The following is a 576,716-nucleotide window of genomic DNA, read 5'->3' as shown; positions in this document are numbered from 1 at the left end:
TGGATGTATTCGTTGAATGCTTAGTTCTTTTATTATATATAAAAAAAATGCTGCGATAGAAATTTTGCCAATATTTATAGATAAATTTCCATGCACAAACCACATTTTAAAGGCAGGGATTTTTTTTAAATCAGAAATATTTATTTATGAATATCACTTGAATTGAATGTTTCTTTATATTTATTACTACCAATAATTGAACATATTCAACCAGTATTGTTAAGAAACAATTGCTGTTTTTTTGAGTTTTTAAAACAAGACCGTGGAATGACATGTGAATATTAATATTATTGCTTAAATAATGCGAACATGACATACGAACTATTATTACTCATATAAATAAAAATAAAACCGATTCAACTTGCTTCAAGCTTGGGTTTTGAAAAAGTACCTCTATCTCTGTCTTTTGTACGTTAAAAGAAACAATATATATATTATATTTAGCCAACAATAGGGACCTTCAAACTTACTGAGAATCTTCGTTATTGTCACATTGTGTATGTCAAAGTAACTATGAAAATACGTCATCTGAAAATTTGATTTCGAAGTCAAACAATACTGATTTCCCTAAGGGCATTTTACATCAACTTTAAAATAGGAACTCAACTAAAATTCCTCTCCGTATAAATATGCTTTTGATTTTTTTATCTCTGTGATAATGCAAAACGTCAAAAGTTATTCATACTTATGTTTTGATTTAGGAATGCAACTTACTCTTTTCCATTTTTAAGGATATTGCTAAAAACATTTCAGATTTAGGAGATGATTTTTGTTTTTTGTTTTTTTTGTATTTCAAGATTAAGAAACAGCTTTTGATTTCTTTGTTAGAGAAGAGGTTGAATTTTTTCCTTGAAGTTGTAATTAATATTATTTAAAGTAATTTTTTTGTATGATTATAATTAATGTGATCACTTTTATTTACATTTTCTCCTAAGAATTGTTTTCAGGTGTATCAATATATAATCTTAAATTAAAAAATAATTTTTATTGTCTTGAGGAACGATAAAGTTTGACAAGGTTTCTGCAACTAAATTCTATTTTAAATGAATAAAACTGCGCTGAATATTAAATCAATTCATGTTTTTTAAACTTTGAATAACTAAAAGTAAATACATTTTTATAATTAGTAGCGTAATAGCTTCATTGTCGTATTTTAATATAATAAACTACCTCAAAAAAAGATAAGAATAAGATATAAAAAATGTAATATAATGCTTTAATTTTTTAACCATGCAAGGGCAGCCAATTGAAAGTTAAGTCCAACAATCCTGCTTTTATAATTATCACTGAAAAAAAACAGTATGAATTTTTGAAAAACCTTACTACAAGAATGGTTCTGAAATTTAAATATCTTCTTCGAAATGCAGAATTTATTTCTGTTTAAGCACATAAAAATATTATAATCAGCAAATTCATTGCAAATCAAACTTTTACATTATTCTGATAGTTGACTTCCTATATAACCTGCATTGTGAGAACAATTACATCCACTACATGAAATAGATCTCCATATCAATAGAGTATCACTTTTGAACTTATTATTCAAATTAAACTCCAACAAAAGTTTTTTTTCGTATTAATATGTGATCAATTTATTTTAATTAAAAGCTGTATACAGACCGTGCCAGTGATTTCAGATATTTATTGTGAATTCTTTTTGCTAAATCATCACAATAACAGAGTCAACTATCAAATTGTATGGAATAAAGAAAAATATTTTCCAATACTGTTCAAGACATAAGGGTTCGAAATCTAATTGGATTTTCTTCAATTAGAAGTCGGGTTTAAAAATTTATGACTCCAAGTATCTATTTTTAAATCATTTAATTTATTTAAGTCATAAAAAATAGAATATTTTCAGAAAGGCTGAATATTTCAATTATTCGCTAATTACAGGCAAAAATGTGTTTGGGCATATGATTACATCTTGCTAATCCGCTGCAATCTGTACCTTTGCTGCACGAGATGGCGTTATTCTTAAGTGCATTTCTCACAATTTTCATTTATGAAGAAAGTTGCAATTAAAATTTGAAAAGAATTAAACTGCAATGATAATGTATCTATAATTTTTAAATTGAAAACTTACTTATTTATATTGTTTAAAACTTCCTGAAGAATTTTTTCACAAAACAATACTTTTAAACATATATATAAGAACATATTCGTAATCAAATTATTTTAAATAATTAATTGATGGGAAAATTCTTGTTGTAAAACACTATATTCATTTAACTTTTCTTTATCCTGAATTTTTTTTAAATTTTCATTACAGTTATTTAAAATTAAAAAAAAATAGTTTTAATATTCAGGAGTTACTTTCTAAATAGCAAAGAAAATTAATGTACCCTTATCTTTAGAAGTGTTTTTAAACATAAATATATATTTAAAAGTTTATGTTAATGGTTCGGTAATGCTGCATCTTTGCTTAATTTAATCATTTAATTTTTCAGCACATTAGTGTAAAAATATTTTTTGAAAAAATTTAATTTCTATAAAAATGTTTTTTTTTCAAAATTTGGCAGTTTTTGTTTAAATGCTACAAGCAAATAGTACATGCGTAAATGATTGCCGCAATTAAAAATCTATGTTTCTTTTCTAACACCATTCTACCGAGTGAAATTATAGAATTAAGTGAGAAGATGTGAACAAAAATATTATAAAATATGTATGTATTTATAATTATTGAATCTTTCTAGCTTAATCATGCATCACACAAAACGATCTTAATTGTAATAAGTAATTTTTATACTTATCCAATTATAGTAATAGCTTATCTTTAAAATTATAATCCTTCAACTTTTTATGAAATAAAATATTTAAATTTTTCTCACTTCTAAAGGCACATGAATATCTAAAAGTAATATTTGTTTCTGAAATGTGGTTTTAGCTTTTTATTTAATTTTGAAAGAATGAATTTTCCTGATACGAAAATCATTTGAATAAATTTCAATTTACTTTGTGAATAAAATTATGAACAAATATGGCGTTTAAATGTTGAAATAAGTTTGTTTTGGCTCAAGATTTCAGTGTGTTTTAGTTTTCAAAAGTATGATACATGAAAGACTTTCCATGAAACTATCTTCACATGTTTCCATGAACTTCATGTTAGAAATTAGTTATTAACGATACTTCGTATCTGCTTCTAAGAAAATGTGCGTACAGCAGAATATGCAGAATTGCTTTATTTTCAGTAAAAATGTTCTAAATATTCATTATGTACCCTTCCAGTTATTATGATTTAAAAATGCAAAGTCTATCCTCATGTAATTTCCATATAGTTTCGAAATAAAATTTAATATAAACATACAAAAGATGAAAAGTGAAACTTGTTAAAAATTCATAGAATATTCGGATAAAATGTATTCTAATTTATGCTGAAACACTTGTCAGCAGCAAAAACTAATTCGAATTCGGAGGATCTAAGGTAATTTCAAATTTATGTTTATCAACTTCAGTTTAAAAGAAGGATTCATGATTTACTCTATATGCAAAACATATAAAACGAACTCTATCATTCTACAGGAACCAAAGTTTCATTGATCCTGTTGCTATAACTTCAAATGAAAGATAGGAGCTTTCATTTCGAACTATATTTTTGGTAGTAATTAAAAATTATGAATTCTCATTGCAATAATTACAAATGAAGCATTAAATTTTTGCATTATTTTACCAAAACAATCGGTGGGCTATAGTATAAATATATTAAAATTTTAAGACTAAGTATATTAATTTTAAAACTGTAAAAAGTTTTATCTTGAGGCAAACCTCATGACTTTAAGTTTTTGGTAGTTGATGCTGAATGTATAGGCATCCCAATTTAGAAGCTTCCACTTCAAATCACCTTTAATATGTTTCATCCATGACAGAAGATTTCAAAATATAACGTGTACATATAAGAACTTTTGTGGAATCTGGTATCGACCCAGTTCTCTTCTAATAAAATATACGACTAATAAGCAACTTAATTTTGTAGTCTTCAATACTTCACGTATTTCGAAATGAAATATGTAGCAACAATTAAATCGGTTATTTTCACATTATAATAAAAAATTGTTAACAAAGGATTTTTTGTAATATTAAAAATTTCCTTTGAAAATTAAAAGTAAAAAAAAAAAAAAAAAAAAAAATTAAGCATCCGTCTATCTCCGAAAGCCTTTAATTTTAAAAATGATATTCGAAGTAATATTTTTCTATTTTCAAATGACAATTATGCTAAATTATTGTGGAAAAATATCTTATGATTTAATTATTCTTTTAGATATTTCAGAAAACATTTTTTGCTCAAAATTTGATATTTTTGCAGATATTTCCAATCAAAAACAAATAACGGAATGGTAAATCCTTCAATGTATATTATCATGAATGTATTGTCTTGAGACTACAGCAAAATATTTGGAATAATTCAAAAGTCTTGCAAATTACGTGGGTTTTAGTGTAAAATGATATATTTGTGTGGAATTTTGATCTTTCTTTCAAAGTTTAAAAGTACATAGCTTTACCATGGTTCATCATTACACTTATAATTTTGATTCATGACAGTATTGTAAACTAAATATATGCCAACTTTCAGACTAATATTTTTAATAATATATTAGTAATTTTGTTTGTAAAATGAAAATATTTGAAAAAATCACATTTCGAGAAAAATGGGTTTAAAGTTTTAGCTTTTAATTTTTAGTCAGATGAAGAAAAGAAATTTTTTTCAAAACTTCCTAGACTGGTAGGCTACATTTTCCTTTTCTGGAAGACATTTTTTTTTAAATTACAAATTTTGGAATATTCTTCTTCTTTATTTCCTTCACTACTCAAATGGGTATGTATTATGATCTACTATCAATAGATTTAGATAATTCCTGTTTTTTTTTAACTTGAAAATATTTTTTATTTAACCTGCGGACATTGTTATCATTTAATATTTGTCGAAAATACAATTTAAATACTATCTTTACATTTGTTGTCAGAAATTGTAGTGTTTGTTTAAAATCGAGAGACGTTAGTCATTCGCAATTATACAAATTCGTAACAATGCTATAAAAAAACAAAGAAATCCATATTTAAAATAGTCTAAAATAATATCTAGTATATGGCAAAAGAAATTAAATAGGAAGAAGCAATAATATTTAAAGAACCTAAATAAAAATAATAAAAAAAAATGCTATTTGCTGTTAAAATGTTATTAAATGTTTTGATAAAAAATGTTATTATTATATTGTTTACAGCTCCATTTTCAGTCGTTAAGCTCTATAAAAATGTCTAATTCGATTTATAATTATCATAGATATAGAATAAAAACAGTTTTGAGAAAAAAAAATAAAAAGGTTTTCAAATAAATAATTTTAAAAATGCGACTTTCAGTCAAGAATGCATTTCCAACTTAAGCGGACACCATAAGTTGGTTATACAGATGTTTACAAAATTTCTCACTTATCTTTCAAAAATTTTCTTTTATTTTTTAATCTCATTTATTTTCTTCTGATTAAATAAAATATCTTGTTACGAAATTTCCGGGGGTTCGTTTGGATAGTGGGAGTTATATGGTGTGGAGAACGCTCAATCAGCAGGCGGCAGTAGAAAATAAAACAACGACGTTTATTGACACGAAGACACACAGGACAGCACAAAGACGACAACTATATACAGCACACAATTATCTTCAGCCGAGACGTGCAGCAACAACAGCATACAACAAAACTCTACGGCAGACAGCAGCGCACAGCTTAGTTCAGCACTAGCTTCACACCGTCGCTGCTCCGCTTCACTCTGGAAGGCCAGTTCTTTACCGTCGATTCCGACTACTCTACTCTCTGTCGTTTCCGACTATTCTCACACTCCACTGGTTCACGACTACTCGGCAGCTGCGGCTGCTTCCTTTTGCAAGTCTCAGGAGGCGAGGTTAGAAGCCTCTCAACCAATCAGGAGCGTTCGAGGTTCCTACTCGGTTCCTACTGGACGGATCGGGAAAATTCTCGATGTTTCGGGTATACGAAGGTGGTGGTGCCAAAGTCGCCAAGTCGCCAAATGGTAGCCAAGTTTGTCGCCAAGCTCTGGGACCTCCTATGGAACCAAATATGCTGGAAAGCAGCATCACAGGTTCGCAAGAATATAATTTAACATTTCTTAAATGTTATTTTTGACAGACGTTTATCATTGTAATGGAACGTTTTGCATCCAATGTGTGCAGACTTTAAAAACTTTTATCTGACAGTAATTAATTGTTGCAATTTTAGAACTCATCATGAAAGTAAAGCCAGAGCTCATCCGAAATTACTTTAAAGAGAATGGGTCAGAAAATTAGGTTTTACTAGCTCATGTCGTTCTTTGGGTGATTTTGAAGCTTAAATCATAAATAAACGCACAATTTTCATATATTCGTTTATGAAATCTTATTATTCATAATATGCAGATTTATTCAATTTGTTATCTATGTAACGAAAACTTCAAGACATTCAGGTCGGTCCCTTATCTTGTATTTTAACAAGTGCCGCAGCAACGTACTATTTATATAGCAAACGCTAAAACAGTTCTCACTCTTTATCCATTGTCTACTGCAGGTTAATGAAAATATAAAAACAAGGTGGTAAGGTTTCAGGCGCGTGAACGGAGGAGTATCCCTATTCTATGGAAAACTCGCCTTGTTTTTGGTCATGGACTACGTTTAAATAAGTTACAGGTCAAACAACTTATCCGCGATGAGACGCGAAACTTCGGGTTCATTTTAGTCCTCTGACCTTGGCGTAAAGTTTCCGAGTTAGACCTCAAAATGTCCCTCGCTTTACTTGTAAATGAGACGCTAACATAACTAAGCAAAACGCCCATTTTCCTAGAATGATGTTCTTAGTTGCGAGGACAATTATTTTAAGGGATGAGTTAAATGTGAGATTAAACGCACAGTGACTGACGCTAATTTAAATTCGTGTCTTAAATTGAAAACATCTAGCAAACTAGCAATTTCTAAGGAAATATTTAATAGTTGCTTTAGTTACTATTAATTCTAACTACGGATTTATTACCAGATCAATTCTGTGTGTGATATTTCCTTTATTATAATGAAGATGCTTTTAATATTATTTTGTTATATTATTTAAAAATCCCTCCGCTTTTTAAAATAACAAATTTTTTAACTTCCTTAATTTTAAAATCATAATATGGGACTAGGTTGGCACTTTTGTTTCCAAAAATTATTGACCTTCAGCTGTAGAGGGCAGTCATAGGATATATCTAGAATTAGATATAAGCCTGCAATCAAATCCCCCAAGTGCTACATTTGCAAATCCCATAGGAGATTGGATGATCATCATAGACTTTCTGGAAGAATGGTCACAGAAATGTCGATATAGGAGTGGATATCTAAATGATTGTGTAGAGTTGAATAACAAAAGATATAATCTCTTTTCTTTCTGTGGGATATAATCAAGTAAGATAATGCGTAATGAATAATGTAAATGCGTTTGTTAAGTGAAAACTCTTATTACGAAAATAATACTGCATTAATTTATAATTTGACATTAGTGTTCGCTATTTATTCGCTTAAAATATTTGTAAAAATCAATTTAAGGAACGTCGCAATACTTACATTCTTCTAAGTATTAATTTTTATTTTTTTTCATTAGCTATTAAATTATTTTGCTTCATTATGTTTAACAGACCAAAAATTGTTTTATTTAATGAGAATTTAATATTCTTAAATTACAAAAAGCAGGTTCAGGGATTTTGCAAAAGGAATATTCTTTTATTCCATGGACCAAAGGTATTCCTTCTAATAAATATCTGTTATTATAGTTACATCTAATTAGAGCAATAACAGATAAATTACAAGTAATTTGTCATAAAATGCATTTGGTATATGTCTCAAAATATGAAGAAAAGAATGGTATCATAAATAAACTGGCAGGAAGATAATCGAACAGATCAAGAAAGTGATCGTTAGAATAATTCAGTAATGATTCTGATGCATATTAATTACAATTTTCAAATGGTAAAAAAGTTATTAACTAATAGCAATTATTATCAATTTCCCATTATTTTGTTTATGTATAAAAGGTAAACATCTCTTAAATAAAGAAACATAATTTTTATAATTTTTTTCTTTTTAATATTTTATTTATGTTCTTAATTATACAGCATTGCGAAGAGCAGATCTTATGATTATAGGGTTTTTTCAGTATATCTATATCTACTTAAATCTAATTATAATTTCCCCATTCTGTTCATAGCATTTCATAAATTATTGCATTGTCATAAAACATTTCTTATTGTAATGCGTTGGAAAATAACAATTTTAACATTTCCTTCATTAACACTGAATTTGCTCGGATTAAATTTCCTCAAATATATATGAAATAATTTCTACTTTAAGATTGAAATTTTACCAGTATACTCCTCAGTTGACGTATACGTTTAATATGAGCGCTATTTTAAAACAAATCTTACCTTGGTGAACACGGGGAATATTACTTTTAACTATATGTAATAATAACAATTCTTGCTTGATGTAAAATTTGTTTAAAATACTTATTATCACAGCTGTTTCCTGCTGCATTTATCTAAAAGATAATTTTTGGAAATAACTATTACAAAATTGTCTATAAATGCTGCTGAGTAAATAACACAAATTTTAATTTCTCATTTTCCTTTTAAGAAAAGAGTTGGAAACTAAATTTATCTTCCAATATTTAAAATAATTATTCAGTTAATCATAAGTCAAACTAAGCTTTCATCTAATGACTTTAAATCCTTAATATTAACATTGAGTTTAATTAAGTTCTAGTTTATTCCTAAAACAGGAAATGACTATTATGTTGGCAAAAAGCACGAGTTTCTACTCAATGTTTTGAGAATTCTAAAATAAAATTGCACTTTATTGTAAAACCTTAAATATAAAACAAATTTGATTAACTGGTTTATGGAACATGAAAAACTGCTTGTCTCTAATTCATTAAATTGCAGATCACTTATTTGTTTTCAGTGGCAAATTAACGAGCAAGACCCACTATCAAGCATTTTGTTTTCATTTCATTTGTGTGAGAACATAAGATTTATAACTGAAATAAATTTATTTTGTGACAATTGATGTACTCTTTAATCTTAGGGATCGATAAATAAATATAATTCACATTTTGGTTTAAATTGGTCGGAAAAATTATGCCTACTATTCATATTGGATTTTCTAGTTTTGATATGTTAACTGCATGCCAATGTTTAATCGCTTATGGTAGCAGTCTAGATTTAGTAAAAATACGAGATTCACACCAAAATCGATATTTCGTAACTATTGTCGACCATGCAATTAATACACATGGACCTGTTTTCTTTACTATTACTACAAAACCTAGAACTACCAAACTATCAAAAACTAAAAGTACAAAGCATACAATTTCCACAATTTTATGCAGGCGAGGAATAACGACTTTAGTAAAGAATGTTCGATAGAGTTTAGGGGATACCAATTCAATTGGTTATTTCGTAAAAAAAGAGCTTGTAATGTTTAGAACCATCATAAGTGGTCTCTTGACTCTACCTCGAAATCTCTAATTTTCGGGAAATATTGGATCAAAATCGCCAATTTTATCCGTCAATTAATTTCATCATTTTTCAAACATAGTAACAAATAGATATGCTCTAATCTTATTATGCTAGTATATATTTTAAAACGGTATTTTTCATTGTGATAAGATCAAAGTTGATTGACATTATTAAATTACTGAGATTAATATGGTGGACGAATAACTGATCTCAGAAGATAAGAAGTATTACATTTAAAAACAAATTGTGAAAAGAAGGCGAATTCTCAACATTTGACTGATGAACTAAAATTTGATGATAAACTAATATTATAGAATATTCATGTTTGAACTCTATGGTAAATGTAAGAATCCATTTCTGAATACAAATAGAGGAAATAAAAGTATAAAAATTATTTATGTTCATTAATATTGTAGGGTAATGTAATGAATATTACAGATTAATCCGATAACGAAAGCAGTTTATTTAAAGGGAAACACATATAGACACTCTGAATATTATGAAATGTAAATAATGCATAAATGATTATTTGATATCTGCCTGTTTATTCAAAGTCGAAAGTCGAAGTGATTTAATACGTCAGAACAGTTTTCAGGATCAAAAGAAGGTTTCAGGATCGGGAAGGAACTAAGAGAAAAGGGGAAGAAAACGGACATTTAATATTAAATCGAGTATAATGGGCCTAATATGTTTAAGGAAATATAAAAATTAAATTCTATCTACATAGAAATTTTGTTCAAATGTAATATTTTTCAATTAGAGATAAGCTGTTTTTTCCTCCAGAATCATATACAACAAAGTAATTATATGGTTTTATATCAAACGTTGATATTCAGTCAATTTATAGAATCATTTTATATAAATATTTATGATCACCCAATTCTATTTTTTAGCATAATTTTTTATCCAGTTTCATTCTTAGTAGATATATGTCTAAATTTGAATTGCAAACTTGCTACTTCATGATGATTGCTCTAAAATTCTATATTTCCTGACAATAGATTTTAGTCGAAAAATTATTTGTGATATGTTTATAGAAAATTCGTAATGTATGTTATTTCTTAAAAATAAAAACTAAATACTATCGATGTCTAACAGAATCATCTGGTATACAATTTGTTATACAGAACGAATGTATTAAATTGAAACACAATAATTTTGATCAATAGGAAAGTAAATAAAAAATGTGTAATTAGTAATTAACCATGCAAGTTTTGTAAGCGGCAACGTAATTTTACGACGTAATAATATTTTTGAAAATACAAAAATATTATTGCATTGCTGCAAATGACAGGCTATTTTTTTCAATTCTTTATAACTACCATATTGCACGATCATCAAATTAAAAGAGTGCAACAATTTGTTAAATAAATAAACAGTACAAGAAGAAATAAAAATATCCTCTTAAGGAATATAATTCAGGACCAAATTTGGGACATGCACTTATTATGGGAGAAATATCATTTTGGCTCAATTATAAGATTTATCTCCAAAATTGTTGAGAAATCCGAAACATTATTCCCTCACTTTAAAAGTAGAAAATAGAAAAGGGAAGTTGGATAATGCATGCTGTAAAATGTAGTTATCAAAAGTTATACGTTTTAAGACACAGCCACCAGCGAGTCGCTTAATTGCATATATCTGAGGTCAAACAACTGCGGTAAACTCGACTTCATTCATCCTAACCAAGAAATTATAAATATGCATTCGTGTCACCAATAAATATAAAGCAAAGAAAATAGATCGGTGGCGCCACTATTCTGCTGTCTGTAGTGTCTCATTGAAGATCATGGTCCATTACTCGCCGAGGCGTCAACAAGTAACGGCGCGAAGGAGGAAGGACAATTCGCGAGTGCAAAAGGTGATATTTATTATGATTTGGAAGAGAAATAAAGCAATAATGCCCAACCCACTAAGAAAGAAAAAAATCCAAAGAGGAGTTATTCAGAAACAGACATTCCGTGAGAATCCTTACTTGCCGTAACTTTTATTACCATCCATTTATCAACTGTTCGGTATCTCCTAGCTTGGAGGCGTTGCTCGAAAAGTGCAGGAGGTTGCTAAAATTAACTCACAGCACAGTAAGCCTGCGTGTGTAAAAGAAAAATAGTTCTCCCTAGTTTCAGAGATGATAAATGCAACATGAAAAATAGGCATCGTATTTTCTCTGTGTTAGGTATGAAGATTCTTTTACAAAACGTGTGTAAAGGCAAGTATACATCAAATTCCGTGTCTCAATGACGGAAATTTTGCTTTGAAATATGAGATTTCATTATTTACCACGAATACGCAAGCGGATATCAAATGTTCTAAAAGGAGTGTTGGAGTCAAAGTTGGTTCCGTGAACATTTGCACACATTACCGATGAAAAACGTTTCATATTATAGTTTATCAAAGTTAGGGTATTATAGTATGCAGAAATCACTATTTTACTCGTATTCTATTTTTAAATTGTTTAGTTTGAGAAAATGCTATATTCAAATTTTTATATTATTTATAATATTAGAATAAATATATAATAGAATTATTCAAGACGATGAATTCCAATGAGAAGTCACTGACACAGTTTGAATATTTTTAGCAAAGGCGCCTGCAATATAGAATAAAATCTCTCAATGAGTAATTGAATATCAATAAGCTTGTTTTGCTTATGTGTTTTTAACCATTCAATTCAAATTGATTTTTTTATACTGATTTGAGATGTATTCGCCTTAGCCGAAGTTGAAATATTTTTTTAATAATAACATTTAAGAGTCCTTTTCATTATAAAAACTATGCATCAATCATTAGTTATTCAATCATTGTAAATCACTGTCATTTCATGAACCAGAGATGGTAATTTTATGCAAAAATCACTACTAACAGTTAAGAAAAAGGTGAATATTTAATGTTTTTATATAAAAAATTAGAACCGTTAATGCAGTTGTACAATAGTAGCTTTCCCTAAACATTTCTAGAAATTTCTTTCAGATTTGTGACATGTTAATTTAAAATTTCACACGTTAAATAATTTAAACAAAGTTCTTTTTTGTAAATTTTCTTCTAGAAATCATTTCAATGTTAGTTTTATTGCACAAATTAAATATCGCTGATAAACAGCTTTCGAGATTCAGGCGTTACTTTTTGAATTGTAATTCATAAAATAAATAAGTAAGAAGATAAATCTTTCATGAAGGAAGAATTCTCCCATTCAAGAATTATGAGCAATGTAGACTCGCAATATAATGTAATATAAATATTATAATTTGTCATTTGTTTGTCCTTTTAACGATAATTAATATTTTAAGCTCCAGTTTAGGGGAAAAATCTTCAATAAAAGTAATACATGAATAAGCAAGCAGATTTTTTATCTTTAATCTTAATGTACAGAAACGTCATCAAATCAGTTTTATATGCACTGTAAGTAAAAATAATTCAATACTAAAGCTGCATAATTTTGATACATATCAAACCTAATTAAGTTTTAGATCATTTTTAGAAGCATTTTAGAAAGATTATAACCCGCAATGAGCAATTTTGTAAGCAAATGCATAATTTAATTCTCATTGAAAGATAAACTGCAAATTCATGGTATTAGATGCTATTTCTTAGCACTAAGTTATTTCGTTTTGCTAAATATTGTTTAAATTTGAAAAGCTTTAGGAAACAATTATTAATTTTATTGCATTTTTGCTATCGATAAAATGCATTATTTTTACAATTTAACTGCTACAAAATATTGATTAAATAATGGCAGAATGAATATTATGATTTATAAAATGACAATTTGAGATTTTTGTAATCTAACGGTTCAAAACAAATAAGTTAAAAATATATTTTATAAAATACGTGGGCCAAAACTAGTTTTTTGATAGAAAGAGCTTAGAAAATTGATGAATTTCAAACTTTAGTCCGTCTATGTTTTGGAGAATTTATATTAAAAAGCTTTTAACTCAAATCTAGGTTCTAACTGCTACTAAAACAAATTTAGATCTTTTAAAAAATGTTAGATCGTAAAAGTGCAAAAAATTTATAAAAAATCTAAAATTTTATTAATTTATTCAAATTATAAAAAAATAACAAATCGTGCATAGAACTCAAACCCTAAATCCATCTATCTTTTCAGGAGAAATGATGAGTCTAGAAACTTTAAGATGGTAGAGATAAATTATCTCATAACTGCTTCCACTTTTTTTATTTCTTTGAAATATTGCGTTGAAGAAGGATTTAAGAAATGTTTTTAATTCCTCAGTAAAGTAATTTTGGAGGTCATTTCAGGAGAAAGAAGGTTTTATTTTTATTTTTATGTCATCTTCAGAAAGAGCAAAACTTTACAATGTTATCTCTTACCCAAATCCTTGATACACCTCTCTTAATCCTCCGAAATGGTTTACTGCATGGATGCCCTCTCGATTGAGTCTACTTTTCAGGAGAACAGATTAACAGAAAATCCGATACCCATCTTAGTGGTAGGTTGGGAATTTCGAGATAAATTGGGCTTGTTCTGGTTACAAACAGGTGTTAAAAGCTGGTCAAAGGCCAGGTTATTAGATCAGCCTTGCTCCAAGCATCACAGGTGCAGTTTCTCATATCCTTTTCCTAATCACTATGACGAATAATTCCGCTGGCTGGTGGAAACTGCACTCATATTGGATCAGGAAGTTATATCGCTTGAAATTTGACGGAAATTCACAGCAATCGATCATAGATATGACTATTTATCGCTCTTCTCAATTTAATAAGCCTGATTTAACATCCTGAGTTTTCTCATGTGAATCAGCATTTGCATAGGGATGAAAATGATGAGACCTGTTTGGATGCTAATTCTACAAATATAAACATTTAGAGATTTCAAATATTGATTTGTTGACTTAAAGCTTAGCAAAATTTGAATTGTTAAGAGGATATTCGGTGTCATAGCTCTTAAAATTAGTGTTTTTGAAATAATCTCATAATACGTATTATTTCAGGTAATTTGATGTTTATAATCTGATAATTTTGGCTGTAAATTTGTATCTTGGATTTGATTGAATTAATTAACCTTACATTATTTTTAGCAGAGTAAATGATACTTGAAATAAACCCTAAAGATAAAAGATCTGATTATTTATTTGCAATGAAAAGTTTACTTATCAATGAAATATGTTAATTAATGATATCTTATTGCTGCTTACCATCAATAAAAACTACTGGATTATCGAAAGGATGAAATTTTCTAGACTACATAAAAATTCAAAATATCATTCTTTTAAAGCTTTCATTACAAAATTTTGTAGATTAAGCATTATGTAAAACTTATTAAGGAGCAAATGACATTAATTAGATTCATATTTTCTCCATCACGTAACCATGTGTATGTTATATCTGTAGCAGAGATTTTTGAATTTTGCGTTTTGTTGCCTGAAAATTTTTTTAGCATTTTTTCTGAATTTATATAAGCTAAAAAGTATTTTATTTTAATTATATCACAATGTTTATTCAATTTCATATCCAAAACACATCTGGATTGTATTGATGATGTCGTCTCCACGTTACCGCTGAAAGGGGATGCAGTAGCTTCTGAGTGTAAAGACCCCTGAGCACCCGATGGCAGAGGTCTGACTTCTAGTTCATATGAAGATGACACTCATACACTCGCTTGCACAACCCCCTTTTACACGAGAGCTCTCTCACACATCTCACAGATTGTATTAATCTGGATTGCATTAATTAATCATTATCACTATAATTTCCAGATTTAGCACAGTGCAAGGAAGGACTTTAATTCAAAATAGTGTTAATTTAATATATTTTTTAACTCATATTGCTCATTGTCTTTAGGAGACATGGTTGATTATTTCTTCCTTTTAAATGAAATGCTGGCAATAAAAGAAACTTCCGAGGGTTTTTAATATATTTAATTTGCATTTTTTTGTGTTTACATTTTTTGCAGATATAAAAATATCCTTTATTATTTTTATCTTTACCTATCATACTTTTTTGAAGCTATCATTTTAATATCTACCCCGCCTATGTAATTGCATTAAGCCTTAGAGACAGAAGATGATGTACATGCATGAGTCGCTCAATGAAATTAATGTCGTCCAGCAATCATTTTTGACATTTTACAACGACGCCGACAAGCATAGTCCACTAATCCTTCTTAAGAGAATTTGGAGAGATCTCTAGAGTATTCTCCTCGACAGTCATGACAAAGCAAGCCACTTCTACGTATTCACGTTTGATTACTCGCTTCTACAGCATGCACAGATGACTTCCGAAATGTTTTGAAGTTTTATGTCTCAGAAACTTCACCTACTGTTTTCTTGGATTAAATGTGGTTTGGTTCACGCTAAGTGTGGCTATAAATTTCAGGTTTTGAAGGCTAAAATGCATAGTAAGAATCATTAGGAAAATTAAGAAAATAAGAATAGTTGGAAAGTTAAGAAAATAGAAAATAAGTTAATAATAAAGGAAATAATTTTTTTTTAATTGAGCATTTTCTGGTTTTAGAAATATTTTGTGGAGTTTGGAATGATTTTCACTCCATGCCAAACCCAATCGCATCCAAGACAAAGTGAGCCACTTTTTGATGTGAATTTTTTATTACACCATTCTTCAATATATACAAATTTACCTTCCGAAATTTACCTTTAGAGTTTGAAGTTTGAAAAACATCACCTACTATTTTTCACCGCAAATGTGTTTTGCTATACACTAATTCTTTTAAATTTTTCTAATGAACAATGTAATAAAATTGAATGAACCAGATAAAAAATAATCTGATTAGGGAATACTATATAGGTAAGGAGATAAAAAGAAAAAAATTGTTTTCTAGCGGACATTTTATTAAAGATAGTGAAAATTCTTCATCTGAGTTTTTTCTACTTATTGAATAGTACTCAAATTATAAGTGGAATTTCTCTCTCGTAATAGAAATAATATATATTTGTTTTGTCTCCCTTGAAGAAATCTTTAATTGCCTATTGTATTGAAGAACTCCTTTTCTGATGAGCAGATTCGTAACCATTAACAGGAAGATTTGGACAGACTTCTGAGGGAGGGGGTTAGATGAACAACAGATCTTATCTTTTATTTGAAAACAGGGTATAACACATTATATTTCTTTTGTAAAAATCATCTTTTTTAGAGGATATTTAATATTAAACTGGCGTTTATTTCTGGTGAACAAAATGCATGCTTTTATGAAAGAAATATTATCTCTTGCTTTCAGTGACTACAGACAGACAGGGATTTCAGTAATGAAATCTGATTTGTTATAGTTCCACATTCTAACAAGTTTATCTGTAAGTCATTGAATCGTTGTATTTATTTTCCTTAGCACACATTCATTTTACTTTTTGACATATTAAATAGTTATTTTTTGTAGATTTGAAAAATCAGAAAAAAGACTGATAAATTGCTTTCGCATTTCATTGTTTTGAGTTTTAGAATGAAGCAAATTATAATCCAATTATTATAATAATCATCGTTTGACGAACAATTAGTACATATTTTAGCAAGAACGAAAGTGAATTTATATGATCTGAAGTTAAATTATATTATTATCATTTTTAGTATAAAGTATGAATTTTAATTTACCAGCATTACATAACATCTTATTTCATTTTTAACTGCTTCCAGATAAAATATTAATATTCAAGAATATTTACTGTGCTGCTAATTTTATAAAGCAATTAAATGTTTGATATTCATATTTGTCGTAAGAATTCTTTTCCTCCAAAGGATAAAAAGCAATATTTATAGGAATGTTTTGCAAAAATCTAATGCTTGCATTAATTAAGGTATCTAAAGCAGATTGTGAGGTCTATTCAAATACATTGAAATAAGACCTTTTCAACTAATTTAAAAACTGTGCATTATCGCAGTTTTCTAGATGTTTATCTTCAGCTATTATAATAATAAATTATACTTCGACTGATTAAAAACATTCCACAGTTTTTATTATAGCAAAATTTTCCATAATAATGATGTTTAATGTTTATATATTAATCTAATTATTCATTCAAGAACTTGCTATTGCTAATTTTTCCTATTTATGTGAAACGGTAAAATGTCGTATTTCAGCAAAAGTTTTGCATCATTATATTTTTAAATACACTAATTATGGCGAAATATTGTTAAATCTTGATCCCAAATGATTGAAGATATTTCAGATTTTTGATTTCTGAAAAAGCACATCGTTGCAATTTTATTCCAAGTATTTCTATGATAAAACTATAAAGCCTTTTCTTTTCCTTTTTAAAAAAAACCACTTCCAACTAACTTCAGCTACAACGCAAGTAAAAAATGTTTCAAAAATGCCTGCAGCTGATTGGAAGTTCAGCTTTTCGTCTTCGTATCACTAGATATTCACTTAAAACAGGGAGAAAAGTTAGAACAAAAGGAAACTTTGCTCATTATTTCTGAAATAATTATTTCACCGATGTTAAGAAAGGAAAGAATCTTTTTGCTTTTTCGAAAATAATAAGACAAAAAACGAGTCTTAGTTGAAACCGTTTTTTAAAAAAGAGATTGAAAAGATTGAAAGAAATACAATGAAAGATGCAAATGAGTCGGATAAAATTGACGTTAATAAATCATCTTGACATTTTATAATCGATGAAAATAAAATGTGTTAAAGAGTTAATAACAACTACCAGAAGAAAGAATTTTCGGTCTTTTAAACTGTCTTAAGAAATAGTCGCTCGTGAAACTTTTTTAATGGAAAGATATCATTCGAGTGCTCATGAATGGGATATACCAGATAGCTCTAAGCAATTTAAGAAAGTAATTAAGTAAATTCTCACATTTTTCCTTAACAGAGCTGCTAAAAAAGAAACTAAAAGAAAATTACCCTTCAGAAATAAGATAAAGCTCTAGGAAATGAAAAATTTCCATTAAAATTTCTTTTCTTAAGCCGGAGCATAATTGTGAGAGAAAAATCGAGTTTATTAATATGAAACAAGCCATTTAACTAGAAGTAATTCTCATTGATGATCTTTTATATATTTAATTATCAAGTTTTTTTAGCAATTAAGCATTGATCAATATGTTAATTATATATAAGGATCAAAAATTGTATTTATTACTTTCGTTTCTCTTATCTTATTTTAGATATTCTCTGTTTTCTATAAAAGAAAAAATAATGGAAAGCTGAATAAATTTGGCGTTAGCTCATGTTTATGTGTCTTTTGTTTCGTGCGTCAAGGCCAATTTCATTTTGAAATCTATTATGCATTTTGTAGCAGAAAAGTCTTAATGCAATACTGTAACGAGATAATGTTGTAGAATATTACATGGCATATGTGTTAACATCCGATTGAGATTGCGGCATTATGGAAATGGCTATTATTTAGTATGCATTTAAGCATGATTAAATTTCAGATGTTTCAATTTTAATATTTCAACGGCTTTAGTCAAACAAGATAAATAAAAGGGTTTCATAATAAAATGATAAAATATTCAAATCAATGAAAAAGTGTTTTAATTCAACACTGTGGAATAATTTTCATGTGTTATGAGTTTGTTTTATAAAATTCGATTTTTTAATAATTTAAGAAATATTTAATAAAAAATGACTTTTTACATTTTTAGCTGGAGGTTTTGGTATTTTTAGCTTTTGTAGTTGAATCTGGAGATTAATCAAAGAAACTAAATTTTACTAGTTACCATTTCTGATTGATTATATTTCAGCAATAATAATAATAATAAAAATAAATTAATTAAACTAAACTAAAATTATTTTTTGCCTATTTATTTTGCTGTTTTTTTATGAAATTCTAATTAGAATTTCAAAAATACAGAAAAAATTTAAAAATATATGACTTGGATTGAATTTTAAACACAAATCTCAACACAATATTACGGTTATTTTTGAAGAATACTTAGCATTTCCAAATACTAATGTGATGAAGGTTACTTTCATAAGTCTATTTTTTTTTTTTTTTGTAAAACAAACTAGCAACTATAGGTATGAGTTTACGACACTTTTTTAACAGACTATTATACTTTATCTTTCTGAATGAACAAATATTTCAGAAATTTATAAGTAAACTACCTGTTTTAAACATAAAAAATTATTAAATTTAGGACATATTGGATCCTATTTAATCTTTAGTATAGATATCACTTTAATTTTAGAATTAGAGAATATTTTTACAGACAACTATTTATCTGATAATGATATTTTATATGAACAGATAATATTAATATCATAAGAAAATATATTTAAATGGATATATAAGTATAAAATTAATGGGTATGTAAGCATAAAATAACATCGTTTTAATTAGATAATTCGATTAAAATTATGAAATATTTAGAAATCAGAAAATACGAGAAATGCATTTATTATTCTGAATTTTTTATTCCAAAGCATATGGTATTTATTTCACCTGAAGTGCTTGACCAATTGGCATGTCTCTTTGGAAATTATATAGCTATTATTTTACTATGAAAGTTACTTTCGCCTCGCTGATGATTATTTAATTAGGGAGTTTGTGCTCTTTCAGCAATATATAACCAATTTCTTAGTCAACAATAATTTAAATACATTTTTGATAAAGTTGACGTTTATTCTAAAACAACGTAGTGTACATTTTAAAAGATATTCTACTGTACAATAAAGAGTGGTTTTAACATATGATCGCTTAACAAGCAGTATCACTTATCATAATTTGCCAAATTTTAGAAAAGAAAGAAAAATCTGAATTTTTGGCTGGTATTAATAACTTTTTTTATTTTTTTAGAATTCAGTATGAACATAAGAACACTTTCTCAAACCGGGTATGAAAAAGAAATTAGAAATATTCGTTAAATTAAGTTTTTTCTTCCTCTTCTAAAATTCAGAAAAACTGATGGAGGCCATGTTGCTTGTTAAGAGATGATGTGCTTCATTCACATAAATTTCAGATGTAATAAAATCAAATCGAATGAAAGCAAAACAAGTAATCATGCCTTTAATTAACGTATTGCATTTCTACATTTTATCTAATCTACAGTACAATTGTCCTTTATTAAATTAATAATAAATATATTAAAATAAACCCCTTTCAATAGTTAGGAAATCCAGTTGAGAAAAATTTAATAAATTTTAATTCTATGAAATTCAAATAAGTTTAGAATCATGATGCCAAGTTTTACTAAATAGGAAATAATAAGATAGAAAAGGATATTTCAGGTTAACAGATATTTTTAAAAAAATCTCCATGTGAGATGTCACGATATTCATATGTTCATTTAATAGAAGAGAAAATAGGAATGATATACTCCAAGTGTTTTAAAGTTATGAATAACCGCTGGTCCCTTTTGAATGCATTCAGATCTCTCGTATTCTCTCAGAACGTCAGGAATATCAATCCTGTGTCATGCTGTGTCAAATGGGTATATAATTCATTTCATGAAGTGTTCCAAGTAATAGGAAATTTGCAGCATTAATTCTGGATATACTTCTGATTTATTTTCAATTTATTTGTCACATTTTCTGATAAATGTATTTTTTTATTTATTCCTGTATTGATTTAAACAATAGCAATGCTTACTTTAACAAAGGAAAGAAATGAATATCAAATGCATTTCCGCTTAGTTTGCATTATATTGATAGGCTTATTTTGTCAAAGAGACCCTGAGTGGTTTTTCCATACCAAGTATTTATCTTCGATTTTTTGTTATTAGATAATGAGTGATTGTGCGAAATTCGCTTACTTTGATATTTTATTTTAATATTTGTGAAAATATTCAACATTATTTTTCTTAATAGCAAGAAATAAAATAACTACCAACTTTGGCTTTGAATATAAAAGATAGTAAATTAATAAATTATAAATTAATATGAGACAGATACGTAATTATTTCTCAATTAAATTTTTATATATTTGGTAAATATACAGAGAGAACCACGCTTTTTGTCATATTTTATAAAAGAAGTTGATGCAGTCATTTAAAAGTTGGCATAAATTCATATCAATGACGCAGTCATGAATCCTTATTGAAATTCTTGCAATAAAATTGTGTCTGCTTTTTCAAAGTTATTTTGCAGCTAATAAGCGAAATACGCTTATCAGCTTTATAAAATACAACTAATTATCTACGAAATGAAATTATTTTGCAAGAAATTAATATTATGCAGAACAGGAAAACATGGCATACATTTCTTGAATGATTAAACGAAGACACGCATCCAGGTCAGTCGTAGCTGTTAAAGAGTCAGTGAAAATAGAAGAGAATTCCTGAATATTGGTAAACTATTTCAAAGAGTAAAAAAAGGTTCAGTTTTTCTTGGAGATAATTGTTTATTCACAGCTAGTCAACTAAATCATCAATATTAAAATTTATCATATGCCAATGTCAAGGCATCTGGGATGAAATGAATGATCGAGTCACCACAACATTTGATTCAGGAACTGAGACGATCGCAAAATATTCCATATTCCAGTGCAGTAAAGATATATATCCCATCAGTAATGTCACAACTTGCCATCGAAGTGAAGTTATCTCGAACCCACACAATTTTCATATTCGCCAGGGAAGCGAAAAGCTACTTACTTATACGGCAGTTTCTGTTCTCCTATTTAAGCCCCCCCCTCTAATGGAATAGCCTGTGTAATAAATGATCGCTTTTTATTCTGGATTGAAAACACAGAACTTGGTAATTAAATAAGGAAAAAATTACCTGCATTAAGATGTTCAATCATAGTAGTTCAAAGGTAGGTAAAAATTGAGGAAAATCCATGAATGTTGGTAAATGACATCATCAAAACCAAAACTGTTTGACCTAGCTTAACCAAACCTAGTTTAAACAAAATGACCTAAAATAAGTCTCAGCTAGTCAACTAAATCACTATTCCTGGAATTTATTTTTACAGGTAATTAGCTTGTGTGATAAGTGAACAAATTTTTACTCTGAGAAACACAGCAGCCATTTCATCAATCACTAAATAAAGAAATGTATCCGATTTAAGATACTCAGTCGTAGCAGGTGAAGAGTCCTTAGAGTTTAGAAAAAAAAGAGCTGCCTCTGCGTCTTTCTGCAGTTCAAAGGATATTTGTCAAAGTCAAAAGGCTGAAGAGTTATAAATCTCTTAAGTCTATTTTGAGATCGGAAGTGAAATGACCCAATACAGGAAAAGAGGAGTTCTAGGAGACAGAAAAGATTCCCAGAGGAATCCTGGTCCATCTGTCAGCATTGCTATCGTCAAGGAAGACAATGGGGGGCTTTGCTTCGCAAGTGCTTCTGGAGAAGACTCGCAATCTAAATTTATATAAGGTGCTTCTCACTCTCATTTTTTACAACAAAGCTGTTTCAGGTGAATGCTTATTTCATTTATGAGGCTGGGTTATTGAGTTGAAATAAATGGTGTACTTTTTTACAGTCTGGGTTCCCAGAAAACTTCTGGATGCTGTTTTAAAGTATGTTTTTTAATTAAAAAATGAGAAATTCAATAAATAAAATTTTATGATATTATTGGAAAATTTTTATCTGTTTCATTCAAAGATTTTTAATTGTCATATTAGAACAATGCTGAAAGTTAATGGATGGATAATTATAAAAATAGAAAAAGTAGGTATTAGAAATCAATTTATCTGTTTTATTGTACTCCGTTTCGACAAAAGAATCGAGAAAAACGTTTAAAAGATTACTAAGCGATAGAAAACTGTGAAATTGATAAAATAGAATTAAATGATGCCATTGATTGATATACTCTTTTCAACTATGGTTCAACTCTAAATTTAAGAATATCGCCGGAAATTGATGTCATCGATGCAAAAATACTTAATTCTCAATAATTTTAGTACAATTCAACAATCATACTACAATTATGAATAAATATTGTTATGCATTTTTAGATTTGAAATATTCATGCATGAAATACTCATTCAAAGGAAATAATATGGGTCAAACATTTCAATACAATTACGAAAAATAAATAAGCAAAATATTCTTTGACGAACATTTTATGAAAAAAGTGATTTCTTTATTTACCATTTTATGCCACTTTATTTACCCATGCTTTTTTATTTCATTTTCTTCGGGGGATCTTCCTTAAGAGTGCTCAACAGTGGTATGGAATGATGGAAGTGAACTATTCTCTGTGATCTCTTTGTTCAATTACTGTCACATTCCTTTCCAAATACCATTCGCTTTCCTCCTCACAGCAATTTTATAGCAAGAATCCTGGAAATATTTTTTAATAGAATATTGCATTCACATTTTTGATATTTAGTCAGTTCATATCATCGAATTCCCTAAAACGCAATGAGTTAGATCCACAAACTTGGAATCTTGGAAGGGTGGTTTGATTTTCTGGGAAACAGAAAAAACCTTGTTTTTTAGTTTTGATTCACATAAACAAAGAATTCTTTTTATGTAAATGTATGAATATTAATTTTTTTTTTTTGTCCATCGCCACTTAACTTTACTCTACTCCACTTTTAACACTGCACTTTTTTAATAGGATGAAGTATTATATTCAGAGAAGTTAATTTAATTTTAAACAATTCCTTCATTGATTATTTCTTAGTGTTCATTTGCTCAGATGCCAAAGTAAACCATTCTTCTTTCAAAATAACACCCTAGTGCACGATCGATATAATGCAACTATTTATCTCAGCTGTCGAAAACGCAACAAAAACAGCAACAATTACAGAGTTTGGTATGTATATGCTAAAGACACTTCTATATACATACTACTATGCTATTATTCAAATATGCCACCAATGCATTTGAAAATGAATCATGACTAGCAGCTATTCTATGTTATTTATGTCTTCTTGAAAACTCGAATGAACAGTCATTTATTTCATTTATATAACAAAACCATTTTTAAGTATTAACTAGAGGTATCTAGAAACATGGACTCCACCAAATAATTCGAACAGCAGAAGGTATCACTTTTTACTATGAAGAAAGTTTCATTAAATCTGTCTCTCTCTTGATGAACGAGTAACCACATAATGAGACGAATAATAAGTATTTTTAATTACCTCAGTATATGGCATTTTCCATGCTGCAAATAAAACTTCACTGTGTAAATAGAACAGTTATCTACTTTATCAGCACATTTACGAGGAATTCATGTCACATTTTCAATACAAATTCAAAGTTTTCATCACTGTGCTGGTAAAAATGAAATAATTATATAATTTCATATTTCTTACTACACCAGATCTAGTCAGAATTTTAATACTTAAAGATAATACTTTCCCTTCTGAGAGTCCCACAGGGGGCACCTCAGACATGGGGATAAGAAGCTTCAAGAATTGTGATTGGTTCTCGCCGTCTTGATGGATACAAAAAAATAATGTGAGGTCAGCTACACCCTACTGATTACGGGAATACTTAATAAGGAAAGATTTATATTGTGGCCAATGATGGCACTTTAGACTCTACCTTAGTTCCCGGCTATTCTAACGAGGTCATTCTGATTTTTCCATGTTCCTTCGGGCGGGTCGATGTATCTGTGTATAGTTTCCCTTCTGATGTAAACTAAGGGAAAAAAGATTTAAAAAGCGAAAAATTACTTGCGCGGTTTCTAGTAATATCGTTGCACACAAATTTACTAATTTTTTTTACATTTAACATGATTTTGTGAATATTCATTAAAAAGTACTTATTGTAACTACTACTTTAGTAAAAAAAATAGTGCTGCATTTCCGTATTTCCGAAAGAAAAACTAATGAAACATTTCGATGGAAATATTGGGCAGCGCTCAATGGGTTAATTTCCCTAAATTTTATAGATGATTGGATGTTTTCAATCCAATAGCAATTTTATTGTTTCATTGCCCTGATACTGCGCTGTTTCGTGCACAGTACTTTTTATTCTAACACGATGATGTGCATGTTTCCTTCGTAAAAATATTCTTTGTTCTTCATTAATTATTCAAAATACAGAAATTTAAGAAAAATTTATGCTTAAAATGTAATGCGATTTTTATAATTATTGAGGAATGGTACATAAGTTAGAAAATTTCTAAATAAAGGAGAAAATATAGCTATCTATAAAATGAGTTTTAAAATATCCAATAAATTCTGATTATTATATTGCAATTTTTCAAAGCTTGTAATCTTGAAGAAATTTTAAAATTTATGAAAAATCAGTCGAAAATACATTGTTTGAGAAGTATTATTTAAACCTTATATATTTATCAGTGATTTTATATCTAAGTTCTTTTAATGATATTGCATCCTTTCTGATTATTCTGCTAGTATTCTTCTATTATTATCTATCTATTATTCTAGATAGAGTTTATATTTAATGTAACGTTTTTTATATAGGCACTTAACCTATATAAAATGACAATAATATCATTATGAAGATCTAAATTGCGCTGCTTTATATTAGTAACAAAATAATTTACTTTCTTTTGTTGCCAAATAACATATATATTCAGAAACCAAACAAAAACTTTTGATTTCAATAACTCCTTAACAGAATCAATAATGCAGCTTTTGGAAGTTTAATGATGAAAATTGAAATTTTTGAAACTTTCCTTTATAACTCGTCTGACTATATGAAATCTGAAATATCATAGTTGGAAATCATTTAAATTGAAATTTATCTTGAAGTCGATTTTTTAACAGAACAGCATGATACATTTCTAAGGAACGGAAAAGAAACTCTATGATATTGATTTTCTTCTCATAAATCACTAAACTTTTAATTATTTTGGTTTCCGTTTAATTCTCAAATCAATCACCTTCGATAACTCACTTTTGTTTCGCAGAAAAGTAATCAAAACTTGCTCTGTAATACGACTTAAATTGAATTTTTTATTTGATCAGTTTTAGATTAAGTGAAAATCTTCTTTCTTTAACAATGAATCTTTTGTAAACGCTTACGATTCCTGATACAACTTATTATTTTTCTTTGCTATAATTGTTTCTAAAGAGAATAAATTATTCATTTTGAAGTTACTGAATTTCTAAGTTTATTCATTGAAGGAGAGATCCGTTTTTTACCCACTCTCAATGGTTAGTTTGTTACAATTTGTACATGATTTCATGAAGTGTTTTAAGTAAATTGTTAAATTATCTATTGTTTAGAAACAAACTGGATTAAAAATAAATTTATTTTAAAGAAGTATATTGTTTGAGCACTTGTGTAACTTTCATTTTCAAAATAAATAACATATTTAAAATGTTAATGAGGCATATTTTTTAAGATGTAAGGTAATCAGTGAGAAAGTTTACGGAAGGAAAAATGCTTCTATCTTAGCTATAGTACCAATATAAGTGTCAGTATTTCTACACTTATTTCACGCTGCAGTATTTATATATATTATGTATGCGAGAATTAAAATAAATCCAAAGATTCCTTTCATTGTTTTTGACATCAATTGTTTTAATTTAAACAATGAGATTGCATTCATGGAAAGGGTAATTTATTCTATTACGCCAAAGTTTTTCAATATTTTTATGATCGAGGAAATGTCATATTATACTTCACAGTTGCTAGTTAAAGCAAAGAATCATTGATAAATCTGACAGGCAGAAGAAAATGTAAAGATCTGAACCATCTTAAATTGTTATTCTTTTGAAAAATGTTTCACACACATAATTTATTTATAGATAATATCATATTATGTACATGTATGTCATAAAGCACAGTAGAAATACTTACTAAGTTATTTAACAGCTTCTGTTCTAATGTTTTAAAATTTTATCCAGATATCTTTTTCTCTATTACCTCAATCCCTTGGTGAGTCTCCCATTAGTGTGAAGCGGAAGTTTGGAGAGGGAATTACCGTCTCAGTAGTCGCTCACTTCATCTAACCATGATTCAAGATTACGAGGTGCATCCTAAAATAATTTTCGCGTTGCTTAGAAATGGCTCGTAATTGTAACTAACTAAATTGAACTAAACTTGTGGTGATGCAGTTTTTTCAAACGCACATATTTCAGCTCTAGTTAATGTCCGAAAATAAATAATAAGCATATTTAAACTAATTTTGCTTCTTGTATATTATTAAATGGATGCAAAAATACAGTTTAATCCATTTTTAAATGAAACTGGTTCTAAATTTTATTTTATTTTTATTTGGTAATAATGAAAACTCAATTAAAAATTATTTTTATATCGAACTTTTTGAAATTATTTCAAAAAAAAAATTGAAAACCAAATAGTTTTTTTTCTTTTTTATAGATATGTTCTTGATTTTTATATAAAGTACTTTTAATGTTTAGTCATAAACAATAAAAATGAAAAAGTTAATAATCCAATTTGTCATAATAACTAATCGTATAAAAACTTTCTTCTAAGCGTTCTAAAACACTTTTTTGAACATTAATCATAAAGGAAGCTTTTCAAAAAGCATATATTGCAGGAAAATCTTTCGCATTCTTCAAAGAATTAAAAAGTATCCTTCTTAGAGGGAATTTTCAGAGAAAAAATTCATTTTCCTATCTTGTATTACGTACAACTAGACGATCAAGACGTTATGGTAAAATAATGTAATGACGCGTTTCTGTAAGATGGATTAGACTACAGAAACTTGTCAAGAAACCAGAGTTTTCGAAAAATGTTTCACGTTCCCTTTCAGAAATGTTTCAACTGAAAAGCAGTGAAAGTATATAAGATATTAAAAAGGTAAAGACTGTCTTAGCATTATGATATAATTTCTAAATGTTCACATTTAAAATAAATCTTTCATTATCAATTATATTTTAAAGACGATGCATAGAAAATTTCAATTAAGAGGATATTTTTAGATTAAAATTATTGAAGTCTATTCACTGAAGATGAAAATTAAAACATCATTTAAATCTAATCTTTTTTTAAAGAATTTATGCTGAACATAAAGATTTATTTTAAAATAAGACATCTAATATATACCTCTGAAAAAATTTAATCCTTGTTTCAAAGTTGAAAGAAAAATTGGACACTTGGATATATTAATCAATAAAGAGCAAATATCAAGCACAAATAATGTCTTGTCTTTGCAAGATTTTTTTTTTCAAATTTTAGATTTATTTTTGATAAGACTTTCTAATTTAGTCTAATACATCTTTCTAAGTAGAAATATGCTCTTCTCAAGGAAGGTAATAATAAATATTTATGCCCCTGTCTTGTTTATCTTACGCAGCTAGACAATCGTAACATTATCATAAAATGATATGTTGATACGTACCTTTAAAATGGATTAACAGCTTTAAAGTTTATCAAAATAAAGATTTTGCTTGGAGAAACTGATTCAGGGAAGCACCAAATATAGCTGTCACTAAATTAAAAGAATTGATATTTTTGATTTTCTAAAAATTTTCAGTTTAATGCTCATTTTAAAATTAGATTTGCCATCAATTTCAAAATTTTACATGAAGTCAAATTGATGATCTCAATTTCAATTACTGGCTAAAGACTTTAAAATTCGTTTTATCTCCCAATCCAAAAAAGCAAAAAGAAAAAAAAAATGTATTTTAAAACTAAAATTGTTATTTGAGATTGAAATTAGAATTGAATTGTATATATCATTCAAAAATTTTTTTTTCTCTCAAATTATTGCTGTATTATGAAACTAGACGATAGAAAGATTTTTCAAAATCATTTAAAAAGAAAATTTTACTTTTAAATAATTTGTAATAATTTTAAATGTACTATTAAACAGGAAGAATATTTTCAGTCAGGGAAAAAAAAAGAAATTTACTCCTTTTAATGAGTGTTTTCAGAAACTCCATATCCCTATATTGTTATATTTTGTATGTAATGAAACGAGTAAAATGTAATAGTAACACATTGTAGGAGACACAAACTCGTCAACATAACATAATTTTTCAAAGACATATAAATTTGATTTTTTGAATTTCGTTAATTCAGTGTCAGCCGCAATTGTAATGCACAGTAAGAAATAGCTGTATTCTCTTCAGTCTATGTAACTATTTAGTTTAATTTTAATGTAAATCTCAACTTTTTTTTCCATTCCATATGGAAATATATTAAAAATGTAAATTAGAGAGATATATATACCAGATTATTAATTCTTTTCTTGAGAAAAAGAAGAATCATTTCCGTTTATAGTATTGCTGAAAAACAATTATGCTTTATATAAAGAGTTATCTTAGAAAAAAATATCGAAAAACAATAATCAAGAATAAGTAGCTATTACTTTAAATAAATACTTATTAATCTCCGAAAAAAATACTAGACCTATGAAAATATTCAACCATGGAAATAATTCTTATTTTTAAGTAAATTTATGCAGTTATAAAAAGTTTTAAAGTATGCCAGAAGAAAAATAACTCAAATTCGATAAAGAATTAAGAAATGAGCTCCTTTCTATAAATTTTAAGAAAAAATGATATTATCGTTTGTTATTTTTTATGTTCAACTAGACTTTCGAGACACTTTCATAAAATAATTTAATGACGCGTTTCTTTAAGATGGATTAGGCTACAGAAACTTATCTAGAAAAGAGAGTTTCTAAAAGAAGATCTACACTTGCTTTGGAATTTTTTTTCAACTGACAAGTATTAGAAAATGCAGCAGACAGTGAAAAAAAGATGGATGACTTTAGTTTTTATGTAATAGTTCAATTCCATATTAAGTTTTAAAATGATTCTCTTAAAAATCTTTTAATCTTTCATAAAAATCTGTAAAATATTTCAGTTTACAAAGTAAATTTATAGTAAGAACTAAAATTAATCCAACAGAAAAGGAAATGAACATTGCTTTTATTATTACATATTTCAAAACAAATTTTAATCCATATAAAAATATTTTATACCAAATGACTGCTAAATAGTGTTAAAGAGATTATTTAGAATACAAAAATAATCTGCTTAGTGATAATTTATGCTGGTTCAAAATAAGCTAGACTTAAGATATAAATTAGAAGATGTAATTTTCGTTAATTTAATTTTAATTTAAAATTTTAATTTTCCCTTGTTCTATATAATATGAAAGGATTAATAATTATTGGTTTTATTAGAGGAAATATTCTGTCTGAAATATAACACAACATTATTTAAGAATAAGGTTTTTATTTTAAACGATGTTGCTGAATATATTTAACCCTTTCGCCGTCATCTCCTTTCCACGAAAATTTCTCCCCAGCGGTCCTCTGTTTTTTGCCGCATGTAGTGTTGTTTTCTCTGTACAGATATGGCAGAATAGATTAGAACAAACAAAAATAAAAACTGAAACAAGTAACATTTACAAAGTGTTTTAAACGTTTAGAAGTTTTAAAATGTAGTAGAATTCTTGAAGAGAGTTACGGCCGTTTTGAAGAAGTTTCACTTGAACGCGCTATACGCGTTAAGAACGTCTAAAAGGTTAATAAAGTTTTTATTTTTGAATGTTTTATTGCCACCTAAAATTATTTATTGCAACTTAGAAAATAAATCTTTAAAATTCGAACTAAGATTAAAAATGAATATCCTTCAATAAATATAAAAAAAATAATTTTTAAGCAATTTTAATTGTTTTATTGCTAATTTTGTTTAATTGCTTTATTGTTTAACTGTTAATTTTTCATTGAGTTATAGATTATTATATGGCAAGATTATAGAGATGTTGGTTAAATGTATGAAAAAGCTGGTTCCTGAAGATGAATCAGACAACAGAAGCTGTCGAGAAAACAAAGTATTTTAAAAGAAGGTCTACACTTGCTTTGGGGAAACCTCTTCAACTGAGAGGCAGCAGAAAAAGCAACTGACAGTAAAAAAAGAAAAAAAAGAGAGGTAAAAGAAAGAAGTGATGAAACACTCTTAGGACTAAAATCAATCCGCCAAAGAACAAAACTGTCCTAAGAGCTGACTCGGAGTTTGCAGCAATCAACTGGAACGCTAGTCAATTCGTCCACCCTACTTCTAGTCTTTTTGGAATCAACTCTCACATCTAAAGAAAGAAGAATCATTGTTTCTAAAAGAAAATAAACAAAATTGATTTTAGTGTACAAGGAAATGCAACAATTGGCAATTATTGTGATTGTCTAAAAATTTTAGTTCGTTTTTTACGAGAACAAATGCTATTCGTTGCTTTAAATTATTATGTGTACCTGTATTATTTTATATATTTTCCCCAAGACGCATTGTATTTGTCTTTTAAAAATTCTTAACACATTCAACACTGGCTTAGAAATGATAGCATGGATTTTCCCCTCGAAAACTCATAGTTATATTCTTTATCTGTTGAATATGTATATAAAATAAATGTTGGTGATGTTATTTCCAGGGCAGTTTATGCCTGCTAATGGGATTATAACTTGAAAATAATTTTAAAGATAATAGAGCTTTCATAGATTCTGTTTGTTGATCACTTATACAAAAAGCCATTTTTGGTAATTTATGAACTGGATATTAAAATTCTTCTCAATATAATTTAATAAATAAACAGATCTCACTCTCTTTATATATATATATATATATATATATATATATATATATATATATATATATATATATATATATATATATATATATATATATACAGTAGTGGCCAAAATTGTGGACACTTTTGAAAATCGCTAAAATCGCTGTTTTCTAAATTTGTATGTTTATAGAAAATGTTACATTTCACAAAATGCAAACTCTTACATATCATTTCAAAGAAAATTTAATGCTGATTTCAATACAAAAAGCAAAATTCAAATATTTTTAATTCAAGAAAAGTTATTCTTACTTTAATCTGAATAACAAACACAGTGATGAAGTGGATTGGAATTTCTAACTTTCCTGACCAATCACTGTTCTTATTCTGGGAACCAATAAAATGTTAAAAACTGCCAGAAGAAGATGACATCATATTTAAAGTTGGAACGGGTCATTATTGTGCTTTTTTCTATAGAAGGAAGATTGTTTTTTATGTAATGAAATCACAAGTAAGAAATTTTGTTAAGCTTTTTAATATTTAGTATTAATTGTTGTAAATAGTTCTAATATTTAGTCATGAAGCAATGCCATGAAATAAAAAAATAGATTGGACACTTAGAAAGGGAACTAAGCTTATTGTTCATGAATTGTTACATGAATGTGATCTTTCCAATGCTGAAATTGCAAAACATGTGGGTTGTTCAGTAACTACATATGACGCCCGAAAGTTTTGTTTACGATACTAGGAGACAAATTCAATAAAAAAACAAAGCAGGAAATGGCGGAAAAAGGTACACCCCCTGTTCATGACAGAAGAATAAAAAGACTATGTCTCCATGATCGAAGAATGTATTGAGTGGCCACCAGAAGTGAATTGAATGATGCTGGCATTTATGTTAGTTCAAGAACAATCAGGAGAAGGTTATTAGATGGTAGACTAAGAGGTAAAATTCAACGAAAAATTTTACAGCAGTGTATAAAAAGATTACAGTGGACGAAAGAACACATTAATTGGCCAGATGATCAGTGGTTACAAGTTTTACGGAGTGATGAAACAAAGATATTGTTATTTGGTAGCGATGGCGAAAATAGGTAAGACATAGAATAGGCGAAGAGATATATCCTGAGTGCATTCAGGCAACTATGAAGAACTCAGTTAGTGTAATGATTTGGTCATGCGTGTCAACAGGTGGTATTGATCTCTTTCATGTTATCGATGTGACATTAAATGGAAGAAAATACATTGACACTATTCTAGAGCCAAAACTAACACTTTCCATCAGTGATCTCTTTCCCAACAATGCAGCATTTATTTTTCAGTAGGATTCAGCTCCTTGCCAAAAATATCGAAAGTGTGATTTAGTACAAAGAGCATTGAATTGTTATCATGGCCAGGAAACAGTAATAAACTCAAAATTGTTGAGAACTTATGGCACCGTTTGAAAACTCTTATATATATCAAGCGTTCATCAAATAAAAGAGGATTAATTCAGTCTATAATTGTTTCCTGGCATCCTGCAACAACGAAGAAAGCTTAAAACTGTTGTCAGCTCAATGAAACATCAGTGTGAAGCTGTAATGAAAAATAAAAGCTAACTTACTAAGCACTGGTGATTCACTGCAGTCATCAGCATTTAATGTATCTCGATAATTATTGCCTCTCAACTTTTTTTGTATTGAAAGTATTTGAATTTTACTTTTGATATTGACATCAGCATTAAATGCCCTTTAAAATGATATGTAAGTGTTTCCATTTTGTGAAACGTTACATTTTCTATAAGCATACAAAGTTAGAAAACATTAAAATTTTCAAAAGTGTCCACAATTTTGGCCACCACTGTATATATATATATATGTGTGTGTGTGTGTGTGTAATGATATTTAAACTCTAATTTCAATTTAATTAATTTCCAAGCTTTTATCTTAATTTAGCCCATGGTAAGTTCATTCTCTTATTTCGTGATCCAATTCCACTGTCGCTACTTAATTAATTCAAGAGAAGCTTTGTTAAACTGCCGAATCAGCTAAAACTAACTTTCCCACACTCCGCGTGAAGAGACAAAATACCGCTGATGAGTCAAATTCTTTTTTAAAATCTCCCTGTGTTTCCCCTACCTTGTCCACGCGTGTAATGAATATCCCTATCGAAATCTCATAATACATTAGCACTGTAAAGAAATATTTTCCCTATCAAAATCATAGGTTATATAAGAGCAGGGATAAAATGTCCAAGAGCTTTTTCCTCATTCCTTTTCTGTGTCGTTCTGTGTGCTCATCGCTTGTACATATGCCTGCTTCTTCAAAATAAAATAAAACGACTTCACGAAATTAAAAGTTTCTTCACTGTCTTCAAAACTGCATCATGCTTCACAACAAATAATGTTACTTATATATATCACTAAATTTTTGCCTAATTCAGCCCATGTCAAATTCATTCTAAAATATCCTCTTATTTCCTGATCTCATTTCACTTTTTAATTCAACTGAAGCTGTGTAAAAATTATTGCGCCATCAGTTCCACGAGCCTAGTGAAAGTGATGCCTTCAGTGCCCTTATCCAAGGTCAACACGAGTATTGAATAGACACGTGGCCGGAAATCCCATGTTATATAAGACTAGTGATAGTTTGTTTCGTTCCTTCTCTTACTTCTTCTTTTGTTCCGTGCTGTTGTGGACGTGTTCTGTCCACGCCTGCTTGTAAATAAATTGTCTTCCTGGGATAGATTAAAATGAATTAAAAAATTGTAAAATGTCTCTTCAATGTCTTCCAATCTGCCATCTGCTTCAAACAAAATAATGCTTACGTATGTGTGTGTGTGTGTGTGTGTGTGTGTGTGTGTGTGTGTGTGTGTGTGTGTGTGTGTGTGTGTGTGTGTGTGTGTGTGTGTGTGTGTGTGTGTGTGTGTGTGTGCGTATGTATGTAATGATGTCTCTTAATCTAATTAAAATCCTAATTAATTTTCTTATTTTCACTTAATTTAGATCATATTATCTTAATTTTTAAATGTTATTTTATTTCCTCATCCAATTCTAACTCTTTATGTAATTAATTCTACGCGCGCTCTATAAAACATTTGGTCTCAGCATTTTTTTACCTTCCGAGTGAAGGGATAAAAATCCTTCATGCTTACGATATTCTTTCAAAGATATCTAAGATTCTCTATACTAAATTTACGCGTGTCACAAAAATCCTTATCAAGATCTCATAGTAAAATCACTGAAAGGAAAAATTTTGCCCTCTTCTGCTCTTGTGTAGCGATACAGACCTACGTATCTCTTAACTCTTATTCTTTGTACATAAATTATGCCTTCCGTGGTGTAATAAATCGAAGTTTTAAAATTTCAAAGTTTCTTGTCTTCAGCCACGCATCGGTTAAAATATGTTTATATATATATTCAAAGAAGATTTGCAAAATGCATTAGATAATACGAATGCTGTATTCCTTAATATCAAGCTTGATTTCCTTAAAAGGTTCATGCTTCTTTAAGGTCATGCTATAGTTATAACTTTTAATAATAATTCTTGATTTAATCTGCAATACAAACTTTGGCGTTCATCAATTAGCTCTGTAGGCTTAGCTGCCCGAATTCTCAAGCTTTTTTAAATTAACAATAATTATTTATTTATTAACAATTAAATTAACAATAAATAATTTTTAAATAACAATTAATTCCATTTTTAGAAATATTTATTGTTTTATTATTTTAATAATATGTATCAATTTGTAGAGTAGAATTTTTTCATACATGAAAGTTTATAATATACTGAGTTTCAAAGGAGAGCAACAAGAAAAAAATCGTAAATAAAATCATTTATTTCTTTCATAATAATGTAATTAAATGTTGTTAGATTTTATTATAAGTAAAAAATAATATTTTATACATATTCTAAAATAACAACTTTGTTGTGCAAATGAAAAATGTACAACAAAATATTTTTTCTTAGATGCAAAATTTATTTTGAAATACTTCGTCCAGAGCTAAAGTAATTTTCAAATCTAATATTGATATTTTTAAAAAGTTACATGTACATTCTAATTTTATGGAAATCAATAGAAAAATACATTGAGTTTTCAAAAATTGCAGGAGTAAATTGAAACAATAATGTTAAATAATCTTATTTGAATTTGTTTAGAATTTCTTTACTTGCAAATGTTGCTTAAAGTAACATTTGATGTATACAGTTTCACAGTAATCTTATTTTGGAGTATGAACATTTTGAAAAATTGTTCAAAATACAAAAATTACTTCTAAGCATTTTTTTCCGAAATGCAAAATTATTTCATGTATCTACGACCAAACACTGATATTTCAGAAAAGTCCCCGTTTGCATCTTACGGTAGCAGCAGGCAAACTCAGTGACAAATTGAGCTTTCAAATGATCGATGTTTGCACCACGGGATTGGTCCACTAAGCTGATTATTTTTTTTTATTTTTCCAAGTAATACTTTTCCGACTTTCCAGGTAAATCGGCTATTCGTATTTTCATTCCTTTGTTTATCTTAAATAGAAACTTGGAACAGTATGGGAAAGTAACTCACGGTACTTTTCTTAAAAAATTCTTTAGTTTAACGAAGTATAGATCGCAACTTAATTAACATCGGAAAGAATTTCCCAAAAGATTTTGAGCAAATATTAACTTTGTGCGAAATTTTTTTTTCTCTCTGAAAGATATATAATAGAGTTTTTCATTTTAAGAATTTTGGCGGAAAAATTTTCTAAGTTTTAAATTGTTGATTCCAAGAATTTTATTTAAAAAACATTTATTTATGATTACACTAAAACTAAAGAGAAATTTCTTATTTTTTTATATTTCTTGGAAATTTTTCTGAATAAAAAACATTATGACCAAAATATATAATTTGAAATAGAAAGGAAAAATTTGTCTACTTCAAATAAAATCTTGAATTCCTCCAGCAATTTGGATCAATTTCCTCGAAGTTGCTTTTGAATAACAAAGTAATTGATTTTTCTTGGTGATTTTATCTACATAAATGCTGAAAATGTGGATAATTTCTTATTTACCTCTAAAAGGTAATTTGAAGTAAAATAAGCTTCTGGAAAAAGTAATGTAATATGTTTGTTTGCTGTCTCTTTATTTCTAATTTTATACGTTGAAATAAGAAAGTTAAGAAAGTCATTTTCCCCATATCGCATGTAAAATGACATTAATTTTTAGAAAAGGTAATGAAAAATTTGATATTTTAAATAAAACCTTTTTTTACAAGCCAATAAAGTAATAAATTAGATTATTTCAAGAAATTATCTTCCATTTGCGATTTCGTCTATTGGTGTAGAAAACATATTTGATATCAAATGACTCCAAATATTAATGCTTAAACAAAATGAAATATATTAATATATGTATGAGGATTCAGATTATGCCATTAAAGCAAATAAATCCATACCAAACTGTTACAACTAATTTTAGCATTTCATAATTAGTGGAATATTGCAAATACACACTACTTTTAAGTTACAAATTGCTGTTGATTTCGTAATAACTTATCTTATAAAATATGATTTTTATAAGACATTATACATGTCTAAGCGAGTTAAAAAATACAGAAAATTTTATTATAATGTGTTTAAAGCAAACATGTATATTGTATCTTTTAATTATTTAATATCATCGCTACACTGTAAGTGACTAATAAAAAAAATAAAGATTTAATGCATTATTGTTGTATTAAAATATCAACTCGGTAAACGGAACAAAAAATCGCCTAAATCGCCTATATCTACATCTACACATATACATTTTTTTCTATTACTAAAAAGACATTTTAAAACAACAAGAATGTATCAACTTATTTTTCTTTTTGTTTTGACATACGCTGATGATATTTGTAAATCCATGATTCTCACCTTGTTTAGAACCCCTTAGAGTGATGCGAAACAACAATTAATAGAGAGAATGAGATGTGTGGTCTAAAAATTAAACTCCGAAATGTCTATTATTAAGACTAAATTAAAGATCAAATCCATCTGTTGACTTAGAAATAAAAAAAAATATAAAGGGCACATGAATAAATTGAAATAAAAGATATTTTAATATTAATGATCTCAATAAATAAAATGCAATGAAATTGAAACAAAAGTCAACATAAGTATTGAAACGATTTATTTTAATATAGAAAGCTCCACTCTAAATACTATAACGTCGTGAACTGAGGTTATAAATAGCTTTTTGCTTAGTATTGTTATTCTTTAATTCCTGACGTAAAGCTTACGAAACATTTTGAAATTCATAAATTACTGAAAAGGAAATTTCTATTTAACTACAAGTCAAATTAAAATTTATATCTTTACATACTTTAGTAATTTGTATCTTTATCTTAATTACTCAAAATCAAACAATTAAATAAAATAAGTTTGGAAACCTACATGAGCAGAAATATTCAAAGTTCTTTAACATACCATTAGGGACAATTTAGGTATTTAAATGGATTTCTCTGGAAAAAAAGATGATAAATCATTAATCAATTTTGTTAGAATAAAATTAACTCAATATTTTTTTTTATTTAAATCTTACAGAATTAAAATGAATTAAAAAGTAAAAATATCTTATAATAATACTTAAGAATCTGTTTTAAGCTCTTAATTCATTCAAATGAGCTGGCTGAGATTCAAGAAGCTGAGCGCTTCCTGTGCATGCGAGGAAGTTTGAGCAATGTACACAGAGGATAAAAAACAGCTAAAAAAACGACGATCTTTAATTTTTAATTAGTCCTTAAGTGGTTAAGCAAATAAATTATTTTTTGTAACGATATCTTTTACCAATAAAAACCCCATCCTTTTTAAAAGTAAATATAAGGACGATCGGCTTTATTGCTGATAATATTTACTTATATAAACTAAAACTCTTTTTGCGTAATTGATAAATCTCAAAATATTAATGATGTTGACGTTTTTTAATGCTGTTTAAAATTTAAACATTGAATCACAAGGAAATTAAAAGTAAAAAAAATTAATTAGCTGTTTTCTAACTGTGGATTCAAATCCCAATTGAGAACGCATAGTTAAGCGTAAGGTTTCTTAAGACTTATAACTGTATATCTGGCAGCCTCTCTTATATAGATATTTGTTTTTTCATTTAGAAGTCAGCTTGCTTATAATAGGAATAAGGAATGAAAATTTTATAAATTATTCGAATCTAAATAATAAACTCCAAATTTAAATTGTTACGCGTGTGGATAAGTAGAAAGAATTTTGAAGTGCTTATGTATCCAGTCAATATTCCAATTTAATCTAACACTTATCCGAAAAAAAAACATCTTACATCAACATCGATTTAGTGGACTAACATATACATTTCAATTTAATAAAGATAGCGGCCATATAAATAAGTTCTAATAAAATAGAATAAAAAAGAAACACACCAGGAGAAGAATCATCTATAAAATTATGAGGCATAATGAACATGTGACCCTTTCATAAGCAATATTCATTTTAATATATCTTTGTGGTTGAAAAATAATTTAAAATTTTAGCAATAATGGTATAATCGTATGGAATAATTTAATCCACCTTGAAAAATAAATTATCAAGATTTTTTTTAAAGTTATATAACGTATAAATTTTCCAGAAGGCAAATTCTTTTAAATTTTTTCTACGATTCATGAAGTTTTATGAAAATTAGTATAAAGAATGCGAGAAAAATTATTTTGAAAGATAATTATAATTCTATATGCTCATTTTTCAAAAATAACTCATGTTTCACTGATTTAAATGTCAAATTGCCTTACTTATAGGTTTTTGAAAATAAATGAAATCTCAAAAACTGAAAATACTTCCAATACATTTCCAATCGATTTATTCTATGAATTACCTCACAAGAGAAAAATGATTCTTTAATTCTTATGGAAACGTAACCCTAATTTCATCTAAATATGGCATATAGTTTTTAACAAAATGCACTTTTTATACCAAAATGCCTTCATGTTGAGGAAATGGACTCATTTAAAATTTAAAAGTACATATTTGTCTTAAAACTATGTAAATTGTTCTCCTTAGGGTTAAAACTCTAGTAAAATATTTGAGTGAATCAAGAAAGATTGGTGTCAACTGAAAAACACTACCATCAGATTATCATGGTCATGTTTTGATTGGTAACCAGGTTTATCATATTTAATAACATATTTTTATTCAATATGTATGCAATTTATATCATACGACTTTCTTAGTATGATCTGTTTCATATCATTTCAGATTTTGATAACTAGAGGAAATAACTTCTTTTTGTACTATTGATAAATATATTTTAATTTTAACGAAAAAGCAGGAAGGAATTTATGCATTGAAGTCCAGCCTTCAGTTATATGTCTACTGAAAAATATTATCTGACTAATATTATTTTTTATTGTTTAAGAAACTATATTTAATATGATGAAACCCTAAATTGAAAGAAAAAATAATACATATATTTTAATAAAGTAAAAAGGTTGTCAGAAAAATAATATCAAAGAGTGCTTTGGAAACTAAAGAATTCACAAAATAATTGAATAGAGTTGGCATCTTACACAATTTGTGTCCTAATGGAGTTCTTATACTAACGGAAAACAACCTTTTTAATATTTTCCAATCTATTATTTGGAATAAGCATTTATGGCCTTCAATTTCTAGAAAAGGAATTTTTCTTAAAAAATACTTATTGCTTTTTAAATTCAAAAAGCTCCCATCAGTAGTTCCAGGAAAAATAATTTATTACTGTAATTCTTCAAAAATAAAAATTCTGGAGAAAAATGTTTCAGATACATAACCTTTCAATCCCACCTGTTCAAAACGACAAAAAATATAAACTCAACATTTAGAAGAACATACAAAACATTTCAGAATTCTTTCCCTCGCCAAGGGATTGAGAAAGCATGTATATTTTCCCCCCAATCGTAGATTCCAATATAAGTAAACTCTTCTTACCCATACACATGCTTCAGAAGAGATAAATATTATTGCTTTATTTTTTTTCCTCAATTTTATTTCATGTATTTTTTTTTTTTTTTTTTTTTGCTTTCAATTATTCCAAAGCTTTCAATTAGTATGTTTGAGCGTGGATTAAATTGTGAAATTTGAGATCTCAATTTTATTTCATCGATTCGAAAAGTTTTTAAAATTCGGCATATTTTTATATATACATAAATCTATTTCCATTCATCTACCATCGACCATATTTTAATCTTGTTTTGTTACTAGAATTATATGCGGTGTAACGCAATTATAAAATGAAGATAAGTTTTCTGAATTACTCTGTTGTTTTAGAACTACTTATTAAAAAAGATGGCGTGAAATTATTTTATAGATATTTTATGCTATTTCTCCGAAAAGAATTTTCTTTTATTTATATATTATATTTGAAAAAAAAAATTCAGATTATATCAATGCATCATTCGGGTCAATATGGTACAGCATTGTTTTATCTTAACTATATTTAAAATGCACAGAATATTATTATTTCAATAGAAAAGGAAAAAAATAAATTCCTGAAAAGTATCCGGATTGATAATAAACCAATTCCTCAACAATAAATTCACACAGAAAAACTTTATCCAGTTCAGTAAAAATAGCAATAAATTCAGATTTTTTTTTTTTTTTAATATGGAGATGTCACAATAAACGAAAAATCGGTATTTTTGTGACCGGCTAAAAGAATATGCCGAAGACACCATGGAATTAAATTATTGTACTGGGTGTCTCACAAGTTACGCAGCGTCTAACAGCGTTTTACAGATTCCAATAGAGCACGTTAAGACGAGTATTTTGATATACAACATGAGGGGTCCCCGAATATAGCGTTATAGTCTAATTACACAAAAAACGTTAATTATGAAACCAACCGTTTGTATTACAAATTATGATGCATAAGATAATTGCCCAACATGGAAGCTTCCCTAGGTGATTATGCAAATTCGTGGCAATCAATGAGAGGAAAAGCGTGTGTGCAAGAGAATGTGCAAATTCCTGCTGCAGCATATAAGGTTAGAAAACAGGTTTCAAGAGAATGAGTCGCGTGTTATTCGCTAAAGAATTTCTGTGTAATGTGCGTATTCGTTGTTATTCTGAAATGAGCAAATATTCGACTGAACGTGTTATCATGGTACTGACTTATCATTAATTGCAATCTTATCACAATGTGGTGAAAAAATTATGCAATCACCACTACATAAAAGGCACAACGATCAAAAGAATGTACGAAAAATTTAAGGAAACCGGTACTGTGTTGGGCAATGTGCTAGGGAAGATATGCGTGCAAGAACAGAGCCTAATGTTCAGAAAGTGAAAGTTCTTGAATGACAGTGACATCCGATTCCTGTATGGCATAGACAAGATAAGCGATTATTGGATTATAAGGATTATTGGATTATTATCCCCGAATCTTAATCTGTGCGTCTTTTTCTTATGAGGACGTTTGAAAGACACAGTCTATCTCATACAGCCCTCAAAATTGAGAGTAGAAACTGATACCGAGGTCAAGGAAATTGGAACAGATGTTTTGTAGAAACCGATTGAGAACTTCTATTCGAAACTTCGCCATTTTATTTGTTCGAATGGCCAACATGGAGAAAATTTATTGTATTGAAAGTTCTCAATAGACATTTATTTTCACTTGGTTTTGTTCTCATTTCTTGAAGTTTCCATGACACAAGCTCCACACCTTAATTAGACTATGACGCCTATATTCGTGGACCCCACATTTTATACATCAAAATACTCGTCTTGACGTGCTCTATCCGAATGTAAAAATTAGACGCTGTGGGACACCCTGAATTTATACCATAATAAAACTATTAGTTTTAAAGACATATTTATTCTGGAAAATATCGCGAATCAAAACCAGAAAAAAACAAGTTTATGACCTGTAAGTGATCTAACTTATAAATTTAGTGGGTACAATGGAGCATCAGGTTCTTACTTCACAAAAGAGGCAGATATTGAATATTTGTTACAATAAATAAATAAAAGAACATCGTTCTTATGAACTCAATGGACCTTAATAAATCAATTAACATCAAATAACATCAATAATTATAAATCAATTAAAATCAAATAACAGAGCATACAAAACATTGCGGATATGAAATTAGATTACAAAACAAGTAAAGGGACTGTGGATATTCTTGATTAACTTCTGAATACATACTCTTGAAAAAGGAATACACTTATAAAGGAAAATAACCTAAAATTATGTTTTGTCAATATCAGCAAAGACCAAAAGTATTCAATGTGAGTAAAAACCAAATGTATTGAAAACAAATTAACCAAAACAATGTTATTTTTAGAAGAATTAGGCAAATAAAAAATCAAGTAAGTCTAAATATCCCCAAAAATTAAGAGTCGAGTAATACAATCAAAAGATTGCAGTGTAAAAGCGATATAATTATTTATCATCAACTTTCATTTTAATTTATAATTATGTAATAAAATGAGTGTTTCGTGCTGTGTCCATCAAACAACGACAACAAATGAAATGAATTATGCAATAATTTTAGAAAAAAAAAACATATCTGCAAACCATGTAACATACCTTTATCCAAAGAGAAAATATAAAAAAAAGGTGAGGTTTAAAATATTCTAATGCATTCTTTCTATTTCGTAAACAAATTTTATATTTAGATATTTATTGCATTATTTTTTAATTACATGACATTTATTCTATCAAAGGAATTCTAATTTATTTCAAAATATAATATTTTTTCTGAAAACAGGAAGAATATAGATTACTTAAGTGAGTGTGGAATTTTCGTCTGGAATTGACTCGAACATTACATTGTGCGGAATATACCATCCGAAGCGTTAAAAGGTAGAAAGTTGTTATAAGGCAAACGTTGAAGAAAGATATGGAAACATTTTTCTTCACCGAAAGGTTATTCTCATAGTTAATTGCAGTTGGATCGGTATTTTAGCTAGAAATGGTAGTGCTACGCAGATAAAATGTAAAAAACAGAATTCACCAGAACACGAATTGCTTTTCCATTGACGCCAAATCCAAATAATAAGAATTCTCTCTCAAAGTTATGTAATTTTCGAACTTTGATTGACCATCCAAGGTCATAGTGGATGTTATCGCGTAACAGGAAGAAAAACAGTTCTATATTTTGAGTGAATTTCCTTGTTTTCTTTTGTTCTATGATCTGAGCAATACGGCTCTTAGAGGGAACAACACATGAAATGTTAAATAATCACTTGAAGGACAATAATTATTTAAATTTATAAAAATGATATTACACAGTTTTAAAACGGATTAAAAAGTATAAAATAAATTTTCCAAGCGCCATTGAGATTGCCCTAAAATGTTGTGATTTTTTTTTTAATTCACCATAACAGTTTAATTTGATAGGGCTCCATCTGTCAATAATGAAAATCGATTATAAAATTCATAACGAACAGAAAAACAAATAGACACATAAGAAACCAAGTTAATATTATATTGCTATTCAGTTCTGAGCTATGTATAAAATTTCAAATCTCTAGCTCAGCAGGAAGCTAGTATAAAATTAATGGCAATATTTGAACTGAACAGACAAACAAACATAGCAGAAAGTGAATTAATAAAAACTTGTTAAAATGTCTTAAAAGCATTAAATGTCCATTATATAAATCTGTCGTTACAATGAGGCTTGTGTTCTATGCAAGCTGTACTGGATTTGAAAGAAAAGTTGAAGAAACTGGAGCATTGAAATATTTTATTTTTTATTGCTTCACTGTCTTTTAGTGGCTATTTTCACTTTTTTTAAATTTGTCTTTGTCTAACTCTGACATTTATCGCTCTTAAAACAGCATTTTAACTCCATTTTAGGCCTTTTACTATATCTTTATATACATTTTTTTTTTTTTACTTCGCCAAAAAAGTATCGGCATTACATAATTTCAAAAGTTTATCTATGTAATATTAACTGTGGAAGTTGTACTACTGTTTTCAAACTATTTTTGAGCGTATACCTGTACAATGCATTCAAAATTTTATTCAATTCCTGCAATGAGTATAACTAACAGAAATACATAATTGGTCGTCATCTTTTATAGTCACTCTGTATAGTCGCTTAAACATTTTTAGTTTTTGTTTAACTATAAATAGCTATATGCATTCTGAATGTAAGCTGTCCTTATAAATACGTTGCATATTACGATTGTCCAATATAATTTTTTTTATGTTTTTACTAATGTGGAATTGTATTTGTGCTCGTCCCATTTTCAGTTAAAAGCCATATACTTATCCGAAAAATGAGATACGTCTTTCAGAAGCAATTATGAAAATATTGTAGTGGTAATAAAACAGTAGTTTTCCCCAAAAGTGCTTTCTCTGTCTTCTCATAACTGTATTTCTCTAAGCAATTTTATTGCGACATTTATAAGTGGACAGAAATCCGATGGTTATTGAGATCCATTTTTGTTTATCCTTTCTTCTCAGAAAAATATAGCTTGGTGGAAATAGCCAAACAAGAATGCTGAAAACAACAAACTTATCGTCGTTTGCGACATAAGAATAGGAATTCAGCCAATAATAAGAAGCTTTAAGCAGGAAGTTGAAAACCCAAATCTGTGTAAAAAGATCTGTACGTTTAAGATTATTTGATAGGTACTTCAAGAGGCTTGAACGTTTCTGTGTGCGAACAGCTGGAACGGAAAACTGCTCTTGTTAGTGAAAAATTCCTTTTAAAATTTGACGTGCGCTATTTATTTCTTTTCTGAGATTACAATAGATGCACTGAGCAATATAGAATTCCCCCTGAAAGATTTATTCTACATCCATACAAATTTGAAGAGCACGTTGAATGATTTATCTTTTCCTATGTATCTGAAATACTAATGCGTTTGCCAATGCAGAATGCAGAATTCAGAATTATTTGTATTTTACTTGAAATCGTTGCAAAGGTTTTAAGCAAGATAGAAACTAAAAATATCACTGTTTCACTGTTCAGGCAAACAATATTTTTCATAGAGCCTGCAAAAATATTTGATAACGGGTCAATAGATTCGAAAAACATCTTTTAAACTTTTACGGTGGTTTATTTCTGGAACCACTGATGTTAAAGTATCCAGTGCATGGTGGCTCAATTTTTAAACCACTTTATAAAGAAAGTTATAAGTTTTTTTTTAAAATTTTCCTCATTCATTAAATGATTTAAAAACTGAAACACCTTGCATTGATATTTTGATATAAGGGGCTCAGAAAATAAGTCACCATGCTTGACGGAGTTAATAATGGGACCTCGGGCAAAGGTATAAGATAGCTATTTTGATCCTTTCCGAATCGTTTAAAAATGTTATTTTACTCCGTTCCATATCCAGTAGCAACATGCTTGTCTTCCGTCATTTGGTAAAATTATAGGAATCTTAAAGGCATGACACATTATATTGATATTATGTTACAAGAATCATACTCTGTACCAACAAAACAGAGAAAATATTTGAATAATTCTTTTACTTTTCGAAATTGTAGTAATTCGATTAGTGCATTCCAGATAAATATTATTTATACCTCATTTTTCTTTATTTATGCTATTTCAGAAAAATGTTTTGACGTTAAATGTAAAATTAATCAAAACACCCTCGATATTCGGAAAATTTGATCACATATTATTAATGGATAAATGAAACAATATTTTAAAACTTAATTGAAGTTTTCCTATTCAATTATAATAGAAAATATTTAACACTTTCTTCAGATGGTTAGTTACTTTTGGATATTAACACATCTTCATTCCAACTGCTCCAATTTAAAAGGAGGATATAAAAATATTTTCTGTTCTCTTTGAACTTTCAATTTGATGTCTTCCATCAATTTAAAATATTTCAAAATATTCAACTAAAAGCAAATTTGACGGAAATAATATATAGGACTATGCTGAAAATACTTAAATTACACTTTTGAAAAAAAGAAGCAAATAAAGTATTCGCATAACAATTATACTCTATTTAAAAAAATTTTTAAAGTTGTCATTAAAATTGCCTTATAACACAAAAATAAAGAAAATAGAGTAAATTTTATGATGCATTTATATGTAATAAAATCCGTACTTTAAACATATTTAATTAAAATTTTTAAAAAATGCTCAAATTATGTATACATACGATAATCCTGATACGGAAGGAAATCGAAACTAAAGAATATTTCTTGAACCTCTTTTCAAATAATTTACCATATCGAAAATGCTCTTGACATTTTAGGGACAAGACAAATGAATAAAGAAATCACAATTAATCAAAACGAAATATTAATACTCATTGAAATGTATTCTCGGGATGTTTTGTATGTTGTTTCGATATCGGTTTCTGTAGTTGCTCTGCTCATTTATTATTGTTAGTTATCAGTTAAATGTCAAGATTCTGGGAGTTTAAATACATATGAAGAGTGTTTTGTCAGAAAGGGCTTGCTGTGTAACAGACATGCTACGAAACCCATTAATAATTTTGTGACAATTGCCATCATATTTTTCAAAACAATTTAAGTGAATTCATATTTACTCTGTAAGGCCAATAATGCAGGAGGGGTATTGATATTCGAGAAAATTTAGATTTCTTGTAGAATTTTATGTCAAATAATTATTTGAACTGTTGTAATTTACAATAACATGTATCATAATGAATAATATTTTTTCTGTAAAATAACAGTTTTCTTGTATTAAATTGATTCCTGTATTGCTGTTGCCAATCTATTCACATTTTCTTTGAAAAATAAATTAAATGCTCAAGTATGCTTTGCTTCATTTTTGACTTCTACTTCATGTTAGTGTCATACTTAACACCTTCAACATAGCGTTATTCAAATATCGTTATATTGATGATTATCTGATTGCTATAATTTTTAAATATTTAAATTAAAAGGGGAAAAAAGATAATTTTGCCAGTAAAATAAAGTTACTGATATTTTGCAGATGGATAATCTGTTTTAGATCTGATTTTACTATTGGTTGGCCTTATCATTAAATCTGATATCTCGGTTACATACTCACGATTTGAAAGTTTGACAAGAAATACTAATTCAGATGGCATCCTTTTCACGTGAAGAGTGGTGGCCTAAAAGAAAGATTTCGTTTTCGAGATAGAAAGTATTTCTCATTATGTTCCTATTCCTTCTATTCCCTCCTATGTTTGGAATTCGAGCACAGATCCTCCAAATATGCAGGGTCAGGACTCTTTAAATTCATGTAAAGTGTCAAATTTTATTATGTTTGTGAGTTCTGCAAGTTTGGTAGAGGGTGGCTAAGATGCCATTTGTCTATTACAAATCACTAGATTTGTAACAAAATAACATTCATGTTGCTTAAAGAAGCGAAGTTAATTGAAATAAAATAAGCTTGTTTGGCAATAGAATCAGATTCCAAAGTCACGTTTTTGCATCACCAAATCGCATTTAAGTAGTTTCAAAATGTGATGGCAATTTCGTAAATTAGTCGGGCAATATTAAAACATATATCTTACCATTAAACAACAATTTTTCAAACATATAAATGCAGCGTGCTTAGAAACCTCATGCTTAAATTTGAATGTATTTAAAGAGAAAAAGGCGATCTTAACTAATACCTGAGAAAGAAAAACAAATCTGAATGTGGGAAAGCATAAAAACATAGATGGTAATACAATATTTTTAAAACTATGGTAAAATGTTTTATATTTCTTTGACTAAACTCTAAAATAGCAAATTTAAGATTCAAAGCACTAAATTATTTTGAGCTTCATCTCGATTTTGGTCAGACGAATCAGCTCTGCAAGCATTGATGCTTATGAAATATTATCATTATTAGTTCATTATGAAATATTATGAACAAATGCGAGTGTTCCCATTCCATTTAAGAAAGGGCACAGATTTTTGTGTGGCTGTTAAAAATTCGCTTGCTGAGAAAGAAAATGGTTTGAAAGGGATTGTTTCAGTAACTGATAGTGCTCCAAATATGGTGGGAAAATAAAGGTTCCATTAGTTTATTTCAAACAAACGTAGATTCTTGCACTCCACTGCATTATTCACCAACAAGCCTTGTGTTCGAAGAGTGGTTTAACATCTCAAAATAGTCACAAAAATAGTCAACCTCATATCGTCGCAGGCTTTAAATAAGCGAAAGTTTAAGTCTTTGTTGGATGAAGTCAACTAGGTGTATAATGGCTTACTAATGTATAATAATGTTCGCTGGTTGAGCCGCGGAAACGTACTTCAAGGATTTGTTGACTGCTTGGAAGAAATCAGACTTCTTCTGCAAAAGGAGGAGGGAATTGAACAATATCCAGAGTTGTTGGATGTTATGTGGCTCTCAAAATTCATGTTTTTTACAGACACACGTCAACATTTCAATGAATTGAACGTAAAGCTTCAAGGTACAAATAAAACAATCGCCATGATCGATCCCATTCGCTCTTTTGACGCTGGATTGCATGTTTTAGGAACAATATTATTTAAAAAAAACTATAAGAATTTCCTAAATTTGAAAAAAAAAATATCAAATATTTAGATGCATATAAGAAACCAGACGAAGGAAAAGTTATTGAAGAATTTATTTCCATTATTGATTCGTCAATCAGAGAATTTTCAGCCAGATTTTCTCAGTTCAAAGATTTATCGGAAACGCTCAAGTTTATTATATACCCTGCCTGATGTGACTTCATTTGATAAACTGAACTTGTCCCAATTCGATTTGTTGGAAATTGAAATGCAACAGATTGATTTCCAGTCTGGTTCAATATGAATTCAAAAATTTATTGAAATAAGGAAAAGTTGGAATTGATTGAAACAGAAAGATTAACAAGCAATATAAGCAAAAATGTCAGTACCGAAATTTTGGATACATGAAATTCAATTCCAGACACATTTAACGGTTTGGAGAAGTTGGCTCATGCTATTTTAACCATATTTCCATTTACCTATGCATGCGGGTCATTATTTTCAGAGATGAATAACATTAAAGACTCGCTTAGAGACAGTTTGGCAGATGACTCAAATTCAACATGCATTTTGCGAAAATTAACATCTTGAAATCCTAATATAAGTTAAAAGTTGTCATCTAATCTGCAACAAAAGAAGTCACACTAATGTTACTTTAATTTGAATTACAGCTAACTAAACTAAACTTATAACTAAAACCTTTAGAAAATGTATTTTTCGTAGTAAATAAAAAGTTGTTAGTTATTTAGTTTTATTATTTTCCCAATAATCACAAGTCAAAATCATTTGACGGCACGTCTATACCTCATTAAACATTTCTTTAGAAAAAAAGGCACGTTGATCCATAAAGGTTCGCCACCTCTGGTCAAGGCCATAAAATGTGCATTGTAACCTGAAATATAACACATTTTAGAGGGTAATTTATGACCGTAACATTATTTGAACATCATATATTGAATCATGTATTAAGTAAATGATTAGCATTAAAGTATCTTTATTCAAAGCACTGCAGGAAAAAACTAATTATAGCACGTGATTAATATTATAAGAAATATCTGTTACTTTTAAAGAGAAAGCTTGATTAAAAAGTTGTATAATATGACAATTAAGAATAGACATTGGTTTTCACCTCCCAATATAGAATAACTAGTTTCGCTGACTATAAATGTTCACTTAAAAATTAAATTTATTTTTAAACAGTTAAAATTCATCAAATGGCTGGAAGAATTATGTTTTGAAAAAAATTAAATGGAAGTACTTCCTTGTATCCTTAATTTTGAAATTTTTGTATTTATACATTAAGCAGAAATTCGTTAATTGCAAGTTTTCTTATATGGAAAATGTAGAAATTTCACTACTCTTTCTGTTACATGTACTACAATATTACCTCAAGTATGCACTTGATGATAAAATAATTTCAAAATTTCTTGTAGAAATTTAAATTTATTTAACTCATAAATTACTTTAAATGAGATTTTATAAGAAAAAAATTTGCTGTTTTTGGTAATAAAACAATGAAATATCAGATTGATAATTCGTTTGGAACTTTATGATATGGTCATAACAGAAAAAAAAATATTGTTTATACTTATAACCCAACTGATGATTCTATCCTGATTTCTCGTCAAGCATTAAGAAAGGGCTAAATCAAAGGCCAAGGCTTGAAATATTTTTGATTTGTTTCTGTGCATTAAGAAACCTGACATGCACAACTATATATATATATATATATATATATATATATATATATGATATTAATTGGGATCCTAAAATTTTTTTGTTGAAAGTAATACAAGAATTAAATATTTTATTTAATTCTAGATCTTGGATTGAAATTATTTTAATATAAGTAAATTATTACTTTTCAATTTATTTTACATTGAAATGTACGATAATTGTTACATTGATATTTTCAATGTTATTGTTGCATTGATATTTTCAGATGCTAAAAATATATAAATTAATTCATGATTATGTGAGACAAATTAAATGTATCTTATGAACTTTATTTTGGAATAAATTGACCATTTTACAGAAATAAAAAAGAATATAGATTAGCAGTAAAGTATAAGACAACGTTCGGTAGGATAATTTGAGCAATTATGTTTACTATGTGACTGAGTATCAAGAAAATGTAACTCCTTTGGACCTTGAAGACGTGTCTTTTAATTTTTATGTGCATTTTCTATGAAGTATTTTACACAGTTCCTTTTTAAATAAACTTTTTTTGAAAAAAAATTCCGGCATTTTTTTTATTAATGATTGATTTATATATTTACCTTTTTAAAATTATTTTAGTTATCAGTTCGTTTCCTAAAAAAGCAATTTTCTTCCCTAATCGATTCTATTTGAAACCAATTTTATTGATCAGAAAAAAATATTTATCTGATAGAACAACAATTGAATGCATTTATCTAATTCAGGTAATAAAAAAAAAACTATAAGCGAAAGCTATTCCAGGACTTCCATCCTGCATACACTTTAGTTAGTCGACCATAAAAAGACTAATGTATTAAGTTGACAGAATAGATTGCGCCGTCCAAGTATTAATCATTTAAGGCCAAGCTGGTGTACATATAGCCCTGAAAGAAAACGTAATGTCAACTATAGATTTTTTGTTCTTTTTTTCCCTTTCTTTCAAGCTTAAAGTTGATATATGTTCTAGTCGTGTACAAGGTGACGACTGTTTAATATTTCTTTCTTTTGTTAAGTAATTTATAATGCTAGCGTGAATAATTCTTTCTTTCAAAATCTGATAAACTCTTCATTACAATTCATCGTTTATTATTTCAAAGAACACGTAGAGATAGAGTATATAGCAGTGACATTTTTCAAAACTTTTAAAATTTAATTAAAATACTTTTGATTTACTAATTTTTTTGTTTCTTATGAAAAAGTTCGTATTGTGGTGTGATCACATCTTCAAAGAAAACAAGTATTTTTTAAAGAATTTACAATCTAATTAAAAATGGATCTTAATTAGAAATTCACGCAACATTATAATCCACACATGAACTTGGTTGTTTAATAATAACTATTGATGACGTATGTATTTAATAGCAATAATTCTCTTATGCGACGATACGGAATTTTTGTAGACACGTAGCTCATTTCATTAACTAAGGAAAGTGAGAGTTACGTGGTACCTTAGGCAAGGAAAGTAAGACAAAAAAAAAAAAATGGGAAAAAATGTGAATTGAACTTCCTAGAATTATTTTACGCATGAGCTTACAATATTAATTCATCTTAGCGTTCAATATCAGAATTTTTCTGCTTCTTCTTCAGTAAACATGGATGAATTTAAGATGGCAGGCAGCGTTTAGAAAATAAAAAAAATATAATAAAGATACATTCCGTGTGTTCAAAAGTGTACCTCTCCTTGGTGCACCAGTTTGCAATTTTGATTTGTTAATGTTTTAGTTTTGTTAAGGGAACGGTGAAATTCAGAAGACATTTTTGTTAATTATTAATTCTCTTTGCTTATTATTGATTATTAAATTTTTTATGCATATATATATTAAGATAAAAATATGTCAATTATTTAAAAAAACTATTTTAAACAAACATATTATTTTTTAAACACAAACTTTATAATTTTTATTAATCTCAAAATACCCCAGGTGAAATAAAGTATTTTTTGTTTTGTTTTACACTTTTTCCCCTTATTACCATATAAAAATCCATGTGGAACAAAATTTTATATTACTTGGATATTGGATCATTGTTTTCTAATTCTGCTTGGTTTTATTTGTCATTTTTTTAAAAAAGTTATGATATACGACAATTGTTTTATTTATTCTTTTTAAAATCTCATTAAGATTCTTTATATTTAAATACTTGTTATTTGCTGTTAATAATTTAATATTAATAGCCTGAATTCATTTTCAAGGATGAAATTTGTATTCTCATAAACATTATAATATTATGATTTACTTATATTATTCCAAATATCAAGGAAGTAACACTACATCGCCAAGTTTCCAGTCAAATACAACGTGTGAAGTGTTTATTGTTTTCATTATGTTGTGATTTATGGCCCCTTTAAGAGGCCGCTGACAGATATCTGTCAGCGATTTAAGCCGAGTGAGCGTCTCTTGTTTCTACAGTAGCGCCAACTTGGGCCAAGAGTACGACTTAGCTACTTCATGTGTCACATACACTTGAGCAACCCCCGTTTACAGAGGGGCACATTCACACACCTCATAGATAGAACACAGAAGAACAACCATGCCCGAACCCGGGACACCCACAGCACGAGAAGACGCGCTATCCCTATGCCAGGACGCTGGCGTTTCCATGCTGTAGATGCAAGTTTTGCAATGCCAGAATAAAAGTATTTCTTTATTATCTCTGTCTTTTTAGAAGCATTTCAACTGAAATTTAAATAAAAATACCTCACTTTTACGAAAAAATTGCTATCGGCATATAAAGAAAAGTTCAGTTTTTACAGTCATGAACAAGATGAGGGCAATTAAAGATCTAACCTATGTTTTTAGGCAAATTGCTGTGTTAGTGTGAAACTTTATTTCCATATATATTTTTCCACAGGTAATATTTCCTAAGTGTGTCTAGAAAAGATAATACTTTTGTAATGTTTCTTATAAATTTGTTATTTTTAATTTAATTTATTTACATTAACATCACTTTTTGAAATAACATGAGGTTTATTATGAGACGAAACTCAGCAGAGTCAGAGTTAGTTTAAAATAATTTAGATTTCCTTATTTTCTCTCCCTTGTTGGACATTTCTTAGTATTAATAAGAAATCAACGTTACTAAATGTGAATTTGTCTTTGGCAAAGAAAATTTAATTTTCAGAATCTAATTAAAGGTTATTAGAAATTACTAAATCATGTTATAATCTTTCTGCAGTTATATATCTCGTCATATAAATATGATTACAGCTAAATATTTGCCTTAAGTTTTAATTAACTAGCAGTCTTAATGAGAAATATTATTTTTTTTGAAATCGTGTATTTCAGAAGAATTTCATATTAAATATAGATTAAATACTCTTTACAATTACGAAATCAAGCTAATTTTTTTAATTAGAAGTAAGTAAGTAGAATGGAATTTTCTCTATAACATTCAGTAATTTGTAATATTAGAGTAAAAATTTCTTTATTTTCCAATCTTCTAAATTTTCCCCAATTAAAATTTTGGACGAATGTAAGAAATAATAATTCGTTTTTCTACCATGACAAATTACCAACACAATTATTATTTTTTGCTTTCAAAACTTTAAATCTAAAATGTACAGATGAATACATGCACAATTATCACGTATTTGAGTTTTAAACATGAATTGACAAGTCGGCATTATTTGTATTTATTAAAAGAATAGAGTTTGGCTGTTTTTGAGGAAAGAGAATATTTTATATCCATAGAAATAATTTTTATAACTTAATGATATTGTATAAAGAATTTGCACCGTCAAAACAAATTAAAAGGAATTTTTTATGCAATAAAAAATATTTTTCATGTCTCTCAGATATACAGCATTTCCATTTATAATAATTAAAAAAATTGCAATGTGAAATAAATTATTCAAAATGGCATTCTCTGAAAAACTAATTAATACTAAAATCAAGCAGAAATATTTTCTCATTAAAACAGTTCTCCAGAATTTGTTATACTTAAGAGAAGATTAATGATCTCCTGGAAGTGAAATAAAACAATGAAATTATTGCTTCTCTGTCAGGAAATATCTAAATAAAAAAAACCCACAGAAATAAAATCCGAACTTTTTTCCTTTTGCATATTATATGTAGCATGTTCCAGTTTACCAGTCTATCTTACCAGTTACCAGCTTAGAAAATCTATATACAAAATTTTCGAGAATGGATAAAATATTACAGAACCATTCATAATGATAAAGAAAGGAATATCTTGTTTTTTCATCCATCATTAGAGGAATTTTTTAGAGATATGCCTTGAAACAAGACAAAACAAAATTACGTTTTACTTTTTTCGCACATCTGCTACACCTTATTTAGTGTGATTGCTTTAGTAAGAAATTTTGTATCAAACGAAATATACTATACATGTCGTAGACTGAAATTAAGTAACTCTTTTATTTATTTAAAAAAAAGGATTATAGAAACTTAAGTTTCTATAAAGGAGATTAAAACTGAGTTACATGTCAAAGATAAATTATTTTTAGAAGGAAGATAAAGGCTATTGTTTATTTAAAATAGTACAATTAGTAGAATAAACGTGTGAATATCTTGATCATGTGTCATAATATATTTTTACTGTAGCAAAAAAAAAAAAAAAAATTCTTTAACTCGAAGAAATTTGTAAAATAAAACTCCTTTATTATTTGAAAGTCAGATTTCACTCATCCAATTAATTTAAAATTTCATTCAACTATTCATACACATGTTTTATGAAAATGAATATTTATATGTTAAAATCAAAACTCTATTTATTATATTATGATATTACTCTAACGTGTACATAACAGTTATTGAGAGATATTATGCAAGTAAAGATAATTCCTGTTTTTTTTATGCACCTAATTTTTTTAATTATTTTTACACATAAAAAACACTTTGAAGTTTTTAATCCCGCTAAGGCTGTCGTCTTTACTAAATAATTTTGAAAATTAACTGTTTGCATAACTTTATGAATGACTGAAAGTTTACTGAAAATATATCGAAAATTTTGAAGAAATATTTATAGATATAAAAATATTTTTATATCTATAAAGCAACCAAGCGTGTTTCACGAGCTTCCTTTTATACATACGCTCAAATGAAATATGTTAAATGAAAAAAGAAAAGAGTATGAAGAGTTGTATACCTCGATTAGAATCTAATTGCAGCTTCTAAAGTCAGAATAAAAAAATAAATAAAATCATAATATAACTTTTTATAGAAAAGCATATGGCCACGAAAAGATGAAATCTAAAAGTAATCAGTCGTTATTGCAATCTGTTTGAAAATATTTCTATTTTTATTTTATTTTGAAGATATTGAACGTACAGATATTTTTTTGTAAATATGATAATAAAACAATTTTTGAAGGTTTTTTTAATGTTTTTATTGATTTCTGAATGATAGAAGCCTTCTGATCTGAAAACATTAATATGAATCAAAATAAAATTATAGCAAAATAGTCTTTTTTAGAAAGTTTCTTTAGATTTATTAAACTCATTAGATTTATTAAAATATTTTTCTATATGTGTTTGTTTCATTTGTATATTCTATACTCCGATTTTAAAGAAGCTTGGGTTAGTAATAGTCATACACTAAAATTTTAATGGGATATTCTGGATCATTTGTTCTGAAAATGGCAATATAATATGTTTCATACATATGTTTATATATAAACTCCAAGCAAGTTTAGGTTTTCCTAAGTTTATAATAGATTTTCCTACATTTCGAATATTATACATTTTTGTCGGCTGCAGTGGACAAGTTTAAATTCTTAACTTCAGTTTTTTTTTTTTTCAATGCTTTTCGGTTGAGGCTTTTTATGTATGTTCTAGTATCGAACTTCCACACATCGTAAGAATGAAAAAGGAAATCCTTGTCATCTGACCGATTCCAAAATTTAAAAAAAAATCCCTTTCATAACTTCTACGCGACTCGAAAATGAACTATAAATCTTAGCAAGGAAAAATAAAACCAAAAACAAATGCACCTGTTTCTTAATAGCCTAGAGTTGTTAAAAACGTAATTAATTTCATATTATTTAATTTTTATTAAAATATTAATAAATATCATTTCCTTATATAATATTGCTTAGGAATACGAATATAGTTTTTTTAAATCTTTAGTTGATGCTAAAATACATTATGATGAAGATTTTAAATTTATTTCAAAACCTTAGCTCGATATTAACAAGCAATCATAGCATTCTCTTAAAAAACCAGCAATACCTTAATCGACTCTAATTTTTTGGTAGTTTCTCCCTTAACCCTGCAATTTATCATAAATTTAGGAATAGTTCTGCTACAAATAAGTCCCCGAATTGCTTTTGTCTTGTACTAGTTACAGTGTAACCCCAAAAACAGGCATTTGTAATGTATACAAATCGTATTCCAGTCATGTCTTAGCTTTATTTCTCCAAGGAAAAATGACTCCATTGATAGAACCAAATGTATACTGTTGACGAGTCTCAGACCTTAATTAAGGCTACCCATCCAGAAGTGCGCTTTGCCAAACAAGAGACTAATGCATAAGGATGACAAAATGGATTGGGGCGGCCAAACATTAATCAGAAGCAGTTCAATTTGTCACTATGCCGAAGTGTATGCCACTGAATGAAAGAAGTTCGTTGGTGTAGGACCCATCCAAGAGTGAACGAAAAGCCATGTGGAGACGGAGATAAACCGAAGGGGGAGGGGGGTCGTCAGCAAGTATTTCTACACTGGGGTGGTCAATTGTCGCCAGACGATTTGTCATTCACTTCGTTGTTGAGGGCGTTGGGGTTTGGTTGTCGTGAAGCAGTATTCATTCCGGAGTAATTCATAGAAATTTCGTGAGATGAAGTTTCGAGTATAAAAATGAATGCTTTAGAAATTCTGTAGGAGTACCCCCGCTGTATAGATAAATTCCTGCATGGTGGGATACGTATTAAGGCCACATTTGTCAAATAGTAAAATTCGGGGAAGCTATTGCTTTTGAATCAACTCTGCCGACCTAATTTTACAAATAGAAAAAGAATCTGATTTAGACCAGTTTGAAAGAAGAAGAAAAAGATGTATCACAGAATTTTCATAAAAATTATATCTAGTTGAATACTGTTGATTAGATAATTTTTTTACATTTAAACATATTATCTGCAAAGACTTGGATAAAATTATCTGCAATATATTAAATTATTAACCCTCCAGTGTTGTTAATAGAATTTTCGTAAAACTATGAAACTCTTATGAATGGATATAAATAATCTTGAAGTTATGTATCAGATATATCCGATACACATATAACGTTCCTTACTTGGCGTGTCATAAATCAACGATACATTTGGAAAATAACAGCAAAATGAAGAGTTTGAGAAATTTCAGGCTAACGAATTTTAAATTTGAGTAGCTTGCAATAAACTGGATGATAAATTGAATTTAGATTATTGCTAAGTTAAAAAAAGGGAAAAGCTTTTAAAGACGATACCATAAATAGCCAAATTTTTCTTTATCAAAATTCAGCGAAGAAACTGTTTTTTTATAAAAAATAATAAGCAGTGTGATATTGGACTAAAATATATTAATAAGACATAAATAAGGATTGCCATATACATCTTTACTTCTAAACGACCACGTTTTAAATTAGAATGTCTCATTTCAGAAATTCTTATTCATGAATTCAAATTCTAAAGTTCTTATTGGAAAGCTGAAAACTGCTCTTTTTAGAAATAAAATTTAAAAGAAAAAAATAGACATTGTAAAAGTAATTCAGAAGATTCATTCTTTTAGAAAGACAGTACTATTAAATTCATTTAAGTTCGCATCGAATGTTTGATGGTTTTACTGATAATGTTACTGGAAATCTCTAATTATGATAATTTAATTCGTTTTCCATTTATATCAGGTTCCCCAAAAATTATATACATAAATATGCACGTTGTAATCGATATAAACCTACGTAAGAAAAATTATGAAAATAAATAAATGCGGTATGAAACAAGAGATTTCATCGGCGTTTGAATTCGAAATGATAAGAATAGTATTTGGAATTATTATCATTCATTATTTAGAAATCATAGTCTAGTGTTTTCTTTTAAATTTTGTATAAATATATTTTTCTGGGGCAATTATCATGGCGTAATACTATAAATATGTATTAAATTATAATAATCATGGCATTTTTCTATAATTAAGGTATATTTTAATAATTACGAATTGAAAAGTAATGGAGTTGAGAACCATTATTCAGCAAAATTATTAACAGAAGAGCTGAATTTAGCAAAATATTACTAGTAGAGTCAAATAGAGGAAAATTAGATGTGATTCCTAAAATATTCTCCAAATATAATTAACTTCCATTTATCTCTTCAAAAACACTAATGCTTGGGGATAATTTTGGTGAATTATAATAATTTGAATGGAAAAGTAAATATTTTTATTATAAATCCAGATCTAGTTAAATTGCATTGGCTTACGCAAGTGCTGCCAATAAATAAAACGGAAGGAAAAGTGCGTAAGTTCTTTCAATTCCTTCTTCAAAAATTCAAAAAAGAGATGCAACAGGCAATTTTTTTAGATACTGACATATTTCCTTAAATATTTATTTCATGTTCAGCTAATTACTTTGCGTCGTCTTGCTAAACAAAATATTTCCTTCTAAATGCCAATCAACAAAACTATAAACTGTCTTACAGGAACAAAAAGCTGGCTAGACTGCTTATGTAAAAATTCTATTAAAAAAAACCTGCCATAGCCATAAGTAATTATTTAATAAATTCAGCGACTTTGTCCCTAATTTTATATACCATGAATATTAATATGGAAAAAAGGATAATTTTTATGAATCTTCCTTTTTCATGTTTTTTTTAATAATAATCTAATGAAATCTGCTACAGTGTCGTGTATTTACTTATGTTGAGGAACTTACATTTACAAAAAATTATCTTGATGAAGATTAAGAATGAATAATTATTTTATTGACTTTTGATAATTCTGTCGTCTGGAAGGAGTTTAAATTTAATTAAACTGTACAGCAAAAATTACTAACTTTCTATAATTGTTCAAAGCTAGATATTTACAACTAAGAGATTAATGATGAAAAATTATACCTATTTAAATATCAATAATAAGGGTATATATTTAAAAGCAATATAATGTGTAATTTTATAAAATAATTACTTATATTTTTCATTGTTTAATCAGTAATTAGAAATATGAAATAATTATTAATCTCTAAATACCCTCTAAAAGCATTCTTTTATGTTTTATTTTGGATGTTAATTTCTTGCAATTTCCCGCATATTATGAACACAATATTTCTAAATGTTCCTGGCCTATTTCTATAACGCTTTGTAGGTTTCTTAGATAAATTAAATTTAAAAAAATACATATGATATAGCTGGAATCAAGAAAATATTTAATTTCAATATTTAAGTCTGAGTAAAAGACCTTCATTGATTCTTATATCTATTTTGTCTTAACTAAAGCGTATTTTGAAATACAGATTTTTAAAGCTAGGTGCATTTTGGCTTTTAAATCATAAATCAGTTAAATTATATATTTCATACAACTGAAGTAAAAATTCGGCTTACATTGTAGCAAGTATATATTATTTTATTTAAAACCTTTATTTCAATAATTGCAGGTGAAAATGTTTCATCGATTGTTTACACTTCTTCTGCAATAAGTGAAATTCGAAAGTGTATTTGAGGTTGATTAATTTTGAATAATTCTCTCGTCTTGAAAAATATAAAGTGGTCTTCAATTCGGAAAGCATTGTCTTCTTTGTCATGCAGAGATGGTACTCCTATAAATTTCACGCTTCTGCTTTCTTACCTTCTGAATCTCTTTGTTAGAAAGACAAGGTTTTAAAATGTTTTCATGTACCAGCTATGACACATGCCAAACCTTGTGAAAATTAATTCTACTTCTACAAAGAAACATCATGCACTTTGAAGTCTCTGAGTAAGGTCTAGGAGTGACAAGCATAAGCGAGTAGAAAGAAATGTAATGTGACGTGGACCTGCTAAAGCCAAAGAATTGTTTTTCGCTGTATGGGAATTTTCAGTCACTTTTATGTATTTTCCATCAAAGTACCCTCAACCTTCAAAAGCGGTCAAAAGTGTATAAAGTGGCCAGAATCAATGTCATTGTTTTGACAGTTTGGGGTAAAAGTGGTTGCAGCATTCAAAGCAGTGACTATGAACTGGAGTATGCAGTTATTTTGCAACATTCTTTGCTGAAGTTATTTGATACAGAGTAGATTTAGAAGCTCAGTATTTCTGTTGTTGACTTTTCGATATGTGATGGAATGAATAAAAATAACGATAAATAAGATTAAATTATAAATGTATTTTATAAACATTAATTCAATTTCTTGATGACTGCTTATATAAGCAACACCTAAGAAAATAATAAATAACTATCATTTGCATTGGCAAATTATTTTTCAGTTTCTATTTCTGCATGACCGGTTTTATAAATATTAATTGAGAATTAAAAGTCATTTGCTTTACGATTAACTGATTAGCTTGATTAATCCTTTAGTGGTTGCATGAATATGAGCTATGATTAAAAGATGAAAGTAATCATAATTTCAACCTAAAATAATTAATTAGTTCTAATTTCTCGATTCCAATTTGCAGGAATCAAAATATTTACTAATCTTTTTTTCATTTTTTTAGGATTCTTGAAATATTGAAGTGTTAAATAATGATCATACTGACAAATTCTTGATTATTCTTTAATTCTGGCTGAGTGGGTTTTAATATTAAATACATTTTAAAAGATTCATTAACTAATGCATGTTTTTGAGTAATTGAATTATATCTCTACCTATATTGATTTGATATTTGCTTTAAGTAATATTTCTTTCTGCATCATTTTTGCTTATTGTAACAGAAAACAGTAGTGCTGCGAAAATAGCAACTAAACTAAATAGTAACTAAAAACAATGAATGCTGTTTTTACAGCTAACAAAATTGTGAATGCTATTTTTGCAAATTTATATATATTTTAAACATACTATCAACATAAAGCGTGATTCACATATGCATATTCATAATTTTAAACATTTTGTTTTGTAAGTTTATTAATATTTTCCAAATTTGATATCTTTCTCCTCGAAACTAATAGATTTTGAATCACAGTTAGTTGGCCTAGAGAGAACTTAAACTGCCATGCAGCTTATTTCGCTTCTACAATATAACGAATGTAATAAATTGTAGAGAATCGATTACAATTATAGAATAAATATGAATCAGAAATATGTTAGAAGTATTAGACCAAATAAAATATTCGATTAATAAGTAATGCACACTTTGTCTTATGATAAATGATAATTTTTTCATTAGATAGTAAACTAGAACACACATTTTACATATGAAATAGCTACAGTGAAATGTAACTCCAAATAAAAAACTTGAAATTACTGTTAAAAGAATAAATGACAATATGACACAAAATAAATTAATAAATAAAAATATTCTACAGTCACAAAATACAAAGTTTGTACTAGCAATGACGCATGTTTTCTTCTCCCTCTTCTATCACTTAAAATTAAGTTTTGAGAAATTTTGTGTACAATTAATAAAATAATTTATTTATTACATATCTTACCTAAATTTGATGATTCTTTAGTTATTTTTGTATTAAAAATGTCGGTTTAAAATTAATATTTAATGGCACCAAAATTTTACACCTAAAGTCATTTATTTGAATTAATTTGTTTTTAATTTTTAAGTTTACAATATATATATATATATATTCAATTCTTTTTTAGATGAGTTTTCTACAAATTATGTTTTTTTCCTTAAGTAAAAAGTATGTTCTACATTCCTTTAACTTTATAATGAAATGGGGATTTTTTTGTTAAAAGTTTATAGTTTAGAAGTTTTATCAGTTTATTCTGGATGCAATAACAAGCAATATTTATTTTAGAACTCATTCCTTCTTACTTATGCATACTTTACTAAAGTTTTGAAGTCAAAGCAAAGCGTCCTAAAATAAACACTAATATTGCTAAATAAAGTTTACATTTCTATTAACTTCTGAAATGCTGGAAATTCAGCCCTCCTTTGCTATATTGCCATTAGCCTAGCTCTTATTTCCTTAGAAAATGGCATTTATTTGAATATTTCCGCTGAAGTTCGGGGAATGCATCTAATATTTTCTTCACGCTAGACGAACAGTTTACCAAACACTTTTCGAAAGCTTCAGGTTGAAGCTTTACCATTGCATTTACCACTGAAGTTCCTCGAAAATATTTACTGAGCTGCGAATACTCAAAAATGTTTCATAGGATTTCGAAGGCGACAGAGTCCCTATTTGCATGAAATAGAATCAGAACCGTAGTAAAGAGCTTCGAATTTGAAAAGGTTATTGTTACATGCCTTCTGTTCATTTCTAGCGTATTAAAACCTTTACATGTTACTCCTCTTTCTTAATACACTAGCAGAACCCAGTAACATTTTAGATATGCGTCAACTTAAGTGTGAGAATAGTTTTCTTCTAATTATTAAAAAATGTTTTGGCACACCATTCTTGATTTTAAAATTTTCTGCTGAAATCCCGAGCAAGTAGTATTGTTTAATGCTGGATATTAAACACAAAACAGAAAATTTTAAGGAAAATAAATAAATGAAGAGGATTTAATCTTTTATAATTGCATTCTCAATTTTATTCTGGTTTGCGCTTATTATCTTTAATGGCAAATTTGAAACGCTATCTCTGAATTCTTGGAGCACAAATGCCTAAAAATTTGACATATTCTTTATTTTTTCGGTTTATTACGTGTGAATCAAACAGAAAAATAAAAGAAAGCTTCCTAATTATTAACAGAACATAATATAAAATTCTTGCCCTTTTATAATAGTAAGTGGAAGGTAATATAAATAAATGGCATTTGCCCACATTCGTTATAAAATAAGCATCTTTTAAAAAGATAGAGAGCGGAAATATTGTTTGATCATTTTTTTTCTGAGAAAGGATTATATTAACGCTTATCTAGCCTTGATATGCCGCGTCCAGATATTGAGATAAGTGCAATGTTTAGACCCCGAACTGGGTATTAATTAAATAAATGTTTAATCTTTCCATTCCACTAATATTATAATGATATAAATTTATAAGTTTGTCTTAAGAGCAAATGCAATTTAATTGTAAGCATTCCGTACATGTATATGTTTATTTTGGTATCCAGCTTTCATTAGTCTTAGAAATAATCTTATTAAATTGCGAATAATAATCATTTGTTCGATATATGTATAAATGCTAATGTATAATGAAGGTTTTAAATGATTGGAAAATACCAATTTGTTACAAAAAATATTAAAGAAAAAACAAATTTGGAACACTTTTCGAAAAAGAAGGAAAGTGATTAAGAGATAATTAATTATTTAGAGAGATTAGAATATTTAAAAAACGTCAATTAATATTTAATAACAAATAACGTATCATAAATTGCAAATGATAATCTATTAAAATACCCAACTCTCTTATCAGTTAAATAATAAAAGTATTTTAGGAAAATTGCATGCAGTTCGTTGCAATTTCAGGAAAATTACTGTTACAAATAATAAGTTAAAATTAATCTGTTTCATAAAGTAATACATCAATTTATTTCAATTTGCTCTTATCATCGCATTTCTTTTTCACTTGTGCTAAACTTAAAGATATTTTTGGGGAAGGGAATTATTTATAAATTTATCCAGAATGTAATTTTGACGTTTAAGGGTTTAAGGATTTCCTGACTTAAATTGAAACGAAAATAATAGCTAAAGATTTCTTTTAAAGCGCATTTAATTTGAAAATCTTGAAAAAAGTGTTCAGATTTATTGTCCCTATTTTAATGAGCAATCTAAGCAAGAAATTCATCTGAAAAAATAAAAACGGAAATTGCATTTATTACTTTGAAGATTATCTTCATTGGAAATAATTTCACTTTAGGAGAAATAATAGTAGGTAGGACAGTAGAAAGCATCCTAGCTTCACATTCATGCGTGTTAAGCATATTTTTTGTCATAGAAAAGTTTTGGATACTTAAAACGCTGTAATTGCATCCGAAATACTTTCAAGCTATTAAAAGAGTTTGAAGTTGCAAATTAAATTTGAATTCTATCAAAAAGTTTAAAAACTATAATGATAGAAGGCATTTTTGATTCAAGGAATCCAATTCGAAGAGATTCAACATTTTCCTGTACTTGCTATGATAAATAAAGATCATTCTGAAGCTTTTGGGCTTGATAAAATGTAATTGTGCTATTTCTTGATTGAAGGATTCTTCATTAAAAAAAGTATTTTATAAAATAAGGCATTGTCGGATTAAATTTTGAATCATTTCAAGCAATTCTGTTGTTCAAATAACTTCTTGGATTTTGTGATGGCAGATAGTTTTAAATGAATCGATTAAAATTATCATCGACATAAAACATTTAGTCAATTAAGATAAAATAGATATAAGCTGTCTGATGTTGATATATCTAATGAATATGACGGATGAGTTAACTTGTCCTATTCAAGCTAAAATTTTGTTAGTATTTTGTGGGAACCAATGAAACTATCTACAATATCTGCAAGGGAAGACCAGATTGACAAGTAAATTTTTTTTGTAAATCCTTGCTATTATATCTCTTTATCACTCAAGTCCAGTTTTTACTTTCTCACGTACGTAGTATATAAAGAGAAAATATTGAAAGCATCAAAACATTTGAGCTCTAAATTTTTATGAATCTTCCCATGTCAAATTTTCTTGAATCTTATAAATAAATTTTTGGAATTACATCTGTTTGTCTGTGAACATAATAACTCAAAAATTCTTTGAGTTAGATTAATTTAATTTGGTTTATGGTCTTTACACCAAAATTTACAATTTCTATCAAAATTTCATCGAAATCACTCTGAGAAAACTTTTCTTGCTGTCCGCGTAAAAATGAACACGATAACATAAACAACTAGATAAATCAAATTTGGTACACAGTTTTAGTATTTAAATTGTATCAAATTTGGTAAAGTCAAAGTTTGGTAAAATTTTAAGGTATGAAATTTGGAGTTTAATCCTTCAACGTTTTAGCTTTCAGTCGGTCTGTGCATTCGTATTCAATTAATCGTGGTAACTCAAAAACGCAGCAAATTAGATAAATGAAATTTCATATGTGATCATATTGCTGAAATTGTAGTTATGAGTCAAATTTTCGTTCCAATCGGTCGTCAAAAGATACTCAAAATGTATATTTTATTTGCTGAATTATGAAGCACAAAGCGTTTGTATGCGGGGATTTAAAAAATAGTATCTGAACACGGTTGATGTTCACGTCCCTTGACCAAGATCTACATTTTGGCTACAATTAACATCTTTATTTGAGAATACGCAAGAAAAATTCGGGGAAACCACACAAGCTGAGTATCATCTATTATTATACTTCAAAAATGTATCAATTAACGTTTAAAAAATTATTGATGTGAATGAATTTAGACGAATGTTTGCAAGTATATATTATGTCCTAATCAAGTTCCTACCTATTCTATGAGCTTTTCTGGACATATCAATGCTTGTAAGAATTAACATGATTTATAGATTGAACATATGTGGGAATATAATATAAGGATAGTATAATCTGATATTGAGATATAATTGTGTGTAAAAAAAGTAATAATAGATAGGTGCCAATTAATGTCACTATACGGAAAGTTGTAGATAATTGCAAATGTTTCTAAAAAGGAAAATCATGCATATAAAGCTAATGTTAGTAATGTTTCAGTCTCTATTTAATGTATGTATGTCCGTGTATATTTAGAAGCTTTCCTCTGGAATAGAATTTCTGATGAATCGAATGTCCAGCAACCAAAATGTTCACTAAATAACACGTTTACAAAAAACTTTTAGTTCTGAAAACATAGAATCTTTCCTACGTTTCCTGAAATGTTCTGTTTTAATTTCTCCATAACTGCTCGTTATTTTCAACAAATTCCATGAGCGAATTTCGTCTCCATTTTTTGTAGAGAAGCGAGGAAAAATTTTGGAGGCGGACTATGTCATTTGCTGTTGTATTTCAAAATGGCTGTAGATTGTGAGAGAGCTAGTGATGATATAATACTTGAAGACTCTAATTCTACGTATGATTTCTAAATATCATCTATAAATCAGTTTAAAATACATAATTTTGATGATATATTTTTATTGAAGTCTGATGTTTATAATTATCTCAAGCTTTTAAAATTATTCAGAAATTAATTAACTTTGAAAAGTGACTGAATGCAAAAAGTGACAAAATTTTTAATCTCATCTTTAAACATCCAATATAGTTTATTACTTTTCTAGATATTAATTAGAAATGCTTTGATTATTATTATTCTTCGATATATAAATATTCTTTTAAATATATTAAAGGAGTAAAATAATGGAAGTGAGATAATGAACTATTCTTAATGAAAAATCAGGGATAACTTATAATTAATATTTGTCTGTGCAGATAAAGATTCTGATTTCAATTAAAATTTTAGAAATCCATCTTCACACTCGTAATGATTAATTTTTGTTTTATTACCATTTTCACTTTTTTCAATTAATTATGAATAATTTATTAATTGATAAATGAAATTATTTGCTAGGATTTGTTTGTTAGTAAGAAATTAATTCAACTGAAAAAAGTCATTTATATTTGAAAAAAATATATATATATATATAAAAATAATTAGTATAAAAATTGAATTTTGCAATTATTTTTCTGTTTCTGTAATTAAATTACTTAGACTAATGTGAATATATTTACACAAAGGTGAAAAAAAAATAATGCAGCAAACATTTTACAGAAATGTTTAATAAAATAATACTCATTTTATTTTATCAGAATATAAATATGATCGTTGAACGTTTTTAATACTAAGAACCTCTTTTCCTTAGAGTACATATTGTTGTACCTTTTCGAACTGTGTAGTTTATAGTCAACTTAAACTTTTAATGGTTTATGGGATGCCGCAGCAAGTACTTTCATATCAATAGCAAAAAATATTTCGGAACCCCCACATGGCCATTGAAAAAAAATCAAATGCTAGTAAAAGAAACACCAATAAAAATATTCTGACAGATTTTTGTTTCTCGTATTTCAGACACAGTTTTTATGATTTATCGAAAGTCATGAAAAAAATATAAAATAACTCTAAAAATATCATTGTTATAGGAAACGACATCTGCGATTAAACAGAATCCATAAATATATTCTTATTTACTCTCTTTACACAGCAAGTCGAAATTAATAAATTTACAAAGGCCTTTTAAATTGATTTATGATATTTTAAAAATCCATGGATCAGATTTTGTCAATAAATAATAAATAGATTTATTAAGGGATTCCGCATATAAATAATTTTTTAAGCTAAAAATAGTGTAGATTCATTTTCATGCAGTCTGGTGGAAGTGTATGTTTAAATTACATATGCATTTTAACATTCAGATAAAATAAAAACTTACTAAATTTTCAGCAAGCATCCTAAAAAATTAAGCGCAATTGAGATTTTTTTAAAATGAGTGTCGAAAATGACAAGATAAACTGTTCACTTTTGATTCTATTTTATTCCTTCAGTATAGTTTCTTTAATTTTTCAACTATCGTTATTGAAAATGAAATATAATAAATATATTTATATAAATTGTATGTCTATATAAATTAATATAATAAAAATAGGAAAAAAAATAGCATAAACTTCGAACATAAACTTGAAATTAAAACTTTTATAGAAATGTATATTTCTCATTAATAATTTGACATTAAATAATTTCAATCTTTAAATCAAATATGAATTCATTAAAATCATTCACAAACTCATAAATTAAGTACAAAAATTATGTATAAGTTAATTCCAAATTAATAAGTAAAATGAAAAATGTTTAATTCCAGTATATATGACTGTGATGTGTCTTGCAAATATTGAATTTGGGCTTATAATTTCATATTCAAGTTTAACTAACAAAAAAAAAGATTACAAAATAAAATACTATCATTTTTTTATTTTATCTAAGCTAAAAACTATATGCAAATTACGTAGAGGAAAGAGTATATGCTAATTACCTGCTAATAATTTAAAATGAAAAATGCTGTAAATTTATTAAAAATATTTATGAAGTGTTTTATCGGTGGAAATTTTTGAAAATTAAATAATAATTATTAATACTGGGAAATATTCTTTTTCTTTTTTTTTTCTTAACATTTTTCTTGAACAACTTTCAGATTTGTCTTAAAGATAATTGCATAAATTAATGCAGCAGATATAATTTAGTTTAATTTTTGATTTTTATACAATCTGAGTATGACGCGTAGCACCAATACATTACCGAAGTATTAATGAGTTTTAAAAATGTTCGAATTTATTTTCTTTCAAATATTATTGAAAATTATAGTTGCTCATCATCTACATCACCAGCTCATTTTTCTTTACAAATATAAATTAATAATTATTTTCCTGTAAATTTATGTTTTATTATTTATTACAATAATTCATAATTCTATAAACTATATTATTTATGCGTTTTAAAATGATGGAAGGAATTTTAATTTATTAATTTAAGAATCCTAATTAAGTAATAATAATACATTATTTAAAACTCAAATTGATATTATTTATTTAATACGATGCTTAACAGTTATTTTTTTATTCAATAATTGCGATTTAGAAATTCAAATTACACCTTATACAAGAGTAATTAAATCTCCATTATTCCATTTTAAGATAATCACAATTAAAAGAGAGATATGAATTATTTTTGTCGAATGGACTTTTTTCCTTTCTTGAAGAATCGGAAGATGCTGATTGACATTTTGCTTTTAGTTATTTTCGTGTGTTTTTATTGCCTTTCGTAATAATATTATCATAATTTTAAAAAATTATCTACGCTTATGCATGATCAAAATCATGTTAAGATAATACCCAAAACTTATGCCAGGGAATAGTTTCTTTTCAGATTTGCTAGCGGTTTGTTTCATCTGATAATGATAATCAGTTAAATAGTTTGATTATCATTACCAGAGGTTAAGAGTTCAAGAGGTTCTTCCATTTTATATTTTAAATTTCTCAATCGCAATCATTCTAAAGGCCAACTCTTGTATATTTTTGAATAATTGCCCAGCTTAAATTAATTTTAAAGGTTTTGCATCAATGAATGTTCTTCATTTCATACATGGCTTTGCAGATCTATTTTATATGTCTTTAACCCTTTTCGGCAAGATTAAAAATATATTTAGCACAATATGAAATTTTTTTAAGCAGACAATTTCAAATTAGAAATCCGATTCTCATACTATTAAAAATATTTCCTTTTTGGATTTATAATAAAAAATTGAAGTTATTGTAAAATTCTTGCTCGTCTGGTGTTTAAGAATGACATTCTTTTACACTTTCATATCTTTTAAAGAATGCATTCATAGACTGGCTCTATCCAATTCAAATTTCCAACGGAATAATTTATTGCTCATAAGAAACAATACCCATAAATCAGGATACCTCATTCTCACCATCACAATTGTTTATTACATATATATAGATATGTGCACCGTGCTCAATCATATATAAACAATACATTTAGATTGGAAATCAGAGTTTAAAAAAATAAGTATAAAATCTCCAGAAATAATATTAAAAAGAATATTAAAAGCTGCCAGAAATCTAAATAAGATTCAAATCTACATACCAATGATGCATGGACATTCCTAATGTCAACAGCTTCATTTCTCTGGCATAAAACGCACTTTGCCGCTAATTTGGAAATCCAAAATTTCCATTGGCCTTTTCATCGGAAGAAACAGTTTATTGAAGCAATTCTTCCTATTCATATATTTAGGTTAACAAAATTTTTAAGTTATGAAGTTTTAAAAAAAATATACAAAGAGTATATGGTAATTTTATATTTCAAATGACCTTTTTGAAGATTTTACATATATTTTTTTCGGATTGGTAATTTTGATTTTGGTTGGTTATATATAAATGAAACTCGATTACAATTAAAACTTCACGATTATTGAATTATATTTATATGTATTGATTTAGATTATTTAACATCGATTTTGAATCTGTTCATAAAAACAGATAACAATTAAAAAGTGTCCGTCATTCCACGAAATCTTTTAATTATTTTCCTCTACACACAAAAAAAATGATAAAGATTCAATTTTGATTGTTTTTAGATTACTAACCAAATATTTCTATATTACTATAAATATTTCTAGGCGAAAATGAAGCGAAACTGCATTTTTAAGCACATCAGATATTTAGAATCAACGTGATATGATTTTCCATATCATATTGCAGTCAACAATCAATGAGATCTTATTTTTCGAAGAACATCTATGCATGTTTCGAAACGATAAGTACAAATGCTTCATGTTAAATATTAAAAATTTCAAATATATCGACAAAAATAATAAAAGCCTACCAGATTATTATGCCGTATTTCATTTGTTATTCAATAGCACTCATGGACTCCCTCTAATTCAGTTCCTTGAACTTTAGTAATGGATGGATTACATGATTTCAATGAGTTCAATTAATACCTACAATTTATACCAATTTAATTTTGGCATCCATTTTTCAACTTTGATGCTTATAGTAAGCATTGCAACCGCGAGTATGCACTTTGATATCATATGGCACATGATGCGATATTAATTACATGAATTTGTGACGTCGCTTATATTTATTCGTAAATATATTCACATTTTTTTCCAAATTTTATAAGATTCACAAGTTTATGTGAAAATTTGCAATTTCTCACATAAGAGGAGAAAAGCAGAATTATTTTTTTCGGGTTTACAGACGATTAAAATTAAATTGCTTTAAAACGATTAAAATTAAATTTTGTTTTAAGACAAAACACATGATTTAACTAAGTGATCTTTTTCCTTTTATGGCAATACAAGGAAATTTTTTAAAGAAAAAGTAAACTTTGTAGTGTTTAGAAAGAGTTAAAAAGAATTCGCTTATTTTAACACTGTAAAATGCTAAGTAAGGACTTTTTTACAGAAGACATGAAAGAGCAGAATTTCAAGATAGTAATTATACTACATGTGATACAAGATTTTTCAATATATCAAGGACAAAAGACAGAGCTAGAGGGAATTCCTTGTTCCGTCAGGCATATTTTTTTCACCAACTGGGGATAAATTTGGTAGCATGAAGACCATTAATAATCCTGGCTTTCTAGTAGTAAATGTGTGATAGCCAAGCAACCGTATAGGCAACTCTTCTTTAATTCTGGCATGCTCCCTTTTTTGCCAGAAAGGAAATTATATGTAATATTATCGTAACCGCTGCCAAATAAATAGATTTTCCAATTCTTTTAACAGTTTGATGTTCGCATAAATGATATTTGTTTTCCTCTGACGTAAAAGAATATTTAAGTAAATTTGTTTCAAATGTTATCAAATTTGTATACAAAATTCTATTTCAAAGAAATTGTGGTCTAAATAAATACATCTGGATATTTTATTGATTTACGAATAAAAATATCTTGAAAACGGATAAAATTTGCACTTCAATAACAATTACAATTTTTTATCATTTGACATGTCTCGCCAAAATGTTTTAAAATTCTCCTGAATATAGTATTTAGAAAAAATAAGCATAAAGACAAGCATATTTTTTTTCCCATATGACGAACCTAATTTCCATTCAGGTAATAGAAAAATATAAACTTGTAGTTTACATTGTTGCTAAAAAAGAAATTCGAACGTCAATTGAAGGGAATATTTTTGTTAATTTTTCTTGTTAGAATTTTGTCAGTTCCTTCGAAATTAGAATTTATAAGTTTCTTAATAGTTAGAATTTTATTACTTTCTTTAAAATTAAGAACATTGTGGTAATTTTGTTTGCGTGTTTATAATATTAAATTTCAAAAGATCAAATTCGCCAAGCAACATCAAATTTATCATATTTTAATTTGAAAAAAAAAATGCTTTTATTCAATGAAAGACCAGATTATAGCAAATTATATTATAACAAATGCCTAAATTTTATTTATATTCCAGATTGAAATATTTCCTACATTGTTAAATTTTGTTATTCAGAATTCGCTATTTTACGTTGAACATGCTGCTTTGGAAAGTGTTAATGCTATTATCAGTAAAACGATAAATTTATCGGTATAAAAATCATAAAATTTACAACGAATATGTTGTGAACAAAAATAATATTTTCAAATGAAACTTGAAGTTGAAATTCCAGCTCTTTCTGTTCGATAGTTTATTATACTTTTTTTTTGCATATTTTAATCGACTCAGTTTATCTACATCGTAATTTGATAATAAATTAACTTCCTTTAAAATTTTTCTAACAAAACAATTCTTATGATACTTTTGCCCATTTTAATAATTCTTTTGATGATAAATTGAATTTCAAAACTGTTTTCACATTCGCATGACAATAACAGGGCTTTTTCATTATAATACAAAATTGTAGTAATATTTCGCAGAAATCCATGCATTGCATCCATCCATTTTCCTTAGATCTTCATTTATTCAAATACTTATAGTGTTTTTGATATTTTTTTTCTCTTTTTATCATGAATCCTAGTATCAAATATGAGTTTTGTTAGAACACCAAACCGGTGAATTGATTTTATAAATCTTAACACGCTTTTAAACATGATTCCTGTTATTTCAAGATGCTCTATAGTAGTACTAAGAGATTCTAAAGATATTTTTAAAACTTCAGAGTGTCGAACAATATTACGGGGTTATTGCTTAATATATTGTGCTAATAGATATATATGTACTTATAATTAATTTCCAAGTAAACTTCCAAACAGTTTTAAAATTACTTTTAGTTTTTTTATAGTTCTTATTTATTTCCTTATCATTTCAATTTTTTGATACATTTATATTATTTTTGAAATGCTTCTATCTCAAATAAACTATTAAGGAAAAAAATTAGTAAAAATATTCTCCACAGATTATATTATATATTTAAGTATTCTGAAATAGAATTGTTAAGAAGCGTACTTTTTATCTACTATTTTAAATTAAACTAGAGATGTTAACTTGAGAGTTTTCTATCGAGTTTTCGTTTTAATCGTATTTTTTAGTATTCAACTGAAAAAAAAAATGCGCAACAATTTTGTATCGTTACTAACATTCAGTGAACATTTTACCAAATCAAAATTCATAAATTCTTTGTTCTCGGAAGCACCTATTTGAAATATGTAAATATTGCGTATTAAAAATGAATGACATTTTTTTCTAAGAATTTGAAATCATATAAGAATTTACAATAGAACATTCATTATCCTTTATTAATAGATTCTGTGATAAGAAAACACTAGAAATAAATATCATATTCTTTTACAGCAAATATCAATCTGTGTAAAATGCACGGTAAATTATCATAGAAAAATAGCCATTTTGTTGGTTGCCATTTATTGTTGAGTAAGGTAAACAATGGAAAATACAATGTTTTGAGACAAGTATTATTAAATAATGGATTTATTTGAATTATTATTTATAAACTTTTTTTAAGTATTTACAAAACATACACCTGGTTAATAAATTAAATTATTTTTAAACAAGTATATTGCTAATTTTTGGAAAATTAAGTATTAAAAACTTCCTGGAAGATAAATGGTGATAAATTTTAGTTTAAAAAGATATAAAACTTGAGCAGTTCGTAATTTAATGAAATGAATGCATTAAATTCCTATTGGGTATAATTAAATGAATACATTAAGCGCTTAAGCTTTAAGATGTTGAACAGCATTTTTAAAACATATGTTCGTAAGAAGATCTGATAAAAATAAAGGTTAGTATTTTTTTCGAAAAATATAACCCTTTCTGTGACTTATTATTAAAATATTATCTTCGATCATACTTAATATAAAAAAGATTTTTTTTTATTGATTCAAGCTCTTTATAATAAAGAAAATAATATTGGTTCAAAGTTTAATCAAATCCACAAAGTAATTGGTTTTATACAAAATTATCTTGCTGCCGAGTCATTTTTTAATATTTTCAGTGCTTTAAATAAGTCCAAAAGTTTGGGCTTCTCGTATTTTCTATTTAATTAAAAATCACTATTTTTTTATTTATTCTATTTAACTTTCATCCATCGTTAGAATCCTATTATAATGTATATTTTCATAAAATAATTTGAAATGTTTTATGCAGTTTGATAACTTTTACATTCATTCGATTTCCTCGAAAAGATTACAGGGAATTAATAACTTATTTTCTTTTCATTCTCGTCAAAAATGATTATTTTCATAATTACATTCCTTGACGAAAGCAAAATTGATGCTTGTTTTCATAGTTTGAATTTTGATTGTTTGAAATCATTCAGGATTTATTTTGTTATTCCTATGAAACCGAGTTGAATCGTGAAATTTCAAAAGTAACGTGTTTAAAACTATAAAATTTTGTTCATATAAAAAAGTGAATATGCTTATACATTCATTCATTTCAGTTTACTCTGAAGAAAACTTTCAATAAGATAAAAATTTACGAAGCATATATATATATTGAAATAGTTGTAATGAACAATATAAATGCTACATACAACAATACCTCTCCTTACTTTTGATTAGGTTCGACTGTTTCCTTAATGTTTGCAAAAATGTATTGTTCACGGGACTTTTCGTTTTACGTATGAGTTTGTGCATATATTTTTGCAATACGTCATTCTGATTTCACAGAACTAATTTTTTTGACATGCAGTCATCCAGTGAGGTAGATTTAATTTTCTATCCTACTGTGCTACCTCATGCTGGTAGACTTGGTGATTGATTGTAATGAGAAATACAAGAATTAGTAACATCATCATCCTATATCTGAAATGAGAAGAATTGTTCCCTACTTTTCAATTAAAAATTCATTTTAAGATTTTTTCTTACGAAATCTAATACAGCCTGGCGAATTATAAATTGGATCTTCTAATGCAATGAAAAACAAGCTGCTATTTTGTATATATCGGTTTCATTAATGTAGAAAGTATCTAATAGTGTGTACTACTCTACGAAAAACTCAAAGTATCTTCAATGCGCTGTACAATACTTCATGCAATACGATGAATTCGATGACAGTAAAACTTCGTATAACTGATTTTGGAAAAATATATCATCAGACTTTTTTACATAAAGTTTCGTTGAAAAAACCGTATCTGTAATTGCATATCTAGGAATTGGTTCTCGGATATACAAAGGCGGAATATATTCAAGTATATTCTTGGAAAAATACTTAACGTACATTTTAAAATTTAAGAGCCTATTTAAACCAATTGTAATTATTCTTAAAACAGCTTGTCTTCGACTAACTTTATTAACCATTAAATAATCATAACTAATTACTCCGACCTGCCTGAAGGCACTTGAAAATAACTATAACGTAATAGCTCAGTAACTATTTAATTACGTAAACCTTCTTAGATTTGGCCTGTAATTTTAAGTTACTATTCCTACTTACCATGATCATTAGTTGCTCAAATTTTTAACTCAGACAAAATCAAATTTCTAGAAAATTAGCACGAATGTGTCTAATTATATCAAATTGTGCCAAAATCGAAATTCAGAAAGCATTAAGTAAATACTTGAACCTTGACTGGGTAGCCTTTAATACTGATGAATTTGTGTATGATTTTGCGTTATATATTTCTCTGCAACTCTATTGCAAAAGGAATCAAGTCGAATTAGAAAAATATTTTGATAAAATAAAAAGTCAACAATTGAATACTTATTTTGCTTCCTTTAGATGAGTTTTGCCTTATATGACTTATAAAATATATCATTTAGAATATTTTAATTCTATATGCCTTCGACTCTTTTTAAAATGAAATCGTTCTTAAATGGAACTTGATACCTTATCAGGGATGGGAATATATATATATATATGCTAAATGTACCATATAAGAACAGAGAATTCACAATCGCTGTAAGCCTATGCGAAAAACGTATGAAATATTTATATTAAATGTATTATATAGAAAAGCGGTAATGTGGTTCAAGAAAAAGTTTGCACTATTTCTCACTGAATAAAGCTGAAATGACATTTCTTATCCTGAAATTCAACTATAGTACCAGATGAAAAGATAACAAAATTCAGTGCAACAATATATTTTCGTCTAGAAGTACTTTTTATCCTAGAATATATGACAATACAGAGTCTATCTGACTATGGTCTTCTTTCAACATGAACGAAAAAATTGAACTTATTTTGAGTTTTCAATAAGAATATTAGATCTTCTTTATTTTAAACGAAAAAAAAGTCGTAAGGTTTATGTTAAAAACATAATGCAGCAGGCAGGCAATATTTGGTTTAAAAGGTAAAAAGTTATTTTTTCACCCAGGTCAAAAACAGACAACCTCAATTCATATTTTGAAAGCCAGCCCTTGTACCAGACGAAAAGATAACACAATTTATTGTGCATTCGACTTACAATACTTTTACGTCCAACGCATTTGACCTCTGTTATACTCTCCGACTTTTTATAAAAGATTAAGAGCTTATATTTTTTCTGTGTATCTTCAAGTAAAAGTCCCATAGAGTTACAGAGCAGCAAGGAAAGGCAATTTACGCCCACCATTAAAGTAAATGCTCAATGTCCCGAATATCATCTAATAAGCTTGGATGTCTTCCTTGTTAGGTTATTGGAACAAGATCATAAAATATAAAGATAAACCTAACGATTCTTGCATGTTTCGCAGAGAATAAAAATGAGCTATTTTCATCAAAAGCAATACGAAATTCCATAAAAAGACGGTCTATCAAGAAACAAAATAATCTATTATTTTAGTTTATATAAGATGGATGATCGAACAATAATGACATTCACATTGAATTTTTTTCCGATTTTTAAAAGGAAATTAAACATTTCTATTTAAGATAAGAATGTTCACATTATGAGTCATGCACTTTACATTCATACATAAAGCACACGTGGCCAGTAAAATAAATCAGAATAATGACAAGTTATTATAAGAAACTAAAACATTTTATTGTTTTAGTTTTATATTTTATTTAGACAATATAACTTTTAAAAAACTATTGTATATGGAACTCCTGTAAACAAAATAAACAAAGAAATGTTCCAATTTTAAGAACAAAAATTCTTTCTAATAATTGAAATATTTGACAATTCTTTTTTAACTGTTTCAAAGCAGCAAAGCTTAAATGGTGATATTAGATTCTCGTAAAAGCATTTGATCATTTAATGATACTGACGGCATATATTTTACATATTATCAATGTAATAGGTATTTCAATATCAGACATAGGAATATATTTATTGAAGTTTGTCTTCAAACAATATCTATAATTGAGAGAATTTATTTATTATATAACTAAATCCGTTATGATATTTTTTTTGTGAACACTGATGAACTATAATCCATTTTAATTTTGAAAAATGCTATATTATTTAAAAGAAAATTTATAGTAGTTTCATGGGTTCTACCTTTTTTTCGTATTAAATTTCACTGTTCATAAGTGATCTTATTTTACTTTATGAGAGTCAATAATGCGTAAAGTATCGGCATACCAATGAAGTAGTTTAAAGAATGTATTTGTTCTTTTGGAGCAACTAATATATCTGTATTGAAGTATTTGCTTTTAATTTATCTTATTTAATCACACATGACAGAAATGTCATAGTAAAAGAAAAACATTTAGAAGATACTGTTAAGATTACGAAAAAGTGATATTTAATGAAATACCTTCATAAGTTTTTCCTATCCATATACAGATGGTACATTTAAATTTTTGCATTAAAATTTTATCAATCCTCTTAGTATTTAACCTTTTTTTGCACAGTTTTTTTTTTTTTTTTTTTTTTTTTTTTTTTGCAAAAAAGAGCTCCAAAAGCATATTATGTAATTCGAATTATCTTTATTATCTTAACATGCATAACAATCTCAAATAAAAATGAGTTTGAAGAGTTTTTAAAAGAGCAAGACAAATGTCAATACATTTTTCGTGATATAAATATCAATAATTTGAATTTGAATTTTTAAAATCAAACATTAATTTTATTATAGTATATGCAAGTAGGGGAAAAATCGTAAATAATACATGTTTGAATCTCCAGCATCACTATTTACAAATAAAAATATTAACACTGTTTTTAAATTCAGAAAATCATTTCTCAATTTCTAAGTCATATTATTTTATTTAAATAAAACATAAGAAAAAAATAGTTTGACATATCTTCAAACATTATTGTTCAAATAGATTTAAAAGATGTTTGAAATCTGAAATGTATCACTAAAAGACAAACTCTAACAAAACGTGTCAACAAATAGTATGTCTTTCGTTTTAAGTTTCATCACCTTTTCCCCCAATATCAAGTTTGTTTCTTTAGCAAACTTAGTGTCACCTCTCGGATTTTGCTACCCCGAAGAATTGGAAAATTTGATGTTTTCTGTTGTCAAATATCTGATTGAAAAAATCCACACGTCCGAGTGCAATACTTCCGTTTGCGATGCTATCTTCCTTCTCCCTCGGCATTAAGTTCGCAGTTAGAAAGAAGTAGCGGAAATGGTGGCATGATACCAAATTGCTCAAGCTTATTTTGTGTGAGATGGATGCTCATTGCCTCATGAACTTTAAGCGAATTTGTTTGTTTGATGTCTGGCTGTTAAAAGGATTAGGGGTAAATCATTAGTGCTGAATATGCTTTATTTGTCTATTGAGCAATTTCATTTAATAATTGAAGATATATAACTTTATACAAGAAGTAGAATGTAATTATTCTTGGTTTCGTCCGTGTATGTTTTTATTAACCCCTTAACAGTTTTATTTTCTATATGATATAATTAAATGGCATTGTCGATTTTTATATTGTTTTAATGCGCTGATTTATTTAAACAACAATGGAAAATTGGAGAAGTTTTCGATTTCATGCAACATTTATTTAACTTCATATCGACATAAATGACTTAGTTAATCACAGTCTTGAAAAAAAGTTATACGATTTGAGCAAAAATGTCGTTTGAGAAGGTTAATATACTTGATGTAGATGATATAAGAAAAGTAGTGCATTTAATTCTACCTATAGTAGGCGCTGAGAGGCAAAGATCTTTAAACAAAATTACTGTGTCCGTCTTGCAATGAAAAAACTAAGATTCCATCCAAAGAAACTTTACAACGAAATTAAAAAGTGTGCATTGAAAAAATGGTGCATTAAATAGTAAAAAAAGAATATATTAAGAAATTAAATTAAAGTAGTTCTCCAAAAAATTAATACAAATTCCCAATGTCAGGATAATTTTTTTAAGTCTGTTTTTCTGTTATTTGTTGTAAAATATGAAGGAAGAAAAATGCCTTAAGGATTTTGCTACCACATAAATTTTCTGCCTGATCTCATTCGTAGTTTTAATCTATAGTTTTGGTCTGAAGTAATGAAAAATCATGACATAAATTTAAATTATAACATTATTGGAGAAAACATTATCGAAATGCATTATCCTATATCATTCGAAATAAATTCACCGATGTTGAATTAAATAAATAGCTATAAGATAGCTTCAAACTAAAGTGAAAACATTGAATTGGTCATATCGCAAAACCCAAAAGTCTAAGTTTCAATTACCAGTTTACTGTTATGAAAGAATTTCTAACAAATATCGGACAAATTGTAACACGCTGTTTCTTATTTACCACATCTAAATGAATTTTATACAAAATGTCAATAATCAGCTTATGAATGTTATAATTTACTAATAGGAATATCTTAGAAAAATATATTTTCAATTAACACTTTCAATATTATTTAATCAATGAATCTTTAAAAGTATCTGATTTAGTTGAATAGTATATAAAAAATAATAATTTCTTAGTACTCAGCTTCGTGAGAAACAAATAAAGAATTCTAATTTAATATATTTTAACCCATAAAAGTTTCAAATGTTTTGATATATTTTTTTTTTATTATTTCGATGGTGTTTTAATTCATTTTTAAATTCAGCAGCGATTTTATTTCTTATTCCTAACAAATTCTTATTTTCATGAAAAGGAAAAAATCCATGAATCAGTTAAAATAAAATAATTTCAACATTATGTGGTCTTATAATAACTGTTCATTTAACCAGACGACTAATTTCTTTCCAAGTTTATATTTCTTCATATATCAGCTAATATTCGATGAGAAAACGCCGATGCGTCACCTAAACATTTACATAAAATGCAGAACAGTTGCATCAATAATTTTTTGAGTTGAAGAGACTGAAGATGCCGTGGCAAATATTCCATAAAAGTCTATCCTTAAATTCAGTTTATCTATCTGCCATCCAATCACCCCGCAGAAAGTCCTATTTCTTTGTCGTATTATATAACTTTGTTGCAATTTATTATCTAATTTTTGAAGCTATAAGACAGAACAAGGCAAAAGAATATTTTTAAAAAATATTTTAAGGTATCCATTTGCAATGGAAGGGTTAAGACAATTTCAAATGAAGTTTATTAAAAAAGTGAAAAATGTGTATCAGTTGTGTTTTATAATAACATTCAACTCTGTGGAATATTTATTAGGTTCAATTTTCATGGATTATCTGTCTCAAAATATTTCCAAAATTTTTCAACTGTAGATAGTGTTCCAAAGAATTTTTAAGACAAGCGATATCTCTCAGCGGAAAATAACATTATCATTGTGATCGCATATGAGTGATAAGTTTCGACCTGTCGGCTGATGTACTGTCAAGTGTTCATTGCATTTGCTAAAATAATTTTAAAAATATAGCCATCCAGACCGAAATATTTTTTTTTCCATTCTAAATTAGCAGAATGGAAGAAAAATGTCATTAAATTTAATGCAAAACTTTGCAAAAGTGAGCCGGAAATGTACCACGTGATAAAAAAGAGTTTGTGATGAGTTTTATTTAAGTAGATTAAATGGATGAAAGATACTTTGGGACATGTGAAGCACACCGGATGAACTGATTCATTTAAAATAGTTGAAACTTTTAAACAAGTGTGTGATTTCGAACAAGCGCGTGATTTGGCGCTCATCAATGAGAATGATAGAACAGTTATGAAGCATCAATAAACCACTAAGCATAAATATTTGGATACTTATTCAAAACCTTTCAAACAATGAATAAAAATAAAAGAAATGTGCGCACTAAAGTAATGTCGTTTAGGCTTTAAATAATTATAGAGATTTTTTTTAAATCGTTATTAAAGATAATGTTATAAGTAGTTTTGAATATAATCCTAAAAAAAAAGAAATAAAGCGTGGGAATGAAGAAAAAATCACGTCTCGTCCGAAAAAAAACACACCATGTAATATTCTATTAGAAGTCAAGTAGTATTCATTAGTTTCTTCTTTTGTAAATATAAATAAATAGAGAATTTGTTCCAACTGGTGATTGGTTAGTATTATTGAAATGTTTTGACGCATTTGATGTCTAGACTTTGTCGCATTCGTCTAGAAAATCGAGACGGAAAATTGTTCTGCATCCAGTCAGATCTAACTTATTTTTCGTTGAATTGCGGAATAAAAATAAAATTTATGCGTTGAATCATCCATCATATTTACTTATTTTAACGTCTTGTGGAGATTTATTCTTTATTTTTAAAATATAAAACGAATCAAGTTTGTTATTTTGATGATATTTTGACCGTACAAATAACTTCGATGCATGCTTTGGAGTCGATTAAAAGAATGAATTGGAACAGTCAATCAGATGATTATTGAATATTTACAATAAGTGTTTTGAAACCAAAATGATTTATTGTGAAAAGCCAAGGCGAAATACAATCTCTTGCTTTTGTTTCATTTTACAGGATCGGTCTTGAAAATACTTTGACATTTAATGTAACCATAAAACGAGATGCCACTACCATGCCAAGGCATCCGGGGTAGTCTGATTGATCGTGTTGGAACTTTATTTAATTTGGCATTGGGATAAATGCAAAATATCCTCCATTAAGTAGCATACAATGAGTCCATCTCCAGGACTTTTAATCGAATTGAAGGTAACAATTTTACGCACAGTTTTTATTTCACAACATTTTTATTAGTATAATCCATTCATGATATAGAAGTTAATCAATAGTTACCTCAGGTAATAAATGTATTTTTGAATTGAGGATGAAAATATTCCTTATAGAAAACAAGAAAAGAATATAGCTAAGAAGTAACATGTAATTTAGTTTAAAAGTTTTAAATAATGCCGAAGAAAAGATGACACTGGATCATATCATATATGCCATAAGCTGTAAATGATAAATAATTATCTTTGTAGACAGATAGGGAAGCATTTTAAATTATAATGGAATATTATTATTATATAAGGAGAATAAAGAAACATTTATCTTTGTTTTTTCTTAATTTGCACATTATTTTGAAAAAACAGAGAACTTTCAAAATGATTTTCGATTTCCATACAAGAAAGCTCTTTAAAATTAATTGATTTTAAGAAGAAACTAATCAATATTTGACAACCATAGTATTTTAAAACAATCCCAATATTAAATTGAGATATTTGAAGCATATAAAATGAGCCTGTATTTAAAATTAGAAGTCTAGAATGTTATTATTTAAATGGGAAAATTATCATTTAATCAAACAGAAATAGGATTTTGATTAAAAAACTAAGAACTAGATTTCAATTCTTCAGCAAAGACCTTGAGATTCTCTGAAACATCCATAAAAAATTGTTGATTCGAAGAATGAATATTTTTTATGAATTTGCAAGACATATTTAGTTTATATATTATTTTATCTCTAACATTCCCAAATTGAAAGATTTATTCAAAAATTTACGATCTATACCGCAAAAAAATCACATTGCAATAAATGCAACATTATTGGAAATAATCTAATTAATTTTCCAATAAAGTCGATTCTCACATTGTCACTGAAACACATCAAATGTATTTGCATATATCATATATTATTTTGCTCCATTTTTCTTACGAAGTGCTGTGACGTCACACAATTTCAAGTCTTGTAAGATGAGAGAAGATTTAAAAGATAAATTTCGAAATGCAGCTGAATTACCTCAACTCCGATTTAATTTCAAATTATTAACTAACTGATATTTTGAAATTTTGAATTATATTTAGTAAGCTGGTTAATTAATTTAATTAGCTGGATAATTCTAATTTTTCATTATCTGGTTTAGCTCTAAAAATAATGATTATCTTAATTATCTAGTATAGCATAAACATTATACTGTCTTCCTTAAGAGAAAAACACATTAATGGACGTAAAATGCTCTTCCTTACTAGTAATGTATGCTAACTCATTGCACAATAAATCCATATTTGTCATTTCAGCTCTGAAAGATCCAAAAATCTCGATTAGCTTTCTAATTTTTTACCAATCTTATTTTTCTTATGTATTAGGTGATTTCTGATAGTTCACAAAAATTTGATATAAGTAATTTAAAAGAATTTAGCTGCAATTTGAAAGAAAAATTTGTAGAATTATATTACAGAAATAATAAGAACTTCGTTTCGAATTTCTCTCCATAATGAAAATTCAAAATTATTAGCTTGGGAATATATTAGGAAACAGTCCCTGTTCGTTGACAGAATGTTTTTTTTTAAAAAGTCCACAACAAAATCCAGCGGCATCGCTGTCACTAGAAATCAATCTAGCTCATCTTGTCTAAGAAAACAATAAATCAACATTCTGCCTCTGGATGCACGAAATTATGAGAGAAGGAACAAAAAAGAAAACCGAAAAAAAGAGAAAGAAACAAGAAACTGGAAAGAAAGAGAGTGAAAACACGAAACAAAACACGTTGGCAGGCTGTACTAATGAGGACAAATAAAAGGCTGGTAAAAGGGTACTATACGATGTGAAACAAACACGAAATTTTGCGCCAGAAATAGGTGGGATGGATCTCCTGCTCATGTTATATTGAACCAACTTGTTTCCACTGATTGTGATTTTTTTCTCTTGTTCGGCTTGAAACACCTTTTGTAGTATTTCTTCTTAAAGCTACAGTGAAAGCCTTTCCGGAAAAGAATGGAGATTATTCAAGGTATGAGTCCTTCAATACAATCAAATTCCAATTGATGCGAATTTTTAACTGTTGTCAGTTGTTATAACATTAGGTCTTCTCACTAAAGTGTAAATTTGCCTTTTCCATAAAAAAATTCTTATTTTATTTTATGGTCTATAACAATGTCCAAATTTTGAAGATACTGAAACGGTATTTGTTTTTAATTTAACTAAGATATAAATAAAACATAAAGATATAAATAAAAGCGTACAATATTATTATGCTATATTCCATTTGTTGTCCAATAGTACTCTAGTACTCATGGTACTACTAATCGTATTCATGGTACTCATGTACTAATAGTACTCATGGAATCCCTCCACACCCAATTACTTGAGCATTACTAATTGATACATTGCCTGATTTCAATGGGTTCAATTTATACCCATTACTGTGTCAAATGGATTGTTTCCAATTTAATTTTGGCATCCATTTCTCAACTTCCTTCTGATACTTATGGTACACATTGCAGAAACACGGGAGACAGTATAGATAGATATCAGATGGTATATAGATAGACAGCAAAACTATCAGATGGTATATAGATAGATAACAAAGATATCAGATGGTATGTAGTTAGATATCATAGATATCAGATGGCATATGCTGTGACGTTAATCATACGAATTTGTACATGTGCAATGTCACGTATTTTCATTTGATTATTAAATAGCTTGAAAAAATGATTTCTTTCCAAATTCTGTATGATTCACTATTCATATGAAAATTCATAATTTTTCACTTAAGGCGAGAAGTGCAAAATTATTTATTTCAGATTCCTAGAAGATTAAAACTATGTTCTATCTATAGAAGCATATCCAAATGTATTAAAATATTAAGTTCAAGGATAAAGAAGTTCTTATAAAAGAATAAAAAAAAAAAACCTACTCATTTTGTCACGATGTCCTGTGCACCAGTTGGTAGCCAATATATCAATATCTGAATAGTGTGGAGAAGTTTATGCACATAGTTTCGCTCAAAAACGCTTAAATGTGTTCTCCAAAAGACAAAATAATAACAATAATAATAATTTAGTTAAGCTACAAATTTTATTTTGTGGATTTATTTTTAAAGAATAATTACATTTCGTAGCTTGTAAAAAAAGTCTGAAAGAGCTTGTTTATTGCAAATGTATAAAATGCTCAATAAGGAATTTTATTATTGAGCTCATCGAAGATAGTATCGTATTTATAGTAATTACACTACAAATACGTCACGATTTTTCGATAGATCAAAGACGAAAGAGAGATCTAGGGGGAATTCCTTCTCCAGTCTGGTATTTTTTTCACCAACAGGGATAAATTTGGTAGACTGAGGATCATTAATAATCCTAGCTTTCTAGTAGTAAATTTGTGATAGCCAAGCAACCGTACAGACAACACTTCTTTATTTCTGGTATGCTTCCTTTTTTGCCTGGAAGGAAATTCTGTGCAATAGTATAGAGTACCGCTGTCAAATAAATAGATTTTCAGCACTATCATAAGTTCGGTGTTAGTTTAAAAGATCATTGCTTTCCTGAGTGTGATTGCTTTGAATTTGTATTCAAAATTTCTCTTTCACTGAAATTGTGGTTAAAATAAATACAACTAAATATTTCATGAAATTATGAATAAGTTTGTTTTGAAAATTGATAAATAATTGCGCTTGGATAACAATTATGATTTGTGTGTACTACGTGATGGTAGGAAATGTGTGTTTAAACTCACAACAAAAATATGAATCGAATGAAAAAGTATTTCGATTTGTTATCGTGGGATATTCTAGGACATCAATTATAATCAAGATTACAAAAGCGAGTTACAAAACTCAACGTGTTAGTGATATCAATATAACAAAAATCTTCGTCGACAGGGTTTCTGGAAGATAATAGCTGAAAGGATTCTTGGTTCGATTTCCTGAAGAAGAGAGAGGGAAAACCTCGTGGCTGACACCTAGTTGGATAACAAAGCTAAATAAACCTATCATGGTCTATCATTTTATAAAACTAAGGCAAATTTTAGAGCTAAGCCAGAACACAAAGATAAACAAAACTGTAATAATAGAAATGGGCTTTTGTTTGATTTGTGAAAAAAAGGGTATTTTGAATACGTATATGTCTTCTATTTGAGGTCAACATGCAAACGAATAATGTATGGGTCTCACAAAGAAACACGAAATTCATTTTGTTTGCCCAGATTTTGGCATTTCAGTAGCCATGATATTTCTTAAGCAATTCAGGTGGTGGGCTGACATTTTTTGAGCGTTTGAATTTTTGCTATCATTTCTAGAAGTTTTTTTTTTTTTTTTTTTTTTTTACATTTTGAATTTAAATTTGATTTTTCTTTCTTTTTCCCTTACCTATTATCCAGTGATTTCAGACAGAAATGAATACGTCCTATTCATAAATATATGGAAGTTGTGTCTTTTTAGCATTGCCTTTTTTGATAAAGTGAAGCGAAATTCTAAAAAAATTATTATTCAATAAAGGAATAAAGCGGCTGAATTACCTTCAGTTATCTGCATACTAATTTTAAAAAGTGTTTTGCAAAATTTTAAATTTGACAGCGAAAATCAAAAGTGAAAACATTATTTTAATAAACTAAAAAGGACCTTTAGCATTAACAATCATTTGCTTTACTTGTTTTCAATTTTGCTACTGCCACCATGATTTGAATTAAGAGTGACCGGATGTCCCTAAAGTACTTTATATTCCTGAATGAAAAATTTTATATTGTAAGAATTTTTAAAAAATTTTAATAAGATATATTTTTTGTTAAAATTCTTTCCTTTTTCTTGCATGCCTGTGTTTAATGCTGATTTAAATGCGAACTTAATTTTAAAGTATTAATCTTATTTATTTGAAGAATACAGTGGTCTCTGTCATCATTTATAATGATAATGATAGTGTATATAATGATAAATAGGGTTCAAATCCAACGTCTTGCATTGGTAACATAAAAATTATAACAAAAATAAATAAACTGCTTGTACGTTACATACAAATTTTAAATTATAGATGCGTGATTAACTAACATACATGAAATTAATTGATTTTTTTAAAACAATATGCCACATAAGAGCCTAAACGCATATTTATCACTCGTCAATATTATTAGACAGATTTGGAAAACTATAAGTGTGAAAATCATCTGATATTACTATGTGATTAAATAATTTTTTCATAGATAATTTGCTTTGAAATGACGAAGAAATTTTAAAATTAATAAAATTATAATGTAATTTTAGGCTATTTCGTATTACAACCAAATAAAAAAATTCTTTTCATGATTAAGCTACGGATCATTTTCTTATATTTGCTTTTCTTTTCAATTGTTTTTGCATTTAGCATTTCATTGTTTTTAACAGCTTATAAACAAGGTTTTAATACCTTTCTCTTTTAAAAACTAAAATATACTATTAATATGATTCGATTTGAGGAAAGAATATTTTCGATTGTAATTTCTATTAGTTTTATTTAGTGTACTTGTTAGCTAGTATTTTTGATTAATTATTGAAGTATATTAAAATCTTTTGAGCACCTTTACACTCTTCATAAAAAAAAGAATTGTTCTAAACTCCAAAAACATATAAATGCTATGTAAAACTATATACACCTTTCTTTTGTAAAAATTAGAATATACTATTAATAAGACTGGATTTTAGGTACAGATATTTTTCAATGGAATTTTTATTAGTTTTATTTAATTTATTAATTAGCTAATATCTTTTGAATTAATTGCTGAAACATATTCAAACTGGCGCATCTTTACGCTCCAATAATACATGAATCTCTAGAGTTTAAACTAAAAAAATATTATGAAGCTTTATATATAAAAATTTATTCGCATAAGGTCAAAGGAATTAGAGAATGTAAAGTTCGAGACACTGTTCATTCAAAAATGTATTGTATAATTTATTGTCATATGTGAGTGATTTTTTTTGTATTCAGAATTTTATCTTAACATTTTAAAGACAACTATAACGCAATTAATTTAAATAAATGAAACATATAATAAATGAAGGCTCATAAAAAATAAAACTCTTTAACATTATTCTTTAACGAAAATTATTTGAGAAATTTATTTTTATTTCTTTCGATTTCGACTCAATACGAATGAATATGCAGGAAAATTTATCAAAATCAATATAATTTTCTAAGAAAATCAATACGTGCAAAAAAACCTTACTACAAGAATAAATGTTGCAAATATATTCCCCCACGTATTTCCTTACAGCATCCACTTTCATGAATGACTTGTTCTCGATCTCTGGTTGCTAGAAATATGAGTCAAGCAAAATAACTCGTTTTGTTGCAAACAGATGTGATAAATTATCCGTTTCCTTGCTGATTGTCGGCTCTGTCTGGATTCCCAACATAGAGCTTATTGGGACGTGAAGGGACTTATTCGATTTTACTCCCAAAAATGAAGCATAAAGACGATAAAATTCTACTTTATGGCAAAAGATGGAAAAGGAATTTTGAGTTGAGAGCTTGTTCACGAATAAGAGGAAACAATAAAAATGAAAATGTAAAATATATTTTCTATCATACTGGATATTTTCAAAAGAAAAGAAAAAATGACGTATATTCCTTACATATATACCAATCATTAACTATTTCAAAACTAAATTACTTTACATTCATCCATTCCAGTCGAAAATAGTGCATATTTGTTAGAATGTTAATTTGAAATGCTTGTAATAAAAGATAGCAGAAAGAAAAATTAGTATTTAGGTTAATCAAAACTATCAATGGATTTATCCTATTTTCATTTTAAAATTTACAATAATATTATAAATCAGATATGATTAATGCTCGGATTTCTGGATGTAAAGCGTTTTGATCAGTTCATCAGTTAAAGATAGAGTAGGTTGTCAGATAATTAAATTGAAAAGAGGCTAAAAAGGCAAAGTTAAGAAAATTACAGCAATTCTAACACATAAATTTTTGCCAGCACGAAATCTCTTTCTTTTATTACCACGAAACAACCCAGACTTCGAAACATGCGATTTCAAGCTCTTACTTGTGTTAGGATGACACTTTTGTAAATTTGCAACGGATGATAAATCCTGCTTTGCAATGAAGATTTTTCGTTTCTCTAGAATAGTATATGGGGTGGAATCTAAAAAAAACTGTACTTACCAGAAGTAAGAAAGGATGAGATTGAAATGAAGTGAAGGTCGGTATTTAGAGAAGAAGCAGAAATCTAACAATTTTGACAACAATGAAATATAATCGTCGTAAACGTACTCGCTTTACCTTTTTCTTTTGTCACCTTCTTTAACTAAAATACTCGACAACCTACTTTGTTTTTAGCTAATGAGTTTACCTACCCATCTCATTGTCCACTATATGTTCGACCTGGATAAAACATTGCTCGAAAATACGAGAGCCACTGGAAGTTATATTTGAATAGCAGTTATAACTATAACTTTCAATTCTGTTTGAACTCTAGACCGAGATTCTATCAACCGGTCCTCGCGGAGCCGTATTTTTTTTTATTTAAAAATAGTTTATGATGACTTTAAAAGGAGATTTGTTACGGTGATTAGTTGTTTCTGCATATATTGGCATCCATGCATTTTGTAACAAATATATGGATAACTCCATTTCTTATCATGTTCTGATATCAAGTTTCCTTAGTGCTTTTTAATTGCCTATTGTTATAACAAGACTTCAAATTTTGAAACATAAAAATTTCCTGAAGGACGTGCTCTAAGAATTTTGGAAAGTGTTAGTTTTGATACTTAATCAATCATGTCAAACGCCTTAATTAAATTTCAGAGTAATCTAATTGAAAAATTTTGTTAAAGTAAGTCTTTAAAGAAATAAATATTAGAAACCAGTTATAAGAAAAAAAAGTAACATTAACTCAATAAATAATAACTCAGAAACCCTGAAATATTACTTTATTGAGAACTTGTATTATATTTGGTTTAAATGTATTGTTATACAACAGTTTAAACCTGAGATCTTTAAATTGCTACAATGCGAAAGTTAAAAATATATCTGAAACGTAAACTGAAACATCTGAAAAGAATTAAAAAATTACTTCACTATTTGTATGAGATTTATGCTTTTGTTGATAGAAGCATTAGAGGATTTTAAGTATTGATTCACAAAAAATGAAACTTTAAAATCATTTTCAATGGACTTGTTTTACTTAAACAACAATACCGAAATTGTTGGTTTTAGCTCAGAATATCTGATCCAAATCTTCAGGATATGAATATGGTATAAGCATTGACATGTACCAGATTCGAACCTGCCATTTAGAATAAGGCAAGTTCATAACATCTAAATCCGAGCTCCTACAAAATGGTTAATAAAGCAGATGTATACAGCAATGTATACATAATTCGTAAGATCGATTTAAAATATGAAAGTTATTTTATTTGTTGATTTTAAGATTTGTTATGGAACTGAAGCATTAACTGCAGAACGTAATTTTGATATTTCTTTATGTAATTCATTGCAAAGAATTCGATATTTATATAAAGACGAGAAACCGCAAAAGATGACTGAGATTTCTGAAAATCCAATTTAAACATTTTTAACCGTCACATTATTTCTTCTCATGTATAAAATGTGACATTTTATAACATGGTTGTTGACATATTTCTAGATCTGTTCAAGAAAAACATCGAACTTTTAGAGTTACTTCGTGCTACGTTTTCAACCTTTCTTCTGTTTTATTTTCTGTACTTACTGTTTCTTCTGCTTTATTGTTACAGATAGCATACTATCTTTAAATGTTATATGGACTCGAAATGCATACATTATACAGACTTTATGTTGACAGAATTAAAAATAAAGACTTTTTTAATTCTGTTAATTGTTTAAATTTTTCTCCGTTTATTCCCGATTTCAGTTTCAATTTTCAATAAACGGATAAATTTTTATCCGTTTATTGGACCAGAAAAAAATTATTTTTTTAATAGCAAGGAGCAATACCTTTAGAGTCACATTTTTTAGCTAAGCGGATTACAAAGAGTAACTTTTGATATACCTCGATATATTTGGATACATGATTTGCGAATATGATTCAAAAGATCATATGCTCAAATTCTAGAATATCTTACTGGAACCCTTGTCGTATAAGAATAAATGCATTTTCACATAAAAAAGTCAGAATTCCGTTAACACTTTAAATTCAGTAGCTGTGAAATCCAAAACCTGAAAATAAACAGAAACTCATAACGTATTAAAATATTCCAAAAACAAACTATAAAATAAGGCATTGTGTATATCAAGATATTCTTGTTTGTCTGATGTGCTTCCAATGGAACTTTTTCAATTGCAAAGTGGCAACTAAGCTAATACTTGTGAGCTAGCACACATACACACATATATCCGATGAAAGGAAGAAATATCTGTCTCGCCATCTTACAAAAAATCGTTAGCAACAGCCTTACAAAACATCTAAGTATAGAACATGGTCTGTTATTCAGAGTCAGTGGCGTAACCGCTTTAAGGAAAACCATATAATACATATTCCGTTCGCTCTTTCTCCAGTAAAATGGGCATAAGAAGGAAAACAGATCTTGCCAGGAACTGACTATTGCTGCTCGGCGCAAACAGATAAAAAAGCAAATGGAGTTTGCCTAGAATGGCCTTCAAGGGCAAACTTTGGCTCCAGCCCAAAGTACTTGTTTCGAAATTTTCGGTAGAGAGGCCGCCTACCATTTCTTTTCTGATTCCAAGTTATGCATGCGTTTCGACATATATCATGATATTTTAATGGACTATAAATCAGAATTTGAAATTTATTTGGAAATATACGGTAATTAAGTTCTTCCCGAGTTATTTTTGAATTGGGAAGACAGTGTCGGAGCTTTGAAATGTTCGGTTGAATGACCCATAATTTCCTTTTCATATTCGTAATTTTGAATGTTTGTAATGCATAGTATGATTGCTAATGAACTATAAATCAGAATTTCAAATTTAATTCGAGATGAACAATAATTTAACTTTTTAGACATTTTTGATTTGAAGAGCTAATGTTTTCATTGGCACTTTCTATAAAAGTTCAACTATTTTTTTTAATGTAAATATGCTCTTTATACTGTATGTGATGAATTATGAAACATAATTTAGAGTTTATGCGGAATTATTTAGTAAGATAAACTAGCTTTTCAAATTTTTTTGAGATGGAAAGCAGTGTATGAGTTGAAATTTTTCCGATAGAATTTCCAACTACTTCTTCAATTCATTCGTCTGTAATCTATAACATTATTTCTGATAAATGAATTGGAATGTTATATGTTTGTGCGAATGTACGATAAATAAGTTTTCTTCAAGTATTAAATCTATATGAAATTCACATTGTTCGATTAAATAATTTGAAATGTTGATGTTACATAAAATGTAGAGCTCAGCTCTGCAACGTCTCAAAAAGTTCACTGAGTTCAATTTTAACAATGAAATTACCTACGAAAATAGAAACATTATAATTCCAGGCACATTAATCAGTTAGATTATGTGTCATGCATAATTGTATAAACAACGCAGTCGAAAAGAACGAGTTCTTAATATTTCGCAAAATAGAAAAACACAGAAAATTCGAACAATAAAAGCATATTAGCTCTTAAACGTGAATTAAAATATTTATTCTTCAATTCATACACAGTTAATGCTTGAAGTACAGAGTTCTCAAATATTTGATTTCATTTTATAATTATCTTATTCTTTAGTTATTGTACTCATATCGATTTTTTTTGGAAGACGGATACTAAAGCAGATGAATACTGAATATTAATAGTAAATATTTTCCTATTGTTAATATAGATGTTAATCTGTAAATTTATGACCAGGAGAGCTGTTACTATCTTGTCTGGAAATATGTCTTTCAAAGAATAATATACTTAGTATGGATCATGGCTTATTGATAGGAAATAGTATAACTGGAGTTTCCGTCTTTTTTAATCAAAATGAACTATCAATGAGATTGATAAATTTTGAACACAAAAGATTTTATAAACAGATACAATCAAAATGGGGAAACAGAAAATGACTAAGCACTTTACTTGCCTTTTGCAAAAATAATACCCTGTTTCTTATCGAAGATTGGCCATTTGTGTGTTTGTAAAAAACGATGCTTCTAAACATTAATTTTTCTAAACATATTAGTAATAAAAATGTTAGTAATTTAAATTAGAGAAATAATTTTGTGATTTCTGTTTTTTATAGAAATTTATGTACAAAAAATTGGATTTATCAAATTTGCAATCAGATTACGATTGAAGATTAATGGTCGATTTTAAATGCACTATTAATCAGTCCAAGTTTGAAATTTATACTTCAAGATTTATTTTTATTCATTTAATTACAGTATAAATGATATGCAAACTAGAAAATGTAGAATGAAAGAATTATCTTGAAACAAATCTTATCTAATTACAGTATTTCAACTAGAATCTATGTCTTCTACATTTAGCATTATATTGTACTCTCAATGTATGGATTCTCGATTGACTCTCACTAAAACAGAAATCATTCTTTATATACATTTCGCTTTGTATATAATAAAAGAGTAAGAACCCAAACAACAATGATAAATAAAAGTTGCCAGATATCGAGAAAGCATCATATTTAGTAGTATGAATCATTAAATAACATTCTGTATTGGATAACGTTTTGTAGATATATTGATTTGTTGACTTCTCTCTGTTTATATAGTTGTTTTTATTATTACTAAAAGTTGTGTTTCCTTAATAATATCACTGTGTGATGTATTTCTTAATTTTTGGGTGAATGCAATATAAAATACCACCTTTCTAGCATAAAAACACCGCCATTTTTATTTTTATAGTGAATTCTTTTTCATAAATATCCTTCCGAATTCCCGAAATCATCTGATAATCAAGATCAAAACAAATAAATTTGATTTTAAAAACCGATACGATGTATAAAAATACACAGAAAAGAAAGTTGGTCAAATTTATCTAGTTTTGATATACATTTGACGAAGTCGAAAATAACTTCTATAAACACATTTTCATTAATGTATTCAATAATAGATGTAGTTTCATTTCAATTAATTTCCCCTATTTAGTTTTAAATTATAATTCATTATCAATTTATTATGGAATTCTGAAAACAATTTTTCTAAAATTCATCACCAGGTGTTGCAACTGTTACGGAAAAAATTATATTAAATTATTTGATTGAATAATGATTAATTTCTGAACATAAATAACTAATTCATGAAAAAAACTGATTCATAAAAAAGTGAAGTGAAAGTGACCGACTACGAAATTCCATTTTTATGAGCATGAAACAAATGAAATTAAATAAAAGCGTGTAAAAATATATATTAAAGTAATTCTGCATCAAGTTTTTGTAATAAACATTAAAAAACAAATTACATTCAAAATCTGCCAGAAATCAATATCATCATGTTCAATGCCTCTTAAAAAGATGTCCTTTTGGATAGCAAGTGTGAAATTTTGTATTTTAAAAACTAAGTGCTTGGAAATTTGAGAATTAAATTAAATTATATGAAATAGGAGTTGATATTCTGATATTTCGACAAACAAATAAACTGTGCAGAATTTGTTTTGTCTCTTTAATATTTCTGAAGAATTTTTGAGATATATCCCATAAAAACCAAATTGCAAAAATGCAGACATTTTAAACATTCGATTTTATTTTTTAGAATTTCTGTTTTCTTTATACTTATGCATATCAGTTTAACTCGGCAAAAGTTTACTTCTTTTTCAACAGAATCCAAAATAGTACATTTCTTATCACAATATTTTTTTTTAACATTTTACCTAATTTAATGAAAAAGTAAGTAAATAAAATAAAATTTTAATTCAAAATGAGCATAATGTATATTCAAGAAAGCCAAGTTTAAAAAATAATTAAAATTATAGAAGCGCAATATTTAAATTTTAATGTCGATTATTTAATTTTTAAAACATATTTCTGCATTTTATTTATTTACTTATTACTTACCTATTACCCTTTAAATTGCATCAAACATGAATCTGTGCTAATAACTCTGATATTTTTGCTAGAGTTTTGAAATATTCCAATGCATCATTAAGCTGCAAATGATTAGAATTATATGATAATCTTTAGCCTAGTTTCTATTCCTTCATAGTATAAAGTTATTGTAAAACATTAATGATATTCTACAAATGATGAAAAATGCAATTAATATATCATAAAATACAATAATTTCTGTTTATATTATCTTTTCAGTCGATTTTTCTCTGTTTCTGCTTATTTCTAATACTTTAAAACCAACATGAACTGATCAGTATTATTAAAGTTAGTTGCTGAGAATGAGAAAATAATGATATATATGTACTTTTTTTAATTTTGAGGGTAATGAAAGAATTCTCTTTTGTATTTTTTATTATTTATTCAGTAGTTTTTTTATTACTTTTATTTTATATTATAGTTTTTATTCCTTTTAAAGTAAAACAGCAAAATAAATTCTGTCTCAAACTGAATCATCTATAAATTTTTAATATTTTTGCAAATTACAATAATGATATTTTTATTTCAGTTGTAATATTTTTATAAAAAAATCACACTTATTTTATGCATTATATTTGCTCACTTGCGGAGAATATAATCCGAGTTTGCTGTATTTTTACATAAATGTAGTCGTAACTAATAGTTTATCCCGGTGTATACATAGCATACTATCAAATAATGTAAAATATACTATTATTCCCTATTTTAATTGAGTGTACTAATACTCATACTAATTTAATTTAATACACCCTGGAGTTTTGAATAATAAGTCTAGTTTGAGATATGTTTACCTTTATAATATACTACAGCATAATTATATTCATATATGTAGACTCTCCCTAGTTCTAGAACATATAGAACATGATATCATACCTGCATTTTAATTAACCCCTATAAAATATACTCTATAAAATATGAAATAAGGAACCGTCTTAGGAACTCTACTTGACTTATGTTTGAGAAAATAAAGAGAGAAATAAATATTTATTTGCATATTTATGCAGACTTGTATACTATTTCACATTTTTAGACATCCAAAACCGATGAAGATGTCAATTTTAAAACTATTTTTAGTTGCATTTGTTAAAAACAGAAATTTTAATGAATAAAATTTCTACTATATTTAAAATCACGTTTTACTGAATGAAGTTGTGAATAGATCATAAAACATTCTATTTGCATCAAAATATTGAATGCGCTTTCATTGAAATGCTATCATGTATTTATCCTTCAAAATGCTATCATTGATAATTATTATAAAAATTATTTTGCTCAGATACATATGTAAGGTACTAACGCTTTCTTCCAGATCCCCGAATCATTTGCCTTATTAAATTAAAATTTAATTTAAGTAATATAAAATTCCAACCACGAGAATCTTCAAAACTGGAATATGTTCCTCCATTTATATTTTTAAATCCATCTATAAAATAAAATTTTATTAGATTACCTATATTATTTATTTCTTTACATTTCAGCGTGCATAAAAATATTAAAAGGCTTCAAAGTTAAAACAAGGTTTAACACATTATATTGCAATTCAACTCAATTAAATCTTTAGAAAAAGCAGCAAAAACACATAATTGAAACTACGCTCATGTTGACTATATTTCAATTAACTCTGCCTATATGAAAAAGCCACAACGCCCGTTAAAGGAAGCTGTGGAGGCCACCCGAGTCGCCTGGATATCATTGCTGATTTCCTCCCCCTTTCGTTAAATGTGATTGATTGAATACCCACGGCGCGTGCTTTATTTTACTGAAACGCTCTCCCTGATGGGTTTGGAGAAGAAAGACTTCAAAAGAAAGAACACTAAAAAAATGTCAAACCATACATTTACTTAGTAGCTATCAGCTAAGCGGAGACATCTTTTGTATATCATATTAAGAAACGAGCTGTCAGTGCGGTTTTGGAAGACAGATGGGGATATCTGTGAACTTGGGTTTTCCCAATATTCTGTGGTACCTAAAACATATAATATTAGGAATGAGAGGGTATTGGAAGAATTTATGAACAAAGAAGCCTGGTAAAATATATTGTATTATATACTGGGCCATGGCATGTGAAAATTCGGTTTCGCAAATAAAATTACACATAATATTTTAGACTAATTACATTTTTGATTGCATATCAGTGCGATAGTATCATTTAAAAAGGCAATGTTTTTATCCTAATTGCTTCAAATAATATCAAGCCTTTGGTTCCATTCATTAATTAATAAAAATAATTTATTGAAATGAAACAATAAATCCCGATTTATAATGTTTTATCGTTACATTCATTTTGGTAATAAATTTAAAACGTTAAAATCTATTTCAACCACAAACTGGGTGTAATTTTTCATTAAAATGTATTAACTACATTCTGAGTGAATTTTTTAAACCCTATCTATTTCTGAGAAATTGTTTCACAAAAATTCTGATCTTTAAAAATTCTGATCATTTGAAATAAGTTTCATTTAATTATTTCAATAACTATCCTTTTACTTTATTATTTTAATTACTAGTTCATTTATAACATCCTACACTTAGGCAGGAAACTTTGATATTAAATGAAGGAGATATTCCAGATTTGAAGACTATAGTGGATAAAGATACGAACTTGTGCTCCAAAAGAGGTCTATTATGTTAGATTTTTAACATTTTACATTAATTTCACTTTTTTTCAGGACTTTTATCCAGGTAACAAGATTTTCTACGATTTCTTCCTTTCAAGTACATTCTTATCAATTATAGAAGTTTATTGAACAATAGCACATCTTTATTGACGATTTCTTCGTTCTCAATGATGCATAAGCAATTTTTATTTTGATTGTTGCGTAATCAAAGAATTTCATCATCAAGTGTGATACAAAAATTCCGAGCTCAGAAGTTTTTCTTTAGGCATTCTGTATTCTATTTTCTCGTAGACTATACGCGTATCTCAGGATCAATTCCCTTATTAATGCTTACCCATTTTTTTATTTTGCAATTCTTTAGTTGAAAGGTTTTATTAAACAGTAAGAATAAAAATTTCCATGCGTAACATTTTACTAAATAATTTTTTCTAAATGAAGCATTCCAAGGAATTGCTTGCGAAGCAAACAATATGAATTAAATAAACGAATAATTTGGATGTATACCCAAATTATAATAATCTTCTTGAGAATGAAGAATAGTCATCTATCAGACGTTCTGTAGAGTACTGATAGGACTTTTGAGAGTTTTATCTTATAATTTTTCCCTCATGCGATTCATAAATTAAGAGTTATACCTATGTTTATGTTTCTTTAAAAAGCAAAATAATAGTAATAAATTATAAATAAATTGAGAGGAAATTAAGCATTTTAGATCTTTTTTCACGCTATCATCCATGTCCCCTTTTGAGAAAGATTTTCAAAGCTAGGAAAGTGAAAAATAAATAAGTTTTATACCTTGTATATGCCCTGTTTACATATCTTAATTTACTTTCTACTAACTATATTAGTATAGTAGCAGAATGAAGTATAACTTCATTACTCTACTAATTAAGTTAGTTTCTATTTATTATAATGTACCATATTATCTTTTACCGCAAGTAGCGCTTTGTTCAAAAAAAAAGTAGGATGATGTATTTCAGAAAGATCTTAAGATAAAAGATTTTGATCTTATAATTTCTAGAATATCTATTAAAGAATTATGCATTTTCTTCCCAGACGAAAAAATAATTACTAGAATAAAATATACCTGATTTGACCTCTGCAACTCTTGATATCAAAAATATTTCCTACAAGTTTAAACGTTTCAGTGCCAAAATAATAATCAATATATATAATTTAATTTCACCGTTAACTGCTAAAACTTCAATATTTTAAGCAAATGTGTTAAAAGTAATACAATTTGTTTTAGAGTTACATTTTGCTCCTCTTTCCTTTACAAATGCTATTTTGTATAGAAAATAATGATGATTTGATAATGTTGGCACTAAATATATTAATTTTTTAATATTATTATTCAATAAATATCTGATTTTTTTCATGTTTTTAGAATTTAAATTTGAAAAAACAAACATGGCGCGTTTTAGCTATAAAAAAATACCTCCTAATTTAAAAGTAATGCATGAAAATTAGATTTGGGCCTTTCACGAATTTAATGATCAATTTTTAAAACTAACTTTTTTTCTTGTATATACGTTGCATGCTATCGATTTTATTTGGAAACTTAACATAATATAAGCATTTTTCTTCTTTTACACAATTTTTTCCATTCAAATTGAAATTTTCGCCAAGAAACCAAAAAAAATTATATTTTCTGAAAGATAATAAAATTCAATAATAGTTGTGATCCTCGCAATACACCTAACATTCTTTTCCAATTTTGTTGTCCCTCATTCTTCTCACTTTACTTCTCTGCATCCTCGACATGACAAAGATCGTTTGGTGGTAACCTTGCCGATGTTCCTTCCACTTCTAATGAAAGTCGAATGAGCCAGGTCTGATTTACTACTTGCGATGTGCCAATAGTTCGCCTTAATAGCTTTTTAGGTTGTTAAATGGTTTCCAGATATTGTTATGACCAAAATAATCCCAAACCCTAGGAAGTATATTGCAAGATTGTTTTTCAGAACATAATTGGCATCTTTTCATGTATGCACAAACATTATTATTATCAAATGTTACCGCATAATGTTATATATGTCCTTCAGAAAGGTTACTATGAAAACCTTGATGACGCTTCGTTCACCTTTAATGAAAGTCGAATGAACCAGGCTCGATTTATTATTTGCGGCTACGCAATGGTTTGTTCTAATAATATAGAAGGCAAATAACACTTAGATACTGCTCGTACTAGATCAATATAACTAATTTCGTATTAAATATTATAATACACAAAATCATTTTATGGCCTGATACATTTTAAATTAAAATCAGGGCATCATTTGAACCAAGCTATTTTTAAAATGTACCAATAACTAATGCTATTATTATGTTTTTAATATTTGTTAAGTTATTACTACAAATTTAATTAACAAAATCTTTAAAAAGCATTTTAAAACGATTAACTATATAGTTAATACTCATTATTAAAAATGCAGATAAATCAAATCAATTGTTGCTCTTAATGCAAATTGTTAATGTCTGCTTTTAAAACTTTTTTTTTCAGAATTTTGCGCATTGCTCTGGCAGCAATTCAAATGTATTCTTGTTCCTTAGCAATGATAAAAAATATTTAGTTTCTCCACAAATGCTTTATATTTATTGACTTATTTACCTTATTCGGCAATTGAGAGTTTGAATTAAGAGCAATTGACTTAATCTTGTTTTTAAACATTTCTAAATTGAAATCAATAAAAGCAATCTCAAAAGAAATGTCTCCAAGTAAGATGGATGAGAGAAATAAAGTTAGAGAATTTCAATGTGAAAAAAAGGAAAACTGTTGATTAATTTTAATTAATTTAATATCTAATTAATTTTTGTACTTTGTTAAAAATTTGATGTTTAAAAAATAAATACAAATGGCAAAAATACTTATAAAATTTGATTGAGTTAGGCCCAATTGTTTACAAGATATGGAAAACGCGTACATAAATAGCCACAATGAATATTTATATTAAGATGAGAAATGTAATTTCATTTACGAAATATATTATTATTTGATAAAATAGGTAATTGATGATAATCTTATCTATTATTTAACCGCCTCTATATGAATGTGTCAGACATTATTATAACCAAATTAATTCCAAGTTTTAGTGTAGTAGTGCAATATTCCTTTCCATACATGATGAATGTCACTGTAAATGTAAACATATTTTATTATGATTAATATGATTTTGCGCGAACTCCTGTCACTTTCAATGATCAGTAAATAAACTGGACAATTTGTTCAAAATAATTCTAATTATTGAAGAGATCATTCCAGGCCTATTTTGAAATTAGAAAAAATACCATCCTGAGTATTCACAAATAATTTACGACTCACATGTGTTTGTCTTTAAACATATAGTTATTCAAATATTATTTAGTTTCTTCTGAAATGGTAAACATGATGGAGGAAGAAATTTTATTGAATGTGCTAATATTAAACTATAAAATTAAATAAATATATAAATATTATAGTAAATAAAATTCTTCAAAGCGCACAGTTATTTTGTAGCCCCAATCCTTTATATTGTTTTCAATAATAAATTAAACTTAGCTGTAATTCTTTTTGTTGCTGTTGTTTCTTATGGCACTTGTTACAAGCCCTCTGATGAAATCTGCGATTTTAAGCCGAAAAAGCGTCTCTTGTTTTCTGTAGAATCATTAGGGCCAGGAGTACATCATAGATATTCATGCGTCACATTCGCTTGCACAACCCCATTTTACAGCGGGGAACATTCACACACGTCACAGATAGAACATGGATGAAGAACAACCATGTCCGAACAGAGAATCAAAGAACTAAATGGATAATTTTTTAAATCAAAAGCAGGAATGTTAAATTAAAACCCTAAAACCACGAGACGCTGAAAACAGTATTCTAAAGTGATCAAGTTGAATTGAATACCATGAGAAAAAACACTTTTAAGCATTTATTAAAAATTAAAATTGATTATAAATGTGCTTAAATTTGCTTATACTATTTCTGTTATGATAATTATTAAGCATTTATGATAATATTTTATATCTTAATTTACAGTAAAAAATATTTTCTACTTTACTGGCACTCTTATAAAAGAGTGTTTTTAAAACTTTTTTGAAAATTATTATTTCATGAGAATATTAATATTTATGAAGCTAGAAAATAACGCCATTGTTTTTTAAAAAAAACAGATACAGAAAAATTAGACTTTAGGATAAATTAAAAGTTTTGAAATTTGAATTTACTATCAACTTAGAGTTTGAGATTCATGAAATATACTCGGATAAGAAAAGTTTTATCATTTCATTCATTATTCATTTATTATTTTTACGAATAAATTTTGTGAAGGAATTATGTTTCCCCAATATCTTTTCTTATTAATATTAAATGATCTAAGTAAAGCAACTAAATAGCTTGAATGTAAATTCCATCACATATGCTTTTATGTTCACAGTTTTTAAGATTGTAAACATGTTTATTTGATCGTATAATAATGGGCTTACTTACTTAGTAGTTTTAACTTATTAGAAATAAAAGATTTAATCTCCTTAAATAAAATCACACTTAATGACAAAACCGTTTATATTTAATGCAAATGTTAATTAAAGATAAACAGAGCTAAATATAGAAAACTCGGTGGAAAAATTGATGCCCCATCTCCGTAATTCTTTATACATTTATTGACATCATGAAGATAATAACAACACGTTTTATAAAAACAAAAATGTTTACTTATTTTTATTTAATGTTAGAAACATTTACAAAATAGCTGCTCATCCATCAAAGTACTTTCAAGAATAGATTAAATATACTTAAATAAAAGCAGTCTTTACGACAAAACAATCTTTGTTTAATGCGTATGTTAGTTAAGGATAAATGGAGTCAAATATAGAAACCTGTAAATAGAAGTTGTGGAGTGATCTTCTAAATTAAATATTCGCTTATTAATAAGATTATAAGACAGAGTGGAAATTATAGATTTTAAGAAAACAAAATTTCTATTTTTTTTTTCTCTTTATTTGTGTTGAGAAGTTTTTACAAAATGGATGCTCATGTAGAGTTTTCATTTAATGTAGTCATTATTAATGTCACAAACTCGTGAAAACTCTCTTTCATTACTGTCCTTAGCTTCAGTCATCCCCCCTCCCCCAATCTACTGTCGCCTATGCAAACCATGCAAGAAGCGATTCAAAAGCTTTTAAGGCGCCTTAAACCGAAGCGCTTAAAAATTATTTGCAGTAAAAAGTAAACAGCTTTTAAGAATGCTTTAGGAGAATACAAAGGAAAGTAATTCCAAGAACATACATGAATAAGCGCACGTCAGAGGAGCTTTTTTTCTAATGAAAGAAAAGCCAGAAAGGTTTTAAAAGTTGCAAGCTGTGTTTCTTCTCAAGAAAGGCACTGTGTTTTCCTGGCTACTAGTAACTCAATGTTTGTAAATAAATCTTTGCCGGAATTCCAACTATACGTGGATGCAGTAGAGCTTGAGACGAGAATTGCAACATAAACCTTTATGGCGACCTCTAATGTAATAACGCCGCTAGGGACGGAAGCAATTCTGCAGACCGGAAATAGCTTTTTTCTGTCATCTTTTTCTTTCTCTATATGGGATGTCCTTCCCCCTCCCAGAGCTTTTTTCTTCTTATTCTTCTGGATATCACAAGCGGACGAGTCCTGAATTTTGTTTCGGAAGGGGGAAGGATATGTTTGAAGACCGGGAAGGAAGTCAATATATGAGTGACAGGACATGTGCAAGCTTGCCTCATTGCTGTTGTGTCGTCTGACAATAAGTTTAATAAGAGTGCCTGATATCCAACTGATTGCCTTATAGGTTTTCTTTTGATACGCCAGTGAAATAGGTCTCCATTCCTATTGGAAATAAAAATAGCATGGATCTTTCATAAGATACCTGGTCTATTTATAAATGGTATTCTTTTTTTATATAAATCAATATATTATTTCATATATCTGAAGATATTTGTTATAACTTATTAAACATTCGTTTAATAATAGTAAATAATTACAATAGGGGAAAATAATTATAGTTAAAATTTCAAATGTATCATCATTGCACAAGTTTTTCTTGATTTGAGGCAATAAAAATATGATAACAAGGTAAGGAAATGATTTATTTGAAAATCATTAGACAAAAATTTCAGAGTGTTAAAATTGAATTAATATAATTTAAAAATGTTTTATTACATATTGACTATTTAGTTACGTTATTTATTTCTGGTCTTCCTTACTTTTTTTTTTTTGAAAAACTGATAACGTAGAGCTGATAATTAAATAGTGTTATGTTTATTTCAGTATTTACATTTTGCATAAACTATAAATAACTACTGAACGCAATAGCACTCGACTTCAATATCTACCATATTTTAATAAACATAATTCTTACAGATAGATCCATTCAAATATAATTTTAATTTAAACTCTACTTTAGAAAGTAAATTTTTCCCATTATTTTTTTTATTTTTATTTTCGGAGTCTTAATATCTTTAATGCATCTTTTTTTAAAAGAGTAAATTAATTTTGTCTGTTTAAATAAGTAGTAATAACAGTTACAATAGAATTAACATTGTCTTTAATTAATTAATTAATTAATTACAAGAACATTACCCTTGTCTGAAGGAATTTCTATTCGTAGTCTCAAGATATAACCAGACATGTGTTTTATTCTAAACTTTGCTGGATTTTGAGCATCAAAATTATGGAATATGTCGGAAAATAAAGGAAATATCTAGATTTTATGGAAATTGTAAATACCTTTATAATCGATAGATAGCATGAAATATTTTGCTGCGAAGTGCTTCTATCATGCAATGATGCAGATTAAAATGGATATATATTATGAATTAATAACTTCGTAAGCTGGGCGTCCCGGGTTCTAGTCCCCTTTAGATCGTGGTTGATCTTCACCCTTTGTTCTATCAGCGAGGTGTGTGAAAAAGCCCCCGTGTAAAAAGGGGTTGTGAAGCGATTGAGTGAGTGTCATCTTCTTATATGAGCTAGAAGTCAGACGTCTGCCCTCTAGTGTTCAGGGGCCTTCACACTCAGAAGTTACTGCATAAACTCGGCTAACATCGCTGACTTCGTCAGAGAGCTTGTCAATGACATGTGCATAAGTAACAACAACTTAACTTCCAAAGAATTACATTCATTTATGTGATCAATGCAACTTTATATGCCCTCTCTCAGTTACAGTCATATGATAAAGATAACACCATTAGACATCTGTTACATTATGTCGCAATAGGGCTAGAATAAATGTAATAATACGGTTAGAATAATGACAGGAAAGGAGAACTTTTTCATGAGTTATTTTCAAACATGTCAAAGAATTCAAGTAGCAATACCACTTTTAGATATTACTGATTGAAAGATATAAGTGGTATGTTACACCAGAAACACGTACTTAGGATAATATCAGAAAATTTTTTGAAAGTATACTTTAATTAGCTTAAGGGATACTTCATGTACCCACATTCATGCTGGATAACAGTTTGAATATGGGAAACAGTGGCCAGCAACGATGCACGTAGGTCTAGTATATGATTTGAAAGATGCCTTGATGTATAAGTATCAATAGCTGTTCACCATCGACCTCTTTTAAAATTTCGGAATAACGTAAGTAAATAGAGTATTTGGAAAACTCACTAAAATGTCTGATATCTACATAATGTCTTAGACATTTTTAACTATTTTTGCACTTTCTGTCTATCGTATGACTCAATTTTTCATGTTATAGGTCTCGGTACAATGCTATTCAGGACATATATCTTATCCATCAGTCACAGGTGTTGATATTTAAATTTTGTAAAATTTGTCGCTTTATCGATAACTGTGTATCACTAAATACTAAAACTAAGAATTTTGTGGCGGAAAATAAGAGTTTGAATATTGGTAAGATTATACATTGAGTACTCTATATTTAAATGGTAAATGTTTAAAAAATTAATTAAATTGTGATAAAAGCCTAAAAGTGGCCTTAGAATTTTGAACTGTCCTTAGTACTAAGCTTGACCTGACATCAAGACTGCGTATAATTTGTTTTCTTTTAACATACCCACAAAGGTGGGATATTTATTTATAATCGCTTGCATTTTACAAATAATAACTAAATATACAATATTACTCATAGTTTACTAAAAGTGTAAAGAAATGAAGTGGATGTTATTTTAATGAAACATTCCGAATTTTTTTTTATAGGAGTTATATACTACGAAATTATCGAAGCATTAAACGAGGTTAAACAAAGTAATACATATAACCAACACTTCCTTCTACTTATTCCATTTATTTCTTAAAGCTCCTCCAGTATCTCTTAGAAGAATACTGTCGAATTTTCAAGAACACCTCTTAAGACATTAATAAAAAAAGTGTCATCTAGTTCTAACAATGTCCGTGGAAACCGATCTTATTGTTACCGCTCTAATAACGCTTTTGTTGGACTAACAATGACGATCTAGAAGCTCCGATATTGTGAGGCGAAAAGAAAAAAAAAAATCTTTTAAGGAAAAGAACCGCAGTATGAAATCGATCGTATTGGTCAGTTGTGGTTATAGTTTTGGTTTTTCAATCTTCTTTTTATCTCGCCTTTTTTTCTTCTTTTCTTCAATAAAATAAAAGAAGGAGAGAATTAAAGGGGAAAAAAATTCAAGAACACTTTTCAATTCTTGCGATCCATTGTGCCAGATTATAATCGCGACTCAATTATTCTAGCCCTTGTTTTCTTTTCTCTTCATATTTTCCCTCCCAAATCGAATTTTCCCTCGGTTTAGGGATTTAGAGCAGACATTCTGGAAAATTATATTTATATATTTTCCCCACCCTTTGTTTTTTTTTTTTATTTTAGACTTCTTAAAGGTATTTAATATAATCATTTTCGGGAAAAACATAAAAAGAAAAAAATAATGAAAGTATAAAGCAAAAACTTAAATTACTGTTATCGCACTGCTGGTCTTTCATTACAGAGAAATACGGAGATTTATTTTCAAGAGGTAGGGAAAGTTTTTATTAGTTTTTTTTTTCTTCATTTATTTGGCACCTCTTTTTAACTTTCTTAGAAAGGATGAAATTTCTTTATAATTTTTTTCCTTCATAAAATAGTTGCTTTTAAGTAGAATATTTTACATTCAAATTATGTTAGCAGCTTTAAATTTGTCACACAGATAAGTTAAAATTAGAAATGTTATCAAAAAATAATAATATCTATCTCCAGTATCACAAAGAACAATTTTCCATCGTTTGAATGGATAATTTATCAAGATGTTAAATGGATTAAATACCAAAAATGGTGCCCTTTTTTAAAAAGTGACGCAAATGAGAAATTGTTCTTTCAGGTTAAACCTCTTAGAAAATAATAAAATATATTTTTCATTTTCAAAGGATAAACTACATTATAACTTTTTAATTGATGTGATTTATGAAGTATTAACAATTTGAAAGATTTCTCAGTGCCATGATTTCAGTAATAAAAGATAAATATTGTTAACACTTGGAACTTCATGAAGTATGTTATTTTAACATGTGAAACTTTTAAATAATGAATAAATTCTTAAATAATCTCTATTCTATTAAAAATATATTGGTCAGGTTCATTCCATGTGTTATTTTAAGCATTTCTTTGTTTTGAGTTTTAGTGTTTTCCGTTTTTCCATGAAGAAGAAACGCTAATATATTTTTTCACGATTATTCGAACAAAGTGAAAATGACTGCTACGAGCGAATAATTACAGTCACTCTATGAGTGTTAAACAAAAAAAAATAATAAGATACAAACCTGCTTTATTTCTTTAATGCAAATTTTTGCAAATTGAAAAAGAATGAATTGTCTGTTTTGTTATTTTCCTAAACGTGCATATTTCTATTACTTCTATTAAAACTGAAATAATTTAATTTACGGACAAAGAATTTATATATAAAAAAAGATTATTTTTATGAAGATAGTATTCAAATTTAATGCTTTTTATTAAACATTTAACAAAATCGAATAATATAGCAACAAGTTATATCCTAAATTTAAAATTGTTTACATTTTATGTTTAAAAGTTTGGTATATTACCTAATGTGTGTTGACGACAAGAAATAAAATAAATTAAACATAATTACCATGTAAAACCCATACCCATAAAACCATTAATTTTTATCGAACATTTTAAATTATAAATCAGTGCCTCGTATTACATAAATATTTTTTTAAAATAAAAATTAATTTAATAGATTTGCAATTTTTCTGCAAATCTAAAAAAAAATTTCAAAATTAGACGAAATGAATTTTTTATCAGTGTAAAAATTGACATGGCATCGGGTTTTTTTTTTTTTTCATATAATAAACAAAACGTAGAATTAAACTAAAATCTATATAAAAGATATGGAAAATATAAGGAGATGAATTATGTAGGAAATGTGCCAAAAATCATGAATAGGAGATATTTTAGCTCTTTGTCACATATGTAATACAATTTCGCATAATTTATGTAACTTATGCAAATTTGATACCATTAAACTGCAGAGTTATTCATTTTTTAAAATGAAACTGTGGCATTCAGTGAGAAACAGTTCTTCGATTGACAACTGATTTTTGCTTAATATGAATCATACTTGAATTTGCTATACTCATTATTTTACAATTGGAAGTGTAAAGTGCAGGTCCCTTACAGAATATATAAGGTTTCATAATTTACGTAAAGGCCCAATGTATGTTGTAACATTGAGAGATACGATTAAAAAATCAGTGAAAACTGGGACACTAAAAATAAAAATTAGCAGAAGACTATACAAGCAGACAGTACTATACAATTTAATAACAGAAATTTTTGTAAACATTGTAACTGATAGTTTAAAAAACGCACTAAAGAACGTCATACAATGGATGCAATAGCTATTGCACGAATTAATTCAGCACGCTGAAAATGTTGTTCGTGGTCCAGTCGTCCCTAACATTGTTTAATAAAATTACTTTGATTTTCATCTTCATTTCTGGATGTAATTTTTTTATTAACTGAATACTTCGGAATTTTTGCATTAATTGTTTTCTGTGTGTTTATTTTAATTATTGGTACTTTTTCGGCATCGTAATAGCTAAAAGCTCTCTATTTTTTGACAATTTTTGGTGATAATTTATTTTTATTTTTTCTTTGTATTTTGAATTTACTTTTACAAGCCTAAATAATTTGGTTTTATTCCGTCAATTAATTTTTAAAATGATTAATTAATAATGAATACATCACTTTTTCAAGCGAATTTAATCCTAAGAACTTTAAATTCCTCTTTATGTCTTGTGTCTTGTTAAAGGAGAAATGCAAAATAGAAGACCCTAAATTGTGGCCCCTGGATTCAGTTTTTAAGATATATACAGGCAAGGAAAAGATACATTTATCATTAATTCTAATTTTTTGTCTCAGTTTCATCATGCTTTTCTTAAAATTATAAACTCAATGATGATTTTTCTGATGTATTTGCAACCAGCTATACAGAATTGTTTGGAAGAACGTATCCAATATTTTTGATATACCAGATTGTCCCAACAGAAAATCATTGAGAAGGACTAAGCAGTTAAAAGGGAGATGTGAAGTACATGTCCAACTCATTTCTCCTAGTTTTGAATTCCACAATACAAAGTGTGAAAATATTAGTAGACAGAAATATTGAAATAGTTCATCCAGTTTAGCATTGTATCATTGGATAGCCAGTAACAAGCTTACCTTCTTTTACCAATAAGTTCGGGGAATAATATATGTAGTGTTATTAGAGCATGAAGAAAATGGATTAGTATAAATATATATCACCATTGTAGCTTTCCATCATTTTAGAAAAATTTAGCTATTAAAGAAAAAGGAGTTTTTAAGAAGATCAATACATATTATTAAAAATCTCTATTTTTGTGATTATCGATTATATGTCTCATTTAATCTAGCAAGATAACATAATTTGAGATGCTTAATTAAAAGGAAGATATTTCACTATGTATTTTTTCACGTCATATTTAACTTTAGAAATAAAGGCTCAAAGAAGGCTCAAACATTAACTTTTTCTTAGACTCCATATGTAAAGAATTACATTATTTATTCTCTTGCTGTATTTTTGAGATATTTTGAGAAATAATTCAAATTCCTTCATAAAAACGTTATGCATTTATTTTTTATTTGCTTTATACCCTTGCGCATAAAAATCATGATAGTTTAATTTTGTATTTTCTTTATATCTAAAACAATTCAAGTTAGCTAATGCATTTTACAGAAAAGTATTATACATATATGTAATCTTTTGCAACCCATCTTTTATTTAAAAATAAAATATTTTTCCTTATGGAGCCACAAATCCTATTTTGAAATTGTTGCAATCCGTAAAGGAATGTTAGAAATTTTTGAAGAAGCCGAAATACTAATCATTATCTAGCGCCATTGTCTTTTGCATAATCTTATAAATAAAATTTTACCATCCCATTAAGCAGTATTCAAAACATTTCCATTTTCAATATAGATAATTATTTTCTCGAAAGTGGTAAATAAGATTTAGCGCAGAGTATTGAAGCATGTCAATTTTTTATTTACAATGACAGGGCGGTTAATAGCAAAGACAGCCTCCACACATTGAAAAATATTCACTTCTCATTAATGATAAAAGCACAACTGTCTTTATTATTCACACAACTTTCTTATCAATTTCAATAAGTCAATTATTAAAATTCTTGTTATAAGGTAAGTAGTTTTACGTATCCCATGCATATTTGCATTGTATTCAAAGCAACAGGATTTGAAGATTTTTATAACACTAGTAGAGTAGATTTTAAAGAATTACTATATAGAATAATATGAAATTTTCTGTTCTTCTTAAGCATACACCTAATTTTATAAAATCAAAACCTAGTAGATAATTATTGAATATACAATAGAATTTTTAGAATTCTGTGATTAAATTTTAGATTATATCCAATTAGCTCCAAAGCAAAGTCAACGAAAATTTTAGCATTTATTTTAAAAAATAACTGTTTAGAATTTCAGTTTAATTTAAGTTGGATTATTTGAGGTTCAATAAATTTATCATATTATTACTGAAATTTTCTTGTTGGAAATTCAATTTTTTAAAAAAAAATTATGCTTTATTTATCATTTATGCATGACTGACTTAAAGAATTATTTATCCGGAAAATGTAGCTCTGATAGTTAAGAACGGTATATTTACTATTATTACACTATGCCACATCTGTTTTGTAGCGGAAGAAAAGTATTTATATGTTTTGAGACACATATTTTTACAGGGCTCCATGATAATTTGATTTTTCTTTCAGTGGCAATTTGAAACATTTTGGGTTTCACTGATTGCAAATTCGCAGTAAGAAGTGATATGCAATCTCTGACAATTGCATTTTTACCTTAAAAATAAATAAAATATTTCATTTTAATTAAATGATAAAAAATCCATTTATCAACACAAAAATAACTATTGCAATCAAATGCAATATTTCCAAATTACAACTAAAATATTAAAACAAAAAACTGCGAAAAAATAATGTTGAGCATTCTTTGAAACTATTTCTGAAATACAACGAGCAAAAATACACAGTGAAATGTTTTCCTTTTAGTTATGAATCTCAAAATGTAGAATCATTCTAGATTGATTGAGACTTGTAAACGATAATCACATAAAATACTGTTTTAATATAATGTTACGTGAATGCCTTGAAAACTCCATTTTCTTTGATAGCTTAATTTTTCTAAAATTATAAAAAGCCAAAATGATAATATTTATTTTCGATTTTTATACTAATTAATTAAATTTATGCTTTAATAATACCACATGTATTATTTCCTGCAAGGTATTTGACGAGTAATAAATACTTTTGTAAGTAATGACTTGGTCCGACATACGGTTTAACCTTTATATTGTAGAGAGATAAAATATTTTCTTTCTAAATCTATATTTTGACTAAGCAATAGAAAAGGACATCTATCTTTTCATGGTAAGAAGATCGTGCAGTTACGTTCAAAGCTTATAAAGTTCATATTTCTTTGAGTTCCTCTTTAGCGTTGGATAGTACCATCATAGGTGCACAAGTGCATAAGTGCAGAAGAGTATAACTAGTTTACAAGGTGATTAAAATACCCTGAAGGTTAATCTCGAGAGGGGAAAAGGAATTTCAAATGCTTTCAAGTATAGCATCCAAATACATCTATACTGAGTAGAACTAAATACCTCCTGTTGTAGTATATGTACCATCATTGTGTACATAAAATTCACATGTTTAGTTAAAATAAAGATGCGATTCGAAGTGAATATGTGAATATTTGCGGTGTGGAAAATTAATTAATCGTGAATAATTATATTCTTTCATCTCTTTCTTAGGAAACTCCTGTAGAAGAAAACCTATTTTTGATATAGAATGAGAGGCTATTATTTTGTTATAGACGGAATAATAAAAGGCATTACCCAAACAATATTCATACGATTTCTGTCTACAATCTTAAAAGATGTTTTCAACATTTAATAACTCATCATTCCTTAAATTTAAATATTAAGTTTCTTTAAATTTTATTGAAAAAATGACATAATATTGAAATTTGAACTTCTGTATTTAATTCCGTGAAAAAAACAAAGACAAAAACAAAAAAACACTAAGATACAACGATAACGGTATTAATCAAAACATAAATTAATTTGAATAATCACATTTGAATAAGAAAGATAAGAGTTCTTTTTAATTAATGAAACATGTATGAAATTCAAGAAATTGAAATAGCAGATGAAAATAATCACAAATTTTCTAATGATGGTTGTATAGTAATTGGTTTAGGAAACACCAAAATACATTAATTCCTTACATGTCTGAATTCATAATTAGTCTCGAATTGAAATACTGTAGCAACGTGTTTGCGATTGAGAAATGCTTTTCATAAGCATTTTCTATAAAAATATCCAATAACATTTAAGAAATAATGAGTTAACTGCGCTCATAAAACACACATTTTTGATTAACTGTGTTGCTTGGTAGAGTTTTTATTGCATTAAATAACCTACAAGGAAATGTGTTTGCGTGATCCTTCACGGCTAATGACCCGATAAATTGCTGCATTTCTTTCTCTGTTCTAGGCTGCTGGACACCTTGCGTAATTAGCTTGTATTTGAATCAATATGTAGCCTATCTTTAGTCTAAGTAATTTGTAACAAGTAATACTAGATTTGACTATCACGCAATACACTTTGTTACAGAAAATCTTTTAACACATTATTCCAGTGAATTCTTTAATTCCTTAAAATTTGATATTTTGCCTCCGATCTTTCACTTGTTATGAATCGAATACATGTAATTACAGATATAATTCAGCTATATCTTCACAGAGGAGTTCTTTATTTTGTATTGATATAGAAGCGATTTTTCTAATAGAATGCCCATCAAAATGAAGCAATGTGTAAGAATGAAATTAAAAGATTAAGAATTCAATTATTTTACTTAGATATTACATGTTCGGTTGAATAGAACTTCTATATCTCATATGAATATTTAGTTTTATGAAGAATCAGGGTAATATATTGCAATAAAATATTTATGTTTCAAGTAATTCTATCATTCCGGATTGTATAGATAATTTGCCAGAAGGTGCTTTCCTATGCGCACGAGTAAGTACATCTGTCGCAACAGAAATCCATTATGATTCCTTCTCCGCCCCGGGTACATAATTGGTGGGAAACTCGAACCATTTTTTCAGATCATTTTACTTCCCCTACTCAATTACATTACAACATGCAATTACAGCCATTAATATTTTGGTAAAAAAAGAAAAAATAAATAAAGGAATACATAACATCAATAATAGTTGAAAAGTAGATATATTTTAATTATTTTCTTAAGTATTACTAAATTAATGCTGCTATTTCTTCATAGAAATTCTCGTTTAAAGATGTGTTTTGCTTATAATACAAAGATTTTATTTTTTTCTTTTTCAATAGCTTTTGAAACATCGATTTAGAGCTGTAGCAGTTTGTTAAAAATGACTACTTTTGATTAAGAATTGTCTTTTATTTCTCATTGGTTGCTCGGTTGAAATGTCGTGGCCTCGAGATCCCTAGTTGCGGAAATTTGAAGAAAGGGCTGCAGGATTAAACATATCATTTCACCAAGGTCCACAAATTAAGAGATTCGCTCCCAAGTAGCCCTCTTATTACTTATAAGAATTTCAAACAAATTTCATAGCAGGCTTAATTGTTTATTGTCCCCCAAATTTTTTTTTAAAGTCCTAATCAATCGTAATATAATATGTACATATTGCATTAAGTTGCAAATTTCCGTATGTGATTTTTTTTCTTTTTGATAAAATGCATTTAAACTGTTCAAAAATGCTATTTTGCTTTTTCATTGAGAATAAATTTGCTGACGCTACGAATTTTAAATTTGAGTCTTAAGACTAAATCGTGTCATTTTGTACCTGAAGAAAGAGCCTTAAATTATATTATAAAATACAAAAAAAAAATCTAACACATGTATTAAAAATTGTAAAATTCCAGTGTATATTATGCATATATATGGAATCCTCGGGGTACTTTTAGTACTAATAAACTTAATTGAATTTCATACTTTCTTAATAATAACTAAAAAGTTTTCTATCCGTTTCCTTGAATTTTTTTGTTACAAAATCAGAATAATGCAATAAAATTATCATAAAATGCCACAATAATAATTATTATTAATTTTAAAATATGTTTGGAAAGACCATCATTTTTAAATCAAAAGCAATTTTTCAAGAAAGGCATCTTCCATTTGTTACTAATGTAGCTTTCCAAGAGGTGAGAAATAGTTGAAGCTTTAAAGAATACAATATTGTAAGTTATCTCCTTGGCGTTTGACCTTTTTCGTGTAGGTCAGTTCTCCTAAATTTTTCTCCACGAGGTAGCATCATCTTTGGAGCTTCACTTAAGGAGTTGATCCATGTAGCACCCCTTTAAGGAAAGGAATCATAAATCACAAATGGCAACTTGAAGCTCAAATTCTTGTCTAACTCATAAATTAGACACAGTCGGGTATAAAATCGAATAAATTTTATTTTTAGGTGTATAAAATAAGTGTTATTTTAAACTTAAGATCCTAAAATATCAGATAAGTTTAAAATAAAAATATTAAATATGTTTTTCATTGTTGCCAAACTCTTTGTAATGCACGTTGTAACAAAAATATATTTAATAACAGAGATTGAATTGACAGCTGCAGGGTGAAAATTCATTATTTGCAAATAACTGAATTACTCAGACTTTCTTTGATTAGTTCATAAAAATATTGCACTTCTCCATAATTTCAATATACATTCATTTTAATAATAAATTCACATTTTTACTATAAAATATTTTGAAAAAATAAGATGCTTCAAAAACAAAAACAGAAAAAATTTCTAAATTGTTAATTATGCATGCTGGATCCTCAGGCAAAAATTTTGAAATTAAATAGCTAATTATCTTCATTTGAAATTAAAATTTCAAGGTTTATAATATTTTTTTTCCCTTTAAATACTTTTTTTTCTCACTGCATATAAGCTTTTAGAAACTGAAAACAGAAAAAGAAATGTGTTACAGTAAAACAGTAAAGAATAACTGTCTGTAAGGATATTTTATTTTATCTAAATTTATGCTAATATTAACGGCAGTGAAATCTAACAAAAGATTTATTATCCAAAATTTTTATTTAAAAAAGATTTTGGATAAAGTATATTACTACAAAAATAGTTATATTTTTCATGTGCTATCAATAATTGTTTTAAAAATTGGCTTTTCATATGCATAAATTACTTTTTAAATATTTAACCATAACTACATTTTTTACACAAAAAAGAAAGGCAAATGTTAGAATGAAAAAAGACAAAAATTAGGATCAAATATACTGAGAGTTTCTTTTAATTTTAAAATTGTTGTTTTAGCTTAAGGATATTGAAACAAGTAGTTTGAATTATTGCATTATTTGCATTTGATGTTCCATATAATAATACCTTTTGCAATTTTTCGCAATTTATTATAAAGTATTATCCTTTTTTATTCATCTTGAGACAAAGCATTCTTTGTTACTAAGTCAACAGCTCCGTACAGCTTAAAGGCATATGATGAAATTATTTTAAAATTATATTCAGTTTGTTTCATGTGAAACGTTCAAAGATACTTTAATCAATTTATTAAAAAAAGGGCGATAAATTAAACTTTCCTTCTCATTTTTTGTTTCGTCCATAATATTCTAAGTTGTCTTTTAGGTTGGAATAAATTTAATTTTTATCACTTTCGAATCATTCGATCAATAAAAAAAGATCAAAATTGGTGATTTCATGAGAAACGCGAACTTCTCAGATACATTGGACTTAAAGCAAAAAAAAGCTTATTTCCTATATTGAAACCTCAGGAGGAGGATAGTATCTAGATTAACCAATTAGTTCATCCCAAAGTTTAATTTTTTTTCCTTACAGAACATTACTTACAATCTTCATTGATACAGCTGCAACTAAGACCAAAGAGAGAAATCGTCAAATATTTGCCTTCTTAAGATCTCGGAGATTCTTCAAAAAATACTTTCCCGCTCTGAGCTTAAATGTTATCGACGCTAAAATACTCTAAACTCTTGAATTACTTTTAGAAGAAATGCTATTTACTGAGGGGGATTATTAAGTTTCTAAGCTTGTGCTGCTTTACAGATCATGGCCGTGTTTAGTTCGATTTTTAATAAAAAGTTATTCTTTCTAATTCGTTTTAATTTTACTCTACAGCGACAACTGAAACTAAATTTAAAATCAAATTTAAATTTTATATTATTTTACCTTAAACTTTTTCATTCTTAATTTAATTACTTTATTATCTAAATATAAGGAGGACCCAAATACAAAGGAATTTTAAATAAAATTTTAATAACGATTTCATAATTAGAATTAATGTGAAACAGTGCAATTTTAAATAATCGCCAATAATATTGAAAGACCAATCCCGGCTAGTAGGGAAGGAAGTGGAATGTCTCTGTGCTCTGTGTCGATAATCCTGGCCTGCTGACAAATCCAGTTTCTCATGGTGTTTCTTTTTCCACATTACCATAACCAAGCGTTTTATGGATTATGTAATACAGAGCTCCTTTGTTTATCGACAGTTCTACAGTAGTTTCAAATGTTACGATTTGACGATTTTACCATACGAGTTCCTCCACAGCCGAAATCTTGGTACTTTCGGTCACCACGTTTTTTCGCCCAGTTCGTGATAAGTCCTTCATATTTATTCTCTTTCAAAATTCATTTTCTTTATATGAAACCGATGTTTTTTAAACCAGTTAAGGACCATGATCAAATATTTGTTATCACACCATTCTACCTTCACGGTCCACGTATATGAGTCTAGCCTTTCCGTTTCTATCGGTCCACGATCAGGCCTGTGTGATATATATTTGGAATGTTTGATTTAATTTTTATAGAACGCTAAATGGCGGTTTAAGTCCGTTATAATTTCGAATAATATCTCACAGAGTGTTGAGCTTCACTATATGCTTTCGGTTGTGAGTGATTATATTTTTATATTTCATTTTTCATTTGATCCGGGGTATTTTAGCATGTAAACAACTGCACGTGTTCGGCTCTTTCGAGAGGATCGGTCATTTGAAGAACCATGACTTTTTATTTCTCTGGGTTTTTGTTTATATTTAGACTGAGTGGGAAAATGATGAAATGTTTGCTGGTTTATGTAGGAATAGATTAGTCGTTCGTAATTTCGGAATCTCTATAGGTTTTTGATCAGATTTATTTTGCTTGCCATGACGAATACTTAACAGTTGAATCGGATGACTTTTGACTTTCATATTGTTGGCATTGGTTTTTGTTCTGCGTGTTTAGATTTGATAGATTTATTGGTATAAACGAAAGGCTCTCTAAAAATGCACGTGTGATTTAAAGAGACGCTGGCTTTCTTGTTGATTGCTTATTTTTTTGTCAAGAGGATATAGGAAAATGCGTTCAACTGACTGTTGCTGGGAGTGAGAATGAAGTATTATACAACTTTCATATTTATCACTTTGTTTTCATGCTCATATTTGTTTTCGTGGGTATAAAAATTTGAGTGTTTTGCTTATTTCATTCATTTCTAATAAAGTCATAGTCTACATATTATCTATATTAATAAATATTAAGTAATAGTGCATTACATACATTGCTTATAAAATTGAAGTGATTATATTAAAATAATGATTTTATATGAATTTTTTTCGTAAACTTCATTATCGAATATTCATACTTTGGATTTGCACAGCTTTAATGATCTTATAAAGATAGTAAAGAAAAGCAAGTTGATAATAACTGACTTCAAACAAATTGAATGTGCTACATCATGTTGATCATCATGGTTTTATATGCATTCCCGATCAAGTTTCTTTTCAACTAAAGGTTTATCTATAGCATACACATGTAGACATTTCATATTTAAATTAAATTAAAATCTTCAGACTTGTATTACAGCTGGCGGGAGTATCGAACAACCTATTAAAGGGGATTTATGAGAAAGAATGAAACATTCTATTTTTCTTTTTCACCCATTGGAAGATGCCCACACTGTTCCAAACGTTTGTGGGGGTTGCCCATCCTTGCTTTTCCTTTTAAGAGGGCTTGTATACTAATAAGATATGCTTAATAAGGATATTTGTTTTCATCTGGTTAGAGGACAAAGATATAAGTTTTAAAAATTCACGATGTGTATCATTCTTAACAATGCTACATATACTTCAGTTCACTACTAAATTATTTGAACGGTCCATATAAAAAAAAAATGCAGTTCTTCTAAAACAGTTTGAAAGTTTAGAAATTTCTGTAGTAACTATTATATATTTCTAAGCAAAATTTTAGAAAATAACTATTTTGGAATTAACCGCGAATTAATTATTTTCATATGTAATTTATAAGTGATAAATATTATTTTTGATGGAAGACATGGAAATAAATACCGACGTCATACAATCCTATAATGAAAATACGTATTACCACCGTGGTCATCATGGAATTAAAAGTAATCCAGTTGCTACCGGTTTTCAGCTAAAGATATTTATCTAAGAGTTGCTAATCCTTCTCTATTATGAGATAGCATCTCTCAGGAAAAAGGAGAGTTATCGACTAAAAGGTTGTGGAAAATAATTCCTTTTTTAGAACAGAATGGACTAGAAAGGAATTGATTTCCTCAGTTCCATCATAATTTACTTAGGGAAGAACGAAAGAGAAAAAACAAATAATAGATAATACGAATATATGCATTTTCCCTGCTATATATAAATCTTCCTGTAAAGGCAACATCATCAGTTTTGTTATACTTCGATATTAATTTTACTCAAAATACCGGAAACGCATATAAATTCTATCTCTTTCTTAACTGTGATGTTTGAATTTTGTAAATTATTTTCTCAGAACCTATACACTTTCTTGATGTTATTTTTAAATAATTAGAAATTAATGTTAAACACAGGTTAAATATTTACGAGAAATATTATTACGATAATAATTTCTTACGCACATTTCATTTTTCAATAATATATACTTCAAAGTTAAAAAATATTCTCCTGGACATTGTACTGGATATTTTGGTAAATTCTAATCATATCATAGCTGAGTTTCACTGGAATTTTATTTATTTTCTTTATATCAAATTTCAACTGACAAGAATGGAAATCACAATCTGCCATTCCAAAAATTTCAGTAGAAAGTCATTGATGCATTTTTTTCCCTTTAATCATATTCGAAGTGTAGAAAAGGTATTGTAATCATCAAAAGATTCAAACTGTAGATTGTAACAAATCTCCAAGCTTCAGAGCTTCCTACAAACATATATCGCATTCACCTAAATCTGTCTGTGAACACGATAAACCCTCTTTAACCTGGATTGGTAGAATTTGGTATATGGACTTTAGATCAAATTTATAAATTTCTATCAGGTTTTGAACAGAATCCCTTTATGGGAAGTCTGATTGTACGAGTACAAGCGAACTCGATAGCTGCATAAAAAGATAGATAGATAAAATTTGGTACATTGGTTTAGCATCTAAAGTTTAGATTCTTATCACATTTTGAGCAAAATTTGTCAAAGGGTCTACTTCTCTGTACTTTCGCATGCATATAAATGCAGTAAATCATAAACGTAATGACTTGAGCTAGTAAAATTCGGTATATGATCTTGTGAATACGACTGTAGTTCTGTGACAAAATTTGGCTTATCGGTCGGAAAATAATGCCCAAAATGCACATACGCCTTATTAATTTAATAAAAATTATCGATTCATGCCAAATATATATATTTCGTAATTGTTGTTCGCCAATGCCACAGAAGGCAATCATGACCTTACCCAAGGACAACAATTTTGTGCACTGGGTAGAGGATAAAACATTTTTCGGTGAATATGAGAAGTTTTAGGAAGATCACCCCTCTGTTAAGACCATACATTGAATAGAAATATTTTTAATATATCCTTATAATTTGCAATAACTGGAAATAATTAGTTATATGTTTAAGTAGATACACTTAACGATAGTTTGCTGTTTCCATGTATACGATATTATATAATATTTGTTTATCTGAAGTTTTAGATAAAAAAGTTGTGTCATTGTGTAACTCTGAAACATCAAAAAAAACTACATGTAATTGACCACAAAAATATTCAACGAGGTGAAGAATTATTTAAAGGTTATCTTCAAAATATTTTGTTCATTTTTAACTTCAAAAATATAATGGTTTATAAATGTAGACTATCATGATCCCAGAATATATAAGCTAATTTTCTAACATTGTATTGGGAAATAATTCTGTAATAGTATTAAATTCAGTGTATATAAATTAAATACAAAGGGACAGTTAAAAATATTTTAGTTTTATTAGTATACTTTATTTTTTTAGAAGAACATTATTAAATATATGTTGTAAATAAATTACCCATAGATACTCTTTAACGGAATAAAGAATCGCGTTTTTTTTTTAATCCATAAATGAATTCTAATTTTTGTTTTACTTTTTCAATATCTTTTCTTTTAAAATACATTTCTAGTTATAATAAGAAATTGTTGAAATCGATAAGAAAGTCAACTAATTCTAATTTTATTTGAAATACATAAGAAAATCTGAAAAAATCTGGAGTAAACAGGAATGATCTCGCCACATCTCACTTTCATAATTCTTTAAAAAAAATAATTTTTCAACCTTTGTTTACTACTTATTCTGAGTGAAATTATTTGAGATCTATACCAGAATTCGGGATATATCAAAAATATATTTTACAAATATTCTATTAAAGTATGTAAATATTTAAATTATACGCTTTTCTTCTACAATACCGATTTCAGAAATTTTATTTTATAGGTAACTCAGAGATTTTAGATTCTTAATGTATTTGAATATTTTTTTTCTATATACTTAGTGCAGAAGCTGCAAGGATTACGTTAAATAAAGCTCTAAGTATTAATTGCTTTCTCTAAGTTTTAAATTTATCTTTATTAGTCTAAGAATTGGGTCCATTTTTAATTACTTATAAATATGATAGCTGGGAAAGTTTGACCTCTTTAGTTCAAATTTTTCTATGTAACTTTTCATGAAATAATAAAACGAATATTATTATCCTTAAAATTCTAATACTACTTTCAAAATGAACGTAAAAACAAATATAAAATGATTTTATATTAATTTAAAAGCAGTAAGAAGATCTACATGCGCCTATATGGACTAGAAATATTGAATACTTTTATTTGTATTATGGAATAAATATTGTTCCTATGAAACAATGTCAATTTTCGTTGTTGCCGATAATAAATAATTTTCGATTTACACAAAATTTGCTTAGAGGATCTATATCTTAACTAATATTCTTTCAATACAATTACAATGCTGTTTAGATGTTGCTAACATTTTCCTTCATTTCAGTTTGAATTTATTCTGTAAATATTGATGCTTTTATATAGGAAATTTGATGGCAAGTAGCACATGATTCCATTAATCTTCAAAATTTAAAAGGGAATTTGCTGAAAACAGTTGTTTATCCATCCTTTCTTTAAATTATGTTGATTAAATTTTGAACCACGGTTATTAGACCTTAAGATTACTTATTAACATACATGCTAACTGCCTGTTCCTAAATGCCCAATCATAAGAAACAAGCATCGACATAAATAAGGACATTACTTCATTAATCATAAGAATCATACCAGCATCAAATCTCTAATAGGAACTGGCGCAGAAAAATGATTTCTAGTTGTTCGATAGCTGAGGTTAACTGCAAAGTAATATAGCTATTTTTTCTATTTCCATCCCTTTAGCATAAAAGGGCAATCACAAATCGCAGTGCATGGCAGTAACACTATTTCTGCATAGTTAAGCTTTGTTTTTGTCGTTAAATTCGATATTTTGTTCATCTTTAAACTTATGATAAATGATCGGAAACACCGATTTATATGAACTCTGATTCTTAAAGAATAACACGAATGGTTCTTTTTCTCATAGAATATATGATTCGGAACAGATGGTATAGGAAAGAACAGTCTCTTTTTATGTATTCCGATATTTTTCAAAATATACGTACGATATATGAAAGTCAGTGCGTTTCCTTACTTATAATATGGTACTTTTACTCCAAGAATTTTTATTTAAATCAACTATTTCACTTCATATAAATAAATATTTTTACTAAGAATAAATATTAATATGTGAATGTGTTAAATAGGACATACCATAACATCTAAAGCTTCCAAATTTGGAAAATATATTCCGTGGAAATTATGAATGTGTATGTCAAAGCGATTAGATTGAAATTCTAATAAGAATTTTAATGAATTAAAAATTACACAAAATATTGGATTTTTTTCTCGCGATAAATCCCGAAAATATTCAACAGAAGAATAATTTTTATATCATCTTAAAACTCAAAAAATTATCCTTTTAATGTTATCAATTTAATAGTTGTAAAAAGCTTTCTGAATTTTGCAACTTTTAATTAATTTTCAATAGAAGATTACATTATTGTACCGAAATTCAAATTATTTTCATTTTTTCATCAAAAATTTAATCGTGTTATTTTCTTCTATTGATGAAAGCCAAGGAAGGGAGACGCTGTTTGATGTATGTATATTTAGCATATAAAATGATGGCGTGAAGTCATTGAACTGTGAAAGTTAGAAGATAGATGAAACGAACAATTATGCTTCTAAGCGCTATGATAATAGGGGATTTGATTTTAATACATCAGCTCATATACACGCTGAACAAACCAGATGCAAATTAACACTACCTTAATTTCTGACGCAATTTTATAATTAAAAATATTTTAGTGAGGGAATAATAAATATTAAGTTATTCATAAAATATTTGATTGAATGCAAATACAACTAATATTTTCGGTAAATAGCTGGACCAGTGGCCTCCGAAGATCAACAAGAAGTTAATAAAAGAAAATATTGGTTTAAGTTTAAGCAGCAAGGGCTTGTACAATATCCATCTACAAAGCGTGCAATAGCTCCGAAATTAAATATCTTTGTTGCATTTCATGTGTGACACTTGAGAATAAGTTGATTCCTCTGAAAGAATTAATTCAAAATTTATGCTTATATTTTTCAAACAACAAAGTAAATACATGATTCATTAATGCAGTTTAAACCCATAAAACTCTCTAATTTGCAAGTATAAGTCAGGTGCTTCCACTAAAACATATCTTTCAACCAAGCAATATTCTTAATCTAAACTATTAAGGAAAAACTTTTGTAAATTTTACATTATCCTAAACCACTCTTTATATATATATATATATATATATCGAAACAGTGAAGAGACTTGGTATTTTTAATGTCGTTTTATTCTATTCCGAATGGCAGGCATGATTATATACAAGAAAACGCAGTGTGGCACAAAGCAGAAGAAGTAAGAAGAAAGGGACAAACAGATGATGACTAGCCTTATATAACATAGGATTTCCGGCCAAGCCGAGGGAATGACCTTTGACATATTTTCAAGGGTACCAAAGTATCACTCTCATTTGAAACGTAGTTCTTGATGACGCATTATTTTTACAAAGGGATTAATTAAACCGAAAGTGGAATTGGATCACGAAATAAGAGAATATTTTAGAATGAAGTTTTATAAATTAATATATATTTGGAAATATATATTAATTTATAAAATTATAATTAATATATTAATTTATAAAATATATATTAAATTTATAAACTTATATATAATATAAGTTTTATAAATTAATATATATTTGGAAGTTTTGGAAATTAATATATATATATATATATATATATATATATATATATATATATATATATATATATATATATATATATATATATATATATATATATATATATATATATATATGCGTGTGAGTGTGTGTGTGTGTGTGTTGAAAATTTAGCACTGGACACCTAACGATCTTCCTGAAGACGATAACAGGCAGATATAAATATATAAATACCCACATTCATTTTCATTAATAATATATATATTAAAAAAATGAGAGAATAAACGTTTTACAATTCTAAAAGTACTAAAGGTAAAAGGTACCTTCATGGAAGTTCATACAAAAATAATTTTTTTAACAAAAATATTGGTACTGTATTATTGAACAAATAGATTTAGCTGGCATATTTTTGGTAAAGCTCATAAAAATATAGTATATACGCTTAAAAAGCAGTGAAAATCTCTTTCCTTTAGACATTCAAAAAAAAATTTCTTTGGGCAAATTTTTTTTACTATAATTAAGTAAAGAATGGGATAAAATTACTTAACTCTTTTGAAAGCTTTAAAGGTAAAAAATATGCGTTGCGGAGTTCTATAAAAGCAAAATTTTACCAAAAAGGATTTATAGCATCCGAAGAGGAAAAAGGGGAACCTTAGTTGTTAGAGTCATCTAACTGGAATAAATTTAATGGATACTAGAACATGAGTCTTGCCTGAAATTCCCAAGTGACGGATACATATGTGTATAAAAGAAAAGAAAATATCTCACCTCACTAAAGGATAAAGTGAGAAAAATGTAGCAAAAGTCTTCTATTCAGCACAAGAGGACAAAAGAGAGTATAATTTAAAGCACTCAATAAAAAAGGCCCATATACGATGAAAAGCCACCAATTTTTCAAAATGTGATAAGGTTGATAGCTTATAGATCAATTTATTACATGAAACGTCGTTCTGGTGGCACAAGCTGATTTTATTCAGCGATATACGATCTAAAATGAGAAAAAAGAGAATAAATGAATGAGTTCTAGAGAAATAACAAGAAGTCCAATTCTTTCGAATTATTATTATTTCTTTAAATTTTTTTCTTTCACTTGTCACTAAAGTTACGATTTGAAATTATCGTTAGGATGATGAAATTTTCTGTGGACCCTTCCTCACTTTCTTCTTATTCTTCTTCTACTACTTCTTCGCATTATTTTTATTATTCGTCTTAACACGTATTCTCCAATATATCGAAAAATATTCCTTCATTTGCTCCCCTCTTTTTGTAAAGCTTTTCTCGTAGTTTATTTTTTAATCTCAAATCACGGCATTCTCTAGTCATCAAGTATGCATTAATGGCTTTGCACATTGCCAGGCATTTGCAATCATTATCTTTAATTCCACTCTGTAATGACTGCTGGAAGAATAGGAAGTGTTTTGTTGACGCTTTCAAAGTATAAAAATTCGTTTTGGATGTTCATTACAGTGATTTATGCACTCTTGTTTCTCATCTTTGAATTTCTCACGCTGTTTTTATTTACTCTCTCTGTTCCACTTTTTTTGCGAAAATTTAGGGCTTGTTTTGTAAACACTCATGTATAAAGTGGTGTTTAAGCGACATTTAATCATTTATTTAAATAAATGCATTTTTCATTTTTTTTTTATTTTATAGTATTTATATATAAATAAAAAATAAGACAAATACTTTCTAAAATAACATGATTTAAATGTAATAAGCTACATGTCTTATTCATTTTAATAATAATGTTAAGAAAGATGAGAAGTACGAGATAATTACGTCGGTCTGAATAATAAATGTAATAACGTTTATAAATGTAACAAGCAAATTGTTCCATTTTCATTTTATGACTATTAATGATATTTTATGTGAAAAACTCCCGTAATTTTTTACTGTTATCTTAAAAATATAAGAAGTTCTTAGCACAGCTTACTTTCGTCATTCTATGGATATTTAATTAGGAAACAATTGAACCATTAAAAATGTAAAACTATATTATGATCATTAAGCATAATTAAGTAGAATATATTTCTAAGAAAACAATTACTATTTAAAAACAACTCTTGGAATAAATCAAGAGTTAATATATGAAAAATATGTATAAAAATATATTATGGAAATTCTGTATAATAAAAAACCAAAATCTTTTTTAAGAGCTTAAGTAGAACATCCTGAAATATATATATCTCAATGAATAGAAACGACTGTATTTTCTGTCCCAATGCAATACCCAAAATGATAGAAAATATATTACGAAATCTAAGCTATTTCCAAATTGAGAAACAAACAAAATATTTATTTCATATATTTCAATTCAGTCTAAATTCAGTTCTTCAACCGAAAAACAGTTCTTACTTATAATAAAAACTTCCTTTAGCTATTGTTCGCTAACAGAATTTATTTCATTTAATTAGATTAATAAAGTAATAAGTATTTATTAAAGATGGAAATTTTCACAAAATATTAAATTCTTTCCTTTATTCACTATAAGAATATTACGTACATATTTAGATGACAAAAGAACTTTAAAATAAACTGACTTGTTTTATAGGTTAAAAATTATAATAACATATTTAAAGCATTACTTAATCATTCAAGGAATCATTTTATATTAATAACTAACGTTCACTATTATTTCTTCAAAAAACGTCTGATAATAATGCAAACAATACCATTAAAGCAAGAAAGAGATTACTAGAGAAAGGCGGCAATTTTCATGAAATATGAAATTATCTTTTGTAATGAAACAAAAAAAAACTTATTTTTATAGCTTTAAAAGACATCAAATTTATAATGAATTGCAATACTTTTCAAATTACGAATAAATAGAGTGTTTTTAAAATAGTTAACAAATGATTATTTAGATTGTTAAAATACTTCTTGTAGTCTGTTTTTCATAGAGATATTTTATGCAATAAATATAATTGATTTGTGAATATATCTCAAAAGAGAAAATATTTATGAAATAAAAAATAATCTCGCAAGATAATGAAATAGTAATTTATTTTTGAAATTTTAGATAATATCGATCTTAGTTACTGATTTCCGTTTTTTTTTCAAGCTAATTTTATATTCTGTTATTTCTTGACTTCATCAACACTTTTTTTAGTTTCGTTAAAAGTAATATTGGTTTTTATTAATACGCCGATATTTCGTATTTACGGAAAATATACACTAATTAAAATAAGGAAAGGGAAATAATCATTTATTGAGCAGAATAAAGGAAATGCTCCTCTTATGTGAATACCAAAACATTGCAAAAATTACTGATTTCTTTTTTTTTTTAAATTACAAAAATCATCTACTTAAACGTTTGTCTTTTAATTAAATAAATTGTAGGCTATTTTCAGAACAAGATGAAGGTTTTTTCGGGCTTTGAATAGTAAATATCATTATGTATTCTCATACTGTTTAAAACAGTAATATTGAAATAGAAAAATTTTAAACATTCATCAAAAAAGTAAAAACTTTGCAATTTAGGATTTTCCTAATTAAAGATAAAGAAAGAAACAGTATTTTTTATAGTTACGATTAATATTTTTGTCATAATATCAAAACACATTTTTTTTTTAAATTATTAAAAATGAAAAATATTTTTTATGCTATAAAGAAAAGGTATTTATTTCCATTGCGAAGGACGCTTTTTACAATTGCAGAAATTCTCAGGAAATAATAAAAAAGTATAAGAGCAGTAATTCGAAATTGAATTCTCCTTTTCTATACTGTGTAAGAAAAATTATTTTTTAAACTTTAGATGTCATCATTTAGAAGCCATAGAATTTGTGTAAGCTTGAAATAAATGTATAGCAATATTCCTGATACATTTTGATACACTCAGTAAACAATTCTATAGTATGCTAAAGAAAACCTATTCCTGATACACTCTGATACAGTCAGTAAACAATTCTATAGTACGCTAAAGAAAACCTATCGTCATTTATCCGTAGACAGATTTTTCGCCAGTCTAGAAAATATATATTCCTGTATTTTTTTCTAACGTCTTAAAACATTTGCTCCGAAGAAACGTCAATACCTCCGGCATTATCAGAAACGGCAATATCGGTTATTACTCTGCAAATCGGAACTGTTTGACAGTTCCACCAATGAACGTTAGTTCTTTTTACATACTACACATTTCCAATTGATAGCTCTCCTGTACAGCCGCACATTTCCGCAATCGATTTTGAATAAGTGTTTCTTCTTTCTTACGAAGCACCTCAGATTGGTCAACGGAGTGGAACCAACTGAGATTAAGGACCCAGGAAGTGCCATCATCGTTTTGTTCTAGGAAGTGTTGATGGATGGCGTCAATTAATACCACGGAAACTGAAGGAATTGGAAAGAATTTAATAAACCTCATAAAAATGCGTGAGTAATAAAACAAAGAAATTTCATGCGTCATCAAATAGTATACTTTAAAGGCGATACTGACAAGTTTGCTACAGAAGGAAGACTAATCTTCGGGTGAAAAATTACAGGAAGGATCCTTTTCTTAAGATAAAGCATTCTTTGGGAATGAATGATGGAAAACTTTAATGTTAGCCCCAGACATGAACTTAATCCTATTTAAGGAGAAAAAATTGGGGGAATTAAAAAGTTGGAAGTTACTTTTTTAAAAATGTTATTGTCAAAGGTATTGAATACGTTAATGCCTTTTTAAAGTTAATAATTACTTGATGAAAAGTATCTTGATTATATTCTTTTAAATAAATTATTTTTTAATTATAAGTTTTAAAACTGGTGATACATTATTTACTAATTGTTTAAACCTTCATTGTAAACAATGGAATTACTAAAATGTTATAAGACTAGATATTTTAATTCTGATATAGAACATGTAATGGAATCGAATCATGTTTCCTTGACGCTTAGTATCCCATAAATTTAATTTCTTATTTTATTGTGTTTCTTTTAGCATTAAGTGATGTCATGGTGCCACAATACAGAGCACGCTACATAACATGCAGCTGGGAATTAGACAATATTGCAGTTGTTATGTGTTGGGACATCTAGTAAATTGAAATGTATTGAGATATTTTTAAATGTTGTATATAATTTTATTGTACCAAGAAAACAGGTGACAGAATAAGAAAGAAATGAATAAAAATAATACATAGATAAGAGATATTGATAAGTTATATATATATATATATATATATATATATATATATATATATATATATATATATATATATATATATATATATATATATATATATATATATATATATATATATATATATATATATATATATATATATATATATATATATATATATATATATATATATATATATATATATTTCAAGTATTACATTTGTTAGAAGCTGGTGTTTAATTTACTTCAACACATTTCATCGAATTCGTTTGATTTACTTTCCTCCCTCATATAAATATTTTTACATCGCTTTTAACTTTTTCTACCAACTTTATATCTTTGACCGAGATCATTATTTATGTTTTTTTATTCATGCAGTTGCCCATAAAATAGTTATTTAGTACCTTCAGTCAGTTCTATTTTCTGCCAACCACATGAATTTATATTATTTTTGGCGCTACGCACAGTATAATTTCCCCTTAAATTGTGCCAATTTTATTTATGTATTTTATTTATTTAATAAATAAATGAGAAAAGTCAATATATATCTATTACATTTGAATACAGGAACTTTCTAGGATATAATACTTAATCATTCATTCCTAGTTCAACTTACTAATTGATTTTTCGGTTTTATGAGTGTCTAGACATCCAATAAATTCCACATTAATCTGTGATTTTGAAACTTAAAATGATAAAGAAATTTCTGTAACCTTTCATTTATTCAACCATTGTAGAAAAAATAAAGTTTCAATAGGATTTCTTTCAATGCTTGAATCTCCTTTACAAGAAAAAAAAATCTTAGTAATTTGAACAAAAGGCTATAAAACGCAAATTATCTCTTCAAGATAGCCGGAAAAAGATTTCGTTTGAATATCTTTCTATGATAAAGGAAACGAAACTCTATTCCGTACGCAAATGAAGTATTCTCGGGTTTACAATGCAATGGGAGAGTCTAGATCTTAGCAGTTTCCAAAGACCCATTACTTTGAGAACAAATCCTGCTCTAACAATACCTTTTACTCGTCGAGATAGATGCGACTACCAATCGGAATACTGTAAGAAAAGTACTAAACAACCCACTTCATGCTTCTCGCAGTCTTAAATAAAAATGGAAACAGCAAATTAGGAGCAATCTAATCACACTTTGGAATCTCGAGATCCGAAACAAAAAGGGTGAGATTGCATTACTAAAGGCAAATAAATCTCTCGGTTTCTTTCTTAATCTCGTGTGAAATCGAGCAATACTAAATAAACCGAAGCTGAGAATTTTTACTTTTTATTGTGACAACCCACTGCACGATGCCAATTTTTTTCCCTTTCCTTTCCCCTTTCTGCTGTTTAGAATATCTTATCGCATCTATTTCGCCTGTATGTATAGGACTTGATCAATGAGGTGGATTTCATTCGCTACGATGTATGCAAAAGACTGTAGGTGTTAGAATGACATCAAGATGCAAATTCAACCTTCCCTCGAAAGACAAGACTTTTTTTCGAATTCTTGCAGATCTAAGCAGCGTGTGATACCTGTAGAAATAAAACAAGTGATCTCAAAGTGCAATTTCAGGATAATGATGACTTAGCGACTCATTCTTAATACTTGACTGGTTCATTGTGGGTGAAGGGAGAAAGAAGATGTGGTAAAAGGAAAAGGAGAAAACGTAAAGAGTTTTCAATTTATTTCAAAAGAAACGGTGAAGAGGTAGAAATAAAAATTGCGTATTGCAAAATATTGTCTGGGGCATAAGTGAATAGAAGAAAAACTTTCCAATTCGTTATGGTAAAATGAGATATGATTCTGCGACAGGAGATTACGAAACCTAAGTTGTTTTTATCTATATGGTCTGCTTCTTTTTTTTCTAGTCTGACTGAGCGAATTATTCATATTGAATCACAAGTTTAAAGTGGGGAAATGATTTCGTGATTTCGTCATGTGGAATGCTAAAAAAACAGCATTTTACGAAATTGACAGAAGTAAAATGTACTGAAAATGTGAGAAGAAATCGTATATCATTTTCAAACAAAAGGAATCCTAGTGAATATTTCGTTATTTCGGATTCTGATAGTTTTGAGTTTTGTTTCCAATGTAACTGATCAATACGGCTTTGTTAAAAAAATAAAAAAAGAAGATTAGAATTGAATTATTTATATAAGACGCCTTTTAAGTATATAATCAATATTAATAAATCAAATGGGTTTTTTTTCCTCTTTAATAAAATGGCGGTAAATAATTAGTAGCGAGGTGAATTTCAATCATTATAATGTAAAGGCTGTTGTTGCGTTTAAAAATGAATCTTTAGACTTCACGATAATGCACAGCTATATTTAAAACCATTTAATTGCATCAATTTGCATTTGGATTATATTAGCTGAATCAATAGATTATATCATAATTACAAAAAAAATGTGCAAATATACAGATAGAACTATCAAATTTGTAACTCACTGTATAAGTATAGCGAGTTTTGTTAAATAACTCCGGCATGTACAGTAACTTCAACAATTTTTATTAGAATAACCACCGAACTTTTCTCTTACACCTGTTCTCACTTTAACATCCAAAATATCGCTTCATGAAAGATAATCTCTTCGTAGTTCTTACAACCATGAAGGCAATTAGCAAACCACAATGGATACAATGTATGGAACATCAAAGAAATTTTAATAGCCTTCTTAATTTTCGTTCTGTAGAACATACTCAAATGTCCCTAGCATACCCCGCTGAATATTATATCAGTAAAGGTACATGTACGTCATACTGTGGTTGCTGAAATGACATGAAGTGGGAGGTGCCTTGACAAACACCTTGCATTTTTTCGGGCCATTTAATGAGTCATAAATAACGTTTATGTAATCTATATAATTTCCTAAAACTTAGAGAAGTAAAAATATATAGATAATAACAAGCTGCAACATATTTAGTTCATGGATAGTGAGTTAGCATTTAAATATGTTAAAAAATTAAAACATCTGTGGTTAATTAATTTTTCAGAGTACAATGAGTACATAGTAATCTTTACATAGTACATAGTAATCTTTCTCAATTTCTATGCTACTGTTATGAAATTTTCTTAACAATTTTAAAGTACAATGTAAAATACAATCAATCACAATTCTTTAGCAACTTCATTGATTCATGAATATTCTCTTAAAGGAAATGCACCTGCAGAGAATTGTGTCTTTATTCAATATTGATATGATTTTTATTAATAATGCATAGTGTCTACATTTCCTTTGCTTTTTTATAATCAAATAAAATTCAGCAAGCAAACCATTATGAGCAGCGTATAGTTCCAACTGCATTCTTCAAAACATTTTTTTAATTTGATGTATATTTTAATCCTTTTCATACTTTTGAAATTGGAGGAATGAAACCGAAGAAAGCGATAATGTGAATCATGCAAAATAAATCCAATAACGAAGAATAGGGAGTAAAAATGTTGTATTTTTGTTGTCCAAAAAGTCTTATTTAACTTATTTTAATCTAAAAAAAATTATTTATGTTGAGATATACATAAGTTCCCAATAACCAAGAAAGAATAAAGATATTTCAAATCTATTTCTAGAGTACCATAAAAAAATCGAAATTATTTTCTGCACTGAGAAAATCGAAAAAAGAAACGCAGATTTCCTTTAGAAACTAGGATGAAACTTTTAATTTAGAATTCGGAAGATCATTTGTTAAATAATGGAACATTCATCCATCTACTTTCTTTCATATATCTGCAACACTGCACAGTGTGCAATAGTGTCATTTGCAATCTCTCTTTTGCAATATTTCTCTTAGTCTTGTATCTTTTAAAAATTGTACAATACGGAGCTCTTTATATTTAACTAGGTGGTGTAGAGAAACGGTAAGTACGATCCTTTTTTCTCCTCTGACCAAATTTTCCAAAATTTGATACATATCTATAGTTTTACCAACTATACCAAATGTCTTTTATCTCGTTAGTTGCGTTTTTTAGTTATTTTATCCACATTCACATTCGCAAAGGTATTTTATCCACATGAACATTCGCAAAGGTAACTAAACCGACAGTTTTCCAAAGCCATATTATTCCAAAATTAAAATACAGACTAAAAGTTTTAATGTAAAGATCATATACAAAAATTCATTTACCTAGTTAGTTACGTTTATGAGCTATTGTATTCACAAAAGCATGAAAAAGCAAATATAAAAACCCTCATCCATTGATGGATTTGGTTCATGCAGGGAATCATAAGCCATATATTTTATAGTTACAGCTTGAAGTTTATCGACAAACAGTCAACCTCTTGACAGATTTGATTCAGTATACATATTTATATTTTAGACGTTAAATGTGTGTACCAAATTTTATTCATTTAGTTGTATTTGTTTTGTAGTTATAATGTTATAATGAGCAGACACACTTCTGAACGGAATCGTTTGCAATTTGTTAGAAATGTACAAATCATGCAGCATATACAAAATTTCATCTGTCTAACTCAAAGCATTTTGAGTTATTGTATTCACAGATAGTTAGACATTATGCCATTTATTTTTGTATGCAGTCTAAAAATTCTTCTATTCAGTCAAAACCTCGAGTTTGAATTTTTTGATATTACTTTTCTTTGTATATTTAATATTCGAGAAAGTAAAAATTTAAACTATAACATTTTCATCCTTTGAATTCAATATTTTGAAATTTAAAAACTTATTTACTTGCAAAAATGATTTAGTAACAAGTTAACTTATACATTTTCAGTCAACTTATTCTTTTATTACTGTTGAATGAAATCTCAAAACATCCTTTTAAAACGGGAATTCCTACGAAGAAATTGCTAAGCATTTTTCCAGCACTCCATACAATTAAGACATAAGATTTGGGATTTAAGGAATTACCAAATTTTTCTTTAACTTTTCTTGTCTTTTTTCATTTGCGATAGGTTTAGGCATCGACCTTATCGAATTATGAAAGGAAAAGGGCGTGAAAAGATTAATAGGCTGATTAGAAAGTAAGAAAATTAGTTCCACCTTAGGGAGTTAAATTTTAATGGTTTATAGCTAAGCATCTCTAAATACACTTTTATTAGTGAACTATATCCTTCATCCATTCAGAAAATCTTAAAGATTAATAAAATGGAAACCAAATATTAGTTTTGATATGGAATTATAATTTTAAAAATTAACTTAAACATAATTAAATAATAAGCAATTAATTGTGATTATAAGATTTAATAATATATACATTTTTATAAACAAAAACCAACATTGAAATACCTTATCGAGACATTAGATTTATTCCTTGCAGATTCTCCAAAGACGTAAAAAATACTTAACTACTATACCAATACCATTAGAAAGAATAAAGTGACAGAATGTTTAAAATATTAACCTGTTTCAAATGTAAAATTCAAAAATATTTAATCAAGAGACTCCATTTTATTTTTATCTAAATCTGGGACAAAAACAAGCATCTCTTATATTAAAGAAACCGTCCCCTAAACTATTAGTTTGTCTAAACCAAAACGCAATATTATCATAATTTTTCAGAATTCATTTTCACCCATCGTATAAAATGTCTACGATATGTAAACTAATAGTTCGAAACCTAATGAGCTTTTGATGTTTTCTGTTTTTTGTGAACTGTTCAACGTGTAAGAGGATTAAAAATAAAATGATTTGACTGAAAGTTATCAAACTTAGATATTAAACTTTTCACACATTTGAAAAAAATAGTTTTTGAAAAACATATTAATTTCTAGGTTATATTGCAATATTCTAATTGAAATAACAGGAAAGACTTATGTGTAATTGCAGAGGAAGGTCTCTAAGGAAATGGTTTAAAATAGAGTTTCACTTTCTAATAATCGGTTGAAGGATAACGTGTATTGCTATCTCTTTGGAATGCATTTCTAAAATGCAATTGCTATTTTTTTTAGAAACTATTTATCCTTATGAAGGCTTAAATGCGGTTTATATATATATATATATAAATACACACACACACACACACACACACACACACACACACACACACACACACACACACACACACACACACACACACACACACACACACACACACACACACACATATATATATATATATATATAGTTTAAAGTAGGTTACCTTAAAAAGTTTATGTGGTTGATAGAATTTGTAAAAAGCATTTTAATGCAATTTTTTTAATCTTTAAAACTTGCAAAATTTATATTTATCTTAATAGTTGCTGATTTATTGATTCAATAGAAGATAAATAAAATTATGTTGCCTGATCGGTGTCATTACGTTTTTCATCTATTTGTTTTCATTGATGAAACTCATATGAGATGCTTATTTCTAGTAATAAGGTCTTTTTTTACCTTATTTAGACAATCCCCCCCGGGGGGGCACTTCGGATGAGGATGAGAAGCATCTGTCATTGGGGTTGGTTCTCGCCATCCTGGAGTGTACACGAAAATGTGCGGGTCTGGCTCCTCCCATCTATGACGGGACATACTTCCTTAGGGAAGGGCTGTACCTTGGCCGTAGATGACCTTTACAACTCAACCACAATTCCCGCTAGTCTTGCTGTTGCAGCAGTTTCATTCAGTTTTTTTATCCGTGTGCTTTCGAGGCGAGTAGGAGAGTGAGTGATATGACTTACCTTATTTAGGCAGCAGCGAAAAATTTTCATTCAATCAAAACAAAAGAACAAAATTTACTTCTTCATATAATGAAGCAATGGAACAGAAATAATTCTGAAAAATTGGTAATTTTTAAATTAAAAAAAGCAGGAAATTCTTACATGCAGCTTTCAAATAATTTTAATTACATCACGAAATCTACAAGTGTCTTATAGTTACTATTCATATATGTTTTCAATTGAAATTTGTTTCTCAAGAAACACGCTTGATATTTCATTATCAAAATCAGACCCAATATTATTTTATTTATTTGTGCTCTTTATTAGACTTGACACCTGAACCTTGTTTTAAATGTTTCTTGGTTGTGATGTGAACTATTGACTCAAGTCAAGATTTTTCAAAACATTAATCAACACCCGTCACCAGTATTCCTCTGAGAAGATTAAGTAGAACATAAATTCAAGAAACGCTTGAGGAAAGCCTCAGAGTAAATATGCAGCTTGTAAGATAAAAACACTCTAGATTTCATCTAACGTTGAGGGATGATAGGGAAAAATATCGTCTTATATCTTGACACATATCAGATCTGGGTATAAAAAAATCACCGATGCGATTTACAAAGCTGCATAGAATTTTGGGAATATTTTTCCAAGCTTCAACATCAAAATATCTAATTCTTAGAGATTTAACCTCACCTGGGAACCAGAAAAGAGAGCTTTAAATCTGCAGATCTTCAACGGATGTGGACTTGTTGTATGTTTAATTTCTTGCGAGTGGTACAGATACTTTTCCAGTAATTCTTTTATCCTTTTATAATGGGTAATTCTATTGCTTCTGCATGATAAGAATAATTTTTTTCCTCATAACTAATATGAAATAACTTGCAATCGTTCATTCCATATCGACAGGTATTTAGGGAACGAAAATAGATGAACCTTTAGCATTCCACTATCAAGGATACGGTGGCATTGAGTTGCACTTATACTTTAGGTTTTAAAACACATATAATACAATTCTTTTTACAAAAATAATGAACAGGCTTTTCACTGTGATTGTAACTACTAATTTGAGGCGCTAATTAATTTTTTAAGGAATTTGCCTAGTAAATACCTTCAGATAAATATCTAATAACTATAAGTATCTAAACAATTTTTTGAGAGGCAAAGAAGCATCAAAAGTCAAGACAAAGAGTAACTCATCTAAAAAACAATTATAAAATAATCCAATGATGAACGAAATAGATGCTATTTTACAATTATTTTAAATAGAAGCAAATAACTTCTTTCTTCAACACCGTAACTTAGTGCTATGGAGCTTTGACCAGGTAATTCTGCCCTAAAACTTATTCTTCTACTGACGGGGCCCCATGTAAATGATGCTGGTGAACATTCAATAAGTTGAACCTAATGTCATGCATTTGGTATGACGGAACATTTTGGAGAGGGAATATACAGACTCAGATTTAATATCCGTTATCTGAACATTTCCTAAAATTGTGAGGACAGTTATAAAACAGCTCTATTATTGTTCCACGATAACTATAACTAAACTAAAGCCACTGCAAACCCCGTAGAATTTCCCATAGGGGATGCAATGGATTTAATTTTTGCGTAATGATTAATTTCTGATTGTCCTCCCTCAACCATATTAAGAGTGGTGTGGAATGAGGTTTTGGACTGGGGAAGTGAACTGATGTTCATCTTCTCGACATGATTATGGCATAAAATTACGAGATCTTTTCCAAAAGAGCTCTCATAAACTTTCATAACAGGATTGAATTAAACAAATAAACAAACGATTGACCAAGAAAAACTTTACGGAAAATGATTTGGTGATTGTCACGGAGTGCTTGAACTCAAGGTTCTTCCCCTCCGGAAAATAGAGTAATGTCATGGCAAAGAGATATGGAAAATGAGTTGTTTGTAAGTTAAATGCAAATTGTGCCGAATGTTATGTAATGGGGAGTTAATTTATTATGAGAAAGATTGCTCTATATTGTGATGCAAAATGGCAATGGATATAAAATATTATATCATCATACCTGGAAGATACTTTGAATATTCAGATAATAATTCTCACGCCCTGACAGCTAAATACCTAAAATCTAACTCCCCTCATATTGACTTTGATGCCCTCGGTCGCTATCATCTCCGATTTAGCTGCAACGTTCATCTCCATTTTATTTTCTTATCACTGAACTCATTTAAGTCAGGATCATTATCTTCTCAATGGCTTTCTTATTTCTCAAAACTCGAAATCGTTTTCTGCGAGTTGCATCCTTCAAGGATGAAACTAATCAGCTTTCAAGTTAGACCCTATAAGTAGCAATGTTATCTCAACAGCTGAGAGGGAAGCTAATGTCTTATCCGATAACATCAAGGACACTTTTGAGTACAGAAGGTGGAGAGAGAATTAAGAAACTATGAAGAAAATAGCTTTTTCCTTGGATAAAAAAATTAGTCTTTTTTTTTTTAACAAGTGATGATATTTCATGAAAAGACTTATTTCTGTTTTAACATAATGTAGGATAGCTATAAAGTATTACCCTTATTACAAAAAATTTAGAAAGAAAGAACCATTGAATATAAAACACGGTAAAATTTTATAGTGGATTAGCCATGTTTTTAATTTCTTTTAGACTGCAGATAGCGTAAATAATACAGAAATAGTGAATTTTTTGCATACAATTGTTATCAAAAGCAATCAATGTTATCAATTGTTAAAATTATTTTAGTATAATTATTTTAAAAAAGAATATTTAATCAATGAGATCTGCATTTGTGTGTGTGTAATGATATTTTAAAAATTTAATTTAAACTTAATTAATTTCCTAATTTTTAGCTCAATTTAGCCCATATTAACTTCATTCTAGAATATTCTCTTATTTGCTGAACACATTCCACTTTCTCTATCTAATTTATTCAACAGATGCTTTGTAAAATTGCTAAATTGGTTAAAAGTCTCACATTCCCACACTCCGAGTGAAGGGACAAAATATCGATAACTTGACGAATTCTTTTTTAAAAAATCCCTGTGTTTCCCTTGACTGATTCGGGCAAGTGTAGAGAAAATCCCAATCTAAATATCATTGTATTCGCACTGTGAAAAAATATTTTTCCTATCAATATCTCATGTTATATAAGAACAGGTATAAAATGTTCATATATATATATATATATATATATATATATATATATATATATATATATATATATATATATAAAGAGAGAGAAATCAGAAATTAGCCCTTGATTTTATCGATTTCGTTACTAAAATAGTCCATAGATAATTAAAACTTTTGCGCTTACAACACATTTCTAAATGAAAAAAAATAATTTTGATCTCATTCAAACAAGAAAGGCTTTTGAGTGTTTATCCATGTTCTAAATAAAAATATGATACTCTGTTTATTAAAAAACGTTTGACTTACATTATTAAGCTAATAAATGTTTGATAAAATATAAATAAATAATTTAATCTACGATACTTTCATTTACTAAAAAATATCGCATAACTTGTATAACGTCGTGTAAAAATTTTAACAAGTCCCAAATTCATAGACACTGGCGACGGTGCTCTTTATTTAAGAATGTACGCTTGAGTAAATTAAACCGAAACTAACGAAAATCATTGAACTTTACAATATTATTAATGTTTGGCCTTAAATTTAATTATTATTCGTTTGTAGGTTTAGGAATATTAGATTTCAAGGTAGCATAGCACCTCGCACAGTATTTTTCGATTTTATATAATATTACTTGATATTGTACAATATTGGTAGCGGATGTTGTTTAGTACTTTTAAGTATTATACGAAATGTGTATGCCACTGGGTAAATGAGTAAGAATGAGTAATTAAAGTAATGAATCTTTTTATTAAAATTCATTTAGCTAATTATAATAGATATGACACATATATCCATAAAATAATTTTACAGTAACTTTTCATACATTCATACCCATACAACATACACATTCATAGAAAATTTTATTGTTATTAGATAATAATAATATGAGAAACAGAAACAAAGAATTTTCATCAGAAATCACGCTAAATTGCAATTTAATGACCGTACTTAAAAATTTGATTTCTTAGGATTGAATAGGGAAGTTAATGTAACATTCAGTTGAAGAAAAGTTAAATTTTATGCAAAAGTGTGTAATGTTATAAAATTCTAATTATCTAAAAATGTATTGATATCAGCAAACTTCATCTTTGTTTCAATCGAATATTTTATTTATAAAATAAAGTATTCCTTATTTCTTGGCTCTAATTCATTTTTGTCAGATTTTTACCTTTTGAAGTTTAAATTCGAAGTTTTATTATCTAACCAGTATTCAAAGTCACCGTTCCCTTTTCCATAATCAAAAATAATTTGAAATAAGGAGCATCTTAAATATGCACGAGGCGAGCGTCTTTTATTTTGAAGGTACATAAAACAAGGTAATGTATTCAAGACTTTATTGGTTAGCTACTAAATTTTAGAGGCATCTGTTCCTTTAAAGTAAAATAACCTTTACTTATGTCCTCGATTGAGTAATATGATCCAATGATCCAGTATTTCCATAATATTAATTTTTCAAGCAACCGCAATTTAGTTTCAATTTAGTTTTAGGGCAGGGATAACAACAAAATTGATTATAAGGCGAAATGAAAACACCTCGACGACGAACCAAAATGAATTGTTGGAGCCAGAGATCTTTATTCCTTTGTGTCTTATACTAAGCAGTCCGTGAAGACTAAAGCCTCCAAACTGGTCTGTATTCTTCGATACAGGAATTTTAATGCATTATTCATTATTCGGGCTGCTACTATTAATCATACAACGTTACGTTTCGAAAGAGTTGAGGTTTATACATTCTGGAGTAACCTAACTCTCAACTGAAAATTCAGCAAATAATTTGACATAATCAAACAGGGTTTTGGAATCGTGAGGTCCAATAGAAAGTTAAGAAACTTTGCTTGTTTAGTTATAGTTTCAGATACATTTCTTTTATTTGTTTCAACTTATCTGCGATGTTCACATGTTCTGTGAAAATTGAAGTCCCTCTTTCTAACCAAGCTTTTGTACATATATTATATTTTCTGGCATGTTTTAACTGAATATATTGGACTTGCCTTTAAGTAAGTCCTTCATGTAACTAAACCCATTCACTTAACCCATTTTTTGTATTTCAGATTTTTTTTTTATTTAAAAATTAAAAGGCATAAAATTAATATTTATAGCTGCAATTTTAAATATTACATTAATGAAATTATTTTTGGTGTTAAACCATAAAAGTAGTTTTATACTATTTATTTTCAAACATAAATCCATAGTTTAGAAGTAGTAGACTCTGGAAAAAACAAAATTAGCTTGATTCTAATGAAGATAGAGTTATCTTCTGAAGAATCACCAGACAGTCTTTATGAAATTGCAAAACACTGCATTGTTCTAAATAACAAACTAAACATATCTTACAAGTTATCTTCATTTCATTGAGAAATCTACATTTATTTTATAAATGCTTCTTTACTCATAAATTTTTAAATTTTCATTAATTTACATAAGAAATAAAGTAAGGCAATGAGTTTTAATTTTTTAGCTAAGTTGAAAATTTATTTTTATTTGTTACTAGCTAGCGGTTAAATTTCTCGATAAAAAATATTGTATTCCTTGGTTGCTTAGTTACTAATATACAATGCAGAAAAATTTATCATTCCCCAGTTGTTACTTATTAAATTTCATTGAGTTTAATCTCCCAGTGCAGTCAAATTTCATATAAAAATTAAATGATTGGATATGCTGCAAATTTTCAGCATTCCACACTTATGAAAAAATGAAATAATGCATTGGATAACAAAACAGCATAAAAACACAAAATAATTATCAAGAAAAATATTTTTTAAATGTTATTAAAATAGTTAGGAATCATAATCATCAAAAATATGTGTTGTCATTATTTCTTATTAACGATATAAAAAAAGTTTTAAACATACATTATAATAGCAATGAAATTAAAATGAAACATTTCTTTTACACATCACAGAGAAAACAAAATATCTGGTATCACATTATGAAAAGTGTCGAAAGCATATTTCGCTGTTCAAAATTTATCAAATGAAATTTAAAAAAAAATTCGTTCAATACGCTCGTGTTGAAAAATACATTTAAAAAATGCGCCTAATTCTAGAAAGCGTCAGCCTACTTAGGAATTAATATAATAATGTAAAAAAGAAAAGTTTGCAGGAAAAAATAATTTCATTAAATATTGTGATTAAAAAATTAAACTAATTTGAATTTAATCACAACAATGGAATGCATTTTTAGAAATCGTAATTTAAAGAAACTTAGTTAAAATTAATTAATATAACTGAACGAAAACCATGCAAATATCGGTGAAGATAGCTTCCCCCCCCCCAATTTTAATTTGGTGTAAAGATACGTTTTTTTTTTTTTTTTTTTTTTTTTTATTGCGATAATACTTTCGGAATTAATTAAGGAAACAGCAAAATTGCTCTTAATCTTTAATTAAATAATTCTCTAATCTTAATTCCACTATGCTCGTGCCAAATCTGTTACTTTATGTCCAAAAGTCTAACTTGTCATGCACAGACACGTGGACGCACGAGGAGTTCCTTTTTAATATTAGTTCTTATTTATTATTACTGCAAGTAATAAAATATTTTAAGCACGATTAATTCTTTTCTAAGCGTAAATATATAAAAATACAACAGCATAATTATATATTGGCATTGGCCCAGAAAACGTAACTTCTAATTATTTAACTGTGCTCCAATGCATTTTTATTGGAAAACATAAAAAAAATGCATTTATTATAAGAATAAACTATGAATGATAAAATATATTTTGTTTTGATAAACAATTCATATGCTCGTAGTCTTTGAAAGCAACAACATCATGATCGATCTTGTTACTTTAGTGCACGTCCTAAACACGTTCCTGATACAAGAATGAAGTTTGCAATTACAAAAAAACTTTACACGAAACATTTTTTGATAGACAGGAAATACTATTTTTATCTCTCGAAGACAGGTTGCGGAAAAACTCTTTCGATCATTCTAAAAAAGTTGCTTTCCGGAATGTTGCTTTCAACTAAATAGAATTTAAGGGTCTGTAACTCAGGGCAATAAAAAAAAAAGTGTTACCAATTAGCACCACTTGAATCTCGGGTGACCAATTGTTAGTTGCTTAACTCCATCGTTTAAAACTAAGCCCCAGTCCCCAGTGGTTCTCGCAATCCACGAAGGATGAAAGTAAAACTTCTTTCAAAATTCTGAAAGACAATCGATTATGGTCAAGATTGACCTAAGCGATAAAAGTAAGATTGTTGAGGAAATTCCAGGTTACCAAAGGAAATACTTTAACACAATTCTATTAAGAAGTATCATTTCTTTTATTCTAGATCCTGCGTAAACGAAAGAGACACATTTTTGCTACAGAGGAAAAATTTCTTTTATTTTTTCTTATGTATGTACGTAACGGATTCCAATAACGCATCGTTTCTACGCCATCAGTTGTGATACTGAATCTCCTTGCTACTTTATATCACTGTCATAAATTTTTATATGTTATATGAAGAGTTGTGGAGCAAATATTGAATATAATTTTAATAATATTTATGTAATTCCTAGATGGCTTTCAACGTCATTTTACAACAGACAAATTAGCTATTTTATAACGTTTAATGAATCCTTCTTTTCCTTTGCATATATATAAATAAAACAAAAGTCAAATGCAAGTGTCCTATTCTTTTACAAAATATATTTAATTTATTCTTTTAAATAAAGAAAATTTGACCAAACTAGGCCTCCGAAGCATACTATATGATGCATTTCGACGCTAATCACAAACTATCTACTCTGATCCACTCTGAGGCACACAGAAAAGTCTGAACCACCGACATCATTGGCGGGAACTGAGGTTGAGTGCTAAGAGCCATCACCGGCCACATTTCAACCCTTCCCGTAGGAAGCACGTCTCGTCAGTGACAGGAGGTAACCGACCCTTAACATTTATGTACCCACACGGGTAGCGAGAACCAACGACTATGCCGAAAGCTTCGCATCTTCATATCAGATTCCCCCGGGTGGGAGGCACTTCTAAGGTAAATATTGTAAAAAATAACTACTAAATAATGCTTTAACAAAAATATAACACACAAACACAAAATTATAAATATTCAAACTATATAGCTATGGTAATAGTAAGCCTTTGTATCAAAGTTTCGTAAGAATATTTCATTCGTCATTGATAAAAGCAGCATGCTTAATGATGATGATAAATCAAATTTATTGTATCAAGAAATAAGAATAATAAATTCTATTTAGCTAGAGAAATTAAGATGGCATATATTTTTATGGGGTAAAATTTGAATGATTCTTTTTTATTGTAAGGGTTGAATCGCTTTATAAGTTTAAACAAACTCGTACATGTACAGTCAAAATTTTCCCACTCACATTTATTTACATATGAAAATGTTTCAAAGAAGGAATAAATCCAAAATTCAAAAATGTTTTAAAATTTAAATCTTTAATTAAATCATTAGCTGTCTCATTATTTCGGCCCGTACATGGTGTGTCATTTTTGTTTTCTATACTTAACTTCTTGAGTTTCATTTGTTTCCAAAATGTCGGTACAGTTGTGACGCCAGTAATTTTTTTAAGAAGGCATATATATATATATATATATATATATATATACACAAGTAACCAATCTAAAGAAATAGTTTGAAAACGAAACAACGAAACTAAAATGAAAACGAAACAAAACAGTTTCGAAATCGCAACTAAAATTTATTACCTATTCAAACTAAAACCAAAAAAAGAACTTCATAGTATTTAGAGAGCGCAATTGCAGCTACTTCTAAAACACAGATGAATTGATACAAAAGTATTAGAATCAAGTTAATAGGAAAATCAAAAAAATCAAATAAAAATTAAACCAAAAAAATTATAAAAAATATAAAAAAGAATCCGGTCTGAAGACTTTTTCAAGGGTCACCCTCAGGTAAGGATTCAAAGAAAGGGATTTGTTCTGTGAGGAAATGCAGACATTTGTCTAATAATGATTCCTCGTGACCCGAAAATCCCCTGAAATTATGCAGATGAGATATACCATTTTAACAGAAAGGAAAATACAAAACAACAAATTAGAAGAAAATAACCACTACTAAGTAAAATTACAATAACAAAAATAACAATAAAAACAAAAAATAGCACTAAAGGAAAAAACGAAAAGGCCAGACCATACCATCAACAGTCAAGGAAATTTTAAGCTATCAATTGCGATTTTCGCTTTTTAAAAAACTAACGGTAAATTATGTAAACAAATGTAGGCTCCCAGCGCCATCTATAGAGTGATCTAATATGCAAGAAAAGTTCAATTTTTATTTAAGCCAAAGGATTAATACCAAACCATACCTTGTTTAATTAAAAAATTGACATTACAGTAATTTCTAGGAAATTCATTTTTAATTAAATTTTTAAGAAGGTTGTTTAATGCTTCAATATATGAATTTTTATTATTGCAAACCCTTTTGATCCTGTTAACGTGTGAGAAAATTATATTTTTGAAAATTAGATTTTTTAACTGACTACTGGCTTCAACGAGTGCGGTTGCAACATTTTTGATGTTTGAAGACGGGATTTTTTTTTTCTACCTGGAAGAATACCAAGTTGTCCAGTTTTTTTTTTTTTTTTTTTTTTTTTTTTTTTAAATTTTTGCATCATCTTGCATAGGGCACCTAGATACATTGAACCTTTTCGTATCTGCTTCATACGACGAAATTCCTTTAGATCTACAACGGAGTTTTGTTGGTTCTGGTAGAACAATTTCACCAGTAGCTTTTTTTCTTCCAACGTAGGCATGTCGGACTGAGTTGAAACTAATGTTCGTGCAGAATCCGCCTTCTTTTCTTCCAAAGAAAAATGGTAATAGAGATGCATTGTAACTCAAATTTTCAATTTTTTATTTAATAAATGTAAAGAGCATCATCTGAATAATCCGTAGTTCAAAATTTATCTTATTTGGACCAACAGAACGCATTTTAGAGCTCTCTGAAGTGGGTAACTTATTTCTTGCTAATACTGTGTATATATATATATATATATATATATATATATATATATATGTAATGATATTTTAAACTTTTAATTTCAATTTAATTAATTTCCAAGATTTTATCTTAATTTAGCTCATAGTAACTTCATTCTAAAAATATTCCCTTATTCCGTGATGCGATTCCACTTTCTCTACTTAATTAATTCAAGATAATCTTTATAAAACTGCTGAATCAGCTAAAATCTAACTTTCCCACACTGCGCGTGAAGAGGCAAAATACCACTGATGAGACAAATTCTTTTTTGAAATCTCCCTGTGTTTCCCCTGCCTTCTCCGCGCGTGTAACGAAAATCCCTAAAGAAATCTCGTAATATATTAGCACATTCTTTCTTAAAAGATCCCTGTGTTTCCCTTACATGTGATTGACATTCGTGAGAAATCCCTATCTGAATCTTATTAATATAGCACTGTGAAGAAATATTTTCCCTATCAAAATCTAAGGTTATATAAGGCGAGGGATAATTTATTTCAGCCCTTCTTCCCCACTTCCGCTTTTGTGACGCGCTGTGGCTGGCGTCTTGTCCACATCTCTGCTTGTAAATAATTATGCTTTCCCGATGGATTAAAAAGAATTTAAAAAGATAAAAAGTCTCTTCAATGTCTTCAAACTGCATCCTGCTTCACAACAAATAATGTTATATATATATATATATATATATATATATATATATATATATATATATATATATATATATATATATATATATATATATATATATATATATATATATATATATATAGTAATTTTGATGATCTCCAGTGTTCCACTTCTTAGCGCCGTGTCTCTTTTACCAAACGCCGCTTTAGATATGAAGGAATAGGGAATCACTGCATGCTTTACGAATATCACTTCATGCCTTACTTATTGAGCTAGATAGACGTTTGGCCGTGAGAGTTTGACTTATTCGAGTTTGTACCTGCATTGTTTCCTCTGCCATTCATTGATATACAGTAGCATGAGACACATCTTCAACCTCGTGTTAGCACGTGAAGCATGCACATCCGCTCTTGTGGATAATCCATTTAACTCAATCATGACAATAACAGCCACCTATATTCGTGTCATTCAATGAATATGAATGGCTGCCAACACTCTATGAACATCATGTTATCATGTTTGGCAAATGGCTTCATGTCAAGGTTCAATTTCTATTAAAACGATATATTTGCCACCTTCATTTTAGTCATTTTGTGTTTTTTCCAATATTAAAATGTGAATTCAGTTTATTTTCTTAACGTTTCAATTTCCACTTACCGATTTCAAAATACAGAAGACTAATCAGCTGTATTCATAAATTTTGATACTTTGTGTTTGATTGTTATTTGTCACATAAATACGTTGATTTAAAAATAGCGAACATTAAATTTCATACATAGATATGAGAATAAAAATCTTAGGATTTAATTAAATTTAAATTTTCTTTCAATTAAATATAATTTTTTATCCCAAATTTTTCTTGATATTGCAATTTTATTTTATTTTTTTCATTTTTCTGTTGGTACTAAAAACTTATGAGCTCGACAATTTGGAAATTCCCAAAAGTAAAGAATGAAAATGAATAAAAAATGCCAAAACTTTCAATAATGATACTTACTATATTAAATTATTAGTAAAGTAATAATAAAATTAATTTTATTTTTATAATAAGCGTTTAGTTTATTTTTTGTTCCTAGATAAAATGAACAATACCTCATTACATTTTGGGAAATTTACAGTGGTATGCGTAAAACATTATTATATTCTTTTAAAAGCCATATAACCCATTAAAATGTTATCATATATTCCTTCAAAGGATGGTTTAAATAGAGATTGAATCGTGCATTTTTAAATTTCACTCAAATTTTTAAAAAACATTTTCAAAGATTTGGCACATAGTACAGTAACGTTTCCTGTATCATTGTAATCACTGCTTCTGCAAAAATACTTTTTTTCTGATATTAGGAAATCTATTCTATGTGAATAATAGTATTTCTATTAATTTTTGAGTGCCTTTAACATAGCCTGCTCTACATTATACAACTGTTTTCATTTTTTTAGTTCTATTTGTATAAATATATATAAATTAGTAACAGGGTTATAAGATAAATAATTTTTAAAATCTTTCGTTTTAAGTTATTCTTTGCCTTTTACGAAATGTTCATAATCTATTATAAAATTTTTCAAGCGGAAACGTTAAATGATTTATTAAGATCTTTTTATTAAAAATTTCCTTTTCCAAGCGAAACATACGTGATATGTAACTAGACATGGTTAACTTAATAATAAAAGTATCCTATGATATAAGCACTGAGATTTTTACCAAACCAAATAAAGTTTTATTTATTTATTAAAACATATATTTTTCGAATTAATTTCCAATTTAGAATGATTCAAATCCTGACTCATAAACTTCTTAGAGTCAAGGAATCTGCAAATCTTCAGTAAGAACCTTTGTTGAAGAGTCTTTGTCTTTTTCTCAGTTTCCTAAAACTTTTTGCTGAAATTTAATGCAGATAAAATATAACGGATGCAGATATGCTTTCCAAACATCGTTGCAGTTATTAAATTCTACTCAACGTGGATATTGCACACCTGCTTTACAAGCTCCCCTTTTGACTCTTCCTATTCACTAATGAAATGTTGCATAATTTACGAAAGGAACTTCGAAATTAATAAACGCTGGAACTTGGCACACAAATAAAGTAGGCAAAAAAAAAAAAATGTTCCAGAGTAGAAATGATGAGAATCTCATCATTTAGGAGATAAGACATTTTTCTAAGACTCCTGAGTTGTATTGATGAAACTTACGAAATGATATTAGGTATAATTTAATGCAATAAATAAATAAAAAAAATCATTCTAGTGTAGGAATGTTAAAAGTCTTTAAATTAGTTAGAAGATGAGGATTGGGATAAGAGTTATGAAATCTTACGCCATCCATTTGATAAAGAATTACGAAACTGATTTTGCAATTTTTAACTTTATTTTTTATTATTTGCAGTTTAACTTTTGTATTTATAATTGAAAATTAATATAATATTTTATAATGGAAGGTGCTACGTATCAATTAAAAAAATCAATCAAATCAACATTCTAAAAGATAGCTAGAAGTGAAAAATTTCTGATTCAGTCTTTAAAACAAAAATACTTTTCGATTCATTTCTGCTTAAATGTTTATTATTCTTCTGGATCAAAATGGTTGCTTCAGGATTTTGGCTGTCATATCTATATGCACCAATTTACTCAAGGTATTCACTTTATTTAATTCAGATAACAGAAATGTGTATTTTAAAGATATGCAAAAATATTCTGCATGAATTAATGATAGCAGTATATACCCTATTTTGAAGAATGGATCGTGAAATAAATTTATACACTATTTTATTCATTATATTTCGGTTAACTATCTCTTATCTGTCTGATGCATGTTACGGAATGTGTGATGCATGTTAATGTTCAAAATTGAACTTGAACACAAATGCAATTATTCATATTAAATCTCAAATTTTTATTTTAAAATCATCCATTGTTCATTTTAAAATTAAAATTATTCAATAATATGAATTAATTGGATATATTGATTGGAATTTATTGATTTGGATATTTTAAAATTAAAATTATTCACTAATTTTAATTAAAATTAAATTATTCAATAATAATAATTATTGAATAAAATTAGGCGAAATATTAAAATAAAATTCGCAATGATAACAAACTGAATTTATACTCTTACCTTACCTTATCGAAACGAAATTTTTATATTTAATTAGATAATGTAATGTAATTATATATGTTTATACTTGTAATTATTCATAAGCCATAATGGTGCAATGTAAACTTTCGAAACATAAGAGCACAATATTATGTAAAGGGTGGTATTTATAATAATATATAAACTGTAATTTAAACACATGTTTCTATAAAATATAAACAATTATTTGTGCTATTAGCTTATTAATATTATTTGAATTACGAAATATAGAACGGGATTTGAAGAAGGGAATAATATGATCATGACAGAACCAAGATTTATTGTAATTCAAATAATTAACCATGTGGCACTCTTTAAATTTGTTTATAAAGACTTTTTAATCTTTCCATTTTACATTTATTGATGCAATGTTTTAAGTTGATCAACGAAATATTTTCATGCTATGAATTTATTCACGTTTATGCTTAGTATATACTAAAAGAAAACGCTTAAGATTTTAAAGCATATCTCAAGTTGCTTATAAACATATAAAGAGCTTAGCCTTATTGAGCAAACAGTTACACATAAAAATATGCAGTATTGAATATTTATTTGCTCTTTAAGAATGGAATGCACAACTCATTTGACTCTTTTGAAATAAAAGTAATTCGTATATGCAAGTCAAAATTTTTAATTTGCATTTATCCATATTTTATTTCAAATAATTAAAAATTCATACCAATCAAAATTCCAAAATTACACTAGCTCAGCATTCTGAATTAATAAGGATACATTATAAAAATGAAGTATTGCAGTACTATATCTTTAATTCTCTACACAATAAAGAACTAATCATAAAATTAGTTTTAAAGAAATCCACATAAAGTGACATGACATAAAATTCCGGATAAACAATGTTCAGCAATTTTTAATTTTACAAACTTTCGTCCAGGGAGCAAGTTTTTTAATCAGAGAAATATGCTCTTTGCTTATGCATGTTTAAACTCAGCTTTGGGCTTAGCTTTGGATAAATGCTCGCTACCAAATGTGCTTGTTAAGCCTGAACGCGTTTCGCGGGAGAGGCATCTATTATGCAAACGACGTCTGTATTAGAGAGATCAATCGGCTTGATGCAAGGGTGTCTCGTCATATCGAGGTAAGATCTCGCATGGATGCTCTTTGGGAAGGACGCAAACTCATCATTAATACGGATCTCAGAATATGCTGTCAAAAATCAAAGCGTAGCGTATTTGAAATGGGCATTAATTTTATTTAAATATCAAAGAGATCATTGATTAGCTTAGAAATATAGTGGATGTGAATGGATTTGTCTCTTTCCCCGTCTTTATTAACATACATTAGATTGAATTGAATAACATATGAAAGCATTTAATGAGATGAATTTACAGAATTCTCTTTTAGGGAATTTCGTGGTGAATAGCACAAATTGGTTGCACACTCAACTAGAGTTTAGTGAGTATTATTGTGATTTTAAGGAGATTTTAAGAATTGTTATTTGCAGAATTAATGCAGACTTATTAATATATTTAATCAAAAATATATCTAAATCCCTTATCATGCTGCACCGCGTGTAATAACTCGTAAATTGTACTTTTATTTATTGATTAGGGCAAACTAAAGTATTTCAACAGTTTTATATAAAACATCCGTAAATATGAGATATGGGATTAATTTAATAAAATTACGTACCGTTTTGAAACAACTAGATGGTCATTTTGATAGGGATATCTCAATTTTAAACCATGATCAGATGAGGGAGGCTCCGCCTAAGCCGCCTGCATAACCTCTCCAAACTTCCATATCGAAGTAGAGGGAGAGTATAAACTCCTTAAAGCTTTCCCTTCTGACTCTCCTGAAAGTATATGTACTTTTAACCTTAGTAAAGGGAATTTGTAGTTCTTTTGTGGCGCATTTAAATATCTGGTATTAGATAGTATCATATAAACATCTCTTGGTGAACTTTCTTATTCTTGCCAAGATTAAGAATCCTTACATCATTTTGGTGAGAAATTCATTTCAATAGTTTAACACTCATACAAAATGTTCATCCCGATTAAAAAGCAAAGAATGACTAGAGTTTTTTGTTGGACTACGGAATTCAGTTGCAAGAGCAAACTCATTAATGATGTATGAAGATTTCAAACGCTCGAAAATGTTACTATAAATTTAATTGATTTATACTGATTTAAAAAATAAATATCATGCATTAAAAATAAATATAACTTCAGCGAAAAATGAGTTTTTGGGATAATGATAAAGGTCTTCCCTTCACCCCCAATAAAACTAATGTCGTTGAAGGTAATATGAAACTTGAAAACGCTATTTGCACTAGCTCTATATAGAACGATGATGTCAAGAAATATACGCTAAAACACCTTCATCTTCCCTTGAAAGTTTCAACTCGTGCTTCAATCTTCGGATCTCCCCACGTTGTTGAAAAAAGTTAGTCATCCTGATTCTCAGCACAAACGATGCCCGTGTTCCCCTACTCTAGCAATCTATGGTTCATTAGTTTACCGTCAATCTTGGGGAAATTTTGAAAAATCATTGTTAACAGAGTGACTTCATACTTATAGAAGTTTAATTAATAAAAATCAGTTTGATTTTATGCCATAGATATCAGTGAGAATGCTTTGGTGCAACATCATAAATTGATTTCAAACAGAAAAAGCAAAACTTCCATTCTATTCTTGTTTCTTAGGTGTTAAAGGAATTTTCGACAATGCCCGAGGGCTTAATCTCTCAATAAGTGTAAACATTCTTGATAACAAATCTGTTGTTACTCCCAGCTTCTTGAAAGACAGAACTGCAACATTATTATTAGAACATTCTTCATATGAAAATCTTTTATGAAATGGATGCCCTAAAGGTCTATTTTCGGGCCCTTTCTATGGGAAATTATTATCCATAATTTATTGGGAAAGATAATAACATCCTTTTGATATGAAACAATCGCTTCTACGGATAACTTGTTTCATTGCTTTCGTAGAAAGATTCTTCGCGATATAGGCAACGAAGGTTAACTCGCTCTTGATATTGTATCGAACTAGACAATGAAATGTATATAACGCCATCAAGTGAAAAGTTATGATTTTTTTGGGAAGAGAAAGTAACGCCTTCACTAGTAATCTCCTCAGTGCGTGAAAGAGTTAGAAAACTGTGGTATTGTCTTTGATATCAAATTTTGTTGTCTTGTGAAGGTGAAAAGATTCTTCTCGGGTTCAACAGAATTGCTATGCTCATGTACCATGCGCATTTGAAGTCCCTCGATTCCCAAGGTCGTTTTCAGTGTCTCAAGCTTTCGGTTTTTCTTATTAGAGAAATCAAAGTAATCATAAATGGCAGTTTAATAAAAATGAATTTCAAATAAACCACGAATGGTAATTTGATTTCTACCATTTCTGGTTTCAAATCAGGGCTTCAATAATTCCGAAAAGCATTTTTGTTAGGTTTGTAATTAATTAGGCGAATTTTAATGCAATTGCAATGCTATGGAGCTAAGATTTTGTTTTGTTTTGTAAGATGTAATTTTCTCACATACGGACATTTTACAATCCCAGTACTTTGCAGATGGTGGCAAAATATTTACGATGTTTCAAAATTATATTGAAATTGAAGCACCCGAATAAAAGAGATGGATATAGTGTTTTACAGGCTGAATTATTTTGCATAGCCCAAATTGTCACGTGGAGTAATTTAAAAGAAAACGTATGACCAAATATCTATATTTGATCATCTTTATATACGCTGAATAACATCAATCATTACAGCAATGTAATTGTTAAAACCCAAATTAATATGAGTTTATTACAAAGCATATAAATTCCTTGTTTTATTCGAAGCTATACTGGAATTAATGGCAATGAAAATACTGACTGACTTGCAAAAGAAGCAACGTAATTCATTGATTAGTTCCTTACGAATATTCGATATCTTCTAACGTAGATATTTTTAAAAACAATGTTCTATTTTATTGGACTTCTTTCTATCAAATATCTCAAAACCTTCAGCTCACCTAAGAATATTCTATTCCATTTAAGACGTTTAAAGTCTATATATTGTGAAATTACCTATATTCTAAATTTGAATGAAAACCTAAACGACTACTCGAAATGCTTCAACTCGTCGCTTACTGCCCTGCTATAGTGGCGAAATCCGAGATGTCAAGTACTTGATACTAGTATACGCTGAATTCATTTCCTGAAGCGGTTTCTCCTTACCAGACTACAAAAGAACAATATACTATGACCTTCTTCTTTCTTCACTGTTGTCGAAAGTAAAGCATCCTTTTCGTTGTTTTATACGTATATAGGCAGAGCCTTTTCTTAAATTACTTAGATATTAAATTCTATGTACGTTTGCATATACGTATTTCCATTTTACATTTTCTCTAATTTTTTTAACGTTTTCTGTTTGTTTATTTATGTATTTGGATCTGTCTATTTTCCTTTGATTCTTATATAAATTTATATTTACATTGTTATGCATTTGGTTTATGAAAATTTTATTTTGATCATATTACATAATTTACCGCATTATTTAAATATGTTGGCTTAATGTGCACTTTTACATGCAAGGAATTATTTTTTTTGTTTCGTATATGTTTGCATAATTCTCATATATGCTCATATATTTGACTCTTTAAACTTCCTTTTGCCTTTGATTTACTTAATTATTTACATATATGTCGTGTTATACTTTTTGAAACAGAAATAAGTTTTTTCTTCTGGAATTTCAAAAAAAATATTTTAAAAAATGAATTGTGGTTAGCAAAAAATGTCGTTTTCCTAATGATAAATAGCTGTCATTCCTAGAATCTTTTTACTAATATAAGCATTTTTTTAAATACCTAGTATTATTGATAAATGATGGAAATGCAATATCAAACAATATACCTTTAAGAATTTATTATTTAAAAATTATGTGTAATTGACGTACAAATTCAAACTCGGAAAGAAAATGTTTCTGAATTTTCAAGAGCATTGCTGTTTTCTTACTTTTACTGCAGTTGATATGAGTGACAGAATTTATGATATTATGAAAAAATTAATTATAATTTAACTTAAACTGAAAAGTTAACTTTGATACGCTAAGTTTAATACTCCATGCTTAAAGAGTCAAACGCATGGAATTTCTAGAATGCACTATTCAAATAGTTTACAGTAAACTGTTAAACTTGAAATTTGCTAGTATAATTTTGATATGTTTTCCTCAAGTATTCCCCAGATATATTTTAAATAATATATATACCAATGTAAATTTTAAACGACGTATTTGATAAATCCCTAGCCGGATATTTTCCGAATCTTGATACATTTCTTAATCAATTAACTCAATAAGATGAATTCGTCCTTTGATGCATATTTATTATAAAATCGGTTGTGCAACGACTAACGATGAACGATAATATATATGGTTAGACTTCTAATCTTTAACACAATACTTCCGGCTAAACAATTTCTCATCGACTTCGCTTAAAAGGAAATGAACCGATTCGGAGCAGTGTCAAAGGATGAACTATTAGTTTCAAGTCTTAACTGATATTCCCTCAATTGTTTGCTGCAGTCATGGTATTACAAGAGAAAGACTGATCTAAGCCATATATATTCCCATCTATTACTTAACCTAAACTGCCAGAAGCAATTTGTAACGAACGCCATTAGGATATTAAACTTTGACTGTTCCGTTATTCGTCTGTGAGTGCAATATAGTAAAGTGATTATAGGATCTATAGAGAGCTATTTATTGAGTTAACGTGGTTTACTTGCTTAGAATTTTCCACTGATTCACAGACATTTTGATTCTCTCTGAATTCGGGGAACAAACAAGACATTTCAAAATTAAAATTAAAATTGGGTGAAATTAAAGTTTCAGAGCTCTGCAAAATAAAAGATTATGAGACAGCCAAATTTTTATGCAATTCTTTCAGAACATGCGAAAATATATGATAGTCGTATACATGCTGGTAGTCGTCAGCATCAATAGAATACAGTCCTATTTTCTGCACACATTAGCTTCGAATTGTAGATACTATACCAGCGCAGTAGTTATAAATAACCAGCATGAGAAATCTGATACCAGTTTCATCAGTGTTTCGTTGGAAGAAAAAAAATACAATGTAAAAGATGGTACATTTTTATTTTTTGATATACGAAGTATAAAAGGAGAAGCTATTGTAATAATCAAAGAATTTGAACTCGATATTTTGTCAAACCTCCATGTTTCCGATCTCTATGAATTGGAAAAACACTTTTTTAGAATTATATATGTCTGTCTGTATATATAACACGAGTTGTACAAAAACGATTTGAACTAGACCAACAAAATTTGGCATTAGTAGAATTACTTCAAATTTTGAAAGAAATCCATTCAGACAAAATCTGGTTGTCCTGCTGTCCGAATATCAGTTATCAGCATAACTACAAAACATAAAACCAGAGAAATAAGATTCTGTATACAGATTGAACATTTAAGATAGAGATCAGTAACAAAATTTTGAACTAGATTCGATGAGGAGTTGACTACCTGATTACCTAAATATTGTATGCATACCTAAATTTTGTATGCATGTAAATGCGATAATTCAAAACAATAAGAAATAATTTAAACGAAATTTGGTTAATAGTTTTATTAAGCGCTGATTCTTATTAAATTTTGCACCGAATCTGCCAAATGTTTGACCATTCTGTCGGTCTGTACTGTATTCATGTAAAAGCGATCATTCAAAAATGCAAAGACTTATATAATTGAAATTTCGTATGAGATCTTGTGACTACTACTATAGATATATATCAAATTGCAGTTTCAATCGGTCGGAAAAAAGCGTATGAAATATATATTAGATTTTTGGGCATTTGTGTGTTAACCGTGTTCGAAAGACCAATCGCTAAAAATTTCTCGCTAGCTTAACGCTTTGAGGGACATAACATAAAACTACTAAAATTTAGGAGGAAATTGATTTTATTTAAACCAAATACACCAAAAGGAAATAAAAATGACAATTTATTAAATTTTTCATATTTTTGCATACAAGTCAGGGGATGACTTCATTTGAACTTACTGTGTCAAATCTTTGCGACATACATCTCTGAGGGAAAAAAATGGTTAAATGGATTCGAACGAAGCCACAATGCCTCAAAGGATTAAATAAAAATGTTAAATTTATTAGAAAGATCTGTATTTTGCCAATGCCATTCAAGGTATTCACGGCCTGAACATGATCCACAACTTTATATAGGAAAGGGAGGGTAATGTCTTCCTTAGTGAATATGCAACAAAGTTTCCTAGAGGGCTAACCCACTAGTCATCTAATGTTCTTTTTTTTCCTTTTTTTTGTATTGCTTCTTTTCAATTTCCTCTCATTTTAGTCTTTATTTTCTCTGTATGTAGCTCTGGTTAGGGTAAATTAGTTTATTACACAAAATCTGAAATTTATATAACTCATATCAATTAATACATTTGATTCGTTATTTCAGTTACTAAATTAAAATTTAAATTTATATCAATTTATCAAAGAGATCAATATGAATTATTCCCGAATACTCTTTTTATTAGCCCCTATATTACACAGAACCAAGTAATTAATTGTCCTGGATCTAGGCTTACAATTTTCTTTCCGATTGATATTCAAAATTTAAAAAAAAATAATTAAAAATTCTGTTTGAAGTTTTTATTTGATCCCTGCTGATTTGTAAAAAGTCAATTTTGATACCTAAAATCTACCGGATAAAAAATTATGAACCTAAAAACCTCCTGAGACAACTTTATCAATAATATAAATACCAAAGCAAACGGTATATCTACACCGTAATTATCAGCGAAAAATAAAAATAAAAAATCTGCATTCCATTCTACATCACATGCAACTGATGACGAACTTTGCTAGCTTGCAAAACTATTCGACTAAGATGTTGATTACTAGGTGAGCTACAACTCTAAACTTTTATACTATGCAAAAGGAATGACAAATACTGAAGGACTTTAAGTCGTACAGTTTTAATATATACTGTAGAAATTCTTTTATTGTAAGTCCCATTTAATTTAAATCAAAATAATTAAAAAATTCTAATTAATGAATCTTTCAGCTAAATTATATTTTATTGGTTAAAGAATCAGAAGATTTTATATTTATTTCTGAAAAAAGGACCACACATTATATTTCTAAGATAGGTGTTGAAGAATTCATCTTTTTTACCTAAATCATTTTATTCATTACTTCAATCTTTTGACTTATGACTTGGTCAAGAAATTATTGTTTGAGTATTTCAAATATTTTTTTACGACTAATCTTAAAATTGAATTTGGATTTTATTTTTTCCCTGCATTATGACACGATATTTGCACATTTGACAAACAAATTGATTCCGTTTTATTTTATTTTATTTTTTTTAGTTTAAAACTTGTTCCAGATAATATTGATTTTATATTGAAGCAAAATAAATCTGTCAATCAAGAAAAAAATAAAATATATCCCTTTGGAAACATTTTCATTTAAATTTCATAAACAATTTTTTTCATTTAAAAAATGCATTTAGAAAGGTAAAAGAAATATAGTTATATTCTTCAAAAGCTTTTCTTTAAGAATGTCATGGACAGATATATACAGAAAATTTTCGATTAGATGAGGGGAAAAGAAATTCATAAAAATAGGAAATTGAATTGCAAGAAACGTATTATTTTGCTTTATTTTTCTTAGAATATAAAAACAAATTTTTCTTCAACAGAGTACCAGGAAAAATCAGATTCAGGGAAAAAAATGTGTATATATGTGTATATAATAATTTAATCGCTTAGTTATTTAACTAAATGCTAATATTTAAATAGTCATCTTAATTTCGTGTAATTATTTTCTACCATTCAGACAATAATGGGAAGCTTAAATTGCTATCATGTTCATTTTATCTACTCTATTCACTTAGATCTCAAAAGTTACATAATCCTCATATTCTAGTAGATTAATTAAAATAATGTCAATAAAATGAAAAAGAGCAATAAATTTTTTAAAGGGAATTTATATCAAGTAATTAAGCCTGCACTCTACGGCTTTTAATAAGCTTTTACGGTAATTGAAATGGATGAAATACTTTAGAATTTAAGAGCATTTTGGGAGAAACAAAACCACTTTTCCATTAATTGTGTTGCTTCAGAGAGGAATATTTTTAAGCGATCTATTTTTTATTTGAAATAATTTATTTTAATTGAAAGTAGTTTTTTTCTCTTGCGCAAAGAATAAAATCCCGATACATCAAAGTGACTATACAAATTTTTTAATGAGACTATTTTTCAAAATGTTTCCTGCAGGTTGAAATGAATAGCTGTCTTTCTTTTCTGTTAATCGGTTTCATTTTGGGGGATTTTTCTGTCAGATTAACTTTTTAAGCATTGAAGAGAAATTTCCTGATGCAATTCAACAAAGTAAAAAAAAAATACAAATTAAAACTGTTCAATGTTTCATGAGAGATTTCTTTGATTCAATTTGTAGCTGGTAATATATATCAGTAATGCTTTCTTCGATTGAATCCTTTTGTATTAGAGTGATAGCTGATTTTTGAATTTTACATTTGGTTTCTCGTACTCGAAGTATACAAATAGGAAATAAAGGAATCGCCAGAAAGAAGGTTTCACGTTGCAATTCTCACGTTCCAGACAATCCTGAAGCAAAAAAAAAAAAAAAAATTGTCTGCCTGCTTCTGAGTACACTTTAATTAATTTTAATACTCGTACTAGCTTCCTTTACAGATTAATTTAATTGCCTAGAATTTTTTTTTCCGTGCAATTTTTTATCGCTTCTTTTAAGAAATATTTTTCTTATAATTAAATTTTACCACTGTACGACATTTAACAGTTTCTTTTAGATTTATGTCAATTCTATATAAGGTGTTTTAAACTATTGGCATGATTAGAGATTGCAATACCGGACCAAAATTTCAATACTGGTATTCGGTATTTTTTAGATTTTAATACCGGGATACCGGTTTTAATACCGGTATTAGAAATTTTAGAAAAAGAAAGGAAACACAGGTGTTTCTTTGTTTTATTTGCCAGTTTTGTTAGAGAGTGTAAATATCACAAAAAATAATATGGAACTTATAAATTATAACAGTATATAAAGAATCACAAAAAAGTAAAGGAACAACTTATTTATTTAAATCACAAAAAAAGTATAAATATCACTATTCAGTCTGTGGTACTATTACAAATTTTTGAAATGTCATCTTAAAAAACATGATGCATCAATTGTACTGTCATTAAAGCTGAAAAGTAATTTTGTGTAAAAATTACCAGCTGTCGAAAACGCTCTTTCGGCATCTACGCTAGTTGGCGATACTGTTAGCAATACGCGATATACTTTTTCCAAGTATTTACCTCTAAATCCCTCATCTTCAAATACATCAATTTCTCGTCGAATGGTTTTGGATATAGCTGATTTCTGTATTGCATTTTGGTTCGTTGATTTTCTTTATTTATCGTTAATTCTAATTTTTGTTCAAGAGACAATTCATTTTCACTATCGACATTAGTGTCATCATAATCTTCGATAACTGAACCGAATTCTTCTGAATGTGGATAGGTTTGTGTGTAAAAAATTGTAAGAAAATTTACTATAAACTTAATCAGATTATTTTCTTTTTTTCTTTTACATTTTCATTTTTAAAATCATCATAATTATGTAAATACCATAAGACATTTTCTATTTCGGTATGCCTTCCTTTTGTGCGATTTTTCAATGTAATATATAATTCTTCAGATAGTGATGTGTGCTGTTCTCTCATGACCGCAACATGAAATTTATTGTTGTTAATAAATTAAAATCTCTTCAACATAATGCCTCTATAGTCAGTTTTATTGGAAGTAGAGCTGATATAGTTCTGGATATAAAGTCGAATTCACTATCTGAAAAATTAATTTACAGTTTTAAGTCTATTATTGCTTTTTGGATTGGATTTCTCAGTTTCAAAAATCGTTCCATCATTAGGAGTAAACTGTTCCAACGTGTCTTAGAATCTATTATTAATATATATTCTGTTTTATGTTCAGTTAGTATATATTTTTGTCATTTGGCATTTTTTGTAGGGGAAAGTTTAAATATCTTAACAATTTTTCGAACTTTATAAATTATAGGAAGCAATTCTTGATGGGTTAATATGTCATCCTCATTAGCAATATCTTTTTCGACAATTAAATTGTCATTATCTTCATTGTAAATATCACTCTCACTCTTACTCTCTTCAATGTCGGAATCCGAAGTTTCTATATCCACAATATTTGATTTCTTCTGTTTTTTTTTTTTTTTTTTTTTTTTTGTATAATACATTTATTACTCCTAACTGAATTCCATGAGCATAGAACAATTGCTTATTTGCATCAATCAACTTTCCAAATTTTTACATAACTGTTGCTCCATTAGGCGTTATGGGTACAATATCTTCTTTCAGGGATAAACCATGTTTCGCTAATTTAGATTTAAGCAATTAATTAAGCCATTCATTAGCTTTAATTTATTTCGCCAGTTAGGGATACATAAAAACAAAAACGTATACTATTTTGCTATGCTGGCGATCCCTGAACATATAGTGGAGACAATTTAAAACATTTCTAGTAAATGCCGAAAAACCGGTATTTAAACTTGTGAATACCGGTATTACGAAATTGTAAAATGGCTCAAAATACCGGTATTCGGTATCCCGGTATACCGGTATTGCAATCCCTAGGCATGACCCATACCAGATGATAAAACGCATTTAGACAAGCACAGATCATTATTGAATGAATGATTGTGACTCAAGTGATGAAGCGTTAGAAGTTACTCAGCAGAACTGTCCTGTGATATAGCAAACATACTTAACCAGTGTCAGAACTCTTACATGAAGAACATCATTCATGATGACATTCGCGTCAAGTTTGATGAGGAAACTTTTGCAGGATTTCTGAAGTTTCTAGCCTGATAAAAGAAAAATGCCTGGGCATTTACTGATCAATGACCCAGTTCAACATCGAAGACTTTATTTTTGAACAACTTTTACAATATATTTCATAAAGAATATTTTTAAGCATTTCTTTAGATTTAATTCACTCTTTCTCTGCATTTATTTCGTTTCATCATTCCAAGACACAGAAAATATCCAACCTAGATTTTCAACAATTTAAAGTCCGCTTGTGTATACTAAGGTAATTGTGTTTTTCTAAATGTATTCTTTCACGCCTTAAATTGTGTTTTCATAAATGTATTCTTTCACGCCACAAATTTTGTTTTTCTAAATGTATTTTTCCACACCTTAAATTCTGTAGCACAATTTATACCACATTCTATAATAATGATGCATTCTATAATGAATTTTGTGTTAATAAATATAAAATAACTAAAATATGCGCCTGTCTATATAATCTATCAGCATGTTAAAAATGTCTTAGATCCGATAGTCACAGATTAATTAGTGATAGTTGTAAAAAATCTCATCCACTGGCGGATTTCTTAAGAAACAAAGTATAATTTGTGGCGCGCTTTAGATATAAACATGTGCTAGCATTAAAAGTGAAGAATAAAAATTTGGAGTTCTATGCATCAAAAAACTTCGCGAATACTCAAATCAAAACTAATCACTAAAAACATATCGAAATAAACAGCTATTCACTAATAGAATCACGGGGAAGATCACGGGGAAGACGCGCTACCCCTATGCCAGGACGCCGGTTCAGTTAGCAGTGGTAGATTATATACATTGATTAAATAAATTTCAATGATTTTCACGATTGTTTCGGAAATTTTTATTGTTTTTGCTAAATTTTCTTGAGCCGTCTACTTCTTATCTAATTCCTATATTTTAAGTAGCCCTTTGGCTGACAATGAAAGAAAATAAAAGTGTGATTTATTAAAAAAAAATTCGTAAGCTATTAAAATTTAAACTATATCACTATTTTGTTCTTAAATAGAAGAAATCGCTAATTTCCAGGGCTCCTAATTTACGCTAAAACAATTATTTTCCATCATTCAAAGATAATTTTCATTCAGATGCGAAATTCCCTTTGAAATATTTTTCACGTTATTTTTTAAAAAATGATGTTTTGGACATTGTTGTTTTTATATTTTTATTTATAACTTTAAAGATCAAAAGAATTTTTTTTCAAAAAAATTATTCCCGAAAATGCTTTCAATTCTAAAAATTGCCATACACTATAATAATAAAATTTTCTTGAACCATTTGGCAGATTTACTATTTCTTTGCAAGTACATCTGGATATATTCTAAAAAAGAAGGGAAATTCCATTTGAAGTTTCCACTTAAGTGCTTGCCAGTCGAATATTATTCCAGCCATAAATAGTAGAAAATAAATCTCCTCACCATAAATGGACATCAAATGTTACTTTGGTCTTCGTGGTTTTCTTTAGGAAGGAAATTTAAGAAAAAAAGCGAATGACACAGAAAGCAACTTTTTACGACTGCAGATTCATTTATGTGTTTCTGACATGTTTCAAAAGTTAATGCATCTGAGCTAAATGTAATGTTAGTTACATTAGTCGGCCTAGTATAAAAGCAATATTTTTGAGAAAAAAAATATCAAACTAGAAGTTTCTTAAAGTGCTAGAAATAATTTTAATTTTAATAAATAACATTTCTGTAATGCTTAGAACAATTATTTTAATGCACGTTTGAAGTATCTTAACTCTTTATTTTTAATTTCCGATATGATAAGTTCATATGTAGGTCCGATTGAAAAATATTCATATGTAATCAGTATGTGTTTGTATCTAAATATCTTCTCCGAAAAAAAAATCGAAGGACACTCAGTTTTCCAGGTACTAAGAATTTAAAAAACAATTTTCTTTTTTTCTCCATTGTATTTTGATACTGTAAGTAAAAAAGTCATTTCGGAATAAAGCTAATGCAAAGCAATAAATGAAAATTATTTTAGTACACTTAATAAATCAATATTTATTTACTGACTTATAATAATCATTTTGTTGGAGTGGAAAATACAATGTCGAATAAGCCTTTATTTAAAAACGGTATAGACATTATTACCACACAGACCTACAAGCAGAAATATCAAACGCAGTGTCTATTTACTATCATCTTAACAATACACAACCACATACTCAACTGAAATTGCCACTTTTTTTCTGCAGAGAAAGAGAATGAAATACAAGCGAAAAGAAGATACAGTGCCAATCAGCACTGAATTTATATAAAAATCTCATCAGTCGCCAATGTTTGTATAATGCCCGTTTTATTAACGTGCCACCTTTGGTGATCAGCTAATCGGTCGGGATAAATGATTCCTAAAGTTTTCAATATGCGACGTAAGTTTTGGAATAAATTCTTGTATAAATGACCGGATGCTTGGTTTTCTTGAGATTTAAATTTTATTTTTAATTTATAAATAGTGACAAATAAAACCTAAACAGAGTTTGAACCAAAGAGAAGAAACAGCAGATAAGAGCAATCAAAAAATTATTATTTCTAAAGTTTATATTTTTCCCCCAGTAACATTTTCCCACAACTTTGTGTAGAAGTAAATATAAATAATTATTGAATTTAAATTCTTTCTAAAAATAAAATAAATCCAACGCAATCTTTTAAATAATGATTGAATTAAGAATAAAGAAAATCAATTTTATAAATCAAAAGTTATCCAAACATGTACATTGAGAGAACTCTCTGATTGGATTATCGGAGTGGATGATGCAATGATCTTGATGACATCCGCATTTAATAAAGGCCCCCAAATATCATTCAACGCTCTTTGAATACTTTATATTAGAATGTCTGGAGAGCTTTCGAAGCTGACCTCATAACTTCAAATCAGCGGAAATCAATGGCCACGGTAATGACCTGAGCACAGTTACGCGCCTACACAATTCAGCTTTTCGTAATTGCTAACCATATTAGCAAAGTTAGTAGAGTCTGAAACGCTTTTCACTTTTCCGATTAGTTTGACATCACTATTTATTCCCTCTCAGATTCACAGCAACTAGGAAGATTGATCTTGAATGATATTTAGCCACTAAGGGTTGTGCATTGAACGGTAGGAAGGAAACTATTCCGTGTTTTCGAATTTTCATGGAAAAGATATTTATCAGCATAAGGGGAATTAAACTTCAAAATTAAATTAATCCTAGACTAAAAATTTAGTTGATATTCTCAAGAAAAGGATTAAATGTTCATAAGAGATTTTCAAAGGGAAGAGTAGGTGGCATTTTGGAGTGTTATATCTCGTGAAGTAAAGTTTTATTCATTTTTATAAAGGATGATAAAAAATAATTAAAAACTGCAGTTTAAAAATTGTTTATTGATACTATTCCATTTAAATAAAATTCCACATTTTAATAAGCTTAAAATATTTTTGAATGTAAATAGGTAAGGAAAAATTTAACTGTGATTAATGATTTCCACATAGAAATCATTTTATAAGTATTTTCCTTCTTTGAAAATATTTCTAAAATGGGTATATTAAGATTTTAGCAAACATTTTAAATCTTTATATAATTAAAAAATGCAAACTGTAATTGTACATAAGCTTGCTGATGTAACAAGTATGCCATTAGGCAAAAAATATTGGAGTGCTGTCATTGAGCGACACTTAGCGGCAGGGCAGCGTGATAGAGGTGTGGACAATAGAAGGTATTAGTGGCATATGTTGTGATGGTTTTCTTCAGCAAATCTCTTTTGTATTTCTCTTATTTTAATGTTATAATACACATGCGTGCATTTTTGGTGTTAGTATATGTGAATCTTGTACATGTCAAGAATAGAATATAGTTAAAACACGTTTGGCTCATTGTTGTTCTTTTTTAACCATTGATAGCACACGGGTTTCCATTATCGATGATGATAGAATGATACTCTTTATTTTATCTTAGTTTGATACTTTTTCCATATTTTAACTAAATTACTTGCTCATCAAGTAATTGCTCAAATTACAAATGATTTTTAAAAGTTGCAATGATTGGTTTCAAGAATCCTGATGAAATTACATAATTTTAGCATTCAATGCAGTTCATATTAAGCATTCATTATTGAACGCTTTACAGAATTCCTTCTGAACGTATTATATATACATTTAAAAAAACTGGGGATATAAATTATTTAAAATGCATTAATTTTCTAAGATTTCAAACTCGCGCTATATAATTTATAATGATACCTACTCATATATATACTATTTCATATATACTATAAAGTTTTATGTACATTATTGATACTACTTTTATTTTCAATGTAATTTTTTAGTCACATTAAAAATAAATTTGAAAAATTATATTTACAAACGCATTTCTAAGAGTGTACTATAAATAGTAGATTTTTTTTTAATTTTGATTGTATTATTTTTACCTTTCTGTCATTAAATTACAATTCATTATTATAAATATTATTGAATTTTAATATCATTTTTTTTTCTCATACTTACTGTCAGACATCGTCACTGGTATGTAATAAATATCAGTTATTAAACTGGTGGATTCAAATTAATCAACCATGTAAAATATTTCATAACGTTAGCGAATCAAGAAAAGAGATAAAATTAATTTAAGAATTCCATTTTTATGTGTATGAAATAGGTCAAGTTAAATAAAAGCGTTTAAAAAATCTTCAATAGTATGCTGGGATAAAGAAATGCTATGGAAATGCTTCTTAAGCCTCCTTAAATGCGTTCCAAACATGCGAAAGAACACTTCTGCAACACGTATCAGACCTTTTCAATACCAATAATACTCAAGCCATGGACTTAATTAACTCTAAGAATAAGTTCACTCTTGTTTGTTCATTCACACATTTTTCTAAAATTGCCACTTTCGTTTTCTGAAAGAAGAATGCTAGATGTTTCATATATCCTGATTTCATACTCTTCTGCTAGTTCTTATATCAGTCATCTATTTTTATACGAATAAATAAATTATTTCAAGTTCTTCTGAAATACAGCTTTTCAAACTGAAATGTATACAGTTCAAAAATATATTTTATAGTGGATAAGCTCAGGAAAATTAAGTTTCAAACTGTCTCTTTCAGCATATTTTGACTTATGATGGGTTTTAAGGCATCACACTGCCCGAAATTTCATATGAAATGAAGTAACGCACATTTGTTAAATTGCAGTCTGTGGCTTTGAATAAAAGCACCAACTTTATGAATTCAATGATCTTAATATTTTTTATTGTTTACAACTATACCTTTCTAGACTTTAGTAAAGGATTGTTTTATTTTTCAAAACATTTTTAATTCCTATATATATGGTATTATTTATTTAATTGTCGTGTAATTAAATTAAAAAATGCTATATGAACTTTTATTTCTCTCCAATTTTATGGAATTAAACAACAGAAATGTTATGCAGTTAGATGAATATTATCTTCCTTATCCTTTTCAAAAATATAAAACATTAAATTTTTTTACTTAAAAGTGCATTTCGGATTTATAGAAAGATAGTTTTTTGAAACTACAGTATACATTTTAACAAGTGTTATTTTGTGACGCATATATATATATATATATATATATATATATATATATATATATATATATATATATATATATATATATATATATATATATATATATATATATATATATATATATATATATATATATATATATATATATCACTACCATTAATTATCTTATTTCTCCTTACGAAACAAATTTCATATCCTTTAGTTCTTCATCAAAAATAATGATGCAAAATTAAACAAATTACCTGCTTACATTTTCATTAGTCCTTGCTGAAATGGCCCGGCTTCAATATATATTAAAAAAGAAAATTACTGCACATTACTGCAATTCTTATTTCGTTAAAATAGAAATATACTAACGACAAAGATATTTAATTTGTATTAATCGTGCTTCATGGGAAAGCTGATAAAATAACTTGCCAAGAGTTTAGACGGAATTGAAGAAAACAATCTATCATTTATATATCAGAATTGTAAAGAAAAAGAAGGGTGATTAAGTTATGCAATTAGTTAGTTGATTCTGATGTATTTAAGTTCTGACAAAACCTTTAGTTAATCCTGTTTTTCTTTATTTGAAAATCTGAAGACTATTTATTTGAAGTACAGCGCTATTAAGAAAGAAAGGCAACAATATCATATTGCTTTTATTTTGATATGAAAGCAATAGGACAATTATATTAAGCGCTTAGTTATCGACAACCTGAACTTCTTTAAGTGCTAAGAGCTATTAGAAAAGATTGTATGAAAACTAAAAAAAATGACGAGTTGTTTCTTTAGAAGAAAGTAACTAATTATACAGTGTAACAATTAACCTTCATCCAGGCTAACTATTGTCTCATTGATTTAAAATCAAATAAATTAGAAGACACATTCTTATGCTGAAAATAAATGAAAAATATAATTCTTATACAATATGAAAAATAGAGTCAACAATCTTAATTTTTCTTTGCAGATTAACTTATATTTACTTGTAATGCTAACGTTTGAAATGGGAAAAAAGATAAAGAAAACGAAAATATTGAATTATTTATAAAGCAAAACATGACATAAAATTATAACATAAATCATGAAGAATAAATTGTTTGTCTCTTTTACGTTTCTTAAGGATTTGTCAATGGTATACATGTAAAAAATATCTCGTTAACGTACAATAATAAAAGATTTCTTCTTACCACTTTGTACTGAAATTCATTGATTAAAATATATTAATAATTGTAAAAGTTTCTGAAGATAAATAATGAAAAAAATAAATAATATGAAATGTTTAACTATGATGGATCTGTCAATAATTTTTCTCTAGTCAAAAATTATACAGATAAAAAAAACGAAATGTATTTAAGAGGATATCTTCTTTCTACATTGCAAAAATGAGCTGTTAGAGACATTTAACAAAATATTGTGTAGTTTATCATAAAATATTGTAATTCAAGTAAATGCAAATTTGATTGGAATCATACTGATAGGTACTCATTTGAGATGTAGTAATAATATTGGCAATATTTATTTTAAACTTCGTATTATTTGCCCTCTGTCAACATGAGACAGAAAAACACAAGACGATGAAGAAAAACTTATTTGGGTTTGAATTTTTTGATTAAACTTCTGTTGAGGTTCAAAATATAAAGCTGACAATTTCAAAATCACACGTAAATACTCCTCTTTCATAAATTTTTTGGCATTAAATAGGCGGGCATTAAAATTCAATAGAATTAACAGTATTCAATAGAATTAAACAGCAAAAAAATTATAAAACTATAATTATATATTAAAAATTAGTAATTGATTATTTATAATTTTATAAAAACTACTTTATTGTTAAATGTCTGATAATATTTAAGTACATTGGTGAAAATTTTGGCACAAAAATGAAAATATACCTGCTTGGTATCGAAAAATCAAGGAAATAATTTTATTTATGGAATCAAAAAGAATAAAATTTTATTTCTATAATTTGAGATTGAATTTACAAAAATAATTTGAATTCTAAATTAATTCTTTAAAAAATTTAATTGAAATTACAATTATTAAATATTTGTGTTAATTGTAAAATTTTTCATAAAAATATTAAAAATATTTCTGTATTCATCATAATATCATTTTGGTGATTTCCAATTGTACAATATTGTACAAAATCAAGCAATATTCGAAATATTATATATTATTGTTAAATATTGAGTATTATGCTATCGTTCAATAATGAGCAACATTCTGTGCTTGAACAAAGCCAAAAACTGAAAAGGAAACAAAATGTATCAATTGTTTAAAATGCTTATTATTTATAATCGAAAGTAACAAAAAGAGTTTTAACGAACATATACATTCAGATGCGTCTATGAGAATTAATGAAACGTCTCTTCAAAATTACATCTCATTTTCCAGACGCAGTTTCTGCTACTACAGATAAAAACATTCTTCCAAAAAATATTCAAATGCTGCGATGTTTCAATTATGTTTAGAACTCTTCTAATGGCAAAAATAATGTAGACCGTCTTCGAAAGAAATTCAAATTCACTGTAATTTTAAAACCGTAGCTCTGATCTGTGATTCATGTAATAGCCGAAGTCGTGACACACTTTTCGCTTAAATGAGATTAAAACTCGGTCTTCTGAAATAAGAAAACTCAAACGAGTTTAAAGAAATGAAATGGCGTTTCTGGAACTTTTCCAGGAATCGAAATGTCGACGTCTAGCTTAATCCTAATCTACTTAAGCCGGCGTTATTCTGAAAAAGGCGTTTTTTATATAACCAACTTTGCAATGGACGTCATCTCTTTTCACTTCCTTAGCAACTGCTACTCTTTCGAGAAATGATTAAATGTTAAGTAAATATAATTTTCTTCTTTTAGAAGACGGCATGAGAATGGGATTCGTTTTAGAAAAATTAATACAGTCCTCAAACTGATTTTTCTTCACAAGGAAAGAATGTAATCAATGGGAACATTTCTGAAAATAGGTTTTGTAGTTGAAGAAGTAATAACGATACTTTAATAGTATAATTTAATTTTTATAATGATTGACTTTTATACAGAAAATATAGATATATTTCATTTGTGTTGCTTTATTGCACGAAGAGATATTGCTATTATACTGAAGGACATAGAAATAGGCTGAGAAAATGAAGAAACTAAGAACAATTATTTCATTTTCACTTCAATTTAATTCATATTTTAGTTCCTATAAATGCACTGGATATCTATCATAATTTTTGTCTTGACATCTAAAGAGGAATGGAGAAAATGTTAAATAAATGACATTATATTTTTTGAATAATTTTAATTACAAAATAATGAAAGCATTTTAATCAAATACATTTAAGCTATTTTCATTTAATTCATGTTCGGCAATGCAAAAATATCGTTATTTGTATCCGACTTTGTAAGAAGATGCTCTTGATTGATTCAAGTTCTAAATTATTGCTGAATTATATTTCAAACACAAGAGTGTATTTTATTACAATTAATACCCTAATCACATAGACTTTATTTCCTTTTAATAAACGGTTATCAAACAGATGTATTCGGGAGAAAAATATTTTTTACCCCCAGGAAGAAAAGAATTTTGCACAATATTATACTATATTATATTCAACTACTGTTTAATATCATAAAATACTGTACCTTGTATGAGCGGTATTGGGATAGTTACGGTAGGTTTCAAAGCAATCATTTTATTATATTTCTAATGTCTTTGAATACAAATCTTCAGTTTTGATTTATAATTATAGTTGTCGATACTTCCTAAGAAATATTAGCACTGTAAAAACAAATGTTCTTGATCTGATGAAATATTCCCCTTAATTTGTTGCATGACATGCAAAGTTAATTTTTTTTTTCGTAATATTTCCAATCATCATTTCAGAATCAACATCTAATGCCCCTCGAAAACCTGAAGATGCGATTTAAACCTAATCTAAATCTTCAGAAGAATATTCATTCAGTAAGTTCCAAAACAAGAACATAAATTAACAAACAGACTTATTTTGGATCTCTCAGTCTCACAGTTACAATCATATTTTACTGATGTTTTTTTTTCTTCTCTCATTTTCCTATCGATGTCCAAAAACCGAAAATAATGTAAATTTTAGGTTTAACTACAAGAATTTTGATTGTTTAATGTCTTCTTTCTTAAATAAAGATCTTTTCATTGAAGTTTAAATAGTAGTTCTAATTTTTATAATGTTTTCATCAAGCTCACGAGTAGGAAGAATTCTTTTAGTGCGTATGATTGCTTCCCTTTATTTTCTAAAGATTTCTGTTTGTAGCGATTAACACAAAATCAGATGTCATACAATCGCCTATAATTTTATGGAATAATAGATATCTGTCTTGTTCGAGAATATCAACGTTATTGAATAACTTTTCATTATGGTATAAACTGTTTCACAAAATAAAAATCAGGTTTAAGTAGTTTAGAAGTCTTAAGATTTGATTGCAGATTTTGGTATGTTTTCCTCATCCTATGATGATTAAAAATTATGAGATTCTTCTCATTAATGTATATAGTTTTAAAACAGATTGATAAGGAAATTAAACTCTTTTTATAATTTTGGAAGTATATTTTTTATTAAGTTCTTTGAAAATAAAAATTTACCTATACGAACATTAACCAATACTTGACATCCTCATTCCATTCGCCTTTAGAAAATAGCATGAAACAGGAAAAAGAAAATAATGTGCCTTTCGTTTTGCTTTCAGCTCCATGTTTTTTTTTCTCAAACTCAAGAGTGGAAAGAAAGACCATTTTCTTCTTTGGAGTCCTCTAAGAGGACATAAAATCTTGTGTTCTGCAGGTTGCTGTAAAAATAAGCAAATAAAAATACCAAAGAATGGAAGTTGGTGATAGTACACAGATGCTATTTCAGAGATATTAGGTTACTCGGCCTTCATAGGAAGAAATATATTTAAACCACAGTCTGCTGAAACAAGAATGTTTCGTGAACTGAGTTACTCTTTGATGTAAAATGTTTTAAAAGTAGTATTTCATGTTATCTGAAGTATATCATGTTATTTGAAATATTTCATATTATTTGAAATATTTCATGTTATCTGAAATGATTTTTGTATGTCATCTTATTGAAAATGGTAAAAAAAACCCTCTTTTGTGAAGGAAAATTTAGCTTTAAGAATTTTTTTAGACCAGTTTCATTTTAATAAACTACAATGCTGCAAATGTCGAAAGATTTTAAATGCCAAAAGCAAGCAGCACGTATGGTATATGAATAAATAATAAAATTTTCTTACATTTTGTAAAAAAATAATAAATAATTGATATTTAAAGCAATTTTTGTACTTCCAGTAAAGAAACATTAATAACATTTCCAGCTTTACTAGAGCTGTAACTCAATTTGCAAACATAAGATTAATTGTTTAAGATTATATATCTTAACAAGGTGTTGAAATACTCACATTCGAAATCTCTACCGTGGCATTTCTTTGTTATTTTCCTTCAGCTTTTAAATGTCATACAGTTAACATTTCATTAAAAATCCTATAATACAATAGATTTGGAATATATTTATAAATTGATCGCATGATAATTTGAAATATATGCTAAAACAGAACGCTGCAGATTTATGAAAGGCAAAAGAGATTAAAACATTAATTCCAAATAAATCCTCAACTTGTTTTGCAAATATAGAAAAAAGTATTAATTCATACTTGATTTCAAATTTTAAAATTCAGTTTCAGAAGAATGTATTTCATTTAATTAATAGGCTATTAAATGTTTTTAAAAAGTGCAAAATCCCTTTTATAAACAGTTTAGTTTATAAAAGGGTACATTAACTTATGTATATTAACACGATTAGTTGCGGATATAAATATTTGATTCATATTGCATTAACAAAGAGTGAAAGAAAAAGTAAATCTCAAGCATAAAATCAAAAAGTCTTATTGCAACCCAATTTTTAACATGTTTTTTTATTATCAAGTCTTTCTTATCTATTTGTTTATTCGTCTTGTCGGAAAAAATTTTGGAATAGATTTTACTCTAACTTCCCCATGAGCTAGCGATTTGAACTTTAAATATGCCGGCGTTCTGGCATAGGGATAACCCATCTGCCTGCGTGATCGGGACTTCCCGGGTTCGAGTCTCGGTTCGGGTATGGTACTTCTTCTGTGTTCTATCTGTAAAACGTGTGAATGTGGCCCCCTGTGAAAGGGGATTATGCAAGGGAATGTGACGTATGAAGTACCTAAGTCGTACTCTTGTCCCTAATTGGTGCTACTGAAAAAACAAGAGACGCTCACGTCTTAAATCGCTGACAGATTTGTCAGCGGGCTTGCAAAGCGCCATAAGTAGCAACAACAACTTTATGTATAGCTCAGAACTGGAAGACAAAACAAAATTAGACTCACTTTCTTGTCTATTTGATGCAAATTTTATCATCGTGTGTAGTTTATGGAAAGTTCGTTTAAAATCGATAGCAAAATTTCAAATACACAAGAACAAATAGCAGAAAAAAAATGTAAAACTAAAAATTTTGACTGTGAATTTTTAAAATTTATAGTTACAAATTTTTAGGAAAATATGTATAGATATAGAACAAATTATTTTATACATTTTGGTCCTTTTAAAAAATTAGTATATTATTTTTTTCACTTAAATACTATATCCTAATTTAAATAAAGAAATATAGCCATGAAGTGCTAAAAAACTAAGTTTTAAACAAAAGAAAATATTCTGTTTATGTTGTTATTAAGAAATTATCTCAACGTTTCAAAAGCTTTGAGTTTGAAATTCATATAAACAAGTGAAGTAAAATATACAAAATATAGTTTCAAAGTTAATGCTTTCATCTTAAAATATTTTACTTAAAACTATTTATTAAAAATTCAGTTGTCAAATTAATTTTTAATGTAATATGGTTAGTTCAAATGAAATATTCTTTAAATGAACTAATTATTAAATTATTATGGATTGATTTAAGAAAAGGGACAAGTGTAAGGCAAATATGTATCACTATCCACAATTATTTACATTCGTCTTGATAAAAAAAATTGAGAATAAAATGTATTCTCTTCTTCAGTTAAAATACTTATCTCGAAATCCCTTTCCCTTTATTTAAAGATTCTCTTCAATATCACAATCTTTTTAAAATAAAACCATAGGATTCTGAAGAACAAAATAAGACAAAAGGGAATAATAACTACCTTTTAGTTAAGCAAAGAAAAAAAAGGCTCCAAAATTTTTGAATTGCATCTGAAACTCGTTTATACGCGCTTAATTGCCATGGACTCAAAAGAAATCTCTCTCATTAGCAAGCAACATCTTAATAGAGCTGTTTTAGCCACAATAGACTTTACCCTTCACTTGACCTCGATTTAAAAGACTTGAGGGGACACGACTGTTATGGGGACTCTCAACTAACGATCATTATCTAAAGAAAAGGATAAAACATACGAAAATGAACCCTATTATTCAGACGTGTTTTTGGAAAGGCAGATTACTCATAGACACATCACTTTCTATTCCTATAGATATTATGCATATTCATATATTCATCGGAAAATTTTAAAATAATTACCCGAATCCCTATTTCCCCCAAATATATCGAATTTCTGCTCATTATCAGCATCTAAACGGATTCTTGGATTTCTTTTCTCGCATTTAATAACCTTAGCAAGAGAATCGATTTCCATTTATTAAATGCAATATCTCTTGGATAACGAAGTAGTTCGTTGCAAATGAAGATGTTGCTGTTTTCCTTTTTCGTCAGATTTCTTACCTTTCTTTCTTTTTGGAGGAAACGGTGAATCACTAGATCTCTATGTTAATTACGTTAGACATTGGTGAAAGATCTCGTGTCTGCAGGGACGTATAATTAATGATAGAATTTCGATTATGTTCAATCTTTCCAACTGGTACTTATTTGCCCAAGAAAAGGATAATTTAAATTAGATTCTTTGGTATGTGTTTCTTTCCTCCTTTCGTTATGAATGTGAGTTCTATATTTTTCAACGGAAAATAAACATTTTTAAAAAATCTCAAATGAATTCCATTGTGCTTGAAATTCTACTATAAGATATTTATAAATTGATTTAAAATTCCATTTCTTGTGATAAGTGAAGAATTGGAGTAGAAGTATTTGAATAACCAATTACTTATGCTCCAAAATAAATTTGATTTTATAAACTGGAATAGTTTTTCGATGCTTCTAAATTAAGCTGCTTATAAGAATTAAGAAGGAATTATCTAAGCTATTATCGATCTATAATTACTATGTTTATAAGAATAATATTAAAATATTATTTTTGTCAATTTATTTATATTAACTAACTAGTAAATTGTTAGGTATTTTCTGTAACTGCCTAAATTAGTTTAATTATTTTTAGATACTTGATATTAAGGCTAAACGGCAGAATTTCAATCGTGCTTGCTATTTTCCATTTGCACTCATTTACTTCAGAAAAGATTAACTTAATTTAAATGCTTGATGTGTGTGTTTCTTCTCTATATCTTTTCTAGTTTCCTAAAAAAACTAATACACGGCTTTGAATTTTAAAATGTATTAATGCTATCTTTCTTTAAAGCATTTAAAAATTATTTATAAAAAATAGGTATTTATTTTAAAATTTTAATTAAAAATTATACATGAGCTAAAAGATTACTTTTTTTTAAAATTTTGCTCAGCTAATACCGTTTCTGAATTAAAAATGTTACTACATGAGTATTTTATAAAGGAAATATTTTTAAAAATTCATTCTGAACACTGTTTAATTATTGACTTTAAAAAATCAGAAGTTTATATATCAAAACATTGTTTATTATTTTAGTTTTTTTAAAGAGAATTTTATTTCTTATTTCAAATAATAAAATTGCTACTATGTCTTAAATTCTCAACTTTTATATTTTTATCCAGGAAAACAATAATTTAAATTTATTACTTCAGATCGTGTTTCTTTCCTAATACCGTTCCGTTCTGGAGTTATATTTTTTCGAATCGAAGAAAAGCCAATATGAAATCTTAAATGAATTGTACTGATGCCCGAGATAATTCATTTTAAAATATATTTAAAAATAACATTTCTTTATCATCAGCAAAGTTGAAAGCAATAGTTATAAGATTATTTACAATGCCGTTAATTAATCGAATGCATTAAAGACATAAAATGAATCTTTACGTACAATTTTATTTATGATTATTAACAGGTATTTCCAGTTTTAAATGTTTTGCCAAATGAGATTTGGGTTTAATATGTTAGTATATAGCTGTGATCCTAATAACACAGATATATTGTACAATATTGTATAATATTAAACAATATTTGTAATATTATATGGGCATATATATAATATATAATATCATATGTAATAATATGCTGAGCTATCTCGGGATAAACCCAATCCATTTTCAAGAGTTACACGTCAAACAGACATATTCTCTTTAATTTGGTATTAAATTCTCAATCCGTAGAAGAAGGAAAAATGGAATGTCACACTTTAGCCTCAAAAATGTATGGTTGGATGTAATATTATGGATCCAGATAAGCGTTTCATGTATCTGTAACCTCAAATGATATGTAATATTATGGATGCAGATAAGCGTTTCATGTATCTGTAACCTCAAATGATATGTAATATTATGGATGCAGATAAGCGTTTCATGTATCTGTAACCTCAAATGATATGTAAAATTATGGATGCAGATAAGCGTTTCATGTATCTGTAACCTCAAATGATATGTAATATTATGGACGCAGATAAGCGTTTCATGTATATGTAACCTCAAATGATATGGCATCGTTAAAGAATTCCTGATATTTTGTTTCAGTTTATTTAAAAACTAAACTAAACTATAAACTAAAATCATCTACTTTACTGAAAATAAAACACTTTTTGGAATAATATTATACGTAACCGAAAATGCTTTTGATTTTAAATTTAAATTTGTACATGCATTTTTAGCTTTATTTACTTCATGGATTTTTTTCAAACTTACATTTGAACGACGAATTATAGGAATCGGATAATGTTTGCTCTTTTCAGGGGTACTTATTTTCTCAAATAAAAGATGAATAGATATTTCAAAAGGGCTTCTTTCTTAGATTTATAGTCTGAGTTTTATTACTTTGAGAACGTCTGTACATATTTTATTATCTAAAAAAATATTTGGTAATTTCTCTTTAAATAAATTTAAAAGCTGATACTTGATAACTAGTCTTAATTCTAAGTAAACGTCAACTCAACCATTTTTTTAATATTTATTGTGAGCTAGTTAACACATCTTTTACTATATAAATTTGTTTGGCTAAGTTATGTTTTAAAATGTATGATATTTATTTAAATTAAGTATAAAAGAAGTATATAAATACATATTTAAATAAGTTTGTCTTAAATCTCTTTTTCTATTATGTATTTTTAAAATCTATTATGACATTTTCATTATCGAGTTATCTAATTGTTTATAATCTTTTAAACAATGCAATGTAAAAGATTAAGTAAAAATAACTAAATATTCATTTTTAATGAGTATAAAAAATACTAGATGAGACAAATGTTGAAAAATTTAAATATTTATGAATTCCCCAAATATTTTGGTTCATTCATATAGTAGATATAAATATTTATCAACAAAAGTGATGCCGTTTCTCTTCGAATAATCTTTGTTTTCTTATCGAACTTATCCAATCCAAATAGGCCATTCGAACATATTTTGTTGAAATCGGAATCGAATGCCCTAAAAGCATTGCATTAGGTGAAAACTTTTAACAGCCGATATCCTCCAGTTTCATAAAACAAATATAAACATTATAAGATTTAGTAGTTAAATATATAAAGTCAGTTGTATTTTTATCTCTACAGAATTTAAAGATGGGTCCTTTAAAGATTTAGATTCAAGTCATTTAAATTATTGAAATTTAGCACTTTGTTCCAAGCTTTTTAGAGAACCTATATGCTTTCTTCCATATTTTAGGTAACATTTCAAAAGACTATTACAGTGGAACTTCGCGAATTCGTATACAGCCAGAGAACAAAAAAAACTTTGAAGCTAAATTAGTACAAGTGATTTATTTTTATTTTTTAAAAGTTGTAATGCTAAGCAAACAAATAATATGCCAGTAATTTTTATAAATAAAAAGATATCATGACTACCATAAAAAACCTTAATTTCATTAAATAAGAAAATAATGGAATAAATAACGGTATGAAATATTTTAGCTCAAGCATTGTGCATTAAATCTTTCAGATAACCAATACAATTAACGCGTTCAAAACATTTAAAGAGTAGAATCTGTTGAAAGAATTTTTTGTTAGCCACAGTTTGGCGGAACGAAAGGTAAATATATTCTAATAGCAAATACAGTTAAAAAAATCAATCCATTTGATTTGATTCCAAGTTTTGATTTCAGATATATCAATTATTCCAATTCAAGAAACAATCCCTTATATTAATACGAATTTCAGCGAAATTCTAACACATTATAATGCACTCATGTGATGTTCTTTTGGATGGAAAATTCGTGACATCAACAAAGTTTATAAATATCATTAAAAAAATTGCAATTCGTCACGTTATCGAAGCATCAACAAGCGACTATTATATCTAGACGGTGATTAGAGGAAAGCGGAGGTATTCTTTTACATATATCTTGTTTTATATGCTATTCATATGTATTGTATATCATTAAAAAGCCCTAGAATAAAATATTATTTCCAAAAATAGCATGAAGAGTGTTTTGTTTGCAAACTGCAAAATGTACTCAAAATCTGTTTACATTAAATTATACTTCTCATTATGAAAATACAGAGTCATGAAATGGAATTTTCTTGATTATATCAGTTATATTTTGATATTTTTTAAATCGTAGAGAAAATTTCCAATTCAATTTCCTGTTCTAAATTTAGAATAACACTTTTATTTACTTTAATTATCGGATATATATGCATATCATGTTTTTCAATTAAATTCTGAAACTAAGTGCTTGCAGCTTTATTTTTCAGTTTCTATTTATGTTGGTATAAAATAAATGGAAATTACTTCTATCATTTTCAGTTTGCATACTTCCCTGAAAGGTATTTCGTTGGCATTAAAATTAATTTAAATGAGTCAAAACAAATATTTCTCAACAAAAATATCCGACTATATTTTTTATATATTTCCCATTAAAATGTTATGACTAATTTAGAAATTGGAGACTGAGATTAGCTGTGCGAATATTTGTTTTAGATCTCAAAATTGTTTAAATAATAATAAATAATCACAAATAATGCTTAAAAAAATGCAAAAATAGCTGATTAATTAAAAATATTTTCTAATAAAATGTTGAAACTTTCGTTGTTCCATGCATCATTATCAAAAAAAGTAAAATAATATATGTACTGAATCTGAATGTTTGTATTGAATTTTATTATCATCATATTCTTCTTTTTTTCTGAATTACTTCATATTATAATAAGCATTAAATACAAATGATTTAATAAAAAATATCACTAACATTGGTTTAAAATGAAGATGGGTTTACATTTGTTCAATACATTTATTTTTAGTCAAGAAATTGTAAAACAAATACACTCAAGATCATTTTCTTTCCTTTCCCGTGACCTGTATCTTAACTCAGAAGATTGCTGAAATTATTTTTAAATTTGTTACTCAAAATATTTCCATAAGTGTCAATCAAATTTTAGCCTATTATTTCTGTATTTCTCGATTAAATTTGTATATAGATCATTCTTGCTAATAATAAAGGAAAAAATGTGGCTGCTAGCACTCTACCCCAATAGACTATTTGACCTAAAACTTCAAAATTTGACACAAATATAATTTTGAGAACAGGGATGCATATCTTGAACCCATCTGGTTTGAAATTTTAAAAAATGAATTAAAATAACTTTAAAATTTTAAGCGGGATTTTGACGTTTTAAATCTGTAATATCTGAAACTATTGCCGCACAAATATGAATTTTGCACTAAATTATAATACAAAAAATGTATTTTTATTAATACCATTCAAATTTTGCATTGTTTTAAATTTTGGAAAATTTTTAATGATAATTTTTTTTCATAATTTTCAACAATACTTTTTATAATTGCAGCGAAATTTAATCGGTTTTAATTGTTTCACCAAATAGTTAATCTAGTGATTTTCTTCCATCGTCGAAGATGAGAAATAAAGACTAAATTTATTATTTACGTCATTTACATGAGGAATAAGCAAGGAAAGTTATAGTGCTTCGAAAGACAAATAGAATACTTCTAAAGAATTACATGTTTATGACATTATAATGTCAATTAATGTCACTACATTAGAAAGGTTCATATACTCAATAAACAGAACATGTGTAAGTGCTTTTAAAATAATTGGCTTTTATATATATCGTAATTTGATGTTTAAGTAAACTTTGTTAAGGGAATCATGAATATGAAACTATTCGAAAAGGATTTATTTAAATTTATTCTCTTTTTTCAGCTAGACATCGTGATTTAATAGGCAGATATAATTTATTTGACTGAATGATCATAATTTATTCTATTTCATTCATAGTAGCCTTCCTGACTTCTTAGACAAATATTATCTATTTAGCTGAAAAAATCATAATACCATCATATTCTTGCTAACCATTTTGATTTCATAGACAAATATTATCTATTTGGATGAAAAAATCATAATTAATACCATCATATTTTTACTAGCCATTTTGATTTCATAGACAAACATCATTTGTTTGAACGGAAGATTATAATTAAGATAAAAGTTTAAATTTCCCATGTGTGCTATTTTAAAATGGCATGAACTTTTAAAGTCTTTTCTTGCTTAGTTTCATTCTAAAACAAAAATTCAAAGTTTATTCGATCCTAAGTATTTAAATTGATTGTGTGTTTCCTACTACCTTGCGTCGTATAAAAGAATATAATAAAAAATGAAAAAAAAAATCTAGATTAGAGTAATTTCTGAAACTTTTAACTCACTAAGAAATTTCCCTTGTGACATTTTTTTCTCAATGAAATCTTTCTGCAACATGTGATAAGGAATTTTCTATGCGAAAAGCTATGATTCGTTAGTGAAAAAGTCGATCTATACTTCTTTAAACAATTCAATATATTGAAAATTTTTCGTTCTTATTTTTACGATAAAATGCTCTCTTTCTTTATTAAAAGCTCTCAAAGACTCTTTTGCATTTATTATATGGTAAAGTACTTTTTCCGATTCCGAATACTTTATAATAAATACATGAGTGTTCGAAATTAACTTTAAGTTTTGTAATACTTCGCTTCAGATAATTGAAAATGGTTATGTTCTCTGATTAAAAAAGCTTTTCGAGAGCATTTGTCAAGGGCTGCTGATTTAATTTGATACTTGATTCGACATTAGCATTCATTTCCTAAAGCGTAAGGAATTATTTTGCTGTATGGAAAAAAATGCGTTATTATCGAAATTACTTTCACATTTCTCTCTCACCATTTGTAGCATTTCCAACCCTGCATGTAATTTATTAAAAAGTAAAAGCAGTAAAAGGCTTCATATAAATAGATAATTAATGAGGTTAGTAATAATAAAAGGAAATCTAAGGATAACAAAAATTATTAAATTAATTTTGCTCTTCAGAAAAAGTTAAATACATTTGCTTCGATTTGGCTTCATAAAATTCATTTATTTTATCTATTATTTATACAATATATGACCATTTTTTTAGATACTATAAGTATTATATTGAAAGTGGGAATTATTAGCCATAAGCAGTGCAAACATAGTCCAAATCTACCAATAAAATTATACTAATGTAAACATTTAAAAGACGAATTTTTTTATTTGGTAACAAAGGCAGTTTTCAGGGTTTCGAACTTATTTGTGAAATGAAATTAATTTAGTTTTTTTTATATAGAATAAATTTTATTTTTTGGATAATTTGTTAATTAATTACAATTAATTAACAAATGAGACATAACTTTATGCTCAACATAATGTCTTATTTTAAAGAAATACGTGGAATTTCAAAAGAAAATATGGTAACAATAATGTTTCCTGTGATATCTGTCGCATTATATTATTGACTTTACTTTTTGAATAAAGACTATTGACTATTACTTTTTGAATAAAGATGAATGTGTGCTTGTGCGTATGTGCCTGTGTATTGCTGTTCTACGGATAGAGTCATTAACATAGAACTACCAAATTTGGCACATATATATATTTTGGATGGCGGTAATGACCACTTCAAAGCATTTTTTGGAGTTTTAATGAGATTTTTAATTAAAAATTAAACGAAATGTTAGCGTTTTTTCACAACGAAATCTATTACAGCAAAAGGAGAATCTGTACATCATCATGAAATTCAAAATAATAGTTTTTTAATAATACAATTTTTGTCGCATAGATTTTTTTCCATATTTAATCAATTTAAAAAATCTTTTAAACTCGTTTTTCAACAAGAATATGTATATAGGTAAGAATTTTGAACGAATGTTAAACACATCACTTACGATAATACAAAACATAAGAATTCTGAGAGAACACCAAAATGATTGATAAAATTCAATATTAAAGCTCCAGGTAAGTTTTCATTTTTGATTTACAATTCGAATTGCTATTGAATAGTAATATAAAAACATAATGAAATGTGCAAATAACGGAATTCAATTTTTACACCTAACACAAATCATTACAGTCAAAGCAAATTTCAGGAAAGCATGCGATATATTTGTTTTATACTGAGTAGAATCTGAAAAAGGTTTCGATTTATAGTACTAGTAAATTGAGAAAAATGCAAAATTTCATATTGTTTTAGGTTTCAAATTACGTTGCATTTTAAAAAGCTTGAAATAACAAATAGCCTACATTTTTTATGAATTTTAGGAGAACAGACCCAAAAATAAATAAAACAGTACAATGAATGCAATGGCGTGAATTGAAGGAAAGCTGGTTTATATTTTATTGCATGAATATTGAAGCTTAAAATATATTGCTGAAGAAGCCATTAAAACCTAGTTTCATAAAATATTTAATTACAGATTTTAGCAACAATTAATCCTCGTGAACGAACCGGTAGCTAAAAAGGCGAATAGTAACTTATAAAATTATAAATGTACTTGTAATAAAATAGTAAATGCATATATAATATAATATAATCATATAATTTGCCACATTTCCCATCAATTCTTTTCGAATATTACTCTCATTTGCTCGACAGATTTGACGCGGTTATATATGTAATAAATATTACGTGTCTTTATATTAGTAATTATACTAAAGAAAATTTAAGATTCGATTTGTTAAAGAATATATTTTGAATTCATTTCCGTGTTAACATAGGTATTTTATGCTGACTATATTCTAATTAAAAGTCTTAACATTCTCATTCGAAATCTATCAAATGTATCTATAATCATTCTAACGAATAATATTCCCATAATTTTGTAAGCTGCATGCATTGAAACGTTTCCGATTGTAACATATGTTCATTTATATAATCTTAGAACTGTATTATTTATTTTAAGATCTGATGATTTAGATCATCAAACAATATAAAATATATTGTTATCGATCAACAACTAAATCCCTTCTAAAAATTTAGTGGTAACTAGGATAAAAGAACAATGTTTAGGCAGCTTAATGAAAAGTTAAGAGAAAATATAAGAAGAGTAATTATACAATAAGAAGTTACATGTTTCTGATTTTATTTCATTCTATATAATAATTTGATGAGAAATAACGTTAGTGTCCACTCATTTGAGTAAACTCGGAAATTATAAAAACGATTGTTACTATGTTATTTTGATTATTATGTAATATGCTCTGTGTTGCATCAAAAACCATACTTCGAGATTCATACAATACCAGCTATAGAGGAGTAGCGTATAAAATATATTACAAACATCTTTCTTGAAAGCATCTGGTTTAAGTAAACTGATAAACAAGCTGCGAGCATTGATAACAAAAATGTTATAGTAAAACAAAATCTTCAATCAGGAATTTAACTGACTGAAGATTAACATCAATAATACAACAGAAAAGAGGCATTCATTTTAAGAATTATTTCTCTTTAATTAAAGTTTGGATTTAATTTGCAAATATCTTGAAAATGATTCATAGATGTTTCTTAATAATCCTAATACAGAAGTAACGTTAATTGTCCAGCTGTGCAGCTTGAATTTATGGTGGCATTGTTACAGGTTGTTATCATCATCTTACATTCACACGTTGATATTAGAGCAGCTGCTTAGAAATGGTCCCTAGAGAACTCGGAAAGAGCTCCATTAGAGGCAGACGGCATGCCGTCTCTTGATAACCGAGGGCAATTGAACCTGACAATTTAATCAAAAACTAACCTGGACATCTTAGATGGCCACACTGATGTTTCTGGATAATAAGGTTCACGTCAATATGTGAAATTGTGTTCCAGATTGTTGAAAGGATGGGCTCTTCTGCTGTATTCTCTAGATCTAATTTCAGAAATGATTTAGAAATTCTTTTTGATGCGGAATATTTCATTAAATTTCCCAAATAAATATACTTAATCGAACTTTTTTTTTCTAAATACTTGATCAAGAATCCACTGTCGTTTTTCTCTTAATTTCCTCCTTGAGTACACACTAATGCCTTAAAAACTTTATTTCGCTTAAATGAAAGAGCGGATTATTCCCTTTTAATATAAAAAAGTCATGAGTTGAAAAGTTTAAAAAAAATTCACTGTTAACACGGCGTTTCAAAACTCTTAGTACAAACTTAAAGAGAGATAGATCACACTTCAATTAGAACAAATCGGCATGCAATAGTTAGTTCTAATTCAAGTGTTCAGTCACTGAAATATTTTTCATAATAGGCTTTCTTTCATCAAATTAACTGGCCATTAACTAAGTTTTTGAAACAAAGATTCATGAAGACCCTGTTTTAAACAAGAGATCCCAATGCAAAGTATGTTGGCAAAATTTTAATTTACAAAGATTCGGAAACTTCTTCCGCAAAACATATATAACTTAATTTGTTTAGTGTTCTTTCATTTCCTCTCTGTTATTTATCATGGATTTAAAATATATCAACTACAGTTACGAGCTTATTAACGCTTTAGCTTCTACCGGAAAATTGTTTGTTAATTGCGCTTGTTTAGAATTGCTGCTTCGATTTTTAGACGTCGTACCCAGATTTTTAAAACCATTGCTATAATTTTAATAATTAGTAATAACGCAGAATTAATTTCGTAAAGACTTTACAATCCATGTTTCGACTTAATGCATCTGTCTGTATAATCCTGACGAGAAATTAATTTCCTCAGGCGTTTCGCTTATGTAGATTGGTTCACATGCATGATATTTAGAGGAGAACAGAATAAGAACACATAATCCTCATGACGAAAATTTTCTATGAACATGTAGGTAAACACTTAAAATTATTCATTAGATAATGTTAAGTTGAATTGTCTGGCAAATTAGAAGAAATTATTGCTTGCTAAACATTATCCTTATGCTCTTTCAAAATACGTTTTATATTTAAATAATTATAAGTTTATTCAGGAGTTTACTTGGTTTTTAATACTTATATTAAAATATCATTTTTAAAAATATTACTTGCTTTAACAGAAATTGCATAAGTATTGTTCTCTTGTATGACGTGTTTGCTTAAAATTTAGTTGAGAAACATAATTCATTATACATTCATAAAATTATTGAGAATACTTACCTTTTACTCTTTAAAAGAGTTACATCTCTAACATCGCAATGATAAAACTTCCTTTTTCATTTTCTCAGCATTCTTCATTTTCAAATGATACAGAATTGTGTTAGATATTAACAAAATTTCTATAAGGCTGCATGTTTAAAGTCCATGTCCTCTAATGAACAGCGGAAGTTTCAATCAATAACCATAAAACATGTTTGCGTTCTATATTTTCACATTTATAGTTGAGGATAGAGCAAAAGACGTTCAATTAACATAATGACAGATAATCTATAACCGTGTTCTCTGATTTGGTAAGACTCCTCCTTGTAAGAGGTTGTAGTAGCTGTGTAAAAATTAAACTCCTGTCCAAATTGATTTATTTTTATTCATTAACATTCCATTTTCCGAATAATAAATGCATCATCACCATATCTTTGCGTAAAGATTCTAGTAAATCTTTCCTTTGATTAATTATTTCGTGTAGCTCCCCTCTACAGCTAAATATTTGCTTTTCATGATGCTTCATAAATAACTGAAGCTTGTAGTACAACTGTATGTTCTAATAGAGAAAGTTCACATCATTATAGAAAGAGATGTTGAATTAATGAGATTATGATATTCAGAATAATCAAAGATATTTCGTTTAGTTATTTGTGAACTGACTTGCAATTTTGATAAAATAATCAACCACAATAAAATAATCTTGTAACTCCACCGTCTGCTAACTGGAAACTCTGTTTCATATAAATAAGTGAAATCATAAATTATTACTGTATGGGAACTGCTTGTAAAATAGTTTTATTTTATTTAATGGCATAATTCATGAATAATAAATCTTAAATAATAAAATTATTCAAAATTGTGAAATCCAAGTAACTTTTCTAAAGCAAGAAAAGCAATTGTACAAGTATGCATGAAAGCTTTAATCATTGCATTAGCAAGTTAAATCAACCAATTAATATTAAATATATTTTATTATTAATCAATAAATTTGTAAACAAGTAAATAAACAGTTACAAATAAAATAAAAAAGGTAATTCAAAATGAAATAAAACTCTTTCATTATCTAACATTTTTATTACTAAATAAAAGGAATTTTATTAATATTTAATAATATAATTCGTATTTCAAATAAAAAAGTAGTAAGAAATTTATTTAATTTATTTTTCAGACAATTCAAAACTTATTTCATAAATGGACAAATATGTGTGATACAATTACACATCATTATGATAGGTAAGGGTGATGTATCTGACCTCTGCAGCAGGTATTTTTTTTTTTCAAATTAAATAACTATATATTTTCTGTTTGCAACAAACTGCACGCAAAAATCTGGAATGTCGATTAAGATAAAATTATTAATTTAATCTTAATATAACAAATTTTGTTTTAATCACAAAATATAAAACATTGATAACAATTCAGAATTAATTAGTATTTTTAACGAATCTGTCTACGCTCAAAGTTGTAAAGCAACTTAAAATATGTTTGGTAAAATTTCATAACTTATCTTAAATTATATTTTTTTCCCTTTAAAGACACGAAATTCAAAGATTGATAATTTAAAAGAAAATATAAAATGTTTGTGTCTTTTTACTTAAATAACATTATATCTTGAATGTCATATCAAGTATTCTATCCTAATTTTTAATTTCTTTCTCTTCATTCAGATGTCAAATCTATTTTAATATTTTTATTGTTGATAAAGAAAATAAATTCACTTTAATAAACTTTTTACCTGCATACTGAAATATAAATGTGAAATTAAATGCTACTTTAAGACGTTAATCTTTTTTCAAGTATCTAGACTGATCTAAAAATAGTCAGTAAAAAAAGTGCTAAATTAGAGCTCTTAATTTCACTTTTTTTATGTTAAATGTAATCTTGTAAGTTTTTTTGCAAAGAAGATCGCAAACAATTTTTAAATTAACACATTTATTTTCAAAAAAAGAAATAGATAGCAGTAAAATCAAGGCAATAAATTTCACATTTCGAAGCAAAGACATTGAGTTCTATCGTTCTTATTAATTAAACATTAAATTTATGTAAAATCTTCTAAGAGGGCAATAAATTCTTTTAATTAATAGGAATGGTCAAATAAAGCAGTTCATTCGCCCGCCTAATGGCTTTTTCAAGTGTTTTGTTGGAAATTTTCTTTCGCCAAATTGCTTCTGGGCACCTTGACGTGAAATACATGCTAAAGAATTATATGCAACATTAATTGAAGGGGAAATTTTAGATTCGAATTTGAAAGGAATGGTATCGTTTTTATTTGATATCTCTAATGATCCTTCTTTATTCTTTATCTTTTGAGTTTTATGAATACGCTTTAAAAAAAGTAAAATAAGATCAAAATGAATGAGTGTTTACTTCTGGGAAATCAAAGAATTCGGATTAATTCCAAAATAACAGCTTTATAAGTATTTGGATAAAGAGATATCAAATTATATCAGAAATAAGGATAGAATGATCGTTATAGGAATCCATTGATATAAAAAATACATAGAATAAAAAGATTCCTGAACATATATATATTCAAATTTTCTTCGCATATAATTATCTGACTAACTATCAAGAATTATTGCTTATAATTAGTGGGGAATATGGGAGAAAAGTGATTGATTTGATTGTTCTTAGTGTCACACGGAAAGAATGCCTAACTTACATATTCGCTAAATAAACTTCCTTTTTTATGAAAATGTAATAAGCATTTTGAGTCTTTGTTATGACGCATACTAAATTTGGTTTGGTTATATTAACGTCCCGTTTGAAGCAACACTAGAACTATTTTGGGACGGACCTCGTAATTTTGAACCGCGGTCAGATGACGAGGACGACACCTGAGCTGGCGCCCCCTCTCCACACCGCACCACACCAGCGGGAGGATGTTTGGTCATGACGGATTTAACGTACAACAGACCCCCTTGCACGACGGTTCTTCGGTGGAATCGGGTCCCGAACCTGAAACCCTCCAAAGCCGAGACCTTACCACCAGACCACCGCGGCCCTTGACCCATATTAAAAATGAGTCTCATATTTACACCTCCATTATTTACTTCATATTAAGCAATGCATTCTTTCAGATATTATGCTACATATTTCTTTTTATCCAAAGAAAACTTAAATGCATAAACCATTCAATATTATTTATATTTCCGCAATTCTGCAGAGTGATCCTCAATATTTCCGGAAGATTGTTCTGATCTCAAAGATTGTACGTTCTAAAACCATTGAAAATTCAAAAAAGATAATACTAAAATTAATGGTGTCGATTTTAAGCAATCCATCACATTTTTTACAGAAAATTCGTTCTGCATGCCAGACACATTTGAATCGAACAAATTCGACAAACAATATATAATTTAAAATGCGTAAATAAAGCCAGCCGGAGAGGTCGCCTCAAAATATTATAACATACTGTCTACTAAATGTACTTGTGCATTATTAATCGTATGCCATTGGCAAATAATAGGTACGAAAAATCGTATTAGCTTAGGATTTGTGGTAGTTTTTTTTTTTTAATTGGCAATAAATCTTTGGGATATATTTAAGACAAAAGCATCAGAAAAGCGAATGTGCAGTTTGGAAGTCTTTTTTCCAGTCGATTAAAGCAAAACTTGACACAGAACTGCAACTGTAACCCCAGAATCATGCGAAGTAACAATACACAGAAGTATGCGAATAAAGAAAAAGTATTGTAAACTTTAAAATTTTGAAATTAAAACTTTAACGTATCTCCACTCTTTAAACCTGTCGGAACCAGAAAAACGCATTTTTGAGATTATGTTATAAACGCATTGTCTGCCGGTCTGTGAACTTGCTAATTCCAAACCGCTTGGAGAAAAATAAATGAAATTCATTAAATGAATTATACCCTGAATTTACGGCCTTTCTTCCAATTTTTAAGGAAATCCATTTAGAGGAACTTGTCCTAGAAACAAGAGAACATAATAACTACAAAACTTAAATAGTGAAAGAAATAAAATTTTAAATAGAGGTTTAGCATCTAAGATATAGATCCGTGTGAAATTGGGGAACCAAATCCTTTTTTGACCGTCTGTCTGCCTTTCTTTTGTATATATGTAAACGCGATAATTCAAAAACGTAAGAACTTGAGCAAATGAAATTTGGTTCACAATCTTAGTATCTAAATGGCAAATTTTTATAAAATCTCGAATGAAATCTATCAAAGGATTGACATCTATCAAACTGTGCTATTGCAAACATGTAAAAATAATAACTCAAAATAGTAAAGATGTAAAAAAAGGAAATCTGGTGAATAATCTCGTTACTACAACTGATGTTCCATGTTTAATTTTTTGTTTCAAACAAAAATATCCGTTTTAATCGCTACAAAGGTTTGAAGAAAAACTTTGAAAAAGCGTTTCAGCTATTAATTTCAAAATATCTTACTATAAAGTTTGTAAATATGCTAGATATAAGTCAAAATTCAGCATTTCGTAACTATTGTTCGTAAAATGACATGCAGATAAATAACAAATACAAATTTTCTTTTTTATATTTCAAAACACATAATTTTCATGTGTGAATATAAAAACCTCACTCCTTGTGGCGTTTCCAGCCTTGCCCAAGATCCTGGGGGGGGGGGAGATCTTCTACTTTTATTAGAAGGTGCATGAGAAGAGAACTCGCACCGGTTAATTTCAAAACATGACTTCTTGAACTGCACTCTTGTATCAAATGAACAACTGCACTATATCAGTTGATCTGTCATCCATAAGATGATAGAGGAATGCAAGTGGTTTGGAATATTTCCTCCCAGGTATATTTATATGTATGAAAATTTAGAAATTACGAATGAGATACTTATATATCGTGTGTATTAAAAACCCAATTATCATATCCATAAAAATAAAACAATTTTCGTCTATAAAATATTCGTCTTGGTATATTCGTTTTCTAAAATATATTTTTTATTTTTGTTCTGCATGTTATGAGGAAAGAATTTCGCAGCACAGTGCATTTTCTGGATTACATTTCTTGAAGAAAGTAGTTCAATATGACGATGAATGAACTGTTTTCTGTTAGACACTGCCACTTTTACTGCAAAAAGTTTGTTGAAGCGAAAACTATGATGTCGGAACCATCTGCCATCTCAATTATGTCGATGATATGTCTTCATAGTTTTTCAGGTCTTTTCCGGTCGGAAGTAATTACCAATGCTTGATAAAACCTCACAAAAAATTGGAAGATACTTCTTTATTGTTCACCAAAACTCAAAATTAGGTTAATTGTTCATTTCAGGAATTGGAAGTTATTGAAAGTTTTTTGTGTAAATTTTAAAGTTTATCACTGGAAAAAGAATTGAGAGTGCCTTTTGCATCATATACTTGGCTGAAGTCCCCTTTGAAAATATTGAAAATGATTATTCATAAATAAGACAGATTTTCCAATGAATTAACGAAAATATAAAATTTGTACATTCTTTTAACTTATATAGAAAAAAAACACGTATTTTTAATACATGGAATATGTTTCTAACGAAACCGCAATCTTTATAATCTGTAGGTAATTATTCTGTGTTAAAAAAGAAGAAATTATGATTTTAGATAGAAGGAAATTTACAAATATCATACATCAGTTTCTCTTGTTATTTTCTTAAAAATATATACCCCTCTTACCTAGCAACTGTAAAACTGAATATGGTAACATTTTCTACTTTTATAATGTAATATATGCCATACAAAAACGCATTGAAACAGTTATTTATGAATACTTTAAGTGCTTGTACGGAAAATATACAAATTTTAGTTGCGAGAATACATTCTTTATTTGACTTTTTTTTTATATAAAATGACTAAAATGATCGATGGAGTTTAAAAGAATCTTTTTGCATCAGATTGATCAAGGTTTTTTAGTTGTTTCAATATTTATTATGTTAGATGAGTTAACCTGTAGGTAATAAATTGTTAATTTATATTTAATGAAGTGAAAAATTAAGATATTAATAGATTATGTATATTATATTAATATTTAAACCATAGATTATTAGGATCTAAAATTTAGCATTACTTCGGCATCTAAATTTCAATAAAAGTATTGATTTAATAAATTTTAAAATAACATCGTCAAATGCAGCTGACTAGAAAATAATGAATATTTATATGCTAATATGATGTCCATATTTTACAAAATCATATATTTTACTCTAACCACATGACAATATCTCCAATTATCAACTGGAACCATCCTTGTAAATAGAGCGACTGTTATTCCTTATCAATTTAAGAGTCTAAAATTTTTATATATTTTCTTAAAATGATGTTAAATTATAAATAACATCGTCTGCACTGATAATGTCAATATGTCCATTTCGCTGAAAGCTATCAGCAGAACTTCATGTTTGCTGAGTAAATTGTCCTATGAAATGGTAATTAGTTTTAAAAAGTGTAATTCCCTAAATTTAAAAAAAAAAAAATGTATTGACTTATTTTTCTTTCTGATGTTATCTTTTTTTTTTTTTTTTTGTCTTTTGATTTTGTAATTAACATTTTTTTTATATTAAGATTTTGAATGTTTAGTTATTTACTGTATTATTTCATTTTATTGTGTTATGTTGGTTCGAATGGAACAATGTTTATCAAAGTAACTGTGAGCATACGAACAGATGGATGTGAATTCGTTCCCTTCGGTCATTTAACCACCACACAGATGTGTGGATCGACGTGGATTGCGAAATGTGGATAAAAAGTATAAATATATGTACAACTGAAAAGAAAACGTTTTACTGTTGAGCAAATGAAAATATTTTTGAAAGTCTTAAGTGAAATTGTTCTTAACAAAATAACATGCCTAAATATACATGAAAATATATAAGCCAACGAGTTAATGTACTGAAGAAATACGTATATAAACACCTACATTTCATTAAAATAGGTTTCTAACAATTCGATCATAAATTAAAAAATATTTTAACAATTGGTTCATTAATATACAAGTTAACTATTTAAAAGTTACACGCCAACGTAAGGAAGAAAGTGAAAGTATGCAAAATATTTTGATTGTAAAATAATTTTTTTAACAATCAATAACATATACTATTGTAGAAATATTCAATCAACATATAAAGTATTTTATGAAAAAGAAGCTGAAGGTTCCTATAAAATTCATGACCTGTATTAGGCAATGAAAGACCTTAGGAGTTTCTTAAAATATAAAAAACAAATAAATAAACAGTGCTATTATATGCACTGATACTGACATAAGTGCATACTTACACTTCTCATGTGCAACAATATTTTTGAAATAAATGAGTGAGATCATATACTGAAATAAAAATAATAATAAATAAATAAAAAGAAATAAGTAAAATATACATTTACGAGCTGAGAGCATATAACGTATTCATAAAAATGTTTTAAGATATTTTACTCTGAAAATTAAATTCATTTCCACAATAAATTTTAAAAAATAACTTTCTTAATGGAACTTTTATGCCGAATAATTTATCAAATTTTATAAAATTAGACAAAAATGATTTGGTAAAAATAAAATCAAAGAAAAAAATAACTGAAGCATCAAAATTATTTACTGCGATACATTTGAATAATTTTCTTGATAAACAGTTTGAGAAGAGGGAACAATTTTATAAAAAAATAAACTGAAGAGAAAATGAGGCTTTGGAACTGATTGTATTTGTAAGAAAAAAAAATCAAGTCGCCCCGGGTAACTCTGAATATGATGTCCTAACTGATCAACTGCAGCCATGGTGTTTCTTTCTTTCTTTTTTTGTTTTCTTCCCTTTTTTCTTGTTGGTCTTGGTGAATCAAAGCTTTCTCTCCGCCTTTTAATCTTTTGAAGACTTTTCTCGTCTCAATAGTTGTTCTTGCCTTTGGGAATTGTGCGAGAAGAATTGGTTTTCTTTTTCTGAGCCATTAAGGAAATTAAATAGAGTGGCTTCAAATTACATTAATTATTTGAACCACTAAATTAGTTTTCACCGAATTCTGGCATTGTTTTGCTTTGCTGTTCTAACATTTTATGCAATAAATTCATTAACATCGTATATAATATAGTTAATATAATTGATTTATTTAAAATTACAGAAAACACTGAGCATGCGAGTAATTATTAAACGTCTAAGTGGAATATAATTTAGGGTAAAACTTATTTAATCACCGTGTTAACGACCTTCACTAAATGTTTTTGGGAATAGAGATAAAAATTCCCAGAATAGCTCAAATGGACACAATATTTTTCAAAAGTCATAAATGTATAATGTTAGGTAAACGGTTTTGTATTGTAGAATCTTGAAAGAATTTACAATTTGTTAAAAATAGCCATACATGTTTTTAACTGCTGACTTGAGTTATTAAAGAGGAAATCTGAAAGTGCTTTTCGATATTATTTCAGCCAGTTCGAGCTATGACCATAGGAGAAAACTGCATCGCGGCTTCGTCATTATGAAGCAGAAATAGTATGAAATACTAGTTCGTAGAGTTTTAACCGTTCAGAAACTTCCTCATATTTAGGAATGACGCTGGGATCGAAACAAAAGAATTATTTATAAAGCTTTTTCAGATAGCGGAAGCTTCCATCATCACATGCCGAGAAGCCCAACCGCAACTATGAAATTAAATTATTTTTAAGTTTGAATTTATGTGGATAAGAAAAATAATTGAACATGCTTTAAACGAAATTATTGCATATATATATTTAAATACAGATATTCAGTATGAGTTGGGAAATGTAAAACCAAACCATATAGTCTTAAACTTTTAATTTATTTTTAGTGGAATAAATTATCCTTTTTTATTATTATAAATAATTGGTCAAATATAAAAAAATTAAAAAATAACGTATTGGGTTTAATTTTACCATCATGTAATTTGAGAAAATATAATTTCTTCGATCAAATGGTAGGTCAAAAAGGGATAAAATTCTCAAAATAGGTAAAATATGCTATTTATTTTTAGGAGATTGAGATAATTAATAAGATAAACAGGTCGGCATATTTTTTTCAAAATTGAACTACGATTATATAGCTTTTAAAATGAGAAAGAATAATTCATGAAAAAAAAAGTCTTTTATTTTTAGTATATTAAGAAACAAATGAAGTGCAACAATACTTTTTATAATAACCTATGAAGCAGAAGTTTCTTTGAAAGACTTGTCTCTAAAGATGTGATCTCTCTGATCCGATTCCGTTGTTTATAAATTTGAAAAATATTAATTTGAGCTTTTTTTGTTTAGATAAAATTTTCTTAGCAAAAATTTCTAGCCTAATCTTACTGCTAAAGATAACAACACTTTTAACTATCGAAAATGTGACTTATTCTTAATATCACATCATTAGTAGCATAAAATGATCTTTATCCATATTCATTTTCAAGCCGTTTTAAAGGAGTTATTTAATTAACAATGACAACGTAATATCTCTTTCTCTACATTACATCTGTCCTAAACTTACGAGAAGTGCACAACTTTTTTGCGACTTTCAGCTGTAAAATCCGCTTATATTCTGTTAACAGGAGAACATTTCTGAAGATTTTTATGGTTTCAATTCGATAAAAGCATGAAAACGTGTTATATTATTTAATTAACAAAACTGACTAAAAACAATAACGTTAGGCAGTTATATTGGAGGTTCAAAAATGAATAACTAAAGGCTAGAGGTAACATGAACTCCCTTTTCGAATGAATCAAAGTAAACCCATTTTTATGTTATTAGAGCATTATTGATCCTTAATGCATTTTACTGTGTTAAGTGCTTCTCAGTATAGCTGAAACTGTTGTTATTTTGTTGAAAAGTGTGTAAATAATATTTTTTGCGTACTGTGCAATTCCGCCATGCAAACATGCTTAAGAGGGAAGTTAGCAGATCACAGAAATGACATAACCTCATCTAGAAATAGGTGGAAAGAGGAAGAATACAATTTATCGCCTTAGGTATTAACCCTTAACTGGGAAGGTGAAATTTTAGGACTTAATTGGGGAGTTGCTATCTACGAGACCGCATATAGAACGCATTTAATTTACACTCAAATTGAATTTTATAATAAATGTATTAGTATGAAAAACTTCCAATATATTTTGCAGATATTTTTCTTGATATATACATATGTTTTAGAAATTTTTCAAAATATATTATCATTGAAAAAAGTAAATGCATTGAAACATACATTTTCTTCTCAAATTACATGTTACAGTAAATAATATTCTTGAAAAACATATTAATTTTTACTTTTTAAATCATATTTATTTTTACAGTATATGAAAGCATATAGAAGACAATATAATGTGAAATTCAACAATTATATGAAAAAAAAAATTAAAAAAGCAGACAATGGGTAAAATTGGCCCTTTTTTTATCGGCTTGTGTGACTTTCATAGCACGGGTTTCTAGGGCATTTTAAACATACAGGTTAAGAACTAGTATAAAAATCATCCTATAAATTCTGTATATATATCTCTTGGTATATTAATATATTTTATAATTTTTTCAAAATACAATGTTTCATTTAAAAGTGTCTGGAGCATTGCTTCATAATAGGATCAGTAAATTGGATGTTATTTCGGGGCCCAAGTTTTAAATCCATCTGATAAGCCTTGTTTATCACTGGGACACTAACAGGGAGATGCGGTTTTAGAGACCGCATTATTTTAAAAAGCATACGCTGAAATCGGTTAAAAAAGTGCACGTGTATTGATGATCAAAAAACAGGAAGCTACAGGGTCAATCCATTTAATTGAGCTAAAAATAGAATAGGGGTGACCGAAAATCCATTGCTAGCGGTCTTACAGACCGCACGTCCCTAGTTGAGGGTTAACTGAGGCTGTTCTTTATTCCAGAATCGTGAATAAAGTTAGCATTTTCAAGTGAGAAGACCTAGGAGACTTTTGAACCACTTTTTTTTTGTGCCCAACTAAGCTTCCTGGGTCTTAGAGTCTTTACTTTACCTCACTTTAGATTAGATAAATATATACAAAATCTTTCATACTTTGAAATAAATTAGATCGGGTTGCATGTTTTAAGAAGACTCTCTCCATAAAACTTATATTCAGAACTAAACAATTCACTTAATTGCTTTATTGCTTTTATCGCCGAAAAGACCCATTTTTAAAAAAATTCCTAATTCAAATTAAAAGCCTGCTTTAAGAATATAGAGTTTTATTTTCATAGACAAGAACTTTCACTGATCACTTAAAACTTGCTAAAATATCTAAGAAAAAAAGTTAAATAAATCCTCATGTGTGGAATTGAAGAAGTATCTAGAATATCTTTTTCTCTGTTCACTGCCTCCACCTTTTACAAACTGCAGTTCCAACTCTGCGAAGGAGAGACCTACTTTTTTCCTTTAGGGAACATTCTCTAGCTTTGATTAGCCTCATCGTCTAGAGGGGGCCAGGATTGAAGAGTTTTCTTGGAATGATAATTTCTCTTTTATCGAAGAAATCTGTCTTCTAGATCCAAGAATTTCAGTGCTGGTAGGAATCCACTGAGAAAATACTTGGTTTGCCAGAACTTTTTTTATAGTTTGGTAGACTTAGATTTCGGGATTATCTGAACTTCCTTTATTGCACAACTATTGGAGAGCGAATTTGTCTTCTGAAGAGCGACTGTCTTACAGAAGTTAGTAAAATTAACGTCCAGTTTTAAAGCTACACTAGGGACTTTTTAGTTTGGACCTTTGTTTTAAACCATGTTCAGATGGCAATTGAATCAGCGCCCATGCCTCCAAACTGTCACAATTTTTTTTTGAAAATTTCAGTTATTTTAAATTCTTAGATCTGTAATTGCAGTTATAATGCATTTTAATATGTTTCGAATTGAATAATTCAGGAATAAATAATTTTTATTACTACTATGAATTATTCCAAAACTCAGATTTCTACATCAGGGAGAGAAAATTTTGCTTGTATAAACATTATATTATACATGTGAATTTATTTGAAACTGTAAAAATAATATAAAGACTGAAATCATTCAGAAGACAATTTATCATGTAAAACATATAAATAATAATTTATCAATTTACGGATTTTTGAAGATGCAATTGTTTTATCGTTTCATTTCAATTATTTTTATCCGATCCTTGATCCACCAAATGGCGCAATAGTACATCATATAAGAAAAAAAAGCTGCTATTTATTTTTTGTCATTAGCAGTCCGTAGAAATCTCAACAATTGCGCTCGGCCTTATTCATTAGAGAATGATAATTTTCATGGGTAAAAATATTATATGAAACATATTAATTTATTTTAAACTATAAAACAATTACGGAAGCTGAAACTATTTGGAAGACAGTTTATCTTGTAAAACATACAGATAATAAATTATTAGCTTACGGGTTTCCCTTTTAATGAGTGAATGATTTCCTTTTTGGTTTCAATCAGTTTATAATGATTCTTGATAGCCTCAAACAGTGCGATAAAACATTGCTCATGAAAAAAACCCGCATGATATCATTATCAACTTGTACGCATGATATCATTATCAAGTCCTAGAATCCTAGACAAATGTGAATGCTAATAATCACATTTACAAAATCTCTTAAGTTTAGAATCACACTTTATGGAAGAGTACATTTTCTGCTGTCCTATATTGATAAATTATTTCTAAATAATTATTGAAAGAAAAGCAAAATTTCAGGTAAAATTTAAAGATAAATAACAATTGTATCAACCTATAACCAAGTGGGATATCCTTATAAGCGTATAATTCCATATTTATTTTCAGTCAGAGTAGATTTTCCAGAAAAAATTCCAAAACTAATACGCTACCAGTCTATTTTAGATTAAGATTACATTTCGAAATTATATAAATATAAATTTAATACTGACCTCATAATTTTGAACTGCTGTCATAGGGTGAAGATATGACATGATTCGACATTCCCAATTCACCAGTGGGATGATGTTTGACTCGTGATGTGTTTCACGTGATCTGGACTCCCATGAAATCTACTTTTGAACGTATTGGTTTCAAATTCATCTTTGCCACTACTGCCGTAGTTCTGAAGTACAATATACTTGTAAAGTTATAATAGAAAAAACGAAAAAAATGCCATATTTGTAAGTCCTTTTGAATAATAAATCATCATTTGTACATTTATATTGATTTTATTTGCAAAATTTGCTTAGGATTTATTAGAATTTAGTGTAATATGTTGTGAAAGATTCATTATCTCTAAATAACAGAATAATTAATTAGTTCCAATTGAATATTAAAATTGGTAAAGAAATTGAATATATTCCTGAATATGGTAATATTGGTATTTTATAATAAATTTGACATCTTAGTTATATGCTTCAAATATTATTTCCAAAAAGAATGATTATCATAGGCATGGGTGTTTAACATGCTTGAAAAAGGACCCAAAGAACATTAAAGTGAGCTGTTTACCACATACATTACTTTACATAAAAGTCAGATTACTATTTACAGTTTGATCAGTGTATTCACTGATTAGCATATAATCACAACCAACAATAAAATAAATGAAATATTTACAATATGGAATATTTGGAAATAGTTACTTTTCTTGAAGATGACCAAAGAAAGGTATACTTCTGATTTCATTACTGTATCAGAGTTGATCTATTTCTTATAAGAGCAACGATTGGTTTTATCATCTCTACTTATCTAAGCATTAAGTTAACTCCCAGTTATACATCTACTCTTTGATTTCCCTTGGAACATATAAAAAGGGTTTGTAAAAATATTTCCTTCTTTTCTTAACCTTTGTTATCCTCAGATACATTCCTTCTCAAAATACTTAATCATGTGGTCTAACAGTTTATGGTTCTGCCATAACTTCTTCCCTTGAGAAAGAAAAGACAGACAATGTAAGAGAATATCTGCTTTAGGGCATTTTCTTGAATGCTTTTCCTTCACAAATGGTTCCTTCCTTTCAGGGTGACCTCTTCTCTTCCGTTTTGCAGATCTATGGACTCTGGGGAGAATTTGGCCCTCCAAATATCTAGAATCACATGAATCTAAATTGTCCAAAGGACAATTACATACTGTAATGACGTATTGCCCAATTTTTCCCCATTATTGACATTTTTGCCCCTTTTTTTGTTTCTCATTTATAACTTTCTAAAGTCGATTCCTTACATTTTGAAGGTTTCATTAGCATTCAGGAGCAATGAAATATTAATATTTCAATTGCTCCACAAACATACGTTACGTTGTTGCTGGTCCCAATCAGCCCCTGTTTCATAAAGATTTTACACAATATAATACCGTATTATACAGTATTATATAATATTGTGATGTATTACAGTTTAATAAGATATAATATTGCAACATATTATTAGCATATATTCTAATAATGCCAATTCGGGCAAAATATATCAAAATTATACTTTTTACTTCAGTAAAACAAAAATAGACTAATCCTAAATATTCCTGGTAATTAAAAATAAGGCAGTTTCTGTTTAATCACCCTTAAATTGGGACATTATAAAGATGGAACATTCACTTAGCTCCAGAATATAGGACATTAAAGAACATCTTATCTTAAAATAAGACATATGACATAATAACATATCTACTAACAAAGGCACTCATTCAGTTTTTCACATTACGTGAAATAAATATATTTTTCTCAAATCATTTATCAAGGTGCTGGATGCTAAAAATCTGAAAGAATACTGGATACTCCAACTCAGTGTCATTTTCCATGGGAAAATAAACCTTCTACTTTGTCAATAATATTTTTTTATATATCTGCACAATCTATAAAAATTTTCAAATATCTTTTGCGCAGTTCATATTTTGTAGTTATATAACAGTATTATTAGCATTTTATTTATATATTGCGTTTCTAAAGTATATTAAATCTTGACAACGGCTCCCTTTAGATACTACCAATGATTTTAGGAATATCATATATAATGCTGGAGATAATTTAATGTATGATTTTGGATAGTAAATGTAGATTTCCAAATGCAATGAGGAATAGCGAATGTGTTACATAATATATACATTTATTGATTGTTTGCTTAATAATGAATCATGAACAAGGATTGAATTTCTATGATATATATAACGTTAGATTGAAACATGTTGAATATGTATGAATATAGTATTCACTTATGATAAAACAGTATATTTATTTGCCTCACTCTGTTCCTATCAATATATATAAATGTTAAACAGTGTTATTAAGATCATTAATTTTTCATATTCGTTATCTTAATAACACTGTTCAAAAGTAATTTTTCTTAATAACACTATTTCAGAAGTAATTTTTCTTAATAACACTATTTCAGAAGAATTTTTTCTTAATAACACTGTTTCAAAAGTAATTTTTCTTAATAACACTGTTTCAAAAGTAATTTTTCTAAATAACACTGTTTCAAAAGTAATTTTCCAATCGTACTTTTCAATCATATTTTAAAATAATGGACAAAATCGATACAGACTTTTATGATGCATATATATTTCTGACAAGAGAGGAAAAAACATTCAAAGTAGAATTCGAAGTGAATAAGCAATTGTTTTCAGATCTATATATGAAAAAGGTTTTTTTCTTAGTTTTTAATTATTTGAATAGAAAAAAAATTGTAATTAAAGCTAATATTTTTCAGTCAGCTTCTCTTCTAGAAGTGTCAGTCTCTATTGCTAGCTTTTGCACTACAGATCCAAAACTGTTTTAGTTTTTGTCCCTATTTCTTTGTTAATCATACTTGATAGTATTTAGTTATTTGAATTATAGATTTAAAAAAAAAATCCCTTTACTTGTCTACTTGCAGATATATGAGAGAAAAGTGGTTTGAAAAGAAATTAAAACATGCTCTAGTTCTTTAACATCCAAGCACTTTTCAAGTGGCACTCCCTTTAACATCCAGCTTTCTCAGCGTGTCTCTGAAAGACATGGACTCTTCCTAGCTGAGGGGCAGTTACCCCCCGCACTCTGAAGTAATAAAACTGTCGACGCTCTACCTTGAATAATTGCCTGCGGTTTTCGACAATGAGATTCATTTTCCATCAGCTTAAGAGTTTTATTCTAATGTATTTATATTTTTTAGTGTGAGTTGTTTCACTCATCATCATTGTGGTGTATTTTTTTTTTTTTTTTTTACAAAATATTTGAAATTTATTCTATAATTTAGAAAATAGTTTTTTTTTTGTAAGTTTTATGTTAGGCCTCCAAACCATTTAAATAAAAACTGGTTTTACTAGCAATTTCAAAAACATCTTTATGTTTCATTTAATTCTCAATAGGCTTTTACATTTTTTTGTTGCCAAAATTAAATAATATGTCATATATTACCATGTAAAAAATTTTTACATAGTAATGTAAAACATACATTATACATATATCAATGCAATTAGTACATTTTTTTACATAGTATAGATGTCAATACTTTTCAGTGATAAACAAGATAATGTTTTAAATCTTCATTTAATACCGAAATAAAAACAATCGTTGGATAAAAAAAAAATGTTATTGCTCTTTTTGAAAGATGTTTCGAAAATAATATGTTCTTTCAACCCTCAGCTAAGATTTTTTTTATTGTCTTTAGCATTTTTTTTTAGTATAAACGATTATCTTTATTGAATTTTCAAATATAAAATATTATTTTGCATTTTCGATAGTGCTACTAAGAGAAAAGTTTTAAAACTTTAATTACATTTTTAAAGAAGTTTTCACATTTTTTTTTTTTCCAAAACCTTACGTATTCTTGCTTTTACATTAAATAATCGAAAAAGAATGTAGGGTAAATATGAATTCCAAAAATATCTTCATTTTGCCACTCATTTTTACTAATCTTTTAAAATATAACTATTAAAATTTTTTTCTAACCAAGGGAATATATTACGTTAAACGTTATAAATCTCATCTATCGAATTGTTTCGATAGATGAGATAACATATTTTTAAAACTTCATTTAATACTGAAATACAAAAATTTATGAAATAAAATTGGGGGAAAAATTACTCAGCGAAATATATTTCGAAAATACATTCCATCAGTTTTCAGCCTGAACATTTTACTAAAACATTACATTCTTCATAAACTAAATATGAAAATTTAACACATTTAAAATTACATTCATCATAAATATTATTTTTTTAGTATGAACTGTCATGTTGAATTTTTCAAGCTGAATTTCTGATTTTAAAATGTTATGTGAAGTTTTCTATAGTATTGTTAAATTTTTGAACGAAAGCTTCATATTAAATTTCCACAAATTTACAAACGAGGGAATCATTTGCAAATTTTTGATAATATGTACATTATATAACATTTTTTGACTCCTCATCTCTATCTCTCTCGTTCATCTGACCCTCGTTAGTTTCATCTCCTGCTTCTTTGCTTAGAATAAACGAGAGATCAGCTAAAGTATCATTTTTTGGCCAACCATCATCTTCGCTGATAGATCACTGTCACTTTCATCACAATCAAGTAAAATTGCTTTAATTTCTTCTTCAGTGTGTTCACGATTTCTTTTACTCATAATGAAGAAATAATAAGCGTTTCAATACAAAAATTACTCTGATAATCCAAACACCCTATTCACAGTACATAAAAATAAGAGTAGAAATTCACAACTGAAGAGAAATTTTCAGAAGGACATTCTAGAAAGGAACTCAGTATTTATATAACTTATCTCACTCTTTGAAGAGGGCGATAAAGAATACTAACAACTTTTTTTTTTTGTCTTTTAATTCTATTTTAAAAGCGGTAGTTTGTACACGGCCTCAGAATTTCCGACAGTCCTTTGATGACAGAATAAGATGCTTGGAGTGTAAAACGACTTTCTTCTATAGTAAAATGTGTCGCTACCCATTTTGTGAGAAAACTGCGATGTGAATAGACCGCATTGACAATGCAATGGTTTGTCTTTATATCATTACAATAGTCTTACTACTGAAAAGGGCTTCTGATGCTTGTCCGAAAAATAAACAACGTGTCAGTATCCTTATATATCATTCATCGTTACCAGAGAACTTCAGTGGAAAATTTCTTTTACAAATGGCCATAAAATCTTTCCAATTTTGAGCTAACAACACGTGAAAATAGAAACTAAAACGCTTTCAAAATACAAAATATACGCCAACAACCTATTTAGTGAATTCCTCCTCAACCCCTACCGCCCTAAGGCACAGGGGAAACTACTGTGAAAAAGCCGCGATTGTCGAAGATAACGAGGACCTCCTGGAGTGGTCAGTAGAGTACCGCTTTTAATACCCATCTCTTCTAAAACGGTTGTATGCCGCCCCAAACCGACCCACGTGGATGTTATAGGGTAAATTCTCAAACCGCCCCAAACCGTCCCGCTGGAATCGAGAGGGCTAGAGATACCAAAAAGATTTATTAAAAATTATGTTTATTTAAAATATGCTATATTTTTACATAAATTTTGCTTTGCAATACGTTAAATGCATACTTAAAAAACTTAATGCTTTACTAATAATGTATTTAGCAAAATTATGCTGAAAATTAACCTAAGTGTTTGTTGAAAGAGAATCTACAATTTTATAAGTTAAATATAAATCGCGAAGGCAAAGGACAAGTAAGTTGCTACAAAAATATGCAACATGTCCTGAAAAGAGAAATTTACAAATTTGAGAAATCATATACTTTGTTTCTAAACTTTTTTCAGGTGAAATGTTTAAAATAATAGTCCCAAAATTTTTCTCAAAATTTATCTTGGTATCATTTTGCCCCGTTATTTCTTCTATCATCCAATATAACATTTTATTTTCTGACAAAAATTTATTGAAAATATTTTAATGATGTAAGCATAATTTAAGATATAAGAATTGTAAGATTTAATAAATTAAATCTCCGTTAAGATGTAAAAGTGGCTCAAAAATCTCGATTGCTAAAGATATAATTATAAGCATTCAAATATCTCAAAAGTTCTTTAAGAAATAAAGGATCTATGGTCTTCTATCATTTTATCCAACTTATTATCACTTGACGAATGTATTAAAGATAAGGACATTTAATTAAAGTAAGCATATCATCAAAACTGCTATCGACTTAGTTTCTTTGGAGGCAACCTTTCACTTAAAGATAGAGGTTGATACAGACAGAGTATTGGTGTGGAAGCTAAGATATCCCAATATTTGCAGCCGTTTGGAAGTGGACTTGATTAATACTAAACCTTCGGGAGTTCACATGGCGAGGAAATGTATCGATCGTAGTTGATGATATTGTGCAATATATTTCTTGTCAGCTTGTTTGATCTCTTTTGCGATTTTCATTCCTTATACGCTTATATCAGGAAGCAATTTAACGCCAACTGTTTTCGATATCGAAAATAAATTAAACGCGCTGCTGAAAATTTCTGCCTTCCTAATCAATTAACAGGAAACAACATGCACGAATTAAGAGCAGGGCAGCTGTTACAATTGTAAATTTCATCTGTATTGAAACAATCCTGATATAAAAATAAAATAATTTATGCCCCTTTGATGAATTTCAAATGGGAAATAAATTGAAAGATGTAAATTTAATAACACGAATGCAGAAAAATATCATAGTTTTAAATATATATATATATATATATATATATATATATATATATATATATATATATATATATATATATATTGAAATGTGAGGTTCACAAACTGTCAATTTTATAATTAAAAAGTATGCACTGATTCGTTTTTTTTTTTTTTTTTTTTTTTTTTTTTTTTTTTTTTTAAGTATTCATGATAAAGGGCACTAATTTATTCATTCTATAAAAAGTGAATTTATTTATTATGTATGTTAATAAAACAGATCAGAAGTCTGAATGAATTACAATATTAACCTTCTAAGATAGTTAACCCTTCAATTAAAGTTGCATGAAAACTCAAGCTAGCCTTTTAAAATGGGTAAAGATCATGACGTAATCATTGTAAGTTTTCGAATCCAAAAGATTTTAGATTCGAATCCAAAAGATTTTAGATTCGAATTCCACCAAAGAACCATTATATATGTCCGACTCGCTAATGTTAAATTTGATGTCGAGGATCACAGTTTAACCCTGGTGTAAATTAAGATTATTGGTTGTGGTGTCGTCAGCGTTCTTTCGCCAAAATTTATAATTAAGAGTTCCGTTCAAAATAATTATCCCATTATTTCAAAAAGATACGCTAATTTAATTAAACTAAACTAATTTAATTTAAGTAAAAAGTTCATTCAGTCATTAGAAAATAAAATCCCCTCACCTTTGGAGCGCCTTTGAGAATTCTTTTTTATCACCTCTTATTAAGATTTAATCATTACATCTGAAAGAATTTATCTGATTAGGTAAAAATATTTATAGGGTAATTAGAAGACAAAAAATTGTAGTTACTGATGAGAGAAGCTCAAATGGCGCAGTAGCTATAACTCCGAATGAAAAATAAGTTAATTTGGAATACAACTTGAATTTATCATATTTATAACATTTAAAAGTTCATAATTAGCAGTGAAAAAATTCTTATAAATATATTACTATGGATATAAAAACAGTTAAGTTGTATTTGCCTTCTTGAAATCTATTCCAAATCAAGTAATATCCATATAGTCCTCTATAGATGTCTTCTTTGTACTTATTAAAATGATTATAATTTGAATAATTCAGTGTATTGTATGAATTTAGTGTGAATTTTTATTACGAATTAATATAATGGATAATAAAGGTTTAATAGCAGAAAGGATAAATTAATATTACTTCTAAAAAAGGATAGCTGAATTCTATTTCTGGAAGAGATATAAGAGACCACTAATTTCAAAATTTTTAATAACGAATACTGTTTAAGAAAAAATTTTCTTCGAAGCAGAACTTCAGCCAAATTTGTTAATGTGATGCAGAATGTTTGATATGATTCCAAAATTACAAATACGTTTCTTTTTACAATAATTAAGAACAATTAGAGTAGTTATTATTTGATGCAGTAAAAAGTATTAAAAATAAATTTTGACAGATTTATTTATAATAATTGTTTCACTTTCATACATGTTACATTTGAATTCAAATATCACATCGGAAATTTTCCTTATTACAAATTAAACGATTATATAAGAGATACGAATGCAAATTATCAAAATTATCGACGCAAGTATTATACGTATACTTCATCCGCTAATTTCCTTATCTGGAAATATATTACTTTTTCCTTGAATATAGAAACCAGTTTGCGAGTATAAATATGATACGTTTCTTTAATTTGAATCCAATTATTAACCAAATATAAGACGAAATCGGATACACAAAGACACAATACCGATTGTGATAGATTTTAAAAGATATTTAACGAAAAAAAATCAGTTCAACTGCATAGTACCGTATTAAAATTTTAAAAAAACTGTTCAAAATATGCCTTTCTTTATATTATAACGTTTCCTTAATAAATATGACGTGAATTGTTTTTATTGGAAACATGCAGTTCTCATACACCTATAATTTTTTCTAAATATATTTTCAAGATATTTCATATTGCATTCAGTAAAAAATATTACAAATTAAAAATTAATATGACGTAATTGCAAAAAATGAGTTTATCTTATTACCATCATTCGTTATTAAATAGAATATGAATCTACAAGAACATTTACTTTAAAATTAATTTTTATTCATACTTTTGCTAATAATTTCAATATTTAATTGTATTATAATTTTATTAAAATACAAAATTATTTTTGCTAATAATCTTTTGATACTGTTCTTTTAATTAAAAAAAACTGGTATTTGACACTAATCTATATATTACAAGCACAAAATAATCCATCATATCACGATAGATCTTCCTAAAAATATATTTACATTTAACTGAATAAGAATTTATTTAAATAATATTACACACTTTCTCAAGATGCACTTCTTGAAATTCAGAGGATTGCATTGTCAGACAAACTCTGTATTGGATTCGGAAAACAGGATGTCAGATGTCTTTCTAAAAATATTTTCATTTATGTATATGATATTCTATTTGAAATTAAAAACAACCTTTCAAATATTCTCGAAAAGCATTCCTATAAATTGCATTATTTCCTTATTATAGATGAAACGAGTGTGCTTGGAGGCACGTAAAAACCATTCACATTACAATAATTCTTCCTCTTCAGCAATACCTGAATAGTTTAAAGCCAGAGCCATTAACATAACCATTTAATTTTATGTCTGCTACCTCTTCACGAATTGGGGAAAGAGTATATATTTAATACGACGTTTCATTAGCTACGGAAAACCTCGTCGGAAACAAATTACATGTTGCGACGCAAAAGCTCTCGATAGCATCCCACACATGAAGATAATAGCTGAAGAGTTCAAGATAAATGGCCCCGTGACCATCCGTATATCGATTTCCGGAAAACACTTGTAATAGAAAACTACTCTAAGTGCAGTCTTCAGCGGAGATTGACGTTCCAATTGGGGATGAGGAAAAGATAAATGTTAACAGGGTGTTGCCGAAACGTCACTTCAGCTTCAAACTGAGCTCTGCATTGGGAGTGCCAAGAGGTTTTCCTTTTCGAACCTGCTTCATCTTAAATAAATAAGAAGGATTTTATATTTCTTAATGGTAAGAAACAGAAATAAATACAAAGCGTATTCGCCATGAATTTGTTCATTTCTTTGTTAACTGAAAATGATAAAACGATTTCTTTTAAATTTTTATACCTGAATTTATTAAATACCCGCAAAAATCGTTTGCACTGTAATAACGGAGGCATTCTGTTAGAAGTAACAGAAACATGAAATGGAAAATTGTGCAATTATTCTTGGATTATGAAATCACGTCTTTTGTACTATCAGCATTTGAAAATGAAACTGATGAGACACGTGCCATGAGCCTCTATCCGCCTTATTCTTCAAGAAATGCTACAATTAAAATTGGCCTTTCTTTAGTAACAATAATAAAATAAATTAAAAATAACATTACAAGATTCACAGTAGGCATTTCTGTCTGTAACTATCTATATTCTTCAACGTAGACGAAGTGAATTTCTGCTTTAGAAGTATTCAAAGATAATCTGCAATATACTTAAATATTTTGCCATAAATTCTACTTTTTAGGTGCATAATTTCCAATTTCAGTACAATATTATAATAGAAGCATTTAAATAAGAAATAATGTCATTAAATTATATGTCTTTAAAATTATTTACAGATATTTTTATCTTTATTAACTACTTCTACACATTATACAAATTGTTTTCATTCTATTTATGAAATAACTTTTCTACGTGAATTTCAAAAACATTCATTGTTTGCATTGAGGACACTTTATGAGGACCAAACGATTTACTGGAATCTTCTAAGTTTTACTCATAAAAATTTCTTCTATAATGACAGTAATATGATTATAGATTTCCAACCATCGTTCTTGATCAAAATATCTTTAGCATACCTATCTTTTATGGGTTCAAATAATATTTGGTTAAGATTAAGTAATCAGAAAATATTTGTCTTATAAGATATTAGCAAAGGAATTATAGCTCATAGAAAGATATGTTTCGTATTTCTTTCTCACAGGAAGTTTAATTTGTTATTTTAAAGTCCCGTTTTTAAAGCAACTCTAGAATTAATGTGAGACTGACCTCACAATTTTGAACCACAATCAGACGACGATGACGTCTAACGACCTGTGAAATACCCCCGGGGGGACCGATGGATTTAATACCCACAACTACAACCGCTTGCACAGCAGTTTTACTGAATAATCGACATTGGCGCTCTCTAATCCCGCTTCTGAGATCTTACCAAGAAGTCATTGCTGTCTAACAAGCTTTAAGAAAATGAATAATAAATTCAAGATGAATAGCAAGTGAACAGTAAAATCTGTCTATCGATTTCGAGAGAACAGTTGAAAATTAAAAATTTTGTAACTGTACTCTTCGGCGAAGTTCAGTGAAATATTCAATAATTGTGCTCTTGGCATGTGACTCTGAGGTCATGTGAATCGATATCATTAATTTATAAGTTTGCTTCAAAATTAAATATAAAAATAATCTATAATATTGTCTACAAATCCAATTTAAATAAACTTTAACCTGAACTTGCAATAATGTAGAGTTTGATATTTTCTTTCGTCATAATAAAAATATTCTCAATAAAAAATAGTTCATTTCATGCGCATGCAAAGGCTTTACATCCCAAAGCGTATACAGAATGCCTTTATAACATTGACTTGTGCTCAATATTTTGATTGTAAAATTGTTCAGAATGTATCATTCACAATCAAGAATGATTTATATAAATGCAGACAAATATTTAATAAATGAAACACTCATACATTAAACGCCAAAACGTCTAAAACATTTAGTGAGCAAGCTAATAAATGGAAATTTATTCATCTGAAATATTTTAATTTCACTTCAACCAAATTTCATTTTGAAATAATACCGATGAATATAAATTCCATTTGCTGTCAAGACTTAACACCTTAAATTACGATTTTTTTTGTATGTTACAAATTCTTTATTTCTTCTTAAAGAGATCTGACAAAACTTCTTTTCCTGAAAGCATCATTAAAGCTCTTTTTTGTAAATTTAAGAGACATTTATATCAACTCGACGAGGAACATGATTCAATTAAATGAAGCGGTATAAAAATTAAATTAACTAATCTGCCGATTAAGCAGTCTATGTCAATCAATTGCTTTCGAATTCTTAAAAAATGCTTCCTCTTATATAAAACAGGACGTCATGGACTTGGTTTTAAGAAATATCCAGAAAACGGCTTTTAAAAATTAAAATCGCGTATTATTACATCGTACATTATTTTTTGGAAAAGCTTATCTTATCAGGAGATTAATAATAAACTATGAAAGATTAAATTTTTATATTGTCTAAGAAGAAGATACAGCGACATATAAAATAAACTGAATACGAAAGTTCTCATTCAAAATACGCTTGTACAGAATAGGAAGATCCAGCGAGTTTTTGAAAATGTATAGAAATGTTTTGAAAATTAATAGAAAATTTCCCTTGATATTGAGCCTGTCGAACACAGAATGATTTTATATCTTTCTAAATTTGATCGTTTTAAAAACTTACGATTCTATCACGATTACATTATATTTGTCTGTCAAAATTGCATTCTCAGGAAATAAACTATTTTTCATAATTAGAATAAGACACAACCACAGAAATCTTGACTTCTTTTGTATGAATTTAACATCGTTATCCAAGAAGGGCTACAAGTCTACATGGATGATAATTACTATTCTGATTGTTTTTGTTCTTGATTGGTGAAAAATTCTGCAAAAGTTCTCATTATTACTCGTTGCTCACATTGTCGTTCTTGGAATAATGAATTCTGGAAACTATCGCTCGTGCACTAGAATGAGGTAATTTTCAAAATAAGTCAACGTTTTTTTTTTTTTTTTTTTTTTTTTTTTGTCAATTGTGTGCACCTTATATTCCCTTTGAAAGTTAGAACCCCATAGTTTGCAATCTCTGAATTTCGAAAATTACAGGATGGATGCCCTGAAATAGGATAACACGTTTGCATTCCTCTGCAGTTCACACAGCTTTACGAATGAATGCCTCATTCATCTTCAGCATTTTAAATCATTTATCATAAATCTTAGTTAAATAAAAAATGACATGTTTTAGCTTAACTTTAATATTAAACATATTTACCTTAATATTAATATTTGCAATGAATTTTTTTTTATTTTTGCTTAGTATTTCTGAATTTTTATGACATACTTGAATTTTTAATTGAATAGGTTTCCCTTTCTTACTTTATAAAATCAATACCTGTATCTGTCGACACCCAAAAATAAACATTAAAATTGGCAAATTTTCTATTTATTATGGTTACATGTTTTATTGAGAATCCAATATAATCTTCTGGCAACATTTTTGAACTGAATAAATTTAAACATTCTACAATAAATATTTCTATTTAAATTTGTGATAAATTATATTTAATTCAAAAATAACTTGCTCTCAATGAATTGAGCAAATGAAAAATTCAAACTTCGTATCTACATAGAATGCGAAAGTAAGATTTTACAAAATGACAAGCTTACAAAATGAGGGTTCTATAAAAATTTAATATTTTTGCTTTTTAATGTCAACCCACTGTCTAAATGTTTATTTCAAATTACCTTACCTTACTTTCATCACTTTATTGAGTACCTAATATGGTGCTCAATAAAGTAATGAAATTGTCATTGGAAATATAGATAAAATTTTTAAGGAAATGAATACTTGTTCATTTTTATCTCTGTACAGATCTATTGAGATATTTTGAAATCAGAAAAAAATTTGATTTATATCTAGATCCATATTTAATTAGAGCTCAGCTTCATATCAATAGGACGGTTTCATTTTTCTATGGTGTTAAAACTATACAACCCATTTTAACCCAGAAACTATTTTTATTCCAATAATTTAAAATTTTTAAGGCTTATTAACTGTATAAATTTCTTACGAAATTTGTGATTTTCAAAAGCATCTATCTGCAGAATGGGGCTTCGATATTCATCACAATTTAAAGTTAAAGTGAAGAAAAATTTCTAAAAATCCCTGTCAGTTGTACTCTCTAAGGGCTAAACAGGTAAAGCAAGGCAAAAATTTCCTATTATATATCTTTTATCATTCAAACGATTATACGAGTATTGATACGCATCCATCAACGTATTATTGCAGTTACCCAAAAAGTTCTGAAATTAATTTGAAATTACGTAATGTGGTTAAAAAATACATCACTCGCATTTTGCATTAGTATAATGAAACTCTTTAAATGGAGAATTTCATACTAAAAAATTAAAAAGAAAAATTCTAGCTCAGAACCATTAATCAATAAATATGACCCGAAACGTACAATTATTCGTTTAAAAATATGTATCATCTGTCAACAAACTAATATGTTACCTGAAGGTTGGTCGTTAAGCTTAACGATTTAAGTTGTCATTACGTATTCCTAATATCATATCACGTGGAGTATGAAAAACTTATAAATAATGATACTGAAGTCCTCGATCGTTTTTTGTAGCTTTCTATAATTATTAGAAGCCAGCAGCACATACGAGAAATATTAAGAGAAAAGTAATATTTCCTTTTCTTTTCAGTTTCCAGTTTTAGCATATTACGATCCAATGATGGAGAGTATAAAAGGTTATAAATATCACTTAATGTAGTTTCTATCTAAGACCATAAGAAGAATACTTTATACAAAATCGTAAATAACATCTAGAATGAGGTAACAAGAACTATACGTGCATTGTAAATGTACAGGAATTTAAACATAATTTTATCAGTAACAAAAAAAAAAGAAGAAAAAAAGAAAGAAATTTTTTTATCACTTTTGTATGTAAGGTATTTAATTTATTTTTAAAATAAGAAGGGAACAAAGGGCGTTATTAATTAATTTACTATTAAATATTTTGAGAAATAGGATTAAATGAAATATTCACTTCTGTTGATTCTGCGATTATAATTATGAATAAAGTTTTCATAATTCATAATAAATTCATAAATTATTTTGCTGCTTACAGAGTTTAAGAATTTTTTTTTGTTTGAAGTTTTTTTTAACATCCATCTTTTATTATTAAAAGGTTTTTTAACATCTAAAACATTTAAAGCTACGAAATATCCATATCTTTCTGGATTTAGAAAAAGCTACTATAGTCATTTTGAAGCAGTCGGTTTTTAATGTAATAAGGAAGTGTGGAGAAAAAGGTATGTTGTCTTCTTTATTTCATAGAAGTTTACATTACGGAGTTCATTTCCAAAATAGCCCAAATGTAGTGAGCCTTCAAGTCTTCGTACCTCTTTAAAACGAGGAATTAACTAAATTTGAGCTATGAAAAATGATATTAAAATGTAAGCTTATATTTAATGAATCAAAAGAAATAGGATTTAGTTTCGAGTGAAATTTTTAAATTATAAAAGTAATGAGTGGAATTTTATTTATCTATGTATTCCCAAAAGCAGAAAATGAAAAATCATTAATTTAAAGAACTCCACAATCTGTTTAAAATTTATTTGATCTTTAAATAGAATCTAAAGATTTTTGTAATTTTACACCTGCATTTAATGCCTTTTTTGGGCGGGGGGCTAAATTATGTTTGATGATCATTAATAGAAATAAATATTTTAACAACTGCATAAATTTAAGTAAATCTATAAAACATGTGGGAAGATAATAAAAAGTAATTAATCTTAAATAATAGATTTTTCCTGTAAAATATTCCCATTTGTAGAGAGCTAAATTTTTGATGTGAAAAAGAGATTTTATAGTTTTAAAGATTTCGTTCGAGTTTTAAATTCTTTCACTTTTTTCGCAAATTTTCTTTTATTAATTTTTCTCTGAAAAATATTTAGAATTACTGTGAATTATAAATCAAATAGGTAACTTGAGATTTAAAGCAATTAAAACTTTTCTTCAAAAATTGGTGAAAAAAAATGAAGGATTTAGTTTTGCTATAATCATTCGGAAAAAAACTTTGAGGAAAAAATATTTTATTCAGAAATATGACTTAGATGTAGGAGGGAATTTTTTTTATTTTTTTTTTTAATCTTTTTATGTTAAGACAGAAATGTTTTTAGCAATAAATGACTTAAATGACATCCTTTGGAAATTAATTTATTTTTAAAACTATGAAAAATCCATTAAATAAATAATCTGCTTAAACAGTGTGTCGAGTCGAGATTTAAAGGTTTCCAAAAATTTTAACTTCCTCTTTTCAGAGTTTCCAAGAAATTTATAAACGGTGAAATGTAAAAAGTTGTAAAATGTTTCTACGAAATGCAAAAAGCGATTTGGTAAAAAAAAAAAAAAAAAAAAAAAAAAAATTAGATTTAAAAAAATCGTCAAAATTAGTCGAATTGCTTATTTGAATTTCTTTTAATTTTTTTTCTAATTTCTGTTGAATTTTCATATTTATTTTCCCGTTTTATAGTGAAAATTCCTTTCCTTACAAAAAATAGTCTCGAGGAAAATAAAATTCCCTATTGTCTGAGTAATTTAAAATTATTGAAATTCAGATGTTTTTAGTAAGCTGGTATTAGTTTTCTTGACAGATGTCTTAAATTGTTAGAAAAGTTTACATAAAAAAGGAAAATTTGAAAAAATAATGTTTTCTATAATAAATGTTTCAAAGCGACTGAGTTTCATTGCGAAAACGTAGCGGTCAATGAAAACGCACCCCTGTAATTATTTTTGAATCTGTTATTATAAAATTAATGGACACATAATACAGTTGATGAGGAGGCAATTTGATTGGTTATTAAAAGAGTGAATAAATTTCCATTTTTTATAGCGACATTCTTTAAATTATTTCTGCAATCTTATGTATAAAATTTTGTATCTATGGTAGTATGTTTTCATTATCTGAAACTATATATAAATTTTTTCCTTATATTTCAGCATAAACAGATCTTTCGAAGATCGTTATGGAAATTTCTAACTTTGATATATTGAAGGTATAAATATAAAAAGAAGCAAAAATACGTTTCTTCATTTTAGTTCCGACGTATTTTTTAAATCGAATTTATCAGTGAATTTCTTTTTTTTATTTCAAAGTCGGAATATATCTATTATTAAATTCATTGTCTCTGTATCTAAAAATAATGGGTTATTGATATGAAACTGCAAATGAGTGCTAAACTTTTCTTTAAGTAAATAAACTCTGACAATGCGAAACAAATAAGGATGCGAACGAAAAGATTCAGAATAGATGAGCGAGTTTCAATAAATTAAAAACAGAGGAATATAATTATCGTTTTAACTTCGTAATTGCGAGTAATAGAAATGAAAAAAAAAACATTTTTTTGAATAATTAAAAATGATCAAGTACATATGATTTTAAAGAAACGAAAAATGACTCTTTTTGTGATTTTTAATAATAAATAGCACAACAGGCTTCACCGTGTTTCCTGTTCTACTGTTCTGTCAGGAAATAGAATTTAATAAATGCACCTTGTTTCTGAGGAGAAAAAAGTTTTATCCGTTCTGGGGCACATTCGCAATTCCTTAACTATTTGTACTGATTATCATTATGAACATAAATGGGTAAGAAATTATATAATCTAAGCGTTTAATTTAATCACCAAAGCACACTGTACTTGGAAATTGGTTTCAAAAATTAGCCTTTTTCTGCTGGATTCCAATTATACTTTTACATACGGTATCACAATGGATCGTATCGTCATTTTTGAAGCATTATTCTTCATTAAGGTCCATTAGTATTCAACAAATGTAGTATTTGGAGTTAGTTCGTTATATGAACTAAGAACTGACAATAGCTTACATGGAACCTTCTACTTAATAGAGCCTGACCATCATTTGTATTTAGACGGAGACCAGGTTTCGTCAAAGAGCACACCTGCATTCGATTTGGACACATCGGACAATTCTCTCATGCCTTTCCATCGCTTTGAACACAGCTTTCATAAAAGCTAAAGTTAGTGGTAGACAGTCTTTTTTGTGATATTTCAGGTAGCATAGCATGTTGTAAAATATTGAGCGATATCATATTATTTTATTCAATATTCAGTACTATTTTACCATGTTCTGGTTAATATAACGGCCTTGCAACATATGGGGGGGACATTTTCGTATTGGAAAACAACCTTGTCTTGTCTTTTGCTATGTTCTAGACAACGCTTTTTTCGAATTGATCAACTTCTGCTTATATCTTTCACCACTCATGACTTTTCAAGAGATGCTCACAAATTTGCATCTTCGATTAATATTATAAGACGATTGGAATGGAAGCCATAATTCAAGAGTACATTGCTAACTTTCTTCGATGTAACTTCAGAACTTAGGAAAACTCTATTTTTCTGGACCAATAAATTTCTCTAGGGTATGATCGTTCGTAATTCTTGAATTATTGCCTTTATATAAACATCCTTGACAAAAATTGACCTCAGTTCCGAAATAGGATCCTGATTGAGGTAAAAAAAAAGAAAATCTTCTCTAAATCAGCCTTTTAATCCTATTTCTTTCAAATTCATTTTTTTGGATATAATTTAATCTGTATTTCATTCGAGACATTCGGCACCACCACTTAAAAGAGAATCATCACTTAGAAGAGAATATCAGTTAGTACATCACCACTTAAAACCAACATCACTTAATATAATTTTTTTTTTCATTTGACTTAACACAGAGAGTAAAGAACTGAACATTCACTTTGGCACAAAATGTTTATACAAATGATAATATCTTTCTAAATATACTCCAAGTAGAAAACAAAATAACCACATGCCTATTCTAGCACATTCTGAGGCATAGAGATAAATCTGAATGATTGGGCCGCCGCTACAGTATTGGCGGAAACTAAAATTGAGTCCTAGGGACGATCACCGGCCACGGTACAATCCCTCCAATGGGAGGTATGTCCCGTAATTGATAGGGGATAGACTACCCCACACCATTTGTATACCTTCGGGTTGGTTCTCGCTACCCGTTTGGTGGCGAGAATCAATCATTATACCGGAAACATCTCATCCTCAAATCGAGGTGCCCCCCCCCCCGGACGAAGTAGAAAAAAATAATATCATTTGTAGACCTCGCATGCATTGCTTTTCTAGGGTTGAAGTTTTATTTCCCCAGTGAGTAATAAACAACGTCATAATGCCAGAAGCCATTTCAGTTCATTTAATTAATTTTATATTAAAACAGGTATCTCAGATACAGTAAGAATGTGTAAAGCTAAAATATGAGCTTAATGATTCCATATGTATAAAAATGTTCAAAAATCTAAGGAAATATTTTTTTATCTCAACTTCTTAAATCGGCAAATTAAAACTAATTAAAGCAATTTAAGTCTACAATTAACTTAGCTAAATGGTCTAATTAAGGTAATTAAACAATCTAAAGCTACAATTTAAATTAGTTAAATCGTATAAGCAACGAACGAAGAAGGTAAATTTTCAGAATTTTTAGAGTCGCTTCATTTGTCTAATAGCTGGGTGATTAGAATCGATTGCAGTTAAATTTATAATGGAATTGAAATTCAGTTTCCTTAGTTTTAGATTAGCTTGAAAGCACTCTCTATTTCTGAAGAGCCACATATAAATAGCACTTTCAAATATCACAGCTCATTACGTCATTGTCGTAATGGCTATTTAGGTAGTTCCCCAAGAATCCCTTTTCAAACGGAAAACTCATTTCATTTGAAAGTACAGAATCTTATCATTTCTTGATTTTTATAGAAGCTTTAATATATTTTCATTCATATTGAATCCGTAAATAATGAAATCAAACTCGACATTTTATTAGTTTTTAAAATTACTTTCATTATTTCATCGATAAAAATATCACGTTAAATAATTCCATTAAAAATGATAAAAAATTTTTCAATTTTCTAAGTTTTTAATGACAAAACTCTTAATATTAAACCTACACATTTGAGAGCAGATATATGTAAAATAAAATATTGCTGCATATATTGAAATAAATAAATGTATTCTTCTTTAGAAATTTTCATTACAATTCTGTAAAAAAGTTTTAACCTAATTAAATAAGGATAGTGATCATCCTGTACTGTATATTTTAGAAAGTTTTTGAGATATAAAATTAAAAATTTTGCACGTTTCTGGGATTTGAAATGCCTTTTTATGGATTATGAGCTAAGAAGTTGAAATCCGTGATAATTTTTTTGTAATTAGAATAAGTCAAATTATATGTATATATCAAAAAATGTCGAATCTCGAGTACAATTATAGGAAATGAATTCTTATTTTTCACGAATGTATACTATAATAAAGAGAAGCTAATTAATTTATACATATCATTACACAAAGTATTTGTCTATGAGTATCCCTTTCTAGTGGTTGGTAGTTTTATCATTCTAAGCTTGCATTTTACAAAGTCTCATAGTTGTACATCATCAGTTTAACATCATTTTGGGTTACTTTAAATTATCGTAATTAAATACAATTACATCTATGAAATTGTGTCAATTACATAGTTTGAAGATCTTTAAAAGTAAAATTTTGAGTATTAATCTCCAATCAAAATTTTGTCAAATAAATCAAGTCTATATAATGTATGATCCCAAAATTAAAATCTAAGTCTTAAAAGGATAAAATGTGAGAAGATAACATTAAATCATACGATACCGAAAGTATATTTAATACAAGGGAGAAAGTCTTGTTTCAAATTGATAAATAAAATATTTACCTGTCGAAAACAAGGCAAAAATGGGACTTTTAGATCACGAATGCATTATTTGAAAACTTTATATGAAAATAATTAAGGAAAGAATGTCAGTTCTTAGTAAAAAAAATATAAATAAGCAGAAAAATGGAAATGGCATATTGGGGGAATAAACTATAATTAACAACTGTATTTCATTAATACACATCTATACAATTACAAAGTCACAAATTATGTTAAGAGAATTTATAAAAGTGGCATTTTGTGCACTCTTATAATCCTTCTAATTAGTTTGAATAACAATTTCAATAAATGAGATTCACATTAAAATTCAGTTTTAATAAGCTGCTTATCCCGTTTTCATTCTCGAACAACATGCTTCGTGTTTTTCTCTTTTTACTTATTTTCGGACAAAAAAGAAAATTTTCAATTCTGTTTCGTTTATGATAATTTGGTTTTAGTTGCTAACAAATATCGAAAAAATATGCAAATGCATCATGATCATATTGATTAAAATTCTAAATGCTCTAAAAATGATAAACCACAAGTATTGAAATATAAATTTCGAAAAGGATAAGACACGGGGAGAAAACAATAAAGGTCCAATTAAGAAACATATTTCATATTGTGTAACAAGCGTCGTTCCATCTTAAAAAACGAAACACCATTGTCTTCCTAAGATAAGGATAAAAAAATGACTTAAAGATTGATAATGTGTTATCTGGAATATCATCACATTTATAATAAAGGCCCCAAGACCAATACATTACCCAAAAATAATTCTGAACGGTAGAAAGAAAAGAATTAGCTGTAACTCAGGTGCTCGTTTACAAGTCGTTCAATAATCCAGCTAATTACTGCTAATTAGGCAGTCCTTTAAGAATGAAAAGGTTTTAGCTTCCGTATTTCAACACTGCGGGCGAAATGTAAGTCTCTTTTAATTAGCATTCTCGAGAAAACACACATGGAACTTTTATTTGTCTAATCCCTCTCGACTTGTTCTTTTTAGAAATAATGATGGTTTAATTTTTGTGCTTAGATATGGTTGTATTTTAGCAAGGTCAGTAGAGCCCAGGAGATTTCATTTTGCATCAACACCAGCATGTCTCTTGTATATCGAACAACTGAAATTGCATTTGAGGATAGAAACGTAATCCAATTCATTTAAAAGATATGTTATGAAACTGAAAGGTTAGAATAAATTGTATTTTAATAAAATACCTATTCTTATTGCTAGAAATCTAATTCATTTAACTTTACAGAGTTGATTTTCTTGTGATAGGGGGATACAATATCATTATGTTTGATATGAAAAAAAATAATAAATAATATTTTGCAGAATTTTTCAATAAGCCAAGAGGATATACTTTTTCTGAAATATTGAAATAAATTTCACTTAATATATAGATCAATCTTCACTTATGTAAATCAGGAAATTAGATAAATCTGAAATACATCTGCAAAGAAGAAATTCAAACGTATGATATTTTTTACCAATGGATATTTTTACTATTTTTTCTTATTTATGTAATATGAGTATATTGATGATTTTATTGACATTTTCATGAAACTTTCAGAAATCCTTCGTAGCTTATTCAGAAATTAAATGCTTTCATTTAATTTGAATTTCGTTGATAAATTTTTTTTGTCATTATTAAGAGCTCTATAATTGTTAAATAAGACAATAAGACTCGAAAGAAATAGAAAAAATAGGTGAAATATAATAAATAACATGTTCGATATCAATGCTCAGTTTCTCCTTCTTAACCTCCTTTATCTTAAAATAGAATCGTTCGTTATATAAACTGCGCATGCGCCAGATGTTAGATGCGTAAGTCACATGTATTCTTCATGATTGAGAATTGTTCTGACATTCAAAATAAAATTTATTACCCATATGACAGCAATAATAAGGTGTAATAGAATATAATAAGTATTTAATACATAAAATATATTTACTCCTTAATGCTGAATGACTGACAAAAATTTACACTTTATTCCTTTTGTTAACATTTAAAACTTTTTTAAAGTATAGATGAGAAAATTATATAGAAAAAATAAAATCGAGCAAAAAAAAGTTTTTGGATATTTCACAAAATTTTAAAATATATTCAACTTTACAATAATGATACATATAGATAGATTTTAGTCCTTTTCTATTCAGTTATTCAGCGGACGCACACAAAGTGAAAAAATGAAGATTATTTTGGGAGTTTCTAAATATTTTTTTTGTTTTGAATATATTTAATGTAATTAAATAATTGAAAAGAAATCGAACAACGCAGAAAACCTTGGTAAATATCCAATTATTGTTCAAAGAATCGTTTGTTTCTCAAAAATGTGATAAATTTTCTAAATACTTAAATAATCAGAAAATAATATAAATAGATAGCGTATATATATAAACTGTTATTGTTGTATTTTTATTTTTATATTCACTTTTGTTTGTATATTATTTTGTATATATACATAGATAAAAGTATCCATATTATAGCTAGAGACCCATTAATTTTCGAAATACATTAGCACACATAAATATATGAATTAAATTAGCGTTTGCAAAGAGGAAGGTAATTTCATTAACTCATTGGCTACATTTGACTGTTGAGAGTCGTCATGCCCTTGATTACCTTAGTTGCGGATGACTAGAGTAATTCGTTTTGCAAAGTGGCAAAATCTACTTCCTTATTTCTGTAATACTAACCCTTTATTTATCCAATATTTGTGACATTGCTGAAAAGAGAGATTTACAGTTAAGTAACAGTAATCAATTCCATGTATCAACAAATTAAATTCGTTTCAAACGCGAAAATTCTTTCCACGTAGAAACAAAGATTTCATTTAAAAAAGATTCCTGGAAGCAAATTGATTAATTTTAATTGATCATCTTTAGTAATTAAACGAAAAGAAAACGATGCAGTGTTTGATTTTTTGAGAGAAAATAGATTTTGAATTACTTTTCATATAATATATTTGTAGTAATGATAAATTGTCAGTTATTTTAAAATATATTTTACTAATTTCAAAAAAAGTTATTGTTTGATTCACAGAATTACTTTGAATTGTATTATAACCTTATTTTAAGAATATTAGGCGATAGAAAATATAAAAGGCGAAATTCAGTGTCATACCGATCTGGGTGATAGAAAAATTTGAAAATAAATAGGACATTTTAAAAGTGTTAAATTTCACAATTTGTGTTATACATGCCAATGATATTGGTAATAAATAAATAAATTAGAAGATTTCACTGTGCTTTTCAATTATTCCCCCAAAATCCCACTATAAATATTGTTAGGGTAAATTTTGGAAATTGATTCTGACATTTAGAACCGTTTAGAATTATTTTTTTCCATTTCTAAATTCGAGATTTCAAAGAATTCCAGATACAAATAAAATAAAAAATGAGTCAGAATTTTATGAAGTTTCATATTTCGCATGAAATGATAATAATAAAAGTTTTCTAAAATTTATTTATTTTTTGCTTTAAATATTAATGTCCTTATTAGTCATGAAGATATATTTCATACCAAAAGTTCAATTCCCATCGGTTAAATTGAATATCAATCGTGTTTCAACCAATTAAATAAATAAATGAGATACAAGCAAATTAATTTCGAGAAAAATATTTTTAAAATATTTCTCAAACATTTGTAGAAAGTATTAATTTTATAAGCATTTGCAGTTATTTCAAATACGAAATATTATTTTATTTAAACCTTCGAATAATATTTTTCCAGAAAAAATTAAACAATATTCCGCCTCTGAAATTTGCATTTTTGATAGTATTTGTTATCGGAGTTGCATTTAATGGTGATCTTATATTTAATTGCATTTAATTAGCATTTCACTTGGGGATAAAGTAACACAGAAAAAGTATCTACGATAATTTTTCAAATTTTTCTAAATTTCACATATGCTTGACAAATTTTCTAAACATTTGTGCAAGTAAAGTTTTTAAAAATAAATCTCTCAATAGAAGTTTAAAAGTATTTCCTTGGATTCAATTATGCAGATGACTGCACTTATTAAACACCTATATTTTTGAATGTTTGCACAAGGAATTACCTACAAAGTCTAAACTTATATTTTAATAATTTAGGGGGGGGAACTGATAGTCTAAATGTATTTCTTACCAGTATTTACAGAAAATAATCATAATTTTGAAACGTTTATATTTATAATAGTTCATTTTCTTGCCACCACGCAAGAACAGAACTCTCCTTTGGGATAGAAGGAGAAGAATTAGTAGCGAAAATTTAAATTAAAGATTTTAAAGTTGTATTACAGCTTTAAATTATGGTACAGTACTTTATTTTTATTAGCATTTGAGGTGTTTTTAATAGTGATCAGTTATAATGTACACATTTAATATAATGTACAATGAATATACGAGATTTGTTGTTTAAGATTAATTTACTGTGTTATATATGAACCATTCTGCTTAATTGCCTTATTTCGTATCACTGGAAATATAATTATGCTCTCTTTTAAAAATTGTTGAAACTTACTTGAAAAATATTCCTAAGGGTATGTTTTTATTTCACTTACGGATTAGAACCTTTTGTCATGAAGCGAATTTTTTAATGGCATTAATAAATAAGATCTATTTGGAGCAAGATCTGAAAAAAATGAAAGAGGAAATAGAAATTATCAGTTAAGTTGTAACTTTTCTCTTACTGTCAGCGCAACGTGAGGTCTGCATGATGAAAGTCAACGCCTCGTCGGTTTGCCAATTGTGGTCGTTTTTATGATACCTTGCCTTTTAAATTATGATGCCGATTGAAGTATTTGGAAGAAGTGATGATTTCACCTTTCTGGAGGACATCGTAGTAGAATGCATTTTCTCAGTCTCATCAAATGGTCAACGGAATTTTCTTCAGATGATGTCCGAATTTCGCGACAGTAGAGTCCTTGATCTTGTAATTAGACTAAACGTGTTTTCGATACATATGTTTATACAAAATCCAATTCCACTTCCAGTGGCAAGCCTCTTTAAGAAAATAGCTCGTTCGCATCGCTAGAGAAGCAAGTTGAACGTAGAGCAGGGGTGGGCATTAAGTGGATCGATCAGTGGACCACCAAGACACTTTGGGGAAAATGAATTTACTGAGACCTAAGACAATTTTAAACAATTTTTTCTCCTTCAAGATGACATAATTTTAAAAAACCTAGTTCAAAATCTAAGAATAACTTTTGGAATCTAATCGACGAAGTAAAGTATCATAATTTTAAAAAGTTGCATATAGTTTAATGCCATTTTTTAGCTCTATCCACTTGCGTGAATCTGCATTTTCAACGATGAACATAATTAAGATAATATATACAGACGACCACTTAGAATCCAGTGCAAGATTAGTAGTTATTTATTACATATTGATATATTCAAGATTGGCGGACAGTATGCAGACTAAGTCTTCTATTTATTATAACTACGAGAACTAATTTTAGATGAAAATGATTTATTTTTTAATGTATTTTGAATTGTTCGATATTAAATGCATCATTTGATATTATAATATTTGTGGCTATTATTATGTTTGTATCTTGCAATTATTATTATGTTTGTAGTTATGTAGATAAGTACATATTTTGTATTTATTATTAAGTTGCAATAAATATTGTAGACCTTTATTTTAGCTAACACACCTACGCCATTGGGTTGTTGGCCTTGAAAAAATTAGAAGTAGCCAGTACCCTGAAAAAATCAGGCCACCCTTGACGTAGAGACTCGGTTCATAAAGTCGGTCTCTACCAATAGATAAGGATATCAAATTTTATATAGATTGATATATTCTATTCTGATCAGGTGATTTTGTACCGTTGACCTATGAATATTAGTGTCAATCCAGTATCTTGCGGATATTATATGGCGGATTTTCACAGAGCATGGCCTTCATATGGTATCCGCCGTTGTTTTATGGCCACTGCGGTCTTCATTTTTCAAGTCAAAATTGTCTCTTCTAAATCTTTGAAACCAATTACGGACTGTTCTAATAGTCATAGCGCCATCCCAGCCTTTTTTTCCGCTGTTCTTTCACCCTCTCTCCTCTTTCTCTCTCTCTCTCTATCTATCTATATATATATATTAATTATATATATTAACATATATATTCTTATTAATCAATATATATATTGATTAATAAGAAGAGAAGTACTTTTAAGTTTCAGAAAAGAGTACGAAAATTTCTAAATTAAATTTTATTTTTTGTTACCTATATCTTTAGACTAATTTTAAAGATTAAAATACCTATGTTTCTACTAAAGCTTTTATTGAAAATTTGTTTGTTCAAGGCACTTAAGAATAAAATCGGGGCTGAATAGATATGGAGGTAAAAGTTAAGTTTCGGTACTGGAATTTCCTAAGTTCGAAATCCAATTCCACCAAAGTATTCACGGTGTAAGCGTACCACATACAGATTAAATCCATAGCGGACACTCATGCTCCTGCTGGTATGGTATGGAATCCTGGACAAGACATGTCGGAACAGTAGCTCTCACGTCATTCAACCGCAGTTCAAAAATACGAGGCTTCTCACAAATAGCTAACCACTTCTAAACGGAACTCAAGCCAAGCTAAATTTAATTATACTAAAAATAAAATTCCAAGAGAAACTTAATTCTAACGTACATTTCGAAAGATGACATCGAAATCATTAATATGTTTATGCATTAGCAAAATTGCCAAATTAGATTTAATTAAAAGCGATGCAGAGTAAGAGAAAAAACATTAGATTTTTTATTATTGCATATTACTTTTTTAGCTTTATAATCATTATAGTTGGCTATCTAAACAGAGTTGAAAAAGCATAGGGTATCTAAGTGAGCCTGGCTTAAATTCTTCCCTCTGTTTTACAAGTTTTATTAGTTGGATTCTATTTACGGAAATCGTTTTTCTATTAGTGTCTATCTATATCTATTTCTATTAGGACATTATATATATACTTAATTGATTAAAAATGATAAATATCCAGAAATGTATCTAAATATACATATTTTGAAAATTTCCTTGATATGATTTAGCCTTGATTGATATTCTGCACATTGAAATCTATTTTGAAGATACTGATAATTCTGTAAAATATTTTCTAGATCAGGGAAAGATACTGTAATTTGAATTTTATATTGCCGACCTTACTTCGAAGACCTGCACTATATTAAATTAGAAGTAAAGGAATGGTGTTTGCACACAAAACTGCATATCTTAGTTTTCCGTATTTCATAGCTATAATCCTCTAGCGAATAATTATCACTTATTTTCATCATCAGCCTACACCTTAACATTTCCCAGCTGACCAACACAACTGACTGACTGATTTCCTACATGGAATTCTCTCATAGGTCGAAGAACTAAGAAGAAATAGAAAAGACAAGAATTATCAGTTGTGATCTAACCTATGATGTGTAAAGAACCAGTTATGGTTACACCATCTTTTTGTATTATTGTTTAATAATAATTGTTGAAGCATTAAAAGCATAAACTAATTGTTCAAGTTTTGAAATATATTTTCTTATTCAAAACAAGATATATTTAACAACTTTTTTTTCGAGCTAAAGTAACTACGATTGATTAAAATACATAATTGTAAAAGGATATCAGATTTCTGTGTCTATTTGAAATAAGACATAAAATTACAGAGGCATTATATGGAATAATAGAATAAAATATTTTACGGGTAATATTCTCAAATGTTTAATACACTTTGAAGTCGCGCAAGTTACATTTCGTATTATTTCAAAATCTTAAAATAACTAAGCATAAACTGGAGAAAAAAAGTGAATGAAAGATTGTAAAAAACAGCATAGGAATATTATCTACAAACTCTTATAAATAAATGTTTAAATACTTTTAGGGACAGCATTTTTTCCCTAAATAGTAACATGTTTAAAAGAGTCGTTTATCTTTTATATGAAGTTATTATTTCGGACAATATATAGCATGCTGAAAAGGGGTAGTTATAATGCATTAGAAATAAATAATAATTTTTGGCTCTTTTTATTAAATGAAATTACATATTTCAGAAAAATGAAACTTTTGTTAAGTCATTGATCGATGAGACAAGAAAATAACGTGAAATAATACAGTTTTTTTTTTAATATTATTTACGAAAGGACCATGAACATACTCAGAAAATGTATCATTCATGCGATACAGAATTACAGAAATTCGATATCGCATGATATAACAAATTGTATTTATTATATCATGTAATTATATAAAAAATATAATTCATCTGCCATGCACAGCTGGGACATCATATTTTTCAGAAATATGCATAATTTATTCCAAAAGTAAATCACTGTAGTACATTTCTTACGTACCGTATGAACAACAATTGATTATATGAGTTTTATGAAATTTGTTTTTCAGATTATGGATGATTTATAGCTCTTAGCCATATAAAATGCAGACGATGAGTTAATAACTTTTAATTTTTAAATGCGAAATTAAGAAATTTTATTTGAATGTTGATAAAACAGGTACATTTTTATTATAATATCAGTGATTTGAATCCAAAAAGGAAACATAAAATTCTTGAGGGAGGCCACTCTTTCATTAACTCACATACAAAAAATTATTAAGGAAATAAAACAAAAAAATTCTAATGATATTAAATTCATGGTAATGTGACTGAAACATGACTTGAGATTGAAATTAAAAGATCTTTAAAATTAAATGGAACAACAGAATTTTTAAACATTTTATTAAGAATTAAAATCAGATAGAAAATTTGAAAAGATTAAAGAATAACCTCAGACTATTTATAGCCCATTTTAATGTGAGAAGATGCAGTATTAATGTCTTGGATAGCATTAAGATACATTCAAGTATTTGATCTGTGTTTTGGTACAATTCCACATTTCAATTAAAGGAAGCTTGTGGCAAATTACTTTAAAACCATTCTTTTAGTATTCCTGAAACCAGGATGATGTATCATAGATTGTAGATTGTCTTGAACATATTACACAACATTTGCATGCGTATATATTCAACATTTTTGCTTGATGACAGTGCACAGTAATTTTTTGTATCTTACACTTTGCTGATAGAGTTATTGTATTACTTAACATTAATCATGCATTAGGATTTTACTAGCCACCCAAAACTAATCGGTCTTTTCCATATTCTTTCTTTAGAAAATTTTTCTCCTGTTCCGTATTTTGTCAATGAAAGATGAATAGATTTATTATTCGGGAAGGTAACAAAAAAGAATATAATATTCCAGATCTTATCTTTTTTTTGTTTGTTTGTTGTTGTTGTTGAAATGGATGAAAAAGAAAGAAAAGAATTATAATGTGTGTTCTTCAGAACCTTCTGAAATATAAGATTCGTATTTCTGTAATCTAAATATTTCAGTCAATAACTTGAAGCAGCATAATTTAAATAGCTTGGCTATTTTGGGCCATTTATTTTCAGAATTAGCGACTGGTTTAAATGCTTTGCAGCTTCTTGCAAGATGTTTTGAATATTTGCAGACATTTCCAGTATTCTCACATCACATTTCATTTATTTCCAATTATTTGCGACAAAATGTAAAAATGGTCATATTTGATTTGGCAACAAATCGAAGAAGCTGCCGTTGGTTTCTAAATGATTTAGGACATTTTCTGAAAAAATTGAAAATATGATTCAATTTTTATTCATCCACCAAGCAATATCTTTTTTACCATATCATCTGATTTTAAATGAATTATTAATTTTATACACTAAATTATCCAATGGGAATTGAAAACTCTCATAAAACATTATACACGTTGAAGAACCAATCGAACTGGTGCAGGCTTTCATATGAAAATAAAAGAGCTATGCAATCATTCATAGTAACATGGTGTGATAGGCAGCACCTATAAGAGAAAATAGGTATCTGGCAAAGTTGTTAGACCGGGTTTTGCTACTACAGTGGCAGGCTATCAAGATTTAAGTAATTTTGAACAAGGCGTTAAAGTCTACACACTAGAGATGGGGCAAAACAACATCGAGATAATGATGAAATTTAAATTTTCGATTACGACTATTTCGCGAATGTGCCGTGAATATCGAATATCCGGTGAAACATCAAATCTCCGACACCGCTGCAGACAAAAAAAGGACTTGGAAAAAACGGTACCGTGGACAACTGACGAGAATGAATAAACGAGATAGACGTGCAGTACTTCTTCAAATCGCTATTGATTTCAGTGATGGGACATCGACAAATCGACATCGAAAAATGCGAGCTAATTCTTCAACAAACCATCATTGATATGGTCTTTTGGAGTCGAAAACCCAATCGTGCAATATTTTGACAGCACTGAACAATGCCTTGCGATTTGTCTTAAACTGCCAACACTTCTATTTGATTGTTGATGATGCCTTGACACAATGCCTTGTCTGACGAATCTCGTTTGTATCAGGCAGATGGATGTATATGGGTATAGAGACAGCTTCTTGAATCTATGGACTTTACATATCAACAGAGGACTGGGATAGATCTGGTGTAGTTTCTGAAATGATCTGGTTGTCTGCAGATAGTGAGATATGGAACCTCTGATTTTTTAGGATATGAATAATCTGATAAGTGACAAGTGCATAAACATTCTGTCCTTTCTCCTATATGCATGTATGTTCACTGTATATTCAGACGAATTTTGATTGTTCCAGCAGGACAATGCCCCTCCCCCCTCCAAGCGTCGAAAATCGCTACCGAGTGGCTCCTTGAAAACTTTTTAGACTTTAGACACTCCAATTGGTCACCTAAATCCTTAGACATGAGCATTATTGTACATACCTATGGGGCCTTACAACGCTTAGACATTAATCGAGTCTGTATCATGTCGTTTTGCTACAATTCTGTGAGCTCATGGAGGTTCTATACGTTATTAGGTAGGTATACCAGCTATTTAGTGCATTTTATTGATTACAGAAGTGTATAAGGTCTATTGATTTGTAACGCAAAAGCTCTTCTTAAATTAACTTTTAAAAATTTACTCAACTGGAGTAGTAGAAAGATACAGTTTCTTGCCATTTTTCCAAAAATATTTTGTTAATGTCAATATACATAGACAGTATTCCTTTGATTGCAATAATATGAAACATTTACTGCAATATTTACAAACATTAGGCAGCTGTACAACTATTTTTATTTATATTTGCGCTGTATTATTACTTAGAGGCTATTTTTATTTTAAAAAAAATATTATTATTATTTAGATTTTCAAACTGCATGGCATTTAATATTTTTTAACGATATTAATTGTAAATAAATTAAAATGAAAATACGTTCACTGCAATTATTGAGCCTATACACATGTTATATTAATTTTGAAATGAGGTTATTAAGATTTATTTTTCTAATCATACCTTTTTGTGGTTATGAAATTTAAGAGTTTTCGCATCACAATTCTATAATAACAGATACATGAAAACACGAATGTTTGTATGCCATTTTATAATGGAAATAACTCATTCTTTCAGTCTATGTTAAATTTTATATCGGATATAAAAACTACTCTCAATAAAAATTACTAGCTTCTTTATTTATTGCCAAAATGCCGAAGAATTTCGTTGTCAAAAGCTCCCAGTTCCCTTAATCACCATTCACACTCATTTATGTAAGAATTATGCAAACATTTGGTAATAATAGTATCTTTTGGCATTAATAGCATCTCTAAATAAATAGTATAATTCCACGATGAAGAACAACTCCCATTCCTTTGTAGTCGTCCAGAAGCTGCATTTTTCTCAGGAGTAATGGTAAAATGTCAAGATAAAAGTAGTGAAAACAATAGATAAATGAAGCTCAAGAGCAAAAAGCAAAAGGCGTGAAAGTGATCCCATGGAATATTTTTTCCTTCCTCTCCGGATAAGAAAGAAAAGCAAGAAACTGGGAAATGTCATAGTTATTTTTTTTCCTTTGCTGACTCCTTCCCTTTTTCACTACACAAAACTTGTTAGAACATTTTATTCAAGGCGGATGTTAATGATATTTTTTGTCGTTTTAATGAAATATGTTAGAAATATTATTTACTTTGAAATTGAGTTCCAAGAAATTATTAAAAATTCTGTGTAAATGCGGCTGTCCATCTATGTTACATGGGAACTACGCGATTACTTTTTTATAAAAATGTTTGAGTTTCTGCTCATTTTTTAATAATGATTTAATTCTTTTACTAAATTCTTTTAAATCCGTGCATAGCATATATTGATAACACGTGGGCAAAGATGGAGTTTTTATAGTATTTTTCTTTAACTGATTATGATTGCATCCCCTTTTAATTACACATAACTTGTTAATACACTTTATGGATATTAATGATTTCTTTTTTATGCATTCTCGGAATAAATAATCTTTAAATTAATTATCCTTCAAACATTATTTTGAATTTTATTTTCTTCTTAGAAGAAAGGTACTAAGAATTTATAAGAATTCGGCATAAATACTTATAATTATCCAATTTTATAAAAGACAAAATTGTCAGTAATTTTTAAGAAATCTCAATTTTTTTATTAGAACTATTTTTAATATTGCTGCAAGAAAAGTATGCTCTTCTTGAAGTTGACTAAGTATTTTTATATGCAGAAATTAAATGATGGTGATAGATAGAGAGATATAGGAAATGTTTATTTGTGGCAAGATGAATTATATTACAAGACATTTCCTTATCCCGTTATAAAATCAAAATAATTTATCAGTGATAAAAATGTTTATAATAAATATGGTCTGGTGAAACTGAAAGAGGTTTTAAGGCTTTTATCTTGCATTTTTCCTTCCATATGCTTGAATTTTGATTTCATATTGTTGCAAAAATTGATAATTTGTTCTTCTACAAATGCTTTGACTTTTGAATTAGGTTATACAGTTCAAAAGTTTTGTACTTTAGGACATTTCTCTTTTTTTGTATGATGTGTAATACAAAATATGTATGTATGAATGAATACCATTTTCTCGATATGCATTATTTACATTTATATTGTATTTATAGTCTTGTATTTCAATTCGTCATCATCTGAATCAGTGATTTAAATTCTTCGGGATTCCGGTATCGATGTGGGCAAATAAGTAAATAAATATATCTACAGTCGTAGGCGGATCCACATATCTGTTTTTTTTTTGTGTGTGTGTATGTGTGTCAAAAATTGAGTCAACATGAATCAGATAATCTCTCTTTATATTTCAGAATTAATTTTACATACATATTTATGAATAGCTTGAAAGCAGTAGATTCGTTAGAAAAGTTAGTAATGAAAATATATTTCTACTTTTCTATATCTTTACTCAAAGAAAAGAAAAATCTAAATTGGTATAAGTTTTGATTCCGTTACGTACTCATTTTGCTTGCGACTAAAGTGGTAGTAACTCCAACAATAGCTTAAAGTTACAAATAAATAGGAAGAAATTTAATAATGCAATAAAATAATCTCCGGATGGAAAAAGTAAACACCACATTTAAAATTTCATAACATTTATTTATTTGAATCAGAAGACTCTTACGTAATTTCTAAATATACATTTTCTTCTGAAATTGATTCTAAAATCAGAACATTGCTATTATTTCCCGTCAACAAGGCTGAAATGAAAGGAAAGACTGCACTTTTATCGTATTACGCAACTCTGTCGTTAGTGTCAGCACCAATTTTTGTTTGTTTTTAGGACGTAATCAAATAGAACAGGAGCATTTCCTACTATTGCTTAATCCACGACTTTTCCCAAAAGTAAAACGTATTACAGAACCTTATAACATTGTTACAGAATGTAATCGAATTTCGTCTTGTTAATAGTTAGACAAGAGTTCTTTTAAAAAGAGTACAAAAATTCTCTATCTGTGGAATTCAATACAGTACTTAGAGAAGAATGTGCATAACGCAATGTCATCACATCATTAAAGAAATTTTTAGAGTTATTTCGAGAAGAAAATTTCTATTTTTGAAATGGGATTCATCACTCCGCGGAAAATTGAATGGATTTAGAGAGCAGTCACTTCTTTAGAAGAAAAAGAACTTCGCAAAACCTAGCAAAAATTGTTCAATTTATGCTGAAAAAATGTCAAAATGGTAAAGTGGAGTAAGATTTCCATTAAAGTGTCAACGGATTAGATGTTCGTCATTGTAACATGTTTTACTTTATGAGTTCATATTTTTTCAAAGAACATATTTTTTAGATGAGTTATACATTTAAATTTAAGTTAAGACCAATGTTTTAAGAAACTTCCTAATATTGTTTGATCTAATGAAGCAAAATTTATTTATAAAATAATGAGAGATAGGTCATTTTTATGTGATACTGTTAGTGATAGTGAATTAGTAAACTATATGCTTTTACAATTTATGACAAAAACATTTAAAAAAAATAGAACATGTTTCATAGTTTATGAACTTCCTTTCTGTTAGTGATAATGAATTAGTACACTATATGCTTTTACAATTTACGACAAATACATTTTTTTTAAAAATAGACTACGTTTCATGGCCTATGAACTTCTTTATTGTTTATCATCAAATTTGGAGTTTGTAATTTTTTTTAAATAAATTTTTTTTGAAGAATATTTTAGATAATATGGATTCAGATAAATCAATTATTTGGAAATTTTCATAACCCCTTATTATTCTTATCATTTTATAAATGTAGAGGAGAAACATTTTACACAAATGACAACAAAATTCATTCGTTAATACTTTTATAACATAGTTTTCTTGGTTTATTTTGGCCATTTTATGGCATTAACTAATGTCTGTAGAGTTATAGAAAAATCCCTTGAGCGAAATTTTTCCCATACTATACATTTTACAACTTTTTAATTTGCTTATTACTTTTCAATAGATTAAATCAACTATACGCATTTCATATTATTTTTTGAGAGACATCAGTTTAAAAATTAATAACTATTAATGTTAACTATTAAATTAATAACCATAAATTTTTTCAGCTTACGCAATATATTCTGTATAGGTGGTATATTTTTATACATACATGATGTCCTCTTTAATCGCTACCCAATAACCAATTTCTGAACTATTAGAGATAGATATGTACTCTCAATTGGAGAACTGTTTTAAAGGATATAAAAATTATAGTATTAAAATATTAATTTTTATTAAATTATTACATTTTATATAGGTCCCTTTTTCATTTTAGTCATATTTAATAAGCACAGCACATTTTGATACCTTTACACATACAAAAAAAACAAAAAAACATACAATCCATTGTTTTAGACTAAATTTGACAAAATAATATCTTTCAAAATAAATAGTTGTCTTCAGTAAACAGTAAATAGTTGTAAGATTATTTAAAAGAACAATTATCAGCATTTGAAAAATTAAAAATGTTGTTACAACTTTTTTTTAATTTCAGTACTTCACCGAAAAGTTTTTTAACAGATATTAAATGTATACTCCCAGTAATAACAGAAAAATAACACAATCTTCTGCAGTGAACGAGATCATAAAAGGAATTAAAGTATTTCATTACAAAATAAGATATTATTTAGATTTTAATTGTAATTAACAATTTCTTAAAGTGAAATGAAAATGTACCTTCACTTGAGATCTGCCAGAAACGATTTCGTTTAGTAGAAAGAAAAACATTTTAAAAATTATTACTCTTTGCACATTATGCAATATTGAGGGTGTAGCATATTTACATGAATATTATCATATCTATCACATTTGCTCTCTACCTGGATTCTCTTTCGTGGACTTTATATCTTAAGCAGCCAAAAAAGTTAGTAATCTAATGGACATACATCTGGTGATCCCATGAACCCTTCACAAGGACTCTGTATCTCATGAAGTTATTTTCAAATGTATTGGGTTGGAAAGTACGTGGATAAAAATATTTGTAAGACGAAACCTTATCAGGCTGAAACCACATGTTGAACATATCCCAAGATAGAACAGGCCTCTCTAAATAATCAGGAAATGTCGAAGACAAAAAAGCGGTGTATTTAATAGGCTTTGAAGTACTATGAAAGAAGAATGACAGAACTAAAATTTTGTTCCGCAATTCGAATCAAGTACTCATAATCCAGCGCATTTGTCGCTTTCTTTGTTTAGGTATCCCGATGATACTAAGGGTATTTTATTATACAGAAAATGAAATGATTCCAAAATAAGATATGTTAAATATTCTTCTAAATAATTTAATATTAAAAGTATCTCTGAAGCAAGAATAATACCTCCGTTTGCTAAGTTATCGATAGAAATCTAATAACACGTTAATGCATAATTTCAATTAGCATACGTCACCTTAAGAACGCTCTTCAGACTGTGCAATTTAGTTTAAAAAATCATCTAAAATAGTGTTATTGAAAGTTTAATAATATGGGCATATTTGGCCGCAGGATAATGGAATTTTTTTTAAAAAAATGCTAGTCAAAAATATTTTATTAACTATGACTAATAGGATAGGGAAAGCGTATAAAAATTTAGACTTCTTAATTTTAAAGCATAATATTTATTGACTTAAACAAAGTAAAACAATATGCTTTGCAAAGCATTTTTCTAACTAAAAGCATATGCTATCTCTAATATTTCAGAAATTCTCTGTAGAGCCATGATTAGAGAGGTCACCCGATATATCTTTTAATATTTTTTAAATTTTTTAATAATTTTTTATAATTTATAATTTTTAATTTATAAATATTGCTAAGAAATAAGAACTTTAAGATATAATTATATTTATATTAAAATTTTTTTTTATATTTAAATATTCGCAGAAACATATACAATATTATTTTTAAATGAATATTGGGTTGTATCGGTTTTATACAAAAAGTTGTATAACTATAATAATGCTCCGTTTTGGCTTTAAATTCTTGAAGTAGCACTTCTACTCGAGAGAATCAGAGAAAGAGAATCAAAATTTTACTATAAATAATTGATATAATGATTTTAAAAAGATAAAATCGTATAGTCGTAATAATGAAACTGTAGGAGGTCTGAATAAGACCGAAATTTCCATTTCTTATTCACGGCTTTTGTAAATAATGGAACATATGTGAAATTATTCCCTAAAATGAAAATATTTGATAAGCTACAATTGCGTATTTCAATTTGGCTCATAAAACATAAAAATTAAATTTAAATAAATTAAAGTCTGATTAAAAAATGTACTTTAACCTTTTAAAGGGCTATTTTTTTCTAGTCATATTATGTTAAAATATTTTTAGGCTTGAAATTAGAATAAGAAAATGGATTCATTTAGCTTAGTAGATAAATTTAATTTGATTAATTAATTAATTTGGTTAATTAATAATTAAGTAACAAATCAAGACACATCATTTTGTCTGAGATAAAGAACTGAAGCATCCAAGTTTCTGACTTACTAAAAAAATATGTCAGAACATATGCCAACCTACATAATTTCATGCAAAAATTGATAAATTTGGTGGGAAGCATACTTTCCACGGCCTTAGAAAGGGTTAAATAAAGTAGATTCTATTCAAAGAGAACTAGTATTAATTTTCTTAACAGTTTTTTTTTTTGCTTCTCATCTGCAACGATAACCTGATAACATGTAAAAATTAACAATTCACTTGCAATGATTGCGTAAGATAAAAATCACTTGATTATTATGTGTGCAGGGAGCAAAGTGGGAGGATAATATTTTTAATTAATAGTAAATTAAAAAATATATATACAGTGTCTACCGACAACCGTTCTAAAGTAGCACACATATGTCCTTACTCCGAATCTGGATGCTCTCACTTTGTCACTTTATATTACCGCAATCGGTGTGCTTATAATATTATTATTCATTTAAATTTCGCAAAAAAAAAAAAAAAAAATACTGATGTATAACAATCTTACAATGTCAGATGCTTGCAGATTTAAACAAATCTGCAATTTGTTTATAAACATAAACATCGTTTTAACCTGCTTTCATTTGCTACGTTTCACGTATTTTGCTTTTAATAAAGTGTTTATTTTCTGAGTATAAAGAGTCCCATATAGAAAATCATATGCAAGATCTATCAGCTTCAAAGAAATTATTTGCAATTCATTTTTATGTTGCAAAGTACACATTACTCATGTTTTCTTGAAAAATACAACTCTGCATCCATTTTTTTGAAAATATAAGATGCTACTGTTTTGTCTGCAATGAAAAAACGAATTTTTTTTTTCGTGTGTTAGAAAACCGCATGACAATTCATTCGATGTATTTCTCAAACTTTAAATACCTTCTTCAAGAATTAAATGTATTTAAGTCTATGGCATATGCATCATACAACTAAGCTAAATTTATAAATCTGCTTTAATTATTGAAAATTATTTCAAAGGAAATATTTTTGCATCTTCATTCCAATCACCTGAGCTTTATCAAAAATGCTTTTAACGAAATACATTTCTTATTTTTAATTAATTTCTTAGTATGCATCTTAGAAAAAGATGCCCACTATTTAAAACATTAGTTATAAAAAAGTGATTTTTTTTTACTTATCTGGTTTGCTAAAAATATATTAAAAATTGTATCTTGTAATATGTGTACAGTAAAAGTTTTAGTCAGAAATGGATTCACTTTAAAAAATATTTGATAAGAATCCTGGATTTCTTAAAATTATGCTATTTTTTGTCAGTTAAACAAAATAAATACTTGGCATCTAAATCAAATCAAAAAATGGATATGCCCTTCTAATATCAGATTTTCAAAATTAAGTGCTCAGTTAATTTTTTTCCATACCAGAAGTCGTAACTTCTTTCTCTGAAATTACACCTAAATCCCCTTTTCGTCACTTAATGGGCATTAAACCAACAAACTGGGCTAAAGTTTCGTTAATTATATCTTAATCACAAACTGCGCTAAAGGTTTTACCTGAAAAAAATTAAATTTGCAAGGACCTCCGGATAGTTCTTGCGCAATTATAAGACACATGACACCCTGCAAGTTTCCATGTGTACAAAGCGAGCAGATGAAAGAACTTTCTGAGCTATTTTTCCAAAGAAAATTATTTTCCGAGGGGTTGTTAACAAAACTGCTCCATCAATAAACCACCTGCCTTGTTCAAAAAGAAGACTTTTTTTTCCTTTCTAATTTTCAACAGTTTCTGTAAAAGCAGTACGCGGAATAATATTTAAGAACAATTATTTTCTTTTATTTATTCGAATTAAGATATTTATTTCACTTAATTCTAGAGATGTAAAATGTATGTAATTATACTAGTAATTAATATAATTATACGTATAATTATTATTCTAGAATATTTTTTAACTTATTTTAGAATGGTAATAAAACTATAATGTGAGCTTAAATTAAAAATAAAAATAAAATTATGATGTGTAACTTAAATAACTATGTGTCTTTAAATTAAATTTTTATCTAAAAGTAACCTGATTTGTTTAAATGATGAAAAATTCTTTAATGAGTAGTTTACTTTCGTCAACCATTGAAAACGCAGATATTATTGTACAGAAATAAGTCAAGTCCTTTTCATGGGAGAGCACGAAATATGCACTACAACGATTTAATTTCTGAATTTAAATCTTGCAGCAGGAAAAGGGTGTCATGTTACAACTTAGAACAGGATGATATGCAGGTAGATATTGAATGGCACGCGCGTACTTAATTCTGTAACTTTATTGCAACAACGTCAGTTGATTACATAGCATTTTTAAATTTATATTGTTTAAAGAAATATTCAGTATAGTAATAGAGATAGTTTGGGCATTTTTGACCGATTTTGATGCAATCGTTTTTTCTAAATTTGTTTGCTAGCTAGTATACTATATTGTAATACTGCTGATAAAAATCTTATCGTGAAACCTTTGTAACTCGAACCCTAAAAATCCAAAAATTCGGACACTTTCATTACTTTTTCTGAAATTTTATTCATTACAAATGAAGCAAACAAATAACAGGAATAATAAATAAAACTAATGTTTATTTTTAACTTAAAACAAACAAGTGAGTTTATATTTAAGTATGAATACAACACCTTAATTATTCAAAGCAAAATCGTAATTCGTTATCAGCGCAAGAAACTAAAACTGCTCGACGATGTCATGTCGCACCAACATCGCATAAACACTAAGTCCATCGACATAACAGCAACGTGTACCATAGTACCAATACAAACGCACTAACAACACCTACAAGTAATAGAATATATGTCGAGATATCAGCTTCTTCACTTTCTTGAAGATTATCTCAATTCTTGTCTGTGGAAGCAACGTCTTGTGAAACCAATGATAATATACTTCAACAAGAATTAATTCATTCACAAGACAAACACTTCAAGACGATCAGCATTTTAACCCAACGTCGTAATAATAGATTTCAATAGCGCAATGCTTACAAAATCAGTGAAGTGAACATTTATTTGACTCGGGAGGATTAGACAAACTCCGCCATTTTTAAATCAGTAAGCTGTTTTTAGTGCGTGTTGTCAAAGCAACCGTGAATCACTCCAGTTCTTAGTCACGATCTTCAACTTGTATGTCTACGGATCAATTGAATTGTAGGATTCAATGTTCTATTTGTGTTATCTATCATAGAGTATCAGAAGTCAATATTCTACGGACTTTGATAGATATATCAAGAGTGTTTTACCGAATTTCACATATAATCGAAATTTCCGGAATCCGAACAGAGGTCAGCAATAATTATTTAAGATTTCTGAAGCGTCACAGCATTTGAAATCTTTACAAAGGTAAATTTACTACATTCTGCTTCCATCGCTTACCAGACTTTTGTTCCAGTATTTCCACGAATTTAAAATTGGATTTAGTGACTAAGTATTTTGTCTCGAAGATCTTTCACGTGGATGAATATGATGCTGAAGAAATGGTTTTTCCTTTTTTCAATTTTGGCAAAAAATAAGGTTTTGATAATATATAAAACTGTTTTTCTACGTGATTTTCTAAATTGACAAAAAATAAAGTTTTGATAATATATTAAACTGGTTTTTATATTTCTATCATCCCTCCTTATTCTTATTTTTGCATGATAAAAAAAAACCGCAACAATCATAAATCCCCTACTAGAAATTTCCTTAGTTTTTTTCCAACCTTATTTTATATTTTTACTTCTGCTTCAGAGTAATAAATAGTTCTTTTTCAAAATCGCTCAGATATAGAGAAATTTCATTCCATATTATAGTATTTATCTATTTTTTAGCAGATTAATTTCTTCTCGTACAGAATTCTGCGTGGGCCTTTCAATTCAGTTATATGTTTAATCTAAAGACGGGAAAATTGTATAAGCTCAGATTTATTTATATTAGAATTATTATTTTTTGCAGTGAGGAAATGAATGATTTTGCAACTTTTTAAAGATCTAACTTTAGAGACCTTTTCTTTTCTTTTTGGTATTGCAAATTCTTTGTTGCGAATGTTGCGCCCTTCTTGATTCCGTTGATTTCAAATTTTTGTTCCTTGGAATTTACAGCATTCTTGAATAATAGAATAAGGATATATCTATTCTCACGAAAGGAAATTTTAATCTCCTATCCATTTTTACAAAATCATTTTATAATTAAATATTGCAATATTAGATTATAATTCAAATTCTCAGAAAATAACTAATGAAAATATAAAACTAATTTAAATACAACTACTACTGTTTATGTATTTTCTGTGTTATTTTGTGCATATAAACACTAAAAGAAAGTTATGCAATCTATTCTTTTCGAAAGCTGCGAAATATGTAACAATATTTAATAAAATATGCTGATATAATTAATAAGGACTTTAAATAATTGATATCAAAATATTAAGATATTAATCTGAAAATATATAATGCATTGCTATTTTAATGTAATTATGAATGACTCTCTTTGTACCACTCAGTTTAATATGAATATTAATAAGGCTAATTAATTTCTGGAATAAATCTCAAACATTATTGCTTTGTTAGTAAAATTATATTTCAAAGTTTGTAAAATGATAATTGAAAACCATTTTATTAAATAATAATACATTCATATGTGTATATTATCATAATATCAATATTAATATATTTAATATTTTTCAAATCTATAAATATTTGAAATTAACTATGTTTTAATGTGGTGTAAATCTATTAATATTATATTTTCTCTGCAAGTTTCTTTGATCAGCTCATTTTACTTGAATTTGTTGATGTCGGATAATCATAAATTAAATTGCCTCCAAAGCGATCTACTGCTGTTGTTAACTATTGAAATGATATAAAATGTTTAGACATTTTTTAAACCATTCAGTAGAGGATTCTGAAATAAATATCTTTCCAATATATTATATTAGAAGAGATTCTTCTACTGTTTTTATTGAAAAAAAATATTTAATAATAATTATGTGGGAAAAGGCAACGACCAGCATTAATATGTGAAATATATTTATTAAGATTAAAGTACAAAGGACAAAACATTACTACATAGAACATAAAAGTTACATGAGCGTGAGCTGCACGTCTTGCAGTCTCACTGCCCAACTCTCGTCTCCAATAATGGCGGGAAAGCATCACGTGATTAATGACGTGACGCAACATGGCCAGCATGGCGCCATACAGGATACGGGATGTGTCAGCGCTTCCCACAATTATATATTATTTATATTAAACTAACATAAATATTTGTATTCATATACATTTTTTTACATAAACAGTATCGCTTTTTAGTGAGTTAGTTTATATTGAACCAGGAATTTCACTTTATAATTTTATTTTATATGAAATCGATGCACTTTTAACTAATATTAATCCTTCTCGTGATATTTCGTGCACATAGGGAATCGTACTGTCCTCTAATGTCATAAGCTCTGCCCTTGTCTAAATGATGCACCATTACTAGAATGCTCATGAAATTATATTTGGGAGGAATGTTAGAAACAGTGAAAAACATGAGACAAATTACTTGTGACAGTAAGTTTTATATGCGTTTTTCGATAAATAAAGATTAATATCTTGCATAAAATGGATTTGATCGAAAAACTAACTCTGTTGCAGCTGGGGTAACATAAAGTTTGAGAACATGACATTACATTTAGAACCCAACTTGGTATATAACTTCACTTAGATAATTTCATTGAAATCTTAAGTCATGGAAAAAATATGGATGTGAAATGAAGCCACAGTGTTGACTGAGAAGAATAGATTGAAATTTTGGGTAAATTATTTATATATGTATTGCTATAAGCCAATTATAGAAAATCATTATAAATTTTATAAATAATTATATTTTTTTAATAAATGCGCGTTTTAACTTTACAAAGAAAGTTCCATAGCAATAATGCACTAATTTCTATTCTCATCAGAATATTTAAAGGAAAAAAAAAGAGTTATCTACCCTAGTCCCTATGAGCAATTTTCAATTTGAATATTTAAAAAAAAAATTATTTTTCTTAAGATCTCTCTCTGTTCAAAGTTACATCTTGTAGTTGAGATGTTCTTCTGGTAATACTGAAATTGAAACATTTCCTCAACGACTATTGAGAAAATGTCTTCATTATCGTGCTGAATGATGCATTCCAGTATTTAATTTATTTATTGTTTTTCATTTATTTTGGGAAAGTTATAATATTCTTTGATTGTTATAATAGTGCATATATATTATTTAAGGCATTATGGTATAAAAAATAGAATGTTCTGTTTTTGCAGAAATAGCAAAAAATGTGTTCAATTTTCGACCAATTTTTAAATAAAAATACTACAGCAAAAAGGAGTATAAAGCTCTATGATACTGATAATTCTATGAATAGGTATAGTATCTTTATAAAATTACTAGAATGTTCCTTTCATAGAATAAACTCGAGACTAATTTTTTACTGCAGAATCATTGCCATTTTCATTCAAAATCTGAATGCATATCTTAGAATCAAACTGACAATTAATCGCTCCCTCAAAATGCTTAGAACACGTCATTTATGAGTGGGTGTCAGTAAGAAATGATCATAATTTTGAACACAGTAATAAAAAATGCAATGAATGATAATTTCAAACTAAAAGGAAAGTATTACTAATTTATTACTTATGGACTTAACTGCTATTCATGTTGATGTATTTGCTCAAAGCGCTGAATCCGTTTGAAAATCCCGATCTCACAGAACACCGTTGGCTCATTTGAGCTCGTCATCAGTATCAGACCACTGAGAAAAGTTTTCATGGGTGCAAACAGATGAAAACCTGAGTGTACCAAACCTGGACCGTATAGTGAGCGCCCGAAAGCTTTCTAATCTAATCCTTACCGTTTTCTTCACGTTAATGCAATGATACGACAACCTCAAGGGGATCAACGACTTATCATCGTCTTGAATATCACGCATAAATTTGTGTTTTGGAAGTTTTGAAATGTCGGTTTTGAAATTTCTGTAAGCTATGAATAGGAGGTAAGGTCTGTTTCTTTAATTTAACTCCATTTAAAAAAGAAGATACTTTGCTTTATTTAGCTAAGTTATTATGAAATAACTTATATTAGAAACAATACCCGAAATATAAACTCCCTTCGCATTTTTTTATACTTAATAAGCATTTACTGATTTTAAATCTTATTTATTTCCTTAATCCAGGTAAATTTTATTAATAAATTTGTGCAAAATATCGCTAACTTGTTTAATGTGGGCGCAAACTTTGCCTTTTTTTCTTTAGACCTTCACCGATTTTAAATAGCAATTTGATTGTCAGTCTAAATTTTTCGAAAGCTGCCAAAAATGCGAAAATGAATTATTAAGTTACCATTAATTACTTTAAAAGTGTTTACATTTTTAAAGAAACATCTTCCAGAAGTTTTCCTCCTCATCCGATAATAATGTCGAAATGCGAAAATAAAACCTCAGCGACCTATAAATATGCTAAACTAGTTTACTAAACAGCACCTCAGGGGCGTTAAAGATTCAAGACTGCAATTTAGTGAGCTTTTTAAAAGTTCCAAAAGCGGGTATGTAATTTTTTTCTCCCCTAGTCTCCAGAATTCTTTAGATGAAGTTGATTAAAAAAGGGCGCTAGAAATTAGAATAAAGAAATAGCTGAAATACGTGCCTAAAACACCCTTCCTTGTAGAAGAAAAGCAAAAATCAGGAACAAAAATATTTGTCATATCTTTGTGTTTTCAGGCAGAAGCGCTCTGCTTCCATTTAAGAATTTAGGGATGGGAGCTAGATGTCAACAAAGATACTGTAGCGAAAAATTTAAGCTTTTTGTTGAGTCTACTTAATTAGGTCTTCCCCTAAGAGCCGCTTATGAAGAGAAATTTTTCATTCTCATTCCCATTTTGCAGCAGAAGCAAAACTTCGAAAGTTACAACAGTGAGTTGTTTGCCTTAAAATGTTTTCATCATTGACTTACATGTCTTAATATTTGTCGAAATGCAATTACATTCAAGGTTTTATTGAAGATTTGTAGCATATTAGTTTGTTAAAGTTCTTTTTTTTAAACTATATTCAAAAGAATGTGGCATTCACAGTCATGTGTCATGCACCATTTTTTCAATAAATGTCCAAATATTTTCTTGATTCTAAGAGCAAACTAAATTTTGCTTATAAAGTTTGTGGCCCTAACTACTATTTACTGATTTATTGCAAATCTGCGCTATTGAAGATATGTTTATAAACTCAATTAAAAAGAACTTTGAGTATTGATACAATTATGTTATTTGAGTTAGTATTTATTGAATCAACATTACCAAAATTTACAAATTTATTTGCAATGATAAATGACCACACTTGCAGGAAATTAATTTCTTTTTTTGCTTTCTCTATTCGCAGTATAGAGAAAGTGTAGTAATCGTCAAAAAATTCGAACTCGAGATTTTGACTCATCTTCGCGTTTTAGATTTCCCTGAGTTTGAAAGACATATTTTTAGAAAATGTCTGTCTCTGTGTGACAAAGATAACTCACAAACGCTTTGAGATAGACAGATGAAATTGGGTATACGGTATGTGCACAAATTTCCGAATTTCTATAAAATTTTGAGTGAAATCTGATTAGAGGAAGGTTGTTTGTCTGCCTGTTCGAATATAAGTTAACAAGGTAACAACAAAACGAAGAGAGCTAGATGGATAAAATTCGGTTCACAGATTTATTTCTATAGTGTCGATGCCTATACAAGTTTGAGCGAACACGATAATTAAAAAACACAATGACTTAAATATATCAAATTCGGAGTGTGATTTTTACGTCTACAAGTGTAGTTTATGTCAACATTTTGTTTCAATGGGTTGGTAAAAACATGTCTAAAACACAAATTTGATTTTAGATAGTATTACCTGCATTCCAGGGAGTAATTGCCAAAAATCTCTCCGAAGTTGACACAGTTACATTAAAAATTCTGAATTCACGCCAAAGCTTACAATATTTCTCAACTATTGTAAGCCAATGCCAAGCAAAGCGTTCTCTGGGATAACACCACTATTAGAAAGTATACGAGAAAATTTGGGGGAGACCATTCCCAATGGTTAAAAATGTGTCATGTGGTAAGTAGTATGTGATAACTTGTTAATAACGAATATAAAGCTAACTTAAAGGAATTTTCCAAATAAAAAACTTCATTTCACATTTTTGTAAAAAAAAAAAATAAATAAAAAAAAATCACACGAGTGATGAAATAATAGACAGATTCATTCTTCTCAAGAGTGGAATTGAAAGATTTATTTCATTTGCCTTAATACATATACAGGTAGTCTATCGGTTCAAATGGAGCACCACCTGTAAGAATATTTCTAAATGCGATTTAAAATTTCGTAAACACTTATTTCTGGTTGCAGGTGTGGAATAAGCAAAATAGACAAAAAAATTGTAAAAATACTGTAGATACCTTAGTTATTTCTAATCAATCTACTTTCTAAAAATCATTTTCTAGTCACTGGAACTCCTGCTTCACTGTAACATTAACCTACCGAATTGTGAGGGCTATTATTTTCTCACTGTGATAAAAATACGGTGTCAAGAAATGTTCTTCAAAAAATTTAAAATACTTGCCTACGTTCTCTTTTTCGGCTCTCTGGTTTCCTTAGCAGTTCGCTGTTGTACCGTCCTTCGCTCACTTGAAATCAAGTCGCTCTGGAGTCGAATTTGTTCGAACCTCTTCAGTCTTATTGGAACTTCAACTGAAGTGAGCTGGAGTTCGATGATATAAAAAGAAAGATGAGACGAGAGCGGAGAGACTTTGGTTTCTGCACTGTGTGATGGCCAAATCCTGAACTCTCTTTATATTTAGCGATTTTAAATTAGTTTTTTTTTAAATCCCCAGAGATTTTAAAATGTTAAACCTGTTTTTTATTTATGTTTAATTTTAATTGTGTCTATGTTTGTGAATAAATGTCTTGTGTGTTTTTTAAAACTATGTTTTCCTTCTCAAGACATTACACTGTGCTGCCTTTGACATAACTTTATCAAAGAAATCATGAAAAAAAATATAAAATTGAACTAATTCCTTAAAATTATAAGGAATACAAATTGTTAAAGAACTACACACTTATTTCGCCCTAGACTGTTTTTTTACACACACATACAATCACGCGCACACACATATATATTTCTAAGCAAAAACAATTGGTAAGAGTCACTGACCGTAAACTGGTAGATGAATATAAGGCAAAACTGCCGCTTGTAAATACAATACAAAAATTTAAAGAATTACTTTGTTATTAATTTATGTAAAATGAAGTTGGATAATACTTAAGCAATGTATCGCAATTGCATATCATTGAATTTAATTTTGGTAACAATTGAGGATGTCAAGTTGCAAGACAAAATGTCCCACTTGAACATAAGACATATACCGGATACCCATTCTAATCATGGCACAATAGCTTGTTTCTAAAATATCTGGAAAACGGTATATATTTTCAGTTTGAAAATTTTTTGAAATGAATTACATAATATTATTTCGCGTTGTTTGAATAAAGAAAAGCAATTTTAAAAACTTTACCAAATTGACCATATTTTGAAAAATAGTACTGATTAAGATATGCAACTTTCAATATCCCAGTTATAGATGATTTTAGATAATTTTAGTGAACACCTAATTAAAAATCCACTAATTAATGCAACAGCCTTGCTCTTACCGGCCGTTAATTAATTTAAAATAACAAAATTAAAAATGTCATAATTCAGTCGGTTTAGTCATTGAAGTCTTAAACTTTTATTGTTTATATGTTACTCATGAATACTTTGCTAAATATTACTAATACAGCAAGCTTTATACACCTACTTTAAAGCTAATATATAATTAATTTATCGTGTGCTATTTGTCTATCATCAAAGCTATAAATGCGCATTATATTCTATTGTATTATATACTTTACATTATACTAAACAATATATGAGGGATTAAATAATCTTTCCATAAGTTACTGCTAGAAGTGAGCTTAAATTAGTAAGTAAGCTCCTAAAATATGTTAAAAGCATTTAATATAGGAGTGACTTATTTATAGTTAAAAATAGGACATTGCCTATCCGTTTCATAAGCAAGATTCGTGATATTATAAAACCGTAATTTTTAAAATAAAAAAGTAAGAAATATTTAACTTTAAAATATTATTTAATTAATAATTTCTCCAAAATGAAATGTATGGATATAAATAAAAACTATTAAGAAAATTAAGAGTAAACAGAAAAATAACAATGTTAGCATTAGTTAAAACTAATCGAAATCATTTAAGAAACTCGCAGAGTGGCATGAATGCTTTGTCTTATGTTTACCAAGCAATTCAGATTTCCTGAATATATATTGTATTAAGAAAATTTTAAAAAGAACCTGCTTAAAATAAATGTAAATCTCATAATCTGAAAATGCTTTTCTGGCATGTCATCATAAATCCAAAGACACTCCGGTTTAAAATATTTCATGAAAGGACTTTGTATAAATAATTATACAATGTTTGTTTATAATTAATAAATGCATTAATATGATATTACTTTGTTAATTATGTATTTAATACATATTATTAATTGTGCATTACAAGCATAAATATCATAAATGTTTCTCAACATTAAAAGATAGGTGATTACGACGCCAAATATGCTTATTCCATTTTAAAACAGCGAGACTGGTCCTTCGAAATTTCTCCGCATACTCTCCAAGAACTTTTAATCCCTCTTCCTAAGTATAAAATTGTGGAATATGGGTGAGACCACGAATACCATGTATGGCTTTTATGAAAGATACGAAATATAGAGCATTGAAAGGAATTTAACATTTTTACTGATTCTATATGGTGAGAATATATATTTTGGACGGCTTTTTGCCAAGTAACTGACACCAAATGTTTCCAAAGAATTATAATGATAGCCACAAGATAATGTGCCAATTTTTTTTAAGTCATTGTTCTTATGAATTATTGCGCTGACACGCATACAAAAGTACAGACCAACAGATGGTCAAAAGTTTGACAGATTTGACCGTCTGTTGATCTGTTCATATGGATTCTTATCAAATTTTGAACTAAAATTTAATAAGAATCCACATTTTTGATGCTAAACTTATGTCCCAAATGTTGCCCGCATAGCGTTTTGCGTTTTATAATTATCGAGTTATCTTGTATTCGAACAGCCAAACAAACTTATTTCTTCGGAATAGATGTCGTTCAAAATATGATAGAAATCTACAAATTTGATCGCCAGTCCATATACCAAATTTCATTCGTCTAGATAAGAACGATTTTAAAGTTCCATGTTAAGATACAGAAAGACATCCTGCCAAAAAGGTGTTTTACGGACTCAAAAATGTCTGAAATATGGTAATTCGTCAAAATCTCAATTTCGTGTTTTTTGACGATTACAATACTTCCTCTGCACTTCGTATATCAGAAAATAAAAGAGGGTTATCAAGAATGGAGTGTAAAAATTCTATTTTATTTTATTATGAAGAATTAATGAAATATTCCAAATAAATTTAATTTTAAATTTTATTTCCAGACCTGAAATCTTTTAAACCTCAGAGAGCTACACTTGCAACAGATTGATCTGCTATCTATTATAATGAATTCCAAGTGTTTAGCAGTTTTACTTTAAAATTTACAGTTCAGTGACTTACATATTAGAGGGAAATAAAAAAAGAAAATATGAAACAGTGGAAGTGTCTGATATTTTCGAAAAGTTCATCGCAAACTGTCAATCTGCCTTCGCCATCAGTTGGTTGGTATGTATTAAGGAAATGCTTGTCAGTTCCAGAGTCGAAGTAAATTAAAAATATATTTCAGAAGTAAACCCTTAAACAAGAACTGGGAAGTTTATTCTTACTAACTTTAGAAACGGTTGCTTATTGAAAATGTATTTCGAGCGGATAGCTATTTTTAGAAGCAGATAAACAACTTAGAACCAGGCATGATATGCAAAGTTTTGATGTTGGCGTATAACGTGAAAATGTTATTACTGAAAATATGATATATTTTCTCTAGATATCAATCCTAACTTTATAAACGTTTAGGAAGCGTTTTTTTACTGCGGAAAAATTAAAAAAAGTTGAAGGATTTTAGAAATAAAATTATTTAAAAAAGACATTTAAATTCTAATGTCAAGTAACAAAAATCCTTCTCTTTAATTCTTTAGAAGTTTTTTTTTTTTTTTTTTTTTTTTTTTTTTTTTTTTTAATATCTATTGCAATCTTCAAATTATGGTGACTTTTGACTGATGATTCATTATTAGTATTTAAATCATTATTTAAGTTTTCTTTGCATGATGATGGAAATTTCCATCATAACATTTAATAAACAAAAAAAATTGTACTCAAAACATGCGTACTGTAAATTAGTTGCTGCTGGCAACTTTTTTCACGACTATTGCGTAATAAAGAGCGTAGCTGCCGAAAATAAAATAAAATATCACAATCATTATATCGGGTTTGAACTTGTCATTCCGCTTTTTGTTGTGGATGGAAGAAAAATGCAATTTCTTGAATATTTTGTTATAACTTATCTGAGATTTTTTGCTAATAAAAGCGATAATGAGTGGAGGAATTTAGAAGAGAGGGACACTGAAGATTTTGTATTGAGCATAATATGTAAATTTGCGTGATGATGGATATTTCCATCATACTGTTTTTTTTAATTATTTTATATTATATATTTATAAAAGGAATTTTTCAAACATTTTTCCTTTAATCTAGAGCACGAATTATATCAGCCTAATTTTTTTCACAAAAAAAGAAGAAAAAATCATGCAAAGAAGAGTTAAATTAGCTAATTTAGAATAGAACATACAAATATACAATATAGAATACAGAAATATAAAGCAAATGCGCGACTCGGAGCAGAATGCGAATTCGTGTACTCATGGTGTTAACGGTAAATTTTGCGATGGAAGCAGTACGGTAGGAATGTTGATTTAACAATCCGAGCAACATTTTTCTAGGCTTCGATAATCCCTTCTAAACCCTCAACCAAGGATTACTCTAATGCATCGTGATATAGCGTATTGAACACTTAGGCTGTAAGCCGTAAATTGCACACTGTTTGTTCGTATGAATGCAATCTTTTTTACTTATCCTTTTTATCTAGAGATGCGCAGTTAGTGTGGGCATTTTGAGATCGTTCTGAATTACAATATATCATTTATTTATTTCATGAAAAGCACTTAAAGAAATGGTTTCTGAAGGATAAAATAATTGAAGTTCGAGCAATTCTATGCAAAAGATATGTTACATTATAAGAAATATTTTATATTTTGGTTGAATATCTTACCCTCAATTTTTAATAACGCTCTACAATAATAAAAATGTTTTCTAAGTGCTCATTGATTCTTTGACATAAATCCTTTTAAATTAAAATATTAGTAAAAAAAATAAATAAATAATAATTACAAAAAGGCTTTGTTTAATGATTAACCTGTCGCAAATATTAAGGTAATGTAGAGAGGAGTTACTATTTGGATTTCTTTTTAAAAATTTTCTATTCTTTAATTTAGAAAATAAAAACGTGCTGCAGAAATTTCTTTTTCTTATTTTTCTGTCCGGTGCGAAAATTGCATCCAGTGGATTTTATTGGAATTCTGCCTTTATGCTGTTCTGAAAATCTGCTAAGATTATAAGTTTTGACCTTGTCATCTAACCAAGGATCAAAATTACCAAGTTTCTTCTAATGTTTTAAAACAAGCAGTTGTGTGGAAACAAATAAACTGAACCACACCGAGTTAAACTTTTTTTTTTATGAAATCCCAAATTTAATAATTTGAAGGTTTTTCTGATTGAATTTTGATATATCTAATGAGGTCGCTTACCCAAAAAATAAATTGCTTATTCTATTAAAATACAAACATCGCTTGAAAAGCAACTCTCTTATTCTAATTCGGTGCATTTTATATAAAAAATAAATTCGATGCATTTCATTTGAAATATATTCTACTTCAGAACAAATATTTCTTGTTAGAAAAATTAATTCCATTTTGGGAGCACAAGTATAAAGAAATCCTCAGTTTTGGAATAATAAAATACAAAATCCTTTGTTTGAAAAGAAAAGAACGTCTCAAAATGCAATTCAATAAACATTTTAAGTAAATATCATGCAAATCGAAAAATCCATCGACAAACACATCACAGGCTAACTAATTAATTAAATAAACAGCCTCAGTAGTTTGTCTCGGAATATTTTATTTGGTAGATAGCGAAGAAGGCTATTAAAGAATCTGATTACATTAAACGAATTTAATTTGATTAAAGGATAATCCTTCATGTTCTGTTTTAAACAATATTTATGTATAAAGTGAGCACACCATCAACATATTTATTTTTGATAAATATTTCTGCAAACATATATTTACTACAGAAATGCTTTTGCGTAGGCCACTTAACGAAGAGCTGCCGAGTACTTTCCTTTTATACTTGTAAATGAAATGAATCAGAAAAAGAGTTAAGCAAGTATGCGCTTCAAAAATTAAAATTAAATAGTAGATGATTAGTATGATGGAAAATAATTAATGCAAATTCAACAAAAAGAGATTTGATGTAAAAAGTACAATTAGCATTTCTTAGTCAACATTTATAGTTGTCTCATTGCTTTGATATATGTGGTAAAGGATGTGGAATAATGAATGATTTTTACTTGGATTGAATTCGATCGAATTGCTTGATTTGTTCGCTTAATGTCTCATTTTTACTTAGACCGAATTGTTTGTTATGTTCGCTTAATATCACATTTTTAATTAGATCGAATTGTTTATTTTATAAATTTAATGTGTCATTTTACAAGAAAATAGAAGATTTCGGCATGAATCTTGTACTTTCAGACAACTGTCTTACAAAGAGGATGACCTTTTATCGCTTACATTATTCTCCAGTGTTTTTCGCGACCTCCCGCTGGTGAGGTGTGCTGTGGATGGGGGGGGGGTCCCAGCTCAGGTGTCGTCCTTCTCTTCTCACTACGGTTCAAAATTACGAGGTCTGTTAAATTTAACGTAATTAAAATTACGTGAGGGCTGTTAAATTTAGCTTGTTCCAACATTCAGCATGCATACGAGATCTTCGGTAGAAATGAATAAAACATTCATGATCTTCAGATTTATCCCAAATAAGAATACGGTTGAACCAATCAATTCAATTAAAAATGGCTGACACGGAATTTGTGAAGAATGTTAAAATACAGATGACCGATAAAAGTTTGAAATGTAGTGTAGCAATGAATTTAACAGATCGATAATTTATTTAAGAACTTTATACATGTATTATTTTCGGACACATTTAGAGCGAGAGTTTTTATTTACTGATCATAAATTTACTACTAATAATAAAAAAATTCAAAAAATCTGTTTCGAAATTATAATTACGAAGAGCATCATCTTATAAAGTAAATCATGTAAATTTATAGTAGCAGGTAATTGGCACTGATTATCTGTCTTTGCAAGCATTTGTAATAGTTTAATAACTGATATGCCCGGCGTTTCTCGGGATTAAATCATTTTAAGTGAAATATATTTAACGCAAAATGTACTTTTGTATAAAAACTTATAATGTACAAAATAATTTAATCCTCTTAATTCTTTATCATCTGCTTTTAATTAAGATGAGTGTATCTAATGAATAAGATAATTTTTAAAAACCTTTGATACGTAACTTTCACCACAAATCATTTACATTTTTTTATTATTATTATTAGGCAAATTTTATTCACCACTGTTGAAAAAAAAGGAAGCGTGGTTTTAGCGTCTGAGTAATCTAGCTTATGTATCTATTTGTGCGTTTAATATTTGTCTGTTCATTCTGGTTTCTTATGCTTTATAATCCAGTTACTGTGTCAAATGGATTGCCAAAATCTCTCAGACATCTAAGCGTTATTCATGTATGAATTTAACGGCTACCAAAAGGAATCCATATACATTTTTTTAAAAATAAAGAATAATATTTATGAAATACTAAATCATATTTGAAAAACTCCGAACTTGAAATATCATAAAATGTTAGTCAATATATAATATTTTTCAACGTTCATCAACTGAATGAACTTTCATGGTTCAGGGTTCAACTGAAGAAATATCGAAATCTGTTGATACCAGGTACATGGCAGAACACAATACATTCTCCTTAGAGAAGATAAAAACGATTTGAAAAAGGTAAAAAAGATTCATTAAAGATGCATTCTTATTAGATTTGAAAAAAAGAAAATCTACAATTGAAAGCTGACAAAATGAATTAAGCTCACGAAAAAGAAGAACTTCGTATTTTACATATATTTTTTAAACATTCAATATAATTTCCAAATTTTTATACCTATCTTTACCCTTAATAGTCACTTACAAGAAAAAAGTTTATTTTCCTACTCATAGAATTTACATTGTATACAGTTGATTGCATCCTGTTGTAATATTATGGAATCTGAACACATACAGAAAGATTACGCCTATTATTCTGAATCGTAGTTTCTTTAGACATTTTGCGAGTCGGCTAATAATTTAATAAGGACTTATTTTTGAATATGAGATTATTATTACTGTTATCTATTTCTCAGTATTACTCCCACACTTTCCAAAAGCTCGTTTATTCTATGCATCTAAAGATTTTTTCACATATCAGAATTTCTATTGCTCACATGGATGTTGTGAGCCAAAAAATAACTTTTTAAAGACATTTTTATACCATAATCATTCCATTAAAACGATGTATTGATAGAAATTATTCAGAAAAATTAAAAACCATTTTCTTCTCAAATTTTCTTAAATTAATTTGTTTATTCTCTCGTAAATAAACATTATATTGAAATTTTGAAGACATATTAAAGAGAGCAACTCAAAAAAAGATATAAAATTTTCTAAATATTTAAAATATCAATACTTTAATTAAAAAACATAATATTAATTTAATAAAATAGAATTAACTCATTATTCATCCTAAGACTAAAAATTCTGAAACAAAATTATATAAAAAAAAACTCATTTTCACCTGTACAGCTATAACATTTAGGTATAAATAAAGATATACGATATCCACAAGGAAAAAAATGACATACAAGTTTATATAAATAATGTTACAGTAGAAAATATAATAACTATAATTAAAAATTCACTTAAATGTTTATGAATAATTATAGAAAATTCCATAGATAGCTGCGTTTTATTCTGTAAAAGTTAATGCCATAGCTTTTTTTATAAAAATCAAAACAGAAAAAAAAAATTCATTCAGAAACATACATTTTCACAAAGCAAACCCGGAAGTGCTTTTGTTCCTTTTCAAAAAAAGTAACGAGGCTATCTTAACAATTATTACAAACTCTGAGACAAATCCACCGATGGCAATTCAAAATAACCGAAAATCCTTTTCCTTCCTTAACAATCAAAAACCCTTCTGAAGTAAAAGCCATATCGTTTCTATGAGAAGTGGATTGTTAGAAAACATGATCTTGAGTAAAAAACCAGGACTCTGAGAATCCCTTTTAAAAGCCTCCTTGTGTGAGTAACGGAAACCGGAAGAGTCAAAATGAGTCTTCAAATCGAATCGAGCGAATCATTAAAAAGATCGATTGGAGCGAGGTGATTAACGAAAAGGTCGGCGACGCTTGTGTTCTCCAAATAATGCTCCCTTAGGCGGTCTTTCCCCAAAATACAGTTCCTAATGGCAGATTAACGTTCCTGCTAACAATGGTCTTCTATCGAATTTCCAACCGAAAAAATTTTTTCCTTCAATTTCATCCCGTGCCGCTAATTTGATCAGGAATCGCATTACTAACATAGAATGCAACAACTCGTCTTTTCACAAAACTCCTTATTATCGTGCCCTCCATTTATTTTTTCTGTCTTACCCCTTTTCTGCCGCTAATGACACAGCCTCTGTCTGCTCTTGACCACTCGCTCGCTCTCTGCTAATCAATTGGAGGCTTTCTTCCAGATTCCATCGATTCACATCATTAGGAAGAGTTAGTTGGTGTCTATCCCAAGCAACTGGACACGCACGCATTCCTGCCCCAAGATAAAGATCCCGATTCACTTTTTACGCCTCGCTACGTTTCTCGGATATTTTACTAGAATAGATAGAGATACCAAACATTGCAGTAAGCTCTTGGCTTCCCACTGGAGACAGTGATCGCATTTAAGTCACCCGATCCACTTACCCATTATGGTAATTTTTCTTATTAATCAATTATTTTTTTTTCTTGAATGAATTAGGCATAAAAATATATTTACTTATTCTTTCATTCATTCTCAGATTATAAGTTCACCATCCAACATTCATTTTCATGGGAATAGATGATTCTTCTGATACTTTCTTATTCCAATCGCTACATTAAATGCTAACTTTCATTTGAGCCCAAAATTTTAAAATTGTTCTCGTTTTTTATTCAATTGACCTTTCTTCTTATCATTGTATAATTCACTCTATTCACAAAAAATTCAACATTTTAAATATAATTGAAAATCATCTTACTTGATTATATAAGAGATTTCTAAGCATTTTTTAGAACCCAACATTGCTTTGCTAACTTCAGATTAATGGAAATCTATCACATTAAATACATTTGATATATTCAAATAAATATTCTGAATGATTAATGTTGACATATGGTCTAGGACAATATATGCATTCTTTTTAAGTCTAATAATTAAGTCTGAATTAATATTCAGATAATCTGAAGAAACAGAAAATTTCCATTTTCATTTCAGTATCAAATGAAGAAATTTGGAATAATTGATTTATATAAAAAGTAATGGAAATATTTACTATTTATGCTTAGTTATAAAGCAGGCTCTGAGTTTTCATTATGTTTCTTTTCGCATTTAGGATCTTTCAAATTTTCTACTTGATGATGCATTCTGAAGATGATGCTAAATTTTACCGTCACTCGTTTCTTTAACAAAATCACAAGTCTTTGTATATCATTATATGAGAGCAATAATATTTTAATTAAATTGTTATAATTCTTATCTGTCATTTTAAGTACAGAAAGAAATATTATGAAAATATACTGATATGTTTATTTTAAGTAAAGTACATTTAAGTATTCTTTTCAATTTTCAGGTCTTGAGATATTTTCAAGAAGATTCCTGCAAAAGGTCAAAATACTATGCTGCATGGGAGTCTATGATAAATACAAAGCAACTCTCAAACTGTTTGAGATTTTATATTTTATCTTTATTATTTTATGGAATAGATATTACATTATTTACTTTAATGTGGAGTGGCTATTCATATGTGATGCTATACCTTTGCAACGAGGAGATTTGCTACTAATTACTATTGCAACCCTGATATTAGCAGTCAAAATTTAACTAAATGAAATAAGATTTCTTCATTGTTCGAAATGAAATGGACCATAAAATTTAGAAATAGATGAGAAGAATTTATAGCCTAATCATTTGTTTGTAATGATTTTAACCAGAGAGATTATATTTTTTACACTAAGTATTCTTTTAAATGACGAAATATGTTGTACTTAAAAAGATTAATGTAAAATAATATGTGGTAAAATAATATTCTGTATGTGAAATAAAGTTAAATTAAAAAAAAAGAGTTTTGCTCTATCACTGAAGAATGTTGATTTGTTTGTTATATTGGCTATACATTTTATTTTTAATAGCAAATATTAAAAAAAATTAAGAACAACTAAAACCAGTCCATTTAATTCAAAAGAAATTCTCAGCTTAAATAACAAAACAACAAAAAAAAACTAGTTAAGTATAAAAACATTACAATATCAGACATTTTAACTATTTTAAATAGTTAAGGAAGTTTCCTAAATGACACAGCCAAAAATTTTATTGCAAGAAAATATCTTTCATTTTCATCATGCATTTTTAACTAGTAATGTATTTTGAATAAAAGTGCATCTCTAGAAATTGGTTTATACAGTTTCTTCAGAAGGAAGCGATTAAATGAATATTTGAATTGGTTAAATTATACCTCTATGGCTTCTGTTAAACAAATAAGGAAGATAATTGCGAACAGATAGTGAATCGTTTAATGATGTTAGACCACCCATGGTTGTAATTGGAAAAGATAAAGCTATTATTTGCTTTCCAAGACAAATGCAGATTAACCATCTAATTAAAACATCCATGTAACATCTCATCATGTAGTTACAAACCGTGAAATGTACTCTTCTAATTGCATTTTGGAAAGACAGCAGAAAGGTAAAAATGTTTTTATAAATTTTTGTAACATTTCTATCAAATGCGTTAAAGAGATTGATAGAGGGAAAAAATTAATGATTTAAGGATATTACAGCATATATAAGGTTAAAATGAGTTCTTTTCACCTTGTCTGCGAAATATAAAAAAGGCGGGATTTTTTTTAATCAGTTGAAACATTGATTTGCGAAATGCGATTAGTTCTTATATTCTAATTCAAAGATCTGTGTTTTTATTCCAGCTGAAAACACAATTTTCAAATTTCATGGAATATATTTTATGGATTCCAAATCTATCCATTTTATAGATAATCTATAATAGACGTTATGACATATATATTTAAGATTTTACTCGCACTGAGTTTTTTATCAATTTAAGACTTTCACTCATTTTCTGGTATGAAAATTGTATTTTTCAGATTTTAAATTCTATGTTTTTATTTATCTTAAATTAATTCCTAGATGGCTCTATTTCGATTTTTAATTCTTGATGAATTTTTGTTGCAACCATCTAACAAATGTTATGAATATTTATGTAAGTATACCAAATTTGTTAACAATTTATTATAGTTTAAAACTTTTAAATGCGCCTTTTGAATTTTATGATTTTCGAGGATTATATGTATTTTTTTAGATACAAATAAATGTTTTTACTGAAGCATATGAAATATTCTACAAGAATGCATCTTTATAAAATTGTTAGCTTGATTCTGTGACAGGGACATTACATATGATTTAATGAAAATTACTGTTTTCAAAAAGTTAATTTTAAGGTTCAGAATCTGGTATACGAAATTAAATTTCTGGATTACAGTAAAGTTTAAAGAATGGCATGTTTTTCAATAATTATTTCAAAATTCTTTGGCTTAAAAATTTATAGATTTAATCTTATTAATAAAATATATAATAATAAACTTATTATAAAAACCTATTTATTACTAAATGAAATTAATATTGTTATCTGGAATTTTAACATTTGTATTTAGCAAAAGGATATATACATTTATTTCTCCACTAAACAAAATTATTTAGGAAAATATACAACAAAAGTAAACATAAAATAGTATGAATCTGTTGATGTGCTTTAAAATTAAATTCTATGTTTCATTCAAACTCTGTAGTAGTTTGGTATAAAATGTTTTCTATCACAAAATACAACAGTGTGTTTTAATGGGAAATGTTTCACATTGTTTGAGGTTAATTGCATTTTAGAACTAATTCTAATTTTGCATAAAACATACGTCAAAAATATAATTCCCTTCTTTACATTAAATGCAAATAACAGTATTATATGACGCAAATAACAATCAATATGACGATGAGGAAATATTTACTCAGTAATAGACGGCTTTTTATTTTCCTTAAAAGCAATAACAAAACATATGACAGCATCATCAGTATCCCTAGTCTTCTCTCTGGAAATTATATTTACAAAATTTCTGTTAGTTTTTTATACACGGAATTGCAAAAGATTACAATTTGTTCCTCCTTACCCTCAAAATACTTTCATAAATTACAGATACATGATTTTAAAGTAAGTGTTTCTATGTGTCTTTTTATTAGATCTTTTCTTATCAAAATTTGTAATATTTTTGGTAAATTGAATTATCTGAATATGGTATGAAATTGTTTATGCATAATTAATGTAACTAATAAAACAATAATTTGAAATTTTCCTATTGTAAGCCAATTCATGTATCTCTCCAATTTTATGAAAAAGGCATTCAGGTGCTGTTAAATTGTAATATTAACTGCTCTTTATTTACTCAGTGTTTTGAATTCCTTTTTTCATTCTGAAAGACGCGCATGATTTCCAAAATGATAATGGCTCTGAACTTTTGATGGATGGATATGATCTTATCGCACACTGAATCCATTCTTGAGTATAAGGTATTGTTTTAATTACTAATGATGAAAGGAATTTAAATCATTCATTGATGATAATTTTTGTTCAGAGTCTTAATAATAATACAATAATCCTTACGAAAATACTTATTTTTAATTAATGTACCCCCAATAACAAATTGTTCAGAATTCCTAAAGTTACACTGTGGAATAATATAGGATTTGATTGAAATCGGTGGTTCGTAAAACACACCTCTTAGTACGCTATACTCAATTATTATAAGAACTAATTGACATATAACTTTAGTTTAAGTTATTATACATTCAGAACAGGATGCAAGTTATTTTACGATCTAAGGTGATCTCCAAATTGCTTCCATCTTATTCATAACATAGTAGACCGAAGAGGCTAATAATTCACATTTGTGTAGAGCAGAATTTGTCGCTACTTCCAGAGATTATCAGACAGAGACAATTCCCTAGAAACCCATTCTACAGATTTTCAATAAGATTAGAATACTAGGATGGGTTTAATATGATAACCACTTCATTCGACCATCATATTAACTTTATCCCAAGTCTGCTGCTAAATTCTGTGGGAATGGACAGCATTTCGCATTTACGGTAATCTGAATCGATTTTGATAAAGTAGCTAAATAGAAGGATTAGTTCTGCGCATGTAATATATATCTCAGAACTATTTGATAACGAATACAACTAAATTTGTTCATCAAAAAGATGTGCTGTAGAAGAAAACAGACACATTTATAAAAGCAACTTTCAGGCGTTTAATAGTGACTTTTCTGAATAAACACAGCACTAATACTACTTTCAAAACAATACTAAGAAAGGCCTGATCCATAGATATGTGTTATAGTCCCCTTGATTTATAGATTATTCTTAATAATAACTGCGGTTAGTCTAGTAATAACCAGTAATTATCAATCCTAATCGGCCTTTTAATTTGGTTTTTATTAATAATTACCCCGATTCATATTAAAAATTTCAAACTAAACATTCACAATAACATATATACACATTACTTGCTAAACATGTTTCTTTAACATTTTAGTTACCATTTCATCTTTAAATCTCAATTCGAGTTTATTTTATGCATGTAAAGAAGGCTATGTGAATTCAAATCAAAATTAACATGAATGTGGAATGTAGTTTCAGAGACGTTCGACATTTTGGTTACTTTGGTTATACGGAATGATATTCATATATCCTTAGAATCTATTCAAATAAAATTCAACGAATTAATGCGTGCATGAGTATATATGTTAGATCCACATCATATAGATCTCATTGAAAATTCATACACATTGACCAACATTTTCATTCTCACTGACCAACTAAAAATATTTTACAAGATAATCAATTCCAAACTAATCTTTAATAATTAATATAAAGGTTATATTATTGATGGTATATTGACTGCAAGATTATTGTTATTATAAATTCAAATTTAAAATTTGGTTCCATTTCAGTTTTTTGTTTTTGAACTTCTCTTTCTGATTATGTACAATTTAATATAATTCTTCTTTCGATGATAGCGAATTTAATATTTCACATTATAATATTTATGATTTCTTAGTCAAAATATACCAAACGAGCAAAAATATTGATTTCTTCTAGAAATTGAATTACTCATGAAAAGCTGAATAATTTATGAATAAATAAATAAAATTTCAATGAAATAAACGATTTTTATGTTCATAAAATTAATTACTTATCGAATCCGTGGAAGAAGACTTTCGAGCGTAAATCATTTATAAACTTGTGAAATACTCGAAATGAATTGCAGTCTAATTACTATAAAGATGTTGTTAAATCAACAATGTCTAAATTATCGGGAAAACATAATTGATCATCACAAGTTAAAAACTGGAGAGCTTATATTCTTATACGGTGTGACATAATTATATTGGCAGTTTTCTGATTCGACTTTGCTATGTCAATACATAATAACTTATAAAGGCTGAGACAGCTGCTCCTTAAATGAAGAGACCTCTTTCACATGACACTTCATTGCACTTGATCAAAGAGTGGAAGGCTCTTCAAGCTCCGCTATGTGATATATCTGATTTCTAATTAGGCGGCTCTAAATATCAGTATTAGAAAATCGATGGCACTTACCTTTGGTTACCGGTTACATAAATATAGATAATCATATCTGAGCTGCATTAGGAATGCTTAAAGTAAATGTGCGCCTATAAAAGTAAATGTATTTGGAATATTCATGGTAATACAACTTTTTATTTTCAAGTGAAATCTGGAAGGCTGTATAACATTAGAGGTTTTTATTCTTAAAAGAAAGAAATGGTTACTTAGAAGAATGTTTCCATATTATTACTGTGTTAGTAAATTAAGTTTTATCTTGAAATGATAATAAATGCTTTTGAAATTCTAGAATGCAAAAGACATCAATAAATCATGCTCTTTAAATTACAGAATTCCCCCCTCCTTATTTTAAGAATGATGACCACTTTAGTCTTAAAAATGGTGCTAAAGTTTAATATTGTGACTATGAAGTGAGACAACTTGCTCGTCACCTAGCCAGAAAATCAATATCTACCATTTCATTTTTAATAAACAATTTGTTTGTATAAAGAAAAAAGTATAAATTTACAAAGTAATAGATCACCATCGATTTGGTATCAAAAGAAACTTTTTTATTATTTGGTATCAAATCTGATTTGGTATCAAAATTGATTTGGTATCAAAAGAAACTTTATTATTATTAATATTAAGAAGAGAACGCATGAAATGTACATTTTTATATTCTTTAATTAAAAAAAGTGTGTCATCGCTAGACGCGAAGCAAAGGAATACTAACTAGATATGAAGTTCTCTTTATCTTTCTTTCTGAAAGTGTTTTCCGTTAACCACACGACACAACATTCTGGAGTGGAAGCTAGAGAAAAATCCATACAAATTCGCCAAAAGATTGGAAATCATGACCAAATAAATGCAGATTTTATGCATTTTGATGTATATTCAAAGTGTCATCGAGTACGTTTAAAATTTGCGAAATATATTAACAATTTTTAGTTTTCTGCTGCTTCCCTACCTATACCTAACGTTAGGCTTTTTCTTACTTCAGATAGTTCCAATTCCTATTATAGTTTTTTTTTATTCCTGTGAAACTCACATTGAAATAAAATTGAATGCATTCAATTTTACAATTTCAATTGAATGCGTTCAATTTTGTTCTTATTGAAATTTCAGTTGAATAGAAAATTTCCATTTGAAATTTGTTTTATTATTCTCCATATCATTCCTAAACGCTTACTCTATATTATCTGCACTGAAAATTTCATTCTGGTTCTATGAACAGTACGATCGAACTTAAATATTCTATAAAATACCACTTTTGGTTCATTAAATTCAAAAATGTTAGCGTAGTTAATATCTTTGTCCTTTATGCAGTGCATTTTAGAATCGCCACTAATAAAATATTTAACCAACACTTTCTTTCGTTAATTTCAAACTAACGATGAGATGAATATAATAATTATTACCTTTAGCCAACCCATTTATTAAGGTTATTGAGGCAATGAAACCTAAGACAAATACTTGAAAAAGATTTCAAAACGCACAATAGTTTTAAGGAACAGAAAGCCAAGTCAATTTATTTTCCGTCACTTTATTTGGCATTACATCAAGGAAAGGAATTCCTCCATAGTTTTAACAGTGCATATACGCTCTACTGCAAAGAATAAATTCCTGGAATTCTTCAACAGCCTTTGGTTTATAATTCTGTTTCAGAAAAGGATGAATTAAAGGCTGCTGTAGCGTGCAAAGGTAACTTCAACGCGATTTAATCTAGTCACCTATTGGAAATATAATCTTTAATGCTACTTTTGTATTATATTCACTAAACTTTATTCTTTAATGCTATGTTTGTATTTTATTCATATAAGGTTGCAAATCATGGAATCTTATATGAAGAGCATGCGTTTGATATAAATTATTTTTAATAACTTTTTCCTTTTCAATTTAAATTCGCAGTTCTTCTAATCAGTCACTGAATAGAATATTTAAACTTTTTTTTACCCTTTACATTAATGTATTAGCCTAAAATTGACAAAGATGCATAGTATCCGTAAAACAAATATAGATAATGCAATCCTCATTTTACAAAGCAATACAAAAATAATTCTACAAAAGTTGTCTAGTCACTTAACCAAAAGATATAAATTACGATCCGAAGGAAATTTTTCAATTGATCTAAATAAGCGCTACTGAAAATCAAAAATAATTAAAATTGTCATAAATTAAAATGGCTAAATTAGGATTATCCCAAATGTCAAATTTACTTTCACATAACTTATAGAATTGTGAATTAAATAATCCTTCCAATTAAAAGTATTTGGTATGTTATAAAGAACTCAGGAAATTCAAGAACTCATATTTGAAAGAAAATGTATGGCAGCTATATATTCATAGTGTCACAAAAATTTAAAATATTGCTAAAAATATAAATGTTGGAAATTATTTTTATGAGTATTTTAATAGAAAATATATTTTAAAGTCATAAAGATTTTTTTTTAGTAAATGTATAATTATTAATTAATTAGTAACGAAAGATTATATTAAATCAATTCTTTCTCAAAAGAAAAGATACGATAAAAAATATGGCAAAATTATGGTGGCAAAATCAATGTCTTTACAGAGGAATATTTTAATTAAACTCGATATATGGAGAAATATTTTAATTAACCTTACTTTTCGAAGCATTTTTATGATACCGTACAATTATTCTATAGACCAAATGTGATGTTTCAGCTTTGAATATCAAGAGATTAAATGCAAAATATTACTTCAGTAATTATTCATGGAAAAGCAACCAATAAACAAAGGATATCACAATATTTTATTTACAATGTATTATTCCGCAATTTTTCTTTAAAATCCTTACAAATTGAAAAGTAATCTTAGTAAAATTTTAGACATTTTAAAATAAAGAAATTGTGTAGATATAATCATCAAACAACTTGTAAAATAATCATGATTTTGAAGTAAAAATGTGAAAGAATAATTTAACTGCCTTTTTGTTACTTTTTGATGAATAGTTTTTGAATTTCGACTTTAGTATTGATTTAAAAAAATTCTTGTAATATTTCAAAGGTAATATGGTAGAAATACTTGTCAATTTAACAGAATGTTAATAAAAATTCACTTTGATACCATTTCAGTTATACAACATTTATAGTTGTGCTTTCATTCTCGCTTTCAAACTTTTTAATAATTTTTAGAAAAATAATATTGCAAACTCACAATGCTACAAAAGGCAACTCACAGAAACTTCTATTAAATATTGGTTTATAAACTAAAAATTCTTATGTCAGAGAAAAATTGAATTATTTTTAATCAAATAACATAACTGTCTAACAAACTGATATCAATACAATCTTAAGATTTATAGCAATGACAATCTTTCTTCCCCCCCCCCCCCCCCAAGTTTCTGAACTTTTAAAAAACCCTGAAAAAAATAAGTTTCTATTGCGAAATGGTACAAGAGAAAACTGGCAAATCCTTTTGTTAAGACAAATTTTTAAAGCAAATCTTATCAGTGAAAAATCATTGTAATTCTCCACCACTTCACAACAAGTGAAAAAGTTTTATGTGCTGAGAAGAATTATATTGTCCAATAAGTTTCTCCAATGAATTTTTGCCTTCTTTGTTGACTAAGCATTGACTACGTATTTATCTTCTTCTATACATCTCCCCAAAACTAAAAGAAACTAAAACTCTTAAGACCCTAAATTCTGGCATGGAATGGTAACAACAACTTGATAAGAACAAATTCGAATGGAATTTAGGATAGAGCAGTTAACTTATTCTTTTTCTCCCTTGAGCAGAGTTTCTTAACAGCACTCAAGGGTACGATTAGAGTAAGAACCTCTGACCAATGAACTTGGGGCCTAAGAACTAGTCTTAACTGTTCTCGTCAATGACTTTTCTCCACATCCATCTAATTTAGTAATATATATATTCTTTAAAGAATTTTACTTTTAATGGTAGCTCATTTTAATAACGTTATTGTGAGATTTGTAGGAAACTCAATAAAAGGGTTCTTTTCTTCATTCAAAAGCATAAATAAGAGCTAGATTTTGAGAAGTGCCTGTTATTAAATTTTTTGAATAAGATATTTATGTTCGGTAAACACGGGAAAAGTTGGATGCGTAAGAGGCAGTTGCACTTAACTTTACTTTGAATTTTATAGAGTTCTAACAAAATAGCGAAATTTCTCTTGAATGCGTAAGAGTGAATACTTATAAGTTAATAGTCAGGAAGAGTTTTATGAAAAACTGGTCTAAGAAAGGTTAACAAAAAACTGTTATGTGGCTCGAAATTGAAAAACACGTTAGATTATTCATGAATTTATTTTTACGAAACAGAATTAAAATTAATTATTTTTTCATTACCAATCTATGTATAATAAATATTTATATTTTGTTTTAAGTTGGCAGATTCATATCTTAATTTTTTTGGATTCAATCGTTTATTTTTCTTGCTATATTTATCCCGAAGCTTTGAAATTACTTTGCATTATGCCTGTATCAAACTTTTCATTCTGATATTTATACCTATACATTATAACTATATCATAATTATTATCAATATTCACAATAAATTCAATTTTTATTTGGAAAAAAATCGCAGGAATATTTGCTTTGATTTTTACTTCTCAAATTCCACCAATAATCTAAAAAATATATAAAATATAAATCATTTTAAATCTGTATAGTTAAAAATATATTTCTCACTCCGAAAATGTTTCATCCGTGTTTTGAAATCATTCTGTATTTTTATGACTATTTTTAAAGATCCTAAATAAAATCTCCCCGATCCATCATTAATTACGATTTGAAAGAAAACAATTATATTTTTACAATTAAATAATCAAGGTGTCACAATTTAAAATTAACATTAAAATCTTATTTTTCAGTATAAAACATTGCATTTTTATAAAAGCAATCAATGAATTTTCTGAGGTTCTTTCCCATAAAATTTTTTTTCAAGATTTTACTATGAAGACGTTGATTGTCTTTGAATTCGTCTTTAATATCCGGAAAATTCGTTTAGTGGAAGGTATTGATGGATGGTATCCGATTATTATAATATAATAATATAATTATTTTACAAGAAATGCAGTATAATATAATCAGAATAGTACAATATTTTATTTCATAGTAGCATTTTTGAAAAAGAAATGGCTACGATTTCTCGAAACATGTACTTCATAAAATAGCAACTGAAGCTTTTGAATATTAAAAACTATTATTATATATAATTAACCTAATGAAATATTTTAATAAGAAAAGCTATAAGTTTATAATTTTCTTAATATATGGTGATTAGATGAAAATGATCCAATGTGTAACTTTTCCCCAAATAGCAAAATTAAGTACATGTTTTGTAATATTAATGAGAAGAAACTGTTTTGAATAATCAATTTTACGTTTTTACGGAAAACAATTTTATTAAACTATTTATTAAATAATTCTGAGAAACACTGATATAATCAATAAGTCATTGTGTCTGATAACGTTATAGTGTGCGTAGCACTATGACTTTTTAAATGAACTTCAAATTACAAAATGATATGATATCAAACAATTTGTATTTCAACAATAAGTAACAAAAATATGAAAGATGATATATCTAGGATATGGATAAGTTAAGAATAAGCTTCCTGGAAAACATATACACAAAAGAATAATAATATTGCAATGGAAAAATGCATAATGTTTTTTTCTTTCTGAATTAAATAATATCAGACTAAGGTCGCATGAAATTTGTAAATCCGGGAATTTGACATTTTGTGCGATGCATTCTCTTCTTAAATATATAATTTCCTCTCACATTGCCATTTAAAATCGATAAAGAAATTTGTCTTGATAAAGAAATCTGCCTGAAATTTAGAACTTCACTAATTTTCATTAATTAAAAACAAAATCCATCTTTAATGTCTGAAATCACAGAATTTATTAAGAAGGACATTTAAATAGTTATTTTGAAGCTGTTGAAATAATTTTAAAAGGATATAATCCTTCCGCATCGCCAAAAATGATCCTGTTTTACTGAAAAGAAAAGAAGAAAAACAAACCTTATTTCCAAATCAAGAATAACTTAGATTCCACTGTTTTCCGAAATAGGAAATCAAATGATGCCTATTTATTTGTTTCTACAATGTCTGATGCAAGGAACGTATCAAAAAGCAAGTTCCGTCAATAATTAATTTGAAGAGTGTACAAAAGAAGCAAAAATTTTATTCAAAATCCTTTTCCGTGGGGAATGCAATTCCAATATTTACTCTACATTTACGACAGGTGCGGTACTACCAGCATTGATTCAGGAAAAGCTCTAGGGAAGACCTTTCAGCACAGTTCTGCACATTCAATTAACCCTAATCCCGCGTTAGGAGTTGGCTTGGCTTGGAATAAGGTTGTTCACATTAACTACACCTCTTGGCTTAGGTCTTTTCGTTTACAGATTTTTTATTCACCTACAGAGAAAGTCGATTTGGGGATAAAGCTTCCTTTCGCGTTTCATTTTATCCTTCTGGTTTCTGTAGCAGTGTTGTCCAGAATGCGGAAGAAAGGAAGCACTGAGGAAAGACTTTCTTCCTGATTTAAATTTAACGCCTTTACAAAGTAAATGAAACTGCCCGTGAAAAGAGGCAATTTAGAAAGTAAGCTGTGAATGATTTGAAGTAGAACAGTTTTGTTCGTGTTTAGTCAGTGCCATTTTCCCCCTCAAAAACCCATTAATAGTTCTAATATTAGATTAATTTTTATTATAAAATGTTCAATGCGATATTTCTGAAATATGGAAATCGTTTGTGGAGTAAACATGAAATTCTGTATAATTTTAAAAGATTTAAAACATTAAATAGATAAGCACACATTCACACTTTTTTCAGATAACTTGAAGAGAGAAACAAAAGGTATTGCCTAAAAATATTAAAAAGTGATTATGACTCTCTAAATTAATTCTGAATATTACTTATCATTTTGGCTCCTAGAATTTGTATTTATTTCTAACAGCAGCATTTATTTCTAAGCTCAGCTTCCTATTTTGGGTAGTGGATTAATACGTTTTTAATATTCCTTGCTAACAGCTGTAAATTCAATAAGATCTGCAATTATTCTTAATTAATCCTTTAGATCCTAGAAAATATGGCCATATATACATAATATGAAACAATTTGTGTGATAAAAAAATGGTTCCTAAAATGTAGGGAATGTTGCAAAGCCATCTAGTTATTCAATAAATTACTCAAAAAATCTTATCCCTGGAAGGCATTTTCTGGACTCAAGACTTCATTTGCAGCAATAAATAAAATTTTAAATTCTTCATAACACGTGAATTATCATTTTAAATGATGTTCAATATTATCTTATGATATTAGAAATTATAATTGATTCCGGGATAATATATAAGTTCTTAAATAAAATTTGTGAAAGATAATTAATCTACATTTCATGGATTTGAAAACTTGAATTTGAGATATTAAAAATACAAGAATTTCAGCTATTCAGGGTAAAACGCTTGAATGGAAACTAATATGCTCATATTTTTGAAATTAAGCAAGATCTGTTTTCCCACTCAATTATTTAACATAGAAAAAAATCTTGGGGAAAATATAAAATATTTATGAATGCCTTTGATATTTTAATTTAGTTTATTGTTGAAATTACAATTATTAGTGGACTTATTCTAAGATTGTATGTTATACGTATGATATCCACAATATACTAATTTTATATCAAAATATATCTACCACTTATTCATTTTGCGCATATATTATTGACTGAAAAAGTCTATAAAGGATGCTAAATTCTACATTAAATGTGTTTAAATATTCCCTTTAACTATAAGAAATTGAGAAGAAATGTCAGTTTCTAAAGGAAATTTAACCGGAAAGAGTGTAAGAAGCATTAACTGGAGTTTTAATTTTTTTACCCAGAAGATTTATGAGTTTAGAACAGGATTCCACTCATAGTTTCTCTTCGTCATTTGTTTCCGTGTAAAATTTGAAATTTTTATTTCTTACTTCAAATGAGAAAGATTTTCAATTAAACTTCTCAGCAATATTACAAAAGGTGATACAAGCATATGTTGTCACTGATTTAACTACCCTAAAATTGATGTAGACATCACATGTAGATTGGTACCCATACTCTGAAAATCTCTAATAAAAATTTAACATGAATTTTTATATGCACATTCTACATTTTTTCGCTCGAAAAGCATTAATAGACAGAAATTTTGAAAAAAAAACATTAAATATTTATTAAACAAAAAGCATTAATGTTGAAAGTTCTTATATTCATTTTTCTGCTATGAAATCGATAGTTAGAATAGCTAGAAACCAATGTTGTAGCCAGAGAAACAATTCAAATCAAGTAAGAATGAACTAATGACTCTCTTTTTGATTCCAGTAATATCACGTGTTAGGAATAAATAATGAAAATAAATATTGAAGACATCCGACTTAACAAAACTTTTATATGCTTGACGGACTTGCTTAACTCTTCCTAAAAATCAATATTCTGAACATCTAGAAGCTGGTGGTGCTACTCCTACAGGATGAATTCCATCGTAGTAAGAATTAGCTATTATCAGAGAACTCTTCAATTTTTGCACAGGAAGTTTTGCTTCCCGAAAGAATATGTGCACATAATAAATAAGAGGTTAAAACAGAAATGCGGAACTGACACCTCGTTTCCTGACGTGAAATATTCTCCATTGGGAGGAAGTTTAGAAAATGCATGCGCTGACATGTTTCCGGAATTTCCGGCAACACCTGACATCTAATTATCTCTTCTAAAGTTTCGTTTCATCGGACTGTGACGTCATGACTGAATCTTGTTAGCTGTCTTCTGATGCTTGGCGTTCTGAATTTTTCCCCAGAAAAGTAGAATCTTGCAAAACATAAAGGAGAATTTTTAATGAATTCTGCTCGTCTAAAATTCTAATAATCGTTGAAAAGCTTATAAATAAAGTATCTAAATTTTGATGAATATTTTGTAGAAAAGTAATATAATCCTACGCGTTAGCTGAAAGAATATTGTATTAAACTAGGAAAAAGACACCTGTTCGTATTTTTCGCATTCTATCCATGCGTTGTTTATTTCATTATCTTCAAACTAGAGTAGAATTATTTATGTTCCAATTTGAAGTTATATTCAAATTAACATCTCACAGACTTCGTAAATTTAAACCATGATCAGTTGTCTAAATGCCATTTAAGAGAAGCCACCCCCCCCCTCTTTAAATTTCCACAACGGTCGAACTAAAGAATCAGACAAGGAAGGCCAATCTACGTAGAGGATCTTATGTGGAATCATGTCACAATCGCGCAACATTCTTGTTCTGCAGGTACTGGGCGCCACTCCGTTCTTAAAAGTTTGAAATTCTTTTCAAATGGATATATAAACAGTTCTTTAGTTAATAACCATAAATATATTAAAAGTTACTTTCAATTTCTCTTATTTTGTAAGTATTATTTTGTAATAAAATATTTTTTACATATTAGAAGTAATTCTTAAAAAACTTTATTTTCAAAAAAAAAATTATTCATTTCGATGTCTAATTTAAAATTTAATTAACGAAATGTATTATTTTTAAAAATTATTTACAATGAAATTCATTATTTTTAAATTGTATTTGATCTACTTCTGTTTTCATTAAGTCAAAAGTAATTTTTAAGTAAAGAATTAAAAGTAAATATTAAAAGTAATTGTAAGTAAAATATTCGAAGCAATTATAAGTGAAATATTAAAAGTAATTATTAAATAAAATATTAAGTAAATTATTATTTTCATAATACCAAAATAATGGTGAACGAATATATTAATAATTTGGAGAGTCATTAAAATTATTTGAAATTGTACATTTTTGCATTCACATGGAAAAAATGTAAGATATATTTTTATCTCAAAATTTAATTGTAGATCCTTTTTCGATACGGATTGCATTCCCAGGTTTTTATACCATTTAAGATTATGAACAATATTATAAAAATTACAGTTACAGTCGACGAATTTTCTGTAATTTAAAACTTACTTAAGAAATATTGAACATCTAAAACAAATAGCAATAAATTTAAACAAACACAAAGGCCATTTTCTTGATAAAATAATTACGGAGTTCGGTATTGATCAATGATAAATAGAAATAATTTGATCAGCAGGTTTGTAAATTTAAAAAGCTACAGTCCTACAAATTATTTATTAGAAATAATTTTTTTCATTTTTAGTGATTCGTTATACTTTGTGATTGACATACTACGAGCCGATGAATAAAAATTATATCTCGCCACAATGACGGAGATTCTTAGATAATTTTAAAAGAGCGACTTGTAATAAAATACAGAGGGTATTTACACGTTTTTTTAAAATGGTTTCCATGAAGAATTTTAAAAGAAAGCAGATGTTTTAGAATAAAAATGTCTCTAAACATTTCATTAAATGAAATGAGAAAAAAAATTGTTCTTTTAAAATTATTCACCTTTTGAAATGTGGTATATAAACGAACTGTGAATTGAAAGATATGTTTGTGAAATTCATGGTATTAAAATTTCAAACAGCAAAATAAAGCATTATTAATCAGAAGAATGTAAACACTAATTATTACCACCACATGGAAAGAAGCCTCGGAAATCGTAGGATGGTTTAAAATTTTCCTAAAGTGAAACTGGTAGTAACAAGATACAATGTGCCAACACAGAAATCATATGAAAAGTCTTAAATTACATTTGCAGAAACAATAAATAAAATAATATGCAGACGTTTATAATTAAAAAAACAATAACTAAGGAATACAATGTTCTCTGTAACATCTTTTGCATTACAAAAAATTATTATTACCTTAAAATATCAAAGGCATTTTCCTTTTTTAAACATTATTATTCCAATAATATTTTTATTTTTATTCTAATGTTGCCATGCGCAGTCAACATAAAATTATCGAAACAAAGATTATATATGGTTTGTTGAGGTTACATTTAGCAGATTTCGCCGAGGCATGTATTCCCCATGTAGAAAAGTTTGAAGATCCTCGTATGAAAACTATTTAACAGGAGATAAATTTAAATGTACTGTGACCCTTGATAAAGCATTGGTATTCCTAAATGACTGCAACAAAAATAAATCTATTTACTATAAAAAACGAAGATAAAAAATGTGCAAATTTATTTCTGTCAACAGTAAGGGATTTATGATTGTCGCAAGGTTCTCCCACAATGTGGAACTAAACAAAAAGAGTGCATAAATTTGCAAAAACTTCAACTCAACTTACTATCAACAGACGGTTTTAATACCTATATATACATAAGAAATTCCATTTCTTTATCCTGATCACTTTCAAAAAGTGAAATTTTATTAAGACAAATCGACAATTCATACTTCGAAAAGCATCATTGCATTCTTTGAAAAAATGACGACTGATATAGGTATTGCCTGTACAACTTTTAAGCATATTCCTAGAAAGTCCCCTGACGTTTCACTTAACGGATTATTGTGCCATCTCTATATATGTTATCTGTTGAAATATTCTCTAGGGGAAGTTGAATAAAAAACAATAGCTCTAGGAGTTAAAAAATTCCTTCTATAGTAGGAATCATGATGTAGTCTTATATTCAGAAAAAAAGCTATCAAACCAAGCACTTAAAAATAGTTACATTCTAATTTTAATCAAACGTTCTCGAAGTTCTAAAAACGTATAAAAATTTCCGTATTATAGCAATGGAAAGTATTCTCTTACTTTGGTTTATATTTTTTACCACTGATGAAATCTTTTTTATCTATTCTTACACTTTAAGAAGGGACGAAATGATGTTTGATTAAAAATGCATAATAATAATTTCTTGTACTTTATTTTACTATATAATAATTGATTTAAATGATAAAAATATTAAAATATAAAAAATGGAGTTATAAGCTAAAATTTAAGAATTTAATAATTAATTCACTATTCTCATTATTACACCAATTTACCCATAATTGTTCCGAAATTAATAATAAAATTGGTATTATCAGCCATTGTGACGCTAATTAACTATTTGCTGCTTTCCATTTTCTAATGAATTTATAACTATTCAAATTAGTACTTTTTTTTTAATATTGTAAAAATAAATTTTTATATATTTAAGGCCAGAAAATATCGTCTTATTTCTTCTAATATTCTTTCCTCAAACGCTAACATTTTCCAGACGCAAATAATTTGTCATTTTTATTTCTGTTGACGTTTGATATCTTAAGCAATAAGTTTTCTGAATAAGTCTGTGATCACCAGACAAGTTTTAATAATATCAGAGCATTCAGGGAAACAAAACGAAGGATGGAACTTTTTCATTTCATACATAGGTTTTAAGTAAAAGACATCACACTGAAAGTTAATAAATTTCCAAAAGAAGTTTTCCCAAATGTCTGTTATTTCGTCACACGGATTCATATATCAGTTTGAATTTTATTAAAATTTTAAAAAGAATCATTAATGGCGTCTTTTATTTAGATTGGAATAAGGATTATAGCTAAATTTCATCTCAATCATGAACATATTCTAAATGAATTCAGTCACTTCGCTATCGCAAATATTATAAATAATGTGAGCAATATCACTTTACGATTATCTGATGCACATCAGATACATTGTGACAGTTTTATCTTTTGCATCCATTAGAAAATTACAAGAAAAAAAATGCAGCAACATAGATTGACAACCAATAGACAGTAGTGTGCTAAATGAAAATAGATGTTTTTGTTCGTCATGTAACAATAAGAGGCATTAAATCAATCCGTTACTTTCTTCTGTGCAATTTTCCGTCAATGGTTTATTTTAGTTAAATTAACGTTTCATTTTAAAAGTTATACAAGGATTATTTGGGAGTGGAATCCAGTAATTTTGAAACTGTGATGTGTTAGCGTCGATGACTTTTAAGCATGCATCACTTTTCAAACTTCCACACCTTTGACAAATTTAACTTGAACGAGGAACAGAGGATGTGTCGCAGAATTGGATGTCAAAATTGAGGTAATCCAATTAACTAATAATCTAATTAACTAACTGAGATGCTAACTTCAAGAATCTTCTAGGAGACCGATTGTACCAGTGCCAGTCTGAACTCTCCGATGCTTAGATTTTTCACATTCAAGAAGGTAATATGTTGGAATCGTATTCCTAAAACCTATCTGCAATTTTGAAAAGGTTGAATTTATTCTGATTTGCTCAACCAGGGGTTTCTTAATGGTTACATGACTATAGCGATCATAAAACTATTTCTTAGTGTTGATGAAAATTTAACACAAAAAGAAAGTATGTTTTGAAATTATTGTAATTTATTAGTCATTTTGAAACAGTTATTTTAGACAGTCTTTCCCAACTTAATTTGTGATCCTTCATGGATAATGTAATTCATCACAGGATTATGTGTATAGGAAAAAAAGGTTAATGAATTTTTGTATCTAACCTTGGAATTCTTGTTTCAAAATAACATGCTTCTATTAAGTTCTTTATGATTTTATTGACCTTTATTTGTAGACTCATTGTTAGGACCCTTTTGTTGTCAAAAGATTAAACCACTGCATTTCTATGAAAACAATTCTCACCTTTATTTTCATTTATTTTCGTGAGTAAAAAATAATTCAAATGCCAATTTTCTTTACATTCCATTTCAATGTTAATTAAACACATTTAATTTCTCTGGAAAAACATGAATAATGGCTAAAGGAATAAGTACGTGCAGTGTCACTGTCCCCTAGCACAGTTATTATTAATAATTTTCTTTATATTGAAGTTGTCAGTAAAGGCAAATTAAACATATATAACTTCTTTGGAAAGCCATGAATGATTGATAATGAAATATGAAAATGTAGCGTCACTGTCACATAACATACTGTATGTAACATATAGTATGTTTATGTGACATATAGTGACATATTATACTGTGTATGATGCACAAAAATTTAATTGCAAGTTTCATTACAACTAGGTGTGGGTTTGCGTATTTTTATCTTTTGCAAGAGTCGGAGTGAACAACGAAATTTATTTTGATGCAGCACGATTGATTCTTAATCTTTTACTTCTCATTCAAGTACATAGAAAGTTTTTAAAAATCGATAAGTAAAAGAATACCGATTAGTTCCTTTGCAGTCCACAGAAAATCTTAGATGTTTACATACTGCCAACAAATTCTGTACTCATTTATAACGTTTATGAATAACTAATTTTAATGAAATATTTTATAATTATAGCAACATAACATAAGAGAACTTAACATAGAAATATGATAAAAATGATTTTGAAATAATTAGAAATTTGCACTTAATTTCAATTTTTTAGTTTTAGAATTACTTAACTTCTTGTTGAACTTAAATTTTGCTGGATCTGCGAACTAAATTTAGTTAACATAAATATACTGTTTAATATTTTTAGTTGTCAGTATTTTTATATAGCTCTCCGATTTGTACTAAAAAAACATGTAAGAAGTACGCGAATATATTATTTTACCATTCAGAGAAATTAGAATATTATTTTCATTATAAACAAAAATAAGTCTTTTTTTAAAAAAATTCGGTAAATATTTTTTCATTCAAATAAGTACGTAATTATTGAGCCATCCAGATACATTAAGGAGCACAAAAGATTTTTATCCTCTTATTTCGTTCATCGAAGCAATAAATTCAAATGAAAAATATTAATACCAAATGGAATATTTATTTGCTTGATCATAAATCGTTATCCATCTTGTGAAACTGAATATTTTGTGTAAGCACACAAATAATTCAGTTCGCTCTTATTTCCAGATATTGGAATGCGAACAGCCACTGGCTACAAAATCCCCTACATACAAAAGGCATTAACGATATACATCGATTACAGACATCGAGTCGCTGGTGAACATTGATTTCCGATATTTTTTCCGTAGGTTTTACAAGTGTCTGGAAGAGGATGGATGCATCATGTCTAGATTTCATACTCAAGTTATTAGGATCTTATAATACACCGAGATTCAAAATGTTTTAAAAATAAAATGCGGTCTCTAATCTATTCAGAAACTTTTTTTTATCTGTCTAATTTTGTAATATTGGATATTTTCTTCAATTGTTGGCAAATGAAAGTGAAGCGAAGTTCTGGAGCTTTATTGTAAAAGAATTTTCATTGGCTTCAATAATTTGAATTCATAAAATCAATAATGTTAGATTGTCAATAAAGTAATTCTGATAAATCGATTTTATCATCTCATGATTTATAATTGAAGTGAAAATATATGTTACTTAGGAATGGAAATAATAATAAATAAATAGTTTGGAACCATTATCACCAATTTTTAACAAATTAAATTAAAATTTCTAGCTTTCCATTTAAATAAATAAAATGAGTAAAGTAAATGCATTATGAATTAAATAGCGAATGGAATAAACTAAATAATTTTATTTTAATAATGTAACATTGGTAATTAAAAGAATGTACCAATTCTTTTATTACAATTCATTAGACCAGAAGAAAAAGCTAAACATTTTATTCGTAGAATCTACAAATCAATAATTTTTAATTTAAAATTAACACTGTATCTGAATTTTTCGATATAGAACATTCGATATTTTCTTGAATTCTAATAATTAATAATGTTATTAAAATAGAATATGTCTTATTATAACTGTAATATACAGTATTTTAAGAAATTAATCAGCAGGCTTAACTGCATTAAGTTGTTTACAAAGTAATTATGACCAATGTAAGAAGCTTCTTAAAAATTTAAGATACCTCTAAAATATTTACTTCGGAAATAAATTGCTTAAATTCAGTTTCTCGGTTAATACAAACAATAGAAATATTTTATTCATGGCTTGCAAAAGATTTATCTTTAATTTGAAATGCTGAAATGCCTTAACATACATTTATACATGGCGATTAGAAGTGCTTAGTAGTAATAAAAGTTAATCTTTAGTCTATTTAAAATTGCATTTCGTACTCGTGTTCAAATATTTTTTTTCTTCTTAATAGTACTAAAATAGTGTTAACTATTTTAACAATCAAAAACCAAGAAACAATTTTTTTCTATAACTTTTATCACTAAGGTAGGTTATTTTATTAAAACTGGAATAAGTCCTCAACTTTTCTAATTAAATTATGCATTTGATACTATTGATGTTCATAGTAATAACTTTAAGTAATTAAGATTACAATTCTATTTTTTCAAATTTGTTTTTATTCACAAATGCGTCATACGAAAGGCAAAAGTTTAATGAAAAGGAAAGATATACTATCACAAGTGAAAAAATATACCAGACATCAATTATCTTTCTTTAATATGAGCTTCAGTGGAAATAAAAAGCTTTTAGTAGCTATTACAGATTTTGAAATTGTAAGTAGTGATCACTAATTTAAGAAAGAATTTTTCAAAATGCTGTGAAAAAAACGATGAGATGCTTTTTTACAGTGCTTCGAAAAATAAAAAAAAATAAAAAGGATGTGACAAGTTTTCACAATGCTATGAAAAAAAAAACAAACAAAAAAACTAGACATTCTTTTACAACGCGGCAACCGAAGTAGATTATTTTCTGCAATATGTACAATATCTATGTAAGTGGTTGTTTCCAATCCATCCTATTATTAATTCTTTCATGGAAACATAGTAGTTCTTTAAAGGAATGGTTTTATTATTAGCATATTTTAAATAATAAACCACAAAAAGAAACGCAGTTTCAGCGTGTATATATACGTATATGTTCATAAAATTAATATCTTTCGTAATCGTTAAAGATAAAATAAAGTTTATATCTTTATATTTCATGATAACGTACCTTAATAATGTCGAAAACAGCCCTCACAATATAAAAACATATTCTATAAATTGTTTTTTTTCAAAATCGAGATGATATAAATCAAATAAATAACGAACGCATAAAATAATCCATATGCTGTATTTATTCTTTTTTTTTTTGGATTGAACAATGTTTTCAATGAATACAAAAATTTAGTCGCTGAAGTTTCGTTCTTATTCTGGAATTCAAAACCATATACAGTAGACTCCCGATTATCCACGGGCGGGTTATACGCGCCTGCCGCACAGTTTTTTTTTTTTTTTTTGACTGATTTTTTCAAAAAGGTGCAGTTTTACAGTTATGCTTTTGTAATTACATAATACATTACAGTATTAAAACAGTACATATGTATTAATTTTTCTGTGTATCCTTGACGCCTCTCGTAAATACAAATCACTTTTCTGTTTTCATTAACAAAATGCAATTTAGGTTAGTTTTGAGTGATATACTAAAATATTAAGCGTTAGTTAAACATTCTGCTATTTATTTTACGTTTTATTGTACATAAAACGATTTTTTCAAAGTTGGAATGACTGTTTTCTTTTTTGCTATACCCGCTTTTAGCTTTTTTCGGATTATCCGCGAATTTTGTTATCCGCGGCGGCCGCGCCACCCAATTGCACGGATAATCGGGAGTGTACTGTATATAATTTGTTTCATATTGCAAATAATCTAATTTCATCTTTAAACTTTTAAAATATTTTATTCTCCAGAGCATCCAATTTCATGTCAATGCGTTTATGGAATTTTTTACCATGACTTAAATCATATCACCACATATTATGAAAATAAGACAAAGATATTCATTTTTTTTTACAATTTTTTGCTGTGACAAAATATAATTTCCCATGTAACGACTATGAAAATTGTAAAGAAATTCATCGAATAAAATTTAAATTTGCATAATCAATAATTATACACTTAATCATAAACCTCAGTTGAGTTTTGAATATATATTCTCTGGTGAAATAAATAGTTCGCTTGAAATGTTTTTAACAAATGAATCTAATTAATCATCATCTTCAGAATAAAGTATCCCTAAAAGATGAATGATATCGGATAAGTAGGTTCAAAGAGGCTGATGATTAACATCAGAAATTAATGCGCCCAATTTATCAAGACACATTTAGTTTATCATGTTTCTTTTATCTCTAATTATTTAATCGCTCTTTTAAGACGTTATATGATTTGTGCTTTTAATCACCTTTTTAGAAAGAAAATGATTTACTTGTTGATTAATTAACACTTTCAATTTCAAATAACGTATCCACAGGATAATTGAAATATTTCTTTAAATAATGTAAAGATAAAAATTACATTATATCACATTTTTTAAATACATCAAAGGAACTGTCAACAATTGATATGTGCAGGATTTGTGTGCATTCTTGAAACAATTTAAGTTATTTTGTTTAAGATATAACAGAGTTTTCAATAATGTAAGGGTATCATATACACCGTCGTGAAAATAATTTCCTGGGTGCTTACAGATGTACTTACTATTTAGGTTTATGTTAAAATGACCGAGCGGTCTAAGGTGATACATTGAATGATTCACCGTTCTCTGCTACTTGAAATGTAGCTTGGTTTCATTTACGTTAAACTTTGAGAGAGCACTGGGACTATTTAGAATCGAAACTATCAACTCCAAACTGCGGTCAGATGACAAGAATGATATGTGAGTGGATATGTCACACAAACATAAAAGCATTTGACTCTTAGGTTTTTCACGCATGACGAAGTTTCAGTGGAACGTGAGATCTCGAATCAGCAATCCTACTATTTTGAAATCGCAGCTTGCGGTTATCGGGTGAAAATAGCTTTGCGTAAAGTTTCCTTTGAAATCAATCCTATGAATCAAAATTTCTACAGCTGAACTTCAAATTACTGGAAGATGAAATCTTAAAATAGTTCTCTAAAGAAGAGATTTTTACAAAGAAATATGATTTCCTCCTTTTCAATTCATAATGGGATATTTATTTAACCATATTTAGCTTCATTTCTCTATTCAAAATGGTGTATGAATCATGAAAGCTGACAGGTAAGGTTTACAAAACCTACATGTCACTACATATGAAACAGTGCATCATGGAATGGAAACACGCAACATGCCTGTCAACATTCAGAAAAACAAAGAAAAAGAAGTACGAAATAAAAGAAAAACTACGATTAAAAAACTAAAAAAAAAGTAAGAAATTTATTATAAAATTCGATGAAAATGTCAAAATAAGAAAATAAAAGTATATGGAAGAATAAAGCATGTAAACATAAGTAAAGAAAATTATATGAAACAGTCAGATATTGAAAGATTTCTGAGTTAGGAGTTTGTGAACACCTATCATTGAAAAGTTTTGGAAATCGCAATATAAAACAGGGATACAAAAGTAGAGTTTTCAGGGGGGCTTTCAAATAGAATCTCTAGGTATCTCTTTCATGTTTCCACATCTCAATTTTCAAAACATGTTTAGCCCTTCCCTCTTCTGCTTCACTGTTACACTTATCATTTTTATCAAAGTATCTCCCCTGGTACATCTTGAAGATTTCATATCTAGTAAAAAACTGATTCTGGATGAAGTCATATTTTAATCTTTTTATCAAAAATTGAACGACTTATTTTACCTTTTGCAAGAATAGACGATTTTTCTAGAAAAAAAAATCCATGGATATTTTCTTTAATTTTCTCTTCATTTTAATTTCTGAATCAAAACATTTGTTATCCGAGTATAAATTTTAGGTTGCGAGCTTTACAAAATCTTCTGCTCATTTTTTTTGTCCCATTTGGACTTTAACCCAAATAAATTGAATTCCTTTAAATTCAATTAAAGGAATTCAATATAAATTCAATCTCCGGTAAGTTTCAACCACCATCTCGATAACCTGCTGCTGTTTTCTCTCTATATCAGCAAATGTAACATTTACATAAAGGGCAATATTAAAGGACAGGGGACTATTTTTATCGACTGAGTGATTAGATTTGAACCATACGCTATGAAGTATTTATTATTATTATTATTATTATTTATTTATTTTTTAATTTCCACTTTGAAGCAACATTAGAGCTATTTTGGGATGAACCTCGTCCGAGTTCTGAATCAGGTTCAGAAGAGGTCGGCACCTGAGCTTTCAGTTTCCTCTCATTCAGACTCATTTATACTTCTTCGGTGGAATTATGTCCCCCCCTCCGGCCCGAAGTCATGATTTTACCACCAGACCACTGCGTTCAATGCCAAGGAAAAATTCTTATGATTTAATGGTATTGCATCCTTATATTAAAACCTTATTGCATTCTTATATTAAAATGAATTCTTAATCATAAGAATTCTTGGTGTGAAATTCTTATGATTTAACGGTACTGCATTCTTATGATTCAATGAACCAGCATTTTTCTTCTGTATTTGGAAATAAATTGAAAAGAAACAAAATATAATATTCCTGTCCTATCTGTTGAAATGTCAGGTAATGAGAATTATTACATGTCTAATTTACGTAGTAAAATATTAGGAAACACTGACCGCTGAAGTTTATTGTCTGAATGAACTGCAAAAAAGTAATTAATAAATACGATTGATTGATCTAAAAATCAGTTTTAAAGATATTCGGGATTCTTAACGTTTTTATAGGAAATGTACTAAATTTAATACTCAATGTTGGGTTAAAATAAGCATAATAATTTTTTGAATGCAGAAATAAATAATTAATTATTAAGTTGCAAAAACACCACCTGAAATGCTATAGAAGGCATATACTACTGTATAATTCTAGTTGTTTAGAATGCTATTTAATTACTAGAAATTTAATTTATCACTTGATTTAAAAAATATTTGCTTATTATAATCTTTAATATCACATAGAAGAAATCATAACATATAACCATTATAACTGACGTTTGTTGTTTAAAAGGTCTTATAAAAAATAGCTGGCAGAGGTCGAATAACTAACTCATTTTATATCTTTAGAAGGACAGTTAAGTAGTACGGAGGAGAAGCTGAAGCATAATAAATCGTGTGTCAGAAAATGTTCGTTGATTTACTGAATTTTAAGAAGATTAGGAGAAAGTTCAAGTATTGGATGCACTATTTGACGTATAAATATTCATAAAGAAAATTTTATATTATTTTTCTTGAAAATTAATTTAATTTTTTCTACTATATTCATTCAGAACTATTATCGTTGGAAACATATCGTGAAATGTGAATATATATGAATGGCTGAAAGATCGTCTAAGTAAAATCGCTATTCTAAACTTGGTGGATTGATGGATGCACTTTAGGCTTTTAAAGTTTACAAACATGTATGAAGTCAATATATATACATAAATAATTGAAATAGGACTTTTGAGAACTAAAAAAAATTCGATTGTTTCTCATTATGTTTTAACACTAATTGCTAAACGTCATTGTAATTTTTTAATAACACTATCTAGATTCTACTGTATACATCACATAAACTTATTTTACTGGAATCTGTATTTAAACGATTATGATATGGGAAATCTCACTTCCAATGTATAGATGTTTCATGCTATTTTCCGAACAATTTATTCAATAATCACAAAATAATGAAATACTATTTAGGAATTAATGTATGTATAACATAATACATCAGTGCGCTGCCAAAACGTTAGAATTAAGAATTTTTGAATGATTGTATATTTTTCAGGAATACTAACTAGATCACAATATAAATTCTACGCTTGTTGTGTTGTTCTTTTGTGTGTTCACAAAAGAAACTTTATAACTCCAGAAAAAATCCATTCAATCTTAAATAGGTGTGTTATTTAGTTACAACCAAGTATTAAACTTATGAAATATTCTTCGTAAACTGAAATAAAAGCTGTTTAATAACATACTAATATATATATTATTTAAATATTGTTTTAATATTATGCAATTAAATAAGTAAACAATAATAACAGTAAGAGAATAATGTTTACTATTATTATTCAGAATTAAGAGTTACTAATGACGTTACTTTTTAAGTTACTTCATAAATCTGTTATGAATCTTATCTTATAATATCTATAATATAACTTTCCGAAGTATTGGAAATCTAACAAAATAAACATTAAAAAAAATGTTTTATGATTGCAAATTCAATGAGAATACAATATTAAGTTATCTCCTCGGGTTAAAGATAACTCATAACGGCTGCAAAACCAATATAATTAACTATTGGAAATCATAATCATTGAAAATGTTTAAATCAAAGATTTAGCCTATATGTTCTGTCTGAGACTTATTATAGTCACTCAACTATTCCATAATTATTCCATAATAACTATTATAAAATATTTGGCGAAAACATTTAAAAAACTAACAAAACTATTCTTTTGAAATTTTTTAACGGCGCTAACTTCATTATATCATAAATCTTAAAACCATTCGTTTCCTTTGCAAATCAATTACACCAAATTCATGCCATGCAAGCACACCAAAAATTAAATTCCCCAAAAGAGAATATTTTATGCCATTTCTGTAACCACACATTCAATAAGAGCAAAATATTCAATTTCTATCCCAAGCATCATTTGCGTGAAATACCTATATAATTAATTAAAAGTGATAAAACCATAATTAGAGAAACTCCCCCAAATAAGGTACATAGCCCATCCAATCCGAGACATGTCATATTCTCTCATTGATTCATCCTGGAAAAGGCGTATTAGGAAAACTGATTAAAATTTTGGTGGAGAATTTTTGAAACACGTGCTAGGAAAGACGATTAACGTAGGAAGTCCTATATAGGCAGAGAGTCTAGGAAAATCGATAGGAAGTTTTGGTGGCATTCTGCATTTCTCTCTAAAGCGGTATCGATAAATTTGTAACGCCTTGAATTATTCAAGTGAGCGTGAGACGTTGTTATCGACTTGCAAATAAATTGAGAGAGGATAGCTGCTAGTCTTTCTTTGTCAGCTTGTATTATTCTGATTCCCATATTAAATGGCTGCCTCAAAATTATTCTTCATTGAATCGCCTTTTGTCAATTATATCTAGGAATTCACAGTAAGCTGATATTTTCTCTTAGGGAAGGGCTAATACATAAAGCGACATTTGTAATTGAATGATATTAATGGGTGAATGGAACAAAGCAGAATATCAGAAATTATATCTCAAAACAAGAGACATCCATAATTTGAACACTAATGAAATGTCATTTAATAATACTGGATAGTTCAATGAATAAGTAGACTTAAATTGTTTTTATTAGCTGTGCAGATGCTACATCTGAACAATATATTTTTATTCATCTATTGGCAGATATACTAGCATTAGGATTTCTTATTTTCTCATTCAGAACTAATCTGGCTACTCTATAATAACCATCTAGGTAGTTTTGCTACTCAATTCCGTTGTACCACTCCATGCGTAAAGACAAAGCTTTATTAATGATTTAAAAAAAGAGCATTTAATTCAACGTGCTGTAGAAAGAAATTAGGATTTTATCCGATAATAGCTTAACGAAGGAAGAGAGGTTCAGATTTCTTTGACAAAATACTGTTACTTTTTTTTCTCCAAATGCTGTTAGAAAGTATCACTCCACAGTCAGATGGTTATGCACAATCTTATAAAAAAGATACTAGTGTGAAGGTATTTTAAGAATAAGATTAATTTTCATTTATTATGATAAAATGAATTGGATTGAGCTCTGTTTGAAGTATATAATAAATTACGATAACTATTGAAAAATTACGATAATAACTGAAAAAATGCTATAGATCTTTAATGCTGAGAGAATTTTGTTACTCATTCTTTTACACACCATTTACTCAATTATCTATAGCCATTACTCTAACAGTTTTAAGAGATAATATAAATTAGAACTGCATCGAGACCAAGGAAAAGTTTTTCACGTGTTCAAGGAGAGAAAAACAGATTACGAGCTTTTAAATGTATTTCTAAATTACATAAGGAAATTTTTAAATAATTTAAATTCTAATTCCAATAAAAAATTATCTATAATACTTTCATAAATTTCTTTTATAAGCCTTTAATGGCAAATATGGCAAAATTTCATGCAAAATTTTGTTACTCATTCTTTTAAACACCATTTTCTCAATTATCTATAGCCATTACTCTAACAGTTTTAAGAGATAATATAAATTAGAACTGAATCGAGACCAAGGAAAAGTTTTTCATGTGTTCAAGAAGAGAAAACAGATTACGAGCTTTTAAATGTATTTCTAAATTACATAAGGAAATTTTTAAATAATTTAAATTCTAATTCCAATAAAAAATTATCTGTAATACTTTCATAAATTTCTTTTATAAGCCTTTAATGGCAAATATGGCAAAATTTCATGCAAAATTTTGTTACTCATTCTTTTAAACACCATTTTCTCAATTATCTATAGCCATTACTCTAACAGTTTTAAGAGATAATATAAATTAGAACTGCATCGAGACCAAGGAAAAGTTTTTCACGTGTTCAAGGAGAGAAAACAGATTACGAGCTTTTAAATGTATTTCTAAATTACATAAGGAAATTTTTAAATAATTTAAATTCTAATTCCAATAAAAAATTATCTGTAATACTTTCATAAATTTCTTTTATAAGCCTTTAATGGCAAATATGTATTTTGAAAAAAAAAATGTAAACTCTGATTTTTGAAAAAATAATCAGCACATAAATCTAAGAGTAATAATTTATTTTGCGTTTTCATTTACATTTCCAATTTCATGGAAAAATTCAAATAAATCATAATATAAAATTTCCTTGAATTCAGTATTATTAAGTTCACTAAGAAAATAACTTGCGTATTTTTTTAATATTTTCAAGACATTTAAAGCTTATATTAGCCTTTATACTACATCAGTATCTAAAATTAATAAAATAAAATTAATTCTTAATTTAATAAAATTTCGAAATTCGGATGTTAAGTAAAAATTTTTTATTCAATACTTTAAAAGCTAATTAATTAGAAGAAAATGTAACTGCGTTTGGATCAATTAATCCTCAAACTGCAATTCTTTAATTCATTTGAAATCTAACTCATTATCATTTTACAGAAATGTCGAAAACTTAAATGCTATTTTAAGTCTCCACAAAAAGGAACAATTAGCCATTTCCGAGTTATTCCAATTTAAAATCTTTTATCCCTTCAGCTCACTCATGACTCACTCATTAATTCTTATTTCCTATTATTACCAATAAATATTTTTGGTGTATTTGGACATAAAATAGATGAAAAGACTGAAGTGATTTACAAGCTTACGAAAATATCTCACAAATCACTTGTTCAAGGAAAATACAAATCTAATAACTTGGTGACAAGACATATATTCCAGTTAAGCTAGCACCTATATTGCCCGTAAAGTAATAGCATAAAACATATCAATCTTTCTAAGGAACAAATTTACTAGAAAAAAATAAACTCCTAATCAATTAGAAGGCGATTTAAATCTTTCTCGTTTATTAAGAAGGGATATTATATAGAATGCATCTCCATTTTACAATCTTCATCAACGCATTTGATTCTTGATATAAGAATCCAGTGAGTAATTCAGATAGCTGAATACCCGTTGATACCAGAACCACAGATATGAGATCAACCATGCAATATTACCGTCTCTTCCAGGGCATTACTGTACTGCTCCCGACTGTGACATCCCATACCTCTCCAGAGCATCGTTGAATATCCATCCTACTGTCGAGATCTCACTCAGCCATGCCTCCCAGCTTAGGTTAGCATCGAATATATATTATTGTCCTGAACCACTCCCGTGCAGGACGGATATGTGCTAATCAATTACTTCCGTGAAAGGCTTAATTAACCTAAGGTCAGCAGAAAGCGTGCTGAAATGAAAGGATTGTTTGTTTAATCTATTCATTTCTTTTAAATAGCAGTTTTTTTTTCATGAGGATTTAAATCATGATGATTAGAGGAAAATCAGTTTAGTTCACTATATTGTTAAATTAATTGATTATATATTAGAGGTGGGTAAAGAAATGATCCAATAGTGGAAATAATCATTACTAAAGATCAAAAACCTAAATATCAATATTTTCTAAAGACCAATCCTTGTTTGTTTTGGTTTCTAATGTAAAATACTAAATGAAGATAGTTACCAAATGCATATCGTCTTGTAAAGAAATATGTTTTGAATGATGCATATTAATACCATTAATTTCCCTACAGTAGTTATATAACTTACTAGATTTCGGAGAGATTTTCTATAGTCTTTTTTTACAACTATATGGTTAAACATTTTATTTCATTTCTTGAATATATATATATATATATATATATGATCTTCCAAACACTTAAATTCATAGCAATGAAAGAGGAAAAAAGACAAAATAATATTATAATATTTATAAAATAGCTTACCTGTGAATTAAAAAGCATAGCCAATGCGATGATTTCCAAATGTCTGAAAAAATCCCTGACTATGCCCGTTGATTTGATTGAACATTTTAGAACCTTTTATAAATTTTTAAAATAATTTTCGCCTTCTACTTTTCTTGTATTTTAATCAACATTTTGAAACTTTTATCTTTATAATTTAAAGTGAAATAAGATTATAAGAAAAGAAACTATTTTTAACGACTGACAAATATATACGTATATGATGGAGAATTATCATTTTCGCCCGCAACAGTTACGGAAAAAGTATATTCTTTATTAGAATTTTATTTCTGAAAGATAATAAAATCATATAAAATTCTTCCGAAAAATGTTTAAGCCGCTTATACCAATGTAAACTTTAAAAGAACTTCATTTCCTTTGTGTTTAATCAAATAAGACATCTTAAAAGAACAATTACCGTTGAGTAAGTCATGTATTTTTATAACCTTTTTCTTTCAATGATGTATGTCGGAAGCAATATTTCCGGACTCATAAATAGGTAATGACATGAAAATAACTTTTCTACTTTCCATTTTAAAAAGTAACAATCATACTTTATTATAAATTGAGATTTTGTATTCATCTTGCGATATTTTTTCTTTGTTTCGATATGATTTTATTATAATATAAAATTATAAATATATTTATAATTATTTTTAAAATATATTTATAAAATTATAATTTTATGACGACATGTGATATATGTTTTGATCGTATATTGGTGAATAATTTTTGGAAATCATGATATTTTTATGTAGAGGAGGATGCTCCTCAAATTTTAGAAATTGCGAATGTTGATATTTCTGATTTCAGCATTAGTGTTAATGATGCTGCTGATGATCAAGAAAATAAATTTAAGTTAAAACCAATATTAGACAGTATCTCCAGAGAAAATGAAGATTCTATTGATGATAATGAAGTATATTCTGCATTATTAGAACTACATTTTGGCGTCCTACGTCTGAACGTCAATTTTGGAAGAAAACTGTAAAGAAAATATTTACAAAACTTTACTATGAAAGGATATATTTAATATTTTAGAAAGAAAATGTTATTGCTCTAAATGTATCATTCAGTAATATCAAAGTGGTTTTAGGGAGCACCGATGCTCTTTTCATGTTAAGAAACCCTAGAGCTGGCATATTCTGCGCCAAATCTGGGCAAGATCTAATTTCATTACGAGAAAAAAGTTTTTCCCAAGAAAAAATAATTTAAGAATATTAGAATATAGTCAAGCTGCATAAGAACTACAATAAAAAAGGGACAAGCTATTGAAGGGGAAACCTATTATAGACAGAGTAAGGAATTGATATCTTATGTTATTTTGCAATGACATTCTTGCAATAGATGATGTTTTTCATAGGAATATGCTACGTAAAACAGTTTATTCGAAGAAAGCCAAAGGACCAAACAACATTCTAGAAGGTTAAAAAAAATTCGTTCTCTCTACCCAAATATGGTTTAGTATTACATTTTAAAGTCTACGAAGGTAAAAAAATTCGATGCTTTCGAGCTATTTATCTTGGAGTGTGAGGCACAACTGAGCTAAGTTTAATAGAAACTGTTAGCAAGCGAAAAAAAATTTTAGAGCTGTTTCACTACTATTACTTTAAAAGAATAATTTAAAATATAAAAATTGCCGCCACACAGCCCATAATAAAATCTAATGGTTCTAAAACTATCCATTTTACACATCCATCCATTTGACAAAACTTTCCATTGTCTATTCACATCATGAGGCCAATACAAAGATAACAAATGCATTCAAGTTCCAAAACCTATAATAGTAAAAGAATAGAATGAAAATATAGGGGTAATCAATGATGAACAGGAATATAAGTTATTGTAAAACAAAAAAAAATCGAACTAAAATTTGGACTGTTAAAACAATAGTATTTTTTTAATTATCACACATAGATGCATGGATCCTGACGACAGAAGTTGCAGAAAGAGATAAATTTGAGCAATTTTTAGATTTTAAAATTACAATTGCAGAGCAATTTTTAAGAGACGCTGAAATCATTGATTATAGCATGAATGAAAGGCAAACGATGTCATTAAGTTCTCGAAAATGAAAAATGTTAGATATAAGTGTAGAAAGTACATCGAAAAACAAACGATGACTGATCCATTGTTTGAAAATAATGGATGTGAAATATTCTTTTACATGCAAAAATAAGGGATGATCTAAGTAGACAAAAATAATATGCATAAAATGTGCAACGTAGTTTTTATCTAATTGTCTGAAGTGATTGCTTCATCGAGATATATTTACAAATTTTTTACAATAATTTCATCAAAAAATGTATTTTCAATTCAATTTCCTTAGTTTTTAATTATATTTTTTCAAGCCATTGTAAACAAAATTGCACAGATTTTTTTTTGCAAAAATTAAAGAAATAAATTTAAATTTATTTGTTAGTTTCGTAATTCATATTTTTAAAATTAGAAAAACTAATATCCAATGTTCATTCAATTAACGGGCATGAAAGCCAAGATTTAAGGAAAAACTAGTTGAAAATTAATTATATAGAGGGATTACATAATCTTATCAGGAGTATTAATCTAAGTTTTCGTTGAAAGTGATCGAAAATTATGTCTCAAGATGATAACATATTTGATAAAATTAAATAACAAAAGGATTTAAAATTCGATAGCACATTTAATATTAAATTTATGAATAAAATTTGCTTTCTCAATTTAAATGAAAATGCTATCACAGCATTCTATATTTCTTGTTTATAAATCCTATTAATTATTCGTATTGTAATTCAAAATAATGCTTAGTTAATTAAGTAAAATTTATAGCACGCTCCTTTTCTGAAAAAAAATTATTTTGAAGGCTGAACTTTAATAGCTTACAGTGTGGAAATCAAACAAATATTCATTCATATATCACAGAATCTAAAATATTTGGTTATGTTATGGAATAATTAAATCTATACTTATATATAAAACTCAATGTGTGTGTGTGTGTGTGTGTGTGTTGGCGCTCTACTGAAAAGACCATTTGACCTACAGCTACCAAATTTGGTACGTGTATACCTTGGAGGTCGGGAAAGTGCACCTGGGGTCCCTTTTTTTGAAATTTTAACTATTAATTAAAAACTAACTTTTCCGCCAAAAAAATCGTTTCATTTTTCCCACCGCCAAATGAGTAAGGCTTCAGTTTTTTTTTTTTTTTCCAACAGCAATGAAGCTAGGGCTAACATTTTTCGGCTGATTATTTCAAACGATTCTGTTTATTTTCGTAATGTTTTATGCATTTAACATTAAACATTGTTAATTAATCGATCTTTCAGATTCATTCTGGAGTACTTTTGAATTAAAATAAAACATATTAAAGGAAATTAAAAATTTCTAATTTACATAGCGTTATCCCAACTGGCGTGGAAAAATTCACGCATTTGTGTTACCGTAACTAGCGTTAAAAATTCACGCATGCGCATTGTATTCTGATTGTTTACATTTCAACGGAAGCGGGCTCGATTTAAATTATTTTTAGGTTAGTTCTATGCTTTTGTAATTAAATTGTATTTATGTTAGTTTAAGTTCATCGTTTTTTAAGTAATTTTTTTTAACCTGTTTTCGACCGATTATTTTAAACGATTCTGTTTATTTTCTTAGTGTTTGATGCATTTAAAATTAAACATTGTTAATTAATATATCTGCTCAAGATGAATCTGAAAAAATTTTGTTGACAAATTCTTGAGTTATTACATAAATTAAGAAATATATTCTTTAGTGCCCATAAGGTTTAAATGCTCAGTGACTTTGTTTTCAGTAATCATATTACAAAAAAAATGCTTTGTTTCAGTAAAAAATATTATTTTATTAATTGCAGATTAATCATTTCCACTTTAATTTAAAGCATAAATTCTACGGGAGCTAACAGAAAATTGGAGAGATACAGATTACGTTATGACTGAAGGCCTTTATAATATTTTGAGTGAATTGAAATTAGAAGTTTAAAATATTTTAATGAAGAAGTTATTAAACTAGGAATTACATAAAATAGTTAATTATTAAAATTTTAACGATCATCGGCGAACCGCTGGTTACCGCTTTTAACGGCGAACCGCTGGTCGCCAAAGGCGGCTAGTATTCAATAAAATCATAGTCTTTTTTTTTATTCTAGATTCTTTATATGTGATCTTCGTGATAATAATTACTTAAAATGTACTAGAAATATACTGGAAACTGTCGCGAATAACAAATTACACAATATAAAATTGTAAGCGGAAAAAAATTAAAAATATGAAAAAATAACGAAAAAATATTTGAATAGAAGTGTTATTTAAAATTCCGAAGAATTATTTTAAAAAGAATGATTTGGAACTAACATCACATTGCTGATTAATTAAGAGAATTTAAATTTAAAAATAGAAGACAGGTTAATAAAAAATCGAGCAAACCTTTTAAAATGTCAGTTCTGGCAGAGAAATAGAATATGTTTTCCACTTATCGATTCATTGAAAGACAAGATCAGTGGCTTTTTTTAATTATCAGTTGATTTATTTGTTCTTATTATCATTAATTGGTAATAAACCATAACACTCGCGATGATTGAATATGACTAGGCTGTGAGATTATCTTTAGGATGATTAGAGAACATGGATGGTAATCGAATAGAGTAAACTGCATGTGGTTTAGTGTACAAGATAGTTGTGATCCGCTTTTTCTAAGAAACATATCTACTGATAGAGACTACAATGTAAGCTTTCCCGTAAAAAGAAGTTTCAAAGAGGAAAACATTGAAAGAGGTTGACCAAGATAACAATTAATAAAGTAGAAAAATAAAGTCATCTTCACCTTTTATTTCAGTCATACAAATGAAGTTTAATAGTCTGTAGTTTTATCTACAGAACTGCATGTGATTAAGAATTAAATAACTGTGCCGGCGCTGCCGAGCTTTTTTTAATTTTTATTTCTCATCAGAAATATTAATAAGGCAAAGACTGCCCTTTTAGTAAGTAAATGTAAACGAAAATAATTGGTATGACACCATATTTAAATTTTTTGACAACATTTAATTGACGTAGGACGAAACATAACACACAAGAACACTATTACAAAATTTAGTACGTGAACCTCATAGAGCTCCGAAAATCCATCTCTTTTTTTCTCAGCACCGTCTCTCCCGCCGTCCTTCTCCTCCACCCTCTTCCCTTCAGTTCGTTTTCTGGTTCTAATCATCAGCAGCGCCCTCACAAACTGGATTGATTTCTTTAGTCTATTTTTTTTAATTACGTAAAATTGTGAAGATGTATTCTTCTTTTTAAACTCAAACAAGTAAAAATATATTATATATATGCTAGATACATAGATGTATTTTTTCAGAACTTCAATTTTGATGCTGTCTCAAATTTTCTTTTATCTTACCAATTTTCTTTTATCTTTTATCTAATTAGCCCTCATATTTATTTAAAACGGCATTTTAATTTAATCAAAATGAACTAAAAACCAAAGAGTGGAGAAGTTAGATCAAAACACTTACTTTGCATTTTTAGAAAAACTGTACGCAGATTAAAAATATCGGTATTTAATATCCAGAGTTTTAATACGACAAAATTGTAGTGTGTCTATCTCATTTGCGATGCTAAACATTTCCCGAAATTAGATTTTGAATTTGTACAAAGTGTTAGTTATATTGCAACAAGTTAATTATTTATAGTGAACATTTAATTTTAGTTACAGTGGACAATTCAATTTCAAACAGCATGCACAGGAGAATTATTGTAAGCAGTTATATAAATGAATAAAACGATGAAAATATTTGATTAAAGAAAATTTAACCGAAATATTTATTGTGTTGATTAGTTGAATACTGAATTGCTATGGAAACGGTACTGAAAATCCAGACATAATTTTGGAGCAGGATAGTTTGTGGAATGTTAATAATGCCACGTATAGGCAGCAGATTGTACCAGAATAACAAGTGTTTTAGGGTTTGATATATGAATGTATTAATATGAAATCCAGTGGGAAAATGTAATTAAAATTGTTTCAATCAAAAATGTAAAATAAAATTTAATTTTTATAATTGCTAATTAGATAACCATGTTTTACATTTTTTTCTGTTTCGTATTGGCCTAAATACTCTCTAAATTTCCAATTGAATAACATAAAAAGCTTGATTTTCAATTAAGTAATATGTATCATACGTAAATTTATTTCAACTTGAGAAGAAACTTCTGTTGTTAAGTAATTTTTTTTATTTATTATTAAGTTGATTATGTGCATATTAACTATGGCCGTTCTAACATCTATTGATGTGGTACATCATTATATGAGAATATTGGATGCACTCTACGAATGAAGGAAGAATTGAGATGAAGTGGGAAATTAAACAACAATCAATTATTGTTTTAAAAGTAGTAGATGCATCCAAGTCTTTAACCTTTCTTATAAATTTACAGCAAATTGCATATGGATTTCTTAAAAGCACAGTACAAGTTATTTCTAGTGGGCTGAATTAGGTCTTTAGGTGACATACTTAATTTAACGATACTCTGCGCAGAGTTACACTAATTGAAAATTTGGCGATATTTCATTACTTATAAAAGGATTGATTGGAGAGAGAAATCCATAAGCAATAGACGTTCATTTGTTCTCTTTCGCGATAAGTTTTCAAGAATCCACTTAAAAACATTGTAAAATACTGTTAAAATGTATCGTAGAAAATCCAAATCCAATCTTTGAAGTCAGAGAGGGATTAAAATTTTTCTGCTGAATATCAGGAAGAAAAATCTTTAACATGCTTAATAAGAAGTGAAGAAAAACAGTTTAAACCATTTTAAGAGCTTAGAGAAAGTTTCAGAGATGTAAGGTTTAAAATCACATTATAAGGAATCCACTCCATGAAGTACAAACAAAAAATCGTGTTAAGTATAGCTTATATTTCTTTTAAATGAGATTGATGGTGTTAGTGGATTTCAAACAGTTTTATAGTTTAATACTTTCTAAAATTCTGCAATCTATAATAAGATATTTTATTAAAACTGCGTGAATGCTTAATGTCATCTTTTTTCAGTTAGAAATAAAGCTCAAATGAATATTAATGAGATATAATCTTTAATAAAATAAAAATTGAAAATTTTGCGAAACATATACTAAATTTATATATATGTAGTCAGACAGCAGATATCAAATTATCGTCTTCAGAATTGAAATCGTAGATCCCACTACGAAGATTCATTAAGATTCATACGCTATAGATCCTCTGATGTTGTCAAAATTTCTCCTGCTTGTGCGATGTAAAAAATCGAAAAGGAGATGCCCACTCAGATATTATCCTCGCCATCTGACCGTATGTTGAATATCGTAAGTCCTTCACAAATAGTGCAGTCTTTAACGAAAGCTTAAATTGATAGTTATGGGAAAATTCATATTTAATATAACTGTTTCTAGATAAATAATTTTTACATTAACCGATTTATTTCAAAATAATTTAAATAAAAGATAGGTACAGATTAGTCTGGAATAAAGAAAAGAATTTTAAATGCAAGGTTATATAAATAATCATGACAATATACATTGGTTATAAATAGGTGAAAATTTACTTTTTTAGTGAATACTTAATATTGGTGCGCTTTGAAGATATGTTTTTGGTAAATCTGTCCTCGTAATAAGTTTATGAATACGGCGACGTTCATAAGAGCAAATACAATGAAAGTGGCTTGCTTTTTTGGGCATTTTCAGGTAATTTCTAGGGAAATTTCGTTGAAATTCTTTGACCATAAAAATTTCGTGAGACTAAATTCAGCATTTTGCGTTTTCAGCTTTGTTATACGTCTGCATTGATGCCAGAAGTCACAAAGATTAATGAAAAAATCGCGGAATATACTTCACTCAAATGTGGAAAACAGACATCTTGGAATATCTACCTTCAATTCTAGTATAAGGCACTAATAATGTACAAATGAAATGGTGTCTTCTAATTAACATTTCATAAATATTCAGTTGTGGAACTGAGCTCACAATTTATCTAAATACCAGAAATATATACTCTGCACGATGAAATTCTATATTTAAACTTGTCAAATATCATTGCGCGTTTTCTATTAGATTAATAGGCATAGCAACGTATATGACGTCATTAATGGAAGACCGTGTCGTTCTTATCACCTATGTACGATTAACTTCATTTGTCACGTGCTGTAGTACGGCTTTAAAACAGCATTCAAATCAAAGTAAATCACTCTATATATTTATCCTATATATTTGAAACAGGAATATTTTGTACAGGTGGAAATTTTCGACTCAATCCTTTTTAATCAGTTTTCAACTTATGATGAAATTCGAACTATTTAATACTTAAATATACATTTATAATTGTGGAAATTTTGTAACAATTTCCAGTACAATAATTAAAGTGAAGTTTTAACATGAAAAATTTACTGTCCTTGTGTTTTTATCAAATAATGATGATGAGAGCTCCATTTTTGTATTACATATGCTTCATATAAAGAAAAAAAATGATAGATTTTGAAATTAAAAGGAAAGGGAGCTAACAAATTAAATAAGAAATACCACTGCTTATTTATTTGATTTAGAGTAAAAATGTGTTGAGGCTAATTAAATATAGAAGGGGCTGGTGATGAAATCCCCTGGAGGAATGTTTTTAAAAACAAACGCAAAAGCATGATTTGAATGAAAAGGAATATGCGAAGCATTTTAATTTCGGTATAAAAAAAGTATTTACATTAAATCAAAGAATGGATTTTAAACACTGTGGCTTTTCTTTTCCCTTTCTTCTGATATCTTATTCCGCTTTTCTTCTTTTTCGACTTATATTTGTATTGAAACTGGAAAAAGTGACTAATTTATCAAATGAACATTTTTAAGAATCCGCATTCTCCAGTGAAGTCGCCGCTTTGCGAATAAAAAGTAATTTAAGTAAGCAATTGCACTTTTATTGAAATTTCCTCTGTAGTTCCTATTGCTAAAAGTTCTGCCTCACAAATTAAAGTAATTTTTCACCATAGAGAACTAAAGTTTCTAAATGATAAAGAAAAATGAATTTTTGAAGTACATAACAATTCAGGAAGTAAATACACATGCTTCATTTAAGAAGAACGGGACTAAAGAACTTATTAAAGTATTTCCATTCATAAAAGGCTCTCAATACAATTTAAACAAAAAAAAATATTTTACTTTCAATGAAATATTAAATAAAATCATTAAACCTTTTTTGAAAATAGGATGCGGTTCTTTCAAATAGATGCTTAAAATAATTTCTAATACAAGATAATGATGGCGTCGTTAAATCATATTTCTTCCAAACTTATATGTGATAATAAAATGAATCAACCAGTGACATGCTTCAAAAATTTAGTAGTTAAATATTAGTTCTTAATAAAAATAGAAAATTCTTTTCAAGCAAGTGTTATTTTAAGGTTTAGATTGGCTAATTACCTATTTCTAACTCATTGTTTTATCAAATGAATAATTGCTAATGCTATTGGCATCATTCTTTAGAATTATTTTAAATTACATTTAAGTATTATATAAAAGATAAAAATGTCTGTATGATATACTTGAGATGGGTATCAGAATGATTAAATCTTCTTAGATAAGGAATGAATTATCCCATAATCAAGCTAGTATTATTTAACATTTCATCTTATTTCTTTTATATCGGTTAAGAAGCTAAATGGTATTAAGCTTAAATAAATTAACATTAATTATAATTTTGTTCATAATTTTCGTAAGCAGAATTAGTTTATATATTGGGTATCTTCTCGTGCTCAGATAATAATACATCATGGTTCTAGAGAGGCATGGATATAATGCAACTAATCCAATCCTTTAATTAAGTATAATGTGGTCTGTGGTCAATTAGAACAAAGGCATAAGAGATAAAAAAAAGTAATTAAAATGCAGATCTTCAAGTCATTTATATACAGTTGAGCCATATGATAAGCCATTTATATATTGCTGAGAACGATTAAAATAATGAAAGAATTAATGAATTAACAAAAAATCAAAATTAATCAAAAGTATCTAACTTCACTCTGAAGAGAATGAAATTGCAGGATTATTAATATCATCAATATAACCATTTTATATCTAACTAGCTGTCTTTGGAGACCAGATTGTTTACCGTCTTCAGTTGTGTTGCTAAAAGTTTCAACTGGATATTTTATGAAGCTTGCTCTTGATAATTTTCTAGACAAAATATTTTTGAACTTAAAATGTGGTATAAGCGAAAACATATTTTATTCTATTTCCTACACCTTTTTTTTTATTGTAAAATGCATCTCTCTAATTTTCTGTCGTCTCACCTAAAATATCATATTTAATTTGAGAAATGAAACTGTTTGAACTCTTATTCATAGAAAAAAGGTCAGAAAATTGAATTGTTCAGTTTTAAAGTTCGATGCGTCCAAAATATTTTACATAGTTTATGTAAAAAGGAGTTTTCAATAAAAATTTCTCTCATTCAGGAAGAAATTCAGTGTGTTAAAATACGAAAGCAATTTTTAAACAGTAAGAAGTACAATGTAGTTTTTATATATCCAATTACATTTCATTTAAAAGTAGAAGTATTTACAAATGAACGCACTAAAAAATACTGTAATTCTTTAATCGGGAAGTCAAACCCTAATTATAACAATATTAAATGCATTCTTTGAATAAAAATATATTCATTATGCAAAAGTAAGCCGAAATTGTATATTTTCATCATCAATAATGAAAAAAGTCAGGACGAAATATTAGTAGAAACAATGAAAACGATTTGAATTTTCTTCCAACAATGATATTGTTGTCAAATGCGCTTAAAATATTTTTTTAAGTAGGATAAAAATTGGAAAAACATTATACCGCAAATAATTTGGTCGCTTTTAAATGATATTTTTTTTTTCAGTTTTAATCTCTGATAAAAATAACTTTTGAGTTATAATATTTTTAGAGTTTATCGAGAAAATTTTAATTGTTCAAATTTCAAAGAATCACTCGTAGGTGCCCACTCGCATCCTATAAAGCATATATGTTCTAAGTATGGTAACTCTAGGACAAACAGTCTGTCTGTAGACCATCAACACATAAATATTTATCTTTAATTTAAGCTCGATACCTTATGGTGCCAATGAAAGAAGATATTAATTTCACATCTAAGCAATTTGCATGGATGTCTTTTTAATATCAGTTCGCTTAAATCTAGTTTTGAAATGCATACATGACATTTGATTCTTCTGGTGATTTTACCAATATTTACAGTCAATGACTTTTAATATTTAAATAGAAAGGTTTTAATGTAATTGAAAACTGAAATCTGAGGTTCGCATCATAGGAAGAGAACGCCAGTAAATTTGAATTCGTATGGATGTGAGGAATCTCCATTCGTGGTTATGAAATAAAACTGGCGAGTTGAAAGGACGAATAAAATTGACAGGTCTTTTTTTTAAATATATCTGATGACAAAGCCAAAATATAATGTTTATTAAAAAAAAAGGTCTTAAAAACACTCAAGACATTAAAAAGTAGGCATTACTTATTTTATGGAAAATAGATGCGTCAGCGAAACGTGAGATTCTGATAGAAATAATCTAAATAATTTAGGGTTTCAATCAAATATGTATTGTTACATATTTGGATTCACAGGTGATTATATAAGAATTTTTTCTCATTATATTAAATGTCTGAATAGAATTGTTTTCAGAACTTCATTCTTTTGTCAAAATATTTTAAAATTCATACTTTTAATGAAGAAACTATGTTCACCTTTTTAGAACACTAATAAAATATTATTTTTAAAATCTTTGTTGTTGTCATTAGTTTCATTACTTTTTATTTTTCAATAAGTACCATATTTCATTATTATGTGTTATATAGAATTTAAAATCAATGTTTTTAAAATTCGCAACCAAAAGGTAGTATTTTTGATGAATAAAATTTTAATTAAAAGTAATTGATTACATGATAGTTAAATTCTGAAATTAAAATAATGTACTGCCATCGAAAACATACAACTATATGAATTTTTATACCCTTAGAACATTAAGAAATATTAGAAAATTCGATTTTTTAAATTCTACATTTTCAAGCATAAAACTAGTGAATCAAATAAAAACTTGCACAAACGAATTAATTATGTTAGTATATAAAGAAAATATTGTTATTTGAAAACGGTAGAAATTATTTAATTTATCAATTACCTTTTTAAAAAAATCATATTCAGAGAATGAAGCAATGCGAACTCAATGATTCTAGGTACTTCTTTTTGCTTAGCTAGACTTAATTTTTGATGGAAGATCATTCACAATGCATTTTGATTTTTCCGAAGTAAGTATACATTTAACAGGTGGGTTATATTTTGACTTTTAAGACCTTACTTCTACGACGAACGATTCATTCGCCTACTAGAAAGAATGAAAGAGCTGTGGTATTATTTTATCGAATTCGAGCCATATGTTTCATTTTGAGAAGAGTACCAGATGTCGTCTAAATTTAAATGCCATTTTAATATCTCTCATATGAATAGATTGATGCGTTTCAAAATTCAATCGAATTTGACTGAGTCTCGATTTTGCATACTTCAGCATATGATTCCTGCTCCAAAATCATATGCCAAACCAAATCGTCACTTAAATTCACATGAAAAATTTATATAAACGTGGGATAGAATTTTCACCAGGGTAAGAAATAAAATTTATTTCGAGGAATTCTAAATAAGAGCCGTTGTTAGGAAACCTAAAAATATGTACATGACCTTCCGCAGCTATTAAGTGCAGGAAAGCATTTTGATATGAATAAGAAAGGAAGTTTTACCCTGGCAGTTATTGTTGAAGTTTAATAAATGGGCCATGGAACTGAAATATTTAAAATTTCCTTCGATAGCGCAGTATGAAATATCAGTGTGTCCTAAAAATTCATAATATCTTTGATAGTCCACAAGATGTGGATCGCGCAATATCCACAGAGTTGAAAATTCATCAAAAGTAATTTATATTTATAAAATAATTTACGCCGTTTTTCTTAAAGCTGAAGTCAACAATTCTAATTCTTTTAAGTATTCTTTTAAAATATGTTACTATTTGGAAGATTCCAATATAATTAATTGTAAGCTTATGGTGATTAGAATATTTAAATATTTTCTGTAGAAAATTGAAGTGAATTCTTCATTTCTAAATTTTATTTCTTGGAATTCCCTAGAAGATGTCTGGTAAATTTGTTTAATTTTGGTTTTCAACATAATTCTACGACACCAAAAAAAATGATTACCCATATATAATTTCAAAAATGTTTTTTTCTATTTTTGTTTTGACAAAGCAATAGAAGAGAAGGAAAAGAGGCGTGAATTCTGAAAAAGATGAAAGCTATTTAGTCATTTGAATCCAAACGGAAGGTGATAAAAGTCATTGATGGCAGACAGGATGATTGGAGGGAGGTCCAGAGGCTGATGCATCACTGATACAATCGATTTCATTGCAGTTGATGACAAATATCATGATGTTTGTTTTGTTAAATGTTCACTAAAAGTTTTAGAGAACAAACTGAGTTATCCTTGTAAAGATTCTTTCTAGCATTGAGAATAATGATGACAACTAGTTTACGCTTTTTGAGCTACAAGATACGATTGATTTTCAAAAGAAGGCTGATCAATAAAACTATGAATAATAAGTTCACTTAAGTTATAAGTTGATAGGTTTGCGATTACCAACAAAGAGAAAGAATTGTCTATTCTTGGCTTTCAAGACACAAGTTATAGTTCATCATCAATCTTAGTATACATATATAAAATGTCGGATCTTCAAAAAAAAATGATATAGGACGCAACTGAAATTGTTGGTCAAAATATAAATTGTATGTTATATGTGGATAATCATTCTCTCGATATATGTGGATAATCATCCTCGGAATTGTCCTCTTATGATAAAAATGATTTCTTACAAATTGTACAAGTCTGAAAGGTATTCCAAATGTCTCATATCTAATCAAAGAAACGTAAATACCAATCATATGTTAAAGGATTGAAAAAGATTATTGTGAAAAGTTAAACTATAGTGCAACACTTATCTTCAGTCTAGAGAATTCAGATTTCTTGTGGATTTACACCAAATCTAAGGAAATGCTCAATTGTCCTGAATGGAGTTAATTCATGAAGTTATAGATACAACATTAAGAGTATTATAAATTACATGTCATGCACCTATTTTTTATAAACAGTTCTACAAGTAACAACGTGATTTACTAAATGTTATTGTAAATTCTTGAAGATGGTTTTAAATACGATCGCATTACTTGTGTTATAGCATTTAATCAATTGCTTTACATCAAAACAAAATAATGATGAGACGAAGGAGATTTTGTATGTACCCTTTCTTGAAGGCCGGGATAGCCTGGTTGGTAGAGCGTCTGATTCGCGTCACTTCGGTTGCGAATTCGAACCACGCTGGCCAAAGAATCCCCGCGTGCTTGGTGGCTGACGCGCGTTAAATCTGTCGTGGTCACAAAGTCCTCCATGTCGAGAGTAATACCACTGGGGGTACTGGATCAGGGGTGATCATTCTCTGATTCAGGTCTAAATTACGATCTGTGGTTCAGTGAATGAAACGTATGAATGAAGTCCGCCCCGTAAAAAGGGTTGTGACGTGTGTGTAGATAAGTCGTTCTCTTGGCCCTAGGTGGCGCTACTATAGAAACAAGAGACGCTCCTTATCAGGATTAAATCGGGTGTCTTCGAACAGCGGGCTTGTCCATGGCAAGTGCCATAAGAAACAAACAAACATATCCTTTCTTAAACTGATTGGTTTCATCGTGGTTCGTAGTGGCATCAAAAATGCTGTTTATGTTTTCCCTTTTGTCTACAAATTGTTGGTAGGCATGAATATTTTCGAGCTCTCGAAGTTCATATACTTCTGAATACTAATTCTTCATAATACTAATTAGAAACCCCAATTCACGGAAGAGTAAGGAAATTAATGTGATGTTATCAGCAATTTTGAAAATGATCTCAAAAAATGATTATCAATTTGAAATTTTTATAATTTCACTTGTCTTATAATTCGGAAGCTGAACAATCAGGCAATTATATTTATTTCATTGCTGTTAAATTCTTTCATTTCGGCATTTGAAATAAATACATTTTTTATGCCAAAAACTGTGTACATTAGGCAGACGGCTAATATCAAATACATGAATTAAACATTGTGATTTTTCAATTCCTTAAACTTCATAAATTATTGATTAGTTAATTAAATCTAATAATTTTAAATTTTCTATACCATTGTTATAAATTATATATTTAGATGTCATTTAAAATGACCGTTTCTTTAAAAGCCATCTGAAAGTGGAAAGTTTGACCTAAAGAATATCGATTTATCCTTTGAATTCCATTCTTTTGGTCTTTCCTACCTCCTTTAAATCATTCGAAAGAAATGATGAATTTTATAACTAGGATTGCATTATTTTTAGCAATAAAATGAATTAAAATTCTTCAGATGCTTACTATTGTATTTCACTTAGCCAAATTATTTAAGTCTTCAAAGTAATAAGCGGCAGGATTCTTATAAGTATGAAAGTTGTTTAAAAGGTGTTTATACAAGTTTTTCGAAAAAATACTGAAGGTTTTCAAAGAAATAATTGCATGTATTTTTATTTTTATGCTTTTAGTTTACTGATACTGCCAATTTTGTTTCGGCGACACTTTTCTTCAAACGATACATGAATCCAAAGGTTCCTGATGTTAATTAGTTACTAACTCGTTGTTCTCAGGTTACTTGAATGTTCAGTTACTGTAGGAATATATTAGAAAAATGTCTGATGTTAATTAGTTACTTACTCGTTGTTCTCAGGTTACTTGAAAGTTCATTTACTATAGAAATATATTAGAAGAATGAAAATAACTCAAAATGATCTTCCAACTCGCTTAATTAAGATTTCATGAATAATTATGGGTTTCACTCTCAATTTTTAATTCTTCACTTTTGGGGATGTTTCAAAATATCACGTATCTTTTCAAACCTTAGGTATAGTGTATCTAGTATTCATTACTGGCTCCTTCATAATATTCTGGCTGCAACGTTAAAATGTGTTTAATGAATTCGTGGATTAGACTGGCAACGATATAGTCATTTTTTATCTTGCTTATTTAAGTTATATGCGTTGTTTGACCCCTTTTTTTATAATATCAGGCTAATTCACATTTATTATGCTTTTCTGCTTTCACAATGAAGCCGCCGTCTTTATTCAAAATTGTACTAAAGAACTTTCCATTTACAATATTGTTTCCTTTATTCTTAAACTTAATTTAATTCTTAAATTTTCTTATCTTTTAAACATTTTCTTGGAAGCTTTGACCATTCCAAACTAAATTTGTATGCGATTTGAATTGATACAAAAAATAAAATCGATATTTGATTTTAATGCGATTTTTGATCTAAAGAATTTTGCTCATAAGTAAACAGTCTTCAAAAAACATATTTAAGTCGTTTTAGGCCTGATAATTGCAAAACTGAATCGATATTTTGGTTTTGTTTGCATTTTGTAAAATTTAATTTTGGTAAATTGAATTGGCTGCTATATAGGTATGGAAAAGTAATGGCTGTGGGGGAGAATGGGTGCGTTTTCACTTGAATGATCGAAGAAAAATATTGCTATTTATGGAAATATTAAACATTATGCTTCAAACTAGTATACTATGAATATCGCAAAATTTTTACAAAGGTAGTCTAAATAGTTTATCCTAAATTTTACGGTAAGCGACCAATCTTCACCACTTTGTTTTTCGAAAATAAAGTATTGCAGGTAAAATATTTCTAAGAGGAATATTGTGCAATTTTTTTATTGAAAACGGTAGTAAAATTTGTCATCTTTCTTCTGATGAGAAATATTCATAGTGATAAGATCGGAATTATCCTCTAAATATAAACAAAATTTAAGACAAACTGCCATCTTTACTCAGTGTCGATTTGAGGGAGAAAATTTGAATTCCAATGACAAATAAGGAATGAAATAAGCATGGTTTGTATAATAAAATATGATAAAAAATACTATTTACCGAAATGTATACATATAACGTAAAAAGGGGAAGGATGTAATACATTGGAAGAGCTTATGCTGGCAGGTTGACCTTTTTTTGTGCACTTATAGTAGTTAAGTGAATGCAAGAATAATGAATATTTCTGCACATTTACATAGAGCATAATTATTTAATAGTTAATTCCAGTGTTGCACGTCAATTATTCTTTTTCTGCTATAGCCCTGTAATGCTTAGAGAAGTCGGATACTTTCTACAATTTTTCTAAAAGTCCTAAAATAGGCTTCTTCAGTAAGACATATTCATATTTCATAATAGGAAATGTCTACATTCTCTTAGAGATTTTATTCAAGTGAAAATAAATGAAAAACTTTTCTATTTTAAATTTAGTGCAGAAAATATATCCCATCAATTTTCTTTACCACTATATTAATTGCTTATCCATTGATTAAAGCATACCCATTAATTTTTTGAAGTAAAATCATTTTTCATTTAATATTAAAGTTTCTCATATAGTTTTCAGTATGAACTTTATGTTTTCATAATAGGAATATATACTGTTGTCATTAAACATCACAGCTTCAATCCATATATCGTTAAATCAATGTTTTGTTAACATATTTCAAAAACAATTTCTAAATTGCTAGAGATTCAAAGAATTATTTTTACTTATCACATGTGCCAAATTTCAAAAACTGTTGAATATTGGATTTCTTATGAAAAGCATGCCGAAACATGTTTCTAAGAATTCAGTATCGAATTTCTAAGTTCGTAATGAATTTCGATTTAAAAAAAAAAAAAAAAAACATTACATTTTAGATTATCCAAATAATTTTATGTTTTCAAATTTTCCTAATTTTTTTAGATTTTCGAGGGATATTTAGACAGTAAAATATTTCAACTGGAAAATATATTCTTTAATTGAAAACTTGATTTCTCTGAATATTAACTTCGTAAACATATTTCTTTATTTATAAGAAAATAAATAAAAAAAATTGATGTTTATACATAATTTAAAAAATATATCAGCCTAATTGAATACGCTAATTCATAGCATTATGTATGTAAAATACTTGAAGGTTTTCTCTCTATTTTTCCTGTTATACAGGGTTAGCAGGAAATAAATTTCCCACATTAGAGAGTTCTAGAATGAGTTTTAATGGTCAAAATTAGATAAAATGAAATACTAATAATTTAACTGCAGAAACTCAAATAAAGCGCTCCGCATTTATAAAATAAATAAAAGAACTTTTGCACGAATATCCGCCGACAGGTGGTGCTGTAATACAAACCAAATATTTAACATGTTTTATAAATGTGGCATAGTATTTAAAAAAGCATTAAAACTGCTCAGCATGTCCTCCTTCCTTTTCAGCAATGTGCTCTAATCGTATAACTATATTTTCCGCATCTGACCGGATCAAAGACCAGATTAAATCTGTAGAAATACCAAGAGCAAGGTGTTGAATACTGCCCTTCAAATCTGGCATACATTCTGGCATTTGACGGTAGATACTGTCTTTCTGGAACCACAACCAATGACGCAGGGGATGGCATTCGGCGAACGAGGAAGCCGTGTTATAGGAAAATGCCCGCTCATCACTCTTGCATATGTGAAACGCTATCTCAGCAATTGCTTTACACAATGATCAATGTGAGGAGGTCCCCCATTTTGCATGAAAATGATGTCCTGAGTACACCCACGCTATTACACTGAGGGTTTACCAAATTTTTCAAGATATCACGTTACCGCTGTTCTTTGAAGGAACAAGTTCTGATCTCATTTGCGTTTATTTATTGAAAAAAATAAGAAAGTCATAAACCCACACCATACTATCACTTTTTCAAAATGCAAGAATTATTCATGCATATCTTGAGGGTTTTCCACTGACCAAATTCGACAATTGTGGATGTTTACTTGACATTGAGGCAAAACTGAACTTCATCACTCCACCGAATGTTTCATAGCCTAGTGACATCAACCGCCATTCTTACAAGAAAGGGAAGCGAAAAGTTTTGTGAGCCTCTGACACTCCGTCCTGCAATAGATGCACAGACTTGGTTTTGTAATGACAAAAATGCAACCCCTTCGTAAGAGCTTTCTTACGGTGGAATACGACATAACCATTACAGGGAAAACAGCTCGCATATTCACACTACATGCTGGATGGACTGCTGAGTTCAACGACAGCGGTAGCTCCAACTTCGACTCCAGAAGATTGGACTTTCTTTTGTACTCTACCTGGAAAAATGCCAAGTAGCAGAGTTGTTTCATATTTATATCTTATCTTACGTTTGGCACGTGGAGACATTGGACCTCTTAGAGACCACTTCATATGATTGAATTCTTTTACAGATGCAATGGAGATCTGCCCGCTCTGATAGAAAAAATTTATCAGTAGTGCTTTTTCTTTCAACGTACATTTGATCTGTGGAGTATTAATTAATGCTCAAGCAGAATCTGTCTTCTCTTTATCCAAAGAAGGATGATAATATACATGCGCAATATAGCAAATATTTCACACATCCAATATATGCAAATAAATATCATTTGTGTTAGAGCGCCATCTATTGATGAATTTTGGTCCTGAAATTTTTCATTTAGTAAAAGTTAAACACGTCATTTGAATTATTGTAGTTGAAATTTTATCACATTTGAATCAATTTCTAGAACCCTCTAAAGAATGAAGCTTATTTCTTGCGAATCCTGTATATTTGTGAAGTGTTTTGAATAGTAAACATAATAGAAATATTAATGTATGCAATGATTTTAAATGTATGCAAGCTATGGCTCTCCTATCCCGATGTTAAAACAATACACAGCTGCCTAATGAGGTAAATTTTCCTCACTTGGAAATAACTATTAATAAGTTCTAATCTAATATTCTACATTTTTGAATAAAGAATACTGAGGATCTTGTTGTACAATTATATAGAAAATCAAAGGATTATAGTATTGACTCTTCCTGTCTTTTAATTTATTTTTTTTTGCTGTTAAAATTGTATTTCATAATAAGATGTTTTTGTAGTACCCAACCACGTATTTTTATTCATAATTTTTATTTTTTGTATTTATTCATATTTTGAGCACTTAAAATTTATTGTATTATTCCATTGTGCAGACTTAAAATTTATTGTATTATTCTATTGTGCAGACTTAAAATGTATTGTATTATTGTATGAATTTGATCTGAATTATTACCTTCATATTAATTCTGCAATTATGCTGACTTCATTTGAATGATTTTCTTTAATATCTCGCAATTACAGAGACTAATAATCTCTTCTAAATGTCAATTGCTTTTTATCGTTTATCAAGGTTTGCACATTCTGAGTGATAGATCATGTGAAAATATTAATTTCAAGAACAGATTACCAATTCTGAATTGCGATTGTGAGATAAAGACGAAATCAGAATTGGCAATCCCTTTTCTAATCATTTGCATCACTCTAGAGGGAGAATAATTGAACCCGGTGGACGAGCTAGGCATGCTTACACGATGGTGCTGGGATGCAAACTGGTCTTGAACCTGAAACCTTCTGTCTCGAGACTTTACTTCTAGACCACCACGGCCTACTTTTCACTGGTGTTAGTTCATGAGGGCGGCACCCAAAGACCTGTTGTTTCTTTATCTTACGATATGTGCATTTTAAGAACTGTCGCATTATCCAAATTAGATGGAAGTTATTGAATCATAACTTTTTTCTTCAGAAACGGGAAGTATTACCATCCAGATTAAGACTTAACAGCTAATATATGACGTGATTTCTTTAATTCTTATTTCCATTTACAATCCAAGAACAAATTGCTATATATAAACACTAAAACTTTCTTGGAATACTACAAAATTTTTAGTAGTGCATCAAGCAATTTTATAACTTTCTAAGTGAATTAACCCATTCGTAGAGCCAAAAGTCAATTGGTTGGATATTTAATTACAATTATAGTGACTTTGAACCCGGATGGATGTTGAAAAATGATTGACAATTGTCTCAACAATGCAATTAGTTGTTCAAAAGCAGTAACTATAAATCTAGTTTATATAATGCTAATTTCATCTTACAGATTGTAGGTCAGATTCTTGAAGTATGGAAATCAAATTATTTGAGTTAATGCATTCTCTTTCAACAGCGTAATGAAAGTTATTTAACGATTTTGTTTCAGAGTATATAATCTAAATTGAAATGTCTGGTTTAAATATTGTTACAGTACAACATTTATTTAAATTGTAAAATGTTGTTTTCAAGCATTTCATTTGTAAGGAAATTATTTAAAATAAATTACATTTGCTTCTGCCTATGTTTAAAAATATGTTCATCTTTTAAAACTAATTTTTATAATTATATTTTAAGGTTTCAACAATTTTTTTTTAAAATTTAAGGATATTGCATTGATTAATTTGCCTTATATGTCTTCAAGTACTTCAATTTTCAGAAAACAGAAGAAAAATGATCGCATTCAACTTTCGAACACTCGTGTCCTATAATTCTTTTTCCGAAATTTTCATAATTAAGTTCCACAAAATCGAATATATTAGATAAATGCTAATAAACAATGTTACGGTGATTTTCTGAATGAGGTTACAAATCGTACAGAACTACTAATTAAAAAATTTAATTTTCTTTCTAAAAATATTCAAGGCAGGGAAGTTGTAGAAAGTAATTTATATAAAATGATGCATTGTATTGATTTCAAACTAGAGGTTAACTATGATATATTTCTATATTTTGCTGTGAAACAACAAAAAATTATTCTCCAATTTTGGAAAAATAATGAAAAAATTTCTACGTAAGCACATGTTAATGTGGATTATCTTCGGACTCTTGCACAAAGAATGACAATTAAATGAACCTAGTAGCACTTTATCCGACCCGCAGAATCCGAAAGCCTTTAAGTACCAGATGCTCATAATTAAAGTTCCCCAGTTTGGAGCTCAACCTAATTATCGGCATGGTACCAAATTTCTGATCTGTACTTGAGACGGCTAATGGGCTTGCATTAAAATAAATTTGCGTTAAGACAAGGGAGATTTCTACCTAAAAGTAAGTTTTGAAGGAAAACCAGCAGGAGTGGTATCTCCGAAAATTTCTCGCCTATTCTCCACAAAAGGCCTTATCCTCTTTTCCTGGATAAAAACGTGATGCTTAAATAAGGCTACGAATGCCTTGCATGGCAATGACAAACAATAGTGACGAAATAAAGATGTTTGAATTGAATATACATTTTATCATGTGAATTTGTATTTTGGATGCCTTTCTTCCGTCCGATTGAAACCAAAATTTGACACGGAACTGCAGTTATTATCAGATCGCACAACCAATATCATTGATTTATATACATGTGTTTATGAGTTATTATGTTTATATTCATGAGAAAATACAGACCACAGACGGTCAAGCTTTTGACAAATTTAGTTAAACATTTGATTCTAATCTACATTTATTTCTATGTTTCTATCTATGTTTTTTAATTATCGAGTTCACTTCTACTCGAACAACCAACCAGTCAACCATATTTCCTTTGATTGAATTTCTTTCAAAATTTGACTGAAATCTGTATTCGAAAGTCTGTATTCGAAATTTCATTCTTCTAGCTCAAAGCTTTTTGGAATTATCGTGTTGACAGATACTTCAGATTGTATGACAGGCATAATGACAAAAAAGGATTTCTCGAATTTAGGAAAGTTTGAAACGTGGGGATTCGTCAAAATCGCGAGTTCCAATATTTTGACGCTTATAATATTTCCTGTATTCTTCATATGCGAAAAAGTAATAAGAAATATGCAAAATTCTATGGACATTTATACGCCGTAGAGAAACGATTCGCATAATAGAAAATGGCATTATATGGGACACGCAAGATTGAACGAATTTATGAATACTCAAACATGTCTGATTGTGTAACTATGCGTATTGCTAATGAAATATTGTAGTTTTTAAACTGTCGGTTTATTGTTCATATAAAAGCATATAAGTGTATTAGATATCTGTTTTTCAAAACATAAAAGAATACGAAAATATTAAATTTATCCTACTTGTTATGCGAGATTGTTTATTGTGCTGTATGAAAAAGTCATAAATTTTTATTGCCTTATATGAATTCACGCTATACGGGAGAATGATAATGAGTTCACAGCACAGGTTTTTTTTCTATGTGAAGTGGAATCATCTGGAAGTCTAACCTTGCTATAACTTTCTTTACATGAACCTTATTAACACCTTATAAGGTAGGCTAGCAATCTATCCCTTTCCTGGTTGTTGAATGAATGAATACTTGAGCTCTTTCAGAAGGCCTGACCTTATCGCTTATTAGACTTAAATGGCATATGTTTATGCATGTAACTTAAGCTTTATAAATTTGAGCTTAAAAGCTTTTATAAATATGAACTGAAATATTTTAAATGAAATATTTTTTGTATTCCGTACAGTATTGTAAATTTTTTCTTCGTCGTACTTCAATACTCTTTCTTGCTGGAGATTTATCTTCCTGGAAGACCAATCAATGCTTTAAAATCAAAAGGTTGAAATTGATCTCCTGTTGTTGTATAAATGAATGAACCGTTTCTAAGACAATAAGAAAAATACTTGCTACCATATTCATCAACTTTTAAACGTCATTGGTAAAAATATTTTTCAAAATCTAATTAGAGCTGATATATATTACCAACATCTCATTAAAAGTCTTAATTATGTCTTTAAGTACATAATATGATTCTAACAATTAATTTACTGATTATCTTGTTCCTCTGTTATAATAATGGACCAACAGCTAACGTTGAATGGTTGGTATAAGGAAGGCCTTGCGCAATTTTTCAATGAAACGAAGGAATATTTATAGTTTATTAGATAGTTTATTTTTTCAAATTAGATTAGTTAAATAGGGTTTTTTTTCTCATATAAGACAACCTCTCTTGATCTATAATTAATTAATAAATAGCAATTTTACTTAATCAGATAGATAAAATTGTTTTCTTTATTCAAGATATCTTTAATGTGCCTTTACAAGAACAAAATGGTCCTTTAAAGGATGAACATACTTTTCGCTGTATAATATAAAACCATGTAAGTAATTAAATTTTAATTGCTTCTAACAAATGAATTCTAAAGCATAGTCAAAAGAAAGTATAAGTTTCTAATCTAGATTTTCAAAACTAGTATATATGTAAAATTTGTTTGTAACTGTTCGAATGATGTACTAAATAGAATAAGACGTTGAGGTGGTGTATCCGATTACATATATTTAATGTCGGAAATACGCCACTAAATGGAGATTGACGAACTACACTGTTCATTACAATTAAGTAGCATTTATGTTAATATTGTAGAAAATGTGTTTATATTATATTTTGAAAAATGAGTAATTACATTTTGATATTTATTTAAAATTATTTATCCGAAAATTTCGTCTGAGTGTCTTAAAATTCAAAAATTCTTGAAATTCGTCTTTAAATTCTAGCTTTCAGCAATTTAAATCTTACCAGCAAATTTTTAAAAATCTGTAATTATGTTTATTATTTTTTGCAATGAGACTATTTCATTTTGATTGAGGATTGATTTAGGCTGTAAATAAATACATGTTAATGATTTGTAAAAATAAGAATGTATTGCTAATTTAAAAATAGAATAGTAATGAAGTTCATATTTGTTTGTAATGTGGTTTTACTTATCATAAATACTTCAGTTTATAATTGTATATATCTGCGAAAAAAACGTGCCAGGCAATAATTGGCAATTAGTCTTTTTTTTTTCTTTCTTTCTTTTTCTTTTTCTTTCTTTCTTTTTTTTTCTTTTTTTTTTTTTTTGGAAAAAGCAAAAGACAAAGATATATGCTTTTACCAAAAATGCAACTTAAAAAGTCGCTAATTTCTTTTTTTTTAATGCTAGTCCTGCAACTAATAAAAAATATTGATTTTTGGAATTAGATTCTTTGAGATATTGTTTTCTAAAACCTGGAAAATTGGATACAAAAACAATATTTAAAAATATGGTAATTGGACGGAAAGGTTTAGAATAACAGCAAAGAAGCATTTCTTTTTAACATTCATTATTAAAAAAAGAGTTTATTCAAAACTTTCTTTTACACTAAAAGCTAAGAACAAACAAGAATTCTAAAACAAAGATGAATGGAAACTTCCTGTTCTTAAGAAGTACTTAAAATTTAACGAATTATTAGATTTTGCTTTTTTTCCCCCCTCTTCATCCAGGAACAACGAAAAATAATTTTCGAGGAAAGTCCAGTATTAGTGCTTTTGCTTTTCAATTACTTGCAAATCTTTCGTTTTTAATATTTTTCTTCAATAGCAAATGTATTAAGCTGATTTTCTCGCATAAAAACGTACCTTGTTTTATTCAAAGCTTTGAAATAATTATATTTTTATCACTAAGAAAAAAATTAATATTACAAAATAAAATAAACATTTCTCGTGTCATTAACCAGTTTTTGTTGTATTCTCTTTTTCTCAGTCTATATTGTTTTCTAGAATATCGATTTAAGAATTTTTCATTTATATATAATATGTTTGAAAATATTTATAAAACAAAAAGCCTATGACGTGCAAAGCCTGAGTTTAGATTTTTGTTTCCCACATAATTTCGTAATGAAATCCATTTGAAGGCAGCATTTAACCTATTGATATTGCAATTTCTATAATTTTCGAATAATTATATTAATATACATGACGACGCTAAAACCCCGACAATGAATATTAATATCTACTAAATGAGAGGTTTCAAAAAATATTCAACCTTTCTGGAACTAAATTAATTTGACTAATTTGGCATCAAAATCGTTTTTAGCGAAATTAATATGCTTTAGACAGCCAGAACAAGGTGAGCGAATAATTTACGCTATGTATAAATAGAATATCCCTATTAATACGTAATGATAATTGAAACCTTGTTGTTAAAATAATACAGTTTTGGTAGAGTTATGTTGAATTTTCAAACAATATTATTGCTTTTCTGCTGGTGTGGTATGGAAGTTTGAAGAGTGAGAGCCAACTCAAGTATTGTCATTGATATTTGACCTTAAATGTGAATTACTTGATTCGTCTTAAATAATAAAAAATATTACTTTAAAATAGGATTTAATACTGCTCAATTTTTTTTATCATTATGTGGAAAGAGTGGTTTTGGATTTTTTTTTGGGGGGGAGGGATGATAGACTTCTGAATTATATTGAATGTTTTAATTCTTATATAAAAGTCTTGAAAACTTCCCAAGCTAATATTCGATTCTAAAATTTTTTTAAATGCAAAAATTCGTCAGAAATAGTTTTATATCTGATATATCACATTTCTTTACATCTTTTGCTATTATTTTAACTAATAAAGTTACCGTTTCAAAACTTAAATAATATTTATATACCTTTCAGCACCGCACTTTGTGCCTTATTGAAACCCATGTTCATACTGAAGTTTCATTTGCAATAAATAGTAAACAGATGCCAAGCCACGCTTAGTTCTAATACCAATGATTATTATCTTCTAGTTTCGTGTTTCTCTGTATTCTGTGCACATTTGAGAATATATACATTTGTCATTCTCTCAATTGGAGAGGCTACATTATTCCTGTTCAATGAGAAAAATTACTATTTTTCAATTGTTTTTATAGAAATAATCTTCAGATGACATTTTTATTCTATTTTCACATCATGAACTAATGTTAAACAAATTATCTAATAATCATGCGCTTATATAACCTTTGTTTCATATTTGGTGTAACTATATAGTGTGTTAAAAGTTTTTTATATACGTTGCAGGACAAAATTACGTTATAGAGAATTTTCTTGGTTTGTACTTTTTTTTGAAAGAAATTTCACGATGACAGCACGATGAAAGTTACTGATTGAATTATTTTTACCGCTTCGAATTTTACTGAGTTAAATTAAGCTATATGTTATTTGCTTAATTGTTAATTGTACTGTGTTGATTGTTAAGATGATGGAAATATTTTTTTTTTAAAAAATTCACATATTTGTGTCGAATTTATAGATTTCTAGTATGTATACTTACTAAATAGGATAGTAAAATGATCAGTGTTGTAATTATATGTTTAGCATTTGGATGACTTACAATAATAGCTAGATATATTAGATAATTCATTCTTTCATTTAATTGCAATTATATTGAAAAGTTCAAAATATATTTCTGTTGTCCGTTCAAGGCCTATTTTTGTTAGTTCCAAAGATTTCTCATTAATTTTCTGCTCAGGAAGAATTTCTCAGAAATATAACATGTTCATATTGTGTTCCTAATATTTAAAATATTCTTATTTATAACTATCAATATTTGTTAATGAATTTATTTTATTTAAATTAAATTTTAATTTTTGAGACTTGGTAAAAATTGTTGATGCAGTAACTGGGTTTCTGAATTCGGAATCTCCATTTTAGCGTATATTTTGGCTTCCCTTTCTGTGCAATGAATATTTAAATTATGCATTTATAAATTGTTTAGTTTGTTTCTTTACACAGAAGTATTAAGGTGTTAAGGATAAATTTTATTAGATTGCCACAGTTTCATTTTAAACTATGTAGTAATTTATCTAGCTCTTCCATCAAAAGCAAAATGAAAGTTAAAATCAAATTTAATAAATAATTTAATTTCCAGTTGAAGAAATTTTGAGATTTCATACAAAAAAAATGCAACAAATTGTTTTAAATTTCCTAAAATTAAGTGATAAATATATTCATCAGTAAACATTCGAAGATATTCTTACCCTATCACTTACTGGTAAGTATACTCACCATTTTTATTTCGCCTGAGGGATCTCTGGTAAATTGTCTCTCCCGTTATTTTATAAATTAATAAGCAAACTAGAAAAATTTACATCATAATGCACCACAAAAAAAGGTTCATTTTGTGATGCCCTCGAGTTACGTATTGTAAATTATTACACATAAATATTCTCTGTTTTGGAAAGGTTTAAGATACAAAAAAATTGCTTGTACCAAGCCTGATAAGGCAATAACCCTATAACTTTTGAGATATACATGTTATTTGTATATGATGCAATCGATAGTAGCTTTCTGAATATCATGAATTTTAGTTGTCTTTCACCAGAGTGCAACAAGTCTGAAAAAGCCTTTATTGTTACATTTCAGGTTTCTTTTCTTTTCTCATTATTAAAAAATGACACAATATGAGTCGGAAACACTGCCGGTGATAAGCTTCCAACATTGTGCAGAATATGTTAAAGGAGGTGAATACTCCGATTGTAAGGAAAAAAATGGTGTTTGTAAGAAATTGCTAGTTGCTATTTACATATTTATTGCATTAAAGTGAGTTTCACCAAACATTCGATTCGTCAAATCATTTTCTATAGGGAAAAATCAAGTCTTTTTCTATGACTACTTTTAACATTTGTATGAAATAGTATTAAAATTGCTAAATCATTGAAAATTGTAGGATCCTTTTTATTTAAAATGCGTTCATTGGTTTAAGAATATAAGCTATAGAAATAAATTTAACGGCAAATGTGCGAAAATTAGACAGCACACAGTATTTAATCATCTTTGTTTCTAAATCGATGTTTAAGAATGATCAATGAACTACTTACTATTTACAACATTCAAAGTCCTGTTTAAAGCCTGTTGGATAGCTTTGCTCACCAACGAAACATTTTTACTTCTAAAAATCATCTGTTTAAATTTTTAATAAATTATACTAATTTAATTAAATGATGGATTATTTTGCTAAATATTTTGTAAAACCTGATGCACCAGATTATTTATCTTAAATAATTAAATTAATCATTGATATTGTTCTTTTGATTTTCACCTTTTCTGATTGTAACATCATTTTTTATTATTTTTTAGTGTGAAATATGCAAAGTGAAAACAAATTTTATACATGGTGTCAAACATTTTATTCACTGTAAAATAATAAATCTAGAACACATTCCATCAATTTTTGCAAGTCTAACGCAACACCAATAACTTTTGTTGAAAACAGCGTTAGATTGCCACAACATGTGTTTAAAGTGCTCGCATAAGTTAAAACATAGAAATAAAGCATATCTCTAGCAGAGATCATCTAAGAATCAATTCACATCGGTTTAGATTCAAAGTATATCCAACAACAATGCATTATCAAAGAGAACGATAAAAAACAATGTAGTACAATATGCATTACACGAAATCAAATCAAACACGGATATTTATTAAAAAAAATTCACATCATCTTCCTTCAGTGACTTCCATTGTAGAAAAGAATGTCAGCTCTTACAGCTCACATATTGAGACAGCATTTCATAACGGCAAAGGAAAACAACTACGGACATTTCAATAGGAAGACCTGAGACACAAGAGAAAATATGAAATATTGTGATCTTAATGACATTGAATGAAGAAATTGTTTCCTCATTCAGATCCATAGAATTTTAGACTTTTCGAAGCAAATTTAGGCTCAAATATTGAATTAATTTCTTTATTTATTATTAGAAAGTAATTTTCTTCGGTTATAGTTTTTCCACTTCAAAATTCTTAATAGCATTTATTCTCTCCTCCATACTATCAGAATTCATTAATTCTCATAGTAAAATAAAAAACAAATAACATGGAGCTTATTCAAAAATTTAATTGTTTCTTCAATAATTTATTCATATAATAAGATAATTAGTTTTGATAATAGCAAACAATAAACTGTATTTTGTTTTTGTTTCCAAATCGTCCATAAGTTCAGATTTATGTGTTTAATTATATAAATGAATTTTTCTGCTAATCTTTAATTAGATTCCTTAAAATTTATTTATTTTATGTTAATCAATTTTAATACTTTTAACGTAATTGAATTTCGGAAAATATAGAATTTTTATTCCTATTTAAAGCAATAAATATATTTTTTACAGACATCTGACCTGTATTGGGTTATTTAAATATTTTTAGTTCAGTATTTTGAATATGTGCTAATAGAATTGATATTTTTTTTGATAATGGTTGATACATATTTAACGTTTTCAAGTAGAATATATTTCAAAGGTACGAATAATGATTAGGTATTTTTTTTTTTATTTGATGCTATGCAAGTTTTGTATGAGGACGCTTATTGTCCAATTGCATTGACTCTTCCGAAAGTTTTATGAACAAAAATAAATGAATTCGTATGTTGGCGTATGTTTGGCGTTCGTATGTTTCAATTCAGCCAATGATATATCTACATTAATGTCTTGAGCACATAATTTTGATAATAATGCAAGTATTTATGCATACCATAATCAGACACAAAATAATTTGTTTCTAAAACAGTTTTTAAAATTATTTGAATTAATTTGTATCAACTAGTTATCTTAAATCTTATCCTTATTTCGTATAAAAGAGTCATCTGATAAGAAGTCAGGATATTTATCTTAATATTCTATAAAAAGAAAATGATTGAAGCAGTCTATTAATATTTGACAAAATAATCCCCGTTCTTCTCCATTATAGCTCAAGAAAAAATATCTACTGGTATATTGATATTTTATAGAGCACTCAGCTAATGAGCCGAAAGATCAAGAATATAGTTAGCAGACATGAAGAGAAATAAAAATTGAAATGGAATACTGCGCAGCAACATTTGCATCTAGTCGCTGAAATAGTATAATACTTACTCAGGTTCAAATTCCAGTGGAGAGGGAAGTTTATGCCTCTTAATAACCGATTGCATTCTTGGGTTCAGTAGATACAGTAAGGATATTTTACATAACTAATTTTATCTCCAATCAAGTCTTTAACAACACATATGAACATCATCTTTATGTATTTAAATACTGTGCTGATGATCCTGTAGGTGAGACTGAAAAACATTTGCAGCAATTTTTTTATGCGTCATTCTTATTTAGGCCTCTCTAACATTGCACAGTGCACCGCAATCTGTATTATAACAATATTGTAATAGAAACTTATTTATATTTTTGAATTGTACGTTTTGTCATCCCCGTGTGATGTCAGAATATGAATTCTGTATATCTTTAAATATTTCCGCAGTTTGCACACGATTAATTCTGGTTCGAGACGCCATATTTCAATATTTGTACTTCTTGATGCCTGATATCAACCATCTGAGTTTTTGGTAGCTTTGAAGAAGTAGTATGGATTATATTTTATTTCTCACACCGATCCTTTTTATCTTCAGAATATAAACTTTAATGCGATTTGGTGGGAAGAAAAATGGAACTGCTCCCATTTCGGTGAAAATCAAAAATAAATAATTTCATATAATATTATATGCAAATAAAATAATAAGAATAAATAAATAAATAATATATAAGTAATACCCAACAGGAGTATTGAACAACAAGGATCCACAAAATATTCTACATCATATAAAATAGCAGATTTGAAGAATTTATCGAATTTTAAAAACCGAATTTTATGAAGGAATAGATTCTTAAATCATTTTCTTTTAGATTTTCATTAAGTTTATTAAAACGAAAATTTTTCGTATGGATGCGGTATAACTGTGTCCTCTATTTTTCTTCAATTATGTATTAATGAATCAGAAATTTTAAAATGTTTAAGTTGATAAGGAAATTGTCAGTGTCTAATCAGAAAATACATTAAGCCTTTATTTTGAAGCAAAGTTTTAATTTACATGTCTCACGATTTCCTTAAACCATCTCTTCCATTTTTGTGTCATCATTATCATTACCAGTATCCTCTAATTTTCTTATTAGTTCTCAAGTTTTACAAATCATTTATATGTGTATCAATAATTTAGATTTCAGTTAATGGCCCATTAAACATTTCCAGGCTAATGTTTCCAACTGGCAACATCGAATTGAATCTTAAAGAAAGTTTACTTCGTATTTATTTGATAAATAATGGTTATTTTTGACTGAAAGCTTAATTTTTGAATGTAAAAATTAAGATTTTACATTCAAAAACTTAATTTTTAGATGTGAATAGGCGACGTACATAAATTCAAAAAAAATATGTTTCCATGCTAATTTTTGTGCACTGTAAAAAGTCATACAAATTTAAAGAAATCTATCCAAAATTTCAAAGAATTGATAGGAATCGATTCATAAAACTAAACATGTAATAAAGTAAATAAGAAATTTGTTCGATATAATTTAGTAAAGCTCTCCTGAATGGTTGTCACCATTCTTTGAATAAAAGAATTGCACCTATTTTGAATTTCCACTGGAAATGAAAACGATAAGTAAGATTCTTTCTTATACAAAAGTAAATCTCTTAATTTTGGTGGAAACAATTAATTTTATCAGTAATCTGGAGAATTAGCATCTGGAGTTTAAATGTAGTGGATTTGCATTTCTTTGCTATTGGAATGAAAAAATTTTAGTGATCTTTATTCCCAATCAAATTCACTGAAATATATTCCATGATTTAAGGAAAATGGATATAGAACAAGCATTGCTGTCATAGATAGAATTCTAACATGGATGGGTCGATCAGTATGACAAAACATTATCTTCCGTTCAATATTCAATAAGATTTAGTGGTGGAATTTATATGCACATGCACTAAATATAGTTGTTGTCCACGGCTGGTTAAAATACACAGTAGCTCAACGAAAGGATAACCAATTACTTCTTTTGTAGGTTCGTGTAGAAGTCGTAAATGATCTCTTTTTAAAAAAGGATAATAAAGGATACTGACATCAACCAGGATCTTAAGTTAACTGCTGAGCATTGGGAAAATGATGGTGTTTACCATATTGCCACAACTGAATTCATAATGTGCAGAAAAACAAGATTTCAGTGTAATAAATTCAGAAAAAGACCGTGGGATGTAGCTATAAAATGTAGCTTTCTGCTTTTTTTTCTGAAAAAATGTATTTGCCACTCATTGAAATTCTTAAATTTTCAATAGAATTCATATCTTTACTTAATTTTGAAAATTAATTTTTCATTCCTTTACGTATTACTGAGTCGTATTATCACTATATTAAATTTTATGGCATATTCAAAAATGACCACTTTTTTCGATTTGGAATTTCGTAAAAAATCACATGTTTCTGTATTTTAATTAAAGTATTACAAGATGTAATATCCAAAAAGTAATTAAAAATTATCGATATGAATCCGATCTTTAAAAAACTAGGTTCGACAAGAGATACGGCACAGTAAAAGCAATTTTATATGCGCAACATTTAGAAATCAGTATTAAATATTACCTAATGACGGGTTTCAAAAACAAAATATTTTCTCTTTTGTATATGATTCTCTGTTATTAAACGTTTATTAAATGTTGTTAGCTATGATTGAAATAACAGTCTTAAGATAGAAGAAAAATAAATATATGTAAAGTACAAAGGTCTTTAAAGAATGTTCAGGTTAGGTGCTTAATTAGGAGAACATAAAAAAAAAATAAAAAAAATGTTGTATAGATAAAACCAATTTATAATCCCTCATTCTGAATATTTCACTGTACTTATATTTCTTTTTCATTAGAAACATTGCTATCTCCAAAAATGCTTATCGTTTACAAAACATAAAAATGATATTTCTAGCTGAAATTCAGGAGAGAACGCATATTTTATTTAATGGGTAGACTGAATAAAATATGTGGTCGAAATATCTTAATATACATATATAAATCTTTACTGAGATTTAACTCAATGTGATTGTTATTTTTTGAATGTAATACAAAGATTGCACAAAACAGTATGAAAATTAGATTATACTCACAAAGAGGTTTTCTTCTTTTTGTAAGCAATCGTAACTATTACAAAATAAAAATAACTATCAAATATCTTGCTCAACCAATTACGAAAGAAATTTTTCCTAACTAAAGTTGTAGTTTTTTTCCTCGTCTTCAATGTTTCATAAAATCCTTAAGGGAACAGTGGAATTTGAAATAAGCAAAAATGGACAAAAACATTAAATTTTATTTTTATCGTTTCATCACCAAAATATATATTTATATCAAACTAAAATAATGTTATAAAATGTATTTTTCATTAAAATAAATATTTGTAGGCTCGGAAAAAAATAGTACACTTTAATGACTTCTCTGAAGATGATATTGTAATTAGATTTAAATGTTTTTGAAATGTTCCAGGCCACTTAATTTTTGAAGAAATTAAAAAGAATTAAAAACAAAGATTTCGGTTGAACATTAAAAGAAAATAGGGTATGCGTTTTATATTTCGAGTTTATTTTATATCGTTCAAAGTTAATTTTAGTTCAGAAAAAAATAAAATTCCTATTAAAATTCAATAAGCGTACATAAAAATTTTTCTAAAAAATTAGCTTTTATTGGAATTATAAAATCATGCACAGTTTTGTTCCAAATAAATTAATATTAGATAATAAGGAAATAATAATATGAAATATTAAAAATTAAGTCGCCTGGAATATTTTGAACTTTTTTAAAATTATATATATTCTAATTGTTTAAAAAATAATATATTTCGTTTTAAAATTTTAAAAGAAATTTGAGTTACTTATATTTTAATAAATATGCATAAAAATTTCATAATCCTAAGTGAATAATTAATAAAAATGTCTTACAGAGTCAACCGTCCCCTTAAGTGAAAAATATCTATTTGATGTTTATTACTAAATTCTGAAATTATATATGTTGTTCGTAATAATGGCTTAAAGCCAAATTTCTTGATGTTGAGCCGAGCATGTAATGAAAATAAAAATATAATATCATCAATAAATATAGCAATTAAAATCATTCATGGCCAAAATTAAAATTAAATCTGAGCAAAGATTTCTTCTAATCATTTGCCTCAGAAAGATTTACATAATATTATTAAAATTCTTTTTCGGTTGTTCGAATTTAAAAAAAATTATAAATTGCGTAAAGCTCAATTTTTTAAAGAAAACGTGAAACCTTATGTATTATCTCTGAACATCATGCCTCATGTTTTTTATAGTAGAGTAAGTTTGGCTCATATTAATGAAATAAATTAATAAAAAAGTCATTTACGATTGAACTCGAATATTAAAGAAAATGAATATCTGCAAATTAGTCAGATATCATTTTTTTTCTTTGTTATAATTTAATAGTAAAAAAATAATGAATGAAGATAAATGAACATAAAAAAGTGAAAAATGGGCATGAAAGCAGGTAGTAAAAGCACGCATAACGTTTATTTTTAAAGCGCAAAATAACACATAAATAATTCATAATTTGCCTCAACTGTTCTATGCTCTTGGGAGCACTCTAGCGGTAAGTTCATTTAAAAGCAAAACAGAATTATAAAATTAAATTGTGTTTTCAAAAGTTTGGTGAAAAAATAACGTGATATGCTCTTATTATACTTACATGCAATTATACGTATTCACTGTGTTACATAATTAATGTCTTTTTGATAATTCTTCCAATTTTTGAATAATTTTTTTATTGTAAACTGGTACTAATCTTTTACTTTTTTGCCACCTAATTGAACTAAATAGTTTATTTCCAAATTTTATGCTTTTAAATATTAATTTCATATATTTTCATGCCAAGTTTTGAGCCTATTTTTTATGAATTAAAAAAAGCACCATTAGGTTATTCCAACAATCTATTGAGCTACAACTTATATGAATATCGAACACTTCCCATAAACGAATTTCGCAGTCATCTTGTAACTGGCTTTAAGTCGTAAACGATTTATTCGAGACAATATTTAATACAAAGTGTTACTGCACATTTTTTCCGAAACAGCGCATTTTAAATATTTCGTTAGAACTCGCAGATCACAATATTTCGTTTCAATTTCTCTTAGTTGCACTAAGTCTCATTTTTTACTCATCTTCCGAAGAAATACATCTTCACATTATACAAAAACATCCACATTTACCAAAATGTAAATTCAATGATCCACAGAACTAAAAAAAATTTTCCAGAAATCTCAGGTGACGGCCCTGAAAAAAAAAGCACACCATTAAACACTTAATATACTTATTCCACCAAGAATACCACGTTGTGAACGTCTGGTTGTTTGGTGAAGCATATCATATACACTTTAAATGTAATATCAAGGAATATGTAAACAATCGACAACCGCCACAAGATTCTGCTAATGACGTCGGATGACTGACTCAGTGAGAAAGGTTGCTTTCTCGCCATCTCTCCAAAATGGAAACTTGATCCATTCATACCGGCATCTCCTGAGTTTGTTGAGGAGGAGCCGGATTTTGCTTCTGTATACCACAATGTGGCAGCAACGGTTGAGCCTCTGGCATGGCGTTATCTGAAGCTGCAGGTGGTACCATGACGGGTTTCGGGGGTACCTTTGGGGGAAGCATGCGCACCCCTTGTTGTGTGGGATGGATGATCTGATGATGATGATGCGTGTAATCTGGGGGCAATCCTGGAGGACAAATAGCCATGGGAGAAGAAGCACTGGCAGCACTGGGTTTGCTCTGATTCGGTATCACGATGGTTTCTCGTTCGCCAGCTCGTCGGACCTGAGAAGTAAAGAATAATTTAATTATAGCCTTGCATTACGCCTTCTGGACCCCGTTTATAAAGCCGTTTGGTTTCCTTTCGATGTGGATTTATGAAGAGGGTTTTATATATTTTTTAAGATGCATAACCACGGCAGGATTAGTTTCTATTTTAATGGAATTTAAATGAATAATATTTTTTTTCCCACCTTAACGTCAGCGGAGACAAGGGAGGGGAGTGGTACATGCGTTTGGTGCCAGTTTTGGTTGGAGCAACACAGAAGCAAAATATTAAGATTGTTTCAACTTTTAGAGCCTATACGACTTGTCGACGGTGAAATAAACTGTTATTTGCATTTCTAATACTAAATAATAATTTGACAGTTTTTTTAACTGTTATTTGCTTACTTTTGTACGAAAATTAGTTCCAAATTAAGGCTTTATGTTAATTAAATCACCATTAATTAATCAATTCACCAAAGAATTCGGAGAAATCTTAATAAAATGTGAAATCAATCCTTGAGATGCAACTTTAACTTAATTGACCTAATCTCCATGCAATCATGAATATTATGGAAAAAAGGAAGTAAACATTCTTTCTGTTCGTTTTTGTCCGTGAAAGAATGGAATTACTTTAGCAATTAAATTGTTATTTGGATAATTGTATATTCTTTGCATAAAGCGAATATTATTTGCGCATTTTCTCATTTTCTGCCTCTATTCAATAATTACGAGAAAATGAATCATAACTGAAGAAGAATGGAATTAAAAGAACTAGTCAAATCACATCAACACGTAACGACATTCGAACCAATTTATGGCATTTCCTTAAACTCTTTGGATAACTTTATCTAGAGAAATAAATTACAAAACACATGAAATGACTAATAGGAATATATATATATATATATATATATATATATATATATATATATATATATATATATATATATATAATATTCCTTTTTCCAATGACTTATTTTTTAAGACTTTGATTGATCTGTGGGTTGCCAATGTATTTCAAAAAAGAATACATTTAATAAGCAATATAAAGCTGAAACTAAAGCATTTTAGATTATAATATGATATTATAGCTATGTTATTTTTATCATTTAAAGCGCACGAGATTTAATGAACTCACATTTCTAGACAGACAAATAATCACACAGACGAGCACATACAGATTGAACGAAAAAAAAATACCTTTAAATGTTCGATAATGCAAGCAAATATCGTTGATTTCTTTTTACAAACGAAGCATGCAGAAACACTAAAATAACAATCAATCTTATAGACCTAATAACTACACAGACTTCAATCAGGCATTTCTACAACTATCACAGTGGGGGTGCATACAACCAGAGATGTGCATTAAAATTAACAACAAAATGACCGTACAAAAGGAAACAAAAACAATTTTACTTAATCGATATAAATAATAATATAATTCCAAACATGTGCCAGGATTTTAAAAAATAAAGAAAACAATCTCTACATTATTCCAACAATTAGATATTTTATCATCCGTTTCAATTTTGAATATTCCAGCTTCCAAATCAACATCGTGGCAACAATATACGTGTATTTAGTTGTTCCATAGAAAAAACAGGAGGTTGGATATATATATTTATCTAATATCATTAACTAAAATGTTTATCTAGTCATTAAACAATTCATGCGACAAACATAAGGTTGGGTGACAGAAAACAAAACCACCAGAGGGAACTAACAAACATCAACAATAGAATCAAACATTTTCTTACTTCAAATTCCCAGAGATTGTACTTATCCCTATCAATATTACTGTCTTTATCGCTGTCGCCGTGTGTTTGATGGTGAAAGGCTTCTTCATCACCTGGCTCTTCCCCATCAGTTCCATAAACGTTGCCATCCTGTAAATCAAAAATACTTTACAATATTTATTTTTGATCCCAATGCTATTCATGGGTTAGTGGATTTAACCGGAAACACACGGCGACAGGAAGGGAAGAAGCGTTTTCATTCTATTTTTGCTCTCTGAAATATAAGGATAATTTATTTAAATTTTAAATGATGTATGAGCCCTAATGGGCTCTGATAAGTGGGAGATAAGAATGTTTCCCTCCATAATTAGTTTTAGAAAGAAATAACGATAGTAATTAAAATTCACTTTTGACGAATTTATTAAGATAAGGGTTGTATTTTAGTAAAAAAAAATATGTATTTGGTTCAGATTTTGGGCATCAAATGAATCTCGCTTTCATAGAAAATTAAAGTAATTGTTATAGATAAAAAGATATATTTTCGTTGTTGCAAATAAAATGAATGGATTCTCTGAAAATCGTAATCATAGCAAATATCATGAATTCAGAAATTCTCTGAATGTTTTCATACAGTGCGACTGAATTACATTATATTTTCCTATTTATTCGTGACATTGGCATTGAGTGGAAATTGTTGAGCTGAATAGCCTGAAAATCCATCTTTGTTGCATTACATAAAACTGCACATGCGTGTAAAAAAAAAAAAAAATCTGGCAACTCTCTTTACGAAAATGTAACCGAGGCTATATAGTCGAGTGTAAATCTTTGATCAATTAAACCTAGAATTGTGTAAAGAAAGCTACGATCATTAGCATAAGAATCAAATTGAAAAAGGAAATCTGCCTACACAATCGTGAGACCTGCATTACAGTTTTATTGTTTGGCCTTGTTTAATTCTTTTAATATATTGCATTTTTCAATTCTTTTTTTGTTATTATTAAAGGAATAAAGATGATGCATATTTTGACTACTACTATATTTCAGAAATACTGAAAAATGTTGTGACAGTTAAGATTAATCTCATTCAAATGTCTTCGATAAATTGCACAAATGTACATCCCCTATTCAAATAATTAAATGTGAAAGTAATTCTTAAACTTTGTGGCTTTTGAAATTGAAAATAAATTCCTAACTTTAATCGATTAAAAAAGAAATGAAATTAATGATGAAAATAAGCTGGAACTAATATTAGTTTAAATGTTTTTTTCATGAATGTTTAAATTAAATATCTCATCAATTCGCCATATATGACTTTACCTTTTCCTATGGGTATTGATTCTGACAATAAAACGTTAGTAAGGGAAAATATTTTTAAAGAGCATGAAGACATTTCTTAAGTTGGATACTATAATGACGGTAGCAGTTACTGCATTCTTATCAAAAAATTCAAGTCAAATGAAATTTTACTATTATGAACTTGTGCAAAGAATTCAATTTTTTACAAACTGTCAAATAAGATGCCTCAATAAACTTTCCAGTCTCACCACAAATGTTATATCATTTTACTCATTACTTTACCTATTATTTTCCTTTTATTTTGTGCTGTAACACTATGTTCTTAATCTTTCAGAAAGATGTGTAATGGTTCCTAAAGTTCTGTTGATGATACGCAATCGACTAGTATCATACATGTATAAAGTGACTTGATAGTAAGTCATTCACGATAGAGGGTTTTCTTCTAAAGAGCCATCATTGGAAGGGAACAGTATAGGTAAAATAGAGGTGCAATTTCTAATCTTACTCGTAAACCAATAACTTTGCATAATTATTTTATGTCTGTGGAAAACATCATGGATGCTGATATTTTTATGTCCAAGTTGCTTCATGGATGTCAGTGATGTGGTAATGTATAAATTAGTGTGTGTATCAGTGATGTATAAAACAACGAACAATTACATCTGCATGCATTTGTGGTGGCAAATTAATTACATTTAATTGTGAAATTTAGGGGAGGGGCAGACACAATGGTGCTATCCATTGAAAAGCATTTAGTGGATACCGTACAAAGTCAGCGCTAGTCTGCAAAAGCAAAATGTATACAGTCCCTCTTTACATGAAGGATCTCTTGATGAATCAGCGACGTGGTTGTTGATCAGTCTTGACATCTCAGTAGCTTACAGACATTATTTTGGGATCTAAGCATACTTAGAAATTACATATAAATTGATAATATATTACTTAGTAGATACTGATGACAGATATATTTGAATTTTATGAAAACATTAATGTATCTACATTTACCCAAAATGTAAACTTCTATTTATTTCATATCTGATTTCTGGTCGAAATACAAAACTGTGTCCTAAATGCATACAAATTTCGAATTCTTTGAAATCATCTAATATATCTTCCGAAAAGCATTTCTTATTTGAATAAATACAGTTTGCAACAGAAATTCAACAAAAACTTGCATTCAAAATAAGATTACTATATCTAAGAGATAAAAAGAGTGAGAATTGAATCTAATCACTTAAATGTAAAAAAATGTAAATGTGTTTTATTCCAAACTTCACCAAATATTTTTAAAAATGAGTTGTAAAGTACTCAAATTTCAAGAAATAACTATATTTTATATTTTATGCATACTTTATTTATTTCGTCTCGTCTGAATAAATTACTTTTGACGTATCATGTTTTAAATTTAGTTTTTATTTATATACTTACAAAAGAATTTGCAAGTAGTGGAATAAGGAACACTTCTGCAAACTTAAACTCTTATTTATCTTTCATCTTGTATTTTAAAATGTATCCATTCTATGTAAAGTTCTTTTTGCTTTGCATCCTATTATTTTAAAAGAGAAAGTTGGAATGATTATCGGAGTATCGAATCATTTTCAATGTTTTAATATGGTAAAATGTTATGGGAATTCTTTTTATATCTTTACAGATAGCATAAAACACACGCATTACATTTAAATTTGAGCATATGGTTATATTCAAAGTTTAAGAATTATTCTTTAGATATCGTACTTAAGAAGCACATGAAATGCGTGATCATTAGGTTTTTTCAAATATTTTGAAAAATGTTAAGATTTTAACAGATTTTATGATTAATTTTGAAATATATTTATATTCATACAATTATAAATCACGTTGTACTTATTAAGAAAAATAAAAAAAAAAAAAACTTGAATGCTGACCTCATATACGCATAAAATCGCTTCTTAACTCTGACATAAATTTTCTTGGATACTCTTTTGTTTCTCATATTAGTAATTTTTGCATCAACCAAATTAAAGCACAAATACCATTATTTTTATGACAATTCCTTGTCGTTTGTGCAATGAAATATTTCGTATATCAATAATTGTATATATTTTACAAATTGAATTTAGTATTTATATAATGGAATGTTATTCAATCTTCCATTATATAAATAATATAATTTCCATTATATTTCTTATTCACATTTATCGAAACACTGTCGTCATTTTTGAAAAGAAAAATATACTGCATACATTTTTAAATTTATCAATAATATGCATTTCTGAAATAAATTTTTAAAAATAAGAAATGTAACAAACAAATCTTTTTTTCAATAAGTGTGCGTTTTGTTATTAAAACTCTGTTTTTTGTTTTATCATTTAAAGCGCCTATTTCGTTCAGAACAGTTTCTCCCACTTTTGTTGAGAACATTTGCAATTTATCCTGTTTATTTCGCACTTACGATTTTGAAGCCATTCTTTAAAAATCTCTTTCATTCAAAAAATTCCTTCTAAAGTAATCCTAATCAATTCTTCAAAGTTTTTCTTTTAAATCAAATCACATTTTAGTAAGTGCTTAATAAATGAAGATAATGAATTTCAGTCCAATTAATGCTAAAGATAAAAGTCCACTTCAATTAAAACACTCTTTTCATCGCAAGTTTGATATAGATATTTCTTGACTGATTAAATTTTTCCTTAAATACCACGATTGCAATTTACTTGAGTTACGAGTAAAGCAAAAAGCGTAACTCTCCCAACAAATTCTTTTTATTCTGCTGCAGAAACCTGGCAACGCCTGCCTAAATAAAGAGATGTTAATAAAGTAGAACTCTTTTGCGCCATTTTGAAAAGCTTTTAGGAAAATTTTGCAATGGCTTTCTCTTGTCATTAGACTAGCACATTATCTCGGGAAATGTTATGCTTGTTGTTTATTCATTCCGTAAGTTTGTGGATAAAGAAAGCTAATTACTAATGATAGTTTTACAATTTGTTGTTTAAATGGGCTGATGCATTAACTTAAGACTTATTCAAGTTTGACTCTAAGTAGGAAAAAACAATACCGTTTTCCTGATTCTCATTAGGTGTTTTCGCTTATATACGTCAAGTAAGCAACTTATTATATTTTTTAATGAGATAATTGATATATAGACTAGTTTTCTTTGTAAGGCATCAATTTTCTTTTGAAGATTTATAATACGTTGTTCATTTTTTATCAGTCTATGATAGACAATGTATTTATACAGCAGCTTGGAATATGGTTTCGAATAATAAAAAAAGTAATTTTTCTTAGTTTTCTAAATAATTATTAAACATATTCACTTTTATTTGATTATGTAATTAGTTAGATTATTAACTCAATTAGAATTTTTTGATAATGTTATTCTTAAATTATTTGAGTTTTATTTTGTCAGCTTGTAATCAGTCTCTGAGTTATTCATATACTTGAGACTTATTCAAGTTTGAATGTAAGCTTAGTAAAACTTTAAGATTTGCGATTTTCATTAATATTTTTTCGTTTATATGATTGCCTTCAACAGTGATTCAAATAAAATTTCATATTAAATTAATTTCCAGAAATTATAATAAAAGTATTTATATCAGAAATTTTAATTTTTTATTAATTTTAATTTGTTTTATATTTGCCATTTATAATCTATTCTACATATCCAATTTATTTGAATTAAAAAAAAAGAAATGCTCTCAAAACTAGAATAATAGAAAAATAAATACTTATAAAGGGCTTTCAATTTTATCCATTTAATATTAGTAATTTATATTTTATTGTTAAGAAATAATATAATTGAGGGATAAGACCTTGGAATTATTAAATTGCTACAGTATTTAGAATGCGAATAAAAATTTAAGAATAATTACCTATATGAATGGGACAAATATTGCCAATAATATTTTGATAAGATTTCCTGTTATTATTTTGGTTTTATTTTATCGTACTTCGCTGTCATTGCAACGAAATTAGTGAAATTGCTGTCAATTTAATTGCAAAATTGCGCAAAGAGTGAAAAATTATATGCAAGATTTTGCTTCCTTATATTAAAATTTAGCATTAAATATTTATGCGTAATATTTCATATTTGTTTCGTTAACTATTACATTACTTTTTAGAAAGTTAATGGAATAGTCAATCATAAAATCATCAAAATTTTTAAGATTTGTTGAGAAGTCTGTAGAGTAAACTTAATAACTAAGTAAAAATAGTAATTGGGAGTTTTTTGTAATATTTACTTTTTGTATAAATCACAAAATATAATTGGTAAAGTCGCATTGATATCACTTAGAAAAGATAGCAAATGATAAATTTTCCGAAATAAAAAAAGAAGAAATTCATTAAATGCGGCTGCGTTAAATTCCCCAGTTTTCTTAGGATATTTTAAGGGATATTTCTCAGAAAATTTGACATTTCAATCGACAGTAATTTAATAGCATGAAATTCATTAAAATTGCAGAAAATATATGTTTTCATTCAAAATTGCATATAAGAGCCCAACTACTTTAAAAATCTTTAGAGATTTGAAATTATTTTAATGAGTTCCCTCTAAAATCTGTTTGAGTTTACTTATTAAAAATGTAAATTCTTAGCTAGTAGAAATGAATGTGAATTTTAAAATTTTAACTTATAAAATATTATGATTATCAGCAGATATTCGCAATTTCACCAATGAATTAATCTATTCAGTTTGTAGGGAGAGTAGAATAATATCAGCTTAAGTTTTCCGTACAAATAAAAAGAAAAATAGTGCTTTTAAATTAACTTGCGGTCTCAGGACATCTCTCCACCTGATTTCATAATGACTTTGAGGGCCAGACAGCATTTCCAACATTAACAATAATACAGCGAGAAAAGCATTCCCTTCTAAAAATGCCCTTGAGTCAGTACAGCACTGAAAGTGAGAATTAAGAGAAAACAAACCCGGCGGCACAGTTACTTTTAGCAGAAGGTTCATCTTATTGAATCATCATTATCCCTGAAGATCTGTAGAATTCTTTCCTTCCTCCTTTAAGTGGTAAGTTAAGATCTAATTCCAAAAGGGTAAAATTGCGAGTTTAAAACAAAAGCTGGTTTGGATGCATTTTATTTGCTTTAACAAATAGTTGCCTGAGTAAGAAATGCATTAAGTCTTGACTCTGAATGGACCTGAGGAGAAATTTCCGATTGGAATTATCCTTTGAATTTCGGAGAAGAATCGTTAAGAAACAATCATTCAGTGAGAAATCGCAAGGAATTTAATAAATTTTGAAGGATGGAACTGGATAGTTTCTGTTGTTTTTCTGTTATAAAAAGAAAATGACAAAATTCTAATCATGAAGTAATCTTGAATACGAAAAGAGAGATTTTTATCAGGACATATATATCAGGACTGGAAAAAAGTTAGATATTAAGTTGTAGTTTTTATCCTTTATATTCATTGCTCAAATTTTATTATTGGTCAAATGGCAAAACTCTACGCTTCTGGTGTTTGTATATGATTTACAGAATCCATTACTTCTAAAATAGATTGACTTGGATATAATACCATTACATTTCGTTACTGTTTACATCTGCATGAGTAAAATTTATACCAGACTTTTGATTCAATATTTAATGTTTTGGTTGCCATATTTCACAAGAATATGTGCGTATTTAATAGAGATTTTTTGGACTCTTTCATAATATATATGAAATGAAATATAAATCGAAATTACGGATATCCTACTGCGAAAAATATTGTTTTCGTATTCAAAATTAAGATAAATACGTGATGGGTAGTTATTTAACTTTTCTTCATAATTTTACAAGTATGCCTCATATTAAGCTAGAAAAAGAAATATGTATATAAAATAAAACAGATTTTAAATCTGAGACCTTCTATGGAGTGCAAAAATCTATATTAATCAGGTATTTTTATGAGCAAATATATCTTCAATTTCTAATAGCAAAATTTTATTGCTGATAAATCATTAAGGAACTTAATTTTTTTTTAAATTTAGACATATATGTAGAAAAACGAAGGTAAACAATTTAAATAATCTAATCTAAATAAACAGAGATTACAATAACTTAAAATCGTAAATAATTATATTTTAAATTCTTGCGTATAAATAAGCATGTATCCAAGAATAATTTTTGAATGTAATTTTATCAGAATAGCATATGCTAATTTATTAATTTACCATAATTGAAACTAATTTTTGCGCTAAAATTATGAGAATGATTAAGATTCAAGTATACATTCAAAAGTAAAAACAAAAAACAAATCGCCTTTCTATCCTTCAAATGTACATTATTTATCTTTTTACAAAATGAATAACTAATTAAATAAAGTGTAATTACACTAAATTTCTCAAAATTAAATTAAAGTAATCCTGAGATTAAATTTGAAGTTTTAAGCATCTTAGATTATAGTAAAACGTGCATTGAAGTGCTTTTTCTGAAATTATCAATGGCATTTGCATAGGAATAAAGGTATTTAAAATATATTTTTAAAGAATTTGATAAGCGCAACATTACAGAAATGTTTTAATATTTTTCTAAAATGTTTTAAATGTACTTTAATTATGCTTCTAGATTAAGAAGGAATGTTAATTTGCAAAGAATTCGAAAAAAACTTATCTTGTTACTTCATTTACTTTGTTACAATAAAGTTAAACAATTACGTCAGAGTTCATTAAATGATTATTTATTTAAAAGAAACAGACGCATTTTCTAATTTTTCTAGCATATTTCTAATTAATAATTTTAATGAAATAAGGGTGTCAGTATAATTTCTTTCTGTAATAAGCATAACGTTAGTTTATATCCAGTTAAAAATGAAAATAAAATCATAAATATAAAAAAATAAAAAATAAAAAGATTTGGTATGAAAAATGATAAAGTAAATAATAATGCGATAAATATATTTAATATAAATATATTCACAGAATTCTGTTATTCAAGAAATTATAAAGATGTGTGTTGTAATATAAATAAAAAGAAAACAATCAGCACCATTTTTTATGAAAAGAAACGAATCAACTGCAATGAGGCGTATAGATTAATTATTCAATCATTACTATTAAGAAATAGCAGCAGCAAAACTTTTTTTGCGATATGGCTTTGTGAGACTGTCTATATTTCAAAATATTATTTTGAAGTTGATTTGTTATTGTATTTTATATCTAAATATGAATTTATCGAATGCATTGTATGTGCATTTGCATTTACAGGGGTTAGAAATATTTGTCAAATATTTTTTACGAATCGCCATTCTCCATGGAAATAAAATTCCAACACTGATTTTTGCTATACTTTTATTAGATTCATTTTCCTTCTGGAGTTTCACTACAGACATCCATTTTAAGATGCTTTCTTCATGAAAAATGTTAGAAATAGTTTTCAAATTGATATAATATCATAATTTTAAGATATTTTCAAATTCATACTATTTAAAAATCGCATATTATTAAAATAAAGTACTAAAAGTTATGTCCCAAAATTTAATTCAGCTTGCTGATTCGTAAAGAATTTTTTCTGAATGCTTGATCATAATAGTAATTTAAAAACACGGCACGTAGTCTATTTCCTTTACCCATTAAATCCAGCAATGCATAAATTTTAAATTTCAAAAATTAATTTTTGGTATAATATTTCAACTCAGGTTATTCATTTAAAAACATTCCATTAATAGAAATTTAATTGAAAATATTCTTTTAATTCAAAAATATGATCAGTAATTTCTTTTAATTATTCAAAATTACTTTAACGACCTAAAAATGCTAAAGACGTAAATATATTGAGCAATGTAGGATTACAATAAACATCCAAAAGTATTTGTATTAGACAGTTTAATTTTCAAATTGAATTGTGACTGGTAAAAGATTTTTTTCCCACAAAGATTAAAAATTTAATGTAGTAGGTTTGTAATATGTATTCCAAGCCATTTTTAAATTTTATTTGTGTTTGAATTTCAAGACGGAAATTAATTTAAAACAATTTCTTCATGAAGTCTAAGGAATTTTTTATTTAATATTTCGAAATTGAGACATTTCTATTTAATTTAATTCCTTTGGATTATATTTGAATTCTTTATCGTTACTTCTGAAATTTATCAGAAATTATTCCATAAATGAGAATCCTACAAAATTTTTATTTTCAGTTCATTACCATAAGTATAAAACGGCAATTTACCTTATAATTCCTTTTCTGTAGCTTCATTTCCATCCTATTCTTATCGCGCTGATAGTAAACTCCAGCAAAGATAAGAATATTTAAAACCAGTAGCGAAGTGCCCACTGCGATCGTCACACTTAGGGCTGTAGAATACGAGCTTTCTTGAATGTAGACTGATCGAGTTTCATTCAGTCCGGCTGTAGTTTCAGCAGTGGCTCCAGAAGGTTTCTTTGGAGGTTTCTGGGGGGCTTCAGTGGTGGACGTTGAGGTCGACAAAGTAGCATTTTTGGCAGAAACAGAAGTTACTGTGGATAAAGCCTGCTGAGGTCCACTTAAGAATGGCCCGGATGTACCTGTAGAAGCATCATCACCATCCGCGAGAGGTCTAACTATTCCATCATAAGTGAGAGGGTTGTTATGGTCATCTAAGAGATGATGCTGTGGCACTACCGAAGCAGTACCAGGACGGTGGAGCTGCGGTATAAGATTCAACCAAAATGATAAACGGTGAGCTCTGTAGTGGTCACGGATTTTTGGTTTCATTCCTATAAAAAAAAAGATAATATTGTTAAGAACAATAAAGCAAAAGCCATTGTATCTGTAGAAAAAATGTTAAACTAAAAGTAATAGATGATTTTGATTATTTTTTCCAATTTAAACAATATTTTACATAAATAGTTCGGAAGGAATTTTTCTTCTTACAGAGAGGGATTAAATGATCTTGCAGTCGAATATAAATTTGGAAATGCCACGTTTGAGTATTAGCCTGATAATACGAAAAAAAAAAAACTGAAATGACTAATTTTTATTAGAAGTACGCCATCAATATAAATTTCACAGGTATCTCCATGCGTTTCTTCAAAAATTCCAAGTATTTCTGATACATTTCCCTTCATTTATGGCGTCAATAATGCGATACCAGATCTTTCTCTTTATCTATTACTATTGTTTTCTGATTGTTATTGTGTTACCGGCTTTGATGGCGTTTTGGAGGCCTGTTAAAACATGATAATAGATTTTTGTGGTCAAGGAATAAATCCACCTCATTAAATACAATAATTTCTTTACCAAGACGTCTTTCTATAGCATTGAAACAAGGCAGTTTTGATACAATGCCCAAAAAGAAAAAAATATCATTTTTATTCGAATATACTTTCATTTTTGTCCAATATAATCTTAACATCCTTTAAATATCGTTTATTTTAACATCTATACAGTCTATTTAATTCAAAAGTTTAACCTATTTATTTCAAATACTATTTATCTCACTTTTGTTTCCAAGGCAAAAATTGTTATTGAATAGTATATAAACGATTGAGCTGTTTCAAGCGAAACTTCTGAAACATGCAAGTTAGACACTTAAAAATGGAATAATTTTTCGTGCCTAGTGATTTTTTCTCACTAATTAAAAATTTGACATTAAAGTAAAGAATGAGAAATTTTTAAAAAAAGCATTAAGGTAAATGAGAGAAGATAGAAATTATTCTATCATATGAATTCATATTTTCTGAATTGAATTTAAAGTAAAAGTAATCTACATGAATTAGCAAAATATCGCATGAAGAATTTCTTCAATAGTTATGTATAAACGTCAGGAGTGTATCGGAATCAAATGCATCTTTTTGCCAGTATTTTAAACAGAATATTTGATTGGTTTAAATTTAAAGCATGGTTCATATTTTAAATCTTGAGAAATTTAGCTATTGCATTACTCTTTACCCAAGCTTATTCAGGCATAATTAACATTTATATGTCCACGTGTTTAATAACAAAGAGCATGGGAAAAATAAAAGCCACCTGATGAAATCCTAAACAATGATGTAAAACTTCATTTTACTCTTTGATATTGCCACAAATGGTGCATGATTACATCTTATTGTTATTAAAACCTTGTAGATGCATCCCAATGTTTTATTACTTACAAAATAGTTATGTCCTTTTAAAGATAAATACAGATTTTTTTTACTACTTGAATCTTTTACAAATAGTCAGCAGTTACATTGGATTAAAATAAAACATCATATGTTGGAGGTACTATATATATCCAAGGTAATTGAGGCACAAGAAATGTTTCATAATGCAAAAATATAAATAGAATGGCGAAACGTAAAAACCTACTTCTTAACATACGAATTCAGTGAGAATGAATAGAGAATTTCTTAGTTTTTTAAGAAAGAATTTGTAAACGATATCAAATATCTATTAGAAATCTAAGTCACAATATTTCGAGAGATAGCTTGTTTCCTCAGTAATTGTTAAAGTAATGTTTCGATTAATTAAAAATTATTAGCAAAATGTTTCAGATTCCAAATCTCTGATTAATTATGTCCTTTCACATTTCCAAAATAATCTTCTCAACAATAATTACCCGTTATTTTTGTATTTATATTATTGATGAAATCTTTTTTTCAAATATTGGAATGTGAGATAATACTTTAAGATAGAAGAGTACAGTTGCAGTATGGCATTCTTTAATATTTTTTTTTAATTTTTAATACATCGAATGCCTCAAATGACATTGTGTCATTTGAGAGAATAGGGACTTAATGTTTTAAGATATTGAATGAAATTAACATCTAAACATTGGTCATCAAAGTTGAAATTTATTATTATTATTATTATTTTTAATTATAAAACTGGCATTACTTGCATATCGCTTTATACTGTAGAATATAATAAGAATCGCTTTATACTGCAGAATTGAAATAAGGTTTATTTCATCATGTTTATTTGCAAGAAACCAAATTTTTCTTTTTCCCTATTGTATATACCCTTATTTTGTTTTTTAACATGTGATTTCTTTCATAAGGCAAATTCTTCACCAAAGCATTTGTGATTGTGACTTAATAAGAACACATACATCAGAAATACTTTTTTTTCTATTTTCAATTAGTAAATTAAATCAAGAATATCTCCTTAAAAAGCATCGAACATTGATGTTTTTCCGAAAGAGCACATATAAAATATTTGTATTCTACTTAATTCCCTCACGCATATATAAAAAGCCTCCATAATGTGAATTACTCTTCTTGATTAACAGATAGTGGCTTTTTGCAAGGAGCTTCACCACTATAATTAAAAAATTAAATATTAATTTAAGACAGACGTAAAAAGAACAAACATGTTATGCCTTCAGATGCTTGCAAACAAAAATTAGACAGCTACCAGATATAAAAAAAAAGTTAATGTAATTGAGATAAATGTTTTAACATTTCTGCAGTCAATTCTTTTTCTGATGAGATTATGTCAGTGAAAAGAAATGTTTATTCATAACAAAAAATTACAAAGTAAGCGAAATAATTATCAGTTTTTAGTTTTTATAATACACTATGTTATAAAAAAGCAAAATAATGTAACAAAAAAAACCCCAAAAATTAAAAATTCGATTATTCAAAAGACAATTAAGATCTATGACGTAATATGCAGGGTGCTACATTTCTTGTAAAGAATTGTCATCTTGTATGCATATATTTTTTTCTTTTTATAAACGACTCTGAATATGATTTTTTTTCTCGGAAGAAAACATGATTCAAATTTAGGAAAAATGTTTCGACAATCTTATTCCTTAGACACATCAGCATCAACTTAACAAAATTTTAAAACTCTTAAAAATCTTTCACGATTCAGGCACGCAATAGAAATATATTGATATGAAATTCAAAGATTTAAATGAATTCTATACAAATAAATATTATGTACGCAAAACTTTTCTAAAATTCGTGTTCTATGAATATTTATCTAAAAGAGAATTACAACACATCCCCAAATCAGCTGGTAAGGAATTAGCTGGTCTAATTAACTGGTAAGGAATATTTAACTCTCAAGGAGTTAATGCGACACATACAAAGAGTCTTTCTTATCACAAAATTGAGTATGCAGATTCCTTGTTAATTTGAAACAAACAGGCACTTTTAATTGTAAAATTTTCAGAAGATGAACAGAGCGAACTAATTTTGGTCATGGTATAGTGTAACAACTTTTTAGATACCTTCCGTTTTATTTCTCCATTTATCTTTAATTTTGTTTATGAAATTAACATCCAGTTTTGACGATAAACAATGGCATTTTTGGGTCTATAAAAAGTTCACAAATTTGAAGCTTTACACACTCCCTCCACTGACTTACAACAGAATAGAGTAGCGTTTCCTCAATTTCAGTTTAACTTTCACACTGCACATCTTTGACGGCATTGGGCCTTGAGCACCGATATCTTCTGATTCTGTCATTATTCGCCATTAATTCCCAACAATAATGTCCTGAAGCCCAACAATACTTGAGCCTGAATAATACATACATCATCATCGTAGTTGTCCTAATAACTTCACAATATTCTTGAGTATTCATAATTTCGAACAGCATCGTAAACATATTTAACTATTTCTCGATCCAGTTCCATATTTTAAAAGACTAAAAAACACACTTTCTTTAAAAATTCTTATTTTTAATTATTTCAAGGAAGTTTCCTGAAATGCTTCAAAACTACTATCATACAGCCTTTTGTTAAAATCACCTTCTTAAGTGATCGAGTATTCATTCTTAAGTTAACTTCATTTAATTCCAGTAATTGCTTAATTGTACCTTGCAACCAAAACGAATTTTAAATATGTTTTTAAAAACTTATGAATTCTTTATAAATTATAGTCTTTCCAAGAAACGAAGTATATATATTTTTTTTATTTTTTCTTATTTTTCAATTATCTCAGTTGAAAAATGAGTTCAGCAACGAAAAATATCTTCGCCAAATGAATTTTTGCATTAGCATCTAGCTGTAAGTAAGTATGCGACAATGTTTGACGCAAGATAATTTTTGTAAATTATTATGAATTATAGTTTACAATTGGCCTATTGAAAAAAAATGATTGTTGAAATATTTAGTAATAGTACTTGAAAGTTGCATTTTGATTTAAAATTGAAAGATTATTCATTCAAAAAGAGTAGCAATAACAACCATTCATATTACTTATTAAGTTCTTTAACTCTTTCAAATATGGTGATTTATTTCCTGAATCACTTATATCATTTGCATGGTTGATGAGTTTTAAGCAACTTAATAAAAAATGTAATCTTAATGAATAATCTTAACAATCTTAATATCATAATTTTAATTTTTAGCTTTTAAAATAAACTTCCTTCATTAAGTTGTTTAAAAACTGAACCACCATGCTTTAAATACTTCTTTATAAGTCGTTCAAGAAATAAATCACCATGGTTGAAAGAGTTAATAAATAGAACAATTATTTTTATATTCATATGTCAAGCATGAAACATAATAAATGGTATTACTATAAATATTAAGCATTTTAACAAAATTTGATTACTTCGTTTATTTCAATATATTTTTGTTTAAAATTATCAATACCTAATTGTCAAAAAGAGTGTACCTGCATTTGTTAACCAACATGATTTTAAAATTTATTTTTCGAAGTAACAGTTTCCTTTTTAATTTATAGTCTTTATCAAAGGTTGAATATATTTTCATTTTATTCCTTAATTACCTACACTGAAAAATGAGTAAATCAAATAAAAATATCTCATATTTTTTAAAAGGAGGGTAAGCTCTCATTAGCATTCAGCTATAATTACACAATGCATGATCCTGTATGAAACATGATATCATTTGTAACAGCCAATTAAATTAGAAATGATATTACATTCTAAAGCTTAGTTCCTGAGCTTAAAGAATTTTATTATTTAAAAAAAATAATAATAGGATTTCTTTTTACAGCATTTTAAATAATGCTTCATTACGATCATGTTCATTAAATTAAATGCCCTTGGTTATTTTATAGCATATTAAACTAGTAAAACTATAAAAGGGTAGCATTTTCACAGTTTCTTAAGAAGAATTTGGTAACAATAATATGATACCGCTTCCATTATAATGCCTTAAAGATGCCATTATAAAACTGAATTTCTTTATTCAATCCTTTTTTGTTTCATTTTCAGAACGTGCATATAAGTTTAAATAAAAGTTTTCCCAAGAAGAGACTCATTAACTGTCCCTCCGAATGTCTTTCCAGGAATTAATAGGGTTATTTGATAACCTTATTTTCTTGAAGATGTTTTGCTTGAACTAGTCTTTTTTTTAATTTTAAATCTTGAAATAAAATTTATACATGCTCTAAAAAACTGGGAAAGGAAGTTAAATGATTTTTGTTAGATCGATATTCAGCATTTTGTGTTATCCTTATTGTTCAGCCGACTGAAATTCTAACATATATCATATTTTGTTTTTTATTTATATTAGAAGTTACAGAACATCTCGTTAAATTTACAGATAGTTTCATATAAAACAAATATAAATGGGAATTATTAACTGAAATAAAGAGAAGGGGAAATAATACTTTTATTGTGAAAAAAATAGTAATTGGAAACCGTACAACGAATGTTAACTTTCCACCTTCGGGCGTGTCATTATTTTATTTGCATAAAACCACTGGCAAAATTCAAATACTATTTATATGAATACTTTGGTATTAGAATAAGCCCAAATACTTTTGTAAAAGTGCAAATTGTTAATTTATGTGCAAAACTAAAATGCCATTTCTTGCAAAAAGCTGTAAATAATTGAGGAGCGGTGTTTTGCCTTACCCGAGGGAAGAATAACAGCCTAAACAATTAAAAATAAATATCATCTGTTACCTATGATATGAGTATTTTACTCATATAGGTTTTTACTCATTACCTATATGAGTATAAACTTCACTACAGTTTTAAATATATTACAAAAAAGATATTTTATATTATAACAAAAACAGGCTTTTGAGAAATTTTATGCTTTTGGAATTTCAATATATTATTGTTCTGAAACTTTTGTTAGAATAAAAAAAAAGATTTGTGTTTTCAAATTGAAATTAAATTCTATTTCAATCGAAATTGTGTTAAAATGAAATTAGAAATGAAAAGTAGCCGACTACGTTCAAAGCAATATTTTTGAAAAATTGGATTTTTTAAAAACTATTTATGGTTTTTAGATGTATTGTCAATTATAAACACTATATATACAAAAAAATTATTTGGAAATATAATATATTTTGAGAAATAGGCAAATTTGTAGTAAATTTTAATGAAATTTAACCTAAACGGTTAACACTCTACACAAAATTGTAATGCAGGAATCTTATTTTTCTTTGTACACAGGTTATAGAATATAATGATGAATGAAATGAACCAAAATCTAAGAAACATTTTGAGATGCAAAGAAATTATGGGTAAAAATGTACGTATATATACATTTTTTCCATAAATTTACAACTTAACTTTTCTAAAAACACCTATAAATGAAAAAGTATTTCACCAACAATAAAACTTTTGGTTCATTTCATTTTCCACAGTATTTAAAACACACGCTGAAATTTTTATGTAAATACCTTTATTAGTTTTTGAGGTATCATGTTAACGGTGGATAATTTTTATGAAAATTAAAGTTTGAGAAAATTGAAGTTAAATAATTTTTTAGCTAAAATTTTTCCTGGAAATTTCTCCTGGATGATAGGTCAGACGTTCCTTTTCCTAGAAAATACTATTTTGGAAAGAGGAAAGCCTGAACTACAAGAAATCATAATAAAAGAAGAATTCGCCAATGTGGTCGATAACCAGGGTGTTTAACGTAGTCGCATACCTTTTAAATTAATATTTAAATTTGTCATCTCTGTATCGAAACTTTATTTAACATAAAATATTTATATAGATTAGATATATCTAATTTTAAAAAATTAATAGGCAATGAATATTTTAATGTACATACATACTAATTTTAGAATAATAATATGAAGTGACAATTGTATATGGGAATTTTTCATTCAATCAGATATTTAGTATAATAATTTTATATTTCAGCATTGTTTTAATTATTAATAAATCCGGAAAATGGCTAGAATTTTAAATATATTCTCAATGTTTTTGTTGAAATTCACCTTTCCCGATTCCTAGTGAAAAAAGTAAATTTAAAGTAAGTTTACAAAGTTTTCCTGTAAGTAGAAATATTAACATTTCCTTTTCAGAATTTGAAAGTTTTATTTTTATCATTTATCCTAATTTCTGAAAATAATTTACAAGTCCTACTTAAATAATCAGGATTGTTAAAATCATCCTTTCCATAAAATAAGATTTTGCAACCTTGAGTGCATGTTTAAGAGCTAAATCAAGAAACTTATCATTTAAAATAAATCATCACTATTCATTGTTTTAGCCTGCAAAATAATGTAGTACAAATATAAGTTAATATAATAGATTCCTTTGCAGCAAATATTCACATAAAAAGAAAGAAACATAGCGTTTGTTTATGTTTGAAAAATTGCAATACATCTTTTATGTTTCCTTTAACAGACACACATAGAGGCAGAGAGAGACAGAGAGAAATAACAATAAACTCACAGTGAAACATAAATAGAAAAATAATAAAAAAAAGAAAGAGATCATGGAATGAATATCATTAAATACTGCATGCCAGGAAATGTAGCTCATTGATAAACAGAGACTGTTTTTTTTCTACCAAGGATCTTATGATTATGATTCGTCTAATTTCTAGAAGTGAAAGACATTCGTACATCGGTATATTTATTTCTCAGTTGTAGAACGCTTATTAATCTTTTAATTAAATTATCGCATAAACTAAATGAATAATTTTTACGGCTACCACTATTTTCTTCTTTATCATTTGACATTTTGCAAATAAATAATGAAAACTTTAAATTATTTTCCATTCAAATAAAAAAAAAATTGAAAATAAATGTTAAGTAAACATGATGCTATCCATAATTTTTTTAAGTTGAGATTGCGGGTGATGTTTCAACTGCTCATTTCTAGATGTTTGGAATGAAATATTTGCCCATCGATTACATTTTTGTCATCGCTTTTCATTAAAAAAGCCTTCTTCTAAAAATTCACTTTGAAAATAAAGAGCTTTGAAATTGAATTGATTAACCGAATATCAATTGCAAGTTATTCGATTTCAGCTTAATCTTCCATTGCATTTTAAATATCGCAAAATATATTTAGTATTCTTTGGAATTTAATATATATCTTATGCGTTTGATAAGAAATTTATCTCTATTTTTAACATCCGTCTACAATTGAGATTAAAGATTTTCTTGTGTGAGTATATTCACATTTTTTTTTCTACATTTTTAAAAATGGAATAAATAAATAAATTTTTAACGATAGTTTTTTTTTTCAAAACCTGTCAAAAATGAATCTTATCTTTACGAACTGACTCTAGTTCCTACTCTTAAATGAATAAAAACAAAAATGTATTAAATAACATAATGATGCCAAAGAAGCTTTAAACAGGCTTGTTTTAAGGTAAAACGATAAATACTGTAATTTTTTTCTAAAAGTTTGTCTAAAATTAGTTAGATCTATATAAATAATTTGATTTCAAGGCAAAATCTTGATTTAAAATCACACTGACATTTAATATAATTTGTAAGTGATTAAGGTTAGTTTTGAGGTAGCTTGACATTTATTTGTAGCACTCTTCAAAATTTTACTTCAAGAAATCAAGAAAATTGGCTGAAGGAATTTCCAATTTGTCAATTAGTGTTCAAAGACTTTATCAACATTCCAATGAAGTATAAGGGCTCTCCACTGTAAAATGTTCACAATGGCATCTCAATTTGACAGTGTGTAAAATGCAAAGAGAAACCACATCATAGATGCGTTATATGTTGTAATGGGTCTAAAATTTACTGAACGAGTTCTAAGAAACTAAGATAATATCTTTTAAATAAGAATTTAATTATACAGAATAAATGTAAATAGCATTAAAAAATTCCGTTTAAATATATACCTAACTTTAAAATATCTCAAAATCATATTCTCTACTTCATAATTTAGCGTAATGATATATCGTGTAAATTCCTCCACGTTTTCTTAAGTTGTCATTATTTATAGAAATTGTAATTATTTAATAATTGCTTCTTAGTGTTTTTAATTTCAAACTTACTTGAAGAAAAGTTGTATAATATTTAATATAAAATATTGCATTCAAAAGTTCCATAAGAGTTCAAAGTATCTTAGCAGCATAAAAAAGCAAAATATATATTTGTGAAATTCTACTTCAAAATTAACAATCTCCCGTTGCGATCTGAATTTCCTAAGTATAATTAAATGAAAAAATTACACTACAGAATTGCTCAAGTGTTCTGATTATTTAAATAACAGAAACAAGTTTTTCTAAACTTCTTAATAGAGCTCATTTTCCGAACTTGTAATGCATAAAAGGAATAAAAACTTTAAAATACTTTTTTAAATTGATAGTCTGCTTATTGTATAGTGCAAAAGTAGTCGCAGGTAAAAGTCAGGTTTTTTCCCCCACTTCTTATTTCCTAAAAGTGCTTTCTCTGAACACAACAGAAGAGAGGTAATTTACTTTTTCACTTACTTGGCGATGCATAGAAATTTCTTAATTAAAATACAGAAACTATCGTTATTTAAAATTTAAATACGTTTTTCTTGATTCCGCTGAAGAACGTTGCATATTAAATTGAAATTTAATTATTTTCACATTTTTAGAGCAAATGTAGGGTGTTTCAGATAATGTTTTACATAAGCCTCAAGCAGACTAAGGTAAGAAATAAATGTACTTAGAAATAAATTTTTATAATAAAAATAAAATAGTCCGAAAAGTTAAATTTTTTAAGTGAAGAGCAGTGAATTTATTATCTTAATTTAAGTAGCGAAAATATTGCTAAAATTCTCTTTAGAGGTTTTATGAATTTCAGATGCAAAATCTGTTCAGCGTTGGTTTCTAAAAAGGTATGAGTATCAAATTATTAAATTTTAATCAACTTTTGATTTTAAGTGCTAGGATGATAAATATTAGAAAGATAATGAAGTAAATTTCATCGCATTAAAGAAGTAAAAAAGATATTTTAGGTCATTATGTTCTTGATTTTTTTTTTTTTTTTTTACTTATCTAATACTAAAAAGCTAAGTGAGATTTAACTACAGATCAGGCACTAGTATGTTGCACTGAATCAAAAAAATTTCATCGTATTCTCCTAAATTATAACGTAAAAAAATATTTTTTTACTATTTTTTTAATTAAAATAAACATTCTCGTCATGAATTGTGGGAAATTTCAATGGATTCCAGTTTTGAAAAAAATAAATATCGTCTTGATTTATATTTTTTTAAATTTTGTTTGATTTAATCATGCTAGAATGGAATTAAGTGTCTAGTGTCAGGAGCAATATTGCAGTGGACTGTGGTACAACACAGGAGATACGTTCCGCGTAACAGGAAATCACGTTACATTGAACGTATTTTCTGACGAATTTATACAAGCGCAAATAATTTGTATGAAACAGGTAAATATGTGCATATACTTTCTAATCACCATTTAAAAAAAATATGTGAATACGTTAAATTAATCTTATGAGTAAATACGAGGGTTTTTATTAGGTTGTACAATTAGGTAGTATTTATTAGGTTAGGTCATGATATACGAATTCACTATACAAGGTGGCGAATTGTACTGAAATCAAAATACTTTTATTTTTTAAGCTGGCGATTTCCTTCTTGTTATATGGATTTCGAAAAATACAAATATCTTCAAAATTCATATTTTTTATTTCCTTAAAAATAATTCAAATTCATTAGATACAAGCTATGCACATTTGACTAACTTCATTTTGAAATATTTTGCTTTGTACCATCAAAAGACACGTTAAATTCTACGATTTAACTATATATAATGAAATACTAAATTATTTGGGCAATTATTTTTGTTGTGTAACAGTTTCGTGACGTAAATTCTCTGTCATCGTCAATTCTTTACCGTCCATTTATATTTCCAACAGTAATAATTTTTCGTAGAGCTCAGTTAGAGAAAGGCAGCATTATTTAAGTTTTCACATATTTACTTTATACAGTTAAAATTTTAAGAACTCGTCAATTTCGTCTTTTTTGTACATTATCATTTCATTTGAATTAGTACATCAAGTTATTATGTGTTAAAATAATAGCTTATCTTAAATTCCAAACAAAAATACCCATCGCTATAGGAAGAATATTATATTGCAAATCTATCGAGACCTGCAATTTTAATGTTAAAATAATTATAATCTACCTATTTCTCTCGTGCCCTATTTTTAATAATCAGCACATAAAATTATCATATTAAAAAATCAAAGGGTTTCATATGCTTATTAAAAAATAAAAATGCAAAATCATAGCACCGGCTTATGCAACTAAATGTCAAATAATTATAAATTTCATCTTACCTATCAATAAGTACTTCTGATGCACCGTTTCATACTGAGACCAAGCGAATTTTTCAAAGCGCCCTCTTGCCTTGTCGGTAGCTAAACTCTCCAATTCCTGGTGAGGCGTAATATTAGGATCGCTGTATGAAAAAAAGGAGAAAAATAACAATTAGGTACATGAAAATAACAAAATTTAAGCATGTAAATACATAAAGGTAAAAGGATAAACAAATTAAGAATGAAATATGATAAAATACAAAGCAATTTAATTAAGTAGGCATAATGAAACATAATTAGAATGCAATGAGATAGCGAGAATAAGTATTATTTTATTCACAATTCAAAATATTTCCACAATTTTTGACACCTTCAGTTGATCATAATGGTTAAACTAAGCAGTGTATATTTTGCCTAGTTTAAGAATCCTGAATGGGATTCTTGAGTTTGAGCAGATATAATTGAGTAGAATTTAGTTTAAAGCACCAATAAGATGTTCTCCATTATAAAAATATGTATTTAAGATTAAAGTGGTTAGATTTCAAATTATTTTCCGTAGCTTCATGTTGGCGCAATATGGCCATATATGGTTTTTGCGCCATGAAACACCACAAAACCAAAAGAAAACCGTAGCTTCATGACTGTTAAAATTACGTTATTCAAATCTCTCGTAGTTTCTATGTATTCCCAGTTTCAGTTGTTTAGGCAATGCATGAAGAATCATAAAATTCAATTACATATATATTTTTTTAAAAAAACCTAAGAATTAATTGCAATAATATAGAAATAAAAAATAGGATGATTTAGAAATCCATTGACATATTAAAAAACGTATGAATAAAAGCTAATGAAAACTATAAATATATCAAGTATATTTGTTGCTAAAATAAAAAGCTCCTTTTTTTCATTTTAATTCCAAATTTTATTGAATGAAATTATTTACTAAAAGGTGAAATTATTTGCTAAAGCATTTGAAAAAACAAATGCAAAAACTAAACATTAAACTTTATGTAATGATATTTCAACTATTTTTCTAACTTCTTAGTAGATTTTAAATAAATTCTAAATTTATTAAACACATTTACTCTCAATATAGTTGATGCGTAGTTAAAGCAAAGTATAATTATTCATTTTAAATTAGTATTTGCCACTATCAAATAATTTACTAGATCTTCCATCAACAATTATATGTAATATTTAACAACTGAAATTGACGCTTCTTCGGATATTCTTTTAAATATTGAACATGTATGACATGCATCTGAATGATTACATTCATTACATTTCAATATTTCATTGAATGATACAGTTTACTTAAGTCGTGTATACCTCAAATATGAAATATATATAATTTCCTAACATATTCTTTGTTTAAGTATATTTAAATACTGGGCAGGTTTAAACTAATAATCAATGAATTTAACTCATATTCAATCAACAGATCCATGCTAAATTAAAGAAATTCATTTTAAATAACTATACGTTAGATAAAATGCATCAAAGATTCAAAAATTCTACAATTAAATATTATCAAATGCAAACATGCTCCAGGTATTTTTCAACTCCTATAGAGAATGATTCTGTATGAATTAAATCATTCGCATTCAAAATAATAAATGCTAAAATCGAAGAAATATCTGATAGTTCATGTTAAATCAAAATTGAATTGAATCAAATGAGCCAGTGATAAAATTCACGATTCAAAAATGTTATCATTAAATATTCACTAACAGTTAAATTGATTTAAATATTTTTTTTTAAATTTCTGAATCAGTTTCATTGAAATCAAGCAATGGGAAGCAATGTTAAAATCAATTCCTAACAGTGTAATAAAATTCTTCCCCTTCGAAGTCTTTAACCAAAGTTAGCAAACTAATGATAACAAAGTAATTGGCTGAAATTGCAATTTCATGCATAATAGCATCATCTCTCTAAGGTACTGTTATGAGTAACGCCTGACAGGTTATAAGCGGCATTAACGGACTACAACTTTAATCTTATCACATCCGTGCTAGCCGGTTTTATGTGCTTTTCCTCAGTTCGCACACAGCTGAGAAAGAGATACGGTAGATGGAACGCAGGCGCTCAGAATTGATTCATTCTACGGATAGTTCGAAAAGAAGATTTTAAAACACGGCGATGAGGCCTTATATCGAAGCTATTTTATTACGGCCAGTGAATAATTAAATAAAAATATAAATCAATGCTTGTTACAGACAGCTTTAAAGGAATTGTTGCTTAGAAAACTCATGATACAGACTCTATTACGTGTATTCTGAAAAGATCCATTATTGTATTGAAATCATTGTCGGCTACTTTTCATGCGTAAGGTTTTAAGGCCTTTTTGAATTTGATTACGGTGCACAATAGTTCATTCAATTTGTTAACTACCATGAAATATTTTGCTAAACCGAGCTTAGATGCAAAGTTTACGATGCATTTTCCTAGCACATAAATAAGAGAGATTTAAATTTGTAACAAGTTGCTGAGCAAGAACTCAGCAACCTGTCTGAGTTCATTTATCTAAGTAAAATGAAGTTTCCTAATTAAGCTATATTATCAAAATAAAAATATCAACGTATCAAATTGAAGAAGTGCCTATTAATGAGCAAATTTTTAGTTGTAAACTCAACACCTTTCTGTGTTGGAGGATCTTGTTATCAGCGATTTTAATTTAAAAATATTTGAAATAGTTTGCTTCAAACTTTTTTTGAATATTCATTTGGGATATTCTTTCCATGTGGAAGTAATGCTTGGAAGTTTTGTCCTTCCTGAAAATAATGTTTCTTGTTTATTTTGTACTAAGGCGTATAATGGCATGTATTTGGCGATGTTTTTGAACTAAGGAAACGGAATATTTCTCTTCGGAAAACGTAAAAGCATATTCTTCAACCCACAGCTTTATTTACATGGGATATTTTGAAAGAAGTTTAAATTTAAAAGTAGCAGAAGGTATTTCTCATTTCAAATATTAAGCTGTTTCTTTAAATTCATGTTCCAAGTCATTTGCTTATTTTTATCCATTATTGAAATCGTTCGAAAAATGTCTGAAATATGTTGCAATAAACTTCCCACTTGTATATATCGAAGCTGAAGGAGCTGGAGGGCTAATATGCAAGATACTGAAAGAATAAGAGTTTCATGGAGAGCACTAATTTTCTCAGATACTTACACATAACAAAAGTTATTTCTTATATGAATTTTCTTAGGAGCCCTTAGTTGTTTGTTAAAGGACATAGTTACATCTTGTGATATCTGAAGGAAAACAAACAACAAGATAAACATTGGTCCGCATATATAGATGTAAGCGCCCTAGAGGCTCAGCGCAAATGACACACCATGACAATATCGAGCAGGTCTTTCTTCATTGTAAGACTTTGCTGCTAAAAATATCACGAATAACACCTCGATTCCCTACCAAACATTCTCAAAGAAAATAAATCTTGCCAAAAGCTTGACTTCAAGGGTGTTTCTTTTTTTTTTTCATTTTTTTTTTTTTCCCTCATGCCATCCAGTGGGTACGAGAGACGGAAGCTCCCATGAGTAAAGAGAGAAAGATACCAAGAATGAGTCGTACGAGCTTACGGCGAAGTACGAGCAGCAAGCCTTCGATTCCAAAAATTTATCTTTCTAGAAGTTAAGGCAGTTTGTTACGCCGCCCGGCTATCAAGAAAAGGAAAGTTTCTGGAAGAAATAAAATCTATCAGATAGCTTCCTTACTTTTGTCAATCAACTTCAGATTTCTAGCAGTTGAAAATTTTCACATTAGCTCTTCGATCTTGGGGAACTTTCTTGGTATATTTTGTTCCGATGCAAAAGTTTGTGATGAATGATTTTATATCAAATTTTCATAGAAAATTCTAAGCTCATCTGATTCAACTTTTTAAAATAATTTTTTTTCAGACTAAAATTTTCAAATATGGTATTCTATATTTGTATTTGTTTTCAGTATATTTATAGTATTTAATGATAATGAAAAATGTATAAAAAAGCACTTGTTATATCGAAGTATACGTGCGATGAATTTAATTTACATACATCCAAAAGGGCCAGAAAATCATTGTTCAACTTTAAAAACAGCCATATATTTTGATTCCGAGATATAAGTTAATTTTAATTACTTCTTCTTCTGTTCACAAATAAATTATCTTATTATTTTTTTCAATGATTCATTGTTAGCAAATACATATTTCCATTCGATGAGTGTACTTGAATGTTCCACTTTCAAAATTCTTATCGGTCTAAGGTATAACCTTGTTAAAACAACGAAAAAACGAATTGAATAAATGTGTCACGATCTGAAGCGGGAAAATATTAATCAATCCTGAGAATTTTGCTAAATGTCAATTTTTACAATCGCTCGCTTGTTTTGGTAAGATTTAAATAAAAGAACTATTTTCTGAACTCCATGCCACTTTATTTAAAAAATAATGCGAGATATGACAAGACATTATTATAATTATTACATATGAATGTCAAGTGCTAGAAAAGCATTTAAGCGCAGGCATCCACTGAGGTAACCAATGTACAGATAGAAATAAGAAATACAGTAAGTACTGGGCGTTACCAATGGGAAGAAGGGAGGAATAAAAGGTTTTCAGGGAAAGCCATAGCCAGTAAATTGAGTGGGGTGGAGTCGAAGTAAAAAGCAGTAGGAGTTGATAGAGGGATTCTGAAGTGTATCCCGGAGGAGATGTTCGTAGGTTGATTATAGAATACATTCTTGGAGGAATTGTTTGCACTTCTGTTCTGTGTAAAAGCGCAAAGAAGCACCGGTGGTATTGGTGTTGGGGAGGTGAGACACACACACGCATATATATATATATATATATATATATATATATATATATATATATATATATATATATATATAAGCCTTATTTTGTTTGAAGCAGAATGCAGGTTGGAAAACATTGAAAAGACTTTGAGTTTTTAAATTCATTTTAAATTCATTAAATTCATTCATCCATCCATCACAGGAAGGCATAATTATTTACAATCAGAGACGCGGACAAGGCCCGTCCACAACAGCGTGGAACAAAAGAAGTAAGGAAGGGGCGAACCAAATGATCACTAGTCTTATATAACATGAAAAGCCATGGGGATTCCGGGATGGGATTTCCGGCCACGAGCGGATTGAATACACGTGTTGACCTTTGACAAGGGAAACGGAGGGATCATTTTCACTTGACACATGGAACCGATGGCGTAGTAATTTTTACGCAGCTTCATATGTGGAATGGGATCAGGAAACAAGAGAACACTTTAGACTGACCCCGACATGGGCCGAATTAGGCAAAAAATTTAGGAAATTAATTTGAATTAAATTAGATATTAAAATATCATTTTTTATGTGTAGGTGTGTGTGTGTGTGTGTGTGTGTGTGTGTGTGTAATGATATTTTAAACTTTAATTTCCAAAATTTTATCGTTATTCAGCTCATAGTAACTTCATTCTAAAATATTCTCTTATTTACTGATCCCATTCCACTTTCTCTATTTAACTGAGGCTTTGTGAAAATGCTTTCGTCAGCGGTTCCCACGCTCCGAGTGAGAGGATGGGACATTGCTGATCTAAACAAATTCTTTTTAAAAACTCCCTGTGTTTCCCTTGTCTAAATCGGCACGTCTGAGGAATCCCTATCAGAACCTTAATAGTATATAAGCACTGTGAATAATATTTTCCCTATCAAAATATGGTATATAAGGCCAGGGATAGTTTATTTCGCTCTCTTCTTGCTTTTTTCGCTCTTGTGCCACGCTGTGAGCGGACGTGCCTTTTCCGCTCCGCTCGTACATAAACCTTCCTTCCGGGATGCAATAAATACTAACTTTAAAATCGAAAGTCTCTTCACTGTTTTCGAAACTGCCTTTTGATTCAAAAATTATATGTTTACATTTAAAGAGTTGACGGGATTTACCTGTGCAAAATTGTCAAATTAATTAAAAGAAATTAAATCCGCGATAGAGGCAAGGAAAATGAATCACACAATAGCTCCTTCTTAGCCAAATTAAGTTCATCTGTTGAATTTCTAGAGAAAAAGGGCCAAAATAGCTTTGTGCACTATATGATTTAATTTTTAGTATTTTGTTACAAGTATTGATTATTTAAGTTTACATATTTTCACAAATATAATTCTTTGTCTTGTTATGCCTCTAATATAAAAGGATGAAAGAGATTTTTGTATTAATGTAAAGGTAAGGGAAGCTGGGTATCTCTATTAATATGCTAGCATCATTTTTGAACTAATTTTAAATATTATTCTCTTACTTAGTTACCATTGTAGAGTATGGTTGTGTGTCAAAGGGCCTTGACTCACTTCCAGGTCTTGCGGTGGGGGGGGGGAGATTTGTAATGATATTTTAAACTTGAATTTCAATTCTAATTAATTTCCAAAGTTTTATCGTAATCCAGACCATAGTAACTTCATTCTAAAATATTCTTTTATTACCTGATCCCATTCCACTTTCTCTATTTCATTAATTTAGCTAAAGCTTTGTGAAAATGCTTTCGTCAGCGGTTCCTACGCTCCGAGTGAGGGGATGGAAAATTGCTGTTCTAAACAAATTCTTTTTAAAAGATCCCTGTGTTTCCCTTGTCTAAATCTGCGCGTCTGAGAAATTCCTATCAGAATCTTAATAGTATATAAGCACTGTGAATAATATTTTCCCTATCAAAATATGATATATAAGACCAGGGATAGTTTATTTCGCTCTCTTCTTGCTTTTTTCGCTCTTATGCCACGCTGTGAGCGGACGTGCCTTGTCCGCTGCGCCTGTACATAAACCTGTCTCCCGGGATGCAATAAATGCAAACTTTAAAATCGAAAGTCTCTTTACTGTTTTCGAAACTGCTTTTTGATATATATATATATATATATATATATATATATATATATATATATATATATATATATATATATATATATATATATATATATAACAAAGTTAAAAGATCTCAATTTGCATTTAGAAATAATTTAAGCAACTAAAATATTCACCTTAATCTATCAGCAGTTAAATGAATATATTCTAAAGAGAACATTTTTGAGTAATGAGAGAGAAACAGAAAGAAGAAAATTAAAATATGAATAATCGAAAAATGACCAAACATTGTATGATAGTAGATATGTAATCGTACTAAATGAGCAATATTTTAGCTTGTTTGTGATATAATGTCTCCTGATGGTATCTTAAAATTGTGTCGTTTATAAATACTATCATAAGTAATGATATTTGTTAATAAAATTTTTTCCCATCTGACACAAAATTAGAATCATACCACCATCAATAAATTACTCCACTCGTTTTATTACCATTTAGAAATAAAAATTAATTCTTATAACGATTATATTCGTATCTTAAGTCTTATTAAAATTTATGAAGCATTTGCTAGAGTAATTCTGAAATTACTTCATTTATTAGAATCTAATATGACTATTTTACAGACGTCATTCAACATGAAAACTTAAAGGATTTTTTAAACTTTTTTTTTACTTTCTTAATTTTTGCATTCAATTGACAAATCTTTTAATAGTTTTGCACATTTCAATAAGTTATAGTTAACATGTTCTACGTAAGAAAGAAACGAATGTTAATGCTCAGATTACTATCTAATTTATATTTCAGGTAATAGATAATATACTTAAATCAATGTTTAATATATTTAAGTCTATAGTTAATAATAATATATATTTTTAAGACAATATATTTTGCATTGATATTAGAAAACTATTTATTTTAAAATGAAAAGCACTTGTTTCATTATAAGAATGAGGTGTGTGTTGCTGAATTTATAATTATTATTCTTCATAAATTATAGAAAATGAATAAATGCATTTGGCGCTTTTTATTTGTTTGAAAAGAACAAAATATTTTTTTGACCCAAAAATGTTAAAGATTATATAATGACACACTTTCATGACATGTAGAGAAATATATCCGCGAGTTCATAATGCTCAATTTAAAGAGAGAAATCGGGAAAAAATATAGAATATAAAGAATTTAAACGTTAAATTTATTTTATATACTACATGGTTTTCAATTTTTACTATTTTAAATTATTATTTAGCACAGTATGAAACCTTTGAGTAAAACCATTATTTCAAATATCACACGCTTTATCGTATTATTCAACCCGGCTCTGAAACAGAGAATCTCATTATTCTCAAACAATGGTAAATCAAGATCCATAAGAGCGTCATAGCAAACGCATTCTAATTCAATTTCGAGTCCATATCTTCTGACTAAAGCACATAAAATTAATTCCCTGACCATATCAAATCCTTCTATCTTGACACAAGCTTAACAGTTCCCCTATTTATATGTCCCGATGTTTGAACAATAGATCGCTAATTTTGTAGAAAAGACCGGGCCATCGGTTTAAGCAAGTATTTTCGTATGTACACTGCAGCGTGTCTAAAGTGTTCCCAACTTTTCGTCCCTCGTTCCTTCATTAATTGTTGCGTGCCGCGCCAATTGCACGAATGCCTTACTGTAGTCTAGCTCACACCGGTATTAAAATTTCGAATGAAGCTAGGACCATCACAATCGCTCTGTGCGCTTACCTTGAATAGCTAGCTCATTGGAAATTCTGATTCACCCGCCTTCCGTTCTGATCGCTCGCTTGATGCCTTAATGCATGGAACTAAATGGAACTGATGGAAAGGCATGAAGATCTCATAGGCATCTTCAAACGGTTACCACGGAAAACTTTATTTCCGTATCCGCTAATGGTGTCTAACTGCTTTTCTGGAACATTTCTTGTCCAAACAAAGGAAAAGCGATTGCTAGAAATTCCAATCACGCAACGAAGATGTTGATGATTCGAGGAATTTCATTTTCCTAATCATTTTCAGCATCGCTGTGAAATTCGATTTTCTTTACCACTCCCAGTCTTTTAAGATGTCGTGAGAAGAATCCAGTAAAATGTGATTTCATGAATTTGCTGAAAAATTTGCTTTAATACGAAATTTCATTTGGAGTTAAAAATATTTGAATGTTTTATGGATTTATTTTCTTTTTATGGTGAAACTAGACGGAATAGATTCATCGTTTATCAAAATATTACAACTTTAAACAAGAAATACGAAATTTCTTTTTATTAAAGCTGTTTAAACTAATGATAAGAATGAGTATAATTATTTTTTGTGTGGAAGGCAAAATCTTGTATTTTTTTTACACTAATATTTGTTAACTTAAATGTGTGGCGATGACATTATTCGTGTTTAACTTATCATGCCGTTTAAAAATTTTCTATAAAAATTCCCTTTAAAATATTTTATGTCATTTCATAAATATTTCTTTTTCAACATCCTATATACCAAAGTATGAATATAATGTTCAAGTTTGTATCGAGATAAATATCCCAAATACAATAAGCTAATAAAATAATCTATCAATAAGCAAATATATATTGCCATGCCGGCGTCCTGGCATAGGAGTAGCCCGGGTTCGAGTCCCGATTTGGGCATGGTGAGATGTGTGAACGTGCTCTCCTGTAAAAAGGGGTTGTGCAAGCGAATGAATGATGCGTGAGTAGCTAAGTTGTTCTCTTGGCCCTAGTTGACGCTACTATAAAAACAAGAGACGCCCCGGCTTAAATCGGCTGTCTTCGTAACAGCGGGCTTGTCTGTAGCAGGTGCCATAAGAAACAACAGCATATTTTGCCACTACTGCACGTACCGAATGTATTGTTAAAGCATTATTGTAACGTGGATCATAATTGTGAGAACATTCTTAAACTTAAAAAAATATCTTTTTGGCCTTAAAAATAAAATTAAAGGTTTTATTAATAATAAATTTCGATATTTAAAATTTGAAAACTCTTTTACTAAATTTATAATTTTAAATCTAATTAAATTCAAGCTTAATATAAGAAGAAACGATTTACTATTTAAAAATAAAAATAATTTAAATAGAGAATTCAGTGAAGTGTGATTTTTGGATATTAGTTTCGAAAACATGAAGTTACCTAAAATTATGCACAATAATAAAGAATTTTTCCTTTAAAGAATAATGCAATTGTTTCAATAGCATTTAGTTATTTAGCAACTTTAAGGAAACAAATTTGTAATTATAATTACTATAGAAAATTTTTAGATAAAATAAACAAAAGAGATTTTAATTGTAACAATGAAATTCATAAAGATCATATAAATGCTGATAAAGGATATATCATTACAGGGAATTTAAAAATAATTAATTCAAACTCTTTACGAGAATTTATGGAAAAGGGGAGCAAAATATAGACTGAGAGAAAAATTAAATATTAAAAACCTTAATTTCTAATGCACAAGATATGGATATTTTTATGTCCAACTTATCTAGGAAATACCATTTACCTCCAGAAGGCTTCGGAGAATGGAAAGTGATGATTTTAGAGGAAATTAATTTTAAACTTAACTCCGATAGTGGCAGATCTAAAGAAAGATGAGTTTATTTTAACAAATTGTTGAAAAGAGAAATAAATTTAAAAGAGATGTTTATTATTAATTTAGTAGATAAGGCACCAAACAATTTCTGTTTAATTTGTAATTATTATTATAAAGAACTATTAATTAACGAATATCATTCTAATTCGAAGTACATTTTAAAGAGAACCGAAAAAGAGAAATTGGGTAAGCGCATGCTAGCTTTCGCTAAAAAGACTAAGATAAAGACTTGTCGTTTAAGCTATCCTTATTTGTTTCCAACAGTTAAATTCCATTAAAAAAACCTTTAAAATTTAGATTCGTAACTTGTAATACTGGTAGTTATAATTTTCTGTATGAGAAAAGATTGTTTCAAATACCTAAAAATTATCTTGAATAAAGTTTAAAATGAGGATAATTTTATAATTAATAGTAACAAAGAAGTTCTGGAATTTCTAAAAGATAACAATATTAATAAACTTAAAACTTATGATTTTGAAAATCAGTACATAAAATCTACCTCATGAAATATTAATAGATGTCTGTATTTTTATATATGATGAATAGAAATTTTATTGCAAAAAATGATTGGTTTGAATTATGTAAATTTAATATTTCCGAAAATTATATTTTTAACGGGATTAGTTTTTATAAACAAGTGAAGAGAATTCCAATGGGAACAGCTTTATCAAGTGTTTTAGCTAATATTTTTCTACATTACTATGAGAAAAAAAATTAAACATGATTTAATCAATGGTTGGATATACAGTGATGATTTACTTTTGTTAAACATAGATAATGTTAATGTTGTTATTAATTATTATCCAGAAGATTTAAGTTTAACTAAAACGAACGAAAGTCAACACAAAGCTGCCTATCTGGATTTAAAAATAGAAATTTCTAATAGAAAAACTTTAGTAAATATTTGCGATAAAAGAGGTGAATTTAATTTCAAAATAATTAATCTTTTTAATTACCATTCTAATTTAAATTCTAAAGTTTCCGAAATTTTGATTTTCTTTCAATTTAACAAGATTAAAAAATTTGTAATAACAAAATTTCGCATATTGAAGCAACAAACATTAAAAATTTAACTTCTAATGCTTTTCCCAAACGCTTTTGCAATGGTAGAAGTTTTTTAATAAGAGAGGGTTTATATATTTTCTGACATATATTTAATTATTTTTTAATTATTTTTCTCAATTAAAGATATGCTTTCTAATTTATGTTCTTTCTTTTTCAACTCAATAGATGGCACTGAGATCGTTCTGTTTATTTCATATGATGACTAAGCACCTTGAATTTGCTTTGTAGGCGTATTCAGCTTTAAACGCGGGAAAGTTGAATTTACTTTAATATGACTGCCTTCAGTGATAAGTTTAATTTTCTTCATAAATTCTTTCGAAGTATTTTTGGTTCAACAGGTATGTTCTTTACTTTTATTTTATTGATGTTTCTTGGTGTTATAAATTGATAATGGTCTTATAATGGTTTAGTTTGATTCCATATTTCTGTGGTCTTGCTGAGGTTTGAATTTTGAAATAATATTTTGTTTATAATTATTGTGTCATTTATAATCATTACTTTTTGATATTACTTCTTGTTTTCAAAAGCCTCAATTTCTTGGGATTTTTCGGGTGACGAGGGGTGGATATTTGGACGAAAGTCAGACCTTAGATGAAAAATAATCCCTGGTTTGAATCCCTGCCTGAGGGTGTCCCTTGAAAAGATCTTCAGGCCGAATTCCTCTTTTCCTTCTTTTTTATTCGATTTATTCATTATTGCATTTAAGCTTAATATTTATTTCTAATCTGGTTAAGTTCATCTCTGTTATTGATGTAGCTCTCAAAGTACAATGCTACGTTTGTTAGTAAATATTTACTTCTGAATTATTTTCATAAAGATTGATTTTTGTTTTGGTTGATATTTTCTCTGATAATATCATTCTGCTTTGTAAAATGTATCTTTAAAACTAGTATAATAATTCATCCTAATGAAAATGAAATTGTGTGTTCTGTAAGAAAAATTCAAATTGAAATACGTTAAAAATAGGCAATAAATGCATTTTTCATGTGTATTTATTAGATATTGCTAAAACGGATTGTTAAGAAAATATATGTCGTCATGACAGATAACTTGGATTGAATCCCCCCCCCCCTTTTTTTAGGAAGTAGGTGAAAATTATTCTTGAAATTTCCATTAATGAATAATTCATTTTTACATCATTAAACTGAAAATTAACTGACTTTTTAATTTAATGATATAAAAAGCAGTTAATGAATACCTTCTAGAAAAACGCATTACATTATAATTTTTCCATACTCAATCTACTTTAAATGCAAGCTATTAAAAGAAATGTCCATTATAAGCCCTATTCGAATTTTGGCTGTTGTATAATATATGAAATATTATTAGTTAAATACCACAAGAATGCAAATTCAAATTCTAGTAAATGATTGAGAATTATAATGTTACTATAAATGATTACATATATGCAGTGAACAAATGATTCCTAACTGTTTGAAATTCTGCAAAATCTTTCTCTCTATTGAGGCCAGTTTCCTCCCATAATTGTTTGCTCAAGATATCGGTTGATGCATAAATCTAATCTGATTTAGATATCTGCATCATCGATTCCCTTTATTAAACTTGTAATTAAACTGTCTGCACTGTTAAGTTGACTGTCAGCTGAAATGTTACATGGGAGAGATTGTTAAATAATTTGCCACTTACAACCCACATACTTCATGAATCTTTTAAGCTGTTCTAAAATTCTCACGTTTACAGATAGAGAACAATTGCATCATAAAATTAAAGCATTCGATTTAATATTTTCTACAATGTAATTATGAAATATTTCTATGTCTGCACATATTAATATCTTACAATGATATTCCTGTAAATTGCTGAGATTTAAGATTCATTTGACAATAAAAATGGAGAAAATATTCAGTGATCAAAAGGTAAAAATGAAACTAAATCTAAAATAAGTTAAATAATACCTGTTTAATAAATTTAAATTGATATGAAGAATAAACCAAAGATTTTCAAAGATCAAAAAGGAAAAGTTAAGCTTTATAAGAGAAAACACTTCTATTAGCGTGATAAAATGTAATAAATAATTTATTCTACCAGCAATATAAAAGACAAAGCATGCATCGTAATACCTTGAGACGCTAAAATAAATACGCTAAACCAATTGAAGTTTGTTATAATCAAAATATATTTTAATTTTTGATAAATGTTCAAGAAGTTTATTTATTTATTTTTACTTTTTTTTTTTTTTTGAGGTTCGAATTTTTTTTTTACTGTATTGTTTTCACCGTCTCATGATTTTATGAATTTTGATTAAATCAGACATATATTTGATAATTTTTCCTACATTTTAGTATGCTATCAAAAGCGTATTCTTTAATTTTTTTGATATTTTCTATCGTTTAATCTTTAATCCGCTGAGCAATGGAAACGACTATTGTTCCTTCTTCAGCTTCAAAAACAAGTTGTTAAAAAACACAATTCTTTTATATATGTATGTTTTCTAAAACATGCACCCATAAAAAATTCTTAGTATTTCAGAGAAACAATTTATGGCAAAATGTTCGGTTTTATTAACTTTAAAAGGCTAATTTTTCTCATCTGAAACTTGTATTATAAAAAAATAATTGGGTATTCACAGGATTAATAATTTTCATAATTCAATATTTTTTATTATCATACTGCAGTAATGAAATATTTAAATGAACCTTTTTAAAATTCGCTTAGTGTCGCTTAATACGCTTACGCGTATTGAACTCAAACTTAATAAAATTAAGCCGTCAGTTGGTAAGTATTTTGAAATATTACATTGTCATTGGGGGCTTACAAAACTATGTAAAATTTTATCTAACATACCAAAAAGCGCGTAAAAACTCGATAATAGAGCTTCATCCTTACAAACATTAAATAAATTAAAATAAAAGCGTATAAAAAGAATAATTTCTTTAGATAAAAAGTGCTGAATAATTTTCATGAAACACTTTTGCCTCCATCCTATTTACTAGTTACAAGAAATCTAAAGCATTTATGCATGCAGTTAAAATATCATTCCCTGGTTCTAAAGTCGATATCTGAAGTTTGTTGGGAATTATTCAAAAATTCTGAATTGTTTATATGACAACAGATGAACCACTGAAATATCCGCATCAAACATATTTAAAGATATTGGTCCCGCAATGAAAAGGCCTTTCTTACCTGAAAATCACTCTTAACATTTAAGAAGTACACTTACTGCAGTACTTTTCATACATTATGCCATAAAAGCAAAGCATATTTTTGAAATAAATGGAGTAAGCATTTTGTTTTAAATCCTTTCTCAAATGTTCAGTACAAGTTCTATCAATTTCACATCCAAAAATAGTGATACGCATGATCACTGCATGAAATGCTTTTTTCTAATTTGAAGCATTTTTTTATTTAAATATATCTCTTAGCTAAGAATTTTGGTTATTTTTGAAAAATGATTCATTTGTTAGCAACAAACAAAAAACGAAACCAATCAAATCATTGTAGAATATAAAAATATTATTCTTAGCATTTTGCAAAAGTATTCAGTGTTATTTGCTTTTAGGATTATTTGTTTTGTGTCTATCCTTAGAAAATTTTGCTTTGTCTCTTCTGGTTAGTGCGTAAATAATTAGAGTACTTTGTGTTAAATATATATGTAAAGTACTTGTCTACTCGAATGTAAATGAATGCGAAAATTGCATAAAGCAAAGAAATAGAGAAATAGAATTTGGCAGCTAATTTTTATGGCACTATTATACATATGAGTCAGATCTTGAAAGTAAATGATCAAAAAAGGAATTCCCTATTTTTTTACACGATGCGACTAAGCTGAACTGTGACAGCCTATAAAAACAAATATTTAAGAATATAAAGAGACGAACTCTCCAACTGGTTTAAAGTTTGTTCAGCATAGTTGTAAGAGTAAAGAATAATTTCAATAAAAGAAATAGAAGAAAGATCTTCAAATAATATAGACAGATGATTCAATAGATGCATGCTAATGAAAAAGAACGACTGTAAATTTTGTCATAGTTTATATACGAGGTTTAAGCGCTAACACAAAAGCAAAAACGATGATGCAATCATGTGTTCCCATTTTAAATAGATAAAAACTACTTTCCTTTTATCAGTATTATTTGTTCAACTTAATTTGATACTGCGATATTAAAAAAAATTGCCATTGACTTATTTTCATTGGCCACGATAGGGCAGGGGTGGCCTGGTGGTAAGGTCTCGGATTCGGAACCGGAGAGTTTCAGGTTCGTGAACCGATTTCACCGAAGAACCGTCGTGTAAGGGGGTTTGTTGCACGTTAAATCCGGCATGACCAAGCGTCCTCCCGCTAGTGTGGTCTGGAGAGGTAGGTGCCAGCTCAGGTGTCGTCCTCGTCGTCTGAGCGCGGTTCAAAATTACGAGATCCGTCCCAAAATAGCCCTAGTGTTACTTCAAACGGGACGTTAATATAAAAAATCCAAATCATTGTCCACGAATGTATTTATGGGCAAAAAGCCTTAATAAAATTAAAGGAAAAATACATAACTTGAGGTTTCTCAAAATAAAAATGCATTGAAGTTTAGTGGAAATATTCATGGCATATTAAAGGGCATGAACGCCCAATTATCGCATTGAAATCTTCTGGAGATATTCTTTTAAGACAGATGAGAGATATTCTCACAAGACTCCAAAAGAAAATCTATTTGTTTTGATGGGAATAAGAATACCGTTGTATTATAATAGTATATTATTATGTATAGATTATAATTTCGTTGTTGTTCCAAGTTGTAAAGGATTGAGAAAGGCAAATGTTATCTAAAAAATTAATTTAGCACTTTGCTAATCTTTTCAAATATCGCAACCAATGAAAAATTTATCAAGCTTATTGAATAGATTTTCCCTGAAATTACTCCTTTTTTCTGAAAAGAAACAATTTATCCATAGAATAAAATGTCTTTTCATTACGCTCGTAAACTCTGTATCTACTATTTCCTTTTGGCATTTCTGTAAAAAAAATAAGATGAATTTGTATTCAAATTGTGTCTTAATTAGAAAAATATTTTAGAGAAATACTCCAATTAATGTATTGTCCATTAACAATGAAAAAATTGAGTTCCCTCAATGCTTTAGTTCAATTAATATAAAAGATTTTACTGTCGATATTATTTACAAAACACCATTGTATATTAATCAAATAAGTTATAAACCACGTTTATGATGGGGTTTCATAGTGTAATATTCTTTCGTGTTATTCTTCTAATCTATAAAGAATTTTAAATATTTATTAAAAAATTTTCTACTTTTGCGCAATCGCAACGGAAAATTTAAAAACAAATTAGAAGGCCATCGAGTTTCAATAAAGCGTATATGAAATGCGATGCTTTTGGTTGGCATTTCTTTCAAATTTTAGAAAACGACTTTAAGTTATGAATGTTTTATAAATTATATTCTGTCACTTTAACAATATACCCAAGTTCCTAATTGCTTTATAAATTTAAAAGTATTTTAAAATATTTAATGATATGCATGTATTAAAAATATTCATTTCGGAACCAGCTGTTGTATTTATAAATGAGAAATTTTCATGTGCCCCAAATTAGTTATATACTAGAATATTTTAATGTTTATGTAATTCATACGTAGTATATGAAGATCTAAAAAAGCAGAATTTCAAATAATGCAAATCTGTTAAGACAAAACATCGAAATTAACTTTAATCCCCTGAAAAAAAAGATATGTATATAATTTATATGTATACTATATGAATATAAATCATTATATGCTTCTTTGTCTCTTTATACATAAACGTAATTATTTCCATGATTGAACTTTCAGAAAATGAAAGTATCAACTATCAGATGAAAGAAAGAAATGAATATTTATTTACGTTGTGTTAAGTAAACAGGTATTTCATAAACGTTTGCGCCATCATTTTATAAGTATCCTAATTATTTTCTGAGAACAAGTTTTGACAAATAGTGTTAGTGTCAACTATCAGACGAAACAGCAAGGAAGTTGATGGCTGAGCCAACTTTTAGGCCTAAATGTGGTCGATCGAATCAACCCCAAAGTGTTTATCATTGTTGCTTAAATGAATTAACGTAGCAAAAGAGCGCATAGACAAAAGATCTGGAGGTCTCCCAGAGCCAAAATTTCAGAGAAGTGGCCTTAAATCTTAAGTGGTTGGCGACTAGTCGACGGGTATTGTCAACGCCCACATTTACCGACTTAACTTTGCCTGGCTTCTCTTTGTCGACCAGAGGCAATTTATCATTTGTTTTCGGTTGCAAGGAAAAAAAAATACGAAGTAGGTCAAGAGGCATCGATTTAGATGGAAAACAAATACTTACAATGTTTACTTTCACACTTCTTTGTCTTACTGTTCTTACTTATACGCAAAATCTTTTATTTTACATTTACTTGTCGATTTTTTTTCCGTTTTTCTTCTTTTTAAAATGGTGGAGAAATTATTAATTAGTGTTTGTAAAGTAAACTTCCCAGAAATTAAAAAGATGGTCTTTCAGTTCTTAGACCTTTTTTTTAAAAGTGAAGTATTGTTAAAAAGTGATTTTTCTGCTAAACTTGTTAATATTTGATTAGACAGTAAGCCTTCACCATACTCTTCAGATACTGTATTGCATATATTATTAATATATGTATAGCAGATAATGTAAATATTTGAAAAAATAGTTTAAATACAATTTCTTTTTAAAATATTTAAAAGGATATTTTCAATATTAAAATTTTATTTTTCACATTAAAAGAACACATGGTGTTTCACACAATAGAATTAATAGTTAACTGTATTTAGTATAGTTAGGTAATTTTTTAATGTTACGTTGATCTTCTCTATTCATGTAATAACAGACAGGAATATATAATAAATTATTTTATTTTTGTTATTATTTATTCTCCATTTATCTAAGTATGAAATATATATTGCTATTAAGATATTACATTAATTATGAATTCGTTTTTGATTTCAAGTCCTTTTTCAGTCATATATTTCGCTTTAAATATTTAAAATTAAGATGTATATTAGATGTTATTTTGTTGTCCTGCATCAATTTAAAAAGAAATTGAAGTTCCGAAAGTTAATTCAACAGACATTTCTCAGCATTACGGCATTTAAATCTCAATCTCATGGGCGAAGTTCCATTATTGATTTATGCTATCTTGTCTTTTTGGTATACATTATCATGACATCGTAAGCGGGAATGCGCCGGATTTCGATCGAGATATAAGGCTTATGCAAATAAAAGACTCTGTGACATCTTTAGTAAAGTATGCATTAAATAGTTATACATGAGCACATAATGTATATTAATGCTCTTAGGTGGAGATGGTCTCAGTGCGGAATTTCCAGTAATCTTAAAATTTCCATTTTGTTAACTACAAATGGGATTCCACATATTCTAGTTAGATATTTTGGGCATTAATGGTTTAACTCTTTCGAATAAAATTAAAATAATCAACTTCAGAATGTGCGCGTCGTTTACGGCTATTTATAAATTTCGGTCGCCCCTAAAGCTGACAGTGATTGATCGTCTCTTGTAATGAATTCGTGGCATATCACATAAGCCCCTTATGCACACTGAGACTGCCTGCACAATCACCTGTCAATCTGACTGATGTGACACTCGCTTGAGAATGTTCCACTGGAAATCAATTCTTAAAATAAAAGAAACTCTGTTGTTTCTCTCCCAAATGTATAGGGAGGAAACAATGAATTGTTTCCTGTTTTGATAGAGTATCAAAGGAAAATAAATGCCACTGTAGAAAACTACACGAAAATAATGGAGAAATGGTTTCCTTTATCAAGGCAGCGATTACTGCGTAGAACTTTTATCATCTTGTTTGTGTTTGGAAGAAGGCTTTGATATGGACGTAGATTATAAATGTGACAAGAAATCAATGTGGTTTCAAAATTTTGCAGTTCGTAATATTTTGAGAAAGAAATATTTCTATTCCCACTGGAAATTTTAATCATAATATTTCAGATCAAATTAAAGTTATAAATAAGTAACAATAAAGAGTATGCATCACATTCAAAGCATTGTCTTTCTGTAGAGGACTATCTAAGATTTGAATTGGATTCTTTAATAATTTTCGAAATAGTCTTTCTGTAATTAATGTTAACTGATGTTAATCATTTAATAGTTTTCAAAATTATGACATTGGATTGGAAGCTATGAGAATAGTACTTTATTCAGGATGTTAATTTAATACAGTGTTATACCCTGAACATGAAATAATTGGATCAATTCTTATAAAAAAGCATGATTTAATCATTAATTATTTCTTATTATAGGTCACTTTTTTAAACATTTCTTAAAAATTCAGCCCCATAATAGTAAAGTGTTGAATTGAAAAATTATTTTATAAATTAGTAAAAATTTAATAAGATGGCCACATCGGTCTGGAAACGATGTACTAAAGCGAGAATCTGTCAAAGGATGAGGGGGTTACTGACATGCTAATTCAGGCTGTATATTTCAAGGGACAAGAATATACTGCCTATCTCCTAAGAAAGCCGAAAGACAAAAGGGGTATGTTTATTCAATGCCCAAAAGTATCGCTTATTCTCATAAGAAGCTCTTTCTAGGATTGGAATACTTAGTCTGTCATTAATCTACAAGGACTGAAATGTTGTTTTGAAATTTCTTGTTCTCGGATAAAAATGCCGTGTTGGCATATAAACAGTAAATATAATGAATAGAAATTCTTACAGGCAAACATATTTCGATAAAATTATTTCTCATTGTTTATACTTCCATCCTAAAGATTTTGTTTTCAGGGGAAAAAAAAGGGCTCTTTAATATTTGGTGGTAGAAGTCACCATCTTCTATCGCTTCGCTCGCCAAAGCATTACTGTTTCCATCACAGTAAAAATGAAGCAGAATGATCTGAGAAAGAACCACGTGCTACTTGTGAGTTCAAAAACCTTTCTTTTAGTCTTTCAAAAGTTCTTTCCTGTAAAAATTATACAATTGTGTCTCTCACTGTATAAAGAGTCGTAAAACATTTTTCTTGATAAACGAAATCCCGGCAAGCAGTATGATCTCCAAAACAGTCCTCAGTTTTTTTATTCCAATTAAAACTGGAATATTGCCAGTTAACGCAAAAGTTGTTTTCATCGTCTAATATACCTCTTTTGAGGATGTAATTTATTAGGGAATGGAAGACTATTTATTAAGGATAGTTTCAACATTATTCGTTCCCACTGCAGTGAGTCTAGTTTTTCAATCAACCGGCAACTCAAATGAACCTATTTATATTTTGAATTGATACTTTTTAGAGAATCGAACATCTACAACTCATTGATGAACAATCCGGTTATTCATTTCAAACATTCATGAAGCAAATTCATTCGGCATTTCAATTAACCTGTTTTGAATAGCCAACAATCATAAATCTATTAAAATCCTACATATATTTGGTAATTCGCTTCTTACGTGCGAATGAAGCTGCTGAAACTTTCTGTATTTCACGTTTAAATAAATATATTAGAATCAATTTACGTGATGATACTATTTCGTGACAAACTTTGGAATGTTATTCACCAGATTTCTAACTAAATGCTGCCCTGCTTAGGCGTTCTTCATCTAACCTGACGCCGTTTTAATAGTGTTTGCGTTTGTATGAAATCTTCTTGAGGTAAAAAATCAATGTTGTTCAAACTTCGGCTGCTATCACGCACAAATGAAGGCCAAATGCTGTACGAAAATGTTTTTAAAGTTCCCACTTAAGAATTCTGACCTATTAAATCCATGTATTATTAAACTTAAGCATCCAATATCTGCAGTTTTTGGTCTTTCAGATTTTTGTAACGTACTGCAATACGTATTTTGAATAAACCTTAAAAAATAATAATTTAATATAGTTTAAATAAAATTATTATATATATTGCCGTTTTTAAGAAATTATCAATATAATTTTAATTAGACATGCTCTAATAATGACAGCGAATAAATATAAATATAAAACGATAATAAATAAAGTTCAAAAAATAATATAAAATCCCTTACAATTATAGTTTGAACAGTTATATAAAAAATTAGGAACAGTAACGCAAGAAATATAAAGCAAAACATAAATAAGTAGTTATTCATACATATATAAGCAGAAAATGCAGGATGTGTAGGTGATTCGAAGTTGAAGTGGGATGCATTACAATATCTTGAACTCATTAATTATTGGATAGGTCATCCAATTCTACGTGGATAAACCTGAAGGATATTTCTTTAGAAATACCCAAAGAAAAGAAAGCAGTCAGAAAATCTTATGTCCCCATAAATCGAATCAAACTACATACTTTTAGGATAAAATGAAGGAAATGGCCGCTTTAATATATTTTTATATCATATTTCCTATCTTCAATGATTTATGAAAAAATAAAATATATCTGAAGACACTTCATATTTCCTTCGCTTAGAAAATGATTACATAGACAAGAATTCTCATCTGGGGATGAGAACTAGTACACTTTCACGATATTTTTTGGCAGAAAAATTTCAAATATTTCCTCAAGTATTCGGATCTGGCGTGATAAATAAAGAGCAAAAAATAATGATATGAAATTTAGCGAAGAAACTAGCAAGAAAATTCTTTCATCTAATCAGCTCAAATTCCAAGAGAAATCTAAATACGTATTGTCGGCATATTTAGCGAAAATTCCTTTGGAATTTATAAATGAAAAATCTGAAAAACTTACTGTTGATTTAGTAATTCATCATTCGTTCGTTGATACTAATTACAAGAAAATATTCTTAATTCGTGGTGTTATTTTATAATGACAGTTTAAATTATTACGAAACAACGGAATGTTCTGGCTAGACTGAAATTTAATCCGAGGTTATATTTTTGCTTTTCTGTTTTAACTGTGAAATTCGCGTATTTCTGAACTGAAACATCTTTTTTTTAAGTATGAAATGCGAGTCGAGCACATAGGGTCTTCAAGCCGATTGTACAATATTTGTGATTCCAAATAAAATTGGTTAGAAGCCTGACCTGCTTCAAAAATAAAAAGTAAATTGGCATTGCTCCTTTAAGATCAAAATAATTATTTAAAGAAAAACAATATTTCGGATATTAGATCAAGGAATTCGAATTTTTTTTTTTAATAATATGAATGAAGACATTTATGTCTTGAATTTTTAAAAAAATGTCATCCAATTTAGTGCTATTTAATGGAGTATCTATAAATTACTTATTGACTATAAAATTTATATTAATTTATTTTTAGTAATTTATGATATTTTGAAAGCGTATTAGTTTGTATCTAAACAGCTGTTAATTTTTGTATCTTTAATTAACAAAGACAATCAATAATACGTTAAAGAAGAAAAAGATCATAATAATTTCATTAATCCTGATGTTATTATCTCCAAAATACTTTTCTCTCTCATATTTTTTAATAAAGATGTTATTCCCTTCCCGGCGTATAGCTGCGAAGCGTTACTGTAAATGACTTGGATATCATTGACGAACAATTCTTATAAGCTATACATCTTTGGCATGAATTTAGCATTGATGCTTAATACATCGTGTGATGGCTAGTAAGGACCAAGTCAAAAGAAGGCGAATAAATGTGTTCTTTTTGTTTTAGAATGCCATCTCTGTGGCTGTTTTATCATATCAAGGGAAAAGAAAGAAAAACTTATTATTTCAAGGATATCAATGTCTTTAAAAATAACAAATATATTTATTAATGATTGGTTATCGGCAATTATTCTTTAACGATTCACTTATATTTTGTTAATACTTGTATTGTTATTTTAAAATATGCTGAATGATCTTAAACTTATTTGTACCTGTTGGAATCATCAGAGTTTAATATTTGATCGTACTCACAAAAATGATAATCTTATAACTGAGTAAAGCAGATAATCTGAGTAAACGAAAAATAAAAGGTAAAATGTATGATTAAAATGATTTCTTAAAATTTAACGATTATTTAAGTTTAAAACTTGACAAATATGGGTGTGGTTTTTTTTAAATATTTTTATATGGTAGCCTGAATGTATATCTAGATTTTCTCAATATGTATTGAGAAAATCAGGAATATTTTCTACAATTTCTGAATGAAAGAAAAATACCGAATTAATGGTACGAAAGAACTTTCTAAAACCTCTCCAGGGAAAATAATAAATAACAGAGCATGTTGTAGTAAAAAATATATATATATATATCGTTAGAAATCAAAATTTAAAGAAATACCGTATCCGAAAAAGAAATTAAAAAACAGCAAAAAAAAAGTCAGTTGAGAAAAGTATTGAAATTTTTTAACTAAAAATAATAATCTTATACATCGCAAGTTGAATACATTATCGATTTGAAATCGAATAAAGCCTAAAGCAAGCAGAAATTCTTCCTTTGTTTCCTTTGATAAAATTTACTTTAGGAGTTGAGTCATTATTAAAATAGATATATTTCCGCATAATGATTGCTGTTGGCTCGTACAATTAACTTTTTTTTCTGGCAGAAAAAAAAAATATTTTTTAACTCAAATTTATGTTTGTAATTTAATATAATTTACGGCGGAAAGGATTTTACTTTGACTTCTATTCAGGAATAAATTTACTTTAATAATTTCTATTTTTTCCATACATTTCTTCCAGTATTTTTATCATTAGTTTTGCAGTGATATCAATAGTAGTTAGACAAATGAAACACTCGTCCTCATCTATAATTAGATCAAGAAATATATATTGCTCTAATTTTAATAAATATACTGGATTGTATACGTCTTCCTTTAATGCCGATAGAATTTAACTCTTTCTTAGTGGAAGTAAACACTAAACCCTGTAAAGACAATGAATATATGGCAAATACATCATGTCACTTTAAAAAAAAAAAAAAAAAAATTCTGCAATCCATTTTCTACCATCATTTTTCTGATATTGAGATTAGGAACAGTTGATATATCAAACAATTCTTTCTAAATAATGAATCTGTCAGAAAAATAGGAAATTCAGATGAAAGAATTACTGGACAGGTCATTGATAATTAAAATATATTGTCCATTCCAATGGCTTTATGACTAATTAAAAAAAACTCCGATGACAAATAAATTTAGTCAATACGCTTAAGGTGATACTTTAGAAAAAGAAAGTAAAACTTTCTATAAGATAATTAGATGGCTGATAGATTTTTCCTGTAAAGAGAATAAAATCCTAGTGGAATAATGATTCAGCTTCTGCAAAATTATACTGGTATAGAATTTGTATCGTTCACAAGGAATATGCTAATGCAGTGCTGCTAGTCAATTATTAGTAACAAAATCAGATATATATTTCTGTAGAACTGAGATGGGAGGCAAATTGCACAGCGAATTTGAAACCATTTCTTACATGTTTTATAAAGATCTCTTAAGGTCTGATCTATAAAAATGAGAAGGATAAATTTTTTTTTGTTAGTATTTAGACCAAGTTCACTAATCTCTTTTGTACAAGGTTACGAAGTTTGAGAAAAAGCGTTAAAAATAATACAATTCACTAAAGTTTTAATAGAAAATAGTACAGTATAAAAGTTAAATACCTTCTGCAACAAAAAAGTCTGAATATGGCAATTCTGTAATGATCCCCTACCTTAATCTCAGCATCGAAACCAGATTTTAAAAAAACATATTTCCGATTATAGGAGTACTATGCACTTAAAATCCGTTACAGGTCAATTTTTCTTCCACTAATGTGGTGTGGAATACTGCATAGCTATCAATCACAATTTGAAACCATATTTTTTTTTTTTTTTAAAGCAGGACCATCGCGTAACTACAAGATGGTAATCGGATAAATTTTTTTACGTTTTATAACTATTTGAATAATATTTTTTTAGCACTTTTTTTAACATTTTTAGAAAATTATTCAATTACTCGATTATAAAGGAGCAAGATTTAAGCTTAATTTTTAACTTAATTGAAATAACAGAAATCCCAAATATAACGTTATAGGCAAATTATAAATTTAGTGTATTGGTAAGATCACGTTTTTGAAATGCATCTGACAAGTTTGGATATGAATTATTTAAAACAATCGGTTTGTAGACTGATTAAAACTAGTTTCATTATTCACTCCAATATTGGGTAAAATATAGTTATTTTAAGATTGCTAAATTTCGATGGGAAGTTTTTCATACATGAGGAAAAGAGGTTGGTAAAGAGATGCATATGTAATGATGATTCAAATGTCTGTTTGTTAACGAAATAAAAATAAAAATCCTTTTGTCATGGCTTTTTTTAAATTTTTTTTTCGTCATTTCATTACGTTATTTACTTTGCACAGTTCTGAAATACGTAGCCTAGAGTCTTGATTATCATATGACCATGGAATATTTATGTATAGTTGTCTGGATAGATATATTTTTATGAAACCTAATTTGTGCTTAAATCTGGGGTATATATATATATAATATAAAGGGGAAACATCAGCATTTGTTTAAACACCAGCATACGATTCTATTTGAGTTGTATTTTTGTTTTGTTAGATTCTTTCATTTATCGTTGCTTTGATTACAAATTTCTATTTTTATTACTTTTTCGAGCGTCATTCTTGCCCCTTTATTAAAACCGTCGATTTGCAGACAACTTCCTAAAGGCTTTAACCCTATGACACACACCATTTATTATCCAACTTGTTTTCCGGTTTTGTTGTAACATGTTTCTAAACTCAGCTTCGTTACAATTTTATTTGATGCTTTATTTACCCTGTTGTCTAGTAAGGGAGTATTTAAAGCGATGAATGCATGAAAGAGTATGTACTTCCTTATTTCTCTCGTAAAATCTTTTTTAATTGTATTTCTTCGTAAAAATGTGTCTAGTAAATAAACAACACACTAGAGATCGTTATTACTTTTTACTTATATTGAACTGGAAATCTGTTAGCATTTAAGTGGATTCGAAATTGGGCATTCGAAAGACTTTGCTTTCAGTAAGCTTATCGATTAAATAAACAGTAGTTAAGAGTTTAATGTAGAAATAAATTGAATGTAGAAAATAAAAAAAAATACTTTGAAAACCTATGACATTTTTTGTTTAATATTAGAATAAGTTTTTATCTTTTTTTTTCATTGAATTGATTTAAAAGTGAAGAAAAGTACTTTATAAAGTAACATTAATGAGTCTTAATATTGGCATTAGTTGTACTTTCTGAAACAAAATGTTTTGATGCAAGATTCGAAAACATTGTATTAAAATGAAGGAATTTACCGTTAAAATAAGAATTTTGACGTGTCTGTTAGTTATGATTCACAAGGTACACGGATGCGAGCTAAGACAAAAAAGAACTGTTGATGCAATTAAAGATAACTTGTAGTTTAATGTTAATTAATGTTTCGCATTTATGTTTCTCACGCAACAATTTCTCATTTTCCATCTAAACATTAACTACTCTTTTTTTTTCCTCTACCTTGTTATTAAAGTATAAATTAATAGCAGAATAAAATTAAATATTATTATTAAATAGAATTCCGATTTCTTAGTATTCAAAATATTAAGAAATCGGAATGAAATGAAAAATTTATTTAATGCTCAACAATGTACAGAATCAACAGCTTGGATTATCAAGCATTCGATTTATCATTTACTTATTTTGGGAGAATAAAGATATGGAAGAGTGCAAATAGTTAATTCAAACTATAAAATCTTGTAAGCAATGCGCTCGTAAATTTAAACTGCTATCAGAACGAAGGTATTAATTTACTGAAGGTAATTTACTGATATTATCGGCACAACCTCGCTCCATTCCCCAATTTTCGAACGCCATTTCCAAAAGGAAGGATCAGAAGTTTAATCCACGATGACAGGTTTAATATAAATCAGCTAGATATCCAACTAGAAGTCTGCTGTCAAAATTATACTGGCTGTCCATAAACTAAAAATTAACTTAAAAATTTTCCCTTTATTTAAGTAGCTGCTAATGCTTCTAAAAGGAAAAAAAAAATGTGTTTATTTTTTCGACGAACAAAAATTTATCGTTATTGACCAAATTAGCTTTGAAACTCAATTAAAAAAAAAAAAAGAATCATCGCATATGAATTTAAAGTCAAAGAGGAAAAAAAAAGTATATTCTATCCATCCTAATTCTTCAAACAGTGATAAGTTACTATTGGAAGTGCTAATAGTATGTCAGCCATTAAAATAAATTTTTGAACTGTGTCAAAACAAAACCAGTAAGCAAAATAACATTTCTTTGCAATTCCTTTTAAGAATACTTTCGACCAAATATACTTCACCAAGCATATGTTTTCAAATACATTTGATTCATGGGATCTATTTTAAATTTTATAGAAACTTCATGGACACTCAGAATTTTAAAATATGGTAAAGGAAAGATAAAGTTTCAAACTTCATATAAATGTTTGATTTTTATAAACCAGGATGGTAATAAAATATTTTTTTTTTCATTTTATTGCATTGAACTGTATTTTATTAAAGACCGTTCATTTAGTATGATTGAAATTTCATTTCTCTCTTTTTTTTTTAATCCGAATTGTCAATGTCTTTTCTTGTGCCAATGTAAAATAAAGTTTTATTTGGTACAAGAATTTTCACAATGCATATTTAGAATCAAATGAAATTTCAAATTTGAACACTTCATCCCCTTAGAACCAAGAATAGGTTAGATTATTATCATTATACATTAGACTATTATTACTATAAGATTTACTACTATAGAAAGGATATCGGTAAATAAAATTATTGTATTTCTTACGTTTATGTCAATTTTAAACGAAAAGGTGATAAATGTGAAAATATTGTATTAATTTACTAAACCATTTTAGTTAATTAAAAATAGTAATTTGGAAACACTGTATTTAAATTAAATAGCCATGCTCACCAATGAAAGTAAGATTCAAATTATAAACTAAGATTAAAAAAAAGGAAAGTAAATCAAAGTAGATGAAAGTAAGATTCAAATTCTAAACTAAGATTAAAAAAAAGGAGAGAAAATGAGAAAATCAAAGTAGATATTTAAAACAGAGAGCAAATAACAATGTGGGTTGATGAAATGTTTATCCAGTGGAAAATATTTGTTTATGCAATTTTTGACAGCCTACTTTTAAGTATTCATCTATTTATATTTAAAAGTATTAAAATTTAAGTAAGCTCATTTCCTATTAGAAGATTTCAGATCTATTCATACAGTAAAGGAGTCGCATACTATTCATGGCCCAACAGAAAATTTAAAAATAGTAAGAGGTAGAGATATATTTTGAATTCGAATAAATGTTCTAAATGCTCTAAATGACGTAATGAGTTAATTTTTTGTTGTTTGGGAATAAATATACTTCTGAATAAATTACAGAGTCTAATTTTTCATATGCTCGCTCAGCCCCATCGGTCATATTTTGTATAATAATCATGACGCATTCAATTCTAAACAGAAATGTCTGTCTTCTATGACTAAAACTGATCAAGTTATGGAGCTTTATATATTACCATTTATACGAGTTTAGAAAATTTCGATTACTTCTTCGAGGAAGATTTGCCAATCAAGACATGACACTTCCTTGAAGCAATCGTTGATTAATATATATTAACGAAACTCCACGCTTCATAACTCTGATGGCTCTTGCAGGGATAGAAGTGGAATTTTTAAGCTTTAATGCTTAGTGTGCAATTGTAAATAGTTAATTATAAGGATATTTTAATAAATATTATTAGGAACTATATACAAAATTAAATAAAATTAAATTTTCCTGCTATTTTACTTCTATTTGAATATATATTTTTTATTAGTTGAAATAAAATATAATTGGTTATGTGGTTTGAAACATTCTTAAATTTTTTATTTCAATCTACATTTCATGTTTGCATAGAGGGAATTTTGTTATTAATTTTTCATTCACTTTCTTTTGCATTAGGAATCGGAAATTTTTTTCGGTTATTGGTTCCTCAAGAATAAGGAATAGTTATAAAAATTTCACGGGCTTAGTCATAAATTAATATATTAATTCAACTAAAAATTTATTTTCCAGAAATGGCGCATCCTGGAAATTAATTTAAGAAATATTTATTATCAGACTATTTGAAATATAGAAACATGAATTAAAAATGTAATAAAATAAACATTAGAAAATTAAAAAAAATAAAATGATTTTAAGCAGGATTTTACACGTGTAAAAAAGCAGAAAATATTTTTTTTATCGAAACTCAATATATTATGAGCTTATTGAGTTTATGATATTATTGTAACATCACAAACTCAAGAAATATTATTATATAAAGTCAAAGTGTAATACTAAGAAAAAAAATCTAGGATATTGAATGCATAAAGATATGATAATGAGATTAAAATTCTACTTTAGAGTATTTTTATAGGAATTTTGTTTTTACGGCTATGATTTGTTATTCCTTTATTGTTAAAAAATAATTTAAATATGAAATTGTGTGTGTATGTGTTAATCAAATCACTCAATATCAAAAGAAAACTTGTAAAAGGGTTAAATGTAAAAATAGGAAGAAGAACGGGATAAAGGTATAACCATAAATTTCTTAAATAAAATTCATTAAATAAAAATGTAATGAAAAATTAATTTTGTCTAATTTAAAATACGATTGTTATTTGAATTTACTTCAAACTTTTCTATTTGGGCCTCATCCGTTTACGATTTTTGCTATGACTTAACAATTCTTCATTATTATTTTTTTTCATTTTAATGTACTGATAAAAGCGTCTGTTAAAAATGCTTTCGTATTTATTATTTTAACTAATAATGTACGCTATGGCAATTGAATTAATTGGATATATTTATATGATTTAAAGGCAAATAATTTGAACTTTTTTATTATTATGAATGAAAATTAATAATAACATTAATGAAATTTTATTTTGGGAACGCAGTTGTCTTTCAGGTTAGATGACATTTGCTATTTCATTATAAGCACATTACGAGATATAAATGGATTTTCTAGTAATATCGCAATTTTATCAGCTGATGATTATTGATTGAAAATTTCGATCATGCAATAAACCATTCACTAACACAAAAAGTTAGATGTCTTTATACGAATTAATGAATTCATTCTTCGAAAATCCATATAAAGAAATGTTTTGTTATAATTGCAATCGAATTCAGGCAGCAACATCTGATGCCACGATAATGGAATGTATTTAGCAGCACTTGTAGCTTCATGATTATCTTTTGGATTAAAGTATACAAAACATTGAAAAGTTTTCAAAATACAGTAAGACTTACCCAGACTTTGCAAAGTTTATCCAGTACGACATAACAGCTTCAGATAAAGACATTTCAGCCTTGGTATAATTTCGAGGGAAATGAGATAAAGTCCCAACCAGCGGCGCTCCGAATAAATAGGCTAAATCTTCGCCATGAATTGCACCATGCCTTTGCGGATAATCCCCATTCTCAGTTTGGTATCCAAACACATAGAAGTAAGTTTTGGATTGGGTTTTGGAATGGTAATTTCCAGTTCTGATTAAAGGAGCAACAGTAAGTCCGTCTCCTAATGCTTCCAAGGTAGAATCCAGAATGCTTATGGGATGTTGCACAGGTCGGGTCCAATCAGTGTATTCGTTCACGATAGTCAGAAATATTTCTTGCATGTGGTAGTTGAAAAGATTTCTGACTAAAGTGCGAAGCAATCTATCTCTTCTGTTAGCATCTATCCCAACTTTTTCTTCATTTGATGATAAATGGTAAAAATTCTCAGCTCTGGTTACACCAAAAAGCAAATCGTACTGCCCAAATAAACTTTCTTTTTCTTTCATTGGTGTCAGTGGATCCACAGGAATTACTATGCCATCAACGGTCGGTCCAAATGCTGAAAGATGTTCTGGAACCATAACCTGGACTCGCATGATATCTGCCAGAGGCCTCTGTCTCATGCAATCTAACATTGGACCACTTTCCGTAGTAGGGCAATTTAAGGTTGAGCACACCTGGCGGCCGTAAGTAAGCGCATCATGAGCTATAGCCCAAGGGCTTAAGGCGGATCCGCTCTGCATGATTGCTCGTTGGAATAATCCTGAAAGAACAAAGATATCACATTAGTCAATCTCTTGATTCTTCTTTTTCCTTTCATATAAGAAAAAATACGCAGGAAATACTTGTGCTCGCTTCAGATTGAAATCTAGAGTTATGTAAATTAGTTTTGGAATTTTAAATATACGCTAAATATTTTTGCACCATTCATTTGTCATACAAAAATGAATGTAACTGACATTTTTCTATAAGCGCGTTGAGTACTAAAATATTACTATTTAAATATTGAAATTTTAATAGTTCCAAATGTCCATTTAAAATAATTGCATTTATGTTTATGAATATTTATAATAAATGCACATATTTAATATTTTTATTTAAAAATTCATATACTGTCAAGAATAAATAATGTGTAATTGTAAGGTTGTAAATTTAAAATTATATTTAATTTGACTAGAAAGGTGTACATATATAATTGCATATCTTATAAAAATTAGATTATCACTATTTTTGAATTGTATTTATCTATACTTATAATAAAGCAAGGTGTGCGTGTGTGTTGGCGCTCTACAAGCCAGACCGTTCGACTTATAGCTACCAAATTTGCCACATATATACCTTGGAGGTCGGGAATGTGCACCTGGGATCCCTTTTCTGAATTTTTAATTCGAATTTTAATTATTAATTAATAATTAACCTTTTCGCCAAAACTCTTTTCATTTCCCCACCGCCAAATGAGTAAGACTTCAATTTTTTCCCCCGCGCTAAAGAGGTTAGTCTTAAGAAATTTTCGGCCAATTATTTCAAACGATTATGTTTATTTTCTTAATATTTGATGCATTTAAAATTAAACATTGTTAATGAATCGATCTTTCAGATTCATTCTGAAGTGATTTTGAATTAAAATAAAACGGAAAAAAGGAAATTAAAAATTTCTAATCTGCATAGCGTTACCCCAACTAGCATAGTAAATTCACGCATTTGCGTTACCATAATTGGCGTTGAAAATTCATGCATGCGCATTGTGTTCTGATTATTGGCAACTATTTTCAACGGATACGGACTTGGTTTTGAAGGCTTAGCATAATTTCGACAGATTATTTCAAATGATTCTGTTTATTTTCTTAGTGTTTGATACATTTAAAACTAAACATTGTTAATTAATCGATCTGTTCATGATGAATATGAGAAAATTTTGTTGAAAACTTCTTGAGATATTATATAAATTAAGATATTCTTTAGTGACCATAAGGTTTAAATACTTAGCGACTCTGTTTTCAGTACTCATATTAAAAAAAATCTGATATCAATTGCACTTTAATCATTTCCACTTTAACTTAAAGCATAAATTCTACTGGAACTAACAAAAAATTAGAGAGATTCATATTACGTTACTGCTGCAGGCCTTTATAATATTATGAGTGAATTATATGACTACCAAAATTTGAAGCTTTAAAATATTTTGAAGAAGCTATTATAATAGGAGTTACATAAAATATTAATTATTAAAATTTTAACGAGCATTAAGATTGGCGAACCGGCTGGTCACCAAAGGCGTCAAGTAATTAATAACCTTATTAGTGAAAGTATATGGCTTTTAGGTACTTTCTGACACATTTCAAATAAATAGTTAAAATAAATATTCTGCAATACTACCAATTATTGTAATGGATAACTTGTAATAGTACCAATTTTTGTAAAGAACAGTTTGCAGTAGTATAGAAGTATATAGTTAAGGAATAGTTTGACGTATTGCAACTGATTGCAATGAATAGATTTCATTGATAATGAAAACTATTATTGAACTCTTATTTCAAAATAATCCTGAATTATACTGATATCTCTTTTCTTACACCATTACTTCTCCATGATTCCAGCATACCCCTATATATATATATTATATTATACAGATTACGAATATACGGTTACAAATGTTTCTGTTGAGACGTTGAAATGCTTCATTGCATTGCCGCAGGAATAATGTTCTTTCCTTGAATTATCAAATTAGAGACAAATCTATATATTGCAGATTCCAGATTCACACATCGGCATATTTTATAAAAACAGACTCCTGATTGGTAACATTGTAAATGTTTTCAATTCATTTTTTATTCACATTTTGGCCGAATAACTGATACCATTTAAATAATACTATCAGTATTTATTATCAATAGATTAAAGTGTATTTCGAGTTTTCAATATATATTATAACATCTGCCTATTAAATCGCCGTTATTATTCATTAATATTTTTATATTTAATATACATTAATATTTTAACCTCTAAGTCTCTCTAAACGTATTGACTTTAAGTAATTTTATATAAATGTTGATTTATCTATAAAATTGCACGTCAAAATAATCTAATAAATATTTAGTTATTTAGAGATATTCCGAAAAGAAATTTTGCTGTGAATTCTTAAATGTTTTTGTATAAAAATAATAAATCAAGTATTTTATCTTAAATATTGTAGATGCCGATTAATTATTCTAGCATATAATGAATAACAAATCTAAACTCAAACATATTTTTCGACTCGTTTCCTTGCGATATCAGCATTTTCCGTATGATAATTATACGGCCAATCTTAGAAATAGAATGTACGGAGAAATTCAGATGTCGGAAGAAAATGCGAAAACAAGTTGACTTTTAGGGATGCAAAACGTTCGTAATGTTTAGTGAATATATAAACACCAATTTCTAATGCAAATTCCCTTAGCTGAAGCAGATTGCTAACTAAATCACTTTACCTTTAAGAGTTTGAACTTCTCTTTTAACAAAATAAATGCTCACAAATTCCTATTCTCAAAGGATTGAGAGATTTATCTGCAAGCTTTCAGAATGTATAGATTACATCTTGATGTAGGTTGAGAAATTCTAAGAATGGAAATAATTTTTTAAGCTAAGCAGAGATTTTAAAGAGAATTGGGGATTGAAGCGAGTTATATTTATTGAAATGACGGTGCGCCGATCCTAGCTGTATGCAACATATTTTGGTAAATTTTAATTGATTTACTAACAAGTAAGTTTTTCTGATATAATTCAAATGTAAGGTCGGAAGAATCTATGTGTTATTTTGTTTGAATTTAGAACACCTGAAACTATTCCAGCACCTGGTTTTTTTTCTAAAGAAAATCAATTCAAGCTGAAGCAAAATTTTGGTTACAGCAAAAAAATCAATCTAGATACAAACATTAATATTATAAATTATTACAGCTAATTGAAAAAAATATTTCTCATATAATAATTTTCATTGATTAAATAGTTTTTATTAATTAATCTGTTCCGTAGAACATCAATAATAAAATAATTAGAAAACAAATAGTTGTCCCCCAATTTCATAGAAAAAAACAAATTTGACCCATGCACTGCAAGAGAAATTTACAGAAGCTTAATTTTACTGCAGTTTCCTATGAGATATTTCGTAAATAGCAGTGCATGGGTTAAATTTTTAGAAAAATCCCAAAAATGAATATGAATTCAGCCATAAAAAGTTATTAAATCATTTAAATGAAATAATATTTGACTTGATGTAAAGAAATACGCCATTAGAATTCTGAAAAAAAATGTTCAAAATTGCAGATATTATTTTCAAACTAGAACAAGTGGAATTTACATATTGTTCACTATTCCCTTAAAGTGAGTTTTATTTCTCTAGATTTTTGGGGATTCATTTGTTATTTTAAGATAGACCTTGTATTAAAATTGTGAAATTTAAATGAGTTTTACGGTGCCATTCAATCTTCTCAATTTAAAAAAGAGGCGAATAAACAATATTCGCAAAATGTTCACATTATCTTTTTAATTATGGCAATACAGGATACCAAGTTGCCCAATATTATGGCAAAAGACCATCAAAATTTTATAATGCACCTGAATTTTCAAGGATCTGAGCATTCGAAAAAAACTTGTTGTTCTGCTTATCAGTTTAGAAAAAATCAAAGCATAAATTTTCCCACATAATCACACATAGGATTATACCTATGTTCCTTAATTTAAATTTTGTTTAATTTGAGAATGTCCTTGATCTATTATTTTTCAATCAAAAATAACATAAATATCTGATCTCCAAGTTCAACGCAATAAAATTCATATTTGGCAAGATTGTAGAGTTTAGTCCATTTATTTCGGAAAATAATTTTAAAAGTTAAACTAACAGCTTTGTATTAAATATCCGTTGTTTGAAAATATGAATTGCTTTTCAAATTCAGAGCATGAGATTTGGTAAATATTGTGAGACATTTTTTTTTCATTTTTTGGTAGTCATTAATTTACAAGCATAGTCATCATCATCAGTTATTTCTTGATGTGTTATCAAATATATATATTTCTATATACAAAGTTGTCATTGCTATCTGTATCCTACAATAATCATCCGAATTCGAAGGTACATAAATGCATTTTTTTAATAAAAGAACGGGGTCACAATTTTCAAAACATGGAAATTATAAATGTCTTCCTTCGATAGTAAGTAAAATATATTCTATCAAAATTTTGAGTTAAAATCTTACAGTAATTTTGGTTAAAAATGGGGGTTACGAAAAATTTGGTTTAAAACTCTGAAATTGAAAACTCTGAAAAGGAATCTCTTCGTTTTCCGTTCATTCTTTCATAATAATCATTTAACACATTCATCACTGTAATAGTGTTCTCGCTAATATTCCTTAGTGGTTCACACCAGCTGGTCCATTGTCCACTTAAGAAGAGATCTATAATGGCCCCATTTATTTTCTTAAATGTTATTTATTCAAATACTTCAAACTTCTTACTGAAAATTCATGATGACATGAAAATATATATTAATATCTTTATTAATCATATTCTGGTGCATCGATTAAGTTTTAAAAATATTATGTCACTTAAGATAGCATCACCAGTATTAAAGATTATTAGAACAAGCTTTATAGGATATTACCCAGGATAGACTGAATCTATACTGAAAAGCTATTAGTCAACATTGCAAAATGTCATTTAAAGAGAATATCTTACTTTAGGGAATTCACAATACTTTTCCGATCTTTAAATGAAGTATAGATAAATAATCTTTTCGTCTCTTCCCTAATTTTAAATGCCCTTTTTAAATTTAAATTTGTATGCAATTACATTATATTATTTACCCGAAAATATTACCAGGTTAGAAAGTGCTACTTTTTTTGTTTCAGTTATAATCAATAATTTAATCAGTGATATATTATTTTTCCTAACAAAGAAACATAAGACAAAGCCTAAACATAAATCAACGTTTTTTGTCGATTGTCCATTCAGTTTAAATTCGAAAAGGGCCTAAAGAATGACTCCGCTTCAGAAATGGCACTATTGGTATTCGCTTATATACACATATAATACAACGAGATTGAGTAGACATCAAATGTTATTTAATGCTTATAAAAAGTAATCATCTTTCAGTGGCTGTAAAATTTTTTCTTTGATAAAAGTTTGCAGTACATTTGATAAAAAGAATAAAGTTCAGTCATTAAAAGTTATCTTTTGTAGCACTAGTGGAAATTGAATCGATGAGCCATCACTACCAGCGTTAAGAAAATAAATTAGCTAATCTTAATGGAAAAATAATCAACTCGTGTGTTTATCTTAGGGAATATTGCTTTTTCTTAGATAATGAATTCGTCAAACACTGAATTCCAGTAACAAGCTTCAGAAATAAGAAATCTATTCATCGGCCTTAAATAAAATTTGGAATTGACAAATGAGGTTTCAGTAATTAATAATGTTTGAATCTTACCTCGTGCCATAGGTGAAATCATTAGCAAGTTCACAAACGCAGCACCATGTCCTTGACCTATAATTGTTACATTTTTTGGATCTCCTCCGAATTCCGCAATGTTTGCTTGTACCCAGTGCAGGGCAGCTACCTGATCCATCAAACCGTAATTGCCTCTGGCAGATCCTTCAGTGGCTGGCAAGAAACCTGAAAAGGAAAAAGAAACAGGTTAACACGGGTAAAAAAAAGAAACGTAGAATCTAATGGAAATTCTTTGATAGAAATGCATAAATTTATGCTGATTTAACCTATTGGCAAATCCTCGAACAATTCACTTGTTTTTATGTTTGAAAAACTCAAGATTTGAAGTCTAAGTTATAGAATTTATATAAAATAAAAAAATATTGGGGGGTTTATATTTCTGATCATAGCTGCAATAGTTGATAGAAATATACTTTATGACCACTGGGATGAAAACTAGGTATTATACAGGGAGTATTGTAATTTACTTATTAGCCAAAATAAGATTTGAGCTAATTTACAATAAATAGCATGAAAAGAAATTTTGTACAGCCAGATTATAACTTTTTACTATTTAATTACAATTGTAATACAATTTTTATCATATTACAATGAATCCACATTTTTTGAACCGAACAGATATTTTATACAAATTAGTTCCTCTTTATAACGACATGTGATTTCAATATATCTCGATATTACGAATTCAAGTGTTCTGGGAACAAATATTTAATACCTATAAGAAATACTAGAAAATACAGTTTTGCAAAAGTTATATCTATACGATTTGCACTTTTTTTTATAATTAAAATGGAGAAGTAAATTAGCATTCTAACGCTAAACCAAATAAATCTATCATTCAGTATTACTCATAGTTTTATAAGAAATATCGTAAACGGTAGTATTTAAAAAGATTTGGTAGCATGTCTTTGTATTTTAGAAGCTGATATTTATATTGATACAGGAGCATTACTATTATCATTCAAAACAAGATTTGCCAGGAGCCAAAGGCAGCAAATTTACTCATCAGTTATTTTTATTTTGTTTGAAATGGATTTTTTCAATTTTATGTTTTAACTGTAAAACAAGTTACAATATAGATATGGATTTTTGAATTTTGCGATGCAATCGATATTTAATAAATCCATTCATATTTATTACATTTTGCAAACTAATTACTCATAATAAATCTGTTGACAAATCACGTAATTTATTTTTACACATTTTATTTATTGTATAAAATAAAGACAAAATAAAATAAAATAAAGTATAGTATAAAGTTATAAAACATATAAAAACTGCGAAACATTATCCCTGTCAAAGAATCATGAATGTGACAAGAACTAGAGCATAACATTTATATTAATTATTCAAGAGTTATAAAAATTTCACTGAAAAAAAATACATTTTCAGTGGCTCAGAAAAATATAATCTAATTAGTATTTCCTTTAAATATGAAAAAGAATGAAAATGTCTGCGAGATGAAAGAAACTTTTTTTCATTATCTTTTCTACATTATAGTGTAAAGAAGTAGTCGTATTTAGTGGTCTAATTATTTTTTGTCACCAACTTTACTAACGTTTTTTGAATGATTTTGCAGCTTCTTTTTATATAACTGATTCTGTACATAATGATAGATTGAATCCACTGTCGTTAACAATTTTAAAGTTAAAATTGACCTGATTATCAATTGTTTATTGTAAGAAGTTTTCCTTTTATCAATGATCATATATTTAAAATCGCATATATGAAACGCTAATTTTGAAAGTTTTCTTTATTATATTAACAAGGGTAATCTTTTGGTATTTTCAGTCAAATGACATGCTTCCACGTTAAAATGACGATTAAAATTCACTACATTCATTTTTAGATATTTCAAGTAATCAGATTTTATGGTATGAGTCATTTTGTAATGGCATTCAAGATTTTTAAAACAAAAATATTTTTATTTCTTTATTTAAAACAAAGAAAACTATCAAAGTATGTTAAATTATCAACATCCTATCTCACAAGATGCAAATCTCGCATTCCCAAAGACGCACTCTGGAAAAGTTTTACAATAAAAGCTTGATAAACTCTGGATAGTTTCTATTCTGATACTATCAACAAAGACAAAAATTTTGATACATCATTTACGAAAATCTATACTTCATGGCGAAAATAATAGAAGAAATAGCCATTTGGTGCATTATGCTAACCAAAATATCACCTGCTCTTTCAGACCGCTGGAGATAAAAAAAAAAATCACCTGCTCTTTCAAACCGCTGGAGATCAAAAATATCACCTGCTCTTTTTGATGACCAAGCATTATGTATTTCCAGCGACATTTTAGGGAAGATAATTTTCTAAAATATGAGACATTAATATCAGTTCACTTGCGGAATGTCTTTCCCATGACTTATGGATCAATGCCCATAACAGAAGACACGTACATATTAGCGGTTTAGTTAATTGGCAATGAGATAGCTGTGCATGACACCGCTGGCCCAAGTGTAATTAATAACCCTTACTCCACGAGATAATATACCGTGGAAGTATTAACTGTAGTTTAAAATTTTTCAATGTGTTACTTAACCGAATTCAGGCACTTGAATAATTGTTGTGTTGCATTTTTACTTGCAATCAAGATCTCAAGAGCTTCATTTAAATGCTTCTTTGATTAAGTTCCATTAGACGATAAAGTTAATGATGTGTTTAAAGTTTAACTCACGTAAATACATTCGATTGGGATAAAAGGCGAGCTTGGCTTTACTGTGTGAGGAATGTCATTATTCTGTAAAAAGCAATTTAATTTGAATGAACTAGTTTTAGCTGGATAATGAAAAGCGATTAAACTTACGATTTGACAAAACATGCTGTTTTTTTTCTTAATGCGCGCTAATGTTTCAAAATATATAAAAACATAAATTTTGAATATTATGCATTGTATCAAATAGCAATTTTCGTTATGGTGCATTGTTATTTATGTAAGAAATAGATAAGTCTATGTAACAGATGATATTCGGATTTCAGAAATTTTTTAGTAAATGTCCAGACACAGTTCAAATATTTTAACTTCAATGTATATTGCTGTGATTTTGTTTTAATTCGAAATTATAATTTGTTGAAAATTTTTAGTTGTGGATTACAACTGTGAACATTCCAGCATATTTGGATAAGTAAATACTGAAAATTAAGGGTTAAATAGTTAAAATATTTCTTTGAATAAATCATAATAATTAAGATTTAATTCTTTTGTGAGCAATATTCTTTTTTTTTGTGTGCAACTTTAATTAATCATCAATTTTCTGTCTGTTTACTTCCCATAAATAAAAATAATTTTTTTAAAAAGTCTACTTATATTATTTATAATTTTATATTTCATATGCAATATTACATGAACTGTTTCCACTGCTACACATTGCAGTAAAAGTATTCAAAAGGCTAAAATTTCATCCAGGACCATAGTTTCAGAAATAGCAACGCCCTACAAGAAAGCTTGTGCTTTTCGCAATGTCTAACATTTCTTATTTTGCGATATAATCTTCCAAGAATATATCTACTTTTCAGATATTTTCTGTGCATTCTTCAGTTTAGTTTTCTAATGTTGATAAAATAAACCACAGCTGACTTTCTTTGTATATCATCATCTTCATGCAATTTTACTTAAATTTAGAAACTTTCGTCTTTTAATAATTTACAAAATTAGAAGTTTTGTTCTAGTAACTAGCTTTCGTAACGTTGATGGCATGAAGACCAAATTCTTCTTTACTATAATTCTTGAAAATATCATATTGAAGTTATGTTTCACACTTCTGATGCACCTAGTTATGAATTCTTCTTAGATTATTGATAGTAGGAAGATTTTTGATGCATTTTGCTATTCCTTGCACTTAAATGTATTTTAACTAATGATATAATGTACTTTTGTAGATTATCTGTCCAGAAAAAAAATACGCATTAATATTATAAGTTTAGAAGAGTTATGCTTTTACTTATAATTCTTTTGTCCTTAAATGTTATCCAATCTGAAGTTTTCCAAAAATTTGCTAGACATAGTAATATGTTGAATTATAACTTTTTGCAACGTTACAGTGTTGCTATTTATTCTTAGATATTTATTGTTAGATATTATTCTTAGATATTTTATTGTTTTAGGGCACTAGAGAGCTTCTTTCCTACTACCTCTGTATTTTTTTAATCGTGGATATCTAAAACAGCATATGCAGTTTGGATTTGCTTTGAGAATTATGATGTTTAATAAATATTAATGTTTTTGAATATATCAGTAATAGATGTCCTTTATACATGTTAATTTTTTAAAAAAATTATGAAATAAATTTGAGACGTATAAAAACGTTTTTTTTTATTGGATAAACATTTAAATATCAATGACATCAAGACCTGAAGTTTGTGCTATAAATAAATTTATTCTTTGCATGAAATGATTGAATTACATAATTATAACTGCAACAGAATTCAAGAATTTCACAAATAGATTTAAAATTTGCTTTATTTCTTAACAGTATAGAAAAATACTAAACTCGTTTGAGCCCCTAAACCAGATTTTAACTTTTGAGATTACACGAATATTAAAACCGTATCCTGCAGAATATTAAATTGCAGAGATTTACGGTAGTACATTTCTTCAGTAAGAGTAATGTCAAACTCTTGCATGTAATTAAGGCTTTTAGGAGACATAGCACGACCTCTAAGAATGACTTTTATAAAATTAATAGCTGCGGCGTAAGGTTGAATAAGAATACCACATTTATCAAAAGCTCATTTACATAAACATATTCGCACAATGTGTTGAAACCGAGCAGGTTTCAAAAGAATTTTGAAATAACTTAAATGCATATTCTTTTCTTAGCAATTCAAATGTATACAAATTAAAAAGGAGATTATTTGTAAGAAATATAATTACTAAGAAATTTCCAGCATATATTAATTAAACCAACTCTTTAAATAATATTTTCAGTAATTTTAAATCAAATGGTTGCTTATCTGCTCCTGTATGATTCTTCATAATTATCTCTATTTAGCTTAGAGGGATGCACATTTGAAAAAAATAAATTTTAGCCTTTTTAAGAAAATTTGAATTGAAATAGATAAATTTAATTCAGGAAATCTTAATTAAGAAATTAATTTATTGTGAATTAATAAAATTGAAATGAAAAATTTACCATATGTATATATGTATAAATTTACAGAAATTACGGTTTTATGAAAAGCTCGCATTGAAGAATTATCTTGTAAATAATTATTATAAAGAAGTGTGAAGTGATTTAAATAAATTTGAAATAAGTATTTGGAGAAATCGACATACTGTGAAAGAAGGAAATAAATACCAAAAAACGAGTGATGCTCAAATTCGTTTTAATGTATTCAAGAAAGAAATGAATTCAAAAATTTGTATTTAATTTGTCAAATATTTGAAATGAAACTTAATTCAACTAGAATTATTTCAACAACGTTTTAGCTGAAGAAAAATTACCGCACACATGCAAATATATATACATTCTTGAATTTGAAACAATATGATTTTTTAAAAGTAACATTATGTTTCAAGTGGAACGCATCAGATAGAAGGCTTTATACGGATATATGGAAGAAAGAACAAAATTAAATGCTTAAAGAACAATGCGGATATATAAATAAAGCTTGAAAACGATTAAAAATCAAAAGAGTCGGGGACAAAAAATAATTCGAGTAAGAAGAAATTTTATTTACTCAAAAGGAAGGAAATCATTCACAATAGAAGCACAAACCATTGTTTCACTCTATTTAGAATTCACAGAGTGGAAATCGTTTGAAATTTTAGTCGCTGTGTGTCCAAAGGAAAACTGCTCATGTCATTAATTAATGTGACTTTTTCAAAAAAAATAGAGGAAGAATTGATTCTTCGGAGAGATATCCAGTTTAATAATAAAGAAGATTTCACTGGAGCATAAAGGATGGTATCTGGATAAATTCTGAAAACCGGTCTTTTCTTCAAATAATAACATGTGAGCAAAGAAAGATTTCCAATAGAGTGGTGCTTTCGTTTAAAAGCATATTTCAAATGCATCATAAGATTTACACAGTCACTGAACAGTTTAATTTCTTAAAATTTCTTCCGTTCTCTCTCTCACTGAAATAAACTAAAAAAAGAAATAAACATTGTTTTCCCTCTCCTCATTTTTACTTTTCAAAACTTTGCCTTTCATAATAAAAGCGCAATATTTTTGCGAAAATGCCTTTTTTTGGTACACTAATGGCGTGTTTTCTAGAGCAGAATACTTTCTCTCCTATAAATGTGAGAAAGGCAGCTTTGCATTTTTACTAAGTTTAGAAAAAGCACATAAATCATTTGCATCCTGAAATAGAATTTGTCCCCTATTAAATCAGGAACGCTATTATAGTAACCAAACCAATACACCAGCTCCATTTTTGAACAAATATGTCACTTTTAACGAACTAGTTTCAAAAAATCTATAACCACTGATAATTCGTATTGCCTCTGCAGCACTTCTTACTTTCCTTTGAATTCTTTTTCAAAACCAGATAAGATATTTCAAAAATGTCATGGTATATTGAATTATGCTAAAACGCTACCGTCAGTTCTTATCTTTTCAGGAAATGGTAATAAATTGGGGAAATAGTGATCATAGGTAACTTGGAGACGGGCCTTGTGCTGTAATAACAAATCATATTGATTTCTAAATTCAGCTTTTAGACTTTATATTGTAACAAGTACTCATCTCAACTTTAGAAGATTTCTTTTTCTAAAGATAGTAGTGACTGATGAAAAGAATATTAGACTTAAGGTAGTGTTGAATTCAAAAAGGAATGTTTCTAATGTAAGCCAAATTTGGATATTTAAATTAGGCATTTACGACAAAATAAATATTAAAAAATAAATACTAATATTAATGACCTATAAAGTGGCAGCTTCTGACTCTTTAAAAATTACTGTATAAAGTATCACTTATGGAAGACTTGCTGAATTGTAACCATTTTCGATATTGATTCTTGACAACTGAAATAAATCAGCCGAGCATCAGTTCCAATATATTTTGAAGATGTTATCCCAGCCAATTTAAAAGTCCTCCAAATATTTTAAAAAATTAGTTTTAAACAAGAATAATAAACATTTTGGGCCTTAAATTTTGATTTAAGAGTGAAATGTTAATTCGTTAGAATATTTTCGAATGTGCTATGAAGCGTAGATAAATTTTGCGTACTTCTTATATAATGGGCTTGCTACTTATAGTTTTTATTCTTGATTTTAACTTATGATCCTTAGCATTAGAATCGGGTAATAAGTATAAAAAAAATTTAAAACATTTTCTTTTATCAGTGTATTAAAAATGAAAGATAATTCGTTTTTGTTAAAAAACTGTGTTCTAAATAAATAAAAAAGCGTGAAACTTAGGTAGAAGTAAATTGAAATCAGAATCATTGGTATAATGAATTTTAATATTTTTACAATGGATATTTGGATATTCATATAATGATATTCACTAAGATTTTATAGCATTCTTGTGTTTTTTTTAAATCTCAATCTTTAACGATTCTCTTTCGACCTCAAGATTTTTGATGAAAAATTATTTTATCTTTTTAACCCTTCACCCAACTGGAACGTACAGAGTAATCCAGCGAATTTCTCTTGTAACGGTTCGACGTAGAAAGTCGTTCTCTGATTATTATTCAAGCAGCTAAAACGTAGAAAGTCGTTTTCTGAAAGTTGTCCCAAGATCGTCTCCGACGTGTAGAGTATTATCAAAGCTTCCCCATTTTGCGATAAAGATATTTTACGAAAATTCTGATGATGGATAATCAACGGTCAGTGGATTAATACACTGATAAAAAAATATTTTAAAATATTTTTTTATTTATTATTTTCTAATATTTAGTCTTTATTTCTTATGATTAATAATTTAGCCTAAAAAAAGGCTCTAAACATCGAAGCCGTATCCGAGAATAGATGACTGGCACGCTGGTGCTACAAAACCCTATGCAAACCACTGTAAGAAATGGCCAGGCTTTCTTTCCGCTTAAATTCCTATTGTGATCAGTCATATAAAATTTCGCCATGAAAAAAACTACCTTCTATTGCAGATGTCTTAGAATGAACATTCTAATTTGAATATAATCGATGTTTTTTGTTTTATTTGAAAAGTAAGAATTCATGTTATATGAGTAATGCTCTAATATAATATATAAAAATAAAATTATTCTCCAATATTCTTAATTTTTTACTTTAATCAGTATTTATCAAAAATGTGAATGCCATAACGAAACTAATAAAGCACTGGATTCTGATTGAAATACTCTAAACCAATTTGAATTTTAATCACATTTCCAATATATTTTAACTTTAAATGCTTATTCATTCGATAAATATATGCCAATGAACATATTTAATCATATGATTGCATTGTGCATTTTTTTTATATTGCTTGATTTTCAATTAAGCTATTTCCTTTTTCTTTACAGCACTAATAAATGGCTTAAAATCTTTTCATATTAATTTTTGTCTTTCAAATATTTTATAACTCATGTCTACAAATATTATGGGATGCAAAACTTAAAATTCCTCAAATTAATTTCTAGAGACCGCTACTTCTATGAAAATTATTTTCAGCTAAACAAATATATTAATTGATGATCAAGAACTTTTAAATTCTTAAGATATTCTGTTATTATCGGAAACTGATAAATGCAGGTAATTTCAGAACTGCAGTACATGAGGGAGATAGAGAAAAATCCATTATACTGTTCCATCCTTAAAAACAAAGTTATGTAAAAGTATTTACCAAAGGTATTTTATTCCCTTTTATCCTCTTAATCCTGAAATACACCCATATTTTTCAGTAAAATCTGAATATGCCCCTAACAAATATTCTATAGTTTAAAAATCTGATTTAAAACATTGTCGGGCGTTCCTATTCGTCCCCCAAAGCAGTTCTATTGTCTATCTTTAAGCATTTCCTCTTTTGATAGTGACCGTCACCTTATGAGTGACTATGAATACGGAAAATTTCCGGTTTCAACTTACTGACAGAATAACTTTTCAAGAGGTCACATAGTTTCACTTTCACATAGAGAAAAAGATGAGAGGAATTTTTAAGTTACATTATTTTCTAAATGTCGGCTAGAAACGGAGTCTATAGAAACCGTTCTTTTGCAGAGGTTTTAGATAAAATTGTTTGAAAGAATTGTAACTATTAGAATTGGATTCTGTTCTGAAATTCAAATCAAGGTAGATCGAAATTTAAAATAATGGAAAAATGAATTTACCGATTTTTTTAGAAATTCTTTACTTTTAGGCTATAATGATCCGAAATGTTTTTGGTGATAATATAAGCGTTTTCTATGTATTATTTACTTGGGGGAACTCTTTCCCTTAATAGTAAATTTTAAGAACGTGGCATCTGAATTCAACTTACTTAATTATACATTACATGCTGGAAACAATAGGTAAGAAACAGAAGAAAGTATTGACAGTGTTATAACCAATATAACCGTATCGTGAAATTAAGAAAATGGATGATGGTCTCCTTAAATATGATCTCGAACTCCTCTCGCAGTGTTCCATTATCATAATAAAGTGCATGTTTGCGAATCTCTGCAGTGCAGCTGCTTTAATAATTGCCTTCTACCACCTAATACAACAACATGTTAGCATTTCAACGTTTCTAGTCGGAATAAATAGTTGGCTGAACATATATCTTTTGTTTGCATATGTTAAAGTCAACAATTTAAACAGGAAACGTTTCTCATTTGAGAATATCACACTTGATTTACTTATACGTAACGATTTTCCGCCCTTATCTAAGGATGACCTTATTTTATTCTCACTGGGGACATTCTAATTAAAACTGGCCAGAAGTGAACTGTCCAGTGAACATGTTAGAAGCGGTTTATATTTGATCGAGCGTCGCAGATTCGAAACAGTTGACTGAATCTCTTAACGAATGCAGTCCTTTCAGAGAACTTATAGCTATTGAGGGGTAGAATTTAATCCAGAGACACGCACATTCAAGAATTTATTATTCATATATTTTAATTGGTAAGAGGGGAAACGACTTAGAGTCGATCACATAATATCATTGCTGGTGTAAATCAGGTAGGCGTATAATAGGATGCTGTCTTGGAACCGTTACAGTTAAATGGTACTCTGTATGGTCAAAATGAAAAAAAAATGGTATATGATATTTTTGTTTCTATTAATGATAAATACTGATGAATATTAAGAATAAAATTCCAAAAAGATGATTATTTAAAATGAGAATTATAATGTAAATGAAATATAATTCAGCCTTTTTTTAGAAAAAATTCATTATTCTGGCGACAGGCGATATTTTCCATGGTGAGTCGCTGAGTTAGGGCGTATTAAAATTATTACCTTAAAAGAAAGAAAGAATGGGTTGCTTTTCCTCATCCAAATAATGATAAATATACAAGATTAATTGATCCTAAAACATTTTTAACAAATTTGAACCCAGAATTTTAATAAAATAGTTGTATTCTATCTAATTTTGTGTGAAATTTCCATTATTTCAAACATATGTAAAAGAAGTTTTGTTATAAAATTGCCTCTTTTTTTCAGTTTTGCTCTGTATTTTCTTATAATTTTATTATAAATAAGAAATATTATATTGAAATTGTGCAGTGCCCGAATGGAAAAAAAATGTCTTAAGCGTACTTCAGATTGCCCATAATTCAGACAAAAAGAACCAAAAATAGAAAAATTCAGGCTTCGATATTTTTTTTTTTTTTTTTTTTTTTTTGAAAAGGCCGAAGAGGGTAATTCCAGCTATTTGTACTTTATTTCTGTAAACAATTCCATTAAAAATTCTTTAAGTTATATATGTAATTGAAAAAGTATTTTGGTTAATATATTGTTTCATATGCCATATTATTTTAAATATATTATGCATCTTGCATTTTTCACTTGGCATCATACTGAAACATAAAAAGTCGAAAATAGGATGTTCAAAGACACGAAGATTTAGATTAATCATGCAACTTGAAACGCGTAAATTGACATCATGAACGTTAAATAATGTTTCATATTAAATTGAAACAAATGCTTTAAACAATTTTGGAAAAAAATAATTGCTGTTCCAATTTTTTAGAATCCATTTCTGATAATGGAGGACAATGTTTTTTTTATAGGATGCCTTTCTTTTATTTTAAGCATAATACGGATGCCTTCAAACGCAAAATTCTAAATTTCAGATTCTCTCAGAATACGTATGCTACTTATTGCTGCTGAGGTAATTTTTTAAATAGCTGTGATCATACCTTAAATTGTTCTTTTTCATTGTTCCGATCTTTTAAGTGAATCCTTTTTTAGCTCTATTTTTCTACTAAAAGAATCTTCTATACTAGAAATAGAATTCCATTGCTATCATTTGTCGCGTTTCTCTGGACCTTTAATAGAAGGCTTTTTGCAATTCGCCATGTTTTTTCAACTTTTTTATTTCTTCTTTTCTTATTCTTACGGGCAATACTTTGTGAAGCACGAATTCAACCTGATTTGCCTTGGCCTTACGATTTCCAGCTTCCATTTGCCCTAACTGAGGCTCATAGTAGAAGGCCACATAATTCAATTTGGGGACTGTGCTTCGGTCTTCAGGTTTTTCATGAAATGTCCTTTCGTTTCTTGATTTTTCTTCTTTTTTTCTTCATTCCCTTTTACTCTGATCTCGCTTCACATTTACTTTTATCTTTATTATGCATTCTGTCTTCTTTTCTTCGATGCATCTCCATTTGTTTTTGTTTCTCTACTCTTTACGCTGTTGGCCATCAAAAACGAATGCGCTAAAGTCGTTGATTCACTTAAAACCGACACATTAAGCATTTCATAGGAGTTTATGTAACAATTCAGCAACCATTTAATTTCCTTTCTTAACTTAAAAAGGAAAATGTTACCTTTCTCTATTGATACACTCCCATTTTATTAGATGCGTAGTTTTTCGATTTGAATTAGTAAACTTACCAAACATAACCACTTGTTAAGTTGAAGTTGAATTCTAATTATAAAAAAATTAAGAAACCCCCATTGCTTTGTTTTTTCTAATTTTCTAATAATTAAATTAGGCGTTCCGAAACGAGACATTTTTATTGGTATTGATTCTATATTTACTATTTAAAAAGTTTAATATGAAATTATGTTGCAATATTTACATTTAAAACGTCAAATTGTATTGCAATATTTTTCTTTTTTATGAATATTGCATTCAAGACCGATATCTTGCAAGAATCTGCAAAAATAAAGCAGAAGTGTTTGCAAATCTCTGCACTGTTTTTTCGATTCTATTTCCATGAAGTACTTGAAACCAATTTTCCTCCGAGATCTAAATAAAATTATTTTTTTATGGAATTTTCTCAGAATATGTTTTTAAAACTCTATTACTGTAAAAAACTTGAAATGTGTTGCAACTTGCTTTCTTTCTTGGGGATAAAATAAGCAGCAGTACCAAAAATGACAACCGAGACAATAGCAACGAAGAATAAAATTCAGATTAATTGCACACAACTTAAGAGAATCGCAGAAATTTAAAACAGAAATACATCCATTTCTTACAGAAAGAAACTGATAATGAAAATAAAGTATATATGATAGAATTTAAATTAAAAACTTTTAAAATAGAATATATGTAAATAATTTCAAAAGTAGGAATAAAATCTCACATTTCAAAGTGATGCATAATTGTCTTTTATTAAATGATTTTAAAATAACTGGATAATATATTTATTGAATTTACATATTGAATTTTTGAATCAAAATTGGATAAATTTATGCACTTGTTAGAAAGCCTTATACTTTTTATCAAGCAATTTTAGACAGAATTTTAAGAATAACATTATTTGGTGCTCTTCAAAAAGGCCACAGCTCAAATATTCATAATGTAGCATAAATAATAAATTTGCAATGCATAGGTTTTCACAGCTGACAATGGAAGGGCAAACTTATTCAATTATTTTCCTAATTTTAGTAAAATAATAATTATGTATTCATTAGTTTATTTTAAATTATTTAGCAAGTACATCAGTTTAAGAAAATCTTTTCTTACTGGATTCAAATATTACTTAATTCTTCGTGCTACTTCACTTAAAAATATAAAGAAAGGAGGTGTAACATATTACTCATCAGAATGTCATCTCAATATTTTTGCTGTCACATGCTCAGAGATTACTTAAAAAATCTTATGAAATTTGATAAATTACCTTATTAGAATGGTGCCGATGAAAAATCTCAGAACAGGGAAAATTTGAATTACAAATTAAAGAGTCGGAGTATGGCATAAACAGATATTAACAAACTTATCCATCTATGACTAAAGTAAAGCACTTTAGATGCATGTGTCATTCTTCCGTCATATATTAAAAATCATAATAAATTGCCTTTGACAGACATATCGAAATAAAATAGTAAAAAGACACTAAGAAACTAATTTAAAATCTTCAAAGGGTCTAAACTGTTTCTGATATGCAGTTTTGGCAGAAAAATAAATGAACCCTCTGTTATTTACTTAGATCATGATTAGATAATTACAAATGTGAATTAAATGCTTTCTTCGAAATAGGATATATCTTTCCGGCCGAAGTGCAATTTGACAGCTGAGTGGTATTTAAATGCAAGAGTTAGTGCTGTTAAATTTCAAAAAGCAATTATTCATCACGGCTTGCGATGAAGTGAATGCGTATTCTCTTTTCTAGCTTTGATTTTTAAATTCTGATATAAATTTAATGCAGCTTACATCTACACGATAAAAGGAAATTAAAAAACTAAACTAAAAGGGCTTTTAGTAAATTGTCGAGAATCTAATAGTTCAGTAAAATTCTGATGATAAAAATCGCCAGTCGCTGTTTGAATTAGGTAATTTGTTTCAGAGTAACCAATTTATTTCTTTTAAATTGGCTGATCACATTTTATAAATAAAAAGCATTATGTATTAATTTTAATTACAAACTTCAGAGATAAATCTTACAAGTTTAAAATAAATTGATGAGAAAGATATTCTATTGAGTGCTTAAAATCTTTTTGTTGAAATCGCTATAAAGCAATTTCAGTAGTTCTTATTTCACTTTTTGATTTTATTGTTGAGTAATATGAACTGTGCATTAGGATGCTTTTGATGGACACTTTACAAGAAAACATTGAATCAAATGGCGATGATATAAACCATTTTCCATAGTGTGAATTATATATCAGATAAGAATATCGATGATCAAATGAATAAATATAATATTTAGAATGAATTTGTATTATATTTTAAAACTTCATTCTGAAACTAATTCTGTTTATGCCAAAATGTTAACCAAAATGCGCCTCGTATCCTCGGTGGATTGGTAAAATGGTATCGGCTTCAGGACTTGGAATTTATATATTCGAGGCACAATAAAATCTAAGATCCGTTTGTTTACGTTTATTCCGTCAGGGTAAATGTCCCCAGCTGGTATGTCGTATATATTCGGAGAAAGATGAACGTTTAGGTGTCTTCCGTATCATTGCATAGGTGATCAAAATGACGAGAGTTACTCCAAAACAGTCCTTCTCAAAGGAAGTCTTTTCTTTGACTAAGCAAAGCTAATCTTAATCGAATGCATGTAGAATGAAATTGAACTATGCCGAGTAGATAAATAAAATTATACAGCTCATGAATGTTACTCGTTTTTTCTTTAAGTTGAATTCTGCTAATTAAAACTACAAATTACATACAAAGTGCAACTAGGTATGTAATGTTTAGGATATTGGATGTAAAAACGGAATTTGAAACTATATTTAGTTCTGCAATTAATACTGATAGCCTCAAATTGAAAAATATTAAAATCTAAACACTATATGAAAAAATAATGGAAAATTATAGACAATATGGCTTTATCAGCATATACATACAGTATTACTATTATTAGAGAATATAAATTACTCGAAGAATTAATTAAAAGTTGATAAGAAATTTGACGAGATATATTCAATACAACAATGCCATTTAAACAATTTGCACCATTTACCAAATGTTTCGTTTTGGTAAAATTTCGTTTGATACTCGTAAAGAGTTGTGGATTTTTTTGATGAAATTTTGAATAAATTCACCCATAAAAAGAAAATAAATCGCTGGGTCAGGATTATGTTTCATAATATTCTGGATATTTTTGCTTACAAAGATTTATTCTTTACACATTTGTAAATTCTCAATGAAATGAAAATATATCGAGAAAAAAAAAGGTTGGTTTTAGAAGAACTAGATAATTCAATAGGTGTATAAAATTGAATTTCAGGCATTATAATGTTCTCCCTAGAAATGAATAAACACGTAATATAGGTTAAAAGAAAACACTGATTTATCAACTTTCAGTTTAAATTACAATTGAGTAAATTACATTTCCGGTACAGATGCTGTCCATCGAGCGATGATAGTAAAAAAAAAATGCTTTGTATAAGAATTACAAAAAAAAAAAAAAAAAAAAAAAAAACATGCATGTAAGTTTAATGTGGAATGTTTTTGTCTATTTTGTGAATAAAAATGATTCAATTTTATTCAAATAAAAATTAATTTTCCAGGTATATTAAATTCATATTTTTATATTTAAGAATTCTGTAATAATTTTCAGCCATATTTACTTCAGTCAAAACTATTCTTTTTCATCTCGCGTAACATTGTTCTTAAACATGAAACATATAATTATCTGCTGTTAGTATTTAATGTTCAGCTCATATTGACTCCGCCATTAAATATTAACTTTAATATAGTAAATGCGAAGATAAGAACAGGGTCAAAAGAAAAAAATTATTTTTATATTTCAAGGTGAAATCGATCGCTGCAGTTTATATTTAATTTTCAAAACATTATTCCATATGCAATTGATTAAAATATAATGGCATTAAAATTTCAAATAAAAATATAGATATTTAGAGTTAGCAAGAAATAAGTTTCCTTCTTCTAAGGGCTCTAAAATGCGTTTTTATTGGTTAAAAAAAAAGATATAATTTGAACTTCAGGGCTTGAAATTTATTAAATAAAAATATTTAAGTACAAAAATTCGCTTTCTTGCTTTGTAGCACATGTAAAACATTTAATATTAAGTTAATATACTAATGTCGTTAGCATTAATATAATAACATGATATTAAATGTTAAATATAAATATATTAACTTAATATCATTAATATATTAATGTTGTTGTCTTTTGTAAAGTATACATATTATAGTAAATATGCTTTACAAATGTTAAATAAAGCAAAACATTCTAATAAAAATGCTCAGTACGGAACCATTCATGTTCACCAATGTGCTCTAATAGCACAATCAAGTTTTCCACAGATGACAGACTTCTGCCAGAGTATCAAGAGCGCTCGCCGAAAGTTGCCCTTGAGATGTGGCATAGAAGCCGATCTTTGACGATGGATATTGTCCTTCAGGAAACCTTATAAACGGAAATCCCAGGAAGTGATATACGGCAAATGAAGACTTCGTATTATTGGAAAATGACGGCTGATCACCCTGCATCTACGAAATGTTGTCTTAGCAATTGCTTTTCTCAGCGATCAATGTGAGCAGATGTCCCGTGATGGGACCGATTTGGATTCCAATTGCAGATACGACGCAATGATAAAAGTAGCCATAAAGCCAAACCCTACTGTGAATTTTACAGGGCACAAAGGTTGTTCCTCGACAATGTGAAGGTATTCTGAGGCCCAAATTCGTCAGTTGTGGGTATTAATTTGCTCACTGAGGAAAAAGTGGGTTTCGTCACTCCACAGAATGGTGACATCAACAACCATTTCAGCAATATATTGAAGTCCAAATTGTTTTTTGAATCTCTTTTTCAATTAAATTTTCAATATATGCAAATAAACACCATTTGAGATATAGAGTTATCTATTAGTGAATCTTTACTAATATTTTTTATTTAATAAATGCAAAACGTATGAGTTGAATTATCTATTGTTCAAATTTTATCTAATTTGGTACAATAGAACGCATTCTATAGCCCCATGAAGGGGGAACATAATTTCTTGTTAACCTCGTATACCTCAAAAATTTAAAGCATATGGTTTCGTGATTTTTGTAATGGAATACCTTCAAGAAGAAATCATACAAAAAGAAAAGTGAATTGCTAAGAAATTAAAATATTTATTTCAAAAGGTTTTCTTAGGAAGCATAGGAAAAAGAACTTCACTGATGAAATTTTTTGTTCAGGAGAGGAGGGGGATGGGGGAAGCAAACTTCTGATTCTTCGAAAGCCAAGAATGTGTACATTACGCAGACCTTGGAGCTCTAAAAGTTTCACGATGTTAATAATAAAAACGAATAATCTAATCTAAAAATATTTGAATAGATACAATAGCTGAAATATCTTCCGCCAATAGTTGGAGATTAACTATCGTATATGTTCATGTTTCTTCTTTGAATAATATCCGTATTTTCAGATTTATATATTATAAATGAGTATCCTTAATAAATGTTTTTCTGCTCAGAGTTTATATCCAATAAAATGTCAAAGAAACAAGATCTGTCTAAGAGAATATCATATATACAAAGCTCTTCAGCAAAGAAAATTTCGGAATAATTGGATGGAAATGTTGAAATGTTGTTCATTTTTCATTTATTCAATAAATGTCTTTTATTTTCCATTGTATTTAATAAGGTTAACCCTTAACTGGGGAGTGCGGTCTGTCAGACCGCTAACAATGGACTTTCGGTCATCCATATTCTATTTTTAGCTTAATCGAAGGGATTGACCCAGTAGCTTACTGTTTCGTGACCTTCAATACACGCGCACTTTGTCAACCTGTTTCAGCGGATGATTTTTAAAAAATAATTGAGCTATTTCTTTGCACGGCGTCTGTAAGACCGAACCTCCCTGTTAATGTTCTAGTATTAAAAAAGGCTTAGCAGATGGTGCTAAAACTTGGCCTTAGAAATATCATCCAACCTATTGATCATCGTTATGAAGCATAGCTCTAGAGGGTAATAAATGATGCAGAAAGGGATTTTAATGATGAGGATAATTGTACAAATGATTTTTTTCGATGAAAGTTCGCATTCGGTGATTCTGATATGTATGTTCAAATATAGTTAATTTGTTTAGTGATAATGTATTTTGAAAAATTTCTAAAATATATTAATATACCAAGAAAAATGTCTACATAATTTATAGGCTAATTTTATACTAGAATCTAACCGGTATGTTTAAAATGCCCCCGAAAATCGATGATGCCAATAAAAAAGGGGCCAATTATACCCATTGTCAGTTTTTTTTCATATAATTGTTGAATTTTCCATTATATTTTTTTCTATATAATTTTTGTATACTGGAAAAATAAATGATTTAAAAATAATAAGTAATGTCTTTTCAAGAATATTGTTTTTTAGAACATGTAATTTCAGAAGAAAAGGCATGTTTATATTCAATTAATTTTTTCAATGATAATATATTTTGAAAAATTTCTAAAACATATTTATGCATCAAGAAAAATATCTGCAGAATATATTGGCATATTTTCATACTAATACTTTCATTAGAAAATTAAATTTGTGAATAAACAAAATGCTGTCTCGTAAACCGCACCTCCCCAGTTAACTCCTAAACTTTCACCTCCCCAGTTAAATAAGGAGAATAGATTTTATTTGTTTGACTGACATCAATTCTAAAACTTTAAAACAGGAAAAGAGAACTGGAGAACAGAATAAAGAGATTAATTAACATTAAATTTATGGCAATCACAATACAAAATATTTCAAGCATACAAAACAGCTTTTTTTGGAAATTAAACTCCTGTATTTATGTTCAAATGAGGTAGTCTATTTATAGATTAAAAAAATTATGATAGAATGATATAATATTTTTTCAGTAATGTGATTTTTTTATAAAGTATTTTTTTTTCTTAAATAGATTGGAAAGATTTGATAAAACATTCATTTAATTTTTTTCCTAGAATTACAAATTTATAGTTTACTGTGATATAAAACTTTACGGCGAAGAAAAATATTTTCACTCTTTTTAAATGAGGCTTCATTAAGTAATAAAATATAATTACGTTTTGTGTCCTATAAAATATTTATCACGTGGAGATTAACAATTCATTTTATACGGAATTAAAACAAATAAAATACGATCATCGTTTACACTTCATTTTTTAAAATTTATTATTCTAGATTTTTCTGAAATTATTCTTTGAAATATGTAGTCAAAAGATATAAAAAAAATGAAAAAATGCAAAGCCTCGTTTTTTAATAGAAATAAATGAAATATTATAACCAACATTAAATTTAAAAAATGTCCTTCTGATTTCCTAAAAAAATTTACCATGGAACATCTATTTCCTTAAATGAATCTTTGTCTTCTTAACTTTGTTAAAAATGTATTATAAAATTTGATAGCAAATGATAGCTAATAATTCATTTTATATAAAAACATAATCTTCTAACAAACAAACATTAAATGTAATGTTTGTTTTATTTCATAATTTTTATTAGTAAATTCAAGTAGAAATTTGACTTCCGGATTTTATATCAAAAATTCACAAATAAATTGTAAAAATGCTTTAGAAATCCTGAGCTAATGATTCATTTTCGATCTTAATTTCGTAACACTATGTAGGAAATATGAACATCTCACGGTATTTTAACTTTCCAAAGTATAGATACCGAATGGGTCACTCGATCTTCCTTTTAATGACCTACACTGAGAAGAAAACGACTCAGTAATGGTGCAGCAGCTTCTCGATAAATATTATTTCCCAATGATACTTTCAAAAGATGCTCGCTGGAGAAATTTTCAGCTGCACTCTTTAATGGGATTTGGTTCTTCGCCTTGAAAAATGCTGCTCAGAAGTATGCGAAAAAGTACTGGAATGAGCTCGGAAAAATAGAGCTCATTTTAAGAGTTCAAAACTAGGTTGGAAAGCTTGAATAATGAGTTTCTTTTAAAACTTACTGGCTTTCTGACAGAAATTGATAATATAGGTTTGTGTAAAAATGTTATAAAAAAATCCAGGGTGCATCAATATAAAACCTTTTCAGTAAGTGCTTTTTTAATTTTTAGAATTAAGCAAAAATTATTAATTTGTTGTGTTTAAATTTATATTGTACATATTTTCATCTGAAAATGCGACTCAAATCGAAATAAAATATATATACTCAGAAACTGTAAATCAAACGTTTAAATTACTGCATTAATTGATTCAAATGCTTAAATAATAATAAATGTCATTATAAACATTGTTTTCTTGAAAAGAAAGGCATATAATATTTATAGAAATAACTGGCATTTATTGTTCAAAACTCTCATTGCGATTACTGTTATTTTGCGATTTAAATAATTTTTCTGTTACAGCGACTCAACTTATTACTGTATATTAACAACTTATATAATTATTCAGATTTTATTTATTAAGATTTTTACTCAATTGATAATTATTTTATTTTAAATTTGTTTGCAGCAATCATGCATAAAATATACTTCAACTCTCTGATTGCATATAAGGAAGAGATTAAGCATTGCATATGTTGCAATCTTCCTCATAATATTAGAATAAATCTTGAAATCCTGTGAATTTCCAAAATCTGTATTGAAAATATAAAATAAACATAATATGTGAAAAATAAGACTAAAAATAAAATCAATGGAATAATATCAGGGGGCACGAAATATTTGTTTATATTTTGGAAAATTTAAAAGATAATCAAAATATATGCCGATGAAATGAAATATATAGAATAAAGTGAAACATGTATTCGGTTTTACTTATGAACTTGGAGTATAAGTAATATTAAAAAGTTTGAATTTGGTATTTTAAGGCTCTTTACGACGTAATAAAGGCTCTCTATTTGTTTCTTTTAAGAGATAAAACCGAATTTATAATTTACTTTCGTCAAATAGGTGTCTATTTTATCTTAGAAGAACATTCTGAGGACATCCTAGCAAATAAAATTCTTTGAAAGTAAAATTCCATACTATTAATTTCCATATTATTAAATTTCAATGAGGCCACATTAAAAATTTTTTAAAACATCAAGTGGATTTTATCTATTATAGTTCATATATTTTAAAAAAATCAATTCCAAAGAACTATTTTTTATTATTTTTATTATTTTTGAATATAATCATCCTATTGGAGGTAAGGCATCTAAATAGTCTGATAAAAGAAATATAATAAAAAATATAATGATTTATTTATAGTTCTCTAAGTTTTGATATTTTTTAAATAATTCCATATCTTGCTTGATACAATCATCGTTTCAAGAAATGCAGTTTTTAATGACCTCCAATACCTCTCATTTTTTTTGAATAACTAGATCGTCTCAGGATGAAAGTTCGAAAAATTCTATTTCTTTTGCATAAAAATTTACTATTTGCTCAATGAAACTCTTAAGCAAATTTATAAGTCATTAAATAAAATGATTAATTTTCCTTACTATCTAATAGGATGGCGTTTTGATCCTACGTCAATGTATTCATTTTTTATCTAAATAAGTTTTTATAAAACATTTGAGATATTTATAAATTCTGCATAACTTTGTATAGAATTATAATGTTTTTGTGTGACTTAAAATCAAGTAATTTCAAAATATTAGAATTCATTGCACTTATAGAATATGAGAAATTTAGTTAAGTATCTCTCAAATCAGTAAATATAAAAATAAATTTTAAGTTTCATTATGTAATTTACTTTTTAGTAATATTACTTTTTGATACTATTTGAGTAGTAACGGGAAAACTTTATAATTTACTATTTTTCACTAGAAAATCAAATTATAAAAAGCAAATATTTCTATAATTACCAATAATATTGTATCAGATAGGAGTAGAACTTACCTAAGATTCCTAATCTATAGTTGATTGTTATAACAACCACATTTCCTAAGCTCGCAAGAATACTCCCATCATAAGGATTTCCAGCATTCCAATCATAAGACTCGCCATGGATGAAAACAAGAACTGGCAACTTCACCGGATCTCTTCCAGCTACAAAACGAAGAAAAACATGAAATTCAACTATAAAAATATTGGTCACTTTACATATATTAAATTGTTTGGAAGTTACATTAAAAATAGGAATATTTTTACACATTAATTTTCAAAGTGCTACAAGAAAGTAACACAAAAGATCAGAATAGATCATAAAATATATGAATAATGTTTATAAAAAAAGAAAGCAATATGTTTTAAATTAATATTATGAAATTTTTTTTTTTTTAAGATGGTACGTTTTGCACGTCATACTGATGTGTTTAATGCTCTAATAATATTTATATTCTTAATGTTTGCTGAATAAAAATTTTAAGAGAATTTAAATGAGAATGATTAGACAGAAATTAACGGTTTTGATTAGTTTTTAACTACATGTTATTCCTTGGTGAATATTCAGAAACTATAAATGGTGCATATAACACTTCTTCATGAAACGATTGTATGAATACGATTTCGGATTTAGTCTTATTTTGTGAGATAAGTGAATTATATAGAAATTAACACTTTTATAACAGTATATGTTTGTCTGTTAAGACGCGTTACAATGAAAATATCACAACGCTTACAAGAGATACTTAAATCATATGACTAAAGAACGTTAAATGAGATATTTCATCAAAATTTCTATTATGAAATTAAAAATGGGCAACTTTCTTTAGAAAATTTTCGGAAGCATGATGGGTATTCGGTTTAGATAGAATGATAATTCCATACTGATTTTCATAAGTCATCATTGTTGCACAAAATAATAACTATATACGTGTTTTAGTTTATTCATGCGAAGTGTAACATAAACTTACAAATACCGCAATGAATGAGAATTCCATTATGCATTCAGATTAATGAATTTCCCACTAAATCCAATACATTCAATGTGAAAACTGGCTCTGTAATTTAATTTTCCTTTTGGAATGGCATATTATTGTTTTAAGTTCCTGTATACGCTTAAAGTTCAATCTAAATGTATCTAAAATTTAGCATTTATATGTTTAGCCCAACATGACGAGAAATATATGAAAACCAAGCAATTTATAAATATTCTAATTGAAATTTAAAATTCCTGAGTTGTTTCTGTATTTTTAATTTATCAAATTGTAAATTAATTTTACAATTAATTACATATATTATAATAAAAATAATTATGCTTATTAATGTAACTGGAATTACGAGTCCAAATAAAAATTGAGTGAATCTAGCAAAATACTTTTTCTCCAAAATGTAAAATAGTACTAAATTTATTTAGTACTATTTCACCATTAGTATTTTTAGTATTATTTATTTAGTGCTATTAGCACTATTAATTTATTTAATACTGTTTCACAAGCATAATGTTTTAAATATAATCTCGCATGATTTTAGAGTAATTAAGATTTTTACACATTTTTAGTAATGTATTACTTAAATGGGGAATGAGGAACTGGGGAATAATGCATATAAAATGCTTAGAATTTACTTCAAATGTTTCTATAGCTTCTATTTCATTTAGATTCCGTGCACAAGAGTCCAGTTTTTAAAATACTCAATAAGGTGCTATTTGCGATCATAGCAATCAAAATCATTCTATTTATCAATCTATTCTACTTTATCAATTTATGCTTTAGAAGAGATTTTTTTGGAGATGTCAACAGCCGAATTTTATAAAATAATTAATATTTAAAATATCTGTTTGAGATATTGATATTTGATGGCCAAGAAAAATAACTTAGGGATCATATTATTAATTTTATTCAAATACGTTAATTGAATCGTTCATAATAAAATATAATTGTTCATGATTTGTTGAAAGAAAAGAATTATACAATAAAAAATCAAATATACTACAAAAGTATATATACTACAAAATATACTACAAAAATGACTGCGATTTAAGATTTTTTTATTCACACGGGAAAACCACTTGTAGCAGAAGTCTGTTTCTTACGCAAATGATATTTTAAAATTGCCTTGAATATACTCAAATATTTTATTCATGCTAAAATACATGTTTGGACTGGAAATTATATATATATAATATATATATATATATATATATATATATATAACTTCCCATTTTACATAAAACAGTCAGGCAAAAGAATTAAAATTTTATGGTATACTAAGTAGAGAAATAAATGCCAGAAAAATATACAGAATTAAGTTGGTTATATGATATCTAAAGAAGGAAAATATCATAAATGAAAAACAGAATAACATTAAACAATACAAGCACCATTTGAACAACATTTCAATTCCAAAAATTTGCCATTTGCTTCACTCATATATATAATATTTACCGAAACTGATTTTCAGAATGTATAGATACAAAGGCAATGAAAAAAAAAATTCAAAGTCAAACTAATGTAACAAAATGCAAAGAGTATAAAATAAATTTTAGTGCTTTCGGTATTCATTATCTAATTTTTAGATGTTTATTCTTAATAGCATGCTAAAATATCTAGTCACGAAATCTTCCATGCATAGTTTAAAGATATAAAAACAACGCAACTATACTCAAAAGTCCCTTACAAGCTCTTAGTGTTATTAAATGAGACTACAAGGAGCTTAATTGTCTATTTTAAGTACAGCAATATTGTAAAGAAAGGTGTAAAAATGGGATGGTTTAATAAGTTGGGAAGTAACGGGGAAAGACATTAGCGAAACAATTGTCGTATCCATCTGCTCTTTCAAACGACATATTAATCGCGGCATCTAAAGCATTATTTTTATTTCCAGCATCTGGCCCTAAGAAGATAAAAAAAAAAAAAAAAAAAAAAAAAAAAAACCTCCAGACAACCAACAAGCGACTGCTGAATTGTACTTTTACGAGCAACTTGAACAGCAAATTGAAATTATAGTATTGGGAAACATGGGTTCAGTGCCGTAATACCAGAAAACAAAAAGGGCGATAAATTTCTTCAACTGGCCCATTATAGTGCCCGTTTATAGCTAGAAGATTGACGTCAGCTTTGTCCGCTAACAGTTTTATACCTTTATTGATCAGATTATGAAGGTGAGTGAACAAAGAGAGACAGTTATGCGAACGAGACCTTGCCACATCTTATCACTAACAACAGGAAGTTTTTATGAGTTCCGTAATTTTTTTGTCACCCCCCTCGGAGCAGTTTTGTCGTTGGATCAATTGAAACATTCAGAATGCGACATATTCCAATTTATTTTCCGCTATAGAAATTTGTTTATTCTTCGAGACATAGCAAATATATTTAGATTGTGAAAAGTGAGCCATTGATCGATTGAGATTGTTCAAAAGTCCTATATATGGGTTTTAAGAATTTGCTGAAAGTAATTGTTTCAAGATATGAAATGATTTTAAATTCATCTGTGATGATAAAAATCTATAAATTTAATTTTTACCGCATTCATTTCAATTTCTGTTTACATAATTAATTCATATATTTTGCAAAACCTGATGTTTTTCCATGGTTTTAGTTGTATTTAAAATGCAAATGTATATTTTCCGAAGTACGCTGAATTAAAAGGATTCACAAAGCAATGTGTGTTGTGTTGATAAGATTCTTGTTGACAATGAAATTGTAAAATTAGATAAGTTTACTCTCATAATAGATTCATTTCATTTTTTCTTGTTTGTAAAATGCAAATTAAATGTCATTGTCCTCACAATAATGTGCGACTGGATGTCAATGAAAATATGGAATATACAATTTTCAGTTTTGTTTTCAATTAGGTTTCAATTTTGGTTTTAGTTTTAAAAAAATTCCTGTTAAAGTAAATATCAAACATATTTTTCAGTGACATTTATTGGATGTGAGCATTAGAAACATAACATATGAATAATTATTTCTAATATTGTTGTTCAACTTTAAAGGTAACTGAAGGAAAAATTGAACAGACCAAGCAATATTTGCGTACGGCCATAAAACATCTATGGAAGAGATGAAAACTACTTTTTACAAAGAACCTCAACTCGTGAGTACTCTTCAGATATTTTCGAAAATCCATGTATTTCAAAAATTTTCAGAGCAATGTTATCTTCAACTATCGTTCTTCTAGTCTTAAGCTCGAAATATCCCCTAGGCAACGGATTTAATAACAAATGGTGTGCATATGTTTTCTTGCATTATCCGAATATATTTTTATATATTGAATTCCTTTTTTCCATATAGACAATATATATATATATATATATATATATATATATATATAATATATAGTAATCGGAAAATTCTTTTTAAACTGTTTAAATTCAAAATGGCTGACACTGGAAGATTCTAAGTCTCGTATCTGCTGTGTTACCCTAAGCGGGACTACATCTCAATGAATAACGTATTGCAAGCTTCTACATTTTTAAGTTAGCATAAGAACTTCATGATTTTAAACATCGTTTGTTTTAATCATTTTCGAAACTAAATCATTTTCAAATGCATTAAATATTCTATATACATTAACACTATATTGATGGAAATTTAAGTAGTTGAAATGGAATTTTATGCAACCATCATCGATCTCTCTGCTTTTGTCGTTGACTAGATTAACTCTCTTTCCAGCGACGACAAAGAAACTGCATTTCTATTGCTGTGTACAATATGGTCAAAGATGTCTATAATATTGTAACATAATTATTCGTTTAGTCGCGCAAGAGAAAGGAATTATTCGCCAGCGTTGTTTATAAATAGGGAATAAAAATTATCCTTCATATTATGTAGAAGGAAAGAATAAAACTTCACAAAGCTCAAATGGTAAAGAGATTCTGGTAATACTGCATTTTTCTAAATATACATTTTTTTCACGAATAGAATCAATGCTCGGTATTTATTTTTTCATTTGTTAAATTATATAAGGACAAACTTGTTCTTTTGCTAAGCAAAATTATTGTTGTTGTTCTTACTTTATTACCATATTCGTTCCTACACAAGCATTTTTATAGAAAAATAATTAACTATATCAAGAAAAAATTTTTCTGTAAACGAAGATAAAAATTAATTAAATTTTCTTTTTCTACATAATTATTTTATCCAAATTAATTATGCTTATGATTTTTCTGTCATAAAAGCTTTAAAACCGGAAACACTTTGTCGAAAATATCTCATAAATTTTCATAGCCAAGAAATATTTAGCAAAAAACTTAGAATCTATAATTTAAAAATACACACAAAAAATGATTATACTAGCTATTCTGAATTGGTAGAACTCAAGTGGAAACATTATTTAAAGCTTGAGCTTGGTATAAAAATTTTGAAATTAAATGCGAGCAAATTCGATAAGTTTAAAAGATGCGTGATCTTGTCCATTACACGAGGTTGGCTTTCTGTGCTTCTTAACTCAGTCGAAACAGCTTGTTTAAAATGTTCTTTACTTTGAATAATGAAGCGGATATAAACTACTTATTATTTATACATTAAAACGATTTCAAGTAAAGAATGAAGCATTATTCATTCTACTTTTTATTTAGTAATATAGCTGGAGACCATTGAATCATCTTTTGGCTGGCTTCACCTTTGACTGGGATGAATTTCAGCTACATATATTTTCTTTTATGTAAACACTTTCATATTCAAAGAACATACATTTATGCATTCGTTCGCGAACAAACCATTTCCAGCAGCGGAACTCAACATTCATACTGAACTCATTTCAATAACTTAGCGAAGATCTTCAAATGCAAATGTCTGTCTTGATATTTATCACAATCTTTCCTTTTACGTAATCAATTTAAGCATGGAAGATAAATCTCTTAAAAGAGGAAGGCACGTTTTATGCAATCTTTGATATCTTTCTTAGACTTTTGTGAAGGGAAAAAGATCTGAACGAGAAAGAGGGGCCCCGCTAATGAGGTGTGCTTGATATTTCCTCCCCATTTCATTTTGCCTTTTTGCGCCCCTCGTTTCATTTCGTTTCTTGCAGATTAAATTTCTTTCAGAAAAAGAATTATCCATTAATTGGAAAAAGACTTTTATCAATCCTCTAAGCACTAACTATACGATGAAAGATAAAGAAATCCAACAGCTTGTTATGAAAGTATAAAAAAAATATCCTGAGTACTAAAAAAGGAATTTAATTCATTATATTACATGATTCTCGTAATCACTGATATCGTTCTTATCAACTAATAAGAATGACAAAGAACAATGAAAAATAATCAAAATATTAATACTTATCTTATTCTAAAGATAAGTTGTTCTCAGCACTTAGAATACATCAACTTGAATGCTGAATGTTAAAGCATCAAAGACTTAAGAGATTATGAAGCCCTTTTTTTTGCGGGTGCAGTTATCTCTTATGGTTATGAATAAAATTAATGAGACGTGATCCTTAAAATGTAAGGGCAAAAAAATAATTTTTGAAAGATAAGTGACGATAAAGTTAGATACAAACTTTTGAAAAGTTGCAAGTGTATTTATTGCTATTTCTCACTTCCAAGATTATACGTATACAATATAACGAGAGAGAGATAATATAGAAAAAAAAAATACGCGAGCATAAAGAATGTTCTTTAAGTTATTTGTGTAGTGAATACGGTGTTTAAAATTGGAATAAAGTTTTTCAACGACATAGTAAAAATCCAGTTAGTCTCAAACTTGCAAAAAATAAATTAAAAAAAAAAATGTCAGTAATTTAGAAGAGATCTAATTTTTCACCAGACATTTGCAAATTTTATTAAACACATAAAGAGTATTCAATTGATTTTTATTTATAATTAAACATGTTAAATGAGATGCATGAGATGCAATGAGATGCAAATCTCCTTCTATCAGTTCCTTATTACTCTATAATGGCTCGTGCAGTTTTGATTGATCAGACGTTTATCATTTACGGACTAAGAAAACTGATCCTTTAACTGATTAAATTATTTGCTTAAATAAATTGACGTCAAATTCTAAAAATTATCAAAGTCTTTTTAATTACATACATTTACTTCCATATATTAGAAGATATTGGTATTTTATTAATAAGATTAATAACTTATTAATTGAACTTTATGAATTCGTGGTGGAATTAAATTCGTTTACGAATAATTTTTCAAAGAAGATTTCGGAATTTTTTTAAATAACTTTAGAGAGCTGCAGAGAAAAAGAATTCTTTTAGAAAAATTGTATATGATTAATTTGGAATTATAAAATGTTTTCATTTTATAATATATAATCATTAGATTTTATATGATTAATTATTAGCGTATCTTATTTAATAATTGAAGCGAAAACTATAATTGTATGAAATGTAATGAAATATATTTGAAAAAGGGATATAGGCTGAATGGTAAAATAATATTTCTTTAATAGATTTGCTACTTATTCAAGAAAGAAATCCATTTTGATAATTTGCAGATTTGTAGATACTGAATTTCTTTTGTTTTTATATTCATATTTATATATTTTAAAAGTGATTGGGAGGCCTAAGCAATGCATAGTTAAGTAAATTAAATGTTGAAAGGATTTCAAATCTATCGATAAACACCATATAAATTGCATATAAATTATAGGCTATTTGTTTTATATTACAGTTCTAAAATTTTTGTTGACGAATGTATTTAAAACCAATACTAAAATTTCATATTTTTTGCGTGTTAACATGTGTTTTCTATATTCAAATAGTTACAACAAAGCAATATGTAAATATATATTCTCCCTCACAGAATACTATATAAAACTTGCTTGTGGTAAATCATGCATAGTTGGTAACTGTTAGACTCTGATATATGGCATGTAAATAGAAAAATATTTTTACTCAGCTGTATTTTTAGAGTGTTATTAACTAATTAGAGTAACATAATTTATTTCTGTTCTATATTAAAAGAATTAGAGCAAAACAAAAAGCAACAGTATGGAAGTGCTTCAAGAGCAGAACTCATTTATGCAGTATTTTTTTCTGACATTTGAAAAATAATTATCGGTAATAAGTTGTATATTCTATACAATTTTCTAAACTGTATATATAATATTTTCAGTTAAATTAATAATTTCTAAATAGCTTTATGGCTGTTATTTTTCACATAATAGCACATAATGAAGAAACCATTGTTTTCTATGCTGAGCCCTCAGTATACCTCAATTAAATGATAGTCATCTAGTCATCTCTATGCTAATTTCAGAAACTAGATTGTTAAGTTTAGAATTATTTAGCTAGAAATCGATGTTACATCTTCACTATAAATTGTCAGAACTGAGAAGAAATCATTAGTAAGTCTGTTGCAATCCAACTGACAAACAAGTTACTACTTTGTCAATCCAAACCTTGTGAAGTCCTTTCAGGTTTATTGTAAACACATTAGATTGAGTTGAGGTATTATGGAACTATCACCAGGCGATAGAATTGTATGGTAGGAAGGTTTTTTGCAACCATCTGCAAACTAGATACATGTAAGATTAAATGTAGTTTGATTACTAAAGCGTGAAGGACTTTAAGACATTTAAAGTGATTTATTTAATTCCAATTAAACAAGGACCAAGATCCTAATTATTCTCTAAAATGTAACTTAAATTTATTTCATTTCATTTAACAAATGATATGTCAAATTGATAACACTTTAATTTTAATATAATAAAATAGGGGTTTTAATACAGAAACGTATAATTTGTATAGTTTTGATGAGTCGAAAGTTTATAAATTATCTTTTAATATTGAATTAGCAAGCGTCCCTGTAATAAAAAGATAGAAACAAGTTTTCCTCAAATTTTGGTACATATAGATTATATTCTATTCATTATAATCGCATGAAATTTTATACAATATTTCCAAACATTAAACATATTTTTATTTTTTCTGTATAATATTATTAATCATTAGAGGCTATTTATCATGCAAATATCACATACTTGTTTGATGTTCAAGGTGAAAGATATACATTATTTTTCATGGTTTTTATTAGAATATTTAAATAAAAATAAGTTCATTGTAATAATTAATGAATTCTCATGTATTATGCTAATTTTGGAGTGATTTTACTCAGGATTATTTTTCCTGGGCTTATTGATTTGTGATTATGAACTTGTAATTTTTCTCTTCACAACACATATTTGTTATATCATTTAAAAATTAATACTTTAATAAGCAAATATCTTTATACTAATTTGTAGTTTAAATAAAGAATCATAATTTTATAACAGTTCATAACAGTATATAAAATATAACCGTAAATTTGGTTCTATACCTCTGCGATTTTTATTAAGTATTAAATCTCCTGCGCGAAAAAAATTCTTTTAATTACAATTGAAATTTCAGCAATGTCCCAGGTCCTTTAATATAATAAATTTCAATGCATGAAAAAGAACTCATTTGTTTGTTGTTGTTTGTTTGTTTCTTATGGCACTTGCCACTGACAAGCCCACTGTTACGAAGACAGCGATTTAAGCCTGAGGGGAACGTCTCTTATTTTTTATAGCAGCGCCAACTAGGGCCAAGAGTACGACTTTGCCACTCACGCATCATTCATTCGCTTGCACAACCCCTTTTTACAGGAGGGCACATTCACACATCTCACAGATAGAACAACAGAAGAACAACCATGCCCAAACCGGGACTCGAACCCGGGACGCCCAGATCACGGGGAAGACGCGCTACCCCTATGCCAGGACGCCGGCTACTCATTTGTACAATATCGATATATAATATATAAAAATAACTGAATGAGGCGAATTTAATTATATATATATTGATTATTGACTCCCATGATCTGATATTTATTACAAATTATCATTGTTTTTATTTCATTACGTAAAAAGGATTTTATGGGTTGCCAGTCTGGTTACCAGTTTTTTACCATGTCTCATTTACAGTGGAAAAATTAGGCAATTCATTAAACCAAATTTCTACACATTTTCTATATATTTAAAGTTACTTAAGTGTTTCTCTTATTATAAAATTTTAATTCATTTTATATTACTCTTAGTATTATATTATTGAAGTTTAGACTTAATTTCTGAATAAAGATACATATTTTTATAGGATAACAAAGGGAAAATATTATATTCACAATTTCTAAGCTGTTTTTGAAGAAAATATGAACATGTAAATTTAGATTTGTATTTAATTTAAGAAAAACAAAGTGAGCTTTGAATATTGCTTTGAAACTATGATTCATTTCAAGAATACGGGTATTTCTAACAGTTTTTAATTTTTGGAGAACATTTTGAATAAAAAATAATAAATACTGCAGTTTTCTTTTTTTGATGCTTTAAAGTTTAGAGCATAAAAATTACTGGTCCATTACCGTTATTTTGTTTATAAAATATATATGTACAAAAACTAGCAAATCATTGTTTCTGGTAATGATAAACATACCAATTATTTTTTCTTCTTCACTACGGAATTGAATGTTTGCATGTAACAACTTTAAAGACTCTGCATACCACAACTTAAACTTACTAATTTAGCTATATATTATGATAGTTAATATGATATTAGCTTTAATAGAAAAACAGACAGTTTAAGTAAATTAGTTTAAATACAATAAATATTAATACTTAAATTTCATTAATATCTTATTTTCTTATTATTATCATAGTAGCTTATTAGTTTTTATTATTAGTTTCTATTTGAGGCTGAAGTTAATATATATATCATTATTACAGTTAGATATATAATTTTAATATTATAATATGAGTTAAAAAGTCTATTTTAAATCATACTATTTTTAAATGCAAATAAAAAATGACAGTGTAAATAAAAAAAAACGTGTATATATATATATATATATATATATATATATATATATTTATTTTATTTAACCTATTTTATAACATAGAAACATAACTTTTTTTTGAAGCAAAAGAAACCTCTGAGGTTATTTCAGCAACTCATTACAGAAATGCATAACATTCTTTTATTTCAAACTTCAGTAATTATTGAGCTCGCAACCTTGTTTTATACTATCATCTTAATTACAAAATATTATAAGAAAGTCAAAGATATTTTCATACATTGACGTCATTTCCTTATTCCTATGTTGGAAGCACATGAACAGAAACAGAAATTTTATAAATCAAAGAACATTAAAGCGAATTTTTTTGAAGAAACACCGTCGTAACACACTTAACTCTAAAATTATGGACTAAAAAAAATGAATATTCATTCATTTGAAAACTAAAGTAATCTCAATAATCTTCTGCTATATTATAAACAAGATGTGTAAGTTCTATGAAAAAACTTTAAAAGCATATTTTGCTTTACACCGAATGGTAAAAATCATACATTATCAATATGCAAATTTACAGGTGTTGCTCACACTGCAAGAAAAGTCCGTGAAGAGAAATATCATGGACAACAATGCCTGTTGGATTCTTGAATGCCTTGTAAAATACCGAATAAAGTGAAAATGGCTATCTAACTAAAAATAAATTTCACCATGGAATTACTGTTAATCTAACGTCTATAATAAATTTAGATATTACGGCAAATTTTAAAATCTCTTTTACTATAGGCATACGGGTTTCAAGATTAACTCATGGAACTTATTATCTCTCATCAGTGACAACACTAAATTTGCAGAATTTGTGGAATGACAGAGACCATCGACTTCTGAGTAGATAAACAATCCTGAGTTACTGCCACTTTTACGTAGGTTACAGTACAAGCTTGTCTTTATCTTCCATGAGCAGGATTTGGCGTTGATGGAATGTGATAGCAAAGGCCAGAACCGAATGCCTTTCTCACCGCGCCCTAAATGACTAATGGTATGATTAATCGTATTTTCAGCGTTAGCAGATGATCGATACTGAAACTCTATATGGCGCAAAATCTATGAGATTATATATAAAATTTGCAAACAACACTTCGTACAAACTGCTACCAGTTCTATGATGTTGTAGGAAATATTTTCATGACATCAATTGGGTCAAATTAAAGTCAAATGGCCAGATTGAGCCATCCATTGACAATAAATCGCTGTGTTTATCTGCTTAGCAACCATGTTCAAGTTTTTGCAATTGCCATCTACTCAAATGACATTGGATGTTTCATAATGATAATAATCTGTTTGTGGGGACCCAATTTGTTCTTGATGGGTCTGAATGTCATCGGCGATGATCCAGCTCAATATATGCCCTCGTAAATAGCTAGACACGGGTATTGTAAAATATATTTCACATTTGAAAAGAAGATCCAATGTTTCATAAAAGTAGAATAATGGTTCACGGCCGTCATTGAATATCTCTTCTTGTGACTTCTGCCACTTTCCATCAGCTGCCTTTTACATAGCTTAAGGAGATCACATACGATATTCGAATGATATCTTATAACATATGAGATTTTAACATTTTAGAGCAGAAATAATAAGTCTTTAAACATCTGATAAAACTATTTGAAAAGAAACAGTTTTCTAAAATTTCAAACGTATTTGAATAAACCTATCCGAAATGCTTCTTGCTGAACTGATTGAAAAAAAAGAAATGAAGAAGAAAGAGTATCTGAAGAATAAAATATATTTCGACTATTGTGAGATTTCTAGTGTCAGAAAACGAGCTGTATAGCCATAAAACAATTTATGTTCAAATGCAAAGCCGATTCGAAACATTTGTAGCGTGCATAAGTTAATAAGAGCCCGTCTGTGGAAAATATTTCTGTCGCCTTATAAGAAGAATTTCCAATACTGTTTACGCCTCTTTTTCTTCATATTTTATACTAGTAAAAGCAGTAGAATTTCAGAATTCTAGAGTAGAAATGCAATATGCAATTGAATGCGTCTTATTCTTAAAAATAAATAAAAGGTCCTGTTAATAGGAGGCAATGGATTTTTAGATTTCTAAATATTGCTTACAAAGTACTTGAGTAAATAATATAAAAAAACCAACTATCAAAGAAACTACTGCGAAATTCTTTTGATATTGTCATTTAAATTGTAAACAAAGATTCTAATAAAGTTTTAATAGGGATATTATTACAACTTTAAGAAATAAATAGTATAAAATTATACATTAATCTCATATTGCATCTTTATATTGCAAGTAAAGGAATCAATAAAATAGTTCAAAATACTGAAAGAGTCTTCAATGGGATAGGTGAAAAATATTCTGAATGAAAAAGGACCGAAAAATGCATTTTATTCAATCGTTTCTTTGCTCTTTATTAAAGAAAATGTGAAGAGAGATGACGCTCGAAGAACATATATTCGGAAAATGTGCTTTTCTGCTCCATTTCGCTTAATATCGGATCGTTCGAACGATATACATTTTTTAATGAAAATCAGCTTAGATCATGACATACTTCTTTTCGAATAATTTATTTATGTATTGAAAAGAATATTCGCTTTCAAAAGTAATAGAGAAACGATCCATAACAACATATCACTTGATTTTGAAAAAAAAGCTAAAATGTTTCATTTTTTGTTAGATGTAAAATTCTGACAGAATTTTCTTTAAAGGATATATTAAATTCTACTTTGTGAAAATATGTTTTTACGAACAATTGTATAATTGTCGAACATGTTTGTCACAGGAAATCTATAAAAATTTATAATTTTTTTCTAGAAATTATGAAATATGGTAAGTAGGAATCGGTTTTTACAGGGTGATTATTAATAAATATACCAAATTTGGAGGTTTATTAAAAGGAAACAAAAAAATATACCATTTCGGAAATCAAAAATAATAAATGAAAGTTTAAATTCAACACTGTTATATAAGTGTTCAATGTGAGCCCGTCCAGAAATGCGAAGGATATCGAAGTCGTACTTTAACTCATTCCACAATTCTGTCTTCATGAGTAGTGTGAAGGTTTGAAAGGATGCAGATATGCGTGTATTGCAATATTTGATTTTTTTAACCCTTTCTAAGGCCGTGTTAACTATGCTTCCCACCACATTTATCAATCTTTGTATGAAATTATGTAGGTTGGCATAAGTTCTGACAAATTTTTTTAGAAAGACAGAAACTTAGATGATTCAGTTCTTTATCTCGCACAAAATTGTGTCTTGGTTTGTCACTTAATTATTAATTAACCAAATTAATTAATTAAATTAAATTTATCTAATAAGCTAAATGAATCCCTTTTCTTATTCTAATTTCAAGCCTAAAAATATTTTAACATAATATAACTAGAAAAAAAATGGCCCTTTAAAGGATTAAATTGGGCAACATCAAACAGCAGATTTTTATTTCACCTCTACCAACTGAAGTTAACAAAATTAAGACATGCATATCTGCAGATATTTAAAGCTTCACATCAAAGATGCTGAAAAAGTATGGTATAAGATTTTGTATTGCCTAGATATCTTTCGTACGTTTGGAGGGTCTTACATCGAGCACTAAATTTGTTGAATTTAAACTCTCAACTGTTACTTGTAATTCGACTAACAACAAGGTTGTATTTTATATTGTTTCTTTTAATATCCATGCAAAATTTTGATATTCATTTATAACCACCTTCGATTTTAACGTTTCATTATTTGGTGAGTGGTATTTCATTATTTCCTGCTGTTTCACACATATGATGTAAAAAGATTAAATTCGCATGTCATATTTTGAATTGAAATTAGAAAGATATGATTCAGAATTTCCTAAAGTATTCAATGAATGAAGCTTCTAAAGTAAAAGATTTAACGGAATTCCATATTTCAAAACATACCAGCAGGAAGCATATTTTTAATTTCGCATAAACAAAGTATACAAAGAGAACGTATTGTAATCGTCAAAAAATTCGGAAGCAAGATTTTGAGGAATCTTCTCGTTTCAAATCTTTCCGAGTAAAAAACAAATTATGTTTGTCTGTGAGCATGATAAATCAGAAGCTTTTTGAACTAAATGGTGAAATTTAATATAGCCTTTACACCAAGTTTGTAGATTTCTGTCAAATTGTACAGAAATCCATTCAGAGGAAATCTGTCCGTTCGAGTGTCTGAATATAAGTGATAATATATTGATAACTGCAAAACGAAGATATCTAGATGGATGAAATTTGGTATGCAGATTTAGCATCTCAAGTGCAGACATGTATTACTTTGCAGATTTGATTCCTAATACTCCAAGGAGTTGACCGTCTATCGGTCTATACTTATACACGCATGTAAACGCGATATCTAAAAAATGCAATCATAATATATATGAAATTTTGTATGTCAGTTTGTTAATAAATTTTGGATTTTATCAAATTTTCGCTTTAACCGATTGGGAAATAAAGCCGTCCAAAATACATGCTCGGCCCTCTAGTGCTTGTGTATTAATCGCATCGTCCAAAAAAGGGCCCATACTAATAGGATCTTTCGTAACTATTAATCGTCGATGACACACGATTAATAACACACAAATATGTTTATTAGAGAGCATACAAGAATGTTTCGGGGAGATGATTACCTTTGATTTTCAGAATACAAGTGAAGACTTCATTTGCCATGGAAAATATTAATATGAGACCGAACATCTATCAAATTTTGCACTCTTTACTAAATACATAATAAATGAAAACGATGTTTATTAGAAGTTCAGTGCATGTGTTAACTTTTTAATGAGATGAAGTTAGCTCCAGAGAACACGTATGATAAATGTTTCATATGATTAAAATTTGATATAGGATGAAACCATGCAACTACCTTGACTCTGAAAAATTTGTAGCACCGGGCTTTAATTGCAGCCGCATTCAGGATCTTTAAAAATGCTTTAAGCAGTTTTACTCTAGAAAGTACTCAAAATGCAATGGCGACTAAAAACTCCTAGTCATATCCTCTTGATGAGCTATTAATTCTATTGAAACCACAATCATGATGTAAAATAACAATAGCAATTAGTATAGATTGCAACAACAAATGACAGATAAAAATCTCACAAAAATTTTGAAATTTAAATGCGATGTTTGCCGAATATTTTTATCTTTACCTCGATATCGATATACCATGTTGTTCCAAATTAAATGTCAAATGCAGAATTGCGTGAGAACAATACTGCATTCTTCTTTCTCAATTTGTTATGAAATAAATTATAGAATTATCATTGGACAATTAACAAATTTATGGCGTTTCTGTCGTTAGCTGCTTCATCTTTCTGTGGCTTTGAAATCTCAGCCATCAGTTCCATCGAAACACATAGCTCAGAAATAGATACTAATTCATGAATTTTATCACTTTTAAAAGCTACTTAAATTCTTTTTATGGATTTAAATACATTTAACTCATTTTTAATTAGAGGAGATGTATGCTGGTGAGTAGGCAGATAAAGATTTAATATTTTAAACACAAAGAGCTACATTCATACAAAGAGCTACATATGAGCTACAATATTTCTTTAAAAACAACCGTTTAATATTTCATATATGATTGATTCCATCATCAATTTTTTTGTTTAAGTATAGTTTTAGTAAGTATAGCCGAAATAATTCTTCATGGCTTTAAATTCTGCATTTAGCATTTCCTAATCGATATATTGATAGCCATGAAAATTTATTTTTTCCTGCAATTTCCAATATTTCTTTATTAAAAATAAAGAGATGCATTACATTGGGCTTTTAAGTCTGAAAATCAGCAGTTCAATGTCTTTTCAATTTCTTCCATCACTGCTATAAAGTGCCAAAGGACTGGTTCATGATTGCTGAATTTTTGTACGAAATTTCTTTTTTGATTTTTGTATAAATTGGAGAAATTATTCCCGAAAGCATATATCTAAGGTATGGATAAAGTGTACTCCTCCTTGGTGCAAAAAATCTGTTTAAATATTCTGAATATTTTCCTTCATTATCTAGCATATGCTACATACAGAATGATTAAAATTAATTATTGTTCTTTAAAACACGTGATAGAAACTAGAAAGAAGCTACTGAGGCTCAATTTATTTTCAATATAAAATTATCATAGCTAGAAAAAAATTATCATTCAAAAGAATTCCAATGTCTTGAATACAGAGGAGAGCTTTGAGTAAAATTTTAATTCGCAAAACACAGAGAGAATATCATATGCAAAAATATCAGGGGGCGATATACCGACATATAATCCTTGTATTTTACTTTTATGTAACGTATATAAATGAATTCTTCAGTTATTTTAGCTGTAAAATTCTCAACAGTGTTATCAAAACAGGTTTTTTCCCCCACATAAACAAATTAAATCACGTATTTTTATCGTAAAAATATCGAACTAGAGAATTTTAAAAAAATGTCAGAGAAGTCTGAGATGGGTTTTTAATATAATATAAAATTTACGATGTTGTATTTCATAATTACTGAAAAATATTTCAAAAGTTAATTCTTAAAAACTAATGATTTTAAATGAAATATAAAATACTAATTGTTAAATAAAATGAAGTGGACATCCAAGTTGCAAATTTAGTATAATAATATTAAATTTAAAATGTAAGGACAACATATTGAGAAAAAATACAATTTCATAAAGAAACTTTCGTCAGATTCTTTAGTTTTAATACACAAAAAAACTCATTTCTTTGTTAAATATCTTTATTTGCTTTTCTGTTTCGATAGAAATAATGAGAAATGAGTTTAAAAAAAAAAAAGAAATGCCATCTAAGAAAAAGTAATCTATGATTGTCATAGATTTCTCGCTTAATCATTAAACATTTTTCTAAAAATAAAATGAAAAATACAAAAATAAACTTTCCTTGATCATACTTTTGATTGTTAAAATTACGAAATTTTAAATCAATGTACATTCAAATATTCCTTTCTCTGAAATACGAAATACAAGCATTAAAAAAAAAATAATGAATACAAATTTCGCGCAACATCCAGATTTTCCTTTTAAAATAATTCTTCATAAACCCTGAAATGCATTCCCTTTACAGCAGACATTTCCGAGAGAAATGAATGAGTCCAAGAAATAAGGTTTCTTTTATTGGCTCGTTCTTTCTTTGATTTCACGTAACAAAAATCCTTTGAAGCCCACGATTCTTAATCCGATTTAAAAATTAAGCATAATAACTTTTTATTCATACTGAGCCAAGCAGGGGAAAGGAATCTTCGGATTCGAGGAATATCATGTTATATCTAGGTCATAACTACAAGGCGGAGGATCAGTGGCGCCAAGTGTCAATTCTAAACATGAAGTCCATGAGAAATGTGCAGAACTTAATGCGTCGCAGTTGGGCTCAGTCCGGAAACCAGAAAAGAATATCGTGATAAATGGTTGAAATGCAATGACGGCAGAGAAACGAAATTTTAACGTACTTCTCGGGAGATTTTTGGCTTTGAATTTTGGTCAAAACGTTTCGTAGAGTAGTATCTCAATTTAATTTTCAGATTCTTTTACTGAATAATTTTCTTTTCTGATAGTTCTCAAAGGGCACTTTATTTTATATTTTCGCATACTTGGCACATTTCTGTTTAAAAGGGAGAGTACAATATTATTTGTTATTATTTACATTAGCAACTATAATTTCATTTTGCTTTAATTTATTGTTTTATTATGTATTTTTTTCCTTTCTCTATTTTTTAGTTAAAAAAAGATAAAAAGATTTTAAAACATTAAAGCCAAATATTTATTTACAGTTTTATTTTGAGACTATTTTGTTTTCAAATAAACAGATGCATTTTGGTTTTTAGTCAAGACTTTTGTAAATGTTTAAGTAATATTTTCCACTATACTTTGTTTCAGAATTTTATTCTACATTCATTTCGTTTTAAAATTAATTTTTGGTAAAATGTCAGAGTAATATTGAAATGCCGTTATTTATCAATTATTTTACCCATTTATATATTGAAGCAGGCAATTTGGTCTAATTTATTATCGGGATATGCTCATGAATTTAAAAGATTGAATTTTTCCTTGTGATTTCCTGTGTGATTTTCGCGATTTTTTTATTTTAAAGTTTTACTTTTTTCTAAATGAAAATGTATAGATATAATATTATAAAGAATAATTTAATGCGAATAAAAAATTGCATTACTTAAGTCAGGTAGGGTTAACTGGGAAGGATGATTACAGAAAACAATGATGAGGCCTTAGTGAACTATACTTAAGTTGATATATTTTTGTGGCTACTTTAATGAGGAAGGAAGCTTTAATTTCTGCTACTAAACTGAATTTTTGAATTTACTAATTTAAATACCTATTTATAAGTCTTATATATTTTAATTTTTTGTATGGTAGTATTGTCTGAATCGCATGCATCTTGTAATTTTTTATCATGGCAGCATTCAAATATGTTGGTATTGAGATCATCTCATCAAATATTATTCTTAATATTATTCTCGCTTGAAAATAATGCAAATTATTTACAAGCATTATTAGTGTTTGATGCAGTATATGATAGTTCACTCTTAGCAATTTAATAAGCTTACACATCACTTTTTATTTGTATTCATTACTCTCTTTTCGAATTTATACAAAAAGACTTTATAAAATGTAGATGATTTTAATTGAAATATTCGCATCAATAGATAGAAGAACCCCTAGCAAATTTTCTAGTTTGCCTGTTTAAAAATACGTATTATGAAGCCCAAAAAATGATTTTCTTTATCATATTATCATTTTATCATATTTTTGAAGCAATTAAATTACTTTATTTTATCAAATTTTTAATGCAGAAAATTTACTATATTCGGTGCATTGCATTTAAAAATCATACGTTTCATTACAGATTTTTATTCATTATGACTCAGCCACGTAATTATATTGTAAGAGAAGCGGAAATCTAAATAAAAAAAAATAAGAAGATACTCAATGAAAACAAACATTCATTGGGTTAACCTTAACAAAATTTAAAAAAAAATTAAAAACTTATCAGTTAAAAGTACTGTAATTGTACATAATTTACTTCCCAATTAGTTTCAAAATATAGTTGCTGTTTTATTTAAGAAATTTCCTTAAGTAAATTTAGAAAGAAACTTCTAAAATAAATAGAAATATATCTCATAAACATTATCGCTTATATTTTGAATATTATAACTTATAAAACATATTGCTTTAAAAATTGAAACAAGGCGCCTCAATTATGATTGATTAATTTTCTAAGATATGAAATTATTTTATAACTAATAAAACTGAAATTATAAAAATTCCGCTCGCATACAAAATGTGTAGACGTCTGCTAATTTCATTTAAAAAAAATTTATCTATATCTTTTGTAACAAGATTCACTTAATAAAATTAATTATTTTAAAGAAGTGAGAGAATATATCATTAGACTAAAAGTATGAAAAGATACAAATCAAACAGATTAAGCGCCGCATCATTACGCTAAAACAGAACAAAATACCCTTTTAAACATGTTAATTACATATTTAAGTAGCAGTTTCCAGCACCGTGGTAAAAAAAATGAATTTAAAATTAAGAAAAAAAATAAGGCATAAGGAGGAAAAGAAATCGCTAGATTTAAAACGTGAGGCGAAAAAAAAGTATTACAGATAAGTAACTGCCTCTAAGATATGAGGTGTCAAGTTCGTACAAGTGAATTGCTCTCACACAAGCTTTCCTTGCAATCCAAAGAATAATCGTAAAACTATAGAATCACATAATTTCATCAATCAAATGAAAAATTATCCTTGCCAGACGCAAGCTCTTTGACGATGCTTCCGCTGGGTCATAAAGAAAATAAAAAAAGAAGAAAAGAGAAAATGGAAAGAGAAAATTCGAACTGGGAAAAAAAATTACTAGGTTACACTTTTCTGGAAAAAAATTTCGATCCATAATGAGTACATTTAACACAAAACCGAAATTAATGATGCAACAAATCTTACGGCTAGAAACGAAAAGGAAAAAAGAAGTTATTGAAATTCTAATAAATTATTTAGCTGATAATTTTAGTGAAATACAAAAGAGCATTCAAGACTAATGATGTTAAATTTCGTTGAAATGAAATAACTTGTTTGAATCAGAATTTCTGTGCATAACTAATTTTTGAAGTCAAATTTATGTGGCAAAATTAAAAATTAATGCTCATTATATAAAAAATTTGAACTTTATCTTCTTAATAAAATCGAGACGAAATGTCTAATTTACAATAAGATTATAAATTATTTAGCTTCATTATTTTATGCAATTATAATTAGTTTGAATACTTTAAATATTTATGAAACAGTTCCATTAAATATTCACAAACAAACAAGTTACCGTATTATTAGATGAAATTTCGTGACACTGTAGAAAAATTCTATTATAGTTGACCAAATACTCTTCTAATAAATCCATGTGAAATATTGTGCAGCTATAATCCTAAATCTCAACAAATATAGTTTCATTATGATCAGAAAATTCTCTTCAATTTACTATACTTTCACAAGATCCCTCCCCCATAAATTTCACTTAAATAAATTGCGGTTAATATATACTATTTAGTTTCTAAAAAATGTTATAAAACTTGGGAAATAATTTCATCTATTAAATGTTTTAACCCCATAATGACATATGGATCAGGTCATCATTTAAAGATGGGGAATGTCGATTCGTTGTTAAAGCATCAATCTGTTTCGGTTCCTATGGGCTACGGTCGTTCAATACAGTGATTTGGTGTGATGTACAATTTGGATCCAGTTCTCTGTCTCCTGTTGAAATTTATAAGACTACACTGTGATGTATTATTGGCTGAAGGAATTTAAAGGTTGCAGATATTTGAAGATTGCTCCGGTACCATGCTCCTTATCTGATTATTATCTAAACCTGAGAAATCCTTCTCGCATTTAACCTTGACGTAGATTTTCAACCCAGTTAAACTAAATCCTACAGAGTGCATAGTATAAAAAAATTTACTGGGGAAACAGCAAGGGTTGTTATGAATTCATATTCTATGTATAAGCAAATCATAGAATATGAATTATCATTTGAGAAACAGTATATAGACAATTAGAAACAGCAGAAATATAAATGTTCTATAAATTCGAAGCAAAATGGAAGAATTAAAAATATATTTCACATTTTATTTTTTATTATTCGTATAAATACCCATGCCTATTTACTATCATTAAAGAACTTTTAGAAAAAAAAACTAATATTTAATCGTAATAAATCTAATTGGCAATGCTTTTTGTAAAAATAACATTTAATATTATGCAAATTTATTACAGAAAAGGCTTACTTTAGATAATATTTTATATTAAAGTTTCATTGTTAATTTATTGAAGCTAATTATATAATTATGGAATATGTAACGTAATTAATATTTCTCTAATATTTAGGCATTTTGAGGTTGATAAAATGGTGCAGAACAATTTAAAATGCATCATGGCTAAAAATATTGAAGGTTGAAATTATTATTAATGTACACTTTAATTTCATTTTAAAGCAATATCTATAATTATATATATCTATAATTTTGAAAGTAATATATTACGTTAAAATGACAGAAAAAATTTACGTTTCATGTTGAAACTATAAAGGGAGATTTCAGATCTCTAAGACACTTATTTTTCAGAGAGAAATTGCTTCAATCTGTCTGATGTAATATATAAGTGAAAGAAGATAAAATTTAGATAAATATTTTAATCATTTTATTAAACACATTTATCAAATGCTAATTGTTTTTACATCTGCAGTATGCTTATTTTCTTTATTTAAAGCAGAATGAGCATTTTTAATGCGATCAATACAGATGCTTCAGCATGAAAACAGTAAAATCCCAGTCTCCTCTGGGAGTGAATTGATAGAAAGCTACGATTCTTCTCTAAATTATTTCAATCTCTTATTTAATTATATAACCGCATGTTTAAAACTATAATTATAATTAATGATGAAAGACAATAAAAGGTTATTCTTTGAATATTATAGATGTTGCGCGACACAATTCTTTTTCCTTCAGAAAGTCAAGCCTTACACACATATAAAATTTTCCCTTCCCTATCCTTTTGCACAACCATAAGTGCAATGAATAAGTTTCTAATAGGATGAATGAAAATAAATTTAATATTATGAGCATTTGGTTAATAATGTAGTGCTTTCATATTTCACAGACAGTCTTCATTTTCAATAGAAATTTAAGGATTTCCTTATTTAATTAACCATTTCATTATTTAATTAAAAATTTCATAATTTGATTAATTATTAATTATTTAATTAATACTATTTCATAACTTAAATTTAAAACTTAGCTATCATTACAAATTTTCACTTCATATGAATTTGATAATTATATTGCTCTAATAATTTTAGACTCGGTAAGCAATGCATTTTTAATAAGAAAAATCGCTTAATTCCTTAGGATAAAAATCTTGATTTTTATATCTATCAGAAAATATGACATTCTTTCATTTATTACTAATAGAAATATACTTTCTTAATATGGATTCTGTGTATTTTATTTGGAAAACTGAAAAATATGTAAAAATTATCTTAATACCAGAATTATCGTAGGAATTTATCGTAATTATTCTTAGATACTACTATATAAACAGTTGCTTATAAATAAATTTTAGAGATATACGGTTTTTTTTTTTGTCAAATATTCTACATTTACTAGTTCAAATGGCTTTTGAAAGATACCTTATTGATTATTTCAAAATTAATTCAAATGCAGCCTAATTGATTAATTTTAATAAAAAATGCGGATATTATCACTAATCTATCCTAATTATAATTAATCTCGAAATTTATCTAAATTTATGCGTCAAACAAAAATGGGAATTCTTCTTGGAAACAATCCGAAAATTTCAACTTTTCAGCTAACTTGCAAACCATTTCGAGGAAGTCCGAAGATTTCCCGAATTCTCTTTCCGCAATAGTAAAATAGCAATCTTAATTTCGCCCGTTGGGTACAATTCTTCCAACGACAATTGCAGGAAAACTCTTAATCTTTTGATTAGTTTTCGGCTGCTCTTAGAGAAATTCAGAATGTGCTTTTTCTCCAGAGAAATTTCAGTATCAAAATTCCATCCATCAAGAAATCAATAATTGCTTTTGGGAGTAGAAGATTTCTTAACTTTTAATCTTCTAGAACTATGAAAACCCTTTTTTCCAAATGATGAATACGAATACTTCATCATATTTTTATTATGGATTAATATTCAATAAATGATTAAACGCATTAAATAAGATTGCATTTAGCTGAGAAATTTATATATAATATTATTTTGGAAGTCTCGAAATGAATAGAATGCCATTTTTTTAAGAATAAGATAATACCACTCTTTTATTAACATAATTTTATATGAAATTTACACGCATACAAAATTAAATTTTCAAAGTGGGATCAAAAACAGTAATTTAATAGTGTCAATTTAACGATTCATCTTATATTTATATTTGGGATGCCATTTTTGTGCATTTAATTTTGTAAAAATATAACACGGTAATATGAAAATAATAATTTTTAAACAGTTCTGATAAATTGAAATGTACTTAATTTTTTTGTCGAATCGCAAATATTCTGCTTTTATTTTGGAATCGATTAATATTATTGCGAATAACTATGAAACTCACTTGGATTGGTAAATTTGCAAATTTTACTGCTTTATTTAATGCATCGTCATCAAGAATAGAAAATAAAGAATAACATTGGCCCTGCCTATAACTAGTTTATCCATATCGAAAAATATCGCATTCATTTTCCAATCTTTTTTTTACTACGCAGTGTAATTATTAATACAAGAATTACTTTAATAATAGGCTATGAGTTTTTATTTCTTAATTCGTAATTAAATTTCTGTTGAGAATTTGATTTACTTTGAATTAAAAAATTGTCTTCTCTATGATCTCATATTTTCCATGAGATTTATTTTTCTGTAAGATTTATTTATATTTTTATAAAATTTAATTATTTTTATTCATGAATTTTCACATTTTTTTCATATGAAAGATTAATTTTAAAAAAAATTATTTCCTTACAAATAACATCATAAAATTTTAGATGTGCCTTTCATGATAACTTGGGTTATGGAAATACATGAAGTTCTTTCACAATCTCTGGTGCTTCATTGATTATTTGAGCTTTTATATTTCCTTCATGAGAACCAGATTCTAATCATTCTAACCAGAACATAATCATGATTTCATTTACTTGAAATTTATAAGTAACTCACAGAAGCTTTACTTCATTTTAAATTCTATGTCTTTTTTCTGAAATCATTTTTGGAAATAAAAATCAAGAAAATAAAGAATACACTATTAATAAGTTAGTAAATTGCGTAAGTGTGTATTCAAAAATTTAAAAAATGAATATATTAAATGTTTATAGAAAATATAGAAAGGAATCAAATGAAAAGCAATACAACAAACTGGTATTGATTTATGGGTATCTATTCAGCTGCGGTAGAAGTTATTCAAAAACATCAGCTGCAGGCTTTAGAAAATTTCTGAAACCAGAATTAGAAAAATGTGTTATTTTCAACTGCAAATATTTATTTAAAAAGATGTAGTTTTATAAAAATGCATTTGCATACATTTCCTTTTTCCAAGCTGCGCGTGCCACCGTTTTCAAGCTCTATGGGGAAAGTAGATCAAGAATTGTTGATAGGAGTGATATTAAAAATTTTACAGTATTCCGAAAGCATGATAGAAATACGTTCGGAAATCCTTCTATGCAAACATTCTTACAAATAGAAGCAAAATATTATATTACTTTTTTCATACAAAGTTTCTTTCAAAAACTATTCAAAGGGTAGTTGTGTCGGACGTAAAACTTAATTGAAAAAACAAGAAAGGATTCAATTTAAAAAAAAAGAGAAAGCCAGAAAAATTTTAGACTATTCCTGATGACTTGGTTTACAACTTTAATTTAACCGTTAAAATGTTCGTTACCAGTCCCTTAAAAATCTTTACAATTTATGATCCACAGTTTTTATTTATTTCTGTAAAAATGTCAATTCGGAGAATTTTTTCGATAGTATAAATTTGTAGATTCTAAATCTCTTGAACCTTCTTTTCTAGCTTTTTAAAACAAAAGTATCATTAACTTGTATTAAAGTCATAGGCAGGATGGATAATTTTCCTTTCAAACGTTTAAAGTGTTTTGCTTAATTGATTAATTTTGTGCATTTTTATCTGCTATAATGATGTAGATAAAGTTCACCATTTGTTTGGTTTCACAAAATATTTAAAACATTTTTTTCTCTTTCAATTTAAACTAATATTAAAATTAAACATTTATTATTCAAGGAAATATGAATGTTTATTTTAGAGAAATATAATTTAAAAAAATGCTATATATATAATATATAATTTGCCCCAGAAAATGCTTTTATAATATACAATATATTCATATATAATGTATACATCATATATGAGCATTATATTATATTCTTCATTGATAGCATCGTATGCTGAAATTACAACTAACCGAATCGGGATACTACTATTATCCGAATTTTATGTTTTAAGCATTTTATGACTTACATAGTTAAATTTATACTTTTATTATAATATGTGCATAAGAACAGGATGTTTGTGAATAAACAAGATTTCGATTCAATACGGAGGATTTTGTTATATATGTTTTCACTGAACAATATAGAAAAAAATTCGAAAGCTGTATTTTCTCGAATTTAAATAGTTTGTTTTGCTGTGGATTGTTGTTATCTCGGTTCTAGACAACAAACTGTACGCAGTTATAGTCAGAATAGAGAATTTGTAATTTATAAAATTATAAATGGTTAATTGCATCAAAGTACATCCATATAATATGTTTACTTTTTAAAACATTTGTGATGATATGTTAAGGAAGAGAATCGAGACATTGGAAATAATACATCATATTCTGGTTTTAAATTCTATATATTTGTTTTGGAATGATATACTATGTTTAAAGCTGACTTTGTAGTTGAATCTTCAATTTTAGACGAAAATATTGTGCAGTTTTATTTTCATTAGTATTTGTAAGATTTATTTTCAATTCTTGTTTAAATACATCTATAAACAATAATCGTACTTCCATCTTTCTAAATATTGCATCTTGGATGTCCACCCGCATTAGATTAAATTTATTTTCCCATGATAATATAAAACTCATTTTTCTGCCTCTTCCTTTCACAAATTATTTATTGCTTCGATCCTGAACTGTTCTGAAATTCAAAAAGTGGAGAAGTGCTATTCGATGCTGCATCCATCTTGAATTCTTTTTTCCTTTTTCGTTTTCGAAAGAAACAACACTGAAAAAAAAGAAGCACTCCTTGTTTTTCAATATTTCCATTTTTCAACTTCAATCTAGCAGATTAGTGTTGAGAAGTTTATTAAATTTTGCCACGTTAATTAACTTCAAAGTTAATCTGGGCAGGACTTAAAAGTTGCATTATTTTCTTGCGCCTTTCTCGGACCATCGCTGTTAACGTCGCACGGGTTATGTAATAGCTTCTTTTTTTCTGTAACTCGTACCGTCGATCACTCTTTCGGCGATAAAGATAAAATGAACAAGAGTCCAGCACTCTACAAGATGTCAGAATATTAATTTTCCATAATAAATTTCTCTCCGCGATATTTTTAAGACCAACTAATTGGACTGGTGACGGGAAAATAATAAGGTAAGCTCATTCCTTGCTCAAAATTTTCGTTGAAGTAATAACGAAAAAAAATCTTACATGCTCTAGCAAACAGCACTGATGTTTTAATATTGACGGTATAAACCGTTTAGTATATTAGAAATGAGAAAAGTTTTAAGTAACTTGACACTGTTTAATTACATTCGATTACCAGAGGCGACGTCTAAAAGCGATTACAATATGCAAGTCGAGTAAACTAACAAAAAACGAGTGGAGTGGAATGAATAGATTTACATACTTAGAAGGTTCAGGGATGACGATTATTGTATCTAACACAGAAAGAGCAGTTAACTTTTTTGATTAGTTATACGGCAGCCACAAAAATTAAAATTTGGTCCAAAATATTTCTACTTCATCCTAATATAAATTCTAATTAATTAATTAGGTAGCTTAGAAACTAATTACATCTTTCCTCAATGCTAATTAAGAAGTTTTCGATGCAACACCGTGTTTCTTTTCTTAAAAAATGGAACTTTATTTTATTACAGTGTAGCTTTCTTGTTTTATTCTTGTAAGGCGGAAAAATTGGAAGCGCGTTCGTTGTTCAACATTTATTTTTCTTTCTTTACTTTTTTTTATTTAAAGTAGGCTTACTTTTAATCGCATTGCATGGTTTTATCTTTTTTCCTTCAATTTCAATTTTTACTAGAAAATTCTAAAATCGCTTATTTAAAATTCTATCCTTAGTCATAGAAAGAATAAAAAAACAAACATTTAAAACAACATTTATTTTAAAACAACATTTATCATTGCTGTTTTTGATTCAATACTGACAACTAAAGAGACATTAAATATCTGATTTGCTTTTGAGAATAAGTTTTTCTTATATAAAATATTTTTTCAAATGTGAACTCTTTTTCCTTTTTATGTAAATGATATGAAATTCGGCTCCCAATTCGGTTTCATTTCTATCCCAATTTAGCTCAATTCTTTTTCTCCCGAATAATCCAAAAAGCAATGAATTTCATCAATCCAAACTTATTTTGTGCAAGGTAAAAAAATTAGTTTAGGAATAGCTTGCTGGGCATGAAAGGATGTGGCATCATATTACACCCTCCGGCTAAATTATAAGACATGCGCTGTTACGTTAACCATGTGAATGTGACGTAATGTGATTGGAAAGTTCAAGTGTAAGACTGAGAAAAGTTAACTCAAAATTCTACATTCCAATTTCTATATCTAAATATATACAGTATATTTAAGCAATTATTAATTTTCTCTTCGTTCTATGAGAAACCTTTACAGTTCAAAAACTCTTTTTTTAATTATCACAAATATTTTTGTGATAACAATAATAGAACTTGCATCATAATTTTTGTATGTTTAGGGAAAAAATATATCTCAGAAAGTAAAATGTCATTCAAATAAATTAATCATTTTCATAACATTTGTGTCATTTTTCAAAAGATTAAACTAGCAAACTGCTGTTTTTTTTAAAATTTTATTAAAGTTTGGGAACTAAATTTTCTTACGTTTGAAAACTAACATGAGAAAAAATTATTTTAATTTTGAATTCCAAAAGTGCCAATTAAAGTTCATATTATAGAATATTTAAATAGTTCCACACATATTTAAGGAATGATATTTCGGGAAAGGTCAAAATGTTGATTTTTTTTTCCAATTTATATAAACTTCTTTTAGAAAAATATATCTTTGAAATTTGATTCGTTATTAATATTTTCTAGAATCTTTTTCAAACATAAGCAGAATTTAATTCATTTGTTTCAATTTCAACTATTTTTTTCATTTTAAATTAGTCAAAATAATATTTTTCATTGTACTTAAAATATTTTATTTTAATCCTGTATTAAATTTGAAAACCTCCGATTTATAAAAGTGAAAATAAGTTAATTTCATTTATGCTATCTTTCAAAACATGAAACAATATATGAAAGAAAAAAAAAATAATTTTAAAATTACGAAGATGAAAAAAAAAAAAAAAAAACATTTAAATTTGGACCGAAATGTCTAATAATTATGGTATTATTTATATTTCATCAAAAATAATTTAATTGAAATTACTTTAATTGTGTAAAGCGTCGCAAACAAAAGCTTTAGAGACATGTTGCGAAGTAAAAAAATAGTTTTGCTCTGTTCTCCAACGAAGTTATTGTTTTTTGCAGGATATTTTTTCATAAGTATATTTAATATTATTTTCCTATCAGTATAAAATTATATTTAATATTAATTTACAAGAATACACTGCAATGTATTAATTAATATTTATATTACTTCTTGGAATTATTGAATATTTTCCCGCATGTCATAATAATATTTCGACGCTTATTCCAGCTAATTGTGTAAAAAGAGTGAAAGATATCTTCTCTTAATTAAATTTGGTATGGCAGACCGAAATATCCAAATATGAATATATTATTTCTTAAAGTAAAGCATCTGAATATGTTAACCAATTTGAATGTGTCATTTTATTGTTTATATTATTTGCTCATTATTTATTTCAAAAATAATATAAAATCCAAGTTATTTAGCTGAAAATTAATACCAGTAGAGATAATCAACGTAGCATCTCATTCACAAGGGAAATGTGATGCGGATTTAACATCTTACTGCCCGTTATCTTACGCTATACAGTGACATTGTGCCTTTTTTTTTCCTGCGTAGGAACAATGGATTCTAAAACTGTTTGGTACAACATATTTGAAATACGCATGGAATAGCTTCAAATCGCTGACAAAAGGGCTTTTATGGAGTTGAGATTCAGAAACTGCGTAATTCCTATTGTTCTAATTGATTTCGATGCTCACAGAATTCATAAAAAGCAATTAATCCAACAAATACTTTGATTTTTTTAATGCCACAGACTAAATTATTAATTCATGAGTCGTATTCGATTTACAAAGAATTTCTATCGATTAATCAAGGAATAACAGAAGATTTCAGGTTATGGAAAATAATACATTATTACATGTACAGGTCATACACTCCTGTTAAAGAAATTGCGCATTCTTTCATCACTATTAAGAATTTTATTTTTATTATATTATTTTTTAAAATATTGTTCGAATGTTTACTGTTTTTTACACAGATATTTCTTACAAAAATTTAAAACGAATTATTACATTATTTTATTTATAAAATTGTTTTCTATGAGATTGCTGAAAACGCAGACTGATTTTGGTATTGCTAAAATAATTTCCAATTTTTTGTTACTGTGTTTCTAAAAAAGGACTAATCTTTTCCTTGTATAATCCTTCCTATATATTGCTAAGAAATTTCAGCTGACATACGTGAAAAGAATCTCTTGAAGTTAAAATACTTTCGAAGCAAATGGGCTGCTTAATGCGAATATGTTACCTTGTCAACAATTCTGAAAGATCACTATTTGCTTATACGAATGATTTCAAATCAAAGATTTAGTTAATGTTTTAATAAATTGTAACAGTAGATATGTCTCTTGTCTTATCACTTTAAACAATAGTTAACGTCTAAAGGATAGAAATTGTTTGAATTTTAAAGAGCATTCATGGAAGTGAATTTATAGTTTCTTATACTTTGCTATGGAAAAAGTATGATTATAATTTTTTAGAGATTATATAATGCTTTGTGATAAGTTATAGAATAACAAAACATTTAAAATAAAATTTAACATTAACGCAACATAACATTTAAAATAAACGCAAATATTTTTGCTGAATCCTAATATAAATAAGTGATTGTGGCCATATATGCATGTGTGCTCCACATCTTCTCCTTAACAACTGGGACGAAAGGTATCGAATTTCGATCAATTATTATAATAAGATACGGGGAAGAATATCGTGCAATTTTTAAGTAGAAAAATTAACTTTTCAATTCATTAGAAATTAATTAAATTTGGTCTTTTTTGTAATTTGATTTATTATTTTACTATTTGTTTGAATTTCTGTTTGTTTTAATGCGCCTTTTGACAATGCATTTCATGAGCATTAAAGTAATGATTGAAGCATGCTTTAAAATAAGTTTAAGTGACGACGCGGCCTTTACTTTTTATCAATATTCGAAAACAAAATTTGCAACACTAACATAACAAATATTAATACCTAATTTATGAAAAAAATTAAAAAATGGTAATTTTTAAAAATTTACTGGTTCAATTGATATTACATCATTAATTAAAACAATAGAAAAGAATTTTGAATATTATAATGTATATTTTATGTTAAAAATATAACATATAGGTTTTTAATCTTTAAAAAAGCTTACTTTATCAATTATTACAGACATCAAAAAGAGGGAAAGCATCTATATATCTAAAACGATGTTTAGTTTATCATTAAAGGCTATGGCTTTAACTAAAGTATGACGTGCGACTGAATATAACAGCATTTGATACCAAACTAACAGGCAATGTAGGATTTCATTACAATAATCTAATATCCACCCTACATTAGTGGGAATGCATTTAATTAATTGGGTGTTTAGAGGTTTCTTCGTTTTGTAACCTAATTTACTGCTGGAGGAAGAAATTTTCGAGGATGCTATTCTGAGAATTTTTAATTTGACACGAAGGAAGTCAGTACTCTTTAAAGATTAGTTTAATATACTTTTGGATTTGCGAACAAACATTTTTGCTGGCATTCTTCACCGTATTTAATTATATTAAGACATTAACACATATATTCAAGGTTTATAGGTTTAATCCAGCTTTTGCAGTCGTTGCTTTTAACCAACTAGTGTTCACAAATGCAAATGTGTGACACATCATTCAATGTACTATTCCTAAAATGCAATTTTTACCGTCAAATGCGAAACGATTCCAAAATGATGCAAATGCAATAATGGAAGCATTTAATTTTAGCTAACGGTAATTTCTTATGGTTGTTGATGAGAAGGGTTGCTTACCGTCATCAAAGGGTCCTTTTGAAATACACTTCAGTTACCAAAAGGAAAACAAGAATTACCAATTACTGGATCAGAGGTAGCCGCATATCTCTTCATCTTATCACTCACATAAATATATAATTACATGATTTCTGGTAGGCAACCCTTCGCATTCAAAGGCAAACAAGATGTTCAGCAAATAAATAACTTACGTATGCTAACTGCTAGAAATAAGTATGAGATTCAAACAAGTAATACCTGATACCCATCAATCCTGTTAGTATGTACTTGGCAGAATCAGTATTTTTTTTTATTTTGATGTCTGGTATAATTCTCTCTCAAATTCTATAGCGACTCTTTTTTATATACATTTTGGTATTAATGAAGAATTACCTCTCTATTATGAGAAGTCATTCTGTCCACAAAGAAGAATCAATTGAAAAGTTGATTTTCAAAAATATATGCATCACGAAAGCTCCGAATAAATCATCGCATTCTTTCTCGTTCTTCTTTTCTTAGCTTGAGAAAGCATTCTGGAAGGCATTTCCATGATTCTGCAACGATAAATGCCATTAATATTTGCTGTTATTTACAGGGCATCTTGTTTCTAAATGATAAGAATTAAATACTTTTTTCAGCCAGTTTCTCCGTGGTCTATGAAGATGAAACGTAACACACCTGTCAAATGGCCCTGAGCAAAACCTATTTGCCTCTTTGAATGCGGATCAGGTGCCTTTAGAATTATATATATATGTGTGTGTGTGTGTGTGACTTACTGTTTTTCGGCATAATACGGTTTTGCTTCTTGAAAAAAATTCATATTTGATTTATATTTTTTTTATGGAAGAAGAGAAACCAAATTCTTTGCACTTACCTTGAGATGCAGTTTTCATATTAATGCAGAAGAATTAATTAATATAATGAATACTTAACATGCCATCAGTTCAAATGCATTTTATACCAATCTTGAAATAAACATACCATGTGCGAGGTGCCAGTCGATTTTGTTTCCTTTCTGGGTTTATATAACAGTTCAGACTGGAAGTCATTGAAACCATAAAAGCCTCTTTAGAAAAGGTTTCTTTGATAATCGATGAATATAGATTGATAACTAAAACAATAATTTAAACTTTAAATTGAAGAGCATTGTTTGCTATAAAATGCTTACATATTGTATTCTTAAAGTTTTAAAAATATATCGATAGCAGTTGTGCAATTTGATTACTATATTTGATGTTTTTGAGGATATTGGCCATAGATACTGTTTTCTCGTTTTTGTTTGTTTGACAATAAAATATATCCTCTATTTCAATACATGACTTTTCCTGGTGATTCTCAGGCATTATCGATTAACAAGCTGATTATCGGAGCACTATTTGTATTCTTTCAATCATCTGCTCAAACTTGATTCGCCATTCATAATATATATTATTCCAAATATACAGAGTATGTTGAAATTTTCAAAATCTTGCGTTATTAAAAGTAATTTTAGTTACAATTATAAACGTTCCTACAATTTTAAAGTTAAAAACAACCATTAAATTAAAAGATGTAATAGTTGCAAATAAGTAATACATTTAATTTTTTGTCTTCAAATTATTTCCTTTCTATAAAATTTATTCGCTTTGAAGATGTTTACATTTTCATATCAAATTTTACAAACGACGTCATGAAAATTAATTCAGATTTTCCTACTAATCTTCCACAGCAATTTTAGAAACTGATGAAATCCTGTTTGAATTGATTCATAAACTATAACTCGACATTCATCAGATAGATTAAATAAAGCAAGTTAAATATCCTGAATGAGAAGTATTGACGGCCATGTAGCATTGTATATATATCATTCAACTACTTGGCATTTTCTGATAAGTAGTGACGAATATTGTTTAGTCTAAGTGTGGTGATGTCATTGAAGATCGGTATACATCGAGCTACTATATATTTCCCTTTGCAAAGGGGATTCATAGCACATTGAGTAGCGAACAGATAAAGGCGTCAGGGTAGGCCAAATTCATATTCTAACAATGTCAGTAATATGTTTATTAGGGCGCGAAGTGAACATTTGTATTCCATCCTACTCAAGCTGTTCGCTTTGATAATGAGAGCACTGTCCATCACAAGATCCTTTATGACCAAATTATCCTTCACTTTGTACCATAATAAGAGATATCCCTGTAACTACCTAAAGGGGGATAGAGAAGATGTCATTTCAGTCATTCGATTTGTTGCCGGAATGAATTGGCATATTGCCGACTAAATAAACAACAAGAATTGATGATAGAATTAAAACGTGTTTGCATAGGCAAATAAAAAAGAAACAGAAGGGAAATTCATGGATCTATGTTATAGAAATTAAATAGGATAATGAAATTAGGTTGAAGTATTAGTAGAAAAAGGTAAATGAGCCCATAATTTTTATTATTTATATTTCTATTTTATATTCCTTTAAACATTGTATAGAATGTATTGGATATCAAAATAGCAATCAGATATACGATAGGCTACGAAAAGTGATTTCACATATTTAAATGTTTGGATTATCGCATTGACATTTTCATTTGAATTTTATTGCATGGTTTTTAAGTTTAAACAAAATTAGTAAACTGTATTTCTACTTTAAACACGATATTTCATACATAGCTGCGAGATAATTCTAGGTTACCATTCTCTTTATTTGAATAAAGTGTAATATCATTTTTAATGAATATTTTTATATTCATTAAAGTAGCATATTTTCAAATCCCATGAAAATTCCAAGAATAGCCAATATCATATTTAATATTTAAATGGTGGTCGTAAAACTGAAGATATTAATAATAATAGTTCATCATATTTTATATTTAAAATGCATTTAGTAATTTTTTCATTTCTTGAAAGCTATAAGGCATTTAAAAAAAACAGAAAAAAATACATTTTTTTTTCATTTGATTACTTTTTAGTCTTTTAAATAGATCTTTTTTAAAAAAATAAAAGTACTGTCACACTGCTATATTTTGGGGGGAAAAATGATACCCTTTAATTATATATTTTATGTGCATAATCAAAACCAACATGTTTATTCAGAAATCAGTATAAATAAACAATATGAACAATCCGAAAATATTGATTTGAATAATGAAGGGAAATATCAAAGCAACATAGAGCTTCGAATAACGATTAAAAACTCCCGCTCATTCCTACCCCATCAGTGAAATAAAATAAACATAAAAAAGCCACAATGTCTTACACTTTTCTTTTCCAATATATTTGCGCTAGGATGAGCAGATGTTTCTTCAAAGTTTGTACATCTCTACCGCCATGAGTTCTGTCATGAGAAATTAAAGGAGAACTTGTCTTACTATTAAGACATTGCGTGTTTCTGCTTTTTATCTTCACTTCTTTATAGTATCTTGAGTCAAGTTCAATTTTTGTGAGCAGACCAGTTATCGATTTATTGAATGGTGCATTCCATCGAAAAACCGTTTCATATCGAAAACTTTTACTGCTCAGTTTTCTACTGATGATTCTTCTTTCAGAATAAGCTCTGAGTTATTCTAAATGGAATGATGTTTTTTATTTTGGGGTTCATTTTCGTGTCTGATGGAAAACCGTAAAGATCGAAATTCGAGCGTTAAGTTTCAGTCTCTAAAGTAACTGCTCTCTCCCTCTCTCTCACCTCCCCCACCCCCCAATTCTAATATCAACCTGAAGAAAAAAAATCAAATCATTCATTTTTAAGTCAAGAATTTTTTTGCATAACATTCAAGAAAAATTGTGTATAGCTTTAGGTGATTGCCTTTTCTTTATCTTTTCTTAATATTTCTCTCAGATATGCCAAATTTTTATATAATTTTGCGTATAAAATTGTATATATTTTTTTTTAATTTCTTATATTTTGCAATAATTTTTCAATTCCTTATAGCTGTGCTTTTAAGGATGGATATTTACTTATTATTAACTTTGATTCATTGGTCGTTACGCAGCAGAAAAAATAAAACATTTTTGAGTATCATAGGGACATTTACTTTCCTGACAAGCAATATTCTGTGTATTTCTTCTACATTTCCTTATTTTTCTGTTTGTACCTCAGTTTTATTGATTTTTTTTATATTTTTTTTATACACACTCTCATAGACACACAGCGCACGCACGCACATATTATATTAGAAAGTTTCTTTCAAACAAATTGGACATTTAACTCGAAGTGAATTAATGTGACGGTTGATTTATAATTTTAAAATACATCATAGTTGATTAATTTCTGAATTAGTGAAAAATTATTGCGCAATTGAAGTGTCTGTTTTAACAAATAATAAATTTTAAAACGTAATATTATTTGAAAAAGAGATTAAATAAAAGTTTCATTTATAGAAAATTTTAAACCTTTTTTCTGTAGTAATTAATTAAAAAATTGAACTACTCAACTTTGGGTTGTTACAAAAGTAACTTGATTTTTGCCTAATATTTCAGTAACAGCTCTTTTGAAATGATTCTACACATTATTGATTGTTAACTTTAAATTTTCAAATTTACATTCAATAATTTTAAAGCAAATTGTGATATATATATTTTAGAATACATAAGTTATTATAAGTAAAGAGCTTTTAAAATAATTTTATAAGATTATAATAATTCGGAAATAAAAATTAAAATTTGTGACTAAAGATAAAAATATGTGAACTAATTGCGGTAAAATTTTGGTTCATCAAAATGATTTTGCATATTTTAATTGCGGCAAGTTAAGTATAACAAAAAGTTTTGTATAAAATATACGTGCCATATCTTAATTTGTGGTTAAATTTTAGTCTAATTGTTAGTTCTTCAATAAGAGTTTTGCTTTAAGATTTCATGCATATCTTAAAAAATGCTTATTCTTATTTTGTATGAAACATTTCAATCAATAACAATTAATTTTGAGTATAAAAATGCATTTTTATTATCATCCTTTTATTAATAGCATTATATATCTGTAAGGAAATGTATAGGCTTAAAAAGAGCATTTGTAAAATTGGTTTCATACGCTGAATTTAAGTTTTTAAATAATAAAGCATAATTCTTTTTTTACTAAAGTAAAGTTTAAGTTTTCTATTGAAAGTAAGATTATTTTCCTTTTCAACACAGCGAAATACTCGTAAAATAGAGCAACATTGATCGTTAATTATAGTTAAAGAAAATTGTACTGTTTTTTTTTCACATCTCTTCAATGCTTACAGACTGTTTTGATGCAAAATCAATACCCTTATAGATTGTGCTGGCACCAAGTTACAAAAGCAGGATCTGACGGCCTTTACGCTAAGCTATCAAGCATTAAAATGAAACCTCCTCCAAAGATCGGTTAGTTGAAAAATTTTTGAAAGATGAAAACTAATCTCACAAGTTCTTTTAGACTTTTGAAAGGAATATGTCAAAACCTGTTGTTAAATATCTGAAGTTCACTTTCCGATAGAGGTTTAATATCAAATTTAAACAGCAGATAAATCACTCAGCCTTTAAATTATTTATTGCCTCCATATCGATCTGAGCTTTAGAGTAAATAGATTCCAACCAAAATGGTGGAATATTCTAAAATTATCGTTCTTTTATAAAAGATGTATTACATCTTCTTATCTTTGATTAAGGGGAATGAACGCCAAACAGAAGTAAATATCATGAAAAGTGTTTATATAACATTTTTTTATTTATTTTTATCAAACAATATACAAAACATCTAAAATGTCAATCAAAATATTCATATTTGACCTTTAAAATTTTTTTAAAATCATAAATCTTCGAAAAAATGATCAAGGATTTTTTTTCAAGAAACATGAAATTTTACGCAATATCCCAATTTCTCCAGTTATTATTTTAATTCAGAAGCGCTATTTAAGAAGCAAAATTAGTGTAACATTTGCATGTCAATAAAAAGTTAGTTAAGTAATTTATATAAACACAAAAGGAAATATCATTAACATGAGACATAATTAAATACAAAACTCCACACTCTGGAACTAATTTATTATCGACTTTAAAGCTGTATCGTGAACATATTACACTTTCCCGATGTTTACTTGGGGTGATTAAGAACACGATAGGGTTTTAAGGGCAACCGAACAGTCTCTTACAATACTGCAAATAAAAATTCTTTACATTAATAGAAGAAGTAAAGAAACAAGTTAATGCAATTGAAAAATATGCAAAAGGATGACAATGTTTCCGAGAGGAAGTGCTTAGCACATTTTTCTATCTTGAAAGGCCTTCGCTTCATTAGTTTTACGCTCCCCATTCGATTCCTAATCCTGTCTCGCCATTATCAGATACCTACATAGGAAACTGAACTACAACATCAGATTTGTCTTTCTTTTATTAACAATCTGAATAGGGGCAAATCGCAAACATTACGCTTAAAGGGGAGTATCTGTGAGAGATAAAAGGATCATAGAAGAACAAGGAAATCGAAGGATATCCAGAATTGCGGCAATTAGCAAGGCAAATGCAAACTTGTTTTATGGTTCATTCAACGCAACACCCATTGCAAAAGAGAATCTCTTTAACTGATAGAAAGCTGTAGAGGAATCGCTGGTACAATGTAACTTTATTCTTCTGTAGCGATTCTTTAACAATTGACTAGATCTCTTTGTGTAAAAGATTATTGACACTAATTTCGAAGAAGTGTCATTCTTTAAGAAATAAGTTAAACTCTTTTCTCGCTTTTTTTAGGAAACACAGGGATCATTCAAAGATTTGAAATAATTAAACACATTTTAAAACGCTGACATTACGAGGTTTTTTTTATACTGGTGAAAAGATAACCAAATTCGATGCCTTTCTTATAAATAATAATGATAATTTTTATTTTATTGGAAAAATAAAATAAAAGGCGTGTGCATATTATGCTCACTCTAGTTCGGGAAAAAGTCACTTCATTAAATGAAATGTAACTTTCACTGTCTCTTTTTTGTAAAAAAAAAATACACAAATGACTTTTCATGCATTACATTATTTAAATACGTTTAAGGACTTAAATCTTTCTAAAATATCTTATGCCTTTTATGATATTGTAATCAATATGAAATATAAAACAAGTTTTCTGTTTCTCTTCAAACAAAAATTACTTTTCCTCTAGTGGAAAGATGTTCCTTCGTTGGAAAAATAACAAAAATCAGTTCTCCACTTTAAAAAAAAAATAGCATCAGTTTTAGCTTACCGTATCTTTTAATTGTGCAAAAAAACCCGATATTTCTTTTTTTATAATACTATACGGTTTTTGACTTGTTAAATTATATTATAGACAAAAATAGTAAATTTGACGTACTGTAAATTGTTCATAAAGAATTTCTAATAAATGTTATAATTTATATAAATCACATTTAGAGCCAAATTTAATTTAAATTGAATACCAGCAGAAATATAAGATCATTGCAGATCACATTATGTGATTTTCGAAGCGCGGTAATCCCGTGGTTTGATCTCGGCGTTATGGCTGTAGTTACTAGGTTGGAAACCAAATTTCACAAAAAAACCACTGTGTGCACTGAATCTGTTTTAAAGGATCGAATTTCCTTCAGCTAATATAGGAATGAAGCTTGGAGAAGAGATGACATCTCAGCATAATTCAAAAATACGAAGTCAATATTATCAGTTCCCCAAAAAATGCTATTAAATAAATGAATTTTTTTATAAATGGATAACTTTATTATATAATAAATACGTCTTTTGTTTTGAGGCAAACAACAAAAATAAGATAATGTTTTTATGTTTTAATCGCTAATCCGCCTTGCGGATCATTCATTAAAATTTTTGATTTTACTGCACATAAACAAAATGTTTGCCTTTTCTGTCATATAATTATTTTATATTTTTGAATAAATTAAAACGCATTTTTTTTCTTCACAGCATTGTATCAATTTATCATTACCGTAAAGTAATTAGTCTTCATATTTTTTGTAATATGATGTGGAAAAAAATGAAACATCTTAAAGGTAATTTAAGATTTTCACTAGAAAGCTTCTACTTCTTGTTCAGGAACAAATATTTGTATTAAATCTATATAATAACAAAACATAGAATTAAATCTATTTTATACTTTATTTATGTTTTCAATTTATATATTACTTTAAAACTTTATAAACATTTCTTTTACATTCTGATTATTTAAGAATGCAAAGAGTATGAAATATCTGTTATTGCGATTTTTCTTGTTAATTAGAAAACCAATGCCCTTAGGCCACTCCATAATTAAAGATTATGAATCTTAATTTTTCATTAAAACGAATGATAAACAAATAAAAATTGAGAATGGAAAAAAAGGCAAGATACTTTGTTAGACTTTCAGGCTAAAAGAATGTTATATTAAAAAAGTGATGAAAAAGTTTATTCTCAAATTAAATAAATCTCTTCACGTACGGAGCGAAAATTGTGTAAGAAGTGTTGCTATTTCATACATTTTTTTTTCAGTGAGCTAATTATAAAAGTTCTTGTTTTTTAGAACTATGAAACATTCCTGCAACTCTTTTGAAAAAAGAAAATAATAAAAGGAAAATAAAACCAAGTTGCAGTATATCTCAATTTACCATCATTCAAAACAAAGCAATATGTACACATTATATTTATAGGATCGCTTTTATTAACAATAAATTACTGCTTCGTGTAAGGAAAAATTGTATAATACTTATAAGAAATCTTGAACTTTGAACATGTTTTCATTTCTTCTACTTCTATTCATTTATTCTGCAACGCAACATTTACATTCTTATACTTCATAAAGTTGTGAAGAACTCGCTGAAATTGAAATAGAACTTGTAATAAGAAAAACTGCAATAATTCAGAATTTTTTACGGTTTCTTCATTCACGGATACTTGAATAAACCAATATTGAGAGAATTTAACAACTTGAAAAAATGTTTCACAGGTTTTTTGTAATCTTCTGAAGTACTTTGTTATTCTTCCTTTTTTTTTATTCTTTCCTTAAATTCTCTTGCTTTCCTTAATCTGTAAAAAAAACGAAATCCTCAGAGGTATAGTCAAAATAACCGACTTTTCAAAAGAATTACTTTATTTATATTAAAAATTCTTTATAATGTTCGATAAATAGAAATGCATGATTATCTTATAATTATTACTACAACATTGTTTAACTTTTTTACAATTTAATATTTTAGTTATAATAAAATAGAATTGACATTATTTCTGTATTTTCAGGTGGCATATTTCTAGAAAAGGTTTCGTATGAAAAAGTATTTCTTAGTTTCATTTGGCCATTCGAATTCAATGCTTTTTCTAAAGACGAGGAGTTTTAAGTTGATTTATATTTAATAAAATTTTTCTAGAATATTGTTCTAATTTTCAGACAAGATACTACTAGATACTGTTATAAGGAACCTAATCGTTAATGAACGAAACCGTTCTGAATTTTTTTCTCCAATACGAGTCAGTTCAGCTTACATAATATTAATATATGTTCCAAAATAGCAACTGCTCCAATCATTTTCGATTTAGTTCTATTTTGCCTTAAGTTGTATTTTAATGGTAAGTCCTGTTTTTCCGTTTGAAATTGTAAATACATTTGAAAATTTAAAATCTGCAATATTTAGATCATAAACTTATATGTGGTATTTTGGTTTATAAATATTTTCTAATAGGTTTTCATTTTATTTGCAAAAAAAAAAAAAAAACAACCCTGGATTATATTTTGTTAAAGTCTTTCCAATTAAAAATAATTAAGGCTTGCTCGATGGTTGTTTAAATTGCAATTTTAAGCATTTGAAGGCGTGAAGGCTTTTTTGACAAAATCTTATTTTGTAAATACACACCTTTTGTGTCCCCCATAAGGATTCTCGGAAAGTTTTGTAACAATACGCAATAAAACTATTGCGATTCATGGAAATATCAAATCTTGGTGGCTTTCTTCAGAGGAAAGATCCATGAAATATTTACGTTCAAAGCGAATCTTTCTCTCTCTATGTATGCGGCTATGCACTTATTCCATCTGTCCTATGCATTTTGTCGTTTCTTCCTATTCTACTTGAGTGACGGTTCAGAGATGAGTTTACTATACTCTATTTTTACTGCTTTGCCTTTCGATTTGATGCCAATGCATAAGAAAAATGAAGAAAACGGAACAAAGAATGGCCAAGGAAAGATTTTTTTTTTGTGAGTTTAGATACATAAATTGTGAAAAAATAAATGAAGTCCTAAGAGGGAAAAAAAGGTTTCTTTTCTTAAAAAACTTAAAAAATTCTGCATTTAAAGATTATCTATTTCGGTACAATTTTGGTAAAAAGTTGCAAAAGTGAGTTTCTAATAAGCTATGATGGAAGAAATTTATCTACTTGATTTTTTAAGCCACTTTTCCTATAGATAAACAAGAATTCCACGAAATCGTTTTCAATAACAAAAAGATGTTAGTGATTTTAATTATATATACTATTTATTGAATGATTTGAAACAAATACATATAGTATTTGTGTTCAATAAAGTACTCAAATCATGATGTAATGAAATGTTTTCTATTTTATAACTTTCATGTTATCATAAATTATGTTTTATGTTAGAAGAATAAAATATTACAACTCTCTTCATGGAAACAGAGTGAATAAAATCATAAAAAAATTCCTTTAAATATGTATTTTCTATATAAAACATGTTGTTGTGTTTAAATAAGAATTTTTTAAAACATTCTAACATCGTAAATGTAATCTGAATTGAGAGAAAACCGCGTAAATATTTCTATAGAAAATTAAAGTTTTAAGCATTCTAGCTGTATTTTTAAATGTGAATTGTTTTAGAGATGTGAAACAAGAGTCGTCTGAATATGTTAGTCAAAACAACTTTGATAAGAATTAGGGAACATAAAATTTATTCAGAATTCTAATGAATAATGTAATTCTAAAATGAACTACATTAAAAGTGATAATAACTTCAAGAAAAATATTCCATGAGCCTCAAAATACGAATATGTAAAAAAATAGAATTGATTGTTTATATGTCTTGCAATGCATTTATTGAACGGCAATAAGAAATGCAAAATTCTTAATAATTCTTAATTTTAACTTACGAACACATATTCAAATTTAGAAATTTAAAGAATTTAGTTGTTTTTCCTGACACTTAAGTAATATTTATTTAATTTCCAAAAAGAAAAAGTTAAATGTATGCCTTTTTCGTTTTATCAATAAATTAGAACACTTTTAATATATAATATTAATTATTTGAAAATAAAATTAGGGAATGAAAATTTGTATTAAATGTAATTATTCCTTCAATTGGTGAAATAACAATTTTATTCTAGAGTTAAATTTTAAATCATTTGTCTATTCTGTGGAAATAAATTTATTGTCCTATAAAATGTTTTATGGAGGTTTACAAACGCTTTCATCATCTTTAACATCACCAGATGCTTCCAGACATATTTACTAGACATATATACATATTTACTAGAACTGTTTAATAAATTTCGTTGTGTAGTATATTAAATATGAGGGAATTAAATTTTATGCAAAGGTTAAATCAAATGAATGTAGATTTAACCTACAATAGTAGAAATATTATGAGAACTTGATTGGAAAATTCTAAGTTCAATTCAAAAATTAATCAAGCTTTTAATAAGTGATAATTGTTCTATACACCTTAAGTTATTAACGCTTAAGCTATGTATGACAATTTTTCTCTCTTAAAAATATTTCCTCAAATTAGAAAGCTTTAAGCTGGAGATATTAATGATTATTGAGAAAATCTGATAACTCCCTTCGAGATTTGAAGATAAATTTGTCACATTGTTATAATCAGTCGAATTGTTTTGTTGGTGATAAATCTAATCAGAAATAATTGTTAAGGTAAAATCCCACCTTGATTATGACAATCAAAATGGAACATAATTATGTTTCAACAGTTCTGAGGAAAAGTGAATTAATTTCTGAAATGAATTGTGTAACCAGAAAGAAAAGGAGAAATAAAAAAGAAGCAGTTTGATAAGGAAAAATAAATGTTTCTATTTAGAATTAAGTGACAAATATCTTTCTTTATTACATTCTAACCCAATAAAAGAATTTATGTTGAATATTAGAATTTAGTTAATTCAATTTGTTTCAAAGAATTTAATTTCGGTTGATAAGAAAATGTTATCTCAAGTGCCTGAAAAATGAATACAAGGATGAAATAATAGAATTAAAAAAGTTGCTGCAACAGCTAATTTCAAATAATACATCATTTACAATACTTAATACTCGAAATTTTTTTTATGTATGCTATTTAAGATTTAATACTTTTAAGTTTTCCCATGCACTAAGTATCAAGATTTAATTGATAAATTTCCGATCAATTATTATTTTTATTCTAGTCAAATTCAGAGAGCTTTAAGATTATTATTTAGATTTCTAACTTTTGTCCTTAGAAACGTTAAGAGAATTTTAATAATAAGGGAAAATTTGATATAATTTTTATTAAAAGTGAAAAAGTAAATTTGATACTTCAAATAAAATATCTCTCTCTATATTTAATTTTCTGAATGATTGGTTGAATACCATTTAAAAACAGACAAATGATGTAACTTAAATGAATTTAATTTTATATTATTTTTTCAGTAAAAAATTCCCTCTTAAATTTAATTCAGCTATTTTTTTAATTTAATTAAAATGTGTATTTTAATAGACACTTAAATTAGATCTTATACAATAAATGTGAAAGAAGTAAATAGTAATACTAGTTACTAGTATACTAGTAATAGTAATACTAGTTCAATCTATAAGAATAATCAATCTAAATATTATATTCAATTTAAATAGGATATTCAATATTTATGATTGTGCGCTAGGTTATATTAGGTTTATTTTCAAGTGATATCCAAGTGCTTTTATGATTTTGAATAATGGATTGAAAATACTTTTAACATCAAGCCTCAAATAAAAATATTTAATAGAAATATTAAAATTAAATATATAAAACGTGTATTATCTATTAATTTTAAATTGAAAAGCATCTTTGATTAATGAAAATGCCTCTTCTCTTAATTTATAATGCAGTGCTTATATATATATGACATTCAGGGGCTTTTTATTTGCTCCAGCAATGAACAAAAAATAAGACTGCCCATCATTCAGAGAAAGTATTTACATTGCTTTCTAAGCCACCGAAGGAAAGACATTCAATTTAGTTTTAATAACTCGCTCATCCCCATTTAACCCTAAGAGTTCCCTTTGATTATTTATTTGTGCACACAAAGGATACAATTAACTCCCCTGCATAGTTATCTCAAAAAATGCATCAAGCATGAGATTCATAATTTATCCTATGACAGTTCAAGTACTGGGTAATTCCCTGAAGCTAAACGCTGAAGTTGCTGCTACCCAAAGTGACGCTCGTATCTCGAAACTTCTCCGAAACCTCCCCTTAGGATATATCTTGTTTAGATGGGTTAAGTAATAACTGTTGTATAATTAAATGTCACGTGACATATCATGAATTATCACTTACTTCTTTAGAAATACGTCGACTCAAGGGAGAAAAGCAGTGTCCTATCGTAAGACAAATAACTTCGCTTACAATATTGTTATCATGAAGTGGAATTGGATTTCGGGATATTTTACGACCATTATGTACGGAATGCAATTCCTGCGTCGCATATTAGTCACTGTGCTTTCATTTAATAACTTGCAGCTTTGGTATCTGTAGATAGAAAATATCCCATTAGAAGAATAATTTCAAATCAACCTCGGGAAGTTTGTATTCTGCTACAGTAGTAAATCGCGTAGAAATATTTAAATGTCTTCCGTCTGATCAATTAGACTTGGATCTCATTTAGGAGTGATTGTGAGATTTAATAATAAGTGATAAGAGTCTGAGAGCAATATACTGTATTTTTTATAAATTAAGACACATTTTCAGAAAATTATCCACTTCAGGACACTTTTGAATTGAATTGTTATTTTAAAATGAAATCATCTTTCGATTAAGTATCTTAAACACATTGATGTGCTTTTATTTATATAAAACTATGAGATTTATCTTATGCAAAAATCATTATAAATTCCATTGATCTTCAGATTTAATGTGAAAAATAATAACTAATATCACAATTCATAAAAAAAATATTTAATTTGTATTCCTGTTTTTTGTCTTTTAAAACTCAAACAAATTGGCTTATTTACTATATGATAACTTCTCATCCGATATGCAATGGATTACCGATTCTGGTCTGAAACATTTTTTCCATTCTGTATCAAAAACAATCCATCTAATATAATATCATTGACTTTCCGTGGAGTATCAAGAAATATCAAATGTTTGTATGATTATATGAGTTATATACTCTCTCTGTACCTAACATCACTTCTTGTTAAAAAAAATCTACACATAATAAAATTAAGGAAATCTATCATTTATTGTATTTAGTGGAATCAATATCTACCCTGTAAAAAAATAATTATTTTCAAACGCAGATTCAAGGCAAATTTTTAATGCACTTTCTGCATCTTTTATTGAAATAACCTCAGAAAGAAATTGAAAATTATAAAACAATAAGCTATGTTTATAAAAATTAAATTCAGATTAGTAACGGGATTTTCTCACAATGCACCAATGTAAAAGACCTAATACCCATAGAGTCTAATTTGTTTAAGAACAAGATTTTTGCAATGTAATGTTTGTTTGTTTTTTCTAAAATTTAATGTAATTATCTCTTCCTTGTACGGTTACCATGATTTCCGACTCTCAGCAACACTAAAAAATAACTGAAGCTAAGGCTATCAATCAAAATATTATGTAAATAGTGCTATTATATAAAATTCTATAAAAATATTCTATATGTTTTAAAAAATCAAATTAAATAATTAAAGTATTTTCAACTTTAGCAATAAAAATGTTTCGATTAATGGAATTGTACTTTTGTGTTTGCAAAATAAATTTAAAAAAATATATTTATTATATCAGTAAAATAAAATAAGTTATCACAAAACGCTATAATAATATATAATATAAAGATTAAATAAATGAATCAATAATCAAACAATTTAATTAAAATGAATGCAATGCAAAGGAACTTATAGTATATGCTAAATATATAAAAGCGGCGCATTGCTTTAATAAAATATATTTGTTCAAAAACTTGGAATAGTTTTCCTCACAGAAATATACAAGAAAATGTAAAAGAAATTCGACACATTTTAGAAGAAAAAATAACTATAAAGTAAGGACACAAGCAATGCATAAAATATAGGTACTCCCTTCTCTTTAAAAGAATTGTATGGGTGTATGAACTCAAGAAATAAAACATGTCTTCCCTCCGCGCTGCTATAACTTAGCCTTCCATCATCCTACTATCCGACATAGCAGCAAAAAGGTTTCCTACCCTAACGTCCAATAACATCATATATAATATACCAGACGCATCATCTATTTGAAATGTCTTTGTTGCTTAGATGACAAAGACAAATTAATGCAGGCTGAAATTGTTGAGGGTCAGGACTTAGCGATTTTTACTTGTAAGAATGGTAAGAAAAGAATCTCGGCGTCCAGTTTTATATATATCCATCATTAGACTTTAATTGGTAAGGCCGGTGAAGTTGATTCGGGATTTTCGGTAAGATTTATGGCCGCATTGTAAAGATCCGTGAATGTTGCGCTATTTTTCTTGTATCCTTTCGTATTTTAGAATTGTTTCGCTTGTAAAATGTATTTGACGAAGGCTTTCTCAATTTTTATAATAACATTATCATGATAAGTCAAAACAGGAAGTTCTTTTTGGGAAATGAGGAATATTTGGGAATATTGGGAAATGAGGCAATAGATATATAAATGCAATATTTATCTAAAATTTAAAAAAAGAGTGTTTTAATCTTTCTTCCTTTCTTAATCGTTGTTCCATTTATACGCTTCTTAGAGCTTGAACATATATTTTTATAATTCTTGAAAAATATATTTGATTATTATCATTGTTTGATGGATACAACTGAAAACACACACTTTTATTATTTGCTATTAATAGTGGAAATTGCTGATACATAATTTTGTCTATTACTTTGCATTGTTTTGGCTGTGTTACGCGACTCTTTATTTTTGGAGAAGTGATTTTTCTGTCTTTTTATTTGTTTAATATGGCATCATTTTTGTCTATTTGTTTTCAATCCGTTTAGATTTTATTCTATGGTTTTGATTCATTTACTGATGTCCAGAGCTTGCTTCCAATGCTTTATAAAAAATTTATCATTAGCAGTACAATAATAAAATACTATTTTTGCTCGGCAATTTCCTTATTTATTTTTTTAAATGCATGTATTTAAATGTTGATCAAGAGTTTCCACTGCTCCTTTATTTGTACTGTCATTTCTAACTGACTTATCAATATGCAAAAGAATGATTTTTTATTTTACTTTTTTGGAATGAAATTAACAACAATTGTATCATTTGAAAAGGTAAGACTTAAGCTACATATATTTTTTTTTGTTTCTCATTTGAATAGGAAGTTCTGGTTTATTTTCTCATAGAACCAAACATAGTAGTATTTCATTTTAGTAGAAGTTGGATTGTATTTATAAGAAGCGAAGTTACTGCATGTACTATTGTGCCATCTAAATTTATATGCTAAATCACTTATAGCTCGCCTGCCTCGATTTTTTTTTCTGGTTTTGAGCCGGATTCTTTTCTAGTGCAAATCTGTGCCTTTAGAATAAATAAAGTTTTACTATTCCATACATACAATATTTTAATTCCATTTTTATATTATTTATTTGATATACATTGTTTACCGACTACGAAAAGAACTAATATTTCGATTGTTCTAACATTTGCATGTAGTGAAAAGAAGAAAAAAAATGTCGAATTATTTACCATATTCCCCAAGTTTCTCGAACAGGAGAAAATTTGTATGGATACTTTTTTTTTGATCAATTGATATATTATCAAAGCAAATATTTTGTAGGAATTTATTTCTGTCTTTTCTAATAAGTAATATACAATTCAGGAGATTAAGAGAAAACATTATCTTGCCCTATTGAACTGAACAGTACATTAATACAATTTGCAAATATTTCTGAAAAATATATAAATAAAAGAAAACCATTTTCAAAGAAACAACATAAAAACTTCACACACACACACACACAAAAAAAATCTTTAAAATAAATTCCTATCGACGTCTTTCATAAGCAATTCAAAACCGTTTAGAGTTGAATAGACTTGAACAGAAGATAAACGCTAAGTTTACTTATAACAGAAAAAAATTATGTGGCTTATGAATAAAATGTAGCTTTTATGAGAAAAGGAAAGAATATTGATTGACCAAATAAAAAAAAAAATCCCATTCTAATTTTGTATTCTTTTATCCTGTAAAGACCATGAGGATGTGAAAGTATAATAGATGTTCATTCTTCATAAAACTTGCTTATTCATTATTTCTGAGGTCTTATTCGAATCATTAAAAATCACTCAGCAGATCACAATCACAAATAAGGAATCACCCATTGATCCTTATTGCATTTCATAATTTCCGCATGACACTTTAAATCACATCAGAAAGTTGTTAGGATAAATCATGCTTTGGATAGATAAATACTTTTTCAAATTTCTTGATAATCAAAACATTTAAAAATTCAAATAACTTACATAAAATATTGTACATATATATAATATTGTACTTCTAGAATTTGATAAATTTGATCATTAAATATCATTAAATCCATATGCCAGGGTACGGAATTGTAGACTATGAAGTGAAAATTAAAATTTCATAGATTAATTTCTTACAAAATATTTACATTTTAAAACTTTTTCAGTTATTTTAATTCTCATGGGATCTTTTTGATTTTTTTAAACCATTGTTAACATAATATGATTAAATAATATATTAAGAGCCATGTGTAGAAAAGCCGCAAGCAATTCCATTATTAAGAGTCTTTGATTTCGTAAGTCGACAAATTAAAACTGCATTATATTTAAAGAACAACAGCAAAAAAATTCTAATGAGTTTAGTTATTGTTGCCTCTCTCTTTGCTCTTAAATATTGATGATGAGGGTTTGTATGTGCCTTGAGGTCAGTTGGTGATATTTTAATTCTTTACTTTTAGTAAAAATAAAATATTTCATTTCCTTTCAGTCTTAACGGCATAGTTCATTTTAAGGAGAATATGTTGAAATGAACAATTGGTGTTTTCCCATATTCCTACTTTAAAAAAAATGACAAAACCGAAAAAATTGAGTTCCAAATAAATACATTTAACCTAAACAAGATAAGCTAGTTTATTGATGCGTTCGATAAATATTCGTTCTTAAATTGAAGAACATGAGAAAGTTTTGTATTGTAAAATGTAAATACCTTTTCAGAATCTACACTGAAAAAAAATTATCTTATATCTATGACTAACTTGGAAGATTATATTTCTGTTATAACTGATGAATGCTAGATGCATCCAGAAAAATTATTAATTCATAATTATGTAATACATTTAAAATTATGTAATAAATTTATGAATTTGTTTCTATCCAAATGTAAAAGTTGGTTAAATGGTATAGTATTCCCATGCATCATTATTTCAGAATTGTTAGATTACATTGTTAAATTTCCGGAAGGTATTTATTACATGGTGTTTATCAATAACTCCCAAAACAGTTAATGCTACATGATAACGTAAAACAGATAAATTTTGAATTGTCTCGATAGCGTAGTTAACGCAGAGGCTTAGAATTTCTCTGTGCAATAACTACCCTTTCCTTCCATTCATACCCATCTATAAATAGCGTTTGACTTAGCTCTTATTCCAGTCAATTAATCCGAAAATTCTGTTAGCAGTTAAGTGGATCTAACACGATTTCCAATAAATCTTCTGAAAATAGCAGTTTTATAAGTTATTAAAGTATGTTTATTTCCAACAGCATCGTTAGAATATTAAAGGATTTGGAAATATTTATCTCATTTCAGTCCTTTTGTTACGTGTCTCGAAACACATTTGAGGCTCAAACGTGCGTTTTCTGTTTATGATCATTTTCGAAGGTTCAAATGCATCTTTTATAGCAAAATTGAGGTGTAATGCTATTTAAATGTGGATAGTCAGACAAGTGGTTGTTTTAATTAGTTACTTCTTATAAGCGTTCACAGTTAAATGAGTAAATATCTCTTCGTAGAAGAGAAAACTTGATATAAAAGATGGTTTTGACTGTTAGAATATAAAAACTATTAAAAATTAAAGTCGCACTGATTAAGAGAAAGAAACAGCAACATTATGATGTTTGTCTTATAGGTTATATATTTAACTTTTTCTGTAGTTGCATGTGGGGTGTTATAATCATTGTAGCCAATGTTTTTGAATACTGTCGTACATTGTTTAACTAATCATTCTTCATCGCCGAACGTGTAACAAATAGTATTATTTCAAAGAAAGGAAGACATAAATCTTATCTTCCAATTATTTGAAAAATATAAGGTTAATTTATTTTTTCTTTTAGAAATTCCCGTTTCAAGAGCCTAAAAATGATTAAGATGAGTAGAGACTTTAATATGGGAAAAGAAATACTCAGGAAATATTTCCATCCCCCTCTCCGTTAACGAAATTTAGTCCAGTTTCCCTCAAAACAGTTACTTTCAATAACAGGCGGCCAGAATTATGACTTGATGCAAAAGACCTGAATCTATGAAAAAAAAAATGTTATAAAATGGAGCTACAGTTTGAGTAAGAATGCCAATAGTATGGAGATATCAATTGTGGCAGTCTCTATCGAAAATAATATATATTTCATTTTTATAATAATTTATTTAACATATCTGAATATGATTGGTCGAAAATAATCTCTTTTATTACTCATTAAAAGAGGGTCAAACTTGTGTATTCTTGCGATTTTACTTAGGATAATACGAGAAACTGGTTTCAAATAAAGCCTCTTTCCAGACAAATATTTAAATTATGTCTTCTTTCTATATCTTCTTTCGTGCAAAAATTTCATAGCTTTAAATAAATCAAAGAAAATCAATTTTTGTTAATGATAGCAATGAATAATTTCTTCATGGAAATCAGAACATGCAGATTATGTAGAGCAGTCATTCTCTGATTGAAACCAAATTAAACAATAAAAGATTTAGCAGTTTTGATATAAAACTGAATAATTAATTTTTCACATACTGATAGAAATTGACGAGGAGATAGTTTCGAATACTAAAATTAAAAGTAAGATTTGTCTTTCTATTTGCAGTTTATATGGGGAAAAAAACATTAATAATATTAAAAATATCATCAAAAAAATCGCCAATATATTAAGAAAAAAAAAAAAACTAAATATTAAGACAGAAATTGTGAAAAGAATTAAGAAAGAAAAATATTTCCAAGTTCGAAAATGTCCTCTAGTGAATCACTTTTTATATTCCAATCAAATAGAAGTAATAGTACAGCTTTTACATTTATTTTTATCACGCAAAATGATCTAAATAAAACGTTTTCTTCTAACAATAATATTTTTTGCTAAACTACATTAAGTTACTTACATAATAATTTTAAAAGATTTTGTTTCGATTAATTTGGAGAATGACTATTAATTTTTAATTCCTTCCGTTTTAAAATGAACCTTTCAAATACTAAGATCAAAAATGAATTTTCGCAACTCCAAAATGGTATTTAGTTTGATATGTACGATGTCTGGCACAAATGTTAAACAATTCTTTTCATTTGCCTGTATAAATTAACATTCGGAGCTTTGAAATATGCAATGTTAAGTAAAGATTACAATAACTAAATACAATAATACATAAAAATAAACAATATATATGCTATACTTCGTAAAAGAGAAAAAACAACAACAGAAAACATTATTTAGCATTGTATTAAATAATTAATTAAATTTTATCCCTTTCAATTATATATGCCTAAAGCAATATGTCAAACTTGAAAGCAATTAATAAACTATGCAATTAATTATACCGTGTCTTGAAACATGGTAATGGAACAACAGAATTAAATCCTCTTCACAATGCCTTTTCAGATTTCGCAGTCTTTCATTAATACGAGCATTGTATTCTTATTAAACGAAAATACAGGAAAAGTGTATTTAAATTTTCGTGCGAGATCTCATTTAAAAGGGTGCATTTCATTCGCGAAACCTTAGTTATCCAATCTTCCAAAGCAAGTAGCTCACGACAAATGCCCACTAAGGGATTAATTACTGGTGTCAGTGTTACACTTCAGTAACGCGAAATCTCGAAACAAAGAGCTGAAAATATCTTTCAAAATGTTCAACTCTACGATTAGTTTTCCTCGGACGAAGGCCCTCTTTCGTCGAGGCGACAATTTTAGACATGTCTCACCAAGTTTAAAACTCACAGCTGAAGGCACTGTTTCACTTTCCGATTCAAGGGCGAAGGAGAAAATTCCAGTAATTAAGTTGACCGTTCTTGTTTAATCTCTAGTTGTCCTTGCAAAGAATTGGGTAGGAAGATTATTTTCTTTTTTCCCGTTATGAAGAATATATATTACTCAGCTTTGTTGTACTAGCATAGCATTTTAATGAAAAACCGAACTAATAAATAATCTTTCAAACTGGTAAATTTAATGCAGTTTGCATCAAAGTTAATTTCCAAAAAAATATTTTATTTCATAAAGAGGACAAAAGTAGTTAAATCTAGTCAACAGAGGAGGCTGCCTCTAGGAAGTCCCATAATTCATAGGGTAAACTAAGTGCATTTGCATGTCGATAAATATTTACATTCACGACATAAAGTACTAGTTCGATTGTATCTACCATTGCAACAAATGGCCGTTTTCTAGCTTGAGACAATACCTTTAATTGCAGCATGGAACATATTCGGATAGATGCAAGAGATTGCATACCAAAAGGCTTAATTTGACCGCACTAAACGGTCAACTAAATCACTGTCATCAAACACTGCACTAAAAAAATGGATTGATCATGTATACTTGAGATTTAACATAACCTCAGAGCCAAAACTTAACGGGTGTTAAATCTGTTGAATGAAGGGAACTATGTTTGTAGAGTAATGAATGGGGGCCACAATTGTTCATACAGTATTAATTATTCTTCAATAACAGTTCATTTTAGAAATGTATTCATTTCGTTTGTGATATGAGGAGGCACATGTTGCCATCAAGAACATCATTTTCCAATTATCATGATATTACCTTCTCCTTTAGCATTTGCAAGTAGCATTTTCCCTCTATTGAGATAATATTAAATCTTGCTTTTGCACAAATCTCTTCAAAATAAATTGCTCACAATAAAGAGCACCAACAAACCACACCAATACTAATACTTGCTGATCGTAATGCTTCCTCAACTCAGACATATGGGTTTTCCTTTGCCTAGAGTCTACAGTTAAGGACATGGACTATTCCAGACAATGAGAAATGTGCCCCATCTATCCACAAGACTTTGAGTGACTGACGCGGAGTTTCTCCAATTTTGATAAAGCTTATTTTGCACATTCTATCCACTCAGTTGTGTTATTTGACAAGAACTCGTGCATTGATTTCAACTTGTAGGGGTACAATTTTAACACACATAAGAAGAATACGAAATACGATGTCTTTGGAGTACTAGTTTTTTTGTATCATTTTCTTGCTCTACTTATTGAACGTAGTTACTTGACTGTACCTTTAAAGAATCCACTTGCGAAGCTTCAGTGGAAAATACTGATTTCTTTAATAAGTTCAATGCACTTCTGAGAGAGCGAATGCTGAAACTTCCCGTTTTTTTAAACGCCATACCAAAGTCAGCAGACCTGCAGGAATTTTTAGACCTGAGTCTACTCTTTTTCGAGCCCGAAACCACCATTGTTCTCATCACATTAAAAACTTTAAGTAAGCTTAAATAACAGGGATAAACATAAATGAGTAGGCAGAACGCACGATGCATCCATCCATCTTATGAGCCTCCGATTTACACATTTCCTGTATTTTTTGCGTGCCCTGCCATCTATTGATAAAAATATGAAATATTTTTAATTATATATAGATATAAATTCCGTAATTTCATAAGAAAATTGGAATTATGATTCTTAAAATTATATTTTTGTGTTTTTATGAAATGCACATTTATTTAATACTTTTCTGAAGCATTTGTTTTTCTTATTCGAATGCCTTTGTGTATATAAATATACGAATATCACGAAATTGCCTCAGATATGAATATAATAAAATGAATAAATTTTAAACTGTTTATCATTATATTTAAATTGCAATTCAAACCTAATTTCATGATAAAATTTTATTAAATACTTTATTGTACTTTTAAGTAGCAGAATCTATGTAAAATTTCTTTATTAATTTTGTCTTTTTTCTAATTTTATGCAAAATAATGTCATTCAATGGTATATCATATATTTACGCAATACCGCTGTGACTATTATTCATATAATATCTAAATATATATACATCTTTATAGTACGGATAACAATTTTGAATATGTTAAATTAGAATCACGCTTATATTCATTTTGGAACATTCTTGAATTATTTTTCAACAGAGAAGGAATGCATGAATCTCTAACTATTATTAACTCTGAGAGCATCTTCCATAACTTTATTGACGCATTCTAAATGGTAGAAAGCTTTGTTGTGTTATTTCTGTAATTTGAATAATTTATTTATTCGCTTATATCAGGGTTCATGTAATTTATCATGTTTTAAATTAGAATTATGGTAAATTCGCTTAAATTCTTATTGAAATATTTTCCAGATATTGTATGCTTATATAATCACACTAACAACACTTTATGTTGTATTTCGATTATAGCCTTGCTCATATTATCAGCAAAACAGTTTCATGGGTAAGGTACAAATGTCATTTTTTTTCAGAAATACATAGTAAAGTTATCGCAGTGGAATGCGCATTTAAAGAAATAAAGCATCTAAAATTTTTCTAAGCAACTTGTCATGTTCTAATCAATCTAACTATACCATCAAGTGCTATTATGTATTGGTTATGAGTTCTGGATTAAAAGTTTTTCAATATTTTTTGGAATTAAATATATCAATTTGGATTAATATGGTGATTCTAAGACGAAATATTATTTTTCATTTTGTTGCGCATATGAAATTTAAGGCGCGGAAAACTTTATTAAAGTAAAAGAGGTGAAAGTAAATATGAAATGTCAGTGATGAAAAGAAAAGCTTGAATAAATACTAGACGTATTTTAAATCTGTAATAATTTTTAAAAATTGAAAATTTTCTAAATATTCCAATAAATATAACGTAAATCAACTAAATACAGATTTAAACACATTTATTTCTATAACATGCTCCTAAGGGTGATTTGAAAGGTTCTAGGCATCCCTTAAGATTAGATGAGAAGAAACAAATTAGGCTTAAAAAGAAATAAAGGATGCTTTCTATATAAGAAGAACAAAAAGTAATGAATTTTATTTAATAGTTTTACTAAGCGATGAGTGCATAATGTTTCACAAAACCTTTCAAGGAAAATTAAGTGCCAGTTGTGAGAGATCCAGCTTCACACGACGTTTGCTTCAAACGCACAAACAGTTCATAATGATACATGATTCTACTTTGAAATATTGCATGGTACTTTCGCATTTCTGCTCTCCCATTTACATTCAATGCTAAAACACTAAATTAATGTCTACTGTACCATCATTGCTGTAAAGTCCATCCTATTTTAGCTGCGACATGACTAACGTAATGGTTTACTCATGAAATAAAAAAAGTTTGAGTAACAACATTAGTTTTTCACGCCTTACATCAGCTGATAGTTAGTTGGAGCTCCTACAAATCATTCTGTGTATGTATACAAAGAAGAAGGGATTAATTATGTTGCACAAATTTGGCTACTCAGAAACCATAGTTTATAGTAGTTTGAATAAAGGTTTATTTGTCAAAATAATTGTTCAATAATTTCGCACAGGATTAGGAAATAAATAAGAATAAAATTAACCATGTAAATATGCAGCATGAATTATAAATTATATGTATATATAATTTTACTAATATATAATATTTGATTCTGATTTAAAAAAAATCAACCAAGTAGACATATGTATCAAACATAACCAAATGTTTTAAATTCATATAAAGTTCGTTTGCGAAAATAACTAATTTATGATATTCGTAAATTTCGTTTATTCAGAAAAAATATCAGTATTAATAAATTCGGGAATTTTAGACAAAATTTCATTTTCGTTCCAAATTCTCATAGCATATCAATTATTTGCACAAAAGTAATTTGCAGTCTCTAGAGAGTTCATAGTATTTAAAAATTAATAATTTAATTAACCTGGTTGAATGGTCGACAGAATATAAAAATGCGACTCACCTATTCGCCTATAAGAAGAAAAAAATAACTAACTAATTAATTTCCAGTCTACTATCTATACTAGAAATAAATTCTTAGCTCTATATTTCAGTCTGAAATTCTGCTTTAAAAACTGATTCTGATGCAAAACTAACACATTAATGCTTTTAATTTATTTGAATATGAAACTTTGATCTGAAAGCCCATTTCGGGATTTTTATGCAAATGTATTTTAGAAAGAAATTTTTTGGGGTTAAGACAGTTTTCTGCATTTAAATATACAAAATGGTGTGTACCATTTCTTTAGAGAATTTTCAAACAAACACGCTAACCTATATTTAACCAATAATATCTTAAGTAGTGGGCATAAACGAGATAGTGAAAATGATTGTCTAGACGTATTATTGCATAATACTTGCGCATAATTCTTCATAACATTACTGAGTCAATTAACAGCTTTAGAGTTAATTATCTCGGTTCAAAGAATTACTGTCGCATATACTATGTATATATATTTGTATAAATATTAATAAATGTTTATATAGTCCTTCTAAAGACATTCACAGGCGTCTAATTTTTCAATCTTTAACTGAGAATGTTTCAAGTTAATATTTATTCAATTTTTTATAGTTTATATTCTTTTTATATTGCTTTTTTTCTTTACATTTTGTTAACTTTACGAACAGCAATAAATAATTTAAGAATAATCAAAATTGTATGGACCACGATGATGATTATTCTGAAGATCAGAGCTCATATTGTTTATTTATACAATATTTTCTAAATGGCTTTTATACTTATCTATACAAAACATTAGTTAAAAATATATATAATTTGTATTAGTATTCGCATAAATCGTATATTGCCAGGAAATTGTAATATTTCTTGCCTATACATTTACTTTCATGGTAAGGAAGAGAGTTTGCAGTTTAACGGATGCTGAATGACTGTCGGCCCAATGACCTCAGTGCTGGTGACAAAAATGAAAGATTCAGATTCCTGAATTTTGCTGACATTTCGTTTAAGAGCGAAGATACAATATACTTCCAGAAGCTTCTTTCAACTATCACTGAAACAATAAAAACCTAGAAATAGAGCTGAAGTCAATCAGTTGAGTTTAGAATAGTTGGGATGAAAATTAAATCTACTATCTATAAATGAGCTAACTGAACTCCAATAATACAAATAATATCTTAATATAATAGCATTAGTGTTTTTATCATTCTTTTGTAGCACTTTTTACACTGATATTGAAATACGTCATATAATTTGTAGTCATACATACGAATAGAACAGTGATACATTTAGAAGAAACTGAGTCTAAAACTAAGAGACAAGAATATTCCTGATTATCCTATTTAGGTTAAATTCAAATTCTGCTCAAAAATCGAGACAAAAATTTTCTGAATATATTAATATTTTCAAAATCAAACATTACTCAAAATAACCAAAATTATTCATCAAAAACTTCATTTCTTCAATTTTCTTTGGTTTTAGTTTAATAATATGTTGTTAAATAATATCTATTATTTTTGAACAATCTGATCATATTCTGTGTTCAAAATTCGAGGAACTTGTGACTAAAGTTGTACAATCAAGAACACTCATCCTTTCTGTCTCCATTTCATCACAAGCAAGATTAAATCCATCTTTTGCAGCGGCTATCGATTCGTCTTGCGTGGAAGACGACTTGATCTTAGAGGAAGAGGAACCTTTTTCAAAATGTATAAGAGTTCTGAGGGAGAATATTAGGATGGAAAAAAGGTATATAAAGGATTTTCGAAAGAAACTTCTTTCATATTAGAAGTGAGTTCAGAGGCATTGCTGGGAAAAGGCATTTTTGGGTAACCATAAAAGAAGCTGTCACGAAGTTATAAAGGAGGAAAATGACGAGAAAATGCACATGCATTATCTTTTATTACTAATTTTTTCAAGTTTCTTTCCTGAACTGGATTGAATATTTATTTATGGAAGTTCTAAGGAAAGGCGAAAATTCTATCGATTGAAACCTTAAAATGCATGCTCTATGTAAAAAAAAAAAAAAATATTAACAAGCTGTATTTGAATGGAAATCATTGAAAAAGAAAAAGAAATATAATGAAATGTTTACACATATTCTGTACGTAAATGCATGGTGAAATATTTTGTCTTAAAAAAATCTGCAAAATATAGAGTTTTTTATCGATTTTTTTAAAAAAAATATTTTAGTCTTGCACAGAGAAAAACAGGATTCCTACTAAAAATAAATTTATATTAAAAGTACTTTCAGATAAAAATATTTTAAATTAGCATATAATAAGAGAGATTCTAAATAATTTTCAGCTTTACAGTTTAAAATAGGACCCCCTCTCCATTAATACACTCCAAAATATCTGCAGACAAATCTAATTTATTTTAAACTTTCATTCATGAACATCGAATATTTTCAAGCTAAGTCAAATTCATATTCATTATATTGCTTCTGAACGGTATGTTTGGGAAAACATGATGTTCAACTAAAAGCATGGTAATTAAACTAATCTAAAACTCTTTTTCACAACATTTAATTGTACTCTATTAGCAGATAAAATAAGGGAAAGAATTCATTAACACATTCATTTGTGTATATGAAAAAAGAAATGCATATAATGATCAACGATGTTTATTCAATAGATTATAAAACCTCTTAGTTGTTTCTTTTTTTTTTCTCTTTTTTGAGAAATAGGGATGTTGACCATGACATTGTAATGTGTGAATGGGAAATTTGTACAAAATATGTATAAATGGCAAACAATGTCAATGAAATCAATTATAAGAAATTTTCGCTGGTATGAAGACAAGTTTAAAAAATAACATAATTCTTCCTTTCCTGAAAAATATTTTCGAAAATTATTTTTATTTATAGCGTACTGTATTTCGCAACAATGGTATAAATCCTTAATAGAGTTTTTGAATAAGATCAAAAATATTGAAAAATCTTGGTAATAATTTTGTATTTTAATGCTTCTTTGTTTTACCACTTAGTCTATTATCTTACATTTAATAGATTAATTTTAGAAAAAATGCAACGATTGTTTTACATAACTTTTTAAAACAATTTAAATTGACATTTTGAAAGAAAAAATTCTTACATTAATTGCACTCTTATATAAATGTTATATACAAAGTTTAGAATACACAGCTACATAAAGAATGAACTGAAGGGAATTATGTGTAATTGAAGGGAAATTCGCCAAAGAAATGAATGCATGCATGTGCCTAAAATTAAAACACCACTACTTATTCTACCGAGGCTGAACTAAAATAATAGAAAGAGTTCATAAGAACATCCGAAAAATTAAAACAACAACAGCAGTTCTAATTGTAATTATATTTGGCGTTTAATTATAAATTGCACCGATTTTAGTAGCATCGCTACCATTGCTGATAAGCAAACATTTATATCTTACAAGTAAACAAGTTTGATTTAAATTTAAATCACTGGTGCTTTCCTTAATCCACTGGATTTCTAATAATCCCTTATATTGTGTCACTCTATTATCCTATGATATGTGAATTTATGATATGTGTTGAATAGGTGCATTACTAATGGAAGAAGACAAAAGTAAAGAGAGCGTATCTTTTGTATTCTGAATTTTGAAAACTTTTCCCGTTCACACGTTTATATTTAAAAACATTCCAGATTCTTTAACTGTGATCTAAAGGCTTTGTTTGGCAATCCACTAATTCATTTATTCCAATTAAATGGTTGCAAAATTTATGGCGAAGTGTAAGTTAAAACGTTTCCAAATATGTAAAGCTAATAAAGGCCATATTTAAGTTTTCTTCATGTTTCTTAAACGAAGAATTGAAATTGCGAAATCATATTTAACAACGCTGTGATAGATTTTAATTATTGTCATTATTTGCAATTTGTTCATTCTTATTGTAGATGCCTTTTAATATGAGCTATGATTTATATACGAACTGGATGCTATTATTTCGCTGTGAAACAATGAAGTAACAATCTACAAAACTTAGAGTCAATGAAACAATTGTCTATATAACTGAGTGTTTGTATTTGCTGACTAATTACCTAACTTTTCCCCACAGAAGCAGAAATTTCAATATACCCATTTTTAGGGATTTTTTTTTTGTTATTTACCTCGAATGTTATGTTCCCTATGTGAGGTATAAGAATCTGTATATGGAATTTATCTGCGCAAGTTTATTTAATTCTATGGAGCCTTTCGCTAATGAATAGCTTTAAATATGCAGATATTATTTACACAGATGACTTTAAATGAAATAATATGTTAAAAACTCATGTATCATAATTATTCTCTCAGAAGAATTGAATTCGAGGTGCTTTTAAATACTAATAGCTTAGCTCCGAGATAAGCCGTATTTCATACAATAAATTCAATTCTCATGAAATGGTTTGACTGAAACTTTTACAGTTTCGACAATTAAAGTAAACAATTAAACCATCGCTGAAAGCTTAACGTTTTTTACCCTCGTATTTCGTTTATATGATTTCGTACTTTAAGTTGTGTTATTGAACATTGTTATATCTTTTGAAACAATATTATATTTGTATTTTTGACGATCAGCGTATTTTTAGTGTAATGTTTCTGATGCATCTTTTCTGAGTATTATTTCTACCACTGTAGAAAACCCCCGCATTTCAATATAATTACAAATATGGTTTACATCGTGTACAAATTTTTATTTCTCAATTGTTCTGTAGTAATTATGAAATAAGCAATGAATAAAACTTCTATAATTATAGTTAAAAAGTGAGTTAAAATGTTCCGGAGCAGTAACATTCGGTATATAGGAAATTATGTCTTAGATTTTGAGAGGTGCCAAAATATACACGCCATGGCACACTTAACCAATTCATTTACATTTCTCATTCAAGGTGCCACATTTGATTCTTTCTCACCTGATAGTTCTCTCAGCCAAAATTCCATTTCTCAAATCTAAACAGGAGATCGCGTGCCAGATTTTTAAAGAAAGTAAACTTTAGCATTTCTTTCGGGATTTAAATGCAGTAGAAAATAAAGATATATGTAAAGAGTTTGTTTTGTTAGCACTTAATTTATCTCAAAGAGAAACATTGATTTATAAATTGAGAGCAGTTTTTTAAAAATATAACAAAAAAAATTCAAATTCTTTCTTGAAATTAAAGTTTGAGTTTGTTTTTCCTAAAAATTAGCAAGGCTGATGTTGTAAGTTTGGGGAAGTAAAATTTGTTGAAAATTATCAAAGAAGAATTTTGATATTTCAGCTAAAACTGGGCTTATATTCATTTTCCAATTTTCGTTAGATTTTCATCAAAAGCAATAGAAATTCTTGTTTCATTTTTAATAGAGTGCTTAACTGTTTGCCATTGTAGTGTGCCTCAAAAAGAATACTCAAATAGAATAAGTATTATATATATACAATTAATTTACATTATACGATTCATTATTCAAGTATGATAATGTCAGCATAGAATTAGTTGATTATTTGTTCTCAAGTACTCAATTTAATAAGCCTTATTAGTTGAGCGTCACATTGACTGTTGGAAGCACGACAAATTCATTTGCATTGTTTCGATATTTTGTGAAATTTTGAATATCGAACAATAACGTAAAATATCCTACATTACCTTTGTGTAGTATGAATTTCAAGCGTTAATAATTGTAACAATTAATATTTTGAATTGATTGAATTTAGCTTATATTATGATACAAATACAAAATTCAAACGCTCCTACAAAAAACGCCCAGTGGGGAGAGTTACAATAAATACACACTAAATGGATTAAATCAATTAATCCTACTATAAGTTCAATAGAATCCTATCAGGAAGACCTCTCATCGAGGCGGCAAATAATACATTAATCCATTTGAGTAATGAATAATCTATGTTTGTGAATAATCTTATACGTAATGTATATTTAAAGTAATATGTATATATAATTGTAATACAATTTTAATGAAATACAATTTTTACAAACTTTGTATTCAATAATAATAAAACCAATTTTGAACGGTAATGGATTATTACAGAAACAGATTTTAATTTATATTGTAATTTTCTGTTTCTTACATAAAAATTTACAGATCATTTTACGCCATTTTTTAAAAAATAAACGATATTTCTTTAAATTGCCAAAAAATTTAATAAATACACACATATAAACATTAAAAAAATTATATTATAGTTAGAATTTCTAACTTCAAAGACTTAGACATCAAATCGGCAGTTCTAAAAATTCCAAAAAAATCATTGATACAAAATTTTGTGAATTTTCTTCATCGTGATGTTGTTTCTGCTTTACAAATATATATGTAGTCACTTAATTCTCAGTTTTCCATTTCCCTAAATCAATTTACTGATGGAATTTGCATATAGAATTTTAAAGTAATTTTTAGTCTAAAATCTTGTTGCATTATAATATCAGATTAATTCTATTAATTGCAGTTAGATAAATATTGAATTTACGAATATTTATAATGCGTCTCTGCATATATTTAAATGACAAACATTCAATTTCACAAATGGATTTCGTTCTAAGATCTCATAAGCAGCTAGAAAAATTTGATGATGATTGGATAAATATCACCATTTACAAACATGGCCATTTCCTAGCTATTTCAAGATGATCAATTCAATTTAATAAGTTTAATTCATTCTAAAATATTGATGCACTTCAATCTCATCCAGAACCTTTTAAATGTTACATTTCAAATACGTTTGCCTAGAGTTCCCTGCATATTTCTAGGCAGCCAGTCACCCATTCATGCAGCGAAAGCCTTTTGGGAAAATACAACTGAAAAATTCCTGAAATAAAAGTGAATTGAAGAGCAGAAAGACAAAAGAAAATGATGGGAAAAGAGGCAGAGCTTCCGAATTGCCGCAAGAAATGCAGAAAAATTTCTCTTCGACTTCTAGACCGGTCATCTAAAGAAAGCAAAGAGAGAAGCAATAGAGAAATTCCACTACGAACATAAGAAAGCGTTTTTATCCTGTTAAAGCTTCTGTTCTGAAAGAGGTAGCATGAATAGCGGAATAGAGGATCCCATAATAAAAACAGTAACGAAACAGCTGCGACTATAATGAGAAGATGGCTCGTATCCTGAACGGGATCGTGAGCGTTTACCTTGCCTACAAATCACTTCTAAGCAAAATAAGGCATTGTTTAGCAAGAGGCCATGGAAATGAGAGAAAAGAAATGACCAGGTCCAGGAAAGAAGGGCCAGTTTATGCGAATATAATTATAGTAGTGATTACGAAATTATACACTTCCCTTTATTTAGGCTTTAGTCAAAACTAATAGAGATAAATTGTTTCTGTTAATTAAATATTTTTTTTTTGTTTATGTTATAAAAAATAACCTCCTGGCTTCCTTTAATAAAAACTAGTATTAGTATATTAAACAGGAAACAATCAACAGATTTATAAGAAAAAAAGAAAAGAAAGCAAGAAGAAAGGATAGCAAGATTAGCTTATGCGAATATAATTATAGCAGTAATTATGAAATCATGCTGCATCTTTCATTCAAGGATTCAATAGCAGAAATGTAAAAATAATTGTTTCGCTCAATTTAATATTGTTTATATAATAAAAAACTGAATTTCCTCTTTTTTTGAATAAATTTCAAAATTTAATAGTAATAGAAGGAATTAATAATTTGAATTTTTAAAACTTCAATTATCTTCAAGATTTGGCAAGATTAGTTGGAAAGTGTTTTTATGTAACTACGATGGCATATAATCTTTTAATTTCATAAGTATAAATACACCTGAGTTTCAATTTACGAATCAGATTAATTGAATATTACACATTAATAGTCTACTAAAATCAGTCATTTTCACTTGCCTCCATAATCAAACAAAGTACAGTTCTTTTATTCTTTTCTTTTTTTTCACACAAAGAAAAACATTACTAGCATAAATTTGAATGAAATCTTAAAAATGTAAAACAATTCAATGCGTAATTTTCAAAATACAGTTTAAAAAGTACATTTTCAAATGTAATTTTCTCGTTGCCTTTTCCAGATTAAGAGTTGTCCAACGTCAGCTAACAGAAATACATAAAATTATAATTACAATGAGAGCATACTGAATGAAATACATGCCGTATATGTACGACAAATGCATCTACATCATAATATTTAGGAAATTATGGAGGTTCTCCGTACATAATTATATATATATAATTAACTTAGCAGATAGTAATTATAAGCGATAATGAATTATAATATGAATGAATCGCTCATGAATTATAATAGTAATTCATGAGCGAGTTTTGTTAAATTCTCGGTTATTAAAATTCTTTTCATTAGTGTTAGATGAATTTGAATAGATTTCTGTGCAAAGAGTTTAATCCCACCATGTATAAATGATTGAAGGAATTGTGTTACACGTCAAAGATTATGAAAATTGACTTCAGCAATCAGTATCAAAAGTAAAAAATAATCTGTCAAATTACAGTTTATTAAAACATTAATCAGTCATTTGTCATTCTAACTTACTTTAAAAGTTATTTTATACCAAATTTAAGAAACCTACTCTTCCCACCTTTTGAAAACGGTATAAACATGCATCGGTTTCTAGTATCAGTCTGTAGACTTTGCTCAGTTAATTTGGGAAAAGAAGTGCAAATACCATTTAAGCATAAACAATCATAAATATTTTATTTTTCTTTACTTTAAAGTGTCACAGTATCAGTCGCTTTGCCATAGCTGTTTTATTTTATTTTACCGACTTCTTTGTAAAACTCTTTATGTACTTCCGTGCAAATGCATTGTAAATAAATTACGACGCATTTTTGGAACTATTATGATTCTATAATGCTAATAAAAGTTCAAAGTTCAACGTGTAAATATTGATGCTAAATTAAATTTATAAACAAAATTCGAAATATTTTTAAATATGATCCCATTTTTTCCGAAATTTAGAAATGTTGATAATTAATAATTCAATAAATGTAATTTTTAATATTTCACAGTTCACTCCACAAATGAATAAAAATACCTAGTTATTTTTTAAATAATAATTGAGATCTGGTGTTTTATTCATTCATGGAGATATACTAAACTGTGACGACATAGTTTATATTGATTAATTAAATAACATATGCAGTTTAAAACCATCAATTATTTTAGATTCCGTTTTCCATGTTAGCATTATTTCATTATTTTTCTGCTATAAGTAGTAAAGATAATAGCAATATTACGTTTCAATTTTTCGGTGCATAAACAGATTGAGTTTTCTAAAACTGATATAGGAAAGTAATAAAAGAAAAGAGTTTGATCGCAAAGAAAAAAAAAATTCCGAGTCCTATGGCATTTCTAATTCTTTTAGCCGTAAGAGACGTCTCCTAAGGGAATGTGTTGGAAAGTAATAAGCTGAAAATCGCAATATAAATTATATTTTTTTCTACATCAAGACCTATTATAAGAAAACTGTCTATTTTTTTAAAAAAAAAGGACTGCTTTAATACAATGATATTTCTTTTTACAACCAGAAATGGTCCATTTTACCACGCAAACGAGAAACTGGGAAAATAATATTAGTACAATATAACCTCTCAACAGGTGGCGTTAGTAGCCTGTATTTCTTACTCCGGAGTCATACGAACTTCAGTGAAGAGTTTATTGTCTGAATTCTTTGGTTTCGGTTTCGGTGTCCCACTCGTTTGTTTGAAATGTCTTGGAATTGGCGTCAGTCGTGCAACGTTTGAAAGTTCCCAAATGAAATAGCATAACATATATATCTTTTGTGGCAATTTATGTGTTAAATGTTATGACAGTAAGTACAGTCAAGTATTTAAAAAGACGTTTGGAAAATTCATAAATGCATTGAAAATCTGAGCATTATAGCTAAGGATTATAGCAAAGCTAAATCTAAGGAATGAAGCACCACGCTGTTTATCTAGGGGAAGTGCTAAAAATTCTACGTAAATAATGCTTTCTTTTTGAGATGATGAAAAGTATACCCCGTTTATAATTTTCAAAAGTTTTATCTTTGTAACCTCCATATGAATAGAATGAATAATCCTCGGTAATATGAGAAAATATTTTTAATTTCTGTACTTACGCGAAGACAATAGTTTAAGATCCTTATTTTTCTATTGTCTTCTGTGTTACAATTTCTAAGAATTCAAGTGTAAGTCGTTATATTGTATTTAAGAGGACAGTGAATTTTGAAATAAGTAAAAACAGACGAAATGTCAATTTTATTTTTATCGTTTCTTTACTAAAATATAGGTTTATATTCAACTAAAATAGTGTTATAAATTGTATTGTTCAGTAAAATAATTAATCGAAGAGTTAAGATGGAAAAAGTACATCTTAATGACTTTTCTCAAAATGATATTGTAATTAGATTTAAATATCTTTGAAATGTTCCAGGTATCTTAATTTTTGAAAAAATTAAATGAAATCGATAATAAAGATTTCGGTCAAACATTAAAAGAAAATGGGGTATGCATTTTATGTTTCCAAGTTTTTTTTAGCTAGTTAAAAGTCGGTTTTAGTTCAGAAAAACATAAATTTTTTATAAAAATTCAGTAAGTGTGCGTAAATATTTCTAAAAAATTAGTTTTTAATTGGAATTGCAAACTTATACGTAGTTTTTTCCCAATAAAGTGAGTAATAAGAAAAAAAAACAATATAAAAATTAAATCGTCTGGAATGTTTTAAAATTTTTCAAAATTATGTCTTTAAAATAATATACTTCGTTTTAATTTTTTAAAAAGAAATTGGACGTATTTATATTTTAATACATATGCATAAAAATTTTCTTAACCATGACTGAATAATTCCCAAAAGTGTTTAATAGAATCCACTGTGCTCTTAAGTCATAAAGAATAATATTTTATAATTTTTCTGTGTATAAAAAGAATAAGAATTTCAAAGGTTGAAAAAGCTTTAGAAAATTTTCAAGCCCAAGAGAAAAAAACTATTAGTTAAATGAGACTTTTTACAGGCTGGAAATGATAAAACCTAACGAGTAAGCGAGAAAATAGTTGAAAGTTGTAGAGTAAATAGTTGAAAAATTTATTTCACTTTAGACATGAAATTGCACTTTATAGTAGAGTTGTATTTCGAGCAGGAAAAGAAACTACTTGCTCTTAAAATCAACGATTTACGAAACTTGATTGCGCAATTTCAACAGCCTATCATTGGTGCAGCTCAAAGGATCCCAACTTTCGTTTCTAGTGCTTCTATTCGGTCTAAAAAAATCAATCCATTTCTTTTCTCTCTTCCTAGAGGACAAATAAATCAAAGAAATGACCAGGCCAAGAAGACCAGAATAGCCGATAAGACGAATCTATGATTATTCGCGCTTCATCTTCCTTTCTTCGCCTTAAAACCGATAACTTCCAAATTAATCACTGGTTTTTAGTCTTTGTATTTTTTTCATGGAATATTTATCGGTCTCTGTTGTCATTGATTTTCGTATTTTGCTCTAGGGACCGTTTATGAAGTTACTGCATGAATAGTTTTAAATAAAGGAAGTATGGGTTTAAATCTGACTCACCAGAATTTACTTGAATATTTGACTGCATTGAATGTCGGTTTGTTGAATTCATGACTTTTGGCATTTAGTTGCACTATCTTAAATCTCCTTTATGAGATTTTCATAACAATACGCTAGATTTCTCAGCTTTTCAAATTCGGTTTGTATATTGAATTAGCAAATTACACAAACGTTTATCTTTTATTAACATCAGAGATATCATAGAAGCAATTTCTTTCTTAATCTTGAAAACAATATTTAAGGCATCGGGAAATCCATTGGTATGGAGAACGTATTGTGAACAATTTTAATTGCGTTAAATGAACATATTTCGTAAAAACGGATCTTAAAAGGATAAGGGTTATGTTTGTATATGAGAAAGTTAGTAAAAAAGAGTACTAATACAATAAAGAATTTTACAATAAGGTATTCTTTGTGCACTGATGGCATACAGTGATAAACATTTATAGTTAATTTTTAAATTTGAAAATGAAATAGAAATGTGGGTAATACTTTTTTAAAGAAATCATGCAAATAACACTAAACATTTATTTTGATATTTATCCTATTTTATGTAATTTAGTTGCATTTAAATGAATTTTAATTATTTTTCCCGTACCTGTTTTATGTTCGAAAATTAATATATATATATATATAAGCATAAAAACTTGAAAGTGCATTCAAGTCATCATTGAAAAGAAATCAAGTGAATCATTAAAAAAAAAAAAATCAATTAGTCAGTGGTTATAAAACAGAAATAAGTAAATTTTGCATCATTTACAGTACAATCACTCCTAAATCAAGTTAAATGTTAAATATCACTGTTTTTTTAACATTTTCATTACATCGTAAAAGTAATGCCAAACATCGTCAAAAAATGTGAAATAAAAACGTACTGAAAGAATAACAAAATAATTCGCCATCATGTAATAGATGTTATTGAAATGGTAAAAGATATAAAAGGTGAAATTGAATACTTACTATTTAAAATTTTTCCAAAATATGCTTAAATGATTTTATCTTTTATTATGTTGATAAAAAATACCTATTTGAAATAAATTATCTGTAATATTTACTACATAAAAACAAACTGTGCAATGTTACCATTAAATATACGTTTCATATTGTTTACTGAATGAAACATTTCCTTTTTATTTTCTAAACATGTCTATTATGCATTTCATGGTAAAAAATGTCAAAAATACAATTTTTCAATTTGCAATCAAATTAAGAGGTGTGGAAATCAGCTTGAGCAGAAGATAAAATTTATAGAAAGAAGTAAAAATAAACATAATAGAAAGAAGTTAGTAAAACACGCTTTGTTCTTTATCTAGATTAGCCGCATTCAAAATAGTTTTTGCTTTATTTTCGCTGCTTAAATTAAAAGGATTGGAAGGAATCGAGCAATTTCCGACAAAAAGTCATTGCCGGAATTGTATGTTTTTCCGAAAGAAGAGAGTATAATCTATTAGTAAGAGAATTAAAAAAAGGAAATGAATAAGATTTCAGTTCCTTTAACAGCTCGTTTGTTCTCAATGAAAGCAGGATGCTCAGAACACTACTTCCTAGCCTTTTCATTACGGCTTTATTGTTCGAGTTTACCGTGGTCAAAGTAAAACAAAAATGGTGAAATAAAAGCGTGTTTCTTGGCGTATGCGGTGACAAAAAAAAAGAAACTTTACCATAGAGGAAAGAAACCTGGGAGGGTGAAATTCGAGGGAAATGAAGGGAATAAAGTAGGGAGGGGCGCAGGTGCTATTTGAAGAGGTGCCGTTAGAAAGGCTCAATGATTGGTTTCTGAATGACCTGCTCTGAACAACCCAGCCGTATCTAGATATTTGGGAAGTAAATGTGCTTCAGAACTTAGCAATAAACCTTGATGCTTCGCCTCGTCCGTGAAAAGAAAAAGTTGACAAAAAAAAGTTTATTATCGCCGAATCGCTATTAGATATTCAGTAAAATTTGAAACTTAGTATGAAAGCTGCTTTGAAAAATAAAATTTCTTCGTTAGAAACAGCCAGGATAGATGTCGTGACAGAGATTTCCACTGCAATAGTTGATGTATCAATCATACTTTTGTAAAAGAAATTGCCAAATAGCTATTAAAAGAACTGCTTCTTTCTTTCTTCGAAATAGAGTAATGTAACTCAAGTGTTAAATATCTTTAAATATATTTCGTTTGATTTTTAAAAATATCTAGTAAATTTATTTTGAATCCCGCATTAATATTCAAATATATTTTCAAGCAGTAATTCTTATATGAATAAATTTTAATTTACTTACGTATATTTATTTACATCCTGAGTGTTGCTTTGTGTAATCCAAATTAATTCAGCGACTGTTTCTGTAACCGATTGGTAAAGTCTTTCGAACTTGAAACCCCGTGCTTTCAACTTCGAAATCCGATTGACACTTCTAAGATCCGCCGTGTATGCGGCCTAGTGCAAGCTATACCTAATATCGGAAACTTTGCAACGTTTCACTGTTGTGATGCGGAAGTTTAGAGAAAGTGTGCCATCTCAAGTGTTTTTCTCAACATCTGAGGTCCGTCCCATTGGAACTCCAATGTTACTTGTAAATGGGAATTTAATGTAAATAAATATCAGCTGTAATTATGCAACTACGAAATTAAAAGTAACCTGACTTTTATCAATGTTTCACCTGTCTTTTATAGGTAATAGTAACAAGAACATACTTGAAGGTAATTGCTAACTTTTTATTTAAATGTGTTTAAAATCTGAAAAATAAGTCAATCTTTTTTTCTTTCAATTGTATCTAAGCACTTTTTCACTTTCTAAACATTATTTTAAATTTGTTCTATCTAACAAGCCATCTAAATCCCGTTAAAATGTTACTTAAGCCTTACTTCCGGCATTTGCGTTGAATGTAACGTTAAATAATTTGCAATTCATTAAAATGGTATTTTGTTCTGAAAAACGAAATTAGTTTTAGCTAATAATAAGCGTACAGTATAAAGTGTATAGTAAAGTGCTAAGAGATAAATCTATTATTAGAAAGGAGCTACTAAAATGCTCTTGACGGCCAATTTGTTCATTGAAAGCCATATCAATTGCCTAATTAAGTAAAGCAATCACATTCGAAGAAATACTCATGAACAGAAATAAACTTAAATTTATTATGAGATTATTGATTAAAAAATTAATATTAAAATCAATCTATAAAAACAAGCTATTAAAAATGAATGAGATCTTTCTTACGCTAGAGAATTCTAAATATCTGCAGCAATTTATTTTCATCTTCAAAGAAACAAATTAAAGTAAAAGGGAATCTTTTACAATGACTTAAAAAAAAACACTTTAGAGGGAAAGGTTAATTTAATTGAAGCAAAATGAATTTGAAATTGAATAAGCAGATGAAACATACATGCCCATAAAGTACTTATATAAATAACTGACATAAATTAATAAATAGTTTAATTAAATTTACTTCAGCGGCATCTTTTTCAATTTCGTTTCGAAAAATATGTTTTTCAATGTTATCGGCATTTTTTTAGTATTTAAAACTATGGTTTTGGTTTTAAAGTAATTCAAAGTAATCAATTTTATTATTTCATATTCTTGTGTGTTCAATATTTAATCCTCATGAATTTTACTGATAATTTTCACTTTATTGCCCGAGGTATTTGTTTTACTCTAAAAGGTAACTAAATATGTCATTGCATTTTACGTAGCTTTTAAGTTCTGGAATTATCTCCAATTTAATAGAAAACGCAAATAACATTCAACCTTTTCTCAATGCACTTAAAATATTTTGATATAAATAAATATCCCATATCAATATTTATCTTAATTGCTTTATGCATGCCACTTATTGAAATTCTTAAGACTTATAAAAGAAGAATTCAAAGAATTCATGGAATTTAGAATCGTGATTTAAAAACATATATGTATATATTAAAAATCACCAATTTCGAAAAGTATTTTTAAATTTATTATAAATTTAAAATGAATTGAGTTATTGCATATGTACTCTTGTCTGCAAATTCTTTGTTAAAAATTCGTTTAAAATAGTAATTTGTTTTCAGTTTTCTTTTTAGTTAAAAGTATAATCTGTATTATGAATTAAATTCTAATCTAAATTATGAATTAAAATTGAATTAAAAATATTATCTGTAATTAAAAATATAATCTCTATCAAAATTGATAAGTTGATTTTTATTCTCTGGATAATCTCAAAGGCACTAATAGAATTTTAAAGAGAATTCGGCATTTAGATTCGTGAATTTACACAGTTAAGTCATTTTAAATATCAAAACTGTATCATCCTTTCATTTTTGGCAAAAATAGATCATTTAAAATATTTAGAAGATTTCAATTTAAGTACAGAATAAAGAAGCCCAAGTAAAATTGTATTTATTCCGTTATATATTAGGCACAAATATCCTATGTAGAAATAGGAATTTTGAATCATTTTTGAATCTTTTATGCAATTTGAGAAGAGTTTTAAAGTATAATTAAATAAACATTTGCAACATTTCTTCAAACTGTGTATAGTTTCGTATCTGAAGAGCAGTATTTTTATAAAAAAAGAAAGTGATTGGAATAGCATTCTATTTCGTTTATTAAATTTATGAAAGCAAAACCAGAAAAATTCAACAAATCGAAACTTAAAATAACATACGGATAATAAACAATAACTGCTATTTAATATTAATAAAATAGCAATATATGGTTTATTTTTACTGAAACAGAACCAAAAGTTCCAGATTAAAAATTATTAGAATTATTTCAATCTAGATATGAGGAAGTGATCTGTTTGAAACTTTCTCTCATATTCTTCAATAGTTATGATCCATCTACTCCCGCATAAAATTGTAAGCCTTGAGCAAGATCTTCAACTCCATGAGTGCTCAGATATTTATTTTCGTAGAACTGTGTGCTTCATAGTATAGTAAGTACTTGTGCTATTAAATACATGCTATTCGTGAACAAAAGTTACGAAACAGATCATTAGCGTGTGGTTTTTGTCGTTTTTTTCGGCGATTAATCCTTAGATGCGTTTAATACGCAAATACCAAAGAACAGAATATGTATTTTAGACTCTATATTTTTTGACTGATTGACATTAAATTTATCATAAGCCCCACATTAAATTTATCATATCACTACCACATACCAAATTTTATTTATTTAAGTTATTGTGTTTTTGAGTTACCGCATACACATGCATGCAAAAATTCAGATCAACAAACAGTCATCCCCATTTTCTTCAAATTTATCAAAGATCTATATTTGTAGTTGTTGTATTAACTTGCATTTGGATAGTTAGACTGAAAAACTTCTACACAATGGATTACTTTGGAAATTTTCTAGAGATCTGCAAATCTGATGTCAAGACTATATACCAGTTTTCATATATCTAGCTTCAAGTGCTCTTGAATTATCGTGTTCTTAGACAGACAGACATAATACTAAAAACGTGTTTTTAAATTACAGGGATAATTGAAATATGTTAATAGTCAAAATCTTAAGATCGAATTTTTTGACGATTACAATATTTTCTCTGGATTCTTCGTATACGAGAAAGTGAAACTTTACAGTTTGCTCTTTTAGTTTAAAGTACAAAAAAAGTTTTGCACTTTTAGTTCAAAATAGTTTAAATCGAAGACTTGTATCAGCTTATTTTGATACAATTGAAGTAGGATTTCTTCTCTTTTGTCAGAACTGGTACGCTCACCGATCCATCCCTTTTCTCTTTCTTTTCTTATATGCCAAGTACTACTACATGACTTTTTCGTCGATTCAATCTGACGAGAATTTCATTGACAGCAGAGAAACAATGGTTATAAAAGGAACAAAAAGGATGATCCACAGAGTTTCGGATTGACCAAAGTCCACTGCTTGCACACCAGGAGAAAATCAATCAGATCGGTTCAGAGTTTCCCTGAGGGGTAATAAATCAACTGGAAGAGAAAACAATAGGGCGCGATGAAATACAAAACTCTTCCAACAGTTTCGACATTAAAGGATATGGAGAAAGGACGGAGTACATTTTTACTTTTTAGAGTGATTAAATTCTTTTGATGCGTGCCTTCAACACATACGCCTTGGCAATGTAGTTACTTCGCTAAATAAATCCATGTTTAGGCCCTGGTATATTTAGTTGGCATGTATTGATTTGTATTAAATTAATGACTGAAAAAATTATTTTATTGACAGGAGTGATTAATATTTTACCAATTTTAACGTTATTAAATTTCAAAATGTGACAACATCCTTTTATTTTTCGAAAAGATTGAAGAGGATATTATACTATATTCAACTTATGAGAGGCAGTAAATTCTTTTGGTATGTGTGCTTAAAACATACGCTCTCGTAAAGTAAATGCATGCCAAGTAAATTTTTGACGCTAGAAATTCAGTATGCATTGATTTGTAAAACAAATTCGTGTAATGGTTAAAAAATTGGTATTTACTGAAAATATTAATATTTAAGGAATTTCAACGCCATTAAAATTCAAAGTGTTTTTGTTCGTTTAATATTTCAAAGGGTAATAATAGCGAAGCGCTGAATGAATAAATTCCTTTAGGATATATGTTTTACATTGTTGGTATAAATGTATCTTCACTTAGAAATGAATAAAATGTAGAAAATGCATTCTTTTTTTAAAATTTTTTGGTAACCTATATAGCGTCTATTGATTTGTATAAGACATGCTGAATTAGTGGTCTGAAAATTATTGAAGGAAGAATTATTATTTATAAATAAACTTTTGAAACCATAAATAGCGTTACTTTCTTTTTGAAACAAAATTACTGTATGATTACATATACTTTATATTATTCCGTCCTATTTAAACACTGATAAAAATTATACGGATAGATTGTTATATCCTGAAAATGAAACGTTTTGGGTGATATCCCAAAATTTAATATTCTTGAATCTGCATGGTGCTGAATTTTTATTTGTAATGATACACATTTGTCGTTAGATTAATCAGTGAAAGTCCCATCCCATCACTCATAAAAGAAAAATCCTACCCCCCCCCTCAAAAAAGGGCTAATTTAAAAAAAATCATTTTCACTGAGAATTTGGCTCTTTATAGATTTTTTCTGAGTAATTACGTTGGTCAACGTATAACTACAGGAAATAATAATATTCTAGTTTAATATTACTTCTTTGTGGGACTTCCTTTGTGCTCCGAATGTTATTTTAGTTCTAATTCTGAATTTTCAATCAACATAATTATCATTACATTTTTTTAAGTGAAATGAAAATGACTTCAGAGTGACAGTATTTAAATAGATCATTACGTAACAAAATGAAATTTTTGTCGTTTTATTACGTTATCCCAATTTACTAGAATGTTAAAGATATACAATAGCATGATTAAATGCTCATATTTACTAAAACTGACTTTATTTGATAATAAAGAAAAATGCACACACCAAACAAGTTTTATACAAAAAAAAAAAAAAATCTCTTTCGTGCGTATGCAAACTAATCGAGATTTTTTATAGATAATTCTATTGCTTTAATTGAGCTACAATATCTTATGTCAGTTTGGTTTTGGTTTTAAAAGAAAACGATCTTTTATGCTGTTCTATGTTACTTCCAACTTTATGCTTTCAATAAAATAAATATAAAACAGAATGTTTCTAGAATAATAATTTTCGTTTTTCAAAATATTAGACGCGAGGAAAAAGATGTGAAAAGAAAAAAAAAATATTCGAACCTCCGAAATCAAATTCAAAAGTTGGCTATTAATTTTTAATAAAATTGCTAATGCTCCAGTTTATTTTTATACCTCAAAGTTAAAGAATTTCAATTGTATTGCTGCGATCGCAATTTTATGCTTGTGAGTAGGATTTGTAAAGAACTTTTTGAGGGAAAAGAACCCCAAAATAAATCAAACTAGAACTGAACCGCAGAATGTGTGTACGTTCACTCTACAAGAGAGAGAGAGAGAGAACTGTGTAACATTTTCCCTACATATCAGTATTCTGAGAGTACATTTTTTAACCGACATAACAGAGGATATATTTGAGAATAAGTTTGTGTATGTAGTAGACCTTTGTGGTGAATAGTTGATTTCAGCGGTTTAAAAAAATTTCCATGACAATTGGCCTCGGGTCGCAGCTGAGGCGAATATTGATCTTAAAGGGAAGAGGCTCGTTTTTTATGGATGAAAATCGAGGGCAGTGATATTTCCTCAAATGGGTGGATGTCCAACATCTGTTAGTACATACAAACAACGGTCCGCATTCACCAGCAAATGAAACAACTAATATCTTCAATAGACTAAAAGGCATGGTACTGCTTAGATTAAAAGAAGCAAACAAACAGAAAGGATATCAGATGTAAAAATATTAGCAAAAAATTGATATTTTTTCTTTATATCAACAATTAATGCTGATAAAAATATTTATATGCATCGGATGGATTTTAATAATTAAGGATGCTGAAAAAAAAGTATATGCGATAGCTATAAATGCTTTTAAATAAATGCTGATGTTGACAGGATATGCTTTCGACAACAGAGGAATGGGCTTAAAGGAAATAAACATTAAACATACTGTAATAAAACATTTAAAGGATTATTTATATGGCTAAACGAAGTTCAGTTATAGCATTTTCCGAATATTATGGTAAGAGAACTCATTAAATGGCATCTAGTATCTTCTATGTGTATATGTAAAAAGTGATCCGCATTTAAAAGCAAACTAATGAGTCTTCCTCTTTAGTGTTGATATTAATAAGAAGTACACGTAGATGAAGATGAATGCATTAAAATAAATTCCGATGGTAAACAAAAGTATATATTGATAACAAAGCGTATTTAAGCTAACAGGACTTTAATATTCTCTTTTTATGATACTAATTAAAAAAAGTTACATTATATGTATAACAATAAGTAACACATTATCTCCTGAAAGGTTTTTATTTGTTTACTTTGCAGAACGTAATCTGGTAATTATGGTATTTAGTACTTTCAATTAGGCAGCGTTTTTGAGTAAGCCGAAAGTCATTAGCGATGTAAAATATTACAAAGTCATCTCGTAACATGTTATTGTATCTTGAAGGGAATTGACTTTTCGTGATATGGCTTACGTATTGTTTATAAAAGGGAGTCATCAGATAAAGATACTTAAAAAAAACAATGTAAAAAGCTAAAGTTAGTCTTTTTTAATAAAGAATAAAAATATTTTATTATATATATTAAGTGAATAAGTGGTTATTTGGTGAGTTATTTCAATTAGTGTTTTTGAAGTACTTATTTAGCATTTAATTTATTTTTAAATGTATTGAGTGAAGTAAAAGCCCAAGATCCAATAATTTCATATTTCTGACTGAAATTGAGTAACAAGTATGAATCAAATTAGCGTAATTTATAACAAGTATGAATCGAATTAGCATTCAAACATAAATATTATTGCAATTGATTTATGAATGAAATTTTTCCATATTCTCAGTTGCACATTATAATTGTTAATTTGATTGCCGGTTTTATTATTGCACAATTTTCTTAGGCTCCATAAAATTATAAAATATATTTAATATAATACTATTTTAACGCATTAAATACTCATAACTCACAAATACTTTGCCCTTAACATTAAAATGTTACTATGCGTAGCTCTTTACTCAACTTTCTTCTCATCTTAGAATTCTGTCACAATACTAAAAGTTGTATCACAGAATTATGTGTTTGTTGAAACAAAGCATAGAGATTCAGCGAGGTGAAATAATTGCTGCCAGTGCTGTTAGGGAAATAATTTCTCAAAAGGTGTGGTAATAACACCAAAAAATAGTTTCGACTTGGGAGAAGATATGCACTTCTCTCCATTTCGAAGCACTTAAATAAGAAAACTAAACGTAGAAGCGAGAAAACTTCACATTGCCTTGAATTCTTGAGTCGTATTTTGCTGTTTGTTCCGCATTATTGTTTCTTCATTTAAGATTTTAAATATATTACCACAAAAATGTTTCTGTTTTGAGAAGAACCTTTTAAAAAACTTTTTAAAAGGTTTTTTGAGTCAAAGTTTTTTTTTTTTTCATTGAAAATAAGTTTGATAAAAATATTTGTATCAAAAAGTAACGAAATGTATTCTTACATCGTTACTGAAGAAATATGGAATGTTACAAATGTTTATTTTTTTAAATCAATGTCGAATTTAATTACAGTTCTCTTTCATTTCTTTTTCTACAACATCATTGATTTCACTGTACTTGATCATAACTGATTTTTGTCGCATATGGACTTAAAAATTATTTTGTTTTATAATAAAATCTTATGTATATTCTTTGTTGCAGGTAGAAAATTTGGATCGAAATATTTTCTCATTATAAAAATATTTGGTTAATAAGCCATCTATATTAAAAAGAAATGAACTGTCTATTTGCAAAACTCTTGTAGAAACATACTTTCGAAGACTTCTTGCAAAAATGATTTCCAAGAAATGATAATGTTAAGAATAATTTAATTTTGTTTTACATTATGTTTCATTTTGCTAATTGTGCAAAATTTTGCATATATCAACTCAATAATAATTTTATTTGAGATCTTTCTCTATTTTATTCAAGTCTCTAATTGTTTTTTCATAGCAAATAATTTTGATACACTTTATTTGAAAAATAAACTAGCTGCTTGTTATTGCAGTCTTGCATTTTATAAATACTTCTGCTATTAATTGGCAAATTGTTTTACTCTTTAGCTTGTATTTAGTCTGTGATTAAAATTTTAATTGTTTTGGAACCTTTTAAAAGTGTTTTTAACTGCTTTAGAAGTGTTAAAATGAAAATGTTTTAGTTTTAAAATCAGCAAGACTTCTTAATTTCTCGAAACTTGAGATGAATGATTTTTCATAGAAAACGTATATGAAAAATATTAAATTTCTATGTCATGAAAATTAATATTTTTTGTTATGTTATTACCACCCTCTGGTTTTGAGTAGATTATATTTCAACCTCTGTCTGGTTTTGTGTAAACAGTATTTCAAAAACCTTACAAACTTAAATTATATTTTTCAGCGAAAACCCTACATTTAACTGATTGTAGGAATTTGAGATTTCTCGGCCTGAAAGAATAAACACACTATTATTCCTGCAGGCATATCAAAGGTGTACAATATTACGAAGAAAAAGTAAATGCATTCGACATGAGAAACAAAGAAGGTATTTAAATGGAAAAAATAAGGTATATATTTCATTGTTTTGCAATAAGCTGGCAGTTTTCAGAATTGACATATCAACATATGTTATTTTTATCGACTGACAAATTTCAATTATAATTTTTGTTTGAAACGAAAAAGATTAGATTAATTAAATTTGAAATGTGAGCATATTATTAAAAAATCACTCTTTAAAAACTCAACATGTCAGCACATTTTTTTATCAAACTATATACTGCATTCATTTCGTTTTTTTAAAGCATTTATTTATAACAAATACCACTTAGAAACATTTCAGCATAATAATTTTTCTTACAGTTAATATGAAATAAAAAAAAATATTAGAAGTAATTAATTTGTTTTTAAATTTGTTTTAATTTGTTTACTTGTTAAACATAAAAAGAGATGGTATTAAAAAAACTGGATATGAAACATCCATATTCAAAAATAATAATTATTTAAACGAAATTTGCCTGTTTAATTATTTCTAACCTCTCTCTAAATTCATTGTTTGGAATTTTCGAAAATTAGATTTACTTTTAAAGCGAAAAAAAATTTAGCTAATAAGATTGTTCTTAAGTTGAAATCTATAAATGCTTAATTACAATAATATACTCAAAACCTCTTTTGTTTTTAAGATAGCATTCTGTCATCTACAGCTTTGAAACAAAACCATTAAAATTTGGATTAATTTATTTTTAAAATTAAAAATTGTTAACATTTTTGTTACTTTTACGCAGAAAAAATATAATTGACCTCTTTAAATTTTTCCTAGGAAGTGCATAGAATAAAAGTAATAACCATAAATACTATAACAGAACTTTATACCTGAACATAAATGCAGATTTTTCACTAACTGTGATATTTATAATTACTTAATTACTTTCTTTAATTAACTTTATTCCATATACATTTTTATGATGAAAACACAATTTATACATCTATGTTTTGCGTTTTTAATGAACTTTTAATCATAATCAAATAGTTAATTAATTTTGTACACTTCCAAGCGTCGCCTGAATTTATTTCTATTCATATATTAATTCCAAATAAAAAAAAATTGCATTGAGAATATATTAATTCCATAATAAAACTTCTTTAATTCAAGATATTTAATTTCCGTTACATACAAGCAATTGTTGGTGAAAAAAATAATCATTATACTTGCATCTATGTGCATCTGTTTTTAATGCTGTTTGTGAGAAATGAGCCTTTTATTCCAAAAACTCCCAACAGATTTGCTGTAATTGCCTCTAAATACTAAAAGAGTTTCATTCAACCGAGAAACAAAAACAGTATTATCGATTTTTTTTTCATTTGTAATGAAGTTTTCTGTTTGATTGTTCAAAGTAATATTACAGCAAAAAGATATTAATCTGATTTAGGAGAATTTGTACTCTTTTTGGTGGAGAAGAAAAGAGAAAGAGTAAATAGCTATGCGATTCCCTCTAAGCGGAATTAATCTACGTGAATGTATTCCTTTTGGTATTAATGGGGTATTTTTCATTTTATTACACATACATTTTTTTTGAAGTTTAAGAACAAGTTCTGTAATTATGGCTGACATATGACAAATTCATTTCAAACTTGCTCAGAATTATTATTGCATAATATAGAATTTTAGGATACGTCAAAGTCAGAATATTTGAATTCTGGCATACAAATAAATTTATTATGAAAATACCTTAATTATTTTTTTTTCTTATTATTAATCATCTTACTTTATTCAGAATTAATAAACAATTCTAATCACTGTCTATACAATTTTAACTTCCATGCTAATTTCGAAATACCTAAAATGGGTGATTCCATTTTATTTGCTTAAAGACAGAAGGTCATTGAAAAATGTATCATGTATATGTAATGATGATAAATACAAACTAAAGTAAAAACAGCAAAAATGAAAAAGGAGGAGGGAGCCAAATGATAAAAATCATTAAAATAAAATGAAATATATATAACATTAAAGCAATATTTTACTTTTTGTACTTTGATTTGATTTATAATATATGTGTGTGTGTGTGTGTGTGTGTGTGTGTGTGTTCTGATGAAATAAAATTTATTTAAATTTATGTATTATATACTTGAAATAAATTTTTAATGAATTTATTCCTTGTTAAAAAAAATTGGAAAATTTCTTAGTGTTAACAGAAATCTTTTAATTGAACGATAAGAATACATTTTTTGTTTAATTATGTGTAGGAAGAAGCCTAATTCTATATTAATTTCCGATAACGTATAGCATTTAATTCTTTTTATTATTTTTCCTAATTGGATGGAATTGGAAAGAATTTATTTTTGCCTGGTTAAATGTTCTGCTTTATATCTAACTGGTTTTTATTTATGAATTATTTATCTTAATATAAATAAAAGTCGGTGTGGCTCTGTACATATATGTAAGTATGCATTATATATGTTCAACGTGTTCCTCTAAATGATTAGGTCGTATTCAAGCAAAATATGCACATTTATAACTGAAGGCAAGTAAATAAAATGCTGCCCACTTTTCAAGACTTAAAAATTAATTATTTATTCAATTAATTACAAATTAAACAACATTTATCATTTTTCCACACAATAACTTCAGTGGAAATTATCACAAAGTAAGTATTTTTAAAATATTTTATTTTCAAAATTTTACTATTTCAGTGATATTAATTGCATTTCTACACAATATTTCTTTCTGTTGACATTATTTTTTTAAAAAAATTTGCATTAAAATAATTGTTAAATTTGAGCTACTCACCCACTATTTCTATTTCATTTTAATACATCTCTTTTATCCGGTCTTCATTTGTTTTAAATTAGTAATTTAATAATATCTAAAATCAGATGTAAGTCAATCGTTCAAACGAAGGTACGAAAAATTATATTCTTGTGAAAACGACAGATTCAATCTATTTAACTTTAATGACAAATGAAGTATAGAGTAATAATTTTAATGTGTTGAAATTAATTTTATTTGATTAGGATGTAATTTTTACTGTTCTACTATTGAGCAGATAAAGGCTAGGATAAAAAATATAAAACAGAAAATAGAAATTTTGAATAGTGAAATAAAAAATTTAAAAACCATCCATTTCGTGAATATTACGTGCCTATCCATTGTTATATTTACATGCATAAAATTGCTGTAATTTTTTAAGATAAAACTCCTATTTTTCCTATGTAGATTTCCTTTTTTTCCATTCGTTATAATACTTTTATATAACCTTAAGTTCTTTCTCAGCGAAGAATTTCGTTTGCATGAAATAATAATTTTTAAGCCGTACAAGGAAAATTCTAATCATACATAGAGAAAAACCTTTTATTCGTGTTCAATTGCCGAAGAAAAAAAGAAAGAGGGACAATAAAAATTCCTTTACCAAAACAATCCACATTTTGCTCTCCTTTCCAATCTGAAATCTGCAATTCTTGCAGACTTTAACTCAATCTGAACTGAGTGCAATCAATTCCTTTCTTCGATTCTTTAGATCAATGACTCGAAATCAACCGAAGATGCATATTTCAAACAGAACAAAAGAACAAGTTGAGTATTGAGACAGAAAACCGAATTCGATTCGCTCTCTCTACCAATTTCGAGAACTAGGCATATTGTAATATTAGAGAACTTTATTCTATCCATGTTGTTTGGTACGATATATCGACTTGGTATCCAGAATTCTGTGCATCCATAGAAGCAGGCTTGCATAGAATTCTGCAATTAAAATAAGGCAGTACGCAACTATATTGAATAAAATAATGATATGAATGAAATGTATTTCCTCAATATAGTTTTTATTATTTGCAAGAGGAAATTTTAATAAGATAAATTTGCATTAATTTACAAAAAATCATAATTTGATAGATATTTCATTCAAATACGTTATATCCATTAATTTCAAATTCCTTGAAATAAACATCATTTCAATGTTAGAACATTTTATTCTATCTAAGTAATGTACTGAAAAATATACCAAAACTCTGTTTTATTTATTAAAAGAGGCTTGCATAGAATTTTGCATTTAAAATGTGGAAAGAGATTATTACGCTTGAACAAATAATTGTCTTTCGTTACTATCATGTGAATAATTTTCATTATCCAACAACAATCGAAAATAAAATATAAATAGGAGTTAATGCGTATTTATAGGAGTTCTCTCTTTTTTTTTAATGTTCTCTTACATAATTTCATGGTGTTTTTTGTTAGTAAATTATATAAAATTTGTAATGATTGTTTCTGAAATTTAGCGTATTAATCTAGCATTCGAAAAAAACATAATTATTTATAACAAAAGAACCAAATTTAAGTTTCTGGACTTTTAATTAAAAAAGTAGATGAAATTATTTAATTGTTTTAAAAGTGTTAATTATTAATGAAATTATTTAATTGTTTAGAAAATTTTAATTATTAATAAAATTATTTACTTATTTTAAAATATTAATCATTAATAAAATTATTCAATTATTTTACAACTATTAATCATTAATAAAATTATTTAATTATTTTAAAACTATTAATTATTAATATTTTTTAAATTTTATTTCTCAAACTAATTGGTTAAGAGTTAAAAGACTTATTCTCGTTTTTAATAATTCTTATGTATATAGGAACATTAAAATCATCCTTTAAACGTTTTATTTTTTAGATTTTTGCAATAATAAAGCTTACATACATAATGCTATGTTTGATTCATTTGGACTGACACAAAGCACATTTTAACATTCACACTCATATTTTTCATGCATAAGTTAAAATTAAATACATTTAATATATTTAAAGGAAACGAGCCTCGAAAAGTGGTAAGGAATTATGCGCCAAAGAAAAATAAAGAATATCACCTTTTTCATCTATTACAAAAGCAAAAATAACTAATGCGCATAATTATTGTACACAGATACAAACTTATTTTTTTCCTTTAACAAACTTCAAAAAAATTGAAGAATTAAAAAAAAAATCCCCTTGATCTTAAATAAAACCGTAAATAATAAAAATAAAAAAAATAACCTTCCTTAACATATTTCCTTATTCTTTTGCGAATTAAGCGATAGTTATTTTTTTCAATTTTCTAATTTACTGCTTATAGTCTACTAAAGATTATTTCAAAGTTGAATGAATAAGCTGAACTGCTTAGTGTAAGAAATTCCATATTTAAGGTGCCTAAGTATTTTTTTTTTTCTTATTTCCGGTGAACTGAGGGCAACGCATTAACTAAAGTCTTTGATATTCACGTCTCGACTCTCTTTACTATGAATCGAGTGAACAGGTCATCTCGATTTTTACGGAGGTTCTTCTGGCTAAGAGAGCCGTTCAAACAGGTGGTGTTAGTTGATGCAAACTTAATTGGCTTCCCTGCCATAAAAAGTTTTACAATGCGTTATGAATATGAAATATCTGTTACGTAAGAGCAACTCCCGTTCAATATATATATATATACATATTTACTTTTTGTGATGTGCAAGAATATTTCTCTTCTTTGATAAAATAGATTACTTTGATTCTTTCGGTTTTCAATAGTAAATGCAAAATGATAAGATGATAGAAGCAAGTTTGAAGAGGGTGAATTCATGTATATTATAAACATCTTTCTCACTGTTTAAAATTAAGATTTCCGTATCTTCATAGTTCCAATAACCATTAATATTGAATACATATTTATTAGGAACTTACGATGTCAAGGTCTTATGATGTTTCTGGTCATGTCTTGGAGCTTATATGTATATATTGGTGCCAAAAAAAAAATTCATGATTGAAAGAATTTTTTTTTTTTTACTATGCACAAAAACTAGTGGATTCGGGTGAAATTTATGAAGAATGATTATTTAGGAGCAATTCATACAAGTCAGTAAAGGAGATCGTTATAAGAAAAGTATTAAAATTATAAATTTGACAACTACCAAAGGTAAAACGATCATTCAAGTTTTTAACCCTTTACACTCGGAAAAGTAATTCGATGCATAATTATTCATCTAATAATAGGACTTGTTTATTGCTCGGAAAAATAAATATATATAATTATTTTAAGTTGAATTTCCCTGAAAATTCAATCTAAATCTTTTCAACATTTCTCAGGCATTTTCAACAATCAAAATTGAAAAATAAATAAATAAATAAAACGTCAAAATAATGCACCATCTTGAATGGTGAGTGGGAGGCACCATCCGAGAGCAAAGGCTTAATTCTTATATTAGTTCAGTACCATATATGACGTCTTCTACGTAAATTCTTCGTAAACAACAAAAATAAGAATTTTTTCTGCAACAATTAAGATCGCTCATGATGCTGTTATTTTTATTCTTTCAAAAGTGCATATTGCACATCAGAATTCCTGTTTTGTACATCAAAGACGAAACGATTTTAAATCTATATTCTACCCATCTCTGAACAAAATCCGATTTAAACATTTTTAGCGCTCCTACGTTAGAATATGTTTACATTTTAACTAACCGAAATCTGTGTGGTCAAACTTAATGTTTTAAAACGTGAAATCATGTCCTACTGGAACAACATATAGGAAAATAAAAATGCATCACATTTTGGTTTAATTTTAGAAATACATTAACTTTGTTTATCATGTAGGTGCTTTCATCTTAAGAAAGCATTTCTCTTTACTGTATTCTCCTTTGAAGTGTCTTTCACTTAGTATCAACATTCCCCTTTTAGACCAGAGGTCACTGAGGTGAAATTTATGCTGAGTGGAAAATTTCGTCATTTGAAACCATTACAATTTGTTAATGATGGTATTAATGCCTAAGAGCGTGTTTACAAACCTTTGTGATATTACATTGGTTCAAAACTTGTTTTCCAATATCATTAGATATTTTTAATGATTCGGTAATCTTTTGCTAAAAGGGTATTATTATCATGCTAATGATAGCATTCACTTCAAAATAATGTGAAAAGTCAAAATGTCGACTTTAAAGTCCTTTGATTTTAATCCGATTGTATATGGAACGGAAAATCTCTATTATGAGGTTCTTAAATGAAGGAATTATTTTTCAAAGAAAGCGATGAAAAATGTGTTTGCTTGAAATTGTAACATATAATTACGGTACATTAAATAGGATGCAAACTCAAATTACAAATCACTTAATTTTATTATATTTCAACTTTTCGGCATTCAATTTTTCTTTGAAATGTAAATACTTATATCATTTTCTTTAAATGGCTAAAATTTCTTACTTACTAATAAACAACTCTTTATATATTTACCTCACGAATGAATAAAGAATGTAATTAAAATTCTTATACTTAAAATAGGATTATATGCATTAATTATTTCTCAAGACTCATTTCGAAAAAAGCTGTCTTTTGTTCTTTGTAAACCAATAGTATAAAATTTACTCAATTCTTAAATTTATTTTAATTAAAAAATTATAACTTCACATATTGAATACTTCAAATTCAATCCCAAGGATGTCCATTTTAACCCTTATGTTCATTTTGTATAGTATACCACACATACAACTTTATAAAAATATATTACCACTATAAAATAATTTTTAGCTTAGTTTTATTAAACGATTTTTTTACTCGATTTATTTATTTATTTTTTGATGTTTTTATAGCGTAAAGAAGCTACCTATATACATTTTTTTTTCTTTTCTTCAAAAAAAGCAATATTACCACGATAAGGGTTAAGAACAAGAGATTTTATGATATTTCGTGTTTAGAAGTTCAATGCAAGAATCAAAACCCGTATAAAATAAAATTTCCATTAAAAATTCTTTCTCTTCTAGTTTCTGTTGAGCGTTATTATAATTGGTTACATTTGAAAGAAAATGTGCATATTTTATTCATCCAGAAATAAATGTTCAGTGAGAGAATGTATAAAGTAGTTATGCCTTTAAGCATGAAAGAAATCAAAGAATTTTTATGTTTTTCTGCTTCTCACTCTTGATTTTTTTAAGCTTCGTAGCTTCTACAAGATTTTGTTTTTTGACTGATTTTGTTTTTTCGTTTACCAAGTTTGCTGAACTCGATTGTCTATTACATTGGTATTACATAACTTCAACTATTGCGTTCAGACAACGTTATCTAAGTTGAAAAACATTTTTTTCCCCTTCTTAACTACTTTTGCTGAAAATTATATTACATTAATTGCATGAACATTATCGAATAAATTTTTGATTAATTCATTATTTGTGTTAAAAATTGAAATGATTAAAACTATAACTCGTATTATAGTATAAACACTTAGGATATGTCCATCTAAAGATTTTTTTATTATTAAATGATATGACTGACGAATTTAGTCTCGATTTAACATAATTTATTTGCAATACATATTTAGTATTAACTTTCTTGTAATCAACTAAAATTCTAAATTTAAAGCATCATTTTTCTCTAACTAACAGAATCCAGCCTCACAACTATTGACTCCTTCTGTGGCTCTTCTTCTTTAATTGGCAATGCCCTAAACTAAAATAGTTTTTTTTCTTTATAGGCATTAAGTTCAATATACCCATTTTTTAATCAAAACAGATGCATTTTGTTAAGAAATAATAAAGCTTTACGTATATCTTGTATATTTTGATGTTTTTTTACATGGATGCAACTATCCCGTGCAGTTTTCTTTACTACATGAGACCTTTTTGTTATAGGCAGATGTTGCTTTAATTCAACTACGAGTAAATGGTATATTTGAGATGTTTATGGAACCCACGTTAATTTTCAATCTGTTTGTTAAACTGAATAATTTTAGTCTAATTTTTGGAAAATATGGTTCGTCCATGCACGAGTGACATTAGAGGCTGCAGGTAAGGGATAAAATCTGTATCAATTAATATGATTGTTTGAATGACTCTCTTGGCATAAAAAATACCCTAAAAATCAAACATTACATGTCTATTACATTGGTATTACATAACTTCAACTATTGCGTTCATACAACGTTATCTAAGTTGAAAAACATTTTTTTCCCCTTTCTTAACTACTTTTGCCGAAGATTATATTACATTAATTGCATGAACATTATCCAATAAATTTTTGATTAATTCATGATTTGCGTTAAAAATTGAAATGCTTGAAACTATAATTCGTATTATAGTTTAAACACATAGGATATGTCCATCTAAAGATTTTTTTTTTATTATTAAATGATATGACTGACGAATTTAGTCTCGATTTAACATAACTTATTTACAATACATATTTAGTATTAACTTTCTTGTAATTTTCAACTAAAATTCTAAATTTAAAATATCATTTTTCTCTAACTAACAGAATCCAGCCTCACAACTAACTATTGCTCTCTTCCGTGGCTCTTCTTCTTTAATTGACAATGCCCTAAACTAAAATAGTTTTTTTTTCTTTATAGGCATTTCAATTCTTATAAGTTCAGTATATCCATTTATTAATCAAAACAGATGCATTTTGTTAAGGAATAATAAAACTTTACGTAGATCTTATATATTTTGATGGGTTTTTTTACATAGATGCAACTATCCCGTGCTATTGTTTTACTACATGAAACTTTTTTGTTATAGGCAGATGTTGCTTTAATTCAACTACGAGTAAATGGGATATTTGAGATGTTTATGGAACCCATGTTAATTTTCAATCTAATGTTTTTTAAACGGCATGATTTTAGTCTAATTATTCGAAAGTATGGTTCATCCATGCACGAGTGACATTAGAGGCTGCAGGTAAGGGATTAAATCTGTACCAATTAATATGCTTGTTTGAATGACTATCATGGTATAAAAAATACCCTAAAAATCAAAATGACCATCCACTCGATTTACACAAGATGTAATCCCGATATGAATAGTATAAAGCATGAGAAAATACAAGAAATGAATTTAAGGTATATTTATAATATCGCATCAGGTGGAATATTTTGGGATAATGAGAAAATGGGTAATATGTCAATAGTAAGCTCTGGAGAGACCTTAGCAAGCTGAATAGCACGTGCTCTGCTGAACCTTTCTCCTCTTTTGACTTTCAGATTCAGAAGAATTAAAACAATTCTTTAGTCTATTGTAGTGTTAACATAAGACACCTGTATGTTAATTTTCAAAGTAGCAAATGTAACCAAAACTTTCATAAATGCTACTATTCAGTCTGTACACCGTTATGTGGATAGTAAGTGTAACAAGCAAGATCTAATTATTATGAGAAAAATTAATTTCTGTGTTTTAAAGGTTGAGGTTTCCTGAAAAACAGGATAGCGTTCTCAGATTTTTGACAATTTTCGTTGCGAGTTAATTGAAAACATTTTTAATGTGTATTTTTATATGTGTTCGAATGGTTTATTATATCATATAAAGTAATTTCAAGCCAATTAAGGCATTAATTTTCTATCCTCCATTAATGTTTATTTTAAAGTCATATTACAACTAGCATTTAAAAATAATCTGTCTGAAACCCACCATGATATAGAAAATATTTTTTGCTGAAATAACTGATAGAATGCCCTTAATTTGGAGTAACCGAGAGCATGCAGTAAAATGTGTTTTGAAACAATATTTTGCAGTTTTTCGTTTCTGTTTAAATTCATTCTGTTTAAATTCAGTGATAAGAAGCTGTGACACTAGTTTCCATCTTCCCCAGAAATTATGAAGTACTTGTACTACCAAGGTAACACTCCGAATGTTGAAAGCAGTGAAAAAGAGGTCGTTTATAAGTGCATTCAGTGCTTATATAGCTGCAAAAGGATTTTTTCCTTTATTTAGTTATCTTTTATTTTACATGCGTTGGAGATTGAAGAGTGTAGGAAACGAAAATGATTGCAACTCAGAAATGAATAATTAGAAAATAATTATTTTAAGAACTTAAATAAATTGAAATATTTGCATACATAAATGCACAATTAAATTGAAAATGTTTATTGAAATAAATAGTTACTTGGTTCAAATAGTAGTAATAGCAAAATCAATTAAATGCTAACTGTTCGATTTACATAACCAGCAATATTTGCCAAATCCATTAAGAAATTATGAAGAATAACGAAAGGACTCCTTCTCTAAAAGAAGAATGGATTTTAATTCCATATATCACCTATTATTTCATATAAAATTAAAAATGTCTTATTAGAATTGTTAATAGAAGTAGATTAAAATGAAGACATTATATTATAACATGACCAATGATGCATACAGTTCTACATATTGTATCCATAGATACAAATTCTGTGAATGGCAAATGCGTATGTATATAATATACATGATCGTATCGGAGGAAATATTATTTATTTAACATTTACCTCACTAGCCAACTTGAACTGTTCGAGCCATTATCCATTGAATTCAGATGATTTCGATTACCTTTTATTTTTTCTGAGTAGAAACTGAAATCGAAAAAAAATAAATCTGCCATCATTCCATCTTGAAACAATAAGAATGATATTCAGAATCTGAAACCAAAATGATATCTTTATAGATGTCAGGTGGCATTATGATAAATGACTGACACCCATCGCAATGTTCGGAAGAGCACTTACGATACACATAAATTCTCGAAGCTGTTCCAGATTCTTTATGTCGGACTTGGAGAGCTGTAGATTAAGAATTTCTTTTAAAAGAAGTAATATTCTACTATACAATGATGAATTTATTGAATATCTAAAAAACATGTTCTTTAAAGTTGAATTAATTTATATTTTTATAGCTAGAAATCAAACTGTAAATAAAGAATTCTATGCTAAATGATATCAGTTATCTTGAAAAAATTAACGTAAAGATATTTTATATATCTATATAAATAAGTTAAATGCTAAAAATTAATATAAAGTTTCCATCTGACATTTTATCTAACTGATACTATAACAAATTTAACAATTTAAGAGCTATTCTTAATTTAATTCAATCTAGAGGTTAAAGATATGTTTATTGTGCATGAATTTGACCTGATATCTTTGATGATGAAAAATGAGTTTCGTTATCTTTACAAAATATGTCTAAATCTTTGTCGAATGATATTAATTAATTTTTGTCTTTTATTTCAAAATTGCATAGAATCTCTTTTGACGGAAAGATGGAAGCAGCAATTAAGATTTCAAAAACATATCTTGTATCGGTTCTTCAGTTATGCCAATGGAATTAATAAAGCGTTAGTTGTTAAAAAAAATTCTTAAGAAACTTTTCTTGATTTAAATTTAAAATCATGTCTATCAATGTTGATATTAACTAAAAGACTGAATCATGAAAGATAAATACTACACGTGATGCCAGGACACCTCTCCATGCCCCTGCGACTATAATCTTTATGATTATTTAAACAGTTGGGTGGCCATACACGTGATGCCATAGGTTGTTATGCAATTTTTGTTTCATAAAATGTCTCAAAAATTGTTCGAATAGAGAAATTAAAACCGTATTATGATCAAAATTGCATTGCTAATCAAGTCTAATTATGTGATAATATAATCACAGGATAAAGTTGCAGATTTCTTCTGACATGTAATTGCAAATAGGATTGCATACAAATGATACGCACAATGGACATGGAAGTTCATACATTCTGCTTTGAAACAATGTCTGCCATTTGAGTAGTAAAAATGTGCAAGTGATAGGGTTTTGGATGCTTTATTCAAATATGGCTGATGTTTAATGCCTTAAAATAATTTTAAGTTTCTTTTTAGCAATCTGGAGCTATTAAAATATAGAATATAAAAATTTGAAAGTCAGGATTTAATTGTATATCATACGATATCGTTAAAGCATAAAATATGTACCAATACATGAGTGTATAAATTAATGAATTTGCTAATAAGTAATAAAAAGAATCTAATACATTATTTAATAAATTATTTATATTACCAATGGAGTAAAATTATTCTACTAGTGCTGTTGCAATAGGAAGTGATATTAAATTAATTATACAAAATTTAAGAAAAAACAAAAGCGTTAAAATAAAATTTAAAAAATATTTTTAACCCTTTCGGTCTTAATGGGCATATATGCATCGAAGGTCAGATTTCATTCTTTATTGGGTAAATAAATCCTTCTTTTACGTGAAACTTACTTAAAGAACCATTTTTACATGGAATTTAAAATTTTAATCACGCAAAAGTCGGCTGGAAAGAGCTAATCTATAAGCCTGAATTACTTTAACAAAACATAAAGTAAAATAAATATTTTGAACAAACATAGAATTGTGCCTGCAACATTAAAAAATGTTGCAGACAGCAAAAACTAGATGTCAAGTAATCCGAAATTTAAATGGTGAGAGCACGTGATATACATTCGTGAGCATGAAATGGCTTCATTGTATTTTGGTTCTGCAGATAATTCCTTTTAAAAAATGCGCGACATTCAATTGACAAAAATCAACAAAAATAGAAAGAAAGAAAACTTCAAATTACAAAAAGAACGGAAAAATGAGGGGTGGTTGCCAAATACCCAATAACTTATAGCGTGTATAAATTCAGAAAGAATATTCGATTAAATGGAAGCCACCAGAGAATCGGTGATCGGTATATTTCACCAGAACTCTAACAAATACTCAAATTTTGTACATGCTATCTTCTTTTCCGAACACATAGTATAATGAAACTCAGGAGACATCCTCAGTTTCAAAATAAATTATGGCGTTGAATTCGCGATTGCCCTGCAGGGTGTACGTATCAGAGTTTTAATTTTTCTCCTGGGATCCTATGAATAATCTGAAGTTCAATACATGGTGTGGTGGACGATTTTTCTGCGATTTTTTATATTGGAAGAAAAATTTCCACACTTCATTCCAATGAATAGTGCTCCTTATTTCCTTTGGGACATATTTGAGAGTTGATGAACCCAAAGACTACAGAGAGTAAAAAATCGGAGTTTGCTTAAAATCGTTCAAGTAAAACGGTGTTTGTTCTTTAGTTGAGTTTTTTTCCTGGGGAAGCGTTGAAGGAAGAAGGGAAGAAACGTGTAAGGAATAATGACAGGTGGAATTAATATCACATGGAAATCTGCAAGAGATTTATAGTCTACTTTTCATCCTGATACATATCTCACCCCTTTTTCCTCTTAATGGATTTTTAGAGTGGGCCGTTTAATGTGTTTGCTTAGACGTATTTTATCGCCTCTCTAAAATATTTTAATAATTTCGTCAATTCATCAAGAATAATTATAAATAAAAATTCTGTTAACATAAATATATCTTACTGACTATTAATTAGGTTAAGGTTACTTACTATACTCATTTTTGAGCAATAAATTCTTATTTTTTTCATCATACATTTTAGAGTCATTTTCTTATTCTTAATGATCTAGAAACATTCGAATATTAGCAATTTTTTTTTCATTTAAAATGATAACAAATACTATGGAATATAGTTTTAGTTGAATTATAACTTATCATTAATGAATTTTTAAAGTTTATTACATTAGTTATTCAAGAGTTTCTTCTACTTTAAATTTATAGATAAACGTTTTAAGTAAAATTAAATACTAAATGTGACAGATTTAAGAAACTTCCATCCAGAAAATACTGACTATTTAAAACTTAAATTGACAATAATTAAATAAATAAACTTTAATTAATTAATTAAATAAAATAAAATTTTATTAGCATTATTTTTCTTTCTTAACACAACAACCAAAAAAATTCAATTATGTATTGAATGTATGTTACATACCTTGAAGTGTACTTTTTTACAAAATTATACCAATATCCTTCTAATATTAAGATATTTTTGTTAATTATTTTGTTTAATAAATCTATTTTTGTTCATTGAAATTGTAAGACTTTAAGTAAATTTTATACAGAATATTATACAGAAAAAAAAACACTGATGCACAAAAAATAGCAAAATAAATCTCTTGATGTCTGAAAAAATATCATTTGTTTTATCAAATACAAATACATATATATTTTTAACGAAAAATCATTAAAATGCAGATATACGATACTCGATTCCTGTGGTCTATTAATAAATGCTCATTAATTACAGCCAGTTTATTTTTAGTTATGTTCTTTTTATATCAAAAGAGACATTAATAACACAAGTTACTCAAAAGAAGTCATTCATTGTTAATATTTTCTAAAATGTCATTTTAATTATCATCGTAATTTTTGTAAAATGAAATTCAGAACAATTTTTAATATTCTGAACATTTTACCAATAATATTTATGTAATATATGAAGCGGATAAATGTGTTAGGAATTTATATTTGTAGTAGTGAATCAGAAATTATACAAATATTAAAGTCTTACTTGTCACTTAAGTCACTTGGCAAGAATTGCTATGCATGTCTATAAGCATTCAGTCGCACTTCATTTCGTTCCTGTGACATCATATTAGCAAGATTCACACAAAATTCCAAAATTAAATCGCAGTGGTATACATATAAAGTATTTCCAATTAAATTGAGAAATTTTACTTAAGAAAATCTAATCTACAATTTGAATTTCTTTCTGTCGTTAAATTACATGAATTTTAGCATTTTTACGAAGAAGCCATTGCATGTTAATTATTTCTCTGAAACACAAAGGATGATATATGCTAATTTTCCATCTAGCTATACCATAAAAGTATCTATCTTGGTCTTATGACTTCACACAAATGGATTACGGATGATACTTGCCAATTGTTCTGGTATTTTCTTCTCCATGACTATTTGTAACTTAACTAATGACAACAGAACTACTAATACTCAAACATTGGTTTTAGTCCTTTTATTTTGATTTTTAAAATTCATGATGAGGTGGTATTATTTGATTAATTACTTTTATTTTATCAAATAATTATAGAATAAATCTGTCATATTTCTAGGCCGATTCAGAGTTTCGTAGCAAGTAATCTTGTCTTATTACCACCAGCTACTTCTGAGTCATATTATAAAATATGTATGTTATTCTAATAATATCTTCTATATCTATACCGATTTGTAGTTCATCTAATAATATAAATTAAAGAAGTTTTATTTTTTCTTGTGTTAGAATTTAAAGTAGCTCTACATTTTATGAGACAACACAGATATTTTAATTTCAGTGATAAATAAATTAGTGTCTGTTTCGATTACTTGCTATAGTAAAAGGATAGAATCAATTCCTAGATTTTTTCAAATAACTTTGGTCGTAGATTTCATGAATCCGAGCCCGCTGTGCATCATCCGTAAAAATAAATAGATTCATTTCAACTAAATTAATCTTCCACTCTGGTTTTAAAAGGTTTCATTCAGCTCTCTAAGAACAGAGAGTGAGTTGAATTTCAAATAAAACCTAAGCGAAGTTTCAAAAAAAGTTACTAGCGAAAGAAACAAATCCACATATTCAAGAGATAGAAACGTAAGTACGCAAATCCGGTTTATGCCAGCTTAAAGCTTCTTTGCTACTGAAAAAAAAATCAGTAACTTTGTAAATAAAATGTCTTTTCCTGATTTCCCTCAAAGGAGGGCAATCTCCTGGAAAAGAATACGAAAGAAAAATATGGCGTACCTTCCGGAATTTAGCTTATCAATTTATCATTCTAAACGTAATGGTCGAATTTTAAGTTTCCCAAACGTTCATGAATATTTTATCCCTGGGTGCTCCATTAATAGATTTGCGAGGTTTAACAAATCGTGTGTTAGTACTTCATGAAATTAATAGCAAACATATTCTTGAAAAACTAATCTCTCACCTACGGCTTGCACTTTGGGTACGAAGCGTAATTTGAGCCAAATGTCTTGAATTATGAAATATATTCTCTAAAGAATACAAATGAATTTATTCTCCGAGATAGAATTGCGAATGATTTAGTGCCCGATTCATCTTCCGTTTCCAATAAAAAGTCTGCTTTTCTTAGCTGTTCTTTAGATATTCATTCTGAAAAATCTTCTATTTGAATGCTATTCTCAAAAGTGAGAAAAAAACTATTATGTGATTATGGTTAATTTTTTAATTACATGTCGAATTAAAAAAAAATTTCATAAAAATTTAAAAATCCACTGTAAATTTGCTTGAATAAACTTTTTCAATAATTATTCCGATATTTTTGTTAAAAAATTTCCAACGCGATGTTATGCGAATTATTTGAAAGACATATTTATGTTTTATAATTCCTTGGAACTTACAGCCAAATCAGAAAACCGAAATAAAATATTTTCAAGTAATTATGATGTATGATCAACAATTTATATTTTGTATATGCAAATGTGCTTAGAATTTAAAAATTTTTGACTAAAAAGATTTTTAAATGTATAATTTCATAGAAATGAAAGATATTTATATTTTTATAGCTATACAGTCACATCTCCTTTATTATAGAAATTGTTGCTTCGCCTAAAGTAAAATTGAGTACATTTTATTCTAAAATACATAGAATGCGAAATTTATGATAAACGCAAAATAAAAATAATTATAGCAGGCTTTTACAGGTTGAGTTTCACATAATGCTCCGATTTTCTTTTTTTTTGGGGGGGGGTAAAAATATTTAATACAACAGTGCATTGACACTTAATTAACTAACTAAATCTATTGCCTGTGCCATAGGCTCTGAGAAATTGAGTAAAATCAAATGATGTCATAGTCAAATGAGAAATACGATTTCTTTTTCCATCTAACCATCTATAACACATAGTCATAATGCGTGATGTTCAATGAATTAATAAATATGTCTGGCGCAATTGGCTTATACTTTTCACTGGCAAATGCTTATCAATACTGTTATAATTTTCGTGTTTGAGCCGATAATAACCAAATATTATGAGGATTATCGATCACTGACATTCTGAATTTTATGATTGTGAAAAATCGTGTAATAAGCAGTTATATCATTTAATAATAATATGTTTAATATTAATAGTTTTTGAAAGTATATCATAGCTTTATTTCGTTTGGAATTGTTGAAATAAATGGTATTAGAATAAATGGAATGGTGACCTAAGAAATTTAAAAGAAATTTTAGTATATTTTATAACTATTTACTATATTTTCTTCATCTTTAATCTATGTTCTATTATTTACGCAAAACAAAAATTATGCTAAAAATCATTGAATATATTTTTCTTCGTTGAAGAGATCAATTTCTTTTGTGGATTTTTTTTTCATTCAAAACTTTCAAATATATTTATTTCATTGGCGACTGGAGTTTTTTTATGAGACTTTCAAGGACTCTATTTCCATTTATGTCTTTTTCGTTAATTACTTTTCTTGTTACTTCCTGTAAGTAAAGGGCACTTTTTGTTACATAAAAGGGGAAAAAACAGGTATCTTTTTTTCACTGGAATGAATTTTTTGCATTTTGAATCAACTATGAATATTGAAAACAACATTAAAATCAATCCATTTCTGAAGCTGCTCTCATAAATAAAAATTGATATTTTTTCTTCTTAGAAACGATTAGCACATTTTACTTGTCAAGAAATCGATGAAAATCTTCAGTCATAATCGATTGATATATAAGCTAAATTAGCTTTATTATTTTTTAATGCTCTCCTAATGATCCGTTCCCAAACGCCTCAGTAGGAACTTTACTCTCTAATTTTTTATCATATTTTTTATATTGGCAGTTAGAAATTTTTTTTAATATTACTCCTTAACATTAAACCAGGCCTAGTTTAAATGAAACGAAAAAGTTCTTTATACATCGTTAATGATGTATCGATCCTCCCTGTAACATTTAATTCTTATTACTCAACTCATCAAAGTTGACCCGCAAATTTTCTTTTAATTAACCTTAATGAAATATTATCATTGCGTATCACATTTTCTCTTTTACTGTTTTTGGATTAGATGATTGGAATGCTGCCATTTTATGTTCTGTTTTATTCCGAACGAGAAAAAGTAAATACCATGACAAGTAATTATTTTGTGTTTTTATTTATTAATTATAGAAGTAAATCATTTGTATAGATTGCTTTATCGATTCAACACACATTCCAAAAAAAAAAACCCACTAGAATAAGCAAATAGAATCTCTAATACTGTTGAAGTTTTTACATCGTAATCAAATAAACAGTTATTAATGTTTTCAAAGTTGCCATTGCTACACATGTGCAGTATTATTCACTTCACTCAAGTTTCTTCATTTGCTCTCTTCTCTCAAATTTCTTCATTTGCTCTCTTCTCTCAAATTTCTTCATTTGCTCTCTTCTCTCAAGTTTCTTCATTTTCTCTCTTCTCTCAAGTTTCTTCATTCAGGGTTTAATTATAGATAAATATAGTGAGATGCAGGAATTTGAACATTAAATACTGGATTCTAATAAATGATAAATTTTATTGAAAAGGGTAATTTGAAGTAGTTTAGATTTATAATTTTAGAATCAAAATCATACAGTTATTGTAAACCATGCACAAATGATGATTTATAAATTTTATGATATTTGTTTATATAGTTTATGTGATATTTATGACATATAATACCTTAAAATCTATTTTTTTCTGATATAGTTCCATTATTTTGAATCAGTATCAAGACCAAATCAGTGCATTCATCAAGATCTAGATTGCTGAAACAGTGTTTTTGGTTTTCATCGTATGTTAGATCGTTGTTCAATTTCCGATACGTGTTTCTGTTTAATCTTTGTTGTTGGTTACAGCTTATGCACGAATCGTTGCATTGAATTCCTTCATCCTTAGAATTTATTAAGCTAGCCTAAAGACGTAATGTGACCATGAATCAAATATGGCCTTATTAATTACAATAAAGATATCTAGCTTTAGGTAGAGTCTAATTAATTGATTGATAGCAAATAATGGGTTGAAGTCAGGGGCTGTGGACTCAGTACGAAATTCTGTGGTAGGTCTGGTGCAGATTAGATTAGATTAAGTACAGGTTTAAAAAATTCGAAATTTATAACATATTCAAATATTATGATACACCGAAAATCAATACTTATCTAAGAAACCAGCATTCTTAAAGTTTTGATAAAATTATTTTTCTTAATGAACAAAGAAATATCAAAATATAATTTATAACATCCTATCTTAAATTATAACATGCATACTTTAGAATGTACAGGAATATCGTACTGATATAAATCATATTAGAAAAGAGCTACAACAAATATAACTCAAAGAAAATCTTCAATTTCATTATTACTTTAGCTTTAAATGAGGCACAGCAGTAGGAACGGAATATCATAGAAATATGTTATTGATTTCAAGTGAAAAAATAATTTTTTTGACACAAAAGAAGTAAATTTTTCGCCATGTCTGTATCGATTCAATATTATTTATTTTTTAAATTGGTATCAAAACTAAGTACAAATTTCATTAGATGTCACTGTAGCTTGGTAATTGAGCATCGAAAATTGAGTCTGAGGTTAACAGGTTTGAGAACATTTACATGAATTATTTAATTTAATTATGAGTGAAATGCATGTTAAATGGCATATAATAATACATTATCAGACATTCTCGCAGTTTCGCATTTATAAATCCAGAAGACTGTTATACTGGTTGTTTTGTCGTGAGTGCAAAATTTGCGAAGTCGCTCTTTACAGAAATAATTGCGTAACTTCCAAAATAATTGCGCAACTTCAATGAGAAATATCCAATCATGCGGGGTTCATTGTCCAATTAGCCATACCGGTAGCACATACAGTCGGAGTTAACGAGAACAATGCTGTAGGGAGTTAATATATATTGGCAATCTATGCATAACATCAACTCAAAGCATTCTATGTAATACTGTGTGCCTGGGATATCTTTTAACAACATATGCTAATTAGATTTATAAAATTTTGAACCTGAGAGCTTAAACACTATATTATTTGCCCTTCTCTAGACTAGATTTGTTGATGCATCAAAAAGTCTCTGAGTTCATAAAATAACCTTTGGAAATCAGCCAAATGACAACTTTGCTTGTAAATTAGTGCTACTTTGCTTGTTTGCTTCTTAAAATGAGTGTTTCTGTATAGTTACTCAATGTCTAAGTAGTGCTATAATGTAAGAATTATTTGCTTTTCGTCAATAATCATTCAGATTTCAGTTAAGAAACTTCAACAAGAGTAAGTCAAATAAATATCCTCATAAACTAGAAGCGTTTCTCCATTTTTCTGTCATTAAAAATGTATTAATAAAAATTAAGCCATGCAATATAAATGCAAAATGGACAATAGTTCATATCTTATATGAATTCTGTTTTGAATTTATACAAGAAATAACATATTGTGTCACAGATTTGAACAAAAAAATTAACAATAAAATTTAATAATAAAAAGAAGTAAACGAAGCCTCTCAGAAATATTATCCTTTGTTACAGTAGCTACAATTGAGACGAAGCGAAAAAGCCGGAGTACTCGGAAAAAGGTGCTATTAATTTCAAGCGAAAAGGAAATATTATTGGTACAGAAGGAGCAAAATACTAGCGAAAAAGAAAGGAAACTTAGGTAGTACGTCGAGAAAAAGGAGACTGATAAATGCTTTTCCGGTGCCATTACTTATGGTCATCGCCTGGAATTCCTTCTGTTCTTATCTATTGTTCCGCCGCCTCTTATCAGCTTGTGCTTGGTTTATACCGCAGGATTACACTTCATTAGCTTTTTCGCAGTATGCACAAGGCTAACCGTAAACGAAAAAGGAAACAATATGAGTGTTAATCCGCATAATTTTACAATAATAAAGAATTAGAATATGAAATTTAAAAAAATTAATTCCTTTTACGTTCAGTGAATAGAAGTTACGAAATGGTGCATATATATTGGCTTTTTAGAATGTCTCAAAACGAATTAATAAAGATGATTCTGTGAAACAAGGAGAAGCTACAAAAGTGAAAGATACTTTACAATATACTAGTATTATACTTAATTATTTATGAATTTATTTTATAGTTATTTTTAATGTTTTTTTATTCTATTCTACTCGTATTTTTGTTATTACTATTGTCTTTATTCCTTTCCATAACTAGTGCTGTTGCTACTTTACCCAAAAATAGATATGGATGATAACGTATTTATTTATGTTTGATAAGAATAAGCAAACATTAAAGCCGATTTAAATAGATTATCACGGACAATTATACTTTCCAGTTTTAATTGTAATTTTTGAGTTACTTTGAAACTGAATATTGAGAATTACATCTGCAATTTGATTCTGTAGGACAAAATATGAAACACGAGGACTGCTGAAATTGAATTTATTCTTGAAATATTAATATTTTATATATTCCGATAATACAAAAGATTAGAATATATAGAATAAAAAAAACTAATATATATATACACACATATTCTTTTGATTGACAAGATCAGCATTCTGTTCCGTCATTTTCATATTTTGCAAGATGTTGTTAGATGTATAATATTCCAACAACTAAGAATATTTGTACAAAGGATAAGAATTCTACTTTACTATTAATAATTACTCATTTCAGCATCATAAAGGCTATGCATTTTTTTTTTTTTTTTTGCCTCTTTGAAAAATATTTGCATAAATATTGCGAAGGATTTGCAAGCAAAGATGCATAACTAAATATTTTATCTCATTCTGTTGGATCAATATTGTATATGTGCACTTTTTCAGCAACAATGATACATTTGTCAATGATTGACTGAAATTATCACGTGCATTATACAATAGTAATTTAAATTATTTAGATTAAATAAATTATTTAAACTATTATTGTTATTTATTTATACTATTGTTAATTATATTTTTTCAAAATAATGAAATTAATAAATATGACAAATTTGTGTTTGTTTAGTAGTTTGCAATTTTTTGGTGAGATTTTCCTTGGAAAAAAAATCATCTAAATCAAATCATCTAAATTTTGTTAATATGATAGATATTGTTCGTATTTCATATTCCTTTTATTTTATTAGTACAAAAGCAAATATTTTAAGACTGCAAAAACATAAACAGGAGTTTATTTTAAAATTTTCTCCTATTCTGTGTATTAGCACTATATGCCTTTCAATATCCTTAGAGCACACACACACAAAAAAAAATCTAATGAATTTGTCAGAAACAGAAATTTCAATCAAAAATTAAAATTATTCCTTCATGTTTAAAAAGTTATGCTTTATTCATGTATTTTCTTTAAAAAATTATTAAAAAACTAAAAAGTCCCTAGAATTTTCGAACAAAAAAATTATTCTACGGAAGCTTTGAAATAATCATTGAAACACTACTAAAATAAGTAAATAATAATTGAAAAGAAATATTTATATTGATCAAATTCAAAAAATAGATTTTAAGTCATTGTAATAACAAGAAATTTCAAACAAATTCTTGGTAAATGATGCAAACAAATCGCCGATAAAAATAAAAATAAACTTCTTGACTATTTTTAATATATTAAATTCTTTATTACATACAGATGAATTTTTTTTAGTTAATTTAAAATAAATTTTCAAAAAATGAAATTTTTCATTTTATAAAATTATTGTTTTAACATGCAATTCATAAATACGTAATGTAAAAAATACTGATTTTATATAATTAATATGTATTATTAATTTACTTTAAAATATATGTTTATAAAATCTCGAAAATTAAAAAAAGCGAAAGAAATGAAGTGCCTCAATAATTTGTAAATATTTCTTTTTCATAAAAAATAATTTTTAAAGACTCTACATTTAACGGTTTTTGTTGGGTTATGAATATTTAAAAGAGCTGCGCTAGAACAAGATTAGAGAAAAAAAGCAATTTATTTTTCTGTTATAGAGTAGATTTTTTTTCGAGAGCAGTTTTTAATGAACCACAAGCCTTGAACTTAAATGGGAAACTTAACTTTGTAAACACTCCATATCCAAAATCGTTGATGACAACCTTTGAGCGAAATGATTCCTGAGCACGAAATATTATTTTAAAAACTTCAGCTGCAGTTTTTCACCACCGTTTTGAATAAAATGAATATCCGTTTCCAAAAAAAATGAGCAACAAGGGATTCTCTTTTTCATGTTTTCTGTTTTTACGCAGTGAGTCATTCATCATTCACAAGACCACACAGAGAGAATATATTACTTCGGAATTTTCATCATCATTCTTTAAATACTTTTGTGATGGTCTTTGAAGTTCCCCACACCTTTCGCCGTGAACAAAAGTTTCGGTATTCTGCATCGCTGCAGGATTTTTTTTTTTTTTTCTATTTTGCATGTGAAATACAATGGAAGTTGAATGAAACAGACAATATGCTACTTGGGGGAAAAATTACAAATTGAAAATATTGTTTTCTTGGATGCTTGTATATTAAATATGAACTTACAAATGATGATGAATACCTCATCATGAATCACCTTATTTAAGTCGCTATTTCGTCCCTCGAAGTGTAACACAGTAAAAAAGATGCGCCGTACATGAATCAGTTTTATCTTTTATTGTATGCAGATCTTACAAATATATTAATTAATTATACAGCTAACGAACAGACAACTAATTAATCGAACAGATTTTTTTTAAATCTGGAATATATTTATTTGCTCCTCATAAGATATTATTAAACTTAACAAGAATAAATTCAATAGTTAATGAACTTGTGTAACATGTTGTCGATGATAAAATCTTATGTATATTTTGTTTATAAATACTGAGTCAGTGTATTTGATGCATAGGGTTCAAATAGCCTAATGCCAAGTTCACATTACTGCAAACATCCTAACATTATTGGAGAAATTTATTAACAGTCATTGCTTGTGGAAATTTTGACGGTCATCTTTTGGTTATGAACTTATTTTCTTTTCAGGTTTATAATCAACATTTACAAAGTAAGTTTTTAACTTGAATATTATCTTGCAAATTTCACCAGAGCTCAATTTTTTAGATAATCAATAATTCAAATTCTTTAGACTAGTTAATAATTATCCTTATCTAAACTTCGATAAATACCTTTAAAAAAACTATTTCAAATATTTTTTTCTCCATTTCTTTTATTTTAAGTCTCCTGTTGGGGGACAAGCAATTTAATAATTTTTTATTAAGTGCTGAATAACAAATTATTATAATCACATAAAATGGTGATACGGATATAAAAGTGCTTTACCGTTTATATCAGTTCCTCATCAGTACATTTTTTGGGATATTTATGCAGATAAATATTATACTCAAATCTGTAACTACCATATTTGGCATTTGGAAATAAGATAATATCATATATTTTTTAAATCGTGAAAAACGTATGCATAACTCTGCGAATTCAATTAAATTAAACAATTCAATTAAAATGGTTAAGTAATCGAATCACTTTTTAACACATATCTATCCTTAAAAAAATTAGATATCTTTTATTCAATAGTAATTTCAGATTCGGATCTTAAAGATTCATTTCACATTATTGCCAAGTTTTTTAATAAATTTTTAGAGAAAAAATTTCTACATTCCGGCTTCTCGTTAAAATCGGTCCTACTAATAACAAAGGATACAATTCTAACTCCAAATTTACACACCAATTTCTGTTGTCCCAATTATCACAAAATATTTTCTTCGGTTAAAACAACACTCTGAAATATTGTTGAAATTATTTCACCCCCAAGAATTGTTGAAATTATTTTACATCAGGCATTGTATTAAACATTTTAGCATTATGTAAATTTAAAAGAAAATATGAAAACCTTTCAAAACATACATTATTGACAAATTAATATCCTTTAATTTCAAACAACTTTAAAAGATTATTCAAATGTCTGAAAAATAATTATTAATGCACATATTTTCCGAACATTCTTTTAAAAATAATTTATGTTGCATTTGATTTAAAAATCAATTCTTTGTTTATGATAAACTTAGAAATCTCTGAGGTCATACAAATATACCACATCCACAAAATTTATACGAACTTAAATAGATTCCTTACGGCATATTTTAAATTGACATATTTGAGTTAGACTTTATTATTTTATATAATTTTAGAAAAGCAAGGCATCTTGAAAAATATTTCAAGTTTTTTTTTTTATCAATATTTGTTTTAAATATTTTAATAACACAAAGTAAAACAAAAAATATGTTGATTCAATGTGTAATAAAAATGGAAGCAATTAGAAAATTTCATTATATGATTGTCTGGTTAATTAGTTTCTTTAACATTTTCTGATCTTAAAAACAAAGATATTCAACCCCAATGGGGGAGGGTGTCAGAAATGGGAATTCCGGTATGATGATTGATTTTGTACAGAAATGTTGTGGGGTTGGCTACTATCTGTTAATGATGGGACGTATCTCTTAAGAGAGGGGATATACCTCAGACGGTGATGGCCTTTAGGACTCAAATATAGTTCCTGTCTATTCTGTTGAAGAGGGCTGATCATTCAAAATATCTATGTGCCTACAGGCAATACGTAGTAGTCATTTATGATTTTAAAATTCAACACAAAATATGCTTCAATTGTAGAAACTATTTTTATAATAAATATGTCAAAGATAACTCACCAATTGCATCTCCATTAAATATTCAAGTTCTGATCAATTTTACAATTTTCCGATTAAATATAAAAAGTAATTTTAATTACTGAAGCATTTGAATCTTTGCCTTTTCATTGGCGGTGAATTTTTGTGGGTTTGATTTTATTTTAAATTAAAATTGTGTTTGAAGGGCTTTATTCAGTTTTTATCTCTCTATCAACGTTAATGAATTATAAGTAAGAACGAAATCTTATTTAATCATAACAGTTTTTTGGGAGAATGCTTAACAATTATAAATCATATTTGACTTAATTAACCCTTAAATTAGTTCAATTCGTTTGATTTCTTGGCTAATTATTGAAAATATTTGTCTGTTATTTATGCAATGCAGGCTTTTTTGCTTTAAGTACTTTACTAATTATCATTTAAATATAATGAACTTGTTAAATTGCTTAAGTCAAAATATCACTGTATTTTTATTTTATTTTCATATTTCATAATTAGTGCAAATCTGTTTTATTTCGTATTTCAGGAATTGCCCTAAGCTTAATTTTAATTTTATTTTAGCTTTTCATAATTAGCGTTATTTCTTTTGAAGGGTTCATTATTCATTTTTCATTTGTATTCCGTTCTAATTTTTTTTAATTTAGCTTTTTCCTGTTGTTGCATTTCTTATATTATACTATGATTTTTTCCTTATTTATGCTCTTTATGATCATGCAACACTTTTCTTCGTTAACATCTTCCGTACTATACTGAGCAATGCTTTTGATAGAATTTTCATTCCATGTATTGTACGATTCTCTTTTACAGTGTTATTTTAGAAATTTTGTGAATCACAATGAATTTTTTTTTTATCTATTTCAATGTTTCTTTGTTGGACAACAATTCATACATAAAATGTGATTTTTTTTCTATTTTTGTAATTTATATGCAATTTAACGATATTTTTTTTATTGTATTCTCTCTTCTGTAGAATAATCTCTAATTATTCAGAATTTTTAAGTTTTATGTGTTTTTGTAACTTTTATATTTCATATAGATGTGTTCATATATGTGTTTCTACATTATATTTCATTTGTTCTTTGTCTAAAATATAGCAATATCTGAATTTCAAAACATGCTTTCAATTGAACTGCAGTAGTTTTTTCATAAATTTTTATATTTATTTATCCATTATTAATGGTTAGATTAGTTATTGTTGAGGACCATAATGTGCTGAAGCAAAGATACATTAGATCAAACAAGGATAAATTTGAAATACTGTATTATCAGTAAGTTAATGAGTTCTTCTATAATTGCACAATTCCGTACAAGCTTAAAGCATGAAAACTTCCTTTCTTCTTTTTTTTTCTTTTGTTTCTCGCTAGTGATAAATCCATCCGATTTGTTTATATGCAATAAGGTGAAAAATTATCAATACAAAACAAATGTCCAACAGTCTGATAAATTAATTCTTGTGAGTCTAGCAAAACAATGCAAAACAATCATCAATTACTTCTTTTTTACTCAATTCAGGGCTTTTGGATGCTATCCAGGAAAGATTAAAAAACAAATTTTTGCGATAGTAACGGATTCATTAACCGCTTTCTCGTTTTCTGATTACAAACAATGTGAAGCAGCCAACAAAGATGGTACGATAAGTTTCTGATGTGAACTTCAATGTAATGTAAACTAAATAAAAGAAGTAAAAAAATTAAATGTGTGTCTATCATTTGTTCAAAAAGAATGTATGTGCTCAAAATAAATATTTTTCATCTCTTTAGCTATTTGAAAATTATGATTTATTTTAAATACAAAACAGACATTAAACTGATTTCGAAATACTTAATAATTTGATCTTAGCTTATAAAGATAAGATTTTACCCTTTGGTAATTATATGGCTAGGTATCAAACAATAATTTTATAACGAATTCATATACTAATTTTTAATGTTTGAAGCTTTAACACTACGCAATAAAAGATATTATTGAATGATTAAAATCAGTTTATTTCTTTTTCAAACCGTAAAATATTTCACATTTGTTTCACATTACCCTGTAATCTTTCAAAGATTGAACGCTTCATTATGCTGCAGATTCTGTGTTTATTAACATATAAAGGAAGCTATTTCAGTGTGATGTATAGATAATAAAAATTCTTATTGAACTTCTTATTCAAATTAATATTTTCTTTTTAAACATATATTTTGTTTTATCTGCAATAACATGGATGCAATTAAAACATAGTTCAATAGATTTTTAAATTTGAAAAAAAAAAACATCCGAAATAAAAATTGGAAAATTTCCATTAATAACTAAAAGGCTTAGATTGAAGTAAGTAACTTTGGCCGCTTCCTTTATTACAAGGGTGAAAAAAAAATGTATTTTCTTAATGTTAGATAAAATAGTAAGCTTAACCCTTAACTGGGGACCTGCTGTCTGTGAGACCGCTAGCGATGGATTTTCCATCACCCCTATTCTTTTTAGCTCAATTGAATGGATTGACCCTATAGCTTCCTGTCTTGTGACCTTCAATACACGTGCACTTTTTAAACCGATTTCAGCAAATACTTTTTTAAAATAATTTAGTTATTTTTTCGAGCGCGGTCTCTAAGACCGCATCTCCCTGTTAGTGTCCCAGTGATAAAAAAGGCTTAGTAGATGGCGCTATAACTTGGGGCCCGAAATATCATCCAGTTTACTGATCCTATTATGAAGCAGTGCTCCAGGCACTTTTAAATGAAGCAGAAAGTGATTTTAATAATAAGGATAATTGTACAGAACAGGTTTTCGATGAAAGTTCGCATTCAACTGATTCTGATATGTATGTTCAAACATAATTAATTTTTCTAGTGATAATGTATTTTGAAAAATTTATAAAATATATTAATATACCAAAAGATATATATACAGAATTTATAGGTTGATTTTTATATTAGTTCTTAACCTGTATGTTTAAAATGAACTAGAAAACTGTGCTATGAAAGTCATACAAGCCGATAAAAAAAGGGCCAATTTTACACTTTGTCATTTTTTTTATTTTTCATATAAATGTTTAATTTTACATCATATTGTATTCTATGTACCTTCATATACTGTAAAAACAAATATGATTTAGAAAGTAAAAAGTAATATGCTTTTACAAGAATATTATTTATTGTAACATGTAATTTGAGAAGAAAATTTATGCTCCAAAGTATTTGCTTTTTTCAGTGATAGTATATTTTGAAAAATTTCTAAAACATATCTATATATCAAGAAAAATATCTGCAAAATATATTGGCAGTTTTTCATATTAATACAATTATTAGAAAATTTAATTTGAGTGTAAATGAAATGCGGTCTTGTAGACCGCACCTCCCCAGTTAAGTCCTAAAATTTCACCTCCCCAGATAAGGGTTAATATCAATTTTTATTGTAAAAGTGATAAGTTTTTAACTAAAATTGAAATTATAATTCTTCGTACAATAATTTTACCCATTTTCGAAATATTTCTAAATTATCATATACAACAATTTTGCCAACTATGTAAAAACAAATAAAATGCTAATTGAAAATTTTAATATCACAATTGTTGTTTAAAAATGTCTTTTTTCCTTTTAAACCTATTTTTTTTTTTTTTTTTTTTTTTTTTTTTTTTTTTTAAGATTTCAAGGAAAGCTTTTTGAAAAACTACGGACAAATGTATAAAAATGAATGGTACTTTTAAATTTAATCTTCAGCAATGTTTCATTACTTCAGATAATTAGTATTGTTTTAAAATACTCTTTTGATTTAAACTCCGAATTTTAGAGAAAAAACTTCATCCTTTTTATTAGAACTTGAATAATTTTTTTCGAATTATATAAAAAAAATTCAGAAAAAATAAGTCTCCTCATTTATATGAAAACTTAAGTTTAACATAGCTGAAACAAATCATGAGTATTTCAAAGAAATGATTAATGAATTCTTTCCTGATATTTTTTCTTCTTTTGTTATGACTGCAGTGAATTATCATCAATCACTTTCTTAAGGTCAGTGAAAATAAAGCCCAAAGTCATCAAACGTGCTATAAAATTTTTCAAAACAATTTTTAATTCATGTTATCTGACTTTGAATTTTAATGAAAAAATGTTAAGAAAACCACAATTTGATTAAAACGTGTCAAATGCCAAACAATGTAATTTATTAAGAAATTATTATAAAAAAGGACTTTTAAGTGATCTTTATTGCAGCAAAATTAATGAAAAACATCAAAAGCAGATTTAATTTTTTTTTTATAGGAAGCATCAAAATGCATTTTTTTTTTGTCAAGTTGCTCATTTGTAATCTAGATACTTGTGCTGCGTCTTTAACACACGATTTAAAACGTTTTTATGAATTTTTCCCATACATGAAGCAAAACTAACTTTCACGGATAAACAATTATTCAAAAATTATAAAGGACATTATACTGGAAGTCTTCCTACACGAAGAATGTTCGCTTGGTAAATATTGATATAAGTTATTCATGTAGAAAATTATTTTGCACCTCATTAAATAATACCTTATGAACCTTACCTCATATATGTATGTGTTTGGGTATACCCTTAACTTTATTTGGCTATATAAATTAAAATGAAATTAGTGTCTTCATTAAAATAGAAAATATTCATAAATCTAAGTAAAATTTCTTTTCGGATTATTCTCTGGATGTATATAGTTAACGTTTCGTAATTATTGAAGTCGCATAAGATTACACTCAAACTATATACATATAAAAATAAATATACTCCGTGTTCAAAAGTATTGGAACATTTTCAGATTAAAGCATTTTTCAAAAAATGTGCTTGTTTTACCGTAAAGATTCAGTTACAACTGGCTAGTGAAGTAATCTATGAACTTGAAACCTGGTCATCGAAAAAAAGCTCTATATTCCGTTCTGTGATAATAAAAAATCTTAAACTTCAGAGTAAATAAAAAAAGCTGTGTTTATAAATAACTGTGTTGAAAATTTTAAAGAAATTTATATGTCAGTTGTAAGTGAGATGAAGTAAGACTTAAGAAATCTTAAAAATAGTGCGTACTAAGAAGCAGGTAGCAAAATACGATGAACACATACTGTTTTATATGAATATTTACGCGGCAGATATTCTTACGGTTCTTTTATCACCTCCTGTTCGAATTTATTCTTTGACCGTAACATAATAAGTAAAAATGGTTTAAGCACCAAATGTTTATAATAAAAATCTCCAATAAAGCAACACAATATCTGAATTCAGGAAACAATGATTTCTTAGTAGATTGGAAGCTTATGAATTTGATTAAGATTTTACAGAGTTATGTTCTATTCAAACATTCGTAAATTTTCTACTTAATTTTGAAATGTTGCATATTTCAACTGTAAAACTAATTAAGGCTTTTACCGTATAGAAAATACTAAACCTGTTTTGAAAGCTGTATGAAAATCTTTTCAAAAAGTAATTGAGAAATGTTTTTTTTTATTTATACTCCTATTATTGATTAATAAAAGATTATTTGTTATATGTCATTTTATCGTAAAGAAATGTTTTTTAATTTCCACATTAACCTAACACCTTTTTTTAAGAGAAAATTTATCTGAATTATTTTTGACGAATATTATAAAAGCACTTCTATGAAATTTTCGCATACCTCAAAATGTTTTGACGACCAAAATTCGAATTTTAATGAAATGCTAATTGCGTGTCAGATTTAGTAGAACAATATCCTTTTATACTGCAGCCTCACAGGTGAACAAGCAGTCCTCCAACTTTTATTACCATAGTTCAACAGTTTTTTTTTTCCTTAACTTAATCTTAACTGTCATACAGCAGTTATGATTTCAACTGAAGTCTTGCTGCAAATAATTTATTATTTAAATCTTTCATAATATTTTTTCCTTTCCTTAATGAGTGTTATTTTAAAGATAATCTACTTTCTAAAACACTTTACATGTAGACAAACACTTCAGAGAAGAATACTACTTTTAAGAACCATTCAAAGAAGTCAAAGGTATAAAATTTTCCTAGATATACAACTACCAGCTTTCTTCAAGTTTCTTAAAATATGCATACTTCATTTAACAAAGCCAAATGTGTGGTAGCTTTATATAATATTTAAGTAAGAGGAAAGTATTTCTCCATCTTGGACAGAAAGAGGAAATTCTAAAGTTTGGAATAAAATGTCGTCTTACAAAACTCTTTTATAAATGTAGTGCTTACAATTTAAATTTTTGTGCCCTCAAATTAAATTTCCTCAAAAATTACACTTATCACGTCATTCTTAAATTATGACTAACAACTATTTCTCATTATCATGAGTAACGTACGCTTTAGTGCAAGTTAAAAGAAAACGAAAACAAATGTTATCATATTTTATTTGAATTGCAGGAATTTGAGGAATTTTTTATAATTATTTTATTCCTTTAATTGATTAATTAATTTGTCTTTTTCAAAGGAAACAACATAATGCAGCATAAATTGATTTATTGTTATTAATATTTTTATTTAGTTCAAAAATCGAAAACTATTCCTCATAGGCAACGTTACTCTCCATGATAAAACAAAAATGTGTTTGTTGCTTTCACTTTGAAATAACATAATTATTCTATATCAGATGTAAGTCTGTTTAGAAAGCAAAGCAAGTTGGAAAATACTCATAACTTCATGCAAATAGAAATTAAAATATGTTTTTTGTAGCATAGCTTGATTCCATGCATTGCATCAATGTAATATTGGGAAGAACAAGAATGAATGCATACCAAATTATATATAGAAATTTGAGTAAGTTTTAAATTGATGTTTGCATTATCATGTTATTTAAAATAGTTTTACTCACGAATTTAGTTTTTCTTTAAAAATCTAATTTCAGCAAACTCTTTTTTTTCATCGATTAAGGGGAATGAAAATTGATTATCTTAAGCATGCTTTAAATATTAATTCTATAATGTGATTTTAATCCTAATTCACTAAACGTCATAAAATAATAGATGAAAGATATTTAAAATTTAATTGAATTGAAGCTATATATTTTTTTAAAATAAATAAGGAAGTACGAAGTTACATTGCATAAATTTAAGTTATCTTTCTTTTATGAAAAAACTCGATCATTTGTTTAACCTACAAAGTCCAGAAATGCTTTTATGTATATGGTAAAATATTGAATTCTTTTTGAAAAAATAGAATAGTAAAGATTTTTACATTGTTTTCTGCATATAAAAATGTCCTCGGGCATTCCGAGAGCAATTCGAGATCCCATAAAAGTAAGAATTAAAATGTCTGGCGTTTAGCCAGAACCGCATCATGCATGATTCACCAAGTTATATATATATTCGAAGAAATATTTCAAACCTGAATACAAACCGTTTTGAAATCTGTAGGTAAATGCGAGAATAGTGAATCAAAAATCCGAAATTCTTTCTGGGACAAATACGTTCAACTCCAAATAAATGTTTAGATTCAGATATTTTTTTTAAAATAAGAACTCATATTTAAGAATATAAAATATCGTCTAAGCTTATGTTTTGATAAACTTAAATTTTTAAAAGTATTTTTTGTTTCCTAAATCGTGATTCTAGGAAAATTATTTTAAACCAAAAGAAATTTGAATCATATTGACAGTTTATGGTTATATATTTTCATATTGATCGAATCCGTTCGCTTCACAATCTGGATCAAAAAGGCATCGCAAAGCAAATTGATAAAATCTATGAAATGAAATGAAGACTAGTTTTTATGTAATTGAAAATTAATTTCTAATGTACATAATAAGGTTTAATTGGAATTTTTATTTAAAAATTTATTTCGAATGGACAGCGAATGCTTATCTTTATGAGCCCGGTCAGTGTGAGAATTCCAGTGTCTCAAAGTCCTGAGCCGTTTTACGTGGACGAATACAGAATGGAATTATGTTTTCCTTCAGAGAGATTACAGGAGGGACACCTACTGAGCTATAATTGAAATGCGTGGTCAGTTTTGATCCCTATGTGGCTGTCGTTTGTGGTTTGAAGGAACGTTTTTCTTAATTTGTTGTTGATGAATTTACACTCACACGTGTTTCGACGATTTTAAGTGCCTTTTTTTTTTTTTTTTTTTTTTTGCATTTTATCGTTGCTATAGAATCAAGATTAATTTTTAGAACTAAAATAAGGATAAATTAATTTAACATGAATCATTATTATCTACGAATCTCCTACGGGTATTTTTTTCAGAAGTGTATTTTCTTACTTATGAAATATGAAAACATGTGACGATAAAAATAAAGTTCGGATTTTAATTTAAAAATTATAATTTTTTTTTAAAAATTATTTTTTAAACCTTTATATAAAGCATATGAAAATTATCATGAAGTCTTCAAAGAATGTGAAATTATTTTAGCTACAAAAATCTTAAAAATTCAAGCTTGGTTTTATTTTATAATCATTAATAAAAAAATTTTAATTTATTTATTAAAGTAAAATTGGGCATGTTTTTATGTGCTTTTTAACTTAACTCAAAATATTTTTACAAACTTTGTAGATATAGTGCACTATTAGATAAGGTTTAGTGGTTCGAAAAACTGAAAGAGATTTAATGAAAAGTCTTTTTAAAAAATGTATTTTTAAAATTTATTATTTTGTTAAATGGAATTTAAAACATCTCTAATTAACAAATATCAGCAGTAATATAGAATGCAGTTTGTAAAATTATCTTCCTTTCTGCATTGTATATTTAATTCTAATTCAATTAATTCTAATTCTGCACTCTAATTTAATTTAAACTAATTTAGTAAAATATCGCGAATAGTATCTAAACACAATTCTGCTTTCTTTTGCTTCTTAAAATATATATAAAGATAAAGTACATCATTAGGGGGCGGAGGAAAGTGGCCTGGCGATATTTCACAGAAACAAAAAGTATCGTTACCGATTCCACAAATCATCATTTTATTTATTCTCATAAAAAAGTTCTATAACATAATCTTGTGGAATTTTTACAGCATTTCAAATTAGTCTCTGAATCAAAATTAATATTTTTTTAACTTAATTTAATAATTAAAACATTATAAATTTTACTCCAAACAGCAAGATTTTTGTATTTGTCTAAAACTGAGAAATTTTTGACAAATATGGCAATAAATATGTTAAGAATATTTGTACATTTCACACGCATGTAGACATTTATCAATTGATTCAGAATTTTTCAATCATTTTCACAGAAGTTCCTTCAAAATTGAAGCTGAATGCATCAAATTTTACTTTATTTCTGAATTTTATGCATCAGTGGATTTTAATTAACAGTCACGATATTTTTCTAAAATATGCTAATTGTAAATAAGTGAGGAAAGAAATAATAATTGTCGAAATTTTTATTTAATATCTAATTGAGGTTTTTTGGTGATGCAATACATTTAGAAAAAATCGATTTGTAATTAAATAAGGCAACAAAAAAAAAAGATGAGAAAACAGATTTTGAAAAAAAAAATATTTGTATAATCAGTGTCAATAAAAATAAGTAAAGAGAAAGGAAATATATTTTTTAATTGATACAAATATTAAAAATTATGATATATTATGCATAAAAAATAGAAAAGTTTATGCAATTTTAATAATATATTTTTAAAAATCAAATCAATGAATTTAGGTCTTCTCAACTGATAAATAATGTTTCAACCCCTTAGTTACTATCGGCCGCTTTCTTTTCCGTCGCAGGCATAGCAAGACTTGAAAAGCAGCTCATCAATCAATGTCAAAGTTAGTGGACCCCCCATAGGAAAATACTTTTCATCCCTTAAATTCACCTAAACGCCTCAAAGCGCCTGAGTCAGGCCCCTGTCGGACGGGGCGATCTCGGGCGAGTTAGGGCTCATAGGGTTATATTATGGAGCCTCATTTAATTCGGTGAAACTTACAAATCATCATAAGAAATTAGGAACAGCATAAGTAAATGTTCATATTTTTCTCCAGAATTAGAAAGAAGAGATGTAAATAACTTTTGAGAAAGTCATGTTATCGGAAAAACTGGATTTCTTTCAAATATATTTATGAGCAATAAATGAATTAATTCCTTGGTTAGTTTTTGAAATAATGTGTCTTTTGATAATGATTGAAAAGCATTTTATATCACTTCAGAAGGAATAAATGAAAAAAGTATTTATTTTCATGCAAGATTACTAATAAATAATAATGAAAAGTTTTATTTTTTTTTTATTTCCTTTTATACGAATATTTATTTATCTGAGATGTAATATTCCTCAAGTATTTGTCGTCACAGTGTTACGGTTGGTTTCAAAATTAAAAACATGATATTGCTAATATTATTAATGCTGTTGCTTTTTTTTTTTTATTCTTGAATGCATAAATCTATCTTTATAAACGCGTTATTTTTTTAATCCTTTAAAGGGCCATTTTTTTCTAGTCATATTATGTTAAAATATTTTTAGGCTTGAAATTAGAATAAGAAAAGGGATTCATTTAGTTTATTAGATACATTTAATTTGATTAATTAATTAATTTGGTTAATTAATAATTAAGTAACAAATCAAGACACGTAATTTTGTCTCGGTTAAAGAACTGAAGCATCTAAGTTTCTGACTTTCTAAAAAAAATTTGTCAGAACTTATGCCAACCTACATAATTTCATACAAAGATTGATAAATTTGGTGGGAAGCATACTTCTCACGGCCCTAGAAAGGGTTAAATAAATTTTTAAAAATAGGTTGGATCTTTTAATTATAGAAATACAAACAAAAGTTTTTTTTACTATTATTTACAGTCGAATGATAATTCTACTTTTTAAAAGAAATTAAATATTATCAATTAAGAATTCAGTTATTGTTCAAATTCAGCACTGATTTTAATAAATCATATTTTGAAACTACTGCACATATTACAACAAGTTATGCATGAATTTAAAGAGAAATATAGCATTTTACTATAGCAACGTACTTAGCAAACTCATTAGATTTATTGAAATTGCAAATGGTACATAAACAATGTCTTGTCTCCAAGATTTCTTTTTGTGAGGTAATGTGAACGATAACAGGCAAAACAAAATGCTACATTTCTCTTTAAATTCATGTATAACTTGTTGTAATATGTGCAGTAGTTTCAAAAATATGATTTTTTAAAATCGGGTCCATCATTTGTACTCACCTTGTACTTAGCAAACTCATTAGATTTATTGAAATTGAAAATCAAATAAAAAGTTTAATTTTTTGCAAGAAAATACAATATATAAATTTCAAAGAAACATTTTATGAAATTAAGTTAATAAAAAAATATTTTCTGATAAAATAAAATTCAGGAGGAAGTAACATTGTAGTAATCATCTATATAATCTACAACACGAAAAATTAATAGATGCTTGTAATATTATATACGACGAATATTGAAACAGAAACATTATTATAAAGAATAACTGACTTGAATTATGTAAATTTAATACTTCAGAAAATTATATTTTTAACGAGTTTAATTTTTATAGACAAACGAACGGAAAAACCTATTCCTATGGGAACAGGTTTTTTCAAGTACATTAGCTAATATTTTTCTTCTTCACTATGAGAAAAAAAATAATTAATAATAGTTTAATAAATGGTTTTAGATATATTGATGATTTGATTTTGTTAAACATACATAATTTTAATATTATGATAAATTGTTAATCAAAGGAATTAAATTTAAATTAAACTAACTAAAATCAATGGACAACTACCTATTTGGATTTAAAAATATAAATTTCTAACGAAAAAAAAAAAAACTTTGGTAGGTAGTTACGATAAAAAAAGATGAGTTTGACTTTGTAATTTCCATTCTAAAATGTTCAAAAAATTGATTTTCTCACAATTTAACAGGATTAGAAAATTTGTATTAGTAAAAATTTTTATATTGAGGCAATAAATAATTTTATAAAAGACTTATATTTCAATGATTTTCCTAAAAACTATTTTAATGAAGAAATTTTAATAAAGGAAATTTATCTATATCCTAACATTTTTTTTCACATCTGAAGATATGCTTTTTAGATTATTTTATAGTTTTTAACTTAATGTATGACACTGAGATCGTTCAATTAAAATTGTGTGATCACCAGGCATTTTGACCAAGCTTTGTAGGCGTCTTCAACCTTAAACGCTGGAAAGTTCAGATTTAATAGTTACACCTGTATTCTGGAGTAAGTTTAGTTTCTGCTTCTTGTAATTTAGTATAAATCTTATTGGTGGATATTTAAATTCAACTGTCATGTTTTCTTTGCAATTATATTTGATTTTGAACTTATTGGATTTTCATGGTTTAGTTTTCAGGGTTTGATGCTTATTTCTAATCTAAATGTTTTATAGTGTTTTGCAGTGATTGCATGTATTTTTGTTTGTTTAGATTTGAGTTTTTGAAATATTTTGTTTGCGAAGTTAGCTATTTTATTTTTTAATGACCTGAATTCAATGCCAGTATTTTGTATATACTTGTTATTGCCTTCGAAAAACCTCAATTTCTTGAGATTTTTGGATCATTAGGGTCCAATACTTGTGCGAAAGTGGTACACCTCACAGAAAAAAATCTCTGATTTGAATCCCAGATTTAAAGGGTCTGATAAAGTCTTCAGACAGAATTTATCATTTCCTTCAGTTTTTATTCTGTTTTATTCTATTTTCTGCAATTTAAACGTAATGTTTATTTCTAGTTTGGTTAAATTATTGACAGAATTCGTAGAGTTAAATTTTATTTTTATGCGTGCAATAATTCAAATTAGTTACGTCATGAAATTTATATTTTTCAGCGCATGCAAAGCTTTCTTTATTTTTTTATACTTTTAATGCAATTTTTGATTAAAAATTGTTAAATTTCCTGCAGTTTTTGATTAAAACCCTTAAATGATTGAAAATTATTCATGAAAGCAAATGAAATTTCTTGGTATAAAAATTCTAAGATATCTGATATTTTGGAATAATATTGTTCCGAGCCAATGATCTAGTCATTTTATTCGTGAAATTTTTTAACCTCTGAAAATCTTTTTTCAACATTTAAGTGGGCCTAAAAAAAAACTGAAAATTCCTTGATTACAGATATTTTGACAAAGAAACAGGAAATGGCTTTTCCTTCCTTTGAATCAATTAGAAGATAAGATCTGCAGTTTTCCTCCATCGCCAGTGGATTTTTTTTTATTCAGCTTTTATCTTGTTAACAATCAAAGTGCTCATCATCAGTTGAGTGACTGAATAGAACAGGGGTATAACAGAATTTAAGTAATTAAATAGAGATAGATTAATTTAACGGATATAATCATTTAATGGTACATCAATTAGACAAAACGGCTAATGAAGCTAGATATCTGTTGCAACGGCATTTGTACTGGTTGGAAGTAAAATAATAATTTTTTCTTCTGCTGAGTAAAAAATAAAATATTTAGCAGAAATTAATTGCCATGTTAACAATTATATAATTCTAATATTAAATTCTACAAGAAATATAAAAATTCAAGTTACAACTAGTACAAAACTTACATAACTCTTTTTTGTCGAACTCAATATATATATATATATAAGATAGATAGAGAGATACACACAAGAATGTGCTTATTATGATTATATAAGCACAGCTTAATGAATATATATATATTATATAAAGCACATTCTTTTGTATAATTTATTCTGAAAATGTTTTATTGAGTGTACAAACTTTACTATTGATAAATGCACATTTGATTTTTTTTCTTCTTCTTGAAATACCATCGTTAATCTTTCCGTTTCACAGAAGGTTTGTAAAAATCATATCTGTTACAACAAGATGTCAGAATGATTTATATTTCTATGAAAAATGAACCTGAGAGGATTAGAACAACCGACTCTTATTTTTAATAATTAAAAAAGCTTTAAGCCATTAAAAATTAATTTACGTAATTTGCGTATAAAGATACAATCAAGTAATTTCAGTTATATAAATCGATTGAGACGAAAGGTTTTGTATTTTCTATATATGATCACTATTAAAATTTTTTAAAAAAATGTATACAGTTTATGCACTTGAATTAATTTTTTTCTCTACCTATATGTTAATATTTTGAATTATATTAAATAAAAACTATTTTTAATTATTTAATACATACATGCAACTCTTTTATTTCAATATTCTATTTTGACCATTTGACTTCTCAGCCCTTATAATTAAAATTAATCTTCAAACTCCGGGAAGCATTGGTTGATAAGAATTTGATACGTCCCACAAGTGTTGCCAAGAGTTAGAAGGCGCCAATTTTGAAATACGTTTGAAAATAGATGTAACATTTCTTCTCAACACAGCAATAATTTCACTAACTTTTATTTTTTGATCCTTAAATACGTAATATAAGATTTTAATTTTGAAACGGTGGTGAAAAGGTTTTGCTCTAGTTCATATTCTGTTTTCACTGCAAAAGACGTTCTTATAAAAGCATATAAATTAAATAGCCATTTCGGAGTTGCAAGAAACAAACTGCGTGTATTAATCTTAGTCTGCTCTCTTTTAAAAGCTACGAATACTTGGACAATTAAAAAGGTAACTTATAATCGATAAATAATATTGCCAATGTTATTCCAAATAAACCATACAACATATTAGGATTTCAGAGAAAGCAGAGAAATATATAATTTAAATAATTACTTGAGGAAATAACTTTAAAACCCTTTGCTTGAGTTCAAAAGATGTTTTTAATATTATTTATGAATTGAATTTAAAATGTGATATAAGAAAATGCTTCATGTCTTTTAGAAGCAGATATTCAATTCAATCATATTCAATCATCAAAAAGAATTCTTTGTGAGAGTTTGCTTACATTGAAAAATTAAATAATTCTATTCATCAAAATACATTCTTTAATTTGATCAAAATATAAACGTTGATTTGCCATCGATAAAAATATTTTTTATAGTATTTAAACTCAAGATTACTTAAAACTCCCATTAATCCTTTCATTTGTGTGATTTCTTAAAACACGTAATGATGTCATCTTCAAATACTAATATGAAAATAAGTTATATCTTTGACAAAATTAACTGACAATAGTGGTTTTGATTTATATCTATCAACTCTAAGCATTTTCTTTATACTAATTTTTCTATATATTCCTTGTTTAGTAAAAACAAATATTGTAAAAATGTCATGAATTTATGAATATATTTACATTCTCATGTAAAATAAAGAATTTGTGATACTTTAAGATAATTTTTCATTCAGTAATTACCTGAATTTCAGTATGTGTCGTTTCCATTAATTTCAGATTACTTCCATATTAATCCAGTGTAAATCTGGCTTAAATTACCAAACTTATGGCTTTACTGCAATCCATATTAATTTAAGTTATATAAGAACCTTGATTAAAATTCTTGCCAAACTTAGATTCTTGTTATGACAGATTAAATTCCACTGCCATTCAAAAAATAAGATTTACATGACATGGCCTCTTCCAAAGGTAAGGAATCCTATTAATTCCCTTTAAAAACTGTATCTGAGATTTCTGTTACAAGCATTAATGAATTTGAGTATAATTAATATTACCGGAATTCACAAATATTTTATTATTTAAACTAAGAAAATTATTTGAATTATATGAGCTAGAATTGGGAGGAAAATTTATTATTTACATCCATTGTTTGTGAGGCAAGTTCAAATTGCTTGTTAAAATTCACATGCCTTAATTTTACTATCTCTAATTTAAAAATTTAATAATTAATTTAAAAACATTCTCCTTTTACATTGGTAAAAACGACATTTCGTTCTATTTCAATTTCAAAATGTGTGTTCCTAATGATATTTAAGTGTTTCTTAAAATTATTTATTTCATGAACACATGGAAATAACTTGTGAATGTGTTTGAATTACTTTATAAAATATATGATCTAAATATTTATGTTCTGACAAATTGTTATAAAAACATGTATTTTAGAAAAAAAAACTATAATATGCCATTTATAATATCTACATTCCCTTATGCCCAATCTTTTGTCTTGTGATTTATTCAAGTATTTAATTTAAAATAAGATGGCATAATATTAGCTTCTTTGAACAATCTTATTATATCATAAAGAATATCTCCATCCATAATCAATATAAAAAATTTAGTACCAATATGGTATAAAAATGTGCGTTTAAGTGTATCAGTTTCTTTTTGTGAATTTCAAGTCGAAGTTCTAGAGCATCGATCGTCACTGGCTACTGATATAAATTCTGGCTACATTTAAAAGAATCACTGGCTACTGATATAAATTCTGGCTACATTTAGAAGAAGAGATTTATTGAAGCGAAGAAAGAGTAAAAATAATATAAAGTCTACTTGAAGTCTATTACGATGGAAGGATTAGCCATGACAACACGCTTTGAGGGTTTATTGTATATACCTTTTTAGAATCAAGAGGCATGCAAAAATAGTGAAAATTGACTTATTTCGAAATTAAAAAATGAGAAACTATACAATTTTATTTTTAAGATGAATTATTATAAAATTTATAAATAGCTACAATTTTGCAGCCATTCAAAGCAATATATAATTTTGAAAAGTAAAATCGGAAATATTTTGTGGTAATTTTGAAACATTTTGCGTAAATATAGGCTTATTTGTAAATAAAATATACACATTATCCTGAATAAAATTTTCAAGATTCGTTCTGTTTTAATTAATATCATGCGAACATCTGAAACACATATTTATTATCAGCATTTACAATCATTAAGTGGGATATATAAATGAAAGATATAAATAATATTTAAATGTCTCTCATTTTTAAAAATCACAATATCACTTTTTATTCGTCCAACGTATTGTAAAATGAATAAATTAGGAGAAAATTCTTAAATGATACATCCTTTATTTATTAATTTAATCCATTGGTTCTATTAGTATACTTGATGAAAAAGGTTTCCATAAATATTAATTACTGATTTCTTTCAAAATGCGGGTATTTTTTGAGTTACATCCATGCATAATTTATTTGCAATTAGTCATAAACTGGGAGAAAAAGCTATAGCATTTTTGAGGAAAAATTAAAGAATAAAGCAAAAGATTCCTTTTCATCCTAAGCAAAAAGATGTTAATATTTTATTCTTAAGAAAAATGTAATTAAATTGTTAGTAAATATACCTCATGAATAATTACAATATCACCGCCAATATCTGCCTATGCATCAGTATCCTAAAAATATTTTCTACATGTTTATTGCCACCACAGATTTTTGACATAAATATAAATGTTTATTCACGGTAGGAATTTTGGAGTAGATAAATTGCTTTAAAATAAATCTTCGCTCTCATTTTCAAACAAATGAATTAATTTTGCAATTGAGAAAATGTGTTAATTTTTAATGACCTCAAATCCATTAAATTTAATACCATTTCCATTATTTTTGATTATTAAATAAATTTATTATTAATAATATTTTAAATATTTAAAAGCAAAATACCTTTTTATTAATATTTATTTATCTAACGTAAAATTATATAATTTTAACATTAAAATTATATTTAAGATAACAAATTTCAATTTTGTAAAAATATTTATCAAATAATAAATTAGATTATATAGTTTGAAGATTTCTATAAAAGTTTATTTTTTATTTCGCTTATTATTTACATGTATTTTATTTGAGATATGCAGCGTGTATAAAACTTATTCTATTATCACGAGAAAAAAAAATTAATCAGATCTTACTCTTTGTTCACCAGCTTACGCAAATAATAACAGTGCGATTCAGCTTACTTTTTTACCAGTTAGCCTTTTTATATCCTACCCGATTCCTACAGATACTCTATTTATGGAGATGGACAATAAATTTCCGTCCGGATGGCAGTGTTCTGTAGGAAAACAAGCATACTAAGAACGGACATGTTCCATCTGTGTGGTAGCGATCTTCATTTTGTCATCAATCATGGCAATGGCAACAACAGTAGCGACTGTTCTAGGTTCTTCATCACTATCATCCGGACGATCATTTGTTGCCTTTGGAACTAGTGCGAGCGACACACACTGAAGAAAAGAGAAGCAAGAAATGATGAAGCAGAATAGATGCACTCAAATGATAACGTCCCCATATTTTGTCGTGACCATGTCGACACAGTATTGAAAAATGCTTGGAAAAAGAACAGTAAGACTGTATCTTTTATCAATTTGCTTCGAGTGTTTTTAGAAAAGGCAACACTTGACCATAAAGGCATCAAAATAGTTGCATAAGAAATTTGATATTAGGTTATTCACTTGCAATGATATATTTTGATTGATTATATATTCCTAATATATCATTTGTAAATCATATTCAAAATATTTTTGATCACTTTGTGTTATTACCTTACAATACTCAATTTTAATTTCAAAATTACATTTACATATGGAAAGGGGAATATATTCGTGAACACTTTGGATATATATTTGTGTGTATTTTCATATTAGAGATATAAATTGATTTTATAAAGCATACAAAATTAATTAACATACTGTCACATTTATGAAATAAATGTATGTCTGCGAAGCATCAAAATTCTAATTACTTGCAGTCGTATGATGCGCTGGCCCTTAACATCGTTTTTCAGCTTGCAAAACTTGGATTTGATTCATAATTGGTGGTATCAGTATTTGACATATGAACTGAGTATGAATAGAATCTATTAATGTATTGAAATCAAAATTTATTTAAACAATTATCTAAATATATTGTATAATTACCAAGTATGCCCAAGATAAAAAGTTCTTTTAAAAATATTACTTTATTATTGTTTAAGAATTTTAAATTCAATTGATGTATGTTTATAATTAACAATTTTTAATTATTTTTCAATGTTTTCGGACAATTATATAAAATAATTTTCTTAATTTTATAAAGTTTTACAAATGTTGCCTTTATAATTGACATGACTATAATTTTTCTATAAGAAAGTTTGAAGTTAACAATCGTTTTTACAACTACTTTTTCTTTCTCCAAGTTTCCTTAAAAATGACTGTTATATGACAATGTAGATCAACAAGTTTTAAATGATAATCTGTCTGCCATCATAGCAAAAGTAAGTCTAAATGTCTAGCGAGCTGTTTTCTAATAATAAATTTCCAAAATTTAATCATTCAAGTACGCCAAATTAGACCATTGATTAAATAATTAGCTATGTTTCTTTTTGAGTGATTTACACACTCTGTTCAAAAGTAATAACAACACTTTAAAAATTCCACCTGCCGATATTAAACAGTCCTAAGGTAATAATTGAAGTCCGAACCTACATTATGATGAATATTTTCAATTTTCTCATAAACATTACTTCCAGCATCACTAGTTTCATGCTGTATATTTTATCTTGACAATTTGACAGATGCATCCCATGGCCGGATTTCATAATGTAAAGTCTTCAATTGAGATCACTACAGTAGTTTTAAGTTTTAAACATTTCATTTGCATATAAAGGTTTTTGTTTTTTACCAGAACTCAATGCAAGTTGACTACACTCAACCTTTATCTATAAGAATCGGATGTTCGATTTGTGATTGAATTTAGATAGCTTTTAAGGTTCCAAAACCATGCATGGCAATCATTAAAATAACTTGCCATATAAAAAGCAAATGTCAAATTATGTTAATATTATCATGTGAAAAATTAGATTCTTTGGTTCTGATATACTGATTTTGAAAATTACTATGCTAACATCAAAAGAATTATAAAATGCTATCACTTTAATTTACATTTATATATGATATAAATTTTCGAAGAATTCACCAATGCTCGATTTTTTTCAATCCCTAAATTTGAACATAACGTGATTGACTGATGAAATAATTCTCCATAAATTGTTTAATTTCTAACCTTTCAGTTTTCACTCATCCTTGAAAAAGTTATAATGCCCCTTGAAACAGATAATTGGTGTCACAAGCTCATTATACAGATACTTTTCCCAAAATCTGAAGATGTTAACCCCAATTATTTTTTAGGAAGTTCAGCTTTCACGATGACATGACATAATTCCTCTTGACTCCTAAGAACGTTTTTGATCATGGAATAAACTTTTCCTGAAGCTTTTCCAGAACGAATACATAACATTTGAAAAAAGAATTGATTCCTATGTGTGGATAATTTTAATCAAAACAATTAATGGAATTTCAGAAGGAATTTCGATGAAAAATTTCACTACAATTCCGAATTTTTTGTTTTAATTTTTATTCATATATCTGTTATCTAACTTAAAAGTATGACATTTTCAAGATAAATATAAAAATCGAAGGAAGAAATCTTCAAATGATATTGGTTGAAAAGCTATGCATAGATATACAATAGATACACAATTTAGTCTATCAAAATGTAAGCGAAATATTCATTTACCTTAAGTTTATTAGATAAATGGAAAAGTTTCCATTAGATTTCGGCAACTTTGAGAAAAATCTTGATTAAATTCAAAATTAAAAACAAGCTTCATGAATTTAGAAGAACTAAAAATTTATGAAGTTCTATTATGAACATGATTGTTTCCAATATTTTAAAAAGGCTTATAAAAAATGAAACGTGATGGAAAAATCCCAAAATTAGGGAATAATTTTAAAGGAACATATTTTTTTTATATAAAACTTAGTTCAAAAATTTTTTGTCGTCAGAATATTAATTTTATTTGCGTGTTCTTTTTCTACACTGAAATTCTGGGAAAATAGTCAAGAGGCCATATTTGAATAAACTTAATTGTAGTTAAATCCCTCTAAAGATAAAATGGAATAACTTATAATAAAAAAAAATTTCCATTTCTAAACTTAATCGTATAAGTTATGATTTTTAGAGAAACTTCATTTGATTTATATTTGATTAAAATTGTCAGTTCAAAATGAAATGTATGCAAAGAATATGCTTTTTCTAGAAACATTTTTTAAAAAAAAGATTAGAATATCATTTTATTTCAGAAATATATTTAAAATGTAAGTTTCATATGCATATTCTTTAAAGATAAAAGTTTTAGTTATACATTTATTATACATTCGAACTTCGGAGGAAAATGGATTCAAGGAAAATAAAAGATTTCCTAAAGAATAGAGCCCTGCGATGAAATGAAGTGAAACTTAGGATTTTTAAGCGAACCTCTTATCATGTGTTTCATAAAATAAAATCATAAGCTTTTACCGAATAGATCAAATCTTGACAATGGAAAATATTTTGAAGAGATTTTTTTCGAGGAAAAAAAAACCACTAACGAAGCCTTTATCTTTGCCTTTGACTGAAATGTAAGTAAAATGGACTTCATGGAATAAAATATAAGGAAAAGTGAATGATAAAACGTAATGTTTTATTTCCAGTCTTGCTAGAGGGGATGCAGCAAAAAACAAACAAAAAAGAAATGATAACTCTGGAATGAAATGTATTCGGGATTTAAAATTGGGAAAAATAATCGAAATAAAAAAAGCATTTTTACATTTCTCCAAATGGGGCTTTACTCTCAACGTGAAGGAAAGGTAAAAAAAAAAAATAACCTGCTGCAAGTCTGTCATGAAAAAAATGTTTCACCTTCTTTTGGCGTTTCATCCTTCGGGGGAAAATCGTTGAGAAAAACAGATATCAGAGGACATATATTATATAGTTCATCCTAATACGAAGACCTGTTCTATATCTAATACTGATAAATCTTCTTTTATTAAAAAAAGAACTGTAACGTCTTGAATATCATATATATCACTGAACTTATGATTTAATGGAAATAAGTTTCAATACATATTAATAAGAAACTATCCATGTATAATATTCTCTATGTGTAAATCATTCTCTGATCTACTGCTTAAAATAGCGAGTTAAAAGTTTTCTTTTTCTTTTGTTATTGAGAAATGAACCAGTATCGAAAAGATGAGTAATATTTATGGGAACAAGCTTGAAGGAATAAGAAATATATAACATTGTTGAATTTATTTTCATATTTTTGATAGGTTGTCTTTGGGGAAATATTAGGCATTTCTGTAATTCAAAAAAGGTTTTTCCCATTACTTACAAACTTACTGGTGTTTTATTGCATACGTTCGATTAAATAAGACAACGAAAAATGAAATAATGTTTTTTTTTTCTTTTAAGCGTAAAAGACGGATTTAAAAATTATAAAATACACACAAAAAAGTTTTTATTAATGTTTTGTTTAGTAAAACTCGCATGAATGTAATAAATATAGCTGAATTGTTCATTCCTGCTGTAAATATAAAAATTTTTGAACATGAAAAGGGATATATTAAAAGTGATTTATTTCCTGATTGGTTTTAATATTCTAGAAAAATACTTTAGAGTATTTGAAACTACTTACTATCATCAACCGTTATTTCGTTTCAAATAAAAATTTCGCAATTTATCACACAGCAACTGCTTCTTTTCAATAATAATAGATCTTATAAATGCCTTTAATCTCAAATTCATATTAACTCTAAATTTTATTTAATATAATTAGTAAAAAATGCCTAAACGAGGGTTGTGATTTGCTATTATTTTTAAAAATTTACTCTAGAATTCAGCGAAGGCAAATTTTAGATGCGTAATGCTCATTTATTTTTCATAATGCTCAAACATTATATTCATTCATTTCAGTATTTTTTGCTAATAAATTAAATATAAAAAGACCTTATTTATTACATACTTTGAAATGTAAGCATAATGAATTTAAGTTGGTTATTTTGATACGTCGCATTAAATCAAAGCGTTAGATTTTTCTTTTTATTCAATTTTTTAATTTTTTTTTTTATATTTTGTATTTTATTTTTAACTGCTTACATGTTCTAAGATAATCGTCAAAAATTAATGGAATACGTATATAATAATCACTTTATGTGTTTATCATAATCTAGATTTTAAGTTCTTGCTCTTTTTACTCAGAAATCTTAAATTGTATACAATTGTTTTTATTTTAATTTTTCAGCAGAATTTATGGAGGGGAAGGGATTGAGAAAAGAAACGGAACTTGAAATGCACCAAAATCAGATCTATACGAAGAAAGCTGGATTTAGCAGGGTTAAAATTATTCATCCGTATGGTTCCTAGTCCCATTCTTTGTGAACAATTTCATGCAGAAAGGTAAAATGTTTTTGGCTTTGCTCCAACTTTCAGTTTTTAAAGAATATTTAATATCTTGGACAGACTGCTTAGAAAATGTTTTCAAAATAAATCGAGTTTTATTGTAAACATTAGATTACGAATCTTAAAAAGCTATATTTCATTCAGAGTGTTTAAAAGTCTATGGAGAGAAATGTACAAATACAAAATGCTTTAAAAAAGTTTTTAAAGTTTTCTTAAGAACGCGACATTATAGAATTAGGCTTATCATCATCTTGTTAATCGTCGTAAAGCATTAAACGATACTCATTGAAAAATAGGATGTTTAATAAATATATATTAGATACATTATGATATTAGACTATGAATTTAAAACATTTTACTTTTTTTAAATTTAAAGAAAAACTGTAAGTAATATGAATTATAAAAACCTCAGAGTACCATTTGTCATAAGGAAAGCCATTAAAAATAAATTTTACATTTTGAAGAAGACAAACATTTAAAATGAAATGTATAAATTTTTAAAGTTATGTATATTTGATTATGCTTTATAGACAAAGGTATTTATAATGTTGTAAAATAGACTTTGAAAATTGTCATTCGATTACTTCTTATTTTGATTGCATAAAATTGCTATACTGATTTTTTTAACTATTGCGATGGGTTTAGTTTTAACAAGGGATTAGAAGCATCCCCAAATCAATTCATGTTTCCATCTCAATTACAGGAAAGTTTGTGCTTATCTAATTACCAATTAATTACAAACTAAGCTTAAACCCTAAAGAATATCAATTTAATTGGCTTAGAAATTCTTTATTTGATATTTTTACGAGTGTGTTGTTTTGAAAAAAATAGTATTTAATAAATTTTCTAATTAAAGTAAATACCAAATAAATACAAACGAAATTAATTTTATGAAAAGATTTCATTAAATGTCAATTTCATCTTGTTACTTTTCGGCTTCGCTAAGCTTAACTCTTAAAGTTTATAGATTGGTCTATTAAATCAAAAGATAATCTCATCAATTAAAATAATTATCAGATTTGGAAGTAGTAATATTTAATTAATTTCCATTTTATAATTCTCAAATTTCTTTCTTTCAGTAGATGTCAGACCCTTGTGAATATTCTGATACCGGGATTATCTAAAATTGTTTCCTTCATTAATCAGTATTGAGAAACATCATGCTGTTGAGAGGGTTTAATTGAATTTGTTTATTGCGAATTATTAGCAAGAGACCTATAGATATTACTATTTAACAATTAACATTTTATACTAATATTTTTGTTGATTTGTTACGTTTTATACTTTTGTTTATTAAAAAGCTTCGTGAAATTGTGATATTTATACTATCATATTAAAATAAAATAATTTCAAGAAAATATTTGTTTTTAATTTATACCAGAATAACAATTATTATTTGGGACATTTATCTACCCTAAAGAATGTGAGCAAAGCTATGAAAACAGTAAAAAGTTAATTATTAGTAAATATTTTTTTATTAGGAAAGAAAAGAAACATTTCTAAAATACATTTTGGTTTAGTATCTGTTTCGTCAAAAAAACCAAAAACTAAAATAATAATATTATATTAATGGATAAATAAAAAAAAGTGTTACTAAGCAGTTTAAATAAGTCAAGTATTAAAAAACTAAAGTAGCTGAAATATTTAATGTAGCTGATTACTGAATACTGTAGTTGAAATATTTTATGTAGTTGTATATACAATTGTATAAGTAAGTCGAACATTTTAAGTATTATAAAATAGCTGAATAATTAGTATGAATTTTATGAATTAAGTTGATTGTTGATATTGAGCCAAGTTTAATTCGTAACTAAAGAAGTACATAAAACACTATAATAAATTTAAAATACCTATTAAATTTAAATTAATTTCAAAATAAACTTTGTTCATGGATACAAATTAAATCTTGTTACCCTTCCTATCTGATAAAAGATATTAATATTAGAAAAGTATACCGTGTTATATCAGTATGATACTCTTTGAACATTTTTAATTCTGTTTAATTATGTTAAGAATTGTTTATGGCCACAATTCTTTTTAGCAGATTAAAATACGTATTTGTTATTAGATTGAACACCATGTCTGTATTTGCTGTCTGACACATTTTTTTTAAAAAAAAGGTATTCGAATACCATATTTCTACATCATATCTTCCCATTGACACTAATCTGCCAGAAAGTTGTACATCTTTGGAAAATGAAAATAACTCGAAAATAATAAATATCTATGCCCAGAATTTTTGAATGCGGAACTGGAAACTTTGGTACAAGGTTTCACAGAGTGTCTTAAAGGTTTTAGAAAGTTCATTTTAATTTAGATATGTATTTTAACGAAAATTATCTTCATTTCAGTCCCAGGAATAAATATTTCATTTTGTAAATAGATTCTCAAAAACTAGACAGCTAGATCAAAATCTTTCAGAATTTTTTTTTTATCTTGTTGAGAGTGCATACTCTTCCTATTCATAGAAAAAAATGGAATGTCTAAATTCGTAGAAGTAAAATCTATAGAAACTTTTCTTGGTGAATGGACAAATACACAAACTTTTTGAAGAGTAGTTCTTTCTTTCCGAAATCATCGATGTTACTGCTATCGAGATCAATGAAGTTACTGCTGTTCACTAGACTATTCAGATCAATGACGAATATTATTTTATTCATTCTTATTAAGACGTAAATTATTTTATCCACCTCTTTTACTGCCCATTAAATTTACATGATTCGCATGTGACAATATTAAAATGCATAAGAAAATAATTTTTGCAATTTTGGAGTTTTCTAAAGTTGTGTGTTTAAGGATTTTTCTGAAGATTCTCTAAAGTTGTATATTTCCTACTGCAGCACAATATTTCAATATTTCCTGAATACATTTTTTCTGATTCAGCTAATTTTTTGTCAATATTTTGTATGCTTCAATATTTCATGGATAAAATTTTTCTGATTCAGCTAATTTTTTGTCAATATTTTGTTTGCTTCAATATGAGAGGTGTTGTATGGTAGTGAATATGACAAAAATTAATATCGTAATTAAATAATAATTATAATATTGAATTATGAAAGGCATTAAGAGCTAAAAATTACAAATTAAAAATAAAACATTTTTCTGAAATTATTTAATTAATTATTTAAAATCTAGAAAGTAATTTTTTGTCAAAATTCTAGTGGTCAAATCAAAAATATTAAAAGCTTTATGTACAATATAATTGACACGATATCATGAATGCTGCATAAATCTGATGGTTTTATTTACATATTATTTTCATTAACTTAATTGTAAGCAGTAGTTTTAAAAATCAGTTTAGATAATATTTCGAATATTTTACTTATGATCTTTATATCTGAATTGCTAGTAAGCGAGTTTTAATACTTAAAATTAATAAATATTTTAACTTTCGATTTTTGCATTAAAAATTATTAATATTAAACTATAAAAGTTGGTTTCGATATCTAATAGGAAATCATGATCTTATTTCAGATTCGTATATCGATTATTTGAATCAGTGGTTAATGTATTTACCATTTTGTTGAAATAACAAATCTGTTAAAAATATTAATTAAAATAAAAATTTTCATATTTATTTTATTATAGTTTTATTCAGTTTATTATCCAACTTCTAAATGAAAAACTTATGTTTAATACCGAGAAAGAATTCATTATTTCGCTTCGCTGGCATTTTAATTATCGTTTCCTTTTACTTGTAAGTCTTTTCAATAGCTTACCAATTTCATTATTCAAGAACTTAAGCTCTTAAGTTCTCTCTGGAAAAGCTTTTAAAATACCACTTTTGTAGAAGGCGGGACCAATTTATCCACATACCAATTTCACCCTTTTGGCCATTTCTGGCGGCGTCTCGTCTATATATTTGAAGATAACTCAGATTAGGACAGTTTTAAATGTTTGCAAACCGGGCGCTATGCAAGCCTTCATTCTGTAGTAATTAGACATAAATAGGTCAATTTTTGAACGGAATTTAACTTTTAAAAGCTTAAATTCTTCTTGAATTTTGAGTCATGAAATAAGTAATGCTTTATATTATCATTATACCTTACGAAGCCGATGCCATTTCCCAACTCATTACATATTATAATGCTAGTTAAGTTCGTTCGATGAATATTTATTGCAGCTTTAACTATTCGAAGCACCTTTATTTCATCATAATTTAAGTTTGCGTAAAGATATCATAATATTGTTTCTTTTCGTAATCTATTCTGTATTTTCTTATTGGATAAGAACATATTTGAATTATCAGAAGTATTTAGATTTCTCGGATGATATTTCAGTTAAAATTTTGAACAAAATAGTAATATATATTAGATTAATGTTTTCTTTTCCTTTTAAATGGAGGGTGGAATTTTTGTGAATTATTTATGAAATTTGTATGCATATGAATTAGAATATAAATACATCAAATAGTTTGAAAAGAAAATATATTATTTTTAAAATTATATATATATATATATATATATATATATATATATATATATATATATATAATTTTAGAAATTTTTAAAAGATTCTTGGTGTTGCAATTTTTTTTTCTATTATTTCTTACTATCTTATAAAAAAATTATTTCGAAGAAAACTGTGTATAGGTTTGCAATTATCTAAATTAAAATTAATATTTTAAAACTATTTTAATGCACATGCACTGAATTTTCATAAGAATTGTATGTTGTTCCGCACGAAAATTGACTTTTAATTATCTAAAAGAACTTGAAACATAAAATGCATACCCAGTTTCTTTCCCTCTTGTTAAATCGAAATTTTCCTTACCAATTTTAAGTAATTCCTAAAAATTTACTTCACATGGAACAGTGAAAGATGTTTGAATATAATTTGAATTCAAGAAAAGTCATTAAAAATAAACTTATTCCTTTAAACCCAATAAAATATTCCTTTTATTAAATAATACATTTTATAATATTATATTTCTTATAGGTGAGATATTAAAGTTCATATTTTCGTTTTTACTGCTAATTTTATAATCCACCGTACACTTAAATCAATTATAAACATACACATTACATTAAAGCACTATTTTTTGTAGATCTGGAAATATGTTATTCAACTTATTTTCATAAATTTTTGCCTTATTTACGAGTTATTTGTTTTACTTTAAAATGAAAGAGTTCTAAATAAATACAGTTTACATTCAGATACCATAATATTATTTTAAGTAATTTGATTATTTATTTGTAGTTGCAAATCGCAATAAAATAGATTGTTAATCCTCGTTGGTGATTTCATTATTTCTTTCATGGAGATTCGTTCATTTTATTTTAAATCATATTATATGATATGAAAAGGGAATTTGTTTTAAGAGAACGTATTTTATTATCTATATTTAAATTAATATTTTATGTATTTTTTTTTTTACTTTTTTTACTTTATAACCCATTGTTTATTTAAATTTGTCATTTCTGTCTTCATTATTAGCAGCACTCATGTGTGCTGCAACATTTCATTTAATAATATTAATCTGTAGCATCATTTGTAAAAAGTTATCTAGATTAAAAAATTCCTTTATATATTAACAAAACAATTTCTTCGTTTAATTCGGATTACATTTCACTGAATTATTCATAAACTTTATTACATAGTTTTACTTTCATTTTACATATTTTATTCGAAACAGATTGTGAAGTCATTTTTAGGAATATTGAATAAAAAAATCAAGAATTTTGCGTTTGCACTCACTGCAACAGCATTTACTTTACATGTCATGAATTAACTGTCGTTAATATGATCAAACCCTTTGAGCAAGTATTTATCTTAAACTATTAATAAAATAAAACTTGCATTATATATGCAAATATTTGGAATATTTTACTAATGAATACCATAAAGAAACTAAAATAATGAGCAATGTTTGCTCTTTAACTCCAAAGCAATCGAAAAATGCTAAACAAAAGAATTTGAATGAGTTCTTAAGTTTCATCGAAGTAGATATGTTTACATCTTAAGATACCTTTAAAAATTAATTTATTCGTTTTCCAAAATTTTTGGTTTTCTACTATTTATTATTAGAAGTGAAACGTTGAGAATTGCCTCTATTGATAAAAATAATGCTCGCAACCTCTTTCATTAACTTTTAAATTCGAGATATTTAATTTAGTTTAAAAAATCATATTTGAAAAACAAATATATGGATAACTTTCCAATATTAAATCACAATTCAATAATTTATAATGAAAATTAATAAATGTTAAGGTTTAGTAAAACAGAGAAAAATAAAATTGTGAAATAATTAAATTAGAATAAGATTTTAACTTCTTATGGTAAGACTAAAATTATCAAAGGTATTTACTTCCTCTAATTAAATTTTTCAAACCTGCTACTAATAATGAAATACATGATTCACTTCTAAGATTCACATTCTTTTTTTAAGCAGTTTCTTCTAAACTATTATTGACTATTTAAGCAATATTATAGAAAACAATAATTTGTGTCTATCAATAAAAAATGAATTACTTATTTAAATCCAATACATATTATTTTAAATTTTTTGTTCTAATTTTAAGGTTGGTTTTAATAGATCAAAATCTTAAATCTAATAGTTTTATCTTACTATAGTGGACTTATTTGGAATGGTAGCGTTTTTGGAAATAAGTTGGTAAATTCGTAATTAAAAAACCTAAATTCTGCAATAATCTAAAATTGTTTTATCATTGTTTTAATCCATTATCATCCATTATCTTACATCATACAGAAAAAAAAATAGGAAGCCTAGTTTGAATATTAATACAAAACTCTTAATTGAACTTCTATTATGTGAATTTTTGAAATGATATTTCACAAAATAATCGCTGTTTCCGCTATCATTCAATTCACAAGACCTGGATAAAAAAAAATTCCTCGAGACAAAATATATACAAATTTAAATATCAAGTTGCCATGTGAAAGAAAAGCTACTATTAAATTACCAGAGTCATTTCAGTATAAAGAGTACAGAGGATTTTCCTTTCTATAAATTCAAGGGACGGTCAAAATAATCATAAAGTAGATAGTCATATTAATGAAAAAGGATAGAAGAGGTATGAACTCTCTCACTCAGCTAAAAATTCCGGTAACATAATATCATTTTTCGTAATAACTAAAAGTGGTGAGAGAGTAATTAATGACAAACATTAGAAAAGTGCCCTCACTTTTACAGCAGTAATCTAGGGTTATTATGTACCATTGTTTTGATTCATTGTTCAGAGAATAAATTGAAACACAAGAGAGTTATTGCTCTCTGTATTATAACAAGCAATTTGCCAAATGGAGTTCGGTTTGAATGTTAAAAAAACACTTTCTCCGTGATGAGAATGAGTTTGTTACCAAAATGTTCGCAATTGATGCTGGAAGTAATAAAAATAATAATTAATGACATGAAAAAACACTACGTGCATTATGACTGCTTTGCTTTAAAAAAATGTTATGAAAAAAGCTGTTATGATTATCACTGCATTTCTTGCTAACGTTTCTCTTTTCATTTGTTTGAAAACTATTAATTTTTATCATGCACCTTTTTACTTGCTTTGCTCTCATAAGAAGTTTACTTGCCGTCTTATTTTCTTTCTAAAAACGTACATTTACTTTGCTCATTATTTCGACAAATCTATGATGAAGAAATAGCATTTTTTTTATAAGATTGAAGAAAAGGATTTCGTCAAATATACTGGTTGAAAGAGTTATGTAAAAATGAATAAAGTAATTAAAAAACATTTAAGGACCGACCTGATTAAATTTATTTATAAATGATTTGCATGGGACAATTAATTCATTTTAAACTACACTGCATTATGACTCCGTCTTTATATTACTTCGATTTACGTTTCTACGACTATATTAATAAGAATTAATTAATGAATCACTTTCATGGAAAGTTTCACAATTTTAGGATGGTTATGAAAAGAATTTAATGAAATATTAATTTTTAATTTATCATTTTAAATAAAAATATTTTCAAAATTAACTTAATTTTTTTTTACCTCTATACCTTACACTGATATATCCAAATATATATGACATTTGTTAAAACATAAAATAAGGTTAATATATTTCGTGGAATATATTTCATTCTAGTTTCGTTTGAACTCTGTTTTGTCATTCTTTTTCATAAGAAAATTAAACGTAAAATCTCAGGCAATACAAGAGTAGTTTTTTTTGTTTTCAACACAGATTATTTTTTGAGTCATATCATAAAATTTAATTAAGTATTAACAAAATGGTGCGATGATTAAGCACATTTCTAGGTACAAAATGTTTTTAGGGAAAATGTATCCATTATTAATTTTACATACATATAATTAATGGAATAGATTTTTAACTCCTTTAATTCCAAATGTTATAGCCATTTTGTGTATTCTTCAATAGAAATATGTTAGACTATTTTTCTAGCCAAGAAACTAGTTGAGAAAATTTGTTATATGCACCAATTCTTTTGAACAATTGCATGCTAATTTTTAATATTTGTCTTAATTGAATAAGACAGTTGTAAGAAATTAGATTTTTAAAGGGCTGTATTCTTTACAGTTTGAAATCACTTTTATTGTTGATATGTATGTGTCAACAACGAAGATGTCTTAGATGATATTAAAAATTACTATGGTAAATTTAAAATAAAATGTAATATTATGTAAAGAAGGATTTTAAAAAACTCAGAAACAAGAACATATTACTGGAGGACGATATTCGGAAAGAATGTTAGCTTTAAGAAATCACTAACAGGAAAAGAGTAAGAAGCCGTCTTTGAAGGCGATAACGACCAAATTACCAGATGTGGTTTTGTTCAATAACGGCCTGAGGTACTAACAAGAGAATTATCGAGTGACTGTGGTTTGCATTGGAAAATAGAAAAGAGTTCTTTTACGACATGTATTCAGAAATTTAGAACAGTCGTAGAACGGATAATGGAAAGATTTGCAGTAAACGTTATTGCTAAATTTTATGCATTCGAAATTTTTCTTGGTAATCATTAAATACATTGAAATTTCCGTAGTATTTTGTCTCCAACAGTAACATTTTGCTTACAGTATTTACTGTTAAACTTACTTTCAATGTATACATCATAATTACTAAATGTACAATCATCGAGTTTTTCATTAAAAATGACCAAGAATCAATTGATAAAATGTTATTCCCAGAAAATTTTTTCACAGAATTCTTGGGTTAATTTATTCTTGTTATGGGGAAGGATGTTTCCATTGCTTGGAATAATGTATTTTCCCAGATTAAAAAAAAAATCACAATTGTTAATGAAGTTATCTTCATCTTTATATGAGTCGTCGCTTTCAATAGCTGATTTATGATTGTTACAATATTTTTAATCAGAACAACTATCACACTGTTCGATAACATAATCTTTATACGACGGTTTCACAAACATTTATCATTCCTTCTTAATAAGAAAAGTATATTTTAAAGCGAATTTTAAAAATTGTGATCAAGAAATATGCACAATTCTTAGCACTCCAAATATCAAAGAAGACTGAAATAGAAAAATGCTATTTTGTAAATTATTTGCGAGATGAAAAATATGATCTTGAAAATCCTTGATAAAGATCCAGTCTATTTTTTTTATTAAAGGAATATAGAGGGGACGGACGTGAGTTCCAGGCAATTGGGTGTCTGGCATCCTATTCATGTGCTCCAGGGTTAGGGTATTATTGCCAATTTTTAATGATTATCTGTGGTATGGGAGAAAGAGGCCGGCGTCCTCTAGGAGTAGCGCATCTTCCTCGTGATCTGGGCGTCCTGGGTTTGAGTCCCGGGTCGGGCATAGTTGATCTTCTTTGGTGTTCTATCTGTGAGGTGTGTGAATGTGTCCTCCCCCCCTCTCCCCACGTAAAAAGAAGTTGTGAAAGCGAGTGTGAGGAATGAAGTAGCTAAGTCGTACTCTTGGCCCTAGTTGGCGCTACTGAAAAAAGAAGAGACGCTCACTTGGCTTAAATCGCTGACAGGTCTGTCAGCGGGTTTATAAAATGCCATAAGTAACAACAACAACATTGGAGAACGATTAAATTAGAAATGAAATAAACTTATGGATAAATTATTAAGGATGCTGTTTATAATAGTGTATTTAATTTAGCCGTTAAACTCTTTTCATGTTTCAGAAATTCCTTTGAAGATCATTTTTTATATAAAAATAAATAATACCATTCTTTATTGTTCAATGAAATATTGAAAATCTCCAACATTTTTTAATATTAATGTTTTGGAATTCATTTTGTACCCTTAAGTTGAAATAAATCGAAACGAAATCATTTCTCAATTGATGCGATATTTTATGTGAGTTCTTAAAAATAGATATGAGGGCTTTCGTCGGAAAAAAGAATATTTTTGAAACTTTATTTCAAAGAAATACTTTCTCTTGTCAAAGTTTGTCTCCCATGAAAATTCTACAGAAATCTTCCCAAAAAAATAATTTGCACAAAAAATATATTTCAGAATGAAACCAAATCGAAGAGAATGCCAACAAAAGAACTTTTGTCGCATCTTGAGACATCTCAAAAAAGAAAGAAAAAATACTGTTTACTCGTCTTCCCACTTCCTTTTCGGTTTCGTTATTTTCAGTCTTTGTAATGTTTAGATCAAGTGAAAGCTACTGAAAGATGTTTCTTCACTTTAAAGAAATTGAAAAGAATAATTAGATGGCATCAATTAAGTGAAATTCATTATGTGTATGGTATGGAATTTTATTATAAAAAGAAAAAATAATGAAGAATAAACATAATAATAACAGAAGAAAACTAACATAATAAAATAAACAAAAATTAAAGAACAACAAACAAAAACAAAAATAATAATAACAAATTCGATTTTATCACTTTAAAGAAATTGAAAACAATAATTAGAAGCACCAGTTAAGTGAAGTTCATTACATGTCTGGCATTGTATTTTATTATAAAAACAAAAAATAATAAAAATAAACGTACTAACAACAAAGCAAAACTAGCATAATAATAAAATAAACAAACAAATAAAAAACAACAAACGAAAACATTTAAACAAAAATAGTAATAATAAATTCAATTTATTCACTTTAAAGAAATTGAAAACAATTATCAGATGACACCAATTAAGTGAATTCATGAATATGGTATGGAGTTTTGTTATAAAAACCAAAAATAATTAAAAATATTTGTAACAGCAACAAAAATAAATTCGCATAATAATAAAATAAACACATAAATAAAGGACAACGAATAACAAACAAAAATAAAAATAATAATAATAAATCAAAAATCTGAAAAACAGTCTCCGGGAAAAGAATTCCAATATGTTTGATTAAGAATGCGCATGGCAGGCCTTCTTGATGAATACAAATATAAGAATGTGGAAGATGGTGGACTCTTTCAATATACTCATCAAGTTTTTGTTTAGCAATACATTTTTTTTTTTTTTTTGCTAATCTGTTTCTTTTCCTTTTCTTATGAACAGGCTAAATAATACGCGTGCAATTTTATTATAAAAACAAGACATAATTAAAAATATTTGTAACAACAACAAAAATAAATTTACATAATAATAAAATAAACACAAAAATAAAGGGCAACGATAACAAGCAAAAAAAATAAAAATAATAATAATTCAAAAATCAGAAAAACAGTCTCCGGGAAAGGAATTCCAATATATTTTATTAAGAATGTGCATGGCAGGCCTTCTTGATGAATACAAATATAAGAATGTGGAAGATGGTGGACTCTTTCAACATAATCATCATGTTTTTGTTTAGCAATACATTTTTTTTTTTTTTTTTTTTTTTTTGCTAATCTGTTTCTTTTCCTTTTCCTATGAACACGCTCAATAATACGCATTTGTTTTTAGCGTTTCTCCATCAGCACAAAGTTTTTCAGAATAAAATGCTTATGAATATCTTTTAGCGGTTGCATGGTTTAGACATTTTATCAGTTACATGAAGATTGTGAGTTCGGATCCTCAGTTCCGCCCCCCCCAAGTGCATTTTTCAAATTTTTTTCTTTCTTCGTTGCTTAAATTTCACTCCTCCGATACATAACTAGGCAAAACTGTATGATAAAAACATGGGCATAGAATACATTTTTCAGTTTGGGGTCGGACCTTTTTTCAAGTCACGTTAAGTTCATAATTTTAATCGCAAATATATTCGTCAATTTTATAAATAATACTATGAAACTTTTCCTTGCGTTTTTATTATGCTTTTAAACCATACTTTTTTAACTGGACTTTTTAGTCAATCTCCTTTATTTTTTGAGTTACTTTTTGTAACTTCTTTATTTCGCGATAGAAGCTTCGTAACCGTCTCAATAAATTCAGCATAACCTTTTTACTATAAATGCATGCTAATTTTCTGCCTATACGGGACGCTGTTTCGAATTAAAAGGCCTTCACTGAACACCCTGTATATAGGAGGAATTTTTATGCATTATGATTCTTCAATTTACATTCTCCTGGTGGTTAAATCTGGGCGTTGATGTCTGAAGATGCCGGATTCGAGGATAAATTTTAAAGAGCCAACATGCCGTCATTCAGGTGTCCCTAGTATTCCTAAACCTTACATAGAGAATTAAATATCTTCACATTAGCGTGATCAGAATGACAGGAGAATGAGATGTCAGATTTAGAGAAATTCTCGTTCAATGTTTGCTATTCAAAGTTACGAGGCATCTCCCATAATATCTACATTGCTACCGAATTATAAATGAAATCTAATTGCACTGCGAATCTATATTTGCTTATATAAGATAACCTGAAAGTTTCTGAACGTTTTATGAAAATTGAGATAAAAAAGACACCAGTATGCAAAATTTAAAGTTCAAAAAATACGATATATATTTTCGCTTTAACATGTTCGAATAAACAAAGGAGTAATTCTTTGTCCAGCACTATTAAATTTTGATTTTGCATAACCAGACAAAAGGGAGCCATTAAAATGTAAAATAATTTAATGATTTAAAAATTCTAATTTGTTTTTATTTCTGTTCAATCAATTGCATTATCAGGAAATTTCTAAATAGCCCTAAATTATTTGAAACATCAATTCTGTTGGAAAATAAACAAGGAAGAGAAATAATAAATGTAGAGCAAATCAAGAAATTGGGGGAGATAATGTTTGCAGCTTCAGATAAGTTGAAAATAATAACTAAATTAAAACAATTTGTTTCTGTCCATTGAACATTATATAGAAATATTACTTAAAGAAATGAAAAGTTATTTAGAATCATACTTTTTTTTATTTTTAAAAACAAATTTCCTTGTGAGTTTTTGAAATTGCGTGCAAATCTAATTCCAAAACAATATTTGGATTTGAATTTCGCTATTTCAATTGACATGGCATTTTTGATGAATGAGTTCATCGTGTAAATCATTGTGTATAAAAAATAAATAAACTCCTTTACCAGTTAATATCCTTTAGCTGTAGCAGTGCAATAATTAATAAATAAAAAAATAAATAAATAAAGTAACTAAATTTATAAAATTATCTTACCAATTGGCAAAATTTATTAAATGGATATATTACAATTAACAGTCTCACGATGAATGTTTAGACAAGGCACTTACTATCATATTTATTAATTATAAAATCCAACTCTATGAAATGAAAAGAACTACACATGCTTTTCTACTTTATAACTTTTCAAAATCATTAATAACTGTATTCTTAGTCGACGATAACATTTTAATGTTTATCATTTCTTAATAAATATGATAGTTTATTGAAAATTAAAGTGAATTTAATGACGAAATTATTAAGGGATTTTATTTAAGTAATTCATTGACTGAAAATATTGCAATTCTTTTAGCGGATATAACTTGAATTGAATATGTTCTCGCTAATGTATTACAAGGAAATATTTGAAGAATATATTTTAATAATTATATAGCGTTGGAAAATTATTTAGCGTAAAAATTGTGTCAGAGCATTAATGAAGAGGTTAAGCATTCTAACTGGCTGCAATCGCACCACTGGGAAATCACATGTCACATAAATGCATGCTGAGTTAGTATTTATGTTGTATATTCTGGAATGTGAAGTTCATCACTTATAAGCAAGGCGGAAGTTTTTACACAAAGTGTGTCACAATCCTATTAATATGTAGCAATTTGTTTTTAATTTGGATAATGTAATTTGTATGAAGTTAAATCAGGCCTTGCTTATGACCTTGCAAATTAAATATGATCGCAACTCCTTTCTCCAAACTTCCCCAAGATGACAGAGAAATGGTTCTATATGTTTCATACTTAAACTGTGGTCTAGCTACGAATCACTGCTGGCATCACGAATTTTTAGAAAAAGCTCTGTTTTGAGCCTATGAACCGTCCAAGTCTAAAAGTGAAATTTCAACATTTGGCCATCAATGTCTAGAATAAGGAAAGATGTTTATACGAATGTATGATCCAGTACGATTGTTATCTCAAAATGATGAGACGTAAAGGGAATTGTACCTTTTGTTTGAAATAATTCAGGATCTGATCATTCTGGAAGGAAACTAACCATATTAATATTACACTTTAAGTTTTAGTTATGAATTTTAATGATGTTTAGTTTTTTAAAATAACCACAAAAACATCCACGAACAAATTTCAATTACTGATTGAATAAAAAGATTTGAAAAAACATACTTATGTAGATTTTTTTTTAATTTCAAAAAGCAATAATTAAATAAAAATATTAATTAAACCTGAAAGATATTTACTTCATAAGCAGAAGACAGTATCTATGATTAATTTTTCAACAGTTATAGAAAGTGTTGAAACAACTGTCAGTTGATATTACACTTAAGTTGTTTCTTTTTCAAAATTTCACATAGAAGTGAGTTATTGATGATTATGCGAACTTTCCTTTCATCCAAATAATGAAATCGACTTATTGTATGAATGAAAGTGAAGCAATCAGAGTTAAAACAATCTTATTGCCAGCAAAATTTTACTCGTCAACAAAATGTTTGAAGTTCATTTCATGCTAATTATTTTACAATTTCTTTTCTTGAAATTTATGTTTAATTTTAGGCTGAAGAAATTCTGAAATTTTTCAAAATTTCTAATGTTTTCCAATTTGTAAGGAATATTTTGAGAAACAAATCTTTCATTGTCTCTTATGTACAAAAATTTGGATAAATAACTCAGAAAAATACATTAATTTTGACTACATTTTTTTTATTCCCGCTGATGATTGCTCATCTCTTTTTGAAGGATTTACATAACTAAAATATTGATTTAAAAAAATAACATAAAAACAAATCTCAATTATCAGGGATGCGTTAATATTCTCAGTTTCAGAATCTTTATTTCATTCCAATCTCCAAATTTTTTTAGTTATTTAGCTTTTATTTTATACAATTTTAAATAAAATGTTATTACATTGTGTCTTTTATTAAATTCAAAAGAATGCTAAAACGAAATACTCTAAATATTTTGCGATATAAGAAAAAAAAACTATCTATAAAAGACAAAAGCGTGTTTTCTTGCATATCTAATGTTATGTTGAAGATATAAATTCCTTCAATCCACATACATATCCTTTTCTACGAAATGCAAAATCAGAAGTACTCAGGATTTTTGAGATTCCTTAAAATTCATATAAAAACGGAATTTGAAAAAAAGTTATACTGTTTTATTTTCATCGTAAGTGTTTTATTTTCGATATATTCAGTTAGTACTATTTTGTTTCAATTATTGTTTTGCATTTAAAACATTTTATATTTCGAGTGGAACTTATGTAGAAACTGTCAACGATGTGTTTTGGAATGTACATTTCTGCGCTATTTAGAGTTAAAATTGCTCCATAAATTAAAATAAATTTCTTTATAAATTCTTTTCCATGACGCAAAATATAAAATATTTGTTTATCGAATTTTATTCTACTGAAATATGTAAATTCTTTTGAATGTTTTATGATCAGATACAGGATCATTTAATGAAATTAATTCACATTCATGAAATAAATATAAAATTGCCAGTTCTGTTTTGAATTTTGCATTTTTTTAAACATGTTATAGATAGAGCAGTAAAAGGATGCGACACCATACAACAATGGGCAGTACGTTTCTAAATGAAACACGCGTTTGTCATATGGCAGTGACATCACAGAACTGTCACACAATGACGTCACGACAGAGAATATACATGGTTAAGCATAATATTATATGACACAGAATTCCTTATACCTGAAAGTCTTAAATATAGTACATTATTTTAATTTGTCCTAAGAAAAATTTTTTTTACATACCCATTAACTGCCGATAAAGCAGCATAAAATATTTAAATTTTGTCATTGCTTTTTTGAACGAATAATAGGAGCACCGAATAAAATATGAAATTGATCAAAATAAATCTTAACTCCATATGCATCGAGCTAAATTCTATTTCAAACAAAGCTCTTTCAGGACTCATTAATTTTCTCTTCGAATCACAGCACTTTCCACATTTGACTACAGTAATTAATTATGTCAAGATTACAGCTCAAAATCAAATGTAAATTGTAATTTTGTCAACAGCGAAAATGGTTTACCTCAATATATCTTTCAATTACATTTACCTTCGTTGCGACGATGCTACGAAACCATTGGCTCAATGAAAAGGCTCATAAAATATCGTAAATTAATTGTAATTAATGGCTTCATTTTCACACTTGCATTTTTAAAGAATAAGGGTTTTATTCTTTAATCCCTACATATCGGTTGAAAGAATCTCCTTTCCTTTGTGTATTGTCATATTTATAGTAAGAAGAATAAATTTGAAATATCTTGGCAGATTAAATTATAATAGCGTGCTTATGGAATACAAAAACAGAGTGATCATCTATCTACGTTAAAGGAAGTAATTCACAAATTTGTATTCTTTTCAAAAGTTTTTATTTGTATGCTTTTGACAAAAAGGACTTAGATATTTTATTGGTCATAAAGAGAGTTTAGGTTTCATTTCGTAAGCATCAGCTGAAATAAAATAATCCTTCTAACAGTAAGTAAGGAATCTGAAACTGAAATTTAACTGTTGTTCAATGAAGGAAGAACTGATAAAATTTTATTTATTTTTGATCACAGTTTTGTTATTGGGAGAGAGAATAGTACTAAAAGGAATAATAATAAAAGGAAATGCTTTGTTATTCATTGTATAAAATATTGACTAACAAAAGTATACCGTTATACTACACTTTAAAAAAGAGGTTTTGTTGTTCACTATTTTTTGCAAGATTTTATTCTAATTTATTTCCTTTAAAGGTGAACTTTTCAAATTTCTTTATGCTTTTCTTATTGATACAAATAATTCTAGATGTTTTGTTAAACGATTTTTAAATTATTGTATGTAGATATATCTATAAACGTAGTAGAATGTAGGTTGCAAATAATTAATTAATTCCACAGGATAAGGAATTTTAGCTTTTAATTTGTATAACAAAATTTATTAACGCTCATAAGCTGGTGTATCCGAAATATCTATCTAAAAAATTAAATTTTATTTCGATTAACCTTTCAGTTTTTAAGATTTTATTTGCGAATTCTTTATTAAAATTTTTTTAACTGATTTTTAATTTGAAAAATAATATTTTTCTTTTTGTATTAATCATTATATAATTCAAATTTGATTATTACATCATTAACTGGCTAAGAAGAAATTTCAAAATATTTGAAACACTGATATTTAGTCATACGAAAATCTAAAGTTTTCAAATACTTAAGTGATAAAAAAAATGTGTAGAATTTTTCAATATATATTCACATTCCTCGTAAATCGCAGAATACATCTTATTTCCTTTATATAATTCCAAAAATTAAATTTAGGGGAAGAAAAATTTCATTCTTCTTTTAAAAGTTTTTCTTTGATTACTTTTCGATAAATTCATGAAATTATTCCTTTTATATGAAGTCCACTAAAAAAGAATTTTTTACCTGAAAGCTTAATTTGGAAACGAAAACTAATATATATATATATATATGAATAAATTTAATTGCGCAATAAACAATTTAATTATATGATGTGCAGAACATTTTTCCCTCATTGTTTCGAAAATTTCTAGAATGCAACTTTATTTTTTCCAGAACTCACTACTGCCATAAAATTAACTACCAACTTTATAAAGCGTCCAGCGTGAAATAAAATGTACATGGACTAAGACCTTCTTCCCGTAGCGTCGTTTTCTCGATGAGTTGGCAGGGTAGGTAATCTAGATTCAACAATGTACGTGAGGAAAAGGAGATAAAATTGTAATTTACAGCCCATTTAGTGAAATGCGCAATCCACTTTTCTGGGACAGCAACCTGAACAATTTATCTTAATTGCTTGAACAGTATCATATACACGTACTAAACTCCGATACTAACATCATTAACAACCAAAGTTACAGTTCGCTACCTCTGATGGCTATCTTTTAGTACTTTTGTTATTTTATGTCATTGTAATCAATGCAAATGGTAAATGGAGGTACAATATCATCGGAGGAATGAATATGAAAGTCTCACGTTTCGTCTCTAAATTCATTCCTGCTATTAAGAATTTCAGCCTTCAACTTTAAAAACCTTTTTTTGTTTATGATAGAATATTTATTTGTGACAATGATATAGAAATGTTTATTCGCTGATGAAGGGCCGTAATGATTTTCCAAATTTCAGAATTATTAAGTGCAGATTTAAGGAATTGTGTCAGTTAAGTCTCTGCATAATCTAGGGAATAAAATAAAAGCGATGCTGTAAATAGTGTAATAAGTAATGAAGAAGTATGAAATATTACTGAATTCTGTTCATTACTTTATTCATGCCTCCCTGTAAGAATATTTGCATTCAGTTTCAAGATGCTCATACTAGTATCGGTTATATGTACGTACAAGTACGAGTGATGAAAAGAATTATCACATCATTAACAACAACCAAAATTTTTCAACAATCTTAAAATCTTATAGAATAATTTTAAACATTGATAAATTATCAATCAATTCTTTTCTTGAATAACGTAATTTTTTTTATTCGTGTATAGGATAAATGCAATATAACTGCATTATATTGGTATAAAAATATAAAAGAATAATGGAGAATTAATGAATACGAATGAATATATATATGCTTGGTATCTGAATTCAATTTTTCCTTTAAAAATTTGTTTAATCGATTTCAAAATCTTAAATCTGTTTGTTTTAGAATATTGTTAATATGGATGTTCACAAAGAGATAAAAAAATCCGAAATAATAAGTCTTCCCATAAGCGTGTACTTTTGAAGAAGTGTATAATAATGCCTTCAAATTTTAAGTTAATGAAATTATCAGTTCAGTATCATTGACAGAATGTTTATTATGAGGCGGCGTCAATATTATAAAAATGAGTGAAGTTGTGATAAGAATATATAATAATTTGGAATAATAATATAAAATTTTTAATAAGAATATATAATATATAATAATTTAGAAATAAATACATAATAATTTTGTTTCAAATTCATAAAATAACTCTTTTTTTAAAAAAATTGCGAATATTATTGATAGCAAGTATTTGTCTCTTTACAGAATATAACATTTATAGCAAACTGATATTTATAATATTTGTGCTGTATAAGAGCCAAATTAATTTTTAACTCTTGAAGTAGTAGAAAGTAAATGAATTTCAAATATGTAGAAAATTGATTTTAAATCATGATTATTGAATCATTACTTATACATATATTTTTATTATTTATTACGGCAAAGTCAAGTTCTGAATACGATTATTCTGAAACTATTGAAATAACTTGATAACAGAAAGGCTGCTAATGCTATGCATCATGTAAAATATAACGGATACTTCCTTTGATTCACTGTAAAATAGATACCGACAAAATTTGGTTCTTTAAGCATCAGTAGATAAATCAAATATTTTCGTCAAAATAAATAGTTGAAAATTTTTTAATGACCGCAATTTTATTAGGCTGTTCCTAAATAATTATCATAGAAATTTAGCATAGTTTCTTTCATATAAATTAAAATAGGCTACAAATATGGTTTAGCAATTTTTTTCATATTTGAATCATGTATTTTCAGTTTCTGTTTTAGGAGAACGAAATATTTCATTACATAATTAAAATTCAATTGATTCTGTGTAAATCAATCAAATTTTGTGTATGATAGTTGTTTTAGAATACACATCAACAATAAATACTTGTATGAATTATAAAATATGTAGACTATCAGAGATAATATTATAAAAAATAAAGCAAGTGAAAAATTTTCTAGAATTGAATTCAAAATATATACTCATTTCAGTTTTCAAAAAAAAAATCTAGTCGCTAAAGATTATTTAGTAAACCTTCTTCGTGCTTTTTTTTTTTTTTTTTTTGCCATGAAAAAAATTACTGCATTTTTCATGTTTAAATTTAGTTTAAATTTAAAGCGGAAACCATTTCAATACTTTTATTCACTTTTAGACTCATTTGTGGATATAATAATTATTTTTGATTTCTTTGAAATTTCATACTTGATTCACATTTTAGTATCTCCTTTAAAAATTGAACAATTTGTAGAATTAAAAAATATATATATTGAAGATTTAAAATGAGTTATCTTTCAAACGGCTTTCTTCTTAAAATAACTTATTTTGTATCATAAATTCTAATACATGGAGAAAATTGGTTTTTATTTTTTTTCAGAAGAAATAATATATAAATGTTGGAGTTGAAAAATGTATATGTTATTTATATTTATTACATAAATCTCAATAATTAGTTTATAAATCTTCAAAACTATCGCTTATTCTTAGACTTTAATAAATATATGTTTAAAACTGAGGATAATTTAAAAAGATTATTGTAAGAAAGGCAAGAAAGTAATTAATAAGGCAAGAAGAAAAAAGTAATAAAATAATTAGATCTTCATGAAAATTATTTAAAAAAATTGATTTCCCTACTAACCTAGTATTTTAAATTTAAACTTCTATTTTTCAACAGGGTTTTAGGCAAATTATTAAAGTAAATTACGTATGGATATTGTAAAATATCATGCACTAAAATTGTATGGCATTTAATAAAAATATTGCAAGATATGAACAATGCAGAAAAGCAGTATATTTACGATAGATTTAAAGATTTATTATGTTAAATTTCAATTATTAATAATTTAGTTCTTGATGGTAATTTCCTTTCTAAATATTAAAAAAATTAGAATTATTCTGAAATATTTACAATCTCAAACCCAAAATATAATAAAAAATTACTCGATTTATTTTTAATTAATTGAATCTCTTGACTGATAATTTAAAAAAAAATTAACTTAAGAGAAATAAAATAAAAATATTTTTTTAGTGTGTATATATATAATTCTAAATTTAAAAAAATATATATATATAGTTTTTTTACAAACAAAGCCAAATAAATTATTCAAAAGCAAAGCACTTAATTTTGATATCAGAGTTTTGACGAAAAATGGAGTAAAATAGTATAATGATTAATATTTAGATTTGAAATTAAAATAAACCTTTTTAAGAGAAATATTCTAAGCACAGTTAGAATATTCAACTAAGTTTTTACAGACATAAAAACTTATAACTCTATTTGCTATTCTTTATAAAAATGTACTTTTTTTTGTATTTTGTTTTATTATTAAGAATGAAAATTGTTGCTTTTTTTATAGACGAAAAATCGTTTTATTTCATTAGTCTGTTTGGCATCTTTTAATTTTGAGTGTATATACTTGTGAAATGTTGATTGATTAAAAAAAAAAAATTTAAACTAAATGAACATAAAAAATATTGTTTTCATATATTGATACACAAACTTTTAAAGGTGTTATTACTAGAAAATCAAGAAGCAAATTAAATTAAATGATAATTCTAAAAATTCAAGTACAGCCTAGAAAATCGTAAGTACTTTACTCACAACAACATAATTAGTTTTTGAATAAAATACAACTACATTGCATTTTTTTACAGACTTACACGCAATCTTGCCTTTCTGAATTAAAATAATTATGCGAAAGCTGATGAATATTTTAAGTAGAATTTTTTAAGGCATAATTACCATGTTTCAGAATCAGTATTGCAAATCAATAATTTACCAACCTCTTCGGGCGTCATTTGGAACGCATACTTATCTTCTTGAAAATTGTTTTTGTAAGGTTTTGGGGAATATTTGCTTGTAACATTCTTATTCTTAATTAAAATAAGAAGAGCTTGGCATTCAAATGAAGCCTAAACATAAATTAGCAAAGATCATAATTAAATTTTTGTTTTAAAACTGCGACTCTTTCCTAGCCAATAAAATTACAGTTTTGTTAAATCTTCTTGAGTTAATTAGATGGATATTTGCATTTAAATCTGCAAAATTGTTTTTTATCTTCAAATGAAATTCGATAAGAATATGAGAAATCAAATAATTTTCCCTAAATCAAATCCATTTCACCTTGATTAAAAACTCATACCTGATTTCAATATCATTTAAACATTCAATATTATGAAGTTTCATTCTTCACTTAATAGAATCAATCTTTAAAATAAGAAAAAAAAATTGTTTAAGATTTATTCTATAAAATTGACTTAATAGAATCAATCTTAATACTTGTTTTATTGTTGTTGAAGTGTATGCACGCAGTAAGCTTGATTGTAGATAAATGTCATGAATTAGCATTTAATTGAATTTTCTTGCCACAAATAAAACATTCATTGATAATTAAATTTATTATCTTATTTGGTGGAGTTTATCTTATTTATCCTTTGGTTGTCGAATAGTTTGGAAATTTTTCTTCCTTTCCTTTTACTTATTATTTTATATTATTTATTTATTGCTATTCTATTCACAGCGCACAGTTTGAAAAAAAAAAGTTTTTATTCAATTCTTACAATAAAAATATGTATTTTATGCTTCTTAGATGGTGAATTAGCTTTTAAAATGAATTTTATTGCTGATAATATGTGATTAGATGGATTAATTTAATTTTCTTACTTTTTTGTCGCTTTCATTAAAATTTTATTTAGAATAAATTTTAAGAATAAATAGAATTATTTCCGTTATCTAATGTTTTGACCTGTAGAATATGTTCCTTTAAATGAGTTATTGTAATAAATCTGATTGCCGACTGATGCGATCCATTTAATTATTTGGACGTTCCTAAAAGCCTTCAACTCAATTTAATTTTTATTATGCTAAGTGCAAATTTGTTGTAATCAAATACACTGTGCCACTTCTGCATTTTTTTTATTTTGTTCTTTTACTCTAAGCATAAATTTTGTAAAAATGGTCTCATCCTATTCTAAACATCGTGGACGAGTACCTAAATTCCCAAGACCTTTTTCCTTTAAGCATTTTCATTACCATATTTATGAGTTTTCGTGCTAGCATTTGTGATTTCCGCTCTCTGTTGGGAATTTTGTAACTGTGTATCTCTGGCATGCATTTTAAGTGATGTAAAGAGAGCTATGAAATAAAATTTATTGCTTTATAAGGCAACCTTAACAAAGAACTCTTTCTCTCTTATTTAATTTTTTTTTTATTTATTTGTAAATATTTTACTGAAGCAAACTTTATTATCGTAATACTATGCTTTTTACATGTACTTGAAATATATTTTTGATCATATTAAAAAATTATATACTTGAAGAAGTCTTGTTAAATTTTGCAATGGGGGCATTTTGTATTGAATTTTAAAAAAATTAACTCTAGAAACTTCCTTAGTATAATTAGCAATTTTTATTTAATTGCATGGCCTTTTCTATTTTTTCTTACAAGCGCGTAAATATTCAATTTTTTTTTCATTGCTTCTCGCCTATTCTATAGAGGGATAATAACATAATACTTCTAGAATTTTATAAAAATCACAATAGAGTAAAAATGGAATGTAATTGCATTTTATAATCATGTGATTTTTTGAATAATTTTATAATGCATACCAATATCATTCAGTACTCTTTATGTTATATCAAATTGATAAAGAATTTTTTTTTTTTTATTTTATCTTCATAAAATCTCAGGAAAATGTGTGATTTTTTTTTTGAAAATAATTTCAGTGAATGCGTGAAACGGTTTATGAGTGCTTTAAATGCCTCATATTTTCAGGAACACCTTTATTATTTTATTAGTATTTTTAATTTACGAAAAGTTTGTAATCAATGTAAATAAAATTAAATAAAGAAAAAACTTTTAAAATACGAAAAGAAAGCGGTTAAAAAGTCTTAAAGCTTTTCAATCAAATATATAAATGTGTAATTAATTAATATTGAATTTGTATCATTGTATTCAGAAAATAAATAGAAGGTCAGTTAGACAGATGACGTCATCAATTATTTTTTCTGAATATAGCACTAAAGATATATAGCTATATATCTTAAGATAAAGATATATTTTTATCTATATTATATAGATAAAGTTGTTATTGCATTAAATAAAAAATATAAAAAATCATTTAATATATTAATGTTTCTTTCCCTCTATCTGCTTAAAATTGTGATGTTCAAAAAATATAAATTCTTCTTTAAGAAAGTATTATGTTTTTTTTTAATTCATAATTTTTAAATAACCTTTCATTTAAGCGAATTTTAGAACGTCGGGAAATAAAGCAAATTATAAAAATTTCCCCAGATAGACGTAAAACTCTAAAATTTCTCATATTTCACTCATATTTCATTCTCCTTTTAGAAAAGTATGTCGCATTTCTTCTTATATAAAAATGTAGAAGAAAGCATTTTGTTTATTACGTTATACGGTACTAAATTTTGCTTACTATTGTCTTTTTAAAACAAACCGAATTTATATAAATATTTACACATTCCTTCCATTTTAATCTTATGCCATTAACGATATTTTTAATATAATAAATAATTACCTTAAATTGTTATTGTGAACCCTAATTAAAATATTGCAAGTAACTAACATGTTAATTACATACTTATTAAGAAAAATATAATGCCTTTGTTCAGAGCATAATAAAGCTCTTTCAACATAATAATGAAAAAAATATTCAAGTACAGCTATATATATATATATATATATATATATATATATATATATATAATATGAATTATTATCTATATATATGAATGAATGAATTACTTTCGTTTCATAATATATATTATTACTCATATTATGAAAGCGAAGTTAAAAATTATAAGAAAATTACGAAACAGAATAGAATTTCAACCTCGATTCGAGAATAATTTAGCTTTTTAATAACAATTTTATATAAACCAATAACTGAGATGAAAGTTATTTTCTTCTGCCTTCTATAAAATTACATTTTGCAAGTGCCAGAATAGAATTGTAAAAAAAAGTGTTCAAAATGAATAATTGTTTTATGAAAAGTTTATTCCATTTAGATTACGTTTTATTTCGTTTACTTACAAATTTAAGAATAAAAAAATCAGGCTTACGCATTGCCGTACTGAACGTTGCTTTGATTTATACGCAAGAGAGAAAGACTTACCAACAATTCATGAGCCGTAATTTCAAATGAATACCTACTTGGTTATTAGAACCTGATAAATCGATCCATTTTTCCCACTTGTTGATAACATGATAACATTACATATTCACATATATTAACATGTACCATGATACAAAAGTTAAATTCACAGTCTAAAAGATATCTGAAAGTGACTATAAAAATTTCTTCACAAAATTGTTAATTTATCAGACAAGGAAATGAATTATTCTGAATATGTACATAAATGTTAGTATGATAATTTTGCCATGAGGTAACTATTACAGCTTATTTTATTCTTAAACACAAGATTTCAATCCTGAAAAAACATTCAATCTGACATATAAATACACTTGAATCATCTGGAAACAGAAATGTGATACTCACCTAAAGCTGGGGCATATATGTTGAGGTACAAGCAGTCTTCGCTCTGGTTCTGTAGTAACGGAATCAATCTCTTGAGATATTCTAATCGTCCGCCTGGCATCCTTTTCAGAGCTTCAGTTTCATTTTTGAGATCTGGGAGCTTTTGAGGACAAACAGGGCTGAACTGGTCAGCCATTCGAACTCCTCTCCAATGAGCTGGAGTTACAGGCGGCATGAATCTCAAAGAACCTATTGGAGGACTAGCATAGGGCACCCCTAAGTAAACCTCTACAGGACGCCATTGGCGATTCGGAAGTGTGGTCACATAACCACGCAAGGATCCATACTTTGTGGTCACAACTCTTGATGCAAGCTTTTTAGGTTCTGCAGCTCTTGATGCTTGGAGGACGCAAACCAGAAGACTTAATCGAAGAAATGCACGGAGTTTTGACATTTTTAAAGGTTTTGTTCTTGAATGGGGCATCTTCATTCGGATATCTTTCTTATACTGACAAGATAAAATTTCAATACCGCCCAGACATTCCGAAGGAAGAGAAAATACTCAAGAAAAGAATGCAAAACTTTCTGGTTGTTACAAAACTTGGTTTGTCCGTTTTTCACTAAAATTATCTACTCCAAGTTTTGTAGAATTATCCGGATGCATTGATAGGTAAGCAAATTTAGTTCCACTTGCTTTTAAGAATCATTCAACTTTAAAGTACTTAAGTTTTAATCGAATTCCTATTATAGGAATTTTTTTATCGATAACACAAAATCCTCACTATGGTCCGTTTATATATTTTAATCCACTCAAATAGTTTCTAAGCTATAGTTTTCAAACATCAGATAACTATGCCATGTTAAATGTTATCTGGAAAGAAACAGAGAATAAATTTACGAAAACTTTTTCCAAGAATGTTCACTTTTCAGCACTGAATTTAAAGTTTTTTTTCTTTCAAATTAATTAAAAAGCACCGTCTTTAAAGTCAAAAGTAGTTCCAAAAAGAGAAATCACACCAAAAAAATATTCACAGTCACAAACTGTCCTTTCAAACGAAATATAAAAAAAATTAAATACCAGAGTTTGAGTGTCGCAAACTTGATACAAAGTTTTGATAATTCACAAATAATTAATTCTTCCAAACTTTCAATCCATATCCCATCAGTCTGAGGAGCTGGATAACGAAGCGCCCCAACTATCCAACCTCTATCCAGAAAGTTGGATAATAGCGCCCCAACAGCAGTCTCAAACTGCCCGGTGCGCGTAGAGCACTTTCACCACAACTTTTAGCTAACAACGCTGAGCGAATCAACTGAAGTTCGGAACAACTGAAAGAGACTCAGCCTTGCTCCTATCTGAGTAGTCGGCAGATGAACGAAATTCATCTATCGCCCTAGCGGCGCAAAGCTGCTGGGGCGCAAAGCGGTCGAGTGGCGCATGTGCATGGGTAACCTCGGGAGCGAACCAGTAGTACAAGGCAAGAATAAGTTAGCTCTTAGTACGCTGGGGGATATAGACTCTTAATTACAGCTCTTAATGATAGGCTTATAAAATAGATGCTCACCATAACTTGAATTAACATTAATTATAGAGTATCGAAAAATTTGCCCAGCTACGTGCAGCTTCACACTTTTCCTTCACAATTTATTCCAAAAACTAACATTTTCCAGACTAAGTGTGGAATACTTAATGGGTACTATTGGTGGAATTAAATTCTTGTGGATTCGTAACCTTATTCCCTTTCCTGGCAATAAAGTGAATAAGTAATTACGACATTGACAGAATAAATCCCATTACTGGCTAGTTAAATAGAATAAATAACACTCACGTGCAAAGTAAACAACTTGTTAGCCTTTGATTAAAGGTGAGGTTTCAAGCAAACTATAATTTAATAAAAGAAAATAAGAAGAAATCCTTTTAAATTTGCGTTCAGTTAAACAGTTGGATCTTGAATATTTCTGATAAATTATATTCTGATGAAATCTACATTTCATTTGTGTCTCCATTTTCGGTAACACTGTAAATAAATCATTATAGTATCAACCAGATAAATTATATTACAAAAATATAATAAATAAATAATTATGTAAAGTTATATTTTGTTAATAATTAATTGAAAAATGTTTCTGACAAACTTTGATCAAAATAAATCAAGAAAATATCTTTTTATCTTCTATTTCTTGAATTAAAGCGAGTTGAAGATAATCTATAAATTTCTGGGGAAAAAATAACTAGACTGTTGATTTAAATAAGTTGTAAAATGTATATTTTTAATCGGAGCGTGAGAGAAAATTAAGGCATCTTTAATTGAAAAATTAAGGCAACTTTTCGGTAGTGTAAAACATACAATATTTTAAAAGTTTGCACACAATAGTAATTATATTTTGAGTGAGCTTGCACGTTTTTGCCCTTTTATTTAAATGTCGATTTTTAAATTTTAAGAAACTAATCTCGTTATAAAAATATTTAGATTGTTGTGTCAAAAAAAGACATTCTTTTGATGACTTTTAAGAGGAATTTTCAAGTAAAACCTGATTTATTTATAAATATAATTATTTGGAATGACAATTGTATTCTGAATGAAAAATAGTTTTAGCTTGAAACTCATCCTTTCCAGGAATGTTACTACAGCAAACATTGAGAATTCTGCAGATATTAAATTGTTGTAAGATATTAAAACAGAAATTTAAAGTTTTTTTTTAATACATGAAAAAGCAGAAAGTATCTTACAAAATGCGCCTTCCAGGTCTTTTTATTTTACATGATTTTTGAGAAATAAAACTTTTAAAACTTCTGTTAAAAGTTTTTTTGAAAATATAACATCTTATACTATTTTTTTGTTTATTTTCAAACGTAAAAATAAAATGAATTACAAAACTTGTTTAATTTTGAATGAGTCGCAGGAATTTTTATAGAAGTTTTATTATGAAAGCATAAATTTCTATGAAAATGTTCTAAACTTTTATATGAGTATTGAATAATTAATTTCTATTCATATTACACATTTTTCATTACGTGTATTAATAATGTCAAACAGAGATAAATTATATCAGATTAAAAATGTTATATGAAAGAAAAAGTTGTTAGCATTCTTTCTCTATTATTAACATTTCCTGGTTAACATATAATTTATATCAAACAATGGATACACAATTTATAATTCATTTAACAACTTGTCCTAGATAATTGATAAAATAGGCAGCTTTTAGAATATTACATTAAAACATTATTTGATATAGGATTATTAAGTTTTGTATATATGAAGTTTAACATATAGTAGCAATTAGTATTTAAGATGTATTGAACAATGAATTAAAAATGACTATTTTGTCAATGCTAATTTTTAATCCTCAAAAGAGAAATGTAAATGTACAAGTCTGTAATTGTCGGCATTGTAAAAACTTGATTCTCAATGTTAAGATACTATATTTTCTCATTATATAAACCGATAATTTTTTTCTGTTGTAAACAGAATACTTTATAGAGGAGCTTCGTTGTCTGCTGAAAGATTAATGATTCCTCGTTCAGGTCGAAATACTCAGCAGAATATATAAAGATTATAATTTAAACTTAATTAAATCATCAAAGATAATCTTCGTCTCAAGGTGACTTTTGTGCATTTTGAATAATTAATACCAAACCAGATTTATCCTGAACTCAAAAAAAGAAAATTTGATTCTTCCTTAGAAGCATTTTTTTTAATGACAAGTGTTCGGATGGGTTTAATTGCTGCTTTAAAAAATAAAATTCGGTAATGGCGAAACAATGATTATATATAAAACATAATTATGATGAATCATTACATCTGTTCTGTTACTGATAAATAGGTATTTGTGCAAATCTATATTACAGATTGAACATACCTTCTTGGATTCCGAAATCATAAATGCGTGATGTAATGTTTGACGAAAAATTTATTCATTATCTTTTCCAACTTAATCCCATTCTTTCCTTACTTCTTGAAAAATTTAAACTTCATACGTGACAGAGATTTAAGTACTTGTCGATCTAGTAAGTGTGATGTATTTTTCGAAAGAATTTCTTCTAAATTTTTTCTTAATCGAGTGTTTTAAGATTTAAATTTGAAAAAAAATTCATGAATAAAATTAGACATTGTAAAACATTTTTATAAGCATTAAAGTTATTTGTAAAGACATTCATTGTAGTAGTAAAAGTCCCATTGACCATATAGAAGTGTTTGTGTGTGTATGTGTGTGCGTGTGTGTGTGTGAGAGAGAGAGAGAGACAGAGAGAGAGGAGAGAGCGGGCGTGTAACATAGTTTTGAAGATGAGTGGCAGAAAAGAAGATACGTTTGGAATTTTCTTTCATTTATTTTTCCACGGGAGGAATACCGGCGAAAAGCGTGTTTACATCGGAACACGAGAAAAAAAATATGGGAAATTTTTACTTTAGTGCTTTTACTAAGAGATTCTTATAGAGATTTCTTTCATGCGTGTAGATTCAGGAAAGGGAATCTTAGGTATCTTCTGAAGCTATGCCATGGGAGTTAGGGCATTTTATCCCTTGGCTTGCAGCGTAAGAATTACAGACTCAGTTATTGTTAGAATGTATGTTAGAAATAACTAAATTGGAAAGTGGGATTTGTATCGGGAAATAAGAGAAAATTTAGAATAAAATAATGTGTGCTATTGTAAGATAAAAATTAGGAAATTAATTAGACATACAGGAAATTTTAAAATGTCACTACACATACGTGCACGCAAGCGCACGCTCACACACACACACCCACGGCAAGGCAAATTTGGTTTGCAACTTAATGTTTCCACGGGAGGGCAGGAATTATACATAGGATGACAATGGAAACGCGTCCAACCGAGACACAAGAGAAAAGGTCTAATTTAAGATAAATTATAATTAATATGGTCTATTTTAAGATAAATTATAATTAATATGGTCAAATTTAAAATAAAACTTAGGAAATTAATTAGGGTTTAAATTAGATTAAGAGATATCATTACACACATACATATATATAATATATATTTCGAGTCCACGTTGAATTCATATTTGTGTTCAATATTTATATTCCGTGGCTGTATTCATTCTCGTAAATAGGTATATGAAAAAAATTATGGTATTTTAATTGTATGATGGCTTATATTTAAAATCCATTAATGGTTTCAAAATTTTTCTTTCTAAAGGATCGTTATTCAGTTCAGAAAGAGTTGCATCTTTATTATATATTATAAAATTTTCATGAAGGAAGTTAATGCTGGTTTTAATAATTTGTCGATCATTTATTCTTACGATAAATATTCTGCCAATATTTGATAATATTAAATTTTAATTCTCTTAATATTTGAACTTTATCATCTTCCATGCATAAATTTTGTTTCGAATTTTCAGTAAAATATATCAACAGTTGTATTTTCTAAAAATACTGCGTAGTCAAATTCAGAAACATTTTATGTGAAGAAAATTCAAAATGTAGTAAAATATATTATATTAGATAGTGTATCAAAATATATATGAGAAGAATTATTTTTAGGCTCATAAAATGCTTGAAAAAAGCATGCAATTGATTTTATTAAAGTTTTCCTAGCAATCACGAGTTAGGAGTCTTTTCAACTAAGTCCAATTTGGAGTCGTATGATTGTATGATCCGTTCTACCATAGTACTTTCGTAAAATTTTGCTAGGCCAAGTTTAATCTGTCATGGATCCAAAAACTTCCAGTGGATTTGATGAGGAAGGGTGGAAAATTTTTTTCGGCTTACCATCTGACAATGTTTAAAAATCACAAAATCTTCTAGGTCTCAGCAACTTCTGAGTTGCTTAGTTGCTTGTGTCTGAGTATTCATGGATCGAAACTCAATTTTTTATGCGTTAACTTTTTTTATATAGGACTGGAACAACATTAATTTAAAGTCGAAGGCCAAACGAGCTTACATTTGATAGGCATTGATTTTGGAAAATTTGTAAGCGGCTTGAGAGTCTTCAAAAATAACATACATGCTGCTTCGAAACGGAAGGCTAATATAACTAAAGTAACTCTGGTAGCTTCAAAATGAGATCCTAACCACAAAAATTAATCAAGTCAACCTCAGAAAAGCGCAGTCAAGCTAAGACAAACACATATCTCTTTTAATAATCTACCTTTTCTTATCGTTAAAAGAAGCTTTAATAAAAATTTTCTTATGAAAACATATCTTTTTTTTTAATACGGCTCCATACTTTCATGCTTGCAGTTATAATTAGTTTGTAATTTCATCCAGAATTTTCAAATAAAATTCGTACTAAAAACTAGATAACAAAAATAAAAACGTAAATTTGAAAATCTTTAAACGAAATTTTTTTTTAACAATGTGAAAAGGTTACATTAAAATTTTTGAAACACAGTTTTAATTATATATTTATATATAATGTGTACAAAAAGTTTCAGTGTTGCGAATTTCGCACTTTTCTTATTGTTGATCGCGCAAAAGTTATTTTTGTTCATAAAATAATAATGCGGTATCATGAAGCAATTTAACATATTTCGTTTAAGTACACTCGTTCGTATCAGGTGTAAATTATGAGGGTATAAACAGAAATATTTTGAAGATTTTGGATTTATTTAATCTAAAATATGTTGATATTGTTTAAATATGAGTAATAAAAGATTTATTTTGCCTGAGAAAAAAAAAATTCTAAAAAAAAACTATAAGAATTTATTTCCAAACTAACAAAACCTAAAAAAAATTAGTATTAATTTATATATGAAAACATTTTTGAATAAAATATTGTTTCCCATACAAACCTATATCTTATAAAAATGCACAAAAATTGATCAAATTTTGAATTTTGAAAACCATTTCTAAAATTCGCATTTTGATATGTTTGCTTTCGTAAACATTACAGAAAATTAATCGGTTTGCAATTTTCTAAAAATTCCTTTTTTTCTATTTTAAGTAATATTTTACAAGAATTTCGCGTCACATCTTAACACACACGAACTTACTTAACAACAGAGATCTCAAATTCTACAAAATGACACGCTTTTCGGTTGCTTTATAAAGAACATTAGTATGTACTTTACTGTCAATCTGATGAACCAGTTATTATTAATAATAGCTCGTAGATGTGATAAAGCGATTTGTCTCTATTACCAATAATTTTGAGTAATAATCGCTAAACTGATTAATCATGTTAATCACAAGATTCACACAAACGGAAATTATCCTAAATACGGATACATTAAAATAAGGTATATTTTTTTTTATTCCGATGCATATTTAAGCTAATTGTGTAAAATCGTATCCAGTCCAGTATCGTATTTACCGAGTCAGCTATCATACCTTTCTTTGTGAGAATCGTTATACTAGAGGAACGACCAAGTAATATGAGTTTAAGACGCAGTTTTTCACATTAATGCGGCTTAAGAGTGGCATAAATTGAAGAGTTGCCAGTTCTAGGGGCTCTGTATTAAAATAATGGAAATAACGCAACTCTCAGAGGTTGCAACAATCTGTTAACACTCCCTTCGTAAAAGGAATCTCTAGGGATTAGCAAAACATGTTTCAAGCCATGATAGTCATGGTTGGATCTTCTAGGCGACAGAAGAAGGGAAGGGAAAACTATTTGTAAATCGATTTCTTTGATTCTCTTACTTTTATGTCAAGAAAAAGTGTTAACCGTCGTGAATGTGTCTGTGTTTGAAGAGAGAAACTTTACTTTGAGACTCGCATTTTAAAAATGGGTTTCCATTGGGACATCACAAAAAAGTGTCGGAGAAACGTGTTCACTGCAACAAGAAAAAAAATAGAAGAAAATGTCGGACTCAAGTTGTGCACAGATGATATCACGTTTCACTGCAGATAAGAAAGGTCATATCCGCGATTGGTCTTGGCAGAATTTCGTGCAATGCAATTTGTAAACCATAAAGTATTTTGAAAACTTCAACAATAAAAATCAAAACTTGCAATGAAACAATATCTAAATTTTTTGTAAATCTGCATAGCGAAACATCGCCATAGAATTTTTTTATTGTATTCAATTCAGTTTACAGCATCATAGTAGAAAAATAAACATACATAATATAATAATATCAAAGGTGTACGTACACACTAGAAGTTTTTTTTTTTTATTTTAACTTCAAAAATCCAGTATTTTTACAGTAGCTCATTAATATATGTTTAAACTCATTTCAGTGAGAAAAAACAATATTACACTAAATAATAATTAATTAAATAATATTTAATGAGCTAATTAGCTATTTTCTTGAAACATGATATCTTAAATTCTAATTTGTACAGACACACAATTCCAGTTGGAAATTATGCCGGATATTAGTCTTCATATTGTGTGCCTCAATCAAGTTATAAAAATATATAGTCTTTTTAACAATTTTTTCATCAACGATGAATAGAAAAAGCCAGATTTTTTCTGTAATTTTAACTTTTAAATAGACATTAAAATTTATTCCTATAAATATAACTTTAATTGAGGCACAAAACTTTCACTGTTTCATACACATTATTTTGATACATAAATAATTATATTTGATTAATTTCTTGTTGAGTTATGATTGTTTAAATGAAGCAACATAGTGGAAAAATATCATTCTTCATAAAATGAGTTAAAAAAAAAAAAAACTAGAGTTTTTATTGAAAGTACCTCAAGAAAAATAATTATAACTCGAGAAATATTCCGAATGTTGACGACATCTTGGTATCGTTTGAAAGCTAAAGGATCAGATAACATTTTGAAGTAATAAAAAAAAATATTCGATATTTTGAACGATTTTCGAAGTTTCAAGTGTGTACGTACGCGAGAGAAAATATTATGATCGATAAAATCATTTAAAGGCGATATTGAGATGAATATCACGTTTTAGACTTAGACGAGTCTGAAACAATCTTTTGGGGAATTATGCTAGGTATTTATTTACACCAAGATAATCCTATGAATGATAATCTGTCTGTAAATACAATAAACCAATATCTAGACAAATAAAATTTGGCATGTTCTCTTGGGATGAAAACTGTAGATTTGTATCAGATTGGAGAGAGAATTCATGAAAAGCGAAGTTGATGTACAATTGAACGCAATAACTCAAACACTCTAAATGCTGAATAGTTAAAAATTTGCATATGCATTTCTTATACAATCTTGTCTGCTTCAGATTGGTCGGCTTTATTTATCTTGGATATGTATTTATTACTCTAGCTGTAGATAAGTATCAGATTTTGGATCAAATCTGTTAAGGCGTTGACTTACTTTCAGCCAGTCATTTCTACTGTATGTGAATGTGATTACTAAAAACAAAACAACAAAAAAAAAAAAAAAAAAAAAAAAAAAAAACAGCAGGAGATAGACAATCGCAATTTGAATGTATTCTATGATCTAAAATTATTTATTCTGAACTCTGCCTATCGAAATGTATACTCGTTATAAGAAAATGGAGGGATAACATACCTTCTTGTTAAGTTGCGTTCTTTGCTACTTTTCACTCATTGCATTCGCATATGAAGTAACCATACCATCTAAGAATAAAATAATTGTTAACTAATCTTTCTATTAAGCTTACTCAGACTGTTTACCCTATTACGCACTAACAATTAGACACTCGGCAAATTTTATCTCTTTCTGGATAGTGGCTGGTGGCTGTCAACCCAGTTTGCTTTTAGCCATAGTTGAAACAAGTTTTTTTTTATCCTCTGTATGACATTGGCTTGTAATTGAGCAGATGACCACAATAGCGCCTGATTTCAAAAGGGATTTTGTGATTTCCTTAGAGGAACGAAAATAAAATGTGAATGAAATGTCTCAAATTTCAGGTATGTCAAAATGCTATTGAATCAAATTGAAATCTATTCGGTATATTAGTAAAGTATAAAACAATTTCTGAATGCAGTGGACGTTGTTCGCTGTGATTCCTTTCTATCCAAGCCAAAGCTGTCATTATACCAGACAGTAAATGATATCTAAAATAATTACTATAAGCGAACTGTTAATAACTAGAACAGCTTGATTTTCTATGTATGCATATAAAAGATCCGTTTCTATCTTTTTATGATCAGTAGAACTGATTGATCATTATATCTGTGATCACTGCGAGAGGTATATATGTTTCTTTTCTTGTAAAAATAATAATGTTCAGAGAGTTGATAAGTCTGTGAAGAATAAGCCTTACATATTCCGATTATTATTCGAATAATCAACCAGAATTCAACTTCAAATAACTGAAAATTTTGTATGTTTACATGAAGCACTTTGAGAGAATTAGCGGAAAAATGAACAAAATTTAGACTGAGACAATAGTTAAATATTTTAATTTCTTTTGGTTAAGTTTTGGATATTTTTATTTCCAAATTTTCTAGGAAATACCATTGACCTTAAGGAGGCTTCGGAGAATGGAAAGTGAGGAATTTAGAGGAAATAAAGACTAAAATCAATTCTAATCGTAGCAGGTCCAAAGAAAGAAGAATTTAATTTAATAATCATTAAAAAAAAGAAATAAAACATTAAAATAAATGTTTATTATTGTAGTAGATAAGGCACCAAACAATTTATGTTTAATTTGTAAATATTACTATAAAGAAATATTATTAAGGAATATCATTCTAATTCGAAATATATTTTAAATTGTACCGAAAAAAGGAATTCAAGAGAATGCAAGCTTTGGCTAAAAAGACTAAGATAAGGATTTGCTATTTAAACCATCCTTATTTGTTCCCAACAGTTCTCTTTTTTCGATCAGTAAAACTGATTAATCGTTATATCTGTGATCACTACGAGAGGTATATATGTTTCTTTTCTTGTAAAAAGAATAATGTTCAGAGAGTTGGTAAGTCTGTGAAGAATAAGCCTTACACATTCCGATTATTGTTCGAATAATTAACCAGAAATCAACTTCAAATAACTGAAAATTTTGTATGTTTACATGGATTATATGTACGTGCATGCCGGATTCAAGCATTACTTCGAAATTGCGAATAATTTTCCTTAATTTCATACTAATTTTATGTTTTAAATATATTACTGATGGCGTTTTTATACTTCTATTTTTCTAAAAATGTAGTCTTTCTATTACATAATGCATAAATAATATCCAGTAATATTATAGAAAATATTATTATAGAAAAATACACGCAATAATCTTAAATACCTAAATGAATATGTAAAATTAAGATTTTTTCGTATCAATACAAAAATTAATTTATTTCTGCAATGTAGCATACCAAATATAATTTAAAATATTAAATCAATTACAAAATTTAAAATGTATTCTAAATACTCAAAGAACAATGAACTTCAGATTTTAAGAAGAAATCAAAGACATATAAGAATACAAGTACTAAATAGCAGAAATAATTAAGTATGTTAGGTGATTCAGTAATTCAATTTTTCCCATAAAATTAACTAATAAAACTTTAAGCTAATAAATTAAGATGCAATTTTTAAAACATAAATAGAAAATGATGTTAAAATAGAAATAGAATCTTCCGTTGCATTTTAAAGTTTCCTTTTACTTTATTGGTTTCTCATTTTGTTAAATATATAAATATTAAATATTTTGTTAAATATGTACTAGTCTACGTATTAAATAAATGCATATATAACTAATATTTATGATTAGTTAAACATTCATTAATTTGTATTGCATGTAAAAGTGCAAATGCTTACATTACGTATATTGGAGAGTTCATGCATTTATCCACTTACCTGGAGTACTGAATATTGCTTTACAATACAAACGTTATTGCATTAGAGTAGAACTGCGGTGCATAACACAAGTTTTTGAATTGCTTTCAAATAATTTTCATGGCAGACATTTCATATTAAATGCCGGAATTTCAAGTTACTCACTAAATTTTAGAAAGTGTAGATGCCATATATAATAATAATATAATACAATAATTTCGAACTACATGGGATAAATTAGAATATGAAAACAGTGCATTGCGTTCTACATTTTTTTACATTATTTTCTTTGCAAATGTAAAGTGATACTTAATCAACAAGTAAAAAAAGAAACATGTGTTATACTATGTGTCTCACACGAGTTTAAATTGTTTAGTGTAAATTCTCTAATTTTATTTTTAAATTCACTCCAAATGAACTTGTGCATTTGTAGTTACCTTCACGGTATTTGGATTTTTTTTTTTTTGGAGTTACTTGACTTTAAACCTTTATATAAGGACTTGGACTAAATTTTAAGCATTTTTTGTATTGCTTACAGAAAAAAATGTGTTTTTCTTAAATGTATAGAAGGTATTTATTTATAAAGGACAGTCTTATATTTATGTTGAAACTTTTATAAGAATACATAATATTTTATATAGAATAACTGAAAACTGTATAAATAACCAAATATAGATTTTTCAAAACCCATGGACTTGCCTTCATCATTTATCTATAAATGGTTTAATGGTTATTTTTAAATTTTTAATGTACCTCATGTTTATTTTCAATGCATGCTTTATTTATTTTCTGTAAATCTTAATTATCTTAATAATTTGAGCAAAAACTGGAATCTGTTTTTAAAATAATTGCTATGCAATTTAGATAAAATACTGAATGAAGGATATTTTAAACGTATTAGATCTCCAGAGTAGTAGATGTTTTCGCTTGAGAAATGTACTCTCTGGTCAGAAATGAAAATAAGTTGAAAACATCAACTAGTTTTCTTTCTATTAGGAGATCTTTACAAAATACTGTGGTACACAGAACAATATGTTGTGCATGTAAAATATTACTAGCCTGTATTAAATTATTTTATGATAAAAAAACTATATTTTTTTGTTGTAAAGTGTCATTATAAATTTCAAAATTTATCAAACCAAAACTCATAATTACGGTACAACCAATCTTTAAATAGCTGAATTTAACAGTTTACCATTTTTAAATTAAATTCAAACTTCCAAAATTTAAATTATAATTTTTGTACAAGTAACTACGATTTAAATCATATAAGAGAAAAAATACTGATTATTTTAATTAAATGTATGGTTAATCAATAGCATTAGATGCAGTAGTAAGTGCAAAATTAATAAATCGGTAAAGTAATTTAAATGTAAGGAGAGATTTTCTTCTGAAAAATAAAAGCAATCAATGAGGGCAAAACAAATCTCAGCCATTGGTGGAGAAAGAAATAGAAGAAAAAAAGTTGTTCACAAAACAGATAAATTAGATTAGTTAACTGGAACAGAGTAAAAATGCAGTTATTTGAAAACAGTTGACTTGGTATTTCGAATTTCTGAAGCAACATTCCACTGGATGAAAAGTATTGTCTGTTTAAAGGTTTAAAAAACTCAATTTGTTTCAACGTTCGAATAAAAAATGTTTTTTTTTACTAATATTAATCTGCTGAATTTTATGCCAATCATATTTTTAAGAAGGTTTTTATACCTGCATTTAATAAGTCCTAAAGTAGTGGAGCAATTTACATTATCAAAAAAGTATTTTATGTAGTTAATAAAAAAAAACCTTTTGTATTTGTATTAGTGTTAACATCAGTAGCAGAATATGCAATTAAAATTTTATTTAAGATTCAAAACAAGCCACCATTTGTTAAACAAGTAATATTGATTATTCATCATTTAAATTATAGTTGTTTTAAATTTTTCTGGGTATTTAAAAAAATAATTTCCTTTAAATTTCAATTCATTTCTTGTAGTTTGACAGAAAAAAAAGAATCATTCTTTTATAGTATTGTTCTGTCAAATGTTGATTCAATCAACATCTTATGAAATATATTTATTTTTATTTAACAAATTCAGAATTCACAAGAGCAATCGCCTGGAACTGGTTCCAATTACATCAGTATTAATGACAGTAGGGAAAATATACCATTAACTGATAATATAAATAATGGATTTCAAACTCAGTGGAAGAATATAAATTGTCTGCCAACCCGTTTCTCCTACGATTAATAATTAAAACATAGCTTCACTAAATGTTTTCTATTTTTATAAATTATTTTCTCAATTATATATCTATTGCAACTAAGAGAATTTAAAAAACTGATTGTAATAAAATTATATAGCTGAAATGAGCAAATTAGAAATAGCAGCTATTGAAAATTAATTAGCAAGATTATTTAACTTCATGTACGTATCTTATTTCATGCAAAATGATATTCTAGAGAAAATAACAATTTGTTATAACAGTTTATCAAAATGCTGCAATTTTCATGGCAACCAGTATCTTAGGAATATTTATTTTTACTAACCATCATTTGGAAATTATTTTCTTCTCGAAATATGTAGAACTTTAAAACTGATATACCCAAAGTTGTTAATTAAATGCTCGTGAATCAATTAGTTGAATGTTAATGAAATATTAATAATTCATAAGAATTTTTCACAAACTTCTAGACTTTTTTTATTACAACATGATATATTTTTGTAATCTCCTAAATAGGTAATCATTTATCACTTACAGAATAAGAAAAATATCATGAAGCTCTAATGTCACAAAGGTTAAGTTTACATTGTCTTCTGAAATACAATGCAAAGCATTGTTTGAAAATTTCAAAATATTAATACTAACAAATTAATATAATTAAGAAATTCTTTCGAATAAGTAATAGGATTTGCGAAATTTTTTTAGCAGTGGCATGATTTATTTCGCTAGACTGAATATGCTCTAGTGAATTCAGTAGAGCCCGATTCCTTAAAATTCTGCCACTTTTCACTTTAACTTAATTTGAATGAGCTGATATGTATATTTAAACGTTTCTTTGCCTGGATGTTGAGAACTGATTTTGAGATTCAGCACAAAATAATTTTTTGGATAATTCTTCAGATATCGTGTGGAAATACACCTCTCATTTTAAATCTCGTCCATGAGGAATAAATTTCATATCATATTTGAAAACTAATTGTTGAATTATAAGATTTTGTTTATCTTTTTTGAGCTTTTAGATATTTGTTCCCATAAAATCTGATACATTATTAATAAAAATTTGAGAATTAAATATAATAGAATTAACAAAGTATTCAACCAATTCGTATTTAAAGACTATGAGGTGTTGTGATTCTAAATTAGTTATTATTTATTTTTAAAAGTAATAACATCATGAAATCATATCATCTTCTGTTATCGAATATAATTAATCAATAAAACCTATTAAATGAAATAAAATCAATGAAAAGTTATTCCTAGTGCATTTAATTAATACTAATTCACATGTTTAATAATAATTAATTAGATTTGTACATATACTGGAAGTGAAGCCAGTCATGTTTAAAGATATCTCTTCTTTCGTTGAATATGTAATTTCTGTTTTTAGAAAAAACATGTCATCTTTAATTTTGATACGAAAAATTCTTTATGCGCTTTCATCGTAAAACAAATCATATTTTTAAAATTTTCAGTAAAAGCACCACAAAGAGTTTTGAATATAATTAAATTAGGTTATTGAAAAAGTAGTTAGATTTAATCCTGATACTATTTAAGAGAATTTCAATTACACTTCATTCAAAATCTATTTTAAATGGTCGTAAACTCCTTTTATCAATATGTTGATTCTTCAAGCTACCGAATCAAACCTTTCAGCTTCTAAATTTTAATTCTAGTCAGCTGATTCACAATTTTAAGTAATTTTCTTTATACTTGTAAATATCCAGCAAAAAAAATTCTAATTTGATGAAAACTTTAAATAAAATTTTCGTGATTAAAAAAATAAGAATAAAACATTCTTCGTTAAGAAATATCCAATTACCTAT

General features: G+C 27.7%; 1 protein-coding gene across 2 annotated transcripts; it reads right to left on the bottom strand.

Moving 5' to 3' along the window:
• Positions 1–321,833: 321,833 nt before the first annotated feature.
• LOC129958994 (neuroligin-4, X-linked-like) lies at positions 321,834–562,381 on the bottom strand. Of its 2 annotated transcripts, XM_056071761.1 has the most exons (8): positions 561,063–562,381; positions 406,157–406,306; positions 384,357–384,542; positions 377,870–378,659; positions 347,245–347,366; positions 335,036–335,562; positions 325,628–325,756; positions 321,834–323,885 (listed from the first exon to the last, which is right to left on the bottom strand). In XM_056071761.1, the coding sequence occupies exons 1-8, from the start codon at positions 561,529–561,531 to the stop codon at positions 323,571–323,573; spliced, it is 2,688 nt and encodes an 895-aa protein (XP_055927736.1). In that variant the 5' UTR covers positions 561,532–562,381; the 3' UTR covers positions 321,834–323,570. The 2 variants fall into 2 exon arrangements, with proteins under 2 accessions (XP_055927736.1, XP_055927737.1); XM_056071762.1 differs by lacking the exon at positions 325,628–325,756.
• Positions 562,382–576,716: the final 14,335 nt, after the last annotated feature.

The sequence above is a fragment of the Argiope bruennichi genome, chromosome X1 (genome assembly GCF_947563725.1).
Source record: "Argiope bruennichi chromosome X1, qqArgBrue1.1, whole genome shotgun sequence".
Taxonomy (NCBI): domain Eukaryota; kingdom Metazoa; phylum Arthropoda; class Arachnida; order Araneae; family Araneidae; genus Argiope; species Argiope bruennichi.
Note: the sequence above shows the minus strand (reverse complement) of the source record. Positions and strands in the feature narration are given on the sequence as shown.

What these genes read in the sequence shown, in the direction of transcription:
- LOC129958994 (XM_056071761.1), bottom strand. Translation starts at nt 561,531, where the DNA reads ATGAAGATGCCCCATTCAAGAACAAAACCTTTAAAAATGTCAAAACTC. An exon ending in CTATAGATTAGGAATCTTAG is followed by an intron (nt 384,543 to 406,156) that starts GTAAGTTCTACT and finishes TTTCCTTTTCAG; the next exon opens with GTTTCTTGCCAGCCACTGAA. An exon ending in ATAAACTTTGCAAAGTCTGG is followed by an intron (nt 347,367 to 377,869) that starts GTAAGTCTTACT and finishes TTTTTCATACAG; the next exon opens with CGATCCTAATATTACGCCTC.